At 45.8% G+C, this 449,479-nt stretch overlaps 6 protein-coding genes across 8 annotated transcripts; 4 read left to right on the top strand and 2 right to left on the bottom strand.

Annotated features, from left to right (window-relative positions):
• Window positions 1–17,568: 17,568 nt before the first annotated feature.
• IGDCC3 (immunoglobulin superfamily DCC subclass member 3) lies at window positions 17,569–276,458 on the top strand. Its single transcript, XM_078854705.1, has 14 exons — window positions 17,569–17,650; window positions 34,578–34,883; window positions 116,801–116,945; window positions 122,146–122,276; window positions 130,939–131,076; window positions 139,819–139,977; window positions 152,503–152,668; window positions 175,451–175,698; window positions 176,147–176,311; window positions 190,637–190,825; window positions 191,169–191,273; window positions 195,680–195,818; window positions 196,438–196,645; window positions 276,303–276,458. Exons 1-14 carry the CDS (start codon window positions 17,584–17,586, stop codon window positions 276,456–276,458), a joined length of 2,322 nt encoding a protein of 773 aa, XP_078710831.1. The 5' UTR covers window positions 17,569–17,583.
• Window positions 276,459–293,068: 16,610 nt separating this feature from the next.
• On the top strand, window positions 293,069–293,797 carry LOC140917968 (actin, cytoplasmic 2). The gene has a single exon (XM_073361499.1). The coding sequence runs from the start codon at window positions 293,069–293,071 to the stop codon at window positions 293,795–293,797; it is 729 nt and encodes a 242-aa protein (XP_073217600.1).
• Window positions 293,798–315,775: 21,978 nt separating this feature from the next.
• On the top strand, window positions 315,776–325,026 carry PARP16 (poly(ADP-ribose) polymerase family member 16). The gene is made up of 7 exons (XM_073304338.2): window positions 315,776–315,862; window positions 317,123–317,327; window positions 319,834–319,971; window positions 321,170–321,376; window positions 322,741–322,912; window positions 323,731–323,872; window positions 324,170–325,026. Exons 2-7 carry the CDS (start codon window positions 317,136–317,138, stop codon window positions 324,312–324,314), a joined length of 996 nt encoding a protein of 331 aa, XP_073160439.1. The 5' UTR covers window positions 315,776–315,862; window positions 317,123–317,135; the 3' UTR covers window positions 324,315–325,026.
• Window positions 325,027–345,005: 19,979 nt separating this feature from the next.
• LOC140917967 (gonadotropin-releasing hormone II receptor) lies at window positions 345,006–358,265 on the bottom strand. 2 transcript variants are annotated; one of them, XM_073361496.2, is made up of 4 exons: window positions 358,161–358,265; window positions 353,164–353,679; window positions 348,104–348,305; window positions 345,006–347,305 (listed from the first exon to the last, which is right to left on the bottom strand). In XM_073361496.2, exons 2-4 carry the CDS (start codon window positions 353,674–353,676, stop codon window positions 346,896–346,898), a joined length of 1,125 nt encoding a protein of 374 aa, XP_073217597.1. In that variant the 5' UTR covers window positions 353,677–353,679; window positions 358,161–358,265; the 3' UTR covers window positions 345,006–346,895. The 2 variants fall into 2 exon arrangements, with proteins under 2 accessions (XP_073217597.1, XP_073217598.1); XM_073361497.2 differs by lacking the exon at window positions 358,161–358,265 and adding an exon at window positions 358,043–358,136.
• Window positions 358,266–400,882: 42,617 nt separating this feature from the next.
• On the top strand, window positions 400,883–416,327 carry CILP (cartilage intermediate layer protein). Its single transcript, XM_073304337.2, has 8 exons — window positions 400,883–400,949; window positions 403,662–403,745; window positions 406,152–406,421; window positions 408,700–408,885; window positions 410,157–410,471; window positions 410,612–410,720; window positions 412,598–412,755; window positions 413,417–416,327. Exons 1-8 carry the CDS (start codon window positions 400,883–400,885, stop codon window positions 415,762–415,764), a joined length of 3,537 nt encoding a protein of 1,178 aa, XP_073160438.2. The 3' UTR covers window positions 415,765–416,327.
• An 11,862-nt stretch (window positions 416,328–428,189) lies between these two features.
• On the bottom strand, window positions 428,190–436,865 carry MTFMT (mitochondrial methionyl-tRNA formyltransferase). 2 transcript variants are annotated; one of them, XM_073304334.2, is made up of 9 exons: window positions 436,614–436,865; window positions 435,076–435,288; window positions 434,228–434,350; window positions 433,388–433,490; window positions 432,425–432,500; window positions 431,801–431,892; window positions 430,972–431,053; window positions 429,215–429,297; window positions 428,190–429,049 (listed from the first exon to the last, which is right to left on the bottom strand). In XM_073304334.2, exons 1-9 carry the CDS (start codon window positions 436,832–436,834, stop codon window positions 428,816–428,818), a joined length of 1,227 nt encoding a protein of 408 aa, XP_073160435.2. In that variant the 5' UTR covers window positions 436,835–436,865; the 3' UTR covers window positions 428,190–428,815. The 2 variants fall into 2 exon arrangements, with proteins under 2 accessions (XP_073160435.2, XP_073160436.2); XM_073304335.2 differs by lacking the exons at window positions 430,972–431,053; window positions 431,801–431,892.
• Window positions 436,866–449,479: the final 12,614 nt, after the last annotated feature.

Raw genomic sequence — 449,479 nt, 5'->3', positions numbered from 1 at the left:
TGGAGGGTTCAGACCCAAATAGGCCCCGACTCATGTTTATAGTTTCAATTTATACAATGCACCTGTATAGTACGATAAAGAATTAAACTCTCTGGCAATAATCACCTCATCCAGCAGTGTGTCAAAATTGAGAGAGAGCGAGCTTCCCATCCCACCATAAAGGATCCCTCCCAGTGCAACTCTCCCAATTCACAACAAGCTGGAGTGAAGTGAGAGGCAGTTGCAACAATGCCAGAAGGTCAAAAAACTCAGCGTATTAGACCAAGGGTGACAGTCAGGGGCCTGAGACAGACAGTGTCCTGCCCACCAGCCTTGCCAACACTCCCATCCTGGGACCAGCAGCTCATGCAGCCCAGCTCACCTCAACTCCTGGGTGAAAGGGTTTGTCTCTGAGATGCACGTGGCTGGGCACGTCAGCATTAACACCGGGCACCCAGAAACATGCTGGGAATCCAGGTACTTGCTCAACGCTCAGGCTATGTCCACACTTAGCATGTGAGAGTGGCCCAGCTCCAACTGCAGCCCGGTAGCACATCAGTGCAGCCACTTGCTGCAGCCGCAGAAAGGGGTTCTCCCGTTAGTATGGTAAACCCATCTCTCCAACGCGGGGTAGCTAGTTGACCTTCCGTCGACCAAGAGCTGTCTACACAGGGGCTTAGGTTGGCTTAACTATGTCGCACAGGGGCTGGATTTTTCTCACCCCTGAGCAACATAACTGGGTCGATCAAAGTTTCAAGTATAGACCAGCCGTAAGTCAAGCCTCTGAACTTGCCAGCTAGGCAAGTAGCAGAGCTAGAAACAGAATCCAAGAGACTGGTTTCTGAGTTCCCTGACCTAACCACTAGACACGTGGCTACAGAGCAATTCATACCATTTAACTGCCTTGTGTCCTCCTTTGTCGACTGTTATGCGCTGAGTGAAACCTTGTTCTGGATTGCAGCCTTTATTTGAAATAGCTTGGATAGTTCTGTGATAAACTATTGTGTCCCTAGGGAGAGAGCTCAGCTCCCATGGTACTACAGTTTTCAGATCAACAGGGTGAAAGTTACCCTGTACGATTCTCTTCGCTTGGGAGGCTCTAGGAACACACGGAGACCGAGGACAGTCACCACAAACACAGTGACAGGACAGAAGTCTTGTTTGTATTATAAATTTTACAAAGCAGATGATTAAGGTGACAACCACATGCACAAACCCCGAGAAAGCCCATGCCACAGCTACTGCTGTGTTCATACTCTCTTTGCCAGAGATGTTGTAGAGTCTGGTGGATCTCTCAACAGGTGGTCACTGATGGAGGGGGTAGTTCCTGCTGGAGTCTTCCCACCCTATCTATTTCAGGAACCTTTTTTTTATCTTGTTGTTATGACCACGCCTACCACCTTATGCATATGCATGAAGGTGCAAACTTCCTTTTCCTTATCTGTACTTGCACACCTCATCAATTTTGGGGAGCCCTGTTTTTATAGGTTGTCCTCTTAGTTCCCCTTATTCTTATAAACATTTATGTAAACATGTTCCCATGGTAACCCGCGGTAAGAGCAGACCTTTCTGTGACGTTACAATCAGGTGCCTTGTGTGGTCTAGACAAGTACACTGTGCAGTATATTTTCTTGGAACATCACCTGTTATCGTGTTCTTTACAATAATCTTGTAACTTGACTGACATAGCTATCCCTCCCCATGTAACCCTCAGTGGTTTGAGCATTGGCCTGCTAAATCGAGGATTGTGAGTTCAATCCTTGAGGAGGCCATTTAGGGATCTGGGGTGAAAACTGGGGATTGGTCCTGCTTTGAGCAGAGGGTTGGACTAGATACCTCCTGAGGTCCCTTCCAACCCTGATATTCTATGATTCTACTCCTGGGTCACCTATGTATGTCAAAAACCCTGAAGCCTACTATGACCAAGCTGAGATCTTACAGGCCTCAGCCTATAGGCATCACATTACTTACATACCTGATACACACTTATCACACCTAACTAGTTACTACTGTTATACTCCTGTCCTGCTTATTGCTATACGTATATCTACAACTGAAATCTATTCATCGCACATCGATTGCACATGAACTAACAGAGGAGTTTGCCATGACAACAGGTAACATAATTAAATGATAAAATGGCCTGTTTTAACAGGGTTGAGTTAAAACCATGTTCAAACTGATGTGGGAGCGAGTCTTCCATTTAAGATCATTGTAAGAAACAGTGAAGGGGCCCCACCTAAAACAAAGGCAAATAGAGTCCCCAGAAACTGGCAGCGGGTGCCACTGGCCATTGTGGCCAGGTGGATGTGGATGTGTGAGAGCACACACACACACTGAGGACAGGCAAGAACAGGGAGGGGGCAGAGGCAAGAAAGCTAAGCGGAGGGCTGTGTGAGCACAGTATAATGCTGGAAAAAGCTAGAGAGAGTGTTTTGGGGTCTGTTGGCTAAAGGGGCTTGGGGCTGCAAGCTAGGCAGCTGCTCCTTTAGTTTTTGGTTCCACCAGTGTTCAGAGACCCAGGACTTTGTACCTGGTTTGTAAATAAACAAAACAGCATCAGAGAAATAGCAATTTTTACTCCCAATTTGAACATCCCAAGGGCCCCAAAATTCGACTAGCCACTCTGGTTGGAAAGAAGCAACCCTGAAATGCAGTCTTTGCCAGAGAAGGGAGCTTCCCCTTTTCCCGTAGTCAGCCAGGACTCTGCTGGATCTCATTCTGTCTGCATTAATAGAAGGGAAAGGCTGGCCTGGGACTTCTTTTTTATTCTTGCACTCAGAGGGTTAGCAGCTCCCCTTACTTCCCCATCTGCACATCTGCACTAATTTGTCATAACGGAGCTGGGCCTTCAAAAAGGCCAGGATCTGAATGAGTCATTAGTTTGCATTTCATTCTCATCACTATCTTTTATTACCCCCAGATGCTCTTTGCTACAGTACAGCCAACAATAGTATTACAGGCATGGGGCTAACCTGCAATGAGGTATTATGTAATTCAGTAGCTGTACTATGCAATGAATTACTCAGCTCAGCTCTCTGGCAAGTGATATCATGGGATTCAATTGGCTGTAGGGCAATATGGTCCTGTCAGCAACGTTCCAAGCAAATTCTGAGGGAAAGTGGTATTGTTTGTAGCCCATGATGGCAGATTATGGGATTGGGGGGGAGGGGGTTTCGCTGAGTTTCTCCTGCTCCAGCAGAAAGTTACTGTTGGTTGCTGAGACAGCATTATACAAAGCTGACCCATGCCTGCCAATCGTGTGTGGGGGGGGCAGTGTGAGGGCAACCAGCTTTAGCAGTGTTACTGAGCATGCTCAGTACAAGCCAAGCAGCAAACTGGGGAGGTGTGACCCCCCGCATGCTCCCCCAATGCACGGTCTTGGCAACACAGATGCCCAGGGCGTTGTACAAAAGTGGGTGAAAATAGTCCCGTGCCAAGGGTCCGAACGATGAGAACAGCAGGAGGCCATTACATGGAGACGGGCTTCTGGAGAGAGATGAAGGGCGAAAACAAGGTGGTGGTGTGGTGGCCTCAGAGGTGAAGTCTCACCGCTTGAACGTTGCCCAGGTTCTTTGTTCTTTTTGCAGAGGAAGAATTGTTCCGTAGCTAGTAAATCGACAACTGAACGTAACAGCGTGGAGGAGCGTCCTTGGAGACGTGGTTTCTGTGAAGGGACTTAAATGAGGAGAGGGCAGAGCTGTGGTGGCCAGGGACTGGATTCCAAGGAAAAGGATATGTTGGCGCCATCCAGCTTAGCACCTGGGGCTGCGCGAAGGGCAACGAGGAACTTAAACAGTGACAAGACGCCGCTCATCAACAAAGGTGCAAATTAATGCCAGATATAGGACTGGTTTACTGAGGGTTTGTTTACAGGGGGAATTTTTTCAGCTGTATCATTAAACCACTATAGTTATGTCAGTGTAACACCCCTGTGGTCATTCTTATTCTAGAATAAGTGGCTTTTTTGGTTTAGCTTAAACTCTTCCAAAGCTACATAAACTGAATTGGAAAAAAGGCCTCCTTATACCAGATTATGAATGTCCACACGGTGATGATACCAGTGTAACTCTAGTGCTTAAAATTCACACCTGACTGTATACTGTTATAACTTTCCTATATAGATTTTGGTCCTTGTCCACTAAGCACTGTTCCAAAGTGAATACACCTGTAAAGAAGACCACTGAACTGCCAAAAGATGGCTTGAATTGGAACTCCCAACCTAGCGTAAGTGTTCGTCTACACAGGAAAGTTAGACTGGTACAAGGTAAGGGGTGAATTTAATCCCCTATATTTATACTGGTCTAACCCTCTGATGTGGACACCCTTATTCCAATTCCCCCTTTTTCCAATTCAGCTTATGTCGCTTGGCAAGCAGTGAGAAATGTCACTCTTATTCTGGAATAGGAGTGCCCACACAGAGAGTTATACTAGTATAACCATAGTTATTTATCTATACCAGTATAACTGAAAAAAAAAAAATCTCGTCACCAAACTCTCAGATACTCATCCCCTATTGCCAGTTCCCAGAACTGCCCCTTCCTCTGTGGGTGCTGACCCAAGCAGACACACTCTGGGCTTATTCAGACACCACACTAGCCACTCACGGGACATTGCATCCGCAGTGTTTCCATCCAGCAGAGTGTTTCCTGGGTCACCTGGTACAGGCAATTGATTCTGAAGGGGACTTCTGCCGGGGCAAGGAAACCAAGAGCGCCGAGGAAGTTTGACTTCTTCAGGAATGGCAGCTCTCAAATCGTGAGCCTCAGGAGCATAGAGTACATCTGATCTCCCATGCACATACTTTGTAATACTCCATTATAATAATACCTAATGTATTAATAGGAACACAAAAGCCAAATCTGCTACATTGTTCACGCAGTGACAGGTTGACATTTTCTGCATAAACTATGAGATCTGATTGTAATATTTTCTTGATGTGAAAATGACAAGCATAAATTGGCAAGAACTCAGTTTACTACCAATACAGTTAATGTATTGAAGGTTGATTGACTGATTTAGCAAACAATGAATACATCTGTGTTTATTTTAATTTTATTGCATTTGTAAGAATAATATCAATACGACAATATAAGACTTTCCTTTGGGTCAATTGGCATCTACCTTCCAGCAGCTCCCTCTGCACGCCAGATTGCGTACCACTGTGGCAGGATGGTTGAGTGCCCTTTGGACTGGATGAGCCAGATCTTCAGCTCGTTGTCGGTCCACTGAAGTCAATAGAGCTACATCGATTTACTCCCACTGGGGAGCTGACCCCAATATGTTCAATGATCTAGGGAAGCATTAATATTTATTATTAACAACGATTTTATAAAGTGCCTTCCCTGACATGGGTCTGGGCCCATTGCATGGCACACCCAATCGGCATTGAACCTGAACATATTTTGAACTTCCACAGCACCAACCCGCCAAGACGCTCCAACCACTTTACAAACATTGACTAAAATTTATCCCCATGAGCTATTATTCTCATTTTACAGAAGGCGGGGGGGGGGGTCGGGGAGGAGGGGGAGAGGAGAAACTGAGGCCCACCCAGGTTAAATGACTTGCACAGGGGCCAACAGTAAGTCTATGTCAGAGCCAGGACTAGAATCCAGACTCCCGAACATGCATCATCTCTCCATGTGAGCCCCAGTCCTGCATGGCTATGAGCAACTCCTACAGTATGCCGCCTATTACTCCAATCAAAGTTGAGGGCACGCAGCACCTCGCAGTATCAGACCCCTGGGGTGAATGGGGATTGGGCCTGAGCCAAAGCCCTCTGAAGACAATATGGAAAATTTTTCTAAAGCACTGAAGTGACTTAGAGGCCTAAGTCATGGGATTTAGTCTCCTAAATGCCCAAGTCACTTTTTGAAAATGGGGCTTGGACTCCTAAATCACTTAGGCCCAGATCCTCTAAGGGAAATACATGAGAATTACAAACCTAAATATCTTTGACAATCTGGGCATTAGGCACTTTTGAAACTTTTACCCTGATACTAGTTCCATTGACTTCAACAGACTTTGAAATCAGGCCCTGTACACAGAGCTGACCATGGGCTTTTGGGGACCATTCTGATATACCGTCACTGTTTACTTACAGCAATAAAAAATAGAAAAATCCCACCCAGCCAAGCTATTTTGATCTCAGTCAGATCAGGTTGGTCAGTCTCCATGCACTTGCATGGTGGGGTTGGTGTAACTGCCTTTGATGACCATCGGCATTAAAGCATCATCTCTTTTCACTGAGACGCTAATGCAAGGGGGCGGAGAGGGGACTACAATGTAGAGGCCAGAAGGATATTTCTTTGGATTGCCTGGTTCATCTCATTTGCATGGGATGTACAGTCATGCTCCTTTATTTTCTCTAAGGCGTCATTAGTGCTGACGCCGCACACTCATTTCCACTGATAGCAAAACTGCTGGATCATTGGCACAGTTGTTTTCAATTAATTGAGGATATATCGCTCCGCCTCAGCTCAGCAACCTAACTGCCATGTGGAATCACCCGGCTTATGCACAGCAAGGCACAATGGCACCAGCCACCATTCATTTATGTCGGTAATGAAATGGCATAGGCTGGTCCTTAACAGCCACTATTAGGGCCGTAAACAAAGGATTTCTATTAGAGAAAGCGATTTCCAGTGGAGAGCCCCACCGGGCCCTCCCTGTGCCTCAGAGACCTCAGGAGCAGTCATCTGACCGCATTGCCATGCAGGAGTGTCTTTGAGCTCCATTCCTGAATATGGGCTCCATAAAGTTTTAGGGCTAGTGTCTTCTAATCCTCTGGGGGCCTTTGTGCCTGTAATTCCTGTGGTAACGAGGGCAGTTGTCAAGACAAAGGGAAGCAAGGAATGGGAAGGGCTGTGGTTGTCGTTCCCCTCTGGAATCTGTTCCCTTTCCCCTGGCTGAGCTAGTGCAGGGCTTGGGAGACCCCTGGCCACCACTGATTTAAGGACATATTCCTCAGGCAGGGCAGAACGGCTGACAACCCACCTCCATCGTTGTGCTCGAAGTACCTCTTCCTGTCAGATGTGCGATTTGCTCATCGCACGCTGCACTGACTGAAAGGAAACCCTCTGCCGCACAAGGGAAAGCAAGTGAGTAGGCTAGATCCCCAGTGTCTATAGACTTGGCTCATTGACTGGGAGAGAGCAAGGCCCATTGGCACCAGCAGGGGAGCTGGCTCAGGTCCTGCTCTTCAGAAAGATTCTGGAGATGGAAGCTAATCCCTTTGGCAGAGATGCCATTAAATGGCCAGGTTAAATGTTCTAGCACTGAGTCCGGGGGAGGTGACAGAGAGCTGCAGCCTGAGGGAAGACCCAGACTCCCCCTCATAGCTCTGTCAAGGAGGGGTGGGGGGGTGTCCTCCTTAGAACAAGTCATGTTTCTGTTCCCAAACTTCCTTACCTCAGTCCCTGCTGGTCTCCTCTGTCCACAGCTGACCTGAGGATCCTCCCTGAGACAGGGGTCCTCTCTGCTGAGGGGGATCTGTGGGAAGAAGCAATGCAGCATCTGGCAGCATTACTCTTCTGCCTCACCCCCCATGCAGTCCTGGGGCAGGAGGATTTCCCCCAACCCAATAACACAGCTCCTTTGCCCACATACCTACTGCCATTCAGGGATCCCCAGACCTGTGGAGAGCACTTGGCAGGCGTGGGAGCATGCTGCCGTGGAGGTACAGCAGACAAATAAATATTACTCCCTTTTAAACAAAAATACCTAGCACTGTTCATCCACAGATCTCAAAGGGCTTTACAAAGTAGGTCCAGAATCATTATCCCAGAGGGGAAAACTGAGGCACAGGAAGAGAAGTGACTTATCCAAGGTCACCCAGAAAAAGCAGTAGCAGAGTCAGGACCAGACCTCAAGTTGCCTGTGTCCTGGCCTGCTGCTCTGTCCACTCCAGCAGCAATAGAAACCTTTTGCTGAAATCCTGCAACCAGCGAAGATTACCAGCTATTCTCTGGTATTCCAGCCCGTGCTGATTCCAGGCAGAACGAAGGGGATAGCAAATTGTGCTGCCTTTTTCCAGAAAGGGGAGGGTGTCAGGTCAATTCTCATCTCTCAGAACTGGGGCTCTTAAACTTAGTTAAAATCCTGACCAATAAAATGAGACTCTCTTTGAGACGTTCCATAAAATGGCAAACCCACTCCAGGGTGAAAGCCCAGAAAACTCCAGCTGATTTACACCGGTCTTGATGAGTGCAGAATATGGCTCCATGATCATAAAATGGCTGGTGCAAAAACAATGTACATGTATATACTTAACTGCTCAGGAGACGCTGATGTTTAGGTAGCCCTGTAACTTTGCATAGCACTTGACAAAGAGAAGAACAAGTCCTTGCCCTGAACTTCTTTTTTATTATGTCAACTGTGGCCCAGATCATCCCCCAGAACAGTAGAAACTGAGTTTCAGGGGCTGATTCTCAACTCACTAGTGTAAATCAGGAGTAACTACGTTCAATGGAGCTACTGTGGTATAAAACCAGTGTACATGAAGGAGACTCATGCCCTCAAAGTCTCTGTTCTCATAGTCCATTGTGACAAAGTTCCTCCTCTGCCTCGGTGGGTCCTGTACTTATTGGCGGATTTGCTCGCCTCAGAGATTCACAGCAGCCCTCAGTCTGGCTACTCTTGCTAGTGGCTCAAACCTGCTGTCCATTCAGCTAATCTCATCACTGGCCAGCATGGGGGAAACAGAGAATAATCCCCGCAGTCTCTGTGTCCCACCTAGTGGGTCAGGGACAGGGCAGATCCTTTTCCAATTTAGACCTTTCCTTCTGGTGTTTCTCACAGACCAGGTCAACTCCTCTTGTGTCCAGTCAGGAGTTGGGGGGGGAAGAACCTGGGCCCACCCTCTACACCAGCGTCCAGCCCCAGGCCCTGTGGATAGCAGCTGTCCACAATGTTCCCCATATCAGCTGCGTGATGGCTACAACTTCATGGGCTACTTTCTCAGGGCCTTTCCCCAGCACCCTCTTTATCCTCACTGCAGGATCTGCCTCCTGAAGCCTGATCATGCTTAACCACTTCAGTCCACCAGCAGTACACCTTCTCACTCCTGGCACGTCCCCCTGCTAACCCATGGGAGGGACTTTTTAAACCAGGTGTCTTGATTTGCCTGCCTGCCATAATTGAATCTAGAAAGTTCTTAATTGGCTCCAGGTGTCTTGATTACCTTGCTTGTCTTAATTGCTTCTGGCAGGTTCCTGATTGCTCTAGGGCAGCCCCTTCTCTGGTCACTCAGGGAACAGGAAGCTGTTCATCCAGTGGCCAATATATTTGTCTTCTACCAGACTCCTGTATCCTACTGGTCTGGGTCTGTCACACTGTGGAAGATCTGGTTAGTGGGAGACATGGGGGAATCTCTACCTCTAAAATACTCAGGGGCAATGGACTTGAGCAGGGCTGGCTCTAAGGGCTGGAGAACAAGGTGATTGCTCTAGGCACCAAATTCCACTCAGCAACACCACTCAGCTCTTTTGGTTTATTCTCTGCTCCCAAGTCCTGGGCCACTGGACTTATAAAACTTTAGAGCCTACAAGTCCAATCAGTCCTACTTCTTGTTCTGCCAATTGCTCAGACAAACAAGTTTGTTTACATTTGCAGAAGATAATGCTGCCTGCTTCTTATTTACAATGTCACCTGAAAGTGAGACGAGGCGTTTGCATGGCACTGTTGTAGCCAGTGTTGCAAGGTATTTACATGACTGATGTGCTAAGGATTCATATGTCCCTTGATGCTTCAACCACCATTCCATCAGACGTGCCCATGCTGATGATGGGTTCTGCTCGATAACAATCCAAAGCAGTGTGGACCGGCGCATGCTCATTTTCATCATCTGAGTCAGATGTTACCAGAAGAAGGTTGATTTTCTTTTTTGGTGGTTCGGGTTCTGTAGTTTCCACATCGGAGTGTTGCTCTTCTTTTAAGACTTCTGAAAGCATGCGCCACACCTCATCCCTCTCAGATTTTGGAAGGCACTTCAGGTCCTTAAACCTTCGGTCGAGTGCTGCAGCTATCTTTAGAAATTTCACACTGGCACCGTCTTTGCATTTTGTCAAATTTGCAGTGAAAGTGTTCTTAAAATGAACAACATGCTGGGTCATCATCTGAGACTGCTATAATATGAAATATATGGCAGAATGCGGGTAAAACAGAGCAGAGGACATACAATTCTCCCCCACGGAGGTCAGTCACAAATTTAATTATGCATTTTTTTTTTTTTTTTTTTTTAAGGAGTGCCATCAGCATGGAAACATGTCCTCCGGAATGGTGGCCGAAGCACGAAGAGGAATATGAATCTTTAGCGCATCTGGCACTTAAATGTCTTGTGACGCCAGCTACAACAGTGCCATACGAATGCCTGTTTTCACTTTCAGGTGACTTTGTAATTAAGAAGTGGGCAGCATTATCTCCCGTAAATGTAAACAAACTTGTTTCTCTTAGCAATTGGCTGAACAAGAAGTAGGACTGATTGGACTTGTAGGCGCTAAAGTTTTACACTGTTATGTAGCAAACCCCTACATTTGTAAGATTGCACTATAGTACTTGTATGAGGTGAACTGAAAAATACTATTTATCATTTTTACAGTGCAAATATTTATAATAAAAAATAATATAAAGTGAGCACTGTGCACTTTGTATTCTGTGTTGTAATTGAAATCGCTATATTTGAAAATGTAGGAAAACATCCAAAAATATTTAATAAATTTGGTATTCTAGTGTTTAACGGTGCGATTAATCGCAATTCATTTTTTATATTTGTTTACATTTACATACAAAATTAATCACGATTTAAAAAAATGAATCGTGATTAAATTTTTGAGTTAATCGCATGAATTAACTGCAATTAATTGACAGCCCTACTTAAAATCTCATGATTTGTAAGCCAATCGCATGATTTGGGCGGAAGGGGCTGACTCAGGATTTCTGAATGAGTGGAGTTCGCAAAACCAGAGAGGTGATTAGTGTCAGTTTATGAAATCCTAGCTGAAATCAGTGAGACAGACCTGTGACTCCAGATCTAGGGCTCCTAGCCTGGATCTGTCAAGGACCCACAATGTTTAGCTGAGTCTCATTCTCTGTCCTTTCCAATTCTGGGTCCTGGAAACCGGGCCCAGGACCACCACGCCAAGCCCAGTTGAGAAGGGATTTAGAATAGGTGAATATGCATGAGCAGTGATTTAAGAAAAGCTCTTCAGAAAGTTCCAAGTTTGATTTACTTTTTTTTTTTTAAACCCAGCCTGTAGTGTAATGTTTCTGAAGCCCAGTCTTCCGCCCTGGGAAATTCTGAGAGTCCAGAATAGCCGTTAGCATTACGGGAATGCTTGCTATGGGCCCTGGCCTCCATTAAGAAGAGCAAGCGAGAGGCCTAAGAATGAGCAGCTAAGAATTCGGGCTGAAAGGTCAGGGACCATTCAGAAATAACTGAGAGGTAGGCAGGGTCTGTTCAGTCAAGAGAAAATAACCACCTGCAATATCCACACGGGATCTCGGTATTTCTCTTACAACTCAATCCTCTGCTAAGTTCACCTGAAAACAAATCTTGAACACACAGCTGGTGGGCAAACTAGTAATGTCATCTTTGCTTCCTAGCAGACTGGAATGTATGTGTACAGTTATGTAACATCCAGGCAGTAATGGGTTGGGTGTTGTTAAAAAGTATTTTCACTGGAAAGCCCACTGAGCAGATCAGGTTACTAAATCCACCTCCTCCTTTCTATACTGGTCTGGTTTTACAAGATGACTGCCCATCACAGTGTCTTCTGCACCAGGGATCCAGCGGTTGATTTGCAAAAGGCCCAGAGGGTACGAGTGGGAATCAAAGCTGTGTGGGGGAGAAGACTGTCAGGATAACTGCTCCCTCCCCCACACCCCAAAATGGTGTTTCTAGTACCAGTGTAGTTCGGTGCACCCCAAAGGGGAAAAGTGTGCTCTTCAGGTCTCTCTCTCCCAATGGTAAGCCACCCCTAGAAGGGACAGGCTAGCAGGCTGCAGTGGTGGTGGGGAACATCATCTGGATGCAGGAAGTGAGATTTTTCTCCCACTCACTCTTCTTCCATCCATTCAAATTTCCTCCCCCCATTTTTCAGCTGCTGTGGAGATGGGGGCAGGAGCAGTGGCCAAGCAAAGTACTTCTGTATGTACCATCCATGGGTGGATCTCAAAGCACTTCACAACCATTAATACAACTAACTTGATATGTTTTAATGAGATTACAAGTTTAGTTGATATAGGTAATAGTGTTGATGTAATAGGCAGACTTTTGTAAGGTGTTTGACTTGATACCAGAGGACCCTTTGATTAAACAACAAGAATGATAGAAAAGTAACATAGCACACATGAACTGGATTAAAAGCTGACTAACTGATAAGTTCCACAGCGTCGCTGTAAATGGGGAATCATCACTGAATTAGGTGGGGGTCTGTTCTTGGCCCTACACTACTTACCATTTTTATTAGTAACCTGAAAGAAAACAAAATCATTGCTGATCAAATTTGCAGATGACCCAAAAATTGGGGGAGTGGTAAATAATGAGACCAGGCCACTAATACAGAGCCATCTTGATTGCTTGGTAAACAAGGCGCAAGCAAGCAATATGCTTTAATACAGCTAAATATAGAGGTATACGTCTAGGAATAACAAATGTCTGCCATATTTACGGGATGGGGGCTCTCTCCTGGGAAGCAGTGACTCTCAAAAAGATTAGGGGGTCATGGTGGATAATCAGCTAAACATGAACTCCCAGTGTGACACTCTGGCCCAAAGCGCTAATGTTATCCTGGGATGCATAAAGAGGGGAATCTCAAGGAGGAGTAGAGAGGTTATTTGACCTCTGTGTTGGGCAGTGGGGTGACTGCTGCTGGAATACTGTGTCCAGTTCTGGTGCCAACAATTCAAGAAGGAAGTTGAAAAAATTGGAGAGGAATTGGAGAAGAGAAGATTAAAGGGTAACTAAAACTCTGACAGTGACAGACTCAAAGAGCTCAATCTATTTAACTTAACAAAGAGAAGGGAAATGGGTGACTTGATTAGTTTGTAAATACCTAGGTGGGGAACAAGTATTTAATAATGGGCTCTTCAATCTAGCAGAGAAAGGTACAAAATGATCCAGTGGCTGGAAGTTGAAGCCAGACAAAATCAGACTGGAAATAATGTGCACATTTTTTAACAGTGAGAGTAATTAACCACTGGAACAATTTACTGAGGTCATGGTAGAGTCTCCATCACTGACATTTTTCAGATCAAGCTTAGATGTTTTTCTAAAAGCTCTGTGCTAGGAATTATTTTGGGAAGTTCTATGGCCTGTGTTATGTAGGAGGCCAGAAGAGATGATCAACAATGGTCCCTTCTGGCCTTGGATCCATGAATGAATTCGGACTTGCACCTGGAGAGTAGGGAAATATTCTCATCCCCACTTCACACACGGGGAAGTGAGGCTCTGGGCACATTAACACGACTTGTACAAGACCACAGAATGAGTCTGTGGTATAATTTGGGAATAGGACCCAGCATTCCTTCTTTAGGCACCTTGTTCTGCACTGAGTTTTAAACTGAATTAGGGAACTATGGTTAACCATGGGCCAGCTAGAATTATGCATAATATAGTTTGTCCTGCCAGTATGGCTGGATTAATCACCTGAGGACCATATTTCAGAGGATGTACACCCACACTGGTCAGCCAAACTGTGTTCGAAGTCAGTGGATTTGGATTCCTGTTTGAAGTGAGCTCACCACTGCCCCCTAACGCAGGTAAAGGCCGGGGTAAACAGGGCCTAGACAATGCAAACTTTTGCATTCATTTGACTGGGGTTTTTTTGGTTGACATTCACGTACCGTTATCTGTCTTTACCATCATCTGTTACAAAAGATGTACTGTGCTGTATTTAATGTGCAATCTGCATGCACCTCTGTCAAAAACGTGGGCTACTTACTGCCTGACCAAAGAATTCACTTTGGTCTCCAAACAAAGTCTGCAAACGGAGTCCCTAATAGTACTGCTTGGAAAAACAAAGTGAACATTTCATCAACTTTTTTTCTTTTTTTTTAATGTCAAAAAATCTCTGGTTCTTTGCAAGGTGAGAATGAGCTCATTGTACTGCAAGATCCAACTGATTGCCCTCCCAGTTACCCAGCAATCACTGTCAAACCCCCAAAACTGAGCTCAGAAACCAGAGCCCCAAGAAATGGCCTTATAGCATCACAGCCGTGGAAGACTGGAAGGGACCGCAATAGGTCTTCTAGTTCAGGGCCCTGCACTTACTTTTACTCCGGGCAGGATGAAGTAATAACTCGACCAGTCCTAGTTATGTTCAGCCTTGAGGGGTTAGACAATTATCTCAAGGCCAGGGGCCACAGTCAATACTTTAAAAGAAAAGGAGGACTTGTGGCACCTTAGAGACTAACCAATTTATTTGAGCATGAGCTTTCATGAGTGAGCTGTAGCTCACGAAAGCTCAAGCTCAAATAAATTGGTTAGTCTCTAAGGTGCCACAAGTACTCCTTTTCTTTTTGCAAATACAGACTAACACGGCTGCTACTCTGAAACCAGTCAATACTTTAACTGCTTCCCTTGCCCCAGGCACATAGGAGTTGGACATAGGGGTGCTGCTGCACCTCCTGGCTTGAAGTAGCAATCGCAACCCAAATACGTGGCTTCTGCCTCCAGCACCCCCACGGTAAAAATTGTTCCAGCACCAGTGCTCAGGCAGAGCCGGTCAAACACCTCTCCTGCTGTCCCCAGGGCTCCCAGCTCCTAGTAGGGAAGAAGGAACGGAGCAGCAGCTTCTCCTCCCTCCCCTGCGAAGCAGCAGGTGCCAGCTGGGGAGCAGTTGTGAAACTGCAGCAGGGGAGGGCCAGAAAAGCTACTCCTAGGAGGCTGTTTTTAGCTTACTAGTGCTAAGGGTGATGTGGGAAGAAGCCAGACTACCATACGGGGCCATTTTGTAAATTCATCCCTGGTATAATTCCTTGGAAATCAATGGACACTGGGCTAAACAATAATTGCTTTTGTCCTGTTATTACACATGCTTGGTCTCTGTCTTAATGGCAGCCTGGTTTCTAGTAGGCATTCTTCACTCCCGAGAGACCATGGATGCGCCCCTGAGAAGTAAAGAATTTACTCAGTTGGTTTTTATGGCAGCCGGGACTGTGGCTGAAGACACCCACTCGAGAGACCATCGCTGCAGCAATAGATGGGGTGTTGCGCTGGGAGTCAGGAGCCCTGGGTTTTATTCCTGCCCCTGTTGCTGACCTGCTGGGTGAGCTGGTACAAGGTGACGTCACTTCAGTGCCCTGGTTTCCCCAACTGTAAAATGAGGATAATGATGCTGACCTCCTTTGTTACGTGCTTTTTGAGACCCATGGATGAAGAGCACTGTGCAAGAGCTACGTGTTATAACTATTGGTTTCCCCTCTAACCCTTCAACTTTCTTGAAGTATAAGCTGTTTGGGGGCAGGGAGTGTCTCTCACTATGTTTGTAAAACACCTAGCACCATGATCTTAGTTGGGGCCTATAAGAGCTGTACTCTAATACAAATAGATAGAAATACAGTTTGTGTATAAGCCTCCCTCTCTCTCTGCTCCTGTGTGTGCATTGAGAAAAGTTAGTCGTGCATGCTCGCGCTCTCTCTCTCTCTCTTTTTTTTTGGTTAGAATTTCATTGCTGTGGATTTAAGCTACCTTAATACTTCCTAACTTCAGCTGGAAATGTTTCACTGATACTTTTGGAACTTCCCTTTGTACATCTTGTACAAAAGGGACCAACGTTACTCCTTTTCTAGTCCTGACCATGTTGTCTGTGCACGTTCCTGATTATTGGCACAGTGAATTAAATTCAGGTGAACAAGATTCAAGATGTTCCCATATTTAAAACATCCCCCTCCCAAGACAACAAGTCAGTTAAAAAAAAAAAGCCATTTCCTTCAGAACCTGATCACAAAGGATTATTAAGCAGAATAACTTTGCCCTGAAGAGTTATGTTTAACTCTGCAAGACAAATGGTCCCTTTCTTAAAGTGTAAAATAATTTGTTAGCTCTTAATTTGATCTTCTAGAATTAGCATGTAAAGCAATTTTCTCTTTTCTGTCAGTGCAATAAATCAATCCTTTATAGACAGAAATGTTGTTTATATCCTCTAAAGGGGGGGACAGCACATGGAAGCTAGAGTTCTTCTCTATGGCTTTGTTTTAGACAGTAGAAATCTATCTTCAGCATCTTGCATACTGTTGCTCTTTCTCTTACATGCAGTGGGTAAATGCATAACATACTTCCTCTGTAATTCCTCTCTCTTTGAATTGCCTGATTTAGGGAGCAGAGCTCTCTTTTAACACCCATTTGCTCACATGGTAGAAGTTTGCTTTAATTAATTTCCAGTGGACTAAACTCATCCCTGTTTGTATCAATGCACTGACTCCAGTCAAGATACACTAGGAATAGATTTAGCCCAATATATCTTGTTTTTATGGGGGGGAGGGTTTTTTGAATTTCTTTAACTTCTGCCTAACTGTCCAAATCCCCTTCATCTGACCCAACGGTAGATAAGTTTTACCATATTAAATGGGAGATCTTTTCTTGCTCTTTGCATCAGAGGGGGCCAAATTCCTCCTTCTCAGTCATACCAGCATCAATCCGGAGCAATTCAACTGTGCAAGGAAACCCAGTGCAACTCTACTTTGCAGAACCGCTGTTCTATCAAAGCTGCCTCCCTGGGATGCTTTTGCAGAGTGAAATAAATGAAGCACATGCTTTGCATTTGCACAAGCCCCAAACAATTGGTGGAGGGTGCCCTTTCATTGAGCTAATCCAGAGTAAAAATAAAAACCGGCAGTGGTATTTGTAGCTGGGCCAAAGGAAAAGGTTCCCATACAACTTTCTTTCTTTTTTTTTTTTTGGGTGCCCTTTAATTTTATTTTTTTGGTAACTACAGTGCGAACATGACCATCACTTTTTCTTGAGACTCCCCTCGCTGCCTTTTCCTTCATGCTTTGCAAAATGAGCCCGGCTCCCCTGAATCTCGGGAAAGAAAGCAGCTATTCGCCGGTTTATAAAAGAAAGTGCATGAGCCTTTTGATGTTCTCCTGGAATATCCAGGCTCCAGTTCAAAGCCTGGTGGGGCAAGGGGGGGATCCGTTTGCTTTGCCTTGAAATGTCCAGTCGCATAAAGCGCCAGTTGGATCTTTTGTTCCCCAGAAGGGGCCTCCAGGAGAGAGAGGAGTGAGTGTGCACGGGGGGAAGAGAGGGATCGCTGGCCCCGGTGCAGGGGAGGCAGTAATGTTCATGCCTGTGTGTTTGCAAAGAGCAAAGGGAGATGCTGACAGATCCCTGATAGATGTGCAAGATGGCGCAAGCCCATTCCAGCCTCTCCAGCCACCAATTGTCTTAGGCAGCGCTCGCACCATGAGGATCTAGATTGGCTTCCAACCACCCCCCCCCTTTTTTTTCCATTTCGGTGCTTTGGAGCTATTTTGGGGGGCCCTGAAACCCGCTTTTGAGGGGGCTGATTCCCCCCCCCCCACACCACTCCAGCTGGATTTCCCCCCCATCCCCCCGGATCGCAGAGGAGGAGAGACACCAGCCACACCAAAAGTGGATCCATGGCTTCCCCCGGCTCTCCTCTGCCGGCCGGCGTGTTCGGGTTCCTGTTACTCGCCTTCGCGGGAGGTAAGCGGGGATCCCTCTCCTGCCCGCCCGGGGGGTTGGGCGGGACCCACGCTGGGGGGTGACCCCCCGCACCCCATGCCATCTGCCCCGGCTCCGACCTGTCCCTCGCCGGCTCGGAGCGTGTTGCTGAGCCGCTTTCCAGAAGGGGCCGGAGCCCCTCTGTGGCGGGGGCATTTATTTGCACCCGGACACTGGGTGCCTGAATTTCTACCTGGCTCTAAACGGGGGGATGTCGGCGGGGGGCACCAGCGCTGATCCAGCCGCACACTCCCCGCCTGTGTTTTGATTTTCCTGGCTGCTTTGCTGGGAGCACATGGGTCTGTCAACAAGCTCCTTTCCCAGCAGGGAAATTTGCCAAGCAGCCGTGAATACTTCAGTATCGCTGCAAACGGGTCGCGCTCTCTCTGCACCCCCCCCACCCCCTCTCTGGGGCCAGGCAGCACTTGCTGGCTCGGTTGCTATTTTTTCCTCCACTTTGGCAGTTCGTTATGCGAGGCAGGCTCGCTCTTTTCGGGGCTCCAGCCAGCAGCTCGAGAGTCACGGCAGTTACACGGGGAGCTGAATTCCTGAAGCTCAGTGAGGCTCATCCTTGCACTGAAATGCCCTTCTGATTTCATTTGGGTCTGAGTCATTCTGAAACCGGGCCAGAGGTCTGTAAGCGATATTCTGAAGCACCGAGTAAACTTTTTTTTCAACACACGCACAGAGGCAATTTATATTCTGCATTAGCATCCCCATGTTTGCAAAGTTCGACAGGATTTCCCCTTCCAAGCGGGCTCTTATGCGGGGGCGGGGGGGGGTATGCTGGAAAACCGCAAGCTAAGCCATTTAAAATGTTCTCTGGCCAGGTTTTTGAAGTTTAAATCTTGATTGGTGTCAGTGGGGAAGATGGTGTGTAGCTGTGTAGATTGGAAAGAAGGGGGGGGGGGTATACAATTAAATAATGGGGGATTCCCCCTCCCCCACAGATGTTCCTATAGAATTTTCTGATGGCCTGTCAAATTATAAACCGGATTAATTGGAAATGTTCCAACTATTTCAGAAATGCTTTATGTTTAATTGGAAGAAAGAAAAGAATCCCCCTGCATATAGATTCAGAATAGACCCCATGGCATTCGTTATCACTGATAGGAATTAACGCTGGTGTTACTGAGTGATCTGTGATTGCAGTGGTGTTTGCACCATTGCTATTTAGAATTCACACCTGGAAGATATACACACACTGGGGTGTGTGTGTGTGGGATGAATCCTACCATAAAATGCACAATCCTTGTCAGTGGAAATGATAACTAACAGGGTAGAAGTTATAGTGAAAGTTACAAGGGAAACAGCAAACTATTTTAAACCTACAAGTGTTATGCTTTCATGTAATGCTTGGCTTCGGTTCACACAAATGCCAACACAACCAGTAACACCCCCATAGGTGTAAGGCTGAACTACAAAAACATCAAAGGGATTTTCCCCTGGACCTATCACAAACCCTGCTGATAAATTGTAACATTTTCTCCCTTAGTCTGGGTGCCCTTAAAATACAAAATCAATGTAAAAACAGAACCAAGAAAGGCAAGTGATCTTCTTTGGCAAAGGTGGAAAAATTCATGTGGGAAAAGGATTTTCTCTCTTTCCCCCTCCCCGGTTCGTGGAGGAACCTGAACGAAATACGGTACAAGTTGTTTGAGAAACAGCTTAGCCTTCTCAGAACAGGAGAATAGTGTTACACTTAATCTGGGTGTCTGAAAAATGATTAGGAAACCAGGGTGCTGGGTTATTACAGTAATAAACCTGCTGTACAGTTCTTACAGCCAGTGGTGGAAGGACTGTGTGTAGCTCTTGGAAAATATAAAAACAGTGATGAATTGAACAGTAATGAGACAGGTCTCCTTATTACAATCAGCCTGGTATGATTTCTGGATAGATAATAGTGCAATTAAGGTGATTGAAATAATGCTTGGGGTGTTTTTACCTCTTTTTTTTTTTTCCTTGCAAGGTATTGAAAGTTTAACCTTCAAAAATCAAGCTCATTATTAGTTTATTGTCTACTGATCTCTTAGATGGGCATCATGTTTTCGTTTGTATTGCAGTGTGTAGTTGTTTTGGTGACTTTGTGGTATGCTTTCGTGGTCCTTCTTAGGAACATTTGGCTGCGGTTTAAAAGGTGGTGGTTGTTTTTTCCTTCTTATTCTAGGATTTTTTTTCTCCCTCAATAGGCTTAACACTGTAGAAACAGTGAGTGTAAGTTTCTGTGGCCCGCTGAATTTAATAAAACGTTCTATGTGTATGTCAATCAGTAACTCAATGGAAACCTTTTCCACTGTGAGGGAGACTGTGACTCATAGGTTCTGCATAGAGGAGGTAGTGTGTCATGTTGGGCTTTCTTTTTCTCAGGATGCTCTCTCTTTTCACTACATAATGCTTGAGTTCCATCCTCTGTGTTTTTCAAACTTTCCAAAATTAGTGCAGGCTGCCTCTTAAATAAACCAAGTGAAAGCTGAACCGGCTGGGGGCTCAGTTCATGGGATCTGGGTTCAGCTTCAAGACAGTATTTCCTCTTTTTTTTAATTTCCTGGAGTTCTTTGTTCTGGGTGATGGACAGCTTTTGTCTGTCATTGCTGAGCCCTACATTCAAAGAAAGGCACAGGATATGAGATGCACCCAGGTTCTGCTTAGTAACAGCCTTGGAATTAAATGTTGTCATTTATATTTAAGTAGGCTTAACTTTTAAATTATTGAAGCTATAAGCTTTCGCTAATTCCTATTCTACATGGCTTTGTGTTTTTTTTAATGTGAAAAGGGATTGCTTTCTCCTAAATTGGCATAAGACCCTGTCTTTTCTCTTAAAATACATACAGGGTATCTGGTATCATTTCCCTCATAAAACTCAAAGACAATATATGAAATTCAAACCTGCATTCAGTCTTTGTTTCGTTCAGGGAGTTCAGCTTGAGAATGTGTTTAAGTACTAAGAGCTGATCAGTTTTCATTTACAATCAAAATCTCATGGTTAATAAAATGACAGCAAGGGTTGTCTAGCAATAACAAAGTTACATGTAAAATCCGAGAGTGCTGAAAAGAGAGTGTAGAGTATGCCTGCATCTCCGTATTGTGTAACTATACAATGATTGTTGTTGTAATAACATCATTGTTGAGATCCCATGGTATCAGGGTGCCTATTATTATTTAATATTTATATTTCAATGGCACCTAATGGCTAATGCAGATAGTGCCCCATTGTATTAGGTGCTGTACAAACATATAGTCAGTCCCCGACCCAAGTTGCTAGATGAGACTCTGCATAATGGTAATACAGATAGAAATTTTATACATCTTTCTAATCTTTTTTCCTGGTCTTTATTACGTATCAGCCTGCCGTCCTCCTACACCCAAAACTCCCTGTGAAGTCCATTGGGAGTTCAGAGCATGTAAAGAATACAGATTTGGGCCCAGGGTCTATATTACAATCCTGACTCCTCGCCCGACCCCCCTCCATTTCTACACCAGTGTGATTCCACTGGTGTCATTTACATGGCATATGTGAGAGCAGAATCAGGCTCCCAGCAGTAACTTCTGTCAAATGGCAGAGAAGGCGTTTTTATGGTATACGTACAAATGAGGAACTGTCTTTTTTCCTTCGCACTGACTTTACTTTTCTGATTTCCTTCTTTGTGCCTGGAATTTCTCTCTCTCTTCTCTTCCCCTTGGAGCATGCTGAGTGCAGAGCACGGACCCCATGCAGCACCAGCCCCTTCACAGCTATGCTCCGCAGATACTTTAGAAGCAGTTCCATCGAGTGTGTGCTCCTTTATCCCCCCCCCCGTGCGTTCGCTTCCTCACTGCCTAAAAGTAACTCCTTTGTCTGAAGTGTTGAGATCAAGAGAGCCTGGCTTTATCACCATGGCGCACCATTGACATTCAGAGGCTGGCTCCTACTCCCATTGAAGTCAATGGGAACTTTCTTATTGACTTCAACGGGAGCAGGATTGGGCCCGAGCCGTGCGGTTTCTGTGTGAGGAGCAGCATGTCAGTATAGCTCCATGCTGAGCTTCTGGCTTTTTCCTGTTGAAAGCAGAGAGCTAATTCTGCATTGATTAGAGAGCATGCCATGCATTTCATTTTGCAGATTGTAACAGCCTCAGAACATGAGCGGCTTTCTGGTTTTTTGACCCATAATATCACCCTTTTATTTGATCTAACCAGACAAGCCAGGCAAACCTTTTTCAGATTAAGAATTTTAATTTAAATTCGCCTATATCCAAATGCGGTGGGAGGGGAAATAGTCAATTCAGAATTACTTTGGAATCACCAACTTATTTGAACTTTACTGGAGCTTGTCGTTTTACAGAGTTTGGAAACTAATAAATTACAGAGCAGAGCTCATGAAAACCTACCCAGTCACTTTATCCAAAAGAATATGAACATTTTGGTTTTTCAAGGAAATAAAAATAATTGTTGACACATGTTCAGGAGTCACTGGCAAGCATATAAACCCAATGTTTAAGGGGCAGACATGTCAATAATTGCACTTTAAAAGAAGAGTGAGGCAAGCAGGCTGACATATTGGGAAAAGCACATAGCTACTAATCTGGTGTTGCTATTATATCAGATGTCACTGTCCCACCGCAGCCTGCACTTGAGTGGAGCCTAGACACTTAACAGTCCAGACCTGCTGCTGCTGCTTTAGTAATTTAAAACCGGAGTTTCATAGCCGAGGAAAGGATTTGTTTCATTTTTGCTCATTGTTTTGATGAAGCTAATCGTAAAACAAAAGTTGGGATTTTTTTTTTCTTTCTTGGGCAGAAGCTGGGATTGGACGATAAGGGATGGATCGCTGGATAATTGCCCTGTTCTGCTCTTTTCCTCTGAAGCATCTGGCACTGGCCACTGTCGGAAGACAGGATACTGGGTTAGATGGACCATTGGTCTGACCTAGTATGGCGGCTCTTTTGTAAACCGATGCTTTTGCCGAAAGAATCTTTGCAGCTCAGACCCATGCAATGAGTATGAAGGGGAAGAGGTGCTGATATTTCATTTGAAAACAGCTTTGATGTGTGGCCCACGCAACTGATACCCCCTGGAGGTGGAGCCAGTACTGATCAGCTAGCCCTTGGTACTTCGTTATATCTCCATCAGATTGATGGCCATGTTTGCCTCTGTTCATTTTCAGTAAGGTGTGGAATGAGAAGTGATAAGGCAAAGGGAATTGAAGGGGATGGAAAGAGCTAGTGCGGTATCTTTCTTCCTTAAATCCCTTGGGAATTAATAAAACACCCCAAAGATTAAATTAAGGATACGTTGGGGATATTTTTCCCCAAAGGAATCTGCTATGTCTGTCGTAGGGTCACCTTCCAGTCCAGGACTGTCAAGTCCGTGGCTTGGGGAGACTCTGAGTGCGGGCTGTAGACCTGTGATGCTAGAGAGAGAACTGCAGGGTCTCCAGGTGTCCTGCAGTCTCAATACAAAATCCCCTTCACTGCCCTCTTTCTTATCATCCACATGAGGTGCATGGCATTGCTGCCATCAGTTCAGAGCGAGAGCTCTCAAGGACGGTTTCCCTGCCGTCATTCTCCTTGTGAAGCACCAGGCACCCTGGGATGCCAGATAGGGATGGTGTGGCTAGTCCTCCCTTGGAAGTCTTGCAGGGTCCACGTTGTGAAGGATCCAGAAGGAAATGGGGAGCTCTTTGTATCCCAGTGCTATCTCCGGGCATTAGTTTTGATACCTTCAGGTGGCAGTTCTCCCCACAGACAACAGGGCTTGAACCAGCGCCCCTGGAAGTCAGTGAGGAAGGTTCCCATTCACTTTCTGAAAGGTCAGTGGGGCCCAGACACAGGGGTACAATGAGTGTCATATTTGGGGGCAGGAAAGAGTTCCTGACCTGTCACATGGAGCTATTGACATAGTCGTATTTGGAGGGTGAGGAGCAATTGCACTTTGCTCCCCGAGGGACAGAGGAGAAGACCAAGGTGGAGTTGCAGGAGAGAAAGAATGATAAAGAGGGAAAATGCCAGATGTTAAAAAAATGAGGGAGAAGGTCAAGTTAGAGAAGAAAACGGTCTTGAAGGAAGAGTGGGGACCAGGGGCAGAAGAAAAAAAAAAAAGGTAAAAAGAACAGAACTTATGCTCTATGAAATATTTTGGATTAATTGGTCCCGTGGTGGTGATTGTTTCTAGCTGTAGCGAAGAGAGATAGGGAAATATCCCTTTAAATAGTTTGCGGGCCCTCTAATGTCACTGTTTGCGGGCCCTCACTGTGCTCGGTGGTTTAGAAGCAGCCAGAGCATCAGTGTGCATGTAGGTAGGCCTGGTGTGTTTGGGGGTATTTAGAACAGGTGATTGTCTGGGACCCCGCTGTGCCTGGGTGGCTTCTTCATATAACTTGTTGTATGAAGAGCAGAAGACACAGCCATTGGTGACAAGGCTTGGGTCACAACAGCGTCTGTGCTTTCTGCTGGAGCTGTATGAAACAGAGCATGTTCCCACCTTTGGAAGAGGATGGGTGATAATCCCTACCCCTGCCCACTCTGCTTTGGATGCTACAAGTAACCCATGTTTTCCGAGAGGTTGATTGGCATGGGCATGTTGACAAGGACGTTGGGTGTTTTTGCCCTGCTTTGATACACATAATGTGAATCAGCCGTTGGGATGTGGTACGTGTATCCCATGGGGTTGACTTCCCATAACTGCAGTGGGATCTTGAGGATCTGTGTCTGAAATAGTTACAAAAAAGTTATATAGATCAAAGTTTTGTGGGCAAGATCCTTGCATGTGGCCAAATTGCACAGAGCACAAGTCAGGGTGTGTATATGCTCCCTTAATCCTGCTGCTGCTCTGTGCCTGGCTCTTCCTCCTGTACTGGTAGAGCAGAACAAAGGCTGCTCTAACTTGCTCCAAGCCGCAATAACGTGCAGAAGGGGGCCCACTAACTTACCATGTGACCTTGAGCAATCATTTCATCTCTCTGTGCCATCTTGTCTATTATAGTTCTTTGTGGCAGGGACTGTATCTTACTATGTGTGTGTACAGCACCCAGCGAAATGGAGCTGTGGTCTTATTTGAGGTCTCTAAGATCGACTGTAATCTAAATAATAATAATGCATCCTATACTCCCAGGTGACTGTCTACTCTATGAACACCTTATTGCTGACTAATTCCACTCAATAGCTCAATCTGGAAGAGGTCTTTCCCCTTTCCGGGTATTCCCGAATAGACTGGGAATTGAATTCGGGCCTCCTGAGTCTTAGACTGGTGCCCCACCCTGGACCATCCTTCCAGCCGAGAGCCCCACTGGCTACAGCTTTGTTTAAAGATGGTCACAACCAACATGTTTTGGGTCTCACTCTGGAGCAGGCCATAGAGTTTGGAATTTTTCTCACCCTTGTTGTCACTGTCTTCAGAGTTCTAACCCCTGGGAATTGTCTGCTCTAGTTTATAACATCGGGGGGCATTTTGCTGAATGGGAGACTGGTTCTTCACTTCATACTTGCTCCTTACTCAGGCAAAATGTTCATCAGCTGATGGGAGGAGAGGCAATTGTACTGGGGCCCCAAAGCATCTGCAACTGGGGTGAAGTGGGAGCCAGTCAGGGAACATGATGTAGTGGGCCCAAAAGTCCTCTCTATGCCTGCAATCCCTGGGTGAAGAGGGCTGGGCTGGGCCCTAGGTCAGATGTCCCAGAGGTGCTGCGTTATCCTTGGCTAAGTCCTTGTGCACTCCCACGAATGATGGACGTGTTTTATGTGCGCTGATGGAAAATAGCTTTATATAACCTCCCATCGAAATGGAAAGGGGATAAAAAATTCAGTGCTAGTAAACTTTACTAGGGACCATTATAGTCTGTTCTCTTCTTTAAATGTAAATTTTCTGAATGCCCTAAAGAGCCAGTTTGCACTATACTACAGAGTAGGGCTCTACTAGTCAGTGACTTGGTCATCTTCAGGAAGATTTAAAGGGACACTGTCCAGATTTTTAGGTACCCAATTTCATCAGCCTTGAAACAGTTGTCATCTGCTAGAGAACCTCCTTCAGATCCTAACTCTCTAATAAGAATATAAGAATGGCCATACTGGGTTAGACCAATAGTCCATGTAATGCAGTACCCCGTCTCCCGAAATTGGCCAATGCCAGGTGCTTGAGAGTAGTGAACAGAACAGGGCAATTTATTGAGTGATCCATCCCCTGTCGTCTGTCCCAGCATCTGGCAGGCAGAGGCTCAGGGATACCCAGAGCATGGGGTTGCATCTTTGCCCATTGTGGCTAATCGCCACTGATGGACCTATCCCCCATGAACTTATCTAATTCCTTTTTGAACCCAGTTATAGTTTTGGCCGTCACAACATCGCCTGGCAATGAGCACCATAGGTTGACATTGTATTTCCTTTTGTTAGTTTTAAACCTTCTGCCTATTAAATTCATTGGGTGACCCCTGGTTCTTGTGTTATGTGAAGGGATGAATAACACTTCCTTATTCACTTTCTCCACACCAGTCATGATTTTATAGACCTCGATCATATCCCCCCTTAGTCATCTTTTTTCCAAGATGAACAGTCCCAGTCTCTTTACTCTCTCCTCGTATGGAAGCTGTTCCGTACCTTTAATCATTTTTGTTGCCCTTCTCTGTACCTTGTGCAATATTAATATAGCTTTTTTGAGATGGGGTGACCAGAACTGCATGCCATATTCAAAGTTTGGGCCTACCATCGCTTTATGTAGTGGCATTATGATACTTTCTGTCTTATTAGCTAACCCTTCTTAATGGTTCCTAACATTCTGTTCGCTTTCTTGACTGTCGCTGCACAGTGAGTGGATGTTTTCAGAGATTTACTACAGTGACCCCAAGATCTCTTTCTTAGAATGGTAACCGCTAATTTTGACTCATCATTTTGTATGTCTAGTTGGGATTACGTTTTCCAGCGTTCATTACTTTGCATTTATCAACACTGAATTTCATCTGCCATTTTGTTTCCCAATCACCCAGTTTTGTGAGATTTCCCTTGTAACTCTTTGCAGTCTGCTTTGAACTTAACTATCTTGCGTAATTTTGTATCATCTGCAAACTTTGCAACGTCATTGTTTACCCCTTTTTCCAGATCATTTATGAATATGTTGAACCACACTGGGCCCAGTACAGACCCCTGGGGACCCTGCTATTTACCACTCTCCACTGTGAAAACTAACCATTTATTCCTGTCCTGTCTTTTAACCAGTTACTGATCCATGAGAGGACTTACCGTCTTATCCCATGACTTCTTAGTTTGCTTAAGAGCCTTTGGTGAGGGACCTTCTCAAAGGCTTTTTGAAAATCCAAGTACACTGTATCCACTGGGTCATCCTTGTCTACATGTTTCTTTGACACCCCCATTTTATTAAAACATAGCCCCGTGATACTGAGAAATTTAGAAAGCAAAACTTTTTTGTAGAACCTGACCAAAAAACAGTTGGTTTGTGCTCCTCTTTCTGCTGGCTCTGCAGTTAACTATCAGAAGCTCTGATCCTGCTCCCACACATCCATAGGCATTTACCTTTACTAACCATGATAGTTCTGTGGGTAAGGCACCTTGGGCTGAACTCTTCATTGCACTTCTCCAGGTTTATGCTCATGTGGCCCCATTGACAGTGGAATAATGCAGAGGACAGTCAGGCCCCTTATATTCAATAGGCTACACGAGGCTGGATTTGGTAGTCTGACAAGTTCACATTGTGTCACTGACATTGAATTTAAACCATCCAGAGAATTGGACAGGAAAATTCTCCCTGTGAAGGGGCATCTCCATTAGCCTAAAGCTGGCAAAGACTGCATAGCCATGTCATATACCAGCTGCCGCTCCTCCCCCAACATATGGAGACAAAGGGCTGGGTGAGGACAGCAGTGGGCATGGTGGAACTGAACTGGACTGGGACCCATTTTAATTCCTAGCTCTGCCACTGACTTCCTGTGTGACTTTAGTAAGTCATTTAATTTCTCAGTGCCTTGATTCCTTCACCTGTGGATTGGAAATAATCATAGTACTAGCTTTGTCTGCTTAAACTGTAGGTTCTTTGAGGCAGGGATGATCTCTCTTTCCGTGTGTTTGTACAGTGCCTAGCACAACGGGGCCCTGATCTGAGTTGGGGACTCTACAAGTTACACTATTACAGATCATAACAATAATTACTCTTGTAAAAGAAAAGGAGTACTTGTGGCAGCTTAGAGACTAACCAATTTATTTGAGCATGAGCTTTTGTGAGCTACAGCTCACTTCATCGGATGCATCCGATGCATTGCATCCGATGAAGTGAGCTGTAGCTCACGAAAGCTCATGCTCAAATAAATTGGTTAGTCTCTAAGGTGCCACAAGTACTCCTTTTCTTGTTGCGAATACAGACTAACACGGCTGTTACTCTGAATCTTGTAAAATAAGACTTTTTAATTTCATCTTTTTTGAAAGCACGGGGGGAAACGGTTCCGAAATGGAAAAGGACAAAATCAGGGGAAGAAACATTTCTTTTCAAGCTTCTAAAGGGAATCACAATGAATGCTGAGTTTTAAAAAAATTAAAATTATAAAAACAAACAAACTTGGAAGTGTCTTCTAAGCTTTTAATTCATTCAAAGTTCCTTCTCTTTCAGCACTAGGTAAATCTCATAGTTCCAAAGTGCTAATTGGCTTCTCTGTGTGATCAATATGAGGAGATATTTTGCGTTCAGTAACCCTATACATTGACACGTGTATTATTCGGAAAGATGTTAAATATTTCTCAAAGGGGGAGTTGTAGGATGAAGCCTCCAGTCATTTTCTCTTTTCTTTTATGTCAGTGTTAATAATACTCACCCTCCCTCCCTTTAAGAGAAGGTACAGCAATTTCCCCTCACAAATTCCAAAGCATAGGCAGCTGGAGTTAAGACAATCATTTGTTTAATTGGCTGAACAGTGCCCGGTTACTCTGTGTCATCAGTCAAGCTGGCTGCTGAGTAGAGTTTTAGAAACAGTTTGCATCTTTTCAGGCAGTGAATATAACACACACTGACTCAGAGTCTATTTTCATAAATCCCTCTTTCCAGGGACTTTGCATGGGATGATGTTAGGTTTGATATACAGCCAAGATGTGGACAGGCATATCAGGGAATTAGACTTTTCTAATGAATGCACATGGCCTGAGTAATTACCCCCCACCCCAATTAATTACAGAGTTGAATGGTTTACATTTGACTAGAAAATGGAGTTTATTTCCACTTTGCTTCAAACTGGTGGCTTTCTGATAAATTTACTCTGCTATTTATGAGACAAGAGTTTACATTTGTTTGGTCCTTATCCATCTAATCTATCTATCTAATCTATCCATCCTCTCCTACATCCAGGTTGACCTCTAAAGTAAACATTCCTTTGTCTAAAAGGAGGCTGCTTGTCCCACAGGGGGAATTCTTGTGCTAACGTCATCATTCCTTTTACTGTAATCTGGACTGTCATGGAGAAAGCCTGGGCTCAGAGTTTGGAATCTGCCTTTTAAGATCCGGAATCTGATAAGGAAAATCTTTGCTTCACTTGAATTTCCCAATATGTGTAAAGTCAAATGGACTTTGAAAATCTCCCCCAGGGTCCAAAGGCATGGTGCCCAACTCCTTTTGAAAATCAACTCCCATTGGAGCCTTTGAAAAATCTTACCCAAAGAGAGCATTTCTGGGCCAAAAGGACTTTAGCTCAGGCAGTTCCTGGATCTGATAGTGCCACCCTTTCCCATGTTGAGTAAGGATGGGACAGCTTGGAGAGTAAAGTAATACTGAGGGTGAGTATGGGAAGCACAACCTCCCCCCCTGTGAGCAGAGGAAGTGATATAGGATCTCAGGCCTTCGGCTTAATTCAGTCCTTAGCGAGGCAAAACTTCCAGGACGAATTCCCTGTCCTATACCCCTGTCTCACCTGATTGGCTCTTTTTCACATGGAGAATCCCATTGATTTCATGAACAAGGATGTGCAGAACTGGGCCTCATTCAGTGGGAGTTTTGTCTGGGTAAAACCTGTGGCCAGATTCTGCCACATTTGATTCATGCTCAGTAGTACCTTGCTCCATGGATACTCAGTGTCTTACTTTCTAAGTGGTGCTTTCGAACGGTGTACCGGGTGTCCCTTCAGGTGTTGCCTTCCTCCTGACATTCCTGAATATGGGCACACAGGAATCTGGCTGTATATCTTAGTTACTTATATGGACCCATTACTTAGTTTCTGAGCACCTCCTAAACATCTTAATGTATTTATCACCCCTGGGAGGCAGGGCAGGGCTGTTATCCCCATTTCACAGAGGGGAACTGGGGCCCAGATTTTTAAAGGTGTTTAGGTCCCTAAAAACACACACAGTGGGATTTTCTGAAGTGTCTAAGCACTTAAGAGCTTCTGAATATTCCACTGGTCACCCCTCTGCATCTTTAGGCACCTCACCTCAATGCCTGGCCCGAAGTGACTTGCCCAGGGTCACGCTGCTGGAAGTCTGTGGCAGAGCAAGGAATTGAACCTTATTTTCCTAAGTCCTTAGGCTAGGGCCCTAACCACAACACCAGCCTTCCTGTAAGCAGAGAGGTGTGTGGCCTGCTACTCCACATGCCCACAGAATAAGCTGGTGGGAAATGGGCATAGCCAGCCCCAAGGTGCCAGCAAGCATAGTAAGCCAGAAGAGGGCTGGGGAGGGGTGATTTGCTGCTGATCTAGGCTAGGAGGAAGCTAGCCCTCTGGAGGAAGAGGGAATCGGGGTAGGATTCCAGCCCCAGAGAGGGGTCTGTGAGTTGCAATGCAAGTCCCCCAAAAGGCACAATCCAGCTCCTCACTTCAAAAAAAAACCCACCCCCAGGTTCGGCGATCACTGAGTATCTTTCAAGCCTTCCATGAACCAGCACGTGCCTGAGAGCAACAGATTTTTTAAAATGATGAGCTACAGCCCTTTCCTCATTCAAGCCGCGCACACAGTCAGGATCAAGGCAGAATGTTTACCGAGGTAAACATGATTATCCCAAATCAGAGGCCCTAATGATGGTTATTATAATGACAGCAATTGTGGGGAAAGGGTGTGTAATTACGTTGATTCTTCTCTTTATTGTACATATAATAATAAGCAATTTCATGCAACAGACGAGGGGGAAGATGGGGCATTTATTTCATTAGGCTCTTCAGTGATTGGGTGTTGGGCCAAATCCTGAAGTCTTTACTCAGTCTTTACTCAGGCAAAATTCCCACTGGTGCGAGTTGAATGAGTAAGAATCTTGTTCCTATTACAGAAGGGTCCAGAGGCCTCAGCAGAGAATGGGGCCCTGTTGTGTTAGATGCTATTTAGACTCTGGCCCATGCTGCAGAAAAATGCCGAATGTTCGTCTAATTCCTTAATTTGGGGGGAAATGTAACTGATGGATTCTGCCGGCTGCACTTTGAGCCGCTGAGAGAGCCACAGGGCTGTCTCTTAAAAAGGAGCTGGAGGGTCCGGTTAATCATCGAGGTGTGTGAGGCTATCCTGACGAACAAAGGGTTCGTAACCTGGTGGGAGAGCATGTTTATTTTAGGGGGCCGCTGCTACATGGAGGCTGTCCATTTCGTATACACATGCCTACCTCTCCAGCAGCACCTTTGACATGCCATGCATTACCCTGCCTCCTTCGCTGGCTCTGTCCTTGTGTCTCCTCTCAGGTTACACTCAGTATCTACCCCCAGTAATCCAATTTAAGCGGCTGTATATAAGTAACTGATAGGAACTAAAGGAAAAAAAAATAGAGGAAAAGTACCCTAGCTCACAAAGCAGAAGAGAAGGTAATTTTGTTTAAAAATAACCTTGTATCACTTTCCCTTATTTATTTTTAGCTAGCACGAAAGGTATGCATAAAGAGCCCCTCAACACATTTGATGTCATCTGTGTTTACAGCACCTAGCAGAACAGGATCTGGTTCTTGGATGAGGTCCTGTAGGCCCTACTGTCAAATGATGATAAGTTGTGGCTTGGGGTCACCAGGTAAAACGTCTCAATAAAGGTGTCAATTCTGCAAACCTGTGCGCAGAATTCATCCCATTGGAGCCAGTGGGAGAGAGGCAGAACTACTTAGATAAGCGCTCCCAAGGCCAAACCCAAAAAGCCCCGTGGATCAGAATGGATTCTCTAGCACTAGTAGATTCCACCTGGTGGAACTTTGTCTGGACACATGCACATGCCAGGATTCCATTAACTTCACTAACCCATTCCAAGGCAAAATTTTAAGTTATGATACCAACAGCACTTTGGGACAAGGAACTTGTTGATCTCTCAACCGCATCGGCAATTTTAGAATCGTCTGATGCCACAGTGTCAAACTTCCTTCTGACCCAGGGAATGATCCCTATTGCAACAGTTTCCTCCGGTGTAGCTGACGTATTGCTTGCTGGAGTGTTCAAAGTTGGTTTGACTAATTGCCTGTTTAGTCCCCTGGGGTTTGTTTATGAAGTGTGGTAGGTTCTATAGTAATCGTTAGAGAAGGAGAAGACATAAGGTAACTGGAAAGTTATCTAAGGTAGTTGCCCAGATTGCCACTATGGTATCTATGAGTATGGCAGTAGGATCTTGTCTGCATCCAGGGAATTTGCAGCAGTGTAACTATATCAGCAGAGTCCCTGGAGACTAAACACCGCTCTCCATCCTACAAGTGGATTTTCCAGGGCAGGGTTGAAACATATTGGCAGGGGAACATGAAAGGAACTTTAACCGCTATTTCCTTAGCCCCTTTTTCTCCTCCTCCCTTCAAATCAGTGGGAGAGTTTTGCTGTTGATTTCAGTGGATGGAGGGTTGAGCCCATTGTGTGCTTGGCTGACTCTACCTGTTGAGGATGTTGCTGATTAAATGATGGCTACCCCATTAATTTAAATTGGAGCTTTCATGTGCTCCTAGGACGTAAAGAGGTGAAGAGATACGGATACGTACTATGGAGAATGGCATCATTACTGCGGTTTTACTTGGTTACACTAGTTCTTACAACATCATCTCTTCTTCTCTTTTGCTAGAGAACTGCAAGAAGAGCTGAAGGGAGTGACATACCAAAGAAACGTTAGCTAGATTTGGTCTAATTTTCAGTGTATTTTGTCATCTTTTATGTAGTGTGAGACTGAATGGAAATATCCTCCAGACAGGACCATTTAAAATCCATGACAAGCCCCCCGTCGACATCAGAGGGAGTAAGATGAGACTCAAGGTGCATAGAAAGTAAATTTGGTGCTGTTGTTTCTGGAATATGTAGCAGAGAACTTTTCCACTGAGTATCAGCATGATCTGGCACTCATACCCATTCTGCAAATTGGTGGATTCCAGGTACATTGCACATGCAGCCTGCAGCAAGCAGCATTTTTTTTCAGAGAACTGTAGAAATTGCAGATGGAAGAGGCATGTCTGATGATCTGATCCCTTCCTGGAACTGCAGGATTGTGTTCAACTGCATTTCTATTTGATTTAGTTGGGGTACGTCCTGCAGCAGGGGGTTGGTCTAGATGACCTCCTGCGGTCTCTTCCAACCCTAATCTTCTATTATTCTCTGATCTCCTCATGTTTGAAAGCAGCATCTGATGAATGCCCCACATGATGAGGCTTCCAACACAACCCGTGGGAGACTTGTAAAACACAATTGTTGGGAAGACTTTCCTGTTGTTCAACTTAATTTTCCTTTTCTCAGAGTCCTGACAGTACCTCTAGTGATCCTTCCTCTTAACCACCCTAGTAAAGTCTCCATCCATGGTGTTTACACCCTTCAAATATTTATATTAGGACAGCTGTCCTTTGGTCCCCTTTTACATTTCAGGTGTGCATGTAAACACTTACTCTGAACTATTCTTAAAAGTGCTGGCCTATATTCATCTTTCCTTCAAGTCTGTAATCACGACTGCATTGCAAATTATAGCCTAAAAAGGTGTGCTGGACTAAATGAAGCATAAAATACAAAGGACATAGTGTTTAGACATTCTGTTGGGAAAAGGAGAAAATTAGCATGTATCTTTGTGGTGTGAAGCGTGGATTTGCTTGGTGTTAGAAATTCTACGTTAACCCATGTTCTAAAGATGTCAGTTAGTGTAATGGGCTGCAGGAGATGTTTTGTGTTTCTGCTCCATAAGATTGTGAGTTAATATTACTGTGCCTACTTTACTGTTCATTAAGAATGTAATAATGACATCATGTGACTGCTACTGCATAAGATGTGCTAGGTGGTAAAAGGAAAGGCCCAACTCAGCCGATTAAAGGGGCTTCCCTCAGAAGGCGTCACTAGCTTCCTGGAAACAATAAGTTGCAAGGAACGTGCAACTTGAGGGTCGTGACTCCCGAGGGGGTGTCATAAGTCAGGGGGCCGCGGCCACCATCCCTTTCTGTTTGCTTAGAGGAGCGGCTGAAGCTTTTTTTCCTGTTGTCACCTAGGGTCATGAGGTGGAGAATGGCTGTTCTAAAGTAACAGATGCGCATTGTTTGAGCGAATCCTTCTTTTACAGACATTGCCCCACCAGTCAGGGCTAAGGTAATAGTCTCGAAGTGGGTATAATATGGCTGAGATTTCCTAAGCCACCTCAAGGGTTTGGATGCCCAGTTCCCATTCATTTCAGTCCCTTAAGGCATCTCTGAACAACACTGCCTGCAGCTGCTCCTTATTGTATTTCCCTAGCCAGCTCCAGGAGGGTTCAAAATGAAACACAGACTCTGAGCTGCTTGTTGGAATGTGCGTGCTCTTCCCAGGTGCTCCTCAGGGCACCAGGAGCAACTAACTATTCCTTGCTGGAGCGGTCCCTTTCTAGTCTTCTTGACCAAGCAGCTTCTGCCCGTTTCTTGGGAAAGGTCCTTACGGCCCAGACACAGCAACCTGTTGTTTCTGGACGGGTTTCATAAATCCCTGGTCTTAGTTAAAGCCTTAACTCTGGATGCTTCTTGTGGATTAAGTAACTGACTTGGTTTGTTCCCTTTTCCCCCCATCTTCTAGATTTTGGTCATTCCACCGAGCTGGCCTTCGCCGTGGAGCCCAGTGATGACATAGCCGTGCAGGAGCGGCCGCTGGTGCTGTACTGCCAGGTGGAGGGAATCCCGCCCATCACCATTACGTGGCGGAAGAACGGGGCGATGGTCATGGACAATGAGAACACCTTCGTGCTGGCCAATGGATCGCTGTACGTCTCCCGCTTCCAGAAAGTCAGGGGGGATGGGTCGTCTGATGAAGGCGAATACGACTGCATGGCTCAAAACCGCTTTGGGCTGGTGGTCAGCCGTAAGGCGAAGATTCAAGCCGCTAGTAAGTACTGCGCTCGCCCTATCCAGGCCTCCAAATTCCAGCCAAGGATGGTCTTGTTTTGGAAGTAGAAATGTTCATTCCCTGGTACCGTTGAAGGATGCATAGTAGTTGCATTGGCTGGCTGGAGGTAGAGCAGTAAGTCTACAAGGATCTAAATGATCTGAACGCCAAGGGGGCATCACAACTTGACTATAGATCTGAGATGCAGAGGTACATGTGCTCCCATTCTGTCCCAGAGCTAATGGGTTTTTGGGAGCCCAGCTGCCACTTTACGTTTTCTGCCTGCCTGCCCTCCCTGTATCTGGTGCACAGAGACGTGGCTTGGGCGTGCTTTCAGAACTGGTGCAGGAGCGTCCGTGCGCCTCTTTCTGTAGATCTTACGCGCAGGGCTGGAAGGGTGAAAGTTCATATAGGGACGGGATTGCTAAACAGTAAGAACCAAGCCATTGGCAGGCTTCTGTCTGGAAACCTGAATGCGGGGTGGAGGAGAGGATTAAAAGAATGAGAGAAAAAGACGAGTGGGGAGCAGATGTGGGCTATCGCTGTGATCTAATCTTTGGAATAATTGTACTCCTGTAAAAGGAGAGCTAATCAGCCCTTGCTTAAGGAGGAGAAAAATAAAGAGACCTCATGGTAGTAAATCCCCTGTCCCAAAGGAGTGTGTTGCAGTCAGTCACACAGCGAATACTCCATCACTCATGTCTCTTCTGTTCTGTGTTTTGAATTCTCTTTGCCTCTCGCCGCTGCTAGGTACCATTCATAAGGCATCACTTTTCCAACAGTAGGCAAAGACCTTTTGAAGGTCACTATTTCTTTGTTATTTAAGGCAGGCAGTATGGAGGCAGCAAGGCTTATTTACTCCGTGGCATTGCTTTGCCTTCGGGGGCGAGGCTAACAGCACAAGACAGATTGTCTGTTGTAGGAGCCTGTAGGGGGGAAAAAAATGAAAATGTCAAAGAGTGAATGAAATTTAAAAAAAGAAAGAAAGGGAACAAAATACTGAGTGGAACACGATTGTGATTCCGTGGCCTGCCTGTGCCTGCAGTCTGCTGCTCTCTTATTTATCCCATTGTATTTGGAAATGCTGTTCCTGAAGTTAATTCTTTCTTGAGTGGCATATGCTCTGCTGGTGTTTTCCTAAATGCAGCCTGCTTGGGTTTTTGATTGCTGGTTTGGTCATGAGTCTGAGGGTTGTCCAGATAGCAGCAGCAGCTAACAACCCCCTGAGTGGTGGTTTCTGTCTATGTGCCTTCCACAGAGGGTCTGTCCTTTTGCCAGTAGGCTATCTGCAGGCTGCCTGAGGTCCAATAGGGTGTCCTTTCTGCATTTAACCAGATCTGGTGGTTATATCTAGGCGTGTACTTTATGTACAGTTCGAGTAAGGAGATACCCCATTCCCACCTTGGCTATCACCAGGCTGAGGTCCTTCATGTAAAAATTCTGGGCCAACATTATGAAAAGACCCCAACTCCTTTAAGAGAACATGATTTGCTCGCTCTAGAAGTGGTCCCATAAAAACGCTTCCATTGCCTTTGTAATTTATTTTGAGACCATCTGATGGAAGGGGCAAAAAAGCCCAGGCAATATCCTCCGTCAGGGTGTGGAACTTCCCTGGTTATACTTATTGCCACCGAAACCACTTAAAATCCTTCCCTTCCTGCTGTGGGGCTTTGGATCGCTGACTGTCCTTAAAGGGAAAGTCCTGCCATCAACCGTTCCTGAGTGTACGGAGAGGCCATCAGCCAACCTCGCCATTTAGTGGTGTGAGTAATGACAGTATCGAGGAGGCAAAGGGTCTGGATCTGTGCCAGGCAAGTAGCCAGATCTGTAACATGTCAGTCTCCTGAGGACAAGCCTCAGAGCGTTTTTGGTGACCAGTTTTGTCATTTCTGAGCTGGGAGATGGCTGACACAGGAGTATAATTTCCGACTTCCTGGCCCTGTAAGTGGGAGATGTAAGAGCCAGAGGAGTTACCTTTGGGATAGCTGATTGTCAATAAACAGTGCTCTCTAGGCTGTGGTGTCAATATATATGTGAAGAGCTGTGTGTTCCTCAATAGCATTTCCTTTGGTAACTAGATTTTAGCTTAAATCACAATGAAAGAGAATCACGTTGAAAATATTCTGGACCATATTCTGGCTTCGGGCTTGGAGCTGTCATAATTTCTTCCCATGCTCCATTAACCCTGTACAGAATATACTGTCTTCTCCTCACCCCGTGCAGTGAGATCCCACCAGGAATGGGAGTCATCTGCAGGGCATCGTGGTGCATGGAGCTGAGCATGTGTACTTGGGCCAGTGTAACCCACTGTTCAGCGTGTGTTGCCGATCCATAGAAAATATGAATCCGCCGCAAGTGCCAGCTAGAAACTTAGTTCAGTGGCTTATTCGTTAGGTCCCAGATTCAGTCCCCTCTGACGCTCAAGATGACGCCTGTCCTCCCTGGACCCAAAGCTTCACCACCCATCTTGCTTCTTCGTTAGAATGTAGAATGGCACCTCAGTCGACTGGGTATCAAAAAAGAACAGTTTCTATTTTTTTCAGCATTTTTATTAGGGTTTTTTTTTTTTTTTGGACCGAAACAGGTGAAATTGGCATGAATTCATGAAAAAGTCCAGTGTCCCCGAATCTGCCTCTTTTGCTGAAAAAAGGTTTAGGTTGGAAATTTTGTTCCCCAGCAGTATTTAGAAGCAATGTTCCAAACAGGTGGAAATTGGTTTGTCGTCTCTTGCACTGGACTTCCACGCTGCCAGGGCCACCGGTTATTTATTCTTTGTCCCATGGTAGCACCTACGGGTCCCAGTCATGGATCAGGGCTCCATTGTGCTAGGTGCTGTACAAACACATACCAAAAAGATGGTCCTTGCCTTGAGGCGCCCACCTTGTGCATTAAGCACAGAAATTCCAGTTGCATTAACTGGTAACGAGCGCTTATAATCTTGGGTGCTGTTTTCCTTTAAGGAAGAAAATATGAAAGAGTTAAAAATGTCTATGGGCTAAATCCTGGTCCCCCTGCAGATACGCCCTTCGTTCTGTACTGACAGCTGGGCAGAAAAGTGAAGGAGAAATAAAAAAAAAAAATCATGAAAGTTTATCAAGGCTGCGCTACTGAGAAGTAAAAGGAATCTGACAAAGCAGAGCCCCCAGAGAGCTCTGCTATACATTTCACTCTGTTCAAAGGGATGACAGTCGTCTCATATCATCATGACAGACTCTGGCTTTGTATTGTCGCTTGGCTTGTAGTCTTCTTGGCTCGGTGGCGCGTCCATGTTTGCATTCAGGAAGTGTGTTGGATATCGCCTTTTTTTTATGTTTCAAGTTTACTTCAACACATTGATATTGGGTAAAATTTAATTGGAAAACCAGGCTGATCACAGATGTACATATAATACAGGGTCCTCATGGTATGAATGCTCAGATTCGAACTCCTCATATTGGCATTGAAATGAAAGGTTATGCCGTATATCTCAGGGAAGGTAAATTACCTGAGCTTTTCAGTAAAGTCTTGGATTTGGCAGTATTTAGACATCTCAGTGATGCAATGATTTGGGAAATTTTAATATAGAGAAACATGGTCTGAGCATAGAAATGGAGGCCAGACATTCCTGAGTCAACCAAGACTCCAAATCCTAGCTCTGGCACTGATTTTTCCTGCAGCCTTGGGCAAGTCATGTCATTTCTCTGCCTCAGTTTCCCCATCTGTAAAATGGGGCTAAACTGCACTTTTTTACCTCCTAGGGGCAGGGTTATCAAATTTAATTAGTTAAATGCTATATAATTGCTAGGTTTTATTCATGAGAATACATAGGCTTCATAAGGGTACCTCTGTTGCTATACAGTAGTATTGCAGGGATGGAAATTGGCTTGTTCTGTTATGTGGATTTTCAGAACATGTGCGAATAGTATTTTCATACAGTAATTAATCGTACAGTAGTAATTAAACCGAACAAAGACCTTTGATATTTGTACCTGCATCTAGCAGACTTCTTGGCCTGTCCTTGATCAGAACTTTCCAGTTGTTTGTTGTTTGTTTGTCCAACCCCAGTGTGTGGGTTTGAAAGGTCGCAGCATATGGCATGCTCTTTTATAATCTGATTATGTTATTGAATACAGCTATTTTTTTCTAAAGATAACAGAACAGTTTCATAATTTATCTTCTCATATCTCTTAGCTTTCTTACTTAAAATCAGTTTCATGTATCCACGTTCTCCTAAGGGAAGGATCAGGGAGGATGTGTGAATGTATCTGTGTAGGTCTGGCTCTGGCTTGCAGAGATTCATGGGCAGGGGGGAAAAAGAGGTATCCTTTTTTAGCAGGACAGCATTAAAGATCTTTAGTTTGCCCCTGGAAAAGCTGATTAGAGGCACTTTGATCAGGCATTTTATTGCTCATTTCACACTAGCTCTCTTTTTCTCTCCAGGCCTGCAGATGTTGTGTTTAACTATAATAGCATCATTCAGTGGGCAGGCCACAGGTCTGGGCATCAGGAGACTCAGGGGTCAGTTCCTGGTTCTGATGCTGAACTCCTGGGCAATTTTGAGCAAGTCACTTCCCTTCTCTGTGCCTCGGTTTCTCCATCTGTAAAATGGGGATGATAATTCTGACCTCCTTGGTAAAGCTCTTTGAGCTCTATGGATGGAAATGCTATATAATCTCTAGGTATTAATAATGAAAAGGTGTGATGCTTTGTTTTGTTTTTGTTTTACATTCTCCTTTTGCTGGATAAAACAGATGCAAAGGGCTTGATTGTGTCTGTAGGCATAGCCCTGAGCAAGACCATAAACTCTAGCATATCAACACTACTCTCTCAGAGGCACAAATTCCTCCCTGCTTCCTTCTCCTTCCAGCGGAATAGCACTTTCTGTTGGCTTCTACCACTGGCATGCAGGCATAGGGATTGGTGGAGCTCAGGCTCCGTCCACTCTCTGTCTACTCCTACCTACCTGCTCAGGTGAGGGAAGATAAATGGATCTAAGATCTGGAACGGATGAAGGAATGGGTTAGGAGCCCGTACGGTCTTGTAATTCAGGTCTCACAGCCTAGTCCCAAATAAACACAGGATGATTTTAACATGGAAGAACTGAGTGGTATTTCCATTCCATGGGGTCTATGCCATGCACGCTGGTGTTATACCACTCTCCAGGCCTCCTTCAAGAGAAGAGCACTACAGAATGTAAAGCAGCTAGGCTCCTTACCATCACCGCCTTTTGTTTATCTAGGGCTTATCTGGAAGCCATGTATCGTCTTGCAGAATTTGCAGCCTTTCCACCCGCACTATAATTTCATGGAGCTGCCTTGCATCATCATAAATCACAGCCTGGCCCGTGGAATAGGACCCATTGATTATATCACTCAATAACAAGCAATTATCGCTAATTGGAAACCACTGTCCTAGTGAATGCTGGGTCAGCTGCTGCACACATCTGGCCTGATGCTGGCAAGTTGCACGGTTTGATCTGATTGTATTAAAAAAGGCAGTCTCATTGCTTGATGCCAAATGGGTTTCCTGAAGCCAGGTGAGATGTTTTGGCCTGATGCTTTGATCTAGGTTGGCACCCCACAATGGCTCTGCAGAGGGCTGTACCTGCCAGACAAGAGTTCCCCCATCACCTCTTGTCCAGAGAGACCTCAGTTACCAGCACTGTAGGCGCTCAGCTCATTTACCTTATTTCAGCAGATCCCCAGCCACTTGCTTCCATCCCACTGTGCCTGTGTGTACTTGGCACTTCCCCTGTTGGCAGGAGGGGAGTGCTGATATTCCGTGCAAAGCAGATGTGACTTCTGTCCTCTGCATCGATCCTTTGGAGATGGACATTACAGACAACAGCACCAACTTCTCTAGTGAACCCCGAGGCCAACACCCCTTCCCTGCTAACCACTAGCCTCCGTGACCTAAAGGGTGAGGGTCTCAAGGTCACTTGCAAAAAACCCTACTGTTCCCACATGCCTTTGAGTCCTTTTGCCTTTTAAGCTATTTGCCCGGCAAAGAAAGTTGTGTGCTTTTTTTTTTTTTCTTTAAAAGCAGCAAAGATCTTCCCATCATTTCAACTCCTCTGTATAGAAGACATTCAGTATGTTTAAACTGCAGCCCCCTTTGAGCTGTGGGATGGTAGGAAGAGCAGGCTGAGCCTAAATAATGGGAGAATTGATAGGAGGGAAGAGGCAAGAAGGAAGTCTAAAAGGATTAAGCAGAGACAAAGAGGGCTGATTATTTTATGGGTCACAATACAAGGCATTAGAGTGAGATCACAAAGGGATGTAATTACAAAAGAAGGCCATATTGGAAGGATCAGACCAGGATTATAGTGGGAAATACATTTACACCGTTTTGTTCCACTCATTATGAAGTTAGCATTTTAAATTAAGGTTGAAACAAGATAGCCCCAGTGTTGTCACAAATGTATTTCCTGGGCAGTGCCACCATATGGATTTGGATGCAGATTGCAAACCACCCTTCAGAACTTCATAATTAAACCTTAGACCCACCTACCTGGTTTGTTTTTCTCTTGTCGAGAAGATGGAGAGCCCTTTGGATGGAAAGTTGAGATCGGGTCACCACATTTCCAAAATTAAAAACTTGGGGTTCTTTTGTGGTGACACGTTTTAGGGTCATGAAATATTTGCACAAGACAAAAATGCACTTAAATATATATACGCCGGTGTTGCTACAGCCAACATCTGGCTCAAGAGTGACATAAGCAGATTACTTCTGGTGGAGGACTTTTTCCGTAGTAGGTAGGCCTCCAGCTTCCAATGATTTCAGTGGGCGTTAGGTACCTAATGTCTTTGTGGGTCTGAATGAGCTTTGATCTGAGACGTTGAGTAGTATCACTCTGAGCAAAAGAACTGCTTTGGTAATTAATGTCTGTGTGCTCCTCCAACTATTCTCCTCAGTCCAAATATTGTGCAGCATGCTGAACCCTCATTCAGCTGGACTGGATTGTTCTTGGTAAACCCTGAGCCGATTCTACTTCCTGGAGCAATATGTCTTGGGGGGGTGTGTGTGGGGGAAACAACCAACAACATTTTAGTTATAAAATCAACCAAATGGTTTGATTGGCTGAAATGAAAAAACAAGGACATTTCAGGGGTCCTGTAAAGTTCTTGTGAACCAGCAAAACCACATGAAAGAAACAGAATTGTCCAAGAAAAACTGGGACAGGTGGCTTGGATTTTTAATAGATTTGCAGATTTAAGAGTTAGCCACCCATCTCCCATTGAATTTCAGAGTCTGCCTAAGTTGCCTTTGAAAGCTTGAAATTTGGTGCTTGTTTCACCTTTCTTGTAAAGGATGCTGGTTTGTAGCAGTGTGAGGTTCATTTAAATGTAATCTCACTCTTCTCTGTAATGGTTGTAATGTAGCTAGGACAAGCTGTAACTGCAGCAATGGTTTCTCGCTTATAGGAGCATTTGCTCTTCAGGCAGTAATGGCACTTAGTCGTTTGAAAGAATTCTCCAGGGAAATATATCAGAGGAGTTTCATTAATGGTAGGACTGTTGAGTTATTTGTCTCATTTAACCTTTGTAGCAAAGCTGAGGAAGTTTGGACATCTGTAAGGTCAGCAGGACCTAGATAACTGATTTTTAGACATAACCAGAGCAATTTGAAGGTGGCTTTAAAAAAAAAAAAAGTCTACATCCACAACTGGTGTAAACTGGGGTCTCCACGGAAGTCAGTGGAGCAATGCTGATTTACATCAGCTGCTGATCAAGCTCTTGGTGTTTCAGTTTTGTTTACTTGTGCTTTAAAAATCTCTGTTCTGTCCCTGCGTTATTTTGCGAGTTTGTTTGCCAAGATGTTAGCCGTTGTACTTGGCAAGAGTGGGACACTGAAGTTCTTTCAGATGACTGCAGGGATTCTATTGTCGGAGCCAGTAAATTTTCATTTTCATCTGCTGGGATGGTGGTTCTCAACCTTTCTAGGCTACTGTACCCCTTTCAGTTGTCTGATTTGTCTTGCGTACCCCAAGTTTCACCTCACTTGAAAATTGCTTGCTTACAAAATCAGACCTAAAAATACAAATGTGTCACAGCTCACTGTTGTTGAAAAATTGGTGATGGTCTCATTTTTACCATATAATTATAAAATAAATCGATTGGAATATAAATATTGTACTTACTTTTCAGTGTGATACTTGAACCTGTTTTTCACTTGAGCCTTGTCTGAAGCCTGGGCCCTAGGCAGCGGGGCTGAAGCATGTAACTTAGCTTCACAGGGCTCCCTGTGGCGTGGGTCCCTGGGCAATTGCCCTGCTTGCCAGCCCTGCACTTGCAATATCCCTAAACCCCTTCTGTGACCCCTGCCACCCCCGGGGGGCTGCAACCCTTCGGTTGAGAAACAGTGATCTAGATGAGTTGAGTACCCCCCAGTAGACCTCTACGCACCTTGTGGAGTACGCATACCACTGAACTGGGAGACTGGATGCCATTTTCTAAGACATCAAGTTGCCTGAAACTGTTTAATAGCAGATCAAGTCATCAGTAGTGACTATAGAAGAGTTCAAAACCAAAATGTCTGAACTGCAAGGATATTTAGACCCATGACAGACCCCCTCAGTCAGTCATGGTCCTGGATCTGAACTGGGTCTGGGAAAGCTCTGATTCCGCTCTGTGTCCATCTCTAGGCTTTATGCCTTGGGCCCATCTCTAGGAACAAGGGAGTATGCCTGAGTTCCACGTGCTTGGCCTGGTATAAATCCAGTAAGAAAAAGAAAACTTTAAATGGGGACAGAAGACCAGATCCCCTCATTACAAAGCTCTTTTAATAGGGGAAAGGCACCCAGGGAAGCTGTAGTGTAGACTTCTCCATCATCGTGGGGACTGGGATTTCTGGATGCAGCCCTGGAGCGCAGGTTGATTGCCTGAGTTGCAGACGTTTGTTATGTCTTATTTTGACAGCTTGAAATCTTCACTACTGAAGTGGCAGGAAACACAGTGAATGCAGGCTGCTTTATCTTGAGCCAACATGGGGAACACAAGTAGCTGTGACCTAGTGTCCGGGAATCCAAACAATGCCTCTATAACTTCTATCCTAATTTGGAACCTTAGAGCTTGGAATCAACATTTATTGCCAGGAATCTCCCAGATTGCAAACCTCAAGTGCTCTGAGAACCTGTACAGAAGGTGTTACAAAAGAGCAAAGAATTAGGTCACATGATTCACTGGGAATTTATTTTGGCTTGGATCTAGAGGTGCCCTTAAATCTTAGGCTTTGCAAGCCTATCAGCATGCAAATAGTATCCAAAGCCAAAGAAGAGAGGTGGCTACAATGACCAGGTGAGAGAGATGCTTCGTTTTTTTCTGCCACCGTTTATTGGAAAGACAGTGAGTAGGAATTGACTTTCTGGAGCCATTCGGCCCAGGAAATCCATACTGTTGGTCTGATGGGTACCTAGTGATTCTTTGTAACTTAAAAGATTCCTGTGCCTGGCTTGATATGTTGTATTTTGCTAATCCTGGGTTTGACCCTGTGGTTACTGATAATGGCCAGGAAAAGGAAACGAAATAAAAGATGTTTGAAAAGATGTTTAATCTCTGAAATCCAGCAGGGTGGTGGATTCTGCACTTTAACCTGCTGTCTGCAGTTACAGCTCCCTCCAGGGGCATGACAGCCCTGGGATAGGGTTTTAAACCCTTTTCTGTTATGTGCAAAATATGTCAACAGCTCCTAAGTGACTTAGGCACCCATGAGACTTTGGCTGCTAAGTCTCTTAGGTGCTTTGGAAAAATGGACCCTTAATGATAATACTTTGTACTCTGAAATCAGTGGCAGTCGTTCCACTGATTGCAGTGAGAATTGGCTAAAGGGTTTAGGGTCCCACAGTACTTTAATCTTCATGTGCCCTGTGAGAGGAGCAAGCCCTATGCTCCCTGTTTTTCAGGTGGGCAAACTCGGGCACAGAGAGGTTAAAACAGCTTTCCGAGGGATGGCAGGGGGCTGAGAATAGAACCCAGGACCACTGGCCCCTCTGTGCTCCAGGGCAAGAGAATGCAGAAAGGCTGCAGAGTGATACAGTGAGCGAGGAGGCAGAGAACTCACATGCTGGCTGAAGATAAGCAACGGGTTTCTTTAGGAGAGAATGTGCTGCCAGATTGGTGAGACGTGCGGTGAGCACAGGTGCTAGCCTGTGCTGGAATGGGGATGTGGCCTTAAAGGTCAACACGGGGAAGGGACTGTTGCATGATCCCTTTTCTTCCATTGTATACTGACATCTCCAGGTCGGTCCCCTTTCTGAGCATGGGATGTGCTCACGCTCCCTGCAGGTATGGCACATGGTTTTCCAGCAGGTTCCTGCTTTAAACCCAGTTTTACAGTCGGGTTGACTGAGGCAAAAGGAGGTCAAACGATTCGCCGGAGGTCACTCCATAAGTGGCTCGGATTAAATCTGAACCCAGGACCCTGCCGGTTCCCAGCCTTGGCTGTGACTGCCAGACCAGATGGCCTCCTGAATGCAATTTAAAGATCCTCAGCCTTTTCTCTCCCTCATTGTTCTCTATTGTGGGTTTTTGAATGCCGGACATTGAAAGTGAGAGTCGGTTGGGATTTGCTGAGTCTGAGTGACTGTTTAATGACGTGGGCTCTCAGGAGAGGGTTTAAAGCTGCCTTGCTGTGTGTTTCAGTCTGTAAAAAGGTTTGAAATCTCTTTGCTCTCCATCACTTTGAGCAGTTTTCTAAGCATAAAGCTGCCTTTCTCTCTCCAAACCAGCAGCAGGTGAAAATGGATCTCTCGTACATTTCATCTGTGCTGCTGTTGTTCCCTGCATCAGCCCACTGCCAAGCTGGGATGGGTGGAGAGGTAAAGACAGGGCTGAAGTCTACGTGAAGGAAACTTTTTGGCCTAAATCCTATGGATGGCCTGGCTGGGTGATGTTTGCCCCTGCCCTCTCCCATCTCTGGTGGTGCAGTGAATGGACATGCCATGCTCCTATGGCTTTCACACCCTGGTTGCTTGTGTGGGGTTTCAGTGCAGAAAGATGCTGAATGAACTCGTGACTTGCTCTGGAAGTGAAGCCCATTTCTCCTGGGAACACAATGCACAGAGTGGCTGGCTCCTTCCCCCAAGCCACCCTCCAATGCACATGGAAGGGATGCTGGTAGCTACTTGGTGTGGGACAGTCTCTTCAGTCCACATGACCCCATGGTGTCCCATTTCTGTGATGTTTTGTGTGTCTTCCTTGATCCCCTGTGTACCATGCAGTGGCTGGGGGTGTTGGTGGCGTAGGGGCCATGAAAACAGAAAGGGGAACTGATGGATACATTTAAACACACAAGGGAGAATGAGGAGTTTGATGACTGTGAACTCTTATGATATTGCCACCTCCCCATGTCCTGGCTTCACCTCCCCTGACACTCTTTTCACATCAGATCCACAGATGCAAAATCTCCATGGGCTGGAGCTCCGCAAGTTACTTGCTGGGTGAGCTTGGGGAAGTCACGTGACCGTTCTGTGCCTCAGTTTCCCCACCTATAAAATAGTCAGCGGGGAGGGGGGAAACTAACACGTTGACCATTTCTGTAAATCATTTTGAGATGCTTAGGGGAAAGGTACCGTAAACCAGCAAAGTCTGGAGGGGACAGTTACCTCAGCCACTTTGTGCTCCGGGAATAAGCAATATTTGGCTATAATTTCCATCTCCGTCACTTGGACAACATGGAAGAGGACATGTCTGTACACAGTTGCTCGTGTTCCTTGGAGAGCCAGGGAAATTCCTTTCCTAGGGCTGGACAGCTCCTCTCTGCAAGCCACCCTCCCCTCCTCCTCCTGTCGCTTTCTGCACCTTAGGAACAGCAGTGGCTCACATGCCTGAATAAGCTGGCACCTCTGGAGCATTCCTTGATTAATGGCGTTTCTTTGTCCATCCTAAGAGGCCCCCATTATGTCCCTTTGATGCTGCATTTTGCACTTACCACTGTCACCAAGCTCAATGACTAATTTTCACAGGTCACGGCAGAGGGACAATGGATTAGGCTAAATTGGGAAGAAACAAATGAAATTTTGCTGCAACTGAGAGCGCTAATTAAGAGCAGGGATCAATTTTGGCACACAAAGGAGATAGTTTTAGGCGGGTGGTGTGTAAAAGAGTAGCAGTGCTTGCAATAAAAAAGACTTGTGTTTGTGTGTGTGTGTATGGGCTTCACCTGCAGTCTTGTTCTCGGTTGCATTTGATCATGGCCCATGCTTCTGTGCTTATTCATTGTGGAAGAACAAAATGTTTTCCTACCTAGCGTGTCTTCGAAGGTCAGGCATTAATGCTGAGAAAAGACTTATTAGATCTACTCCATTACCAGGTCAGTGCAGCATTGTACCCTGTGAGATATATTGTCCTGTTTAGCATTAAAAATATCAAGCCACCAAGCTCATATTCCACATGATCATTGATTACGGTTGATGTAAAAACATTTCCACAGCACGGTAAACTTACACGGTGCTTTGCAAACACAGAATCAGGTACAGTCCCTGCCCCAAAGATCTTGCAACCTAAGAGGCCAGTCTCTGATGCCCTTCCTGAGTGTGAGTATTGCCTCTTTCCACCAGTAGTCTCATTGATTGCAGTGAGACCATTCGCAGAGCAGAGTAGTACTCCAAGTGAGTGAGGATGGCAAAATCTGGCCCTAAGGCAGACGAAAACAACAACAGACCATAACAGTGCTGGGAAGCACCAGTGAGCAGAGGTGAGTGAAGGGAGAGGGGAAAGGGAGGGTTTCTGGAGGGTTTGGTAGGAGGGAGATCTTGCCAGATGTTGCAGGCACAACAGGATAGAAGGCAAGAAGCCAGGAATATGTAAAAGTTAGGAAGGAAGCAGTAAGGAGAGAGGATTTGGGTTCACACGAGTCCTTCTCTGCAGGTGAAATAACCCATTCACAGAAAGAGCCTACTTCTATTCAGTGGGAGTTGGGTCAGGTCCTAAATATGGATCTGAGGCTTTGTTTAAACACCCAAGTCAGACTGGTCTAAATAAAATCTGTTTAAAAACCATACTGTGTAAGGTCTTGAGGACTGGGACTGTTTCACTGTGTTTGTCAGCTCCTAGCGCCATGGGATCCCAGTCTCTTTTGGGGCCCCTAGGCACCACCATCATACAAATAACTATCATTAATAACGAGATACTAGAATGTGAAGGTGAAAGCTTTTCTTCAAACGCAATCTGCACTCACAGCAACAGAAAACTATTGCCCCAGTAAGATATATTGGGCCAGATCCTAACCTGGCTTGGACTGCACCGAAAACAAGGCCAACATTTTCAAAAGCGGTCTCTGATTTTGGACTGCCTTGATTCTCTGGCGCCAACCGAAGACCACAGATCCTCTTGGCTTCAGGTGGAGTCCTGCGTGCTCAGCTCTCCTGAACACAGGTTGCACGGGGGCTCAGTGCAGGCACCCGCAAGGAGAGAGGCCCCCAAATTGGGGCCCACTTTTGAAAATGTTGACCTCCAGCTACAATTCCCTGACAGTAAAGGAGCTGCGTGGGAGGCCGGTCAGGGCCCAACTTGCCTGCTTAGGCATTCTTATGAAGGTTTCTCTTGAATGCCTGGCCATCGGCTGAAGTTTAGGTTTCAGGATCGATCCTAGCTCCACTCGTTTATTTCGTTTTCCACCACCTTCCCTTGCCCAGTTAGTGTCAATCGAGACGGCGGCTCTGGTGTTGAGCTCTCCTCAGTTTCACTGTCCCATGACGCTCAGCTCTGAAGGAAAGTCCTGTCCCTTTGTTCCCTCCCGTTTGGCGGTTCCCTCCTAAACAAGAATGCTTGCTGAGGTGTTTTGTTTGGCCAGAGCAGCGGAGTCCATCCAACTCACCATGGTTTCCCATGGAAATGTATGAAGGGGGTGGGAGGGAAAGACCTGATTGTGTCTTTCATTTACGATCCTAATGCACTGAGAGAGGGGGAGGGGAGAAGGGAAGGGCCCCCAAAGGGGTCAAATCTGTCTCTTGATCAAAAAAAAAAAAGAGAGAATTTCTTTTAAGTGAGCCTGGTTTGAAGCTAATGAGAGTTGGGGAAGTTTAATGAGTGTTGGGAAGAATCTCTCTAGCTTCTAGTGCTGGGTTAGACAGGTTCTCGCAGGTTTGGGGGATTCTGAGTGTTAATATGAGGAGGGAAGGCTTGGATTGGGGGTAGGGGTGGGGGGCTTTTTCTCTTCCTTTCTCCTGCTAGGGTTGTACAGTTCCACTTTGGCTGTACTTTTGACTTCCCCAGGGAATCTTCTGCAGCCAGTTTTCCCTTCACGTTTTGTAGTCCAGTGTGTTTGCACATTTTCCTTGTGGTGAGCTAAGCAAAGCAGCGGTCAGGGGCTTCTTACGCCATAGGCCCCAGTCGTGAGGTGAGCTCCCTGCGGGCCAAGCTCTGAACTTGTGAGTAGCTCCAGGCGGGTGCAGGGAGCTTGATGCAGGATTGGGGCCATCATCTGCAAAGGCGAAAATGTTTGAAAGCTGAAAATCAAATGGAGGCTGCAGCTCTCTCATGAAATAAAACCCAAAGGCTCATTCCTGCCTGTGAGGAGAGGGGGTGGATTGTGAGGTGATATCACACATAAAGGACACAGCAGGGAGCAAAGAAATTCATGGAACTCCTGAGGTTGTGCCCAGGATTGTGGGCCAAAGCAACACATCACAGCCTTTTCGATGCATGAACAAGGTCAAATTTGAACTAGAATTATCTCCTGGGGAGGAAACAATTGCCTTCTCCGTGCTAACAAACTATAGTCGGAAGTGGCACTGCTGGAATTCCCAAACAGCGGGATTTGCAGGTGCACAAGCACCTGGTAAAATCAGGCTACTCTTCGTTCGTGTCCTAAGTCCTCGGTGGACTTTGGAACCTGCTTTTAAGGATTCAGCGCTGAAAATTTTGGCTGGGCTTTTCCTTGAGGTGTCAGGTACTCAGGAGACCTGGCTTTAATTCCTGGCTGTGCCACAAATTGTCTGTGTTGTTTTGGGCCAATTGCTTAATCTCCTTGTGTTTCAGTGCCCTAGCTGTACAATGAGAATAACAGTGCTCTTTTCTCCCAGCCTTTGTTTGGTCTATTGGAATGCAATTTTTGCAGGGCAGGCCCTTTCTCTTCCTATGTGTCTGTACAGTGCCTAGCACCGTGGTCTTGGTGGGGACTTCTGGGCATTATTGTAGTATGTGTGTGTATATTTATAGATATGTTGAGTCACAACTGTAGAGAATATGCACAGGCCATTCATGTTGTAAAATATCTGGTTAGCGTAGGTGTGGAACAACTCAATGATTCATGGAGCTGTGGGCTGTAGGGGGAACGTAGTATCTTGCCTTTGTTTCATAGCTTCCATCCCCAGAGAAGCCTGCTTAAATTTTTTTCATTAACTGAATTCACCCAAGATTGAGAGTACCTTCTTCTTCCAAAGAGCCTTTCCTATGTGTGAGGATGTTTGGGTGACTTACCAGTTTTAATTAGCTCTCCTGACCAAAGCATGGGTCCCCTCTTCGTTTGCATGTTGACTTACATGTTGAATTACAATGAAGATTATCCAAACTGTATGTGTAACATCCAACTGGTGAGTGACAGACGTCCATCCATACTCATTTTTCCATTTCAGCAGGAGCCATTTGGGATGGACGCTGGCTGATTATTTGGGAATTTTTTGCTGACACACATTCAAACATGGGTTTGGAGTTTCACAGAGGCACTGAAATTCGGCCGTTCTATGAGGAGTGAGCACTGACTATTTTTTTTTTTTCTAATTTCAGTTCTGGATTTTCTCATGTTAAAATCTATAGTGATCTAGAATTTAGATTTCAGAGTAACAGCTGTGTTAGTCTGTATTCGCAAAAAGAAAAGGAGTACTTGTGGCACCTTAGAGACTAACCAATTTCTTTGAGCATAAGCTTTCGTGAGCTACAGCTCACTTCATCGGATGCATACTGTGGAAAGTGTAGAAGATTTTTTTATACACACAAAGCATGAAAAAATACCTCCCCCCACCCCACTGCAGGAGAGTGGGTGGGGGGAGGTATTTTTTCATGCTTTGTGTGTATAAAAAAATCTTCTACACTTTCCACAGTATGCATCCGATGAAGTGAGCTGTAGCTCACGAAAGCTTATGCTCAAAGAAATTGGTTAGTCTCTAAGGTGCCACAAGTACTCCTTTTCTTTCTAGAATTTAGACACATTCTAAACCTTTCGTGGGCAGAGAGGTGATTTAATTGGTGAATGGATGGAAGATGCCAGATGTCTTAGCTATCCTGTTCAGAGAAGGAAGGGAGCATCGGGAGTCATTAAATTGAGAGCGAGGGTAAAATTGTCCTGGGGTTTGCATTCCAAACACTATTCACAGCAGGATATTGGGTTTTTAATGTCCTAGGAGGTAAACTTTTTTTGCTGTGATTTTTCCTCTACTTTAAAATATGCTGGTCTGAAGTTTATGGAACTCTTGCCACAAAACATTTTCCATTCTTGTGGATTATTCAAGGTACAAAACTAAGTATATAATCTATGATCAATAAACTCTATGGCTGAATTTGGGAGAGGAAATAAAGAGAGGGCAAGATTCTGCGTTCCAGAGATGAAAAAGGTATAGAATCACTCCACAAAAAGGAGCAGAGGAGCCTTTAGGTTCTGAGTCTGTGTTTTCCTGCACAATGATTCCGATCGCCCTGCATCTGTTACAATTAGTTAGTCATTGCTTGAAAATTCAGAACGAATCAAATGAAAGGAACTCCCGTGGCTTGAAGAAAGCGTATTCTCTTCTGATGGCCCCGGTGAATGTTTGCGCCAATTCTACCTCTAGGTTTTGTTGTCCTGCTGCTGACACTGTTAGGGAAGGAAAATGATGCTGATTGCTCTTGCTCGTCCTTTGTGGCAGCTCCGCTCATTTGGCAAGAGATTTGGAGGGACGGGGGTTAAGTTTTGTTTTTTTCCCCCTTGGTTGCCTAAAAGTCAGATTTAAAATGGAGGAAGAGAAACTGTTTGTTCTAAGGTAAAAGTTTAGGACATGATCCAGCAAAGAGTTACTATCCCACACCTTATAGTGCCATGTAGGAGTAAAGAGACCCTTGTGTGTGCATGCCCATAATAAATGTGCATATGAACCAGCTCCTGTTCTACAGCCAAGGAGCACAGAGCTCCAGGGAAGAGGGAAGAGACTTGCATGGTTGTTGTAAAGCTCACCTTGGCTCCACCTAGATCCTGACGTCATGGCATGTAGGGCCAGTCCCCTGGCACTAGGTGAGAGCTGCTGTAATTTATGGTAGCTGTTAATGAGGCCCCATGGGGATGAATTGGTAACTGGGGATCAGTTCAGTAGAGCAGGTCTCCCTGCCATGACACCTTTCCTTCAGCCACATCCCCTGCCCCAGTGGTAGGGCAGATTGGGGGGTGGTTTAGGAACCTCCATGCTGGCTCTCTGCTATTGGAGGGCCCAGGGTCCACAGGTCGCGCAGTGCAAAGTGGCCCACAATATACGGCTATAGAAATTAGGATGCATTTATTAGCATTATTCTTCCTCTCCTCTTCCCTCTGGGCTAAAACAAGGCATTTGCATGGGTTTCACAGTGGCAGGGCTGTAACCACTCTTTTGTTCTTGAATAAAGGCTCAGCCAGCAGAAGGTCTTTTGTCACTGGAGTGAGGCTGTTTTGTTGTCCAGAACTATTTGAGTGAGACGTGGAGTTTCTAGCAGAGTGAGCACAGGAGCTGAGCTCTGTAGTGTGAGTGTCTTGGGTTATGGCCTGCTGCAATCGGCCTTTGCACGGTGTTTTTTGTAAATCATAAGTAATTGGCAACATTCTAACACATCCGATAGCTGAATGGGATACTGGATGTGCGTATGGAGCCAAATGATATAATTCGGTGTCTTGTGCTAGGTTGTGTAGAGGGTGAATCATTTATAGCAAAATTCATGAATTATTTCTGTGGGGTGCATCCCTAACTTCTTCCACGCTAAACACAAACCAAAACATTTCAACGTGTAACTGAATGATGGACCCATTGGTGCAACTTCATTTTGGTGAAAGAGAAATGGCCGAGGAGCTGCTCCGGACAAGCAGACAGAGCTCTGTGCTGTTGTTCACCCCAATTGAAGCTTCACGGTGCATACTTGAACTCCCACCATAGCAACAAGTTCATCTGTAGGCCAGTATAATGGTCGAGTACAACATGGGGCTATAGCATAACAATGTACCCAGGAGACCGTCCAGACTGTGACTTCCCAGGGAAGAAAGGTCACTTTCTCCAGGAAGGCATGAGGGAGGGGTTCTGAATGACTACGAGAGGCTTAGAAGAAAGAGTATGGCTCACGGGAGAAAGGGCCTGGCTATGTGATGTATGGAAATTCACCGTGGCATGAACGCGACAGGCTTCTGGAATTCTGTGGCACTTTAAGACCTGTCTCCATAATCAGCAGAGGGGAACTCTGCCGGAATAACAAAATGTACGGAGGGAGAGTGCGGGCTCTGCATTTCACACCCCCAGAATGCACCATTGGCTGCAGAATTCTAAGCGCTCTGGTTTCCCACACGCACAAGGCCAGGGACTCACTTGCTGGCTAGTAAATGTAACCCTTGCAGCGTCGGTGTGGTGAATATGGACGGCTACTGCTGTCTAGTAGAGATAGTAGCTAGAACAGGAGACTGGGAGCCAGGACCTCCTGGGTTTTTATTCCTAGCTTCATCCCTTGCTTATTAGGAGGCCTTTTGGGTGTGCCCCTCATCATGTCTCTTATCCATCTGTAAAATTCAGCTATTGTGAGGTGTAGGAAAGGTGCTATTTAAATGCTAGGTCATAATAGCTACTACTATTGTCACTTAAAAGCACCGTCAGAGAAGCCGTCACTGCACCAAAACAATTTTGTGGTGAAAAATACAGATTCAGTGACCCGGAAGCAGTTTGTGCATTTGTGTCAATTTTGCAGAATGGTTTCCATTGGAAATTATTTTTTTTTTAAAAAAAATCTAAACTTTGTTTTGATGTTTTTGAAATAAAATATTGAGTTTTTTTATTTGAAATAACTTTCACTTTGAAATTTCTTTTAGCTTTATTTTTTAATTTTTTTTTAAATGCTCAAGAATGAGACAATTTGTTGTACCTGAAATTAATTTTTCTTTACTTTTTTGATAAACTGAAAATTAGGAAAAATTTCCTTTTTTGGTTCAACCTGCAGTGAATTTAAAATTTTTTGTTGAATTGTTGAGAAACTGAAAAAATCTGTTATAGGCCCTCTACTGAGGATGTTGGGATTTTTTATACCAAAGGTCCGTTTATACTGCGTGCCAGCGTCAGGCATCAGTGCTCCAAGTGTGGCTAAACCAGCCACATGCCACTGGCAGAAGGATGCAATTGGTGCCGATCAAAGTGAGCAGATAATAAGCATTGGAAAACAGAAGAACGCGGATTGTAGTTCTCTTCACCTCTCTCCACTTTAAGATTTCAAATTTCTATGGTGAGAGACACTTGAGGTGGAATATTTCTAAAGAGCCACTTTCCATCCTCTAGAGGATGAGGAGCAGGGCAAATGGAAGTAGGAATAAATTGTATTGCCAATTTTGTGTTAAAAAATCCCACTAAATTCCTGAAATTGGTTTAAAATTCAATTTAAAAGATTAAAAAAATATGTGGTTCTGTTTGTTTCTGTGCCTTTAGGATATACTTAGTTCTTGCTTTCAGGCTTTTCTCCATGATCATGTGGGCTAGAAACTTGCTACTTTTAATATAATGAAAGCTGAGATTATGTGATCACAGGACTCCAGGAGCTGGGGCTTTTGGAAAAACACCACATAACATAATAAAATCACGAAAGCTGTCAAAACAGAATAAGATGATTAGCTTCTTGTGGTGCAAATAGACACCAATTTGGGTTTGTCAGTGTCGTATGGTAAAAACTGGTTTATGTTTTAGGATCCTTTAAATAAATACAAATCTACTTGGGAGATGCTTTGATCGTGGTGAGCTTCTCATTATCTCTCTGATACTATGCAAAAAAGGAAATTGCTGTGTCTTTTGTATTTTTCTATTTAATGCCATATAAATATAATTGCTTCAATGAACTGTCTTTACCCTCTTGAGGGAAGTTGTAGTCTAGGAAGAAGCCCTTAGACGTGAATGGATGACTTTGTAATTGCCATAGTTTCTGAAACACATAAGGGGGAACTACTGCTAATCACTTATGGCATGTTATGGAAGCAGCATAATAGAAGTCCCATTCAAGATTCAGAAGAGCTAATATTATTGTGTATCTTGCAGGGGGAAACTCTAGCAAAGCATCTCCAGGGCTGGAGGTTTCCTTACTAATTAGATCTTGGGTTTGTGGTGGGGTTTTTCCTCCCCCCCCCGTCCGCTGATGATACTTTAATTCTGTACAATTCTCTTCAAAATTATCATTTGGTTAAAGAGTTTAAGAAGTAGCATCCAATAGGAACACAGGAATTGGATAAGAAATAAAATCCCACTTGTCTGGTCTTTTGTCTCTGACAGCTCCAGATGCTTCAGAGGAAGGTACAGGACCACTGCAGTGGGCAGTTCTCAGATAGCCTGTCCCTTGGGAAAGTTTCCTCCTGACTCCCAATAATTAGAGGTTCACCGATGCCCTGAAGCATGGGAGTTTCTACCCCTTCCATAACTTTTAGTTTATTTCTGACTATTATAACTCTGGATATTCCTGTTAGCCCAGTATTGACAGCCCCAAGCATCCAAAATCATTAGATTGGCATAAATATAATGACAGGTTTCAGAGGAACAGCCGTGTTAGTCTGTATTCGCAAAAAGAAAAGGAGTACTTGTGGCACCTTAGAGACTAACCAATTTATTTGAGCATGAGCTTTCGTGAGCTACAGCTCACTTCATCAGATGAAGTGAGCTGTAGCTCACGAAAGCTCATGCTCAAATAAATTGGTTAGTCTCTAAGGTGCCACAAGTACTCCTTTTCTTTTTTCATAAATATAATGAAATTTTAAAATTAATGTGGGGTTCTTTTTAGTTATCTTCAGGATTTTGAGACTTTAGGGTCATGTTTTCAAATTGCCCTCCACAACCATGAGGGCTGGGAACTTAATTTTTTTTAGTGAAAGCTGAGATTTTCATTTAATCCCAGGAGCTGGGGCTTTAAGAAAAATACCAAATACTGCAAGTGTCACAATTAAATCATGAGATTAAGCAACACAGGAATATCCGTATAAATAGCCAATCCCTTTTGAACCCTCTTCAGCTCTTGGCCCCAGTGATACTTTGTGGTAATGAGCTCCATAGGCTCCAAATGCCACAACTTACTGTAAAATGGTTGCTGGGTTGTGGACTCTTACTGGAGAATACTGTTGTGGATTTTGCAGCATTGCAAGGTGATGTTACATTCACTGCCTTGTCAGAACCACAAGAGACAATGGCGGTCTGCTTGTAATCTAAATTCCAAGCCAAATTCCCTTTGTAATAGAGTGATCGTGATAGGGTTAACTGGGTATTCAGCTATGCTCCATCCCTCCCTTCTTGTTTAGTCAGTGAAAGTCCCGTTCTCCTAATTGTGATGCAGTTAAATAAAGCAGCAAGTTCCCAGCCTGCAGTCCTGTTAGTAGACTTACGTTGGTTGCACTGAGCAGTCCCTTTACAAATTCTTCCTACAGGAGCTCCTTCATTTTTTAAAGCGAGGGGTCCAAGGTGAATGCCTCTGCTGCTTGCCACTGCAGCTGTCTGACACAGGCAGAGAAACCTGTTGCATCCGATGAAGTTGGCTATAGCTCACGGAAGCTTATGCTCAAATAAATTGGTTAGTCTCTAAGGTGCCACAAGTCCTCCTTTTCTTTTTGCGAATACAGACTAACCCGGCTGCTACTCTGAAACCTGTTCACCCACTAGGTTTCAAGGCCAAATATGTTAAGGGCTGTTACAAAAAGGACGGTGATCAGTGGTTCACCATGTCCATAGAAGATAGGACTAGAAGCAATGGGCTTAATCTGCAGCAAGGGAGATTTAGGTTAGATATTGGGAAAAACTTTCAAACTCTAGGGGTAGTTAAACACTGGAACAGGCTTCCAAGGGAGGTTGTGGAATCCCCGTCACTGGATGTTTTAAAGAACAGGTTGGACAAACACCTGTCAGGGGTGATCTAGATGCTCTTGGTCCTGTCTCAGCACAGAGGGTTGGACATGATTTCTTGAGGCCACTTCCAGCCCCATCTGAGGATCTGGCCCTGAATGTTTCTACCTGCACTCCAACCAATAATGATCATTTCCCTGTATCTACGTGAGACTTTATTGTCTCCATCTGTCGTAATTCACCTTGTTTGCACAATCTACTGCGTGCATCACCTTGCTTCTGGAAAGTCTCTGCTTTTCATTAACAACTCGGAATACACAGAATTGTCCATGTTCTGAGCTGCCTGTCTCTATTTCTGGGCTTTGCTGTCGCTGATTTTTGTTTTGTAGTGGTGTCAGTTTACCTTCTTGTGGTTTGCAGGAGACTTTGTTGCTCGATGCTGCACTGCACTTGCAGGCTAATCGTAAATGCACACACAGCATCATAAAGGTAGAATCATAAACTGGATTAATGTTCATTGATCTTTTTGAGGGATTGAGGAGAAGGAGGGAGAGGTTTGAAGTCCAGCTAGAGTTAAGTCCCTGAATGTTTCCAGGTTGTCTCAGCAGCGGGTTAGCACTTACCTTACAACTCCTCCCCACAGCCTAATTGTTCTTTAAGCAAATTGTCCGCCTTCCATATCAGGGATGAAGGAAAAACATACAAGGAGAAAGAAAGTCAATTAGCCATTCATTGCCCATTCAACTCACCCACAGATTTCTCCCCAGGGTGCGCCTAGGCACTAATACTTTGGGCTGGATTCTTCATTGCGCCTCTGTGCTACTCCAGCAGCAGGAGATCTTTCCCGGAAGAACTTCCCAGACATAGAGGGGCTTCCCAGCCCGTGTTGCTGGTTGGAATGGTTCCATGCTGGCTCACCTTGCAGCCCGTGGCTTAGCAGGCGTGTCGGTGAGGGGTTGGGCTGGGCTGGAGTGCTGATGCACTCTGGCTGTCCTTGGAGTTTCAAGGCTCCAGGGGGAGCAGGGGTGTCCTCAGCACTATTTAGAGAAGCCCTGAGGCTGGGTTTGGAATAGGGGAGGCTTCCCACCACTCCGACATTACGTGCATTTCCTCCAGAACCGAGAGTTGTACCCTTTCTCCTTGTTCCATTCCATCTGCCCCCATGTACTAATTACATCAGATCGGATTGGTGGGCACCTCTGATGGTGGGCAGTTCGTTTCATGCCCTCAAGCTGAGTGCACTGAGCCGGATCCCCTTCACTTTCTTCCTTCCCAGCTGCCTCTGAGAGCTCCCCTGATAACATCCAGGTCCTTTCGTCCACAACGATGCCCAGAGTACTTGGCTCTCTTCCCGCTGAGTACTTAGGAACCTCTTGCAGCTCACCTGTGTCACGAACAACTGCCGTCCTCTTCCAACTGCTGGCACGCTTCTCTCGTCGCTGCACACACACTTCCGTTTTGTCTTCTTGACAGACAGTCACTCCTTTCATATGCTTGCTCCCTGCACGTTCTCCCCCCCTTGACCTTAGCATTAAATCTGGTCTTGGGATAGTGGCGGTGTCTCGTTCTATTGATAAAATATTACCAGCGCTCTCTTCAAATGACGTCTGCTTCTCATTTCATTGCTTTTGGGAGAACCCCTATAGGGTTGGCTCTGATGGTTTTAATCCCCATCTCTGATAAACCCAACAAAGATTAGCTGCCATTAAATCCCATGAAGGCTGCCAGTACCCATCCTTCTCAGAACCTCATTTCACATGGTAGCTGGGTTTCTGCAGAGTAGATGTTTTGGATATTGCCATATTTTGCACTGCTATTGTTAAGTGTCCTAGAGAATCAGATATTCTACTTTACTATCGTGGTATAAAGAGGCCTTACAAGGAGGGGATTAGACTGAGTTTAATGTTGGTGGGCTGGAAGAGTTGAAGTTACCCCTTACCTGTGTGTAGGTAAGTAACCTCTCCATTTTGCAGATGGAGAGGTTGAAGAACAGAGAGATTAAGGGCTGGGGTAAACCAGAGTGATTCCACTAGGTAAAAACATTTTAAGGGTCTATGTCCCACTGACTTTGAGTGGGATTTAGGGTTCTGAATCACTGGTCTGCTTTTCGAAACTTTACCCATTGATTTCAGTGGAGCTATGTCCATTTATGCCAGCACATGGTCTAGACCTAAGTGACTGCGGCCAAGATAGTACAGCAAGTCTGTGGCCAAGCCAGGAACAGAAGTCAAATTTCCTGCCATCCAGTCCTCTGCTTTTCCCATGAGCAGATTCTGCCTCAGTGTTAGTGTCGCCTGACCATTCTTCAAGGAAACCCTTGTCCGCCAGGTTTTCCTGATACCATTTTCCAGTTCTCTCTGATTGTCCTTGGGTGTTTGGTCGTGATCTGTGAGCATATCAGAGCAGCTCTTCTACTGAATGCCTGCTGGGTTTTCCTACTTAGCCTGGTGCTTCAACTTAATGCCACCGACAAATGGGTGTGCTACCTTTCTCGCTTCTGGCATGCTCTGCATGGATTGTTGACAGCATTGCAGACACTTACTGGTTTAAATGCTGGTGTAGACGAGGCTAGACCATTTTCACCTCTGCCAGGAAAGGCAGCTGTGAGGGCTAGGGCACTAGGCTGATACTTGGGACATTGGGGTCCATTCCTGGCTCCGCCAAAGGCTTCTTGTGTGAACTTGGGCAAGTCAACGATGCTGTGCCTTATAGCCCATCTGTACAATGGGATAATAGGTCCCTTTCCCCACCCATTTTTTGTCTGTTTAGAGTGTAAGCTTTTCAGAACATGGATTGTCTTTTACCATGTGTATGGACAGCACCTAGCCCGATGGAGCCTTGATCTCAGCTGGGGCATCTGTGTTCCACGAGAGCACAAATCACAATCATGTGCGGAACATTGGGTTCTTGCTGCTGTGGCTTCATCTGACATGGATAGGTGCAGGGGGTAAATCTTGGTCTTAGTTTGGAATTTATTTTCACTAATTAGCTTGCATTGTCTCCGGAAGTTTGATTATATTTTTTTTGTCCAAGAAGGTTTTGCATTATAAAAAAAAAAAGAAAGAAAAAAGAAAGCCAAGAGCGTCACACAAACCCTGACAAATGGCGTATTGTCCCCAACTAATAATGTGTAATTTTTCACAAGGGAATGTAATCTCTACCCATTGTAATTTCTTCTCCTAGCCTGGCTGACTGTTAATAGGATGAATAGTTACATGAAAACTCCACGTATGGCCAACTCTGGCTTTTGTAACAAATTGCTCCCAAAAAAACTGGGGAATGAAGAGTAGGGAGTGGATAAAAATCCTGACATAAAGTGACTTTTTCTGTACTGGGAATGGTTGGCTGGCAGCCAATGACAATAATGGCCCGGCGTGCCAGAATTAACAGACAAATAACACTTTCCCACTCCAGCGTAATTATGAGACGCTCTCTTAGCAGCACTCCTTCCTGTCACTCATTCTCCTGTGTCCAAAGGAGCTGTCAAGGGGGGAAATGTCTGAGTGTTGTGATGGGGCACTATGAAAACATGAGTGACAGACGGGCATTTTGACAGCTTGACTTCAGGTACTTACCGCAAATGTAAATACATTCATTTGAATCCAATTGAGACAAAAACAGGCCTTTTAATAGAAAATAAATGGAGGACAGCTTAATGGTGACATTTTTGGGGGGTTTTTTTTATGGGTTTTGCCCAGACTCGCAGAGTATTGTGGAGGGTGAAGTGGTTCCCAGTCCTCAACTGCTTGAAGCACATATTTTTCCATCAAATTGCTTCCTGCTCCCCCCAGTTCTAATGCTAATCCTTCTCTGAATGGCGAAACAAGGAGTTCATTCAATGCACATTAAAGCAGCTGATAAAACCCATCCCCAGTGATATCAAGCAGCCAAGAGTCTTTAAGCAGCCAAGAGTCTATCTTACCCAGTTCCTTTTGCCCTTTGGAGAGGTGCTACTCTGCAGGAGCAAAGGTGATAGAATCAGGCCCTTTCTAATTAATATATCTCACAAGGTCTTAATATGCGCGGGGTATTATCCCTGTTGTTATCATGTAGAAAGACTATACCCAGACTTAAACCAACCGGGTTATAAAATGCAAACATAGAGCGCAGTGCACGCTTTTCAGGGATATAAAACTATACCTCACATAAGGTGATTGTCAAAAGGGTGAGGCCATTCTCCACCCTCCACAGAGCAGACAGAGGCCATATCTACACTAGCACTTATGTTGGGAAAACTTTTGTCGCTCAGGGGGTGAAAAAAACATCCCTCTAAGTGACATAAGTTTTGCCAGCAGAAGCGCTCATATGCACGGGGGGGTGCTCTCCTGCTGATATAGCTACCACCGCTTGTGTCACGGAGTCACCGGGCGATGCTGTGGAACTAGTCCATATGAAGACAGCCAGGACTCTGGGGGAGCCTCCTCTCTCTGAGCAGACTGTCTCCAGGGTAAGAAGCTTACACAGCTTTGACCTTCCTGGGTCTGACCTTGGCGCATTCAGCATCCCCTTCTGACACCTTGCGCTTCCCACAGCTAGTCCGCACAGGACTTGGCTCCTGGGGAAGCCAGTGGGCCTGGCACCCCAATGCTGCAGTCAGACGTGACTCTCAGCCAGCCAGTAAAACAGAAGGTTTATTAGATGACAGGAACACGGTCTAAAACAGAGTTTTAAGGTACAGAGAACAGGACCCCTCAGTTAGGTCCATCTTGGGGGGCAGGGAGGCCAGAGCCCTATCTGGGCCTCCCTCCATTTCCCCAGCCAGCTCCAAACTGAAACTCTCCTGCCCCTCCTCTGGCCTTTGTCTCTTTCCCGGACCAGGAGGCCACCCGATCTCTTTGTTCTCCAACACCTTCAACTCGAACCTTGCAGAGGAGGGGCCCAGGCCATCAGTTGCCAGGAGACAGCCATTCTCTGTGCAGACACCATCACACTGGCCCTCTAGGGCTCTGTGACAATCACACATCCTTATCCCATCACCTAGATACTTAAGAAATGCCTTGGGGGAAACTGAGGCACCCACACAGTATTCAGAGAAAACGTTAAGAACATTCCCACTTCCTCACAGCGTGTTGAGCTGGTTTTATTATGTCAACGGCAGAGCTCTCGCCTGTCAGCATAGAGCGGCTGCACACACACTGTATCACTACAGCTGTGCTGCTGTAAGCTTGTAAGTGTAGACGTTCTGTGAGTCTGTGCCCTGAGCTCACACCCCACTGGGGTTTGGCCGTAGGGGTAACTTGAACAGCTTTTTCTGCTGATCGTTGTTCCTAGGGTGTCTCTCTGTGATCTCCTCTGTCTTAGTTCTCTGTAGCTCAAAGAGCTGCTTTTTTAATCCTGCTTTAAGGTAACTCGACCCACGTCTTGGTAGGACTCGGCAGTACCTAGCCTAGGGTGGCTTGACAAAAGACAACGCCTGGATTACTTTCCTCCAGGTACTGTTCTGTGCTGTGTAGGTTCTTGTACCATGCTCATCGTCGTAGTCTGAGCACCTTCCGGTTGTGTGTTAGGTTTTGTTCTCTCATGGGGGAGAAGTGTATGCAGCTGAACGCATGGGCAGCGGGTATCGCAGGCCAGGGGAGGCTGAGCCTCCCCAAACAGCTCAGGCATGGCCCTGCCCCCAGTCCACCCTGAAGCCCCCTCCTGCTTCCCTCTCTTCCCCTGTGGCCCGGGCTGGGTGGGGAGGTGTGCAGTCTGCGACTTGGGGCAGCTGGGTCTGGTACTTGGGCCGCCTGGCACTGGGGTCATGCTGCCTGGTGCTCTGGAGCTGGGGGCATCCACCCAGCACTGTGAGGTTGGGGGCGCCCACCCGGCGCTCCAGGGCTGGGAGCACTGTGGCTGGGCATGCTCACCCAGCACTCTGGCACTGGGGGTGCTTGGGCAGCCCGGGGTTAGGCAGCAGCTGCGATGGGGAGCTCCGGGCACCAGCAGGGGAGGGGAGGTGGCGAGAGGGGCAGGGATGAGGTGGGGCCGGGATCTAGCCTCCCCCAGTGGGCGGTTAATGCGCTGCCCATGGCTGAATGTCTTGTTTTGGTAGAGTTGTAAATGTTGCTCTGTATTTGTTAGGGAAGGCAGGTCACAGAAATGCGCCTTGTGTTGAAGCGGAAGATGGTGGAGAGGTTTGAGATGCTCCTTAATTCCTGGGGGAGACCATTCGCCAGTCTTGGACCAGCCCTCCCTGAGAACATTCTGTCTCCCACGCAGAATGGGCTTTACCCTTACTGCAGAGCGTTCCATGGTGCCGGAGGTGTGATGCTATCGACCCCGGTGAGCCTTTCCCTCTGCAATAGGTACGGTCTGGGCGATCTTCAAGCAGTACGTCACCCAACTGTAATTCAGCACAGGTAAGTAGGGTAGGCTGGGAATATTCATTTTCTTTAAGGGCTTGGCTCAGCACCCACTGAAGTAAAAATGGCATCCCTTCCATTGACTTCCGTGGGTGCTGAATCAGGCCGCAATGGTGTCAGAGTCCTGGGAACACCATTGAGTGCAAATGGATTGCAGCCATCTTGACTTGTGGCTTGTCATCTGCCACCTACCGTACTGACGCATGGCACAGAAAGTCATGGCCCTACCATCAAAATGCTGCACTGCCCCTTGATTGTAAGTCTGAGTCTCATTAACCTGAAATCCGCTTTACACTGGCCTCGTAGTGCAAGAGACCCTGAAGATGGATGTAAGGAGCTGAACGGCACCTCACAGTGAGCGTATAGGGGTGTTAGGGTATGGGGGATTTAGGCCAAAGATCTCGATAGACACGAAGGCTTGCTGTTCCACCTCTCCTCCTGCAAGGGGCTTCTTGCTCTGCAGGGTGACGTCCATTGCATAACGCTGAATTCCTGCAAGACGTGTGGGGTATTGAGGCTCCAAGACTGTAGCACCGATGACCTACGTGCAGTTTACGATGGCAACACTCAGATGAGATAAACCAGAGATGAGACATGGGGGGCTTATTTCACTTCTTCCTCAGACCTCACCGCCGAGCTGTGGGGAATCTGCTGTTTCAGCAACAGGTCTTGTATCTGCCATGCATAGGTGATCTCCATTATTATGTCTGGTGAAGAAATGGGTGGATTGGACAGATAGGGCTCATTAGGTTTCTGTTGCACTGGGCATTGTACAAATATGTAACAAAATGGTCCCTGACTCAGGGAGCTTGGTATCTGAATTTCTCAGCGTTCTGGAGTGTGTGACTCTGGGAGTTCGAATTGGACCTGTTTCTGCTGTACATAGAGGCTCCTAGATGAGCATAGGTTGAACACTGACTGTTCTGGCAGGAGAACAGACAGGTAAAGCTCACTCAAAGCCAGATCCTCCGTAAAACTGCATGGCAGAGCAGGACATGAGCTCCGGTAGTTCTTGGCGCAGGCACATGCAAATCAGTTAGCAGGACTGGTCCTTAATTTGCAAGCTCACTGGAGCAGGGAACTATTTTCTGCGAAGCACCCAAGCATGCTGGGGAGTGCTACAACGTATGACATAACGGCAATGTCCCAGAATGATGTAGGGCACGCCAAGGTCTGAACGAAGTTTAGCTGGAACACATTTTCTGTGCGGTCACTTCCACAGGCCTAATTAGATGGGACTCAGACCCATCGTGTAAATAGATGCTGTTTCACCCCACTTTTATTCTAGTTTAGCTGTTCTACTCAGTGTTAAAGTGGAAGGGGAAACAGGGAAGCTCAGTTTAATGGGGCAGCTCTTTCAAATACAGCCTAATGTAGTGATGCCGAATAATAACAGAAACTTTACTGTAACAGTGTAAAAATCTGTTCTGAATTGAGTTTGATGGGCTGCGTCAGATCCACCCGGAGGTTGCCACTCCCTGATAATCATGTTAAGCCCTGATTATTTTTTAAAATTTGTAAGCAGATTTGGATAAACCGTTTCCTCTGCCGCCCCCCCCCCCCCGCCAAACTTGAAGTATCTTTCCTGCTTTCATACAAGCCTCTTCAAAACCTTTCTCTACTCCTTGATTAGTATGGTATGCAATGCATGTCAGGAAAATCCCTGGCAATAACAAACAGAGCACCCTATTCAAATAAACCAGCTGGGATATCTCATTTACCCTCCAGCTTCATCTGAGATTCTCTAGCTAATGGGAGCGTATCCATATTTAACAGAGTAAGGAGTTCAACTAGACTTTACAGTATTCCATTGCCAGGGGGCTTTGCCCATAACTAGAGCAAATGGGAGACTCCTTGTTTGAAGTTAGTGAATCTCAAAGGATTTCAGTTGATTGAATACACAATAAGGCATATAGGGTCTGATTCTGCTTTCATGTGCACTGGTGCAAATTAGGAGTCACTCCGTAGACTTCAGTGGAGAGACCTACAATTTGTATTGGTGCAAGTGAATGGAGAATCAAGCCCATGATGCCTGTTGAGGAATTAGGTTGCTTCCTTATTACATTGGAGGTCCATGAACTACCTTTGGGTACATAGAGGAAGACAACAGTTAAGCAGCCATTTATCTGTTATTTTTACAGTGGGAGAAGTAGGAAAGATACTGTAGGAGTTGGACCTCCTCTGAGTGAGAGGGGATCGGAAGATAATTGGGATGGATAAGACGCATGTGAGGGCTTTTTCAACATATTTGATGCATGTCAGGGAGACAAGAGCACATTTAGGAGACACAAGCTTTTCAGATCACTGAAGTTTGGTTATATGAGGTTTAGCTACACGTTCTCTTAAAGTCACTATCATAGAGTCATAGAATTTAAGGCAAGAAGAGATCAGTAGATCATTTCCCTTGCCTGTCCCATGCGGGAGGTCATCCAGCATCCTCATGCTTGGGTAGTTGCTTGGGCAGTTGCGCTCTCGGCTCTTGGGGTGGCAAAAAACCTAGCGTTGGCCCTGATCAACCGTAGATTTTTAGACCAAACTCACAAGACTGTAGTGCCTGCAGATATGTCTGACTAGCCAAATGCTTATGGTAGGGCAAATGATTTTGATAATGAGGCATTTGGGTGGCATCATTGCAGGAGCAGGTGGCCAACCTTTTGCTGGCGGAGAGGAGAGGCACTGGGCAGTTGTGTCTTTGGCACGGCTCGGTGAGCTTTGTTGCACATCTGTTTTTGAGCCATCCAGCGGTGGTAAAACTGAGGGTCACTTTGGGACAACAGTCAAGACCTTGAGCCAAGTGTACTTATCAGATGCACTTTTAAAATATTGATTCTGTCTACACTCCGGGCTCTCACCTTGCACTTAATCAGTTCCCTGGTTTCTTCGACGTAATGCTGGGCTGTCTCCAGTGTAGTCTTCCTGGACATAGATCGTGCAACCCACCAGGTAGCCAATGCCATATCAACTTTAACAAAAGTAAAGCTGCCTCTATTTGCTCATCTGTGGTGTCATGCTATGTGCACAAGCCTGTTTTTCAACCCTTTCTCCTGACTATTGAATACAGAGAATAATACCAAACTGGCATAGCTCTAGCTGAGTCACTGGCAAAGCCCTGTGCAGTGATTAGCTAGGCAATCCTCACAACATCTCTGGGAGGCAGGTAGATATCACCCCCATTTTATAGATGGGGAAGCTGCGATGCAGAGTTTAAGTAACTTACCTACGGTGACATGGTTAAACAGGGACAGAGCCAAGATTAGCATCTCAGAGTTCTTGGCTTGTAGTACCTTGTTCCGGTTCCCTGTTTCTTGTCTCTGTGTAAGAATTCCTACCCTCTTTCTAGGTCTGATTCATTGTTGCCCTGCACCTTATGATTCACATCAGAAGCAAGTACAAAATACTCTGGTCTGGTTGCATTTTACACCCACTGTGTAGGGTGCAAATCAATGGAGAATTAGGCCACTGGTACGTAAGGGCCATAAGTAGCTGTGCTGAAGACGAAGAACTTAGTGTTCATGAGTGTCTTTGTCCGAAGGCGATGATTTTGCTGGCTGTATAGGTGCTGTGTTTGGCAAAGGAGGGGCCGGGTGCAGGGTTTTCACCTTGTTTAGATTGTATCGCACCATTACTGTGGGGGTGCTGTTTGGGAGCCAAGCGCTACAAACATGAGGGGCAAATCCATGCTTGGTGTCAATTCTAGGCATGAATCTGACCCCAAAGGTCTCCCACATGGCATCGGTGCTGTGTTGTTGCTAACCACCTGTAAGTACTGTGCACTTCTACTCACTCTGGTTAAGGAGGCAGAATCAGGCCTTTTGTAAGAGGCAAACGGTGCTGTAAATATTTCATGCTGTCAGAAGTTGAAGTATTATAGAGACAAATAGCCCATAGGGTCAGCTGTAAATAAACCTCTCTTTGCTTTTACTTGGGTTGCACTTGGTTAAGTTCATGCTGTCCTGTGGCTCTAAGTAATTCCCTCTTCCCTTGCCAGTGAGGTGACTGGCTGGTTTCCCCCCGAACAAGCAGAATACGGTGGGGTTAGAATAAAAATCTTCAACCAGGCTGTCCCAAACTCTTTCCTCTCCACCTGGATTTTGATACCGATTCTGGACTCTGGCTCAGCTAAATGAAAGGCTTGGAACTGTTGCCAAGTGAGGGGACAAATTAACTCCAGATGGGGCTTAGTGGGGGCAGCTCTTTGCTGAACTGCTCTTTCAGGAAATAGCGAATGGGGCAGCTAAGAACCAGGCAATTATTTTTCAGCCAGCCGGGCGTTGTCACTGTGCATGCAGAGAGATTTTTCCCCTTTTTTATTACAAAGCGTGAGACGTCATTGTTCCCACCACCCGAGGCATGCAAAATCCACTTTGCTCTTCTGGATGAAGGGTGCAATTGTCGCCAGGGCTGCTTGGTAAGACCTGAGCAAAAGACCAGGCGAAAACGCTTTTGGCCTGTCGGGCAGAGGGAGAAATCATCCTCTCTTTGGCTTAGATGCTCCCCTCTGCCTCTTGGCACAGAGAAATGGGGCCAAGGACTGCGTGGCCGACAACTGAGGAATATGTGACATCTGTGGTTCAGGCTCCTCCCCTTTCCTCTCCCGGCCGCAGACTGTGTATGAGAACCATGTACATTTGGGGCAGGGCCGTAAGGAGGTGTGGGGTAAAGCCAGAGGCATGGATACTTTGCCCCTGAGAAATGTACAGATTCCCACAAGGAGCGTCCTAGTGGATGATGCTAGGTTGTTTGGTGTTAACTCCTCCTCTCTGTGCATTAGCTCCCCCAGAAAGGGTAGGGTTAGGCAGGCATCCTTGCTGTGGGATCAGAGCGTGGAAGGGCATTGGACTTCAGATCCATGTCCTATCTTTGCCAGCCCATTATCTGTGTCTCATTGACATTCTGAGGGACTAATGCACGTTCACAGTAAGTTTCTTCCTCTTCGGTTGTGTCTGTGGAAGGGCACGATTTGGTCCTGTCTCCTGGGTCTCTGCCACCATTTCAAACATACCGCTCCTAGCACTTGCTGCAATCAAACTTCCTATTAGTGGGTTGACACAGGCCACCGTAAACATAACCCCCCTGAGATCTCTCACTCACGCTTCGGAGAGAAACACCCAACCGCTAGATCAAATTCACCTCCACGCTTGAGCCTTTGTGACATGTGATGAAAGCTTAGGCATCGAGTTTGAAGGAAGAGACTAGAGCCTGGGAGGATTCTGTAGGTGGAAACTCCGCGCATTGCTAATATTATCAGGCCATGTTCTCTCTGAGTCTACAGCTCTCACCCACCCTGCCCCTTTACAGTCTGTCTTTTTGACTTTCTCACACACAAACGCATCTCTCCATCCTCAAACAAGGTCTCCGGCCATGCATTTCTAGTGCCCCCAGGATTACAGATTTGCAAACCCCACAGCCATTGTTAGCTCTGTCTCCCCCCCTCCCCCTCCCTTTTCAATGCTCCGCTTTGCTGCAAAGGCATTTTTGAAGCAGATGTCCGACATGAGCCTTTCCCAAGTTCTCACCCCACTAGAGACATTCTCAAGAGGAACATGCTTCAGTTCTAGAATGTAGGTGAGCCTTTCCCAGTCGTCAGCCCCAAAGCCAAGCTGGGAATTCGAAGGCTTGAGCGAAGCAACTGCACGAAGCTGATTACATTCTCATCTCATTGTACAAGGCGGGCATTTGCAATTTTAAGCAGAGGGGGGAAGAGAATAATAATAACCCTCCCCCCCCCAAAAGAACCAAGCAAATGAATTCCGTTTCGGTCCGGATGTTTCCAGACCACCCTGCCCTGCACAAACAAATGAGTTAGATGGTCCGAAATTCCATCCCTGCCTTTCAGGGCTTGTCGGGGGAATTCCTGAGTAATGGAGGTTGTACTAGGTCACGGGGGCAGCGGGAGTGAATCCTCAAAGTTTTGCTCTGGCGTTAAGTCTCCTTTTTAGGCATGTAGGAGAGGGATTTTTTTACATCTCCCCCTCCCCAAAACCTGGGAACAATACCTTGGTGTCGGGGGCCCAGGCTGGTTCTGTGCAAAGCCCTACAGCGTTATCTGGGAGGGGAAAGAACTGATGGGAAAAAACCATGCTTCTTCTTGTGGACACTTAGTGGAATCAATGTGCATTCAATTAACCCTGTAAACCATGCAGGCTCTTTAGAAGGTCCAGGAAAAGAGGCTTTCAGGCATTGTGCGGAGAAAGTTTTTTTTTTTTTTTTTTAAAAGCCATCGTAATGATTCCTGTTTGAATAAAGCCCTCTGGGTGCTGAGCTGCACGATGGGGAATGGAGGGGAACTTTTCTGAAAGCTGAGTTCAGGTAAACTCTAACGGGCCTGATCCCGAACTCCTTACAGTCACTGCAACTGTATGGTGCAGCGGAAAATTAAAATCAAAGTCACACTGGGCCTGAGCCTGAAATCCTGACTGTGTTTGTACTCAGGCCAAGCTCCCCTAGGCATCTCTGAATAAAAACTCTGAATAAAATAAGGACCCAGGGGTGCTGAAACAATTTGTATAGCGAGGTGCTGAGAGCCATTGAACCAAACTGGAAACCCTCTATCTGATGGACACCACTTCAAGCCAGGGGGTGCGGCAGCATCCCCAGCACCTCTCGTTCCAGCACCCTTCTAAGGATCTTCTTGAAAGTGATGGGAATTTTGCCTGCTTAAGGAGTTCAGGTTTGGGCCCTACATTATAGTAGCGAAGATGGAGTGGGACTGCAACTGTACAGTGCAGCAGAAAATTAAAATCAAAGTCACTGCATCAGAAGGACCTGCAGAGAAGCTAACGAGGGGAGCTTGCAAACTGAGTTGCCGTCTCACCCTTAGTGATGGTGCCTCCAGGTCTGGTGAGTGAGACAATTTTGTGAAAGGTGTGAATGTTTGCAGTGCATAGGACATTGGGAGTCGAGAGGCTGTGTTCTCTTCCTCGTGTTGTTGTTGGGGTCTGTGCCTCAGTTTTCCCATCTGTAAAATGGAGTTAATGACACTTTTTGAGATCTGTGGATAAAAAGTGCTAAGTGCTGACTGTTCTGTGGACAAACAGAGGACCTAATTCCCCAGGTCTGTCTGGCAACATTCATGAACACTAAATTCATGCAAAAAGAAAAGGAGTACTTATGCTTATGCTCAAATAAATTTGTTAGCCTCTAAGGTGCCACAAGTACTCCTTTTCTTTTTGCGAATACAGACTAACACGGCTGCTACTCTGAAACCATAAATTCATGCAGCAGTTTTAAAAATAAAATTATTCCAAGCGCTTTGTGTGTGTTCCCGCCGATCCTTGCAGAACTGTTCAGGCGGATGTGAAAACAGGTGTGGAGGGGTTTGGTTAGGAAGCTAGAAAATATCGATTACTGGCAAAAATAAAAACCACCATCAATGCAACTCAGCCCTAAGTAGCCCCAGTAGAATCTCTGCAATACAGTTGAACAAAGACTTTAAAACAGCCAAATCCCTTTCATTGCATGCAGATGATGTTCACCTGGAGAAATCCAGCCATTTGTGGATATTAAACTAGACACTGTAATAAGTTCAATATGTATTTCAATTTACTTTGCTGCAAATAGATTTAATTTACCAACTGCAGGGTTTTAGATGGAATCGCCTGTATTTCTGTCATTTTATGCTATTTGCCGAATGCATTATACATAAAGTTGTAAATGAACAGACCAGTGTGCGATTTGTTGTACAGATGACATGGATGTGCAAGTAAATTAACGATGAAGTCTTAGCAGCACATAGTTTAATTATATTTGCAGATGAATTAAGCAGTGCCCTCTTCCTTTCTTACTGTGATATATGGTTAAAAGTATATTTTCATCCAGGGCGTTGGAAGTCATTTGCACCATCCTCTATGGAAGGTTCGTTACGCTTGGTGAATGGCTGCAATTTGAGTTCATGACACACGTGCTGCCTAGACACCCATACTTCTTTATTATTGTATTATTAATAATAATTGTAATTTATTATTTTATGTTATTGCCTATGTGTGCTGTGCTAGCAGCTGAGGGCCCCAACCAAAGATCAGGCTCCTCTTGTGCAAGATGCTGTGCAAACAAGTCGTGAAAACCAGCCCCTGTGTCAGAGAGCTTACAACCTAGGGCCCCGACCCTGCAATTGGCAGAGCCCAGGCAGGCTGTGGAATCCATGCAGAGCCGGAGGGGTACATGTAGTCTCTGGCGTATACCCACACGCTGCCTAGGTTGATGACAGGATGTGAGAGGTGACTGGCACGGAGAAATGGGCAGGAGGTGGGGAGAAGGAGAAGAGGTGGTTGGGAGGATGTGGGATGATTAACTCACAAGTTTAGCCGGCTGAGGCCAGTCCGTGGTTGCATGGGAGACCCACCCCCACCAAAGAGAAAATGAGGGCTGGCTGCTCCAGGAAGTGGTGCTGGTGATTCTATTCTGAGGCCCTGGAAGGCATCGCTACTCAGGACCGCACGCAAGCACGTGCTTAACTCCCACTGAGGACAAGCTAAGCATGTTGCAGAAGAGGACTAGAGTTAAGGAAGTGCTTAAGTGCTTTCCGAGTCAGGGTCCAAATCCATGCAGAAGCAATGCCCCAGTGCAGAGGGCAGTGCCATAGCAATCATTATTGCTGTCTTATTTCACTCTTTTTTGTGTCCTAAGTTCTCCACCATAACCATAAGAGCTTCTCTGCCAGTGTGCGTTAACTACAGCGTGTCTGATTAAACCCAGCAAAGCGTTAGCAAAGGAAACACTGATATTGCTGTGACTGCTAACAACGTTTTGCTACGCTGATACTGTGGGGGGCTCTGTCGTCTTCCCTGTGGTCTGGTAATAGCGCCTTTAAAGCTGCCGCTTCTCGCGAGGCGCTGGTGGGATTCACAAGCACGGCTTTGCCCCTGGTGGGCGTGTGCAGATGTAAAAGGATCGGGATGCTTCGGTGGGAAAAGGAAGTGCTGGTGTGAGACCGAGTTCCAACCCTGGAAATCGACGTGTCCGCCAATAAAATACCCCGTTGCCAGCTCAAAGAGCAGGCAGGTCTCACCAGCTGGGAGGCCACATTGCATGAGTCTGAGAGTGCATGAGATTAGACTTTGTGGGGCTTTTCTGGGGACTGGATCGGGTCCTAGGTTGAAAAATGTCAGTGTGCGAGTATCTCCACCTTTGTGCCCAGCGCTAGCCTCTGCCAGCGGGCCAGCCCCTGCCCTGCTCAGCGCCGAGGGGACAGCAGGTGTGCTTGCTCCGCGTTCTCCATAGCATTGTGGGGGGTGGCTCACCACAGAGCCTACTCCGCTGCTCCTTTGAGCAGGCTGCTGCACCGGCTCGGGAGCCAGGATGCACCAGCCAGCGAGAGGGTCTGTACTTAGACTAGTGATTAGCCTTGGATAGTATGTTGCAGGCTTTGTAGCTTCTAAGCTTTAAAAGTAGCTCCTAAGTCAATTTCAGTGTTGTTTGCTTTCTGGGAGTATGAACTTCATTCATGTGTAATATACCTGCTTGTCCATATAATTTAAAAGTTATCACATTTGAAGTAAATCGTGGACCAAATCCTCAGCTGGTATTAATTGGCATAGTCCCTTTCAATGGCACTGTGCTGATTTACACCAGCTGTGAAATTGTCAAAATATAAGTAAATTGGGTGAAATTCTGGCTCCATTCAAGTCCAATGGGAGTTTTGCCATTGGTTTCAATAGAGGTAGTATTTCACCCACTGTGATGTGGAAAATAGGAGTTAGAGCTAGAGAAAGGTGCAAGCTACACCAGATCCAAAGACTGCAGCTGTGGATCTGGATTTGAATCCAAATTTGTGCCCATTAGAGAAAAAGAAGTCGGGGTGAAATCTAGCTCTGATAAGTTTTTCTAAGGGGAAATGATCTATTTCCCCTGATAATACTTGCCTAAACACTGCTTGGTTGCTGGTAGCTTCCCATCAGTCTTTGGTTTTTCTTTTTGGATAAACGTTAGTTTCTGCAGGCCAGTGGCTTTTAATGGTTTCCTTTGAGTCCACACACACATTCGAACAACGCTGTTTCTCCTTGACATTTGGAAGTGGGAATGTGTATATCAGCATTGCTACTTCACAGTACCCTTCAGGCACGGAAACTGGGACCTTGGATAAACTGGAGATTAAAATGAAGCAGAATTACACAATAAAAATCCACATTTTTCAGGTGTGCCAGGAACAAATTGGAGAGGCGATTCCTGCTAATGGGAAATTCAGTGTGTTATCTGAAGAGCCATTTAATTAACAAACAAGAAACCTGTTTACTATGAAAACAAGTCGCAGCTTCACTAATGGGCCTTTCAGTTTCTTATGCTGAGTGTACGTCTCTTAAAGGATAAAAGCACCAGCAACTCGGAATCCAGTCTTAACCCACAAGCCAGATTGGGGAGGCAAAGAAGTCAAGAGCCATTTATCTTTTATTAAGAATATGAAACCAGCCTTTCTTTTATTTAAACACCCAGTTTATTTTCTCTCTTAGAGGTTAACAATGCTAAATGACTTTATTCACAAATTACAGTGTGAACAGAACAATTAGCTCGCCCTAGTCAATCCACCTACCATTACCGAAACTGCAAACAAACACACCACATATATGAGTAGAATCAATCTTAGTTGCAAGCATATGCAACTCCAAGGCACTTAACAACATATTTTTTAAAAGCCTCTTGCTTTCTCCTCACTTTCCTTCTTGCTCTCACTTCCAACGTACTGTGTATATCTCCATAGTGGGTTCCCCTATTGCTCATCCCAGTTGCTGATTAGTTATAATTCTAATAGACGGATTGTTTTAGCAGTTGTGGTTTTGATGGGTGTCTCCCCCCGCCCCGCCATAACAATCAGAACTTTTTTAGCCAGTTCAGTTTTTCATCGCAGCTGTTTTGTGTGTGTTTAAACGAGAAAAGTGTAATCCGTTATAAGCTGAAAATGGGCGACGCTGTTCCTTTAACTGTGCAGAGGGCATAGCTGTTTTTACTTAAAGCTCTTGGAGCAAATTGTCTCACCACATCAGGGCCTCATTTTCATCACGTCTATCTCCCCCTCCCCCCCTTGAGTCCTAAAAGTCAAAGGCCAGTGGGGGGAGGGGGGAGGAGAGACAGAAGGCAATGACCTCTGAGTAAGTAGCGGAGCAGATGGCCACGCCCCTTCCTCTGAGCTTTTCTCTCATTGCCCTGGGGCACAGATCCGTGACCTTCGCTTTAACTGAATGCCTGGACTGTGGGACTAGGACTTTGGCGTGCTCTTTAATAGGCATCCATTATCCCTCTTTTGCCAAAAGCAAGGAAAAGTAGGTTCGTTTAGATTTGAATTTTAAGTAAAACTGTTTGGATTGGTCACCCTCTCCCCTAGGTGCCCTAAGTTAAATTGTTGCTCTCAGTGGAAGATGCACTCATGGACAGGTTTGAAGGCTTTTAATTTTGTTTAAATGCCTGCTGCTATGCAAAAATCTGCACACATCACACACACACACACACGTGTGCGCACATGAGCACACACACAGACACACACAGAGAGCACGTGAAGCTCTGGTGCTCCAAGTCAGAAACTCCCAGGGCGCTGGGTGCACAAGCCACATTTCCTTTTGCTGATATCTGTTTTGTACAGAGTCGGGACGAAAACTCAGGAGTTCATTTGATGGCACTGCCTTTCCCATCACACAGCTAAAGGAGAATCTCTGTCCATTAACACTGGGAGCATTAGGGTTCAGAATCTCTTCAAAGGTTCCAGACAGTAGAGCAGGGGTTCGCAACCTTTTTCTTTCTGAGGCCCCCCCACCATGCTATAAAAATTCCATGGCCCACCTGTGCTACAGCTGGTTTCCTGCCTATCCAGTAGATTAAAAGCCAGGGCCGGTGCTAGGGGGTACCAAGCAGGGCAATTGCCCAGGGCCCCACGTCACAGGGGGCCCTGAGAAGCTAAGTTGCTCAGGCTTTGGCTTTCAACCCTGCTGGTTTATTTTGGCGGACCCCCTGAAACCTGCTCATGGCCCCCCAGGGGGCCCCGGACCCCTAGCTGAGAACCACTGCACTAGAGGGTGACATAATCACTAATATTTCAGCAATTCTGATTCCAGACAACAGGGGTCAGTGGTGACATCAGCTCATCGGCTAATCTAGGACATTGCAATGTAGTAGAACTAAATGATACCAAGCAGAGGGCCAGATCCCATTCTAATTGAATTAAATGGAAAATCTCCCAGGAGCAGGGGTGGGCCAAACATATATTTGTTGTAAGTGGGTCTTTTAATCAGTTGTTCTGATACCATTGTCAAATATTGTTACGGCTGCACTTCTCCACACTATGTCTCTTTTATTTCCTTTGCTACTTTAAGTTTGAGTTATTGGAGCAGAGGGACATTAAGTGGAGTTTATGGTTGAAGAGACTAGTTTCCTCACCAACGTTGTTGCAAGAAGGATGTAATAATAAATAACAATAATGGCTGAAGTGTCTTGTAAAATAAGAAAGATCCCTTCGTGGAGCAGATATATGCTTCTGCACGAATTAGAAGGAACTGCTTTTCTCATTAGTATTTCCAGGAAGTTCCTCTGATATTTCTGCGGATGTCATTGAAACCCCAGTTGTTGTTGTTGTTGTTAGGGGAGCCCAAGTTCATGTGAAAGCAATTTGCTTGATAGCTGCAGCCTTCCTCATGAATTTCCTTAAGGGAGGCTAGAAATATGCAGAAGAAGAATGCAGCAGAGAACATGGAATTTGATTTTTGCATGAATGATCAGTGACGAGCTTAACCCTTTGAACATGGATAGTTTACAGGGTCTGTCAGCCAAATGGATACTTAGATACATTAATGCTCGCAGTCTCTAAAGGGTTAAGCACCTGAAAGTTATTCCAATAACTTCCCTTTACTACAAACTAGGCTTATATAAGGACGTAGGTAGGTTAGCGGGCAAAGGGACAAATTCAGCCCTGATGTAAGTGAGTGCAACTTCACGGGACGTCAGTGAGAGTTGCATGCCCTTATGCTCGGGCTAAATTTAATCCAAAGACTTTAGAATGTTGATTTTTTTAAATTATGTTTTTTAGTCACAGAACCCTGTTTTGTGACATCTGCCATGGTTTACAATTGCACCTATGATAGCAGGCTAAAAAACCACTGAAGAGAGGGCAGTGGATGCTAGTGCGATGGTACCCTAGGTTTTGATTGCTCATAGCTCATGTTCCTGTTTTCAATTAAATTAGAAAGTATTTGTGGATGAAGTGACCCATTAGTTGGGTAATAACACTGCCTTATCATGCCTGCTTATCAGTATTAGTTATGCACTATAAAACCCATACCAAAGCCCTTGGGGGAATCAATCAAATTGAAACGGGCCGCTTTGTTTATGTGTGTGATAGAACCATTGTTACACGTGAATCACGCTTTGTACGCCACACTGTTCCTGATAACTACTGGAGTCTTCCTAGCTGTGGGCCAATCCTGCCTTTAAGCGTTCTGCATCACAGATTTCCCTTGCCTCTGCCATGTTCCACACAGAACAGAAAGAAGCAGGCCATAAATTTGCTGATTATGTGCATTTAGGCAGACTAACTCCCTTAATGGCCTTTATGACGGTTGTGGCAGCCAGTGATGGAGTTTTGCATCCACAGTGCCTAACAGGAAAAGCTTGCTTGTTCATGCTATACATTGCATTAAATAAATTGGAGCCTACTGTGACTGATTGCGGATATTAAGCTTCAGTGGGATAGAATAGGAAGGCCCTCTCTTGCCACTCTGACTTCATGGGAGGGTGAGTGTTGGATTTAAGGGGTTTATACTTTTTTAGGGAGGGGATGTATAAGAATGAAAAAAAGCTAGAAAAAGTCGCATCTAAGTTCCTGTCCAAAACTAGAACAGTGTAGTGTGTAAGTTGCTAGGGCTTGATTCTGTAAGGCCCTGAGGCCCATGGTCCTCAAAGGTGTAGGTGTCCTGAAGTCAGTGGGAGTTAGGTGCATAAATACCTTTGAGGATCTGGGCCTCAGTGCCTGATGCACTGGCTTCAGTTGGAAGAAGCAACTTTTAGCACAAGACCCTTATTTCTAGCCAGGTATTACTTGCTAACTGTATCCCCATTTCTGTTGTTCCTCTCCAGAGTGATCTGTGGTGTAAATAAACGGAGAGAACAAACAGCATTTTTATTTTTGACTTTCTAAAAGCCACCTTCTGCTCCCAATGAAGTCAAGGGCAGTTTTGTCATCGAGTTTAATGTCCGGTATAAAAAAGGAGACACAGAGATTGACCTACCAAATGTATCAAATAGAGAACTACACATTAAATGAGACAGATTGTTGAAATTCACTGTCCATTTGAACCAGTAATGAAACCTGATAACGTATTTAGACTCCACTTCTTCAGAGAGATCTAATGGCTGATCAGCTGGAAAGAACTGGATTTCTGGAGAACATCCTGCCACCCCCGTCAGTTTCAGTTAGTCTGTTAAGGTTGTATTTGGCATGAAGCAGGAGCATGAATATCTCTTTCCTTGATCTCCTAGGACCAGATTGAAAAAGAAAGTGGTGACTTGCAACAAAAAAACTATAATTAGCAAATCTCGGGCCACAAAGTGACAGATCACACTTCAGTGTTGCAGTGAGGAGAGGGTGAAAGAGAAAACACACCCCCAGTGAGATGAAGGGGTACTAAGAACAATGTAATTCAAACAAATCTGCTTTTTAGAAGGCCACAACTCTGCTATTTTTGAAGGGATGTGTAGAGTCGCATCACATTTCCAAGAGGTTGCATTTTCCTCTTGAAGAAAACCTCACAGCAATGGTTTGGATCTTAAATTCTGAGTGCTCTGCTTTGAATTTGAGAAGCTGCAACACCTTAAGGTCAGGCCAGGGGGCCCCTGCTAGTTGGCAAAGGGGGAATATGGGTGGAGGGAGCAGGATGTCATTTTGTCATTAGTTGGGCTTCAAAGCAATTCAGGCATTAGGATGGAAGCGGAGTCGGGGGTTGATTGAAGGCTGTGACCCAATTAGAACAGACTCTACATATACACACCACTGGATTTATTCACCTGGCACATAGCTGCTGTTTCAAGGAAAAAGCAAAATAAAAGCAGAGAGAGAGAGAGAGAGAGGCAGGCCATGGTGCAGAAAACTACATGGGCTGATTTATTTCTTCCAGCAGCCTGTTTAACTGTCCTGAATGGAATGCAACGCATAGACCAAAAATGATACCAACACTCACTGTTAGTACTTGAGAGTAGTACAACACAGTGAATGGGCGGGGGCGAGGGGCTAGAACACTGCCCATTAGGAAGGAGGTGCTGTTTAAAGTGCAGGTCCCCTCCCAGGAGTGACAACCTCTCAGTGACTTCACAGCAAATCCGCATTGCAGTGATAGACAGCTCTGCTGGCCCTGGGAGCTTAGCCGGGAGCTGAGCTGGGCGTGCTCTAGCTCATGCACTACAGAATGGCCAACCTCAAGCCTTCAAAAATCATGCGTCAGGCGCCCCCAAAGTCATGAGACTGGCTGAAAAACCTACGAGGTTTTCAAAAACACAGTGAGTTGTTTGGATTCTCTTGATTTTGCTGTCTGGTTTCTGAGCCTTAAGGGGACGCTGGGGCTGTGGTTCCAAGCTTGCCACTGCTGGGCTTGAAACGTAGGGAAGTTGAGATACTCGTTCAGTCTCTTGGGTCTAGCAGCTGGGGTGTTAAGAAAACACCCCATATAGAGAGATTATAGAGTTGGCAACAACCTTGCCTCCCGGTCCAGAGTTGGTCCCGGCCCAGCCAGGAGTAGGATTGCCAGTGTTGGTTGGACGTATTCTGGAGGTTCCAGCACGACATACTCTTTCATTAAAGATTACTCTTTAATTCCTGGATACTCCAGGACCATCCTGGAGAATTGGCAACCCTAGCCAGGAGGCTTCTGTGTTAGCTGCTCTCAGAGGTGCTCCTGCCTAAGATCCTGAAGCCCCTGGTTGGTACAGCTGAGGAGACCTTCTAGGCTGTTTTTCCATGGGGTTTCTATGGTGAGGTGATGGAGGATTCCAACTATAGACTTACAGCATAGGCCAGTCATAGTCTCCCAATCCATCCATGACCACAGACTTGGGGCCGTGGCTAGAACCACACTGGTCTACCCCATCAACACTGCTCTACCCTTCACCACCGGGGCCTGGGAGCAGCAGTAGAATCAGGGCCAGAGCCACCCAGCCAGGGAGCAAGGGAAAGGAGTAGTCGGAGCTAGGCACCCAGCTATGGGCTGCCAGAGCATCCTTCACCTGATTGCAAGAAGCAGCCAGATCTCCCAGGGCAATCAGGACAGAACTTCAAGGAGCCACCAGAGATATCTGGACACCAGCCCAGGTAAAATGTCAGAGCCAGCCAGGAGCATAGTGATTCTTATGTTTCTAAAGCTTATTCCATGCTACAGCCTCGTCAGGCTCTGGTAATTAGGATGTTCATTTATGTAGATAAGATAATACATATTAGTCAAATATGTAAATTAGGCTATTAAGTCATTTTCATGCAACCTCATGATTTCTGAACCTTCAGCCACAACTCATAGATTCTGCAGCAGACACTTAGTTAATCATTCTGTTGATGCATAAGGCAGACTAGAATCCAGATCGCTCTCCCACAGCTGGTTCGGCTCTGCTGCGTGAACGGCAGCAAAATGGAGCAGGAAGATGTTTTGGTTAGTACAGGTAAGGCGGTCTGACACTGAATACACCCATGGCAGATTGTGGGGATAAGACAATGCCATGATTACACAGACACTCTTCTGACCATAACCACATGTTAAGTCATGTGATAAACCGTGTATCTGCCTTTCCTCAGAATTGCATCCATTACATGCAGGGCAAGTACCACACATGTATCGGATGGCGAACAATAACTCAAATAAACGAGAGGCCCTGCCTCAGAGAGCTGACTCTGTAAGTGTCTGCTTGTGTACAATGCATTGCAGAGCAACAAGAGAATGGAAGCACAGAGTCGCAAGCCTAGCGATTCCGAGATGAGTAGGCCTTGGTCAGAGGGACTGCTTGTAGGAGTGAGCGTCTTATCTGGCCATAAGCACCAGGGTGTGACTTCATCTGAAGCTCCTATGGGGTCACTCGCTGATGGCTGACACACTGGAAGGCAGAACGACTCTAGGGTTGTCAACCCTCCAGGATGGTCCTGGAGTTTCCAGGAAGCAAAGCTGAATCTTTCATTAAAGATTATGTCACGTGATAAAAACCTCCAGGAATATGTCCAACCAAAACTGGCAACCCTGCCGTGGTGTGAAACCCTGCCTCTCTCAGCACAGCTGCACAGGAGTGACTGCAGTGCTGTGTGACAGTGTGGGGTGATCGGGAGGGTAAAGGGCACCACCAACAGTACTGGTGGGAAGACTCCCCGGGGCAGTGTGGTGCTGCAGCTCTCTGCATCGGTGTGGAGGGACGAGGCTGGGAGCAAGGTGAGGGCTGGACAGGGGAAAGGCAAAGGCATAGCCAGTGCATCTGTGAATATTAGAGCTGGGTGGACACTTCGTGCGTGGGCTTTGCTAGTGGCTATAGAGCATCAGCTGTGGGAAGAACGGGGAAGAAATCCCTGCTGCAGGGACTTCTTTGGCCAGCTGTGATGCCTGTGGCTTGGTACAGATGGCCAGGAATGATCCCAGTGACTTCAAAGGGAGGTTGTGCGTGATCCAAGACTACAGGGCTAGCTAGCTAGTACAGAGGCAATGCTGTATCCCCACAGGAGGTCTGCAGTAAAGGGGGCAGAACCATCCTCAGGAAAAGCCAGGGGAGTGCCTGCAGACATGCTAACGATGGTAGAGGACCCAGGTAACCGGCCAACGAGTGGTCTTTTTCCTTTGGATTCATTCAGGGTTGTGGGCGTCCAAGTGCTAGCCCCCGCCGTGGCTGCAGCTTCCGGGACATCAGTTACTACCAAAAGGAAAATGCATAAAGATCTGTAACCCTTTGCCTGCAAGTAGCTTAACAATACCTCTGAGCATTACCCTAAATGTATATAAGAAGTCTGGACTAATAAAGTAACGAATTTATGAGCTTTTTAAAGATTTTACTAGATAAATAGAGGCGCTAATAACATGATTCGATTTCTTAATATAAGCAATGTATTTACTGGGACCTCTTAAAAACTGTGTCCTAATGTTAAAGCTGAAATTGTAGCCTATGATTTGTATTTCTGCTGCTGGAAGCTCTGGCTTTCAGGATCTGTGTAAGCTGCAAATCCAATTATATAATAGATGCGAGAGAAGGGATGTAATGTTTCATATCTAATTGTTCTAACATGCAAATTCTTTCTAAAGCTGGCACATATTAAGATAAAAGGAAGCGGTGGATGCATTCGAGGTCCGTGCGCTGTGTAAGTGGAGCCGCGCACATTGCACAGCATTGGGTACATCAGCCTATCGTTTTGACGGGCTTTATTGCATGGCAAGATGCTTGGAAGAACCTCCAGGAACCCCGAATCCCAAACTGAGGCTCGGCTACGCTACAGCTTATGCTGGCATAATTTATGTCGCTCAGGGGATGTGAATAAGCCGCCCCCTGCGCGACGTAAGTTACACCCACCCAAGCGCTGGTGGGGACAGCGCTGTTGCTGGGCAAGCTTCTCCTGCCGACACAGCTCCTGCCACTCACTGGGGGTGGATTAATTAAGCTGACGGGAGAGCTCTCTCCCATCGGTTTAGAGCGTCTGCATTAGCAACACTCCAGTGGTGCAGCTACATGGATGCAGCTGCATGGCTGTAAGCTCTGCAGTGTAGCCAGAGCCTGAGAAATCTGGTTGCTGAATGAATTTAGTGCCGGTGAAAAGTGCCAGATCGACTGCTCTAGAGGGCCAAGCCTTTCTACTGACATAGCAGAATATGCCACAGATCCAAACTTCCCAGCTCACCCCTATCTCTATAATGCATTGAGCCCAAAGCCGGGATCTGAACATCCCAGAAGTTTGGATACAGACATGAATGGTTTCAGAGTAGCAGCCGTGTTAGTCTGTATTCGCAAAAAGAAAAGGAGGACTTGTGGCACCTTAGAGACTAACCAAGCTTGGGCCCATCTCTGGCAAAAAATATCTAAACGCAAACCAAGTGATCTCACAAAACTGGCTGATAGGGCAACAAAATGGCAGATGAAATTCAATGTTGATAAATGCAAAGTAATGCACATTGGAAAATGCATAATCCCAACTTTACATATAAAATGATGGGATCTAAATTAGCTGTTACCACTCAAGAAAGAGATTTTGGAGTCATTGTGGATAGTTCTCTGAAAACATCCACTCAGTGTGCAGCAGCAATCAAAAAAGCGAACAGAGGCTGAGAATCATTAAAAAAGGAATAGATAATAAGACAGAAAATATCATTTTGCCTCTATATAAATCCATGGTACGTCCACATCTTGAATACTACGTGCAGATGTGGTCGCCCCATCTCAAAAAAGATATATAGGAATTGGAAAAGGTTCAGAAAAGGGCAACAAAAATGATTAGTAGTGTGGAACAGCTTCCCTATGAAGAGAGATTAATAAGTTTGGGAATTTTCAGTTTGGAAAAGAGATGACTAAGAGGGGATATGATAGAGGTCTATAAAATCATGACTGATGTGGAGAAAGTAAATAAGGAAGCATTATTTGCTCCTCATAACAGAAGAGCTAGGGGTCACCAAATGAAATTAATAGGCAGCAGGCTTAAAGGCAGAAAAGGAAGCATTTCTTCAGACAGCGCACAGTCAACCTGTGGAACTCTTTGCCAGAGGATGTTGTGAAGGCCAAGATTATAACAGGGTTCAAAAAAGAACTAGATAAATTCGTGGCGGATAGGTCCATCAAATGGCTGTTAGCCATGATGGGCAAGGAGGTGTCCCTAGCCTCTGTTTGTCAGAAGTTTGGAATGAGCGACAGGGAATGGATCACTTGATGATTACCTGTTCTGTTCATTCCCTCTGGGGCACTTGGCATTGGCCACTGTTGGAAGGCAGGATACTGGGCTAAATGGGCCTTTGGTCTGACCCAGTGTGGCCGTTCTTATGTTCTTAAGTGAAATGAGTGTATGTGCTGAATTCTTAATATGCACAGTTTAAATGTCACATAGGTCAGACCTTCCAGAAATTATATCACGGTACAATTTTGTATCCTAGTTTCCCGTGTCCTACTGTTGATCAGACATATTGAGAAAACAGGCCATAATGTTATGAATTTCTTGCATCTATCACTTTAATATCTATGAATCTATGAATTGCCAAGTTGCAGCTCGACTGCTCTATTATATTATTTATCTCCATCCTTCTAAGCACTTAGAAAGAATATCGTGGCACAGTGGGGCAGGGCCTACACCTTCTTGTCCGTCTGGAAAGTGCCTACCACTGGTTAGCTGAGAGATTCCCCTGCTCTCCCCTCACCACAGCTGTGATCAGCTGAGGCCCTCAAGCAAACAGTTGCTGGGTTTAAACAGGAAGGGCTGGTAGCAGGACATTGCCAATCATCTCGGGAACTTGTCTCTCTCTTGATCTTATGTAACCCAAGTAAGCTGATCTTTGCTGTAAGGACTGTCTGTTTCCCCTGGCATTGGGAAGGGGGATATATGTGGATTTAGGTTTGTGGTTGTTGGTGGTCCTGTTATAGATAGTACCAGTAACATAGGGGAAGGAAGAGTTCATAATCATGTATTTGTTTATTTTGCCATGTATGTAACTAGTATACACTCCTAGAGGAGCTGATTAGGTACATTTAAAGTGATCAAGATAAACAGAGGGACAATCTAATCCTGGCTAAGCATGTCCAGCTCCATTGAAGTCCGTGTTCAGCCAGCATTGAATCTGGCCTATAATTGTGATTTGCAGGGGAACGCTGGACACATTTAAAAGATCAAAGAATTCCATAGCTTCTGCCTACCCCAACAGCCATTCACTCGCTGCTCCTCCTCTTGCTCTGTGTGTTGATCTCTGTCCCTTTATTTTACTGCTGTGGCATCAATGGCACCAGCCAGTGAATGGTTCTGATTTCAGCATTGGGTTCTTTTGATGAAGATTCCCACTAGTTATCTCGAAGCTAATGGGCTCTGTGATCTGGATGTGAATGGGTCCCATTCAGCTTTGTTTTATTCATCATCAGCAAAGCATGAAATTACAGTGGAAATGCTAATAGATTTCCTAACAACTTCATATCTACTTGTGTGAAATGGTTATCTGCTGACTAATTAGTAACTTAATTATTTAATATTTTATTGAGGTCAGGTTTTTTTTTTTTGCATTTCTAAACAAGACTCCATTTTAACGACTGAACTGCAGGACTTCTTTTTGTTGGGCTGATAGAAAGAGGAAGAGAAGCCAGGAAGAGCAGTGGCATCTCCAGAAGAAATGATCCCAACCAGGCTTGTGTGAGCCAAGTGCCACACCAAGATCTCAGGGGTATGAGTGGTCAAGGCCAGCTGAAAAATGTGTTTACAATCGCGTGCTTAATTTGCACTGGCATTTACAGTGCTGGTGTATGCAAATCAGGTCTTTAGGTCTGTCGACAAATCGAGCGCACACATCGAAGCATATAATTGGCTGTTTGCGTATGCAAATCGTAGCAACTGAGTGTGTAAATTAAGCATTCGACTATGCACTTCTGAGCATTGGACGATGAGGCCTGTAAGCCTGTTATGTGTATTAATCTAATGCCAAGGTGATACTGGATTTTTAAGAGGGAAGAGACCCAGTCTACCAATGATTGGTCAGTTGATCTCCCCAGTTAGACTTAAAAGAGGGCATCTGGGCTGGCTAAAGGTCCCTGCATGAAGATGGGAAGGCGCAAGTCAGAGCTGCCTGGGAACGGAAGTGAGACAGAAGGAGCAGCAGAGTTTCCCAAGGGAACGAGCTGCAAAAAACAGCAGCTCTGAGCGGCTGGTGATGAGGTCTGACCATTGAAAGGCTGGCTCAAGCTGGGGAGCCCTGGCCAACTGCAGGAAGACTTGTGCAGAGGCCTCTAGGAATGAGGGGAAAAGCCAGCATGGTCAGTGGCCCAGAAGCAAGCGATTGATTCTGAAGGGCGGAGGACATTAGCCAAGATGGTCAGGGACGCAGCCTGGTGCTCTGGGTGTCCCTAAACCTCTGACTGCCAGAAGCTGGGACTGGATGACGGGATGGATTACTCAATAATTGCCTTGTTCTGTTCACTCCCTCTCAAGCATCTGGCACTAGCCATTGTCAGAAGACAGGGTACTGGGCTAGATGGACCATTGGTCTGATGCAGTATGGCCGTTCTTATGTTCTCGAGGAGTAGGGGGAGGTTTCACAGCTGGGGAAGCTGCGGAGCATAACGCAGAAGACCTTCATGGGGGGCTGTGGGAGGAGCGCAGGAACAAGAGATTGGTCCTGGAGGGACGTTCCCCTGAGCGGGGGTGAGACTGACCAGCGAGGAGGCCTGGGAGAGTAAAATGCTTCAGGGAGGCTGGAGAGTGGGGCCCTGGAACAGGGGCTAAAGGAACCGGGACAGAGTGGTCAGTAACTCTCGCTTGCCTTGTTTTGCTTTGGGGATTTCAGAGGAGCTGTTTCTACTGCGAGGGATCCATGGACTGTGGCACTTTCCATTCATAAAAGCATTTGAATTTGCCGCTCAGAGAGAGACAATGTTCATTTGTACAGCTGGAAGAAAGGGGACACTGAGGCAGGCACGCCTGCCTTAGAAGGTGCTGTGGGTGGGGCTGCCCCCTGACACGTTTCATTAATATTAAGCAACATAGGCAATGATTGAAGATGGAGGGAACTGGGCTGGGCTGGCTAAAGGGCTACAGCTGGGGACTGTTCTACTTCGAGCCAGCTGGCAGAATCTCCAAGGGGCCATTACTGTAGCTGGGGATCTGGTGCACATGGACACCTCATGCACACTCCATTTCCCTACTCCTGTCCCTTACTCTGGCCTCAGGTAGGGGCTGGTTCTCCCAGGGCTGGCTACAGTGGAAGCCCGAGGGGGGATAATCTAACCCCTGTTGTCAGGTTCACTGGCTGGTTTGAAAGATGCAATCTGAACTGAAACGGGCCCAGGCAGTAATGTTCCAATCCAGATCTAGCGGTCCAGGAGTGTTTTGGAACTGGAGTTGCACTCCAGGCCTGGCCCTAGCTCTCAGGCCGAGCACTGGTGGTGTGTTGGGATTTATTTATTTATTTTTGTGACTGTTAAATGGCCAGTTTTCTCATCTCGACAGAACTGCTTACACACTGCAGCCGTGCTAATTAAAACCATTCCTGACATAAAAAGCATCCTGCCGAAAGAAAGGAAAGACCTCTCCTTCCTGGAATTTATGATTGAACATGCGCTTAACTCTGCCTTCCTTTGCTGTGGCATGAAACTCTTTTGCCCGGCATTTCCTGCCCTCCTTTTTGCTTGCTTGCTTCCTCCTAGTTTGGTTGGTTGGTTCAGCTTTTCCAGTGGTGCCCTGGCAATATTTGTTTGGCTCTTCATTCTCTCTTGCCTGTTTCCCCAAAGCATCTGTGTCTTTGTTCCCCTTAATGTTGCTTCCCTGGGAATCAGCTGTCTTAGATGTTGTCATACCCTGTTCTTTCTCTGTTAGTATCCCTTAAAAGCAACAGACATGTCATGGTGTCAGCATTGTAGTGACACTTTTATAAGCCACTGGTCTTGCTCGTTCATGGAACACGAGTGTAACTCCATTGAGTTACTCCCAGTTTGCACTGATGTATGTGAGAGGATAGCGAGGCCTAGAGAGTTTGGCTGTTGTGTAGAAGACTGCCGTGTGTTTTAGAAAGGAGGCAATGTTGAACACGACTGCAGACAGTTTTGTTCTTCCCTTGGCTTTCCAGAAATACAGTTTGGGACCAGATTTACATTGCTGTTGTCTGTCTGTCTGATCTGTTGCACTGAAAACCACTGTTTTGGGTTCATTACCTTTGATCTAACTAATCAGTATTTCTAAAGCAAACATCACCTTACTATTTAAGCACTGGCATATAAGTCTTTGTCTACACTTGCAAATTTTGCTGGTATGGCTACGCTAGCAAATCCTTCCTGGTGGAGACGCAGTGATACTGGCAGAAAAGTGCTTTTGCTGGCATAGCTTATTTTGGTTCAGCAAGAGAAATAACCTATACCAGGAGAAGCATTTTTATGCCACTGCGCTAGGGATTTTGCTGGCATAGATATATCATAAAAAATCACTCCCCTAACTGACACAGTAAAACTTTTAATTGCAAACCCAGCCTTACTCTCTGTGATACCTGTGTATAACATCTGGGCATGCAGTGTCTTTACAGAGGATGGTATAGCTAGACCGTTTACTACCCACAGGCTCAGTCTTTAGTACTTAGGCAGACAGCACTCCCATGGGTTGAAATTAATCACAGAGACTCCAGGATGGGGCACAGGACCGCATGCTGTCATGTATTACAGACTGTTTCAAAACGGAAGCTACAGAGCAAACCAGTGATCACATAAAAAACATTTTAGAAAAATAATGGACAAAATGCCTTTTGGATCTTGTCAATGATACTTTTGACTCACCCCATGTCAGATGAAACCTTTTAAAGTTTGCATTTGATTGGCGGTAACAATCTCTGTGCATCGGACTAAATGAGAGAGTAAAAAAGCAAGCGGTTGCAAAGTATGTTTTCAACCTGCAGCTGAGCATGACCCGGACATTTCAGGATAGTGCTGCCTGATTTACCCTGCCTGTGGATACACATGGATTCATTTTCTTCCTGTTTATCCCAGGATTCTTGTTAGGCTAAGTCCTGCAGCTCGGGGATCCTCTAGGAAGGGGCTGTAAAAGTTTTATTAGTGAAACGGAAAAATGTTTGTAGTCCTATTGTTCCTTGTGAAATAAAAGCAGAAAGGGTAGATAATGGCATGCCTCTTTACTGGACTGAGCAATCAGCCATAAAGCCGGTGTGCATTTGAAGCTGGACCACTGTGCCGCTCGCTAAAGTGGAGTCAGCAGTACCCCGCTGTTTGATTGGAGCCTATGGGTCTAACTAAGGATTAAAGGGAGACTCTCCAGAACCGTCAATGGACTCTTGTTTCAGCTGGTTAGAGGTGGGAAGGCACCAAGGGGACAAGCTACCACTCAGTGATCCCAGAGCTGGTTCCACATTGGCCCCAGACTCCAGGTATATTCCAGCAACCTGGGAGCTGTTCTAAACTGGTCTGGATGGCAGTGCCCCCCAAGGTGCTGTCTGAAAGCTGGGAGTTGCTGGAGCGCAGTGCACTTTGGCTATGCCCGTTTCCCAGCATGCCCCCTACACCAGGTGTTGCTATAGGTGTGGCCCAGAAGCTGGCTCTATGCCTGCTAGGGAATCTGTGGGTAAGGAGATTTGACCTGTCTGCAGCCTTGCCAGAGCAACGCGAAGGGGCCGGAGTGGGCCAGAGAATCTCTCCCTCTGTTTCTGTTATCTATCCTGTGCGCTCTCCAGTCACCTCCTCCTCTAGCCTTGCATCAAGGCTCGGTTTATAGAGAATTTAATTATTAAAACATAAACCTTTCTTAGTTGAACGAATATTAATGCACTGTGCGACCTGCCTGCCAGGTGTACGTGAAGCTGTCCATTTCTCGGAATTACTGGGTTGAAACCAATGACTGTGAATGACCTATAACAATCCCTTTTAAAAATATAGAGTCCACAGTGAAGATATTTCATTTTAAAGTGTTTGCTCACGTCAGACATTAGTGCTGCTTTACTTCCATCTGGCAGCTACAGCCGGCGGTGAAGTTTTATCAGACGTTAAAGACGTTTGAATTTTCTCCTGGGCTAGACTGTTAAATCAACCCATTTTCCACCATTTTTTTGTGTGTCTTGTGCTGTTTTTTTCCTGGCAGCTGTGGGTTTGATTCCATTTCTCTGTTAAGTTTTCTGTCAGCCCTATCTGTAACCATCTCGTGTTTTATTGCGCATGAATGAACGGTGATGGCTTTCAGATGACAGATATTGTCATCTGAAGAAGCTTGTTTAATACAAATTTCTGCTTAGCTTCTGTCCCTGCAGTGTTTTATAGGTAGCACGAGATTATTTCAACTAGCCTGAATCTGCAGCCAAACTTATCCTCTAGGAACAACCACCCTTTTCCCATTCAGGGGCAGTTTGTAGCGTCTGTGGGTATCCTTTCAAAGACTGCTCGTCATCTGTGAGAATTTTGGAAGCCGTATTCAGTGGAGTTACACCACTCTCACTGGGCCTGAGTGTAGCCTCTAGTTTACATATGACAGTACACTCCCAAGGATGTGCACCATGGGCATTTCACCCTCTTCCACCGCTGATAGCAACGCGATCTCGGATGTGTGAGGTAATAATGCCACCCGCTTGGTTTGTGGATCTCTGTGCACTAGGCGTCATGCACATGCATTTTGAAATGAAACATTTCATCTGTGGTATTAATTTTGTTATTGCCTCATGGTATTTGCTTCTGGTATTTCTCCACTCTGGAAAGTAGAGCATATGTCATACTTTTCAGGAATGCACTATGTGATATTATAATAACGTAACATTTAAATTCGGGGTCAAAATCTGGTCTCAGTGTCAATCTGGATTAATGACGCTGAAAGTCAGGGTAGATCGCTACGGCCCAGATTGGTGTTGGGTTCCCCCCAGTACATGCACAGAGGGATCTGGAAAAAAGAAAAGGAGAACTTGTGGCACCTTAGAGACTAACAAATTTATTTAAGCAAAAGCTTTTGTGAGCTACGTCTCACTTCATCGGATGCATTCAGTGGAATCAGAGGGATCTGGGGTAGTTCTGGGGTTCATGCAGAGGGAGAGGGTGGATCCGGGGGGGGGGCGGCGGGGCGGGGAAAGAAGTAGGCAGGCAACAGGTGGGGCTGGAGTGGGTGCATGTTGTTCCCTGATGACCCTGGATGGAATCCCTGGGAAAGATAACACAGCCTAGGACTGTATTTCCTTCTCATGCAGCCCAAATCTGGAGTTCTAGAGCAGCTTCATCCAGGGGCGGCCCTGGTAGCAGCATTGCCAGGAAGCCAGTGGCTACAGTGTGAAGGCACAGGGCTTTTGTGCAGATGGCCCTGGCTTCTCATGGACCTTTGCGGATCCACCAGGTTTGGGGACATGGCCCATGGCCGATTCCATGGGCCGGGGAAGGAGGGGGTGAAGCAAACTTCACCTCCCATGAAACAATATGGAAGCTGCTCCATGGGAGTGGGTAATCTGGCCCTGAAGGTGTAGATTTGGAGTAACCTCATTGAAGTTACTGGTCTGGAGTTGTCGTTGTGTCACTGAGATGAGAATTTCACCCATGGTCTCATCAACAGAGTGTGCAAGCACGAGCGTAGCAATCAAACACAGATCATTCCATGCCTTACGTAGCTGATTCTGTTAGTGAATGACTGGAGACCCGCCTCGTTCCAGACTGCGTCGCTGTGTGTGTCGCTGCTCAGTGTGAAGACAGAGAGCGCCAGCAGAGAGCTTGCTGAAATGCCGCCTAAGTGAAAAAAAAAGATGTTCGCAAGGCCCAAGGTTTGTCATCTCTGTTTGCCAGGATCCCCTGAATTTCTCTAACAAGGTGATTATGCTGGTTCATGGCTCTTACCAACAGTTATCCATGTGGTTATCCTTCTGCATTTGCGATAAATCCGTGCTCAGTTGCAACAGTGACAGGCAGGCATGAGAAACACAAGCTGGCTCGATAGGGGGCCTGCTGCTGTGGGAGTGGAGCAGGAGTAAAGGCAGCCAGAATGTACATAGCGGTGGCTGGAGGGAGACTTCTGAATGCAGGTAGTATGGGGCTAACTTTTCTCCATGCGTGGCATGTCCTTTAATTAACTGGCAGCAGGTGAGAGCCATATGGCCAGCACGCCCTGCTTTTTGTAGTTGTGAAGCTCCTTTGATCCTTCTCCTGTGCACCTCTTGGCCTGCCTCTCTGGATTAACCCCACTGCCTCTGATCCTTTTTGCTAGTGCGGCATGTACGTGGGCTTTTTACAGCTTTCTGAAGCTGACTAGGGCATAAAAATCCGACCCTAATGATGGCTCACATTGCGCCCTCCAGTGGAAGAGGCAAACTCTGAGACATCCCCCACGCAGAGCTGAATTCCTCCCTCGGGGTGAGGTCTGACCCCCGACTAGAAGAAACAGCCAACATCCCTTCAAAATACATAGATTGCCAAGATCTCTGGGGATTACTTTGAGACACGGGACCGTGGGCAAGGAGGCCACGGGTTTCTGCTTTGGCTCTGGAGCCCACTGATACGTCCCTGATAGCTCTGAGTTGTGCTGACTGGGCTTCTCCTGGCTGCAGCAGGGCCTGCTCCCCCTTCCTCCAAATGATAGGAGTTAATACAGCTGCGGGCTCTGCCTCTCTCTCACACCCGCCCATCTGGTATCAGGCAGCGGAGTGGAGATTGCACACCAGCAAGTTAACATGGTTCACACGCCTCCCCCCCGCCCCCCCAGCCTTTCTCCTTCCTCCTATGTCACAGGAGGATCTGGGGAGAGTTTTCCCCTTAGATAGAATAGTCATAAGCCATGAATGTCTCTCATGAATTGAAACCCAAACTGAAGCAGCCTTATTCTCTAACACCTGGCCAGAGAGACTGACTGATTAGAGCAGGTCCCAAGTGAATGTTGTCTTCAGCTGCAGGACTCCCTTCCCTGGCAGCGCCTTCTCTCTGACACCTGTTCCCCCCTGCGCTTCTGGGTGTGCCCCACCAGCCAGGCAGGATCCTCTCTTCTACGGAGGACCTAACCCTAAGCCACTAGTGCTCAGTTCCAAGGCCCTTAACCTGTTGGCTCCAGCACGGTCCTGAGCTGCCTCACTCCTGCTGGGCTTGATTCACTTCTCACATCGCTTATACCAGCTTAACGCCATTGGCTGGACTGCGGTTACTACCTTGGTGAGTTCAGAATTAGGCCCAATGTCTTCCATGAGAGCGGAGGGGTGCCCAGCACCTTCTGGGAGGTGCTGATACCAGGCAGGATCAAGTGTTACCCCAAGAACTCTTGTTATGACTTCGTTGTTTGCTAAGGGCCAGATGCTGTCACCTCTGTTCACAGTGAGTAGTACATTGCCCCATGAGGAAATTAGTGGGATTGCTCCCCTGAGTCCTTAGCATGGGTAAGGGGGCCACAGTGCAGCCCACTGAAATCAGTGGGACTGCTTGCCAAGTAAGGGCTACAGAATCTGGGCCTGAGGTACTAATATTGGAATCTGTGCCCCGTATATAGTCATTTCCTAGCAGATCCATTGTAATTCAGCATTCGAGAAGCATTATTTAATGGGTCTGGTTTCTAAGCACAGTGTATGAGCACAGCAGTATTAATCTGGTTTGTCCCTGCTGCGGCAGCAGAATTTGCATGTGGGCATCTTGAAGCAGACAGTATTGTATGTCTTTCAGTGTCACACTGACCATTTGTTGAAAGGCGGCGCATTTCCAGAGCCCCTGGAGACCATACATCATGCAAATGTGCAACGGAGACTTTCTCTTGCCTTTTAATAGATTGCCCAGCTATGACTCTGGGCTGAAATGCAGCTAGTGCTGTTCTGCAAATATCACACTCCTCTCCCGTCTTCTTCCTGTTGGTCAGACCCACTGGTCAAGCCATATGCCAGCAATTGTCTCCCAAGCAGCCACGCATCTGCATTAATTTATACGGTTCAATGTGGCCAGCTCGTCTTAGCTTGATTTCCCCAGCGGTTCTCTGAGTCAGCTGGATGGCTGGGGCCTCAGTTTAGCGGTCCAGCCCCATGCCAGATGGTGGGTTATGGTTTGTGAAGGCCACCAAACTGACAAGCCCATTGTGCTTTATTACAAAAGAGAGGCTGGCTGTTTTTCTTCTGCCTTCATTTTCATTCAGCGCTGTCACTATAATGGATAGTTCTTGGGGCTTTACCTATTTTTTTATTTTTTTAGTTAATTGTTAGCAGGGTATAAATTTTTGCCTTACATTTTTGACGTGGATGCCTGTGTCATTTTCTACCTAAATACCCTGTAGGCTCTGTTTTCCCTGTCTTTTCCACAAAGCATGAACACCCAGAAGAGCGCACACACACAAGCAGTCTTGCCCACAGACACGCATACACAAGAATTCTATTTGCAGTCAATTTAGTCACATAAAAAAGTTATTAAGGTATCCTAGTTGGTCTCCTAGGGAGCCATTATGTGCAACAAGGTTTCCTTAAGATAGACTTAATCAGCGTGCTGGATATTTTGGGTGTCCAGATGGTTTTGCAGGGTACTAATAGCCAGTGTTTTCATTACATGTCGATTGCTGACTTTGCATCGCTTTTGTTCGTACCATCGTTAGGCCCGTAGTGGGGGCTGAGTGTTTGTTTCCATAAAGATGTGACTCTCTGAAGAGAAGACCAACTCCGCAAGTATAACGTAACGAGGGCCGAGCTATTAGCTTCTGAGATTCCCTGAAGATCAGGCATGAAGGAAGCTGATGATGACAAGCTCCGATTGACAAATCTGGCAGCAGAAACGGTGACACAGATCAAATTCAGAGCTTTCAGTTATTTCAAAAAAAGCAACATTTTGCAATCGGCCAGTCTGGAGAAATGTGAATTCCTTTGGGGTGTTGGTCATACTTTAATGGTTGCTCTCTCTCTCTTTCCTAACCCCCGCCCTGAGCAGCGTTTCTGCTGGTGCAGAGGGCTCCTGGACAAGGCAGATAGGTGGGAGTGCACCACTTTGGGACTGTTTTGGCATTCCTGCTCTTAAGTGCTTGGAAAGTGCTGGTTACGGTTTGAACAAAACTATGGCTCATCTCAGCCTTACTGTGCCAAGTGAAGATCTTAATTTATTTGACGCATCTTCAGGTGGGATCCCTGGGCTACAGTGAGCTGCTGGTGGAGAGATGTGCTGTCCCCGGAGCAAGTCAGGGGAGGAATTGTCAATAAATCTCAATTATTTCCTTTCCTGATTCCCCCTTTGGTCCTATGGGGAGGAATCTGCAAGTATTCCCCCCCCCCTCTGTTCCCTCCTCCTCCCCCCCGCCAAGTTCAACCAAGCTGGCTGGTCCATTGTGGCTGCAGAGTTCCAGCTTCTCTCCCCTCTGCAGGGGTGGGGTGTGTATGCTGCATGGAGCCTTTGTTGTCAACCTCCTGCCTGTGCAGATATGTAGGGGGACCCCTCAGTGGTGTGGGGAGCATTTACTTTCCTTTATGGCCTCATGCAGCTGTGTCAGGTGGGGCTGCAGTGTGGCCCAAAGTCTTTAACTGATCATTCTGGTCATGATGTTGTTGTGACCTGAGGAAGAGCTCTGTGTAAGCTCGAAAGCTTGTCTCTCTCACCAACAGAAGTTGGGCCAATAAAAGATGTTACTTCGCCCACCTTGTCTCTCTGGTATTCTGGTAACAGTCAATTTCTAATGACAGTGAAGGTCATATTTAGTGCTCCTCTGGGACTTTTCACCTTGAGAGCGCTTGGCCAACGTCAATTAAAATGAATCCTCCCGACAATGTTGTGAGGCTAGTTAGGTAAATATTATTAATCCTGTTTCCTAGATGGGGAAAATTGGAGGTCACAGGGTGACTGAGTCAGGATTCAAGCTCAGGACTCCAGATTCCTAGGCCACTAGACTTCTCTCCTATGAGTTCTCACGGCAGAAAAACCTTGGGAGGCTTTCGGAGTCAGTAGACAACATGGACACGCATGTAGCTGCTTCATCTGAATCTTAGCTGGGTAATTGCAGGTTCTCTTTGGCTCCCTCATCACTAAAACCCACCTTTGAAGTCCCTGAGTGATTTTGAATTCAGTTTGTATGAGTGCTCTTGCAATGTCAAAAATGTGCTTGTGCTCTATTCCCCAGCTACCATTCTGTTGTTTTTTTAATATGTTTAATTCTCTAAGGGTTTGATCCTGAGAGCCTGCAATTCCCTTTACTTCAATAGGAGCTATAGGTGCTGAGTCCCTCTCAGAATTAAGCCCTAAGGGGCTTTGATCATTTTCCAAGATACACTCCTGTCTCTTGTTAACCATGATATCTGCATTTGATCCACTATGCAGGGTGTTTACAGGTGTGTGTAAGGCGTGGGAAAGAGAGCGTGTGGTAGGCACGTAAATGTTTTTAGTTAAATAGCAGCTGCTGTGATCAGGTCTGTGCTTCACTGCTGGCATGCAGAAGGGCTTCTTGCAGAAAAGATGCTACTGGCCTATGTGACTTTGCAACTATATGCCAGTTGAATGGTGCAAGTGATTGCGGATGGATGACAGCATTCTGGCTAGCTCTCTGTATTTTTGCTTGTTGAAATTTTGTGATAAAATGTTGGCAAATTACACAGCCGCAAAAATGCTGACACCCTCCCCTGTCACTGGGGAATCGAGAGAATGCCTTTTTTTTTTATCAGGGGCTGTGCCCTTACCATTGAATGCTTTGGAAGTTAGCCCTCCGCCTCTTAAGGCTCAGCTGCCCTTCCCTCATTACTGGGGCCTTCTATGATATCATGTGCCCAGTTCTTCAAACAGTGCCACAGGTCTTCAGGAAAAGAGAGAAGACACGGTCTTCGGTTACTGATGCTCCTCATCTTAAAAGAGAGAGAGAGAGAGAGCAAAAGAAGGCTTTAAAAATGTTGTGAGATGTCCTTTAAATATCCCGGAGGAGCCGCTGCTAAGGGTGCACGTGACGTATATTTGTTTTGGTTTTCAGTTCCCCTTTAAACATCCCCAGTAAATCCCTAATTCTGACAAGCAACAGACACATTTTCAAAGCACCTTGTTTGATTGTGACAGAGAGCGGAAACCAGTGAAAACACACTTGAGACCCATGTACATTCTAGATATAGATTAGGTGTCAGCTGATCACCAATACTGATAATGTTGTCTTTGTGTTGCATATGAGCCCTGTTGTTTAGGTTGTATGCTGCTGTTGTAAACCTTATTGCATATCTAAAACACATATGGAAACACTCTGTAGGTGGCAGTGATAAATTGCAGAAGCATGTGATAGAAAGGTGCCCGATAAATTCATTTAGCTAATCTTTCTGATCTCATCTCTCCCACTTTACATGATAGTCTTGTATATTTCGGTATCTATACAGACCTCTGAAGTAGCATTCTCTTTATGGCCGTATGTACAAACTGCCTGCCATGGCCGTTAAGCACATTCAAGTAAAAAGTGGAAGACTCAGATGTAGTGCACATAAGGAGTAGAAATACTGCCACCATGAGCTGCAGCCATTCCTCTTCCACCTCTTATTTTCAGACAAGCCTTTATTTTTTCTCCCTTCAAAGGAAGCAGGTGCAATTTGGTAGACTGATGGTTGGGCTTGGGGCTGCCTGTTTGGATCTGTCCCACTGGTGAGTGACACCATTGTGAGTTTGATAGGCAAAGCTTTCCCTGTTCCTAGTAACCAGAAGCCAGTTCTTCTCTGGGCAGTTCTGGCTTCTGGAAAGCATTCACCTTCCTTCTGTGATGTTAGTGATAAGGAGGCAGATAAGGGCCTATGTTATAAACCCTCTCAAAAAAACCCCTCCTCTTCCTCCATATTAGTAGCCTCCACATTTTCTCTATCTTTAACAGTTGTCCTGGGTCCTAACTTGTGTTTTTCTTATTTAGTTTGGAGGCTTCCAGGGTCGGGTCTAACTCTTGCTTTTAAAGTACTGTGTAGTTTATGGTGCGTTATTAATAATTTCTGCACTGCATGTATATTGTGAGGGGAGAAAGGTAGCAGAAGAGCTCCATTGAAGCATGAAAATTGTGGAACTTAGGACCAATTCCAGAAATAAGAACTCAGGTAAGACGCTTGTTATATGCAATGGCTACTTCATTCCCGCTGCTAGGCCTTTCATATGTTACTGTTGTTACAGTAGAATCTCAGAGTTACGAACCCCTCGGGAATGGAGGTTGTTCCTAACTCTGAAATGTTCGTAACTCTGAACAAAACATTATGGTGGTTCTTCCAAAAGTTTACAAGTGAGCATTGAGTTAATACAGCTTTGAAACGTTACTATGCAGAAGAAAAATGCTTTTAACCCTCTTAATTTAAATGAAACAAGCACAGTTTCCTTACTTTGTCAAATCTTTTTTTTTTTAAACTTTCCCCTTTTTTTTTTTTAGTAGTTTACGTTTAACACAGCACTGTATTGTATTTGGTTGGGTTTTTTTGGTCTCTGCTGCTGCCTGATTGCGAACTTCCAGTTCCAAATGAGGTATGTGATTGACCGGTCCATTTGTAACTCTGGTGTTTGTAACTCTGAGGTTCTACTGTATTTAGTATTTGTATTACTGCTAGTCATGGCGCAGGACCCCATTGTGCTAGGCGCTGTACAAACACAGGACAAAAAGACGGTCCCTGCCCCAAGGAACTTGCAATCTAAGTATGAGACAAGAGACCACAGATGGCTGCAGACAGATGGGGAAGTGCAAGTAAACAATAAGATGGCATCGGTCAGCATGACAGGTAGTGATCTCTGCACACGACCAGCCGAACCATTGTCAAGTTTTTTGCAGGCACCACAGCAGAGGAGAGTTTTGAGTGGGGATTTGAAAGCAGATAACGACGTTGCTTTGCAGCTGTTTCTGGGGGACGCCTCCCAGGCAAGTGGGAGAAAGCACCCAGGTATGCGTTCGAAAATGTAATGAGCGGGCAGTGGAGGCTGGCATCAGGGCTGAGCGGAGGCCAGCCTCAACAGCTCGATAGTGAATGAGAGGCGACAGGTGGGGTGGAGATTACCGTGAAGGGCCTTGAAAGCGAGTACAAGCAGCTTCTGTTAGGTGCAACAGAGACCTATGGTGAAATGGAAGTCACTGCCTCGGGGCTTTAACGAGCATCAGCCCTACGTTGTCGAATGGTTACTTACCAAGGAGTTTGGTGAGGGAGTGGATGGTGAGATGCCTGTGTTCACTGGCCAAACCCCTAATCCAGCAATGCTAGCAGAAGGGCAAGGAAGGGGTTAACACCAGAAGACACCGCCGCAGAAACCCATCCACCTCTCCTGGTGCTTTACAGGGAGAAATCCAGGAAAACATCAAACCACACAGACTGCACAGCAGAGATGATATGCTTGAGCGGTGAACTTTCTCTTTGAGGCGGCAAGAGCTTGGCTAGCAGCCAGCAGCAGCAGAATAAGCGGAAAGGGGAACTTCCACAGATAAGCTATTTTCAGCCAACAGGGCTTCTCTCTGCGAAGAAACAGAATAAAGTGTGAGGCCTACGTATGTGTCATGTGTCCCACTTCTGTGGAGTTTGGCCTGTGTTCTGAAGAATGGCCGTAACTCAACTTGAATTCCCCTGGATCTGTGCCAGCAAAATAGGAAGCCGTTTCTAGTGCCAGAGGAGTGAAGGAGAATGTGTGTGTGTGTAACGTAGCCTCGTGGAAGAAATGACAGCTAAGGGCTTCACTGTGTCTAGGGGAAAAATGAAACCTGGGGGGGTTGGGGGTGGGGAGTTGCTGCGCTTATTCAGTGTCGTAGTGGTTCATCCCAGCCTTCCCTTCCCTAACATGATATTTTCACCTCAGATCTGAGTTAATTAGCCTCAGCACATGGTGGTGCAGATCACTCCAGTGATCACTGTGAGCACCTAGGAGTTGAGAGTGCTTGGCATCTGGTAGAATCAGACCCAGAATGGACATGTGAGAGGTGTTCAAACAAGGAGTGTTAGACCAGTGAGTTCTTATCCCCATTCTGCCACTGACTTGCTCTGTGACCGTGGTCAAGTTCTTTAGTTTCTCTGCCTCACTTTCCCCTTGTGTGCAATGGACATAATACTTCCGTACCTCACGGGTTGTGTGAGGAGATCCAGATGGCTGGTGTGATGTGAGTATGGCACAGATTTATTAATATTTATTTATATTAATGTCTTTTGCTAAAGTATAAATGTCTTATGTCTTTATGCTAAAGTATAAATGATTGTCACCTTTCTTTCATTATTTAATAACAAAAGCTACAACTAAAATCACGGGGCAACTAAAGAGGTGCTGAGCATCTGATGAGCAACTGCAAATCCCAAGACAATCAAGACATCTGCAAGCTGTAGAAAGAGGGAGTGGCAGATCATGTAGCAATCCCAGCCAGACGTTACCAATGGAAACCTGGAGTTTCTCTCTAGCTGAGTTTGAAAGAGACAGGTACTTGGATACCATGTAACGGGCCTGGCATAAGAACCTGGTCTGAACAGAGTCAGTAGAAATTGCCTGATCTCTTCTGGCTCCCAGTGTAGAATTATCCTCACCAGGTCCCTTCCCAGTTCTTTTCATCATAGAAATGCTTCACTACTGGATCCCTATCCAATGGTTTGTTGGCCTTGCTCCTCTTTGTTCGAATCTATGAAACAGAGAAGTAAGCAAATGTCTCACCTGTTTCTAAAAGTCCAGCAGCCCAAGGATTTTGAAAGAGTGGGTCAGAAAAGCAAAACCGCATTAGCACAGCGAGAGAAAGATGGTGTGGCATTCAAAGTCTCCTTGGCCAGATATTTGGAACTGGTTGTGTTGCTGAAGGACAAAGTTTAGACTGACATGAAAGAGCAAACGGAGTAATGGACTGGCCTCTCTCACCAGTGACCCTACAGGAAAGGAAGGAGTGACAAGACATTCAATGTGTACACCATAGACTTATCTGTGGGCCAAAATGTATTCTTCTCAGGACAGGACAAGTAGGCCACCACTTAGATTATCCAGAGGCCCCTGGAATCAAGTCTTGTAGGTGAAGCTGTTTCCTTTGGAAAGATGGGAATTCTCCCTTCTTCTGACCTCTAACTGGATTACATGCATTAATGAGGTTTTCCCAAGCATGGCACAGCTGCCTCTTGTTCTTTCCCCTCTCTGTGATATCATTGCAAGGCCTGTAATTCTATAGCATAGCAGAAAATGCATGTCATGGAGACATTGAGTATTGCAGCTGGGAGTCTTTTATCTACCCTGCAACCTCTGTTCTCCAACCTGGACAATGCAAAGGGACGGTCTCGAGGTACGAGAGAGTAAATATTTCCCAGTGATGTTGTGTCTCACTGATACCCATGTAAGTAAGGCCTGAAAATGTATCCTTGTGCCTGGTTCTTGCCAGGGTCTCTTGAGAGCCTCACTCAGCTGTATGTGCTGCCATATCTTGGATTGACAGTTTAATGAAAAGATAAAGGTCCTGACCTTGGAAGCCCTTATTTGTGTGAACATTCCTTCACGACTGAGGATAGTGATGCACCAGTGACTTCAATGAAACTGCTTGCATGAGTCAGGGTTACTGGATTGGGCTCCAACTTTATTAGTTCTAAGCCAGATCTTGAATTCGTTAGTCCTTACTCAGGCGAAACTCCCACCGAGTAAAGACTTGGGCTGCGATTGTCAGGTATTGTAATAGAAAGGGAAATGAGAGAGTGAATTAACTGCATTGATGCGGTAGCCCTGATAAAAATGGCATGCTGCCCCAGTGTTCTATAAATCACAGGTTCCATTCGGAAAGGAGTTTTCTGAGGTAATTAATGAGCCAGTATAAAGATATTAAATGTAGAATGTGCTGTGATAGAATGGCTTGTCATTCACTGAGCCATCTTCCCTCATGTGAATAACCACAAGGGAACAAAGGCCAGCCTCCGTATAGACTAAAGTGCACTATCTCTGATAGCTGGGAATGAAGTAATTCTCTGAAAATAACAAAGGCACAGTGAAATACACTAGTAAGCTAATTACAAGAGAGCTGTTGAAAACAGAAAATTTCAAGCTATTATTGAAATGATTGCTAGCGGAGAAACGGGTATCGACAACAACAAAAATTAAAAAATGCATCTCATTTAAAATTCATTAGCCTTTGTAAATCAGGAGAGTTCCCTCCTCTCAAAGTGGGCCTGATGGCATTTCAGTGGGCATTGCTAATGAATGGCTTCCTTTTCCTTTGCCTTTCCTTTCATTTGCTTCCCTTCAGAATTCTGTAATTGCATGTCACCTTCCCAGAGGCCAAAACTAAACAGGCACATAGTCCAAATCTTCCAAACAAAAAGGCAAACAAATGCATCAAATTGTATTCAAAAGGAAAATCGTTACGCTTCCTGCAACATACGGTGAGCCAGCTCCCGCTGAAATCTCTGCGAGTGTTCCACCCCACCTGGAAATGGTCAACGTACAATCTTACTGGTCCTACAGCTTCGATATCAGGATAGATTGGACCCAACAGGTGGTGGCTAAGTGAAGAAAATGGATGTTAGAATACTTCCCATGATACCGTCAGTCAGCATTTGACGGTGGAGGTGATATCATCTTTATTGAACAACAAATCAAAACAGTAACTCAGTAATTTGTTTTAATTGCATGTGTCAGGGGTAGGGAAAAAATCTAAATAAGGAGAACGGTCTGCTGGCAACATGCTGGATTGTTTGGTTTGCACCTTACGATCCACCAATTTCTGGAGAAGGAAAAGGAGTACTTGTGGCACCTTAGAGACTAACCAATTTATTTGAGCATAATCTCACGAAAGCTTATGCTCAAATAAATTGGTTAGTCTCTAAGGTGCCACAAGTACTCCTTTTTTTTTTTTTGCGAATACAGACTAACACGGCTGTTACTCTGAAACCAATTTCTGGAGGTTTATCAGACTTCTTCTTCTTTGTTTTTTCATTATCACCGGGATCTGTCGGAATTACTTGAATGTGATGATTCACGATCTCTGTCTGCACCTGCAGCATGAGGTCAGGTGCTGCACATTGGAGCGATGTTCTCCCGTCAGGGTAGGTGTCTGGTTCAAACCAAATTGCAGTCTTTCAGAGCTTGGCGACACGCTCTGCTCCAGGGGGATGCAATGTCATCAGACGCATGATGGATTTAAATTGTGTGACTAGACCTGTAAATCATCACCATAGTAAAATAGAGCCTGTCTGTTCTAGATGTGGTAGCACATCACAGGAAGCAGCCCACCCGCCCATGCACTAAAGTATCAGGCAGGGAACAATATCTGGGCCTGATCCTGAGAAGCTGCTGAGTGCCTGAAATTCCCTTGGGGACACCTCCTGTGGTCCTTCATCCCTGCCGCTATTGAGGGCGACGATAGTTTGCCTGAGTAAGGGCCTCAGGATCTTGCCCACTGCCTTGTGGTGCTCAACACCTCTCAGGATTGGGTCCTGCGGGGGTGTGCCTTCAAATGAACTGACCGTGGGGATGGGGAAGGCTAGAAGGAGCCACTTGGCACAACAACGAGCTTCAGCGGCAGGGAGCAGAGGTTCTTTGCTGCCACGAGGCTGCGCTGCCGGTGTGACGAGTGTTGTGGTTCACTGTTCACGTCTCCGGAGTCCATGGGAGATAAAAGCCAGCTCTGGCTCTGTCGTCCACAAGTCCCAGGCTTAATCCTTCGGTATCGGGGGGAGTCCTTTTGCCAAGCACAACCGCCCGGCATGGGCGTTGCTTCCACTGTGATAGCCTCCTTCAAACTCGCGCCTCCGGAATGGCTCTCTGCAGGACTGCTGGAGTGTCCCCCCGCGAACCAGCGCCGCCTAGCCAGGGCCGTCGCTTTGTAATGATGACAAATAACCTCCGAGTGAACTCCGTAAGCCACATGTGCAGCCCTCCCAGGCAAATTAAGAGTTGTTTATGACATTTAATACTCCCTTTTCCCCCGCAGCGGCAGGGCAGGGGGAGCCCGGCTTTTGTTTCACAAATGGTTGCCTCAGGATACACTAAAAGCTGTCTCTGAGTCAGAGAATCATTTCTTCCTGAAAAATGACTGCAAGCCAGCGTGCTGATAAAGGCCTCTCCCCGCGATGCCGCCTTTCTGACAGAAACCTCTGCTCTCCCCTTAACCAGTAGGAGAGTGCTAAAAGGGCGGCTTGTGAGTAGATTTCACGGGAACATGTGTTGCATGGAAGAGTGCGCCGGAAAACTAAAGTTCCACTGTCCTCTGTTTTGCAGCTCTGCCTAGCAGGTGACTGGCCAGAAAGCTGCTGCATGCTACACGCTGGTGCTATAAAAAGGATGGGAGTGGCCAAAAGAGTTACCCGGTGCTCCATTAATTGGTACCATGTATCTTTAGAAGCTAGTTAAAACATGCAAAGCAGCATGACCTAGAGGATAGAGCCATGGACTGTGAGTCAGGGGATGCAAATTCTATTCCCAGCTTTGCCTTTAGCCTGGGTGACCTTGAGTGAGTCACTTCTCTCTCTCTGCCCAGTTTCCCTTATCTGTAAAATGGGGCTTATGATACTGACTTCGCTTTTAAAGTGCTTGGAGATCTCTGGCTGGAAAAACTCCGTGTCAGAGCTAAGGATTATTTCTGGCAGCCTTCTCACTTTTTTATTAATTCTCTGCCTAGAAGCTGGGTTGAATTTACAGGGAAAAAGCATCCGTAAGATCACAAGAAACGAGTATCTGAGGGGAATCATGGGATTATTGCTTTCTGGCCTTTAACAGTTGTAGGGTGTATTTCGGTGTGAACCAGCCCCTTTTGATGTTCAATCACTGTCCCTTTCCATGCATGGCTCACAGATCGTTTCTGTCCCAGCGAAGATCTCAGATTCACAGGAGAGTGTTCCTGCATCAAAAATTAATGGTGTGGTAGTTATTTTCCAATAAGTGAACTATAATCAATGCCATAAATCTACTTGATATTCTTTAAGACTGTCAGAATGGCTTGGATATGTGTGTTTGTGAGAGAGAGACAGAGCATGCACGTGTGTATTGAAAAGAAGCCCATCAACATCTGAATTGTTGAGCTGTAGGAGATGATGCATGTACCTGTAAGTCACTTTCATGACTCAATACACTGAGCTAAATTCCGCCCTAGACAGCTCCATGGTAGTGCCTTGAAGCTGGTTGGAAGGAGAGCAGTCCCTTTACAGGGCCACACAGTGCCTTTAAGCCCATGGAGGACCAAGCAGCGTAAGGCGGAACTGAGCCGCAGCAGGAGGACATGAAGGCCTTCTAGTTGCCTCAGCCCCAGTTCCTCCAGGGACTCCCATGGAATGCGTGCTGGTGAGGGGGTCCCACCAGTAGGTGCTTCCCCTCCCGGTGTCAGCTCTGCTCCACTGGCCCATGCAGGGGTTGGGGAAGCCAGGGTGTCATCTTCACTCCTAGTCACGACCTTCTGGGCTGGCTTGTGTTGGTGGGCGCAACACACCAGCACAGGACTGGCATTCCCCGCTGCCATTTTGGTTGCCCTCTTGCACCATCTGCCTTTCGCCTCATTCACCTGCTTGGGACCATCCACCATCTGGCTTGGATGGACCTTGCTGGGACTCTGCGGTTTTATTGCACATCCTTCCTTTGCAACATGTGTGTGGCAGAGTCATGTTAGTGAGTACCTACTGTGGTAAATTGCCGGCACTACTTTGATGGGTCTCGTGCTTTCTCTTCTTGGGGAGGGTTCAGGGCACCGTTTCTTGCCCCTGAGCTTGGGTATTAACTGCCCAACTAGTGTTCTAGAGGAGGGGAGTGGAGAGGGAGGGACCCGGGCCCGCCCTCTACTCTGGGTCGGGGCCCTAGGGATAGCGGTAAACCGCTTGAACCAGTGGTTCCTTCCCCTGGGCTACTTCCCTCTCCTGCCCTTCAGCTTAGGGGCTTCCTGCCCTCCCTCTGCACAAACCAGGTGTCCCTTTACCTAGGGTCTTGGTCTTCTTAGCCCACCGCAGCACTTCTCCAAACTCTCCTCTGCTTCCCTCCAAACTGCTCTCTGCTCCAACACCAATCCACTCTGCTTCAACTCCTCCAAACTGCTCTCTGCTCCAACACCAATCCACTCTGCTTCAACTCCTTCCCTTGTCTGATTGAAGCAGGGGGGTTTTATCAGGTGACTGGCTTCAGTTGCTCTAACTGGCTTCAGGTGCTTTAATTAATCTATAGCAAACTTTCTTCCCTCTCCAGGGAATAAGGCTCCCTTCTAACACTCTGCTGCTGCTGCCCTCTGGCCATGCTGTATCACACTACCTATTGGGGATATTTAGCACCTATGCACAGAAATTATCCCCCTTATGGTTCGGCATCTTTCCACCCTTTTGGTGAAGCAACAAAACGAACAGTAACTAATTTCTGTGCCTTAAGAAGATGTTACCAGGCTGTAGATCTTAGTCTGGCCTTAGGAGAGCAGCAGGATTGCCAGTTTTCCCAGGAAAACGAAAGCAGGAAAGGGGGAGAGAGGAATGTTTAGTCCCGTGGCCCAATCCTACCTGCCTTACTCAGGAAACGTTCCCATCAGAGTCTGGTCCAGAGGGGACTCGCTTTTCTTTGACCTGACAACGCAGCTTTACGTGGCTGAATTGTGCTTTGTCTGGTTTGGTGTTTTTGTCTATGTGAAGATCTGAGATTGGATCCCACATCACAGCTTTTAAAACCTGGATTTATAAAAGACCTACCTGCCATCTTAGATCTTTTAAATCCCACCTGTCCTCCGGGGGAATGCCACTGAATAATGCCAAGTGCCTGTAAGGAGGGAGCATCGGTCTGCAGGGCAGGGCATTATCAAAGTTTTCAGGACCATTTTTTAAAACAAAAGATGTTGTGTGCTTTACAGTCCAGACACTAGGCAATATTGTATCCCTTGGAAAGAGCAACCAAAGTTGTCTGATGCCATTGCGGGGATGCCAGTTCTATGGCAGATTCCTCTGCTGGAGACCTACAGGATCAGGCCTGTTACGCTCCTCAATACCCCCTGGATTTTCCATTGAGACACTGACTAATGTCTCTTCTCAGGATTGGAGAGCCCCGGGGCAGCATGGGAGCCAGGCCAGAGAACAGGAGCTCCACTGAAGCTGGATCTGTGGGTGTTCCACCATCTGGCTGTTCTGTGTTGGGAGGGGAACTCTGCACCCCCCAAGGAAGGACAAGTAGGAAACATCAAGTTGAGTGTCCTGTGCCCTGCATGGGAAAAACCCACCTAGCGCAGAACAGGGCCCCCCAAGGGTGCCCTGCGAGGACCTTTCAGGTGCTCTCACTCCCTGTGAGAGCACCATGTCCCGCTTTGGAGCCAGCTTAGCTTAGCTTTAACTATCAGTTGTGATGATCCCAGGCCAGGAGGCAGAAAAGTCTGGCATTGTTCCTGTCTCCTGATCTGCCTGATGCTGGGCTGTCTGCTAAACAACTCAGAGAGCACTGGGTCAGCTGAATGAAGATGGAAAACCTTTCTCCCCCCAGCTTGTGCAGGGACAAGCCACAACCCAGGTAGGCAATGTGCTAGCCAGAGGGTAAGACCATGACTATGGCTCCTCCCCTGTGTAACAGCCTCCGACACTGGGTCTGCGCAGGGCGAGTGTGGTGCACACCCCCTGGGAAAGTGGAAGAGCCTTGTGCTAATGTGTGTTTCCCTGGAGCCCTTAGAAGAATTCTAGCTGAAGTCCCTAAAATTTCCAAGGCCTCCCCCACTATATGTCCCTCCTCCCCCACCCCAATGCAGCCCCTACCTTCCAACCAGTCTGGACTGAAAGGGGGAAGCGTGCAGATTGCCTGTTTTTTGGCACATGGCCATGTAAATTGTAATGTAAAAAGCCAATAACGCTTGACACAAATGAAGTGATTTCATCTTGCTGTGAGTATGGAATGCTGGGGTTTTTTTTAGTATCTGCTGCTTATTTTCTCCCGTAGACAGCTGCTCCGTCACGAGATGGGTTATTAGAATGCGATGCAGCGCACCAGCGCTATTCAAACTCAATCAGCAGCTCCTATCTTCAGGCGGTTTAGAACTGAGCAGCAAGAATAAATAAATAAATTAATGGAATAAAAATCCCCAGCCTGCTCCAGGTGGAAACTTGGCATGTTGGCCTGAGAACTGCTTTTGATCTGACTTTTATTTGGAACCATATTTGGATGAAATCATCTCACCCAACTTTGGTCAGAAAGAATCAGTTCTGATGATTTTTAAAGTGGCGGGAGAGCGAAGAAATGAGAGGGAGAAATCTTGTGCTCTGGGAGACTTTGGCAACACAAAAAAACCCTCCAGAGAGCCTGATTCTGCCATTCCTCCTCCTACTGCCTTGCTCTGGGAGTAGTTCCATTTGTTCCACTGTGGAGCTGAAAAATGGTTTGGATGACAGCAGAAAACGTGTGGCTAATTGGAGTCTGTATTTGGTTCAAGGTGTGGGCAATAGACACAGAACTGTTGAAAATCCGCATAGCAAGTTACAAGCTTTGGGCCTGATCCTGTGTGTGTTTTACTCGATTAGTCCTGTTGAACTCAACGGGACTGCTCTGAGGAATGAAGATGGCTAATGTGAGTGTAGGATGGAGTCCCATGCCCTTTCAGAAACCCCCACTATGGTTGGGAAGTGCGGTACATAGCAAAAATGTTTTTTTCCCCTATCTTCTGGTGGCTGCTTGTTTGCATTGCGTTCATCCAAAATGTCTTCCTCCATTCTAACGCTGTTGAGTCTCACGGCCCATTTGGTTTTCAGATCTGAGACCCAACGTGCACAATGGAGATTTGGGATTTTAAACCCTCTTATTAGAGGGAAGAGCTGAAGGGGATTTTCTTCTGTGGCGAGTGAGGCACGGCTGCTCTCTAATAGGTCCCTCCCTCTTTAAAGCTGGGAGAGAGGTGATTTTTCATTTCCCTCAGCTGTGAGTGACGGCCCCCACTTCTGATACTCCTGGAGAATTAAATAGATAAATGGGCGGCGCTGTTGTTCACGCTTCACTATGCACAAAGCCGCATGCATTCAAAACAGGGCTCCGTAGCCGTTCAGCCACGGCCTCACACAATAGCATCATTAGACACGGAGAGTGAGCTTCCAGTCAGGGTGAGGTTGCTGTGCAGCTGTGAATAGCCACTGGGCTCTTGTGTGAGGTGTTTTTTTTTTTTTATGCATCTTTTTAAAAAGAATGTAAAAAGAAGATACAGTGTCTTTTCTTAAAGACTCGTAAAACCGTTCTGTTCTGAAAGCAGGCGTCATTGAGAGGAGAGGAGAAACCCAATGGAATTTGCTTATTCTCTCTCCACAACCCCTTTTAATATCCGGGCTCCTTTCAGACAGGCCGATTCTCAGTTCCCAGAGTGTGAAGGGTAGCAAATAAAATGACCTTGTCCAAGATAAGAATTTCTCTTTGCAGATAAGGCAGACTCCGTATTTATTAAGACTTAACCTGCTAGCTCCTTTGAAAATATTCAGCTAGTTTGCTAGGTTAATGGTGCCAGGTCTCTTAAAGCGTCAGAGAATGAAGAGGGACATAATTCTTGTGTTTGCTATGGGAACTTGGCTATTGGGTGGAGTTTGGAGATGGGTGAGGGGTGGTGCGGACTGCCAGCATTTAATGAGCCTAATGGACCCCAAAGATTGTTTCTCTTGTGCCTTTCAGCTTGAGGTTGTAACACTTCAGATACACACTTAATTGGCACACTGTTTAATTACTCCATGGAAAAGGTCTCTTTGACTTCTGTTGGCTGGATTCCGTCAAGGGCGGCCAGTGATCAGGCTCTGATCTTTCTGCTGCCTTAGTATTACGGAGGCTTCCCTATGCCCTTATATATGGGAAGCAGAATGGAAGGTGATTAAAATATGCTTCCACCCAGAAATGTGATTCTCACCATGTTCATTGTGTCTCAGGCATTTCCAAGATTTGCTCAGCGTGCAAATAAAAAGATGTTTGTTCCAACTGCTGTCCTCATGGGCTTACCCAAGACTTAGGGGTCTCTCCCTCTTACATGTCATCCCCAGTTATACAGGTTCTGCTGCCACAGCTATGCCTGGGCAATCCCATTAGCCTTTAGAGAGGGGTAATCAGAAGGCAGTGGGTTGTATTGGTGTCTGTGAGGGCCTGCTTTGGCCAGCAGAGCTTCTGTTACTGGTGATGATGTACAAGATGGAAATAACACAGCTTGGCTCTCAGGGCTCAGGCTGGGTTTGTGGAGACGAGCTGTTAGGGAAAAGGCCTTTTTAGTAGTAAACTAGCATCAGTGAGAAAATCAGAGACACATGATAAAGGCCATTCCCCTCACACAGTGACATTTTTACAACATTACCTTTCAGGGAAGAACCACTCTTTAAGGGAACCAGTTCTGCCACTGCTTTGCTTTGTGACTTGGGGCAAATCACTTTCCCCTGTGCCTTAGTCTTCTCATCTGTAAAATGGGGTTAGTGGTACACACACTCCTTTATAAAGGACTTTGAGGGCTTTGGATGAAAAGCTGCATATAAAAACTAAGTATCACGACTCTTCCTCCTTTTACACTCTCATTTTCACCTGTGATTTGCAATTTCTAGAGGGTCTGAGGTGTTAGTGGGCAGAAACATGAAGCACTACTATCCAAGTGACTGCCCTTTTCGCGTGTCATTTTGCACACGGTTGAACTTCCATGGCTTTTGAGGGTGCTTAGCACCTTATAGGACGTGCTCTTAAGGCTGCATTGGATCACTACATTGTATCGCAAGCAACTTGGGTGTGTTGTTTTCTGGAGTAATTTAAAAAATGGAAAAGCAACTTGATTACAAAAGTAGCAGGGCTTCCCGCTCTCCAAACACCATGCTTTGTATTGAACCTTCAGAGTTCTTTTCCCCCTGTGCCTGCAGTTGATAATAATGTTTGCGTTTTAATGATTCTAACAGGCATGGGATTTGCTTTGACATCCCGAGTTAATGTTTTCTTTTTCTACATCAGATCTAGGTCAATCTCTTGCTTAGCACTAATGCTCTACTGAACAAAAAAGGATTGGCCATTAATGGTTTCAATTTAGTTTTTCATGGAGTAAAGAAAATTTCATTCAATACCTATTTTCATTTTTATTACATCAGACTTTCCGTGGCATCTGTTAGTCTGGAGAGTGTATTTGCTCTTCGATTATGGAAGACCCAGCAAACTTGTTTGCCGTAATAAATCCTCCGTGAATATGGATGAGGTCAAGATCTGCTTCTTACCTGTGAGATGCTGCAGGTTTAGTGCAGTGTCTTGAGGACTTTTCCTCCGGGAATCCCAGAGCAATGGAATTCTGAATTTGGAAGCTCCTTAGTGTGCTGTATAGTGATACCTCGCCAACCGCTGGAGTGGAATGTGGCAGTCAATGCATTCGAGTAACACTCCACGAGAGTTTTAGGAAGAAGTGAAGGATAATTTCTCCCGTTGAAAGTACAGTTAGGTATAATGTAAATATCCACCCTGGGATGTGTCCAGGACCCAGGAACTAGAATACTTCTCCTGTTATGAAAAATCCCATAGGCTTTACAATAACAAAAAATGGCTAGAGTCTTGGATTTCTAGCTCATTCAAAAGATGGGTGTCTCCTGCAGCAGGTCCCCCACGCATTACCATTGGCTCAATACTGAATTAGAAGGAACAGTATCACCCGCCCTGAGTCTTGCAGCTTCTGGGGCACAGGTGCTGACTTTTGGTTTTGCTGGTGGTTGTGTTCCTCTCTGCCCGCTCCCTCCCTGTGCGAGTGGTGGGGCGGGCCTTGGGGGAAGAGGCTGGGTGGGATTGAGGCCTCGGGCGGAGCATGGGTGGGGCCACAGGGCGGGGTGGGGGTGGGGCCTTGGAGGGAAGAGGCTGAATGGGGTCTTGAGATGGAGCGGCAGGTGGGGAAGAGGCTGAGCAGGGGATGGGGCCCACAAAAGATTAATGTGGCCCTGCGGGTGCTGAGCACCCCCTATTCTTTTCGGTGGGTGCTTGAGCCCCGGAGCACCCATGGAGTTGGCACCTGTGGTCCGGGGCTTCTTCTGGAGTTCCCACATCCAACCAAACACTTTATAGCTTACGAGATCAGCCCAGCTACTGCCTGCAGTCTGTGAGTGCTGCTCATGCAGCCCCCAGCCCATGGGTGCAGCACTCCTCTGCTTGGCTGTCTGTGCTCTGCACGGACAATATGATGCGCTGCCAAAGGGCAGGAGTGCCAGTTCAAGATAGCACTGGGCCCAGTCGAAGGGGAGCAGCTCTGAGACTTTTCACGCCGTAGTCATGTTCTGGAGATAACAATACCACCAGCATTGTTCTTGGCTCTCTACGCCTGTGGTGGTCTTATGACAGGGGTGGGCAAACTTTTTGGCCCGAGGGCCACATTAGGGTTGAAAACTGCAGGGAGGGCTGGGTAGGGAAGGCTGTGCCTCCCCAAACAGCCTGGCCCCGCCCCCTATCCTCCCCCCTCCAACTTCCCACCCCCTGACTGCCCCCCTCTGAATTCCCTATCCATCCAGCCCCCTCTGCTCCTTGTCCCCCAACTGCCCCCCTCTTGGGATCCCCTGCCCCTATCCAACCCCCTCTGCTCCCTGTCCCCTGACTTCCCCGACCCATATCCACACCTCCACCCCCTGACAGGCCCCCCGGGACTCCCACGCCTTTCCAACCCCCCCGTTCCCCATCCTCTGATGGCCCCCCCACAACCTCCGCCCCATCCAACCACCCCCTGCTCCCTGTCCCATGACTGCCCCCCAGCACCCCTCGCCCTGGCCCCCTTACCATGCCGCTCAGAGTGGCATGTCTGGCAGCCGTGCCACCCAGCCAGAGCCAGCCACGCTGCCCTGTGGGGGCGCGCAGCCCCACTGCCCGGAGCGCTGCCCGCTCAGTGGTGTGGCTGCAGGGAGAGGGGACCGTGGGGGAGGGGCCAGGGGCTAGCCTGCCTGGCAGGGAGCTCAAGGGCCGGGCAGGATGGTCCCATGGGCCAGATGTGGCCCGCGGGCTGTAGTTTGCCCACCTCTGTGTTATGAAATACTTCCCTTGGAGGGGAGGATACCACATTTGCCTGTACACAGGCTCAGAATGATGTTCACTGTAGCCAAGGCCCCAGCAGCTGCGGGCATTTTTAACCATCACATCGTCCGTAATTGCATTTAGCAGAGTTAGGTGACACAATGGTCAACACGTTGGCGCCTTGCCTACTCCCATTGTTCCTACCACGGACGGAACTGAACCAGCAGAAAGTTTTAAGGGGGGAAAGATCAGTTCAGATCCCCTCTAACAGCAGGTCAACAGAACCAGCCAGCAATTTCCACTCACCCACTACTACTCAGCTGCTGCAGTGGTGGTTTCATTGGGGACAACTGGATGGAGTAAGTTAAATGACCAAGATAGAGGGATTAGATAGTGCCTCCCTATCCAGGAGACTGAGAGTGCAAATGAATATTATAGTGCCATGCAATTATTTTAAAAAATAATTATGTAAATGTGCATGCAAATTAGATGCAGCCGTCAGGCTCTTGGCAAGTGGCCGATGCCAACCGGGAAGGTGTGGTTAGCACTGTTCCCAAGGTATGTTTAGACAATTAAGTGTCCCTGATAACAGAAATCCTAGTGTTTCCTGGTGAAAGGCAGGAGAGTCAGAGAAGCAAGTGCTCAGCAGTGTGGATTTGTTGTGCAGTCAGGTGAGAAGTATGTAGTATGGTATGGTACAGATTTATCTCCCTTGAATGGTGCCCCATAAAGCCGTCAGTTTCCCACCCTTTTCTCCTTTACACACCGATGTGATTTATTTCGAGGTTGGGAACCACATTCAGGTGCTCACTTGCTGTTAACTTTGTGGCAGTTTATATGAGCTCCAGCAAAGCCTTTGTCTTTGTAACTGTAAAGAAAGTTTCAAACCTGCTTTAAAAAATAGTATTTTGTAGGTCAGTGCATTCATTTTTAATGCAGATTGTGAAAACCAGCTGCCTTGGCAGGGGTCGTGGTGTTTCCTAGGCATTTAACATAAACCTGTGCTTCAAAGCCACATTACAGGGTCACAGAAGAGTAATATTTTACTTACCGTCCTCATAACTGAATTATTTATAACCTCACATGTTTTATTCATGATAAATATTAATACCAGTGTCTTTAAGAGGAGAGGTTATCACTGCAATTTTACCTGTACGAAATACGATTGAAATAAAGGAATGGAAATGCGTTTTTTACCGAGGGCTATTTTCATTCACACTCCCCTCCTCAAATTAACCCCTTCAGCGGCTGTTAAATTTCAATATTGTTTATTGCTAGAGAACACCGTGATCGTTTTTCCAGCCTGTAGTTTCTGCATCCTTACAGTGAGTCATAATGCAGGGCATCTGCGTTTCTGGCGTTTTTGTTTTCTTGTTTAACTTTGTGCAGTTCAGTGAGTTCATGGACCCCTGGTGATTAGCCAGCTGATACCAATTATAGCGTGATCATCCAGTCAGTCACTGTGCTTGGTTATCAGTTATTGGGCACCTCTATACTATTGACAGGTGGTGACTTACCAAGACTGTACCCCCTTTTAGGAATGGGAACTCTCTTTTCACTATGTTTGTACAGCACATAGAACAATGGATGCCTAATCCTTGATTAGGGGCTATCATAATAGACTATTCTCAGTGGTAGAAGAGGACAGGACAAGGAGTAATGGTCTCAACTTGCAGTGGGGGAGGTTTAGGTTGGATATTAGGAAAAACTTTTTCACTAGGAGGGTGGTGAAGCACTGGAATGCGTTGCCTAGGGAGGTGGTGGAATCTCCTTCCTTAGAAGTCTTTAAGGTCAGGCTTGACAAAGCCCTGGCTGGGATGATTTAATTGGGGATTGGTCCTGCTTTGAGCAGGGGGTGGGACTAGATGACCTCATGAGGTCCCTTCCAAACCTGATATTCTATGATTCTGTGATTCTATGATAATACAAGTACTACTAACACATCATCATTAGTTTATTGGGCATGCCACATTCTTTCTCCTCGTGCAGGATTTCCTTCCATCTCATTATATTCGATGAGAGCTTTATTCATGGAAATAAGAATCAGTTTAACAGTATGAAAATAAATAAGGCATTAACTTTACAAGGCAAACATGGGGCATGCTCCAGCTCCCACTGACGTGGATCAAGCCCTTCATGAGGTGAATATGTTGGGACAAACCCAGAGAATCCATAGAGGATTGAATAGTAATTTGCACTGGATGGACACAATAACGTACCTCATCCTGGCCCTGAGCCCAAACCCATTGAAATGGAAAGTGTCCCAGTGATTTCAGTGGACGTTGGACCAGGTCTCCTTCTGGAACTCTTCCCTCTGTTGGTGAGCACTGACTGACATCAGTGGTCCCATTTGAAGTCAGTGGGATAGCTCATGCAGTGCTTGCCAGTGTAACTCAGGGGCCCACAATCAGGCATGTTGCCCTTTTGAGAAAAAGGGATAAGGGATCATTCTTCACCTTCAAAAGTTAAATCAGAAATAGGTTTGGTCAGTTTTATTGAAGGCGTCAGGACACTCCCTAGAAATGCTCCCTGTAGGGAGAACAGAAGATGTTTCTGTATGCCTGTGTGTGCAGTTTCCAGGTTAGTATGTTTCCCATTGGGTTTCCCATTGACTAGGCGGGCTTTGATCCGGTCGTGCAATATGTCTAGTGTGCTGAGGGCGCATGGCAGCTTGGGTGTTACTGCTATCTACACAAGACCATATGGCAAGGGGAATTCACAAGCACTTGAAACAAAATGGATATTAATGAAATACTTAGAACCAAAGAGCAGGGTCCAGGGGAAACCTTCCCAATCCTCCAACCGCCCTGTGCTGGGGCTTTCTACCAAGCGCTATTCAATCAGCTTAACAAATCTGTATTTAGCATGTTGAACTTGAGACTGATGATTTGGGGAGCAGAGGGGTTTAAAGCAGCACATATTTAATGTATTGCTAATAGCCTCTCCCATCTGCCCAAGCCCAACTGGAATCAGCAGGTGAGTGACCCTGACACATACGTAGCTTGTTCCTTAGCAGATGCACATTGATTACCCTTGACACATGTAAAAGGAGGTGGGCTTTTCTGTGCGGGAGAGGGGTATTTTTAGGGATGGGAAAACAGAGCTAGGGGATACGTGATTTTCTTGGAGTTTATATTATATGGTAACTTGAGGGATCCTCCTGTGTATATGGTACTAAAAATGAATCATGAGCTAAATAGAGGCTCTGAGGTGTTTATTAGCCCAGGTTATATTTATTACGCAGTCAAAAGTTAGCACCTTCCAATTAATTAATAGTAATAATTATTGTATTCTGGTGATGATGATTTATGTAATGCTAACGGCATGCCAGACACTTTACCCACAAATGATTATTACTCTTATTGTACTGCAAAAGCTGGTCTTTCTTCTTCTTCGCTGATGCTTTGAGAGTTATCCTTTGCTGACAGCTGGTTGACATGAGAAGCCCAGGTGACCCCAAGTGTCGTGGGCATGCAGGGCCCAATCCTACAAAGTCCTGAGCACTTTGTGGGACTCACTACAGGCCCACTGGTTGAGGAGGATGCTTGTTGCAGATGCTCATCACCTCCCAGGCTCAGGGCCTGTAGTAACTAAGTTTAACAGTAGAGGAATGTGCATGTTATGTGGTTGTGCAGAACTGAGGTAGATGTGTGAGTCAGTAGTTTATACCCATGCTTTTCTCCTTAATGTAACGGAGGGCAACCTATATCCTAATGAGAGTCGTGACCAGGAAATAACAAACCATGGGCTGTTGTCTTAAACTTGTCTTCTGTTGAAGGATATCCCCAATCCTATCATGATTGTGTGCGACTGCTTGATAAGCATGGCCATCTTTAAGCAGTTCCTGGCCTTTCCTATCTTCCTCCAGAGTGTGATGCCACATTAGCACAGGGGGACTCTGTTTTTTTCCCAAATTACTGCAAAACCCCACTGCATCATGCTAACAGTTTGGGAGAGCTAAAATAAGGATTGATCTGAACATTTGCCAAAAGGATCCCTCCGGACAATGTTCCCTTTCTGTTGTTTTTCTTTGACTGGAATGAATGACAGACAAAGCTCAGACTTGTGTCATGGTGGCTATCATGCCGGAGGCTGATCACCAGTGCAGCTCCATCAATGGTTTCAGTGGTGGGAACACTACTGTAGATCATAATAGAATGCCCTAGACCCTTCCTCTCCAGATTCCCAGCCAGGACTTCCCTCCTTGGTTTTATAGTGAGCCCAGTGCATGCTGGATCAGGGGTTTAGGGGGTGCTGTGTGAATTCTTGTGTGATTGATAGCACTCCTAGTTCTGTACTTAACTAGTGAGTTCCAGTGTCTTGCTCTGGGCAGCTTAGAATTTGACCTGTTGTCTCTTTGTATTCACTAAGTCACCAGTTATCCTTTCTGAATAGGTTGTTGCCTGTACAATACTGAACTGGTCCCTCTGCTGCTATTAGGGTGATGGAGAAAATATGCACTAAAATTGGCACCGGCATCATCTGTTGGTGTTTGCCAACCTCTGTTGCTATCAGTTCTGATCCTATCATTCTAACAGCTCTGACTTTATTGGGGTTGTTCCCTTTCCTTTTTTGATGCTGGAAGGCAGAAACTTGAAATGATAGGAGGCCACCTGCAGTATGTGCCAAGCAAAAAAATCGGCTGCCATAAAATGGTTGCCAGCCTGTTCCTTGCACTCTTTCAGTAGAGAAATGAAAATAAAGTTAATGGGGAAGTTAAGTCAAACATACAGACAGGACGTTTGTGGTGGACATGGTAGAAGGGCACTGACAGCACTGGAATGAAAAGCGCAGAGACCAGACCTTTTCTGCTCTGCAGCCGAATCCAACGCCTACTGAAGGTGATGACAAAGACAGCCAATGAGTGACACTGCAGTGTTGGAGCATCCTACTGGCCCCTGCTGTGATGGTGGTCACTTCTACACATGATTGCAGCGCACGTAAATTGTGTAATTGCAGGCCTCCCATCCCGCTTTCTTTGCCCAGGTGCAGGGTTAGCATGTGCAAATGCCTGGTGTGCAAACATCCTTTCTGCACACCAAGGCATGGGTCCAGATTCAGATATGACCCTACAAGCCACTTTTGTTTGCTGTTTCTTGGCAGGTGAAGTGGTGGATATTTCTGCCAGGCTGGGTCATTGTGACCTCTGCTGGCAGTGCGCTCTCTCAGCGCTGAGCTGTTGTGATCTCATTTCATGTCTTTGTTTCTTCTCTTCCCTCCTCCAGCTATGTCGGACTTCCATGTTCACCCTCAGAACGCAGTCGTGGAAGAAGGAGGTGTTGCAAGATTCCAGTGCCAGATCCATGGTTTACCAGAGCCCTTAATCTTGTGGCAAAAGAATCAAGTCCCCATCAACACGGACAATGATAGGTAAGAGACATAGAGGTAATTTATTACTGACCCACACCTACATGTTGGAAATAGCAGGCCAGAGGCTCTCTTGCTGGTAGAGGGAGATGCAAATGCACTATCTGGGCACACTGAACATCAGAGCGGGGTTCATCTGAGGGAAGGCTCTTTTGTGTTTCTGCCTTGGAAAGACATTTAAATCTATGCCATGAGTTCCATCCTCCCGGCCCGGGGTGCTGGAGTGCTGAGAGCCACTGAACTAAACTGTGCGCCCTGTGTATGATGGAAACCACTTCAAGCCAGGAGGTGCGGCACCTATGGTTCTGGCTAAGGGATGTGCCAAAATAATGCTTCCTAAGGCTATCCCGGGGGCTGGGAACATACTGTCCTGGCCACCCAGTATAGCCACAATCACTTTCTGTAGGGCCTCCTCCTGAGCCAGTGTGGCAGTCACTGTCCTTTTTTTTGTCTCAGACTGGAGAGGCTTTTTAATCAGATTGCCATGTACAATATCTATCTCTACACTTTGCTCCCACTGCAGGTTGATTCTCCTGAGCTAGGAGCCCTCCACAAGGGACAGCTCACAGAAGGTAGCACTCACCAGCATGACAAAGCGTTGTACAATAAGATCCTTTTATGTTTTGAAGGTTTAAAATACAATCTAATCACTGGCCTTACCTTCCGAAGCGAGCTACATTGTAATACCCCAGCCTTGGCAACGAGACCAAAAGAAGGGTGCCAACAGAAGATCTTTTTAGCTCTTTCCCATTCAATCCTCCTTAAAAAAAAACAAAATCACTTTCCACTTCTTGCCCCCCCCCCCCCGGAAAACTTGAATGGCATGTCCTTGCTTCCTTTGTTTGACAGCCTTCCCCCTTTGTTTAGGAAGCGCCGCTAAGCCTGGTTTGATCTTCTGAGTGTGGGCGTGGAATGAAGGGACAGGTGGCAGGCCACCCTAGTCTTTGGGAAGAGTTTCAGCACGTAACAGGAAATGCTTGATGTGCTGGCTCCAGTCTGTGATAGTCACAGCTGCAGCCAAAGCACCACAAAGCAAGTCTTCCCGGAGCCAATCCATCACGGCACACCTTGATCATGACTTGATGTCTGCACACTGGGGAGAGATGAAACCAGGAAGCTGTAAATATTTTTCTGAAAGTCCCCTGTTTTTAAACGTCAGCTCAGCATCAGAATGTGGCTTGGTTCCTTTGGAGCTAAAACAAAACACACGCGAACCAGAACAATACTTGACCTTTTCAGCTGTACTGTGAATTTATAGAAGCACCCAAGAGACCGACCACAGAGTTTAAAATTGCAACGGTCTGATTTTCCTGGTATTTTCCATCTACCCTTTTGTAGCCTACTAGCATTATATCTACACTGCAATAAAAGACCCTGGGCATAGCTGGGTCAGCTGACTTGGGCTCGCAGGGTTTGAGCTTCAGGGCTATAAATCTGCAGTGTAGACGTTTGGACACGGGATGGAGGGGGGGCCTGGGGCTTGAGCCGGTGTCTGAATGTCTATACTGCTATTTTTACCCCACAACCCAATCCTGAGTCAGCTGACCTGGGCTCTGAGACTTTGAGCCGCAGGGTTTTTGTGGCAGTATAGACATACCCTAGGCTTTATTCTTCTACCTAACGCACTTTGAATAGTCCTTACTCATGTGAGTAGCTCCATAAGAGTGCTTGCTAGCAGGACGCATGACACAGTGGGACTGTTTAAGGTAAGTACTACTCAATGTGAGTAAGGGTCACAGAATTGGGCCTTAACATTTTTTGTGCTCATCAAAATGAGACTGTTAGAATTGGCTAGAGTAGGCCATGCCATGGGCAGATTTGTGAGCAAGTTCCTCTTGTATCTGTTGCAGAGATGCACAGGGTTGGAACTGCAGTGTCAGAATAGACTGCCAGATACGTCCACATCCCCAGACCGCTAACACTGGCTGCGCATCTGGCAGGGATTTGAGTGAGATCATCACACCTCACTTTAGCTGAGGCTCGAAAGGAACAGCCACAGAATCCAGGGCTCTGATAACCAAACCCATTTGCCTGACCTGCCCTCTACTTTTCCTTGGGTGAAGGAGGAATATTCAGATGCTTACAAAGGAGCTAGTTTAGGCTCTTTCTACCTGTGCTGGGCATCCTGATTTTGAACGGATTCCGCTTCTTTTAGGATGAAGGTTGCTGTCATAAATATAAAGGGAAGGCTAACCACCTTTAAATCCCTCCTGGCCAGAGGAAAAAACCCTTTAACCTGTAAAGGGTTAAGAAGCTAAAGATAACCTCGCTGGCACCTGACCAAAATGACCAGTGAGGTGACAAGATACTTTCAAAGCTGGAGAGGGGAGGAAAACAAAGGGTTCTCTCTGTCTGTGTGTTGCTTTTGCTGGGACCAGAGCAGGAATGCAGGTCAGAACTCCTGTAAAGGGCTAATAAGCAATCTAGTTAGATATGCGTTAGATTCTGTTTTGTTTAAATGGCTGATAAAATGAGTTGTGCTGAATGGAATGTATATTCCTGTTTGTGTGTCTTTTTGTAACTTAAGGTTTTGTCTAGAGGGATTCTCTGTGTTTTGAATCTGATTACCCTGTAAGGTATTTACCATCCTGATTTTACAGAGGTGATTCTTTTACTTTTTCTTCAATTAAAATTCTTCTTTTAAGAACCTGATTGCTTTTTCATTGTTCTTAAGATCCAAGGGTTTGGGTCTGTGTTCACCTATGCAAACTGGTGAGGATTTTTATCAAGCCTTCCCCAGGAAAGGGGGTGTAGGGCTTGGGGGGATTTTGGGGGGAAAGACGTTTCCAAGCGGGCTCTTTCCCTGTTATATATTTGTTAGATGCTTGGTGGTGGCAGCAATAAAGTCCAAGGGCAAAAGGTAAAATAATTTGTACCTTGGGGAAGTTTAACCTAAGCTGGTAAAAATAAGCTTAGGGGTTTTTTCATGCAGGTCCCCACATCTGTAGCCTAGAGTTCAGAGTGGGAAAGGAACCTTGACAGTTGCCCAGAAGGTTTTTAACATTAGTTCAGTCCATAAATTGTGACATTTGTAATCTCTGACACCAATGGGATTTGGTGAAGAGAGTTGCTTCCTTTGTAGCTGAGTTGAAATTCTACATTAATCATGGTTGGTACAATTTTGTGTATAAATTGCATATAAATTTGTATGCTGAGTGTTACACTTTGAGGCTTTGAAGACAGTATAATAGCTTTGGAATTGAATCTTCTAATGTGGTAGGCAGATTGTTAACAAAAATGAAGGCTTCTGGTGGTATAATTCATCCAAAATAAAGGACATTTGAAAGTCCCAGAGAGATTGCAATCAACTGCAGTACGTCCAAAACTGATTGCTGTCATGCTGTCTCAGAGATTCAGCCGAGCTCTTGGAACCCACAGTGAGAGCCGGTTAGAAACACTTAACCATATGCTGATCTAGAAAAGATAGTCTCAATCTTCCAGACAGAAATAATCATTAACTCATCAAAATGTAATGACCTACTACCAGCTAATTTAATGACATAGTTGTTTAAAAAAATGCCAGACAACTTATAATAAATATATATTTTTGAAACCCACAAACACACTCATTTAAGGTAATACAGAACTGACTCGCAAAGGCCAGAAAATTCAGACTTCCTAAAATCTACAAACTCTGTGTGTACCTCAGCCCATTGCCATAATAGATAGCATTACGGTATGCAAGGAAGCATGTTATTTAGAGACTTCTGCAACATCAAGTTTCATCCTTTGGGTTAAGGAGAGAAAAGTATTTTAGCGTTAGCTTTGAATTCCCTGGCTTTTATTGGTTTGTCAGATCACTAATGCTTTTCAGTCTAGGTTGTTTTAGTTGTTTTTTTTTTAATTGTTCTATTGACATGTGGTATGAGAAGGTCCGAGGTTCATTCACACCCATATCATGAGGATCCACAAGACAGAGATTGTTTTATTGGCAGCTTCCATAGTAACAGACACATGGCAGAAGTTCTGGTGTTTTTGGCCAATGAATGTGGTCGACAGCCCAACACGTTCTAGATCATGAGACCAGGGGAGGGGGTGGACAAAAATCACCATTTGTGTAACCTGGTCCAGCTCCAGGAGGCCAAACTGAGCCATCTTGCACCACATGGAATGATGCTAGTGGGAAATTAGCGCTGAGGTCTGGTGGCGGTATTCTTTTGTCTTTCAACCAGTGAAATCTGAATAATCACGTTTTTGTCTGTGATGAGGCAGGGCTTCTCCCCAGCTTCCAAATGACTCTCTGCCATGCCCAAAGTCTCTTTGGAGCAGTTTTATTCCCAAACTGAAACCAACAAATAAAACTAGTTTCATAACTTACGTTTTGCATCTCAGGCTTTCGTTGCCTCCCCTCCCAGGGGGTGTCTGGCAGTCCTGTTTCCTGCAGCTTCCTGCCTCTCTCTCACCTGCTGACTCTCAGCCAGTTCCTTCTCACAGCCAGCCCTTCACTGGAACTTCCTTTAGAGCCCCAGGGGCAGCCCACCCCCTTAATTGGCCCAGCTGGGAGCACCTGTTCTGGCACAGGCAAGCTGGACTTACTTCAGTTACAGGGGCCAGCTGCCCTGGGACATGGTCCAATTTTGGTAACACGAAAACTACTGTTAACAAAGTCAAGAAAACGATGCAGTGCTCAGTGGGGACGATTTCTCAAAACCGTTCATATCTTGCTAGTTCCCTCTCTGCAAACATTCTGCTTTGCTGGTGACTCTTTATATCTCGTATAGCAAGATGATGGTACCTGTCCTGGGTACCAGGGATGCCACTTTTGACGTGGAGCGTTCCAGTGGAACATGAGAGGAAAGCTCCTGCTAACGGGACGGTGTCAAGATTAAAAAAATCAGACCAGCCCCAACCTATTCAGTGTTTTATACACCTTCCTTACGAGTGTTACTACTGTTAAACACGTAGGAAGGGAGAATGTCTCTTCAAAGCGGAGGATAAATTCCGTGCATTATGAGACCGGAGATTAACACTGAAAGGTTTTTTTAAAATATAGGCCCCGATCCTTAGGTCTGGTTGAGCTTGCTTGGTGTTGTACCGGATTGTGCAGCACCCTTACATACCCCTAAACACTGGGGCTAGTGGATGCCAGCATGGTGCAGACTGGCCTAGGTTAGTGCAGCCTCACCTGGGACGTGCAGTTCTGCTCCCCAATCATGTTGCATTCTGCGACTGTTTTTTCGTTTGTTCTTTTTGTGTCCTCTAGGTACACGCTGCTTCCCAAAGGAGTCTTGCAGATTACCGGACTCAGAGCCGAAGACAGTGGGATTTTTCACTGTGTGGCTACCAACATTGCTAATGTGAAATTCAGCCGGGAGGCCAGACTCACTGTGTCAGGTTAGTAACAGTAAACGTGGTCTTTCACTCTTTCGCCTTCTATCTGTTGTTCTGAACCAGCTGAGTGTAACAGAACTTTTGTGATAACAGTATTGAAAAGCTTTCTTCTGTCCACAAACAGTACATTCATCGTTCCTGCTTGTTGTTAGTTTCTGCCAGATTGGTCCATGTGATAGCAAATAAACCTGTCTCTTTGCCTTTTAATTAGTGCCAACCGTTGGGCAGGCGGAGGAGGGAGGAAGAGGAAAACATGAGTTGTAGAAGGAAGGAAGGGAGAATACATTCTTTCTGAAATGTGAAAGATTCCCCATTTCCTTACAAACTTGGTCTACTCTGGAAGTAACTGCAACACGCGGCGTGATCAATTATTTATCCAACAGGGAAATACATTCTAGTGTTACATTACATCCTGAGAAGTACTGACATTTCCAAAAAAGAGAAAAAAAAAAAAAAGAAAGCAAACAATTCTCAGAGCATTAAGGTGAGGTTTTATTTGGTTTTACTTGACAGAGGTGAAATCTGGCCCTACTGAAATCACTGGGAGCAGGTTCTTACTCCTGATAGTACCGAAAACTTTAAGGGGAAATATAATGGCATATGAACTGTTTTCCAGAAAGTGAGTGTTATGTGCCCAGACAGTTTCGGCACACTGCCACCTGTGCAAACAAACGATACCATAAGAAACACACAACTGCTTCCCTGCACAAATGGAGCATGCATGAGCTTTGCATGTGCAAATTCCTTCATTTTGTGATAGTGCACAAAAATGAAGCGTGTGGGTGATGTCCACGCATGCAGTGGAGGATGGATTGAATTACCTTTGAAAATGTGGCCCACAATGTTTCCATAACTTCATTAGAGTCCAGCTTGTCTTGTCTGTAGTGTTTTGTGGGCCATCCTTTATTAGACTACCCTTCTAGCACACAAGTAACAATCTAGAAGCCTCTATGAACAGTTGGCTCATTTTCTGCCAGGCCAACTGGCTCATCAGTTGGCTCAATTTCTGCCAGGCCAGTCAACCTAACATAAGTAGTGTAGCCTTCTCCTTAACATTTGATCCGATGTTGTTTGGCCACTCCTTTAATTTTAAGCAGTGTTAGTCTACAAAACCTACTTCAGTGTTTCAATCACCCTCCCTAGTGTGATGAAAAGAAAATATGAAGTCAAATCATGCACCCATAACCCAGCAAGCAGCCAACAGTAGATGACAACTTAGAACTTTGTGGAGGAGAAGGCACTTTCTGTCCTGAGCTTCCTTTTAGAAAACATAGGTGGTTTGCTTCTGGGTGGTTTCAAAGTGTCAGAGGTTCTTAGTTTCTGTTGGTTTCATTCTTCCTGAATGGCCACTTCTGGGCAAATAACCCAGCAATCTGGATTTCTTCTTGGAGATATAGAAACCTAATTTACATGTAAATTTCAGATAAGGAATTATACTGCAGAATGGGAGCTGATTTTCAAAAAATGCATATGTGAAATTGTGCATGGAAAATAGGTGTTCCAGAGAGAAAATCATGCATGCAGATGATCAGTCAGACACACGACTCCAGCTGGAATTTAATTAACCATTTTGTGAAGATACACAAGCAGGAATAGAATCCAGCTTCCTCTGCTGTACCTGTACAAGTCTGTAGAGCTGACAGGTGAAATAAGGCATACAACATATAATGGTCAGTTGAGCAAGCCAATCTGACCCCGATTATACCCAAGGAGCAGATCCATTTAGAAACTTTAGAAAGGCAGGACTTTAGCCTTTGTAGACAAGCACCACATCTCATTACCAGGAGTCATGATCCTGTTGTCTCATACAGCTATGCCCGCTGAGGCCCAGGACCTGCTGTCACCAAGCCTGCTGTAATCCTCGGACATGGCTCTGTGGCCAGTGACGTCATAGAGCTTGGGCTGTTCCTTTCCTGAATGCAAGATTAGTCTCTCGGCAGCATGTAAGAAAACAGCCTTTGGGAAATGGGGAGAGGCTGGGGCAGAGAGATGTTGCACATCAAATCTGATGGGAGAAGAAAACGGCTTAACTGCTTCTGAAAGACCTGGTAGCATTCGAGGCCTGTTACAGATCTGCATGCTTGATGTATGTGAACAGTAGCTGCACGGAGGGGAAAACGAACAATAAATTATCAGCGGGCTGAAGTTCTGTTTAACAGTTTACTGCTCTGAGTTATTATTTCACTCAGGGAGTAAAGTGCTAGCTGCTTTCATCTGCCCATCTCTCACTCTGAATGGATGGTCCCCTGGTTTCCTTTATGTGCAGCGTTTGTGGTGTTTGTTTTCCTTAAAGAAACAAGTCCCATGATGAATAAGTCAACACTATGCAGAGTACGCTGATAGTGCTCTTTCACTAGTGGAAGTTACACCATTATCATCAGCGTGAGCACTACATAGACAGCATTTCAACATGGTTTCACCGGTATAGGCCTTGCGTCAGCATAAGCGCATGGGAGTTGCACTGCCATAATAGAACTCAAAATCACCTCGCAAACCTTTGCATCTTCTTGCCCTTGGATGTGATGGTGGCAGGGGGTAAGAATTACACCGATTCGTGTTCTGCCCATCACCTCCATAGTTGGGGCTGTGAATCTGTCATTTGTCCACCTGCAAAGAAATGGACCCAAGCCAGTTTTTTACTGGAGCCTTGGAACTTGGTTTCAGAACCAAGACTTTGCTAATGGACCAGAGGAGATACAAGATGAAGATGGTTTCTGACTGCAGCACCAGAACAGGATGGACTGTCAGTGTTTCTCACGGAGATGTTGGTAAAAGAGAGGCACCTGATGAGCAGGTTGCTGGTTCAAGAAGATTCATCCTTTGCTGATGTTTCCCTGTTTCCTGGGAGCATGGTGGTACCTCTCTGATAGAACTGCTTGCAGGATGCTTTCTGATCAGTTTTGTTGTCCTTGCAAATGCTTCCACATGAGATGGTTGTACAATAGGATGGACAACCTGCTTGCACCCCAATTGACCAGTTGGCACTGCTCGCCTCACTCTTAGACAGGGTTGCGGTGATGGAACTGGAAGAACTGGAGGATAGAACCACTGGGGTTGTGGACCCTAAAGCACGCTGTCAGTCTCGCAGCTGTCTTCCCTCTCCTCTTCTGCAGCACTGGGGGTGGCCCCATGGCAGCACAATGCACAGATGTTTCTTCCATCCGATTGATTGGTTCTTTTCAAGTGCCTTCTTAGAGCAGATGTTCCCGTGTGGCTTCCCTGCCTCTCTGCTTTGACACCTTTCCTACGCAAGCGCACACCGATGGCATTTCTTTCTCTAACAGAGTGCTTGTCCTTATTGATGGTGCCTGGGACCTTTTACCAGCCTGATCATCCTTCTCTTCGATGCTGCTGCCACTGGGACTGAGTTCTGAGGTGGGGACTTTGTGCCTCAGCCAGTTTCGTTTAGGAATTGCAGCTTTTCCCTTTCACTCCCCTGCGGTGTTTTGAAATGCATTAGGCTCTCAACCAAGAATCGCTCCTTCATTCCTGCCCCCTGGATCAAACGAATTTCCTGTGTGGTGCGGAGAACCTCCTGACGGATCGTTTGCCGAGATCAGCCACTCTGCATGGAAGGCTGGTGTTTTACGTTTCCAGCCACAGTCAACATAGGCCCTGCTCTGCGGCCCCCTGCTCTTTGCTTGCCCCGGTGCCAGCACCACGGGAGGTACACTGCACTCCGGTTACTTCTGAATTGGAGGCGATGAAACCGTAAGTGGCTCCCATCAGGCTTTGGCAGCCCAAGGAGCACGGTGCGGAGCACACGGGCTGTGCTGTGACGTGATGTTAAGGGGCAGTCTGCCCACATACGGGCAGAGTGGAGTGGTGGCAGTAATATGTAGTAATATCCCTCTGTTGTTCCTGTTCACTAATGGATATGCAGGCCAGCCCCCAACCTGCCTGGCCAGGTCCCCGCTGGGGCTCTGACGTAGCGCGGGAGATGCTTGCACGTTGCCACTTGTGAACAGAGAGCAGCATGCTTCCTGGCCCCCGTGTCAGAGGCATGGGGAAGAAAAAAGGCTTATTTGCATTTTGTATTTCCTGAGGCATGACAAGGCAAATGAGGTGGACTTCATCCCGTGTTCCAGCAACACAGAGGAATGAGATTGCACTGCCCTTATTTTGTTATGGCACATATAGTGGTCCGTGTCCTGTGTGCGCCCCCCAGCTCTGCTTTATTTACTCCAAGTCTCTGCCAAGAAAACATCCCTGGATCTTACACCTTACTGGGCTGTTCATTCCTATTCTCGTGGTGAAGACAGACACCCCTGTCATTCGATGGACATTTACATCCAGACTGGATAAAGCAGGAGGGAAGACACCATCAGGAACAATCCTGTCTATGAAGAGGGAGGGATAAGATGATGTATGAGGAAAACCACTTTCCATTGGGATAGAGGGGCTGGTGCAGATAAGAACTGACACACACCAGGGCTCATCACTTAAGCTGAGCCCCAAATGGATCCTTCTGGGGTTCAAAAGAGTTTGGACAGCTTTTAAAACCGTTCTGTTTCATTTTGGCTGCTGACCCTGCCCTTCCATTTCTGGTTCTGGACAGTACTGTAGGAATCTTGGGAAAGTGCTTTATTTCAGCCTTGGCCAGAAGCGAGAAGTACCAGGAATCTTGGGAGGGAACCTGTTCTTGTGAGATGTCTGACCCAGTGTTGCAAATCCAGGAGGGTGCATGATTTGCATAAGGTACAGTGAAGTATTTGAGTTGGTCTTGGGGTTAAAACATGGCATGGGGGGCAAGGAGAACTGTGTTCCTAGCCCAAATTGGACCAAGATTTTAAAAAATGGGAACTGGAAGTTAGGTTCTCAAGGTAATATTTAGGCATTTTAATAAGTGGTGAGCATCCATGGACTTCAGTGAGAGATGCTGCATGTTTTTAGTGCTTTTGAAAACCAGGACTTTTTATTTAGGGAGCCTAAGTAAGAATTGAGGGGTGCAATTTTCAAAAGCATGTTCATCCTACCTAGCTCTTAGACAGAGCTTTGCATCAATAGATCTTAAAGTGCTTTACAAAGAAGATCAGTATCCTTATCCCTATTTGACAGGTTGGGAAACTGAGGCACGGGGAGGAAAATGACTTGCCCAAGGTCACCCAGCAAAGTGGCAGCAGAGCTGGGAATAGAACCATGGTCTCCTGAATCCCACTTCAGAGCACTAGGTCACACTGCCTCCTCTCTTCCTATGGAAGTTGACAATAAAGCTTCCATTGACTTCAGTGGGAGCTGAGTGAGGCCAGCGCTGAGTGCTTCGGAATAGGAGCCGAGCCTGGTGTTGTGATGCTGCGGAGATTGTTGGAAAGGTGTTGAGATCCCTCGATAGAAAGTCTCGTTTTTCAAATCTGCTAAAGTTCGCCAGTTGTTAAATGTAATTAAGTGCTCTGATTCTCTTCAGAGATCGGTATTGCACAGGGTAGGGTGAACTGGACTTAGCAAGAAGCCAACTTTTAAGCCACACATACACAAAGCGATTTGGATCTTACCTCTTTAAAAACAGCCCATCCTGTAGCTTTATCACCCCCTGTACAGCAACCATATACATGCTTAACAAATGAGCCATTCATTTGTGGTTGTTTAGTACCACTGTAATATCCCCTGACTTCAGCCCCCGCTGCAGTGTGAAGCTAAAAAGTGCAAGAGGAAATGAAATCTAGGAGGAAAGCTTTTGCAAAGAATTTCCAATGCAGCATTTCTGTTTGAATGATCTTTGCAGTCAGAAGAAGCTCTGTGTACAAGAGCCAGTAGTGGAGAGATCTGAAAGAAGAATACTCAATATTAGTCACAAATCAGACCCAAATGAGCCTGGGCTGACTTAATTATACCCTTCACCTCTTCCCCACTGCTGCCCTCCAACTCCTAAGGATCGAAATTGATGGACATATTTGTCCATGCAGGTGTACAGAATATTCTTGCCACCGGCAATGGATTGTTGAAATTCCTTAAACACTGCTTGACCTCAGTGTTTGTGGAGTATAACCTAAGCCCATGGAAGTGGGACTGCACCAGATATGGACTTTGGTCACTCTAAAAAGCACTCGTCGAGCGATAACACTAAGCCTGTGGGTTGTCGTGACTTTGGGCTGATTTTGCCTTTCTGGAATTGGGCCCAGTTTTTAGTAATGCTAGACTTTTATTGTGTGTAAGAAAGGGTTGTATCGTATTGATTCTCACCGGGGTGCAATTTGTCTGACAGGTTGTGGGTCTAGTGCACACCTTATTATTTTGATGTATCACATTGTGGGTCGTGCCCAGAGGCTTCAGCCAAGATCAGGGCCACATTGTACCGTATGCTGCATGGCCACATACCAAGCAACAGCGCTTGCCTTGAAGAGCTTGCAGTCCAACAAAGGAAGTATTGTTATTTCCATTTTACAGATGAGGAACTGAGACACAGAGAGGTTAAATGATTTACCCAACTACACACAGGGAGCAAAACCAGGAGTTGAGCGCAGCTCCTTACATCCACACACGGATTGGCTGATAACGTTACTTCAAACCCCCTTTGCAGAGCAGACAGTCTCCTGGGGCGAGACGGCTCTCGCAGATGTTCAGCTTGCACTGCGTGTGGCTCTGTGGAAAGCTGCAGTGTGGGGAGTGCTGAGAAGCAGAAGTTTTGGGTTGGAAGGCATCACTGTTTTTGTTGCCTCTTCATGCATTCTTAGCTTCAAAGAATGGTACTGGGCATTCAGCAGCGTTGCCACTCTCCAGCATTTCCAGGGTGACAGCAGAGACGCCTCGGTTTCTGATGCCTTAAGTGTACATCAGCTCTGCCTTATCTCCCGACCTCCTGGAAGATGATGAAAGGCGCAGAAATCAGTCAAATAACAGTGCAGAGGAACACACCTCCTCCAAATCATATTTCAAATCTGTAGGAAGCATGAAAGGAAGGGTTGGTCTTATGAATATGTCACTGGGCTCTCACAAGATTTGGTTTCAGGTCCCCGCTCCGCAATGTGCTTCTTATGCAAGTCACCCAATGTCTGTGGGCCCCAGTTGCCTACCTGTAAAATGGAAATAATACTTCCTCTGTTTGTCTTGTCAGCTTAGACGATGAGTTCTTCGTCCTAGGAGTACGTGCATCATCTAGCACGGGGGTCTCAAAGTCCTGGCCCGCAGGCCATCTGTGGCCCGAGAACCTCCCCACTGCGGCCCGCCGAAACTTTAAAAAAAGGTTATTTCATCCGGCCCTCATGGCTACCGGCTGAGGGAGGGGGGCGGGAGGGGAGCGGGCAGGAGAGATTCACATGCCCCTGTCCCCAGAGGAGAGACCCATGCAGCCACGCTGCTGGCTCTGTCTGCTGCAGGCACCGCCCCCCGCAGCTCCCATTGGTTGGGTCGCCGGGCAGAGTCAGCCAGGGTGGCACACGGCCAATGGAGCGAGGTGACATTATTGGCCCGCTGGGAGGATTTGAGGACTGGCAGTGGCCCTAAGGTAAATTGGGTTCGAGATCCCTGACCTAGCACAATCAAGTGCCGGTCTAGGTGCAAGTGTGATACAAGTGAATAATAATGGTACCGTAGCGCTGCCCACGAGATCTGTAACCTGTCATACGAAAAGCATCAGCGTGAATCAGTGTGGTCCACCCCTTTACTGCAAACCAGAAAGGTTTTCTGATAAATGTTAGCTATTTGGCCTGAAGTCAGAGGTGATGTCAATTGTTGTGGAAGGAGCACCGCGTGGAACCCCCTGTAGTATTTCCTTGGAGAAATGTCCCTTTAAAAAGATCCCCAGAAGGAGAGATTTAGAAGCAGCCTCTGTGAGCAACACCAGGGGTCAGAGACAGCAGCTTAGTTGAGTTTGAGGCCAAAGCACATGGCCATAGCAGCAATAAGAGATGGCTCCTTTACAGGCAGATGTCAGCTGTTCTGGATGCTGTGAGCCACGTCATGAAGCGGGGGAGGGCCTAGCATGTGTTGGGCTCTCACAGTCTAAAGTCCGTGGGTGTAACTTACACACCAAGGGGGCAGCGAGAGGTGAAGCAGGAAAAATAATTTATATGAGGGCATACGAAGGTGAATAGTAAATCAGCCCCTTCCCTATTGGGTCTCACATCTCCTTACACTTTCCTCAGAGCTGCTATCCTTCCTCTAAGCCGCTTCCCCTTTCCACCCACATCACATACATACATCAGTTTACACCCACCTATTGGCGTGTACTTTCACCAGCGTTTTTGTCACCTCTAAATCTGGTCTGTTCCTTTTAATGCTGCTTTTCAACAGAGATGGCATTCAGTCCATGCCATTACAGATGACTTGGGCACCGCGTGCATTTCAGTTAAAAACTTGGCCGATCCATTGCCAGTCAATGCTGTTTTCTTATACTTTGCATATGTGTACAGTATGTGAATTGGATTGACAGAATGTGCTTGTGGATTGGTCATTGCTGTCAAGAGTGTTATCACGGAAACGTCAATATGCATATTTGAGGCACACTTCAACATACACTTGTTATATAGGCAACGTCCTTGTTTGGTGTGACTAGTTAGTGAATGCATATAATGAAATCATTCATTCTGGGTTACATGGGTCACATTCTGTTCCATCATGTAGATGAACTGAGCCCTCGTGGGTTATCATTGTACTCTATAGTGTCATATCTTGCAGTTAAGCACTAAGGCCTAGTAGGTCTCAGTTAACAGCGAGTATTTCTTTGCAGGCTCCCATTCTACAGTTTACAAGGATCCCATGATTCTTGTCGGCCCAGAAAACCTCACCCTGACTGTGCACCAGACAGCTATCCTGGAATGCATTGCAACTGGAAATCCCAGGCCCATTGTGTCCTGGAGTCGACTAGGTAAGCAATTGAGTGGCAGGAATTTAGCTTGGCACTGTTGATTGTCCTCACACAGGAAATAATTATGTGCCATTGATTATTTATTGCACAGGACAATTCAGCCTTCTCTTTACTGTTCAGGTTAATTGTAGACTCAGAACCCCTTTTATCTTTCTGTCTATGGTTTGTACTGCCTTCCGAGTTCCTATTTCAACTTGTTATTGAGGTGGGTTGGTTAAAGCTGTAAACGTTTTATGAAAGGTGATAATTTTATCTTTCCAAAAAGTGACAGCATTTTCTTTAGTTGCATCAAAAGCATCAACGTTGGCTCCAGAGAAGTGACTTCATTCGCAAACATGTCTTCCATGTAAAACAGACTTGAGAGAAACTGTCTGTCTATTGAGTGATTTAAAATAAAACCAGGGAATGGGAGTGGTTAATAGCTGCACACATGAAGCTCTGAAGAATAGATACTCAGTGGTGAGGTCAAGAGTATTTGTTAATCAGCATGAAAAACTGAGCCACTGTCAAGTTCTATCGCACGAGTGGAGTAGTCCGGTGTTGTTTGCAATCGAAAAATGTTAAGATCTGCCTGCTTGACGTTAGCCCAGAGAAATGCATACAGTGGAAGGGTGCTTTCACATTTAACTGCCAAGCAGAAATCTTTCCTGAATAAATAGCTGATGGCCTTTGTGTTGCACTCTGGTACCTGAAAATATATGTGTATGTGAACCGAACCAAGTGAATGTTTCCAGACCTTTGAGCTGTTCCTCCTCGGAGAAGCACATTGCAACCATTTCATTCTCACAAGATTTTCCCACCAGGATATTACATGTTCCCCAAAGTGGCTATGCAGGGTAATGGGCTACGTTTTTGGGAGTGAAACACACTCTGGGTAGCTATGCTCACCCTAGACTTCAGCCGCGCTCCTTGCTTTTTATTCATGAATCTCTGGTTCTCAGAACTTGATTAATGGTTGTTAGCTTCCCAGTCTAGAGCCTTCAGGGAAACAGCAAGAATACATTTATGTAGTGGTAATCCAGAAAGATTTTTTTCACACTGCCTTTTCCATTCAGATTCTATTAATTCTATTCTGTTAATTCTAACAGATTCTATTCCTGTTAATACCACCTACCCAAGACTGTCACTAACTGACCTTTTCCCCCTGAGCAATAATCTTCATACTGATGCTGTTTTAAAAACCTGCTGGATACGCTATGCCACGGTGTTGCAATGTTCTTTTGGGCACAAGGCCGCTCTACCCTGACTCTCAACTATAATAAACTACTTTATAATTGCCCTAATTATATCAGCTCATTGGCTTGTTCAAAACACTTGTCTCCATAGAATGGGGTATTAATGAAGATATAATAGCATCGAGCCATATTACCCCATATAGATTCAGTCCAACACTACTGTCTATCAAAAAAGACCCCAACTTCTCTGTCGTGGCATTTGATGTAGAGCTACCGAGTCAAAAGAAAACCTCGCTATTTTTATTTCCACGTTAGTGTGAATGCTTTCCTCCCAAATAAACACATTCTTTTGTCTATTTCTACAATGATGTGAAAGGTTGCTTACGAGTTCAATGGATCTAGGGATCCCTTAGGCTCTTTTTTGAACTATTTCAATCATGTGAAAATATCAGACATAGTCTTTGGTGTTCTTGTGTCCTCACAATCAGAAGGAGGGGAAAGGAGACAACACAACTTTGAAAGGACTCCCAAGTAGGACAAAACCAGTTGAGGGAAGCCGTGGGGGTTGACATCAAAGAAGAGGTATTTTCATGCCTGATTGAGTTTATACATGTGTGGCTTCCTCATGTATGAAGTTTACCTGTCTGAGGCACCTCCTACAATGCTAGTTCATGAAGAGTAATTGCAGGAGGGCTCCTCTTAAATAACTGTTGGAGCAATACAGCTTGGAGAAAAAAACTTTCCACATGGAACCATAAACTATAAAATATATGGCAGTGGAGTCTTAAAGGTAGGCGGCCAACTTAGATTAGGCTCAGTTTCAGTTTTATTTAAATAAAAACGAATATAAATGAATAATTTGTGCACCATTTTTTTAAAAATCAGAAAAAGTCCCCATTGAAGTAGTTCATCTTTGCAGGATTTTGCCATTTCATGGGGGTCCTTTGTACTCCTCAGTTTTTATTTTGCTGCCATTTCAATGAAATGGCAATTGTTTTATTCAGAAATGAGCGCAAGTGTGAATTTTTGCATTGTTTTGTGTGTAAAAGCTGTCTTCTCTTAAACAAATGGACCCACTTTTTGCTCTGACTTTGCCAAAAACCTGGCTGATTTTCAGTGGGAAATGGACCCAGTTTTGTTTGGGGGGAAAAATCATACAAATCATGGGTCAATTTTTGAATGATATGCAATAAACTTTTACTTTTATTTCCTTGTGAGTATTTTGTATCCCTCTACCACAAAGTTCTTGTGTCTCCCACTGCATGAAATGCTTTGCAAAGTGAAATGTTCATTAGAGGATTTGTTCCGAGAGAAGTGTAAAATCGTTAAGGTTTTGGTTTGTTCAAGAAAGATAAGATTTGTCCTTTCACAACTACACACTCGAACCTGATCCCGTAGGCGTACAAAAATGAATCTCCAGGGAACTTATTGCAAAGCCAGCAGAATGAATAATGATTTTTAATGTATTACATATCAGCTTATCCTTTAACTGACAAGCTGCTGATCTGGCCTCCATCAAAGATACTGAGACAAAATAACACGCTATTTAGAGAGATCTACAAAAGTGAGACAAGGAAGAAAGGGCAGTGATTATCTGATAGCGTTATACAGAACTTGTCAGAAAGGGTTACACAATGGGAAGGAAATTACTAAAGGGGGAGCCATTCAACACATAAACCATACAACAGTTGTAGGAGCCAATTAATTGGTAACTTATTGGACACAGAAGCTTGCAGTAGATGGCTGACTGGTTGACAGGAGCACCATTCCCTGAAGTGTTTAGAAATAATAGAGTAAATTTCACCACTTCACACACTGAATAGTTAACTGTTGCAATGTATTCTAAATATGCTAATACATGGTGCCCAATGTCTGATGGAGTAGAAGACCTATGTGTCTAAAACGTAGAAGGCTGCTATGCCAGGATACAAAGAATTCACAAAAGACCTAAATGGTCAACATTAGAAAGTTGTTACTTTCTTTCTACTTGCTACTTATAAAAGAAAGGCATTCGCGTTGTTGCATATTCATATCGCCTGGCACGTTTTAACGAATTTCTGTAATTGGTGCTGATGTGCCAGTCATTTGCTTAGTAGACAGAACAATGGAATCCATTACAGTGAAAAAGCATCCCAGATACCTTTGAAAATTAAATAACTTCTACCCCAAATTGCAGGGATCTTTCCTCCAGATTTCACTCTAATGGGAAATTTTAAAACTTTATTTGTGCACTGCAAGGAGGTTCTTTGAGGGTGTCTCCTATTTGGAGTATAGCCAGCTTCAGTGTGAGCAGTGTTTATTAATTAGTAATCCAGCTGCTCTTCACTACCAGCCGAAACCCCCACCTTAAAAACCACATGCGTTTTAAGGCCCTATCAGTATTCCACCCTGCTGTTTGCTAGTTGGTTCATAGTGTTGTTTTGTCACAATCGCATCAGTATAAAGTGAAATGGAAATGACCTAATTCTGAAGTCTCCAAGTAGGCACACAGACTTAGGGCTCAGTTCCTCCTATATCCCCCGGGGAAGCCATGTGACACTGGGACTCATAATGGGGTTTCATCTCCTGTTCAATCAGACAGCCTACTGGGTCTCAAACGATGATCCATGAACCACCCGTTCTAGTGGTTCATTGGTAGTTCTTTGATTCACTAGTCATCATTTCTGAGAGACTGTAGTCTAGCAGACAGTGAATGTCACAGGGTAGGAAGATGTAGGAGGTCCACAAGATGGTTTTTGTCTCACAAAGTCTTCCAAAGAATTAAAACATTCAAAAGCCGCTGGCATGGCTGATTTCAGAGGATGCAAAATGTCCTGCTTATTGTTGGGGTCGACTTTCTGGAAGGGACTGCTGCATGTAAATTTACTGGGCTCTTTGGGCCCCCATGAAAAGGAATGCTATTTCCAAACGCTGATCCTGAAAGGGTAAGGGAGGTGCTCGGTACCTTGCAGAAGGCATACACTACCCTGTAGATTCGCATCCTGTCCCGGGCAGGCAGTCTGGGGATCTGAGATCCTGTCTCCATTTGAGTCTGGCTGATTGATTCCAAACTTCTGTAGTGTGTGTGGTGTGGTAAGTTACTGATATTTGAGCCATTCCACCATCCGAGAAGAAACTGCAGTCTAGTCACAGAGTTTGGGTGAGAGCAGGGGGCTGGCTGCATGAGGAATACCACCTCTCCTCCATGTGCTCTGGGAAAGGATGTCTCAACTCTTCTGAGCTGGCATTGCAATGGGAAGCTATTACAGCACAACCATCGGTCTGCATGGTTGGGGAGTTCTCACTCTCGTTTTGATGCATTGCGTCTTGTCCTGTGCCAAGAGTGTGAGCTCTTCAGGGCATCTTTTTATTACCTGTTTGTATAGTGCCAGTGGGGCCCTGGTCCATGGATAGGCTTCCTAGGTATTATCACAAGCCAAGTAATGGTACGTTCATGTTCTGTTTGTGTTCGGTTTTGCCAGACTGGTTAGACTTGCAAGGCTGACTTCTTTGGAGATTGTCTAGTTCCCATTGTTTTAAAGGGTGGATAGCTCTGCAGCAAACTTTGGCAAACAGGATACAGTGAACAAGCCTGTCCAGATTGCTCTCTGTTGCTCGCTGATTCAAAATAAGTTAAAGGTCACATCAAACATTTCACTCCTGTGAGCCCCTGTAGCTTAGAGAGCCGAGCAGCAGCGTTTAGAGCAAGTTAGCTGGGGCAGGATGTTTTTCCTCTTTGTGATATAGCCTAATGCAGGGGTTTTCAACTTTTTTTTCATTTGCAGACCCCTCAAAATTTCAGATGGAGGAGGGGACCCCTTTGGAAATCCTAGACATAGTCTGCAGACTCCCCGAGGTCCATGGACCCCTCCCAGTTGAAAACCACTGCTCTACTGAAAGATGGGGGCCGGGTGATTAAAGTTAGGAGCGCAGGTTTCCTGGGTTCTGTTCCTAGCCCTGTCACTAACTCGCTGAGACTGTAGGGTTTCCCTGTCTGCATAATGGGTTTGAGAATATGTGTCGACCACGCCAGGGGGTTGCGAGGCGCAGTTCATGTGTGTGGAGCTCCCTGTGCTCCTCAGAGGAAAGGAGCCGTGCTTGTGCCAAGGGTTATTTTTGTGCTCTCTCTGTGACTGTGAGATGGGGCTGCTTGATAACACTGAGGGCTAAAGATCCGCGTGCGCCTCACTCCAGGAGAGGGTTCATGGCTGTGAATCCTGAGTTGGGGGAAGCACCACACTCTGGCCCAGCTGGGGACCTAAGTCCCTTGGACGGGTGGGGCGTGGGCCACACCCACTCCTTGACATTTCTTACACTACATCACTCAGGGCTGTGAAAAATTTTATACCGTAATTAGGTCGACCTAACCCCAACTTTAGATGCAGCTAAGTCTCCTTCCATCGACTTAGCTACTGCCTCTTGAGGGGATGGGTTTACTACAGAGATCATAGAATCCTAGAATATCAGAATTGGAAGGGACCTCAGGAGGTCATCTAGTCCAACCCCCTGTTCAAAGCAGGACCAATCCCCAACTAAATCAGGAACCCTTCCATTTCTGTAGTGTCTACACTACAGAGTGTCGCCGTAGACAGACCCTGAGAGAGGGAGTGTAAATTGAGCCAGCAAATGCAACCTTTTATGATTATTAGAGATGGCAAAACTTGCCTGACTTGAATGGTGGATGCAGTGTAGTTGTAGCCATGTCGGTACCTGGATACTAGAGGGACAAGGTGGGTGAGGTAATATCTGTTATTGGATCAACTTCTGTTGGTGAGAGAGAGAGAGAGAAGCTTTTGAGCCACATAGAGCTCTTCAGTACCTTTCCCAGAGCTGAAGAAGAGCTCTTTGTGGCTCGAAAGCAGGTCTCTCTCACCAGCAGAAATTGGTCCCATAACAGATATACCTCACCCACCTTATCTCTTGAATGGTGAATATGAGCTGGGAGAACTTTATTTTATTTTTTTTGTTTAGAAAAGAGATAAATTTAGCTGGCAGGAGAAATTTCCTCAAACTCTGACACCTCTAATTAATCGATGGCCTCTGTAGAGACAAACGGAAACATATTGACACTGATATTTCGACTGCGCGGCATATCTGACGCAGCCTGGGTCTTTTATGTAGCACATGATAAATAGCGTAATAACCCAAGCTGGCATTCAAGTCATATTTCTGTGTTATTTCTTAACTCATGTATACAATCATACAGCCTACCTGCCAGGTACAGCCTGCTCACATATTTCACCTGTCCTACTTCCTCAGGAGAGAGATTTGATTTTTACACCTATTGTAAATATGGGCTTCAAAAAAGTCTAATTTAAAGAGGAAATCAAGTTCAATTTGAATTTAATTCAGACCTTCTTTACAGTTTGGTTTACATGATGTTATTCAAAAGGAACCAACCCTTCTTATTGCTCATTAAACACTGGACAGGTCATGCTTTACTATCCTTTTTTATGGCTGAGCAATTTCCTGCTGCAGCACATCGGCCATCTATACAATTATTTAATGACATTGTTTTTCTCTGTCTGAAAGACCTGAGCCCCTTTCACTGTAACGTAAATAATGAAGTGTCCAGGGTCTGCCTGCCTGACGGAACAGTGAAACCTCTGAGTTAAACATTTCCTGTAAAACATTGCAAAGATCATGGGCAGAAGATGCTTCTGCAACTTTCAGGGTACGTCCCCTGTTTTGTGTCTTTCAATCCATAGTACCTTTTCCCACCGCTCTCTGTCAAGGCGCTGTCTGAAATTAGACTATTTATTTCTGCTGTTCTGATGGGTGAACACATACTGCAGGATCTGCTGATTTATTTATTTTTTTTAAAATACCTGTTTTTTTGTCTAGTGTCATCTCTTAGTGCTCCTGTTCTTGAGGACTTAAGCTGTCTTAGTGGTTTGGCTCCTGTGATAAATGGTTTTGCTTTCGGTGTAAACGAAATAGTTCCTGGAGTGAGGAAGAAATTGCGTGCCTAAACTTAAGTAGAAACAAACAGAAGAAATTGGTAGATGCCCGATATATCACAGGTGGCTTGCAAAGTGGCTTTTGGGTGGGGTGATAGTTATGTGTCCCTTTCTGCTGGAAGAATGACTATACTATAATTGACGAGTGTAGCCATTTCGTTGGTTCTCTGTAAGGCTGTGACTGGCTCTGGATTCTTCACAGGCAGGATAAAACCCCCATAAAAGCTCTTCATTCTGCACTACTATTCTACAGAAGGAATTTTCTTCCTGACCCCAGCTGCTAATTGCCTGAAGCATGAAGCCCAATAGCAAAGATAAAAATTATAAGGTGTCTCAGCTGCTTGACTATGGTGACCCAGCCACATCTGGAATGTCAACAACTTCATTTCCACACCGATTGGCCCATAAATTTCCCATTGTTGGGTTACAGTAGATATTGACACTGGAATGACTGTCTGTTCCACAGAGCCGTGAATGTTGCAAGCAGTACCGTTCGCAGTCCCTTTGGTAGAGGGCTCCTTGTGATTAAGACAACTTGGTAGTTATGCGTCTGACTGGAGTAAAGCCAACCCTAGAATCAGAGGGCCAAATCAATGGCAATTGCAGGTGCACAGCATCTTGGGATTGAGCAATAGAAATGGAAAATTACTGTCTCATCTAGCTGATCCCCTGCCAGTGAATGACTGTTCTCTACGGAATGTTTAAAGTCTTTATTGGATTTCCACTACTTCCCTGGGGAGACTATGCCACAGTCTAATATAATCAGTGGCAGGAATTTTTAATAGTGAGCCTAAATTTTCCTTTTTTCTTAAAAAGAAAAGGAGGACTTGTGGCACCTTAGAGACGAACAAATTTATTAGAGCATAAGCTTTCGTGGGCTACAGCCTGCATAGAATGGAACATATAGTAAGAAGATGCATCTGATGAAGTGGGCTGTAGCTCACGAAAACTTATGCTCAAATAAATTGGTTAGTCTCTAAGGTGCCACAAGTACTCCAGTTCTCTTTGCGGATACAGACTAACACGGCTGCTACTCTGGAACCTTTTTTCTTAATATCTCAATACACCTTTAAAGCACAACGCGGAAAGTGTTTTGCTACCGAAAGGAACAAATATTTGAAGAGGGTGTGTTGTGTTCAGGTGCTAGGAACCCCAAGGCTGGGCCTTTATTTTTTGGTTCTGTAGGGCTTTTAACTTCCTTTCTAAACACAAATGCAAGAAGGAAACAGGATTTCAGTTTCACATCTGATGAAAGGGCAGCTCCTCCAGCAATAACCACCCGGCTCTCCACTCAAACTCCCTGGAACGAGCTAGTGCTGATTTAGAGCTGTGTTTGTCAGGCACGGAGTCTTAAAACACCAGCCAATGGAACAATAAAATGCAATGGCCTGATACTAATGAAACATGTTGTAATTGGGGGCAAAGGCTTAGTTGGGGCTCTTGGACTGGCTTTTTCCACATGTCACATGCATAGTTTGAGTTGCACTGTGGAGAGCTGGAGCTAAAACTCACTGAAGTCAATGGAAGGACTCCCCTTAATTGGGACTCAGGACTAACTCCCCTCACTGTGGGCTAGAGAGTTCAGCTTAAAGGTACACTAAGTAATTTTGTCTCGTTTCCTCTTCCAGATGGCCGTCCCATTGGCGTAGAAGGAATTCAGGTGCTGGGGACAGGAAACCTAATGATTTCTGACCTCACTGTGCAGCATTCTGGGATATACGTTTGTGCTGCTAACAAACCCGGCACTAGAGTGCGGAGAACTGCCCAGGGAAGGCTAGTCGTACAAGGTAAGATAACCAGGCTACTATTGGATAATTACACCCATTTAGCTATTTTCTCCACCTCTTCCTAGCCCTGTGTAAAGATCTGGCCCTTAACAGGTGCTGGTTCAGTTTTTCCTAGATGTTCTTTGCATTGCATGTTCATGAAGAGAGGAAAGTTTTTATTTTAATAGTACAATCCTCCCCAGACCCCTAGGTAGGTACTCGGATGGCTAGCCTGGGCCGCTGCCCCTGCTGCTGCGGCCAGTGCCATTTTTAGGTGCTACCTTGAGCAAAGCTAGTACATGTCTGTCTGCCTGAGCTGAGAATGATCATGGGACACAAAGCCTTTCCTTTCAAAATCCCTCGTTCGTTTGTATCCAGCCCAGGTCAGTAGAGAACAGAAGTCATTAACGCCCAGTGGTTCTTCTGTTGCCTCTGTGAAACAGGTTGAAATGCCCCCATCCAGTTCTTGTGTTCACAAAACTCACCTGTCATTAGTTAGCACCCTTCTTAAAGGACCAGCAGGGAGCCTAAAGGCTGAATGGGCCTGGAGATTGATTTACTTTCTCCCCTCTACCAGTGGTCCCCCCAGGGCAGGGTTGAGGCCCACTGATAGGGTGTCATGGAGGAAGCTTATAGTGATGCTGTGTCATACCTGTTCTCTGCAGATAACAGAGTTCACCAGGTTATCTTTCGCCAGCATGACTTTTATTTTGTACAGTTAAGACATTTAAAACTCTGGTTCCGGACAGTCAGTGGGCAGAGGACCCACCATGGTGGACTCCGGCAACAGATGATGAGTCTGAGCCACCCACGAAAGATTCAGAGTTGAACCCTCTTAAAAAGTCACCTGTGACATTCCCCATATTGTCAGTGCCAGGGAAATGCAGGTTCCACCATTGGCCCACAGCAGTAGTCCTGACAGGGCCACTTCTCATGGGCCTTCCAGCTAGCAGCCAGAACCAGGCGCTCCAAACCTCACCGAGCCACCAGTCTCCCTGGCGAAAGGAGCCAGGCCAGTGTTTAGAAAGGCAACACAGCTGGCAGTGTGGAGCTGAATGGTGATAATCCTCCCCTGATTACAGGCACTCACCTCCTCCTCAGGCTGGTCCACTTACAGCATCTCACCCTCTCATCAGTTCACTCATTAACTGTTGACTGATGATATCCTGAATCTCAAATTATGCGTCTCTTGCCTGTGGGCTAATTGAACCTTTCATGCTAGTGACAGGGAAAGTGCTCTCCTTCCCCGGTGATGCTCACCTGTCAGTTACCGAGAATCACATGCTGGGTTCACAGCTGTATGTCTTGCTACCACTGCAGACTGATATCAGCTCTAAAACTCCTTATCACTCAATACATGCATTCCTTCCCATGCTGATCTATGAAGAAGACTCAGGTCACATGGTATTGGCCTCCTTTTTGTTCCCAGCTGCTAAATCGCACTAAAAGAAGCTGAAAGTATGTGAAATCCTCTCCCTGTAAGCAATTGCTGTAATTGCCACTGGGACGTTATACCATTGCCAGCGGGGATGGAAGGGGGTCACACAGCGATCTCCCTATTCAGATGTGGCCCACACAGTGGAAAAGTTTGGGAACCCTGGCATTCAGCATTTACTTCTGTAGCACAACATAACTGAGAGCGGCTGTAAGGTCAGGTTTCTTTGTGTGACGCATTTCCTCCACTTGCACACTCCGAGATAGACACAAGGGATGCTCTCCATTCATCTTGAAAGTTAAAGGTGCTGAATAAAAGCACCGCTAATAAATCATAGCAGGAGTCAAGCAGATTCAGGTTTTGGAGCAGTAAATCAGCAACTGCCTGGAATGCAGCCAGGTGCAGCTACAGCGTCTAAAGCCCCAGGATTGGGATGGTGCGGGGGAGTGGAAGAAAAGCCATTGAAAAGTACTTTGCGTCTGGTAGGAGATCTTTCCCAAGAGTATGCATGTGGTAAAGGCTATTGAACCACACGTGGCTGGGGAGCAGACAAGGGAAGTTTAAAAAAAATGGAGCTAGTTTAAAAATCTTCATGAAAGTTGCAAAATTAAAAGCTTTCCGTTCTGCTGACGGCTTCCTCTTTAGCGACAACATGGTAAGGAAAAGGAATAAGGAAACTGTTACATGGCCAAACTGATTACAAAGAGGCCGCGTTTAAAATCACATCTGTGAAGACATGGGTTCAGATTCTGATTTCAGGTATGCTACTGTAAATCCAGAGTTATTCTACTGACTTCCATTGGGGTTATTCTGGAATTACACTGGTGAAACTGAGAGGAGGATCGGTTCCTAGGTGTCACAGCCATTCGGGACAGCCTCCTTGTCATGGAGCAAATGCTTTTCCATTAAGAACTAGAAGATCAAAAGGGTCTATGAATATGAGGAGCTGGCGACTGCTTCGCTGTGCAGACACAGCGGGGCTGTCCTGCTCTGACTGTTGCTAGCTGAGTTGTATCTGGAAACTGATTGGAATTCAGAGGTACAGCAAGGGTCATCCGATTGAGTGTGTAGTCTCTTTCCAAGGGCTGTATCCTTTCCCTGTGGAAGCCAGTGGCAAAACTTCCATTGGCAACAGAGTTGTGCCCTCGGTGAGGTCAACTACGCTCGCTGCCAGCAGCTTCTGCTTTATCTGAACTCTGTATTGTCTGAGTTTTGCCACTCAGAGCTTCAAGTGATTGTTTTCAGAGGGGTGGCCGTGTTAGTCTGTATCAGCAAAAACAACGAGGAGTCCTTGTGGCACCTTCGAGACTAACAAATTTATTTGAGCATAAGGAACTGCTGAGAGTGAACTATAGCGACTGCAGGGTTTAGCTTTATCAAGGTATCAAAGGTGTAAATTACACAGTTTAAGGGGGAAAACCAATAACAACGAAACAAGAGTCTGAATGATTTGGGAGGAGCTCTGCAGAAATGCTGGGCTTCCAAAATAATGCCCAAGTCCCCACAGCACGATCTTCCAAAGTGCTAATAAATAATACTTTCATTCCTGTTCCGTGAGGCTCTCACCATGCTTTCCAGGCATAAATCAGTTAACCTTTGCAATACCCTGTGAAAAAGGCATTCTTGTCCACATTTTATAGGTGGGGAAACTGAGACAAAAAGAGGTTAATGTGATTTGCCTAGTGTTGCACAATAAGTCAGTGGAAAAGTTTGGAAGAGAACCCAGGAGTCCTGACTCCCATTACTCAGCTTCAGTCGCTAAGTAATGCTGTGTCCCAAAGATCTTAATGAAAATCTTGGCTATAGGTTGGGATGAGATCTTTACATTTGATGTCTTCACTCTCTATTTGAACACTTATTCTATTTCAGTGATAATTATCTTTCTCATTACAATCTCCCTTTTAGATCAGCTAATACCATCTTATTATCCTCCTGGGACTTCTCCTGCCTTCAAAGGTTAGGGTCTCAATCTCTCTCACTCTCTCTCTCTCACTGCCCTCGCCTATCCATTTAGAGTTCTTTGATCTCCTTTGTTAAGTCCCTACACAGAAAAGTTTCCGTTTTCTTCTGGGATCCTAACACAGACCTTTGAATATCACGTTGTGCCATGTTACAAGTGAAAGTCTTGTGAGGGGCTGTTTTAAGAGCAGACTGTGTCTAAATACAAAATGGAAGGTGTTTGTGTGGGATGGATGGGGGAAGCAGAGGGGTCAGTGGCAGTAAAGAAACTAAATCAAAGCCCTCTCTTTCTCTATCTCCTGTACGATCTATTGTGCTTTATTATGTGTTTGGTGTCATAACAAACTGATGGGCTCTGAATGGCCAGATGGTCACCAGTGTTCTCCACTCCACGCTTCATTGCCTCCTGAAAGCTATGGAGAAAAATGAGATCCCATCTCACAAACGACTGTCCATCTTGAGAACACATTTTAGAAGGCTCTTTCGGACAATCACTGCCTCATATCTCTGTTCTCTGCTTTCAGAAATGGGTTTTGTTCTTTTGTACAGTGGATTCTGCAGCTCATACTCTCATGTGAGCTGTTCTGTTGATTTCGTTAGCATGGGATGCAGGATCAGGCTCCAGGTTAGAATTAATTCACAGATGTGCTGCAGTTACTGTGTTACATGTTGGAACTCTTGGCATTTGCATTGCTACAGTTGTTTGCCCTAGCTAAGGAGCTCTTAGCATTTACACCATTTACACTAAATTTATGCCATAAAAATGTGTTCAAGATCTCACTATGAAAAGATTCATATTGACTTCACCAGCTGTTGGATCAGCTCCATTGAGAAAGGGACATTTGCAAATTTCAGATCAGGGTTTGACTTTTGAAACTCCCCAAAGTTGGAGATGCTCTGCCCTCTTTTTCCTCTCCAGTGTTCCTCGGACACGTGCTGTGTCAGTATCCATACAGATTCTCAGCCTCGGTGCTCAGTGGAAGCAGAATTTTACTTTGGATTATTAGCCGATCTCTCGTATAAGTTGTGTGTCATGTTTTGACCAATGATGGTGCCGTTTCCCCACAGTTCTCCCTCAAGTGGACTTCAGAAGTTCAGCCTCTGTTCCGATATTAAAACTCTGGGCCCAATTTTCAAATTTTTGCCCCTTAGTGAAATGTCCACATCCTGCATTACGGATGCTCAGGTCAGTATGTAGGTACATAAAATGGGCACGCATGCTGCTACTGTAGATCCATAATTCAAAGCCTGTCTAGGAAAGTAGGCTATTATAGCTGTTAACCATCTTTTGGCTGTTTGGCAACCTGCATGAAATGAATTTGGGGGGGTCAGTCCAAGTTTCCAGTAGTATGGAACCATAGAAATGGAGGGCTGGAAGGGACCTCAAGAGATGATCTAGCCCAGAGGTTCTCAACCAGGGGTCCAGGGCCCCCTGGGGGCCCGAAAGCAGGTTTCAGAGGGGCCGCCAAGCAGGGCCAGCACTCGCTGGGGCCCACGGTAGAAAGCCAAAGCCCCACCGAAAGGGGCTTAAGCACAGGGCCCTGATCCCCGCCACCCAGGGCTGAAGCCGAAGCCTGAGCAATGTAGCTTCCCAGAAGCCGCTGTGGTATGGGGCCCTGGGCAACTGCCCTGCTTGCTAATCCCTAACACCGGCCCTGGCTTTTATATGGAGAAAACCAGTTGTTGTGGCACAGGTGGGTGGTGGAGTTTTTATAGCATGTTGGGGGGCCTCAGAAAGAAAAAGGTTAAGAACCCCTGAGCTAGTCCATCCCTCCACTATGAGGCAGGACCAAGTATACCTAGACCGTCTCTGACCAGTTTGACCACAGTTGTGATTAATTGACTTCCTGTTGGCCATCTCAGCCGAGAGATCAAGGCCTGAACGGGCCCTGGGGACTGAACTTCCCTGTCCCAGCTAGATGCAGTCCCTCCATTTAGGCATGTAGATAATGGCAGTGTAGGGAAACTTGCCCTGTCACTGCATATGATGCACGGCACCTCTTGTGTTGCTCAGGGGGTGGATTATCGGAGCGGCTGCACATCTCCAGCTCCCATTGGCTTCAGCTGGAGTTGAGGGTGCTCCGCACCTCAGAAAGTCAGGCCCAGACGACTTCACACTCCAGGACACCCAAAATACTTAGGAGCAAATAACAATAATGGCCGTTTCATGCTTAGCTTGGTGTGAGTAGCTGCTGATGAGATAGGATGTTCCCCCGGGGATCGATATGGCGTGCCATAGATCTTCATCACATCACGATGCAGCATAGCTAGGCCCAGCCAAACTGATTAGTGCATTTATTTAAACATTTCTGAAGATGATATTAAGCTTTATTGCTTTTTGATACACGCCTATGTCACACCTTTAAATAGTCATTAAAACCATATGATCTGTTCCCTGCCTCTCATTATATCCTGGATAATCAAGCTTTCTATCCGCTCACTGCACTTCAGACAAACAAGAGCCAAGATGTGCCCGGGCCTCCTCACCATAAGTTTGACGTTACCACCTTAAATATAGCTGTGGATCTGGGTGAAATGGGTTTCTGGTTTTCTCCCCGCTACGGCCTTTTGTTGTGTTAAGATGGAGGGAATGGAGGCATTTGGGCGAGTGAACCTCTTCTCAGGTGAAGTAAGCATCCACAAGACGATCCATCCATGATGAATGACAAAGGGGGATGGATAGCCTGGAACAGAAAGACGCTGGTGTGGGTAGGGTAAGGAGAGTGGGAATATGCAGGGTGTTTCAAACTGTCCACCTTCTTCTCCTAAACCCAGCAAAGAAAAAAAAATATTCAGCCGATGCTTATTGGCAACATGTTAACTATTGGGAAATGGAAGGGCCAAGTGACCTTCCAGAGAAACCAGGCCTCTTCCTAATCTGTGGATGGGACAAAACAATCATATCTGTTTTCTTAAGTGTTTGGAGCTCCCCCATTGGGAATTCCCAGTCTGTTAAGCACTGAATTCTGCTACGCCCTAAACCAAAAAAAGGCAACAGTTCCTTTCTTCCCCCTTCACTTGCACTTGCCCGACCCCTGACATAGGCTGGTCCAGCCCACGAAAGCGTATCAGCAGCCCTGCTGCTTGAAAAACACAGGGTTATGGTATTAACAATTTACTGCAGGAACATCTCAACTTTTTCCCCACCAGACCCTCCACCTGGGCCTTTGCCCCCCTCCTGTGCGAACGGTTTTGCCTGCTTTCTATAGCTCTAGTTTGGGCGAATACAGAGGTACTGCGTGTGTGTGTCTGATAGTGCTTGCCTCAAATCATTCCTCTGATCACATTAGTTAGCTATACAGGCTGTATCATTTTAGGCATAGTTTAGCAGAGCTACTATATCTGGTGTTGCACGCAGTGGCCTGAATTCTGGTCTGCCCTGTGTGGGAGAGGAGGCCCAGGGAGCTCTGATGCACCTGTCTGGGGCCTGGGCAGAATGCTGCTTTGCCCACTCCTCGCCACCATGCCCAGCATCTTTCTCAGGGCCCAAGGAGGCTTGGCCAGGCCAAATCTTCCTGTCCCATCCCTGATCCCACTGCTGCTAGTGACAGGCAGTAACTGGGGAGCACACGTATCGCCTTTTAAAGGCAGCAGTAGGTGCTGCTGCTAAAGGCATTCACCCAGCTCCCCCTGCGACATTCTGCCTGGTCTGGCCTATGCAGGTGAAAAGTTCCAGGCTAGCTCCACGTGGCGCCGCACCCCTTCCCTTCCCAGTGCAAGAGCCAGAATTTAGCCTTATGTTGTTCAACAGCAAGCAGGAGGTTGCAATAGGAGCTTTGCGATGCCAGCCAGTAAGGGCTGTTTCACAGGGAGCCGGGGGGGTGGAGAGGCAGGAGTCGGTTCCAGAGGTGCACTCAGGCAGAGGCAATGGGAAGAGAAGGGGGCAGGGGGCTGCCGATGTTGGGTCCATCCTGTTCCTTCTCTGGAGATTTTAAGCAAGTGAAACCTGGAGTCTGGCGCTAGATCTGGTTTCGTTTAGTGAAACAGCAGAGCAGAGCGGGGCCATGCTGAATCCAAGGGGATGGGTTTTTGAATGGTGAATAGCATCCCTGGCTCACTGCCAGTGGACACAGCTGTACGTTTGGTTACCCTGGAGTAAAATACGACAGTGTCCCAATTACTCCCTCTTGACACCAGCTAATGAGAGAGAATGAGAAGAGAGAGTGACTCCAGAAGTGTTCTGCTGGATGGCTTCTTCCCTGGTTAAAAGATGTTTCCCCTTGAACAACTAGCGGGTTCAGGTTTTCGGGGGGTAAAGGCAACCAGCCAAGTGGCAGGAGTTTAATGAAACAGTACGAATGGAGTTGGAAGATGTCTATGTCCTCATTCAGTGCCTTTGAGCTCACCTGCAGCATTGAGGGCAAAATGATCTGCAGGCTTCCGATGAAAGCGGGCGGGCATCAAACTGCTTGCAGAATAATTGTGCTTGCAAAATTCCACCAGCACAAAGGGGAGGGAAGGTTAAGTCACTGCTTGAAAATTAGGTCCCCACCGTGTCACGCTCTCACTGTACACCACTTAAGCAATACAAAGCAATCATTTGCTGCAGGGAACAGGGTTTTTCCCCCCTCTTTCTGTTTGTCATTCTCCTACCAAAATCATCTTCCATTTTAATTTAATTTAAAAATTAACTTTGTCTAGGAGGTGAAAAAGTTGGGTTGGGGGGAGAGAAAACCCATTGATTGGAATCCAGGGAAGTTTCAGGTTTTAGGAATACGTGTCCAGTAGGTTTCTAAGATTATTAGTCTCTGGCTCCTGAAAAACTAGCCTGACAATGAACTCCGTCAGTGGAACATCCCCCTACTGCTCGCGTAAGTCAAGTTGACAATGCTCCACTTCTCTTTGATTATTAAAAATGAAAGAGCGGGGCTCTTGTGAGGAATATTTAGTTGGATGATTTAGTTGGGGTTGGTCCTGCTTTGAGCAGGGGGTTGGACTAGATGACCTCCTGAGGTCCTTTCCAACCCTGATATTCTATGATTCTCTTCAGTGGGTTTTTTTGTATTGCCGCTCTCAGGGTTTGCCATCTTTATGACGTTGCTCTTCAGTGTCGATACCTTTAGCTTTGCTTTGACCTTGGAGCCGTAGTCAGGATGCCATTTTCTCGTACAGCTTTGATTGTGAAAGGAGTGGGGGTTGGCTTTTTAAAAAATCCCCTGCAGAGTCTATACCAGATGTCAAATACACACACAAGGGTGGTGGTGCGGCTCTCTCCTTGGTCATGCTAGTGTAACTCGGAAGTAGCTCCAGTGGAGAAAATGGAGCTGTCTGGGTGTATAGGATTTACTTGGTGGGAGAGGAGAGTTGGACCCAGCCTTTGGACTTTTCCTCCCGTGAGGGGACACTTATGCACCCTTCACGAGACTGATTGTTCTTGCAAGGGAACAAACCACCAATGTTTTCATCTCACGAACAGTCTCGTTATGTGTATTGTGGTCACTGCTGGCTCTCGGGAGGCACCATGTTAACATACCCACCTTGTTGGTGCCAGTCTCTGTTAGCAGAATTCTTTTCCTTCTCTCTTTCCCTCCTTTTGCATGGAGGCCTCAAGCCGATTTGTAAAATGAGGCGGAAGTCATTTCACTCCTACATTTGCATGGAAATATGGCATTTGAACAAATTATTTCCCAGACAGGAATGCAGCGTGCTCCTCCTGCCTCTGTCTAAATAACTAGCAAACGTCTATTTGAAACAAGACTTTTAACAGGCTGCTCCGGAATCAGATTTCCCAAGGTTGGGGAGTTCTTCGTCTCCTGCAGTGATGTCACCTGCACGGGGATGCTTCAGAGGTGTCATGGAGCCATTTCACCTCAGGCTGCACTCTAATTAGCGTACTGCTAGTTAAGCAGGGAAGGACCTGCTCTGTACAGGCCCAGGAGACTGTTTTCCATCTGAGTCAGTAAAGAACAAACGGCCCAGCATCTATGTAGCCAATCTGCTTTTTATAATAGCGACCATTCCCTTAGAATTTGAGCAACTCCCAAAGAATAACAGCCAAACGGTGTTACAGGGAGGGGTCCCTCTATCTGAATTTGATTTGAAGTGGGAATGGATGGGGAGAAAATCACAAAAGACCAGTGGCTTAACTTTCATCCCTGCATCCTGCCAGGCAGATGGGTGAAATGAACCCCGTGGGGTGTGATTTTTTCAGCCAGGCTGCAATCCAGTCTCTGATTTTGTGGTGACAAAGTTTTGTGCATACATATATGTGTACACACACAATTGGAGGCATGCGCTGAAAATCAGGCTCTGTATGTATATAATTTGCAACCCTGCAAGGTGCTTCGAGGCTTGCAGAGGGTGCTATAGAAGCCAGGTAATAGCAATGATCAGAATTAGTCATTATTATTATTATTTATTATTATTATTCACATTGCTCTTACCCGACCACTGCACTGGACCAACCACCACAGCCAATAGAAATCCAAGATTGTCCCATGATTACAGTCCTCTTCAGAGAGAGAGGCTTTTTGTTCAGGCAGGGTAAAGTTCGCTCCTCTGCAGAGGGTCAGCACTACAGCGGTGCAAGACATAAGGCTTCCGTGCAAGTAATGAGGGCTGGTCTGCACTTGAAAGTTAATTCAGATTAAGAAAGGGTGTGAATTTAAAGATCAGTAGCTATTCCAAAATAACCCCAAGACCATAGTGGATCGTGGACCTTGGGCTGTCTCTGAATTTCACCCTGGCTGCCACATCTTAGGGAAGCCTGTTTGTGTCCTAGATTTCTGGAAGTCCGGCGATGTAAGTGTGGCAGGGAAGGGATATGTGCATCTTTCATGGCCATGCCTGCTAATCTTCTGCTTGGAAAATGCCTGCTGTGCAGTGAGCCTCCCTCACTAAATAACCTTGCTTTTGTCAAAAATATTTAATGTCAGCAAGCCACTTTGTGCCTTTGGGCTATAAATTCATTAGACCTGTGGCTGTTGTTTGTTTGTCTTCCTAGGAACTGCTGGAGATTGCAATTGGATTCGGGTCTTAGAAGCAGCAATATGGAGTGTATTATAGCTTTGCCCTTTGAAGCGTAACTGCTTGTATAAACTCAGCTACTCAAGCATGCATTTCAAGCGCCGCTTTCTGGATCCCAGTATATTGCTCTATTCTGATAAATGATTTTAAGCCTCAGATGAGCTGCTCGGAGGGGGGAGAAATCATTTCCTGTTAAAATCCGGTGAAAAGTCAGAAACGTTTGTGACTATTGTGAACTGAGTAGCAATCAGAGATGTTCCGGCTTCTGCCTCCAGGAGTTCTGGGTCCCAGGCTGAAGACTTGGGCATACAGGGCCTGCTCTGATCTGTAACTGGTCTATGAACCTGCAGCAAATGGGAATCTGGTGAGGAGAGAATGGCCAGCCAAACTTTTGATATGTTACTATTGTAAAACCATGCTGTATGTAGCTGCCAAAACATTTGTAGCTCACTAAGAGAGCATCATCTAGTGGAGAGTGTCAGGTGTTTGGATTTCCAGTGCAGACGTGCCGCTGACTCTGGGCAAGTCATGTCACCTCTCTGTGCCTCAGTTTCCTCATCTGTGAAATGGGAAGAATGATACTCCCCCTCCTATATAAAGTGCTTTGGGCTCTCTGGGTGACGACCACTGTATATGAGCACATGTTCGTCTCTGGCTGGCTGTGTATAGGGTAAAGAAATGAACTCTCTTATTCATCTGTCTTGTTTCCTTGTGGTTCCCTTGTCTGTCTTGATTCACCTGTTGGCTCTTGTTTTATAAATAGATGGGAAGTTCTTTGAAGCTAGGAACAGCTTTTTGTTCTATGAATGTATAACCCCTAGCACAGTGGGGCTGTGGTCCATGACTGGTGCTCTTACGCGTTACTGCAGTACAAAATAATCATATTTGGAATGGTATTGCCAGAAACTCTCATAACTGTTTGTCTCTTTGAATGAAGCAATGCTGATCGCTAACAAACTCCATATTGCTCCACAGCCAGGCAGATGGAAATGAATGTGGCTCATTTGAACTCCATTTGCACGTATACTGGAAAACTCTGCAGCATACTCCAATTTCCAGAGTGATTTGTATAGCTGAAGAGCTTGAGCTCCCGTTTAGAGAGAGAATTGTTGTAATATGTTGCATTTGAGCATTGGAAAGCTCTTTGCTAACATTAAGTAGACCTTGTGCCGCCGCTCTGAGTTCGGTGGCATGGTATTTGTTGTGAAGGTGGGTAACCGGAGTCTCAGAGACGACTTGCCCGAAGACACATTTCAAGTCACTGCTGGGAATAGAACCCAGGACTCCTGACTCCATGCCCAGCACTCTAACCACGGGACTTCCCGTAGAGTGCAAAGCTATGGTATAATTTGCCATTCCTGGTTGTGTGTGGGCTGGGGCGTGGAAGGATGTGAAAGTGGCACTGGAATGATACACACTATGTTTGGGGGCTCACACTTTCAAACGGGCCTGCAGAGCTGCTGATCTGGCACCTTTCACCAGAGCTCATTTCATGCAACGTACACAATCAATCACAAGGAGAAAGAAGAAATGAATCCAACACTCCCCAGCACATGATATTAAAAAAACATATTAAGGGAGATGATTCTGGTTTTTATATTTCATGCCTGTGTTTGAATTCATTCAGATCAACAAAGTTCCAGCAGGTCCTTTCTAATGTGCAAGATTCATTTTTAAAGAGCCTTCATCACATGGGCCTTGTACCAGCATATCACTGGCCCAGAGCCATAGTACCGTTGCTGCAAAGCCATGGTAAGCAGCCAGGGCTTTGTGGTTCAGGGTAGCCTAATATAACAACACACCTCTGTGTAAACAAACAAGCATCCAGGTCCCTTAAAGAGCAGGAAGGGGACCTTGTGTTTTTAAATGACTAGCCCACCTGGCATCAGTAGCTCATCCAATTACTGAAAATTCCTCTCCCCAATTAACCAGCCCAGCTCTATTCTTTAGTTGGTTACAGATGGGCAAGCACAATCTATAGTTATCTGTAGACCACACACGCCTGTCAAACCTGCCGAGCTACCTCTGGATCTGATAAACTGCGGTGGTTTTCTGTTGTCAGCCTTCGCCACGCTCACAAAATTGACTCAGGTTATTTTACACCAAGTGATTAGAACGGGCTTGGTGCCAGGGCAACATTGGCTCCTGGCAGTGTTCCTCATGCTTCACTTTCCTTCCCTTCACAGCCCCTGCTGAGTTTGTGCAACACCCTCAGTCAATTTCCAGACCTGTAGGGACGACTGCGATCTTCACCTGCCTGGCCCAGGGAGAGCCTCCCCCTCAGATCACCTGGCTGAAGAACGGGCAGATCCTAGAACCGACTGGTCACATCAAACTGAAGAATAACAACAGGTAAATCAGCTGGCAACAGATTTCAGCTTCATTGAGTTGGGTGGAGGGATGACAAAAAGGTCAGTACTGACATGAAACGTACCGCCAGGGTCTGATATTGCACTGGTGTAAATCAGGAGTAACGCAACTGGATTTAATAAATTACACTGGTGTAAATCGGAGCAGAATTCTTATGTGTCGGGAATTTCCCCCATCCCTAAATAATCATTTTTGGAAGTGTGCTGTCCACGCAGACATTTATTTAGATACAGACCCAGGATCGATACGGGCAGCAGAGCAAATTAATTTCACCCATGCATTAACTTTTGAACAGAAGATAGTTGAGGCTAATTTGTTATGAAAGCCTAATCCCTTCATTTTTGACTGGGGTTGTTGAAGTCTCCTTAAGTAACAGTGACTGACAAGCCTTTGCAGTGACGCTACTTTTTGGGAGAGATGCTGACAAACTCTATCCTGTGCATTGTTGTATCTGTGTCTTAAACGCCCCATGTTCTGCTGGACAATAGTTAAAGGAGCGATCCCAAGACACTTCCATTCCTGTTCTTTGATTGCTTTTGGAGACTGAAAGCGCTAGCTTGGAGTGAGGATAGAGCAGAAGAGACTGGTCGCTTTCGTATGTGTTCCCCGAACAAGGGGACACTTGTAATGAAAGACTCTCTGACCTGCCTTACAAGAGGAAGCTGAACTGAGGGCCATTATTAGTAACAACCAAGGCTCCAATGGTCAGGGAACAGGAAGAAACACACACTTTTTCCTTTATTAAAACAGAGCAACTAATTATATAGCTAAAGGAGACCAGAAAGATGGTCTTGTAGTTAAACATTGACGTAGACCCAGGAGATCTAGGGTTCAGTTCCCGTCTCTGCTGCTGACTCCTTGTGGGAAGTCACTCAATCTCCCTAAGCCTTAGTTCCCCATCTGTAAAAAAGGTATAATGGTATTTTTCAGCTTCCACTCTTTGTCTGGCAAGCTCTTCAGAGTAGGGACTTTCTCAGTTTAACTGCACAGCTCATAGCATAATAGGGCCCCCTTTAAAAGTGGTGGTGTTTTTTTTATGGAACTTGCATCAGGGGGTTCCCAGGTTTGCTGCATCTCCGTGATTCCTACCCCATGTTTGCTCAGTTCACAAATAAAAAATGTTTTTACTAACCAGCCCTGTAAACTCAGTCAAGATCTGAGAGCCAAGTTGGGTTCTCAGCTCGCGTGTAATTACCATAATCACGAGGCTGTAGGCCAACTGCCCTCGGTGACCTCTGTGCAACTCCCTTTTTCTCAGATTCTGGCTTCAACTACACTGGTGTGGTTTTGTTGCCTTCAGGGAGGCGGCATGGGTGTAACTGAGGAAATAATTTAAAGGCAGTGAAGTTGCAAAGGTGGGCCTGCACTTTGAATGCAGGCTGTGATACAGCAAAACACGGGATCATGTGCTTTAGCATCCAACGCGTGGGCTTAAAGTCGAACATGTGCTTAAGTGCTTCTTTTGGATCAGGACCTTTGTTTAAAATCACACTGATGAGCCTGAAAAAACGCTACCCCCATCTCTCTGCTGGTTCTGCGGAGAAAAAGGCTGTCACTGAAGTAAGCAGAGGTTGCTCTGAAGACACATTGGGAGCAGCAGCAGCTCTGAAGAGCTCTGAGCAACTCAAAAGCTTGTCTCTTTCACCAGCAGAAGTTGGTGCAATAAAAGATATTTTCACACGGTCAGTTCCCAGAATAGTTTAGTCTGTACCTTTTGACCCCTGGTATGCTCAAATGCTCATGGAGGCACCCCTGTTGGAGATCATATTGGCTCGGTAGCAGATTTTCTCTAAATTTAGACCTTTTATCTCACTGGGGAACAGTGTTTTCCGCAAGGACTCAATAACTGCTTTTCCATGCTAAAATACAGTCATTTTTGTGTTGCAGAAATAATATGGTGGGATGCACTTGGTGTGAAAATTACAAGTTGACAGAACAGTTTCTATGGAAATAACTTGGAACAGCACACTATGAAATTACAGTAGCTGTGCCATCCACCTAAATTACCAGCAGAGCTTTATGGTCCCAGGTGGGATATAACTGTTACCTGTATTATCTGTATGCAGGAATCCAATGAACACAACATGGGTTGAGAAAAGTCTCTTCCTTCAGTCTTTGTCCATCAGCGAAATGTTATGGTGGCATTAGCTTCTACTTCCGGGGAGAACCATGTTTTTGGTTATTATAACTTTATCATAGGTGGCAGGAATAGCAGGCCAGGGGAGATGATTGATGAACCTGGGAAGCTGAGTAGCGGATCCCGCCTCCTCAGCCGCCCCAGAACCTGCGTGGCGCATATAAAAAACTCAGGTTCTTCTGGAAGAACTTTTGCTTTTCCCACTAGGCGGCTCGGGGTCTCAGGAGGGGAGGCACGGCACATTTCCTATTCAGTGGCTTGGGCCAGCTCGGGGAAGCTGGGGCTGGCCCAAGGCTCCTCCGGCTGCGGTGTGTGTGTGTGGAGTTCGGGGCTACAACTGTGGGGGGCGGGGGAGGGCTCCGGGGGAAGGGGGACTTGGAGCTCTGGTAGGCAGGGGAGCAGGGCCTCATGCGGAAAGGGCAGGGCCAGGGGGCTAGCCTCCCTGAAGCGGGGGTCCACCCACCGCCCATGAGCTTTATAATAACGAGGCTTTTTAGCGTTAGGTTTCTGATTGTTTTGAAGCTTTGTGAAATGATCGTGGGATGTGAGTTGGAATAAAGATAGTGAGATATTATCCACCCTAAGTGGAGTTTTCATCCCAGTCAGGTGTCTTTATAAAACTCCAGGCCCCACAGTGCCTTTGTGCACATATGCACATTCCATGAGTTGTATTACAGTGCTGGCTGAGATCAGGGCCCTGTCGTGCCTGGTGCTATTGAGGTACATAACAAGAGACAGTCCCTGCCCTGGAAAGCTTCCAATCTGAATAGACAAGGAGTGGGAGAAAGGAAAGCACTCTTAATCCCATTTTACAGATCACTGTACTGAGGCACAGAGATCCATAGATTCCAAGGCCAGAAGGGACCATTGTCTGACCTCTTGTAGAACACAGGCCATAGAATTTCCCCAAAATAAGTCCTAGAGCAGATCTTTTAGAAAAACATCCAGTCTCGATTTAAAAAATGTCGGTGATGGAGGAATTAAATTGTTCCAAGGATTAATTATTCTCATCATTAAAAATTTACACCTTATTTCCATTCGGAATTTTTCTAGTTTTAGCTTCCAGCCACTGGATCATGTTAGACCTTTCTCTGCTAGATGGAAGAGCCCATTATCAAATATTTGTTCCTCATGTAAATACTTACAGACTTTGATCAGGTCACCCCTTAACCTGCCTAGTAGGCAGCAGATTTAATATAAACAAAAGAAAGTATTTTTTCACACAACGCACAGTCAACCTGTGGAACTCCCTGCCAGAGGATGCTGTGAAGGCCAAGACTATAACAGGGTTCAAAAAAGAACTAGATATGTTCATGGAGGATAGATCCATGAATGGCTATTAGCCAGGATGGGCAGGAATGGAGTCCCTAGCCTCTGTTTGCCAAAAGCTGGGAATGGGCAACAGGGGATGGATCACTTGATGATTACCTGTTCTGTTCATTCCTTCTGGGGCACCCGGCATTGGCCACTGTTGGAAGACGGGATACTAGGCTAGATGGACCTTTGGTCTGACCCAGGGTGGCCGTTCTTATGTTCTTATGTTGTTTGTTCTCTTTGTTAAGCTAAATAGATTTAGCTTCTTGAGTCTGTCACTACGAGGCAGGGTTTCTAATCCTGAAGTCATTCTGGTGGCTCTTCTCTGAACTCTCTGCAATCTACCAACATCCTTCTTGAACGGTGGGCACCAGAACTGCACACAGCATTCCAGCAGCAGTTGCCCCAGTGCCAAATATGCAGGTAAAATAACCTCTCTGCTCCTCCTTGAGATTCCCCTGTTCATGCCTCCCGGGATCACAGTAGCTCTTTTAGCCACAGCACTGCACTGGCAGCTTATGGTCTGCGATTATCCACCGTGACGCCTCTTTTTTTTCCAGAGAAACCAAGGTTCTGTCTACTTTGCAGCTAGAGATGCACCTGCAGCATGTGTGGACATAACTAAGCTAGCTTTGATCTAGCGGGATTGAATAACCACAGCAGTGAAGCCTGATCAGCATGGGCTGTACAGGACGAGCCCACTCGGGACTCTGAGTAGGCTCTCAGGCAACTGCTGCAGCTTCTCTGCTATTGTTAATCAAGATATTTAGACCACGGGTTCTCAAACTTCATTGCAACGCGACCCCCTTCTGACAACAAAAATTACTACACGACCCCAGGATGGGGGACCGAAGACTGAGCCCGCCTTAGGCCCACCACCCCAGGGTGGGAGGGGCCAAAGCCCAAGCCTCTCCGCCCCAGGGCTTCAGCCCCAGGCAAAGGGCCTGTAACCTGAGCCCCGCCACCCAGGAAGCCCTCAGGCTTTGGTTTTTGGCCCAGGCAATGGGGCTCAGGCTTTGGCCCTGGGCCCCAGCAAGTTTAAGCCTGCCCTCGCGACCCCATTAAAATGGGGTTGTGACCCACTTTGGGGTTCCGACTCACAGTCTGAGAACCGCTGATCTAGACCACCTCTGATTGCCGTGTAGACATACCTTAAGGGTTTTGCGTAAGAGAATCTGTGACAGAATCTGGCACTGAATCCAGTTCTTTTAGGTGTCCTAGTCCAGTGCCATACCCACGAGACTATCCTTCCTCTCAACCTGAGGAAGGTGGTAAGTACCCAAAGCTTGGAGATACTCAAACCTTTGGAGATACCCACATCTTTTGGAGTCAGTTTGGCCTACCTGGGCTTGCAACCCTGGGAGATGGAAGGGACGGGACGCACCTGAGGGAGTTTCCAAAGCCACTGATCTGAGAAGTGCAGTTGTAAGTGGGTTTACAGGATGGCTGATTGTTGTGGGATAGGATGAACTGGAGAAAAGAAGTCAATGGTTTGTTTTTCTGCAAGGACCCTTTCCAATGTGCCCTTTCCTTTCATTCTTGGGTGCATGACTAAGTACTGTAACCTGCTTAATTCCAGGCAAAGTCCATTTGCGATTAGGCCTTTGGATTTATCAGTCACTTGCACTCAGAAAATATTTGTCCATGTAATAATGGATCTAGAATCTAATGGTAATGAAGCTACTAAACTCCACTCTAAGCTTTTTAATTAGATTACCCGGTTTCCTGGAAAATTCATTTGGATTAAAACTCTGCTTAATATGGCTATAAAGGTCTGAATGCCCCCAAAGGGGTTTTTAGAAAAAGAATAAATCATCCAAAGTCATATTGTGCACTAATTGATTTCCAAATGTACCATATGAACAACCCTGCTCCTGAAAACGACACAGCTAGGGTCACCCATTGACAGACTAGGATTTAGAAATAGCCAAAAACTGGGGTGTTTTGGTCCCCCTCCTTCAGGTCCTACCTCCAAAATGTCCTGTTAGATTTTGGTTTTACAAACCTAAAACCAAAATGAGTTGTTCAGCTCCTGGTCCCATTTATTTGAGCCCCCCTTTCACTCTCATCTCATGGGCTGAGGAAGGATCAGTTTGTCTAAATGGATCCTGTCTTGGCCCATCTCTGCTTGGGTAGGTATTTTAAAGAAATCTAGGTTCAGGGATTTTCCCTCTTTGAACTTATTGTTACAGATCTCTGACCACCTACGCGAGGACTTCATGGTTGTCACTAGCATGGCATGGAAGGTGGGGAATAATTTCTGTGACTATATCTTCCAGTTCGAAAGAACATTTCAATTTGTCTGTGTTTCTGGCCCTGCTGTCCTCTCCTTCTGCAAGCATTTGAGTGCCTGAAGCTAATCAGAGCTTGTATTCATTAGGAGCAACTGTTTCATTCCAGTGGCTTAATATTTGCCAAAAGCAAATGTCAATTGATAGATTTGGTCCTAAATTACTATTATTATTTATTATTATCTATTTCTTATACTGTCGTAGCGCATCAGGACACTAATCGTTGACCGAGACCTTGCTTTGCTAGGCGTTGATCACACAAGTAACAGAAAGCAGGTCCCTGCCCCCAAAGAGCTTACAATGTAAATATAAGGCAAGAGACAACAGGTGGATGCGACAGCCAGATGGGGGAACACAAGGAAACGATTGATACTGGTCAGCATGGAAGTAGATTTCACAGCACACCAGCTGCCTAGCCAGGGTAAAGATCTTGTAGACACAAAGGCAGAGGAATCTTAAGGAAGACAATGAGGTGGTTTTGCAGATGTTTCCTGGGAGCTCCTCTCGTGTGGAAGGGCCTTGCACTTCCGACTGTGTTGGCTAGTTACATAGGTCTGGTATTGTTGCTGCTCCCTGATTGGTTCACTTGCATAACTACCAACACAGCACACGTTGTCCATATTACAGTCAAAGAGAAAACTCATAAAACTGGTTCGGTGGGATTTGTCCATGAGAATTGGCTTTAGGATCCAGGCCATGCAGAGGAAAGATGCTGATCATGTTCGTGCATGTAAATAAATCCAGAGTAATTCACTGGCAGTCATTAATTGCACCAGTGATTCCCTGGTACTCATCGTACTGGATTTCTGAGATGCCATAATGATGATTGCAGGATAAATGCCCAGACAGATAGAAGTGGGACTTACACACGCTGCTTGGGTGACTGTTACACAGTCATTCTAAGAGCATGAGAGAGTAAACAGAGACTCTTCGAGAGGGTAGCTGTTGCATTGTTCTTTCCACACGGTTGGGTTTCGTTCACTTTGTGCAATAATTGATCTGTGCCCCCCGACAATACGGAGCCTAGAAAATAAAGAATTTTCCCAGTCCCCAGCATGCAACAGGAAGAACTGGAATGGGGCTGGGTGTGAGAGCCTCTGGTCTCTGCTCTGCCTGCTTCCCCATCCTAGACATTTCCTGACAGCCCTCTCAGAGGTGTAGTCCTTCCACGAGTGGTTCGGATCCAAGCCAACCCTGGTAAGGTAGAATGCCTTGTGTGAAGTCCCTGGCCACAGTATCAACCCCGCCTGTTAAATCATTCCTCCTGCTTCCTTGTGGCTACCAGCTGCCCTGTGTATTTTGCACATGTTCAGTAGATTGCCCCCACTCAGGCCCCTGAGGTACCTTTTAGAAGAGCCGTGTTCAGATCTGTCAGGAACGCAGCTGAACACAGCAGGGAAGGTTTAGGCTGCATGTGGAAATGAGGCATGTAATCCCAAAAGAGCAGAGCTGTGTGTGTCCAAGGTCACAAAGCACTTATAGCTTCTTTAAGACAGTGTCTCAGGGCAAAAAGAAGATGCAGGCATAGACTAGCCTAGGATCCTGTACCCACCCTGGGAGGGCAGTAAGAGAGACCACCCAGCTCCTGGAGTCATGTGATTACATGAACATCTTGCCTCTGGTTTTTAAGAAGTGTGTTTCTAGCCTTAGGGGCTTGTGAAGAAAAGCTGGAAAATATGGACCACAAAGACTTAAAAAACAATAGCAAATAAAATAACCCCAAATTTGTTGTTTTTAAAATCTCTTGATGGGGTCGGGGGGGAAGGGGATTCATGGTTCTTGAATGCTGGGGGGTAACCATGCTGGATTTTCCTTGTCTTGTGGGTGAAGTGCAGGACAAGGAGTCAAGAGATCAAAGTTCTAGGCCCAGCCATTCCACAGGATTACTGTGTGCACCCAGGTTGTGCACTAGAAATGTACAGATAATGTGGCAAGTCATTTGAATGCTGTGCCTTGGTTTCCCCTTCTCTAGAATAGGGGTGATAATATTTCTCCAGGGTGTTATGATTAATTAATGTATGTGAAATGCTCTGACATCCTCAGGCAGAAGGAGCTGCTGTATAAAGGTACGAAGTGGTATTGTCTGCGGTAGACATTTGTTGAAGGAAATATTCCCACCCTTATTTCCCTTCTCCTTTTTGGTTTCTTACAACCTCCTAGGGAGAGTCATTTAAAGACGTAATCTTGCTCCCATTGAGGTCAATTGCAAAACTTCTGTTCACTCCAGTGGGACAGAGGCAGTCCCCAGATCAGTGCCAGAAAGGGAGGCTGGCGTTCTTTAGTGACCCAGTCCGGTAGAAGCCATCTATAGGAAATTCTATTCTGAAGACTTTGCAAAGGGCATCATGCAGTTGAGAAGAGGCCCGTTAGCCTCTGGAAGTCTAGATCATCCTGAGTCATGCCCCGTATGGGCTGCTTCTGCACAAGGAAAGCAAACCACAGGCCAGAGAAACTTCTGAACCTCTTTTGTGAGTTAACCACAGGAGGCAGCAGCCAGACGGCTAGCACAGAGGATAATGCACTTCAGTTAAGAAGCATTGTATTTACATTGGCTTTGACTCGCTTTCCTGAGATCATGCTTTAAAAATATTGCCTGATATACTGGAATTACTGAACTTTCCTGATAATTATATCTGAATATGCAAATTATAGGCTGGGGAAAGAGGCGGGTGTTCAGACCCTATCTCCTCTTGAGGGTATTTCTCTGCCCATTTGATCCTTCAAGGGAAAAAGGGAATCAGTTTTAGGCTTATTGTATTCTCTGTTCTCCCTCCCATTTCTCTCCCTCCGTTCCCACCCACCCCATCCCACCCCGCTTCCCAACCAAACAAGGGAAAACTAGCCTGGAGCTCTTCCTGACATGTGCCAGTCCCAGCCCACATTGATCTCCTAAGACAGGAGTAACTAGGAGTTCAGGGCCACATTGTATTGTGGTCTGAATGTAAAACAAAGAAAGGCCGCTTCAAAGGTGTTTGGGGTTTTTTTTTCCTGGTACAGAAGGACACACCTTTGACTTTGGGGCCATTTCCTCTTACGGCTTCCCATGCCAAAATCCTATTGAAATCAATCAGAATTTTGAGTAAGAATTGATGGCAGGAGGTAGAGCTTGGTCATACAGAATTGTCCAGATGGAATATCTGGACTAAACTCTGTCTTATGGAGGATCCCAGGATGAGGCCTGAGTCCCTTTGGAGGGATGTATGCATGTGTCCTTAGGTACCAGGTGGTGGCTAAAATAATTGGAAGAGAAGGAAGGACTATTAGGGGACATGTGACTTTAAAATATGTAATTGGTGCCCAGAATAAGACCGTCAACAATTTTCCCAACAAGAGAATTTGACTCTTCTTGAAAATTGTTCGAGCCTCATTTTCAACCCGTGATATCAGAGTTCAGGATGTTGGAGAAACACCGAATTTATAGCTGGGTTTTGGACGGATGAAAAATTCTATCCCGTGGGGTAGGTGGAAATGACTGCTCTTTATGACTGAAACCTCAGCAGATTGTGACTTATTATATCCCTCGGACCTGTGCCTTACTGAGCCAATTATTTTAGTGATCTTCATGCATGGTATGGGGCTCTGGACACACTGATTCACTTGCCAAGCAATTTATAGTCTTTTTACATAGTCAAATGACCTTTGCAAGCTAAGTCCAAGAAATACCCTTTCCATTCCCCCATCTGTAAAATGTGAATTCTAATTATTTTATGCTCTGAAGAGCTCTTAGTCCATTTAAGATTGTCCAATGCGATGCCCTCTCGAAAGGAGGTGGTTCTGTTTTGAAAATGCCAGCTGTGTGGGAACAAAATATCTGATCAATGTTTAGCAAAAATCAGAGGCAATTCTGGATCACGGATAATTGTTAATGAAAAATGCATGAAGGCCCAGGCCTAGGGAATTGTGGGATTTTCCATCAAAAGCTGTGAATAAAAATCACTTTCCCTAAGAAGTAAGACTCTTGCTATGTGATCCCTTTCTCAGACCATGGAGCCCATGTTTGTTGGAATGATTGTATATTTGACCAGCTCACTGGAATTTGTTTCATCTGACAAACATAGGGCTGAATTCTGCTCTTGGAGCCGCACAGTAGATTGCAGCTCTGATTTGCTCACCTTGCATGTGCAGATTCCAGTACGGGATACAGAACAGGTAGAGCGGAATCTGCATACATAGTGCCAGATCCTCAGCTGGCATATATCGGTGCAGCTTCATTGGCTTCAATGGAGATGTGCCCCTTTGTACTAGGTGAGGATCTCTCCCACTCTGCCCTGATCTGAGAGTACACATTCACCTACAGAATTATTTCAAAAAAAAGAAAAGGAGGACTTGTGGCACCTTAGAGACCAACAAATTTATTTGAGCATAAGCTTTCGTGAGCTACAGCATCCGATGAAGTGAGCTGTAGCTCACGAAAGCTTATGCTCAAGTAAATTTGTTAGTCTCTAAGGTGCCACAAGTCCTCCTTTTCTTTTTGCGAATACAGACTAACACGGCTGCTACTCTGAAACCAGAATTATTTCAATTGATCGTGATCAACAGTACATAATTGTGTAGTTTGCAACAACAAAAGTGCGACTGCTCCTTAAATAGTTCCAAACCCACAGGCTGGAATGGTTTCCCCAAGGGTGGAAGGGGAAGTATAATGCGTTACTGGCAAATTCCGACACTTGTAGTCAGTGCAATCTGCAAGAAAACGTATCGCCGCCATGGCAAACGGGTGGTTCTTTTGGACGGTAGAGGTGAGCTTGCGCACTTTTCAAAATCATGCATTTGAGGTTGGTAGATTGAAATATACCAGGAGAGGGTGAGGCATGAAATAATAACAAAATTGCCACTATGAAAGGTTTATTGCGTTTCATCATTTGACCCAATAAGTGTTCAGTAGGTTCCAGGGGGTCATTTTCAGGCTAGAAATAAATCACATTCAGGGGTTTATGTAGCTAGGCTGCATTGCCATAACAGCAAGTAACAAAGGCCAACATCTGCAGAGAAGGCAGGCTCTAAACATTGATTTTTCAAGACGATTTTATTTACAAAATGGTAATTAAGGGATTTCAATTATTCCACTGAAAAGGGGCATCAGTACAACCCAGGGCTCAGGTGGCTTTTGCTTTCACAGTGACCTTAGCTTATGAACTGTCCCCCTTTAAACTCTGTTACCTTTATGTGTTGAGCTCCTGTTGTCAATATCCCTTGAATGACTTACTACATGAGTGGTGTGTGTTAAACCCTCATCGGAGAAAATAATACATTGTAAATACATGTAGAGAAAGTTTTGTTCCTTCTCTTGGTGCTGAATTCCAGTGCATCCACCGGATTTCATTCTAATAGATGTCAGTCCCCATCCACCTGCTATTGTATACGCTGCATTGTCAGCTTTTGGATATCAAATGCAAGCAAGCTACCTATTGCTATGGCTGAGTAGAATAACTGCCCCTTGCAGGGGAGTGAAATAGTTCAGTGGCTTGTTATGAAAACAAAGAGGGGTTCATGGTCCCAGCAAGATCCTGCTGACATGACTGAACTGTGTGCACCCATTTGGGGAACAATCAGGCCCCTGTGTTTCAAGTCTTGAGGGCAGTTGGAGAACTTCACTGATTACAGGTCGAGGGAGCTGCATGCTAAAGTCTGTTAGTTCCCAGAAGCATGAAAAATAAGGAAGAACAAGAAGGTGGAGGGAGGGTCTAGATGTTAAGCGGCTGCTCCTCACTTAAAGATCATTTATGGGTTTGATTTTGTTTTGAAGGAATATGTAAAACCTGCTCTGCAACCCAATTGCCTCTGCAGCATGGGGCGTAGAATCCCTCGAACAGAGCACAAAGCCAGCAGTGGGGCATCATCATAACTCAGTCTCCTCTGCCGTGAGCAGGGATCATGCATTAGGGTCAGGCGGTCATATCCCACAAGATGGATTTGCAGCAATTACAGGGCAGCTGACATTGATGGACCTTGGTCTTTCCCATCTCATGTGTCTCGATGATTATTTTGCTGCTGCTGTGATTTTTCTCAGTGGTCCGTTCCATCTAGCTGGCGTATTAATAACTTGCTGATTCAATGTTATAACTCACTCTTGTGTTGGTTATGTATGGAAAACAATACATTTGTAGAGGGGTCCCTTGTACAGCTCTGCGTGTTCTCCCGTTCCTCCTTTTATATCTTAACCCAGCCCCCAACACACACCCAAACAGACATAAGAACTGTTCTGGGTCGGACCATGGTCCATCTTGCCCAGTGTCCCGTCTCCAACAGTTTCCTGTACCAGAGGTTCGGGATAATGTACGGAACCCACCTTCTGGAAGTCACAGGTTTAGGGTTTCCCCGGTATGGAGTTGCGTCCCTGACTATCTTGGCCATTAATAGCCATTGATGGACTTATCCTCCATGAGCTTTTCTACTTCTTTTTTTATCCAGTTATACTTTTGGTCATCACAACATCCCATGGCAATGAGTTCCACAGGCTAGCTGTGCGGTGTGTGAAAAAGTGCTTCCTCTTGTTTGTATAAAACCTGCTGCCATCAAACTATGTAATCAAGAAAAACCTGTCATTGGCCATTGTCTGCTGTTTAGAGCAGGGAACCAGGAATCAGGAAGCCACTGTGTTGTCAGCTTCTCTGCTGGCATAAGAAGACACAAGGCCACAGAAGTGAATGGAATTGTACCTTCTGACATCAGCGGTGAACCTGGCTGCTGAGTTCTGTTCCCAGCTCTGACACTGACTTTGGACAAGTCATTTAAACTCTCTGTGACACACGTTCCCTATCTGTCAAATGAAGATAATCGTGCTACTCACCTCTGTAAATTGCTTTGAGATTAGTGCCAAGTATTGTTAGAGATGTATCTTAATTGCAACACTGGCTCTAAGTGAAACTCCTTCAGACATTGGGAAAGCTCCGATCCCTACCCAAACTTTGCAGCTCAGGCCCTTCTCTTTAAGAGGGACCAACTGAAACCAATGATCCAAGAGCCCTTGAACTCTGGGAAGTTTGGAGTTGGGTTGGGATTTAGATCTGAACCTGCAGGTTGGACACTTGTAATTATTATTATTTATATCTATATCCACAACAGTAAAATCCTAAAGAACCCAAAGGGCAGTTTGTGTACCATGAGTGTGTGCACATTACATACTTGTGTGTACTTTACGTGCACATGCAACTGTGTGTATGCTTGTGAGAGAAAATACATTCAAAGTGAAGGTTAGACTGTTGGTGTGCTGAGACCACTGCCAGTCCTGCTGACCTGGATTGTCTCATTGGTTCCTTGAAGTCCCATGCATTCATCTCTTGTTTCTCGTCTTATACTGCAGGCCCTTTGGGGCAGGGACTGTCTCTTTGTTCTGTTTGTATAGCGCCTAACACAACGGGTCCTGATCCATCATAATACAAATAATAAATCATAATAATAATGAAATGGGCATGGATTGAAACTATATCACTTTTTAAGGCCTTGACTGTGGCTTCTGGAGTATGTGGGATGCAGCTTGCTATCTCCTCCGTGGCCAACCAGTTCTGCTGCCTTGGGGCTAGGATGTGGTGGAGCTGAAGCCCTGTCCCCTCGGCGTGTTGTGCACCCCCTAAGGAGTAGGGAGCAGCAGTCCCTGTTTTCACTTGAAATAGACTGGAATTCTGCCTAACTTATGTGGGCAACCTGGGAACGGGGAATTTCCTTGCTCCCTCACCCCATATGATGGTCAGGCAGAATCTGGACCTATATCCGTAAGACATTCAGATACCCCGTTGATGAGCACAGGACAGCTAGATATGGAGCCTCTCTATCTAGATATAGAGCCTCTCTACTTGCCCATTTTTAATGCATTGGTCCCTGTGCTATCTGGGCACCACTTTTGTCCTCCATCTTACTCCATCTTACTTATTTCTCCAAAACGCCTGTTACAGGAGTTTGGAGAAATTGTGGTAGGTCTGAGCCAGGCTCCAATTGCAGGAATTAAACCAGATCCTAGCCAGCCAGAAAGAGGGTTACATCGTGTTCTACTAAATATAAATCCATAGAGCTTAAAGCCAGAAGAGACCATTCTGGTTATCTAGTTTGACTTCCTGCACAACACAGGCCAAAGTCTTTCACCTAGTGGTTCAAGCATGAAGTCCATCATGTCTGGTTGAGCTAGAGCACATTGTTTAGAAAGACATCCAACTCTGAGGTAACGATTTCAAGTGATGGAGAATTCGCCTCGTCTCTTAGGGCAGTTCTTTCATTAATTACCCTCACTCTTAAAAATGGGCACCTTATTTCCGGTCTGAATTTGTCTAGCTTCCAAATGTGGGACACCTTTGGAACAACGTCACCACACACCACTCCAGGCAAAAGCTTCTTTCTAACCATGCTGGCAAGTGGCTGAGAGACAGTTATTCATCTGTACAGTCATCTCCAAGACAGACCATCACAAATACAGTCATGCTGGCCATAGCATGTGGTCAGAAACTTTTTGAATGGGTGATTGCCATGCATCTGAATGCTGACTGGTACATTCCTGCCACCAACAAAACTGAAAAGGCTCCCACAACTAGTCACTCTAATCTCTGCGTTAGTTACATCGCATTTTCTCCTGATCAGGAGCGAACCTCTTTTTGTATGTGTGCACATGCTGATACCTTTCCAAGTAGGCCCCTCTTTTTCTTTGTGCCGCTGAAGCAGTGAAGAGGTTTCCTTCACTTTGGAAAGCTGAGCTCTGGTCACTGGCCTAGACCTCTGACCCGAGTGAGATCAGTCATCTTGATTGCCTGTGAACCAAGAGACAGCTTGTGAATATGCTGCTTTTGAATAGCTGAGGCCTCCTGTTCCTCTCCACCCCCACTTCAGATCGGCGTGGTGTGAATTGACAACAACGCAGCTCCCCACTTTTATGAATGCCTGTCAGTGCATTGTGCAAAAATTTGATTGAGCTCTCAGCTCACTGAGCATCTTTAGTGGCCAGCAGAAAGCGTTCTGGCATCTCATATCGTCTGATGCGTTAATGTTGCCATCAGTCTGGCAGGAGCGGAAAAGTTTTCAAAGAGCAGATGTCCCGACGTGACAGATTTTCTGTTCACAGGGAGAAATAAAGGGCACTTGCATATTTCAGGCATTTCGAGCCAGAACCACTCTGCTGCTGTGTGAAGGGGAGGGGTATGTCACATAGCAGCTAGACATTTTGCTTTTGTTTAAGCTTCTTAATAAAAAAACAACAACAAACCTTTGGGAAACAGGGCCAGATTCTGCCCCAAATGACACCTGCTGCAGCCTCACTGATTTTGATGGGGATTCACAATGGGCAAAAGCAGGCAGAATTGGTCCCATAAATATTTAAGAGGCAAACTGGAGCTTACCAGTGGCCTCTTCAAGGAGCAGAGCCTCATATTTGACGAATTATCATTGACTTGCTGCTAATAACCCCCTTAGAATTTAGGCATGATAGAGATTACCATGGTGTAGGCGCGGCTGCTGGAACAATTTGTATCGTCGGGGGGGCTGAGAGCCATTGAACCAAATTGTAAACCCTGTGTATGATGGAAACCACTTTAAGCCAGGGGGTGCTGCTGTACCCCCAGCACCCCTAGATCCAGCACCTATGGTAGGTGCTTCCACCGAGGATATACAGGGTCTTGACAGTCCATTTGTGATATCTGCAGGTCAGGTTGTGTTGTTTTTTTTTTCTATGTGAGTGTGTGTGCGTGAGAGAGAGAGCGAACCTTATTTTGAGGTTACTAGTTCCTTATATAATTGTACCTTATGGAAGTCCAGCATTTTTTTCCTAGGATAAGCACTCTGCCTGCTTCTCTGCCCTCAATTTCTACACCTCATTAAAGTTTTTAGGTGTTGCTGAAAATGTAATAATTGTATCGACCCACTGTCTGTGACCTAGTTCAAAGTAACACAACATCTGTGGCCTCTGTCGATCATATTTAATGGCTCTCTTTGACCCTAATCATCTACCACTCACAAACTCGCACTTATAAACCTCCAGGAAAGAAAAGTTTTAAAAAGTCTCTAAGACAGAGGTTTTAGCTGCATGCTGTTTTCAGTGTGCGCAGAATCTTATTTCTTCAGACATGACAGTCTGCTCTAGGAATGTGAGCTGCTGGTGTAAAATCTCACAAGCTACAACTCAGTTAGAAAATTTAGTTATTTCATATGGCAGAACACAGTGATATCAGGGTCCTATTGGTAAGGCATATGGTGCCTGTGAAATATCACAGGGTATGCCTACCCAGATCCTGATCACTTAGCATCCCCAGGGACCTCTTGGACTGGAAGTTCTAGCATCTGGATAACATGGTTTGGTTTAAAATGGCAGCTAATCACCTCACACTTTGCCCTCTGAAATGCTCTCTGAATACAGGAGAAAGGGTCAGGTATACAGCGGTTATCTCACAGCAATTGTGTTTCCTGCCCTATTACTCTGCTAGCATTCTGCTAAAATAATCTGCCAGCAGACGTGTTGAGACAAGCCTCTTTCTAATATTGAAACAGCCAGAGGCAGATCCAGTTTTAATGGAGATAATATAATTTCATCTTGACTGACAACATGACGCTGGCTGGAGAGTAGGCTGTTTTCCATTGGGGGAAGGGAGATCTGGGTCAAATTCAAGGCGCTGGTCCTATTCTTTAAGGTCCTTCATGGGCAAGTTCTTGGCTACCTCAGAGAGTTTCTTTCCATTCATGACTTACGGGACAGCTGCACTTATCAAGAATGTTGATGCTGTTCGTGCCTGGGATGAGACTTCTGGTAGGCGGTGGTAGGGGTGCAGGCAGAGAGTTCTGTGGGTCTCTCTGCTGGAGATGATCCCAAGTCCTGCTCTGTGGCTGTGCAAAGGCCACCTTCTTATGCAAAAGCCTTCCTGCAATGACAGGAGTCAAAGAACAAATAAATACGGAAAACACCTCCAGGGAAGAGTATCTAAATCTAGCCATGATGAACAGGATCCATGATGTGATTCAGATGTGTTGTGATTCTTATTCCTGTATGCTGCATCTAGGTACTAGACAGATGGGTACGTTGTAAAAAACGTAGAGAGAGACAGTTCATGAACACTGAGGTAAATCAAATAACCCCTCCAAGCCAGCATTGAGGAGTTTTGGCAGACCATTCTTGGCCAAGCCTGCCACAGCTCGAGCTGTACCTGTCTGTGGCTAGAGACAGACCTCAGCCCCGCACTTTTCACCAGCACTAACGATAAAAGAAACAAATGTTTTTAATTTCAAATTCAACCTGTGATTTGTATTGCTTTACTCTTCAGACTCCACTCTGAGAACTGCTATTGCTCAGCTTTTATTATATTGCTGTTCTTCTGTGACACATTCGAGACCACCAGCGTTTGACTTAGGCAGTAAAGTATTTCACCGGTAAAGAACAATAAGCTGCCTGCTCTAATCTACACAGCCTGTTTAGCATTACGACAGGCGGCCACAGGCGGGACTTGAATTGGATGCAGTGCTCTGATCCCTTAGGCAGAATAGGCCCTCGTATTAAGGGTTGTAACTATGATCTTGGCTTGAGGTTCATCTGACTTTTTGGGGGCACTGCATTCTTGGTAGAGTGTGCATCCGAGGCTGTGGAATCTCCCACCACCAGAGATCAGCAAGATCACCAAGCCCTACCATTTCTAGGTTATGATGCTCAACCCTCTTTCCCGCAATAATGCAGCTGCAAAAAGACCAAATCACATTCTTTTGGAAGACAACCCCCGAGTGTGGGTCCACTCAGGGCAGCAGAGGAGTCGAGGGAGAGGTGGGGAGTTTTGATCTCTTTTGCTGACAGTGTTGGTGTAACTCGTTTAGGTACCTGACACCTAGATACTGCTGGGATTGGTGAATTAGATACGAGTTGGAGGCTCTTTCACATGCCATCTGGTGCCAAGGCATAAATTAGAAACTGGCTGATTGCAGACCCTGGGATTAGATCAGCATCTTCCCCTCTGGTGTCATGCGATTTCCTCAGCTCGTTGCAACAGAGAGCTGGCTTTTTGTTTTCAGAAGGCTGTACACATGGCGGAGAGCAGGGCACGAGGTACAGGTCTGGTTAAATAGGGGCCAGTTCCTAATGTTTTCAAAGGCTCCCCACTACAGGAAACTCTCAGGGAAGACATCCAAACCACGGACCATCTAGAGTAGTGGTTCTCAAACTAGGGCCACCACTTGTTCAGGGAAAGTCCCTGGTGGGCCGGGCCAGTTTGTTTACCTGCTGCATTCACAGGTTCGGCCGATCGCTGCTCCGACTGGCCGCAGTTTGCCGTTCCAGGAAGTGGTGGCCCTCGTTTGAGAACCACTGATCTAGTGAACCACTGCCCTCTAAGAGCCTTCTCTGGTGGGGCAGCTTTGATTCATTCCATGTCACTGGAAGCCACAGAGTGGATGTCAGACTTGGACATTGACCTTGAGTGCTGTTTTGCAAGTGGCCATATGAAAAAAGAAGGCTATAAAGTCTGCTCCATCGATCTGAGCAGCCAGCCCAAGAACGAAACGAAAGGACAGTGAGGTGTGAACAGAGCCAGGGCACTGCTCCCTCCCCAACCCTGACTTCCCACTGCCCTCCACTGTCTCTCTTCCTACATTTAAACTGTATATTAAACCCAGCGGTAAGTCCGTGGAAGCTAAATGCTTCCCATTGTTTCTGTGTCACTTTGTCTGCAATCGGGAGGTTCCGCGCTCCCCTCTGCTTCAGAGCCAGCCTGGATAAGGCTGTTCCTAGGTACACAGATGCCCAGCGAATTCATAAGAATAATCCCAATATTGATGCTGCAGACGGAAGCAGCATTCGTGCTCCTTTCTCACATCTTCTGTTTTATGGAAAGCTGCAAATACAGCTTTTGAATTGCATAATCCCGCCTTTGCACCATCTGTCCTTGTGGAAATCCTCTCTTGTTGACACAGTTAAGCTACAAGTTGGGCCTTCTTTCCCCCCTTTCCTTTTTCATTTAATCAGCTATATTGAGCCTATGGCTATGAAGGGAGTTTACGGTTTGATTCACTGAAATCACCATATCAGCTGAAACCGTCCTATTTCGTATTCCATTTACAATGTTTCCAAGGAAACAAAGGCCTAGGACATAAATAGATGGCTGTTAAACATTTGCTCATGTGCGCCAGTCCTGATGATTTGCAAGGCAGAAATATGAATGTTAAATCAACAGCAATAATTGATTTTAATACAGGAAGACCAATATTTTGTTACAATTAAAAGAATCATTCATTATGATATACAATCAGACAATGTTGGGTTATTTGTAATTTACACTTTCTACTTACGGTTTTTCACTGACATAAACAATGTGCCTGATTCTGACCTTATACTTAAAGTCATGTAATTTCATTGACTTCAGCAGAGTTACTCCAGATTTTCGCCAGCGTAACTGAGACCAGACTCATCCACAATGTTTCTTTATCTCTAACGTTCACCCTCATGTAATAAAATGTTTTTTTTTAATGCCATGATCTGGTAGTAAATGTGGATTTGGTTAGATTGGGGGCATTTCTTACATACCAAAGGGTCTGTGTGTGTGTTTGTTTCTGCTTGAGGAATCATTTATTGCATGCTGACTTTGACATATACTGTACAAATGTCACTGAAACCCTGAGACATTATGATCCAATGAAAGTTTCTGCTAAGTTACAAGTGAGCCAACGCAAAACCATTCAAAACCTGTCAAATGTACTGAACAGAACTCAGGAAATCATCATGAGAACAACGAGGCAAATAAGCATAAATACAGTGCAACAGGTATGCGGCCACCACAATGTATAACTATATCATGTGATACATTGGTAAGCAGAGTTTACGTACAATAATGAATGAACAATGTCCTGTGTGAAAATATATACCCTGCAGGATTTTGTCAGGTGATGAGAAACATCCAATAGAACATGGTAAGTTAAAATGCCAGTTCAAAGGTTAGTAAAAATATTTCCAACATTGTCCAGTCCTGGCTGATGTAAATGTACAGGTAACTTCCCAACATCAGCTAGGGATGGGGCTCAGGCACTGGGTTTAGCACCATGTCTGAGCTTTCCCAGAGTGGGTGGCTGGATCTGTGCATTTGGTTAGGGCTCATCTTCATCAGAGACTTATGTAAGTTACATCAATGGTTTAGAATTTGCCCTTGATTGTGAGATAGAAATGGTGTGAAGATGCCATACACTCTACCTCTCCCACCATATTGAAATGATTTCATAAACATGTTCTTCTCCCTTTCATGCCTTCCCAGTCAAGGCCCCATGCTGTGGGAACCTTCCTCCCCCACAGAGAGGAGGCTGGGATGGGACACTTCCAGATCCCTTCTGTACTTTTTTAGCTGGCCAGAGGAGTTTGCTGGAGTCATTCACCCACCGGGGACCGAGCGCCTGACTCACTCCCCGGACCCCTAGTCAATTCCTTTTCCACTTGAACTCAGATCTTCATGTTAGTGCCTGACATCGGCCATGAAGATAACTTGTGGATGCTGTTCAGAGAGGTTTGGCTCTATTACGAGCCTCCGGTGGTCAGTATTTACAGCTAGTGTGACCGATTGATAAAGTGGGGGCCAGTCAGTGAGATTTCTAAGTGGATGGATATTCCCTTTAACTCTACTTACATTCCTCCACACACACAGGGCTGTGTTCTCTCATTGATGAGTTCAAGTAAGTCCATTTAAGGCTAATGGAAGGTAACCTTATATATAAGTATTTTAGCATTCTAGCTGTGGTCCAAAACACTTCAATTTACAGCAGAAATTACAGTTCAACCACAATTTACAGCAGTGATTTGTACTAGTACCATCTCTTATTTTTTAAAATAACTGTTCCAGTATTTGCTCCCAGGCAACATATTCTCAAGCTGAGCGTAGCAGGAATTTACATCTTCAGAGCAGGCTGAAAAAAGCATCAACTTCCCTCTTTTTTACACAATAGTAACTGGGCTAATGCAGTTATAAATATATTTTGTTTGGCACCTTCTTGAGCTACTGCATCAAGGTTGTTAGAAGCAACTCCAGTTTATTTGAGCTTCAGAGGCTGCCTGCCAGTTTCTATTAGGTAGCAGAGAGAACATTGTAAGAGTACAGTGACCCTGGGTCTTTGAAGGCTGATGTATTGGATATTTACTTTTAATCTCTTTTTTTTGTTCCAAACTTGATTTTTGAGGAAATATGTAAGAGCTTAAAAGACCAGACCATGCATTGTCTGCCTCCCTTTGAAAGCTGAAAGTTACTAAAATGCTGTTTTGAACAGTAAATAGCAAAATAGGCAGGTTGCTAGTAACAAGTGTGTCCTCTTTTCTTTTCTTTTTTTCTTTCTGAAATTGATAGTTGCTGGCTCTGTTTGTCTGAATCTGGGCAGCTGTTCCACTCCATTGGATATGAAATTGTCTCAGTTATAAATGGCCCTTGTCATAAAACCGTGCAGTTCTTGAAGCAGCAATTCACTTCAACTACCTGAGGTGTAAATGGAATCTAATTCTTCGTATTACCACCTATCTAACGAACAACCATCCTCTCACGCTGGCAGGATTGGGGCACTAGCGTCAATGAACAGAGCCACCAGCATTTTAGAGATTTGGAGCATGACCGGGCTTTTTCCCCCTGCTGAAATGGTTGTGACTGAAAGCCCCTAAACCAAGAAGCAGCCCCCCCCCACCCCATCCCTGCAGTATGTTTGAAGAGCAGTTCCAATGATTGCAGTATGAAATCGGTGCTTTCAAACACCAGCATCAGAAATGCACACGGAGGTTTTGTGAAAACCAGAGAACAGGCTCGCAGGCTTTGGATTTCGGTTTGAAATTATCAGGCTTTTCAGTACACAAAGGCAAAGGATGAAGCTACAGCCCCGCAGGATAAGTGGGCTAATCCTAATGTTACCCTAAGACTGCTATAATGTGCTATAATACAATTACAACATCACCAGAGGGCTTTCTGACTGGGGTTGATTAGACTTGGCTTAAATTTCACGGGCTTTGCCTTTGTCAGCTCATTGTTGGTAGCTATTTCGATAATCCTTCCTAGCCAAGTTAATATCATGTGAATAGACACAGGGACCAAGCAGGTGTAGGGCCCAACTCTGCAAGGCACCAAGCACCTTTAACAGCTGAAGTTGGCACCAGCTGAGCTCAGCACCTGTCTCGAGGCTCTTACCTTCTTGAAGAATCAGGTTCTTCAGTGAGACTAAAATCTTACTGAAAGTAGGGCTCAGAATTCAAACTTTCCCTGTGCTGTCTTGCATACTCACTCTGCTGAACTCAGATTGCTTCCCTCCCTCATGACCATTTGTGATCATGAAGCACCATTCTCATCTCTAGGCTGAAATAGCAAATGACTGGCAAATATCTCAGGTATAAAGAATTGTGCTGAAAGCAACTCAGCTGAGCTTGGGGGGCCAGGGCAGATTAAGATTCCACTGAGAAAAGGCAGGTTCTAAGCAAGAAGATGAACATGAATCAGATTTGAGAATGCCACCTCCCTACCCTTCCTTGATACTTGCCTGTTTATACAGCCGAGGATTGCATTCTCCCGCTCTGCCCCACAGCATTGCACTGGGAACCCATGTTCCATGACCCCTAAGTCATTCTCACAGACACTGCTCAGTGTAGGACACAGTTGCCCATCCTATAACTGCGACCTATATTGTTAGTGTCTCATTCTTTCTCCACAGCCCAGGGGCAGCAGCCCCTCGGGGTGTGCCTCTTCCCTTCTAACTTTAATTAGAGGTGTCCACAATCTCTTTAATTCAAGACACAGATATGCCGCCTGGTTACAAAATCAGGATAATGTCTTCTCCTTTTTCTCTTCCTCCTCCCTGGGCTTTTTCTTTTCATGGAATCATCAACTTGCAGATGCAGCGTTGGGAGCCTATTTATAGCTCCTGTTTGGCTCAGCAAGCAATGCCAAATGGGATTTATTTCAACGGTCCCACAGTCAGCCTCAGCTGTTTGTGACATCTTTTCAGACCTGGCCGGATGGACCTCGCTGTGGCGGGCAGGTGGGATTTTGAAGGGGCCAGATATTTCTAGGAAAGCGCTCGGCTCAGAACAGCTTGTTTTGTTTTGTCGGCCTGTATTTTTAGCACACTCACAATCTACGGGATCAGTCAGGAGGATGAAGCTATCTACCAGTGCATCGCTGAGAACAGCGCCGGCTCCACCCAAGCCAGCGCGCGCCTGACGGTGCTGTGGGCAGATGGGTTGCCTGGTCCCCCGCAGAATGTGAAAGCTGAGACCGTCTCCGCAACCACTGTCCAGGTATCCTGGAGCGAACCTCTGCAGAACACCAAGGAGATCATCGGTTACGTGCTGCACATAAGGAAAGCTGCAGGTATGGGAAAAAACCTGATGCTCCTTCTCCTAGGTACTTGAATATTATGGTGATGAGGGGCATGTAAATGACTAGATAGAGAGATGATCAAGTTATCTCATCCCTGTCATCTGAATCTCCCTGAGGATTAGTCTTTGTATGCAGGTCAGAGAATAGGAGATAAGAGTAAGCAGAATATGAGAAAAGTTATACCAAACCTTCCATATAGCCTAATAGTTAAATATAAGGAACCGAGTGCTGGTATTTCCTCTGAGAGGGAAGGGAAAGTGAAGCTATATGGGCCCAGTCCAACTCCCATGGTGAGTAGAATCAGGCCAGGCAAATGCAGTTCCTTGTTTTGATGCAAAACTACGACTTAGTAAACTGTTGCTGCAGCATTTGTCTGTCCGATCATTCCCTCTTAGGCAAAGCTAATGCCTCTCTGCTTTCCCTTTCTTGTGCATTTCAGACCCCGTGGAGATGGAATACCAGGAGGCTGTTAGCAAAAGCACCTTCCAGCAGCTAGTGACGGATTTAGAGCCCTCGACCAGTTATAGCTTCTATATAAAGGCTTATACCTCCCGGGGTGCCAGCAAAGCCTCTGAAGTCATGGTGGTGAGCACGCTGGGAGAAGGTAAGGAGACCTAAAGCTTGAGAGATCTGATGCTGGGAAACCTGCGGATAGCAGCTCCATTTATCGGGCTGATAAATGTACTTGAATATTTTAGATCATGTCTTCTTATTGTTCCCCCTTTTCCCTGCTCTGTATTGTGCTGTAGGATGTTATATAGAATTCAGCTGTCGTCTTATGACAAGGAGCTAATGGAGTTCCTCATCCTGGCAGTATTGGACTGGCAAGTCAAAAGCAGCTCACGCTCTGTCTGATCTCCGACGCTACACAGCCTAACATTGTGTAATTGGAAGTTGTTGAGGGTTCTTTTTTTTTAAAATGTAGCCGTTTCTGTGTTGGTTGTGTGCCCGGTTGCAGGTGAAAGGCTCTTTATTGTTTATAATGTACCAAAGGAGAGTCTTTTGCAGCAAGTGGGGTATGTTTGTGGATTTTCTCTCCCCATCTAAACACACTACAGAGACCTCTGCAATGTTTTGTGCTGTGCAATGCCAGTGGCTTCCTCACACAACCCTTTTGTTCCCATTTCTCCTTCCCCGAGGTCCCTTCTCTGGAAAATGAGTGAGTTCTTTTGATCACCTCAGTGGGGCCTGACTTCATGCTGCCTCATGCCTAGATTTCTGCCCCACCCCCACCCCAAATTCTGTGTGCAGCTCTTGCAGGATCAGGCCCTAGCGATGAAGGAAGTAAAGGGCATTCGCCAGGTGGTGCTCTAGGTCTCAGTTTGGAGTCATTGGGCCAGATTTTCAGCTGGTGTGAGCTGGGGTAGCTGCTTTGAGGGGGAAGATGAGGTAGAATAAAACCAGCACACCTGCATAGAGGGGATCCACAGGTGATATAGAGCGATTGGAGCTGCTCCTGTGCCACTCACTTCCTGGTTACTGGCTCAGGGGGAGAGGCCGGGGAAAAGGTTGTGGCAAGGGTAGCCCTACGCTGGCAGCCAGCTACATGAGAGTAGCACTCTCGGGCTCTGGATGCCCCATTGAAGCCAATGGGAGTTGAATGCCAGCCTGTCTCAGGATCAGGCCAACGCTGCGTTGTAACCTTAAACCACTTGTTTTAAACAAAGACTAAAGTCCAGGTCCCCCAAGGTATTCAGGTGCTGAACTCCCATTGAGGCTCTGGGCCTAAACCCCTACGCATGAAACAAAGGTCTCCGTGTTCCCCAGGAGCCAAAATACTGTAGTAATGTGAGCACAAGGTCTGGTGTCTGAGCAGCCATTCCTAAAGAACCCGGCATGTGTACTTTCTTTGGATGACTGTGGTTCTCCTGAGGGCAGCTGATTAACAGCCCAGCAGAGCGAATCCTTGCTTTACCCACCGAACAAGAAGCTTCCCTCCCAGCCACAAAGCCCTGACCTGGAGCGACCTCATCTTTCAGTTCGACCTCTGGGGCTTATTCGTACCTTGGCCTCTCTGTGGAGGTTGCCAGTTAGTGTCCCCAGTGTGCAAGTGCTCTTTGTGATGGGAGACACTTGTCCACAGGAAACTGGACAGAAATCACCCAACCCTGTTTAATAGGCCACAGTCGTGAGATGTGATAACTTTCAGTCACTGGCCGTGTGCAGGAGGGTGTAGTGTTTTCTGAAGGGGCAGATCTCTGAGCATTTCAGGCGGCGGATGCCCATGGTTTATCTCAACGGCCTCTTCTTTTGCTGTGAGACAAATGCATAGGAGGGGTGTGTTTTCCCTCAAGAAAGCACTCTGATAATGAATTTGAAATTGAAATATCAGTGATATGAGGAGAAAGGGCCTATTTCAGATATAGTTGAAATAGGGCCATTGACTTCAAGTTGGTGAATCAGATCTCAACTCGGCTTTCAGTGGATGTGAACATTTGCTATAGTATTTAAGTAAAAGGGCTAATAAATCCTTGCAATGGAACGGGCTGCGTAGTTACCCTTCAAGGTTATTCACTCAGCATTCTGAAGGAAACCAGTCATCCTTTTAGCTTGGCTTTCCTTTCAACGTAGAGAGAGGGGGTGTAAACTTTAAAATCCTTGACCCAAAGCTCTGAGTTCAGTAGCAGTAGCCAGCAGCCACGCATGCCTCATAAAACTTGGTGTTTTTTGGATAAGGTTGGGGCAGGCTGGGTAGGGCTTTTTGACATTATTCCCTTAAATCAGCACGTGCACGTTTACGTATTTTGTATCAGGGTAATAAATTTCCAGGCTCTTTGAAGCTTGAAGGCATCCTTGTACAGCTCTAATGTCTTTAAAAACAACATCACCCCATGTAACAAAGATTAACCACTAAGCTGCAATTTGTAATGGACAAATAAGCCTTGCTAAATACCCCATTCTCCCTCCACTGAGCTTAATTCACTTCTTTTTTTCCCTGATTGCTGCTGTTTGAAGGGGCTCTTATCATCTAGTTCATCTGTAAAATGTTGTTCTAAAAGACTCTCCTAAGACAGAAATGTTTTTGTGACTTATTTTAAGTTCAGTGACACCAGGTTTGGTTTGTGTTTTGGGAAGGCATGACGACAAGGAGAGACTTAGGGTATGTCTACACTGCGATAAAAAACGCGTGGCAACGAATCTCGGCGCCTGAGTCAGCTGACTCATGGCCATGCTGCGGTTTTTTTACTGAGGGTAGTGTAGACGTATCTTTCAAATGCCAGATTCTGAGTTGCTCTGTTCCTGCGCTTGGTGGAGAAACAGAGGGGTGGGGCAGAGGTGGCTTTAAGCCACCTTTGCAGTCTCCAAATTCTAGGACAGCTGAGGCCTGCTCTACTTTCCACTCTGCTTCCCATAGCCCTCTCAGGACAGCGAGTTACGTCTCCCTGACTGAGGATCGGACCTGGTTTTAACACCACCTAGAGCTGCTGCTGCTGCTTTAAGTTTCCGCACTGACATAGGGTCTTTACTGGACTTTACACCAGTGGAAAATTGGCATTGTGGAGCTCCCGTCTGCCACACCCAGCTGTTTTCTGTTCAAGGATAAAATATTCTATCTAGCAGGCTGAAAGGAGCTGCAAGAACAGAATCTGTGGCATCCCAGTTCCATAAAAACGTAGAGCACTAGACTTGGATGTTCACTGAAAATAAGACTGATGCCAAGTTTATGTACAGTGGAACATGTTCATATGAGTGCTTAGGTGGCTTTTTTGGTGAAATCTTATTGACGGGAAAGGACCTATGCTGTACAGGACTGTAAGTATCTGCAGAAGAAATTAGTGTGTTTGTCTATTAAAACTGACTAAAATTACTGTGACAGGAAAAATATGTTTTTTCCCCTCCATACAATATTCCATGTGCAATGTCTTATCTGATGCTGTCAAGTTTCCCCCAGGATGGCTCTGTCATCCTGACTCAGGGACAGAGGAACAGTGATACTTAGTGTCTCTGCCACTAGAAGACGTATTAGATGTGCTCAGAATCCTCTGTTGTGGCATGTCTGTTGCCTGTTCCTCACAAAGCCGCAGCTTGCCAAGCTTTATATCTTAAACAAAATAACAAGATGAATTTTGCCCTGGCTTACACTGCATACAACCCCATTGCAAACTGTAGGGTCCAGTGCATCAGGGCAAAACGTATCCCAATAACTTCTGTATAGATGTGGCCATTGCAGTTCCTAGCCACAAGGTGAATGTCAGCACAATACAGAATTATTATCTGGTAGAGATTTTTCCAGGGTGTAATATGGTGAAGAAATTCAGTTCCTTAAGAACAAGGCTACATAAGAGTATGGGGCTCTCTGCTTCTTGATGCAAAATGTGCTGAGACAATTTGCCTCAACACCAAACAGAGAGACACTACTTGCAGTGCAGAAGTGAGTTTTGCTTCACCGGTAGGTTATGGGTTAGGCCCCTGAAGAAGCCAGCCTGAGCTTTCTGGGAGTAAGATGAGTTGGATTTGGCCCTTAATTTGTAGACAAGAAAAGATCCCATAACAGGCGTTCTAGTGGCTGGCCCGAGACTGGGGATGTGGCTGCTGGGCACTGACTTGGACTTATTTCAGATTTCGATGCCCGTAAATGCACGTCTAACACACAAATGCTGGCAAATAGCAACAAGCCACATATAGTTGCCTCCTTCAAACCGTTCCTCCAAACTCCTCTCATATTTTCTATCACTACTCTCAACTCTGATGCTTTCCGCTTCTTTCTTTGCACCTGGTCATATTAAAAAATGAAAAAGAAGAAGAAGAAAATACCAAGGAGGGAAACCAAACAAATGATCTGCATCCTTGGTAAATATCTGGCATTAGAGAAATCTTCCTCTCTGTTTTCCATTGTTCATGCTTCCGCCCTGTCTACACCACACCTGGTTTTCATTTCTTGTCACGTCTCTCTTGTTTGAATTCTAAGCTCTTCAGGGCAGGGACCTGATGTAAAGCTCTTGGCATAGTAGTAACACCATATTCAATAATGTGTTGAGAAGTGGACAAACGATCATGCAATGGAGAGAGGGGTCTGATAACAAGACTCTTAGAGCTCTTCAGTCCAGTCCTGAGCTCCCATAAGCCAGTTTTACATCTGTGTGACTCCACTTATTTTGGTGGAGTTACTCCAAATATGCACTAGCATAAGTGAGATGAGGATTGGTTGGGCCCATTATCCCAGGCAGTCTACAGGCAGGTGCAGGAAGACAGCAATGCATTGGGCCATCTTCGGAAGGTTTTCTTCATAGTCTAGAATCCTGTTTTTTTTTTTAATGAAAATTTAAATTGCACTGGAACTGAAAGAGCCAGCACAGAAGCTGTTAGTTGTATTGTGAGGTACCATCTCAATCCAGTCACTGGAGGGAATGATTGACAGGCAGAGGGGGAAGAGATGGGTTAGATACTGTAGGTACTTCAGTATAATATGAATTGGAAAGATGACACAACACAAGCCTAGAAAGAGCAGAATAGGCTAGGCCCTACTCGGAGACAAACTGTGTAAATTCAGAACAACTCCATTGATTTCAGTGTATTCACTCTGAATTTATGCAAGTGTAGATAAGATCAGAATCTGTTCCAATAGTTGGGATTGCTGCTCAGCCTTCCGGTAGTGAGATAAAGATGTGACATATTACAGATGGGGAGAAACAGGTGCACGCCATAGACGCAAACAATGTGACTTTTAAAATCTCAAACTATATGTGCATCATAACAGCGTGTAAGCAGCACACACTCCTATTCTTGTCTTTTAATGCTTTTTAGGGTTTTCTCCAGGACTTTTTGACATTTCTCTAGGATGAAGACTGTTCCTTTAGTCATCTTCGGCTAAAGAGGATGCCAAGAAGAAAGTTGAAATGACCTGGGGAAAACTCCAAACAGCACTGAAGAGGAAAACAAGTATTCCATCCCTTAGTAAATTTGGGAGACTCCTTACATATATTAGATATATTTTACCTGTTATATATACTTCTGTGAAACACATATAATTGTGTGTGTACACATGTGTATATATATACACATACCTCTATACTGCCATGCTGTATACACTTATTTGTGTAATGAAATTATAAAGAGCACATGCATTCTACAAGTGCATACATAAAATGAATACTATATATTCCAAGTTTAAATGAATACTATATATTCCAAGTTATAATGAATACTATATATTTCAAGTTTTGAAGGAGAGAAGTTCTTGTGGTTTTTATTAAATGTAAGGCTCTTATACCGTAAAATAAAACAAACTCTTCACAAATTGGGGTGGCCAATGTTAATGTTTCTTTGTCCAATGGATAATAAAGGTATTTCTCCCCCCATTACCACATTTTCATTTATGATTCAGGTAATGAGGATCTAACAAAGTGCAGATTTTCAGCCAGCCTACCATTGAGCATATACCCACTTCTGCGTGCACAAACAATGCACACTCATTTTTGCACAGATCCTGCATGTTTGTGTGCAGATTGGATTGGTGGGCACCCACTAGAATCTAAACATGGCTGCTTGTATGCACAGATTTGGCAGATACCTACGTCTGTGGTGCAATCAGTTGCATGCTCAACGTTGGAGTCCAAAGGAGTAAATGTTGCCCCGAGTGTGCCCACTGCTCTTCTTTTGATACATGGCAGCTGATTTCATTGTGTCTCTGTCTCTTCAGCATACAGAGTCTCCGTAGAAAGACACATGCCTCAACGAACAGATCAGAAAAGGCAGTTTTTGTGCGCACCCCGGTGAGGCATGCACTGTAAATGCTGTGTAAGAACCTTGAGAGATGGCGAGAGAGAACCCGTGTACTGTAATATTACAATATTCAGAGGCTCACGGACTTTGCCCAGCTGAAGGCTGCTGTGGCAAAATTCCAGGAACTTGAGAATTACATCGAAATTGCATACACCTGAGCAAATGAAAAGACTCTGTGGATGCACCTCTGTGCACTTCGTGCCAGCGAAAATGATCAGGCCCTTTTTAGAAAAGGCGTGGGCAGCAGCATGACAAGCACTGTGGATAAAAACGTTTATCACAAAATGCCAAATCCTACATTCCCTAAACTTTAGAGAAATCGGGATCTAAATCCAGATCCAGACTTTGCAGCTGGCCCTTATGCCTATAATGGTCTAAATGACAGACCTCCCCGAACTTCCTCAGCTTTCAGAGTTCATATTCTCAGGCCAGATACCAGGCTGTGGCCGAGCTGAGCCTAACATAGCTTAGGGCTGTGCTATTTGTACACTTGTTGTCAGTGGTCCTCAGAGCCATTCCAGTAGCCAAGTATTTCCAGCGTGCAGGGTTGCACTGGACATGCCCCCTTGGTCCTGGGGGAGGGGAGAGACGTAGACGCAGCTGTGGCCACCCTGCATTACTAGTGGAGCCCTCTATGCAAGGTAGATCCTCCAGTGGCCAAACCACGGCTGAGTCCGTGCAAAGCAGCTGCAATAGGGTGACCAGACGTCCTGTTTTTAAAGGGACAGTCCCATTTTTGGGGATTTTTTCTTACATAGGTGCCTATTATCCCCCACCCCCTGTCCCGTTTTTTCATAGTTGCTATCTGGTAACCCTAAGCCGCAATGAGGCTGAAATTCTGTACCCTAGTGTCCTTAGCTGTTAAGCTCTTTCAATACATCCTGTGCCTGACCAAGGTTTCTTAGTCTCGAAGGTGATTTCTGCAACACATAGTCCTTGAGCGTTGTAGGGCAATTTAGAGACGTCCAGGCAGTTCCCCCCCTCTCCCCTCCCCGTCATTTCAGCTTTGTTCAGGTGGCACAAGGCTAAGCACCCTGTGCTGCCATGTGAGATCTGTTTATTTAAGGATATGCTCAAATTTTCAATTCCTGGGGCTACCAAATGCTGAGCTCATCACACAAAAGTGCTGCGTTCTTTCTCCCTAGCGGAGAGAACATTGCATGCGCCCATGTATAGCCCAGCCCTAGCTTAGGGATTGACTCCAGGATGGTTGCCTGAATGGAATAGTATTGTGCAGCACAGTCCTGGTGTAGCCGTAGATCCATTCACTGGATTTATGCTGTGCAAGCACCTCCTTCATGATTCTTAGGAAGGTCAGTTTTCATCTCCAGAATGATATTGTCATCTCATGGAATGGCACGTTTTATCCCCATTGTCACGTCAAATGGGTATGGGGAGAGAAGCATAACGTAGTACACCTTCTTATGTCCTCCTGTGAGCCGCACGGCTGCCTTCTGGGTCCTCCCCATGTTAGTTAAACCAGTGTAGACTCCTTTATGCGCCATTCAGTTCGGCGTTCCAAATTCAGAGGTGATGTGTAAGATACATTTTGGTAAGTGAGTGTGAGTCTAAATCTAACCAAGTAACTCCTGGTCTCTAACTCCTGGTCCCATATGTTATAACAGGGACAAAATACCATTGCTAGAATGTCACATGGTGAAATGAACCTCTTTGAGATGTCACCATGGGCAGATGCTGGCCGTGTGAGGACATGAGACCAATAAATAAGGGCCACGCTTCAACGGGTGGGATCCATCACCTCCACCTCCTCTAGGGATTCCGTTTACAAGGCTATTTTCCATTTTAGGGTAGGGCCTGGAGTTCCACCCCCTAGGCTGAGTCAAATGGCCGGCCTCAAAGAGGGGACCCCCAGACCACCCCACAGTTTTGTCCTGGAGGGATCAGGAGGGAAGGAGTATTATAGGAAAAATTACATTATTGGATTTAAAAAAAAGATTTATATCTACATCTTGGATGAAATGGCATGTTCCAGAACAAGTTTAGTTCTGATCCATAAACAGACTCCATTGATGCGTGTACACAGATGAAGCCATGGTGTAAACAGATTTCCATTTCAATAACTTACACATCTGGGTACTATCCTGGTAAGAAGCAAACTTTGATATAATTGGTTGTTTTCCGATAACAGATGTTAAACCAGAATATGTTCATACAAATGAATGTGGAAGCCTGCTTTCTTCGTTTTCTACTGAGTGTACATGGGGATGTTCTCCTAATGTAGGTCAATGGGAAAACTCCAACTCATTGTTCCCTTCTATTGACTTACATGTAAGTCATTAGGAAAATTCATTGACTTGCCCTGACATTGCATCCCAATGGGAATCAATGGAGATGGAATACCTTTTTGGAAGACGTATTACTGTGATTGCACAGAAGTGTCTCAAACAACAGATTAGTTTTTGTTTTTCCACAACAACTGTACTTCTTTGAGAAAAAAACGTTTAAAATGTCTGGGAAATTTCAGATCCTTCCCATGTGCTGTTTTGACCATAATCTCATAAAATAGTAAAAAAAACTGGGAAAGTAGCTTATTTGCTGTTGTCAAGCTTCAAACTGGCACAATTACATTTTATCAACATTTGGAAACAAACTTACCTTTTCTGTAATACCATGATAAGATACCACTCAGTTCAATTAAAAACTGACACATTTAAAATCAATTATTATTATTATTATTTATTCAAGTATACAATTACTTTGTGGCACTCTGTGCCAAAAAATATTGTCAAGACAAATATCTCAGAAAGCGTCGATGAAAGGTAGGCTTAAGATAGCTGAGGTAATGTCTTTATTGGAGCAACTTCTATTGGTGGAAAGTACAAGCTTTCGAGCTACACCCACATCGTTGTTATTGGGGCATTTGATGCACTGGATGAGGTACGCCACATGTTGTGACAAGCATAGGGAGGACCCATGAACCTTGAAAGGTGTATGTTGTGAGGGGTATTGATCTTTGTGGTAGTGGAGATGCATCTGCACGTTTTGCACCTGTTGTTCTAGCAGGGTCTAGTGCTGCTTTGAGTTGGTGTGTTCTGATCTGTGGGAATTTCGCTTCTGATGATGAACTTGGCAAGTTTAGCAGGTTATCTGAAGGCCAGAAGTGGGGGTTCAGGAAAGATTTATTTCAGGATATGGTCTCCCTCACATATGTGTTGTAGCTGTTTGATGATACCTCATATGGGTTCCAGTGGCTGGTGGTAGGTAACAACCAGGAGTGTGCTGAAAGCGGGGTTTTTTTTTCTGTATTGAAGCAGGTTCTCATGGGATATTTGAGTGGCCCTTGCCATGATGTAATCTACTTCTCTGGTGGTGTAATCTACTTCTTCTTCTTTGTTTAGTGAAGGCAGGTTTACTTGTGTTTAGGTGTATAGTCCGGACTTTCTCTTTGGAGCAAGTTATGTGGTATCTGAGTGTCTGGCTATAGATAACAGATTTTTGTGGTGTGTCTGAGGTGGTTGCTGGCTCTGTGGAGGTAAGGTGGGTTTCTTGTATATAGTCATTTGTGGGGTTCCATTGTTTAAGCTAATCGTGGAGTCCAGGAAGTTGATGCTGGTATGGAAGTGTTCTAGAGCAGTGGTTTTCAACCTGTAGTCCACAGACCCCTGGGGGTCTGCAGGCTATGTATTAAGATTTCCAAAGGGGTCCGACCTCCATTTGTAATTTTTTAGGGATCTGCAAATGAAAAAAGGTTGAAAACTACTGTTGTAGAGAAAGTTTGATGGATGGGTGATGGCTGTTGAAGTTGTGGTGGAAATCTATGAGGGAGTTTAGGTCTTCATAGATACTAAGGTTAGAAGGGACCATTATGATCATCTAGTCTGACCTCCTGCACAATGGAGGCCACAGAATTTCACCCACCCACTCCTGCGAAAAATCTCTCACCTATGTCTGAGCTATTGAAGTCCTCAAATCGTGGTTTAAAGACTTCAAGGAGCAGAGAATCCTCCAGCAAGTGACCCATGCCCCATGCTACAGAGGAAGGCGAAAAACCTCCAGGGCCTCTTCCAATCTGCCCTGGAGGAAAATTCCTTCCTGACCCCAAATATGGCGATCAGCTAAACCCTGAGCATATGGGCAAGATTCACCAGCCAGATACTACAGAAAATTCTTTCCTGGGTAACTCAGATCCTCTTCTGTCCGAGGAGGAAAATATCATGGCTTATCTCAGGTATATCGTCGGCCTTGTGGTGCATTTTGCCAGAAATTCTTCCTCAAGGTGTCCCATGAAGAGGTTGGCGTATTGGGGAACAATCCCAGTATTCGTGGCTGTCCTCATGGTTTGGACAACGTGTTTGCTGTTAAAAGTGAAGTTGTTATGGGTGAAGATGAGTTTGGATTTCTGAGGGTTGTGCATTATCTTGTATGTGTTTGAGGCAGGCAGCCACGCCATTGCGGTGAAGGATGTTGGTGTATAGGGAGGTGACATCCGTGGTGGTAAGGATGGTGTTTGATGGAGGTTGTTAAAGTTTTAGAGTTTCTTGGGGAAGACTGTAGTGTCTTGGAGGGAGCTGCCCTTTTGTGTGGTGAGTGGTTTAAGGATGTTTTCTATGAGTCCTGATTAGGGATGTAAATATCATTTAAAAAGTTAATAGTTTAAACAATTAAAAATATTTAGTTTAAATGGTTAAATGATTAAAGGGCTGGGGCTGCTGGGGCCACTCCAGCCGGGGCTGCTCCGGCTGGGCAGCGCGGGATGGCTGGGGCCAGTGGGTGGCTTGGGGTGGCTGGAGCCAGTGGGCCAGCCGGTACAGGGTGCCTGGGGCCAGGTGGCCAGGCGGCCCAGGGGTTAACAGTTAAGGTGGGTTAACTGGTATGACTAATGCTTACCGGTTAACATTTTACATTTCTAGTCCTGATATTCCTTCAGTAAAAGTGCCCTGGCTATATATGATGGGCCTGCTTAGGTTCCCTTGTTCGTGTATCTTGGGAAGCATCTAGAAAGTCCCTTGAATGGGTTCATGGGGGATGAGGTCGTAAGGTTTTGCTTCAAGTTGCTTTGGGAAGGATTTGACAGTATCTTTAAATTCCTGGGTGAATTGTGTTAGGAGGTCTTCTATGAGTTCTTTACAGTAGGTGGTGTCAGAGAGTTGTCTGCTGTCCTTGTTGACATAGTCATCACGATAAATGGCTATGGTGGTGTCCCCTTTGTCTTCAGGTTTGATCACTATTTGGTCGATGGATTTCAGAGACTATCTGCTTTCCTCTTGGTGGTGGATGTAATGTTTGTTGAGGATTTCACAGTGAATTATTTTCCTGAAGTAATCAATGAAATGATCCAGTGTGTGGTTTTGTCCTCTGGCAGCATGTGCAGTCCAACGATTCTTTTTTCTTATGATTGTCATTGAGATTGTGGTGCTTGTGGGTGGTGTCATCTTTGTTGTGAAAGATGACACCACATCGTGATTGAGGTGGAATAGGTGGAAGAAACCACCTCCAACATACCTTACCCTTCTGTTTTACAGTCTATCCCAACTTGTATTTAGCTCAGACACTCTACTTCCTTCCCCAAGTCTGTGTAGCTCAAAAGCCTGTACCTTCCACCAACAGAAATTGGTCCAATAAAAGATAGTACCTCCCCTGTCCTGTCTCTCTATATTCTGGGACCAACATGGCTACACCAGCACTGCAATAAATGGTTAGACATTTCTGAGAAAAAGAATAGTGACTGTAATTACAGCAGCGAGGATACAACCACAGGACCCCCAATCCTTCTTCTTTTGAGTGCAGACTGCTAACCAAGTGGACTCAGGTACTAATTTCACCCCTGTTCGGTACTTTATGGAAGATTAACTCCTTTTTCAGAGGTATCTGATATTGGCTACTATTGGACACAAGATACTGCTAGAGATGGACTATTGTCCTGTTGCAGTTTGGCAATTCCAGTGTTCCTGTTGACCAGGGTTAACTGAGATCAGATTTATTCCCAAATTGTTATAGGGCTAGATTCTCTCCTGCACCAAGGGCAGGGGCAATAAGGAGCTAGATCCAGCTCTTTGATTCTTGGAGCAAGCCCCGGCCAAGTGACTTCAAGCTACACAACTGGTTTAGAGTCCTTAAGGGACCCTAAAACCATCCAGGATTGCCATGGTGTGGCAGATCTCTGTCACTCCTCCTGCCTGACCTCAAAACACCTCCTCCCTCCCCTGCCATGCCCTCTACACCAGGTGTTAGGGGCCCAGAGCTGGCACATTGGTACCAGCAGGGATACACCTCTTTGACAAGGAAATTCTCTGTGGGACAGTTGTGGTCAGTTTGCACTTAGTGAATGGTGCAAAAGGGCCAGACACTGATTAGAGCATTTGCTCTATAGAGTTTTGTGGTAGTCAGCAAATGTGTTAATGACTGAACAACACCTGGGACGCCTAAAGAATGTTGTACACGAGGTGTGGGAAGAAAAGGAGCACAGAGAGGAAGGGGAAAAAATTCTGCCAAAAACCTCAGTCCAAACTGTCTCTCGTATTATGTGTTGGGCAGGCACCCATGTGAGCCTACGTTTTCTATCCCTAAAACGCAGCCTGAGGTTTCCATCGCCACCTTGTTTTTTTAACTGAATCAGCTGTGAAAAAACCCCATGTTTAAATTACAGGGCAACTTGAACTGGGTTTGCAGACCCACAAATCACTGGGGAGCTTCTCAGGCCGTCCAGCTAGGTGTGGTTGGCTCACTCTTGGTACATGGTTTCGCTCTGGTTATCTTTGTGTTAAAACACTACCTTGGATATGTGCAAGGAAGAAGCAAATATGGGAAAACTCTCTGTGCAATTCACCACTCCAGACGCCGGGAAGAACTTTGAGAATGGGACCTGGGGGGGCATATAGCTAGCACTAAGCCTGCTCAGTGTTCGGACTTTAAATCTTTCTTTACCTCTGTGACATAAATCTACACGTGGCCTGTGTAAAACAGGAAGAGATGCAATACCCCCAGGGGCGCTGGATGGACCATGCTCATCAGCAGCCCTTGCTACACCCTGTCAGGGCCAGCCATGCAGTGGTGCCCAGTGCATACATTGGAGGACAGCCCCACTCCAGCTAGCTACATCCCCATGTCTCCTGACACTAGCAGCTCCTCCCCTTATCTCAAGGGGTCTGAGCCCAAAATCTGTTGATGTCAATGGAAAGACTCCTATTGACTTCATTGGGCTTTGGATCAGGCCGTGGGGGGGGGGCGTAGGCATCAGCATTATGGGTAAGTGGGGATAACAAAGTAAGAAAGGGGAGTACTGCATCTCCCCCGCCCCCCAACCTTACGCATCCTTGAGATCTGGTAAGTACATCCCTTTACAAAAAATTATGATGAAACTGGTTGCAAGGTAGCAGCAACATAGAGAAACTTACTGCCTTGATTGAAACTGCTTTGTTTTCACTCTGATCCCTGATTCTTTCCCTTCTTTATTAACCTCTCTGTGTAATGGCCCCTGAAACCCAGAGCCGAGCCCAGACTAGCAATCACTGCTGGAACAGCAACTGCAAGTCAGTGCAGGAAGCCTGAGAGCTCAGCCGGTTGCAGCATATTTCACGTATTGCTTTAAGACTAAAAAGGAAAGGAGGACTTGTGGCACCTTGGAGACTAACAAATTTATTAGAGCATAAGCTTTCGTGAGCTACAGCTCACTTCATCGGATGCTTATGCTCTAATAAATTTGTTTGTCTCTAAGGTGCCACAAGTCCTCCTTTTCTTTTTACGGATACAGACTAACACGGCTGCTTCTCTGAAACCTGCTTTAAGACTGATGTCTCTAACTCCATCCTTCTGGTTTCTCCCTCCCTCAGGGATTAATCACTCTAAAAAGCTACCATTGCCCTCGGGGAAAGAGAAGGGAATCTGGAAATGCACTTCCGATGCTCCTGCATTCCTGACCTGACCCGATGGGGCCGAGAATCAAATTGCAGACAGACTCTACAAAGTAGCCTCCTAGCTTGTTGAACTGCCATGCTGAGAACAGGAAACGGTTTGAAACTCGCACAACTTCTTGAAGGAATTCAGGACTATAAAAGCAGGATCTAACCTAAGCTAATCTTCTCCATCAAATGAATCTTTCTATCACATCCCCTGACTCAACAGCTAACATGAAATACTAGCAGGGATTTCATTATTTTTCTGTGCACAGCCGATTATGTTTAGGCTACGACAGGCACAAGCATGACCCAAGTCATTAAAAACCTCTCTCCCTCTCTCTCTGTTTCAGTCCCAGCAATGCCGTCCCTCTTTATTAAAGTTCTTAACAGCACCACCATCCAAGCGGTGTGGGAACCCTCCGTCAAACTGGGCCAGCAGGAAGGGTTCAAACTGTACTACCGTAAAGTTCACCTAGCCCACTTTACTGGCCCTATGCTCCTGCCCAGCAACGTTACATCTTATAACATTACTCACTTGGGTAAGTACTGAGGAGGGCTTTATCCGCATTACGTGCCTTTGCTGAGCAAGAAAATTCCCCTTTATGTTGTTGTCATTATAGCGGAATGTCTAGAGTAATATACGACAGCTAGGGAACATATATCATGAGTGCCTAGCAAGGTTTGTTTTCCACTCCTCCCTTAGGCCCTCAGCCTGCCCCACTGATTTAAATGAGAGCAGGTTCGGGTCCCTATACTTACAGTGACTGGCTTTTGCAATGCATGTAAAATGTCTCTGTTTTATTGACAAGTGCAGGCTCAGCAAGATTAGTGTACTGAAGCTCTTTAACCTGAAATGCCCTCCTCGTGTCTTTTCTAAAATAGACCCATCAGTGGTATATGAAGTAAAACTCCTGGCATATAACCAGCACGGGGATGGAAATTCTACTGTCCGCTTTGTATCCCTTCGAGAAACAGTTGAAAAAACAGGTAAGAGGCCAAAGCAGGCCAACTTGTGTACGTGATGTGAACTGTCACAGGATAGGAGTGATCTAGCCAGAGACAGGGAAGGTCTTACTAACACGCAGGTAATTTAATAGTGCATCCAACACTGTGTGTTGCTACTTCTGAACCGTCACCTTTAAGAAGCACTTTATTTTCTGCCCAGCAAATAAATTTGAAGCTAGGTTGCATGGAGAAGCAGTGCCTTCTGGTGGCTAATATGGTTAATTCCAGTTGCTTAATCTTCATACATATTCATCACCCCTTCTTTCTCTCTAAAGGAAGCAACTGGAAATAATATGGGCATGAACTGCCAACTCTGTAGCACACTCCAAACCACCAATTACCGATCATTGGTGTTGCTAGGAAGGAAAACGTTCTGGATCTGGCGGCTCAATTCCATCTAATCTCTAGTTACAGAAAACAAAGCAAAATGTGCACACTTTCCGGTACTCCTGTAACTAAATAGCACTGTTTGTCTTCTAAATTCAGGTTGTACGGGCCCCAAATGGAGAATGTGGAATGCTGTTTGGTGGACAGGCTAGAGAGTACACACAGCTAGCTCTCTCTCTTTCACAAGCAACAGCTGTGCATGGACAGCATGTTGTTATTTATTTAAGTGGGGGGAGGGATAGCTCGGTGGTTTGAGCATTGGCCTGCTAAACCCAGTGTTGTGAGTTCAATCCTTGAGAGGGCCTTTTAGGGATCTGGGGCAAAAATTGGGGATTGGTCCTGTTTTGAGCAGGGGGTTGGACTTGATGACCTCCTGAGGCCCCTTCCAACCCTGATATTCTATTATTTGTATTATTGCAACACCTAAGAGCCCCTCTTATGGACCAGGATCCCGTTGTGATAGGTGCTGTACAAACACAGAATCAAAAGATGGTCCCTTCCCCAAAGGCCGTATGTTTTTATCACCAATATTGCATTAGAAGTCTTAGGGTTAAATCCTGGGAGTTCATTCTGTATATTTGCAGTTTCAGCTGACTTCAGTGGGAACCCAGAACATATATCCGAGGTCAGAATCTGGCTCTTAATAGACTCAGAGCCAAATTCTATCCTTAGTTACATTTAGGTAAGTTTGCAGTCTCTTCACTGTACTCAGGGGAGCAAGTCAGGTTTTAGTGCTCGGACTGAACCAGAACTGGGTGTAGTCACCAGTGTGTTGGCTATTAGACAGATTAGATGAGATTGTGTTGATTATAGTAGTTTAAGGAGTCCATTGTTGTCCTGCTTTTCTACATCTCCACAAACTTATTGCAGAGTGGGTGATAATAGCAGATAAAGAATCATTGTTTCTGGAGTGGTTGGTTAGTTGTTAACAATCTGGGACACTTTTGTCTGTGACAGTCTCTCTCTGTTAACAAACCAAACAAACAAACAAGGAAATTCCTGTAAACAAGAAAATGAAGAAGAGCCTGTCTGAAACTGACAGAAGAATGGAGGCTCCAATTTGTAAAGGTATTTAGACATTGTTCTACTTAGCGCTGCAAGACCTGAGTGACTTAGATGCTAAGTCCCATTTTCAAAAGTGATTTAGGAGCCTACGTCTCATCGGAAGTCAAAATCACTGTCTAAATTGCCTAGTCCTTCCAGTGCTGAGTGAAGAAATGCCTAAATCCCTTTACAAATCTGGTCCTGAACTGAAGTCCAGATTTGACCCGTCCTTTGCTCTTCTTGCTGGTGCACAGGAATGGACGTGAATAGAGTTTTGGTTATGCTCAGCTGTATTATCATTTTCACATTGGAGGCTGTCTTGGCTTTGGAAGCAGATTCCTCCCTGGTCTAACATGGTTTTGCCATCTCTCACTACTTACTAGGATTCTGTTCCCACTGCAGGGAATTGGTCTCAGAACAGCTGGTGGGTTTGCCTTTGCTTTGTGAGCTGCAGTGATGAGTTAAGGATGCGTTTGCTGCCATGATTCTAGTCTCCTGGCTCTTCCGCACCTAGACTAGACTCCTCTCTGGGCCCAGTGTCCAGAGGCACTATTTGCAGCTTCCATTGATTTCAGCTGGAGTGGTGGGCAAGAGCACCTCTGAAAATCAGGCTTCAAATAATTTTAACCTAGTTCTTTGGAGGGCATCCGTGTTAGGTAGGAAGAGAGAAAGAGACTGAGTGTATCAGTGCTGTAGTTACCTGGAGGCAAGAGGATTCACCTCTCAGGGGAATCTTTAATTGTTCACACCTTTTGTGTTCTTGTATGTGTTGAAAAATACCCTGGTGCTTTGGGAGTCATTTTAACCAGACTTCCAATGGGAATATCTTCAAAACAGAGATTGTTATTCATACTGTACCATTAACGTAGTAAACATGAATCTCTGCTGGAAGTACAGATAAGTCCATCAGCTCCATTCTAATACTTAGCCTTTGTTTTGAGGGATACCACTGAATAAGATATTATAAACTGCTCTGGCTGTATGCATCCGATGAAGTGAGCTGTAGCTCATGAAAGCTTATGCTCAAATAAATTGGTTAGTCTCTAAGGTGCCACAAGTCCTCCTTTTCTTTTTCCTCCAGTGTAATTCACATCATACCTCTGACACAGAGAAAATGCAAAGTTTACAGATCCCCAGGCAGGAAGGCAAAATAATTGTATGTTATCCTTTCGCTTTTCATCTGAACACAGCATTAGAGATCAGAGATGCAGGCTCGACTTTTAAAGGAAATTGCTTGTCTCAGGAGACTAGGCTGAAAGCTTTTGTTCCCGTGTAGCAGAACTGCCGGATTGCAGCAAAATCTTAGGAATTAGTTCAGTTGAAAGTCCCTGCTAGCCCCTCCAGCACAAAGGGAAAGGGGGAGACACGGGCCTGTAAATAGCTAGCTGCAATACAGCGGGTGTATTTGGGGAGAGCGCTTCGCTGTTATGGAAAGCTGTTGCAGAGCTGTTGTGTTTTCCTCAGCTAGCTTTAGCCTGTAGTTACATCAGCTCAGACAGTACCCTCAGATGTTATTCCAATGGCAGTTCTAGGTACAGATCACGGAGAGGGGATAACGTCCGTCTGTAAGAGTGTTCAGCTGGCAGCCTGCTGCAGCCATCGACCTGCAGTCTGAATAAAACAAATGTTACGCTTGGCATCCCATTTCGTTCATTAAATAACAGTGTCCAAAGTTTTGGCCAGTGCTAGCCCTGGGTGTTACCATGGATATCGGTTGATTGATCTGGGGACGTTACCATGAAAGACTGTCAGCAACAACTGGCACAGATGAGCCACACCCCTGCCTCCACGCCCCTCACCCGGCACTGGATAAATACCTTTTGGCTACGGGCCCAACAGAAGAGAGCCCCACGGTGAACGAGCACATCTTACGCCAAGTCCTAAAGAGCCACCAGACGGGCTGTGGTGAGCCGGGTCCAGGGCAAAGAACTTGCACCGGCAGGGTCCTGCTGGTCACAGCCTGGAATCCAGCTCTGAGGGCAGCCAGCAGGGCTCCCCCACTGTGGCCACTGCCATAACGGGACGTTAAGGAGAGCAAAGGAGTCGCTTTGCCAGCAAAGCTGTGGGGAGGTACCCCCTCATAGTACAGTGAGGCCCCTCCTGCCCCCCAAACATTCCCTCCCTCCCTGCCCCTTGCAAACCTCCCTCTCCCCCACGCATCCCTCCTCCACAACTCCCTCCCCTTTCCCAAACTCTCCTCCGCTCCTCCCACCTCCTAAAAAACACCCCCCACCCTTCCCCTGCCTCAAAGACCCCACCCACCAAACACCCCCCTCCTCCCCTCCAACACCCCCACCCAAGCCTTCCCTTCCCCCAACACTCCTCAGCCCTCCCCTCTCCCACCCAACCTTTGTCCTCCCCTCCAGGCCACTGCTTCTACAGCTTCTTCCCCTGAAGCACCTTCCACATCTGTTTTCCCCACCCAGGCTCCCCTCTCCCATATCTGAACCTCCTTCGGGGCAGGGGAGGGGGCAAGGAGGAGCTGCTGCTGGACTGGGATCAGTCTCTTCCCTGGAGCTGGCTCAGCCCCCCTCCGTCCCCAGCTGGGCTCCCCCTGCTCTGTCTTCTCAGCCTGGGGGGCCATGGGGAGGGAGCTGTGCCAGGTCCTGATAGCAGGGGGGACAGAGCCAGCCCCCTCGTCACAGGAGGCTGTGACGGCAGCTGCCTCCTCCCTGCCCTACCAGGCCCCTTCTCCGCTGACTGGCAGAGAGTGGGGTGGGAAAGCTGAGTGCTCTGCCCTCCCCTCCCCCAATGAGGGCTTAAACCTCCAGGCTGAAAGTTGGGGAGATGTCTCCTCCTTCCTTCTACAACTGTTAGTCTCTGAGCTACTCAAGAACATGGCCTGATGCTGGGCTTCCCACCCCAGCTCATGCTGCGGTGCTCATGTGTCTAGGATCGGAAGCACTAGGTGGCTAAAACCCCAGGGACTAACCCCTTTTCACTGCTTCTCCTCACAGTGTTGAATCCCCCATGTGACTGCATGAAAGATGAGCAAAGTAATAAGACCTCCACCACGGGGATCATCATTGGGATCCACATTGGAGTCACGTGCATTATATTCTGTGTCCTGTTCCTCATGTTTGGGTACAGAGGAAGGTACGGTTCTCTCCCCACACGGGCCGAGTGACGCTAATACACTATCTACTTGTATTGTGCTGTTTGCTTTGCCCTGGTGGTTCTCAAGCTGTTTGAAGTGTTCTCAGACTCAACCGATTAGATTAGACCTGAAGTGCACAGGAGTTGCGGGCGCTCACTTGATCGTAAGCAGAGCTGTGCGGCCACATCCAGCAAGAGGCCTTTGATGTCAAGCCAGCACCTCGCCCCTACAAAACGTATTAAAAGACAGTTGCACTAAATACCCTACCTGGGGCAACAGCTGAGGTGGCACACAGGGTGGACACATCCGCAGGGAGATCTGCTTTGAAAGCTGTGTCAGAGAAATGGGTTATAAGGAGGAGCGAGAGAACATGGCGCACCGATAAGTGTGGAGGGGGTTTTGGGTGTCCGGGGAAGGAGAGGTGGAGACAAAGACTAGAGCTGTGACTCTGTTGGCTGGCTTGTCTCTGAGTCTAGCTCCTGTTTTGGGAGGCTGTGTATGAGCAGAGAATTGGCTGTAAGATGTGAACGGCAAGGTGTGCCCAGGCCCACATAAAGGGGCTGCATGCAATGCTGGGAAGTGCTGCACTTTCAGTGTCCTCCCCCCTCGGTTTTCCAGACTGCTGATGTGTAAAAACGTCCAGGAACAGCTGTCAACCCCCCAGATCCCGAGGAGTCAGAGGAATGCCACAGGCCTGGTTCTGAACGGAGCTGCTTGGAGGGACAGGGACGACCTGGACATGAATGGGAAGCAACTGGAGATGAACGAGCTGGAAAGGTTGTTTCTAGCATTGCCTTCCCAGGATCAACAGGATAAGGGAATAATGGTAAGGGTCCTGCCTTGACATTAATCGTGGGATTTACAGACACTCTCTCCTTTCAAACACACTCCTCTTCCCTTGATGTTTGGGGAGAGATATACGCTTAATTCCCTTCCATCCATTGAAAATATAGATCCGCTAAGCACTAATGTTTAATCCATTCCACACTGGGAGTGTCTTTGTTCCCCAGTAGTGGCTAGTTCATATAAGAGGTTAAAAGTCTACTACAGCTGCTAGCTAGAGGAATTATTATTTTATCACAAGTGACAGAGGCTCCTGCGTTTAGTGCTGACAGTCTCAAGTTTGAACCCCATTGTCAGCCCAAAGGGGGTTGGTTACGAATATACAACTTTATAGTGGTCGCCACAAACAGTCCTTATTCCTGGCACATGGGGTAGAATTTAAACTGTAGATGGTAAGGGCATCTATGTAAGATGTGCATATTCGTTCCTGGATGAACCATGTCATTTCTAAGAAGCCCAGCATCTTGGTAGTGATAGCCAAATGCAACAATTATTGTCTTTGTAATGGCATGTTTTTTCTCCTCTCAGCCAGATCACGTTCCACCTGACTCACACGATGAGACTCAGATATCTACACTTCCATTGGATGAATTCAGCATTATAGAAGAACAGCTTGATCCCCAAGCCAAAAGTCTGGCTCCTGATGATCAGGGTGGACCGCTACACAACTTTAGCCAGGAAGTCCCAGCTTTGAAACATAGTCCCACCAATGAAGGATAATTGCCAAGTCTTTAAGCCTCTTGTAGGACTCACCAAGAACCATTTCCATGTCTGGTGATGTCTTTACAATGATTTGTCAATCTCAGGTCAATTTAAGATTTCTACAGTCTGATTTTTGTTTTTGTTTTTGCTTTATTATTTCTTTTATATTGATATACAGCTTTTTTGAAGCTCTATGAAGTTTATCTTCCTGACCTGTCTCAGGCCTCTCTGTGCATTTCTTCCTACAATTGCATTATCAAGACTGGTCATAATTGTTTTTCCCATGGCTGCTAGGTAACAGACTTTACCAATTCTCCAGTCTCCATCAATGATGGAATATGGCGGAGCCTTGTTCCCTTGGCATCACAGCCCATGTTCCCCATTAGTGGCTTTAGGACTACTTTGTGATCTACTTTTTATTTCACGATGACTGGATTAAGATGAATCCTTCTAACTTGACTCCAAAAATTCAGGCCGGGAAAGGCCACCTTTTCATGGATTTGATGGTTTTGTACACTTTCTCTATTTCTCAGGATGCTTTTTTAATGATTGAATATAAATAAGAAAAAAAAATGAGGCCTGCATGAGGGCTACTGAAAGACTTGGACAAACATCCCGAGTAGACTCAGAACCTACCTCAACCGGAATGAATGTCTTCGGGGAAGTAGCAAATATCTGTGTCTTCCTTTGTTTTCAAAACAAGTTGGTCTGCATAAGCTTGGTACTACCTCAGAAGTCATGCTCCATATCTGCCATGGTGTTGTCCTTTTTTTATGTCGTCGTCATTCTGATGTAAAGCACTTCCAAACCTTGAAAGCAATGTTCTACCTCAAGTTTTATATAGAAGTTCATTCGTTTGTGTCGTCAGACCTGCTCCTCTTTCATCTGACTGTTCTGCTCTGCTCCAATGAAACCTGTTCAAAGACAAACGAAAGGGCAGTGTGTTTGCGTTAAATCCCGATTGTGGTGACATTTCGTTAGTGTTAAAAGCTTTACATTTAGCCAAGTCGTAGTGCTTGTGTTCAGTTTTGTGTGTTGGAGTTTTATATGATTGATCTCCTTTAATGACTGTTGTAGCAGGTTTACCACCACCAGTAACCTAAAGAGAGTCTTCACCTGCCACATTAGGGCCAAACTGGACCCTGGAGTACAGGTGAGCTGTTCCCTATTGCTCCTTCAAACCAGCGAACCCCCCCATTTTCTAAGGATTGTGGGCTTGATCCTACAAGAAAGTAAGCAGTCTGGTTTTGATCCAACTACGTCAATGCTTAGTCAAGAACTAAGCATGCGTGTTTTGCTGAATCAGGATCAGAGTGCTCAGCTCCAGGCAGGATCAGTCCCCAGGGAATAACCAGTTTGTCTAATCAGAGTTCCAGTCTGACAGATTATGGGACATCAGCCAGATAGGTTAGAACTACAGCTCCTACCCTTATGCACGTTCCCATCTTTACTCAGAACCCTCAGGCTCTACCATTGGCTACGTGGAATAACACACTCCCAGCTGAGATAATGGCACTTGTTGGATACTGGAGGCACTTGGCCTTTCAACCTCATTCCTCATGCATCCAAGGAGGTGCCTGATTGTCACTGACACATCCTCTGTCATGTGTTAAATGCCTCAGGGAAGTGCTTTTTGAAAGAAAAGCATATTCTGGTCCCTTCCCCCCCCCCTTTTTGTCTAAATACATATTTCTAAAAGATGCATTTTCTTCATTAGCTTTATTTCTTTTCAGCCATAGTGTATTACATCTTACTTTTAAAAGAAAAACCCGCTAAAACTTGAGACTTCTGAATACTTAGTATTAAAAAGCACATCAGAATGTTCAAAGGTACAGCTGGATGAGCTGCCTAATATGCCACCTTTCTGAGTGGAAAGAGTGCCTGGTGTGGTGGAGGGCCACCAGACTATTTCATTAACACCTCACTGGGAAGAACATTGGTTGTTTTGAAAGGAAAGGGGGAAATTTTTTATTACTATAGGAAAAGAAAATGGAAAAAATACAGTAAGAGGCAACATGTGTATATATATTTAAAGCAGAGAGGACAAAACCTGAGATCCTTTACTCAGTCTTTAGTCAGTCAAACTCCCATTAGCTTCAGTGAGAGCTGTGTCTGAGAAAGGCCATATTCTGAAGGCCTAAACAAGTGACTAAGGCCTTGTTTACCCTACAGGGGAAATTTGATCTAAGCGACGCAATTTGAGTTACGTGAACAGCGTAACTCAAATCAACCTAGCTTATATCTATTGACTGTGGGGTCCACACTACGCGATGTCGACGGGAGACATTCTCCCGTCGACTCCCCCTACTCTTCTCGATCCGGTGGAGTACAGGAGTCGACGGGAAAGCGATGGGCGGTCGATTTAGCGGGTCTTCACTAGACCCGCTAAATCGACCGCCGATGCATCAATTGCCACTTGTCGATCCCCTGGTCAGTGTAGACAAGCCCTAAATGTCTGATTCTGCCCTGAACTATGCTAGTTCAATCCCAATGGGTCAAAGCCAGACTTGGTACCATTGACTTCAACTCAGTTGTCCTCACTTGCGCTGAGGCTGAATTGGCTCATTATCATTGGTGGGGACGCACTCAGCTAACGGAGAGTACAGTCTGGCGCATGCACCTCATTGCCTGCACCTCACCATTCCGCCTACACTCTTTCACTGTTAGATGGTCATCACATTCTCTGCTGTTCAGCTGATGAGATCCCAGGAGTAAGAGACCTGTGACTGGGTGCACATGTTAATATATACTTGAGTTGCTGCCCAACAGCAAGTGAGTGTGCACCGTAGTCTGGAAACACACTTTGCTTTATCACGAAAAACCTCTTTGTCCTTGTCTGATGCGCCACTCGTAAAGCAAGAAGCCTTTTAAAAACTGCTTCTTTTCACCAGGAAAGGGAAGGCCCGCACTGTTCAAAGGCAGTTGCTGGGTGCATCCACGCTGCATGTAGTATTAAAAAAGGCTTAAGGGAATGGTCATAAAGAGAGCCTCCAGCAGGGATGGATGTATCACTTGGATGTGCAGCGGCTTTTTAATAGGAGGTTAGGAAATTAATACTATTTCATCAAGGCATTAAAGAACCAAGAGAGCAATTGGGGACAATTATGGTTGTCTCTCAAGCAGCTCAAAAGACTGCACTGGGCTGTGTTTTGAGCAGCTTTCCAGCCACTGGAGCTCCATTAGAGTTTCATAAGATGGATATGAGGCCAGAATCTGGCCCAGAGATAGCAATGTAGGGACCCACTTATTTCACTCTTTTTTTTTTTTTTAGATTGCCTTAAAGTATCAAATTCTACATTAATTACCCTTTATTATGAAATAGAAGGGGTCAGCACTCCAGGCCATTAAAGATTCTGTTTGCTTAGCCACATGCTGTTTTGAATGGTAAAGACCGATTTCAATTTGGAAAGGTGGGAAAAAGAGACAGTTCTAAGGGCTTGTCTACATTACCAGCTGGATCGACGGGCAGCGATTGATCCAGCGGGGGTCGATTTATCGCATCTAGTCTAGACGCGATAAATCGACCTCCGAGCGCTCTCCCGTCAATTCCGGTACTCCACCAGGTAAGTAGATCTAAGTACGTCGACTTCAACTATGTTATTCACGTAGCTGAAGTTGTGTAACTTAGATCGACCCTCCCCTCCCCCACAGTGTAGAGCAAGCCTAAGTGTCCACAGCCACAGTTTGCACAGTGCCACAGAACTAGTTGTCAGTGTCCCCACCCACTCCAAAATTGGTCATACCAGTTTATACGGCACCAGCATGTATGGTGACAGGATCACCGTGCTCTTAACATGGCATTGTGACAACAGGCATGGAGAAATTCCTCCTGGCAGCTTATCTTTAGGCTATTGTTGGTGGTATCTGTTGTAGACCTCATGTCCGAAGCCCTTAGAATGTAGTGTGGTCAATCGGTGCATGTTGCTGGTGACCTACCTCAGTGCAAGTGGTCAAGCAACCTGGTGGCATTGAAACATCTCTATGGCGATGCTGAAGAAAACCCAATCCACAACTCTAAACATCCAGGCCAGCCATTTCACAGGCATGTGTTTTTAAGGAGTTTATTTGTAAAGTATTTTTATACACGGTGTTGAATCAAAGGTGACAATTTCACTTTTCTTTGAAAGTGGAAAGGAATCAGGAAAGGAAACTCATTTAAGTAAAGAATCAATTGTCTTGCCTTTTTTTAAAAAAAAAAAATGAAAAACAGTTCTGCAGCTTCAGTACCTGTGGAATAGATCAGTATGTATCAGAAACATGTTTATCAGCCCCTCTTAACTAACTGTACCCTTTGGCATTTGAGTACTAAAAGAATTGTCATAACGTATATAGCACAGTGAGCAAAAATATATAACTCCCATTTCCTTTGTGCTGAAATAGATTTACTCCTCATGAAGTTAGATCTGAGGGGGGCAGCTTCCCTGAGGGTCCGATTGACCAGTATGCTATAAGCAGATGCAATGCCGTTGACCTCAATTAGGTTGAGCAACATGCGCCAGTGGCGAATATGAGTCAGTGTTTATAAGTGTCCTGGCCCTTTAAAATTCCTCTTCTCCTACATGATGTCTTTTGGTTTTGTTATGTTTTGTTTTTTGCAGGATTGGAGGGGTTTTAAAGGGCCAGATCTGTATGTGAACAAACCTACAAACGCTCTCCCCCTATATGACCTCAGAGAGGTTGCTGCTCATGCTTTTACAGTATGCTGGGGGAGGTTTTTTTCCCCCTCTCCCTCCAAATTTCTTAAGCAGATTGCAAGTGAGAGTGTAACAGCTTTAAGCCAGAGCACCTATGCTCTCAGGCCCTGTGGTTTCTGAATTTAGGTTATTATTGATCAGCTGGGGATGTCTAGCTACAGAAGAAGAGTTTGCCTTGTAGGAGCCAGTTTATGCCAGTGTTTGGAAAGGCAAAGTGATGGGGAATGGAGGTGCAGGGTGACCCGAGAGTGGTGGGAATGTTGGAGCCTTATTAAAGGAGTACGGTAAGTGTGTATGGCGAAAACCCAAGGAAAGGGTTAATGTTAGTGATTTGAAGGGCTTGATAAATGTGTCTCTTTTATTTCAATCAAAACAGGAATCAGCGTCTAAGATTTGAAGTAGCTGTTAGAGAAAGCTCAAACTGCAAGGTCTGGATTTCAAACACTTCAAAGCTTGATCTCCAGATCTGGGCATTTTGGTGAGGGCCCGTCTCTAACACTTCCAGCACTCACCAGACATGTCACGAAGCAGAGCCCCCATGCCACATGCACAGCATCAGTATTACTTAGTTTACAATTTACTACCAGAAGGAAGGAAAAAAGAAAACGATGATGTATTTCCTCGTACATTGAGTTACAACCTGGTATCAAAGAGAACCCAGACCCCCTCATTTGAACTCTTGTTTTTATTGTCTGTGTGTGTAATGAAGTTCAGATTGAATAAAGTACTGTTGCCAAAGTGAACACATAATTTAGACTAGCTTTCGGCTCAAAATACCTGGGGCTGTGAACCTGTTATTAGTTTAATATCACATTATTGTGATAATGTAATAGTAACACATATTTGTCACTCCTTCCTTTTATGAAAGGGAAATGCTGTGCCATTTGATTAGTTGAAATACAGTAGTATGTCAAAAATAGGGGTTTTTTCCTAAGATGCAGAAATGTAATGGCTTGAACTGATGTTGATTATCTGTTGGTTTAAGACAGTAAAAGATATATGTGAACCTTTAAAGATTATTTTTAGATATTTAGATTTTCCTCTCTTTGAGGTTTCTTTTAAGCTCTTGTAAATCTATAGCATTGCAAAATATCCATAGACGTTTGTGATGGGCAAACCTCAAAAGGTTTGAAGGTCCATTCTGGAGAACCACCACGGAGATGTTATCCTACCTGAATTATCTAAGCCTCCTGAGTCTGCAAAACTGGACAGGAAACCTTGCAACAACAGGCATTGTCTTGTGTGTTTTTGAATACATGATCATCCAGCTTCTGGTCAGATGGGAAATAACACAAGTAGCTGCTATCTTTTTGGCTCTTGGATGCCTCCATTTTTGATCCCAGACTGAACAGAGTAGCACAGACCTGTGCAAAAAATAAATACAAATTTATACAAATACAAATACGGCTGGCTCATGTCAGCTGACTTGGGCTCATAGGACTTGTGCTAAGGGGCTATAATATTGCAGTGTAGATGTTTGAGCCCAGAGGGTCCCAGAGCCTGGGCTCCAGCCCTGAACCTGAATGTCTGCAGTGCAATTTGATAGCCCTACAGCCCAAGCCCCACGAGCCCAAGTCAGCTGACACAGGCCAGCCATGGGAGTTTTATTGCAGGGTGCACATACCCTTAGTAACACCAATATAAATCTGGAGTAGCTTCACTATGAAGCTACTCCTGCTTTACACTGCTGTAACTGACCGCAGAATCTCGTCCTGTATATTTATCTAAGGAAAGCGTTCCATTACTTCAAATAAACTGACTTTGTTTACCATCATTTTCCTGGCTGCAGTAAGATGAAGCTGTGGCAGGAAGTATCCAAGACCTGGTTTTGATAACCCCTAGTGAGCACGACCTATTCTTGGAGATCTGTTCCCAAGTTTACCAGAGATGGCTGCTACCTCAGGGAAAATATCTTTGTTTTATGTTTAATTCAACAGGGAAGAATTTTATGCTGTGACAGGGTATTTTCATACTTTTGGATTCAGGTATTTATTTGTGAAATGTATCTTTTTTTTCTTTGTCCTTGTTTCATAAAGATGCTGGAATTTAGTAAGTGTTAAAACCAGACTGGAATTTTTAAAACTTCCACCTAGGATTAAAGAGAACAAGGATGTTACATTGAAGTCAGCAATTAGAAAAGAAACAATACATGAAGTGCTATCACCTTAGGGCCCAATCCAAAGCCTATTTAAATCAACGGAAAAACTTCCTTGACTTCCATGGGTGGTGGGTCTGGCGTATGGTACAAAACACACAATGCATTGTGAATCTGCAACAACCTCACTATGTTTCCCGACACATTTCTCTATACTAACATAATTATACTGTGCAGTGAGTTGAGGACAAGAGTCTCTAAAGCGTTGCAGAGCCCCTACTTTGGGGAATGAATATGAATGGTTTTTTTGTGTTGGAAGCGTATGATGGTCTTTAAGAAAAAAGCAAAGCATACTATAAAATACATTTCCAAATTCTGAGCTTCATCCTTTATTCCAGACTTCTTAGCCTATATTCAAAGCTGGGTTCTTCTCTCCTCACAAGCTCTATGTCTGGTTCCTTCGTAATGCTCATGTTTTCAATGTGAATGTAAATAGTCATGAGTGCTTAGCGTACACCCTCCTTGAAATAATTTTTCACCCCACGATTTCCCATTGCCTCTTGAATATGACTCCATCATTCATTTGGTGATGACCTGTGTCCTTTCACCCTGTATGTCCATCCTGTCCCCTTCCATTCATCCCCCTCCATCCCACCCCACACACATTGTCAGTCAAAGCAAATAAAGTCTTTGCAAAGGAAGACCATTATAACCAGGAACGTCTTCTCCCATGATTTGCCTTCAAATATCTTGTCACACAGAGATCACAGCTAGGAAGATTTCAAATCCTGGAAAGACTCATAACCGCTGTCATTTTTTTAAATTGTGGTCTTTACATTTTCTGCCATGTATACTGTATGTAGGTGTCCCATTGCATAGTGTTATGTGAGTCTCATCATGAGCATTGCCCTTACTGTGTATATACTGTAGAAAGGAAGCGGGGGGGAGGAAGTAATCCACAGACGAGAAAATGCTGAAGGAGCTTTGACCCTGGATTGTCTCAGTTGTACAGAGCGAGTTGGCATCTCTGTTCTACATGGCCTGCTGCTCCTTTGCCATGGGTTACCTAAAACGTTGTCAGTGTTAATGTTTCATGGTTGGATGGAAAAATGTAACGACTGGGACAGAGCTTTGGTTTATTTTTTACAAATTCTGTAGAGACAAGAATATTTAAGCTCAGAGAAGCCCAAAGTTTGAGGTACTTACAGGAAGTGTGATATTTGTGCATAGACAGACGTCTCCAGAAACAGAGCTGGGAGACGCTACTGCAGAGTTTGCTTTATACAGAAACTCACCGAGCCAGATTCCAATCTCATCCTCGGGGAGGGGGGGGGTAAACCCGGAGGAAGTCTGGTGCTATCCATGGAGGTGAAAATGGGGCCTGGGTCTTTGAATGGCAGTCATGCTTGAGTGAGCTGTCGTCATCAGCAGGCGTCATTAGTTGGATAAAAGCAAGTGGGATTCTGAAAAGAACAGCAAAAAAGAAATAAAATTAAAAAACCCTATACAAACAAGTGGTAAAAGGCGCGGGGGCGGAGGGGAGAGACCCCTGTGGAGATCGTCTGTGCAAACAGTATTTGCAAATGTATCCCTCCCAATAAAGATACATTAAAGGCAGACTAAAGATCTTATCTAGCACCTTGATGCCTGTTAATTTATACCTGCCCCGCCCCCCAAATTTAAAAAGAGAAAACCTGGATTTGTGCCAACTAGAATGGTGATCTCACTGAATTCCAGACCATGCGTTTGAACTCTGGCAATGATTATGTGTGAAGTACGGTAGCATCTTCAAGGGAAAACTCTGCTATTTCAGGGCCACATTCGCCTCTCAGTTACAACAGTATCAATCCGCCATGACTCTGTAAATCAATGGAATTACTCTGGATTTATGCCAGTGTAAGTGAGAGCAGGATTTGGCCCTGGACATTTTATAAAGAGAAGAGACTTGGGGCCCAATCCAGAGCCCACTGAAGTCAGTGGAAAGACTCACATTGACTTCACTAGGTTTTGGATCCGGTTCTTTCTTACAAAGCGAAGAGGGAGTTTATTTTGATGGTATTTGCAGCATTGTTGTAAACTTGTAATATCTTTACATTTGTAATAAAGTAATAATAACTATAATAAAACTCTTTGTCCCAGTCCTCTTCAGGAATAAACTGTTAAGGAAAAATAGAAACCCAAAATGCAAAGCACTTTTCTACTGTTTATTTTTTACCTTTCTTACTTTTATCTGTCTTGATATTTGAAATCCCACTGATCCTATGATTGTTAGTCCTTGTATAAAAGAAAAAAAGAAAGAAAAAAATAGATTTTTTTTTTTTGTAGTTTGCTCTGTTTAGATTTTAGCCTGTGGCTACTTGTATAAGAAAAATAAAACTAGAATAAACTAGATCCAGTGATTCATGAGTGTTGCTTTGTTATTCTTAAATCGAATGCAGAATTAATGAATTGTGTGTGTGGATTTGGGTTTTCAGGTGTATAAACGCAACATTCTCTTGTGGACTAAAGCTGTGGAGGGTTATTATAGATTCATAGATTATAAAGTCAGAAGGGACTGTTGTGAAAATCTTTTCTGACCTGCTGTATAACACAGGCCAAAGGACTTTGCTGAATTCATTCTTGTTTGAACTAGAGCAGATCTTTTAAAAAAAAAATCCCATCTTGATTTTAAAAATTGCTAGTGATAGAGAATCCACCACAACCCTTGGCAAATTGTTCCAGTGGTTAATTACCCTCACTGTTAAAAACAGACATCTTATTTCTAGCCCCCAACCTGAAGCAAATACTCACCAGCAACTACACACCACACCACAGAAACACTAACGCAGGAACCAATCCCTGAAACAAACCTCGTTGCCTACTCTGTCCCCATAGCTACTCTAGCGACGCCATCAGAGGACCCAACCACATGAGCCACACCATCAGGGACTCATTCACCTGCACATCTACTAATGTGATATATGCCCTCATGTGCCAGCAGTGTCCCTCTGCCATGTACATTGGCCAAACCGGACAGTCTCTACGTAAAAGAATAAGTGGACACAAATGAGACATCAGGAATGGCAACATCCAAAAGGAATTAGGAGAACGCTTCAATCTCCTTGGACATTCCATAACAGATTTAAAAGTAGCCATACTTCAACAAAAAAACCTTCAAAAACAGACTTCAAAGACAAACTGCAGAACTAAAATTCATTTGCAAATTTAACACCATTAATTGGGGGCTTGAATAGGGACTGGGAGTGGCTGGCTCACTACAAAAGCAACTTTCCCTCCCTTGGATTTTGACACCCCCTCATCAATTATTGGGAGTGGACTACATCCCCCCTGATTGAATTGGCCCTGTCCACACTGGTTCTCCACTTGTAAGGTAACTCCCTTCTCTTCAAGTATAATAATGCCTGCATCTGTAATTTTCACTCCATGCATCTGAACAAGTGGGTTTTTTACCCACGAAAGCTTATGCCCAAATAAAACTGTTTGTCTTTAAGGTGCCACCGGAATCCTCATTGTTTTTATTTCTAGCTTGAATTTGTCTAGCTTCAACTTCCAGCTACTGGATCATGTATTAGCTTTGTCCATCAGATTGAAGAGCTCTTTGTTTGTTCCCCGTTTAGGTACTTACAGACTTTGATCAAGTTCACCGCTTAACCTTCCAGGGAGAAATTGGTTGAAAATCTGAAGGTTGAAGGCAGTTTGGGTGAAAGTGATAACGAAATGATAGATTTTGTGATTCTAAGCAAAGGAAAGAGTGAGAGGGGCTGAATAAGGACAACGGACTTCTAAAAAGCAGATTTTAACAAATGGGGAGACCTGCATAGGTAAGGTCCCATCGAAAGAAAAGCTAAGGGAGAAAGGAGTTTAGGAGAGCTGTCAATTTCTCAGAGACAATATTAAAAATGCAACAGCAACCTACCCCAATGCAAAGAGAAGATAGGAAGACTAGCAAGAGGCGTTCTTTAATGACCTGAAAATCAAAAAGGAATCCTACAAAAAGTGAAAGCATGAACAGATTGCTCGATTGGAATACAAATAATAGTCCAAGCATATAAGGACAAAACCAGAAAGGCTGAGGCACAAAATAAGTTACACCGAGCAAGGGAAATAAAAGACAATAAGAAGAGGTTCTAGAAATCCATGAGGAGCAAGAGAAAGACAAAGGAAAGTGCAGGTCCTCATTGGGGAAGGAGAGCTAAAGACATGACATCAAGAAGGTTGATGTGTTTAATGCCTATTTTGCTTCAGTCTTTACTAAAAGGGTAAATTGTGATGATACTTACTATTAACAACAAGGGGGAAGGAATGCATGCCAATTCTGGGTCTTCTCTGAACCCTCTCCAATTTTTTCAACATCCTTCTTGAATTGTGGACACCAGAACTGGACACAGGATTCCAGCAGCAGTCGCACCAATGCTAAATACAGAAGTAAAATAACCTTCCTACTCCTACTTGAATGATATTCCCGACTTATACATCCCAGGTTGTGTTAGCCTTTTGGTCACAGCACCTCACTGAGCGCTCATGTACAACTAATTAGCCACCGTGAGCCACAAATTCTTTTCAGAGTCACTGCTTCCCGGGAGAGGGTCACCCAGTAAGTATGGCCTTTATTCTTTATTCCTGTAACTTTACATTTGGCCATATTAAAACATATGTTGTTGGCTTGTGCCTAGATTATCAAGTGAACCACATTACACTGTAACAGTGACCTGTCCTCATCATTACTTACCACTACTCCAATCTCTGAGTCGTCTGCAGACTTTATCAGAGATGTTTTCTTCAGGTTATTGATACAAATGTTAAAAGAACTGATCTCTACAGGACCCCCACTCGACACACACCCACTTGATCATGATTTACATTTTGGGCTCTGTCAGCCAGTTTTTAAGCCATTTATTATGGACGGTGTTGATTTTGCATCATTCTAGTTTCTTAATCAAAATGTGACGTGTTAACAAGTTAAGTATAAATATCATCACTGTTACCTTTATCAACCATCTGTGTAATCAATCTCTTTAAAAAAAATCAAGTTAGTTTGACAGGATCTATTTTCCATAAGCCAGAGTTTCCCAAACTGGCGGGTGTTCCCCCTTAGGGAGGACACGCAGAAGCATTCGGGGGGGGGGGGGGGGTGTGGGTGTGTGGTGGGTCCAGGCCAGCCCCCTGTGGGGTGGGGCGGGGAGGGAGTGCCACTCAGCCCCCAGCTCTGCTCTGGCCCCAGCCCTGCGCCTGGCCCCGTCCCCAGCCTCAGCATGGCTCCGCTCCCGCTGCTGGCTGCCGGCCCTGGCTGCAGCTCTGTTCCCGGCCTGGAGCCAAGGCTGGGGGAAAGAGCCACACCTGGCTGCGGACCCGGTTACTAGCCCCCACCACTGCCTAGCTGCGAGTCTACTCCCCCCCCCTCCACCCCCCGCCTTGGCTCCTTTCCCCGCCACAGCCTCGGCCCACTTACCCCTGTCCATGTCCTCTGCCCCCCTGCCTCCCGGGAGCCATGGCCCCACTCTCAGCCCCAGCTCTGGGGGAGGGGGTAGCGGGGGGGGCACAACTCTCAAATTTTGGGGACCACTGCCATAAGCCCATGTTGTTTTGCATTAATTATATTCTCCTCCTTACATGCTTTATTAATGAAGTCTTCTATCGCCTCTTCCATTATTTTGCTCAGGAGCAAATAACCTGGGACCTCTGCCAGCTCTTCTAAAATTCTTGGATGCAAGTGATCCAGAGTTATTAAACTTGGTTCCTCCCAGCGTAGCAAGGCTTGGAAAAGGAAATTCTACACTGTAACTGTTCTGATTTTTTTTTTCACTTTTGTTTTACGCGTTGCTCACACATCTTGGGCCATCTGAAGCTGGTCTAAATTGGAGCCATATCAGCAAAGGATCTGGGCCCTTTGTCTCTTTAATCACTGTTAGTAAACATGTATCTTGTGAAAGTAACATCCTTTATTCTCCCTCTCACTTGCACCTGGCTCCTGGGGTAGCACCATTGACTTTAAGACTGATATGCCTGATTTACACCAATGTTAAGTGAGAGTAGGATCAAGCCCATAAGCTAAAACCCAGGATCTAGAATTTTAGCTCCCAAATCCCAGCTAGCTGCACACCATCCCCCAGACTTGACCCTATAAAAACACCTGCGCTCCCCTGTGGCACTAGGCCTTCGGGAAGTGTAGCCCATGGTTCTTTGTGTTGCAGTCAGCTGACCCGCTCTATGAGGCTTTCCCAGAGACTTGTGCAAGAACTTGCCTGTCCCACTGGGCACACAGGGGGAGTGGTGGGACGGCATCAGTGGACGAGGGGCACATCTGTCGTTAAGCCTGCAGAGTGGGTGGGTTACCAGCCCTTGTGAAAGCAGCCCCCCAAGCTAGAGCCTAGATCCAGCTAGATCCAGCAAGCCTGGGTGAAATGCATTAAACTTAAGGCCAGAGGGAACCCTTAGATCAACTAGTCTGACCCCGCCCTGGCTACCCCAGACCATTACATGTCAGCCGGTTACCCCAAGCTTGAAGTCAATGGCGCTTACGCACACGTGTAAGTGCTTTCCTGACTCGCGGCCAACGACAGGCCGAGGTAGCTGGAGTAGTTGGAGCACTGCGCTGATCGGGAATGACGGTTCCTATGGGCCCACCGCTGCAGCTGGCTCTGGGGTAGCCCTGGGACTACGGCTCCTTGTGCGGGGCAGCCTACAGGCCTCGGGAAAGCATCCACGTCTGCCCAGGCAGCTCCAAGACTCACACTTTAGGTTGGCCTTGCTAGACCAGGCCAAGACACTGGCCTTGTGCCCGGGTCATCTGCCGCTTTGCTTGAGCGGACGTACTTTAAAGATTCCCCTCGCTGCCCCGAGGAAGAAAGGTGTCACGGCTCCTCTGCGTGCAAATAAAAACTAGGGCCGTGCTGCTCCGAGGCGCCAGAAAGCACCAATTGTAAACACAAAGTTGTGAAGATAAATGTATCTGATAGTCAAAAATCACTGCAGTCATTGGCTTGTGGATAGTTTTACAGTCACCTGGTGGGGCCCATCATAAAGAATGAAGCTTTAGCAAAGGGCTGGGAGCAGAAATACGGCCAGCAAACGCATGAAAGGCTTAAAGGCAGCGCGGCACCAGACAGGGGGTTGGGGGTGTCTATAAATTGCTTTAGAAGGTTTTATAGCTGGGGTCATAATAAGACATGACAACTTACTCTGGCCGGGGTGGGGCCGAACGGCGGTCCTGCAGACTGAGCCGACAGCGGCTCATGGCTCTGTCATGCTTAGCCAGAGTCAGGCCAGGCGGGATTTTGGGTGCTGGGCCTCAGCCCGCTTCCTTCAAAGTGCCCATTGGCACCAGGCTCAGACGCATTGCTCAGGAGATTAAAGGGCGTGGGTGCAACCCGTGTGCCCAGGTCTCTGGACCCCCTAACGTTCAGGGCGGGTGTCGAACCAGGGCTCTGGCGTGGCCCATTATAAATACAAGCGCCATTTGGGACACATTGGTCCAGATTTCTAGCCATCGTAGGTGCTTATCTGGCCCACAGTGCTGCAGCACCAGCCCCCCCGCCCCGTTAATGCTTTTCTCCCCACTCCCTGGTGAACTAGGGCCGTGCTGTTATCCCCATTTGCTAGCTGGGGGAACTGAGGCACAGAGAGACCTGGGGACTTGCCCACACAGTCCAGATGGGAGGCTGCCCTGCCCTAGCTCCTGCGATGACTGGGCGGGGCGGGGGGGGGAGCCAACTGGTGATGCCGTTAACCTTATGGCTGCAAGGTGGGCTAGAGCCAGCAGCCAGCTGAGCATCTACGGCACAAGGAGACAGCGTCACTCTTCTCCTGGAGCACCTGGGCAGGGCTGGCCTTTGGCACCCCAGGCACCCTCATGGGCACTTTGCCTCTCGTTGCCCCTGAGCCCCAGGGACTCCCCCTCTTCATCCCCAACCCCTGCACTGTGCCCCCCCCCACACCCCAGCCCCTGCAGCTCCCTAATTCCTGTACTGTGCCCCCCATGCCCCTAACCCCTGTGTGCCCCCCCCTTGCCCCAACCTCTGCACTGTGCTCCCAATACCCCTAACTCCTGCAACCCCCCCCGTCCTGCGACCATGTGGGGAATTTGACCTGGCTGCCCACTCCCCCGCCCACACCTTGAGAGCTGCTCCTACATGCACGCCCTAGGGGGCTCTGAGAGTGGGGCGCGAGGGGCTCCCTGCGTCCAGGTCACTTTCCGATCTGTGTCTCACCGCACACCTGTGCCGCCACTGGGCGGGAGCAGGGAGAAAGCTGGGCGCGCCCCCCCATGAGGCGCTCCCCTGCCAGCTGGGCGCCGTTTCGGATTCTACACTGGCAGCTCACACCCCTGTGCCGCCCCATGGTGCCCCCTATTGACGGCGCCCAGGGCAGTCACCCGGGTGGCCCACCCCTAAGGCCGGCCATGCCCCCTGGGCTCGAGAGTAGCTGGTGGACAAAGGCGCTCAGGCGGGACGAAGCACAGAGGGGCTTTTCTGCCACGTCCTGCAGTTGCCCTGGCCCTTGGAGGTGCTCCAGAGCCTCTCCGGGGTGGGCGAAGGCATGGCCAGGCAGTCCCGCCATTGGCATGAGGCTATGGTGGATGTGAGCACCAGCTGCTGAAGTACCGGAACAAGGATGGCACGATCCGCCCGCCTAAATCCCTGCCTTGGCGCAGGAACGAATCCCCCCCACCCCCCACCCCCGCCCCAAAGACTGACTAGGTGACGAGCCCCAAGTCACACGGGCAGTTTGGGGACGAGGCAGGCACTGAACCCAGGTGTCCTGAGTCCCACTCGCAATGCCTCGATTGGCCCAATGACATGTCACTCTTCTCGCTTGCCAGTGGCCGCTTGGGCACTGACGCCGTCGGCTTTGTCAGCATCGTTTGGGCCCTGCTGCGTGGTCTGCAGGCGCAGCAGTCTCAGCAGGGGTTGAAGGCTGCAGGGGCTCCTCCCCCTGGCGCTGAGCGCAAGACCAGAGCAGAGACCCTGCCCTCATGACTGGGTTGAACCGACAGCCTGGCTCAACCCAGCCGGTTGCTTGACACACGCAGCGAAGTATGGTGACGCTGCCCGTTCTACATAGCACACACCTGGGGGTGGGACTCAAAAATCGACAGCAACAAAGCCTGTGCAAGCTGTTGCTGGCTCATGGAACAACCCTAGGAATTTGGGGGGGTCAAATCCTGCACCACCCCCTCTCCCCCCAGTCAGGCTCCGAGCCAAGACCATGGGCTTGGTCCCTGAGTGAGGCGGAAGGCTGCACAGCTGGCCTGCAGCCTTGCAGGAGTGTGGTGTGGACAGTAATTTTTAACCAGCAACCTGGGTGCAGCCGGTCAGAGGCACAGTGGGAGGAGTTGTGTTTTGTTGCCGGGGCCTGGAAATGCAGTGGAATTAAATGGTCTGAGTCTGCGCAGAATCACCCCCCCAAGAGACAGAGGTGCAGCTCAGCCCGAAGTGGCAACATTGGCTTTGTCTCATCTTTACACCTCTGCGTGCTGGGCTGCTCCGGGGAGTGAGCCCAGCCCAGAATCCCTGTCGTGCCATGACCACTCGGCTGCCCCATGCCAGGCCCCAGTGGCAGGGCTCTGGGTTGTGCAGGGAGAACGCTGGCCAGCTAGTTTCAGTGCATTAATGGCTCCTCGGCACCACTGAGGGGAGGGGGACAGAGCCTGTCTCCCAACGATCAGCGACAGGTGGGTCCCAGGGCTAGCCAGAGGCCATCAGGCCACAGAACGATGGAGGGGAAGAGAGGGCTGTTATAGAAACCAATTTATAGCCATCTGCTTATTGACTGGTGATTCAATGACGAGGAGTCAATTTGGGTACTGCAGTCAGATGCTCATTGCTCATCGACATGAACCGTCAGACCTTGCGCCTCAGGGGAGCTGAAGGAAATCAATTTCCATTGCCAACAAATGGACCCAGCGGTCACTAAACACCACCGGTTGGGCTGGGCGCCTCAGAGCCGGCATTCTCACCGCATGCTGGCTCACTTCCACCTGTCACAGTGTCCCCACCCCCCCCGGTGAGTGAGTGGATGAAGCTTGCTTGGTAGCATTTTACCCATGCGTCAATGACAACACAAGGTAATAGGCCGGGGAGGATCAAGCCTTGAAAGCTGACCTTGCTGAGAGAACGCAGCAGGGAACTGACGATGGAGCTGAAATGCCAGCCTCACTCTGCGGCTCATTCGTGATGTCAACTCATCCGGCTGGTTTCCAAAGAAAGGCTACCCCAGGTGACGAAGGGACCCAGCTACCACCAAGAGCCGTCCTTAGAAACACATGGCGCTGTCTAAAAGGCAGCACAAAGCCCAGTGTCCTGTTCATCCTGCCCCTTCTGCGCCTGGCTCACCCGGCTTGCTGCCCTTGTGACATCACCTCCCGCCTTCCTGAGCCCCGTTTTAAAGGGGTCTGCGAGGCCCTGGCCAGGTGCTTTAGCAACGTCTCCTGTAAGAACTCATGCGCTCCGAGCGGGGCACTTGCTCATTTGCCTGCCAAGCGGTACCCGGGGTGGAGGTGGTGTTCCGCCAAGTCAGCGCTCCGGCATGCTTTGGGAGCGCTGCGCTCCTGGCACGGTGGGCAGGAGCCGCCCTTGGCAGCCGGGTGCCAGAGTTCCAGTGGAAAGCTCGGGCCTATGGAGCCTACATTCGTCCACCCCAATGCTGAAACAAACCAAGCCCCCAACACCAACAGGCGGGATTTTTAAAAGGAGCAAGGTGCCAGCCTGGTGGAGTGCCACTCCGCTGAAGGGAGTGTGAATCTGGATGCCACACGGTGGAGAATTAGCACTACCTGGCAGGCTGAGGTAAGACCCATTCTGCTGGCTTGGAGGAAGAATTTAGCATTAAATAACCCTCCACATGTCACGTTGGTTACCTGTGGTGGCAAAGAGCAATGCATATTGGGCTCTTTCAATCCCCTGCAGGGAGGGGACAACCCTGCTTCTTCACTGCTCCTTTCAGCTCTCCTTGTTGTTTGAAAGTGAGCGAGAGAGAGAGAGAGAGCATGCTACACTGACAATAGAGAAGGGGCCAAACCAATATCCCAGCACCAAACAAGCCTGAAATTTGGGGTGTTTAAAATCCAGGTCCGAGTTTTGCAATCTGACCCCCCCCACCAGCTCCTTCCAAAGGCCCCCATGCGGTTGTCGGAGAGCACCGAAGCCACATAAAAAAATTGGGGAAACAACAGGAAAGAACAAGGCTACATCTTTGAACCATCAGCTCAAAGCTTTTTCGCGTCCATATGGTGGGGATAGTGTGGGAACCAGCTACAGGCCAGCGCCAGCTGGCTTTTGACTATTGCAAAGTACGCTGACTTGACACGTTCAAAGGGATTTGGCTAAGGGTTCAGAGTTCAAATAAGAGCACTTTCAAGTCATCCCTTCCTAGGACTTTTACTGCTTCCAGATTGAGCAGGACTCCATGTGGCTAATTCATCTGATTCTTAGAGCTAAGTTTCCAGTGTGGTGCACGGGGAATTAGCATGGCAGCCCTGTGATCGCTCATGGGAAAGCCCAAGCTAATACCCTGTGCACGTCACTTAAAATGTCGCCCACAAAGCCCGCTGGGGCTTCAGGGCACTTACTGTAAAAAATGGGGGTTGTAAATTATTGGAGAGCACCACAAACGGACACCGCTCCCTCCTGCTGAGCCAGCAGGAGGCGCTGCCTGCCGGAGACACCGACATGGTGGAGGCGTTTAGGGGAGTGGGGCATTTCATACCTTTTTGGGCCCCATTCTGCCTCTGGGAGCAGGGCACTTCAGTGAGCAAGGCTGGCAAAACCCAGCCCTCACTACTTACGTTACAGCTCGACTCTGAAAAACATCCATGTGCTGTACAGTCAACTGCTTTGGCGGCGGGAGGGGGTCTGTTCCCCCCATGCGGTCAGATTTACATCCCCTTGCTCTGCGGACAAAAATCAGCTCTTTTATCCCTGGCTGAGCACACCAGCTGCAGGCGCGGAAGCTGGGACACTGTCAGTGGGATGATTAACTTAGTGCCAATGGCAAGGTCGTATCCTGCCCTCAGTTACACCCATTTCATGGTGGCATCGAGGACTGCAGCCCTGACTCTGCTTTACACCAGTGGTTTCAGTTGAGTTACTCCTGATTTACACTGGTGGGAGAGGAGAGTCAGGCTCAGAACCCAGAAAAATGTAAGCCCGGGACTTCAGAAAGGATGCTGATAAATGAGAGAGGGGTCAGGAAAGAGCCACAAGAATGATTGTTTAGAAAACATGCCTTATAGGTATAGCCCCAAAGAGCTCAATCTATTTGGCTTAACAAAGAGGATGTTAAGGGATCACTCAGTTACAGTCTCTATATAACGACATGGGGAACAACTGTTTAATAATGTGTGTCACACTGTTGGAGTGGCTCACGAGCGAGAATACCAACCTAACGGTAGACGGTTAAGAAGCAGGGCAACGCCTGTCTGGTTGTGAGCTCTAGAACAGAGATGTCCAATAGAAATTCAATGCTAGCCACACTTGTGGTTTTGAATTTTTCTTATTAGCCACATTATAAAAAAAGCCACATTAAGCCACATTAATAAAAAAGCCACATGCATTAGCCACAATCGAATAGCCTATTAGCCACATGTGGCTAGTGATGAACGTATTGGACACTGCTGGTCTAGAATTAGATTTCACCAACCAAGTAACACGTGTAAACTCCTAAGGCACTATACAGCCTTAAAATGGAGACACAGACAAGCATCTTGGGCATTCCGATCTATGCAGCCCCCAAGCAAGCTTAACTCCGTGACAGATGGTCACTTTACACCAGCGATCACAAAATATTCAGGTTACTTCCAGTCCAAAGGACACATCACTTATCCGAAGTCAATTTGCACCATAGATTTCCCACCAAAGACAACACTTATAGCCAATCCTGTAATAAACTCACTAAAGATTTATTAACGTGAAAAAAGAAATGAGTTATTTACAAGGTAAAAACAGATAAAGACACACACACAACTGAGTTGCAGTCTTAAGTTTCAGATGGTGATAGCGCGACTGAAATATCCCAGCTCTGTACATCCATTAGGTTAGTCCTGTTGAGCTCTTGCTTTTGTTTAGGAATCTTTGCTCCTTAGAGTCCAAACAGCATAAAGAGATCCTAATCCCTTCTGCTCTGAGATTTTTATCCCCATTCTCCCTAGGGACCAAGCTTCCGCACATGACCTCTTCCTTGGTGGGTAGGGGAAGCCATCAAGAAAGTCTTTGTTCCCCTATGGCCCATTTGGATTCAGTCGTCCTTCCTGATGGGCAGGAGAGAACATCGTTTTTCAGGATCCAGCATTTTGCATTGGGTGAAGTTTTTCTGGTTTGGTGAGTTACAGAGTTTCAGAACAAACATTTTACAGTTCTAGAGCAAACACCTAAGTATGACCTTATAGTGGGGGACACAAATATTATATGCAGGATTAATACATGCAGCATCCGACAAGCATTCCATAGAGTCTAAACACATTCTTATAACATGAATATTTATATCAACCCACAGGCCAGCCAGTTTCCAGCCATGCATTTGCCAGTGTTTGGTAAGGCCCGGGGCCTTGGCATGAGCTGGCACCAGCATCCTGATAAGCTCTCCAATCTAGCAAAGAGATAACATGATCTAATGGCTGGAAGTTGAAGCTAGAGAAATTCAGCAAGAAAATAAGGTGTAAATATTTAACAGTGAGAGTAATTAACCATTGGAACAACTTAGCAAGGGTCATAATGGATTCTCTGTCACTGACCATTTGTAAATCTGGATCGGACGTTTTTCTAAACGATCTGCTCTAGGAATTATTTCAGGGAGGTTCTTTGGCCTGTGCTATACAGGAGGTCAGACTAGAAGATCACAATGGTTCCGTCTGGCCTTGGAATCTATGAACCTACGATAATGGATCCTATGTGTAAAGACCTTAGTTCTCCATCTCCCAGTGGACAAAAAATTAATACAATCCCCATTGGAAACAAAAGGCTGTTGAGTAAAAAAAAAAAAAAAAAAAAAAAGACTTAACTTTGTTACCAGCACAAAATTCTCTGTTACTCACACACTCTAGGGCACCCATCTGTTCTTAGGGCTCAGGTGTAACCCCGTTTAGGCACCCCTCACCCTCCTGCTTCTATCAGCTCAGGCGTAACCTTACCCTCTGCAGGTTTGCAGGGTCTTTTACCAGTGAAAGAGCCTTACACAGTAATATCCTACGGAACCTCTATTTAGTAGCAATCACCAAAACCAGACTGCACACACTACACAAACAATGTTCACCACGCCCGATAAGACAGATGAACTTTTCCCTGCTGGCCAGTCAGGATCAGGTCCATCTGGGGGAACTCCAGTTTCTCCATGGTGTCATTGGCAAAGTGTTGAGGTCTGGCAGCTCTGATCTTTGGTGGTGTCCTGGAGTTGGTGCCCAAAGAACTTCCTTTTGGATTCCAGTTTATATAGTGAAACTTGAGTCCTGCTTAGCTGTACCTTAACCAAGCATTATACTAGAACTTTACTAACCAATCCTGATATATCACAACAAAATTCTCTAACCAATCCTACCCCACCACCTTAATTAATTTACACCTAGCAAAATTAATTATGTAACAGACAGAAACAATCAAAGAACCAGACAGAGATCCGACAAACAATAAAGAAGTGGGGACCATAATGACAAAACAATAAAGAAATGAGGATTTCACAACCACAACTACTGAGAAGTGATTGCTTGCCAGATAGGATGCCATCAAACTAAGTTTTCTTTAACCATCTGAAGATCTGTTTCTTTATCTGGTGACAGTGGGGGCCATTAGGACCGGGACTCCTTATCAGCCTGCCATTACATTGTTTTAATGTAATTTACATGGAATGTGGTGATGTGACTTCCTGCTTTTCAGCTAATGGCTGCTGCTCGTCTGCTCTTTTAATCTGGCTACAGACGAAGGTCTTAGGCTTTAGGCCTCACAATATGGCTGCAGACAGAGGACTTATCCTTACAACTTGAAGGAAGCTCAGCAGCGTTATGAATACATTCCCTTTGCACCGCTCGGGTCATGGGTGCCATGCACTCTGGTGAGCTCATGCTGGGCCGATACGATGCACTGGAACATTTGGCCAAGGTTGAGTGTAGTGCCAAGAGCAATCAGGCAATGTCAAGTTTTGCAAATGATTTTAACGATGTTAAAAATGGCGAGCGAAGACTTACCAATTAAGCAAAGTGTTTTAGGGCCTGTCGATTAGTTCCAGATGCTGCACAGCAGAAGCTCTCAAGCAGCGTGAAGGAAACTTTTTTGCATCTCTTGCTGTGCAAAGAAGGGGAGGTGGTGTAGCCAAATCAGCGATGTCAGTACACACACAGGGCCAGATGCTCAGATGGCAGAAACTGGGTGAGAGTCTGGCCCACTCTATATAACAACAGCGAGTGGCTCAGGCATTGGGTCAGATCTTCCACAGGTATAACTCAGTGGAGCTCTATTAAAGTCAATGGAGCCATGTTGACTTATACTAGCTGAAGATCTGGTTCCTTGTCCTTCCCTCCTCCACTCCATCTGTGTCTCTGGCACTGGCCTCCTGTCTGTATCTCTGGACAATCAGACTGTTGCAAGGGCTGGTTTTGCTGCAACTCACACACCTGGAATACGTCTGAGGCTGAAATCCCCCATGATCCACAATGATTCTTATTCATGGCCCAGTCCAGCAACGCACATAAACACATGCTTAACTTTAAGCAAACACCTAGGTCCTGTTGGCATCAATGACACTAGTCCTGTGTTAAAGTAAAGCACGTGGCTAAGTGCTTTGCAGCGCGTTCAGCTTCAAGCCCTTTCTCACCAGCTTTTTTCTAGTGGTTCTGTTCTTCAAAGGCGGCCCCTTTTAACATGTTAATAAAATGGATGCTAAGGTTAAGGCAAAATTTGCCCACAGGTTTTGGACTGCCTGAGAGACCACACTGTTCCTCTGTCAGTGGAACAGGAACTAACTGTATTGCAAACTGCTCCCACATGTTGCCTTTTTAATATGGGCTCTGGGCATCAGTGGCCCTTAAAGGATGCTGCAGAAGAGAAAAAGGAGAGGAACGTGGCTCCATAGTCAGGAGATGGGGCCTCTAACACTTGCTCAGCACAGTCACGTAGAGCGAAGTTTTCAAAAGTGTCCACAAATATTAGTTGTCTCAATTTGTGGGCGCTTGGCTTGAGACCTGAGTTCCAGAGAGATGAGCAGGGTCCAGGGTGGGTGAGTGAATTGCACCATGCTACTGACTTGCTGACGGATCCTCAGATTAACTCTCTGGTGGCTTCTCATTTGTACCCACCCGGTTTCTCCCAGCTTTCTAAAAGGAAGCGAACGCTCACAAATGGGCTCTGCGGCATTAACTCACTGCCCTGTTTTTCTTACTGTTTTAGGATAAAAAAACCCACCTTCATGGCCAGCCTCTACCCAAACCCTATTCGGCTTGTGTAAACTTTGCTGTTACTAAAAGAGCATTCGGTAATGCTTGCCATCAGCAGGTTCAGCACTGTTGTCGTCCAACTGCTACAATCAATTCAGGAGGCCTCAAAAAATTCATGATCGCTTTGAATCTACATGAACTTTTGTTTTCCCTATCTAAGGAATGAGCTCTCCTTCGTTACTTAATTATGCCAGGGAGTTGTCATGGAAACAATAAATTCATATTTAGTCACATTCCAGTACCACTCTTTAAACGGTCAACTGGCATTTATTTAAAGGTCAGTGACGTTGTGGAGATGAACATGGTGCCTTGGTGTATGTGCAATTGAAAGGCTCCTGCAGCTCCCATGGGAATATCACGCTCAGGGTCTGCTCCGTTGTGCTGGGCACACCTAAAGGTTGTAATGTGTGTGCTTGGAAGCCCTGGCAAAGGGCGAGAATAAATATAATCTCTTCCCCACCCTGGACAGGGAGGGCTCCAGAGTATAGGCCTTGCTTTCTCCTAGCACTGCCATATGCATGCCTGACACACGACATGACAGACTGTAGGCAGGGCCAGCAGCCCCAGCGAAAGGAATGGGAGTGGGGGCCCCCTGCATCCTCTCCCAAGCCACCCTCTGCCCAGCAGCCCTCAGGGGAACGAGGGCAAAGGGATCCAGAATTCGGACCAGGGACTCTGGCTGCCACATGGTCCTTCCAGCGCCCCCTCCCACCCCCCCAGTACCCTGGGCACAATCTGGCCCAGGCTCTGATTCCAAGGCCAGAAGGGACCATTGAGATCATCTAGGCTGATGTTCCATAAAGCACAGGCCAGAGAACCTCCCCCGAAATAATTCCTCGAGCAGATTTTAGAAAAACACCTAATCTCGATTGAACATTGTCAACGATGGAGACACCATTACGATGAATGGCTTAGTGGTTAGTTACCTTTACCGTGAAGAATCTACGCCTCTCGCCAGGCTGAACTATTAACTTGCTTGGCCGTGCCAGGCTGATTAGCTTTTAAAACCTGTGCATTTTCCTGGGTGTATGCTACACGCCACCCAGCTTGCCGAGGGGAGAGGCCGGGCACACAGAACCTCAGCCGGTCACCCTTTCTCTGAGTCATTCTGCTGGATTCCATGGCATGACTTAAGGCTCTTCATGGGAGTTAAGGCCACTAGCCTGAATCAGGGTTACAGGCTCAAGCCTTCGCTACGGTGACTACAAGGAGCAGCAGCAAAATGATCACGACTAGCAACACGAGAGCGCATTTTGGCCACATGCAGCACCTGCCCTGTCTTTTGGCCTTTTGAGTCACGTGATGTGCTCGTCACTGGTTAGGAGTAATCACAATTAGAGCTTGTCACAGTTTAAGGACATTTTTCATTGACATTTTGAATTTTATTGGGGGGGGAAAAAAACAGACTGGACTTTCCACAAACCATTCACGAAAAATTCTGGCGAAAAATGACACAGAAATTCTGACTCTCAATGGAAAAAAAGGGATGGATTTTATGTGTGTGTGTGTGAGAAATGTTCCAGTTTTCTAAATGTACTGGGAGTAAATGGGGAGTAAATCTCTGGCCTGTGATATACAGGAGATCAGACGAGGTGATCTAATGGTCCCTTCTATCTAGGAATTGTTTGACTAGCTCTGAAAATACTTTGCACTTCTCCAGTACCTTCCATGTAAGGCTTCAGTGTAGACGCTCACTACAGTGATGGGAAGGGTTCTCCTCATTGTAGTTAGTCCACCTCCTTCAGAGGCAGTAGCTAGGTCAAGGGAAGAATTCTTCTGTGGACCCATCAGTGTCCATACCAGGGGTTACATCGGCTTAACTGCTTCACTCAGGGGGGTGGATTTTTCACACCACTGAGCAATGTAGCAGGGTTGACCTAACTTTTTAGTGTAGACCTGGCCTTTGTCTTCACTGCTTAACAAGCTGGGTCTTTACTGTGAGATAACAAATGTTTGATAGTTCTCTCTGTAAGTGCAGACGGGGCTTACCCCAAGGTAGTTAATCACGGTCAACACTATACCCCTGCCTGGGGTTGATATTGCCGTAAAGTGCCTTGTGGATACTGGTTTTACAGCAGCATAGCTAACAAGCATTAGTTGGTTATCCCACAGCAGATACATGCTTTTCCCCTCAGTGAAGACACCCCCTAGTCCCAGTAAGCCCCTTCTCTTGCTCCCCTCCCACCAGGGGACGTTTCATCCCCCACCAGCTCTCCAAACACCTCTCCATAAAAATGTTTGCACGGATAGAACCGCAGTTCTCAGTGCTGATACCTTGTTCCATGCTCAGCAGCTCTTATGGTATGCGGCAAAAGATTCCCTCATGGTACAAAGAGGCTGCTTTATCCAGACAAGTCAGAGGCAAACAAACCCGAGCCCATGATGGCGCTTGAAGTGTAATTCAATTATTTCCCACTGCCCTGCCCCACCCGCACTCCCAAATCTGTCCACTGTGTAATTTGTGCTACTCTTTCAACACAGAACACATTTCCTTGGAATCCATCCAGCTAAGTGTAGAGTAATAAGATTTCCCCTGCCCCTTTTTTCTTAATCCACTATCTGAATGGCTTTCTATGTTAGTAGCAATATGCTTTTAATGAGAGACAGAAGGTACTCGGCAATAAAAACCTAAACTGGGAATGCTTGAGTAAACCACGTATCCCAAGAGGTCACACTGGTATTACTGATTTACTTGAGCTGATGGAATCAAGGCTTTAAGCATCCTACCCATAATAGAAACATTTTCAGCCCAGTGGACCCCCTAAAAGCCTGTCTAAATGAGAGGAGGATTTTCTAGGCTGGTACTAGCTCATAACGTACGGAGTCTGCCAGTCCCATTAAACTCCATAAGACTATACGGGATGTGTTCTTCATGTCAAAGGTTACGATGCAGTCTCGCTTGGTGAGTGCTGCTTGCAAACCATGAGTTATGTTGCCCCTCCCCAGAGTGTGGCTCAAGCCTCATCCCCAGTGCTTGCTAGTGGGTGTGACTTCTCTCCTCTCCTAGCATGGGTTGGGTTTCTTTTTGTGTTGCCTGGTGCCTCCACGCAAGGTGACTCCTCACTGTGCGTGGCCTATAAGGGGTACTGTCCTCTGGGGAAATGAATAATGCTACCAATGCTGGGAAGGAGTATAAAAGCCAGTACACAAGAAACAATAAAATCCGTCAACACAAATCCAAACAAAGAAATGATTCACCCCTAAAATAACAACATAACAAAGGGGGAATAACAAATAAAATATGACACTATTGGAAGCAGGAAAATAGGATCTGGGGAAGGTAAGTACTAATACATCAACAAATCACCGATTTCCCCACCTCCTAGGGTGACCAGATGTCCCAATTTTATAAGGACAGTCCTGATATTTGAGGCTTTTTCTTATAGAGGCCCTTATTACCCCACACCCCCTGTCCCGATTTTTCACACTTGCTGTCTGGTCATCTTACCACCTCCTAATCCTTACAACTCTGCCCTCCCTGGCACTTTCCCAGACAGATGGGACACTGAGGATGAGTCCGGAGATTCAGACAGTTGCAGTGCTGTGAATGCTGGCCGGCTTAAACATAAAAATGAGCCCTCTTACAGTAGCTTTGTCCCTGGTCTGGAGTCCTGTGGAGGTCTTGGTACCAGTGCCAGGTTGGTCTTTGCAGGGCTTGAACTGCCTGACCTGTGCATTAGATCCCACAGCAGTTCAACAGGATGGGGAGTTAATTGGAGACTCCTTGAGGCGTTCTGCGTCTCACTCAAGCTCAAAACTGAAACTAAAAGGAGTCTCTGTGTCTCTGAGTCAGGCTGTCCCCACTCACAAAGGGCTAAGCAGCCTTGATTATCACTGGCCCTGCAAACTGTCCGTCTAAATCAATCTACCCAAAACCTCCCTCAGTAAGGAGTTTCTATTCCATTCTGTCCCCACCCCTGACTCCACGCATGCTGGGAAAGGGTGCCAGAGGGATCTAGTAGGCGTTGTTATTATAGTACCTAGGGTAGGACCACCCCAGAGGCTAGGTTTAGAGTTTCAGGGGCTGACTAATGCCAAGTGGGGGTGACAATTATAATGACACTGACACTCTTAGCATTCTTTCCCAGTGTGCTGGGTTCTGTTTCTAATAACAACGTGCATGATGGAGCACCTTTCACCTGACGAACCCAACTACTTTACAGAGATGGGTCTATAGTAATATGTCTATTTAACAGCTGAGGAAACTGAGGCATATAGAGATCAGATGACCTACGGAGAGGAGCAAGACACAGGTCTCCTGCCACCCAGTCCCCTGGTTTACTAGCTAGACAATAAGAAAAGGAGTACTTGTGGCACCTTAGAGACTAACCAATTTATTTGAGCATGAGCTTTCGTGAGCTACAGCTCACTTCATCGGATGCATACCGTGGAAACTGCAGCAGACTTTATATACACACAGAGAATATGAAACAATACCTCCTCCCACCCCACTGTCCTGCTGGTAATAGCTCAATGTTATTATTTGGAGTATACTAGCAGGTAGACACCTCATCTGAGATCTGGACCCCACTGGAGCTGGTGCTGTACATACCCATAGCAGAAGACAGTCCCTGCCCTCAAGTGTTCACAATCTAAATAGACAAGACAGACAAAAGAAGCCGTACCAATCTCCATTTTACAGATGGGGAAACTGAGGCACAAAGCGACCTGCCCAAGGTCACAGAGGACACCTATGGAAAAGCTGGGAATTGAGCCCTAATCTGTCAAGTCCCAGGCTCAGGCCTTCAAATGCAAGTCCACCCTTCTTCTTGACTGCTCATTTAGCATTAGTGCTATCAGGGAGGCCAAACCCCAAGGGTTTGTTACGGGGGGAGGGGTTAGCTTAATTTTTGACAAATGTAAATGGCTCCCAATAAATGCAAATGATTTTTCATGAGTTCTGCTCAGTTGGGTAGAAAATCAGCCCCGGCACAGCGTAGTCTGCTCTGAATGGCACAATTTTCCTAGCTCTAGGAATGCAGATGCAATTAGCTAATGTCAGAAGTAATTATCTGCTATAAGGGAAAGGCTTGCAGAATGGTTTAGCTCAAGAACCCTTGGCACTTGTACTTTAAATTGGCTTTATTTGAACGTTAACGGCCAACAAAAATCTGTCTGCTGCTTATTTCCGATGGCTCCTTCCAAGGAGATCGAGAGCAGGATGAGCTGCTGGCTTTCTATCACTGGTGTCAGATATTTAGGGCTTGAGCATGCGTCTATTCACGTTAACGGAAAACTCCACTTAGCTTTACTGGTGCAGTATCAAGCTCTTCAACACCACCGGTGTTACGTGTGATAGAAACACTTGGGCTGACCCCCCAGAGGGGGGCTTTGAGGAGGGGTATCGATGAAATCCCAGTGCAGTTCCTACGTGCAGTTTTGATTCATTCAGCCATGGTTGTAGCCTCACAATCCATTACCATGGCCACGTCTGTGACATCACAAGGTGAACTATGTCGCTCAGCAAGTCCTGCAGGGTGGACAACAGGGTGATCCCAAAGGAAGGGAGGTCACTTTAGACACACAGTGCCCAGATTTCAATGGAGGTTAGATGCCTAGCTGGGCCTCACCTCCTGGCAATCAGAAACAGTGGGAAATACAGTCATGTTCTGCCCTGCTAGCGTGCCTTCCACCCGAGGAGCTGAGCACCTTACAGACACTAATGGTGTGACCTTACCACTCCCCAGTGATATTGTGATCCATGCACAAATCCAAGAGATCTAAGTCCAATTCCTGTCTCTTTTGCTGTGGGATCTTGAGTAAATCAAGCCAAAATCTTCAAAAGTGGCCTCAGATTTTGGGCGTTCATCTTGAAGCACTCATGTATGGAGACATCCAAAAATCATAGGCCTCTTTTGAAGATGTTGGCCTTACCCCTTATGAGCTGCAATTTCTGCAGTTATAGCCTGGGGATATTGGGTAAAAATTTCCAAAGCACCTGAGTGACTTAAGAGCCTATGCCCCATTGACTTTCAAGGAGACTTAGGCCCCTGAGTCATCTTTTGAACAGGAACTGAGCCATCTAAGTCAATTCAGGCCAGATTTTTAAAGGTATTTAGGCACTTAAATATGTTCACTAAGCACCTAGTTAGATTTTCAAGAGCACCTACACACCTAAATCCTATTGCAATCCATGGGAGCTAGGCACCTAAATACCTTGGAGGATCAGACCCCCTAGGCCCTTTTGAAAACTGCACTAAGTACCAATCTTCCTTTTTAGGAACCTAAATACCTTTACAAATGCAGCCCTAAATCACTTTTGAAAATGGAACATAAGCACTTCTGAAATTTTTACCCGTAAGCTCCTAAATCACTTTGGAACATTCTGATCAATATCCCCGACCTACCTCACTAGCGTGTGTAAGGTTTGGTTCACTAACGTTTGTAAAGCACTTTGGGATTCTCTAGTAAGAGGCACTACAGAGATGTAATGTATTAATTTACAGGTAGGGACTCTGAGTCACAGATATGTTAGCTGGCTTGGCCAATGTCGCTCAACAAATCAGGAGAAGAGCCGGAAATGGAATTCAGGCCTATTGATCATCATCATCAGTAGTAGCTGAGTTTTATAGTGTAACTGCTAAAGAATTCTCTATTTCAAGAAAAGGAGGCTAGAGAAAGGATGCTCATTTTAATGTGGTTTTGGTGGAATGTTTTACTTTTTTTAAAAAAAGTTTGCTGGTTGCACCATCTTTTTGGAACCTAGATAATTAGCAAACGAAAATCCACCTGATAAGAAGGAAAAAACGTTATTATGCATGGAATGAGCATTATCACAAGTGGGGTCCCCCTTCATTTGCAGCATTAGATAGTCAGTGTAAAGGGACGCTCTTAATTCAATTGCCCCCAATTTTAATTAATTGGCCCCAATTTTAAATTTTGTAAAAACAAGCTTTAATAAAGTTAAGACCAGTGGAACTGATTCAACAATTTAAAAAAATTTCTCATGAAAACAGTTGTTTTAAAACATTTAAGCAGCTCGCAGTCCTGTTGGAAGCTCAGACGTGGCAGCACTGAATATTTTGAGGGAGGAGCCGAGAGAATCATCGATTTTTTAAAGTATTGGCCGAAACAAAACGGAGCTGCCAAATGACAAATTTCAAAATGAAATGGCCTGTTTCTAAACAAAAGATTGAAATTGTTCTTAAATAAAAACAAAACAAAACAGAATGAACCATTTGGAAGCTAACTATAAACACAAGTGAAAGGGATTTTGCTGATTTCCATTGCCCATGCTGAAAGAATATTACACTGTTATCAGCTCTCTGGATTTAATCGCAAGTCTTACGATATTTACTGTTTTTCTTAACACTGCAGCCCCTAGGTCACGTGATTACATAAGAATCTCAGCTTTCTTTTTTAAACAAAGTACATTTCAAGCTCTCGTGGTGGCAGAGCAAAGTTTGAAAACATGAACCCCCCCCCAAAAAATAAAAAATCCTAGAAGGCAAATAATCACCCCTGCAAATTTATTTTTAAAATCTCATGCTTTTTAAACTCAATCACATCATTTTGGGGGGGCCCAACTCATGATTCTGGAATGATGGCAATACTGGCATTAGAGACAAGTACATCTGAGATTTCTCTCACCTTTAACCATCTAAGGTGTTGTTAGTAACATAGGTAAAGAAATTTCATTCTTGATTTTGATCAGATGATTTTTCGGTCCCTTTCAAATGTCTGATGGAAACATTAATCTGAAGAGTTTATATTTAGTAAAGAAATAGTGAAGAAAATAGGGTAAGTTAACTGAGGCAACTGCCCACAGGATAGCGCAGATAGCTGAGAGTCAGTGTAAATAGAAGGTTGTCGACATGATTGCTTAGTTTGCCAACGCAGAATGAAAAACACCTTCAAATACTCAATCTGAGCAGGCTGAACAGGCAAATGATAGAGACTTGCAGGATTTGCTGCCTAAGGTATTGCTGGAAAAGATGTTACTCCTAATGTCCTACTTATAACACTGGCAACTCATCTTTTAGAATTTATAATATACCATAAAATCCCAACTATCTGAAAGGTCATTTTAGCTTTAATACAGTTAGGGCATAATGGTTTCATTTGCTGACACTTTTATGAATCTTCGCTTAATTTCAACAGGGATGTCGTAAAACCTTTATAGTGATGTTCTCTGCACTGAAAAATAATCTTTAAAAATCAAGAGCTGGAACATCTTCATCAGCTGTATGCAAATAAGCAGCCCTGAAACGGCCAGCCCTTCTGTAGGGAGAGACATCGATTGATAGCCCATCAGCCTGGTGGGAGCGGGATTACGCCCTCATCCCGAGGCAACAGATGTTTTAGTTATACGCTCCTTCTGCATCCGTTGTTGTCAGACAATTAGATATTTGTGGGTGGAGTTGGTCTGTGTGTCTCAGGTCAGATGCCAGAACTGGAGAAGGGGTTGGGAGAGCACAATGGAAGGTGCCAGTTTCCAACCCTTCAATATAAAACTTTTCGTCTCATCCTTGCTTTTCAGCTGCCCTTTCTCTTGTGGATGACTCTTTGGAAGGCTACCTTGATGCTTGGCTTGTCAGATTCCCCTTCCCCATTTCAGCTACAAACAGGAACCGTGTGGACTTCAATGATCCCTTGACTTCTTGCTTCAGATCATAGCTCTGCTGTAATGACACACCTCTGCACCTTTCTGCTGGGGCTTTCCCCCTCGAGGGCCTAGGAATGTTGCAAGCTTTTGCTGTTAACAAGCTGTTTTCCCCTAGCAGTCTGACGTGGTTTTGCCACCTGCCTTTGGGGATGAGGAAGCCCCACGATTCCTTTACAAGGACGTCGGGCCCATTCACAGCACCCACTTTGCACAGCACAGCAAGTTGCAGGGTTGCCCGACGAAAGCATCATGTTTGGCCAAGGATAAACTGCTAAATAAATGCCTGTTTTATTTTAAAAACAGTCATTTCTGTTTGGCATGCTGCCTGAAAAGCAAGATCAGCTAAGATACCACCTGCCCAAGAGCCACGTGTAATCACAAACCCTCCTGTTTTCATGGGGGTTTGAATCAAAACAAGAACATTAGCAAACCCATTTTGTTTTAACAGGCTGTATAATTAAAACAGGCAGTTTTGCAGGGGGTAGGTAACTTAGCAAACTTCCCATCTCTTCCTAACACCAGCGGGGTACCACATTTACCCAACATCACCCTGCACTTTTAGGGTATCATTTGCATTACCATAGTGCCCCAGTCGCATGTAGTGCTCAGTAATTGCTCTGGATGCAGGGTGCTTGAGATGCTCTTTACTGTGTTTTTCAAGCTGTTCATCTATTTGAGCCAGAGCGCTATGGTCACACAATGCCACCACAGCACCAAGAAGGCCTGAGTTCTAATCCCAGCTTTGACATTGACTCTCTGACACCTTGAGCAAATCTACTATAGCCAACGTTGACGCTACACCCCACATTCTTCATAGAAATATGGTTATAATACTGTTATGGCATAACGAAGATATGTTTTGTGCAAGATGCGTCATGTGAGGTATCATTGGAGAGGTTCTGATTTACTGAATATGATTATCCTGTTTATATGCGTGTATCATTTCTGTATCTGAGGTTAGGAATATTAACTCTGTGTCAATTGCAAAAGTGTTTGTAGCTGGGGAACGCCCACCAGACAGTAGGGAATCAGCCTGGATGGGCCATTAGGAAGGACAATACGACTTTGAAGATACTGATCTCCCACCTTCCTGAGAAGCTTCCTGAGATGCTGTTTTGACACTGCAGGTTCATGTGATCATGTCACCTGGTACTGGATACCACCTTGAACTGCTAGTAGGGGGTGGGGGTCAAACTAGGAAACAAAGAATTCCTGCCATATGTAAATCCTATTTAAGGCTGAGGAGTGAGTTAATCTTGGTTCTTCTCCACTGCCTCCTTGCCCAAGAAGGAAGACTGCTGAAAACACCTGAAGAAACAAAGGAACTAAGCTAGGGGAGAGGCAGGGGCTGAGCCCAGGCGAGAAAGATCTAGCCTGTGAAAGGAATACCTGGAGATTTAAGCTGCAAGCAGGGCAGTTTACCTTCGAGAAACATGCAACTTGCATAAAACAACAGTTTGGGTGAGAAAAAGCTACTATTAACCAGTTAATTTAGTGTAGTAAGCTCAGGTTGTGTGTTTTGTTTTATTTGCTCAGTAATCTGCTTTGATCTGTTTGCTATCCCTTATAATCACTTAAAATTTACCTTCTGTAGTTAATAAACTTATTTTTTGTTTATTCTATAATCAGTTTGTGTAATTCATAACGGGGTGGGGGCAGAAAGCTGTGCATATCTTCCTCCACATTGAGGGATGCAGTGGACTTCATGAGCTTGTGCTGTCTAGGCTTGAGGGTCTGGCACAACAGGACAGAGTGAGGGAGCCCAGGCTGGTGGAACGGGCGGGCTCAGTGGGACCCCAGTGTATCAGGTGGCACCCGGGGGGGGGCAGCAACCCATCCCACCAATGTATCTTCTCATTCTGGGGCCTCACTTAGGACACCTGAGAGCCCAGAGGTGCTCAGCAACCACAGCCTCCACGGACTTCAGCTAGATGTTTGGGTGCTCTGCAATTCTGAGCTCCAAGTCTGTGGTGTCTTGAGCTAGCTCTCTCCAATGGGCGGATACTGTTGAAATTTGGGGCCTTCAGTGCAGCCCAGTCCAGTCCAACCAATACAGAATTCCTTCTGTTTATGTACTTGAGTATTAAATGCAATGTCCTACTGCTCCCCCCACTTCAAATGTTCCTTGTGCTGGAGGATTCTGCACTGACAGTGCTAACAGCATTGGGAAGGGACAGTTACGTGGAATGGCACTTAGGAAAACATGAGAGGTGTGGTGAGGTAGTTGGTCTTGGGGATGCATCTCCTATTTCTTCCCACTTTGGAGCAAAAAAAAAAAAAAAAGCTTTAAACCTAGAGAAATGAGTGTGTGGGAGTGTTTGAATTTTTCATTCTGCACTCCAGCAACCCTGGACAAGAACAAGCTGCCCCACTTCTCCTTCCACCCCACCATTTGCCCCTGCCTCCAACAATGACAAATACGCATATCTGGATTTTTCTGCTGAAACTGGCAGCAGTGAAATATAGTTAACGAGGAAACTTAAATGGCCATCGTCAGGCTTCAGTATCAATGCAACTGTGAGACAAAGGAAAGCAGTTCACAGGTCTCAGAGCTATTGATTCAGGCTGTCTGCAGACTCTGGCATCAGTTAACCTTCACAAAGAAAATTGAAAGTATCTTCTCAACCATACAGAGTCTCTGTGGCAATTTAAAAGGTAGCAAATTATGTCATGGTACAATCCCAGCATACAGGGGGCCCTGACAATATGGAGCAACCTGGTACGATCATTATTTAACTCGTTTTGTAGCTGCATTAGGATTCCCAGAACATTACCGCCTTAGACTAACCAGTCTCCAGCCTGTCATTTTGATGAGCTGGAAATGGGGACATTTCACTCACAGCCCTAACCCTGTAGAAGACTCATGCTAGGGAGCCCTTGCACACCTACATCAAAAGAAAATTTCTCTCTAGGAAAAACTCTCACAAAAGGCCTCCCCCCCTCCTGGCCCCCAGCTAGAGTGTTGTCCTGTGGCTTCCTTTTGGCCAGTAGCATGCCTGGTGAGCAAGTTGTACTAAACCGCCGATCAGCTCCAATGAATTTAATCTGAAGCGACTCCTCTGCAGACTTCTTGCTGAGAGGATGCTTCAGGATATATCACAGGGCATGCAGAGGCCTCTGGAAAGAAGAGCAGCAGGGGGTAAGAAGAGAGAAAGCCACCTCGCCCTAGCTCCTTGAGCCCCTAAGGACAGCCATAAAATATCCCTGGCGCAGCCCATCTGCTAGACAGAAGAGCAATTTTTGTTCTGACTCTCATTATATTAGCACTTCCAGGGGGATTGCCAACTCCGAAGAGCTTTTCAGTTCAATTCATAGCACAACTTAGTGAGCTAGGTATGGGAGTATCATGATCCCCCAATTCACAGAGAGATAAGCTGAGGCACAGGGAGTTAAAGTGATACAGGAAGTCACAAGAGGAGACAGGAACTTGATTTCCGCTTTCCTATTCAAGCCGCTAGAACAAACTCCCTTCCTTAGGTTGCTTGGCCAGGAGGGTCTGGCTCCTTAGACAGCACCCAAAGGGAGCAGACTCTGTGTCCCAGCAGGAGCAGCGAGCTGACAGTCAGCCCGTGCACAGGAAAAGTGAAACTAAAGGGGGAAGGGTTTAATCAAAAGCAGCTCAAGCTGAGTAGCTCTGCTCAGCCCTATTCTGCAGCGATCATCTTCACTGGAGCTCGAACCCAGATCTTGGCTTCAGCATTAAGGATTTTCCCGCACTTTTCCCTTTCCAATTTGAACAACGATTATCATACAGGTAACTACACAACTCATATCCCCAAGTGGTATATGTGTCTCATGATTCAAACATGCCTCGCTCCAAGAGAGCCATCAAAAATCCTCCACTTTTACTGGGAAAAGATTAAAAACCAAATTCTCCTAATTTTATATGAAAACTACTCACTAACGAACCTTCCGCTTGTCCAGAAAGCTAATTTCCTTAGCACCGAAATGGCTAAATGAGTGTTGCTGGGAGTAGCAGAGGAGCCTGTCTTATTTATTGAGCGATAAATATAAAGATGCAGTAACTAAATTCATCAGTTCCTAAATTCAGCCATTGGGAAAAGCTATTTCCAGCATCCAATCTACAACTGCATGAATATTTTACAGTCCCGTTTCCCTCGGGCACTTGCCTTATCTCTGGAGCCTGGAGATTATTTTCTGCTGTTCAGCCTTTTGGCAATACTGGAAGAAATATCATTATTTGGACCTGTGTGGATTACAGTTGACTTTCCTAAGCCAATTTATATTGGCAGGCTGCTGTTTTAAAACCCCCCTATAAATCATTGTTATGAATTTTAATAATATGTCGTTTCAAACATGTTCCCTTAATATGTGACATACTATTACAGCCTGCAATAGATCCTAAGGCCGTGAACTCAGTCTTATCGTCACATTTTCAGAGCGCTAGATGAAGATGTACAATGCCTCAACCCTTTTGGAATTATGCAAATTGCTGCTTTTGTTCAAAATATGCTGTTACAGGGACAACAATTTAATGGCACCATAATAAAAGAAGTAGCGTCCCTGCACCCGCCGTGCTGGTGACTTGAATTTCATCTGACTGCTGGAAGAAGAAATTGCAGAATTAAATCTCAGTTGCACTAAGCTGTCAGGTAGGTGCTTAAATTGTATTTTGAGCATTTGTGGCTGTAGTAGAGATGATGGTATGCAGGTACAGGAGATTCAGGGCTTTCCTCTCCCTGGGGATTGATTTCTTTCCCACTCAAGACAGGAGGAGGCATGTGGACTCCTGTTGATTGACCACTGGTGGGCAGAACTGAAAACATTCTCATGTCGAAGTGACGGCTGCCATCTTGGCCAACGCATCAGGATTGAACTGGGACCCCCAGGCCTAAAAGCATGAGTTAAGAATGCTAGTCTACATAGCTGAGACTATAACAGACTCATGCCCTGTAGGGACTGGCACAGAAGAGGACCCGGAACACCCACTGACCAGTGGGTTACTCACACATCTGGCAGAACCAGCGCCATCGATCTGAACCCACCTCCCGTCAGAGTTCAGAGACCTGCATTTCAAGCAACTCAGGGCTGGGGCTGGGTTTTGAAAGACAAAAGCCGATTTAGTGACCCAGGAGACTCTCCAGCAAAAGTCACCATTTCACAGGCTTGCAAAACAGACCCAAGCTTCCCCTACAGAATCTGAACCTGGGAATTTATGCTGCAGCAAAGACAACACCCCCAGCACATGGGTGGGAAACAGTCATTTCAGCACACACTTAAGTCTGTTGACTTCAAGAGGACTTAAAAGATAAGCCCTTGCTTAAAAGCTTTGTGGAACTGGGGCCTAACCTGGTACCTCTGCAGTGCCGTATAGGGCTAGAATTTGCAGAAGGGCTCTGGATTCATAACTGGGTCCAGATTTTCAAGAGAGCCGAGCTCCCATTTAGGACCCTCCCTGACTGATTTTCAGAAGAGCTAGCCCTAATTTAGGGGCCTGAAGGGGAACAGCGCTCTCTTGAAAATCTGGACCCACCACATATCAGTCTTGTGTTCATCCGCTGTGAAAATAAATCAGATCCACTCTTTTTTTCACAGATGATTGTAACATTTCTGTTGGGAACTCCTATACCGTATCCGGCCTGATAAAACCACGTTATTGCACGGGCTGTGGCCAAAGGGAAATAGTGCCATTTTGCTTATGATCTCTGATACCTGTTAAAATTGTACAGTGCCTTGGCACCAAAGTGAGAGCTGCCTTAAAAATACTCTGATAGGTTAGTTTTCACACTAAAGGGCAGAAGTGAAACAGCCAGCCACTATTGCTGCTAGTGAAGCTACCTTGCCAACATCTGAAAAGCAAACATTTGGGTCAATTTGCAGTGAGTCTGCAATGAGTTTCAGAGTAGCAGCCATGTTAGTCTGTATCAGCAAAAAGAAAAGGAGGTCTTGTGGCACCTTAGAGACTAACCAATTTATCTGAGCACGAAATATACAGCTCACGAAAGCTTATGCTCAAATAAATTGTTTAGTCTCTAAGGTGCCACAAGTACGCCTTTTCTTTTTGCAATGAGTTTGATGGTTTAGGATTTAGCACGCACTAGATGAGATAAAGGAGTGAAGTCAAATGTCTCATTCTTTGTAAGTATCTGCACATGACTGTTAAAAACACAAATCATGCGGCAAATATTTGTAAGTTTGATCTTTAGCACTTCTTGCATCAAGGAAACAAAGCCTCTGAGGCATAGCTCACATTCTTCCTGTGATTTATCACCACTGGGTCAGGGTGCAGGACAGGTGTCAGGATCATGCCAAAAAAACCACACTCCTTTAGCAGGCAGTTCCTGGAAGACCGTAGAAATTATGGTTTGGGGTATGCAAAGTAAAATGAATGTTTTCTTCGGTTCTTAAAGTTCCAGTCTGGGAAATGCCCTAAGTGTGGCATTTCTCTGTTGCTTTGAATAGGTCAGAAAGCCATTTGCCTGTGGGTATAGGGCACTTCTCGTGTGAACTTGGCAGACCATTCATTATCCTAATTGCTATTGGTGGGCAAGTGAGTAGGATGAATCTCTTTGAAGGAATGCCATCTAATCTGGCATCCAAAGCTGCCAAGACAAAAAACCCCAGCTGGGAAAGTTTCCTCCATCTGGGAAGGACGCTGGGTACAAGAGCATCTCTTAATTCAAACACAAAATCCATGCAGTATAATTAGGCTCAGGGTCCGACTGAAGTTTAGAACAGCAGAAACATTTCAGCGATCAGGCTGACGCTCCATCTGTAACTTCCCTCCATGGTGCTAAGGAATGTATTTCCAGACACACTTGCAACTCCGAGGAAAGCAGAAGCTGTATTGATCCCAAGCGATAGGACAAAAGGGGTCTGGCAATACAGTGCAGGGTTTGAGAAAGCTGTAAGGATGCATGTTATTTACCTGGTCCAATGGCAGCTTCAGAACAGTGTTGTCGGCTCATCTAAAACGCTATTTGTCAGCTATTTAATGTGTTGTCTTGGGGGCAGGAGAGGTCCAAAGCACCACAGCCTATCTCACTTTAAACCACTCCCCCCACCGCAGTTCTTCTCCCAGAAGGATTTCAAGACCTGATGAGCCACATTCTTTGACCTTCATTCCACACATGCTTTGGGAAGGCTCCAGGGGTCTAGGCTCCATTTGCCTGTGACACCCCCTCTCTCCCCTGTAGAAAGGTTCCAGGGTTTTACAGCCCATATTTCCATCCCCCCACCCCCCATGGACTCCTGAGCTATATGTCTCATATTACCCATTGCACATACAGAGTCCCTTTAGAAAGCTGCACAGCACCACTGGCCCCATTCCCTCATCTTGCCCCAGGCCTTAGAGAGCATTTAACGAGAGCCCACCAACCAACCAAAAGCTGGCCTCCTCCTCCTTCCGCTGGCGGGGGGCATAGTTCACAGAAAGGTCACCACAAGGCACAAGGGTTCTTAGGCCATTTACTTTCCTTCTCCGAAAAGTGATGATCAGGGTTGGTTTCTCCCCAACCACATAGCTCCCCGAAAGCTGGGAGGTGCCTCGTCAAACCCTCCAAAGCCCCGAGATGGAAGTTCAGTTCCATGGTGGATTTTCAGTAAAATTTACAATGTATTTTTGGAGAAGGACCCAATTTCTGTTTGCAGTGGAGACAGGGTGACCAGTCCTGGCTAACAGAGAACAGGAAGCATTGTCCGATTTCCAAAGTAGTCCTCCTCCACCCATCCCCATCCTTTCTCCTCCACCCTCTGCATGTGCAACAGTGACAGCGTTCCAGCATAAAGTTTTTTGGTCCAGATGCAAATCTGAGGTCCTGTCCATTGTTACTCCCCTGTCCTGACCAAATTCCAACCCAAGGAGTTACTTTCTGCCTACCTCAATTGCCCCTGCTGTTTTCAATGACTACAAGCCCCTAGCCTTCCTGTGCTAAACTCTTGAAGAATATTGCTCTGTCCTGGTAAGCAATTGCTGCATTTCATTGCAGGAGGTGGCTGACTCATGCAACCCCTGTTGATTATTTTAATAACAGTTTTTAAGGTGCTATTATAAATATAAATGAAAGATCATCATCATCAGCTGTGATTCGGCTTGGAAACAGGTTGCTCATTCCTTAAGAGGCAGGCATCTGGCATGTTTAACTCATTCTAAAACTATGGCCATCTTACTACAGTCTCTCTCTGCTAGACTCCTCAGACAAGGATCATAAAGACTTGGCCACGCATCATCCATTGATACTGGTATTTTCCACTGAAGCAGACTCCAGTTGTGGTGTTTTTCCTTTGCCTCCATGCAGTTCAGATGATAGAAAGCATAACCATTTCCTGACATTTCTTTCAATAAAGACATAGGAAGTATGTCCAGTGTGTGATTTCCAGAATGGAGTCAAGCTGTTTGATTCACAAGTACTAACTGGTCGAATCTAGAAAATCCCCCGCGCTTTGAAAGGAGACTAGACCTTCTAATTGTCAAGCTCTTTTATTCTGACAAGTTCTGCCTCCTTGCATCCCCATGTACAGGATTAATTTTCTTCACACCTAAATTGCAATGATGCCATAATGCCTTATGGAAAACACAGTTCCCTACACTATTCAGTGCTGAATATGTTATTGCTGTTACTGGATCAGAAGGAAAAGGGACAATGTGCTCGGATGTAGGGTAAAAGTGTGGGCAATGCAGGAAAGAGACCGTAATAAAGGCACATTCCTTCTCAACAAATCTGCTTTTGATGGGTCTTTGAGTTCTATCTGCTCATTTTAACGGCAAATAACTTTGATTCTTGATAGGCCTCCAGGGACTACGACGAGAAACCCAGCTGGAGTCTATTTTGCTTTGTGCATCATCAACAGAATTGGCAGCTATGTTCCAACGGAAGCTTTGTCACTGTTGGTAATGGTGCAAGAAGCAGAAAGAACCCATGGAGCAGAGCTGGCACTTAAGGGGGAAAAAAACTTCCTATGACTTGGAAGCTGAGCAGAATTTGACCTAGAAATCAGACAGTGGATGTGGAAGCAACCCCTGCCACTTTTCTGGAGTCCCTTTTCTGGTTCTATCTGTGTCTTCCACAACCACCTTGGGATTTCATGGTATGTCCATAAGCCACCCCTGTCATCACTTGGTAACCTCTTGGTGGCAGTGGAAGTAGAGCTCAAGTCACCCCTCTCCCAACTGTTAATCTAAAGAGGAATCGTTAGGTTTTAGCAAACAGAGTTTACGACACCATTGAGCAGTCCAAAGGAATGATTTAAACAGCCACTGGCTAGCCCATGGCAGTATTTGAGAATTTAGAGACAAGTTCAAAAAAAGCCAACATCTGAATGCCCTGAGAACGTGAGACCAATTCAACTGAGCTTCCACGGAAACTGCGTGGGCAAGCTGGAAAGGAGAACAGCCGGGTTAAATCCACAGCACACTGGCCAAACCTCCAAGCAGGATTTCAGGCCACAAGCTCTCCAGGAAAACCTCTCTCAGGTGCAGGCTGGCACCTCTTTCTTAGGCATGGAAACACACAATCCCCTGTATTCTCCCCGGGGGCAACGACATGATCGTTAGTTGTCAAACAGCTTCCTTAAGCAACATAACTTACAAACCAATAAACCAGCCTAAGCATAATGCCTGCCTTCCCCTAACACTTACCATTGCCTGGATCTGGGAAGGCCCAATGCATTTACACACTCTCTCTCTGAAGAGTCTGTCTGTCTGTGTCAGCCTGTGCCTCTAGACAGCTGCTGAAAAGAGCCCCCTCAGAACAACTGTATAACTCTTTCATCATCTTCTTTTGAGCTCCAGCTCCCAGCCTGGTAAAACAACAGTGTTCCTGGATCCCAGGACAGGTACCACTGGGCTGTAATTGCCCACAACTGTTTGCTGGGATGTTCTGATGTTGCCTTCATGCAGAGTTCCCCTTGAATTCAAGCATTACAGGTATATAACAAATAAATATTCCACTAACTCCAACACTGGTTCGATCAATGTACAGGAAAGTGTTATAACCTAATACACCATAACGTCCCTGCACTGACCTGGTCACAGACAGCGTATGCCCTGATGACATGTCAGTATTCATATAGATTAATACCTAGCAATTTCTGTGGCATGCATATAGGCTCCATTTCGACCAGAGTACCCGTCTACAAATCTGCTCTTTCCTGGCCATCACATACACCATATTCATCTTTTCCCATAAAAATTAAACAATGGACAGGTACAGTGCTCACTCTTTAAAAAACAACCAACACTTACCAGCAATCACTACATGGTGGTAGGAAAGTCCAGGCCAACACAGTATTTCCAATACCACCCGGTGGTGACTTTTGGCTTTTTAATTGCAATCATTGTAGGTGTTTCATAAGATCTGCCCATACTGCCCAAGAGGTGCTTAGTGATCTCCAGAGGGATCCAACTGACATCCACCACCTCTGTTCAGTTTCATTTCATCACGTCAGTGAGTTCACAGTCACTGGTATTTTTCTTCTGCTGGGGTTAAATAGCCACTGTTAAACAGGCAAATGACACTGGATAACAGAGGGAGGCAGCAGAATGAACGGGGATGAGATATTATTGAACTCTTCACGCTGAAAAGTGTACTACTGGTTAATAACACCTCCAGGCCTTGCTGTGAGAGGCAGGATGGTTCCCAGTGGTTAGATCAAGAGCTGGATGGCATGTGCTTTTCAATAATGGGTACAGCATCAGGCTTCCAAAGTGCAGTTATGTTATAATCCAGTAACTTTACTTATTGGATCAGAAAAAGAAAATAGATACTAATGCTCTACTCTGCGTCTATTGACATCAAATGGGAGTGGAACTGGGCCAATAGAGAAAGACAAAAATTCGGATTGCTTTCTACAAATATACAGAGGAAAGGCAAACTGTGGGTGGAGCGCTAGCCAACAAGTGCAATGGGGCAAAGTCCCTGTCCAGAGGGGATCTCTGCTACAGGCAGATGCAGGGATGTGTTAGTTTTATTTAGTGCTCGGGGAAGATTTCAGATTGGGAGCCCTGGAAACCAAAGTCTTTGTGTAGCTACATAACAGGTACAGAAGCGGGACCAGCAATGCAAGCATCTCCTTGGTGTCCAACACCTCTATGTCTCCTTCTCTAGTGGGACTGCTGGAAAGGTAGAGAGGATCTAGTTCAGTCTCCATGGCTATTAAATCCTTGACATTCTCAGCAGAAAAGCCAACAAGGATGCCAAGGGCAGGAATGATTGTGGGTTTTTTTTTGTGAAATATGGAGACTTGACCATTAGGGCCAGCTCATGAAGCAGTGTGGTCCAGTGGTTCTTGTCATGGCTCTGCTAGTCACCTGCTGCGTGGTCCCAACCAAGTCACTTCAGCCCCCATCCAACCCCCACTTACGTCAATAAGAGTCTTTCCATTGACTCTATCGGCTGGTGGATCAGCCGCTGAACCTTTCCATACCTGGGAATAATCAGAGGTTAAGGCGTAAAAGGAGCAGAAAGCGAGCACAGAGCAGAATTCTCCCTCTTCTACCTAGCTTGCTGTGATGAGCATTCTCCCAGTCCTCTTCCGCTGCTTGCGTGGGGAGAGCTCCCCGTCCTTTTTAGTCTCCTTGAGCCCCTGGGGAGAACGGTATTTACCTGTCACTGCAAAGTGCTTTGAAATTTTTATGCTTTCCAAACAAGATTGGTTTCTCTGATTGGACTGGTCACATTTCAGATGGAGATGCATTTGAAAAGAAACAGAAATAACTAACAACTACAGAAACATAGGCAAGCCATAATTGCACCCGCCATTAGGCTGATTTGCTTTCCTCCTCCATACGAAAATTGCAGGGGAAAAGACGTCTCCTGAATTGGATACTTTGCAAATGGATCTTTAAAATGCGATAAGAAGCTCAAGGGAATACATGATATAAAAATACATTTCTTTCAAACACGGGTTATATTTTGCTAATACACAGCCAAAATAAGGAAATGTGGATCACCAGTAATATTATGCACATCTGCAAGAAACAGGATCATTAAAGAATGTACTAATTACAGAGGAATAAAAAAAGCACAATCATGTATTTGTCATCCTAAAAATGTGACTACTAAAGTGCCTGCATTCCAATTAGGTTTAGATGCATAGCAGCGAATTCTGCTCTCAGTTACGCTGGTGTAAATCTGAACTAGCTGAATTGACATCAGTGGAGTTACTACAGTTTAATACGGGGGCAACCCAGAGCAGAATCTGGCCCTAAGTAGTTTCATGGCACCCTGTTCAAAATTATGTATTTGAAATTAGCATTTGCATTTGGCATCCGCTTGGAGAACTGTTTGGTATACAGCTTGCAAATATAACCTGCATTAGCACACTGTTATGCCTCCTCTAATGACTGGTCCACAGAAGAGGATCAGAACCTACTACTCCTGCTACCAGCTAACGGAGTTCCTCCTCCTTTAGTTAAGTGGTCAAGACCCATGCTTTTAGAAGTGGTCAAGACCCATGCTTTTAGCACAGAAGGCTCCATGTTCAAACCCTGCTGGTTTATTACACAACCTTCACTCTGTCACACATTTGGGGTGTGGGAATAAATATGGGTCTGAACAATGGTCAAACTAAAAAAAAACCAAACAAACAACAAACCTCTGAGGGTAAAGAACATTTTTGGGTGCGTTTAGAAAGTGTGGCGAGATGGGCAGAGATAGATTTCAGAGGGAGCGAGCTTAGACCCTAAACTCCTATCAGCAAAGGCACAGCCCTCCGATGACCTAAAGCATGATGGTGGAGTCTCTAAGTGTACCTCGACATGGCCCACGGCAGCGAGTCTATAAGCCTGGCTTGATACCACACTAAAAATACCTGTGTAGATGTTGTGGCTCAGGCTCTGAAGCCTAGCCTAGAGCCTAGTGTGGGCTCAAGCCACAACTTAAAAATGCTGTCCGCACAGCTGTTTTTAGCTTATTAGCATGATCCCAAGTCTGTCAACCCGGACGAGGATGCTTGCTGCCACAGGCTGCCCCTGGCTGTGGAGATGTGCCCTAAGAGATGGGTGGTGTCCGAGTAGGGTCCATCAGGCTGAGGACCAAGGGGGTAGTCACGAAGAGTTTGATCTTGGGTTCACTGCAGAATTGCTCTGATGCAATTGGACTGGTCCCCCCTCAACTACCCATAGTACTGTGTGCAGTTCAGTTGGCTGAAACATGATCTTTCAAAAACAGAGGGCCAGACTCAGAGTTCTGGGGTAGGCCAGGAGTAACTCCTCTGAGGTCAATGAGGTGCATTGGTATAAAACCAACGAGACCTCAGAATCGACATCCTGATTCAAAGTCCATCGTCTGGTTTATGTTTTTCAAAACTTCTTTTTTTGTCATTAAAATGGATGAAACTGAATAGAAGACTAATTACAGGCAAAATGCAAAAAAGCCATAAGTTCTTCTGGTAAGGCAATGAAAGGAGGGTCAGAGGGAAGTACAAAAAGTGGCAAAATATTTTATACAGGAGGGAATAAGTAAGAGTGGTCCTCTAACCACTCCCAACATGGTTTCTTCTTCTGGAGCACCCAACGAGGAATTGCGTGGCCGTGCTACAACACAACAACAACTCTGGAAAGGCTCCGCTGTAATCCGGTATTCAGATCCAGTGTAAAGTTCCCCAGAAAGATTTACTGGAGCCTGTAAATAAGCTTAAAGCATAAATCGCAGGAAGATTTTGACGTCCAATTGAAACAGGCTCTATTATAGGAGGTGGAAAAAATGCTTTTGTTTGAGGCAGATTCATTTGAAAGAAGAAATGGATCCCAATCAATCCAGATCAAACTCTGGGTCAGTCTCACTTACAGTTCTCACTTACACCAGCTGTGCCTCCATTGAGATCCATGGGGTTACTCCAGATTTGGACTCTGATCCACCAAAGCATTCAACCATATGCTTAACTTTGGACGACAACCTGATTACTTGCCTGGTTAAAGTTAAGCACATGGGTAAGTGCTTTTCTGGATCAGGACTTTACACTATCCTGCCCTGAGAGCAGAATCAGGCCCTTTGTATCTCTTTAATGGGAGGAACTGAAATTCCAGCTCTAAAGATGTGATCCGGGTTTCAAAACAGTCAACTTCCAAAAGTTTGAGGGTTTGGATTTGACATTCAAATGTGGCCCATCACAGAGACAGGCGTGAACTGCAAACTGAAATCTAAGCCTGGATCCAACATTTTGACTCAGGCCCTTCTCAGTCTGGGAGACTGGCCTAGGTAACCTTCACAGCAGTAACCTATTCAGCTTCATACAGTCATTCATGTATATTTAACAAAGGACTTACTGGAGAGGAAGTGAACTGGGATGGAGCCATGTGTTTGGGGTCCAGTGCTGTACCAGGTTTTTCAATTGCAGTCCAAATGCCACAGACCCAGAGCAGTCGCTGTTTTCATGCTGATGACCACAGCTGTTTTGTGCAGAGAGCATACAAGCTTTTCAAAGGCTTTCACTGTGTGATTTACCCTGAAATGTTGCCATGTTCATCGTTTATCTAATTTTTTTCCTCTTTATAACTTAACCTGTGACAAGCAGATATTGTAAGTGCTTGATTTTCCAAGAATAAATTATAGTTGCATAATGGTATTTTCCTTCCCTGCTCAATTTGCAAGTGAAATTTTGCCAACTGCTTTTGTTCACAGATTTTTTTCCCTTCTGCTCTTAGAACAATAAAGTCCACCCCCCCCAGGTTTTTTAAACCATAAATTATACTAGTATGATAATACAAGATGAATAAATGAGTTGACTATACCACCATTTGTTTTGCATTGCATACGTACACACACGTGTGCTTATTTAAACCACAGACACACACGCCACGTGTACAGAGATCTACACATCTATAAGTCATACACACAAATACAGTTACTTCCCAAAACAGAAAATAGCCTGTTAGATTATAAATATTTACCCTGGCTGCACATTAGTTTACTGAATGCCCCAAGGGACTCTTAACATAAGTGATTTATGATTTCTGTTTGTTACTTGACCCTTTAAGAGCCTTAGGATATTCAGCATACAGTCAATGAAAGGTCATTCTCAAGGCTCTATATAAATACAGCGTACAGCGTGACACGAGCATTACATTGACAAGAATGGACAATGGGAATGCAGTCAGCCCCTTGGTTGTCCAGATGGTGCTCCACTAAAATGCAATAATTCCTCTCCGGAAACAGGGAAATAATCAATGCATTAGCCATTGATCCACAGCAGGCAGGGAATAGGGGAATTGGCCTTCCAAGATATAACCATCAATTCTCGATTCAAGTCACTTCTCCCATTACCCAGCTGAAAAATCACAAAGCATTGAGTTTGTCGCTTTTGAGGCAGTTGCATTAGTTGATTTTGTTAGTATATGAGATTTGTAGTGCAAGATAGGTGATACCATTTCACACAAATGCTGTACAACCTTAACGGGTAGCAAATAGACTCCTCCTGCCTCAAACCTGAACTTGATGTTGGCTCCCAACCCTACAATGAGCCCAGCCCAAACTCTGTGATCTGAGCACTCCATAGCAGAGCTCAGACAGACATTTTCCTGGGGTGAATTTAGCTGGTTCCTCACTCCCATAAAGGCTGCTCTTTACAATGTGTTCATTATTCACCACCGGTTCAAGAAAGAGTGAGAACAAATTGCAGCTTATGAGCTGCTCACAATTGTTTCATATTCATGGCAAATATTCACTCAGGTATTACGTATTTGCTAGTCGAGGTGTCTAATTTATCACTTGGGGTGCACGGGATTGACCACTTCCACACGCAACAATTTTTTATTTTAGCACAGAATGAATTTTGTTTCTTTATTATCTGCTTCTTGTCTACAGGCCCAAAAGTTGCATGCCACAAACATCTGTACCCGTGAAAACTTGCCGACAGATATATGTGAAATAGACATGGACACAGACAAATCAAACAGCAATCCAGAATGCACAAAAATTGTTTTACAAATACTGTTCCCCCCCGCTATAAAGATCTGTAGGCCCGGATTCTAGCCCTACAGGAACTGGGGTAGCGGATACCCACATCACCACTGGGAGGTCCTGCAGAGGCACCTCTAAGGAGTACTGTGGAGATTAGGCGCTGTAGGAAATACCGCCCAAAGGGGCCAGAGTGACAGCACCCTGCTGCCCTGTGATTGGCCCACATTTACTATTTAACGCTGGAGGGTAGGCCAGGAAGCTGTCTGAGCAGCCACAGCAGACTCTTGGCCTGCTGTGGTTACAGACCTTGCCTTGCTTTCTAGTCTCTGATCCCAGCCTGACTCTTGCCTCCTGACTTCAGCCTGGTGACTATTCCTGATTTCTTAACCCTACCCTGCTCCTTGCCTATTGAAGCTGGCTTGCCAACTACTGCCTCGGGGCCAGCCTGGACTCTGCAACACCAGCCCAGCAGTGTCCACTAGGCCAGACTGTCTATACCTGGGCCCCTTACCACTATTTATTCAGCCCTGTGCCTGAACTGGGGAGAGCTGAAATCTACCACCTAACTTTGTAGCTTTAGCCCCTTCTGAGCAAATACACCATTCCAGCTACCTTCATGTTACCTTATTTGCCTTAATAGAAGGATGACAGAGCACGCAGTCCAAGGTGGGCATACATACGGCCCTGCTAACGTGAGCTGCAGAATGCGAGGGGCGGAGGTGGGTCAGGACACCAGCTGGGCACTCAGGAGATCAAAGTTCAGTTTCCTACTACACTACAGACTTCCTGTGCGAGGCTGGGCAACCTAAATACTTTTGAGGATCTGGGCCTTAGTCTCTCTGGGTCTCAGTTCACCATCTGCAAACTAGGGATAACAGCACTTCCCTACCTCACCAGGCTGCTGTGAGGTTCAATCGATTAACGGTTGGGAGGTGCTCAGCTACTAGGGTAATAGGAGCCATCTGCAGTATCACTAGATTCTTTTCAATATGTTTAAAATAGTAAATGTATTAATTAGTGTTTGTATTATTAATTTGGATTGAAATGCTAATAAAAAAGTCATACAAAAGAGCCCGAGATGACCTAATAATTAAGACTTACAATCACAAAATGACGAACACCCGGCGGCAAAAACCTAATCATACACAAATAATGCATGAACTCGGCCAGCCAATAAATCAGAGCAGCGAAACAACCTCTTAAGCCCCCAAAGGAACATACCTTCAACCTTCCAAAATAAACCTGGTCAAAGAAATGCTTTTTTGCAGCATGCCTCAAAGGTTGTCAAGTTTGGCCTGAAATAATAGTTAGCTCGTCTATTGAGATTTTCATGCATAGATTTTTTTAAAGCACTTTACAAACAAAGGTAAGGATCAGTAATTTCTTTTAACAGATGGGGAAGTTGGGTGCAGTGGCCTTTGAAGGTGTATAAAAACTTAAATACCTTAATTCAGACACGTGCTGGTAATGCAGTATGTGTGTCAATAAATTAATATCCTGGGATGTTCTCTCCAAGAGCTTTATCTTGGAATGACTCTTCTCCTAAGCACAAGAGAAAGCAAGGGACAGACTGTGCTTGTATGATCAAGAACTGAAGAAGGTTGAGCATAAATTATGTCAGAAGCCAAACTACAATACTGAGATCGTTCTGAGGAGGCATTTTCCAATTCCTTCCCTTTGCATCTTTCTTTTTCCACACACTCGCTTACAGCTAAACTTCTTTGTAGAGCAGATGTTTTGTGTAAGGCCTCCATGACTTTCCTCCATTTAAAGACACCACTTTGATGAATGACATTTTCCTTCCCAGAAAGAGAGGAATCAGGTTTTATTCCCCTGCCCAACCACTAATAGTACAAAGAGCTGTAATATTATATTTAAGTGGGGAATTTCCTTCTCCAGGGTTATTGGATTACTTTCCCTTTTATTGCCCTGTCTCAGAGTTGCTTTATATAATGACACATAGAGCTCTTCATATATATTATCTTCCAATTCATCTCCAAGTAAGCCTGACATATTAGTTCTCACAAAAGTACCGTCTCAGCCCAGACTCTCTCTTATCTGAAAGCCTTTCTTTCTATTTACAGGCACTGAAAATTGTAGTCATATTGGAACAGGAAACAAGTGGAAGGGGACATGTTTCTGCTGGATTACATTAAAACACTACACACTCAGTCTCCTATGCCACCTCCATGACCCTCCATCCATCAGCCCACCAAACACAAAGCTGATCTAAAACAGCCTTTGTATGAACCCACTTCAGTACATATTAATTATCAGAGATAGCGCAGGTAGGCAAGGAACAGAAGAAAATGTGATCATACTGCAACAAGGCAGAGTGCTAGGAGAATAAGATATAGAAATGGGCAACGTTTTTCAAATGAAATTTTTTTTTAGTTGAGAAGTGACCTTTAAAAAAAAACAAACAAAAAAACAAAAAACTTGTTGCAAAATATCTATTGACTTTTTCCAAACCTGGGCATTTGTTGCAAAATTCTTCATGCCATTTTAAATTGAAAATATTCTAGAAAGGTCATCAAAACTGTTCCAGTAAATTCTGGTTTGCAGCAAATGAAAATCTCAGCAGCCATTTTCAATGAAAAATGTCATACAAAATTAGAAAAGAAAAAAAGAGAAATGGGTTCATTTCAAACCCTGCAAAGTGGAAACAACTGAAATTTCAGATTTACGTAACATGTAAAAAAAAAAAAAAAAGTGACCAGCTCTAGGGAGATGTTTAGTTTCTTCTTATGTTAGGAATAGCAGTTTTCACTAGCAGAGAACTGAGGCCTGGCCTACCCCTAAAACTCAGTTCAACCTAGCTATGTAGCTCAGGGGTGTGTGAAAAATTCACATCCCTGATAGTTAAGCTGACCTAAGCCCTGGTATAGACACTACTAGGTCAACAGAAGAATTCTTCCGTTGACCTAGCTACCGCCTCTCAAGGGGGTGGATTAACGACAGTGACAGAAAAACTCCTTCTGTCGCTGTAGCAAGTGTAGCAAGCAGCCTTGCACAGGTATGCCACTGTGGTGTTTATAGTGTAGACATTCCCTCGGTGTTCAGGTTAGTTCAAAGGCAAGCTTCCTTGTCTGCTCACCTCCTGCTTTAAAAGGCAAGCCTGAAATTAGAACGTCTAGAGGAGGATTTCCCACTGCTCTTGGCAGCAAGAATTTCCACCCCTATATCCCCTAGAGGTACAGTGGTAGCTGGTAGAGGTGACGGATGCACCGAGAAGTGGGGCCCGTGACTAGCAGTTCTCATAGACATCAGGAACTAACAAGTGAAAAGATAAGGAGTGCCGAACAGGACCTGATGTGACTAACTTTCGGCCTAAGCTGGTGTGAGCCATCCTGGCTCTCTGAATGGCTTTTCAAGTGGTGTTTGTTAATTTCTTTTTTCCTGTATCATCACAAATAATTCTAGCCTCTCGGAGACCCTTAGGCACTGTACATACATGCTGAGAGACTTAGTTGGACAGAGTAGGCAAAGGGTGGGAGGGGAAACAGGGGCCCAGAGAGATGAAGGGACATTCTCTAAGGTCACACAGCAGCCCAATGGCAGGGGCAGGAGTAGAATCTACTGCCACTCCTCTCTTCCAGTCTCATGCCCTAGCCACTAGACCACTCTGCCTCTGCAAGGCAATTGCACCCAATGGGAAAACAATGAGCCGGTTTTTCTCCCATTACCCTTCTCCCCTCCCCCAACACAGTTTCCAGCTTGGGAAAGGAGAAAGGCTGCTTCACTTATTAATTTCTTGGGTTTGGAGTTGGATATCCTGAGGCTGAGAACCCGAGTTAAAGGGGCTCCAGACCAGAGTCCTGCTCTGATGGTTGTTTGCTGACAAAGGATTAAAAGGACTGAATTTAGAGGGCAGCTCCCACAGAACAGTGCCACCTCTGGTGACACAGCTGGAAAAAATAAGGTGAAATGCTGGCTCTCACTGGCAACCAGATGCTGAGCACTGAGTGGAGGTTTTCCTGTGTAAATAAATATATAATAATTAGGATGCTGGGGTGAAGGGAGGATGGGGGAGGGAGACAACATTTCTGCTGGAATTAGAGCTCTCTATCACACCCCGCCTGGATTCTCCTTCAACCTCCTGTACTTTGAATGAGGTCCTGTGGAATATGTGATCATGTAATTGGAGACTGCATCATAATGCATGCTCAAAAGGGGGGCCGAATTAAGGTTGTACATTTCCTGCCTTTTGAGTGCAACCGAGACCCCAGGCCAATTGTGCTAGTTGCCATTGCAACATAGTAATTCATGGTCTGCTCCCTGGAGAGTTTACAGCTTTAAAACAGTTTATACGAGGTAGATATTTATTTTTCCCTTGTGTGAAAGTCCCTCTTAAAATAAGTTTTAGCCTGGAATGTGACTTTCAACCCTTATCTGAATGGCCACATTGGCCCTTGAATGGAAAGCTGTAGTTACCACTGTGGGACTGTTTATGGAACTAACTAATCTATAACATGACAAAGAAGCGCCTCGGTCATACGATGGATTCATTTGTTACATAACCAATACTACAAGGCAAGTGTGGGTTCTTACAGCGATTATTCAGGACTGGGCTGTTAATGGTTTTAAGTGGCTGATAATCAATGAGTGCAGTTAGTGTAATTATGAGCTCAGATACAGTGGTAGAATACCACGAGCACGTTAGCTGCAATATGAAGCATAATACAAGCTACATGCTCACTGCTCTTCAGGCATCAGAGGCTGAGTGGCTGAGCTTTCTGAGCAGAAACACTTTGTGAACTTCAGCCAATTGGGCATTAAAAAGATTTAGCGTGCGGCAAATTTGCTTCTTGTATTTCCCAGACTGTAGGAGCTACAGAGTGTAACAAAAATAGACGGGAAAACTGGCTGGCAGGTTTTGCTGAAATCTCTTTCAGATTTGCTAAATAGTGCCTACCAGGCTCATAACTTAAACTTACTATCCTAGGCTCTGCATTGAGCATTAGCAGGCTAGGATTTTAATGCTCAAATGTGAAAAACACTGCAACTGAAGAGCTTAGTCATGCTGACACCCATGTTCAATGAGAGGCACTCGGATGCTACAGTGATGAGCACGGAATTTGTTTGCTCTAGTGCAGTGCCCAGGTGCAGATATTACAAACATCACCCTCACAACTGGCAGTCTCAACTGAGCTGATAAGTGTCGAATGGGCCATGGAGGCAGAACTACCTCTTCCCCTGGAGAGAAAGTCCTTCCAGGATGGTGCTGACATCTGTTGGAAAGATAAAAAACAGTCCGCAGAGCATTGCAGAAGGCCCAACTGGAACAGCTGTCCTGACTAAATACAGATCCAGAGCCATACGTTCATCTAAGGTGCGCAACTGTTCTGCTGAAAATGTCTGCAGCGCTGAATGCAACCAGATAAACCAGAGCTTCTAGGGAGACAGCATGGCCGGATGGCTAAGATACTGGGCTAGCAGTCAAGGTGCCTGGATTCTAATCCTGCCTCTGCTAGTGATCACTGGCAAGTCACTTGACTTCTTTGTGCCTCAGTTTCCTCATCTGTAAAATGGAGATAATGATACCCTGGTTTGTGACCTATGGCTGCAGACTTCATTAAAAGAGCTCGCTCTCAAGTGTTTATAGCCATGTTATTACACTGACACGCTGAGCTCCTGCACAGCCCTGGCTTTGTGCTCCTCCTACTGAGATGCTATTTCAGTCCACAAACGACAGAATCAGAGGAGGCGTAGCACTTGGAGTCAGGCTGGGAAGACAGAACAGGACAGACATCACCATGAACATACTGATGCTTTGGGCCGCTCTCCTTTGTTTCAGATTGGATTTTTGAATGGAGGGCAGAGAACTCCCACCCACGGAGCAGCGGAGGGAGCCCTGCAAACAGAACGAACACACACAAGGCAAACGCATGGTATGTTTTAACATGCGTGCTGTTGAATAACAGCATGAGAAAGGATCACTTCACTAGCAAACTATGTGCAGACTGGCCAAGTTGCTCCCCACACGCCTATCCCCATGACAGAGCAAACCTCTGAACCATGTCTAGGCTACAGCTTCCATTCCTGGTAGCATGGATTGTGCTGCACCAGTGCAGTAAAACGCCACGTTTTCCCAGCACAAGTCACACCCAATGGTGCATATTTTGAGTGATGATTGTGGAGGTGGGTCTAGCCCCCTTTTCACACCCATATTGTCCAGGATGGCAGCTCCTGCATCAGATCCATCAACACCGAGGCAATGGCTCGCTAAGCTGTCTTCAGGGATGCGTTGTGCTGGAGGAACGGAGCAAAGCAGCCCCGAAGCATCATAGAATCAGGCCCAACACATTCATGCATGCAGTGCCAAAGGCACAGAAATCAAGCCACCAATAGGTTTCCAATACCCCGTAGCGCTAGTCCCACTAACTAGCTCTTGCACTTGTCATCAGATGACTGCAAAGAGCTTTAGCACAGATGACTGGGGAAAAGGGAACAAGTGGCAAGTATTTTGTTTCAAACCATTTGTCTTTTTTGGGAAACTTGGAAAATACAAAGAAGTTAAAAATTTCACAGTTTTGAAATTCCAGCAATTTCGAGGAGCTCTATGCTGGGTTGTAAAATTGAAGTGGGATATTTGTGCATGAGAGAGAGAGAGAGAGAGAGAGAGAGGAGATTCTGTAAAAATGCCATCAAGGTTTGTCCTAGCTTTATCAAAATATCATTGACATTCGAAACCATTCAACCCCCTCTACGCTTTGCAAGGGGGACAATCACATTAGCCGCATAGTACAGATGGAGAAAATGACGCAGACAGAAGTGACTTGTCCAAGGACTCATAGCAAGCCAGGGAAAGAACTCCATAAGATGCAGGCAGACCAGGTGCCAGCTCATGACAAGGCCACTGGCCCTCACTGAGCACTGATAATGCATAGCTGCAAACCACTTTGGCTCGCCCATGTGTTAGCATGGTTAAAAGAGACAATAGACTTACAAGAATGGCTTTTGTGTTTAGACTTTATGAAATGCTTGTAAGATGCTGCATTTATTAATCTTACTTACAATATCTATAACCCATGTGTTATAAGGTAATATTTAAGTGCTTGCTCTGTAACTATAAAAACATTGGCAGTATTTCTAAGCATAAGCAAGGGATCCCCAAGCTGCTTGGCTTGGGTTAGCCACATTAGCATATTATAGCAGCTGCTATCACCTTTTGGAACGTCAGACTGCATCTCATTTGTGTGTGTGTGTTACCTGCTTTAGTCTTGTAAAGAACTCTCTTGTTTCTTTTTCTTCGTTAATCAATCTTTAGTTAGTTTATTACAAGATTGCCTACCAGTGCTGTCTTTGGTTAGAGATCTGAGGTAAATGACTGGTCCTTTGGGACTGGCAGTAACTGAATGATTGTTGTTATTTTTGGTGTAAGGGACCCTCTATCACAAAGATAGGCTTGCCTGCATGGCAAGATAGTCCCCCGGGACACTCCAATCTGTCTGTGACTCCATGGTAAGGCAGTTATAGTACCTGAGGAGTTCACACTTGTTACTTGCTTGGTGAAGTCTAAGTACAGAACTCACAGGGGTTTGTGAGCCTCTCCAGACAGCATGACACTGAGAACAGAACATTTCCCTGATTCCCATTCCTCTTCTTTAACCACTAGCCTATGCTGCACCTCCTGGCTTTGAAATGACCTTATCTAAGAACTTCTCCCTTGAAGAGTCTAATGACATTTTCCCCTTTCAAATCAAGTTATTTCTTGTGTTTCTTCTGGCATCCCTAAAGAGGAAAGGACTTCTAGAGTTTTAAACCAGCTCTTTACAATAGGAGGTTTTCATCTGGGAATTTTACTAAACCATTATAGAAAACACTAATGGGAAGATAACATTAGTACCCAGAAATGTAGTTACTTTGCAGCACTTATCATTTTAACATTGCTGTGTATTTCTACCGCTGTGCCCACATCTGCATTAAATTCTCAAAGGGCCCAATAGTTTTCATTTGTGCATTACAATAAGCCATTCATGTTTGCGAAAAGCCCACCTGGGTTTTGCACAAGCAGGTGCATCAGCTTTGAAGGCTGAGCTTATTAGCTGCAAGGCTTGATAGTTAGACTCTCCAACCAGTCTTTTTTATGAGCATCCATTCTTGCTTTGATGTCCGGGTGACAGCACTTCCCAGGTAATGTTTCACAGAGCACATACCATGGTGATGGGATTCAAGTCTGGTGACCTGGAATGGACATAAAAAGCTGAAGTTGGAAAGGTGTCCTATTTACAGCCCTTCCTAGCCACATGGCCACAAAAACCACCATAAATTCTAAAGAGGAGCAGGCTTTTCTTCTGTCACTTACTGACATCAGCGGGGGGGGGGGGGGGGGGATTTTAGATCCCACTAATTTCCTGTCTGGAGATGAGCTGTGCCAGAACACAGGCAGCGTCTAAGAAAAGGGTCTGCATTGAGTTCGGCATATGCAGAACATACAGTCAAACAAGGGGAAGGTCCTTTGTGTCAGGGTGTTAATGCTGGAAAAATCCTTGCTGTTGGAAACGCTAAGCAGTCCGCTACTAAAGGCGAGGCTCCAGGTTAGGAAGGGAAGCCTACCTAGCATCCTCCAGCTAATAACCATCCACTTATCTGGCTTGATTCCTGGGAGTCGTGTAATTCTGCTACTGCTGCTGGGCCTATATCCCCCGGGAGAACGGGCAGGGCTGGGGGTGGCATTTCCGCTCCATCTCCAGCAGGAAGGGGCACTTCTGGCAATGCTGATTTGTTATGATATGGCGGCAAGCTGCCAGGAAGCAATGGGAGGCCGTTATCCCTGTGTGGTTGCCAGATTTGGATAAAGCAACGTACTCTGTGGCTGGCATGATGAAGGCTCTCCAGTTGTTTGGGGCGTCCCCAAAGAGTGCCTTGTAAATGCAGATCAGCCCCACAGCCTTCACCACAATGATTATAACAAGGAGCTCAGTGGGGTATTTATGTATGTATGTATGTGTGCCCCTCTGATCTTCTCGTTATAATCATTGTGGTGATACCTTTATCAATAAGTGGGGTAAAACAATTCAGGGTTTTACTGATTGTATCCGCTCAAGTACATCATTTGCAATATTTGCTACTTGGCTTTCAAAGGGTTGGGCCACACATTGTTGGTATTAGTTTCTCTCTGTGAATGTTTCCTCTCCCTATTACGGTCTGTATCGCAGGTTAGAAAGTCAGCTGTCCAGCCCCTAGTATGTCTTTAACAATATGGAGCCTGATCGTTCAGTTACAGCTGCTCAAGTTTTGGATACTCTACCCCAGTGAAGGCTATGGGGCTGATCTGCATTTACAAGGCACTCGTCAGGAACATCCCACACAACCAGAGAGCCTTTGTCATGCCAGAGAACATTTTATATATATATATATATATAAACTTGTAAGGCTGCGTAGAGCTTTGTATTATTGTTTACATCTAAATCACATAAGTGATTATGGATATATATATCCATTCCCATCCCTATGTTATTTTTTACATTTGGCAACAATGCACCTTATGCGATTTAGATGTAAACAATAATAAAAAGCTCTAAGCAATTACAATTAATTAGACTTATGGTAACATAATAATGAGCCTCGGCAGCATTAAATATACATATGTAGGTAACACATTAACTCACCCAGCTGGCACCATGAAACAATCAGACAGGTAAGAAAACAAAAAAACCCAGCCAGCCAGGAAATCAAAGCAGCAAAAGGGTTAATGCAAACCACTCCCAGGAAAATACCTTTGATCTGTGCCCAAAAGGTCATCAAGTGCAGGCTCGCTGGGACCAGGTTATGGTCTTGGTCATGGTCGCAGAGTCAGTCAGGTCCCTGCATATGAGATCTACATGGGCAGACAATTGTGTCCTCAGCCAGGAGTCCTCTGCTGCTCTTAGGAATAGGAGTGGGAAAGCCGTGGGTTTTAAACAAAGGAAATGTGGTTGCAAAGCCACAAAAATTGGCAGGGGGGCTCAGGGTGAGAACTTCTTACAACTCACTTTCTATGAAACTGATTAGTTTTCAAGTTGCTGGGGTCCCTTTAGCCCCACAACTGAGAGTTAACAGAGTCACCGACACGTGTCATTATCACACAGGTGCAAGGACTGTTCTAGAGTTCAGATCTGGAGGGAGATGTTGAATGTAAACTCAAAGCATCCTGGGTTTAGACTTTCAAGTCTCAATCTGGTTCACTTCTGCTGGAGCTGGTAAGGGTGGTGTGCTGCTGAAACCGTCAGTCCACTTTTATAGTCCTTGTTGATTGTGGCTGGATTCTCTCTGGTCTCCAAGTTAAGAACCTCCCCTTCCCTGTAACAGACTGCTGGGTCTGCAGTGTGGGGGACGCTGTCCTTACAGAGCAATGTCCTAGTCGGATGTGAAGGACTTACCATTATCAATAGGAGCCAAGACCAATGTGCAGAAAGTGGATGCCCATGCATTGGTTCTAGCTTTCACACATGAAGACCATTTGGTGGTAACTGTGCATGTGATCAGAGACTTAGATATTTGTGCCAAGGGCAACTACACACTTTGCTCTCACAAATGTAAAACCAGCACATGCAAGCTCTGGTGAGAGGGCTGTAGCGCCAATGGCTGTATATTTAGATCACAGTATTTTGGCTACCATTTGTCAGCTATGCTGAGTGCAAACACTCTCCCTCTGCTGGCTTATTCTCCTTTGTTCCTTACTGTCAAGGTCTGCAGATTTAAAGATGCAATTTAATTATTTCTGATTTAATCATGTATAATGCACCTCAATTTGATTCCATAATGTCATCTATTCACCAACGAGCACCGTCATGCTGGACTCACGCTCGGCATCTGTTCCCACAGGGCTAGCTGAAGGTAAGGTTCCCCAAAACCGATACATGTTCAATTCTAGAGCGCAATGCTGGACCATAACAAAACTCCCCGTCTCACTGGCAGGTCTATTTCACCAGCCAGTCTGTGCTCCTTGCACCTGCAGGAGATGTCTCTGGCAAACACCGTACCGCGTGGAGTTCTGCGCTCCAGGAGCTCGCCGCACAGCAGTGACTAGAAAGACCCACTCAGAAGCTGTTCCAGCCATTGGACTATTAGAGCATCCATAAAGCAGCACCGCAGCTGCTCTGTGGCCCCTCCCTCCATCGTCACAGCCCCACCCAGAATCCAGCCCAGCTGGATTGGCCCCCATGCAACTGTCTCCAATTATGGAGCGGTGGTTGGCCAATTCTGATGAGACTCCTGCGTCCGTCCACTTCTCTGCCCCCCATCACCATAGTGTCTGAGCACCTGCCAGTCGCGAATGTATTTATCCTCATCCCTGGGAGGTCAGGAACTCCCATTGAACAGAGGGGGAACCAAGGCACAGAGAGACAAGGTGACTTGCCCAGGGTCACACAGGAAGCCTGTGGGGGAAGCAGGGAAGTGAACTCAGGTCTCCTGAGGCCCAGGCCAGTACCTTTAGCACTGGACCATCCTGCCAGGCCTTTTCCACCCAACAATGGGTAGTGAGATGTGCCTGTGTGTATGGAGGGTCTTCCGGACATAAATGATCCCTGGGTAAAAAAGAAAGCAGAGACATAGTCCCCTCTCTTTAAACAGCAGTCAGCTACAGCTAGGTACCCAGCCTGGCCCAAACCTTGCCTTCAGTTAAACCATCTTAGCTGGAGCATCTGCTACCCCTCCCCACCCTCAACCCCCTCCAACCACATCCCCAAAAGACTAACACCTTTGGTTTCCATGGCAGCATGATTTTCAATGAGCATCCTTCGAGTCCTAACCAGAATGAAAGCGCTTCATTAATGCATACAGGACACAGTGACATCTCCCAAGGGCAACAACATCCTTCCCCCGAAAACTAGCACCTTCTGCCCATGTTATTTTATTTTAACAAATGCATTCGAGCCAGCAGCCCTCACTTCCTTCCAGCGCTGATGGGAGCAAGGCTCGTCGAGACACACGCAGCACTCGCTGATTGGCAGAGTTTGCTCGGAGCTAATCAAGAAGGGTTTTTGTTGTTGTTGTTTTTTAAAGAGAAAGGGAAGTTGATGAATAAAAATTGCTACTGAACCGGAGAAGGATGATAATGTTTCCCCAAACCACACTTCCAGAGGCAGCAATTTCCCAGAATGCAGCAGGCCGGGCCTCCCTCCTCCTTTCTACCTCACTAGCCATCCTCAGAATGACACCCTCCCCTTCTAATCCTTCCTTGAGCCTGTTTGAAAAGTCACAGCACTTTATTTCAAAGTGAAGCCTGCCCTCCTCTGATCTCTGAAAAAGCCCCTTTGACTCGTCGCAGGGGAGGAGCGTGACCACTCTACGAGACCGCCCGCCTTAAGGGCCAGGCCTTCCACATTCTCACACTCCCTCCGTTTGCCATTTGTTCTCCATTTCTGCTCCGTCTGGCTTTTGCTTCGACATATGTCTTATTGGGAGGGGAAAACAGAAAGTTCTAATGGGTTCTGATCTGCATCCAGCCCCCACACCCAGCTCTCCACAGCCGCCCTTCCCATCTGGCATTGTCTCCATGGACAACACAAATGGCATGCACCGTCACTTGTCGTTACGTGGAGCCCTAGCTGCATTACTCTGAAACTGGAACATCAGAATAGGCACTGGTGTGGCTCCCCCTCCCCCCTCCGGAATTCAGTTCTGATCTTGGAGGAGGGATCTGGGTTAGAGCACACAATGGGCTTGATCCTAAATCTGAGATGCGCGGCATCTTAACAAGCACACAGCACCTACCCTAAACAGGGAAAGGAATTTCATAGCTAAAACCCTGGCGTCAAATTCGCAGCCCCACCAGGATCTCTTTGCACAAGTGAAGTGGCACAAAGAGACCTTACACCAACCTTAAAGGGGCAGCTGAGAATTCACCCAGCAGGGAGGAATGGTAAGAGATTCATGGTAAGAGATTCTGTGACGAGGCGTGATTTCAGAGGGATTCTTTAGGAAGCAGAGCTACAGCCCACTGTGCTCTGATTATCCTCACCAGTGTAAGGGTCCCTAGGGAGGCATTACAATGTGGCACAGGTTAGAGTAGCCCCTAGGCTGCTCTAACTTGAGCCATAGGCTGGTTCAGCTCCAAGATTAGGAGAGGCAGTTGGTTCTGAGCCACCTCCACCTTTAGCCACATTAAGCACAAGCCTGGCACAGCTAAAGCCAATCCTCCAATAAATTTAATTTAGCTAGATTTTCACCAAATGTAGACATCCAATTGCATGCACAACTCAGGTGTATTGGAAACTGTTAAAATGACAAGCTGTCCTGGTCCTGTTTGGAGGCTAGGAGTTCTGTATCTTCAGCAGTCCGGCTCAACAAAGAACTAGCATAAAGCGAGGGGGGGAGAGGAGTTGTGCCTCTCTGCCCTAGGGAGCAGCCTGCTTTGTCTCTCTCTGTGTTTTTGGTTCTTATGTGTTAGGGCTGTGGATTGCAAGAAAAAAAGTCATGTTATATTGCAACCTTCCAATAAGAGATTTGATGTTTTTAATCTAGGTTCTCTCTGTGTGTATGCCATGAACATAACTGTGCGCACAAGTGAACAATCTGCATCATCTGAATGTGCAATCACAGCACCTGGGTGTGAAAGCTAGACATGCAACTGTGGGTCTAAAGTTGGCACAACATTTGGCTACAAAAGCCTGACAAACTAGTCTGCAGGACAAGATTGCAAAGCAAGGGCAATTTGTGGACCGATGTGCCGCAGCCATAGGCTTGTGGGGGCAAGACACCCATTTTAAAAGGTTAATAGGAGGTTTAAAGCTCAAAGCGCCCATGCCACAGCTTATAAACATCCAGCTATGGTAGCAAATCACCCCACGGTTTCACAAAACTGTATTATCAGCATATAAACGGACCTCTTTAGCCTTTTACCATCTGAACTATTATTACAAACACCATGGGACCAAAATCAGACCGAAAATGCAGCCTACAGGTACTACCACTGCAAACAGTTTCCGCAGAAGAGCGAGGCCTTTCATTCTAATGCTCCATGCAGGATTTACAACCAGAAGGCAGCAAACAGCAAATCCATCTGCAGATCACAAAGGTCATGACAGGATCTGTAACACCCATTGTCTTTTGGAGCAATCTCTGACCAGGGCTAGACATTTCGGATTTGTCACAAATGCATTTACCGCAACGCGCCAGTTCGCTCTGGTTTATTTTTTCCAGAGTGTGTAGCATGTGAAGGGCACTTGTAAACTGAGCAACAGCTCATGTATTAAGAGCTATCAGCGGCTATTTTTTTTTTAAAAAAAAAACTATGTCGTTAATCTCACTCTCTCTCTCTCTGCCGTCCATCATACATGCTGAAAAGTTTGAAAATACCGTTTATTTTGCGACCTGCTTTATCCTTCCCAGTTTGCAAATAATGGGCCAGCCACCCCTGTTCTATTCCGCAGCCAAGAGAGAAACACAGACGCTGGTAAAACAAACAAACAGCTCGCCAACGTGGGCTCAAACCACTACCAACCCTTCAGACCCATATTGTGTCATTGTTCCCTTGTGCTTCCCCCCTCCAGAGCCTCCTGTCTTACATTTAGTTTGAAACCTGTTTGGGGCAGGGGCTGTCTTTTTGTTGGGTTTGTACAGCGCCTAGCACAACAGGGTCCTGGCTCATGACTACAGCTCTTTGGCACTGCCACAATACAAAACAAATAACAACGGTCAAAGGAGACCAGCGAGCACAGAATGAGGAGACCAGAGAGCACAGAATGAGGAGACCAGTGGCTACGCTGCTTTTTCTTTCCATTCTCCAACCCATTCATGGTCTTTCCCCAGTTGCTCCCGTCACACGCAGCTTTCATGGCAGGGCTTGACTAAAAGGAGATGGTGGTGGCTGTTCCTGTGTGTACAGTAGTAACGCCCAAGGACTTCAGCTCCCGGTCTGGGACTGCATTATGTGCAGGGCCCGACCAAATCCACAGTCTGTTTTGGTCAATTTCATGGTCATAGGATTTTTAAAGTTGTAAATTTCATGATTTCCGCTATTTAAATCTGAAATTTCACGGTGTTGTAATTGTCGGGGTCCTGACCCAACAAGGAGTTGTGGGGGGGGGGGGGGGGGGGTTTGCACGGTTATTGCAGGGGGGGTTGCGGGACTGCTACCCTGACTTCTGCGCTGCTGCTGGCGGCGGCGATGCCTTCAGAGCTGGGCGGCTGGAGAGCGGCGGCTGCTGGCCCGGAGCCCAGCTCTGAAGGCAACGCAGAAGCAATGGTGATAATAACGTGACCCCCCAGGCAACTCCCTTTTGGGTCAGGACCCCCAATTTGAGAAGCGCTGGTCTCCCCCGTGACATCTATATAGTAGAGGGTAAAAGCACATAAAACACAAGATTTCACAGGGGGGAGACCAGATTTCACAGTCCGTGACACGTTTTTCATGGCCGTGAATATGGTAGGCTCCTAATAATGTGAGGTGCTGTGGAAACAGCTATTTAAAAAGAGAGTCCCTGCCCCAAATGGTGGACAATCTAGCTTACAACCAGGAGACAAAACAAACCGGAGGAGGTGGAGGTGTAGGAGTAAAGCAAGCGTACACAGCCCCCAGCATTAACCTGGGCTCTCCACTCTGCACACATATGTAAGAATACACACCAGAATAGAGAGAGCTGGGGATTTCTGTGGCATTATGCTGATTTACACCAGCGGGGGATCTGGCCCTTGGAGCCTAACCTAAAATTAAAGATAAGGAAAAGGGGCACAGAAAGATGCCGAGACAAAAAAAGATGTATAAAATAACTGGAGGTGACCCAAGGAAAGGTGTCTTGTCCAGTGAAAGAAAGTTACATGGGTGTGTAAATTCTTGCAGGATCAGGGCTTTATTTTGTCTGAAGGATGAGGTTAAAGTTCCCTCACACCATTTCTACCTTCCAGTTTCCCCAGAGTTCCACCACAAGATGGGACAATTGGGCTCACTCTCTCTTGGTACTGCAAACCCCCCCCCCCCCCCAATGTGGTGGCTTTTTGCTTACTTCTTGCCTTGCACCTGCTTTACTGGCCACGTCAACAGGAAGGGGCTCAGCCTTGGGAATAGCGTGTGTGTCTGTCAGGCTGCTATGGAGAAGCAGCATTTTACTAAAGCACCCATTGATTTTATCAGAGCAGTACCCTGGCCCTGGAGAATTTAGTAAGAGAGCACATATTTACAAAACCTAAAGACATTTCCCACCAGCCTATAACAACTGAGGGAATATTTTGAGCACAGGGAAGTGTTCCTTTAAATAAAGGGATACTCTCAATGTTAAAATAGACCAACAATTATATTAGACATTAAATAATGGTGTGAAATCTATTTTTACAAGATGACCCGCACATAAGATGGGCGTGGGACATTGCGATAGATGACGAAAAATGCTGCTTGCCTAGTATCCTTCAAAAAGATTAAAAGAATTTAAGTCACTGAGCAGCTTTAAACCTGGCTTTTGCATTGTATGAAAACAGTGACGTACAATTGATCTGACCTCATCAGTGACCTATCTGCCATCTAGGGTTTGATTGGTACAGATATATGGCTGTAAGTTGAGGGTCTGTTAAAAGCAGGCCATTCTGAAACAATAAAACTCTGTAGGAGGCAAAGACTGAAATAAGTTAGGGTAACTTCATAATTTACTATTGACAGATGGACAAGCAGGGTGCCCATCATCTCTGAGCTGGTGTCTCAGGAAGTTGGCCTCTAGTATCAGCAAGGAATGACCTTATTTTAAGGCATTATCGAGCCTATAAAGTCTACCTCATGGGGAGGAAACAATTTGTTTTTCTGCACTCTCTTTTCCACCTTCAACCAGTTTAGAACCCAAACTCTTTTAAATAAATTATTGGCTGCTGTAGAGCACTACAGATGGATGTGAGGTAGCCACATGCTATAGCACATGTGAAAATAAACCCACAGTCTCTGCCCTCAGATAGGTGCAGTCTCAGAGGAAGGGTGTTCCAGGAGCCTGGAAGAGCTGGATTCAATTCCCTGCTCTGTGCCTCAGGGCAAGTCACATATATGCTCTGTGCCTCAGTTTCCCTATCTGTACAATGGGGATAACAGCACTGCCCTGCCTCCCAGGGATGTTGTGAGGATAAATACATTAAAGATTAGGAGGCGCTTATGTACTACAGTAATAGGGGCCATTCTCTCGTCTCTCCCGGGGGTTGCACGTAAGAACACCTATGGTAGATACAGAGAGAGAAGACGCACCAGACAATGGTTTAGGCCAAAGAGGATTTTTTGAAAAATAATTCATGTAATGCAAATTAACAATTGCATACAACTCATTTTTCTTGCATACCCCGTCCCTTCCGTTTTATATATTCATTCCATATATAATTCTATGTTAACGTTACCTCTTTAGCATTCAAGAGTCAGGAAATACCAAATTGATTACTGCCTGCGTGACCTTAACTCACCCCCCTTATGCAGATAGATTTTTTAAAATAAATAAGAAAGGTGTATTTTCCCCAGCCCTCCTGGAAGGAAATTTCTGGAACAGTTTTACTCAAACTTTAAAAATGAAATAAAATTAATCAAGCCTCCAGAAACTCAGCCCCCAAGGTGAAAGTTTCAGAAAGTAACAAAACAGAGGGTTGGGGTGGAAAGTGGTGGGAAATCTGAACTTCAGCACTTTCTGTTGCTCCTGCCAGAATTCCACGGATAGGCCATGACGCACGAAAGCTCCCCGATGTATTCAGGATGGACACTTAAACACATGCTCAAATACTTTCCTGAATTGGGGCTTTCGGGCTCGATCCAGCCAGGTACTGAACACCCTGGCCTTGATTCAGCAAAATGCTTAAGTACATGCTTAGCTTTAAGAACGTAAGTCATCCCGTTGACTTCACTGGAACTATTCACATGAGTAAAGGGCAGCACAAGTTGTGCTGGATCAGGACCACAGTGTTCTGCACCTTGCAGGATTAAGCCCTTAGTTAGTGGGAAGACAGGTGAGAAATATAATATATTTATTCAGTTTGGACACAATCATGTTCCTAAAACTGGAGTTTTGTCTTTGACATCAATGGGAGTTGGATTCTATCCTTTATCATAAGTTTCTCCATTAACCATTGAAGGCAAAATGTACTGAAAAGGCAGACAAAAAGCATGACCCTGAGCCACATACTGATATACTATCCCAAAAGCTCTGGCTATGGACATAGAAGGCCTAATCTTCAAAATTAGGTGTGTGTACAACTGTGCACCTCTTTTGCATGTGTAAAGCTGGATGATTGCATGCACAGATGAACGGGTCTTCATTTGCGTGGTAACTTGCACACACAATCACAAGATGTGCATGTACAATCATGGACAATGAGCATGCAAGTTAGACATGGAATTGCAGGTGCATTTTTGGCACCCAAAAGGCATATACCCAAGATTTTGGGGGAGGAGAAAAAAAAAATCGAACTTCACAGCCAGGTTTTCACCTCAGCTATGCTCACACCACGCAGCTAAAGTTACCATGGTTGTACTGGTGTAAATGAGGGAAGAATGTGACCCCTGGGGTGTAAAATCTGGCAATATTTGAAAAGAAAACTGCCCTCCACTCCTATGGGAAGGGCTCCTTCCACCAGAATAGCAAAAGCTATTATAAGCCAGTAACATCACTAACTGAATCTTCATAAATTATTTTGCTATATAAAAAATATGGTAACCCAACACCTTCCATCTTCAAAAGCACATTACAAGCTTTGATTCATTAAGTCCCCAGCTTTCCAGAAAGACATGGCAGTATTTGGGTTATGCTTAAACCATGGCTGCTTTATTAAACATTAGCAGTGATATTGATTTTAAAACCATTAGCAATGACACTGATACAGAACGTCTGATTTTGGCCACCCTGCGACACTCCTCCAAGTCTAGAACTTCAAGACAATCTGAACAAACAAATCTAAGTTATGCGCGCAATATATCTTGAGTGAGTAAAATACTGCCACGTTTCCTGCTCCATTTACCCAATTTTAACTACACCTGACCTATTCTTATCCTAATGGGAAACGGCTGCTCCTCTCATCGCACCATTCACCGAACATGTATTTCTGGTAAAGGCCAAGCCTAAATCACTTCCCCTGCTCTTAAGTGCTGAGCACCAGCTGTCTTGTGACATTGAACTGGAACAGCCCTTTTCCTAGACCTCCAACTGGGCTTCCCCATATCTGTACTCTCCCCCACCCACTATCTCCTGTGTTTCTGCACTGGGTTCCAAGCTTTCATATACTGCTTCACTTTAAGAACTCTAAATCACCACTGGATAATACCTACCCCAAAGGTTGGGCAAATCTTCATTCCAAGCACCAAGTTAACAACTAAGGGCCTGATCTTGTCCGGTGCTCAGCAATCCACGATTTCTATTGACTTCAGTGGGAGTAAGGGTGCTGAGCACCTTGCAGGATCATTGCAAAAGTACTCCTTCAGCTCCAGTTCAAGAACTGATCCTGTAAGCCATGACTCAGGCAAGCTGTCCTTAATGCAACTTGCATTCAGCAAGGCTACTCAATTCATACTGAAATCAATGGAAAGACTCCCAATGACAACGGAATTTGAAGGCGACTCTGAGTAAGTAACTATTCACACGAGAAAGGATGTGCAGGACTGGGCCCCACAATGGAATGAACTGGACTTAGAGCAGACTCTTTTTTGGCGGTAACAAAATCCTGATTAGGAATAGGGGAGAGATGCATCTTCTAAGACTGGTCAATTCAATTAAGCCAACTCCATAAAGATCAAATAGAAACCAGATAAAAATACTTGCTGATCCCTGACCTTTCCAGGACACGTGCTTAAAACTGTCAGCTTCCTTAGAAAATGTGTTTGTTTTACAAACAATGACAGTATCTTTTGAAATAGCCCAGAGAAGCCAGTCAGAGATTATTAACTGATATTAAGTATTACTTGGGACTTGGTGGTGAAGAAACATATGCCATTGGCTGAGTTTATGCGAGATAATTTTACAAGTTTACTTTGGTATGCAGAAACTGATGTCTTGAAGCAAGTATATAGGCAAAAGAATTTTCTGCTGGAATTAGCATTTGGCATAAGATAATTGCAGCAATTGTCTCTCCCTTATTGGTGGTGAATTGCCGTAATTGTCCATCATTTAGTTGCGTAAATCTTGCACGAATAAAGCCACAATTTGCGTATATGCAGAAAAAAAACATTACAGAAACAAAAAGTAAACAAGCTATATTTTCCTGCTCAAGATGAGTTTTCATTCTTATGTCAAAATTAAACAATAAGATTCTGTGTGATTTGTTTGTTCCCAGCCTAGAAATCAAAACTTCAGCAACCTTTAATTTTAAAATAATCAAAAATACTGGAAGAATGAGAAATCTTCCATGGTTTGTTACAGAAGTTACATTGTGTGCTATAGCGGTGAGAACACTGGACTGGGGACTGAGCACTGGACTGGGCATTTATTCTTGGCTATTCCACTGATAATCTTTATGAACTTGGCCAAGTTAGCAAGTCTGATCCAGGTCCTGCTGGCCGTCAATGAAAAGACTCTCATTGACTTCCAGCTTCCATTGGAGTCAATGAAAGTCTATCTAGTGACTTTAACAGGAGCTGGATAGGACACTTAGGAACTGGTGTTTCAGTTTCCCCACTCACAAAATACCACATGGATGTCATGAGGCTACATAAATTAAAATGAATAAGAAGCTCTTTGAGGTGTCAGATGATTAAAAATAAATAAAAAAATCTACCCCTAAACTCCCCCCAAACAGTTAACATTTCTTATTACCGCTGAAAAGTGCTACTGAAGTAGAACGTGTCCATTGCAACCAACAATATCCTGGATGGAAGATTCTGGTTTGGCATTACTATTTATTGCTGTGTTGTAGCTTTACAATACCAACGGCAATAGAGCGAGGCAGATACTGTGAGAAATTCTCCATAAATACGCATTCCATTTTTCAACTAATTTGATTTGAGCATATCCTCATTCCCTGTGTGTTTGGTTACAGCAAATATTCCAGTGAATGGAGTTTTTTGGCAGAAATGATCACTGAAACAATGAAGTAAGGCCCTGATTCAGCAAGGTATGGAAACGTGGATAGAATTTTAAGCATGTGAGCCCTATCCACTAAACCAGGCTGCCAAATTTAGGAAGTTTGATATTAACATGATACCTACATTACAGGTAGGGCTGGTCAAAAATTCTCCAGTAAAACCTTTTTTGACAGAAAATTGGGCTTTTGACTGAACTAACATTTTCATGGGAGGTGACTGCTTACTTCGAAAGTTTTTGATTTTTTACTGAAAGACCATTTTTTTCCTTACAGCAGAAAAATCAAAAAGATTTTTAGTTTTGGACAAGTAGTCAAAATTTTCTGTGGTGGAAAAAAAACAAAACCCATCATATGACTAGCTCTAAATCTAGGCCCTGATCCTGCAATCTGATCCGCATGGGTGGACTCTTATCTCCGCATGAGTTCCCAGAGGAGCTCTGCCTGGATGCAGAGTTCTATTCTGGCAGGGTCAAGTCTTAGTGCGTATATGTGATCTTGTTTTCATTTGGAAATTTTCTCATAAAGTGACATGAACGACATTTCCTTCCAGCTGTACGGCGACATATTGGAGAGGCATACAACATAACTCAATTCCTCATATGGTGGTCAAACCCCTCAGGCATATAATTTTAATAAAGCATGGCCTCCTAGAACGCATCCACCTCCTGTGCAATTCAGATGGAACATAGCTTCTTGACAACCCTCGTTAGCTGTAACGTTAGGTTACTAATTAGTTAAACTAGCAACTGGACCACTGGCTGTTCAACCAAGCTGCAATCAGGCCCTGGCTCTAGGAACAGGAGTCTTATTGTAGATTTTGGCGTAGTTCTGAATTGATCCCAAACCAAATTGCTGAATAATTATGATCATCATTCAGGATCAGAATCCAGCCATTTCCCCTCCATGGCCTCTCCTACCTAAAACATCTCCTCTTGATCTACTTTCCAAGTTGCCATGGAGGTCTACAGCAACAAGCCGGTATCATAATAGCTGCCCTTTTCACTTCTAGCCCAAAGGTACTGCGGGATATTGTACTCGTTTATTCAGCACAGATTAAAAGGAGATATTTGTACACCAGCTACAGTCAGATTCATTACTGGGGAATTCCATACTTTCAATTAAGATTCTAGTATCGCAGAGCTATTAATCACTCTATAACCTCATCAAAACAAGTCCTAAGGGTAGATATTTCTGAGTAAAAAAAACTGTCAGCATTTCAAGAGTGGGAAGTGACTGGCAAAGGGTGCATCTCTCCGTTTCACCTCAGTGCATTATTCCTATGTGTACATTGCAATGAAGTGGTATAGTACATGCAATCCTGTCACTGGAAACGGTCATCAGCAGGATCACTAGAAAAGGGTGTATTTGTAAACCTCTTGTTTAACTGCTCAATACCTTGCAACAGGATCAGCCCAGAAGAACTTCTTTCACTCCAGTGGGCCTGCACCGATAAGCCCCTCCTGCGAGTGCCCTCAGCTTCCAAAGTAGTCCAGGTGAGCTGAGGTTGCTCAGCACTGCATAGGAGGAGCTCAGCCCTTCGCAGAACCGGACTACTACTGCCTTCAGTACTTCGGCTGCTAGGTTTAGTGTAAGAACTGAGGCACAATGTCTCAGCTGACTCCAGTGGAAGGCACAAGTGAACCAGTTACAACTCCATGAAGCATGAACTCTTGTCAGCAAGTTAAGGAAGTATGGGCTGGATGAATGCACTATAAGGTGGGTAGAAAGCTGGCTCAATTGTCGGGCTCAACGGGTAGTGATCAATGGCTCCATGTCTAGTTGGCAGCCGGTGTCAAGTGGAGTGCCCCAGGGGTCGGTCCTGGGGCCGGTTTTGTTCAATATCTTCATAAATGATCTGGAGGATGGTATAGATTGCACTCTCAGCAAATTTGCGGATGATACTAAACTAGGAGGAGTGGTAGATACGCTGGAGGGGAGGGATAGGATACAGAAGGACCTAGACAAATTGGAGGATTGGGCCAAAAGAAATCTGATGAAGTTCAATAAGGATAAGTGCAGGGTCCTGCACTTAGGATGGAAGAATCCAATGCACCGCTACAGACTAGGGACCGAATGGCTAGGCAGCAGTTCTGCGGAAAAGGACCTAGGGGTGACAGTGGATGAGAAGCTGGATATGAGTCAGCAGTGTGCCCTTGTTGCCAAGAAGGCCAATGGCATTTTGGGATGTATAAGTAGGGGTATAGCGAGCAGATCGAGGGACGTGATCATTCCCCTCTATTCGACATTGGTGAGGCCTCATCTGGAGTACTGTGTCCAGTTTTGGGCCCCACACTACAAGAAGGATGTGGATAAATTGGAGAGAGTCCAGCGAAGGGCAACAAAAATGATTAGGGGTCTAGAACACATGACTTATGAGGAGAGGCTGAGGGAGCTGGGATTGTTTAGTCTGCAGAAGAGAAGAATGAGGGGGGATTTGATAGCTGCTTTCAACTACCTGAAAGGGGGTTCCAAAGAGGATGGCTCTAGACTGTTCTCAATGGTAGCAGATGACAGAACGAGGAGTAATGGTCTCAAGTTGCAGGGGGGGAGGTTTAGATTGGATATTAGGAAAAACTTTTTCACTATGAGGGTGGTGAAACACTGAAATGCGTTACCTAGGGAGGTGGTAGAATCTCCTTCCTTAGAGGTTTTTAAGGTCAGGCTTGACAAAGCCCTAGCTGGGATGATTTAACTGGGAATTGGTCCTGCTTCGAGCAGGGGGTTGGACTAGATGACCTTCTGGGGTCCCTTCCAACCCTGATATTCTATGATTCTATGATTCTAAGCTGGGGCTGACTCTATGCCGCTCTAGATTACAGTAGCCCAGGGGCTACTCTAATTTCTCCTGTCTAACTGTGGCCCCTAAGGGGCTAGCTGCCAGCTAGAAATAGCCAGAGTGTCATCCACTCTCCAGCCCCTTGACATGCCTCATATGCCATGGGAGCCAACTGTGATAGCTGTACATCCACTGGGGATTTCTTCATGCTGGGGGGGAGTCCCAAGCTGGAAGATCCACCCAGTTTCCAGCCTCCTGCACCACGGGAGCAGGCTGGAGAATCTGACTCCTGGACTAGAGCCTCTGATCTCAAGAGAAAGAGAGCTTTCACTGTCCTGCTAAGTAACCTGCAGAGGAAAGAGGATGCATTGTCAGCATCAACGTAATCTCCAGTCACAATTCGCATACAGTTACACAAAGGGGTAGGCAGCAATGGGAACTACCTTTCCACCCAGACACAGAGCCGGGTCTGGGCCACAGGTGGCAGCATCGGCGTCCACTATGCAAGGGGAAAGACGAGGAGTGTAATTATTGCCTAGGCGGTTGCTTACTTCACTGCTGCTTTGACTTCCATGAGCAGGGTCATTACAATCCCATTACCGCTGACAACAAACACTGAATCCATCAACCCAACAGGCCATGTGTGCGTGTGAGAGAGAGAGAAGGGAAGATACAAATAGTATCACAGGCTGCAGTCATAAGCAAAAGTCTGCTTGCCGTGCTTCTCCTTGCTACTCAAATTAAACTCCTAGTACAGAAATATGTCAGCTACTGCTACAGTAAGGGCTCCTCTAGCTGTGACTTCCCACCCCGTCACTACTACACCCTTTCACCCCAATCCATGGTCTCATCCAGCTTCAGGTAAGCAGAGGGAGACTAAGGGCTGGTATCCTCAGGCTGGCTCCACGATCAGCTTATTGCTACAACAGACTCATCACAACTGTATTATTCTGTCTACGTCCATACTTCCACAGGAGATCATTAGAAAACACTAGCACCAAGAAATGAGAGTGGATCATTGCTTTATCAAAATGAAAGCTTTATACCACTTGCAGGAAAGCATCACTTTAATTTAAAAATGAGATTCTAAATTTCTGTATATTATATATTAAGAGAATGGGATTTAGTTTTAAAAGTATGAATACATAGCCCCTTAGTACGCTACCCAATACCTCATTAGATCCTCTCTCTCTGTCTCAGACTCTCTGTACATTCGTGGACAAGTAGCCACAATTGTCTAATGATCTGACTAGCCAGACCCTCATTTTTATCTATAGTTTCTTTAAATCAAGTAGATATATTGCACTGGTTAAAAATGTCCATGTGCAGCAACTACACCAGCACCCCTAAATACTAACCGATGTGAGCCATATACTCACTTGATAAATAAACATGAGTTTAAGATATGATGGAAACTTCTGGTTGATTTTTCCCCCCCAAAAGGATTTTGAAGTTCTTTCTGGAAAATTTTTTTGTTTTTCCATAAAATTTTTTTTTTTTAGAATTTTTTTTGAAATTTCAATATTTTCTCCATCTCATCTTTTTTTGCCCTTTTTCCAACCAAGTACAATCATCATGTGCATTTTCCCTACACTGACTTTGTTTGTTTCCATATTTCTTTTGGCTACCTTGTAACTTTTCAGAACTTCTCCAACTTTTGAAAAGTCACAGGGGGGCAAAGTTACAGTCTCATTTTTCCATCTGCTGCTCTCAAAGTTTCCTCGGCTTTAGTAAAGTTGCAAGAGGTGACAAATGTCAAACAAAACAAATAAAACCCAAACCATTCATTGCACTGCATTTAGTGCCAAAAGTAAATAAAAGGAGGCAAAGTGACAAAATAATTTTTAAAAAGACAAAAGTTTTCAATTTTGAGGGAAAAAAAAACAAAAAACCCCAAACAAACAGGAAAATGATGAAACACCAAAAATGCTCATGAAACTCTCCAGCTTAGAAAAGAGATAATTTGTTAGAATATGGTTTTGAATTCAAAATTTCCACTAGCTCTAAATGCCAAGTAACCTAGCAGGAAGGCGCTAACAGAAAAGAAGTCCATTCTAGTGTTTAGAAAAACTACAACTTATTTTGCACACAAAACAAGTGTTTTTCCTCCCTGCATGACTCCTTCCTTCCATTTTCTCTTCCTTTTATGCCTTGTCTCATTCCCTCCATTCTCTAGTAGGTTTTGTATGTATTTCTCCAATGCTGAAATCATTGTCGTTCTCTAACTGGCAGGTAAATGAATCCTGAATCCTTGAATCTCCCATGCATCTGGGAAAAGGAACTAGCCAATCTAAGGGAAAAAGTTGCCCACTCCAATCCCTTCATCTTAAAAAGCAGAGAAAGGAGTTGGGGGAAGCACAGACGGAAAAGGGAAGCACAACTGCCATTGTTTTATAGGGTCATAGTAATTAAATATCCTATAGGGTAGGAATATACTTAAGACAACCCCCATACAAGGCCTAGTTCTAGTCTTCCTGCCTGCCCCCCTTCCCTAAGAGAGGATATGTCCAATATTAAATTGATGTGATAGTTGATCTTACCAAAAGGCAAAGAAGTCCTTTTGAATCAGGTGTTCACCTAGTCTTGTGAGCAAAGCTGATCTGCTGACCTACCGCTGGATATCTGCAGTAAACAGCATTCTCGGGTTTTAACAGGTAAGTGATATCTTTTACGAAGAGAGCGAGAGAGAGGTTGAAAACGCTGGATCAGTCAAAAGCAAAGCTATTAGTCAAAATGTTAAATTGATACAATGGCACTAAGATTGTGTGCATAATAAGCATCCCAGCTGAATAAGTCTCATTAATCTATTTATTTTGGAAGGGACGCTGCTGGAGTCACATGCATCAGAACATTTAAACTGCAGTAATTAGAGTTTCATTGGATTTTCTCAAAAAGAAAAGGAGGACTTGTGGTACCTTAGAGACTAACAAATTTATTTGAGCATAAGCTTTCGTGAGCTAAGTGAGCAGTAGCTCACGAAAGCTTATGCTCAAATAAATTTGTTAGTCTCTAAGGTACCACAAGTACCCCTTTTCTTTTTGCGGATACAGACTAACACGGCTGCTACTCTGAAACCTGTCATTGGATTTTCTATCACACCCACAGAAGAATGTTACTGACCAAATGTCAAATTATGCTCTGTTGCGCCAGTGTAAATCCAGAGTAACACTACTTAAATCAGTGGAGTTACTCTGGATTTACACCAATGGACTGAAAGCAGAATTTAGCCTTGTCAAATATAAAGGGAAGGGTAAACACCTTTAAATCCCTCCTGGCCAGAGGAAAAACCCTTTCACCTGTAAAGGGTTAAGAAGCAATCTGGTTAGATATGCGTTAGATTCTGTTTTGTTTAAATGGCTGATAAAATAAGTTGTGCTGAATGGAATGTATATTCCTGTTTGTGTGTCTTTTGTAACTTAAGGTTTTGCCTAGAGGGATTCTCTATATTTTGAATCTGATTACCCTGTAAGGTATTTACCATCCTGATTTTACAGAGGTGATTCTTTTACTTTTTCTTTTTCTTTAATTAAAATTCTTCTTTTAAGAACCTGATTGTTTTTTCATGGTTCTTAAGATCCAAGGGTTTGGGTCTGTGTTCACCTATGCAAATTGGTGAGGATTTTTATCAAGCCTTCCCCAGGAAAGGGGGTATAGGGCTTGGGGGGATTTTGGGGGGAAAAACATTTCCAAGTGGGCTCTTTCCCTGTTATTTTTGTTAGATGCTTGGTGGTGGCAGCAATAAGGTCCAGGGACAAAAGGTAAAATAGTTTGTACCTTGGGGAAGTTTTAACCTAAGCTGGTAAAAATAAGCTTAGGGGGTTTTTCATGCAGGTCCCCACATCTGTACCCTAGAGTTCAGAGTGGGGAAGGAAACTTGACAAGCCTATATACCATCTAAGCAATATGTACACAGCTTTTTTTCTTGTTGGTGTACTTGTAGGAACTTTACGGCTTGAAAGCATTCGTTTTCCTTTAAAAATGTCCAGGCTGGTGATCTGGAAGCTAAATTCCAGGTTCCTGTAATTAAGCTGCTCTTTCATGCAAATTCCCAACTCCCTGCTCTGAATGTTTATGTTTCATACTGTTGATCATACAGCTAGTTTTAGGCACCTAAAAACCTAGGAAAGTACTAATTTTCCACGTTTTGGGGTCTGTGTTGTGCTTGGAAATGAGCCTGTCCGGACATTCACCCGTTTTTACTAGAAACTGACCTGGTGTTTTGCATGTTTTTGACTGGTTTTGAAAGCAAACTGAGGTTCAGGCTTATCCACAATCATACAGCCAGCCAGGGCCTCAGCTGCAAGTAGGGCCCAGAGGTCCTGATTTCCAGTTTCATACTTTAGGGCCCAATCCTGCAAACAATGGCACTGCTCATATGAAGTTACTCTTGAGCATAAGCATATGCAGCTTTGGGACCTAGGCTTTGTCCCCCCCAAAGAACTTGACTTCCAGCAGGACACTTTCTTTGAGGGGTCCCATGCCAAGCATGTTTGCACACAATTGACAAACTCTGAGGGACAGCTCAGTGGTTTGAGCATTGGCTTGCTAAACCCAGGGTTGTGAGTTCAATCCTTGAGGGAACCATTTAGGGATCTGGAGCAAAAATTGGGGATTGGTCCTGCTTTGAGTGGGGGTTGGACTAGATGACTTTTTGAGGTCCCTTCCAATCCTAATATTCTATGAAACGTAAACCTTCTGGTGTGTTGAATTCAATTGAGCTCTTCTGACAAAGGAAACATTTAGGGGAGAAAAATTTCATGCTCTTTCGGGGTGGGGCGTCAGTTTGAAAGAGAAGAAATATGCCTGAAGAGGTGGGGCCCAGAATCTGCAGGCCACGGTGGAACAAAGGTGACCCCAAACCAGCTTTTTGTCCTCCTAGTCCCGGGCCGCTCCAGTAGCTGGAGAGGCCCCTGCGTAAATCACACAGGCTCTGAGCTAAGGCAGCTTCGCAGGGCTTCCCTATGGACCCCTGCATAGCAGGAATCCTTGGGAGACAGCCTTACAGCTATCTTCTGCTATACTTGAGCCAGGGGAATCCTTCCCCAGCCAAATCTGGGGCGTCCAGGGCCTTTTTATACCACTCTAGCCCTTCCAGTGCAGGGGCAAGAATGTCACCCTTCATCTGACTGTTTATAGGGAGAAAACTTACAAAGTGTTTGAATTCTCTGGCCTGTGCTAGGCATCCGGTCAGACTAGATTGTCAGAACTGTCCCTTCTGACCTTAGAATCCAGGATCTCTTTTCCAGAAAAAAAAATTATAAACTCTTCTTTCATTCGATAGGCATTGAGCCTGCATACCTCACAGGAGCAGCCTGAGTACCGAGCTGTCAGTTTAAAATACACATTTCCACAATAGCATTCAGTGGGGATTCGCTATTTCAGGTAGAATAAATATTTTTTTAAAAATCTAATTTAGTTTCCATTGTTAAACAACTGTATTGCCAATTTTTTTTTTTTTTACCACTTTCATGCTGTCATTTTGGGGGTGAAAGGCCACTTAATTTCTCTAGTGCTTTCTTTTTGAAAAATGAGCCCATTTCTGTATCTGTGAAACTTATGCCCCCCCTTAATGTTAAGCAAAGAAACTGTGTTTTCAGAACACACATCTTAGGTTTTAACTCTTGATTCATTACTGATAAGGAATCAAGCTAAGGATGCTCCATTGTTCTCCTCATCAGGTTTCAATCATATTTCTCCAGAGAAGATGCAAAGGAAGGAACTCTTTTCTGTTCATACACATCAGCTTGATGAAATCAAGCCTATAAAAGAATTTCATTAATGGCAAATACACCACTGTTCTTTCGTCAAAATACATTTTAAAAAATATTTTAAAATTTCCCATTGTGCTAAATGCAGACCCTAACAAATTGTGTATTGGAATAATAATTATTCACAGCTTTAAAGTTATTGGCTTGGGAAATCTAATTGGATTTGCATGTAGATCTGGACTTCGACATATTTTATGCCCAAGGATTCCACTTGTCCACTATTCATTATGCTTAAAGATATCATCATAAAGGAACCAGAGTAACTTTTATACTATACAGAGGTTAATGCAGTGACAGTAGTATAGTGCATGAACACATTAAGACCGTTTCTTACAAAGAATTCTACAACTGGTTAAATGCCATCCACCAGAGGGAACAGATAAATTAAGTGGTAAGGTGATGAACACACTGGTGCAACACATCGTTTGCCGCATTGTGGTTGCAAAGTAACAACAGAAAGTCTGGCAAGCTGGGTGAGGTAATATCTTTTATTGGGCCAACTTCTGCTGGTGAGAGAGACAAGCTTTCAAGCTTACACAGAGCTTTTCTTCAGATGAAGAGCTCTGTGTAAACTCAAAAAGCTTGTCTCTCTCCCCAACAGATGTTGGTCCAATAAAAGATATTACCTCACCCAGCTTGTCTCTATAATATCCTGGGACCAATATGGCTACAACACCACTGCATATAATAGAAAGTCTATTACTCTACAGATATACTCCCTCGGGACCCATCAAATGATGGATGAGTAGGTCAGCTTCCTATACTTTGCTTTCTCTTACAAATCGACAGCAGTTACCAATGCTATAGATGTTGAGTGGTTGTCTTGTCTTTACTTTTTATATCCCATGTATTTATAGAATAACTACCTCCCTTCCTGACAGCACTATTTTTACCATTTAAGCAAAACTTAATTAAAATTTTAATCCAAAGATGAATTACACTCTTAACCTCCTGGAGAGAAGAACCCTATTCCTTCACTGCACACGGTATTGTTGATAATCACTTTTTTCACACTATGCTTTATTAATATACATATGGTACGTGCTCTGCCCCAAAAACTTACGATGTAAGACGGTTTTATAGGGCCAGATTCTGGCTCACATGATGTCAATGGGACTGTCCATGGATTAAAGTGAGGATGTCACACTCTGATGTACGTTAGGTCATCAGTTCATAAATCAGAACAAAAAAGCCAGTCTGCCCGAGAAGGGCACATCTCTTAAAGCCCACCAGATTTAAAGAGGCTGTGTTACCTTCCTGATCACTAGAAATAACTGTGAAGGTTATTACTCGTGGATGGTGTCCCTAGCCTCTGTTTGCCAGAAACCGGGAGAGGGCGACAGGGGATGGATCACTTGATGATTACCCGTTCTGTTCATTCCCTCTGGGGCACCTGGCATTGGCCACTGTCGGAAGACAGGATACTGGGCTAGATGGACCTTCGGTCTGACCCAGTATGGCCGTTCTTATGTTCTCATCAGCACATTTCTATAATTGAACTGAAAGGATCCATTAAGCTATTTATTTTACTATTTGTATTGCAGTAGTTCCTGGAGGCCTGTAGTGAGGTGGAGTGGCCTCCTACTGACCCAGATGGGGAGGAGCTGCTCGCAGAGCCCTGGTGGGTGCAGCCAGGCCACGCTCACCCCTCCCACCGGAAGTCAGGGGGCAGGGCAGGAAGTATAAAAGGTGGGTCTGGGGGGTTCAGTTGTGGGGCAGCTGCTGAAGGAGCCAGATATCCCCTCCCTGCTCCCAAGCTGGGAAACTGCTGCAGGCCTCCCGCGGCACTGAGGACTGGCCGACGCTGCCAGAGCCATCTGGTGACCGAGCCATGGAGGAGTCGCCGGGACTGCTGCTGGCCTTCTACCTGGACAACTCAGAGGACCCCCTGCGGACCCAGGTATGCCTATGCCGACAGTCCGCCGAGTGAGGACACTAGGAGGTTCTTCTCGTGCCTGAGCTCCCCCAGGCTGCATTTGGGGTGCTCTACCCCGGCCTGAGTTCAGAGGACTTGTTGCCCCACCCTGACTAAGGGCCTCAGCCCTGAGTGTAGGCCTGAGACCCAGACTCTGCAATGCCCCGCCAAGTGTTCGGCGTACTAACTCTTTGATTACCATTCTATCCGGAGTACCGGTCCGAGCCACAGACTCTTCGCTGCCCTGACTGTGGGCTAGAGACCCTGAGTCTGCCCGGACTGGTGACCAGAGATACAGGCAGAGTGTGACTCGGCTCATTCCCTAAGTGGGAACAATGCCCCGGGACATAGTGAGGCGGAGTGGTCTCCTACTGACCCAGAGGGGGAGGATCTACTGCTAACCCACTACAAGGCCCCACTTGAGATGGGGGTCCCATAGGTCCAGTTCCTGAGACTGTCCCTGCCCCAAAGAGTTTAGAATCTAAATAGACAAGACAAAGGATGGGAGGGGAAACTGAGGCACAGAGCTGGTCAGACAGCATGTCAGTGGCAGAACTGGGGAGAGAAATCCAAGTTTCCTGACTCCCAGTCCAGGGCTCTATTCACCTGATGCCACCACTTCTCTTTAACTTACTACTAACACGTTCCAAAAAAAAAAAAAAAAAGTTTCCTTTCTAGGCCCTCCTGCCAGTTGCCCACACCAAACTGGCGGGAAGATGGCAAAGAAATTTGGCTTTGCTGGCAGATGGGAGCATTGTTCCCTCTCTGTCATTCTCCTGTTCTCTTTTGAGTCTGATTCTCCTCTCACTTTCACTGGTGTAAGCCAGCAGTAGGAGATACAAAAAATGGTGCAAGACCAGAATTAGGCCCATGGAGTTCTAACTTGCCTCAAATGAAAGCCTCTCTCTCGATCCCTAATTTTTCTGGCCATATCCCCCCTCAAAGTTCTGTTGACACAATAGCTGCTAGTTCTTTAGCCTTGCCTCAGCTCTTGACTGACCCATTAAGCCCATGAAAAGACCCTTTCTGCGAACTCAACTTCACGCACCGCCACTCGGAGACATGGAGTGGCGCGTTGAGCTAGGACATCTGGGAAGCCCAACTCACCAAGTTCCTCAGTGTCTCTCCCCTTCAGTAGGCAGTGACCCAGTTTCTCCTCATCCCCCATTATTAAGGATGCGTGCTCACAAGGCCAACATTCAGCAGAAATGGAGAGTCGTTGGCACCGGGCAGGATTGGATCCCCAGTAGGCAAAAATTGTCACAATCTCCTTCCTTCAGAGATAGGGCACAGGTTTGCAAACTTCCAAGGTCAGTAAGAAGCCCCCAACTTACTCGCTATAGCCTCCTTCAACTCCTCGCTCTTCGTGAGGGCTAGGGGAAAAGCGCTTTTGGAACAGAGCGTTACACTTGGCAACTGGCAGAGCCACAGGTATATTGATTGGCCTTTGCATCTTTTTGTTTTATAAGGCACACTGGCACATAAACATGAATAGGATGGGATGAGGCAAGGGCTAGATCCCCTACTGCTTTTCTGTGGGTTTATGCCTGTGTGACCCTGCTGTGTTACATCAGCATAAAGCTGCCCTGATGCAGTGAAGGAGGCCCAGAATTTAACCGAATGTGTGTGTTTCTGTTCAATCAAGGCAGAAATGAGGCTTATTTTACTCACAATTCCTTGCAAGCACAAGCCCGAGGATGGCACCCTCTCTTGCTCTAAATAAAATGTAATCCTTTGCACTTCCATGGCACCTTCTGTCAGAGGATGCCCAGGCACTTTACAAAGGTTAATAAGTTAAGCCTGGCATTATGGCTGTGAGACAAGATGGTATCACTGACCCCTATTATACAGATGGAGAAACTGAGGCCCAGAGAGAGATGAAGTGACTTGTCCAGAGATCCTCAAGAAGCTTGGGTGCAGAACCCAGACATGGAGACAACCAGTCTTGGGCTTTAGCCATAAGACTGTTGTGCCACATTGCCAAAAATCAAACATTGAAAAAGTTTCTCGTGATTTGCTACCACGTTTCTAGGGAGAAGGAGGAGGGAGATCAGAGCTGTTAACCTTTTCAAGGTTAAAGCAAAACTTAGTTAAGACCATTCATCCCGGTTCTTGCTCACTCTTTCATTCTGAACAAAGACAACGCAGGAAAAGCACTCTCACCGCAGGCAATATCTAGCAGAGGAAATAAACAGCAATACATTATGAGACAGAGAGCTCTTGCATCTTGTACCCATTAACTAATTCCTACGGCAGGACATGGGCACCAATTCATCAAACGTAATCAATACCTTCCCATACGCAGCGGGTTGAGGAGAGTGTGTGTTGACATTCCGATGACCTTGGGAGAACAAGGCCAGCTCCCTCAGAGCTCAGGCCAAAGAATCTAGTGACAGAGGATGTGGAAAAAGCTAATGTACTCAATGCTTTTTTTGCCTCTGCCTTCACGAACAAGGTCAGCTCCCAGACTACTGCACTGGGCAGCACAGCATGGGGAGGAGGTGACCAGCCCTCTGTGGAGAAAGAAGTGGTTCGGAACTATTTAGAAAAGCTGGACGAGCACAAGTCCATGGGGCCGGATGCTCTGCATCCGAGAGTGCTAAAGGAGTTGGCAGATGTGATTGCCAAGCCATTGGCCATTATCTTTGAAAACTCATGGCGATCGGGGGAAGTCCCAGATGACTGGAAAAAGGCTAATGTAGTGCCCATCTTTAAAAAAGGGAAGGAGGAGGATCCTGGGAACTACAGGCCAGTCAGCCTCACCTCAGTCCCTGGAAAAATCTTGGAGCAGGTCCTCAAGGAATCAATTCTGAAGCACTTAGAGGAGAGGAAAGTGATCAGGAACAGTCAGCATGGATTCACCAAGGGCAAATCATGCCTGACTAATCTAATTGCCTTCCATGAAGAGATAACTGGCTCTGTGGATGAGGGGAAAGCAGTGGACGTGTTGTTCCTTGACGTTAGCAAAGCTTTTGACACTGTCTCCCACAGTATTCTTGCCAGCAAGTTAAAGAAGTATGGGCTGGATGAATGGACTATAAGGTGGATAGAAAGTTGGCTAGATTGTCAGGCTCAACAGGTAGTGATCAATGGCTCCATGTCTAGCTGGCAGCCAGTATCAAGTGGAGTGCCCCAAGGATCGGTCCTGGGGCCGGTTTTGTTCAATATCTTCATAAATGATCTGGAGGATGGTGTGGATTGCACCCTCAGCAAGTTTGCAGATTACACTAAACTGGGAGGAGAGGTAGATATGCTGGAGGGTAGGGATAGGATACAGAGGGACCTAGATAAATTAGAGGATTGGGCCAAAAGAAATCTGAGGTTCAGCAAGGACAAGTGCAGAGTCCTGCACTTAGGATGGAATAATCCCATGCACTGCTACAGACTAGGGACCGAATGGCTAGGCAGCAGTTCTGCAGAAAAGGACCTAGGGGTTACAGTGGACAAGAAGCTGGATATGAGTCAACAGTGTGCCCTTGTTGCCAAGAAGGCCAATGGCATTTTGGGATGTATAAGTAGGGGCATTGCCAGCAGATCGAGGGACTTGATCGTTCCCCTCTATTCAACATTGGTGAGGTCTTATCTGGAGTACTGTGTCCAGTTTTGGGCCCCACACTACAAGAAGGATGTGGAAAAATTGGATAGCATCCAGCAGAGGGCAACAAAAATGATTAGGGGACTGGAACACATGACTTATGAGGGGAGGCTGAGGGAACTGGGATTGTTTAGTCTGCGGAAGAGAAGAATGAGGGGGGATTTGATAGCTGCTTTCAACTACCTGAAAGGGGGTTCCAAAGAGGATGGATCGAGACTGTTCTCAGTAGTAGCAGGTGACAGAACAAGGAGTAATGGTCTCAAGTTGCAGTGGGGGAGGTTTAGGTTGGATATTAGGAAAAACCTTTTCACTAGGAGGATGGTGAAGCACTGGAATGCGTTACCTAGGGAGGTGGTGGAATCTCCTTCCTTAGAAGTTTTTAAGGTCAGGCTTGACAAAGCCCTGGCTGGGATGATTTAGCTGGGGATTGGTCCTACTTTGAGCAGGGGGTTGGACTAGATGACCTCCTGAGGTCCCTTCCAACCCTGATATTCTATGAATCTGGACCGAAACAGCTGTATAAGCTCACATGTTGCTCCACACCGCAATCAGGTTGCAGCTTGTCATGGCATACCCACGCTAGCTTTGATCTAGCTAGACCAAAACTACCTGGAGTAACAATAGCAGTGTAGCCGCAGCAGCCTGGGTAGCAAAGCTTGTGTATGTATCCTGGGTCCTGTAGCTGGGACCTAGCCCATGCCGCTACCCCTACGGCTGCAGCTACACCGGTATTGTTACTCAGGTATGTCTACACGAGCTGCAAGCCCATCTCCTGATTGCAGTGTAGACCTACCAATGTGGCTTGGCCCAGGCAGCATGTGGCAGAGGCAAGAGATTAGACCTGATGTCTCCCAAGCGCGAGGCTAGCCCCATAATCACTGACCATCCTTTAGCCACTGCCACAGTGCAAACAGTAAGTAATAGCGGCAGCCAATGCCCGTGCTACCCACGTTCTGTGGATCAAGTACCTCAGTCTTCTGAGCCAGCCACATCCCTGGCCCCTATCTATAAAAATGCCAGCATGTAAGTGAAATGCCCCCTATCTGTATGGCCGCAATTCAACAAGGCAAAGAAGCCATGGCAGTAAGCAGTATCAATGGATTATTATGCACACTGCGCACTTTTTTGCCAGAGGGGTATCCTTACGACCCCCCCCCAACCTTCCCAAACGAATAAATGCAAAGAGCAGCAAAAATGCAGGCTTACTCATTGGCATGATGGTGGACTTTGTCTTTCACAGCAGTTCGGCTACCCCAAAATTAGAATTAGTAAGAGATGTGGAGATACAGTAAAGCTGCTTTGATGTTTGTCTGCATGATTGAGGGTTAAAATCATCGCTGTTCAGCCTTATCAGCATGCCAAAGGTAATTAGATAACAGGCTGCCATAAACTGTCATTTCCTATGAACATATTTAAAGTGGTCTTTAGTTGACCTTTACTGTATGCAGTTGCTTCGTTTGCTCTATGCTCCTCCAATGGATTTATTTTGAAAATTAGACACGTCTGTGGTCTAGGATGCCAGATAGGAGAAATAGCCTAGATTCTGCACGGGAACAAAACATACATGGTGATGAGAAAACAGTCCTGACAAGCTGTTTTATAGACTCTTTAGAAAGCATATTTTTACCTGTATGGGCCAAATTCAGATTTTGTGTAAGCAGCTGCAAGTCCACTGACTTTACATGCAAGACTAAATCTGCTGTTTGAAGCAGTGGAAATTTACTTATCATAGAGTCATTAACAGGAGAGGTAGCCAAGGGAATAGAAAAAGATGGAAAATTTTAGGACTAATTACATTTTCAGCTGAACATGCCAAGGTATAAAGTCTGATGCATCAGGGCACCAGGCAATCACCCAAGGGTCAGGAAGGAAATCTTCCCCCACCCATCAGAGGCAGGATTACACAACTGGCCAGGTGCATTATGGTCTCAATCCAGAGATGGTACACAGCCAAGTGAGGGCCAAGTGTCCTGATCTGATACAGCAGGCCCTAAGGCCTTATATCTTCACCTTAGACAAAGGAGGTTTTTAATATAAATCAAAGCAGAAACACATTCTTTTCAAATACACTATTCCAACTGGCTTTGCAGAAGAGCAAGAGATTCCATGCCATCAGTAGCTGCTGGCTGGTGCAGCACTTCCTGCCTTACAAAGCTCCAGAGTGGAAGAAAGAGAAAAGATGGAGAAGGAAAAGGACTTGAATAAAGTGGTACAGGGCCAGATTTGCCTTTCCTACATTCAGAAGACACCTGTCATCCCAGAGCAGTGCCCAAAGGGCTTCTAAAATTGCCATGCTGCTCAGCAGTTTTTTCTTCACCTTTTGAGCCTCTGAGCATAATGGAATTGAAAAAAAACAAAACAACCCACACAGACATAATGACGACAGCCGCTATCAAAATAATTCTAAAGCTCTGGGAAGATTCCATGCAAGTTACATGTAGATCGATGGCTACATTCCATTGCTAGGACATATGAATATGGTGGTTATGCTTCTAAACACACCCAGTGAGTCATTTCCTACTGTATATAGCAGTAGTTTTCAACCTGGGAACTGTGACCCCTGCGGGTCCGCAGACTAGGTCTAAGGGGTCCACAACAGGTTGTTGTTACCATAGCACAGTGGTTTTCAACCTGTGGTCCATGGTGGACCACTGGGGGTCTGCAACCCCTGGGGGTCTGGAGGCTATGTCTAAGATTTCCAAAGGGGTCTGCACCTCTATTTGAAATTTGTTAGGGGTCCTCAAATGAAAAAAAGTTGAAAACCACTGATCTAAAGCTCTGGAGTTATCTTTCTTTGTCCATTCCTATATATGTTGAGTTAGGAAAGTGGTGTCAGTTGTTTACTGGAGTGTCTCATAAAAATAATGGAGCTAGCCTATTATTATTTTCCACAAAGATTTTAAATAAGAATTCCTCTGTTACGGTTGTCATTTCTGGAATTTAAGGAAGGGTCTGATGTCATTAAATAATGGTTTGAGGCTTCAGTAACTCAGGCAGAGATTAGAGGTCTATTACAGGAGTGGGTGGGTGAGGTTCTGTGGCCTGCAAGATGCAGGAAGTCAGACTAGATGATCATGATGGTCCCTTCTGGCCTTGAAGTCTATGGCCATCTCGGTTTGGACTGAAATATAAAACCAAGGTCCTGACTACTCGTATCAAGGAAACACCATCATGTCTGGGTTACATTTTGAAAAACATGATCAATTTAAGCAAAAATTCCCATTTCTGTTAGCACCCCCTTCAAATGGTATGTATGGAATTTTAAAGGGTCGCACAACTTTTCATTTCTTATTAATTTCCTCTGGTGATATTTTTAAGGGTCTTTTCAGCAAGGGAGAGTGGCCGCTTACAGCAGCACCCACACCAAAGGTGGTTGGGCCCATCCTCTTGCCCTGCTCTGTGTTTATTCCTGCCTCGAGGTCTGCTTGAGCCTAACTTGAAAGCTGGATCCAAGGCCAAAAGGGTGAGTTGTTCTCAGGTGCAACCGGAGCCAGACACCTGTAGCAGGGTGACTACCTTTTCAAAATGCAAAAACAGGACACATAGAGGAGCCCCGGCCCCCGCCCGCAGGGTCCCTCCTCGTGCTCCTCCTCTTCCCCCTGAGGCCCCGCCAGAAGCTGAAGCATGGCAGTGGTAAGAGCTGCCCAGGGAGCCCGGGCTGCTGAGCTGACCATACTTGAGTAGTGGACAAAACAATCCCCATACATACCACAGATTGTAAAGCACTTTGAGACCTTTCTGGAGGCAAGGTGCTATATAAATGCAAGATCATTTCCAGGAGACCCTATCTTTCTCATTTGTCATGAACTCCCAAAGTTCAATAGACTTATCTCCCCATAATCTTATTCTGCTATTAGAAGTAGATTTATGCGAATTTTAGAATTCAGGAGAAAGTCAGACCCTGCTGGTCAAGGCATCTTCCAATTGAGGGATTTATAAAGTAACTGAACTTCATTTTAAAATCTCATCAGATTCACTGGTTAATACTCCCATATCGAATCTAATTAAATTTTTTAAAAATACTTTCCAATTCCCCTCACACGTGATCTCACTTGGCAGCCAATAGAGGAGTTTTTCCTGTTATTTTCATCATTTCTTCAGTGACATGAAGACCCTACTTTTTAAGAACAAGCAAGATTCTTAAAGCATATTTTTTATATTTATTATACCAGAATCTGGGAGATCCCAGGGCCAGACAATATTTCTTTGTGTTTTTAAATCTTCACAAACTAAACAGCACAAATCCCTGATCTGGAAGACAACAACAAATGGGTGTTGTGACTATCACCCATTAACAGTGTCCAAGTCAACTTCCATATATATTGTTGGCTCATTCTATCTACCTGGCCCCCATCACCATACTCCCTGAGCACCTCGCAATCTTTATGCATGTTTCAGAGTAACAGCCGTGTTAGTCTGTATTCGCAAAAAGAAAAGGAGTACTTGTGGCACCTTAGAGACTAACCAATTTATTTGAGCATGAGCTTTCGTGAGCTACAGCTCACTTCATCGGATGCATGCCGTGGAAACTGCAGCAGACTTTATTTATACACAGAGAATATGAAAAAATACCTCCTCCCACCCCACTGTCCTGCTGGTAATAGCTTATCTAAAGTGATCATCAGGTGGGCCATTTCCAGCACAAATCCAAAACCTGGATTTTGCTGTTCCTGTTCAGGTTCCTGTTCATGGACATCTAGCAAAGCCAGCTGCCTCCCTACAGCCCAGACTTACATACCCATCTCCATGAGAGAGGCGGGGCTTCGCACACCTCCCTCTCATCTGCATCTCCCATTGGCTAGCCTAGGCAGCTTCCTGCCAGCCGGCTTTTGTGGATCACATCCTAAGGTGCCTATCTCTTCCCGTTTATTGTATAGCGAGCCTAGACACCTAATTCAGGCTTTGTGTGCCCCAATGTCATTCCAGGGCTTTTCTAGGCACTGCAATGTTCAGCATCGCAATACCTAAGTCCCTTTGTGGATCCAGGCTTAAGTGACTTGGCCATGGACAGCCAGGAAGCAGAGGAAGGAACTGAACCTGAGTTTCCCAGTTCTCAAGCTAGTGTCCTAACGGGACCATCCTTCCTGTATTTATAGAATGACTAAGCACCACCAAAAACTAAAATTGTAGCACTGGACTGAATGCAAAAGAGAAACAGTAAAGAAGGAGAGAAGAGACGGACACTGAGGATTTTTGCCATTTTTTAAAATTTTAACTTTACCACTATTTTATACTTACATGCTGGTAGCAGGACATGGCCAACCATTCCCATCTCCAGGAGTGAAGTCATTAGAATCTATTTTTCCCCTTGACGCTCGGTTTTGTACCTCCTGTTTTCATGCTCTTGCTAATAATAATGTGTTGTGCTAAAGCATCTTCCATCCAAGAGTCTCAATGCACTCAGCAATCAGCATCTCAGAACAGTCCCACCTAGTCTGTCTGGATTATCCCCATACTCCAGATGTAGCAAACTGAGGCACAAAGCAGTTAAAGGTCACACACAGTGAATCAGTGGCCAAGCCTGGAATAAAACCTGTACCATTCATAATCACGTGCCTCAGGAGGCTACTGCAAGGTCTAATTCATTAGACGTATGGGAAGCCATTTGAGTTCTGTGGGTGGAAGGTGCTATAGAAATGCAAAGCATTGTTATTAGTAATCAATCTATGTGAGCTGGAGTTTAACCAGGGGATGAAATGGAACTGCAAGGAAACGTGGATTTTAATAACATTGTCGGGTTCCTTGGAGTATCACCTCTTCTGTATTTTATTAAGCTTCCTCTCTGCAAGGCTCATCTTTAAGCCCAGGCATTTGAAGAGCAGGATATCTAAAAGGCTGGGGAGTTTTATCTAGGTTAGAGATGTTTATTATCAATCTTGTTTATTCATAGAGGGGCAGCAAGTTCACAGTACTATGTATCCATGAAAAAAAATAACATACAGCCTCAAAGAAATTAAGTGTGACACGTCACCCAGTGCCTGGGATAGGTGTTAGCGTTTGAATGATTCGCCTCTTTACAAACCAAATATAAAAGAAGGCAATGACATTTTCAGTATGATTTCAGGAGCCTTAATTTCTGGGGGCTAAACTTCAGCCTGATTTTTACAAGTCCCGAGAAACCGCCACTCCAATTATACAATATAGACGGGACCGCAAGAGGTCGTCTAGTCCATGCTTCTGCACTGAGTCAGGATTAAGTGTGGTCAATGGGAGCGGCTGGGGTTTAGCACTTTGTAAAAATCAGAGCTAACGTGTGTTGAGTGGGGATCCCAAAACCTTGTTAATTTTTGCCTTAACTGCTCTGTGCTAAAATAAATGCTCAAGGTTGTTGCAGGATGCTTTTAAATTCTCCTTGTGTGCCATACAAAACACCACCCTGCTAGCAAGCAGAGATGACAGAGGACATGCATAGGCCAGCCTAAATGAGAAAATCAAGGCAGCATGCTTTCTGCCTGAAGGCCAGTGATTGGTGACGGCACAATTCCTCAGCGAGGCCTAGAAATTGACAGTTTTTGACAGCATTCCCTATCATTAGGACTCACTTGCTGTCTTCCCAGCCTAGATCCAAGCAAACACTGCTGACCGATTCCACACCACAATATGCCACAGTTTGATATTCAGAATGAGATTCAGTTGTCACTGCACAAAGAAATTGGAGAGCAATTGCATGAGAAGTCACTGGTGTGTTAAGCTGTCCTGGGATACCTAGCCCCCTCGCCCTTGTGATGGACACCACTGGCTAGAAGCCGTAATGTATCAACATAACCATGAATGTGTTTATTGTCCCAGAGGTTCTATTACAGCTAGACATAACCAAACTGCCTCAACTTGTTGCATTACAATCCTCATTCCTGCAAGATTTATTGTTTAGGGTCAACTCCAAATGAGGGCTTGGATCCAGCCTGGAGCTCGTATTATAGTATTGCTGGACTATTTATTAACATTTCTGTCCACAAAGACATGCACTGTTTGAAATAAATACTGCAGGAACCTTAATTTCCCTCCGTACTAATGCTTACAACCCCCATCCAAAAAGAAGGCAGGAAGAGAAGCGGCAGAGAGCGAGGCAAAGACAAGAAGAAATAGTACTTAGCGTGTATACATAGGGCTTTGCATTCACAAGAGCATCCTGTGAGGTGGGGAAAATATCAATGTACCCATTTCATAGACAGGGAAACCGAGGCTCAGGGCAGGGAATAGGCCCCCCAGCAGGTCAGCAGCAAAGACAGAGTTAGAACTTAGAAGTCCCTGGCTCCCAGTCCTGGCCTATGCTGCAGAAGGACAGAGGATGCAGAAAAAGGAGGGTGGAGAACAGAGCAGAAATCAATATAAAGGGGATGGAAAGTGAGAAACAATTTTTTTAGATAAAAAGTATTTTTAAAGACCCTTAGCATAGCAGCCAATAGCCAAAATCCTGCACTGTGTATGTGGTGCAACCTTAGATAACCCATTGGTCAGCGTATGTTACATACCCTCTCTGTGCCCCATCCATACTGGATAGAAGTAGAGGTGACACATGGTGTCATGTGTCCCCCCAGATTTCTGCCAGGGTTTACATGCCCTGCCCTGACCCCCGCTGAATACCACCAGAGCCTTTAAATTGTGCCCCCGCCACTATCAACACAAGCCTGCCTCGTTAGCTCAAGCTGTAAAGACCCATGTTGTGAGCTCGAGAGCTCCCCAGGGTTAGGGTGACCAGACAGCAAGTGTGAAAAATCGGAATGGGCTGGGGGGGTAATAGGAGCCTATATAAGAAAAAGCCCCAAATATCAGGACTGTCCTTATAAAATCAGGGCACCTGGTCACCCTAGGCCAAGGTGGTGGCCTTCAGTCTTGCATAACCCTCAGGCCACAGTAAGCAGCCGATCTCCGACAAGATTCCTTCTCTGGCACCTTTGTCAGCTTGGAGCTCCCCATGCCGCAGCATGAAGTTCCTGATACACTGGTGCCCTCTGGCTCTGCAAACATAACAGGAGCTGTAAAACCACTGTGAATTCCTCCAAGGGGATTCCTTTAACGAACCCAACGTATAATCTTAGTCCAGTGAAAACAAACTGACCAATGCAGTCTGCAAGCAGTTCTGAGCTGATTACAGCCCAACCCAAGAACAGTAGCCTCAGACTGTGCTCAGACGAGTAATTCATGCACCACTCTCTGCACGGTCTGCATCTGTTTTAGCACGACTGTTCCTCCTTATAGGACTCACAGTGCTGTGATATACGGCAACTGTACAGTATTTTAGAGGAGCTGTTTGCCAAATGTAAAGGACGGCTTCTTGCCCGAGGACTTCCTTCTGTTGCTATTGATACACACGTCTGCAAAGGTTTGTTACATGCCACCAAAAGGATTAAAGCTTAACATAAGAAATATTACTGCAGAGATGCTGGAGACAGCAGCCACAGGGCAATAACGTAGCCACGCCAGCTACGCCAGCTACGTCCTACTGCAAGCAGCTTGGATTTTAATGCATGAGGCTTTTGCCTCTCCGAACAACGTAGTGCAAACAACAAAGGCACTTCCATGGGGAAATGTTCTGCGAGTCCGTGGCATTGCTGGCCTGCCAAGTACTGGCTGTAGACCTCAAAGTGGCCAGTACTTGGATGCACCTGAAAAATCTTTAGACAAGACGATCGCTGTGATATGTAATAAAAATACTGAGTCGTCCCTCCCTGCCCCTCTTCCTGCTGGCATTTCCCGAGAAAGAGAGGCTCCTTGGGCCAGGGTGTAACTGTATGGCCCCCTATACCCAGAGGCTACCCCTGATCACCCACCTTGCAAGAGCCCCTGGAGCAGACTGCCTGACAGTGGTGGGGGGAAGGAGAAGGGGCCACGGCCAAGATGCTCCACACCTGGTTATCCCCAGCTGCTGGAATGCCCATATGGGCAATTATTACCTGGACACAGACCTCGGAGTGAGGGAGCAAGCACATTGTCTCCCCCTCAGTCCCTGCACTGACACAGTGGTGAATTCTCCGCCCCACCCCAGAGAGGTTAAGCAGTCCCTGCACTGGAGCTCAGGATTTCCTCAGACCATTAGGCCAAGTGCTAGTTAGGTGCAGTGTCGGTCGCAGGCATGGTTGAAATGGCTTTGACCTGGCCTATGGTAGCACTTAGATGGCTTTCCCCATTGGCTCAGTTGGGAACACGTGCTGAAAGCCCGTCAGATTTCCTGGCATGCCTGCACGGCTGGGGAGTTTTTGCTGAGTTTGCCAATCTGACTCATTCCCATGGAGAGAGGACTGGTTGTAACAGGATTTAGCAGGACTAGATTATCTGTCAAGGATTAAACCCTACCAGGAGACAGCATTATGGAGAGATTATTTTGTGATTATATATATATATATATATATATATATATATATATATATATATATATATATATATATATATATATATAAAATTCGCTGAAGTAGATCACAAGATTATCCTGTAACAAGATTCATTTATGGTGAGACAATGATGGACAATCGGGGAAGGGGCCAATGCCATCTTAACATGTGCTCTCCAATGTGGAATCATCCAAGTATATATGATCGTCCACTGTGGGCTCTGAGAGGGAAAAGCATCCAAGATACCAATGATGCCTCCCTCAGTTTGAGAGAGAAACTTCTGGAGAAGATCAGGTCAAAGGTCATTAATTTATAGGTAGTTTCTTAACTGACCCTAATTTCTGAAGCATTATTAGCCTTCTAACACAGTCATCCAGTAGATGGAAGCCAGGGCTTGGGAGACGAGCAGCATCTAAATGGAGATTTGCAGTGAGTCCAGCTCTTTTCACTTTCCAGAAAGTTGGTGGCAGGACTGGTTGGGAATATTTTAGCTCTGCATAGAAAGGGTATTTCTGCCTTATGGCCTATGAGAGAAGAAGAAAAACAGAGAAGGGAAGAAAGAGAAAAATAAGAAGAAGAAAAAAAAGAGCTGATCCCCCAAAGCTAAGAATGGATTCTGGAAATTCATGGGTGGGAATGAGGTGAAGAAAACACGTTGATTTGAATCCCCCTGATACAAACCTGCCTCTAAAGCTTTGGTTCTGGGTCAGTCCAAAACCCAAAGTGGCCTTTGGCATTCTAGAGTGAGGGCATGCTATGGGCAAGATGGCAGAGATCCTCCTAAGAAACTGGATCTTAGTGGCATTAAATCTGAACAGGAACCCAAACTGAACCAAAGCCAGATTCAGACACTGTTTCTTCACCTTTGTCCTAGTTAAAAACAGGAGAGTTACTCTCTATTCACTTGCTGGAAGATTCTCTGCTCCTTGAAGTCTTTAAACTACGATTTGAGGACTTCAATAGCACAGATATAGGTGTGAGGTTTTTTGCAGAAGTGGTGGGTGAAATTCTGTGGCCTGCGTTGTGCAGGAGGTCAGACTAGATGATCATAATGGTCCCTTCTGACCTAAATATCTATTAATCTATTCCAAGTCTCTCTTTCTCAGTAACAGGCTCAGAGAAGTATTCAGGCAAAGGAGAAAGCAGTCCTAATGGCTAATTGAGAACCAAACCTACAAATCAAAGAGCTCTGTGCAATCACCATTATGTTCTGGAGTTGCACGTAGTTACCCACCTCTGGGACTCTCATCTGGGACTGCATCCGCCCTGCTAAGTGGGACAGGGGTCCTGATATGGCAAAAAGCAAACATGGTACAGAAGAGCTTAAGAACGAGTGTTACACAGCACCCATCCGACATAAAATTATGGTTGAAACCTTACCTCTTCTATACCATTGGTTTCAACGGGAGTTAGGCACTTATATATCTCTGAGGATCTGGGCCTATGAGTCTTCATGGTTAGTATAGCTCACGAAAGACCACTCTCAACATTCCACAAAAGTATTACCCTGCAGCCAGAGCCATTTTCAGGTCATATTTCCTTGCGATTTCTCAGTGTGCCTACTGTGCATTTCAAAGAATAAGGGGTGGGGGAAGATACAGGATTCTACAAATGGGATACAGGATGGGCAAAATGGGATCCCATGCAAATTAGCTGGGTTCAATTCAAGAGGCTATACAAATTGTGTGGGGAAGGGAAGAAGTGGATTTTAGGGGGTGTTTACGTTTTATCTGAAAAATATTTTGGTGCCTGAAACCTCTCTCTCTCCAGGGAATGCATCCGATGAAGTGAGCTGTAGCTCACGAAAGCTTATGCTCAGATAAATTTGTTAGTCTCTGAGGTGCCACAAGTCCTCCTTTGCTTTTTCCAGTCAGTCTGTGGCTCTTATTTTTTAGCCATGTTATAGAGGGCATAATAGCAAATCATGCCTATTTAGAAACAGATTTCCATTTTTAATAAAGCCCAGCTCTGTATCCCTTTTCACATGCTGAGCAACCTGGGAGCAAGAATGACTCAGCGTGAGTAAGGCTTACAGATTCTGTCCCAGGCTGATTTTAAGATGATACTTTCCACAGAAAGGCTGCTTCGCACCCTGTACTTTTCAAATTGCTGCCGTCCATCTTTTAACAAAGAATCAGTTACAGCAAATCCTTCCATTCTTGCGTATAAATGGATGATCTGCATTTCTTCAGCCTCATGCACGAACCCTGAAGTCACACTCGAACAGCACAGTGAGGTACTGGATCTCTGCCACCTTTCAGACTGTAGAACGCCACCTTCCAAGTAATGCAATCAAAACAATCCATCTAAAAGCATTTCATTTGGGATGGATTGATGTGAATTGTTTAGAAAAAAGCTAAAGCTCTGTGGGACAACTAATGGGTGCTTATTAGGACAGCCAATGAACTATTCAATCAACTATACAGGGAAACTAATGGGGACTGGTAGGCAAAAGACTTGGTGAGGACTTACCTCTTTAAATAAAGCACAGAGGGTCTGGTGATTGGATTAATCAGTTTTAATTTTCATTGCTACTCCAATCATGGCAGTGTGGCCTACCGGGCACAGCACAGGACTAGAACTCAGGACAGCTGGGTTCTAATCCTGCCCTGTTGGGTGATCTTGGACAAGTCACTTCATTGCTCTGTGCCTCAGTTTCCCCATCTGTAAAACAGGGATAATGATACCCAATTCCTTTATAAAGTGCTTTGAGACCTACTGATAAAAAGCGCTATCTAAAAGCTAGGTATTATTCACATACTGCAGTCTGGTTTGTTTCACTTGCAGGTTGGGAAATACTGCCCATCAACTTTCCAAATCTGACTCATTTGGAAGATCCCTCATTAATTATCAGGCAGACTCTAAAGTCTAGCACTGCCACCAGGAAGGGCTTGGCAAAGGGTGTCATCTGTAAAGTTCTTTTAGATGAAAGCCCTATGTAAAGACAAGAGATTAACATGAGACAGGGAAAACCTCCCTGAGGGCAGAGACCCCCCACTCTTTACCATACTAGGTTAAGACCAACCTTGAAACCATCCCCACAATCCCCTGAACAAAAGCAGGCAAATAATTACACCCACCCTCTAGAAACAAAAAGCACTTCTTAATCAGTTTTCCCCCCATACCTTTAGATAGTCACAGCAGAGGGGACTCTGGAGATATCTCAGAATAATTTACAACTGTGGCAGCGAAGTGAGCTGACAGGGAAGGGAAAGGCTAGTTTCTCTTAAGAAGTAAGGGCCTGAAATTTGCAATTTGGAAGTGGGAAATACCCACCTCTGAACCAGCTCTTTAACTTACTTTTAGCATTGTACCACTGGCAGCTGATGTGGGGCCCTTCCGAGATGCACCCTGCAGAGGGTGAGTGAACAGATGGAAGCAATAGCTGCTGATTCCAGGTCATAACCCTCCGCACCTCTCCCTAACGCAAGCCAGGTGCATCAGGCACTGAGTAGCTTCTTCCCTGGACAAATGTCAGCGAACCAGTAGGCTCACCAAGAGACACCAATGAATGACTGCATCCTGCCCCATTTAGGGGCGTGGCCATGTCTCCCTTAAATATGCCCCATACTGCAGAGGGAACCTCCTATCCAGCCAGCAGCAGTGCATCTCTGAGCTTTTGCTGTTGCAGTTATTCTCCCAGCTAACTCACTATAGCTGATGAAGAGCTTGCTGCTCTGGTAATTGATAATGGCTCTGGTATGTGCAAAGCTGGCTTTGATGGGGATGAAGCTCCCTGGGCTGTCTTCCCCGTCATGGTGGGGCACCCCAGGGTCATGGTGGGGATGGGCCAGAAGGGCAGCTATGTGGGAGATGAAGCCCAGAGCAAAAGGGACATCCTGACCTTGAAGTATCCCACTGAGCATGGCATGGTCACCAAGTGGGATGACATGGAGAAGATCTGGCACTACACCTTCTACAATGAACTCCTGGTGGCCCCCAAAGAGCACTCTGTCCTACTCATGGAAGCCCCCTTGAACCCTAAAGCTAATAGGGAGAAGATGACTCGGATCACATGTGATACCTCCAGTGCCCCAGCTCTGTATACAGCCACCTGGGCTGTGCTGTCCCTGCATATGTCTGGCCATCCCGCCAGCATTGTCATGGACTCTGCGGATGGTGTCCCCCACACCGTGCCCATCTATGAAGGCTATGCCTTGCCCCATACTATCCTGCACCTGGACTTGGCCGTCCGTGATCTGATCGACTTCCTCATGAAGATCCTTACCAAGAGAGGGTACAGCTTCACCACCACGGCTGAGAGGGAAATTGTGCGAGATGTCAAGGAAAAACTGTACTCTGTCACCCTGGACTTTGAGGTGGAGATGGCCATGGCCGCTTCATCTTCCTCCTTGGAGAAGAGCTATGAGCTACCTGATGGCCAGGTGATCGCTATTGGGAATGAGAGGTTCAGCCATTGTCCACTGTAAATGCTTCTAAATAAACTACCTGCAAGTGTATCCACACAACTGGAATAGTTCTGGTTCAAATAAAAACCCTTGCCAAGTTTCTGAGACTGATACTGAAGCTATCTGAAGGACACTACTTTGTTCATGTTAAATCTCCAAGGTTGGTCTAAGCTTCAGGAGAATCGCACCATGTAAAGCTGTCTGCTTGCATCATTGCTAACTGGGACAGTCCACTATGTGATCTAAAATTGAAATGAGACTTTTTTTGGTGTGTGTGGGGGGAGCTGGTTGTAGGAATGTTAGGATCCTGTGAGATTTCTGTTTGCTCTAAATGTTCTCCTCCTCCTTCCAATTATGAAATTCTCTAGGGCTTGAGCCCCAGTTTTGGGAGTGGGAGAAGTAATCAAGGCAGAATGCAATGACTGAACCACTAAGCATTGCAAACGTGCTGTCCCTCTCTTTCTCCCTCCTCCTTCCTCTGCGAGGTTAGCGCTCCAAGGAAATCAGGAGGAGACGCTTGCTATTCTGGAGCACCTAAGCATTACAAATAAGTTCTTTATGGCTTGCAAAAGCATGGTGCTAAGCACCATGCAACGTGGGCTGCAACTCTCACAATAGGAATGCTTAGAAGCTTCTGCAGAGCTCAAGTGGAAAATCAGGTTGCTTTGGAGTTTTGCAAAACCGAAGGCCTTATGCAGTGTCCTGAGTGCATTAAGAATACAGCTGACCCCTCTAACCGGGTTTGCCCATTCATAGATCTAATTCTAAAGTCTAAGAGGTATCTCTTTAATGTATTAGTAGCAATAAGAGCATAAACACATAGCTCATGCACAGCTGAGCCTTCCCTTTCCACCACCATATCCCCTTGCAGAGGACAGCATTATGCTGATTAACTTGTATTGCCTACAGCACAGGCGCTGGTCATGGTCACAGAACATGCACTGCAGCTGTAGGACCCAGATGCATCGCTGCCCTTGCTATGGCATGTGAATGCTACTTCCTCCTGACTAGTCCTATCCGGGGCTGTGGTTGGGTTCTTGTGGGTCTGGTGAAGTAGCTGCATTGTCCTTTAGACTAGGAGACTAACTTCCTCTTAATTGTTAGGCTTCTCCTGTATAACCATCTGACTAAAGTTTTTTAGCTGTCCTCAGTCTCGCAGCTCCCCCGTTTGCCCTCCATTCACCCTGGGCCCTATAGAGAGAGAGAGACAGACACACGCACCCTTGCAACTTGCATACGGCAGGAACCGAATCCATTTTTGTCGGCACTGAATGCAGTAGAAACTCTTCTGAAAAACTTCCCACAACTAACTGTCAGGCAAGCTTTTAAATAACTTGGAGCATTGCTATCATGAAGTTGTTAAGCTAATTAAGAACCATTACTAAATAGTTAAGGGTAAACAGATGGGTACATACAGCAACTCATTTTCAAATAAGGACACGATGAACTTGTAATTTTTTCCTTGAATAAAGAACATTCACTCCACTAGAGAAAGTAGTGCAGGAATTTATCAGCACTACTGCAAATAATTTAGAAAGAGCTAAACTGCATGATGGAAAGGGATCCCTTGTGTTCTATTTAGGACTCTCTTAACAGGATGTGATTTCAAGTGGAGGATTTTAGTGTATGAGGCTCCAGTTCCAAACTCAACTTGGGCTGAGAGCCTCTTTGAAAGATAGGAACCTGAAACAGGGCTCCTAACTCAGTGGCCTGGTCTCTGAGTCTGCTGAGCAGCCAGCAGCTCCCACTGACTGCCATGGGAGCTGCTGGGTGCTCAAGACCCTTAATAAGTTCGCTCACTTAGTTCCTTCTGGCCTTTGAGTCCATGAAAAATAACTCTCCTGCAGCCAATGGATTTACACCAGTATGAAAGAATCGCGTGTGTGTATATATGCACATTGAGGGGGAAAAATGAGATGTTTCCCAAACAAATACAACTGAACTGGCTGCTCAAGGCTTTGCCTTTGCCTTCACTGCTAAAAAAGGTGTGGAATTCCAGTGGAATAATGAAGGTGTAGTAGCTATTGCTCTGTAAACTCTTAGTGGAGAGAAGGCTCTGTAGTTTTACCATGAGGTTAAGTAGGTGAGGTCAACCATGGGTAGGGCCATAGTGCTGACCTCACGTAAAACGACAGGAGCTTTGCTTCCACAGGATTTTACAGTGAGAGAACTATCCTGTGTTTATCTCACTATAACAAAAAATCCTCCACCACTAGTCTTCCTGCCCCAACAAGCTTCACTCAGGGTGAGAGGTGTCCTGTGTCTGTGAGGTAAGCTGGGAGGAATCTTATTGTTTTGTGAAACGAGTCAGCGTGATGTGCAAAAGAGGTAGGGCTGAAGCTGCATTATTCATAGAGGATCTTAAATATTTCAGTGAAAACAAACCAACGCCGATTTTGATTTTGTCCTCTCTTCCCCTACCATGACTACTTGGGTTTGGGGAGGGCAAGATGGGAATATGCTCTCGCTCCACACACGGGCTCTTGCAAATGTTTTGCAAAACTCCCAAAGTAAAATCAAGTTAATGGTTTTGCTAACCAAGCAGACCCCACTGTCTGTATGTAATAGTCTCTGAGAGAAATACAGTTAAGCTGTCGCCTCCTTGTTCAAGGCAGTCTTTAATTCTCTGTTTAGTGTTCTGGGAGAATGGCTGGTGAATGATTCAGTGCCTCACTTTGTTTTGAGATTCAGCAGCCGGGCTCTAATTTAAAAACACAAGCAAGAGGAAGACACAGGTAGAAGATGCATAGAGCAGAAATGACTGGTTGTGCTCTCCATGCCCCAAGAGTTGCTACCCTGTTAGTGCTCGCTTCCGTATCTTTCTTTTTCCTTTGGGCAATTTACCCAATCTGCAGAAACAAATCAGACGAAATTGCCCATTCCCACATGGCAGCATAATATTGCACTATAATCACGTCTTGCAATATCTGAAGGAATCCAGTCAGAACACCAAAAGAAACTGACAGGTCAGCTAGTTAGAAAACCCTGCCTGCTGAGCTGCATGAAGCATAAGTCCTACCCTGTAGTGGCACAATTATCATGTTTAATTGTATTGGCTGCGAGGGAGATGGTGGCTCAGTTGCATAGATACACTGCTGCCATCACCTGGCAAAACACATACATTAGGGAACGCTCTCTCCACGACAATGAAAACAACAAGGAGTCCTTGTGGCACCTTAGAGGCTAACAAATTTACTTGGGCATAAGCTTTTGTGGGCTAAAACCCACTTCATCGGATGCATGCTAAATTTGTTAGTCTCTAAGGTGCCACAAGTGCTCCTCGTTGTTTTTGCTGATACAGACTAAGACGGCCACCCTTCTGAAACCTGTCTCCACGACAGTGGGAATTAGCATTGAGATGTGCTGCAAACATCCAACAGCTGAACAAACACCCAGCACCATTGTTTTGTAATTGTTACACTGCCGATCGCTCTCTAAATGCAGTCGGAACAGTATTACAAACAGGGTATTCCATGTAGCAGAGATCTAGACCCCCTGGGCATGAATCAGTGTTACACACCAGGTTTCAGAGTAACAGCCGTGTTAGTCTGTATTTGCAAAAAGAAAAGGAGTACTTGTGGCACCTTAGAGACTAACCAATTTATTTGAGCATAAGCTTTCGTGAGCTACAGCTCACTGCATCGGATGCCGATGAAGTGAGCTGTAGCTCACGAAAGCTTATGCTCAAATAAATTGGTTAGTCTCTAAGGTGCCACAAGTACTCCTTTTCTTGTTACACACCAGTTTTACATCACCATAACTCCACTGAAGTCAATTGAGTTGTGGCAGTGTGAAACTGGAGTAATGCAGTGAGGATCAGGGCCCTTGCAAACAGCATGAAGCAAAGGCCAAACAGCCTTTGTAACTGGTCTCATTGGAGGTGAAGTCACAAGACTAGTGCATTCATGTACTATGGACTTCTATTTACATAGCACCTGTACTGTCCGATGCATTTGCTATGCAGCCCTGAAAAGCAGAAAGTCTGTCAACTTACAAAGTGCATGGACTTTTCAAGCTATTTAGTTTTAGGTCACTCATTTTCTTAGGTCATTGCCCCTCACAGTTCACCTTATTTGCCACTTGCAGGGGAGACCACTATAATTATCCATGAAAGCGTTGGGCGCACAGCTGCCATCAGGACCTTGTGGACACTTATGCTAGGTAAAATATCATCCATTTTGCAACCCCCCTCCCCATTTTGAGAGTCTCTTGGGTGGTTTCATGAAGGAAAAAGTGAGATGTTTCACAATCCAATACCCACACTCATGCCCTCGCTCCCAAAGACAGAGGTCTCTTGTTCTTCCCAGCAGAAATTGCTTTTCAATTCTGGAAAGAAACATACAAAAATATGCAGAAGAACAATTTGGACAGAGGGGAAAACTGGTTAAGAGAAAACTTCAAATGGGCAAACCCAGTTCCCCAAACCAAATCTCCACCCTATCTGATCAGGTACCTCTACCTTTGCCCTACGAGTCCTATGCCTTCCTAAGTTAATGAGGGCACAAGCACTTCTGACTCTAACATGAGACTTTGAAATTTGTTCCACACAAAGATTTATGGCACTAAAACTTGACTGTGTAAACATCCATGTAAAGTGCTTTGCAGCTCCCACCAAGCTCTACTCTGGTTAGTGGGAGGACATGCATGGAAGAAGGAGGGAAACTTCAAAAGGTTCATGGCCAAGCTTTGGATTGCCTTTCAAACCCTTTGGGCCTTAGCAAACCCAGGTCTCTAGCCTTTTCTCACAGCACTCATCACCCAGTGCTCACAAAACAGCCTAAAAAGGCAAAACTTGACAGTAGCCTCTTGTGTGAGAGAAGGAACTAAACCAGCACCCTACAGCTGACTACTCCTGAACTTGAGGAAAATTCTACTCTGCTGGGAATCCTCATAGATCAATGACTAAAAGGACTATCTTAACAGTGATTTAAATTCTATCTCATGTCTCCTTTCTGTCGGGTTAAAAGTTTTTCACACCATCTCACTGTAAATGTTTACATTAATTCAGTGCAAACTTTTGCAATTACCTTAATTATACTTCAGTTTGTTAACTGACGAATGCACCGTGCCCTTTGTGGTGGAATATTTTCCATTCCTGAGTTGTGCATTCAACAATTTCCAAAACCAAGAAAAGGAGTACTTGTGGCACCTTAGAGACTAACAAATTTATTTGAGCATAGCTCACGAAAGCTTATGCTCAAATAAATTTGTTAGTCTCTAAGGTGCCACAAGTACTCCTTTTCTTTTTGCGAATACAGACTAACACGGCTGCTACTCTGAAACCTGTCTAATGGAAAAGAGACTTATGGCCTCTAATATTTAAGAAATCACCCACTGTGATTTGTAAATGTTCGAATCACAGAAAAAGCTATAGTTCAAAAGGTACCCTGAGGTTGTATATACAGAACAGAGAGTCCTCTAATTATGTCGACATCTCTGAGTCTTTAATCTGAAACCAAAGTCTCCATTAATCCATTCAGGTCATCTCCTTCTTCTCATGGAGGATAGGTCCATCAATGGCTATTAGCCAGGATGGGCAAGGCTGGTGTTCCTAGCTTGTATTTGCTAGAAGCTGAGAATGGGCTACAGGAGACAGATCATTTGATGATTACCTGTTCTGTTCATTCCCTATGAAGCACCTGGCCTTGGCCACTGTTGGAAGTCAGGATACTGAGCTAGATGGACCTTTGGTCTGACCCAGTATGACCATTCTTATGTTCTCAAAAGCTTTTTCTCTCTTGGGATGTCCTTTGATTGCAGTCATCAGCAACTCACCTTCTGCGTCTTCTGTGGAAACAGCAAAGGAATGGCACTCCCACTTCTCTGAAACTGGTGCTGTGGTTTTGTAGTAATAGTGTCTGTTAGGGGGCTTATTCCTTCACCCACTTACTTCCCTGGTCCTTCTTGCATGAACAGAGAGCAACAATACCCGAAGTCCAAAGGTGCAAACAATTCGATGTTTATTGGGGTGAACTTCCAGCAAGCATGATTCCAGTTTCCTTCCTTAGTATCCTCCTTCCCAGCTCTGACCACAGAGCCTTACACCTGTGTCCCTGTTCCCATTCCTACCCTTAGCCAAACATGATTCCAACTTCCTTACTCCCATTCCCTGTTCCCATTTCCCCCTTTAGCAAAACATGATTCCAATTTTCTTACCCCCATTCCCTGTTTCCATCTCCCCCACCCACCCCCTTCCTCATTGACTACCGATTATATAGTAAAACTTGAGTTCTGCTTAGCTATACCTTAACCAATCATTTTCCTGAAATTTAACTAACCAATCCTAACATATTGTAACATGATCATGTAACCAATTATATCCCACCACCTTAATTAGTTTACACCCAGCAAAATTAATTATACAGCAGACAGGAACAATCACAGAACCAGACAGAGATTATACAGACAAACAATAGCAAAGTGGGAACTATAATGACAAGACAATACAGAAGTGAGGATTTCACCTCCCAGCTATTGATAAGTGAGTTCTTGCCAGACAGGATGCTATCAAACTAAGTTTCCTTTTACATTTTCTAGGCACTTCCCTTTCTCTGGAGGTGATAGGAATACAATCCTGTCCTGATAGTGCCTAACAGCCCAATAGCACCTTATTTCAATGTGACTAGTTTGGAATGTGAGGATGTGACTGTTCGCTTCCCAGCTTATGGCTGCCTCTGCTGCTTAGCCAAAGGCCTTAGCCTAAGAACAGGGCCTCAGACTGTCACAGTAAGAGAAGGCCCTTACACCAGCAGACAGTGATTTTGATTCTTTCTTTTATACCTCTAGAACTAGCCAAGTGATACGAACACACCTAAATTCTTAAAGTACAGGCCTTTGCAGACAGGCCTGAATATCTTTATCCTAACAGTGTCAAGAGTAAGAAATAAGTCAAAGGCAAGGGTGAAAGGCCCTGATTTTGATCTTATTTACACTGGTGTAACTCTGTTGTCTCCCAGTTTACAACAGTGTGAGAGCAGAATCACACCCAAAGCGTTTAACGCTAATATGCAATTCATATGGCTATTATGGGAAGTTCAGTATTTGTGCCTGAACCTTTGAAACCACACCTTTGGCATATCATCAGCCTGACCCAGCTATCATATTACCGTATATTCTACTCAGACTGATTGATTTGAGAAAGGGAAAGTGGGGGGGGAGCAAAAGAGCCTTGAAGAGTTGATAGCATCAATTCTCTCCTTAGAATAACTCCAAACTTCTGCTTGGCAAATAGAGGCTCAAGATGGGGAAGCGAACCAATAGTTCACTGGCTTGCTCCTGATATCTTCCCTTTTTAAAGAGAACTGAACACTGTTGAAAGATGCCACACTGATAGTGCTGGAGACCAAAGTCCTCTGTTTACTCATGAAACAGGTTCAGCATAAGCACTCTGTCAAAGGAGGGTCACTTCTGAGCGGGGCTGGATTTGAACCAGTGACCTAGAGGTGAAATGCTCCATATCCAGTCTCCTATTGCATTTATTTTCTAATGTGTCAGACCAAAGACCGCTAAGGAGCAAATAAACCAGCAAAGGGCCAGCACTCCAGACAGATCTTACTCGCTTTTATTTTTTTACTTTTAGCACGTATGCCCCTTACGATGATATATCATTTTCAGATTTTTGTATTAAAAGAAAAAACAGCCCATCATAAATACGAAAACCTGCCATTATCTCTACGCTGCATGGACCACCTTGGGAAAGAAGCAATCTGCTAATCAAAGCTGTTTTAAAATACCCAAGTTTATATTCAGCAACGACTTTTTATTTTAGCAAGCCATTGCTTCCCCGCTCTGAGAATGTGTTCACTACACTCTGCCTTGGAATTTGCTTTGCAGAGGTGCCATGTGCTAGAACAATTCAATAAAGATCTCCATACTGTCACAAAAGCTGGGTAGGCTTTAACATTTCCTTTGCTGTTATTTGACCCAAACAATTCAAGATCATAACGGTATCTGCTACCATGATAGTTATCTGGCCAGAAAGTATTATTTTCTGCTAAACATACTAGGCCTGATTCTTCTCTTATTCACACCGGATTCAGTCGAGCTTAACTTGATTAGTTTCAGAGGAGCTATTCCTAAATTACTCTGGTGTCAGTGAAAAGAGAATCAGGCCCAATGTCTCTTTTGTGCTGCTGGGAATGAGTATGCTGTCTTGGGTATTCCTTTATTGTGATGGTAAAGAAAGGCATGGATAATTACCATATAAGAGGGATTTAGTTCACGGCATTTTTCAACCTCCTCAGATGTGTTTGGGTGAAATGGAAACTGCCTCTCTTTTCCATAGGTGGTGACAGCACAAATAAACCTGAATCACGTAACCTAGTCCTCAATAATCTGCTCTACAGATGATAATGGGAGTTTTGATCTCTTTCTACGTGAAATCCCCAAAGAGGAGCATAAAATTGGTGCAGAACAAAGAAAGGAAATTCAATAAAACAAAGAGAAGAGCAATACTGACCAGAAAAGGAAGGATGGTTTTGTGGTTAAAGCACTGGACTGGGACTCATGAGATTTGGGGTGAAATTCTGGCCCCATTAATGTTAATTGGGGCCAGGATTTCACCCTTGAGGACTATCCCAGCTCTGCCACAATCTTCTTGAGCTGCCTTGGGGAAGTCACTTAACCCTGTCCCTCATTTTCCACCTATGCTAACTGGGGATAATGCCTAACTCACAGAGGGTGTGGCGAGATTAATATTTGTAAAGCACTTTGAGCTATTTAATTTTAAAAAATTAAACAGCTCAGTTTTTAGAAGGGCAGACTAAACTGAGGGTACACACGAGAACTCACAGCAGACCAAATTTTCCTTACACTGGTAAACTTGGGGTGATTTGGGGTGGTACCTGTATGAGTGACAGGAAGATTTGACCCATCATTTTCACATTGCTTTATTTACAAAATAAAAGTTAATATGATTTCAGCAAGCCACTAAAAAGTAGGGAAAAGTCAGGGCATTTTCTGCCAATTGATTTCAAAAGATATTTGGTACAGAGTTCTAGTTTCAGAAAATATGCCAGGAAAAAGGGACCTTAACAGATTAGTCATGAAAAGGACAGAAAGATGTTAACTCTAGAAGAAGGAGGAAAATGAGATCAACAGTTTATTTCTATTATCTTTACCATATGTTCTATTCCAACTGGATTCACAAACTGCATGTCATCTTCAAGCACAGCTCTAGACCCTTTGAAGTGACCTGACCATATTATTGATTTAAACTAACCTCTCTCTTTGAACCCTAGGTCAAGGTTAGTGCTATAATAAAATATACCTTTTACAGCTGGCCTTTGCCAGTGTTGCCAACAAGTAACAAACCCCTTATTTAAGCATTCATTTTACTGAGTGTAGCATTGTATTTCTATTTTCCCTCCCCCATAGTCATTTCCTTCACAAACCCTAGTTAAGGAGAAAAAATTCTCATTTCCGGTCCAGGAGATCAATTTTAAACATACTTGAAGTAAATGCAGATATTTAAGCTACATTTCTATGCCAAAAGGCACTGACACCAGACATGCTCTATTTCGAATATCCACGTACGCTAACCTACCACATCTTTGACTTCATAAGAAACCATACAGATACTTCTTCCACCAGCAAGGTCAGTTTAGCAACCTTCTATAAACCTGTCTTTGTGCAGAATCACAGCTGTCCAACAAGGACAATATATCTAGAAAATATGTTTTAAGAGCACTTCTTGAGTAGGGAAGACATAACGGAGAGCTGCTTGTAAGCACACACAGGGCAACGCTCATCCTTGATGTAAGTTCATTGGCTTGCAGAGGAAGATAGGGATGGAAGTGAGGTGAAGTGAGGTCTTTGACTGCGTGTAGGCAGCTGGGGGTGGAAGCAGCACTGGGCTAAAAGTGTCTGTGGTTGTTTGGAGATGAGGAATGCAGGGATTAGGGCAGGGCATCAAGGCTGTACTCCACTCTGTTCAGGGCTTCTGAGTCTGCTGCTTCCTAGCCGAGAGTTTTGACTCCTAAATCCTCAGCCAGTGATCAGACAGCACTGTGCCTTTTACAGACAGCAGGAGAGTGACCATATTTCCTAAAGAGAAAATGGGACACCCTCAGCTTCTTGCCCAAGGTGCCTGTCCCCTCCTCCCCCTCCCCCTCCCCCTTCCCCCCCACATGAGGCTGTTGCCGGTCGCTGGAACCCTCTGGGTGACCCCCCCCCCTTGCATGTTGGAACACTACCTCCCCCAAGCCCTGCCTCCCCCCCCGTGGGGGAGGGGGCTAGCATTTCCGCTTGCCCCCCCATGTTCCTTCACACTGCACCCCACTTTTTTGACATCTGTCCCATTTGCTCTTACCAACTGATCAAGTCAGCAAGAGCAAACAGGACATATGCCTCCTGAAAAAAAAGTCGGGATGGCTGGGACAGGGCTTAAAAAAGGGACTGTCCCAGCCAAAATGGGATGTATGGTCACCCTAGATGGCAGTGGAAATGAACGTGGCTGGGCGACAGTAAAAAAAGAAATAAAACATTTAGAAATTTGTAATTCTTCGATACAACAGTGTTTTTAGAAAAGAAAGGAGTGAGGACAAGGGGCGAATGTTCGATTTTTGAAATCAGAGCAACACTTTCAACTCTTAATTAAATGCAGGAATTAGTTAGTTGGCTAGAATTCTAATATTCCTCCAGACCCCAAAGCTTTAGCACTCTGTGTCCGTCAGAGCTGCTATGAGCAGGATTAAATGACATGGGGCTTAAAATGCAAGCAGCAGTTGGAGGTGCTTCTATACCGGGGCTCCCAGTGTTGTCAATATTAGAGGAGCTTAACTGGTATTAGCAACAGTGGGATTTTTGCTAGGGAGGTGATGTTTTAAATAATGATCAAATTAATAAAATCCCCCAAGTAGAGTTGTGGCCCCGAAAGGGGAGAAGTGCCAGAGTTTCCATGAAGTCCATTAAGCAGTTTGCTATTCCTATTGCGTGGAAGGTATTCAGATACTGCAGTGATGGGCAGCAGAATAAAACCCCAAGATAAATAAAAGGAGTACTTGTGACACCTTAGAGACTAACCAATTTATTTGAGCATAAGCTTTCGTGAGCTACAGCTCACTGCATCCGATGAACTGAGCTGTAGCTCACGAAAGCTTATGCTCAAATAAATTGGTTAGTCGCTAAGGTGCCACAAGTCCTCCTTTTCTTTTTGCGAATACAGACCAACATGGCTGTTACTCTGAAACAAGATAAATAAGTACTAATGGGCAAAAGCTATTTGGCTTCAAGGGAGTTACTCCTGATTTACACTGTGTGAGGGCCCTGTCAAGTCAATGACTCCCGTTGAGGTCAGTCAGAGTTGGATCAGCCCCTGCGCAAGAGGAGAATCAGGCTTTGTTACTCCATACCCACCATGGGGTTTCTCCAGTGGTTTGATTGATACAACATCAGGAGGCAAAAGAAGATGATAGCGCCCAGTGTCCCTAGCTGGAGAAAAGGCTCATGCCAAAACTAAGAATCAGAAAGAGGAATGGATCTAAATACAATACTGTAACTTTAACACTTACAAGATGGCAGTGGCTCCTTATTAATACGGCTGATGTCACATCTTCATGGACTTTAGTGCCCTGAGTGGAAGTTCAGAAACATCAGTACAGGAAGGGGTTTCTCTTAAATTTGGCATCAAATGCTTTTAGTGCTCCACCCCCTACTTTAATGTCTAGTTTGTAGAATAGGGTTTTAGTGCATCCTTGGATGAATTTGACCAGACACCACTCTCAGTAAGTTTAAATATAGCAAACTTGTTATCCCATCAATATCTGCCACTGCCTAAATCAGCAGAACTTGCTGCAATAGAACTGTCATCCATTATAAATCCCAAGGATGACCCATCAATTCTGGGTCAATGTTTTCAGCAGTTTCATTAAATATCAGGCTGCTGGTGTTACTTTATATCTATTCTTGGGTTAATTTCTTGGTGCAGGAACAAGTCAACACACCACCATCTATTTACTTTAAGAGAGGTCCTCCTGCGATTAACTAAAAGGTGTATTGATGAGCTCTGGAGCAGCACAAATGTCTGGCCTCTCCAACACATACAGACATAATTTTCTCCTCCAGGACAAACTCTTCCTCTCTCTCTGGCTCTCCCATTGCAATTCACCAGGATGGACTTTTTCTCATAGCTTCCCCAGACAGACATTTGCCTTTCTCCCACATCTAAGTCCTTGACCTACTATCCATGTCCACCTAAATCCTTGATCGACCACCTATGTAATACATCCCAGACCACCATAGGAGATAGCCAGCTGGCAGCTATCAACTGAGCACAACACCACTGCATCACACTCTTCCTCAGACTCACAGCTCTGGTTGTTTGTAAGGTATCAGACCTTAAAAAAGACACTGGTCCTTCAGATCAGCAGTTCTATTTTGCCACTTGTCCAGGACTGTTACATGGCAAATCCCAGATATTGGACAAATGCAGCTTTTGGCCCTTGAAATGTCTTCATTATACTCAGGAATTTCAAAAAAAGTAACAGCTTTTCCTTAAAGGAAAGGTGAAGATAGAAGCCCAGGAAACAAAAAATTATTCACCATTGGTGAGCTATCAGTAAGCAGAGATTTGCATCTGGTATGTGATTAGCTCAGAAGTTAACAGTTATCACCAAACGCGGTTGCATCCGGTTAGGATGCAATCGTTGGTATACCCAATCTGATTGGTCGCCATTGCTCCAAATCTCAGTAACCATCCCCTAAATTGTAAACATCCAAAACATGCTGACATGAGAGTAGCTGAAAGTAGTCATGTGACAAGACAGCATTTTCTTTTCTCATGTAACAAGAGATATTTTACAATAAGACATGAAAATGATATTAATGCAGCAGTTCAAAATAGCAATGTAAAATTCCACTCAGAGGAAGAAACTGAAAGAGACATCTCCATGGTCATATTATATTGTTCTTTAACAAGTGCTGATAAGAAAACGATTATGTCTAATGAAATATTAGTGAATAAAATCAGCCAACTGAGACAGTCAATGACTGATTTTCAAAAGGAGCGCACAGAACAATTTAATATAATGCAAGCTAATAAACACGTCCCAAGCTGAATCACTGAATGATATAGTTAACAGCCTGTCAGAGACATCGGATATTTACAGACAGAATAATGCAGAGAATCAGATAAAGCAAAATGCCTCCTCACAAGGCCTTGCAAATGTGGAAATCAGTCTCAGCAGCCATATTCCGAGATCAGGATGCCTTACACAAGCCAAGAGAAAGAGGTGATAGCTACACCTTCTCCTTAAAAGTAGCTCATCCCATCCTTCCATCCAAAAGTATTTTATGGATAATATATAGGAATCACTGCACCAAATGGAATGCAACCAAGTCCAAGATTGAAGGTGGCTGTCAGACAGCTGATTGGCACATACTACACTGCTACACAATGGGGGGGTGAGGAAATTTGCTGGCCAGTGACATTGGGGCAAACTCCTACTGTTACAGGAAGTGCTGTGGGATTTTTAATGTCCATGCAGAGCAGTCAGAATCTTGATTTTAAGGTTTCATCCAAAAGACCCCGCACAATAACAATCAATTACCAGTGTGTTAGGAAAAGAAAGGCAATATAATCCTTACGAGCTGGATAATGTTTTGAAGAGAAAAAGTATATCTAGATGTCTAGTAAATTTGCTAATCTAAAACCCCAAGTATCTTTAAGATCTTTATCTCCAAGACTACAACAAGACCATACCGCAGCAAATAATTTTATGTTTTTATACTGAAGTCGTTTACATAACTGTTATTGAAAAATGCATTTTCTGTGAAATGATCAAGAAAAAAAAGATCGTAAGCATATTTATTCCAACACACCAGTCCCTGACCATAAAATCTCATCATCTAAAAGATGCATAGGTATTTTGCATAGGTATTTTACATAGCTAATTTAAGAACAGTTAAGACTCTTTCTAAGGCAGCTATAGATATTTAAGCAAAGAACATTTTCTTTTAATTCCATCTTTTATACAGGGAAAACTATCTTAAAATAATTCAATTATGACCTAATTTTGGGTACAGTAACTCCTCACTTAAAGTCGTCCCAGTTAACATTGTTCCATTGCGGATCAATTAGAGAACATGCTCGTTTAAAGTTGTGCAATGCTCCCTTATAATGTTGTTTGGCAGCCACCTGCTTTGTCCACTGCTTGCAGAAAGAGCAGCCCGTTGGAGCTAGCTGGTGGGGGCTTGGAACCAGGGTGGACCAGCAGCCCCCCATCAGCTCCCCGCTCCCCTAAATGTCCTGTGCAGCAGCCACCCAACAGGCTATCAATTGCCAGGCAGTTCAGTTGTCCCTCCCCCCACTGCCATGTGCTGCTCCTGCCCTCTGCCTTGGAGCTGCTCCTGGGAGCCTCCTGCTTGTTGTGCAAAGGGGGTAAAGAGGAGTGCTAATGTCAAGGGGTTCCCCCCGCTCCTGACCCCCATCTCCATAGAACAAGGGATACCCGACAGGGCTCAGGATGGAGGAAGAAGGGAGCTTGCTGGCAGCAGCTGCTTGGCTCAACTTGCTGATCTACTTAAAAAGGCAATGTACTTAGAGTGGGGTCAGCATTCTTAAAGGGGCAATGTGTGTGTCTCTCTCTCTCACACACACACAGTGTGTGTCTCTGTCTCTTTCTGCCATGCTGTCTCCCCTCGCTCCATTCGTGCTGCCTTGTAGGGTGTGAGGCTACATTAACAACAATGTGTTAACCCTTGAGGGCTCAGCCAAGTGCTAGTTCATCATTTAGCAGTAAGGCATTCCCTGGGAAATATCCCACCCTCTTCCACCCTCTCAACCAAGCTTCACAATCATCATTGCTGAGTACAGTATTAAATTGTTTGTTTAAAACTTACACTGTTTATATGTGTATGTATATACATATAAAATATAGTCTTGTCTGGCAAAAAATATTTCCCTGGAATTTAAACCTCCCATTTACATTAATTCTTACGGGGAAATTGGATTCGCTTAACATCGTTTCGCTTAAAGTAGCATTTTTCAGGAACAGAACTACAACAGTAAGCGAGGAGTTACTATAATTAGTAGTGTCTTATGTGTGATATTGTAATGGATTTGCTAGTTGCGGAGTCTCCTTCACTGGAGATTTTTAAGAACAGGCTAGACAAATACCTGTCATAATGGTGTAGTTATTACTTAGTCCTGTACTGAGTGCAGGGGACTGGAGTAGAAGACCAGTTGAGGTCCCTTCTAGTCCTACACTTCTATGATTCTATGGAATATAATTTGAACAGCACCTAAAGATTATCCTTCAGTTCAAGTGACAGCAGCCCATACTTTTGGAGCAGGGAGACCTGAGTTCTAGTCCCTCTGTCATTGTAATATTCCAAGCAGCGGCATGCAGCATGGTGACAACTCTGAAGATTCCAGATGGCCCAAGAGGTATTCAACTATTTTTGTTTGCACTCCCACTGTATACTGAAACCATGAACTGATTTTTGTCCATTGAGTTTGCCTGATTATGATGTATAGTGTAATCTACACTACCCAGATGAAAAACAAGCATGATCATACAACTGCTGAAAATTAGGAGAAAAAATTATCCCAGCAGAACAAGTGGAGAGAAAGGAGAGTGTGATGGGGCGGCTGCCCCTCATCAGCAGAAAAGGGGTTAAAAGCAGCCCTAGGGAGGCTGTGCTGGAGGCAGCCAATTAGAAAGGGGCGGAGAGGAGCAGCCAATCATGGCCCGGGAGGCTCATATAAGAAGGACTGCAAGGCAGAGAGTTCAGTAGCTGACTGCTGCCTAAATAAATACCATGCATGTATGCCTTTTAAAGCTCTCTGAGCATTTAAGACACTTCTGCATGACAGGAGCCTATATCAATTGATAAATTGCATATGGAATGCCCTTTCTGAGCTGATAAACCAAGCCACAGCTGACTTCTCATTGAGATCCCTCCTCCAGACTTACTTCTGCTCTAATGCCTACAAGCTAGGAATCAATGGGATTTATACTATTAAAAAAAAATCCGTCTCGCCTTGCTGTGCATCCGTTTTTGCCAAGTAACAGTGCATTCTCACTGCTGTAACATCCCTCACTGCCTTCACCCGCCTTAGTACCCCCTATACAAATGCTATCTTCTGACAGGGGAAAAGGGAACAACTCTACTATGCCTTGCATGTCTCCTTTGACTCCCAAAGATGTGGGGCTGTCTGTATTATGAGGTCCTGCACCCTCTTCCTATCCAATAGTTCGAACAGACTTGATGTTTCTTCTTCAGATCAGATCAGACCCCATCCCTGCCAAGTCTCCCTCACTTGGAGGTGACCTATTCAACTAGGATTGGGCATAAAGGCCAGTATGTATCATGAGAGAAACAAGGTGAGTGAGGTAATATTTTATTGGACCAACACCTCACGCACCTTGTCTAATATCCTGGGACCAACACGGCTACAAAAACACAGTAGATACCTCTGTTAGGACAAGGGCTGGTTTTGGCATGTTTGTGATGGTCACACTCAACAGCTGGAGCTAAAGAGCCTTGCTCGTTATCTGAGCACTGTCACAGTCTCTCATCTTCTGTGGAAGGGGGATACAAAGCACACCCCGGGTATTGGCTAGAGCTGGTCAAACTAGTTTGTGATGGAAAAACTGCAATTTTGACTAAATTAAAATTGCTGTTGAAAATACCTGGTTTCTGCTGAAGATTTCAGGGAAAACCATTTCCCCCCTTGTTTCTCTCAAGATTTTCTGCAAGGGGGAAAAAATTAACATTTCCAGGGCAGCTCTGCCACAGGCTACAAGTGTTAGGGAAAAAGGGTTCCCCTCCCGTCTAGGGTTAGGAGGGTAGCCTTCCCTGGACTTCTGTATTAGCCAAACAAAACACAGAGTCTTGGCTCTTTGATAAAGTGAGGCACTTTATTGCTAGCGAATACGACAGCTGAAGGGCTCACCAATTCCTTTTCAGAGGAAAATGGTGAAGCCCCGAACAAAGAACAGGGATGAGCTTTTATAGCTTGGTTCAACATACATTGTGATATCTCTTCCAGTTCGAACCGGTTAACCCAGTCTGTTTGAAGTTCTGGGGTAGGTAAGAGCATGGAGGCTTATCTGTATAAGGAATTCTCTCCCCAAAAGCAGGGAGTGCAGGTTACACACAGTTCGCATTCTTTCTATCCATAAACAAAGTAGAAAGGACAGATAAGCATAGAAAAAAGACAGCAGCGTAGCTTTACATGATTATAGGGTCGCTTTCTGGGTTTTTTTCCTATCACAAGGGTGTCAATGAAACCCTGCAAAGCTCCTCTCTTTTCATTTCTTCATTCAGATGATTCCATCTTGGGATAGTACAGATGTTGACCCGCCCCAGGTCTCTGCTGGGGCAAGAGTGGGAAAGGAACATGATGGGGGTTGGGCAGAAAGGAGGGAAAGAAAGACAGGGAGTGGACAGCAAAACAGTGCAATGAGTGACTGAATGGAGAAAAGAATGGAAACTACGAATAAAGGGAAGGGAAAAAGAATGGGAGGATGGAGAGGGAGGGGGAAGGACAGAGAGAGGGTGGAGGGAAAGTGAGGAATGAAGGACAAAGATGAAAGAAGGCGGGGGAGGGGGTAAAACCCAAGGGATTGAGGGAGAGAGGGAGGGAAGGATAAAGTGGGCAAGGAGGGAATGGGAAAGAGAAAAAGAGAGAGGGGAGAGAAAGAAGGCAAAGGAAAGAGGGACAGCTAGACAGTTGGGGGACAGAGTCAGTGGCACAGGTAGACAGTGGTGGGGACAGTGACAGGCCGTCGGGAGGACAGAAGGAAAGCTGGGGGAACAGAAAGACAATGGGGAGATAGGAGGAAAGTCGGGGGGGGGGAGACAATCGGGGGGGAACAGTTGGGGGGATCAGAAGGAAAGTCGGGGGGAGACAGACAATGGGGGGAGCAGTCGGGGGACAGAAGGACAGTGGGGAGACAATCGGGGGGGACAGTCGGGGGATCAGAAGGAAAGTCGGGGGGGAGACAGACAATGGGGGAGCAGTCGGGGGGGACAGAAGGACAGTGGGGAGACAGGAGGAAAGTCGGGGGGGAGACAATCGGGGGGAACAGTCGGGGGGGTCAGAAGGAAAGTCAGGGGGGAGACAGACAATGGGGGGAGCAGTCAGGGGACAGAAGGACAGTGGGGAGACAATCGGGGGGGACAGTCGGGGGATCAGAAGGAAAGTCGGGGGGAGACAGACAATGGGGGGAGCAGTTGGGGGACAGAAGGACAATGGGGAGACAATCGGGGGGGACAGTCGGGGGATCAGAAGGAAAGTCGGGGGGGAGACAGACAATGGGGGGAGCAGTCGGGGGACAGAAGGACAATGGGGAGACAATCAGGGGGGACAGTCGGGGGATCAGAAGGAAAGTCGGGGGGAGACAGACAATGGGGGGAGCAGTCGGGGGACAGAAGGACAATGGGGAGACAATCAGGGGGGACAGTCGGGGGATCAGAAGGAAAGTCGGGGGGGAGACAGATAATGGGGGGAGCAGTCGGGGGACAGAAGGACAATGGGGAGACAATCGGGGGGGACAGTCGGGGGATCAGAAGGAAAGTCGGGGGGGAGACAGACAATGGGGGGAGCAGTCGGGGGACAGAAGGACAATGGGGAGACAATCGAGGGGGACAGTCGGGGGATCAGAAGGAAAGTCGGGGGGAGACAGACAATGGGGGGAGCAGTCGGGGGACAGAAGGACAATGGAGAGACAATCGGGGGGGACAGTCGGGGGGGTCAGAAGGAAAGTCGGGGGGAGACAGACAATGGGGGAGCAGTCGGGGGACAGAAGGACAATGGGGAGACAATCGGGGGGGACAGTCGGGGGATCAGAAGGAAAGTCGGGGGGGAGACAGACAATGGGGGGAGCAGTCGGGGGACAGAAGGACAATGGGGAGACAATCGAGGGGGACAGTCGGGGGATCAGAAGGAAAGTCGGGGGGAGACAGACAATGGGGGAGCAGTCGGGGGACAGAAGGACAGTGGGGAGACAATCGGGGGGGGACAGTCGGGGGGGTCAGAAGGAAAGTCGAGGGGGAGACAGACAATGGGGGCAGCAGTCGGGGGACAGAAGGACAGTGGGGAGACAATCGGGGGGGACAGTCGGGGGGGTCAGAAGGAAAGTCGGGGGGAGACAGACAATGGGGGGAGCAGTTGGGGGACAGAAGGACAATGGGGAGACAATCAGGGGGGACAGTCGGGGGATCAGAAGGAAAGTCGGGGGGAGACAGACAATGGGGGGAGCAGTCGGGGGACAGAAGGACAATGGGGAGACAATCAGGGGGGACAGTCGGGGGATCAGAAGGAAAGTCGGGGGGGAGACAGACAATGGGGGGAGCAGTCGGGGGACAGAAGGACAATGGGGAGACAATCGGGGGGGACAGTCGGGGGATCAGAAGGAAAGTCGGGGGGGAGACAGACAATGGGGGGAGTAGTCGGGGGACAGAAGGACAATGGGGAGACAATCGAGGGGGACAGTCGGGGGATCAGAAGGAAAGTCGGGGGGAGACAGACAATGGGGGGAGCAGTCGGGGGACAGAAGGACAATGGGGAGACAATCGGGGGGGACAGTCGGGGGGGTCAGAAGGAAAGTCGGGGGGAGACAGACAATGGGGGGAGCAGTCGGGGGACAGAAGGACAATGGGGAGACAATCGGGGGGGACAGTCGGGGAATCAGAAGGAAAGTCGGGGGGGAGCCAGACAATGGGGGGAGCAGTCGGGGGACAGAAGGACAATGGGGAGACAATCGAGGGGGACAGTCGGGGGATCAGAAGGAAAGTCGGGGGGAGACAGACAATGGGGGAGCAGTCGGGGGACAGAAGGACAATGGGGAGACAATCGGGGGGGGGACAGTCGGGGGGGTCAGAAGGAAAGTCGAGGGGGAGACAGACAATGGGGGGAGCAGTCGGGGGGACAGAAGGACAATGGGGAGACAATCGAGGGGGACAGTCGGGGGATCAGAAGGAAAGTCGGGGGGGAGACAGACAATGGGGGAGCAGTCGGGGGACAGAAGGACAGTGGGGAGACAATCGGGGGGGGGACAGTCGGGGGGGTCAGAAGGAAAGTCGAGGGGGAGACAGACAATGGGGGGAGCAGTCGGGGGGACAGAAGGACAATGGGGAGACAATCGAGGGGGACAGTCGGGGGATCAGAAGGAAAGTCGGGGGGAGACAGACAATGGGGGGAGCAGTCGGGGGACAGAAGGACAATGGGGAGACAATCGGGGGGGGACAGTCGGGGGGGTCAGAAGGAAAGTCGGGGGGGAGCCAGACAATGGGGGGAGCAGTCGGGGGACAGAAGGACAATGGGGAGACAATCGGGGGGGGACAGTCGGGGGGGTCAGAAGGAAAGTCGAGGGGGAGACAGACAATGGGGGCAGCAGTCGGGGGACAGAAGGACAGTGGGGAGACAATCGGGGGGGACAGTCGGGGGGGTCAGAAGGAAAGTCGGGGGGAGACAGACAATGGGGGGAGCAGTTGGGGGACAGAAGGACAATGGGGAGACAATCGGGGGGGACAGTCGGGGGATCAGAAGGAAAGTCGGGGGGGAGACAGACAATGGGGGGAGCAGTCGGGGGACAGAAGGACAATGGGGAGACAATCAGGGGGGACAGTCGGGGGATCAGAAGGAAAGTCGGGGGGAGACAGACAATGGGGGGAGCAGTCGGGGGACAGAAGGACAATGGGGAGACAATCAGGGGGGACAGTCGGGGGATCAGAAGGAAAGTCGGGGGGGAGACAGACAATGGGGGGAGCAGTCGGGGGACAGAAGGACAATGGGGAGACAATCGGGGGGGACAGTCGGGGGATCAGAAGGAAAGTCGGGGGGGAGACAGACAATGGGGGGAGTAGTCGGGGGACAGAAGGACAATGGGGAGACAATCGAGGGGGACAGTCGGGGGATCAGAAGGAAAGTCGGGGGGAGACAGACAATGGGGGGAGCAGTCGGGGGACAGAAGGACAATGGGGAGACAATCGGGGGGGACAGTCGGGGGGGTCAGAAGGAAAGTCGGGGGGAGACAGACAATGGGGGGAGCAGTCGGGGGACAGAAGGACAATGGGGAGACAATCGGGGGGGACAGTCGGGGAATCAGAAGGAAAGTCGGGGGGGAGCCAGACAATGGGGGGAGCAGTCGGGGGACAGAAGGACAATGGGGAGACAATCGAGGGGGACAGTCGGGGGATCAGAAGGAAAGTCGGGGGGAGACAGACAATGGGGGAGCAGTCGGGGGACAGAAGGACAGTGGGGAGACAATCGGGGGGGGGACAGTCGGGGGGGTCAGAAGGAAAGTCGAGGGGGAGACAGACAATGGGGGGAGCAGTCGGGGGGACAGAAGGACAATGGGGAGACAATCGAGGGGGACAGTCGGGGGATCAGAAGGAAAGTCGGGGGGGAGACAGACAATGGGGGAGCAGTCGGGGGACAGAAGGACAGTGGGGAGACAATCGGGGGGGGGACAGTCGGGGGGGTCAGAAGGAAAGTCGAGGGGGAGACAGACAATGGGGGGAGCAGTCGGGGGGACAGAAGGACAATGGGGAGACAATCGAGGGGGACAGTCGGGGGATCAGAAGGAAAGTCGGGGGGAGACAGACAATGGGGGGAGCAGTCGGGGGACAGAAGGACAATGGGGAGACAATCGGGGGGGGACAGTCGGGGGGGTCAGAAGGAAAGTCGGGGGGGAGCCAGACAATGGGGGAGCAGTCGGGGGACAGAAGGACAATGGGGAGACAATCGGGGGGGACAGTCGGGGGGGTCAGAAGGAAAGTCGGGGGGAGACAGACAATGGGGGGGCGGGGTAATCGCGGGGGAGACAGACAGTCACGGGCCGTGGTGTCCCAGGGCAGGGGGTTGGCGCTGACGGGGTCCCCCGGCCCCGATCCGGGCCCAGCAGAGACACGGGGGGGGTCTCTCCCCTTTCCGGAGCCCCGCGGGGACCGGGCGGGCTGCCTCCCCCCCTCGCCCAGCCCGGGGCCGCCAGGGCCGTGTGCGGGAGGGAGGCGCCGTCAGCCGCCGGGGCTGGGCGGGGCCCCGGGAACCAGAGGCAGCCGCAGCTTCCGGCCGGCGAGGCAGGCCGCGGGGCGGGGGAGCCGAGCCCGGCCCGGGAGAGCGGGGGGCGCTGCCGGGTGGGTAGCGCGGGGGGCAGCGGGGGCTGGCAGCAATAAGGGGGAGAAGGGACTGGAGGGGGCAGTAGGGGGGAGAGGAGGAGGCCGGAGGGCAACATAGGGGGCAGGCTGGGGGCAGTAGGGGCAAGAGGAGGAGGCCAGAGGGCAGTATGGGGGGCCGGGGGGGCAGGCTGGGGGCAGTAGGGGTGAGAGGAGGAGGCCGGAGGGCAGTATGGGGGGCCGGGGGGGCAGTAGGGGCAAGAGGAGGAGGCCGGAGGGCAGTATAGGGGGCAGGGGGGCAGGCTGGGGGCGGTAGGGGCGAGAGGAGGGTGGCAGTATAGGGGCCGGGGGGGGCAGGCTGGGGGCAGTAGGGGAGAGAGGAGGAGGCCGGAGGGCAGCATAGGGGGCAGGCTGGGGGCAGTAGAGGCGAGAGGAGGAGGCTGGAGGGCAGTATAGGGGGCAGGCTGGGGGCAGTAGGGAAGAGAGGAGGAGGAGGCTGGAGGGCAGTGTCGGGGGCCAGGGAGGCAGGCTGGGGGCAGTAGGAGCGAGAGGAGGAGGCCGGAGGGCAGCATAGGGGGCCGGGGGGGGCAGGCTGGGGGCAGTAGGGGTGAGAGGAGGAGGCCGGAGGGCAGTATAGGGGCCGGGGGGGGCAGGCTGGGGGCAGTAGGGGAGAGAGGAGGAGGCCGGAGGGCAGCATAGGGGGCCGGGGGGGCAGGCTGGGGGCAGTAGAGGCGAGAGGAGGAGGCTGGAGGGCAGTATAGGGGGCAGGCTGGGGGCAGTAGGGAAGAGAGGAGGAGGAGGCTGGAGGGTAGTGTCGGGGGCCAGGGAGGCAGGCTGGGGGCAGTAGGAGCGAGAGGAGGAGGCCGGAGGGCAGCATAGGGGGCCGGGGGGGGCAGGCTGGGGGCAGTAGGGGTGAGAGGAGGAGGCCGGAGGGCAGTATAGGGGCCGGGGGGGCAGGCTGGGGGCAGTAGGGGTGAGAGGAGGAGGCCGGAGGGCAGTATAGGGGCTGGGGGAGCAGGCTGGGGGCAGTAGGGGGGAGAGGAGGAGGCCAGAGGGCAGTGTAGGGGGTGGGCTGGGGGCCCAAGGGCAGTCAGATGGAGGGGAACTGCAGGGCAGGGTACATGTTCTGTAAATCCCTGAGACACAGATGGCAGGGTGTGTGGGTGGGGTGAGGACAGCTGTGGGGTGGCAGATTGGTGTGCCCCCCCCCTCCTCTCCTGTGAGCATTAGGGAAGGGCTTTAACCTCTGCTGAGCTGCTGCCCTGTGTGTTTCCTGGCCAGACCCCTGGTGGGGATGCTGCCCCACAGGCCCAGCGATGCTGTCCTGAGGGAGAAGATCAAGGAGGCCACCCGCAGGGACATCTTGGCTGCGGATCTGAAGTGCAGCCTCTTTGTCTCTGCTTTACAGAGCTACAAGCGTGATTCCGTCCTGAGACCCTTTCCAGGCCTCTATGCCAATGAGGAGAGCAAAGATTTTGATGCATTGGTGAGTTATCATCCCCTCGAATGGGACAGCTTGGCACCGGGTGAGTGGGGAGGGGAGAGGAAGAGCAGCAGGTATTCCTTCAGAGCACACGTGTAATTAGTTCCACGTAAAAACAAAGCCCAGAACAGATCCTATAAACAAGTCACTCGTTTTCATTACTGATGCACTGAATGCTACTTCGCAGGAGTGTTGTTAGGAGCAATCAGTTAATATCTATAAAGTGCCTCCAAGATGAAATGTGCTAAGTATTATTAACATGATTATCCACTTGAATAGTCCTGACTCCATTTCTGGCACCTCCTGGTTTAAACACACCGGCTGTGCAGGCTTGCCTTACCTTCCCCTTGTTTTCTGGCTGACTGAGGGGTGCAGTGGAGGGTTACCACTTCCACCCAGTGCTTTCCTGCATTGTAAATTTGTCCCCTTGTCCTCTGATTGGGGGTAAGAGTCTGATTCACTCGGAATTCCCTGCTCAGTGCAGCTACTGCTTCAGGCCCTTAATTCTGGAGCCTGTTCAATGTATCTGGTTTTCTGTACACACCGAGGACATGGACAGATTCCCTGCGGCGGCAAGATATGGCGTGAGCATTAACGGCACATATATTATAAAAACTTGGATCCTCGTTAAGGACAAGTGGCTACCATAATTCTCCGAATCCCCTCACCCAATCTTGATTTTTCTAACTACACATGAGGCTGTTAGGTTGTGCTCTGTATGTATGTGCTTGAACACTGTCCACGAGTGAAAATTGCAAAACAGCTGCCATTATAACATTTTCAGCTACTCATAACTTTCTGAAAAACCCTCCTCTAGGATGGAAACTTTCCAGACGTGGTCCCTGTCCAAAGGTGAATTTCCGTTTTGGTTGGAGGAAAACACCTTTTCAGGCATGTGATGTTGAATAAACAGACAGATGCCATATTGAGCACATAGCCCTCTGCATAAGGGGAAGGAGGGAATCACTGGTTTAATGGTGTCCTTCCAAATAAATGCAGTGTAATTTGTACACAGCTCTGGAAGTTAAAAAAAATAAATTAAAAAAGTAGAAAAGCTGTCATAATACTGCATATATTGTGTTATAACTTGTATATGGGCAAAAGCCTACATAGCTCTTTACAGACAATCATAAAAGTGAGGCCCCGGCCCAACGGTTTATATCTAAGTTGAGTGGAAACTATAAAGCAGGTTTAAAATACATTGTTTTCTCTATAACTAAAGAGTCAAAGCAGCCATGCAAAACTATGTACATTTACTAGCTCAAACAAAATACCTACTCTTGCCCAGTTAATGATAAAAAAAAATGGATATGTTGTCTGCCCAATATAAGTGGGTAAGTAAAATTTTGCAAGTCTGAAATGCAGTAAAATAAATTAAGGAATTGAGATTTAGAAGGTAAATGACAAATGTAGACTTGGAAGCCTCTGAGTCTAAGTTTGAAAGTCTGAAAAGGTTTAACAGGTGAAATAATATCAAAAGCCTTTTATTTTTTTCCCCTGTCTGTTGCTCTCTGGAAAATCCAGTTTGAACCAGTATGTGCAAGCCTCCTTGGGGTGGCATCTCTCTGGAGATGTTTACAACTTAAATGAGTCATCGTGATCACCACCTCACTGTTTTGATTCATGGGGGAGTTGTGGTAACTCTCCCTCCTGGTGTTGCATATAATCCCTGGCCCACAGTCATAGGTATCAACTTCCCCTCTTTTCCGTGGGTCCTCGACCCCCCCCACCCGTCCCCACCCCTTCCATGAGGCCCCACCCCTGCCCCCATTCCAACCCCTTCCCCAAGTCCTGGCCCCGTCCCCGCCTCTTCCCCTCAGCACGCCAACGTTCCTGCTCCTCCCCCCCCCCCGTCCCCGAGCTTGCTAACGCTGCCAAACAGCTGTTTGGCGGTGGCCAGGTGGGAAGTGCTGGGAGGTAGGTGGAGGAGAGGGGATGCGGCGCGTTCAGGGGAGGAGGAGGAGGTGGGTTGGGGGGTGAGGAGAGCTTGGCTGCCGGTGGGTGCAGAGCACTCACTAATTTTTCCCCATGGGTGCTCCAGCCCTGGAGCACCCACGGAGTTGGCGCCTATGCCCACAGTGATACATAACTTAATACGGTATGGTTCCCAAAAATATTACATGGGATGGCAATATCTGTCACACTTATACCACTCCAGATATTGCCTCTGTGTTGATGTAGTGACCATATTCAGATGTTTTTGCTCACTGTTCTTATGCATACCCCATGGATGCTGCTGCTGAATATAGATCATAGAATTATAGAAGACCTGTAACTTGCTCAAACATAGTACTCAGTGTTGCATGTCAGAACAAATGACAAATTTCCCCACATAATCTCAGTGTAAGTTTTTCAGAAGTGATTCTTGTAATTAATTGGAAATTGTTTTTCAACTTGTACCCCACAGATCCCCATTAGAGTGAAATATTATTTTCTTACCACTAGAGGTCTCTATTTAATCGTGATGATGAAGAGATGCAAACCACACTAATCATCTTTCTTGTGTTAGCTTGCAGATACAAATGCTTTGCCAAGCTTAAAAGAACTTCCAGAGTCTATTTCAGACACAGATAAAAGGACATGGGATCTGTTTAGCTGGATTTTATCATCTAAATTCTTAACTATACAAAGTACTAAGAAAAAGGAGGTAAGATTTCAAATTCTTATGAAAGTTTCATGACGTGAGTTTTCTATTTAACACAACCATTTGCATGCAGGTGGTTACCTCAACCTGGGATTTAAGGGTTGTTTATTGTAAGGACTGAAAAGTATGTCAAGTGAACCCATTTTCCGGTAGGCATAGATGAATAAAGAGACAGTCTCTTTACCCCAAAGAGATCAAAATCTAAATAGAGAAGGAACAGAAGGAGGAATGTGTGCAGCAAAAGCAAGTGAATGACTGAGTGGTGATTAATCTATTATTTCCTATTAAAACCCCAAAGGTTTGTCTTAGCAAAACCCTTATATTGCTAATATATGGTTAATCACAGTTGACCACTCTATTGAATGTTGTACTCCTACCCTGTGTTCAGATTGTGAGGGCCTCAGGGCAGGGACCATGCCACTTTTTCTATTTAGAAAACACCTCGTGTTGAGAAGGAAGAATGAGCTAGTGGTTCAGATGCAAGCCCAGGAGGCAGGATACGGGGGTTTGTTTCCATGCTCCGCCACAGACTCCACGTATGATCTTGCGTAGGTAACGGTCTCTCTGTGCCTCAGGTTCCAATCTGTAAAATGTGCACTGCCTCACAGGGACGTTGTGAGGATAAATGTGTTAAACATTGTGAGGCACTCAGATACTACAATAATGGAGACTATGTAAGTACCTAAGAGAGTTGTGGATGCTGCTGGAAATGATAAAAATGTCTTAGTTCCACATTTTTTTCTTTCCCCAAGGAACATATCTCATGAATATATCTATATCATAGCCTTGTTTGTGTGTTGGGATGATGACACCATAAAGATGTCTCTCTTCTTTTCCTCCCTCTCATTGCATCATCCACTTAACTCTGATATCTGAGTCCCATTATTAGGAGAGGAGGTGGGGGGACATTTAACTTTGATATCATAACCTTACCACTCAGTAAAGCTCATGAATATTCATAGAGAAGCAGCAAAGGAGAAGAGGGCAGGAGCATGGAGGAAAAATAAACCCTTACAGTTCCCACAATCCACTTGATCTTCTATGGTACCATTACCAGCTAGCTGCGTATTAATACTGAATTATAAATGTGCATAGGTAAATATATATAGGAACTAGGAAAGGATCTGAGAGACTAAGCAGATTTCCAGTGAACAATCTAGACCTTTTAAAAATAACACTAGGATTCCTTTCTGTTTTTAAGTATGAGAAGATCCAAGAGTTGACAGGAATGTCAAGTGATGCCGTTCCTACTCCTGATTTCCTGTTTGAAATAGTGTATTGTGATCAGATGAATGCCAAATTTGATGAAACCAGGGGAGAAAGGAACCTTATTTATGCATTCCATGGGAGTCGCCTTGAGAACTTCCATTCCATACTGCACAATGGTTTACATTGCCATTTAAATAGGGTAAGGTTTCCAATATTTCTTGCATTAAACACACAGCTTTATCCTTCATTCACAAACTCTGAGGGGTGTTTTAAACACATGTACAAACTTGCGTAGGGATAAAAAAAAACGTGATCTGATATCTCATGTTGCTATTTGTTTTCCTTGATGGCAACACTGTTAACTTTGCATATGATTGTACTGGGTTTTATAATTCAGATTGAGCTTAAAAAATGCAGGTGATGTGAAACATAGGCATTAAATTATAGTCGTTTCTCCAATATGCCTGGTTGTAGCCATCCTTCACTTTAAAAATAAAAAGATGAATTTAGTGCCTCTGAAAAATGCTGGCTTATTTGACAGCCCTAGAGATGGAAGATCTCTAGCCTTATACCAAGAGGAACATAGTCAGTGTAGGCGCTCTCTGCCCAGGTCTCAACCTTGGACCACCTCTAAAGGTGAGAAACTATCTGCTAACTGAGAGTCCTTTGCATCTGCCAGGAGATTGCTAACAAGGATGTTATTTGGTCGGGGGGCGGGGGGGGAACGACTTTGTGGATGTCCATACCTATTTGATAGAAGCTAGCTGGGACTGTCACTTCTTTTCATGTAGGTTGTCACATAGCTGCCAGACAGTAAAAACACACAGTCACTACCAACCTGGGTCACGTGTGAAACAGTGATTTTTTTTTTAATTTCATCCCCACATTCTTACTACCTCACTTTCATAAGCACCAAAGTTCACATGAAAACAAAAAGTTAAAAGGCTCACACTTTTAGGGTCACAGAGGGCAAGAAAGAATCTTTACCTTGCCAGGAGGGCACAGGGCATTTTGATTTTTTCCCCCACCCTCATGAGTTATCACATTGACTACAGTGGGAGGCAGCGTGCTAGATTAGATGGGGTGGCAAATCCTATGTTTCTGAACTATTAAAGCAATTGCATTTGGGGAAGAAAAAAAATCACACTTGAAAAGAATTTTTCTCTCTTGCAAAGCAGGTTTCTAAATGTCACTAAGGCCTGGTCCATGCACAGAAGTTGCACTACTTTAAATATACCAGCATAGTTAAAGCTGTACAACCTCCTGAGTGTGGTTTAAAAAGTGTGTATATTGGTCTAGCTTAATCCGTTTAAAAAAAAAGTCACACCCCTAACTGAAATAGTTACACTGGTACAAAATCTGTCTGTAGTCCAGCGCTAAGGAGTTTAAGAACTGAGACTTCTGAATGTCACTGCTGTGTTTAAGCTCCATAATACTTTTGGAAACAGCGTGCTGGCATTTGGAAAGGAAAGCGCAGTGGTACGCTGTATTATTGTTCTATGTGGACATTCAGAGTGTTTGATCTGATGCAATCTCTCTTGATTTTCCTTTGTGCTATTTCAGACATCCTTGTTTGGTGAAGGTACCTACCTTACCAGTGATCTAAGCCTTGCTCTACTTTATAGCCCTCACGGTCTTGGGTGGCAACACAGTGTTTTGAGCCCTATCCTTAGTTGTGTAGCTGTTTGTGAGATTATCGATCATCCAGATGTAAAATGCCAGGTGAAGAAGAAAGGTGAGTGTATAAAAATAATTACAACTAGAGTGTTTGTTAGTCTATTAATACTCCTCAGGTCTTGGGTTGTGTATACGTGCAGTAATACAGCTAAGAATGTACTCCTGTGTACACTAGTTTCCCTTCTGCAGAAACTGACCGGGGGGCACCTTTTCTGGATGACCCATTAGCAAATCTACAAAAGCTTTCCACAAAAATGGAAACAATAAAACTTGATCATTCTGGTAGTGGGACCCTGCTAGATCAGTATCGAAACCAAAATAACATCCTATTTTGTTTTAATCTAGCGTCAATACGATAACAGAATGTGTTCTGTAATGCAGAGTTATTTCATTTGTTCCAGAAGTGAACCCAAGCCAAGGTATTCCTGTAACAGCAAGATTAATACGCTTTCTGTACTTTTGCATGTTTGACTCATAACAAGGCCCATATTCTAGTAGTCAAATTTCATTTTGCTGTTTTCTTCCCACAGTTCTAGATCCTGTTGTATTATTTCTTGATCCTTTCTGATGTTAGCAACCCCTCAAGCATTGTGCTCTCGGCCTGCCTTCTCCTATCTCTAATGTGCCCCTTCTCCACTCCCAACCCATAGTACCCCCATGCCAGGGATAACCAGCAGGGGCTGGTGTAGCCTTAACACAACTCTGATTCTCCTTTGGGATGCTAAGAGGGACCATTGAAATTTGAGGTAGAGCCAGGAATAACAGCCCTGTTTCCTAACTCCAACTCCTATGCCTTGACCTGTCTTCCTTTACTGTCATACATGTGCTTTTGCTTTCCTTCCCATTCCCAAGAAAACCTCTTTTTGTCCCATACAGATTCAGAAGGAATAGACAGGAAAAGAGCAAGAGTAAAAAACAGCGAAGGGGGTGATGTTCCACAGAAATACTTTGTTGTCACAAACAATCAGCTTTTACGAGTTAAATACTTATTAGTATATTCACAGAAACAACACAGGAGGTAAGAGTTCAACTCACCAGTATGATGAGCATGGTGCAAGTGCGAGATAGACTGATCTTATTTGTACAGCATTCTCTCTCTCAAAATCCAAAAATACAAAAGCAAGACATGGTTCCACTTACAGGAAGCAAAAAGGGATCCCAAAGCAAATAAAGGAGCAAATGCAGTAGCTAGGAAAATCTTTATCAAAGCTTGCAAGATCATTTAAAAATAATAAAACATAATAAATGTGTCTTAATGTGACAAGATTATATTTGATGTAATTCATGCTTTTTATGCATTTTTTTCCCTCCACAGGCCTTCTAGTCAGTCATCTTGGTTTTCCAATCATCGTTTTGCTATAATGATGATGATGTATCTACTACTGCTAATTGTTATAGGTGCCAGCAACTCACCGGCCTTCCTCTACTACTGGAATAGAATGTTTGACTCAGAAGGATGAGCAAGCTGGTTTATATGCTGTTATGTTCACCATGTGCCTTAATGATAGGAGATCTACAACCTACTGCATCTGTACCAGCTCTCTGGAAATGGGGTCTCGAGCATTTGGTTATATTCCAGTTGCATTACCTTCATGGCCCCCTTTCCATTTTTTTCTTGTTTTAAGTCGTTTTCTTTCTTTGAGTAATGAGGGAGCCTGATCGGCTGAAAAGGGAGCTGCCATTCTTGCCCTAGGGATGCTGAAGTAGAATGTGAACAGTTCTGTACACACATTTTAGTCAACGGTCCAAAAAAACCTTTATTTACAATTAATTAAAACTTTGGTGTGGAAACTATTGGGCCGTAGGTGCTGGAACTGGGGGTGCAGCTGCACCCCCTGGCTTGAAGGGGTTTCTGTCATACACAGGGTGCACAGTTTGGTTCAGTTTCTCTCAGCACCCCTGTATTGGGGGTGTTTATTCTCTGCCAGATTAAACCAGCAATATTTATTTATAACGCTATTGGAAAGGAGGAATTCTCTTTACCTCACACAAAGGTAAACCTGCAGTAGGTTTTATTGCTTTGACTTGAGAAACCCTGTGTCTTTACTGAAGAGGAAAAGTGCTTTCTCATATGATAAAGCAGGATCATCTTAATTACAATTTTGACGGGATTATATTTAGGCACAATGATTGTAACAAAACATTATAAATAAAACAGTAACCAAATCGGAAGGATCTGAACGTTCTTGTGTGTTTTTGAAAATAAAATCACTGGATAAAGAATTAATACTGAATTTTAGAGCACCGTAGGTGATGATGAGAGGAATACGTCTTAAGTACAGTACAATGGGCCAGATCCTCAGCTAGGTTTAGAGAGCATTCAGTGCACGTCTGGGGAAGAGGGGTGTAAGATCAAAGTTCACCTTGGCCCTCCCCCACTAAGGGGCACACTATATGCAGGGCTGGTCCCTATGTCTAACAGGCTCAAATGGGAGCTCAGGATCAGGGCTGGGCAGGGGCTTCCCATCAAGAAGGAAGGGGAAGGTCTATGCCGCTGGCAGATCTCCTGGTCTGGGAACACTGTTTTCACAGCCAATGGTGCAGTGCAAGGTGGTCACAGGATGCTCCAGCATGTGGCTCTGTGTTTGTACACATGTCCCGTCTCTTTTTCTGCATTTGTGACCTGATAACTGCAGTAGGAATATATCAAATATTTCCTAAAACAGTGTTTTAGAAATAAAATATTTTGAGAGCAGGATTTATTTTGTTTCCGAGGTCAGAGAGTGATGTCAGCTTAGTATATACTGCATTTAGGTTTTCACTTGATAACTGACCTTTTTACGTGTGTCTGTAAGATGTACTGTCTACATAAAGTTATCAGAAGGAGATTGGTTTTTCCTCTTTCAGAATTACATTATCTGTGTTAGGTAGGCTTCATGCCAATATGTAAGTAGCCGTGTTTTACTTTTTTTTTGTTTTGTAAATCAAATTACACTAAGAACCCCTCATTTATCATTTAGAATTGTTTGACAATGTATAGGTTTGTGAGAGTTCTGTGTAGAGCACACTTAGAGACTTGGAACTTTTAAAGAGATTTGAAAATCACTTCCCTGTCTGAATGTTTTATCTGTACTATAGTTATAAAACCACCTAACAGTATAAAAACTGAAAAAGCTAGCAAAAAGAATTTCTGTTGTTAGTTTGTTGTGCATATGGGGATAACTTTGCATAGGGTCAGATTCACTATTTCTCCTTTTATGGAACAGCAAGGCAGCAGAAGAACCCCACATAAAACTGCCTTAATACAAATATTTGTAAAAGCTTCAGGACACATTTTAAGATTGTGCTCTCAGAAACTGGCAGGTTTTTTAAATAAGTCAACTTTAAATAATTGAAATTGAGACAGTCCCTTTAAACTCTGGGGGCTTTTAGCACTCATTTTGAGCACAGTAAAACTTTAATTTTGTGAAGATGTGAGTATGGGTGACTTTGACCAGTCTTGATGTTAATCTCAGATTTAAGTACAGTGATGTGGTGCAAGCAGGAGAGTTCCACATTTATAAAGCGGTACATTTTGTGTTGTAAACATTAGTTATGTTTTGAGACAGCCAGGGTTCAACAAAGAAGATCTACACCCTATGAAAGTAGATTCAGCAGCAAACTAGCCAAGGTTGTGAACAAAGTGTCAGGAAGGAATGAACTATTTCAGACAGAACTATTTTAATTAAGCTTTGGGGTTGGCTGACTTATTTTTAAAGGCATTAAGAGACAAAATATTTTACGAAATGTGTATTTTCTCACCTTTGAGATTTTGAATTATATAAATTCAACTTTACATTTTTAATAGAAGCATCCATTCTAGGAGCTAAAAGTTCGTCATGACTTATGGTAAAGTAGCCTCATGGGTGTCAGATAGGGAAGTAGCATGTCCATTTCACAGACGGGAAACTGAAGCAGAGCCACTAAGTAAGGTGCAAGGGAAATGGTGATCAGGGCATTTTACAGTGAAAGTGGATGGTTTTAGAAGATTTAAAATGGCAAAGGAAGCCACCTTCAGGAGAGGTTAAATGACTTGCTTATTAGGGTGAGGAAAGAGCGGTTTTAAAAAGTTGTGCGTGTTTAAAGGTGATCACATTGGAAAAAAAAATCACAATTGCAAAATTTGATAACAGCTCCTGTGTGAAATCTGTTATTAGCCAAACTGTAAGGAAATGGTGTGTACTCCCTGAAGCCATAGTGGAGTGTCTTTTAAGATGCATGAAGACCATGATTATCCTCTAGGCTTCTGATTATCCTTCATCTGAGGATTTCAAAATGGTGGGCAAGTATTAAATCCCTTTTCCTGATGGTTAAATTTAGGGACAAAGTAGTGACTTGACTGAGAATATACAGCAAGTCTGTGATGTAGCTGGGAATAAAACCCACCAGACTTGACTAGAGGCCCCTGCTGTAACCACATTAGAAGTTTAACGTCTGTGGATGGCTGAATTGCTGGCAAAACAGATTAGATGAATGGCAGAGAGATCCAAGGCAAAAGCTAGAAGTTAGATGCATGCATCTGCTCGAGACTGCAATCTGACCCTTAATACTATGCTTGATCAATGCAGCTTTTCATTGAACAATGAACCCTACCGAAAGGTCTCGCTGCATATTTCTGGCAAACGAGATGAGGGTTACTACCTCACTGATTAAGTGTGTCAAAATATCTTTTCCCTAGATGTTATTCTGTCACCTAATTGCCAGAAATAATGACTTGGTAATCAGGTTTTCTAACTCAAGCCCTCAAAATTAGGCCTAAACCATGTCAACACTGGCTGTGCTATTGTGGTGACATCACTATCAATTCTCACTCACTGCACCTAGAAGCATTTATTCCGGTGAATTTCTCTGTCAGAACGCCTTTATTTATGCCCTGTGCAGCTTGCAAAACAAGAACATTATCATCTAATGCCACATTGCCTTTCACAGTCCATTAATACTGCCCAGCTTTACAGCATATCCTATGCCCAAGTAACATGGGCACTAATCATAGAGCTGATTTGACATTAAAATACTTCTCAATTAACACTTTATTGTTCCATGGAGCGGAGGACAGAAGCCTCTCGATCTCTCTCTTTAAGGCAGCTTACCCTTTGGTTCTCCATTACAGGAATTAGGCTTATACGGGGATCTCAGGCCATTTCTGAAAGCATTGGTGTGTGGTTTTGGTGCACGTCAATGTGTGCTTGCGTGTGTATATTAGTGCCATAGGTGTGCACAGTGACTGCAAGCTATTTAGAGTATAACTAGCAGGGTGGCTGTGGCCGTGCCAAGTACGTACCCACCGGGTTCAGGCAGGTTTGTACTCGGCCCGCCAAAGCAGTATCCGTACTGCCCGGGTCACTGTAGCGACATCGCCATTTCTGCTCACGCTAGCAGTCATCGAGCTGGCGTGAGTATACGCACCCGAGCTGGGAACTGCACCCCGAGCTCGCAGGGCAGAGGTCTAAGAGGCAGGAGTGGATACAGCGCTAGCCCCTCGGTGTTTGCAGTGGCTACAGCTAGAACGACTGGGGGACCAGCTGGGTCTTCAAGAGCCCTTGGAAGGAGGAGAGGGAGGTCGTGTGACACATACTAACGTGGGAGGTTGTTCCAGGAGAAGGAGCAGGCACAAAATTGGGGGGTCGGGGGGGAAGCAATTAATTAAGACAGAAGGAGCAGCTGGGAAGAAAGACAGGAATTTTTGAGACTTTGTCGCTTAGAACAACTGGTTCTCTAAGAGCCAGGCGCCTGTTGCCCAGAACTGCCACTACAAACAGCGGAAGTTTTGTGTGGGGAAAGGAGCAAATATCTCATTCTGTTATCAGTTGTTAAGCAGGTCTCCCAACAGACTACAGCCATGCTTTTTGGGTCCCGGAGGAAGGATGGTCCAGTGGTCAGGGCCATAGCCTGGTACTTAGGAGCTCAGGGTTCAGTTCCCTCCTCTGTTACAGCCTTCCTGTGTGACCTTGGACAAGTCACCTGGCCTTTCTACGCCTCAGTTCCCTATCTGTGACCTACATTGCGGGTCCGTGAGGGTAAATACCTTAAAGATTGTGAGTTGTTCAGATACGATGATAACAGGATTCAGATAATGCATTTATCAGCTGATAATGGATTCTGTACTCAGGGCCACATCCTGCCACTATTTGGAATCCGTGTGGAGGACTGGTTACTACGTGTATTTCCCAATGCTGGCAAGATGCATTCACTTGAATTACTCTGTGGTAGAAAACACAAAGTTGTGCCAAGCAATTCCCACAGGTATTTTTATTACTTAATGTGAACCAAAGATTAGCCTATTAAACAGTTTACATCTTCAAAGCACCAGGCAAAGTGCTCGAAAAGTACTGAGTGCTTTACTTCATGGGAAGCTAGTGTAATTTTGCCTGCACAAAAAGTCTGAATAAAACTGAGTAAGCAGCTCAGGATTAGGCCCCAAAGCTGCAAAATGTCTAGATCCCTCTGCTCATCAAAATAGTCAGCACAGCAATGTGACGAATAGTGAGAATGTGCTGCTCAGACACAGACATCTGTCAAACGCCTTTTAATGAATTGAAAAATATTTTATTTAAGTGAAACCAATCTTTTAAGTTACTTGTCTGATATTTTATTTTTGTTTGCTTTATCGTAACAAAGAAACTGGGTCTCTCTCTGCTCCGGTTTGGCCCAAGTCCAGTGGAATTTTAATAAAATGGCCCCCGGTGGCCTCCAGGTTTTGCAATAAGGGGCTAGTGCATGGGCATCTGAAAGTGAAACACACTAGAAATAAAACTGAAGCTGACTGGTCTCTGTTCCTTGCCCAAGCTGCGAGAAATGCAAACAGAGTCTACAAAAGTCACTTATTTTTAAAATTTCCATTTTAACAAATTAAGATATTGAGAGAGAATTTTCTCAACGCTTATCTACTTTTAACATCTCCTTGAAGCGAGATTTCCAGTAGCCTCCCTCAAAGGAGCTGGAAAGAACAAGCTTCAGAAATTCAAGGGAAAAAATGTACTGTTTAGTTTTGCAGAGTTAAGAAATTGTAGTGGGAAAGGCTGATGGCCGGTGATCATGCATTTCATGGTTAGAATTTTATTTTTATAGAAGCAAGAGTAATAACCTTTAGATGAGACATTAAGCATTGGAAATATCGGTTAGGCTGAAGATTGTAGCTGTAAGTCACCAAAAATAAAACAAAGAAATACAAATAGAAATCTCCATTTAACAACAGGCTCTATGTGTATGTTACTCTTTAAAGATCCCATTCTGAGTATTGCCAACCGCAAGCATTCAAAAATCATGACTCAGGCCTCTCCAAAATCATGAGATTGGCTTAACAACAATAAATGTTTTTCTGTTTGCTTTCTGAGCCTTTAGGCTGCTCTCACTTGATATTTCAAGCTGTTTGTCACAACCCGGAAGGCTAGAAACTTACTTTCATTTCAAACGAGAGCGGAGAGTCTCATGCAATCTCTGGATTCCAGCATCTGGGGAAACACCAGGTATAAACAAGACTGAATCCCTCAAACACTACTAAGTAAAGTGCTCACCCCTGGAGCAGCAGGCCTGGTGCTATAGGGAGACAGCAGAAGTGTTGTGTCAGCCATGTGAGTTGGTATTTGCTCGGTAACACCTCTGCTCTCTGGCGTCTAGTGATGCTACTCTACAAACTCAGCTGCTCCTTCCCCTAACCACCAGCTCTGCTCCTTAGTGCCCCAAATGCCTCCTCCTTGCTCTTCTGTGTCTGGGAATCAGAGTCTGCCCCCTAACCACCATCTCCACCTTCTGCAACCTCCAAGCACCTTGATCCCCAGATTCTCCCTAATGTCTGCAGACCTCGCCCTGCTGTTTAGCAGTTCCTCCTGTCCCAGCCAGGGGAGTTCACTCACTTCTGATTCCACTCAGCTGCCTTTGCCCCCCTCCCTGCTCGTCAGGAGTCTCCATCTCCATCCATTTGGCCTTTAAGACTTGGTCAGTTAGCACTGCAAAGAACACGCTTCAGTCCACTGGTGGTTTGCAAACTATCCTTAAATTAGTGAGGTGTGTGAGATGGGGCCTGGAGTGGCATTGTTCTGCTTGCTGATCTGGCCTTCGTTCAGCAAAATATCAAAGCGTGTGCTTATGTCCCATTGCAGACAACGGTAACGCAACCACCTCCAGTGCATCAGTTGCAAGGGGACTTAAGCACATGCTTAAAAATGTTTAGCAGCATAGGAATGGAATTATTCATGTGCTTAAAGTTAGGCAGGTGCTTTAGTGAGTTTCTTGTCTAAGGCCTGGATGGAAAGGTCAAAAATGAGAGTGATTCCAAGATGGCAGCACAAATGCTTACAGGGGCAACACACACATGAGTATTTGCAGGACTCATTTTCTACCAATGTTCATGTAAATGGCACATAAACCCTGGTGCGAAGGGTGGTGTCAAAGTGATTGGAAACAGTAATAAAGCAATTGGCTAAGGAGCAGTTCTGCAGAAAATGACCTGGGGATTATAGTGGATGAGAAGCTAGATATGAGTCAGCAGTGTGCCCTTGTTGCCAAGAAGGTTAATGGCCTATTGGGCTGTATTAGTAGGAGCATTGCCAGCAGATCAAGGGAAGTGATTATTCCCCTCTATTCGGCACTGGTGAGACCACACCTGGAGTATTGTGTCCAGTTTTGGTCCCCCCACTACAGAAAGGATGTGGACAAATTGGAGAGAGTCCAGCGGAGGGCAATGAAAATGATTAGGGGGCTGGAGCACATGTCTTACGAGGAGAGGCTGAGGGAACTGGGGTTATTTAGTCTGCAGAAGAGAAGAGTGGGGGGGGATTTGACAGCAGCCTTCAACTACCTGAAGGGGGGGTCCAAAGGGGATGGAGCTGGGCTGTTCTCAGTGGTGGCAGATGTCAGAACAAGGAGCAATGGCCACAAGTTGCAGTGGGGGAGGTCTAGGTTGGATATCAGGAAACACTATTTCACTAGGAGGGTGGTGAAGCACTGGAATGGGTTCCCTAGGGAGGTGGTGGAATCTCCATCCTTAGAGGTTTTTAAGACCCTGCTTGAAAAAGCCCTGGGATGATTTAGTTGGTGTTGGTCCTGCTTTGAGCAGGCGGTTGGACTAGATGACCTCCTGAGATCTCTTCCAACCCTAATAGTCTATGATTCTAATTGGTGGGCTTTATTTTAAAAAAAGTTCATATTACACGTGCTCGTTTGAAGGTCTATTTAAGACAAACATCCCCAAACAAAATCTTTAGCTTTAGCAAGCTAAGGCAAAGCTGACAAGTTTTAGGCTCTGATCTACCAGATTGTTTATGGAGAATTGAACGAGATGGTTCAAGAAACACCTTTAAAAAAAAAATCACAAAATAGAGATCTGGCATGGAGTATTTTTAAAAACATGTTGTCATTTTTAAATACCAGTCTTAAAATAATTGTGGTGACTCACAGAAAGATTGCCAGTGGAAAACAAAATAAACTAAAACCATTTCCTTTCGGCCTCTTTCCAGTTGACTGACGCAAATGCTAAGGTGAACTAAAAAAGAGTAATAGGATTTTTTAATGAGTGTCTGGCAATCTAAACAGTTAGATGTAATCATATTTGTTACATTAAAGTGAATTTAATTCTAAGGAGAGCACTAGACTTATATTAAAAGGAGTCAGTAGATATCCCCAGAAAATTGGATTTGGTTCTATGGCTTATCATCGATATTACATTGTTCCATGAGGCTGTATTTTATCAAATGAGTGAAAACGTTTCAGTAAACTTTGAATTTTCATCGTTTCAGTTAACTGTGTAGCTCTATCATCACTCACAAGGATTAGATGAAATACTGTCATCAGAAAAGTTATTTTGTCTCATTTTAATTGTTTGTACTTAATGAGCCAGGTTCACGCAGGATGTGGTGTATCCAACAGGGGCATTTGATCCCATGCTTGTTAAATATAATTGCCACTAGATTTTCTTACTACTTAGCAGATAATTAATGGGTAGGTAGGATCTAAAAGCAACAATTGAATGAGATGCTTAGCTTCCTAGGAAAATGGGAGTTTCCATGTCCTACTAAGATATCATGCCATGTAAGTGGCATGTAATACCGTGACTGCTTCCTCCTTGTTTGTCACATTTGGGGGACATGGCAAAGTTCTCTGTTCCTAAAGGGAATTATTATAGATCCCAGGCTTTGCTGCTTTTGTAAAGGGGTGAAAATAACTGAGAAGGAAATCTCAGCAGCCACCGGCATCTAAGACCATAGCTTGCAGCTTTCCTGTATAGCCTTTCATAAAGGACTCTGGAACAAACCGAGATCTCTCTCTGATCGCAGTAAAATAAAAGAATGCAATGACCACCACCCTGTAGCTGAAGTACCACATTTGTGTTAATGGGGCTTGTGCTGAGAAATATAGTCTTGTGTGAATCCATAGGACTAATCCAGCTAACATTTCAGATACCAGCTGGAATTGGGCAGCAGCCTATTACAGTGAATTGGCCCTCAGTTATAGTGCAATTGATGGAGTGAACTGTACGATCCAAGATGGTATCTTACTACAGCTACTAATTAGACTTTCCTTCAATAGAGGCACATTAGGATTGGGATTTCACTACTGGTAGCAGGAAGCAGAGGCGTTCTGGTCTGGATCTGGTTTTGCTTAGGGCCCAGGTTAGAAAATGAAGCAGGGTCAGGGCACGGGGGTCACACTGAATGGTGCTAAAAGCTCCTGAGCTGTTCTCAAACACAACATCCACATCAGTTCAGGCGACGGCCCCAGAACCAGAAATGCAGGGGCCGTTTCAGACCCAAGTACAAGAAGCCAAACACTAACCCAGAATTCACAGGGGGCTGGATTTGAGGTTCTGAGCTTCATCCCATCTCTGTTTTCCAGAGCACCTGGCAAGACCCATTATCTGTGCTAGACTCCTACCGTCAGCAACCCAGCTGACACCGACCCATTGCAAATCTATCCTCTTGCCAGTTCTGTCTCCGTTGCCTGGCTGGCTTGGCGCTAGGCAGGCAGGGTGATATATCTGGCAACGTGCTTTTTTGGTGACATTTTCATTTCATCGTGAAAGCTGTCTCCACAGGCTCCCTGCCCACACCCCGAGCTTCCTGAAACGCGCAAATGTCAGACTCGAGCACAGAGAAGAAAATGCAGAAAAAATAAAAATGCCTACAGACGACAGAGACCAGGAACCAAGTCATGGAAGGAAAGGACACCACCAGCAGGTCTTATGCTTACTGAAGCACAGAGCTACCGGAGAGCCTAGAGCTGAGCCTAAACCCCCTAGGTCCCAGTAGTTCTGGACACCAGAGAAGTTCAGAACTGGGCATGGTGGAGATGAGGAGAGCTCTTTCCGGAGACAGAGCTGAAGCAGTTTGGGGCAGCTGCTCCTTCAGGCCCCTTCCAGCAAAGCACGTAAGCACATGGTTTAACTGTAGGCATGTGGTTCAGTCCCCCTGAATTCCATTGGATTTAAGCACATGCTTAATTATGTTCCTGAATCAAGGCCAAGAGGCCGGCACCACAGACCTGGCTGACTGTAGCCCAGTCAGTCTCATGAACCCCCATTTTACAAACAGGGAAACCGAGGCACTGGGAGTGAAGTGACTTGCCCCAGGTCACCCAGCAGGCCAAGCTGGGAATAGAACCCAGGTCTGCTGCATCCCACTCTAATGCTGTAGCCACTAGGCAACACTGCCCTTCCTCCCCCCTTCCACACAATGCACGCCAACCTCACACAAGGGCCCCTCCCTCCCAACGCCGACTGCTGGGCAAGGCCTATTGCTTTGCTTTCATGCCGGACACAGCAGGGAGTGAGGAAGGCCGACGCCGTCTCTTGACAGGCCTGATGCTGAGCAGCCTCAGGTCCCTCCACGGCCCATAGGACGGAAGCAGCCAGTGTGCGGGGGGTCGGGCCAGAGGGAGCCAAACTCCTTCATGCTGCCCAACAGCGCTGCCTGTGAAGCCGGCAGATGGCTCTGCCCCAAATAGCCTTCTACAGCTGACCCAAGACACGGGAGGAGTGGCTGCATGGGCCAGCCAGGCAGCTTCACGCTGGTGAGCTGGGAAGGGCAATGCTCCGGATTCCTTGCCGGGGAGTGGTTTTAGGCTGTTGCAGTGCTGTGCTGGCCCAGACATCCCAGACAGGCTGCTGCCATCGCTCTGAGGTAACGAGCGGGTACATGCAGGAAGAGCAGCTCAGTAAAGCATCAGCAGAGTGGGTAAGGGGCCACGAGTGGTTTAGATGGGGACTCAGCCTTGCGGTCCCAAGGTCTGACAGGGGCTGGCTGTGGAGGGTCCCCCCTATTTCAGTCTGCCTATTGTTCAAGGAGAGAGGCACCAATGCAGGTCAGGAGATGAGGGGAGAGAGGGGAAGAGAACGACCGGAGATTCATCTGAACAGAATCTTCCTAAGAGAGCCCCAATCTCAGAGGGACCTGAGACAACTACAAGACTCTGAAACAGGCCCTGGAAATGCTCGGATATGTATGCAGGGCATCTCCTTAGACTAGCGTATATGGAGACAGGACTGGCATAGCCAGCGGGGCCTTTCCATTCCTTGGCAGCCCCCCAGAAAGGTGAGGCCACAGCTCTAGGCTTTGCAAGTCTGCAAAGTCAGCTCTGAGGTCTATCTTAGGTATTTATCTATTACCCCCTATTACCACAGCCTCTGAGCACCTCACAATCCGTAATGGATTTCTCCTCACAACACCCCTGTGAGGCAGGGCATTGCTGTTATCCCCAGTTTTACAGATGGGGAACTGAGGCACAGAGAGACTAAGTGACATGCCCAAGGACACACGAGAAGCCTGCATAGGAGCTGGGAATTTAACCAAGGTACCCCCAGGCTAGTGCCCCAATCCTCTGGCCATCCTTCCCCTCTGATGGGCTGCCAGAGGATTAGGCCGTCCTCTCATCACTGCAAAGAGGCAAACTCACTAATAGAAAACTTCAGCATTTTCCAAATCTCTGCAGCCCCTCACAGTTTTCCCATGGCTGGCCCTAGTGTAGAGACATGAAAGGACAGGACTGGAGATTAGTACAGAGGTTCCCTGAAGCTTGTATTTCATGGACATGTTTCTTACTTTTAACAGCTGGGCTCCCCTTTGCTGTTTTCCACCTCATCTCTCCGATATGGTCACCGAGCACCAGATCATGAAACCTGCACTCTGTTGATAATTTCAATCTAGTTCTCCTACATCCAAACACCGCCACTAGAAGACATGGCCTTTGTTTAACCCCAGTCCTGTCCGACTTCCTTTTGCGGTTGGAATGGGCATGTTCTGATTTCTCTTCATTTAGTTTCTCTCTCTATGGACTATCTCAGCAGACCGTAACTGCACGGCCATGTTTTCATAGGCATACTGCAGTCCTCCCCCACAAGCCCTTTAATAAAGTAGCAGCTGCGCCCAACCTCCGCTCTTTCCCGAAGATCACACTGCAAAAACTGTATCGGTTGTTTCCAAATACGAGCCATGTTCTCCTCCTTGTCTTTTTGTTGGGTTCCAAAGAACCATGAAATGTATCAAATAATCTGTTTACAATCAGCATTTTTCAGGGGGAACTGGATTTTAAAAATCAGTGAAACAGAAGGATTAAACCAGAGGATTAAATTGTGTTACTTTATTACTCTGTGTGTTGTGATAGCACCACGGAGCCCCTAATGTAATCATGCACCAGGACCCCATTGTGCCAGGCACTGTACAAAAAGACGCTCCACTGTCCAAAAAGCTTACAACCCATTGCACTTTCCAAGGTCACATGTGTTTAACAACAGCACCAGCTACTCCGCCAGGCACATCTTCCTGCATTATTAACTGTCCGTGAGGAAACTTTCCTTTCCTTCATTCCTTGCTATTCTGCCACTTGGAAGCCTTCAGAAAACCCTCCTCGGAGCTCCCCGACACCAATCATGGCCCACCAGTAGGCCAAACGGGCTGCCAGCTGGAAATGAACCGAACCCTGAACCTTGAACTTGATTACTCCAAACTTCAGGGGGATTCTATACATCTGGGCCTGGATCCTGATCTACTTTTGCACCTGGTCCCTAGCTCTGGGACAGGCTGCTCTGAAGCCCCAGTTCTAACCATCCCTGAGGTTTTGGGGAGTTTGAAATCCAGACCCATATGTTGTGGTTTAAGCCCATTTCTACTGCAGGACATATCGGAGTGGGTGGGAGAGGAGATCCATTCATCTTTCCCTTGCCCTCCGGGGTTCCAATCATGGGAGAGTATTTAGCCTTAGTCCTGCTTCCATTGAAGTGAATGGAAAAAGTTCCGTAACTTCTAGATGGGTGGAGAACTATTGCTATACTGACCAACTAAGAACTGTGTACTTCCCATTATATTTATTGATAGCTCCAGCCCATCCTGGCCTGCTTGTTTGTCTCAGCCTCTTCTCTCTCATAGAGTGTAAGCTCTTTGAAGCAGGGACTGTCATTTAATAGGTGTTTGTACAGTGCCTACCACAAGGGGCCCCCGCGCTTGTGGCCTTTAGGGGCTACCACAACAAACAAAAACAACAGAGAACATAGTGAAGTATGAAGAACTCTGCCATGCAGTGCAACAATTATGGAAAACCGGAACAAAGATGACCCCAGCAATAACTGGAGCACTTGAAGGGGTTCCTAAGGGTGTGAGTGAGCAGCTCAAACCTCTGTTAGGAGTGCAAGACATCATGACCAGTGACCTCCAGCAGACTGCAAGAATCCGAAGGAAAGTCAAAGGGGAACAGGTTCATCTGAGCACCTAAAATGCAGGAATTTTGCTAAGGGTTTAACCAGACTCCTGCTGACCCAAACCTACATGTTAGGGGGCTTTCCCTTCACCCCTCCCCAGGTTCTTGTCACACAGACAGAAAGCAGAAGATGAGAAGTCTGAAGTTCAGGCAATGCGATGTTTATTGGGGTTAGTTTCAAGCAAGAATATGCATAGCTCTGACGCCGCAGAGCCTTTACCCGTGTCCCCGTTCCCCCAATCCTCAGCAGCATAATTATACCTGCACTGCATGCTCCTGGTTCCATCCCTTACCATTTATGGTCATGCTCTGTTTTGGAGGGTCATGAGTCTGGGGGCTTGGTACCACCTCTTTTGTATCCTATAGAAGGGGTACGGAGTGAGGTTGTTTTGTTGCCAAGGCCAGGCTTTTCTTTGGCTTTTAGTGTTTCTTTTACCACCACCCTCCTTGCCCCCTTCCTAACTGGTTGCTTGACCTAGGCTTGAGAGAGGAGCCAGGCAGCCTTCCAGTGTATGTTCGTATATTATACTCCCAGTCGTGGGGATACTGTCAAAAATGTCTCTCTCCCCTTTTTAAAGATCTTTTGACAGTATCTCTTCCCTTTTTAAAGATCTTGTATGTTGTGAAGGCTAATGGTTTTTTTTAAAAAAAATCCCCTCATGTAATGCTGAAGGATAACAATAAAATACACTTGGATTAGCCAGGGCTCACACTGCAAAGGTATCCACAATGACCCATGGCTTTGAAACAGGCTTGCAGCCCTAAAACACATGTTCTCCCTGCCTGTGTGGGCAAAACAAAATAAAACAAGGTAGAAGCACGTGGAAGAGCAACCTTTTAACCCCGGTGGCTATCTAGACTAAAAAACAATTCCTTGATACGGTTAACCTCTAATATCGGGGTGGGGGTGTTTCTGTTCTTTTAAAAACCAACATTTTATTGTAATTATGGAAACATTTTCACCCAAACAAGGAAGTTCTGTAGCTATTAGTGATATTTCTCTTTCATTTTGACAGGCTTGGCACGGAGAATTATATTAACGAAGGACTTAATTCTGCAGCCCTTCATTGAACAGTGATCTTTTAACTGACATCCATGAACGTTCTGTCAGATCCAGCGCCCTCTGAAGTCAATGGGAAGACCCCCAATGTCAATGAATGCAACGTATTTGTCGTATTGTATAATAACTCACTCCTGCTACTGCTGGTCTTACTCACTAAACTTCTACATGAATGGAAGACGCAAGCGATTCACTGCCCATGCTATCTCCTGGGAATGACTTGTCAAGATAAAACAGGAAGCTTGTAATATTAGCTGTGCAATAAAACAAAAGTCGTGCTTCAAGTGAAAATATGAAACAAAACTCTCTCTCAATAAGAGAGGACTGATGCCAAGGACTCAGTGCAAGAACAAGAAGACAGGAGGTAGAGAAGACACATATTAAAGGTGTTGACAAGTTAATATATAATAAACAAGTCCAGGAGGCAAAATGCTGAGCAGAAGAATAAGCTTCCAAAATCTGATCTATGCCTTTCTTTGATTAAATGAAAATCAAAGCCTGAAAGAAAATAGAAGTTCCATCTTAGCTGGCTCTGTTAGAACACACATTCTCGGTCCCGCTATCTTGCTTCCTAATAAAAGGTTACAAACAAACATCTCTGTACATTCATCAGCCTGATCCACCATCTCAGTGAAATGCCACGTGCAGCTGTTTCTAAATACGTGCCAGGAATCTGTCTCACTTACACCACTTTATAGACTGGCTCAACCAGGGAAGGTCCCCGAGCTGCAAAGCCAGCCCAAATGTAGCCTGATTAATTGTGCTATGGGGACAGAAAATGGGAACGTAGAAGCGGTTTCCTAGAGACAACTGGTTTAATTGCTACCAAAAAGCCAGAGAGCAACAACTTTCCGTCACTAGCTTCCAGCCTGCCTTACATCTGAGCCAAGGACGTCCATGTGAAAGGCTCCACATTTCATTCCAAAGGCGCCAACCTCCTGAACTGTCTTTCCTTGTTTTCCTAGATCGCCTCCCACAGCAGCTTGCAAACTCGGCGTTAGTTATTCCATGACATGTTAAAATACGTTCTGTGTAAGAACCAGCCGAGACAGAGAGCTGGCAGGCTCTCAAGTCCCAACCTTTGTTGCTCCCACAATAAAGCTCATGTTTCTGGATCAAGCCATCCGTTCATAAGCTTTTCCCTTTCTTTATGATACCGCCGCATATTCATCCTGCAGCAGATTTCACATGTCCTGCACGCAAGTAGATGTCTGCCAATTTCATCAATGGGTGGTGAAGGAGAATGAGCTTCCCTACTGGGGTATGGTTTGCTTAAGAGTTTTACAGACCACCCACTCTAAACGTCAGCCTTTTAGAAAAGGAACAAGACAGAGGGCTCTGGGCGGGTGTGACACCTACGGAGCCCTTGGTGTCAACTGGCAGAGGGCACAGGGGGAGCCTACGATATTACAGAGATTCCTTGGGTTGGATAGCTGCATAACAGTTCACCATAGAGTGGCATATGAGGTCTCTACCAAGAGCCAGTTGCCCACCGGTCATCATGATCATTATAAAATGTACGTAAAGATCATATTTAAGGAGTTCTGTATCTATACTGAAAATGATGCTCTTAAGGTCTTTGGAGTTCAGGTTGATCCCCAGGAAGTGACATACCTTGGAGATGTTCCTTTCAGGCAGGAGGTAACTGATACTTCTCTCCCTGTCAGAAAACCAGACTTAACGGCCTTTATGTGCCCACAGTGATTTAAATGGCTGGACTACATGAGAGTCTCATGAATATCATCACCTCAGAGCAAAAATAGCTCCTGCCACTTTGAAGCTGTTCCTGTTTGCATAGGTCAAGTCAGGACAGCGTGAGAGTCGTTAGCTCCGCTCCCCGTTAGCAGTGCTTAATTAACCTTTAAAAGAACAAGTGAGGAAAATGAAACATTAATGATGTCTCATTGGCGTTTGGGAGCAGTGTAAAAGTCTCAGATTAATCCCTACAAACCAGGCAGCGCTCTCTGAGCTGTAATCAAAATTCCTATTAGGCCGCACATCTAGCGTGGAGGGACTTTAATGCTACTCTGGGCTCAATATGGGGAAACAAGTTACTTCATATGTCTCTTACCCCCAGCCTACAATCAGCCTGAAACACACATTTGCCCCATTGCCCAGAAATAATCAACCTGGAGGTGCCATCTCCCTCTTTCCTAACAGAGAAACACAGATGTAAAGGGGAATTCTGTGCTAAGCAGCCCCTAGGGAGAGCAATGGCCTTGCCAACGAAAGCACTAGCTAGTACTAGGGAGTTAGGCAAGCCCCTTACAACACATGCAGCTGTCCATTTGTGGAGGGGGGAACCAGAACAGATTGGGAGCCCCCCAGGCTAAGACACAGCATGTGCATCTGATTACTGTGGTGCTGGTCTGAAGGGAGGCTTCTAGCTTCCCCACAAACGCACAGAGCTAGTCAGGAATTTTTTGACAAAACATTTTTTCCCATCAGAGAATGCCGAGTCACCAAAAGCAAAACTTCTCCTGGGAAAAGGTTGATTTTTGACAAAATTTTTTGACGTGAAGAAATTTTGAAGGAAAAAAAAAGTTTTGAAGGTTTGTTTTTTTAAAAAAGAAAAATTCTGGTTCCAAACCATTTTTGTTTCAAAATTTTGTTTCAAAATTTAAGCCAGTGAATGTAATTAAGAAGAGGTTGAAATCACAACAAAACATTTTTGTTAGCCCAAAACCTATATTTGTATTTTAGCCAATGAAAAAGATCAAGATTTCAAGCTCTCATCCCAGTTTAGAGTAGGAAAATTCATCAAGATGTCAAAAACTCTCAGAGATGGAGATACAATTTCCTAGATAGGTCTACTCACAATTTCTGATCTGGTTTGTCTCCTTCTATCCAATCCAATCCTAGCTTTGATCCAGACTCTGCTCCAAACAGCATTCCGACTGCTATTAGAACACAGTCAGCTGAACTCATCTTCTCTAAAAGTTAGTTCCGATAATAGCCCTAGCACGTTTGTACAAAGGGGTCCATGCCCTAAAGGCCTTCCAGTAAGGGTGATTATGCTGGGCAACAAAACCACCTCTCCAGAACGTTGCCTAGATCAGACCAAATACAAATAACCCCCTTCCGAACATTTTTAATGCTGAACAAACCCACTTTCACCAAAACACAGCAACCACTTGACTACCCAGCCTATGCAAATTACCAAGCAGTTGATTCAGTTCCTTCTTTATGCCAACAGGTGACACCAGCATTGTTAGAACAATCACTAGGAGCCCTCCCTCTCTCAACACATTAAATAATCCTGGAAGGATTGTCTGTGATCTCATTGCTTCTCCTCCCATCTCTCCATTTTCTGTCCTCTCCTCCTGCCTCTCAACTCTTACCTTTTAACTGTTTTCTCTTCCTTTTGGAAAAAAATATTTTTCGCTCTCCCCTTTTCTCTTTTCCTCTGCTCCGCCCATCTGACCCTCTTCTCACTTTCTTAGATCCTCAAAACAGGTTTAAGCTGGGCTTTAAAAAGGTGTTTAGGCTTAGTTCTCACCCTCCGAATTACCACCAGCAATGATCTGTGCCTCAGTTTACCCATCTAGCAAATGTGGGTGTGAGGCAGGGGTGTGAGGCATGGGAATGTATGTAGGGGTTGCTGGATACACGTACCAGTGCAGAGTGTTATTGTTTAACTTGCTGGCACAGGGGGAAGTCAAACGCAGATGCTGTCTATCACCCTCTGTGTCTCCACAGACACGTGCGGTAAATCTTTCCCAACCTATGCCCCCTTGCCCCCCACAAAACGCCGACTGATGGGACTTTCCAGAAGCACTGCAGTAGAAGTGGATCAGAGGGAGTGAGAATCTTTCCCCTTTTGGAAGTCTCTGGCTATGAGACGTGCAGAGCTGGGGCTGATCTCACATGCAGAGAGAAAGGAATCCTGTTGAGGAATAGACTTGATGGGCCAGAGCCCAAGATCCTTCCCTCAGGCAAACTCCAGCTGAGGCTAAATCCAATGGGAACTCAAGTAAGGGATAAATAAAAGTGGAGTAAAGATGTCAGACCTACATGTGGATGACTGAGTGACATGGAGTCATCTGGTCATAGGGTGACCAGACAGCAAATATGAAAAATTGGGACGGGGGTGGGGGGGTAATAGGAGCCTATATAAGAAAAAGACCCAAAAATCGGGACTGTCCCTATAAAATCTGGACATAGCCATATAAAATCTGGTCACCCTATGCTCCCATGATGTCCAAACAGCAATGTTCAGTACCTTTCATTTGATTGGGATATTAAGGTCTCATCGGGCATCTTTTACACCAAAGTCAGGTCTAATTCCCACTGATTCCTTTGTCTGAATCAATGGGAATTTTGCCTGAATAAAGAGTGCAGGATCAGGCCCTTTCTTTTAAATTTGGAAATCTGCATTCTTAGCACAGACCAGAGGGCGCTTGACAGTAAAAGAGAAGTAAAAGCATGAGAGTTCATTGCAATTGCCCTGATGTAGGCTACACGGCTGTCCCAGCTCCTACCCTGTCATTATCAGCCAGTGACGTCTGATCTGGCCACACCTCCTGCTTCCCCTACACACTCACCCAGGGCCATAAGCGGGGTGGGGAGAGCGGGGCAGCTGCCCAAGGCACAAGGCCGTGGGGGCAGAAAAATGGGGCAGCATGTGGGGGCAGTCATGGCCCCCACCCCCAAATTTCTGTCTTCCATTTAGCACAGTGGTTTTCAAATTGTGGGGCGTGCCCAAACCTCTGTGCTAAATGGAAGGCAGAAATCTGGTCGCGGGGGCACAGGACTCTGCATCGCTTCTAGGGGGCGCAAATATGCCTGATTGTGGCTCTGCACCCACCCACCCTCACACACTACTGAATGAAAGCTTATTCTGCCTGAGCCCTGAACACGTCACAATTGAGATCAGCCAGCCTGTCTTCCTCCAGATCCCAATAGCAGCTGATCGACACACCCTGCATTAACTCCCTTCTGGTCTGAGGGTTCCTTCTCCTGGTGGTACCCAAACAACAGCCAAACCACTGATGCTGAGGTCCAGGATTTGCCCTGTAACTGTAACACTTATAAAGCATGTTGAGAGCCATGGACAGAAGGGGCTGCAGAAGTATCAGTGCATTAGAAATAGCAAGGGGTGGGACCTTGAATCTGTGGCAGATTTCTAGCAGAAGCACTCTTGCAATCTGCTGGGGGGATGTTTACTCTTCACTGTTGGTAATCGAAGGTGCTAGCAATGAGAAGATGGGAGCCACTAGGGATTCTATCAACATGAAAAGATACTCAGCCCGTGGAGTGTACAAAGTAACATCCATGTGTGTGGGCTACAGGTTAGGACACTGGACTAGAAGTCCTGGGCTTTATCCACAGCTCTGCTGTAGGACATTGTGCAAAGTGACTTTCAGTTTCCTCCCCTTTAAAATAGGGCTACTGAAATGTATCTGCCTTTGCAAAGCTCTTTGAGATCTATGAATGAAAAGCATGACAGAGGCGCTCAATACTATTAGCTGTGTCCATTTACTGTGTCTTTACCCTATAAGGTTCAAAGTATTATGATGAGAATGAAACAAAACCCTGCAAAACTCATTTATTTCTCATTCCAAACCTAATGGGGGGAGGGGGGGTTTATGCTGAACATTTGGTCTGTACAAACAAGCAATCTGTGGTCGGGTGTGCTCTCGATCAGCTGCCAGCATCCTTCCCTATTGAAAGCCCGGCCTGGCAGATGGCACCAAGGGGCTGCGAAAGTGCCCACAATGTGCTAGAGTTTTACTTGTAATTGACATAAGCACAGAAAATGTGAGACTGGAGAGAGGCCCAGGAGCGGAGTGAATCTAGGTTTGTTTCTGGTTTGGATGTGATTCCAGTTTGCATGGTAGACTGGACTGTAGAAGTGTTTCTTAGGCTGTCTCAAAGCCTGATCCGACCAAGACTTCAAACAACTGACAAACCACCGTCAAGGTTCAGCCTACACTACACATGGAAACAATGTTTGCAACTAGGTTAGAGAACAGGTGTGCTCGAACCACTTCCCAGACATGATTCCATTTGCAGGGGGTTGAACTAGATGACCTCCTGAGGTCTCTGCCAACCCTACTCTTCTATTATTCAATGAATGCCAGCTACAAAAGTGCAATGCAAATGCCTGTTCTCACTTTCTGATGACATTGTAAATAAGATGAAAGTAGCATTATCTCCTGTAAATGTAAACCAACTTGTTTGTCTTAGCGATTGGCTGAACAAGAAGTAGGACTGAGTGGAGTTGTAGCCTCTGAAGTTTTACATTGTTTTGTTTTTGAGTGCAGTTATGTAACAAAAAAAAAATCTACGTTTGTAAATTACGCTCACGACAGAGATTGCACTACAGTTCTTGTATGAGGTGAATTGAAAAATACTATTTCTTTTGTTTATCATTTTTCCAGTGCAAATATTTGTAATCAAAAATAATATACACTTTTTTACAGTCCAATTACAACACAGAATACAATAATATGAAAATGTACAAAAACATTCAAAATTTTAATAAGGTTCAGTCGGTGGTCTATTGTTTAACAGGGCAATTAAAACTGTGATTAATCGCAATTAATTTTTTTAATCATGATTAATTTTTTTGAGTTAATCGTGTGAGTTAACGGCGATTAATCGACAGCCCTAGTCTGAAGCCCATTAGCTTGCGAATCATCAACCTCCATTTCTAGGGTCACAGTTAAAAAATTTACACCAAGGCAGCAAAATATGGGGCTGTGGGAGGTGAAGCTATTCATTCCCCAGAATGGCTAAGGGCGCAGCTCTTCCTGTCTTGGTCTACTTTGAATCTCCTGGGGGGTGCTGCCTTCGACACAGCTAATCAACGGCCACAGCAGCCTTTGTCTTAAACTAGTTAAACTGCAAGTGTAGACGGCGGAGCTCTCTGTAAAGCCAAGGTGGCAATCCCCACTTTGTGACCGCCTAGGGCTGCAGAAGGAAGAGTTTGGACTGGGTTTTTGACACAGACTTTCAATGAGGGGGTTGTGTCTCTCTTTTCTTGATTACCGTATCCTTTAATGCGGACAACAACTAAACAACCAGGGGCTGATCCTTCAGTCTTTGCCCAGACCAAACTCCCACCTCAGGGAGTTTTGCTTCTGGAGGGAATGCCAGATTTGGCCAGAAGAGGAGTTTAAGCTCCAGGAACCTTCTGCGTCACTGGGCCCAAATGTGAGGGCATATTATGGCTTCCGCTGTATTAAGGTTAAACAGGGATGAACTACATTGGTACTCTGCACTGATCAGGCAGGAAACCATATGTCCACAAGCTATTAAAATACCCACATTGGCATATCTGATTTGTAATCATGTCAATTAAAAGGCAAACGTAACTCAGAGTTCCCGGTGCCAGTGCATGGCATGGACACAGCTAAGGGTTTCCCATGAACAATCCACTGACCGTTTATTTCCACCTTACATATATCAGAAAGTACCAAACAAGCACAAGCTCCCTTTCCAGGGATTCAAAACAGTCACAGGAATGACAGTGGAAGAATTAGGGCTGGTGCCTGGTACATACTGAGTCATGTGAGTAGCTTTTAATACGGGACAGCTGAGTAGAAGTTCACGGAGGAGGTGATGTCAGGAGCAGGCTGGCCGGGAAGACAAGACCAAGTCTTTGTATGACAAAACCTGAAACGTCTCATTTTTGTCATGGAAGTCACCGTGAGAACCGCCCGGCCCGTGAGCCTGTTCTGCAAACACCTCCGCAGCTGAGTACTGTTAGCCCCATGAATGATCCCACCAAGGCAAAAAGGAGAGGATGCTCTTTTGCCAATCTGGCCGTTCCTCTATATTTTTTAGAAGTCAACGTATATTTCCAGAAAACCAGTGGTTGGCAGCAGGGGGCTGGCAGATACTGAATTCTAGAATCCATCACAGTAGGTTGCACCTGGCTCAAGAGCAGCATGAAAAGGCTATAAAGGGGGTGGAACCAGCCCGTGGGGAACAGGATATGTGCAAAAGACTTCTACAGAGCTGGTGGAGTAGCAGGACACCAGCCCCTCTCTGAGTCTCTCCCATGGTCCCAAGGGGTCCTCGGAAGCAGAGCACAAGGGCCCAGGCCTGGAATAAGGGGGAATCAATGGGACCCCTTGGAGAGCACGGTGATACTCAGCATGAGTGCGGCAGAAGCCGCAGAAGTTACTAATTTCTGGTGACTGTTCCATTCAAACCTAATTCAGGAGGGGCGGGTGACTGAACGACATGCCAGCATTAGTACTGTACTTCCCAGGCAGTCACCGTAATAGGAGCTACTGGCCAACACAATGCCCCTGATCAGGCATTGTGATCAAGAACACAGAGTTCCTTTTCTCCTGCCGGATGCTTTTCTTTAGCAGACCGTGTGGATGATTGTGCCGTTGGAAGCGCCCGAAGCTGCTCCGCCATTTATAATGTAGTCCTTTATGTTCATCTCAGAACTGGACATCAGTTTGTTTCTCTCCTGCCCTGTAATTACTGTTTCTATTCCTCTAAGGCACGCCTTCATATCCTCTCGGAAGGAAGGAGTGTAGAGTCCGTAAATGATAGGATCGGTGCACGTGTGTAGCAAGCCAAAGAGAAAGAGACTGTGGTTGATGTACTCCGGCATGCTTTGAATCATGTCTGGCTGGAACCAGTACCACAGGCCCAGGAGGTAATATGGGGTCCAGCAGATAATGAAGGAGGCAACTATCACAATGGTCATCTTCAGGGTCTTCATTCGCGCCTTGGAGATGTGGTTGTTTTTGCTTCTTGCTAGACCTGCCGGGAAGAGTCAAAGGGATAATTGTATACAACACAATAGCATACAACCAGGAAGAGACCAACATTCACAGCCCAGCCTCCGTCAAAGTCAGTAAGAGTTTGACTTCAAGGCTTAGGCCTGATCCAAAGACCACTGGAGTCAGTGGGGGCATTTCCATTGACTTCCATGAGCATTGGATTAAGCCCAAACTGCAGCTGAATTGAGTTACCACAGGGCTGAAGTGGCTCTCTGTATTGGGGTGTGCTTCACTGGGACATATGGCCATGCACAAGGCGCAGGTTGGGTCTCTCCCAGGGGTGGATGAATAAGGATGTCCGTTTTCAAGCCTGCTGTCTTTCATCACTATAAAGTCACTTGACTAGATTGAGGCCTGGCCCTACCCAGCCATGCAGGAGTCAAAAGAGGAGGAAGCTGCCCTGGGCCTTGCACACCCTCCCCATCTCTTCTTGCCAGGCCTAAAGGAGACAGTAGCAGGTCTCCAGGATACTCCTGGAAGAAGTGGGCAGAGAGAGGTGGCAGACTCCATGCTCTGCACCCCTCTCCACCATTTGTGCAGTCTCTCTTATTATAATATACAAGGCTCCCCTGTTTAGCTGTCTGTTATTTTCCATCAGAGGGGACTTGCCATCCCCAGAAACACACCTGCTATTTCTCATTTTCTAAGCCTGGAGATGTCAGGCAATGATGCTGATAATGCAAGAGATGCCTATGATGGGGAAAATTACAATGTTTCGGCAATACCAATAAGATCACATGGAAGTATGCTGAATGCTCAATAGCTGTAACCTGCTCACCCTTGTTGATCTTCAGTTGCTTGCTGATTTCCCAGATGATGCGGATGTAGCAGACAATCATGACGCTCAGTGGGGTGACATAGAGGGTGGTGAAGGTGAACATGTTGTAGAGGATTTCTTCCCAGTGCTCTTGGAAACTTCCATGTGTCACACACTGGGTAAAATTGACACCCGGGGCAGTGTGCAGGTGAAAAAGAAAAAGCTGAAATTAAGAATGAAACACTTAGTCAGAGATCGTTCTTAAAGGGGCACTGTCACAATGACAATCTCCTTCCTGGGCTTACTGGGAACACCTTCCGGCAATAAAGCTCATGCTCAAATAAATTGGTTAGTCTCTAAGGTGCCACAAGTACTCCTTTTCTTTTTGCAAAGACAGACTAACACGGCTGTTACTCTGAAAAGAATTTAGAAAGTCTTATTACATAGGGTTTGTTGGATTGGGTCAGACCACAGGTCCATCTAGTTCAAAACGCTGTTTTGACAGTGGGCAGCACCAGATGCTTTCGAGGAAGGTGTTAGAACCCTGCAGTAGCAGATGTGGAATAATCTGTCCCCACATTAAGTCTTGTTCTATCTCTGATCAGCAGAGCATGAGGATGCATATTGACTTTCATCATACACGCTCTTTGCTGACTCAGCCCATCACTCATCTCAGGCAATCGTCTGGTCCGTTCATGGTCAATTCCACTGTCCAGTCCTCATGCACGAGTATGACACGGCAACATTCGGGCTGGAGCTGGTGAGAAATGGGTTCTGTTGGAATTAAAAGCTTGTTGTGGTTTTTTCCAGGCCTCGATCATAAACCTCAGCCATTATTGTAATTATTTCTTACTTTGTGCCAATAGACAACATGGAACCAACTACTAGCAAACACATCAATTAATTCTTTAAGCCAGGTTCTTACAAATAAATCAGAGATAAAGTCCTTGATTTGGGGTGGATCTGTCTCTCCTTTCTAAGTATTATGACGCTATTCTCCACGATAAAAATTATTCCACTATCAAAAACATACTTGGCCTAAGAGCAGAAAATAACCCCCACTGAGCTCGTAAGCCAATGAGTGGATATTTTAAAGGTTGTTGTTCCCAGCCAGGCAATATTTGATGGATTCAGTAACTGGGTGAAGAGCCATTTCTCTCTCTCGGGAACTCAGAATTCTTTTCTGCTGCTACAAGAGCACTGTAGAATTCATGCTCACAAGATTTATTTTCACTCGATGGCGGCTTCCTGTCCTGGGCTGACAGTACACCCCACTTATCTCCATTAGTGTCAGACGTTCCTGTCACTGTCTGAAGCTGGAGCATCTTTTGAATGAAAAGTCTCCATACTAGCCTTTTAAAATGCCAATCCCTGTATGTTTTCAGTCTCTGAACCTGACTGCCCTTGCAGCACTGAAATTTGTACACTGAATACGCACTGGAAGGAGGACAGGTGAAGTATTTTACAGCCGTCCTAGTCCAGACACACCATACTGTGGATATGCGAGACCAAGGCCCAACTCCTCAAAGCTAGTTCAGTGCCTAACTCCAATTGATTTCAATGGGAGTTTGGTGTCTGAATACCTTTGAGGACCTGGGCCCAAAGAGGTAATGTCTGGTTATCATCTAGCAGGTTTCCTCCACCATGCAGGTAGCTAGTGACAGCGTTACGCTACTGCACATTTCCCGCTGGGTGTTTTTGACTATTGCACTGATGAAACTACTGTATTTAGAACAGGAGCAGCAGGTATAATAGGCCTGGGGAGGTTAAGCCTCCCCTAACCGAGGCCCTGGCCCTGCCCACGCTCCACCCTCTCTTCCAAACCGGCGGGAGCTCAGCTCGGGCCGGATACCAGTAGGTGGCTGGGGCCAGCTGGCAGCCCAGTGCCGGGGCCGGCACTGGGGGCAGCCGGCGGCCCAGGGCAGTTCAGCTGGGGCTCCTCCGGCCATAGGGGTGGGGGATGCTCGGGGCTCTGGCAGAGGGAGGGGGCAATAGAGGCAGGGCCTCAGGCGGAAGGAAGGGGGGGACGCGTGGCTAGCTTCCCCAAAAGGGGGTGGGGGCTCGCAGGGTGAAAGCTGATTAGCTCTGGGCTTGTAGGCCCTGTTCACACTACAGCACCTGTAGTAATTGCATTTGAAGCCATTTTGCAAGGTGGTTGCAGCCCAGTGTAGTTATAACATGGTTCACATCTACCCCTTCCCACTGAAAGAATGCCGTTGGCTGTCTAGAAGAGTGCTCTGTGGCGCTGGTCACAGTGGGTATTTTTGCTGACATTCTCTCCCGTTACTGCCAGCATTTCAGCGCCGCTGGGGGTAGCAATGAGGGGGGGTTAGTGCAGGCAGCCGATGGCATTTTAAGCACCATGCCGTTTAACCTTGACATGAGCAGGTCTTGCCAACACGTTGGCTTAAGATGCTGGTGGTCACTGGCAATGTGGCCGTTCTAGAGTGTCGACCATTGTGAGCGCGAGTGGTAACAACTGGGGGAAATATTTGGCAAAATAGCCCATCACTGACAAAGCCAGAAGCACCATCTAAGCCAGCAGGGTTTTCAAATCTCCACACACACTGGACTGGGAAACTGTACGCGCTGCAGTTGGGGATGCTCCGTGGGCTTAGTCGAGTTCCTCAGGCTTGCTAGATGTGCTGAGGAACATGGCAAAGAGATGTTCTGATGGGACCAATATGGGACAGAAGCTCTCTACCTGCAGCAATCATTGGGGGTACGTGTACACGACAGAAAAAAACTCCATGGCAGGGAGTCTCAGAGCCCCGGTGAACTGACTTGGGCTTGTGTTACGGGGCTAAAAACAGCAGTATAGACATTCCCGTTTGGGCTGGAGCTTGTGCTCTGAGACCCACCCCATTGCTGGGCCTCAGAGTTTAAGCTCCAGCCCGAGCAGGAATGTCTACACTGCTATTTTAATCCCCGCACTGTGAGCCCCATAAGCCTGAGTCAGCTGACCCAGGCTCTGATGTGAGCAGACTCAGGGATTTTTTTTACACAGTAGATGTACGCTTAGTGTTAAAGTGACAACACCCCACCTGTTGTTCTGTGATTATCTTTTCACTCTGACTCAAAGGCTTGGTTTATTTGCACATTGCAAAATAGTCCATCCTCCACAGGGAGTTAAACAAGGGCACCCCAGTTGCTGTGTTGATCAACCCCATTGCACGTCATGAAATCCGAAAGCCACAGGACCAAATCCTGCTCTCATTCCCATCTGTGCAACCCAATGAATGAGGTCATTTGTGCATAACGGAGCAGAATCTGGCCTGTAGTTTGAGCTATGGATCTGATTATCTTTTGGATGCTTGGCCATTATATCAGTAGCTGACCTGTGTGTAGTTCTCGTATTGAACCTTCCTTGCGCAGATAAGGTGGAGGCGAGGTAGGTCACTAAGAAAGTTCTACCAATAACAAATTTATCCCTGTAGAAATCTGGGGCCAGGGCCTCAGCTGGTATGAATCAGCATAGCTTCAGTAACTTCAGATCAGCTCACACCACAGGAAGAATAGAATTCTATAGCAAATACATTCCCAGTTAAGTGAATGGGGGGGCATGGATCAGCGTTCACGTTGCACCCCCTATCAGTACCTGGCCTGGGCCAGGGAAGCTAATGATCCAACCAGCGGATCAAATTCAGTGCCACCTTAGTCAAGTTGCGCGTTTGCTAAGAAGTTGTTAAGTGAATGGAATACAATAGCTGACACATCTCCATGCAAAGAATGGGGTTCAAGAGTTAATGGATTCCCACTGAAGCTAAGGGACTCTAGGCGCTACTGCCTCCAAAGCTGAGCCCGGTCGAAATTTCAACTGACATTTTCTGGCAGCGCCATGGTACAGCATCACCACCTTTGACTCACTCTTCCTCACAAGCTGGAACAATGAGAAAGGGGCAGTGAGCAAAGAAGGGCTCAGTTCCAGGTTACTCTAATAGCTGGAGAATGCACTGACCATAGACTTTGGAGAACCTGGAGCGGTTCAAGAGACAGGCATGGTGTATGGGAGTGGAAGCCAGAAATTCCCAAGTTATAGTCCTGGCTCAGGCAGCAAGTTCTTCTGGACCCATTACCTCACCTTCCGGTGTCTCACTTTCCCAGTGTACAATAGAGATTGTAACAATTACCATTCTCCCTAGGGTCTGGAGACGATGAATGAGTTAACGTCCATAAAATTAGTTCTCTGAAAACATCTGCTCAGTGTGCAGCAGCAGTCAAAAAAGCGAACAGGAATACTGGTGTGCAGTTCTGGTCACCCCATCTCAAAAAAGTTATGTTAGAATTGCAAAGAGGACAGAGAAGGGCAACATAAATGTTGGGACTGGATGACAGGGAATGGATTTCTCAATAATTGCCCTGTTCTGTTCATTCCCGCTGCAGAATGTGGAACTGGCCACTGGCAGAAGACAGGATACTGCGCTAGATGGACCATTGGTCTGACCCTGTATGGCTGCTCCTCTGTTCATAAGTGTCCTAGAAGTCCCACTTTTTATCTACCTCAACATCTGCATACCTGAACCTTAACTGGATTTGAACACCTCCCTGTGTGTTGGGGATAGGGCACTAAACCAGGAGGCTCTTCCCAACTATAGCTGTGCTGAGATGGGATCTGTGCCAGCTGCAAGAATATCTCAGGTCTGAACTCCTCAACATTCAATAACAAGTTAGGACCTGGATTCCTCTTGGAAAATAATGGGCACATTGTCAGTCTGTTTTAGGTATTGCAGATGGCTCCCCATCACTGCAGTATCTGAGCACCTCACAATCTCGAATGGATTTATCCTCACAACCCTCCCCTGTAAGGCAGGGCAGTGCTATTATCCCCATTGTGGGGAACTGAGGCCCAGAGCCACTGAGCGGCATCCCCAAGGTCACACAGGAAGTCCATGGTAAAGGAGGGAATTGAACCCAAGTCACCAGCTAGTGCCCTAACCATTGGATCATCCTTTTCTCTTGATTACTGATTATCACCCAAACCATTCGCCCAGCCCAAGGTGGCTGTTCACTTTTGCCTATTCTGAAGTGTGACACTTCCTGTGCGAAGCGACCCCAGCTTGACAATGGCATTGTGCTCATACCTGGGGCGAGGCCAGCAGAAGGCTCATGACCCAAGCAACATATAACATGAGTCTGTTGCGTCGACTGGAATTAGCGAAGGCAAAGGGATGGAGGATGGCTGAGTGCCGGTCTATGCTGATAACCACAAGCACCAGCGCTGCAGAGTACATGGCAAAGAGCTTGAAGAAGTTCAGCAATTTACAGGGCAGGTCCCCGGCGTACCACTGGACTGTCACATTCCACACAGCATCCAGGGGCATGACCGTGAAGGTCACCAGTAAATCTGCCACTGTTAAGCTCAGTATCAGCAGCCGGACATGGGACTTCCTTCTCTTCCTCATGATGCTATATAACACAACTGAGTTGCTGCATGCTGCTATCAAGAAAAAGCAGATGGTGACAATCACACGGACCCTGGCTGCTAGGGTGAAAGTGGGTTCGATCCAGGGCTCGGGGCAGTCGGAAGCAGAGAGGTTTTCATCCACGACATCAGCTGACTGAGGAGGAGTCATAAGGTCCCGTTCTTCAGGCATTCCCTACAGGAGGACAAATGGCAAAATCAGAGAAGAAAGCTAGGCCTAAAATCCCTGTTGGGTGTCCATTTAGCATGGGACAGCTTTAAGTGTGATGAAGAGGGAGGCTCAATAGGCTTAGCCAAAGATTCTCAAGTGTTTTAATATGCTTATCAGGTAGTACCTTAACGGCCCCAACCAGGGCCAGGGCCCACTGAGCTGGGCGTGGGGTTTGACTAGATAATCTAAAGATCAAGGCTAGCCATAAACTCTACGAAACTTCAACTCTATTAAAACCAAAAGATTGCACCTGCCCCAAAGAGCTTACAGGCTGAACGACCAGACAGACAAACAAACAGGCAGAGACAATCAACAAACAACAGTACAATGCCTTCTCCGTTTCCTAGTTTCCATAGTGTGGACCACCTCCTACTAGACAGATTATCCCACTGAGCTGCATCCTCTTCCATTTGCTATTGCGGGGACCATCACCTCCTCCTCTTCATAATTACACATCATCCCCATGGTGACTATAGCAACTGCTCACATGGAAATGTATTTTAAGCACTTTTCAATGCTGCTTAGCAGGTGGAAACAAGGAGGTGGCAGTCCCATGTGACCAGCCAACTGTGCAGATGACCCAGTGCGGCGGAGCGGGACTCACTCCTGTGGCGCCTCCTGCTGGTCGTCCAGGAAATTAGCATTTCCAGCCTTCGGAGTGCCCTCTGCAGGCTGGTATCCCTCCTGGACGCTGGTGCCCCTGGCAGCACCCCCACAGACCTGCGTCTCCCCACCGCCCCAGGGAACCCCCACCTTCTATCCCCACCTCGCCTCAGTCTTTGGCTACTGCCAGTCACCATCTAGCCCCTGTTCCCTGGGGCAGACTGAGGCTCATGAACCAGCATGAGGAGCAACTGGCCACCCTCTGGAAGGGTTTGGGTGCCCACTGTAGCCTGCTTAGCTCTCAGGTGGGTTTCCCTTTCTGGTTGGGTCTCCACCGTGGCCTGTCTCACCTCCACGTGGATTCTCCTGTTGAGCTGGGGCCTCTCTGCCCCAGAACCCCTCTCTTCTGGGCCCCTGGTCTTCACCACCCCCTCCTTTGGGGTAGTCTCACACCAAGCCCGATCCTCTGGCCTCTCCCTCCTTCTCTGGGGGCAAGACCGTCTTACTTGACCACCCTTGTGGCACAGGAAGCACAGTGCATTCCTTGGGCCACCTGCGGGCTAGGCCTGGCCCTGTGAGTCCCGTGAGGGCACTCCCTCTTCTTGTGCCCTGGCTCCCCACAGACCCAACAAGTTTGGATCCCCCCTGTTGGCTTCACAGGGGGCACTCTAGTCTCTCCGCAATGCCCTGGGCAGAGCCTCTTTGCTCCATCCCGATAGGGGCACTCCCTCTTATAGTGCCCCGGTCGCCCACAGGCAAAACAGTCTTTAGGCCCCGGCACCGGCCTCCAGCCCAAGGTGCTGGCCCCCGATGACAGCTATGTGCCCTCCCCCGCAACAGCTGTAGCAGCCTTGCTTGCTGCTCGGCGAGACGGGCCACACAGGCTCTCCAGTAGTAGTCCCTCATTTCTCCACCTTCAGTTCCTTCACTCAGATTCCAGGCAACAGTCAACAGTCCTTGCCCTTGCCCTCTGTATCGGGGCGGACCGCCTATGCCCGCATTCTCCACCACGTTGTGGAGGGGTGGGGGGGACTCACCCCTGCGGCGCCTCCTGCTTGTTGTCCAGGGAATTAATGTTTCCAGCCTCTGGAACACCCTCCACCGGCCAGTGTCCTGCTTGCCGCTGAGCCCCGTGTCCCTCCCAGACCCCAGGCCCCTCCCTCTCAACATCTAGAGAGAGACTGTGTCCTCCTATCCCACTGCCCTCTTATAAAGGCCAGCTGGGCCCTGACTGGGGCATGGTGGCAGCTGTGGCTGTTTCCCCAATCAGCCGAGGCTGGCTGCTTTAGCTAGCAGCAGCCCTCTCCCAGGGCTGATTTCAAGCCCTTCAGGGCAGGAGCAGCTGACCACCCCGCTACACCCAGTAAGAGCTTCGTGGAACCCAGCTGGTCCATTGACCACAAATAGAGAACCTCTGGTCTAATGAGGAGTTAAAATGCACCTGAAATACTGAGAATCCCTGGAATTGTGATGCTCTGAAGTAGATACGTTGAGTTCCATGGAGATTATACTGGGTGTGTGGGAGAGAATCCATGTGATAAGACATTAAAAACAGAGGGTCTGACTCCTCATTGAAGACCCATTGGCACTTTTCTTTAGAGTAAGGGTGTCCAACTCAGTATCTTTGGTTACATTCTCCTCTGGTCTGCTGTTGTCCAGTGAGCTTGGGTCTGTGGCTCTGGAGATAGAACCACCGGCTGTTGTACGCTGTGCGCAGTGAAGAGGTGTCAAATCCCGTCCCTCCACACCACAATCTCAGGAAAGCTCCCTGAGGTGGAGACTTATGGAATCTTCCTTTCCTCATAAGTATTTCCATGGGAGGCAGCAATCTGAGCAAAAATACCTCTCCTATCCATGTTAGCACAGCCACCATGAACCTATGACACCCTAGGCCCCGGTATATTGCCCTGTTCAGGTCACCGGGATTATATTATTATTATTTATTATTTGCGTTACTGCCTGGGACCCCTAGTCATGGAGCAGGATCCCCTTGTGCTCGACGCTGCACAAACACAGAACAAAAAGACAGTCCCCGCCCCAAGGAATTTACAATCTATGTCTAAGACAAGGAAACAGATGGGTACAGTCAAACTGACGGAGGAGCACAAGGATACAACGAGACAACATTGGTCAGTAGGATAGGGAGTAGTCTCTGCACACTCGCAGCCAATAACACAGTGGCCCAAATTGTGAAGGCCTGCCCTGCACTCTGCCCAGAAAAAATGCCTAGCAATCACCATGTAGTATTTATTCACTTACAGCATGAACATGTTTCAGGGCTGCCAATGTTATCTGTTTATTCCCTGGAACAAGAGCACTGAGCTACGTTAGCACAACACAGACAACACTCAGAAGAATTAGACACAGCAGGCTATCTTTGGTGTGAGACCCCTGTAGTCGGTCTATATTACACCAGGAATGAATTTGGCCCACGGTCATTTTAAAAACTCTGATCGAAACTCATCGCTTGCTAAGTGGAGATGGGTCACTGGCCTGAATCTGCCAAACTTTGGAAGTCCAAAAACAAAACAAAACATAGGACCCACGACTGAATTGGGTTGTCAGGTTTGTTTTACAAAACCCTCGAATGACAAGGTTTAGAAAGACCACACCACGCTCGTTTTTGCCCATCTCTGTTTGAAATAGACAGAGACCTGTATTAGAACCATTTACATGAACTCCTAGGCACACACATGGCCCCTGAACATTGTGGGTCCAAACAGAAAAGGACCTGATCCTGAACCAATGCCAAATCACTGCAAAACCCAAACCCAACTGACAAGATTTTTCCAAACCAAACCAGCTCTGGGTGTCACCTATCTTTGGTGTCAAGATTCATGACGTTTTCTCAGCCCTTATTAATCCGATCTCCAGGGCTGCCTATCAATATCTGATTCCAACTTCCAGCGTATAACAAACCCACACATCTCACCTGCTTCTTAGCAGAACAGAGACATGCGGCCGAGTTCTGGGTTCAGTAAGCAAAGGATAATAAAAGATGTGAGGTTAATCAAAAAGAGAGAGAGGAGTCTCTCTCTTTTTCCCCCCCTCTCTGCTCAAAATAAAGATGCACACAAGCACTTCTCACAGATGTGAAAAGCGGTTCACCCCCCTCCTTTCATTCATCTAGAGGGTGACATGAAGTCAATCCCCAAACAGTCCCCCACAACTGTCTCTAAACATGTTTTTTGGGGGGAAGGGAGGTGCCCTGCAGAAAGATGCAACCTATACAGTTTCAAAGCCAGATTCTCGCCCAGGTAACTCAACTGTGCAGAGTCACCACTGTTCCACTTAAACTGCCCTCTGCTCCCGTACAGAATGATATCGTGAACAAGCCAAATTTCAAAGGCAAAGACTTTCAAGTTTAGGAGAACACAAACAATGAGCACCGGTCAACGCGAGCAGCTAACAAACCATTTCATGCAGCCGGGGCTGTTGCTCAGTTTCACTTACACAGAAATAATGTGCTTTCCCCTGGTGAAGTTACAGAAATAAAATGATCAGCAGAGACCGAATCTACATCCTGCTCCCGAACTAACCTATTGTTACTACACACTTACACTTGCTCTCTCTCTTCTCCTTACTCTCATTTAGTCCATGTTCCGTGTCTAGTTACAGCTGCTTGCTTTGCTGCAGCCCCCACACAGAAAGTAAGCGCAAATATTACCAGATTCTTAGATCAAACCGCAAAAGCAAGCAAAAAGCGATAGCAATGACAAAGTACCAAACTGGTCGTTTCTCCTGTTATTGCCAGTCCACAGGAGGGAGGAATGACACCGAAGGAAGCCCAGTATCTGTGCTGATTGGAGGTGCTGCATTCAATTCATCGGATGGGAACATACCTGGTATCCGCATGCCCTTAAGGGAAAGGAAAACCGTTTCCTCTCTATTTGCCAGTGCCAGAAATGTCAGCCTGCTCCTCTGCTGCATGTAGCCAGCAGTCCACATGATGCAGATCTGCCTCCCAGTAAAGAGGAGATGCAGAGAGCTGGCAGGGTGGCTGGGAGCTGTTACAGCGCTTGGTCTATGCACAAGAGGAGCGTCATTCCACTCCCTGCTGCTGGCTCTGGAATTCTCCGAGAGAGACCCCACTGCCCAGTGTAATTCAGGTGAACCTAGCATAATGCTTTAACAATGCACAAGGAGAGTTGCTTTGACAGGAGCCCATGGGGGGCACAGCTCCAGTGCATTCAGGGCTTAGCAGGTGTATTTTATGATGCTTGTTAGGTCTGTGTTTTAACATGTGCAGAATACCAAGGGCCTCTGTGGTGAGATGGGGTACAAACATAGCTTTATAATATAATATTATTATTGCATCCTTAAGATTATTGTATTGCTATGGAGATCAGGAAACAGGCTCATTAACCAGGCCGTGAATCAAATTGCTCCAAAGAAAAGCAGAAAAGATTCTTTGCCCTGGGTCAAACCATGAGGTCCTTATTCCATTTTTAACCTAGTCCATACACAGGCAAAACTGCATATGGGCTGGGTAAAAACAAATCTCAAGATTTGACACACACGTGAAAACAGGTATCAAGCAGTGAACAGCCAGGTACCAACACATATTTCAGTGGAGCACTTGGGCTGGATCCACGCAGGGACCAGTATGGGGGCGCTTTTGGTTTTTCAAATGTTAATGACTAAATGGGCCTCCTTTCCTTTTAGGATTTAACGAGCCACCCACTTGAGGATTTAATGAGCAGGCCTAGGAGACAATGACAAATCTGCTGCATTCAGGGAAATGGCCACCTTCAGATGCTGCACCTGGTTACAGCAAAGCTGAACGGTGCCTCTTCAGGGACAGCATCACCATTCCAGCACAGCAGTTGTCTGTAAATCAGTAATTATTACATGGACTGTTGTTGAATCTGCTGTTGCTTAGACAACCGTGACACACACACACACATGCATATAAAGCACACACACAGCAAAGTTCCAGGAGCGTACAGCTTTTTATTAACCCACTGATTGGGGTTAATAAGGAGGGGATGCGATCCTGAATGGAAAGCCATTAATTGGGAATTAAACACAGAGAGAAGAGGAGGCTAGGAATTGGATAAAATGTTCAGAATCCCTTGGTGACTTAGAAGTCTATGGCCCATTTTTGAAAGAGGCGTAGACACTCAGGGCTAGATCCACTAAAGGGTGAGGCTGACATCTTATTTTAGACACCCTGTGCCCAGTGTAATCCCCAGTCCTGAGTTAGATGCCCAGGCTCTCTATACAATGCATGGAGACTGCGGGGCACCTATGGATGGGATTCCCAGAAGCCAGCACACTGAGCGGGGAGCCATAGGAAATGCTGAGGAAGGGTGTGTGGCCTAAGCCCTGCCCCTCAAAGGGCCTCAGGCACCTCCCTTTGGCCTAGATGTAGGATCTGTCTACACTAGATCTGGAAGCATGAGAAGCCGTACCCACACGAGCGCTGATCACACTAGTGCACTAAAAACAGAAGTGTGACCACAGCAGTGTGAGTGATGGGAGGGGCTAGCCGGCCAAGGACAAACCTACGGTCTTGGACGGGATCATGAGTGGGTGGCTAGAGCCCCTTGTAATGCAGCTGCATTTCTGTTTGGGTACGTCTCCTCCAGCCAAATGGACACTTTCCAGCTCAATGCAGACATACCCTTAGGGACTGGGGACTCTCAGCTGTGGACCCTCTCCTGAGTTAGGCTCCTACGGTAGGTTGGTCTTTTCTCACAAAAAAATAGAGGAGGAACCCTTACACCTAATAGCCCAGGGAATGGAGGACATTGGGGACCACCAGGTGTGGTTTTCTACTGAAGTAACCCACGAGTGTTAATAATAATTCATTGCTAGTAACTTAACCGTCTTTATCAGGTAATTAGTTAACATATCTCCAGAGCACCTGAAAGCAGGTCAGTCTAACCTAGAACCAGCTGCCTCCACCCAGGGTCAGCCCCCGACACCCTGAAGAGTCTATTTATTCTCTTAAATCCACTGGCACGCCATAGCCGCCACCACCCTCTCCTCCACGGCATCAGGACTCAGGCGGCTTTGCACGTGTCCAGCGGCGATGTAGCCACTTACACTTGGTTTTGAGGATCTCTGTTTCGGACTTAGGCACCTAAAATGGCAGTTAGGTACCTACATCTCTTTGTGGATCGAGCCCTAAGAGACTAAATCTCATTGCAAGTCAATGGGACTAAGGCAATGCCTAAGCCACTTTTGAAAATGAACCCTAAGTGACTTAGAGAGCTGAGTGGCTCAATGCCTAAATACCGGTAAAAATCTGTTCAGAGGGTCCTCTCTGGCCAGATGATCTAAGGAGTGGTGTTGAGTGCTGCATGTCCTTCTCTCCGGCTCAGGGGAAGATGCTATGGAAGCAGGTGCTGTAAAGAACGAAGAGTTCCTTGGATGACAAAGACAGCGAGGAAGAGATGAACTATAATATCAGTCTGGGTAATTTAGAAGTCCAACACACACACTGGATTGTGTGCATCAGGAAGAAAACCACATGAAAGGGTCAATGCTAAAAATTAGTGAATAACTTTGAATGCTGTCTTTGACATTCACACAAGTCTCCAGAAGATGGCGCCTCCGAGTAATCAGCAGGGGGATGGCTCAGTCTTCCGCTCCCAAAACCGGGTTTGTCTTCTGTAACCAAACCTGCTCTCAGGTCTCATTGTGAAACCCACACTCAGGCCAAGTTTGCTGAGGTTCTCAAAGCTATCAGCAAACCTGTTAAAGTAATGGTTTCCGGTGGGCAGCATGCAAAAATGAGGTAACTTTGTGCAACATCAAGTGGTTTCGATCTGAATGTTAGGCTAAACTTTTGGCCATGTTCCATTTTGGAGGAGGGGATTATTCACACCTGCAACTCAAAGCAACTTCGGAGCTGGGGGAGCGAACCCCGAAACATTGGCTCTGTCTGTGATGCGAGTGCAGAATTCTAGGCTGAATTAGAGCACACAGGCAAAAGCAATGAGCCCAACGAGAGTAAATGGCCAAACTCTCATTGATTTCCCTGGTATCATGAACAATTAAGGACTCATGCCAAGCGCCGTGACCTTTAGAAGAACTGTTACAATCCCCTAGAGGAGAGGCAACAGCAGTACTTATTCACACACAAAACCACAGTGCTAATGACTCAGTATAGAACAAGGTAACCTTTTCCTTCCTCCAGTAGGGCCTCTACAAGAAACCAGATACAGATAATGACAAAATTACACAGATTAACAAAGGAAATAAGAGCAGGAAAGCCCTGGAGAGCATGATGTGTTAGGTGCATAACTAACTGTATGTGTAAAATGTTCCTAGGTTTGCACACCGAACGTGCGCATGGAAATACTGCAGCTGTGCACACAAAGTGGGGAATCAGGAGTGGAAATGAATTAGGGTAATTTGTAATTGCTTGATTTGTGGGGAAAAGTGGTTAATTGCCTGTGCAAATAGATGAAAAAAGGAGCAGAGGGAGAGAAACATTGGAGTGAAAACCATATGGTCCAAGGAATAGGTGTGGGGATAACCGATTGTTCAGTTTGCTGACAATTAAAATTAAAAAAAAAAAATAGTTTTGGGTAGAACCAAAACTGACATTTTTCAAAATTTTTAGCAAATTGAAGTTGAAAAAGATTTGTTTTGATTTTGAGCCTTTTAAAATGTTTTTCATTTTAAAAAAAATAAAATGATAGGAAATTTCTAAATGAAAAGTCATTTTGAATCAAAAATCAAAACATTCCCACTTGTGCACAGGGCTTTTTGTTTTGTTGGACTGAAGCAATTCAGTGAAATCGACACGAATTTCATTTTTTGCCCCAGAAAAGTTTTGATTGAAAAATTTCACCCTGCTCCATTCATATGCAATGATCCAACTTATGTCCGCCACAGGGTTTGAATCAAGGACCTTCTGCAGCGCAGAATACACCTCTATCACTTGAGCCGAAAGAGTACTTCCTTTAGCTGGTAGCAGTAGTAGGCTATTACCTTCTACATGGATTGACTACTGGAGAGGGACCAAACACACACTCCACAAGCATATTACATATACATGGGGCATGTACTTGTATCAGTCTACCTTCTGGGGTAGAATATTCTATGCATAGTGTAGGACTTCCTAAATAGTTTGTGTTTTAAAGATGGAATCATCATTGAAAAAATACATCTAATTACAGGGGGGAAAGGTCAGTGAACTCAAACTAGTTTTGGGAATCCCAAAGAATAGTAAGAGCCTACAGCCCCTTCAAACTCTGTGATGGTGGCTCATGCTACATTTAACTATTGGATCGCCCCCACCCACATACCCATGTGCCTGCCCGTTTCCTAAAGGGATTTACATTTAGCTCATGGCAATGATATTGAATGGACTGGAGGAGGCTGACCCTGTCCTGGAACAGCATGGAAAATATTAACTTTGAGTTTCCAACAGCACTGAGAAAAGCTAGGGAGAAGCCAGGCAGGCAAAATATCTGGAGAGCTGCAAACACACAGGGCAGCCTACAGATCACAGCCACCAAAGAGGAAAACCAAACAATCCAGGGAGATACCAATATTGACCTAAGTGAGAAGTGTCACGCCTAGAGGAAGGGGAGGAGTAACCCAGCAGGCTGGGGGAACTAAGCACTACCAGAGGGATCGTACCAGGGATGGAAATATCTCCCCGAAGTCACTTTCAATGTGACACCTGTCAGGCTGAGATACAAAGTAGCTGCTTTATCACCAGGAAAATTGCTCCTGCAACGTGCTTCTCTGCTGAAAATACCTGGGAGCAGTACCTGTGTATTTGAGGGAACGAGAGACCACAACATTATATAGTACTTGATGAGTCAAACTCGCCTCTTAGATACACCAATGTAAATCAAGCTAACCCAGTTCACAGTGGCGTAACTAAGGGCTTGTCTACACACAGTCTTTGTACCACTTTAACTATATTGGTTTGAAATGGACATAGTTAAATCAGTAAAACCCATAGTGTGGATGTAGTTATTTTGCTGTAAAGGCGCCTCATACTGGTATAGCTTGTTCCTGTAAACCTACATCCATGTTAGGAAATGTACCAGTTTTACTGTTTGGTTACACAGCGTACCAGTAATCCTTACACTTAACTTGGTATGAAAACTGTGTATAAACCAAGCCGAGGAGTTCTGTGGCCTGTGTTTTACATGAGGTCAGACTAGATAATCACAGTTGCCCCTTCTGGCCTCAGAATCTATGAAAGAGGAAGAGTTGGCCCCTACTACAGGCCAAACTACTTTGCGAACATTATTAGCTAATTAATTCTCACAGCATCCTGATTTTGCACATAGGGAAACTAAGGCACAGAAAAGATAAGTGGCCACACTCAGTGAGCCAGGATTAAAACCCAGGTGACCCTGGCTGCCCAGTCCAGTGTTTTAATCATTGGACAAGTGCTGACTCTGGGTGTGTAGGGAAAAACGGCACTTATGCTACAAGTCATTCATAAAGCCAAAGAAGAAGAGAGCGAGAAGATGGATTGTCAGAAAACAGAACATTTAACCTCAAGTGGAGAGAACAGGCTTGGATGACCTAGAGGCTGATAAATCTGCTTTGCAGACTACGCAGCAGGGATGGTGAATCGTTCTGTAAATATTGGGAACATCTACCAGTACGTGTTGTCCTTCTTAAAAACAAAAAGAACGAACAAAGCTAGTAAATCCCTTGTGATCTTTCCATCATCTGCTCTGATACTTATCGAGGAAACGCTCGCCAGACAGAGAATGTGCTGTTCAGGTCTACACGCCGTTGACATGCACTAAAGCAATGTGCAAGCTTACCTATTTTAAAAACCCCTGGCCAGCACCAAGAGGTTTTTTCTTAAGAACTCCTGTGTGTGGAGGGACAACCAAATGGGGGATGGGCATGTTATTTGCTTCTGTAGTTTCTTGTTTGATATCACGCACTACATCTGATATAATGGATGCTTTCAAACACAGTAAAGGGCTCTGGCAGGCAAAGGTGATAACAAGATCTATGGGAAGCTGAAGCTAAATAAATCCAGGCTAGAAATAAGGTGCAATGATTTAATAGTGTGGGTAACTGACAACTGGAACTGCTTTCTGAAGGATGTGGTTGGCTTGCCAGCGCTTGGCAATCTTTAAGTCACGATCGGATGTCTTTCTAAAAAATATGCTGTAGATCAGCCAGAAGTTCTAGGTTTAAGGCAGGAATCACTGGGTAAATTTTTATGGCCTACGTGATGCAGGAGGTCAGACGCAATTATCATAATTTAAATATATTTACATTTGTTCATAGACAAATATCAATTTACTGTCAAACGGCCTCCACTTTGGATACAGTTGCTTCTCACTGTCTGGAGAGGAGACTTTCCTTCTCGGTGATTGTTTGCTGCTAACCTGTTCTCCGGTAGCCTGACTGTGTTTTCACCTGTTTCAATAAGGTAACGCATGATCTCCTCTGAAAGCAAATCTGCGCCATCCAATGACCTCATGCCTGCAGAAGACCTCCTTGCCATACGTTCATGTTATGGAAACAAAGGGAGGTTTTTGCACCTTGTGACCAAAAAACAAGGACTCAAGCTCCAGTCTGACTTGCAGGGATTCTGTCAACTGTTTAACACAGTGTGCAATAGATTTACTTTAGAGTCCAAAAATACACCCCAAAGAAACCCCTGGTTTGCCCTCATTGCTTTCACTGTCTCTTCCCGAAAAATACGGGGCCCAAACCACTTCACACATCTGTGAAAATCAGGAGTAACTCCATTGAAATCAGTGGAGTCACATCTGGTGTAAAAAGTGTCAGGATCAGAATCATGCCCTTTATGAATACAGGCCCATGAATGAAATACAAAAATACTCTCCACCCTGGGTGCTCTGCCTGGGAGTCAGGACCACCCAGCTCTCTCACGTTGCTAAATGACAGAGGATCCCTTTGTCTTTGTGGTCTATTCCGATGGTAAGCTCATCAGGTGAGGTGCTGTCTTTCCCTATGTGTCTGCTCAGCAACCAGCATAATGGGGCCCCAATCTTGGCGGGAGTACGTAGGTGCTACTCAGCTGAGCGAAGTGAGGCCTAGCAGTCCACTCACTGGCATTTCTTTTTGTCTCTTTGTGCATCATGGGATAGCTTTCGAAGATCCTATCTGATCAGTTCTAAAATTTCAGGGACTGGTCGAGGCATCAGTGGGCAGAACCCTTGTGATTTTGGTGGCACCATAAATGCGGAACCGCCACATTGTGCCCATCTGGTGCTGCAGGGGGAGAAGCATTGTGACATCAGGGGCAACTCAGCCAGTCAGCCCTCCCGCCCACCAGTTCATTTGCATACTTCAATCCCGTTGGTTGAAATGAGTCGGCAAATGAAACTGCAGGTCAGGACTGATGTGCTTGGACAGAGATGATGGGGTGGCAGGGATTCAGGACTGGAAGAGCAGGGGCTGCATCAGATCAGATCGCAGGAGTGGGTGGGTGAGATTCTGTGGCCTGCGTTGTGCAGGAGGTCGGACTAGATGATCATAATGGTCCCTTCTGACCTTAGTATCTATGCATCTGTGAATCAGGTGCTGTACTGAGTGAGGCTGGAGATTTGCACTGTGGCTTCCTCCACACTATGCCTGGCTCAGGCACGTACATTTACCTTTGCCCAGTCAGAGCTGTTTTAGTTCAGTTAAACAGTGCCCCTCCAGTGTTCGACTCCTCGACTGGCAGCACTAGATGGGTACGGGCAAGGGGAGAGATGGCCACAGGTCCGGGTTTGGGGTACCGGAGGCAGCGAGCAATGACTGGCTGAGTTACCTTTGACGTCACCATGCCGCTGCTCAGGTTCCTCTGCCTGAAGCACCCCATGGACCTTGTCAGGTGGAAGCTGTTGACATAAAACAAGGCAGAGAAGAGGAGGAGTGGCTAAGACAACTTCACAATGACGTTTAGGTTTAATGGCAGTTACAGATTCAGGGAGAGAGACTGCGTTCCTCCCCCTCCCACTCCCTGCCAGCTCGGCCTGCATCAGCAACCAAGTGTGCCACCTTCTAGTTAATAACACTAACAAGGGCTGGGGGTGATCTGAGGGGATCCCAGCTGTGGCTCCGAACTAGCAGGGGCGGCTCTGACGGGGGAACAGTTACAATGGGAGAGCAAATGGCAATGATATGCGTCTCTTGCTTCTTTCCAACAAACATCTGAATGGAAATCTTGATGAGTGGTTTCCCCACTTGGTTCAGCCGCCCTGTTTTCTAGATTAGTTCTTGTTAAGAAGTCCCGTTTGTCCCACAGGAAGCACGGCTATCCATTATGGAAAAAACACTTCCCCAGCTGACATCGCTCAGCTTGGATCATTTTACGATAAACCCACAAGTGACGCAAAGTGGAGGCCGAAATGCTTTTGCAGCTTGTTTGTGGGCAAGCCTGGGGTCTGTTCCAATCCTAGAAATCCAGTTAGGAAAAGCAGCATGCCTGTTGTATCTCGGTCAGTGCAGCTAGCTACCCCAGTTTGCATTTGTAAGTTTGTTCCTAGGAGCTTTGAGTCCAGGAACTACAATTCCCAGGATGCACCAGGGAAGGAGGAGGAATGGGAGGAGCAGAAAAGGAAGAATGATGAGCTCTGTGAAACAGTGAGGGGAATAAACCTTACCTTGCTATTAGCAAGTTTCCCAAGTCTTCCTCCCAGGGTTTCAGGTACACAACAAACTGGCAACAAGCATAAAAGAACCACAGAGAAAGATGATGACACCAGAACACTTGCAACCCTATATACGCATATCACATGAGCTATCCCTTGTACATGAATTAATTTTGGGAATTGATCATCTTGTTGTCCCTGCACTTATGAAGAATGATTGATTCACCTGGCACACGACGGACATCTGGGGATGAGTCTAACCAAAAGATGACTGCGACAAGACTTCTGGTGGCCAGGGATGCACAAGCTGGTTGAGGAAATCATCAAGAATTACATGGCTTTGTCTTAATAGTGATAAATCACAGAAAACCTTCAGCATCCCTCTCACACCAGTTGACTATCCCATCTGTCCGTGGGAGAAACTGACTCTCAGCATAATGGGACCATTTGAAGATCAGCTTGTAATGCAAAGTTTTGCCGTAGTAAGTGGCTGGAAGTTACATTCAGTGGAAAGGTTATCACTGAAATCATCATTAAGTTCATGCCACCAGTCTTCTCCTGAGGTGAATTTTCTAAGAAATTGATAACTGACAATGGAACATAACTGACCTCTGCTGAAATGCAACATTACCCTAGTAGCAATGGTATCAAGCACAAAATGATTTCTTTATACCAGTGGTTCTCAAACTATTGTACTGGTGACCCCTTTCACATAGCAAGCCTCTGAGCGCGACCCCCCCATAAATTAAAAGCACGTGTTTATCTATTTAACACCATTATAAATGCTGGAGGCAAAGCGGGGTTTGGGGTGGAGGCTGACAGCTCGCGACCCCCCCCATAATAACCTCATAACCCCTCTGAGGGGTCCTGACCCCCAGTTTGAGAACCCCTGCTTCATACCATCTGAGAGCTAATGATGCAGTCAAGAGAGTGAACAAACTAGTGAAAGAAAGTTTGCAACTTACCTGTTTGCAAGTGAGACCATGGAAACAAGCTTTATATGAAACACAGTTTGCTTACAGGACCACTCCACACTCAACAACTTTGAACTATTAAGAGGATGCAAGGCCAATACACAACTTACTACCTGTCAAGGGCTTACATATTCTTCTTTTTCAACCAAATATCCCGAAAAAAACTACTTGTGACCGTGTTGAGAACAAATAGGAGAAATACAGACAGTATGTAGATTGTAAGAAAGGCGCTAAACCTTACAAGTGTCAATCTGGAGATTTTGTTCGTGTGAAGCTGCGTTATGGAGTCAAAAAAGGATGTTCAAAATATTGATGTCCTTTGCAGATAACAAAAATCGGAGGAGATCCTGCTGTGTTAATAGATGGAAAGAAATGGAACATTTTCAGGGTTGTCCACAGCGCATCAGCCAGCAGCTGGAGAAGAGAATGCTGATGTCCACCTTGGACCAGAGAACATCGATGACACCGATAGTGATGATGGACAATCCATAGTAGTAGGAATTGCTCCACTGCCTAGTCTCGTTACTGCCTCTCCAGGTAGTAGGAGAAGTGGGAGACAAAGGGGACTGCCTGAAAGATCGGAAGACTTTGTTACTGGACTCAAGTGACTGTTTAAAGTTTTACAATGACTATTCGAAAGGGGAAGTGTGTGTTATAGCTAGCAAGGTGCAAATACCTACCCCAGTTTGTGTTTGTAAGTTTGTTCCTAGGTGGTGCCTGTAGCTCTGAGTCCAGGAACAATAATTCCCAGGACGCACCAGGGGAGGAGGGGGAGAGAGAGGAGAAAGAGAAGGAAAGGAAGAAAGTGAGCTCTGTGAACAAGTGAGGGGAATAAATCTCTCCTTTGCTGTTATCAAGCTTCTTGAGACTTCCTCACAGTGGTTCAGGTACAAAACAGTAGTAGCCTTTGACCTGTTTTATCTGTGCAGCCACATAGGGTTTGTCTACACTGGAGATTTGTCTACTCTGCTGGCCCAGGTCAGCTGACTCAGGCTTGCGGGACTTGGGCTGCAGGGCTACAAAATTGCAGTGTAGACATTGGGGGTGGGCTGGAGCCTAGGCTCTGAGACCCCGCTATCAGCAGCCCCGGGCTCTGAGGCAAGGTGCCATGGATTTTTTATTACAGTGTAGACATACCCATCTTTGTTTATCCAAGGATCGCGCATGCAAACAACGCGGGAGCCACAATGGCAAAGGCCTACTCATAGGTGGAGTACTCTTAGGGTCTGAGCCAAAGCCTGCTGAGCTCAGTGGAGAGTCGATGTCAATGCACTTTGGATCAGCCCCTTGCTTTGCATGGGGCCCTGTAAAGCTGAGGCTTGCCCCTGTCAGTCAGCTGGTCAATATAATTCCATGGACGATCTACTCTCAGCAGTGAAGCTGTACATGATTCACAGGGATTTGGACTTGGGCTGGATGAATGGCACAGTTTATAATGTATCTGAGATGGCATTCATTGTATGGAATTTATGATCCCTGCTCCTGGCACGTTTAAATTCCCTCCCGCAGCTTGACAGGGGATTTGGTTTTGGATAAAGAGAGATTATGTGATAGGCTAAGTGTGTATAGTTATTTTGAGGGATTTTATGAGATTATAGGCGGATTGGCATTGCCTGCCCATGGCAGCGATAGGTGATATGTCTTAGTGGAGCACATGGACTTTCCCAAGACCTCTGCATTTGTTCTCTTGTTCAGTTCAAATTTTAAAAGGCAATTCTTCCTCTTATAGGTGGACCCCTATCTATCTCACCCGTGTCTCTGGATACTTGAGCACCTCCCAGCCTTTAATGCATTTATCTTCACTATGCTCCTGTGATGTAGGGCAGGGCTGTTATCCCCATTGCACAGATAGGGAACTGAGGCACAGAGAGGCTAAGTGACTTGCCCAAGGTCACACAGGAAGTCTCTGGCAGAGCAAGGAGCTGAACCTGAGCCCACCAACTTCCAGGCCAGTCCCCTAACCACTGGGCTATCCTTCCTCCCCCTTGTAGAGTTCTCAGGGAATCTCTGTCAACAAAACTCAGCAAAAATACTTGCTTCCATGAGGGCTGGATATAATCCATTGTGCCTTTCACAGGGCTGACCGATTGGGACTGGACGAACTCCACTTGGAGTTGCAGAGGAAAGTTCACGGGTCCACCGAAGTGATCACCACTAAAAGGAAAAGACCGACTCTGTCTCTTTCCTCCCCCACTGTCTCCCCTCCAAGCATTGTCAGTTTAGCTGAATACATATCCTGCTCTTCAGGTGCCAGGACCAATGACTAAATAGTCTAAACAACACTCAATAATCATCATCAAACCCACCACCTCCAAAGAACACCTAACTGATTGCAGCTGAACCCATTAGTAGAGGCAAAGGAGCTGATTTGCTTTTACACACAAACAGCATGCTTAGCCGAAGTTCAGTTATCATATCCCATGAGCAATTATGAGATAACCATTGTTATCTACTGGAGGGAGGAGGGCTATTTTCTGGGCTTACAGATTCAGCTCAAAATCTGAACAGAGAATGAAGGCCGGTTACATGTTTCCTCCATCGCCCCCCCACCAACTAAACAAAGATTTGCACAGATGTGACAGTGTTTTGCAAAGGCATCGCCAGGTCAGTTTACAGTCTTGGACAGCAGAACCAAAGAACCCTGCAGACCAACACTGCACAATTTCCATCAGTACTGCATCTTAAAGAAAAGGGGAGTGTGGCTAAGGTAACTAGTGAGGTTGGCAAGACAGAGATCTTAATACAATTGTCAAGGCTGATTCCCCACTCCGGCACTTTGAGTGCAGAAGGTGGGGGCCGGCAAGGATTTTAAAAATTAATACTGACCACTCCAGGCTTGTATTAAACTCCCAAGGTTGCAGCTTTTCTCTGACCTCGGATAGGTAGATGCTGCAACCACCCAAGTACAAAACCCCCCTCTTTGGAACCCAGGAAGGTGTGCTTGGGAATTCTTCCCTGTGGCGTAGCCTCAAGCCCTTTCACCCCTGCCCCTCCAGGGAAGAGCTGAGAAAGAAAACAAAGGAAATTAGCTGTTGAAATTGACCCCAACTAATTAAATGAAATCTGCACAAACCTCTTCGGACACCAAAAATACAATCCTGTTCTTAAAAAAGATAAATTTTATTAAAACAAAAAGAAAGAAAATACATCTGGAACTTAGGCTTTTGTTAGGTTTAAAAAACCCACTTACCAAAATTAAACATCAAGAGTAATCTTCTTGAGGTCCAGCTTAAAGGTTACCAGCAAAACAAAAGCATTTGGTGTTAGCACAGAGGAGTCCACAAGCCAATAAGAAATAAACAGAGATAAACTTAATTGCATCTTTCTAGACATTTTCTTACTTACATATCTGGGGTTTCAGATGAGGAGGTTTTAGGTATGATCTGATGATTTTCAGATCTGACAAAAAGCTTTTTACAGTGTAGTCCCAGCCCTGTCTCTGCTCTGTCCCCTCTCTCTAGAGAACAACAGACAGACAGACAGACAAAGGGAGGTTTTTTTCCAAATTTTAAAAATTCTAGCCTTCCCATTGGCTCTTTTGGTCAGGTGCTCACTCCCTTTCCTTTTACCTATGCAGGGAGACTTTTTAATCCTTTACTGGTAAAGCAAGTAGAGAACTATCACCGAGAGGGATTTTATAGCTAACAGGCCGGCTGGGTGTCCACAAAAGGGCGCTACCCCCCTCCCAGCCATTTATCACAACAATGTATGTAACTTCTCTTTGTTTTGATAATGAGAATCATCTACATTTATTGTCTATTTGTTCACATGGATATTTCTGTTTGGTCAGAGTAATTTATAGCCTCAAATAGAGTTTTTCGGAGACTGATCTTTTCCCCTTAAGTTTTTTTAAGGCTTGTGTTGTTTCAAAAGCAACTTGTCCAAGGAAACTTCTGCCTCATGTTGGATTTGAAACAGAAAGTCTAGTCAGAAGGGGACATCTAACTTAGTGTTTTTGTGAGTAAATACCAGCATCCATGCAGTCATTTCCTCGGATTAGGTTGGAAATGAGATCACCGCTGGAATGGTTTCTTGATATCGGACAAAAAGTTCACAAGTTAAAAATATGTTCATGAAGTTCCCATTTTTTCCCCCTCTTTATCCTTAATTACATTATCTGGGCTCGATTTCCAAAATCACTGTGCTGAGCTAGAATTAATTCCATAACATACCTTGTGCTACGGACATGCCTCTATCAGCTGTGTAAATATAGTAGCCATGTGCTTTCAGAGTAGTCTTCAGGCCAGGATCTCAAAGCCCTTTGGAACATTCACTGAGCCTCAGAATATTATCCCGAGAGGTAATTCATCCTCATGCTAGAACTAGGGAAACTGAGGCACAGAGCAATTAAAGCAGGCCAACTTGCACAGAGAGGTATCCTCCACTCAACTGCTCCATGACAGCTCTCCCAACTCTGAGACTGCAGTAGCACCCTACCACCTCCCACGTGCAGGCAGGCCGCACAGAAGGATTCTTTCCAGAAACACACCCTCTGGCCCTGCCTTCCACCACTTGCTTGTGTCAGCAATAAGGTTTGAACCTAGGACTTCCACCACTACATCCCAGACCTCTACTGCCTGAACTAGCAGGGCCACTCCATTAGTTAGTATATAGTAGGCTATTATCTTGTAGTGGCCCATCCCCTAGTGGGAGATGATATACATTTGGCCACCATTGCGGTGAGAAGCAGGGAGCCACCACAGAGTTAAGCTCCAGCCATGCAGAAACTAGTGCAAACATTGCCTGATTTTGTCCAGACAAGTTGCTTTTTTGGGACTCTTGCTGGAGCCCTGAAATGGAACTGTAAATAGACCCAACTTGTCTGAGTACACATTTATGACTCCTGCACTGTAGAAATTGGGTTATGTGGATAATAAGGAGGACATGATCTATTGGGTGTTTATGTCACAAGATGGTAGGGAGGAAAGAGTTTATTTTCCATAGTTGTAGAAACGTCTGTGATCAAAGGAAACATTTGAAAACCAAGGCATACTTACTCCACAAGGCTCTCTCTGTTATTGTACCTCAGTTCCCATCTGCAGTGAACCCTGTGGTAATTATTCTTTTACCTCGCCTTCGTTAAGACACACAACACACTTGGTTTCCAAGGCTGATATCGTAATAAGGAAAAATTGTAGCAGAGGGTCATATAAACATATAAAACGCCTGACATTCAGAAATGATTTGGGAGCTGAACAGGGTGTGTGGATTTCAGTCTGGATTGGGGTTAGACCAGGGCTCAGAGTCTGGGTAAGAGGCAGAACCAGGTCTAGATTCTGAGTTAGCCAGCAACAAAATCTCATGAGATTTCAACCCCCAAACCGTGAGAATTTCACATGATCAGTTGCTCTTGTGAGATCTCCACCACCTGGGCCATATTCAGAAACAGACTCCTTCTGCTCTGCAATCTAATCCAGAAAGGATGGGGATCCCCATATAAACATCCCATCCCTGGAATGTATTTGGGCTGAGGGGACGCAGAGATGGTATGTCTTCACTGGAGAGTTAACTCGGGTGATCAACACCGGGTTTGCTGAGTCTGGGTGTGAACCACCCCACTACAAAGCCAGACTCGAATGACCCTATCCTTCCTGCTGCCTCACTCCCCTGTGTGAGTCACTGGGACTTGGGGGCACATCCCAGAGTTCTGCAGTGAGCTTTCCCAGTACATTGTGAGAGAAATTGTCTGTCTTTCTGGGCACATGGGAGAATGGTGGGAAGGCCTTGGAGGACTATGAGCACGCCAGTGATTTAGCCTGAGTCCTCACAGCCTGTGTGAAACCAGCACTTCAGCTCTAGCCTATCCGCAGGACAGGACAGTTAGCTTGGGTTTAAAGCAGCAAACACAAGTGACTGGTTGTGTGTGTGGATGGGAGGAGGGGCTAGGGTCAACTCCCAAGTAAGACCCTGGGTTAACTCTGTAGTGAAGACAGACCTAGTGTCAGGGCCAGGCCATTGGCAGCCTGTGTGCCCTGGTAAGCTGCTAAATTGCAGTCGGGAGATAAGCAGCGGGGCTGGGGTCAAGCTGCGTCACAGTTCCAGGTTATAGACAGTAATCAAATAACAAAGTCGAGGACCAACCAGGGTCAGCAGCAAGCAGGGTCCGGAGCAGAAGCAGGCAGCCAGTCTTCATGGTTGCTCAGATAATAGTTGGGGTTGGTTCTGCTTTGAGCAGAGAGTTAGATTAGATGCCCTCCTGAGGTCTCTTCCAACCCTAATCATCTATGATACTATGATTAACTCTCCATGATGGCTTCCTGGTTTAAATACTAGTCTCAGCCAATCAATGGGCTATGAAGGGATGCCACTCAGGTCCTGCTGGGCGGTACTTCCTGCCAAGCCTAGGTCCACAGTGTCCTCTAGCGGAAAGCCAGCCTGAGCTTCCAGTGGTGATGTGGACGCATTAGCAGCCCAGAACCTCACTTGTCTAATCCTATGGGCTCTTGAGCCTAGAGAGGTTCTACCCTTGACCATCAGCATGCATCACACTGCACCACTTCATCATCAGCCGGCTCACACAGGGTTTGAACATAGATCTGAGCGACAGGCCAAAGCTTCTCCAATTCCAACAAGTTCTATAGATACAGAAGCAGTCTGAGAGGCTTGCAAACCTCTACACAGCTTACCATCCAGCTGCCATTTGTCTTACATCTCATATGGTTCATCAGAACACACCAGCACACATCAAAACTAGAGATGGGCCTACCCCTTAGACCTGAACATCCCTGAGGCTTTTGGATGCTGATCAGGCCCATCTACAACGGAAACAGTTCTCCATGCTGCTGTTATAGCAATCCCTGGGCATGAGCCCCTCATGGCAGCTCTGCCTACCTGCAGTGCAGACCATGTGCCTTTGTTACAGTCTATACCTAGCTGGGTTGGTTAGGCTAATGAGACCACCTATCTGAATAGCTGAGTCACCACTGAGGCTCATTTTGCTTTCCTTCAGCCCAGACAAGCCTGGCAGGGAAGAACTGCGGCCTACCTGCTCTTCAGGAGTTCTGCTTCCAGGGAACTGCCAGGCCTGGCTAGGATATGGATCAGGATTCAAGCTGACTTCCCAGGCAGACAGCTGTCACTGCTTGCGGATGCATCCCAGCATTGTTGCTTGGGAAGCTGGGATGTTGCACCATTATAGGCACGAGGGCAGGTCACTTCTAGCCCCTGTGGAATCCCCTGTCAAACTGTAAAAGGCTCATATAGCCAGTAAGAGGCCGTGAAAGGCTTAGTAATTGGAAGATGAGCTAAAAGGACAGTAACATGGTTACAGATGGTTCTGGAATGCTCTGTACATTTCAGACTTGCTTACGTCACTGAGAAGAAACAGAGAAGGGCCCTGTCTGAAACCAGAGAGCTAACTGTAAGCTCGGGGAGCTTGGGTCTTGACCTGAGCTTTGTGTCTAGGGCCAGTCTCTGGCAGGCAATGCAGCAAAGTGACTCTATCCCATTGCCGATACTCTGGGCCAGCCGTTACTTTGGCTTGAGTTTCTGTGCGTATTGCTAGAAGCAATGGGAGTTACACGGGGCAGATCTCTGTTAGGCTGGATGGACCCAATGCAATGGCTGCTAAGACCCCACTTCAGGAAATTGGGAATCCCATAGATGCTGCCAGTGATTAGGGGGCTACCCAGGCCCCTTCTTTCCCTCTGCAACAGTCAGCAGGAGTTTGCAGAGTTGGCACTAACTGCTTTGGTGTCCTAAGTAAGTTTGGGGTTTGGTTTCCTTCCCCCACCCAAATCACTTTGAAGCACAGGCCAAATCACAGAACCTCTGTGCCTCAGTTTCCCCAGCAGTCAAGCAAGGATTATAATATGTACCTGCCTCCCAGGGGCGTTGATGCATTTATGTCTGCAAAGAGCTTTGAGGTGCTTGGATACCTTTGGCTGTTACAGAAAAGCAGAGTGTTATTCGTGATCATCCTTTGGTTGCTGCTCCAGTTCTAGAATCCATTATACCAGCTGCAGCAATGCTTCAGAGGCAGTACCACAAAAGTACCACCATTACAAAGCCGGATGCTGGAGCTCACAGAGCACCTGTTGAGCAGAAACAAGGAAGCAGAAACCTTATGGCTGACAGGCCCAGCCTATGGGGGAGCGACCATGATAGACCCAATACACTTTCCATGCAGTGCCACCTAGTTAGCCTGGGTCTAAGGTTGCTCCAGATTCCCTTAAAGATCTCTCTGCAGGTTCCCAGGAAAAAGGACGGATACTGACACACCTCTCACCATACCTCTGGTGTCTACAATGAATGCTTTGTGAGGAGAATGGATAATAAAAGGGTCTTATATTGTTGGACCACTGTGGATTGCTCCTTGCAGCCAGTGATAGTTTTCTGGGGTCCAGCCTGATTCTTTCCTGACCTGTGGGTCCCCCTTTGCATAAATTCTTAAGTGGAAAGTGACACGCAATGCGCCAAATTCTGCTTCTGCTTACACTGGAGTAAGCTCCAGGTGACTTCAGTGCAGCTACTCTGGACGCACATTAGTGCAGCGGAGCTGCATGGGGTCCATTGGATCCAGTTATGGCGATAGTGTTCGACTGGAGCAATTGACTGTAATGGGAGCAGGAATGAGCTGTTAGGGCCTGATCCAAAGCCCATCTTCCCAATGACTCGAGTGGCTCTGGCTCAGGGCCCCAATGTGCAGGAAACCACCCAACTCATTCATTTCTCTCCATTCTTCGTAAATGCAGAAAACACAACTGGGGCCTCTGCTTTCTTTGCTGCGACTTCCAGAAATGTGATTGCAAACCTTTCAGGGAGAAGTGAGCATCTTTTAAAGCCAGTGTCATGTTTTTACATGTCCGGGGGCTGTTTGCCTCATGCTTTATTGGAAAATGATCCCTACCCAGAAGGCCACCAACCGTCCTTTCATCAAGTCTAAGGTTACCTGTGACGTATGGATTTGTCAGCTGTCTGTGCATTGCATAGCACAATTCATCCACCAGGATTTATGGGGAAATAAATGGGGGTGCTGAAAATGAGCTTTGTGGTGAGCAGATTTATGGCCATAACAGAAGCTTTAGAAGTGAGGAGACTCCTGCAGTATAAAAACACTTCCCACTAATCCATATCCTTCCTAATTTAACCACGGGCATCAGAACGAGTCCTTCTGTTCTTTTATGGAAGCTGGTAAATTAAAGAGCAGCAAGTCAACACAGTAATTCAATACCCTTCCACCAGCATGCTGTGAAAGATCAAATGAGGGAATATGTAGCTACTGTACTGCAGAGAAATCAAAAGTCCAAGAATACACCCAGGAAATTACCAAGGCCTGAAATACTCAGAGCAAACACCAACCATATGCTCATAAAATAAAATGCTTTATTAAGAATTGCAATAGCCTGAATGTTCATTCAAGCATTTCCCTGTGGAATGATGATACTCTGCTCTTATATAGCACCTTTGTGTGAAGATCACAGTGTGTTTTTCCAGATACTGATGAATTAAGCCTCATGGCTAGAGATGACTCCAGAATAGATTCCAGTTCCAACTGCTACAGAGTCTGGGGTGTTTACAATCTGGGGTTTGGAGTCCAGGTGTTATGGCTTGGGACCGTTTCTACTCACAGACACCCCTGGAAGCTGATACTTTAAATATTATCATCCCCATTTTACAGATGGAGAAACTGAGGCACAGAGGAGTCACCAAGCTAACAGTGAAGCAGTGGCAAAAACAGGAATAGAATTGAATAATTATAGCACATAGTCCTGTGATCTAACCCCTAAGCCACACCACTTTTCTGTTCCCTTTCATTCAAAAATCAGGTTCAGCCTGGGCAACAGCACTGCAAACTTCTCCACACAATCCCACCAGCATGTCGTCCTGACTCTAGGAGTGAGAGGGGAATTGATTTGCCCTGCTCATCCAATCTTGGCCTTTTGATGAGATTGCCAAGAAGGAAAATAATTATTGGCTTGAACTGGGTTCATTGGCAAACTAGGCGCTTTCTATTCCATTGCTGATACTCTGGGCCATCCAAAAAGGTTCTAATTTAACACTGAGGTTTAAATTTATGTCTGGTGTAAGTCCATTGAAGTCAGTTAAGTCATACTAGGGATAAATTTGGCCAAGCATGTTTAATTTGTTAGTAAACCCTCATCTTCTTTTGGACCATTTCTGCATGAAATAAAGTACGGTGTCAAGATTCAACGTCATATTGTGCTGTATTTTAGAACACTTCAAGACTTTATCAGCCACGGCCCTTTTCTTTGGCAGATTCTAGGTGAACTGCCTAATCTAGCAATTTGTTTCTAGCCCTAAAACACCTCCAATGCTCACAAGACCATCTGTTCTTGTGTGTTAGTAACCTGGTACAGGATTCCTAATTTCTCATGTACCAGAGACATCAGCAAGCCAGCCTCAGCTTCAAACAAGGATGCCTGAAAAGGTGAGAATGTAAATCCATATTCACTAGATACTTAAATCTGGATGGCGGTGTCTCACACTTTAGACATACAACTATTTCCCCAAGCTAATTTTTTGCCTACGGTTACTCACACCTTCTTAAAAAGAAAAGGAGTACTTGTGGCACCTTAGAGACTAACCAATTTATTTGAGCATAAGCTTTCGTGAGCTACAGCTCACTTCGGCTGCTACTCTGAAACCTGTCACACCTTCTTGTCAACTGTTTGAAATGGGCCATCCTGATTATTACTACAAAAGTTTTTTTTCTCCTGCTGATAATAGCCCGCCTTAATTGATTACTCTTGTTAGACTTGGCATGGCAACCCCCATTTTTTCATATTCTCTGTATCTATATATATCCCTACTGTATTTTGCACTGCATGCATCTGATGAAGTGGGTTTAGCCCACGAAAGCTTATGCCCAAATAAATTTGTTAGTTTCTAAGGTGCCACAAGTACCCCTTGTTCTTTTTGCTGATACAGACTAACATGGCTACCACTCTGAAGGTTATCTAATGTTTGCCTAAAGCTTTATTCCCACATCCTGCTCGTAACAAAATGCTCTGTGTATGAGAGTCAAAAGTTCCCTCCGTTCACTTAAAGCAGAGAAAGTTTTATCTGGGAGGATGGCAGCTGAAAGCATTATTTCCAGAGGTAAATGGCTAGATGTGTGGAGCAGCTGTGCGGACCAGGCCACCTGCTGCTTTAACTCCAGTACTTCTACAGAGGTGTGGAATTCCACACCCGGCTCTAAATGACCCCACAGGAAGAATTTAGTAGCCTGACTCCCATTCAAAAAGTGCAGTTTATATCAAATCACTGCTGGTGGCCATTCCCGGGTCACACCTGTTTCACTGTGTGTAGCATCAACGCGGTGGTATTTCTGGCTTTGACACTTTCCTTCCTAGAGCATTAAACTGAATGAACAATGATCTATATGGAATTGAAGGTGGTTCTAGATAAAACATTTAAAAGGCACCAAAATGGACATTCTCCCCACCACACATAACACACCTCACGCTGCCCATCTCTTAAAGTAAACAAGACAGACAAATGGATTTGTCACAATGTTGGGGATTGGTCCTGCTTTGAGCAGGGGGTTGGACTTCTGAGGTCCCTTCCAACCCTGATATTCTATGATTCTATGATTCAATGGGCCAAACCCTGAGGTCCTGCATCAGGCCAAACACCCCTGGGAGTCACTGGGAGTTGGGCTGAGTTGGGACAGAATCCAAACTAAAGGCCACATCCTCCCATGCAGGAGAATAGCCCCCAGCTTACAGAGTCTCCTATGAATTCTGTCATTGAGGATAGGAGGCTGCTCCCACTGGGCCTTGGAGAACATGATGGCTTCAAGCCTTGTGCTTCTAGGACTCCACAGACGTCTTTGCTCCACTGAGGGAGAAGGCACTTAAGTTAACACAGCCACAGGTTTGGGGGGGAGCAAGTACCCAGATAAATCCAGTTGGTTCCCATGCCCCATCCCCTCCAGCACCTGTTGTATTAACTTTCTCAGTGTGTGCACGCACACTGGGGGGAGGGGGTGATTCATGCCCCTCTCAGCTTTCCCCCCTCTTGCCTTACAGATCACTGACAAGGACAACCTACCAGGCCCAAGGCAGGAAGGGACGGTGCCTTGGGGTCAGATAAGGAGAAGGGAACACATAGAGTACGCGGCACCAATGATCAGGATGAGGGCTTGACCCTTACTTTTAACAAATACAGTTTCTGGGTTTGGGTTTTCATTCATCCTGAAATATCAAAGAACCCTTCCAGTTCCAGTGGAGCTGAACACGGCACCCGCACAGGAAACCTCCTGCCCCCTTGCATCCAGCTTTGTCATTTCAGTGCTTGGCTGCTGGAATCATCCTACGGAATAGATGTTCCAGACATAGGACTGTTTGCTTTGGAGGAACCAACACTGAAGTATCTTATACACATAAAGTTCCAGGAACAACTCAGAGCACCAGATGACACTGAGGCAATGAGGGCTGGACACAGGTAGCAGCTCTCCGCAAGGGGAAGGGACATTTCTGGAGCTAGACAAGCTGTGTGTGCAAATAAGGGATGCTTATGAGGCTTTCAACATTGTAGCATGAGACCTGGCACAACGTTTATTTTGCTGTATTTCTTAACTGCTGTCCCAACAGGATTTTTGAAGATAATTGAGCAATGGAATGTCCTGTTCTGCTAAGACTTCTTGGCTGTCAGAAGCGATGTCTAAACAGCTGAAGTGCAATTCTAGAGCACAGCCCCACAGGGCAAACAGAAGCTGTTTGTGTTCATCACCTGGCTTTGCAGACCTACTTATCTGCCTCAGCACATGGTGCCCTCTGTGAAACTACACTCAAAGAGTTCGCCCATCAGGTTCCATCCTCTGAAATTCACTGGCACTGACTTTGGTGACACAGCAAGGTCCAAAGGATAGGGCGAGGGTCAGGAAACCTGGTTTCAGTCCCGGTTCTTCCACTGATTAGTGTGTGATCTTGGGCAGTTCCCTTCACTGTGCCTCTATCCCCTCTCACCCTCCGTCTTGTCTATTTAGACTGTAAATTACTTAGGACAGAATGGTATCCTACGTGTACGTACAACACCTTGCACCATGGGGCCACGATCTTAGCTGGGGAGTCTGGGCATGACTGTAATTCACCTAATAATAGCAACGACAACAATGCAGAGGCTGGGTTCACCTTATAAGCCTAGGCTCAAAGGTTTACAACACTACGCAGCAAGGGGCTTAGCCAGCCCATGGGCCCTACTGGTTTAAATGGAGAAGATGGTGGTTGATGTCCCATCATAGCCTTCTTCCTGGTGGTCTCTGCACAATGCTTGGGATAGAGTTGTACAGTACAGTCAATGTGTTACAAGTCCTGTCAGCCACAAACATTCTGTAGATTTCTAGAGGTTTTTCTTTTTGGAGGATGGGTGGCAAAGGGAGGCAGAGTTTTGATGCCAGTGTGAGGCTCAAGATAAATTAAAACCAACAATCAATGCAGATCTCAGAACTTTACTGTGACTTGGTAAGAAGTCCACTGTGCACTCCTTCCTCACCCTGGTTAGATCGCTGCAAAGAATTATCAAGGCTCAGTGAAAGGAATGCTGCTTGTCTGTCCAGCATTCGTCTTCCTATCCAAACATGTTCCTGGCCAGACATTTGTTAGGTTTCTTAAACAGGACCAGATTTGCCAAAGTGCTGAGCACGTAAACACCCCCTGAAGTCAACAGAAGTGCAAGATGCTGCCCCTAATTTTCCACAGCTCTTATATTTCCCTTAATCTGCGACAAACTATGGAATCTAATATTTTCACTATGACTAACCTATGAAATTGGACAGTTTTGTCCTTGATTTACATGGGGCTCTAGTTGCCATATTCAGGTCTCTCCCATCTACTCTCTCTTTCCTCCTTACTCTTTTCTACCATCTCCTTACATTCTCCTTCGAATCTTCTTCTCTTGCTGGTTAGAACCATGGAGAAAACGTCCTAAAAATTCATACTGTAGCAGTGCACTCCTGTCTTTAATACTATAAGAATTGTAATTTCTCCGAGTATTTTCCAAAGGAAAAAAGGCTTCAGACCCCAGCAAAAGATCACATATTTTCAGCCCGGCTTCTCAGCTACCAGATGAGTAAATCTCCCACACCCACACCATGGCTCTCATTTAAGACGCTGGCCTTTCTGTGCAATTACCACATCAGTTTTACAAGTCAGTTTTGCTACAGCCAGTTGTTGAGTCTTATCAAACAATGCTGTTCTGGAGATTTCTAGAAAAATCCAGAGTGCAATTAGCCTAGGTCAGTTAATGAATATTACAGGCCAGCTCTTCAGCTTGATACAAACTGGCACAGCTCTGTTGTTGTCAATGGAGCTATACAGATTTACAGCACCTGGGGATGCAGCCCTAAATTGCTTTGCACTCAGCAGAAAGTGTGACACATGCACCGCATTTCCGTGAGGATAAATGGGCCTGATTCTCTTCTCACTCAGCCCAATGGATTTACTTCCGATTTAGTGAAAGAAGAATCAGTCCCTGATTCTATGCTTCTGCCTCAGAAAAGTTCTCAGAATCATTTGACTCCATCAGATTTCTCAATATCATTTTTACGATTATTCCCGTTGCCCCCCCCCCAATGATAAAGCTATTGCACCTACATGGTGTGTATATTGAGTAGATCCTGACCCATCTCTGAGCACCTTTCAGTGGTCCATTTAGCAATGTGACTTGCATTTGTCAGACTTGGTCACCAGGCATTGGCTCCCTCCCCATCTCAAATGCAAATTCAGACTTGCCCTGCTGTTTTTCAGTGGTCTCACTCTAAATCACGGCTCTGACCTTTTCTCCACAGGGCCAACCTAGGGCCGGTCCCAACACTGGGGAAGAAGATCCATCGATCCCCCTTTACTTGCAGTGTTCCTTCTCTTTAGAACTCTCCTCCTCCAATTGTCCATTCTCCCTCGGCCGCTATTTCTCTTGGAATCAAATCCTAGTCCTATGGCTGTTGGTGGAAATGACTGACATGTAAAGACAGCCACTTTGAAACATGTCACCCAATTTCTTTGTATGTTAAAGAAACTTTGTGCCAGAAGTCTTTGTCCTCCTAAAGAAACATAATGGAGAAATATTCTTGAGTGTACGTGTGCACTGGAATATTGTAGGCCTTAACTAAGGCGTACATTTTTAATGATGAGAGTAACTAACCAGCAGAACAATGTACCAAGCATCATGGTGGATTCTCCATCACTGACAATTTTTAAATCAAGATTCAATGTTTCTCTGAAGTATCTGCTCTAGGAATTATTTTGGGCAAGTTATCTAGGAGATCAGACCAGACGATCACAATGATTCCTTCTGGCCTTGGAGTCTATGAAATGAAGGAGATGCAGCTTACAAATAAACTATTAATTCCTCAGTGAAATAGTTAGACTTAACTGTATTTCTCTACTGCTAAAAACCACTTAAGTCCCTAATGAGATAATGAAATTGAAGCGGGCATAAAGATGAAGAAGATCTTGTTCAAGGACTGTGGTGGGAGGGATTTGATTTCCCTTTGCAAAGTGTATTTAAAAAGAGGCTCTTTAAAAAAAAATCTACATTGCAGATGGATCCAAACAAGAATCCTATATCCAAAGATCCACTGATATCAACTGGAGTCTTTCCATTCACTTCAGTTGGGCCAGGATTCCACCCCAAACTTGGGGAAACTCTAGATCCACATTCAAACTTTGCAGGCCAGGTCCAACTCTGGCTTTTATTAAATTAAGAGATGTAGCTACAATTTCTCTGATGCTTCAAACTAAAATCGGTCTCTCTTGTCAAACTGTATTTTACACCTCCATCACAAGAGCACACTGGTCTTCAGTCTAACAAGTGTTGTGCTGCCATCCTATTCCCTAGGTGGTGTGGAGGCTATAGCTGGAGAGAGGATTTCCCTCCCACTCCCACCATTACCCCCGCTGCTGCAGTAGTCCCTTGGCTTTTCAGGGTGTAGAAGCATCCTTCAGGCTGCTCTAACTTATGCCAGGAAACCAGGCTGGCACCCAGCTGGCCCAGGATCAAGGGAGCACAAAGGTATATTAAAGCCATTTTTGCCATGGAATGAACTCACTGTTTCTTGCAAGCAGCACCACAATTATATATTTAAATGGCCATGTGTTTTTTTATTTTCTCTTGTGTGTGATTTCCTATAGTGTCCATGTATTGGCCTGTTTCGTACTAGACAATGATACACAGATTGGCATGTTAAAAATTAGAAATAAAAAATTCATAAAAAATAGCAAACAGCTCTCTTCTTTACTTCTTCCTTCTGTCACTTCAAGAGAGAACACTGGGTTCTTCTTTATTCTGGGCAATGCTCACCATCTGCAAATCCATTTTAAAGAGGCACTATGAATTAACCAGATGTTGGCTTTGAAGCACAGTATACATTCATCATCTGCTTGCACACCCAGTCATTCCCGAGCCCAGCCATGGCCTGCTTTGAAACATCACTGCTGTTTCCTTCCGTGTTGGTTAGGAAGGTGTTGATGAGGGTAGAAGGTTAAAATTCTAACTGATCTGCACTGAAACATCATCACCAGCACTTCATAGGCAAGCCATCGGGAAAACATATGCAAGCTGGAAGGCCCAGACTTGAGGTCACTAGCAAGTTGTTCCTATCCTTGCATCTCTGCCACCCCTGCGAGGCTGGGTCTAGCTCTAGGATGCTAAGAATGGTGGATGTCCGGGTTTGGTTCATACATGGATTGACCTGTTCTCAATAAACAAACGTACAGTGCATGTAAATCATTCCCATCCTGTTGGACTCCTTTATGGGAAAGGGACATTTACACAAGTTGCTTTCGCCACCACTCTCCCAATTACTTGACCAGGTGACCAGTTTACACAGGAACTGTGTTATCGAAAGATGGAGCAGTCGTGCATCTGGCAAGCTCCCCATGATCTAATATACAGCACACACTTCAGACGTGAGAGCTAGTGTTGGGTAGACAGCTGATGTTGCCCAGTCTTGGACTCTTCCTTCCTTCCCTCTCCAACTGATTTAAAATAAACCTAAAATCTCCAAGGAACATAGGAATCGCCAGACTTGATGTGCCGCAGTCAGGCCTAGCGGTCAGAGCAGCAGTGGTCAGAGGCCAGGAACAGTGCCAAAGGTCTGAGCCAGAGTCAGGACCAGGAGTCAGACCTGGAGTTGAGCCAAGAGTCAGAGCAGGGGCGGGGACCAGGAACAAGGCAGGAGCCAGAACAGGTCAGGAAAGCAGGGCTCAGGAGTTGGCCAAGAAAGTAGGGTCCAATGTAGCAGCTAGCCAGGAATCTTATAGCACAGCCAGTCCAACTGGGGGCAGTGGGGGTGCTCCTTCAATCAGGACACCCAATGGGTAGTACCTCTGGTGGGGCCAGGGCTCCATTAGCCACTGGCAAGCCACCACCTGGTGGCCAGGCTGCAAAGATTGCCCGAGACCCAAGGTCAAGACCCATGGATCCTCACAGGATCAAACTCATGACTCATCTAGTCTTTTAATATATATATACAGCAGAATTAAAATGGACTGACACTGTCTGGACCTTAGGTTCTTGGGATTCACTATCAATATGATTTTGGCATTGCTGTTAGCTGCCCCTGTCCACTGCACTTTGTGATGGACGAAAGAGAGTGTGGAGTAGTTGAATGTGCTCACGTTGGTATAAACCCAAAGAATAATTCACAGTGTTTTATATGCAACAAGAATAGTCTGTATCCACTAATTATGAAATAAAGTAACAATATCATATCATATGATACAAGTACAGTCCTATCCCTTTAAGAATTCTCCTATCCTGCAAGGAATCTCCTGCCCTACAAGTGAGTTCCATTGAATAACACTGAGTTCCTGGAAAACACAGACCTTCTCTTCTGGCAGGGCAGGGGAAATTTTAACAGGAGACAATATTGGTTTACCAAATATAGTCTAGTCACCTAAGAAAGGGTCATGTGAGCTAAATCAGTTTTGCACTAGTCACATCTTAGCTGGACAAGTCCTTGGAGCCCAGAAATGGCCAGCTAGCCATGGAGGCCCTGTGTACTGCCTTCTTAATAATTTCAGAGGCTCCTGGACCCAGTGTAAATTGGGGGCCCCTGCCATATTACAGTAGGAAATAAATAGTAAATCTTGTCTCTAAATTTTATTGTGAGCCAAAACACAACATAGCTCTCCCCCAGATGAGGCAGTGGCGAGAACATCCTCTTTGCCTCTGGATGACTTTAGGCAATTCCAAGAACTACAAATCCTGCATCTGGGCATCTGATTAGATTAGATGACCCTTGTGGTTCATTTTAACCTATGGTTCTATGCTAGTGGTAATAGAAAAAGTTTTACACTTATTTTCCTGATTTTAAAACATTGTTTTCTGGATGTGTGGGCAGCAAAGTCAAGAATGACATCTGAAAATTCAATTTCCTGAAGCACATTGGACTCAATATTCACCGTAGATAGAGAATTCAATCTTGGCTGTAGCCTATGACAGATGTAGTCGTTTTTTATCAGCTTCAAATCTGAAAATGACCATTCACCACTGCAGTTTGTTACACTCACAGACAAGGAAATTCACAAAGCAATTTCAGTGTTAGTGAATTGAATGTGGAATCCAGCTTGTCAGTCTTTACTTCCAAATGAAGGCTTGACATGGACACTGATTCTTCTCCTTCTGCTGAGATATCATGCTTGAAATGCTGATATTCAGAAATAAGGTCTGCTTTGCCAAAGTCATTTTGTAGTAAAGAGAGGCAAGCTTCGCCCGCTACTTTGCGATTTCCTCAGTATTCATATGTTTGCTTTCATAAAGAAAACAAATTGCCCATTGATGTCTTTGTATAACTTGCCTCATCTTAATCCATGAGTTGCTGATTGGTTTCAATCTTTTTTCAATTATGAACTTTTGGCTTCCTTGAAGAACCGCGTTACTAGCAGCTCTTTCAAAGTGACTTAGGCAACAACTTCATTGTTTTACTGTTACTGTAATCAGCCTCTGGACCTTCTGCCTTTGCCTTGTATTCATATTCATCAAACTGGTCTCTCAGATCTTGTGTATATGACTTCAAAGATTGGACGATGATGACAACAACAGACAAATTCACATCTCCTTTTTATATAGTCTTGCCTGTTTCACTGAACCAGATGAGAATATCATGCCAAAGAATGGTTACAAATACTGTCTCCAGGGTGCCCATTTTTTATGGAGATTTTGAGCATCATGCATGGTTTCTCTTGGCTGATGGTAGGTTATCACTGGCCAAAGAATCAAGAGTTGCTTGAATCCCTTCACAGACATCACATGGATCCTTCACTGGGTCAGCATGAGCTGACCATTGAGTGTTAGACAAGTGCTTCACCACCTTGTAAAGACACCAATGCATTCCAACCATGAGTAGATGAAGCAAAATATGTGTACAATCTTTGCGTAAAGTCAAAGTATGAAACAACTTGCATGCTCCATTCAGCAACCTTAACACCTACTAGGAACAATGAATATCTTGCACAGGGAACGTACACAGGAAATTCATTCATTTCTTTTAGCCTTCCTGCAAATTTGAGTTGCTTGGGTGGAGCAAAATTTGGACCAGGGTTCTACTCATGTGAGTAAGGGCTAAAGGATGTCGTTCCTCATGTGGAAGGGGGCAAAGAAGGCTGCTGGGCAGGACATTGAGAGCATTATTATTCCTGTTAAATCCGTTGTTTTTTCCAAAGTCCTTCTAACCTGAATATAAACACCCTCTCCTGGCTGAAATGTGGCTGACAAGCTTCAGCCCCAAAATTAAATTAAAACCCTTTTTCTTTGCCTTTCTGGAGAATCAGTCAAAACAAAAGAGCCCTTTCCCAGCCTAAAATTGTTATTCCACTTAGGAAAAAAAGATGCTAACTTTTCAAATGTGATTGTTTGGAAGCCCTCGGTTCTACTCCCATGGGACTCAGCAGCAAAGCTCCATTGACACCAGTGAAGCAGAATCAGGTCCAGAGATCTTTCTTTGGTCTGATGCGAGCTGGCTTGTTGATGTTTGAAAATCAGGATCTGTGCATGAACATTATATTTCCCAGTATAGACTCAGGAATAACTCCATTCTGTGGGGAGACACCTTAACCCTCTGAAAGAGCCAACTGTTGAGATGCACTGGGCCATAACCTCAACCAGTGCAATACTTGGAATTGCTCCATTGAAGTCTATTTGTACCAGCCGAGTATCTGCTCCATTATGCCAAGGAGATACTTATTGGAGTCAATGCACCAAATTCAGCACTGGCATAACTCCACAGAAGACTGTGGAGATACACCAGGGATGAGTATGGCCTGATATTACTTAGCAGAGCTAGGAGAATCTTGGCCACTTTGCTTGCCAGAGATTTCCACAGACAGTTTCTTCTTCTTCTTCTGTGTGGCATTCACTTTCTACTCCCTCAAGTTTCACTGTTAATTTACATTTGAAGAAACCTAAACATCTCTAAGAGAAACAACTGCAAGTTGAAGCCACCAAATTTTCACATGGTTTTGCATCAAAACCTCAAATTTTCCCCAGTATCAATATGAAAACACAACATAACCTGCATTTCCTCAAAAACTGGCACCAGATGTGCTTCAAAGGGTCACAAACCTTTCAATAAACCCAGTCTGAGGTGAAAACAAGAACCCCAGCCAATAGACCACTGCCTATCATGCTCACCAGTATTGTCGCATTATTTCTTTGTGTTCCCCCATCTGTCTGTATGTATCCACCTGTTGTCTCATGTTTTATACTTAGACTGTAAGTTCCTGGAGTAGGAGATCATCTTTTCGTTCTGTGTTACAATGCCTAACACTGTGAAGGCTGTTGTGATAATTGGGCCTACAACTTTACCCTAATTATGAGCTAAACTTATAAGAAGTACATGAAAGTTCATAAGATATCACAGTGACCTATAACAACAAACGTTGATGGGAAAAGGCACGATAGGGAGACGCCAACATGGAAAGAGTCCAAACACAAAGCTCTACTGATATAATTCAAGGACTGTGTTAAAATCATGCTTGGTAAACAAGAAAAGTATGGAACCAGAAAACCGTGAACCCTAATTGGTGGGCAAAACCATGAGGGGATAAGCTATTCTGCCCACCATTCCCTTTGTGGGTCCTTAAAGAAAGACTTTGGCTTCACCATTATGGCTGCCTCTCCCACCATTTTCTGGAATGCCAGGCCTTCATCAACCTGATGCTGAGAGATGGCTGAGCAGACCAGGCCAGAGAGAGGGACCCAGATGACACTGCTATTTCTACTGGCTCCAGCTGAATCCCAAACACCACCTGGGATGAAATGGGATTGGATGTTAACAACAACAGGTCCAGCCCATCTCAACTAACTTCTTCTCTTACCATCAGTTATTACCATCATTGATACCATCTAAGAGACTGACAAACAAGGTTTTTTTTCCCTTCTAAGGACTCTTACCAGCTAAAGAAAAATGGAACAAGGGATGTTGTTAAAATGAAAGCCTTATTTAATAGTTTGCATTTCAAATACTTTAAGTGATTTTCCTTCTTTTCTTTATCTTTCATAAAAGGTTTAAAGGATTTTTAATGGGGTGTTTGCCATGTTACCAAGCAGGCTGAGGTCTCTGTATGCCCCTGGGTTATGTTAAAACCTTTAGCTCACATATTCCATCTAAATTAATACCACAGGTACTGGTCGATGACTAGGGCTCCTATGGGCGACAACAATCAATATATATCACAAAAAAACCCACAACAACGGTGACTGTACTTTTCTGTGGTTCCAGATGAATATTTCACACATAGTGGCTAAGAAAAAGTGTTGCCCTCATATTTTTGTTTTCAGGAACCTGCTTTTAATCCATGGCATGGTGCATTACAACACATTGAGAAGTCAGCAATGAGACAGAGACCATCCTCCCCTGCTTGTTTTGTTATAACTATCCTGCCGTATTTTGTTTTGGAAACATTGATATGGAACATGCTTCCTGAGATCCCCAGGGACCATGTTTTTTTTCTTAGAACTTTAATTCCTAATTTGCTTGACATTTTAGGCAAAGCTTCCCAGAATTATAGTTGTAGCTTAAAACTAATCTTTCACCAGCCACAGATTCTCAAACTCCCACAGTGGTTTTAACACTTCAGAGGTAGCTTTTACATCTGTTACATAAATGATGTATGTAAAACTGAATAGCATTTAACCATGGTCCACAGTTTAACTCATAACCAAATCCTTCCAGTGGGAAATGTCTGGTCATTCCTTGACTCCTAGTCACAGCCTGTAAATTCTCCTTTGGGCAATAAAAGCAAACTACTGTAGTACATTTTCTGGATCTTTTCCAAAAATTTTAGGCAGATGGGCCACGATTTTAAGCTTAAGGATTGTTTGTTTTAAGTCACAAAATAATTTTGTGCGTGAAAGGTTTGATGATGGTTCAAACCTCACAGTGAGCCCCTGGGACTCTATGACATCTCCAAGACTGAATATATAACATGGAAAACATTGCTAGGGGCTGGGGTATCAAACAAGATTTTAAAAAAATAGTTGGCATTAGTTATCCCTGTAGAATGGTTGGATAACTCCAAGGAGTCAGGTGATAAATGAAATCAGAACTCCCAGCTCATTGTTCTAGAATGGATTTAATTTTATTGTAAAACAGTGTTTGCTGTGGAACCAAGTAGGCAATTAGGCCCAGATCAAAGGTATTTAGGTGGCTAACTGTCAATGGGTGCTGAAACATGTGAGGATCTGGGCCTTTGTTACTTAAAATCCTGTATTCTCCTGCATAAAGATGCAGGAGGGAGGAATTTACAGAGAAATGCACACATCAGCAGAGGGAGATTAGCATCAAATCCCTATGGTAGGCTGGCAGTGTGAATGGGAATGGAGCCAGGAAAACAAGAGTAGGTGCTCAGATACCATGGTTATGAGTGCAGCATAAGAACCAGAATAGAAAAGAATAAGGTTTAGATTAGCAGACTCATTGCCTTGAGATGTTGTGATAGCCAAAAGTATAATTGGGTTAAAAAAAGAACTAGATAATAGATCCATCAATGGGTATTAGCTAAAATGGTCAGGGATGTAACCCTATGCTTGGGGTGATCCTAAACCTCTGATTGCCAGAAGCTGGGTGGGGAAAACAAGGGTGGGTCTCTCTAAAATTGCCCTGTTCTATACACTCCCCCTGAAGCTCTGGTACTGGTCACTGTTGGAGAATTTATCAAGCAAAATTTATCAAGCAAAATTCAGATAAATATGCTATTGTTTTACAATTAGTTACATTCCCTATATCAAATCATAGAAGTAACTGTGTAAGAAACCACACAGCCTCCTGAGAGTTAATCCACAGTAGCAAACGGGAAGGAGAGTGAAGAAGAGCAGACGACCTGGCATGGTAGCTGAGCAGACAAGCCGCTAAAGCCCTAGACAATCTCTAAGTACCACTGGATGAATCATCCCTTTAGCCTCAAGAGGGACTGAATGCTAATTCAGGAAGAGATGAAGTTTCAATTAATTCCAGCTTTAAATTTAACAGGTGAAAAGCATTAAGGGGAAAAAAAAAAGAGGATGAAAAAATGTCCTTTTCATTCTAACACATTCCTCTGTCTTAAATATTGAATAAATTTGTGCTGGTTGAAAATCCTAGAAACCAGAAACTCTGGAGGGATTCTGAACTGCGAGTTCAGATCCAGATTTAGAACCTAGAACCGAAATTGTTCAAAGTTTGGGTGTTGTCCTGATTAGGGGCTCTTATTTGGACCACTGAAGATATAGTCTGACACTTGGCTCTGGAATGAGATCTGGAGCCCAAAGTTCAGCAGTATTTGGCTGTTCAGATCCGTGTCCACTAAAAATGGGTTAGTCTGCACACTAAAACACAGAGAAGGTATTTGACTAAGAAAATTCCCAAGTATCCCTCACACAAAAAAAGGGAACAGTGGAAGCTAAAACCTATCTTATATCACAAATAGTCTCTCTCACACAGCCTCAAGAACTACAACATTAGAAATTAATGAATTGTAACCCACAAGAATCATGTATATGTAGTAATAATATATTTACAAATTTTATGTCCTCAGTAGACTTCAGCCACTGGAAGGCGACATGGCACACATTAGAGACAACTGTACCTTAATAGAAGTTAACCACTACATGGTGACACGATCCTACACACTCATACACTGCTCTGCCATTACTTATGGCAGAGAACACATAAAACCTGTTGGAAGACGGGCAGACATACAAATACAGTGCATTATTATATAGACATCGTAGCAGTCGTGGAAAATGTGAGGATAAACCAAATTGGACAGGCCCAGGGAGAGCCATATATCATGTTTGTTATCAGCTCATCACACATTAGAAATACTCAGCTCTTGTCTGGCTGTGTAGCTTACAACTCCGAGGATGCACGGTAGCAAAGCAACATCTCCCTGCCAAGCCGGAGAACTGATTATATCTTCCATATTTGGCTAGTGGAAAGAAGCTGAACTCCCTGCGGAGAAATACCTGTCAGGCTCAAGCTCAGCATGCTACAAAATATGGCATTCAACATTATTAGGTAAAAATCCAGCTTGAGAGAGTAAATAAAACAGTTCAGCTCAATTTGGGAAGCCACTGCCTCACTAAGGAATTTCACACAAGTACATTCTTCCAAAACCCTCTTAAACATGTGTACTTTTCCTCTAACTCCTTCCATTGCTGATTATTACCAGAATATCTGCATGTGAACAGAAGATTCATGTCATTTAACAACAAAGTTAATTAAACTCGGGCTGTCGATTAATTGCAGTTAACTCACGCGATTAACAAAAATATTAATCGCAATTAATCGCAGTTTAAACAATAGAACACCAATTGAAATTTATTAACTATTTTGGATGTTTTTCCTATATTTAAAATATATTGATTTAAATTACAACACAGAATACAAAGTGTACAGTACTCACTTTATATGATTATTTTTATTACAAATATTTGCTCTGTAAAAATGATAAACTGTTTCTTTGCTATTATAATAGCTTTTGGTGAGCTCATTGGTTTTGTTCTTTTACACTGTAAACATAAAATCTGAGTAAGTGTAATTAGAGATCAGTTGTTTATATGACAACGCCACAAACATTTTCAGTTTGTTTTGGTCCGTCTGCCAGCAGGAATGAGAAGGATTAGAAAGTGGGCAGAACTCAATTTAACAACCCTTCCAAACCTCATTTTCTCCTTCATACTCAAATTAAAACAAACATTTGAAAGAATTTGCCTGCACTTCGGCTATTGGCTCCTGAGGATCCAAGACCCACATAGTTTAAAGGGGATCATTTTAAACAAACTGGCAGGCACAGGTGATAAGGGGATGTGAGACAGTCACTTTTTTTTGCCTAACTTTGAAACGATTACTGTTGAACTTGGACATATGGGACAATAAATTTAAAGTGGAACCAACATTCGAGGGGCCCAATTCTTCACCACCCCACAGGATATCAGTAACTCCCTCTGACATCAGAACCAGGCCCCAGTTTGCTAGAATTAGCTGAGGACCAACAGTAGCGTGCTTGTGATGGAAGGAACAATCTGTTTAGACTAAATGACAATCCCTCGACTAGTTAGGAAACCTTTTTTAAAGTCCTCCATTTGCTCCCTCCATGGCTCTGTGTATCAAGTTGGAATGCCTTGTCCTTGCTTTCAAACCCTACTTCTCAGAGACTCATAGACTTTAACATCAGAAGGGACCATCATGATCCTCTAGTCTGACCTCCTGAATGTCACAGGCCAAAGACCACCCACTCCTGTAATAGATCCCTAACCTCTGGCTGAATTACTGAGGTCCTCATATCTTGATTTTAAGACTTCCAGTAACAAAGAATCCACCAGCCACACACCTGGGAAAGAATTCTCAGAGCCCTCCCCATCCAGTGTCCCATCTCCAGCTGTGGCCGATATTTGCTGCTAACAATCATGGATGGGCCACATGCCTTTGTAGGCAGTCCCATCATACCATACCCTCCATAAACTTATCAAGCTCAGTCTTGAAACAAGTCAGGTTTTTTGCCCGCACTGCTCCCCTTTGAAGGCTGTTCCAGAACTTCACTCTTCTGATGGTTAGAAACCTTTGTCTAATTTCAAGCCTAACCTTATTGATGGCCAGTTTATAGCCATTTGTGCCAGCACTGGCCCTTAATGTAAATAACTCTTCCTCTCCTTCCCCTGTGATTATTCCTGTGATGTATTTATAGAAAGCAATCATATCTCTCCTTAGCCTTCATGTGGTTAGGCTACACAAGCCAAGCTCCTTAAGTCTCCTCTGGTAAGGAATGTTCTCCATTTCTCTGATCATCCTTCTTGGCACCTGTTCAAGTTTGAATTCGTCTTTCTTAAACATAGGAGACCAGAATGGCACACCGTATTCCAAATGAGGTCTCACCACTGCCTTGTATAATGGTACTAACACTTCCCTGTCTCTACTGGAAATACCTCGCCTGATGCATCCTAGGACTGCATTTGTCTTTTCCACAGCTGCATCACATTGGCAGCTCATAGTTGTCTTGTGATCGACCAGCGCACCCAGGTCGTTCTCCTCCTCTGTCACTTCCAACTGATGCCTCCCCAGTTTATAGCAAAAATTCTTGGTAGTCCCTAAGTGAATGCACTTTGCACTATTAAATTTCATCTCATTTCTACTACTCTAGTTTTCAAGGTCTTGTATGATATTGTACGATAATCTCTATATTGGCATACTTCCCAACCTTGTGTCATCCACAAATTGTATTAGTATCACTTTTTGCGCCAAGGTCATGAATGAAAATGTTCAGTAACACTGGTCCAGTAGTAGGGTCCTCAGAGGGCTGGGTGGCCTAGTGGTTAGTGTCCACTCAACTGTGGGACAGTGGTTGGAGACCCTGGGTCCACGCGTTCCACTGAGCTACAACCCAGGGCCCTAGGAGGGTTAGGAGTGTCAACCCCAGGAAGAGGCATGGGTGCCCCCTCTGAGTTACCCTCCCTGGGTCGCTTCCTACCATTGCTTCTGCTTCTGGTGCCAGATAAGGAAAAATAAAAAGGAAGCCAAACCGTCAGCACCAACTGGGCTCAGCGCATACTACTCAGAGACATGTCTCTAGCCCAGTGGCTCTCAACCTTTCCAGGCTACTGTGCCCCTTTCAGGAGTCTGATTTGTCTTGTGTACCCCAAGTTTCATCTCATTTAAAAACTACTCGCTTACAAAATCAGACATCAAAATACAGAAGTGTCACAGCTCACTATTACTGGAAAAGTGCTGATGTTCTCATTTTTACCCTATAATTATCAAATAAATCAATTGGAATATGAATATTGTACTCACATTTCAGTGTGATACTTGAGCCTGGTTTTCACTTGTGAGCCTTGTCATTCTGGGAGGCAGTGAAGTGACAGCAACCATTAGGTTTTTCTCCATGCTGAGCCTATTCCTACTCTTAGGCCTGGCGTCAGGGAGTGGCAAGCAGGGCAATTGTCCAGGCCTCATGCCACAGGGGGCCCTCTGAAGCTAAGTTGCTCAGGCTTCGGCTTCAGCCCTGGGCACCAGTGAATCTAACGCTGACTCTGCTGAAGCTCAAGTCCCGCCGCGTGGGGTTGAAGCCTTCAAGTTTTGGCTTTCTGCCCTGGGCCCCAGAGAGTCTAACCAGCACTGGTGACCCCATTAAAAGGAACTCATGACTCACTTTGGGGTCTCAACCCACAGTTTGAGAACCGCTGATATAGTAGACGGAGCAGGAGCCTGCGGGCTAGGCCTGCACTCATCCCCAGTCTCCAGAGCTGAGTTGCTCCCTTGGAGGGGCAGGTCTAACTGGGCTCAATACTGTCCTTTAGCCCCTTCTGTCCCAGTGTGGGGTCTGTATACCCCATCACAGGTCCCAAGACCGATCCCTGAGGAACAACACTAGTAACCTCCCTCCAGCCTACCTGTTCACCTCTCAGGGTGGCCTGTTGTAGTCTCCCCTTTAACCAGTTCCTGACCCACTTTTTGATTCTCTGATTAATCCCTGTCTTCTCCAATTTAACTAATAATTTCCCATGTGGTACTGTAGGAAATGACTAACTGAAATCCAGGTAGATTAGATCCACTGTGATTCTTTTGTCTAAAAACTCAGTTTTCATCTCAAAATAAGAAATCAGCTTGGTCTGGCACGATCTACCTTTTGTAAAACCATGCTGTATTTTATTCCAGTGATCATTTACCTCTATGTCCTTAACTACTTTCTCTTTCAACGTTTGTTCCAAGACCTTGCATACAATTGAGGTCAAACTAATGGGCCCATGCTTTCCTGGATCACTTTTTTTTCCTTTCTTAAATATAGGTTCTACAGTTGCAATTTTCCAGTCATAGGGCACAACCCCTGAGTTTAGGGATTCATTAAAAATCCTTGCTATTGGGCTTGCAATTTCATGTGCCAATTCCTTTAATATTCTTGGATAGAGATTATTTGCTCCCCTCTTCCCTCCCCCCCCCCGATTTGGTCCCATTGAGGTATTCGACTTCCACCTCAGATATGGTAATTTCTACTTCCATGTCCTCTCTGCTACTGTCCCCAGGCTCCTCATTATTCTTATTAAAAATGAGACAAAGTATTCGTTTGGATAGTGGGCCATCCCCATATTATCTTTAGTCTCCACCCATCCTCAGTGCTTAGTAGTCTCACTTCTTCTTTCCCTACTTCATCACTCAGCTTCTGCCAACATCTTGGTCTCCTTTGGTGTGTTCCTCCTTCCAGCCTCAATTTCCCCTTCATCTCTTTCTCTAACAAACGTCTCTGCCCCTTCTGCCTTGCCACCCAGTATGCCTGCAACTCTCTCTCAAAATCTCTTTGCCAGCCCAGCACACTCACCTCGTTAAATCCCTCCTGAAACCCAGGGCCACTGCAGAGCCGCGGAAGAAAGAAAAGAACTGAGCGGAATTAAACAGAAAATAGTAAACAAACTTCTCCCCACCATTATCCCGCCCTACCCCAAAAATAACCCAAAAAGGTTGCTCTCCAAGAAGTGCATGTCAACTAATCAAGGTCTCAGTTCTGTGATGAGCTCTGAATGGGCATAGGGCTATTCCCATTAGCGCTCATTGCAGAGTTGGGGCTTATGTCACCACATAATGTTATGTAAATGGCCCTGTCTGATCCTATGCTCTTGTGTTATGACATCTAAATTTTAAAGTGTAAGCTCTTCAAGGCAGGGAGCTATCTATTTATCAGGGTTCTTATTTGGCCCCCACAAGCCTAGTATCTAAACCTCTTCCACAAGTAAAATCGAAAACAGTCATCTCTCTCCCCCTCTTATCTGTCATCCTGTTCAATGAGGCTCTGATTACACCTCCGGACATGGTGTAAGTAATGAAGAAACAATACTCCAGTACTAAACTACATACTTGCTCTCCAGTGCAGTTTCTCTGTCCTTTGTCAGCCCCTTTGCTCTCTCCGGTTACTTATCTCCATTTGGGCACTGCAACTCCCCAGTCTGCCGTTGGCTTGCATTATTTTGCAGAAAGTTGGAATATGCAATCACCTTGTTAAGGGATTACTCAGACTGTGGTTTCCTCACTCTTCTATTTGGTTTCCTCTGAGTTCTGTGGCTCAGTGCCACCTCCTAAGCTACACGCTGTGCTATATAAGAGACCCCAGTGGCTTCAAGCTGCTGAGATCGCTTGTACTGTACCGTAGCTCAACTCAGAAGTAGCATACAGGAGACTTTGGTAAGCTGCAACTCTTATTTCTTCTACTAAAGGGCTGTAAATTCCTTAGTTCAAGGATGCTGTGCGTGCAACTAACTCTTGCTTCACCTCTCATACTGTAGCTTGGCTAAAAACTTTGCAGCAAGTGAGATTGGATTTTCCCTTAATTGTTGTCTAGGTGATGTATGCAAGTGAATTAATCTAGGGTTTTATTCCCCCTCTGGTTACACGATTATAGATCATAAATATGTAATTAAGGCTGAGTAATTGTATTTGACTGTGTTTATGGTTGAAAGATCTATATACTGTAAGTGGTAATTCATTGATGGCGTGTTGAGGGAAATATTTCAGAGACTGAGTGCTCAACAGCTCTGAAAATCATGGAAGGGGGGAAATATACATTGAACTGTGGTCTGGCGCGAGTACAGGACAGATCATTAGCCTAGGCAGAAATGATCACTTTTAATTTCTATTCAACCCAAATCAGTGCATGGGAGAAAGTCTCCTGACTTCCTTCTATCAGATTTCTATATTACACAGATATTAGCAGCCCTCAAAGCACAATCTTCCTTCTGTAGGTTTCAGACCTAGGGGTTTAAGCACAAAATCTGTACATCCAAGCAAGGGAGCCTCTTAAGGAGCTGTTCCAACCTCATTGAATGTGAATATGTTTCTACATTGTGACTAGCTCCTGATTCATAATCCTCTTTCCAGATAAACGGGAATGTGCATAGCATACAGAGTGCTTAAACTCCTCTGGCTTAGTGGGAAGCTCAGCTGGAAAATGAACATTTTAAAAACCCTCTGTGTCTTGGGCTTCCAGGAATGTAGACGGTTTCTGGCTCCTACACCCTATGGGAAAGGGAAAAAAATGTCCTAATTCTTGGCTGAGATTTCCACGAAATCCAGTTTATAACAAGCTAGAACTGAGGTACAAAAGTAGCCTCCAAATGGGAATAGGCTTTTAACTAGGGGTGAATTTTCTTCTGCTATTGTTTGACTGTAATTTCAAATTCTCATTATAAAGCCACAAATTGTCCCGAATTTCCTGCTTATATCGTTTTTTGGCCACTCATAGCTTTTAAGTTATAATAAACATATTTCCCACCCCTATAGTGCCTTTTCTCAGAGACCCTCATAAATATGACTTTCTAACCGCTAGGCATCATCACGACTGTTATTAAACATCACCACCATCCTGCAAGGTATGTAAATCTTAGCCTCATTTTACAGATGGGCAAACTGAGGCGCAGAATGGTTAAGGCTATATTTTCAATATGTCCACTAACTTTAGGGACATCACCTCAGACACTGACAACCCCAAGTGACTTAAATGGGAGATGATGCTCAGAATTTTTGAAAATTAGGTCAGAAGGTGGGCACCCCAAAAATCTGGGACACTTGTAAATTTGGGCCTATGTGATTTACTCAAAGCAGCCTCATAATGGACAGAGCTGGGAATAGAACGTAGGAGCCCTAACTCCCAGTCCGTGGTCTGTAACCACTAATGTAATAATAATCCTTTTTTGCAGCATGTTGGTCCCAGGATCTGAGACACACAAGGTAGGTGAGGTAATATTTTTTATTGGACCAACTTCTGTTGCTGGAAGATACAAGCTTTCAAGCTGCGCAGAGCTCTTCTTCAGGTCTGAGGAAGGAAATCAGAGTGTCTGAGTTAAATACAAATTGGGACAGATGGGTCAGCAGAAGGGGTAACGCATGCTGTACATGATATTGTAACATGCATTACCCTTTCTGCTTAACAATCTGTCCCAACTTGTATTTAGCTCAGACACTCTGATTTCCTTCCACTGACTTGAAGAAGAGCTCAGTATAGTTCGAAAGCTTCTACCTTTCACCAGCAGAAGTTGGTCCAAGAAAAGATATTACCTCTCCTACCTTGTCTCAAAATACTTTGCATATATATAGAATTTTTACACTTTCAAAGCACTGTACAAACATCAGTCCTCACACCTCCCCTGTGAGGCAGCTAAATAAATAGGTAGCTTTACCCCCAACTTGCAAATGGGGAAACTAAGCCCCTGAGCAGTTACTATATAACTTACAGAAAGCCACACAGCAAGTCAGTGGCAGAACTGGGATTGGACATTAGATCACACTTGATGCTATTCCACTTTGCAAACAACAGAATGACATTGATGTCAGAGGCATGTGATCTAATCTACAGTGCTGACAGCTCTGGAACTTGTCTGGGTGTATGTTTCAGTTACATTTTATTTCCAAACCATATTTACTATTGGTTGCAACTCCCTTCCAGTATATGCCATTGTACTTGTGTCATTCTTGGAGCAAGGTTGCGGTTTCAGAAGGAATGTGGGACTGTCGGGCTTGGTTTCTGCAGCAGTCCTGAAACATCATCATTGCATAGAAATTTAATCCATGAGAAGGCGGTTTAATGATCTTCCATGAAATCATTGTCTGCAGAACACATCTAGGGCATGGCTTGAATGGGGTGGGAGGATACAAATACTAGAACTCTGTGCCAGATACACCTTTCACACAAATAGAAATAAGGAAGAATTCAACTGAAGTCAATAGAGTTCCACCAGTGTGAGAGAAGAATCAACCCAAATGTTTGCAATGGGGTACAGACAGAAGCCCAAACTCTAAGGCCTGTGCTGTACAGGAGGTCAGGCTAGATGATCATATTAGTCCCTCTACCAGCTTTAACATCTGTGAATCCAGAAGTGATGCCATTGGTGATACAAGTGCCACGTCAAGTGGAAGTTGGTCAGAAGACAGGGAGGGTGGGTGTAAGTGGCAAAGGAGTGTATTTCACATTGCTTGGTCAATACTCACACTAGACTGTTATACTGTGAGGGCCCAAAAATGATTGGATACTGTAAAAACTTAACCATTGTACCTCAGGACTGTTTACCCAAGACGATCTTTGGCCCACACTGGTAAATGTATATTTAATGAGAATGGTCATACGGAGTAGTTCCAAGGAACATAGTCTTCAGAGCAGAACTCCTGGCTATTCCTACCAGACAGGTCAAGTCTTGTGTTTAGGAATCAAGGCCATTCTCGGCTCTTTTAGCACCAGATTTTGCCATCTATAATTATGCTGAGTTGTACTTCAGTCTTGCAGGAGCCCCACTGACATCAGCCATAGCATGCTGAGGCCTGAAATCACCCAGCCTCTAACTGAAGGGAGGTGTTACCCAACACAAGGAAGGCTGGGAAAATCTGGCCCTTGATGAATTGCCTTTCAGGACCTCTTTGAGAGAACCATCACATAGGGCCTAGGCCAAATCCCATTGATATCAATGGGAAGATTGTCATGGACTTCAATGGGCTTTGGATCTGACCCATGATAATTGAAATTGTTTTCACAGGTGACCTAATTTAGGGAAACTACCCAGGGACTAAAATTATTTGAAGACTCTCCATTCTCTGTGGGGGCTCAGCCAGTGAAGAAAAGGATGATCGCAGCAAGAGGATGGATTCTCTCACTCTTTCTTCTGGATGCCACAGCTGTTCTAAGTGAAGGTTAAACAAACATTATGGTTGTGGCCCAAAGCTGTCACCTGCTGATAGCTGTTTGATGGCCTACATGAAATGAGCTGTTGTTTTCAGGTCTATTCCAAGGGGAATTGCCCATGTCAGAAAAATCACTGGTGCATTGGCACTATCTGCTAACATTTCCCATCTAGATTACTTATCTGGCCCCCATCACTGTAGGAGTCGATCCCCTCACACTCTTTAACACCCCCGTGAGGTAGGGCAATTATTCCAGTTTTGCAGATAGGGAACTGAGGCCCAGAGACACTAAGTGACTTGCTCAAGGTCACACAGGAAGTCTGTACCAGAGGTGTGAATTGAAACTAGGTTTCCCAAGATCCAGGCTAGTCCCCTAACCACTGGACCATCCTTCCTCCCTAATCAAAGTCCCATAATTTTCACTCCCACCTCTGCTCCAATATTTGAACCCAGGACCACGCACATTGTAAGTGAGAGCCATACCCCAGACGAAATGGTGTAGTTTGTGGGCACTCTACTACACTGTCGCCTCTTAGGCAATGTCTATTCTGGGAATTTTCCCCAATTTCAGCCGTCAGCAGGCAGCCATCAATGGCACTGCTGAATTGTTGGCCCCCCCATATAGACCAGCGAAGATGTGATTTGCACTGATACAGGTTACCCTGGATTCAAGCAGGAGTAAATTAGATTGGTGCAAATTATGGCTTATAGCAGTTCATTCTTTCTACACTAGGAGTTTGCACACCAATGATCGGCTGCCCGTTGCTGAAATCCACAGAGACAACATGGTCTTAGACATGGTATCCAGGGCAGGATCAATATGTGAATGGGGCAATGTGGATTAAAAAGCCTGCAGTTACACCGCTTGTGCAATAAAATAGAGCAGATAACCCCTTCTGCCTCGAGGCAGGATCTCAGTCTCTGTCAACAGAGATGGCTGGGAAATTTCTGCAAAAAATTAAAATTTGACAAAGTAGAAATGAAATTTTGAGAAAATCCATGGTGGTTTCCATTTTCTGGCCAGCAGCTCTAACTTTCCATCAGACACCTTTCAGCAGCACAAATTTAACTAAAGAAAAAGGCAACGGAAAACAAATCTAGATCATCCCATTGTTGTCCATGTCCACACCCACAAACTCCTTAGCTCTCAACGAAAGCAATTAAAAAATATCTAATCGCAACACTGGTCATAAACTAGTTCCTCATTTGTGTTACAAGCCATCCCTGCCTGCCTCCTGCTTCATGAGTTTCCAGTCTAAACAGTTCTAAATTTCATTCAAAACACGTTTGATCTCCAACAACAGGGCTAATGGCTCACTCAGAGTCAGCAATGACCCACTGCCCACGTGTGATTAAACTACTCAGCCTCAAACCTCATAGTTTATCCCTTTGGGAGGGAAACTAGATTATTGTTCCCCAAATTGCAAGGGGGGTGGGCTAGATGACCTCTGGAGGTCCCTTCCAGCCCTACATTTCTAAGGCAGCACATGGCTATTATTGTCCCTTCGTTACTGAATCTTAAGCATGTTCCAAGCATGCAGACATCAAAGAGTTGGGGCTGGGCTAAGTATGGGCAGAGATGGGGCCAGAGAAGCATGCTGCAGTCTTCGGGGAGGATTCCTTCCTCTTTTCCCCTATGCATTAGCCCAGTGCCCAATCCTAGGCAGGGCGCTGTGTTCAAGATTTAGCCTTTGGGGTTAACTGCAGCATTAAATAAAACAAAGCAGTTGGCAGCCGTTACATGGAATCTGTAACACACTTTGGAAGGGTTATTTTGGTGAGTCAGCAGTGCTAGAAACTGATTATTGGACTACATTTCCGGTCACATCGATGTCAATGGGACTTTTGCCATTGGCTTCACTGGGACCAGGTTTTGGCCCCATGGTCTGCAGAGCAGCTTGGTTCACTTAGAATTTCCACGGCTTTGCAGTCAGAAAGGAAACCTGGTGAGAAGAGTTTCTTTTGTGAGATTCCCAGACCAACTGCTTTTGGCAGGGATGGGAATATTGTGAGGTCTGTCTATCATTGTAAATAATTTTAAAATACAAAAGTTTTCAGCCCACTCTTAAATTCCACCGAAGACACAGGCCCTTTGTAGCTCAGGAGGGCCACACAGCAGTTCTCTATCCAGACCATTACTGGTGCAAAAGAGAAACTCTGAGATGGCTGTGCACAGAAACTCTGGACCCAAACACTGTCACTGAGAACTGGATCCACATCAGAGTCTCCTGGCAGGCCCCTAAGTCTAGAGTGGCTGAATCAAAACCCAATTCTGCACTAAGTTACATGGGTGGTGCTCCCTTTAAAGGCAGTGGGAGATGCACCCTATGTAACTCAGAGCAGGGTCGAGCAAGCCCTGGCTTCATGTACCTCCCAGCTTTGGGAAAGCCCAAATCCAAACTCTGCAGCTCAGACCCATTGCAGAGAAGCAAATTCTTGAGGATATCGACTATTAATAAAGCCAGGGCTGCTTCTAAAATAATTATTTCTAGCTTTTAAAGAACAGACTTCCTTTGACCATCAATGACTACTTTGAATCCCCAGCAATTTATCACGTGACTGAAGAGCTACTCAGCTATCTCATAGTATCGATCCATTCCCTCGCTCCCACAGCACTAACATTGGGGGTGCATTAAAAGAAATTTTGGAAAAAATCAATTGCTAGGAACAGCCGCTCCTCAGAAATGTTCTTCTTCCCTGTGTTGTAAACTTCTCCCCCAGGTGAGAGGGTCCTGAAGCAATCCGTCAGCAGGATCCAGCCCAGACAGAAACCCCTCACTCCCTTTGTAAAGGACAACCTAGCAAGTAAGTCATTTTCCATCTCCAGAAGCTTTGCTTGGTGGGGACAGAGGTCGTTTTGTGCACGTTTATTTTTTTCATGCTTAATATCCAACCTCTTTAACAAGATGAGGTGCTTATACAATGGACTCATCCCCACCTCTGGCAGGATTTGGTTGTCACTGCAATATGCTTCTGGCTTCTCTCCTGGAATAGTGAAGGTCAAATATACAACCACAGCCCATATTTCTAGCTGGAATCCAGCCTCACACACTTCCCTTAGGGACGTAAGGTTCCTCAGAGAGGAGGAATGCATACAGATATCTTGAATGTTTCACTACACCCTCCTCCCCCACCAGAAATCACACAGTGTCAGTCCTCAGAAGAAGTTTGATAGACAGCTCCCTGCCCTACACTTTTTCCTCGGCACACAATGCCTCTTCAGAAGAACTCTCCAAGGAGACTTTGTCCCACACTGTACACATGCAGAAGGAAGGTGCCCTGAGAAAGTTGGGCTGGGCAGAAAAACATCCAGCCCCAGGACCACTCAGAGAATTAAGAGCTCTCCCCACACGACCAGCAAAATGAAAAGACAAGCCACCATCGTCAGAATCAATGGCTGGAATTTCTCAGGGGTCCCCTACAAGTTCTGGGTCAATGTAAATATGCTCTTGTAACAGGTGCATGTGTGCTGCTAAAGCAGAGTAAATGTGCCCCCCGTGCTCTAGCTGAAAGCATCCCCTCCCTCTCTCCTGATTTAGACATTTCCCACCAGGACTGGGAATAATCTGCAGGCAGGGCTATGCGTGGGTGCCATGGGTTAACCAGGGGGCCTATGTGCAAAAATGTATACACCACCAGCCAGAACCCTACATCGGCGTCACTCCACTGAAGTGAGTGGAACTGTACCGATTTAGCCAACGGAGGATCTGGTCCCCAGCTCCCTGAAGCTCCACCCTGAAATGCACCTCTGTGGCATTTTTGCAACTGGGGAGTTAAAGAAGGCAGATAAATTCCATCTAATGCTCCCATCAGCTGTGGGTGGGTTCTCTGATAAGCTCCCTGCCACGAACTTGGCCCAAATACAATGCTGGTAGATAAGCCTAACAATGTAACTGGTTAGCCCACCAGGCACAGATCCTCTAGCAATGCTGAGCACATGCCAGCTGCCGCAGTGTCACCCTGCAAACAACCCCTATCTTTCTACAGTCGCGTAGGGTATTTCTCAGTGATAAACAACCAAGCAGATTTAATGACCCACAGCGTCATCTTTGCCCATCAGCTCATCCCAGCTGTTTCTTAATCCTCAGGAAATATCCTGATGCCTCAGGTGATGTTCCCTAATGTCAGGCACCACAGACTAGGATTTAAATTGCAGCAGATACTGAAAGCGATGAACAATAATGATGTTATGGCAGAGGGATTGCCAGACGTTCACAGCAGTTACCCAAACCTTCCCATCCCATTTTCCCTTCATTACCATTCTTAGCAGTGGTGGGGGTGGGAAGGAACCATCCATGTGTGATGAGCTAAAAGCACAGAACCAGGGACGCAACACCTGCATTTCAAATAAAGGATTTGCATTGGCTCAAAAACTGGAATGCCAATTTAAGCTGCTTGTTTCCCCCTTAAACTGGTGGTTAAACTCACTCTTGTTACCAAACCTGTGGTTAGAGCTAACATGGCAGTTGGGGATAGCCCATGTTTCATGACAAGGGGAAATATCTAATATTTGACAAATTTGTTTAGAACAGTGTTTCTCAAATTTCATTGCACCACACCCCCCTTCTGACAACAAAAATTACTACATGACCCCAGGATTGGGGACCGAAGCCTGAGCCCGCCCAAGCCCTGCCACCCTGGGAGGTGGGGGGGAGGGAGGCAAAGCCCAAGGGCTTCAGCCCCAGGCAGAGGACTATAATCTGAGCACCGCCACACAGAGCTGAAGCCCTCAGGCTTCAACTTTGGCCCTGGGTGGCAGGGCTTAAGCTTCGGCTTCTGTTGCAGGCCGCAGCAAGTCTAATGCCAGCCCTGGCGACCCCATTAAAAAGAGACCACAACGCACTTTGGGGTCTCAACCCAGTTTGAGAACCGCTGGTTTAGAACAGAAGCTTCTAGACTTGACCACACTTGGAAACAGGGATCTGAAAGCACCATGCACACATTAATTGATTAAGTCTCATACATCCCTCTTGGGGAAGTATTATACCCACCTTTTATGGCACAGAGGTTAAAGGACTTACCCATGGTAACACAGCACAGCTGGCATTAGCATCCAGGATTCCTGACGCTCCAGTCCCAGTTTGGGGACATACACAAGAAAAAGAAAACATTCAGGATGAAAATTAAATGGGAACAAGAGCCAAAAAGTGGCGTGGTGATCATGCCTCCAAAGCTGACTGTCAGTACTGAAGCATCCTTTCTGTTATCCAGATCATGGGGAGTGGACCACATGGTTCAATGTTGATCATCCAGGTGGCAACGGGGATCACGAACGTTTAGACGCCATCAGGTTTTACTTCAGGGATAAGATGTGCGAGAGACCCATGGGAATTGAAGCACGAACCACAGACTGGGTTCCTGCCCAGAAGACAGGCCAAGTGGTCCACGCTAGCCTACAGGAGGGATTCTGGTGTTTGAATAAGGAGCAGCCTGCAGGAAAAACCTGTTTGAATTATGCCATACGTTTCCTGTGTCCCACAGGTAAGTGCAGCAGCTCTCTGGGGGGTTGGAATTAATATTTACCATGTCACTCTTAAAGAAATGAGGTCCAACATGCCATCCAACGAGGACGTACAGGGTATCTCTACACAGCGAGGGCAGTGCATCACAGAGCCCGGATCAATGCTACAGTGCAGGGCTCACACTATGACGCTAGAAATAGGTGTGTAGACTTTACGGCTAGGGCTGGAGCTCAGGTTCTGGAGCCCATTGTCCTCCTTTAGCTTCAGAGCCCGAGCTGCAATGTCTACTATTTTTAGCACAATAGCACAAGCCTGAGTCTCTTGACCTGGGCTCCAGACGTAAAACAGGTCTTATAATTAGAGCCCTGTGAAATTGCTTTTATTTCTCAGAAATATATTATTTTATTTTATCCATTCCTCCACCAAGGAGCTGGGCCCTGCCCCTGGGGGAGGCTGGGAGGCCATGAGGGGATGGTTGCAGAGCAAGTCCACCTTGCATCGGACCTGCAGTGATGGCTACTGTCCTGCAGGTCTGGGCCTGGCTCCGGCTCCCTGCTCCAGGCATTGTGACCTGGCACACAGGGTCACAGTGCCACTCACTCAAATTTGGTCCGACCATTCCCCCATCCTCATGATGGAGTGGCAGTTGGGCCAAACCGGAGTGATGCTGCAACCCCATACACCAGACCCAGGCCGACAGGACAGGAGATACAGGAGCTTCCACTGAGGGTTGAGTTTTTCATTTTATGTTGTTTTAATGTTTGGTTTTTGTTTTATTTTGTGCTATTTCACTTCTGCATAAAACACAGGGCTCCATTTATCATTCACCCCATAGAAAGCATTTTAACTTGTACGGTCATCTTTTGAGACTATCATCTGTCAATCAACCAACCAGAACACAGGATTTGAGGCACCAACAGCTTTAAAATGTCCATTTAAGCCATGACACTTCTTGACGAACCAGCCATTACAGTTCTGCGGCTGCTGTACTTCGCTTTCCTTCTCCAGCCACCAAAGTCCACATAAAACTTCTGTTTTTATAAGACAGGGGTCAAGTATCCAGGGGTAGTCGTGTAGTCTGTATCCACAAAAACAACAAGGAATCCGGTGGCACCTTAAAGACTAACAGATTTATTTGAACATAAGCTTTCATGGGTAAAAACCCCACTTCATATGCATGTTCCAGGCATCTGAAGAAGTGGGGTTTTTACCCACAAAAACTTATGCTCAAATAAATCTGTTAGTCTTTAAGGTGCAATAAGACAAGGGGTTCATATTCCAACATTGTTATTCAGACACTTAGCTGGGCATCTGTCTGCATTTCTACCAGGTAACCTGACCTTCTAACTGGTTTATTACAATAGGTGGAAGAACGTATAACATGGTGCTTAGACATTTTTCTGTAAAAGCAGATTTGTATGTATTTAAAAGAATGTGCTAATAAATATTTTATGGGGCACGGTGACTTTCATTTTTAAACACTTGGAGCAGACCGTGTATTTTGCAAGCAAGCAACTTAAATTACATTAATTCCTTCTAGTAACTTTTTTAACTGAAGTGTCTTAAGATCCCAAACACACACAAGACCATATTATGCACTGCAAATAATCTGACCATAAAATGCTATGTAAGTGCTAAGTGGTATTCCAGGGTTCTGTTCTGCCCCCAGTAAAACAAGTGCAATTCTCACAATGGGAGATGTACTTATGTTATTGTAGACAACGTTTAATTATCAGAGTCATTGGACTAGCTTGTGCCAATTCTCTTATATCCTTCCATGTAAGTGACAAGGTCTGTTTGATTTCCTTTAAAACAAAGACATTCAAAACTAAGCATCTATTGCCCTTGAGCAGTGGTTCTCAAACTTTTGTACTGGTGACCCCTTTCACATAGCAAGCCTCTGAGTGCAACCCCCCTCTATAAATTAAAAACGTTTTTTAATATATTTATCACCATTATAAATGCTGGAGGCAAAACGGGGCTTGGAGTGGAGGCAGACAGCTCACGACACCCCCCCCCGAATAACCTTTCGACCTCCTGAGGGGTCCCGACTCCCAATTTGAGAACCACTGCCCTTGAGTTTTACTTTAGCAATTCTGAATGTAGTAGCCTGCACAGATTTAAGTCAGGCACATTTGAAAGTCTTCTCAAAGCTTATTACTCAGAATCATTAATATGTTTTGGGTTTTTTTAAATCTAAATTTTTTTTTAATAATCACTGCCTTTTTCCCAGGCAAGAGAGAATACGCAGTAAATGTAACATGCATCTTAGTAACACAGAAATGATGTTATTCAAGGGTCTTTGCCGCAAGATTCAAAAAGGTTTTGGTCTCCATGGTCGAAATGGAGTGCGTGCTCAGCAGAATGTGGCAAAACTGGTGTCCAGACTCGTATCAGAACCTGCCTGGCAGAGAGCCACTTGGACCTGCACTGTAATGAAGTGACTGAAGAAGGGCAACTCTGCATTGGACATTCTTGTTCAGGTGCTCATATAAACTTGATTACAATGTCCTTTACCTACATGAAATAATGTCACAGTCTCACTCCAACTACTAGAGTTCAGGAACCACCTGTACGGTTTTAGCATCTTTCTTGCCAGTCTCAGGCAGGAGTGAATAAGCCACAAAGCCTGATCTACCCTTTCACCCCGAGGGTGGTCTTGTCAGATCATGACTGAAGTACACCGATGGGGAAGCATGGGGAATTCATATGCTGTGGTCTATGCTGTGCTTACCCTGTGATTAAACAGAGGGCTCCAGAGATGAGCTAAAATTAAAATCCCCCAATTTTGATGCTTTGGTATCAAGATGTGGGAAACACTCAGGGCTCCATCAGGGATGCTGTGGATCTCTTGGATTAAGGAGCATCTACATGTAATGTCCTGATAGAGCAGCACTCAGACTGTGGCTTATGGACCACTGGTAGTCTGCAGCGTACTTGCTGGTGGTCTGCTGGCTGGTTACGTAGTGTTAGCTCTCCTCTTATTAGCACATGGTAAGTAACATTAAAAGTAGATAAACTACGTTATATACTTTCCTAATAGTGCTGTTGTTGCCACAAGGCAATTAAGCAATTGTGAATGAAAGAAGAAATGGTGTGAGCCATTGTGATGGGAAAGGGAGATGGTTCCCTGAAACACTCTCTATTAGGTGTAGTCCACCTTAGGAAAAAGTTGAGATTCACTGTTTTGCAGCTAATCTATTAGACCCCTAATTCTGTCCTCAGAGAATGCCCCTTCAGTACCTCCCATTGTGTACTAAAGTCAGGACAGAACTGGACCCACAGAGTTAACTACGTAATTAGTTTTATAGACGGACCTGAGTCATGCCATGTACACTTAGATCTGCACCCCAACTTTCCCAGTGTTCAGAGCGTTTGGATTTGTGGTTTTAATTTGGCCCGTTGTATATCTGTGGCTAAGCTGGAAAGTTCACATCTAAATCTAGATTCAAATTTCCCCAAGGTACAATGCTGGGAGGTAGAACGGAATGTTTGCAGTAGCTAGTTATTTCAAGGTAGTGACCAATAGTAATAAATTTTCATTAAGTGATTGACTACATAGCCATTAAATCTATCTGCTTCTAATACACAGTTGCAGATCATCAATAAAAATGTGTTTTGGATAAAAGTTATTTCACGTGCTATATCTGCCTTATTAAATTTGAATTAAAGTAAGACTCAAGATCCTTAACGGAAAGCATTATCAGACTGAATCCGAATGCTCCATTTTAACCTACACTCCTTCCTTCCCCAGAGTGCAACCTCACTTGCTCCATGGGCCGCGTGAATGCTGAATGTGATGCCTGCATGTGTGAGGACCACGTACTGCATGGGATGGTCTCCCTTGCAGACGGAGCACCGGCTGCTGAAGCTACTGTCTACGTGCAGTCTGAGAATCTGAAATTGTTAACGGAGTCTGATAGCAACGGAGGGTTTAGGATTCCTGGAGTGTGCCCTGACGGCAAAAACATTCTGAAAATAAAAAAGGCCAGATACGCCACTGTGACTGTCCCCATACCTGAAAGCACCAAGAAATCCTCAATAATCCACGTGCGTCTGAAAAGAGCAGGTAACTACAAAGACTCCTGGCAATAAAATTTACTGCTATGATCCACTGATTGCTTAGTAGTTTGCTCCTGCTTTTAACATTCATCAACTCTAACTGTGGTTTTAAACTGAAAAGAATACAGATTTTCTTCCCTCCCACAGACAAGCCATACAATATAAAGAATCCAGTGGATAAAGTGAGAAGAATAGGGCAAAGCGTGATACTCTGCTGTAAAGCTGTGGGGAATCCAGCCCCTGATCAATATCTCTGGTAAGCAATTAAAGATGGCCCACAAAAGTTATTTTTTGCCTTTGAGCATGCTACAGATATAAAAGATGCAACAATGCTCTTAAGAGTTCCTCTGCAGAACCACAATAAAACCTTACATTATTGTTAGTAGGAAGCATTTATATTACGGTAGTGCCCAAATGTCTCAACTGTGCTTGGTGCTGCAAAACCATAGAAGAGTCCATCCCTGCCTTGAGGGGCTTCCAGTCAATAGTGTGTCCGGTCATTTGCATTTGGAATCTCAAAAATCCCCTGTAGAATTCGCTATTGAGGAAGGGTTTAGTATAAAGATGCCCAAAATGCAGCCTAAATCAAAGCACACTACTGATTTAGGGCCAGGTTATAATACTCCTTACACACCGTAAATAGTACTTTACTCCCAAAGATTGACATTAGTTGGATTGCTGATGGTGAAAGGTGTTATTCACAGTCTGGTCCTTAACTTGTGTGATGAGTTGATACAGTAAAGCTGATGGATCAGAGAGTAATTTTCTCTGTAGTGTATATTTTATTTTTATCTCCTTATCCTCTTAGCAAATACATTTTTGAAATGTGACACAAATAATGTGTAGGACTTCATAGAATGGGAAATTATTGTTGTAAGTAATTGTTTCTCTAAGATTTATACTATATTACTTCTTGTACAAGTCTGCAGTTAAGAGTTCGTATGGAAAAAATATATAATGATTTAAAAACCCCCTATTCCAGCAGAACCTTCAAATGTGGCCGGGAGACACTCTCCAGTCTGCTGTGTTTTAGATACAACCTGTGGGGGCTGGCTATGCTAAAGCTAGATTTACTTTAAGAATTTTTACCAAGTTTAGCACCATTGTGGTTCTCCATGTGCCAGAAATGGTAGAAGCACCACCATAGGCCAAGTGAAGGCATTTTGACCACCATGTATCTTACCCTGGTGACATGGTGGCAAAAATCATGCACTAGCATTTCCACAGTTTCTAGCAACAGTGAAGCTGAACCAGTGGGCAAACGGCCATGGTAGGAAAATTGCTAGAAATTCTCAGCGCAGACTAGCCTAGCATACCAAAAACCCACAGCTAAATTCTGAGCTTATTTAACATCACTGAATTTACCCCCACGTAGCTCAGATCGGAATCCAGCCAAAGACTGATAATGCAATGGTCATATTAAATGTTTTTACCCTGTCTGAAAGTTTTTACCAGTTTGAGAGAGAGAGAGATCTCCAATACACAGACGGCCTGGGTCCAATGTCCACAGGAGTCACTGGAAAGACTCCCATTCCCTTCTATGGGGGTGGGATATGGTCTGCTGGTAAAAGCTTTCAAACCACAGAAAAATTCTGAGTGGTCTAATATATCCCTCCAATGTCTCTGTGAATGCTTGGGCATTTTGGTTTCAGTGCTGGTGAACTCAACCAACGAGCGAGTTCTAGCCACCCATCAATGATAATACAAGCACAGGCAGATATTAGGGCTGTTCGCATATATTTTAACAGTAAGTGTAAATTATAACTAGGACTATCTACAGACTCCTAGAGAATTGCCAATGTATCCCTCAGTGTCAAAGTTTGGACAGCCCCACCATAGTTTATTTACTGGATACTCATAAAAATACTTTGCTCTTCTGTGGGGCCTTCTACTTAAGGATTTCAAAGCACGTTATTAGAGCGAGTTAAAAGCTCACATCACCTCCATTAGGTAATATTATTCCAATTTTGCAGATGGGAAAACAGCAACCCAGCAATGTGTGGCAGAGTTAGGAGTAGAACCCATATCTCTAATTCTAGTCCAATGCATTAGTCATTAAAACCATCCTTTCCTTGCCCCATCAAGTTGCTTGACTTTTTAATCAGGCTACGGAATGATTTCTGTTTCTTACAGGTACCACAATGGAACTCTGCTGGATTCCTCAGTGTACAAATATAATAGCAAGCTGGTGTTAAGGAACCTGAACACAGACCAGGCAGGAGAGTATTTCTGCAAGGCTAGCAACGAGGCAGGGTCTGTGAAATCCCAAGCTGCTAAACTTTCTGTAATAGGTAAGAAAATGAGGCATGTTACAAGAAGTTTGGGAATTGCCAATGTGCAAAATCAGCGGGCACATATGTTGAGGCTATTTAGGACAAGTTTTGCAGAAATAATATTCGTTATTAGAACATTAATACAAGATACATTCAATATCAGATAGTCGCAAAAGAACGAGCCTTGTGCACTTTGGATCACCTACCAAATTTCAGTTTAATGACCTAACCAAAATAATTGTCCTTTACACTCACTGCCATATGAGTGGAGTATCTCAGTACTTTTAGACACTGGGGCTGAGGCCCCAATTCAACAAAGCACTTAAGCATGTGCCTTCCCTTAAGCATATGTTTAAGTTCATCCCTATTCAGCAAAACACTCAGGCACATGCTTAAGCTTAATAACTAAAGGATATTCTTCATTTGAATGGGATGTTAGCACATGCTTGAGTGCTTTTCTGAATAGACAGACCCTAATCACATATTTTAAGTATGTGCATTGCTGAATTAGAACCAGAGGCACTTGACTAAACAGAAGCTTGTAACGCATCCAATTATTCTGAATTTAAAAACCTTATTGCTATTGAAATAATGGTTATCAATATCGGAGGGGTTCAGATGTGGCAAGAAGCAGCGCAGAAATATCTACACATTCATTGATCAAAATCTATTTTAACAGCACGCGATGAAGCTTCCTGCAATCCAAGACCTGAAAGCTACTTCATCAGACTCCCGCATGACTGTTTCCAAAACGCAACTAACTCCTTCTACTATGACGTTGGTAAATGTCCAGCAAACACATGCGCTGGAAAGACAGATAAAGGACTCCAGTGCAAAGACAGAGTTGCTTACTGCTGCGGGGTCTCCAAAATGGAAGCGAGAGAGATATCGTGCAGTGGATATGCCCTTCCCACTAAAGTTGCTGTGGAATGTGGCTGTAGCATGTGCACGGAGATCAAGATGACAGTCCGGGGGACAGCCACAGCCGCAGATAACGGTGAACCAATGAGGTTTGGCCATATATACATAGGGAGCAACAGAATCGGCATGACTGGCTACAAGGGAACCTTCTCCGTCCACATCCCAGCAGACACAGAGAGGCTGGTTCTTACTTTTGTTGACCGCCTACAAAGGTTTGTGAATACGACTAAAGTTTTGCCTTTCAACAAAAAGGGAGGTGCCGTGTTTCACGAGATCAAGTTACTAAGAAAGAAAGCCCCCGTTACGTTAGTGTCCTCTGAAACCAACACGATTCCCTTAGGAGACGTGGAAGGGGATGATCCGATAGCTGAACTAGAAATTCCTCCCAATACGTTTTATAGGCAGAATGGTGAACTCTACACAGGCAAAGTGAAAGCCAGTGTTACGTTCCTGGACCCAAGAAATATGTCAACAGCTACGGCAGCACAAAGTGACCTGAACTACATAAATGAGGAAGGTGACATGCTCCCGCTGCACACATATGGCATGTTTTCCGTGGACTTCACTGATGAAACAGCCACCGAGTCTCTTAATGCAGGGAAGGTAAGGGTTCACCTCGACTCTACACAGATCAGGATACCAGAACACCTGCAGCAGATGAAGCTTTGGTCACTGAACCCAGAGACAGGATTATGGGAGGAAGAAGGGGACTTCAAACCTGACCAAAGCACACGTCACAAACGGGAGGAAAGAATTTTCTTGGTTGGGAACATGGAGATCAGAGAGAGGAGGCTCTTCAACCTGGATGTCCCAGAGAGCAGAAGGTGTTACGTCAAGGTACGAGCTTATAGAAGTGAGAGATTTCTGCCAAGCGAACAAGTTGAGGGGGCTGTGATTTCCCTTATAAACATGGAGCCCACATCAGGTTATTCATCCAACCCTAGAGCATGGGGACGCTTTGACAGCGCAGTCACTGGTCCCAACGGGGCTTGCTTACCAGCTTTCTGTGATGAGCAACGTCCAGATGCCTACTCAGCCTATATCCTGGCAAGCCTTGGAGGAGAAGAACTTGAAGCTGTGCCCTCTTCTCCCAGACTCAACCCTAACGCCATTGGAGTCCCTCAGCCATATCTCAACAAGCTCAACTACAGGAGGACAGATCACGTGGATCCTAGAATTAAGAAAACTGCCTTCAGTATCACGGTGGCCAAACCAAGTCTGAGCACTGCAGAAGAGAGCAATGGCCCCATTTATGCCAATGAAAACCTAAGAGAATGTGAGCAAGCACACTACAGTGCCGCTCATTTCAGATTTTATAGAGTAGAAGGAGACAGGTATGATTACAATACAGTTCCCTTCAATGAAAATGACCCAATGAGTTGGACTGAAGACTACCAGGGATGGTGGCCCAACCCAATGGAGTATAGGGCATGCTATATGAAAGTAAAAATTAATGGACCCCAAGAGGTGAACATAAGATCTCGCAACATGGGTGGTACGCATCCGTACACAGTCGGCAAGCTTTACGGCATCAGAGATGTGCGCACCATTCGAGACATGGAGCAATCAAACCTTTCGACAGTGTGCCTGGAATTTAAGTGCAGTGGCATGCTGTATGACCAAGACCGCGTGGACCGTACACTGGTAAGAATCATTCCCCAAGGAAACTGCTACAGAGAAAGTGTTAATAGCATGCTCCAGGAATATCTAGTGAACCACCTCCCCCTTGCTGTAAATAATAAGTCAGATGAGTACACAATGTTGGCACCTCTTGACCCTCTTGGACATAATTATGGAATCTACACAGTCACTGACCAGAACCCTAGCATAGCCAAGGAAATAGCTCTGGGTAGATGTTTCGATGGCACGTCTGATGGTACTTCCCGAGTTATGAAGAGCAACGTAGGCATAGCATTAACTTTTAACTGTGCTGAAAAGGAGGTGGCGCAGCAAAGCTTATTCCAGTCTCTGCGGAATTCACCTAGGCAGAGTGAAAGAATAGGGATCAGAAGGCAACAAAGAGAAATCTGCATTGGCCAGGCCAATATGAGGAGAGTTACCCAACGCAGGAGTTCACCAAGAGTTCAGTGTACACCTACAGATTAGAAACACCAAAGCGCCATTAAAGTACCCATATTTGACTAAATATATTCTAAAAAGAATAGCTACTTGCCAATAAGCTAATCTAAGTACATCTGTTCAGCTGCAGTTGGGGATCATTACTGAATTTCCTGAGACATCACTTCTATGCTCACTCAACTCTAGTAATTAAGGTTCATCAATTTCTGATTTTCTTTTTATTGCACCACAAAGGAGAGATATGAAGCAAACATACTTGGGGCCAATCATATTACCATGTTAACATTCTTAGTTAAATGAAATCACCATAAAAATCTTATTTTTGCCTGATGTTAAACAACTTCAAACTTTGGCCTAAAGGGCAAAAATTCAGAGATTAAATAATGTACCTAAAATATTGTTCTAATGTTCTGGATCCAAAGACGTTGCCAGCTAGGAGTACATGAACATTAGTTGGTAACAATTAAAAGGAATAAACTGATTTCTTCATAGTGAATTCAACTGCAAGATTTTGTACTTGAAATGTAAATATTTTATTTATTTCCTTGCTTATTTTAGAAGTGTGTATTCATTACTGAAGTATTGTATAGTGCATTTATTTTATTTTGTGTTTTTATAGCACACTGAGAAGAAATCATGTGGATTTTTAGGTTTCACTTGCCGAAGGCTACAGTTTTATTTTGCTTCTTGCTTGATTCAAGTAAAAAGTCCACACTGTAGAATAGTGTAGATTCATAAAAAGGTAATTTTTGTAACATTGATAGCGCTGTATTCCTTCTGTGTCTGATGGGTCTGTATTAATGTTCAAGTAACAAAATAGTTATTCCTGGCAAGGAATAATTTGCTAAATTAAAAGGTGAAACTTTCTTTTTGTGAACAATTCACAAAACAGATCACAAAATCCTCAATTTGAGTCCGATTCTGGCTGATGCTGTGGGCACAGTTCTGGTAGCACAAAGCAGCTGTAAAGCTGCTCTAAAAATGGGCAACTGGAGATTCTCCCAGGGTGTGAGGGGGCATAGTCAGAGCATGTTGCAGCAATTTCTTCTATTACGAGCCAATGCAATTTGGAGCATCCCTGGGGCTACTCTAATGAACACCAGCAACCAAACTGGCACCCAGCAGCCCCTGAGATGGGTAAAGTGCTTCCCCCAGCCCCAATCTCCTCGGCTGCATTGTGCAGAGCTCTCATGCAGGTGAGGATCTAGCCCTTACTTTGGTCTTTGAGTTCTAACTTTGTTCATTCTTGGAAAGTTATCATGAATTTCTTCAGTACTTAGAACCTGATCTGCTGATTGCTCATGAACCACGAACTGCAAACATTCACAATCTGCATTGCACTGGCTAGTTGCACAAGACATATGGTATTGTTTCTCTTCCTGGAATGGCTGACATATGCAACTAACCAACAAAGAGCAAACTGTATATTTTACAGTCAAACCAACCATTTTAAATGAATATTTAAGTTTAAGATTTGGGCTAGTAAATCTCAAGCACTAGAATGCTCATGGAAAGAGATCACAAAAAAGTAACCAATACACTTAGATTGGGGAGGACAAACTATGGCCTGCGAGCTGCTTCCGGCCCATTAGACGTTTTTATCTGGCCCTCGAGTTCCCACCTGGGAGCAGGGTCGGAGGCTTCCCAGCCCCAACTCACAATTCCCTTGATGAGCACCATCTTCCGACATGCAGAACCACACTGCGCAGGTGCGATTTCACGGTGCTGTTTCCGGGATTGGAACCCTGCCCCTACGTGGCAGCCCCCATCCCATGCGGCAGCACACCCAATCCCCTCCCGGTCTCCTACGGCCCCCCCTCAAGAGGCTCAAAACCGCCCAGGGGCCGCACCCGTCCCAGCTAGGGTGCCTCTGCCAGTGATGGTGCCTGGTACGGCCGCCTTGGTGACACTGCCAGCAGGACCCTTAGGAGTCCCCAGTACTGCCCCTATAGAACCCCCCCCCCACGCCCCATGAGTCCCCGCTCGCCCCACCTCAGTAACATCCCTTATATAGCCCCCCCCCCCATGCTACACCCCATACAGTCCCCCTCTCCCACCAGGCATTCATGGCCCACCATACAATTTCCATACCCAGATGCGGCCCTCAGGCCAAAAAGTTTGCCCATCCCGACTTAGATCAACAGTCACTTCAGAAGTGAAACAAATACTCAGGGCTAATTTTTTCCTACTATTCACTCAACCCTCATGTATAGTAAGTAATTTCTAAACCAGATAATATGCATGACCCTGATCCAAAGCTTACTAAAGTCAATGGAAGTCTTTCAGTATATTTTAGTGGCTCAGTCCTCAGTGTTGGGGGTGGGGAGGACGGCAAGAAAGTTCAGCTTCACTGATTTTAATGGTTATAAAAAAAACCCCAAAAACACCTTTGATCAATAGACAAGAAATGCCACAATAAGCCTTGTTTTTGTGGATCAAACTGTCAATTGATGAGACTAAGTGAAAAGAAAACTGGAGACTATTTGGGCATTTTTTCCTTTTCATAATAGTGAGTTTGGGTCATTCCTCTTTTATGTGTGTCTATTACTCTGCATTGGTTTGCCTGGAGCTGCTGCTGGCAGAGCCAAGATGGATCACTGACTTGATTCTTCCTCCAAAGTCGCTGGCTTGCCTAGTTCAGCAATGCATTTTTTAGACTAAGCACCCCGCCCCCTTTTTTTTTTCCTTCCCCAGACACAGAAAGTAAAATTCTGGTCTCAGCTACACCCATTTAAATCTGGAACACCACTATGGGTTTACACTGGTGACAGTGAGCTCAGAATCTGACCCAGCGTATGTGCATACTTAAAGCTAGAGTTTTCCCTTTTGGGAGAATTTTCTAAAATTCATTTAGTACTGATGAAAGGGTCCTGATTCACAGCCCAGGGGACTGAAATCCTCTTTATCCAGAGAATGGGTACAGCATGGGACGCAGCAACGCAAGCTTCCCTATGCTGCCCCACCAATAAGCCTGACCTAGAAAGACAAGACGGTTCAGGACTCCATACCTATTCAATCCTTGATCTCTCTGCTGACAAGGTTACCACCAAGAGCCAAGGGTGGTCATGGGTTTTCTGATGTGGAGACTTATTTGCTGTTAACTAGATGGAGATCATCAACTCATTCCATGCAGCCTCAAAAGCCACTAGTCAGATGCTAACACCCTTTCACTGCTAACATAGGCAAGAAGGGTTCCATATCCCATTACCCATCTCAGGAGCCATCTAGTCCAAACACAATTTTAAGACAACTCATTAAAGAGACACACAAAACTTAGCCAACCCCCATCTCTGATCCACAATCTTTATAATATTCTTCAGTCCTGTGTTCTTCGTTTGCATCTGTCCTTTGACTTCCATAATACTTAGCTCTCGTGTTTATTTGTTAATTTCTTGCATGAGATGCATTAGCTGCAACCTCTAGCTTCATGTGCAAAGTTATTACACACTAAAACACAGGTAGATCATGTCAACTACAGGGAGCTCAAGAACCAACCCCATGGGAAAACTCAAATTCAGCTCCTCCCCTGTGACGGCTTCAGGCCCCCAACCAAGGCATCATTCAAGTAGATGGGCCTCACGATGCACCGGAAGATCCACCAATTAGGGACTAACAGGAAAATATGTTCCACCGAGAACACACTTCCTCCCAACCCCAGATAAACATCTACCATCAAATTCTATTCCCGCTGAAGCCAATGACAAAAATCCCATTGACTTCAGCTGGAGCAAGACACCACCATTTGGAACCATCAAGCACTCATTGGTTGGTCTCAACTGTTGGGATAAGACACAGGAAGAGGTGGTTTCTTATATACTCACAACTTTAATTTCTCGGGGCTTATGCATCTTAGCCTCCAGGGCTTTGTGTGGGTCTACACTGGCTCACCTTTAGTCATCTGTAAAATACTCAGCAAGAAATAGGAGAAAGTTAGAGCTTTAAAAAAAATCCTTTATCTTTCGAGCAGGAGCAGCCCAATTGCTGCAGTTACAATCATACCGAGAGATATGCCACAAGGTTTCCTATTCCGCATAGTATTTATCTGAAATTCAAAATGACAGCATCCCTATGCAACACCAATGCCTCTCCAGAGTTCAAGAAGTTTTTAGGTCCCCTATTGACCTGGCTTATAAAGCTCTTAATAAATTAAAGCCTCAGTGGATGTAGGCTTAAAAATATAAAGTTGCTACAATTTTCTCTCTCCTCTGAAAAGGCAAGAGTTGTTCTGCTTAGCTAGCAACAATTTCTGAATACTAGGGTTGCTGTTCTTGACCTTAATAGCGATGCTGGGAATTGAATCACAACGGCTAACGCATTTTAGTAAATCTTGGCATGCTATGTCACACCTCATCAGCAAACACCCCACTTTTATTATGTGCCTTCTGCAAAAATAATCATTCTTCATTGCTTTCTGGGTTAAATCCCCATATCATGTAGATTCTGGAAACACTGCTTTCAGACACTTTGGCTGAGATTTTCAAAGATGCCTGGGGGACACAGACATCCAATTCCCAATAATCTCAGCCATTGTGCAAAAGATATTAGAGTCAACTGGGTCCCAAACTGGGAAATAGAAGAATCATCTTTTCCTCCATAAAATAACTACAAGAAAGAGACCTCTTCTCAGCTTGTGCATTAAAGAGTTACTAAACAACTGAGAATTTCCTAACATTTGAGCATATAAAGTTGCTTTTGTAAAAGAATAATTTAGTGGCCTCAAACAGAACTTTGTGTGGATTTAATTATGAGCAAAACTGGGCAGCTCTGGCCATAGCAAGGATTAAAAATGGTTTTCCAGGAGACAAAGAATTATGGGTATTCTGAACCCTATATTTACTTTGTGATTCTGGCACAAATGAGCCATATACTTAAAACAGATACTTCTATCAACATCAAGGGCAATACGCTACTCGCATGTGGCACAAAGATCAGGATCAGATACAGACAGCACCATCTGCTGATCTCTTGACTGTAAGTAACTGTGTATATCCAGAAAGTCACAAATAAGGAAACATCTGCACTATAGTGTGTAGTTAGGCTTAAAATTACAGCAATAAACCTCACACAAAGCGCAATCTGAAGACAACAGCAAGAAATGTAGAAGCTACTTTGCAGCTTCTCTCTGGTTCAAACATTTACTGCAGTATAAATGTTGCTCTCTCTTCCAAAGCACCATAAAGTAGATATTCCAACAAGCCGCTCTGTTGCCCTCTGATGGGGTGATACTCTTGCATTGCTACACAGGACTCCACAAAGCACTCTTAAGACTGATAAGGCACCCAACTGCACAGTGACTGGGGATTTCTGCTCTGTGAATATCATCTTGCAAGCAAACATTAGAATAGCACTTGTGCTCAATCCTTAGGGCTGTTTTGCAGGAGGATCTTCTTTCTGACCCACACAATGCTAAATGCCTCATCATTTTGGTTTAGACAGAGGCAACTTTATGGATCCAGCCAGGTCAAAAAGCACAGAAGTAAGGAGAAATTAAAGAAAAACCAAAGACATTACAAGGAATTGTTTTAAAGCATTAGCACGAACAAGACAGGTGAATTACATAGGCTGGTCACCAGAAAATCTTTAACCCAAGAACAGCATGGCTATAGTCAGCACCTCGTTCAATTTACAGACATTACAGCTTATTCCTTTTGGTCAGGGCCAAATGGGCAGACACACTGACCTACCTTCTCACGGACCCAGTACGTTGGTGAGGCGTGTAAAAAGCTAGCCTAGGCAGTGCCATGCCATCTGTTCTGCAACTGCAGCACTTTTCATAATCACTAGATTCCTTTCCACTGTGTGCTAGAAATGATCTGTGCATTAAATGTTAAGTGATTTATTTCCTCCATTCCTCTATATTAAGGAGATTCCTATGATTACTTATGAAGCCACAGTTGTGTGACATCACAACTAATCAATGTCACAAGTGGACTCTCTCCAATTTGTCCACATCTTTCCTAAAGTCTGGCACCCAGAATTGGAGACAATACTCCAGACGAGGCCTCCCCAGTGCCAAGTAGAGCAGGACAATTAACTCTTGTGTCTTAAATACAACACTCATGTTAACACACCCCAGAATTAAATTAGCCTTTCTCGTAACTGCATCATATTGTTGACATACTGCATATTCAACTTGTGATCCCCCAAGTCCTTTTCAGCAGTACTACTGCCTAGCCAGTTATTCCCCATCTTGTAGATGTGCATTTTATTTTTTTCCTTCCTAAGTGTAGTACGTTGCACTTGTGATTATGGAATTTCATCTGGTTGATTTCAGAACAATTCTCCAATTTCTCAAGGTTGTTCTGAATTCTAATCCTGTCCTCCAAAGTGCTTGCAACCACTACTAGCTTGGTGGCCTCTACAAATCTCATAAGCATACTCTCCACTCCATTTTCCTAGTCATTAATGAAAATATGGAATAAGTACAAGCCCCAGCACTGACCCCTACAGGGCCCCACTAGACTGCCACCCTCCATCCCCAGTTTGACAGCAAACTCTTGATAACTACTCTTTTAAGTATGTTTTTTTAACCAATTGTGCACCCACTTTATAGGAATTTCATCTAGACCACATTTTCCTAGTTTGCTCATGAGAATGGCATGTAGTATTGTCAAAAGCCTTACTAAAAACAAGATACATTGCCTGTATCACTTCCCCACTATTCACTAGGCCAGTAACATTGTCAAAGGAGGAAATTAGGTTAGGTTGGCATGATGCATCCTTGACAAATCCATGCTGGCTATTCCTTATAACCCTATTATCCTCCAAGTGCCTACAAACCGATTGTTTAATAATTTGCTCTGGTATGTACCCAGGTTTTGAAGTTAGGCTGGCTGGTCTATAATTCCCCAGGTCATCTTTATTCTCCATTTTTAAAGATAGATATTATGTTTGCCCTTCTCCAGGCCTCTGGGACCTCAGCTGTCCTCCATGAGTTCTTGAACATAATTGCTAAGGGTCCTAAGATTCCTTCAGCTAGCTCTTTAAGTGCCCTAGATGAATTTCATCAAGCACTCCTGACTTGAATACATCTAACTTATCTAAATATTCTTTAACCTGTTCTTTCCCTATTGTGTTCCTACCCCCTTGTTAATATTGCATTGAGTAGGGGCCACCATTAACCTTTTTAGTGAAGACTGAAGCAAAATAAGTGTTAAACACCTCAGCCTTCTTGATATCATTATTAGCTGTCCTTCCCCTCTACAGAGAGGGAATACACTTTCTTTCATCTTTCTCTTGGTCCGAATGTATTAAGACAATAAGATTCTTTAAAGTACCTTGCTAGATCTAACTCATTTTGTCCCTATATGCTTGTGCCATTCATTTGTACTCCTCCTTAGCAATCTATCTTGTTTCCACTTTTTGTAGGACTCCTTTTTGATTTTCAGGTCATTAAAGAGCTCCTGATGGGAGTCATAGTGGCTTCTTACTGTTACTTTCTCTCTTTTGTATCTGCAGTGCGCCTTTAATATGGTCTCATTGAGAAACGACCAGCTCTCCTGACCTCCTTTATCCCTTATATTTTGTTCCCATAGGACTCTACTTAGTAGCTAAGTTTGTTAAAGGCTGGGTTTTTTTGTCAAGCCAAATTTTGCCTCAGTTTGACAATGAACTCCATTGTCCTGAGCTACCACAGTATTTTATAGGAGTTGTCATTCAGCTGATATCCAGCCTCATTCTTCCCAATAGGCCAGCTCCCCAGCCAGACAACGTCTCCCATGCCAGTTCAGCCAAGGGGAGGCTGTGATGCATCATGGGAGAAAAGTCTGGCCAGGGACTTTGGCCCATAGGATTATAGGGCTTCCAGTAGGCACCACACTTGAAGGGGACATACATTAACGCCAAACTGACCCCAAAATGACAGGTTTCAGAGTAGCAGCCGTGTTAGTCTGTATTCGCAACAAGAAAAGGAGTACTTGTGGCACCTTAGAGACTAACCAATTTATTTGAGCATGAGCTTTCGTGAGCTACAGCTCACTTCATCGGATGCATAAAGTACAGTGAGGAGATTTTATATATACACACAGACCATGAAAAAAATATACATTGTAAGGAGAGTGATCACTTAAGATGAGCTATTACCAGCAGGAGAGTGGGGTGGGGGGAGAGAAAACCTTTTGAAGTGACAATCAAGGTGGGCCATTTCCAGCACATTTCCAGGAGTTAACAAGAAGGGGGGGGAGGGCAGGAGGGGAGGGGGGAGATAAACAAGAGGAAATAGTTTCACTTAGTATAAGGACTCAACCACTCCCAGTCTCTATTCAAGCCTAAGTTAATTGTATCCAATTTGCAAATTAATTCCAATTTAGTAGACTCTCGTTGGAGTCTGTTTTCAAAGTTTTTTTTATTGAAGGATACTCACTTTGAGATCAGAAATCGAGTGACCAGAGAGACTGAAGTGTTCTCCGACTGGTTTATGATGTTATAATTCTTGACATCTGATTTGTGTCCATTTACTCTTTTACGTAGAGACTGTCCAGTTTGCCCAATGTACATGGCAGGGGGGCATTGCTGGCACATGATGGCATATATCACATTGGTAGATGTGCAGGTGAACGAGCCTTTGAAAAACCAAAATGGTTTCATTTTGGGTCGAGACACAAGACAAAGTATGCTGATTTTCTCTAATAGAGAAATCGGAGTTTTCCCAGGAAAAAAAATTTTCATTTGGTGGAAAACACATTTCCCACAGAAAAAAACATTGATGGAAAATTTCCAACCGGCTCTCGCTGGGAAGAAGGCTTATGGAAAACAATGGAGGAAAAAACTGAAATAACAATTAAAGTTGTACATAAAACCTAGTCTGAGACCCATCTTGCTTTCAGAGATGCAAGAAAGATAAATGACATTAACAAGCTAATCTCCTTGTCCTTGGTGGAAAAGTTGAGCTAGAAAAAATTAGGTTTCAGAGGAACAGCCGTGTTAGTCTGTATTCGCAAAAAGAAAAGGAGTACTTGTGGCACCTTAGAGACTAACCAATTTATTTGAGCATGAGCTTTCGTGAGCTACAGCTCACTTCATCAGATGTTTACCGTGGAAACTGCAGCAGACTTTATATACATGATTTCTGTGTGTATATAAAGTCTGCTGCAGTTTCCACGGTAAACATCTGATGAAGTGAGCTGTAGCTCACGAAAGCTCATGCTCAAATAAATTGGTTAGTCTCTAAGGTGCCACAAGTACTCCTTTTCTTTTTAGAAAAAATTAGAAGAGTCAAATATCGGACCACTAGCTGAGAAGCGGGCAGAAGGCATTAGTTTGAGCATCTGTCTGTTTCTAAACACAGGCTCAGTTTAATATTTGTAACTCATAAAAGCGTAATAAGTTACAGCCCTATTTATGTGCAGTTATTTCAAAGTGACAAATTCTCAACACGATCCAGTCTTTTACCATGATACTGCGTCCAGGTTTACATTAGGAGTCAGAGGCCTAAACATCTCGGAAGAGTCTATGTTTTGGGAAACCTGTTACAGATTCATGGATAGACTGAGGGCAGTAAGAAAAATATTGTGACGTGTATTGCATTAAAACGTTTTCCTCCATGTTATATAATGTAAGGCATTTTTAATGGATTTTTCCTCTCTTGCCCAATGTATCTCAGCTATTTCTAGGATGCCTGCCACCTTGGTGTCTATACATTTAGAATAACTTTATGGTCTGTGTTTCTCTTCCAGCTTTAGTCACATCCTTCTTTACGATCTGAAAGGATGTACACACACTGCCATTGAAAGATTGAGGTGGCCAACAAGGCAACCCTAGATAGACCAGGAGGGAGAGGTTAAAGCAGGAAGTCTGGGCATATCCAGAACTTGAAGCATATCCACCAACATGAGAAACGTTACTTAGTGACTGTGAGAACTTGAGCCATTTACTTCTATAGAACTTACACAACTTTTTGTAAAGTATACAGCCCTTAGGATTTCATTGATAACTTTGCAAAATATGAAATGCCATCATGTGCCAGCAATGCCCCTCTGCCATGTACATTGGTCAAACTGGACAGTCTCTACATAAACCAGACGGAGAACACTTCAATCTCTCTGGTCACGCAATCACAGACATGAAGGTCGCTATCTTAAAACAAAAAAACTTCAAATCCAGACTCCAGCGAGAAACTGCTGAATTGGAATTCATTTGCAAATTGGATACTATTAATTTAGGCTTAAATAGAGACTGGGAGTGGCTAAGTCATTATGCAAGGTAGCCTATTTCCCCTTGTTTTTTCCTACCCCCCCCCCCAGATGTTCTGGTTTAACTTGGATTTAAACTTGGAGAGTGGTCAGTTTGGATGAGCTATTACCAGCAGGAGAGTGAGTTTGTGTGTGTATGGGGGTGGGGGGGATGTGAGAAAACCTGGATTTGTGCTGGAAATGGCCCACCTTAATTATGCACATTGTAGGGAGAATGGTCACTTTGGATGAGCTATTACCAGCAGGATAGTGAGTTTGTGTGTGTGGTTTTTGGGAGAGGGGTGAGAGAACCTGGATTTGTGCAGGAAATGGCCCAACTTTATTATCATGCACATTGTGTAAAGAGTTGTCACTTTGGATGGGCTATCACCAGCAGGAGAGTGAATTTGTGTGGGGGGGTGGAGGGTGAGAAAACCTGGATTTGTGCTGGAAATGGCCCACCTGATGATCACTTTAGATAAGCTATTACCAGCAGGACAGTGGGGTGGGAGGAAGTATTTTTTCATATTCTCTGTGTATAAATAAAGTCTGCTGCAGTTTCCACGGCATGCATCCGATGAAGTGAGCTGTAGCTCACGAAAGCTCATGCTCAAATAAATTGGTTAGTCTCTAAGGTGCCACAAGTCCTCCTTTTCTTTTTGCGAATACAGACTAACACGGCTGTTACTCTGAAACCTGAATGGAAACCGATGCAGTGTGTTTTCCTGAGTTTGCAAACAGCTCCAGTAGCTCTGTTGATTCTCCAGCTTCTCCCAAGCAGCCAAAAAGTGAAATTAGCAATACTCCAAAGTTTCACTGCTGCTATTCAGGACCTCATAGGCAATAGTAATGCAATCCAGAATCAAGTCAATGTCACGCTGCTTGAGAAAGCTACAGGTAGGAGCAGACATGAGTACTAGGGTTATTCCCAGAGAAGCTCTTTCTCTCCCCCACTCACTCCATCATCCCCCCACCAACCCAAATATTTTTCTTCCATCTTACCTCAGCAGGCAGGAGACTGGGAAGGGTAGAGTAGCAAAGACCAGCCCCCTTCACAGCAGCCCATACGTTCTGCAAGAGGGCAATACATAGCAGCTAGAAGGTTCCGAAGGGGAAAGGAGGAACAGAATGCATCTTCCCCCTTCCAGCAGCTAGAGGGTGGTGGAACTTCCAAGTTCTGTTGTATACCTACAAGCCAGAGGTTGCTACAATACATGGAAACCCCCAAGCAGCTTCAAGGATAGAAAGTTGCTAAAAATCCCAGCACTATATGCAATCCCCACAACTGAGGATGGCAGGCTTCTAAGAAGTTGCCCCTAGAATTCTCTGGTACCTCCTGTTTTTCATCTATACTTCCAACTGGTAGGCTCTAATAAATTGTTTGATACAATTTTCAAGTCCTGTTTATAAATGCCAGAGGTTCGTCCCATTGTTTTTCTAAACTTTAGTTATTTCCAGAGTTGGATGACTATAAACCGCTGAAGATAATTGTCCAAAATCTATGTAAATGACAACTTAAGCCTAGTGGCAAAGGTTAGTTTACAAGCATAACAAAAGCGTTACCATAATACAAATCATAGTTCTATTAAATAATCTTAAATGTAAATATAAAGTCATTTTATGGGGGGGAAATTTCTACTTAGATACTTTAAAAGCACAATTTAATAAGAGTCTTGCAATTTTAATCTTGACTATGTAAGCACAGTGCAACTCTGAAAGACGAAAGCACAAAGCATGCAAGGGCTGGTGTTTGCTGGTTACTGTTCTGTAGCCAATACTGGCCAGTCCTGTCTCCTCTTTGGGAAAACAGGGCTTCTTGACCCTTTTTTCTTTAAAAATTGACACTCATCTGGTAGAAAAAAGTTTTTCTTTAAAAGAAAGTACTAAACTTCTGGCTGTTTCCTCTAATGTCAAGCACTAAAGTGGGTTTTTGAAAGATCTGTGTGATAAGCCTGGACAGAAAAGCATTCCAGACTGCTGTCATTAATCAACAGATATCCCTGCATCCAGATGAAGCAATAAAGCCTTCTACATTTTCCCAAAACATTATCAGAACAAAATACTGTTTCCTGTATTCTACAAACATCAAAATGTTTGAATGACCATAAACAAACAGTTAATTCAATGTACGTGTTCAGTGCCAAAATTGTACTAGCTTTTCTTCCATTAGACACACAACTTCTCTGGATGGCCGTCATCCAGCCAAACACTAGTCAAATGGTGTGTACTCTAAGAGAACAATTCTAATTCCAGTGGGTATTGATTTAGAGGCTAAATTTCTGCTTTGTGTTCTCTAGTTTATTTTAGATAAAAGCATGCAAAATTACCAATATTATCCTCCTGGACAATTCCCACTTGTGGACTTCACTTGAAAATGTTCCACTAACGAAAAGTTACAAATCTGAGCCTGAAATACTACACAATTACCATATGCCTTTGTACAAATAAATATCTGGATCCAGTAGGATTTTGGCAGATATTACTTACCAAAATAGGTTTTGTTTCACACAAACAGGACCTTGCAGGTAAAAAAGTGTTTCTCATTAATTTCCTATGCCATTTAAGGACAAACTACTTTAAGTTTGTCAGATAAGCATAATTAAACAGAACTATATTGATCTACCCTCTGACAAAGCTACGTTGGAAAAAAAAAATCAAGCTTTTAAATTATTTTTTACACAAAATTTAAATTGTCTAACAATAGAAACAGGGTTATTCATTGTCTTAGTTAGGCATTCACTAACGTGTGCTCTTCTCTTAAGGAATAAAACATAGTGCTTCGTAAAAGAGTAATGAAGAAATCTTCTTGGCTGATGATACCAATATCACACACTTTGCAGCTGAAGCGCCCTTAAAGAAATTCCTGCTTCATTTATTGTAATGGACGATGAAATACTTAATGTTTCTATTCATTTACAGCCATCCTGTTTGACAAATTTCATGCACTTTGTTTTATATTGTGCACCACCATTTCCTTTTCTTTCAGTCTTCTTCACTGTGGTAAGTTTGAGAGTATGAAATCTGCAGTCCCTATAAAGAGTTTTTGAATTCTGCTGGAACCAGGGATGTAAGTACCCATTATAGAAGTCAGCAGCTGTAAGCTTCTTCTTTAAAATGACAGTTTTGACTCCGACCCAGCCTTCCTAGAAAGGAAGATAAAAGATGCACACACTAAGGACTCTATCTACTAGCTAAGTTTGTTAAAGTCTGATCATTCTTATGTTAGGGTGCAGATTATTAAAAACAGAGGTAGCAGTCTAAAAATCATCTTCAGAACCCTGAATAGAAAGCAAAGGCAGAAAACATACCTTGCAACGTACCACCAATGTCTGTGACGATTTATGGTATAATACTGATCCTGGAACAATTCCATGCTCATTTAATAGTTGATCTGCAAACAAATAGGAACTTCTTGCATTTTCACGCTACTGAATAAGAGTAAAAAACATGAAACTTATTTTTATGCCTGTCTCTGAAACTAGACAGTTATGTAAAAAAGTTATGACAGTTACCGGTTTGCACAAAAAACCTCATTGTTCTTTATGATATATAGCAGAGAGAAGCAAGTCAGAGTAAGGGGTGAAAGTGTCCCATAAGTAACAGAAAATATCTAACATGGTCCCCAACTTTTCCAAAAGTATGCATAAGCTCCCTTGTAGTAATAACGGCATGTTTGCTCTCTAGGGGACTTAGTGAAGCCACACTCTGCAGTACACTGCTTTCTAATAGGTCCCCAAACAAAACAGTCACTGCAGTAGAGTAGATACTAGAGGTACAATTAACTTCTTCTGGATGTTACCCATCTCCCCTGAGAGAGGATTTCAGGAAACACAAAAGAGAGGCTGGCCTTCCCTATGGATGACCCAGGCTCAACAGGTCTACGCCTATAACTATTAATTTTACCAGACACAGAAAATAATAGAATCATAGAAATGGAAGGCTGGAAGGGACCTCAAGAGGTCATCTAGTCTAGCCACCTATGCAGAGGCAGGGCTAGGTAAACCTAGACCATCACCGACAGGTGTTGGTCCAATCTGTTTTTAAAGACCTCCAACAATGGGGATTCCAAAGCCTCCTTTGGAACCCTATTCCAGAACTCAATTACACTTAGAGTTAGAAAGTTTTTCCTACTACCTAACCTAAGTCTCTCTTCCTGCAGATTAAGCCCATTACATCCTGTCCTACCTTCAGTAGAGATGAACAACTGATCATCATCCTCTTTATAACAGCCCTTAATGTATTTGAGACAGTTATCCAGTCCCCCCACTCAGCTTTTTTTTTTTTTTTTAAACAAGACTAAGCATATTCAGACTTAAACTTTCCTCATAGGTCAGGTTTTCTAAACATTTTATCATTTCTGTTGCTCTCCTCTGGACTCTCTCTCCAATTTATCTACATCTTTCCTAAAAAGTGTGGCACCCAGAATTGGGAACAGAACTCCAGCTGAGTCCTTATCATTGCCAAGTAGAGTGGGACAATTAACTCCTGTCTCTTAAATACGACAGTCCTGTTAATACACCTCAGAACGACAATAGCCTTTTTTTGTAACTGCATCATATTGACTCATATTCAGGTTGTGATCCACTATAACCCCCAAGTCCTTTGGCTAGGCAATAGTACTGCTAACAGTTATTCCCCATTTTGGATTTATGCATTTGGCTTCTCCTTCCTAAAGGTAGTACACTGCATTTGTCTTTACTGAATTTCATCTTGTTGATTTCAGACCAACTCTCCAATTTGTCAAGATCATTTTCCATTCTAATCCTGAAGTGTTTGCAACCCCTCTCCCCTGCCTCCCCTTGGTGTCATCTGCAAATCTTATAAGCACATTCTTCACAGCATTATCCAAGTCATTAATAAAAATACATTGAGAGCAATTTATAAGTTTCTATGCATTTAGATGAGAATATTTAGTCTTGTTTAATTCCACTAGACTCCTAGTTAAAAACTTGCATCATGTAACTGTCGCCTAGCATAGCTTCATGTTCACTTCCAATTAAATTAAATCACTTTCAGGGTCTGTAAAATCATGTAGCAGAAAATGTTAACAAATTATAATAAATACCAGCAAAGCTACGGATGTTATGCACTTCCACAAAATCCAGAAGTTTAACAGTATTTCCCATCCACAATGTCTGCAATGGAAGCTGGAAATACATAAGGAGATATGACAAACTGAGAACGTTTCTACAGGAGTCTCCGTCAATTACTGTGTTTTTTCATGTGAAAAGTGTGGTAAACAGCTCTAAGGCAAAGGTTTAGGAACTATTCCTGGTCGGGTGGACTGTCTACAGGTCATCATGCATATAAGCATCTGATCTTTTTTGTTCTTCTCCTATTCCTTCCTCTCAAACTTCTTTACAACCATATTAAGCTACATATTAAAAAAAAATTACTCTAGCACTAACAGTGCATGATAAATACCTAAATACACTTGGATGGAGAACTCAAGAACTCCTATACCTGTGAAATTTTAACGCTTCACAAACAAGAAATGTGTGTACACAAACCTGGTATGTTTGTAGTTAATATCTGAAGGATACATTTGCATCCTTTAAAACAGTTAACCATAACTTTACTCAGTACTTCACAAATATAGCATCATTCCTCTGAATGAATGCACTCTCTGAAGTACCACACATATCCCCATTTTACTGACAGGGAAATTGAAGCAGAGAAGTTAAATAACTTGGCACGGTCACAGTAAGTTAACAGAGCCAGCATTAGAACTCAGGAGATGTTCTTGGATCCATGTCCTATCCTCATGCAATGTGACTGCTTTGCCTCTCTAAAAAGAGCCAATCCACCATTTAAAAGGCTAAAGCATCAACACCCAATTAGGGTAAGATTTACCTTATAGGAAAGCTTCTAAAAAATTATTTGTTTTGTCTTACTATAGCTCCTATGGCACGTTGTAGTCGTAATATCTGCTCAGGAGTTTGTTCTTCCCATTTTATACAACTCATAGCAACAGTGACTTTAGGAGCTAGAAAAAAGCAAAGCAAAAAAAAGAGACTTTATATTTTTGCTTTGTGTTTATTTACAACTGAATAAGTGTAATTTGTAAAGCCATTAAAAGCATTTAAGTCTGTCTTCTTGTTGCACCACCAGCACTAGAAGATCACACAAGTTAACACCACCTATGCTCAAGCCGAAGAGTTAATTTTCTGGTAACGCAGACAGGAACAGCATGAAACCGATTAGAATCTTGAGATGTAGTCTTTACTTTAGTGGTTGCAGGGGCTGTCAGAAAATTGTTACTCCTGGAATCTAAGGAAAGATTCTGCAGTGTTCTACCCCCAGCCTCCCCCATGATGTTAATCCTTTAACACAGAAGTCATTGGAAGTTTTCTGTTGATTTCAAGAGATACAGACACAGCCCTAAATAAGAACCAACACATACAAGAGTGCCCAAAAAACACAATGTAGGATCACAGGAACTGAATTCTATACCCAGGTAATATTGAAAAAAAAAAAAAAGAAAAACATACAATTTGCATTAAATACTCAGTACCTACCAAATGTTACTCCTTCATTTGGTTGCTCCCTTTTGTTTTTTAAACTTTCAGGTAAGTTTTTCAAAACTGAAATGAGCTGCAAAACAAAAAAAAGGCTTTGTACAGAACAAATTTAAATAGCACATGAGCATTATATTAGATATATTGCCAGTAGCATTCCTCCAAGACTTTTAAAGCCTCAAACATTTTGATCAGTCCAACTTTCTAAAAGCTCAAAAGAAACTCATTTCACTGAACTAAGAACACACTTAACTGTGCTATAAACTAATTTTTTCCAATTAAAATTGAAAATTCCTCAACCTTATGCTGGCAGCTAGCCTGCTAGTGTCACTGGGTGTAAAATCAAATGAAAAATCTGCCACTGATTTCAATGGAAGCAGTGTCAGCCTGAGTATTCATACAGTGTGTTTAAAAAGTTGTTCTTTGGACATAGGCGCTGACTCCATGGGTGCTCCAGAGCTGGAGCACCCACAGAAAAAAAAATAGTGGGTTCTCAATACCCACCAGCCACCCCTGAACAGCTGTTTAGCAGTGGGTAGGCGGCACAGTGAGGATGGGGCCTTGGGGGACGGGTGGAGTGGGAGCAGGGCCTCTTGGTGGAATGGGTGTGGATCACCCAACCCCGAAAAATAAAAGACAGTGCCTGTGTTCTGGACAGTTAAACCAGAACTAGTGTCCACTGGAACCAGTTAACAGACTGGGACACCAATACTGCCAATGCATCTTTTCAGCAACGCAGGATGCTCAGAACTGCCAAATTTCAGACCACCTATATCTATTTTCCTGTCAAAGCTTGCAGTTAAATCATGGTAGCATTAAAAGCAGTTAGGTTTGTGTATTGAGGGAATGTACGCCTTTGTTTTCTAATGCATTTACAAATAGCTCATAACAAGGAATGCTTCTCAGAATGGAAACTGAGGACAATGCAATGAATAAAGTGGACAGTTACTTGCGTAGGTTTACCATGTTTGCACCCAACTTTGATAATATTGCTTCTAGTTCTTTTGCTGTGCACTGAGAAGGAACAGCAAACTTTTCCTGCTTAATAATTGGACCTACATCAAACCTAAAAACAAAAAACATATGCGTTAGCTTCTTCCTCTAGTGGACTATCACTTCATTCACACTAGCTCTGGTGTACAATTTTGGTCTGAATATTGGACTTACAATTCCAAGTGCTTCACCTCAAAAGAAAAATGGCCTGAAATATTCAAGGTGAATTTCATACATTGTTGAGATATGTTATCCAACAGAAGTAGGACAGGAAGAATATTCCTCTAGTATAGCTAAAAAACAGACAGGTCCACAGTAAAGGGGCACAGCATGAACCTTTTAATGTACTCAGTACACTATGCCATTTCATTTTATGTTCAGTTTCAGAAATGAACAAGTTTGTAGAACCTGTGAGTACACCATATAGCATCTAGAAAAGCAGATCAGAGGAGAGAGGTAATTTACCAGTTTCACTGCACAGTTGAGTTGAGATCGGTAGTCCTGCAGATCTCATGCTATTTTTGACTTGTACAGCACCAAGTGCTTAACAGACAGCTGTGATAAATCAATTTGTCCACTCACAAGCTATATACATGACGAGTCACAGCAGTTCAGGTAAAACTTCTGAACTGTTTGAAAGTACTTAATATGAAACCATCTGTATGGGTGCATAGATGCATTTTAATTAAATGAAATTAACGTCAATACTATTTAACTTAAAAAGAATGAATATTCAACACAGTATTAACTTAATATTTGTTAAAGGCAGACATTGCAGTGATTGAATCTTTTTTAAAATGTTTGCTGTACCTTTTAGGCTTAATTTGCATAATTGTCACCCCAGTTACTGTATCACCATGAAGCACTGCGTGGACTATCGGTGCAGGGCCACGCCACCTTGGGAGATAGCTAGGATGGACATTCAAGACGCCACTGAATCAGAATATTTTAAAATTAGAATAGGACCAGTAATTCTGTAACACATATGAATGGGTATTAACCATTTATTATACTGAACTTCCCTCTTATAAAAACATGTTTTAGCTCTTCAGATGTATTGAAAATTCAATCAGTTTCACGAAGTCATATTTAAAATGCCAATCCTAAGAGCAAAGCAGCCATTTTAGAGTCATATTTACACAATACAGCTTTAATGTCTGGCAACAAGTGAACACAGGAATGGGAACAGAAGTAGTAAGGGGAACATACCACATATTTACAAGGACCTCTAACTTTTTTTAAGTCATTTCCATATGTCAATGTTTTTGTTTTTGAATCTACTATTGTTACAAGCAGCACCCAAGCTAACTGGAACAGATTCAAGAAAATAAATTTCGCTATTTTGTTCAGTTTATTAACTTTGCACATTTGATAGCCTTTCTGCATAATTAGTTTTCACAGTTTGCAGAGCTTGTGATGTTCAAAGCCATAAAAATCTGCTGCAGAACTCAGCAACAAGCTTAGCATTGCAATGACTCAACTTTTTTTGAAAAATGACTGATTTTTTGAGTTGATGCTGTCCCTTTAAAGGGATTCTTCAGAATGCAAAAGACCCAAAGCTCAGATGGTCTTTTCACATGCTACTGTAACCAAAGGCTAGATGACAAGAAACATATCATACCCGAAAACATGCTGCTGCTCCATCATGTCTGACTTACTATGGAAACTGAAGAATGAGGTCCTCACTCAGAAGACGCCCAAACGATGCCACCACCCCGACATCAAACTGGCCATTGGGTCCTGTATCCGGCCATTCGTGGGTTGGGAGTTGAAACTGTTTGGTGCAGTTTTTCACAGGAAGACCCCTCGGCAAAGGGGATGGCAGAGTCACCACCTCCAGCCTGTCTATGAGCGGCTCCTCCCTGGGCTCCCTGTGGCAGAACGACAAGGCGGCATATGCCAGTGAGTGACCAGCACAGCTAGGAAGGGAAGGCAAAGCCTCTCTACGAACAACAGGTAGAGAAACAGCTGCTCCTTTCTTTCTGCTCCCCCAGGCACCCCAACCTACCCCACCTCACGGCCCCTCACCACCACCCCTGCTGCCCATCGTCCTCACCCCAGTCCCGTCTCACCCTCCTGCTTGTCTCCACTTCCCTCCCTCACAGTCTCCCACCCCTTCACAACCTCCCCTCTCAACCCCGTTACCGCCCCAGCCCGCTGCCCAACTCTTCCATGGTCCCCACTCACCACCCTCCCCATGATCCTCCCTCCTCAGTCCCTCCCTTCCCACCCTCCCATGCCAGCCCCCCCACCCATCCACCCCCCTTCTCCCCATCCTCCCCTCCCCCGGTCCCTGCTCACCCTCCCCCTGGTCCCCCACCTCCCTTCCTCCCACCCCCACGGTCTCCCCCCAACCTTTCCATGGTCCCCACTCACCACCCTCCCCATGATCCTCCCTCCTCAGTCCCTCCCTTCCCACCCTCCCATGCCAGCCCCCCCACCCATCCACCCCCCTTCTCCCCATCCTCCCCTCCCCCGGTCCCTGCTCACCCTCCCCCTGATCCCCTTCCTCCCACCCCCACAGTCTCCCCCCAACCTTTCCATGGTCCCCACTCACCCTCCTCCCCATGGTCCTCCCTCGCCAGCGCCCCCACCCATCCACCCCCCTTCTCCCCATCCTCCCCTCCCCCGGTCCCTGCTCACCCTCCCCCTGGTCCCCTTCCTCCCACCCCCACAGTCTCCCCCCAACCTTTCCATGGTCCCCACTCACCCTCCTCCCCATGGTCCTCCCTCGCCAGCGCCCCCACCCATCCACCCCCCTTCTCCCCATCCTCCCCTCCCCTGGTCCCCGCCTCCTTTCCTCCCACCCCCACGGTCTCCCCCAAACCCTTCCATGGTCCTCCCCCCTCGGTCCCTCCCATGCCAGCCCCCTCACCCATCCACCCCCCTTCTCCCCATCCTCCCCTCCCCCGGTCCCTGCTCACCCTCCCCCTGGTCCCCCACCTCCCTTCCTCCCACCCCCACGGTCTCCCCCCAACCTTTCCATGGACCCGCTCACCCCCCTCCCCATGGTCCTCCCTCCTCGGTCCCTCCCTCGCCAGCCCCCCCACCCATCCGCCCCCCCTTCTCCCCATCCTCCCCTCCCCTGGTCCCCGCCTCCTTTCCTCCCACCCCCACGGTCTCCCCCCAACCCTTCCATGGACCCGCTCACCCCCCTCCCCATGGTCCTCCCTTCTCTGCCCCCCCCCCCCCGCACCTGGCGGCCTCCAGCGCCCTCAGGGACTCGGCGGCGAAGTCGTCGGTGCCGAAGAACAGCACCCGCCACGGTGGCTTTCCCCGGGGGACCCCGAGCTCGGCCAGCCCGCGGGCGGCGGCTCCCTCCCGCCAAGCCCGCAGCAGCCGTCCCCTCATGCTGCCCGAGCGCGAGCCGCGGAGCCCCAAGGCCCAACCGCTCCCGCTTCCGGCGTCGGGTCTCATAGTGACGCAAACACGCCACGCACACCGCCCGAGCACGGCCTAGCGCGATGACGTCATGGCTCGCGGGGACTTGGCGATGGGAGGGGCCTGAGGAGGGGGCGTGGCCTGGGAGGCGAGGCGGGGCGGGGCTCCGAGGGCTGGACAGGGCCGCAGAAGCTTGAGACCCCCGGCTGGAGCCTCCTTTCTCCGGAGCCCCCTCCCGCGCCTGAACCCCTCATTACTGGCCTCACCCCGGAGCCTGCACCCCCAGCCAGAGCCCTCACCCCCTCCCGCACCCCCTGCCCGGAGCCCCCTCCCACACCCTGAACCCCTCATTACTGGCCTCACCCCGGAGCCCGCACCCCCAGCCAGAGCCCTCACCCCCTCCCGCACCCCCACCCCCTGCCCGGTGCCCCCTCCCCGGTGCCCCCTCCCACACCCTGAACCCCTCATTACTGGCCTCACCCCGGAGCCCGCACCCCCAGCCAGAGCCCTCACCCCCTCCCGCACCCCCTGCCCGGAGCCCCCTCCCCGGTGCCCCCTCCCACACCCTGAACCCCTCATTACTGGCCTCACCCCGGAGCCCGCACCCCCAGCCAGAGCCCTCCCCCCCTCCCCCACCCCCTGCCCGGAGCCCCCTCCCACACCCTGAACCCCTCATTACTGGCCTCACCCCGGAGCCCGCACCCCCAGCCAGAGCCCTCACCCCCTCCCGCACCCCCTGCCCGGAGCCCCCTCCCACACCCTGAACCCCTCATTACTGGCCTCACCCCGGAGCCTGCACCCCCAGCCAGAGCCCTCACCCCCTCCCGCACCCCCTGCCCGGAGCCCCCTCCCACACCCTGAACCCCTCATTACTGGCCTCACCCCGGAGCCCGCACCCCCAGCCAGAGCCCTCACCCCCTCCCGCACCCCCTGCCCGGAGCCCCCTCCCCGGTGCCCCCTCCCACACCCTGAACCCCTCATTACTGGCCTCACCCCGGAGCCCGCACCCCCAGCCAGAGCCCTCCCCCCCTCCCCCACCCCCTGCCCGGAGCCCCCTCCCACACCCTGAACCCCTCATTACTGGCCTCACCCCGGAGCCCGCACCCCCAGCCAGAGCCCTCCCCCCCTCCCTGCCCGGAGCCCCCTCCCACACCCTGAACCCCTCATTACTGGCCTCACCCCGGAGCCTGCACCCCCAGCCAGAGCCCTCACCCCCTCCCGCACCCCCTGCCCGGAGCCCCCTCCCACACCCTGAACCCCTCATTACTGGCCTCACCCCGGAGCCCGCACCCCCACCCCCTGCCCTGCCCGGTGCCCCCTCCCACACCCTGAACCCCTCATTACTGGCCTCACCCCGGAGCCTGCACCCCCAGCCAGAGCCCTCACCCCCTCCCGCACCCCCTGCCCGGAGCCCCCTCCCACACCCTGAACCCCTCATTACTGGCCTCACCCCGGAGCCCGCACCCCCACCCCCTGCCCTGCCCGGTGCCCCCTCCCACACCCTGAACCCCTCATTACTGGCCTCACCCCGGAGCCCGCACCCCCAGCCAGAGCCCTCCCCCCCTCCCCCACCCCCTGCCCGGAGCCCCCTCCCACACCCTGAACCCCTCATTACTGGCCTCACCCCGGAGCCCGCACCCCCAGCCAGAGCCCTCACCCCCTCCCGCACCCCCACCCCCTGCCCTGTGCCCCCTCCCACACCCTGAACCCCTCATTACTGGCCTCACCCCGGAGCCCGCACCCCCAGCCAGAGCCCTCACACCCTCCTGCACCCCCACCCCCTGCCCTGTGCCCCCTCCCACCCCCTGAACCCCTCATTACTGGCCTCACCCCGGAGCCTGCACCCCCAGCCAGAGCCCTCACCCCCTCCCGCACCCCCACCCCCTGCCCTGTGCCCCCTCCCACCCCATGAACCACTCATTACTGGCCTCACCCCGGAGCCCGCACCCCCAGCCAGAGCCCTCACCCCCTCCCGCACCCCCACCCCCTGCCCGGTGCCCCCTCCCACACCCTGAACCCCTCATTACTGGCCTCACCCCGGAGCCCGCACCCCCAGCCAGAGCCCTCCCCCCCTCCCCCACCCCCTGCCCGGAGCCCCCTCCCACACCCTGAACCCCTCATTACTGGCCTCACCCCGGAGCCCGCACCCCCAGCCAGAGCCCTCACCCCCTCCCACACCCCCACCCCCTGCCCTGCCCTGTGCCCCCTCCCGCGCCTGAACCCCTCATTACTGGCCTCACCCCGGAGCCCGCACCCCCAGCCAGAGCCCTCACCCCCTCCCCCACCCCTGCCCGGAGCCCCCTCCCACACCCTGAACCCCTCATTACTGGCCTCACCCCGGAGCCTGCACCCCCAGCCAGAGCCCTCACCCCCTCCCGCACCCCCACCCCCTGCCCTGCCTGGTGCCCCCTCCCACACCCTGAACCCCTCATTACTGGCCTCACCCCGGAGCCCGCACCCCCAGCCAGAGCCCTCCCCCCCTCCCTGCCCGGAGCCCCCTCCCACACCCTGAACCCCTCATTACTGGCCTCACCCCGGAGCCTGCACCCCCAGCCAGAGCCCTCACCCCCTCCCGCACCCCCTGCCCGGAGCCCCCTCCCACACCCTGAACCCCTCATTACTGGCCTCACCCCGGAGCCCGCACCCCCAGCCAGAGCCCTCCCCCCCTCCCTGCCCGGAGCCCCCTCCCACACCCTGAACCCCTCATTACTGGCCTCACCCCGGAGCCTGCACCCCCAGCCAGAGCCCTCACCCCCTCCCGCACCCCCTGCCCGGAGCCCCCTCCCACACCCTGAACCCCTCATTACTGGCCTCACCCCGGAGCCCGCACCCCCACCCCCTGCCCTGCCCGGTGCCCCCTCCCACACCCTGAACCCCTCATTACTGGCCTCACCCCGGAGCCTGCACCCCCAGCCAGAGCCCTCACCCCCTCCCGCACCCCCTGCCCGGAGCCCCCTCCCACACCCTGAACCCCTCATTACTGGCCTCACCCCGGAGCCCGCACCCCCACCCCCTGCCCTGCCCGGTGCCCCCTCCCACACCCTGAACCCCTCATTACTGGCCTCACCCCGGAGCCCGCACCCCCAGCCAGAGCCCTCCCCCCCTCCCCCACCCCCTGCCCGGAGCCCCCTCCCACACCCTGAACCCCTCATTACTGGCCTCACCCCGGAGCCCGCACCCCCAGCCAGAGCCCTCACCCCCTCCCGCACCCCCACCCCCTGCCCTGTGCCCCCTCCCACCCCCTGAACCCCTCATTACTGGCCTCACCCCAGAGCCTGCACCCCCAGCCAGAGCCCTCACCCCCTCCCGCACCCCCACCCCCTGCCCTGTGCCCCCTCCCACCCCCTGAACCCCTCATTACTGGCCTCACCCCGGAGCCCGCACCCCCAGCCAGAGCCCTCACCCCCTCCCGCACCCCCACCCCCTGCCCGGTGCCCCCTCCCACACCCTGAACCCCTCATTACTGGCCTCACCCCGGAGCCCGCACCCCCAGCCAGAGCCCTCCCCCCCTCCCCCACCCCCTGCCCGGAGCCCCCTCCCACACCCTGAACCCCTCATTACTGGCCTCACCCCGGAGCCCGCACCCCCAGCCAGAGCCCTCACCCCCTCCCGCACCCCCACCCCCTGCCCTGCCCTGTGCCCCCTCCCGCGCCTGAACCCCTCATTACTGGCCTCACCCCGGAGCCCGCACCCCCAGCCAGAGCCCTCACCCCCTCCCCCACCCCCTGCCCGGAGCCCCCTCCCACACCCTGAACCCCTCATTACTGGCCTCACCCCGGAGCCTGCACCCCCAGCCAGAGCCCTCACCCCCTCCCGCACCCCCACCCCCTGCCCTGCCTGGTGCCCCCTCCCACACCCTGAACCCCTCATTACTGGCCTCACCCCGGAGCCTGCACCCCCAGCCAGAGCCCTCACCCCCTCCCGCACCCCCACCCCCTGCCCTGCCCGGAGCCCCCTCCCGCGCCTGAACCCCTCATTACTGGCCTCACCCCGGAGCCTGCACCCCCAGCCAGAGCCCTCACCCCCTCCCGCACCCCCACCCCCTGCCCTGCCCGGTGCCCCCTCCCACACCCTGAACCCCTCATTACTGGCCTCACCCCGGAGCCTGCACCCCCAGCCAGAGCCCTCACCCCCTCCCGCACCCCCACCCCCTGCCCTGCCCGGAGCCCCCTCCCGCGCCTGAACCCCTCATTACTGGCCTCATCCCGGAGCCTGCACCCCCAGCCAGAGCCCTCACCCCCTCCCGCACCCCCTGCCCTGCCCGGAGCCCCCTCCCACACCCTGAACCCCTCATTACTGGCCTCATCCCGGAGCCTGCACCCCAGCCAGAGCCCTCACCCCCACCCCCACCCCCTGCCCTGCCCGGAGCCCCCTCCCACGCCTGAACCCCTCATTACTGGCCTCACCCTGGAGCCCGCACCCCCAGCCAGAGCCCTCACCCCCTCCCGCACCCCCACCCCCTGCCCTGCCCGGAGCCCCCTCCCACACCCTGAACCCCTCATTACTGGCCTCATCCCGGAGCCTGCACCCCCAGCCAGAGCCCTCACCCCCACCCCCACCCCCTGCCCTGCCCGGAGCCCCCTCCCACGCCTGAACCCCTCATTACTGGCCTCACCCTGGAGCCCGCACCCCCAGCCAGAGCCCTCACCCCCTCCCGCACCCCCACCCCCTGCCCTGTGCCCCCTCCCACACCCTGAACCCCTCATTACTGGCCTCACCCCGGAGCCTGCACCCCCAGCCAGAGCCCTCACCCCCTCCCACACCCCAACCCCCTGCCCTGCCCGGTGCCCCCTCCCACACCCTGAACCCCTCATTTCTGGCCTCACCCCAGAGCCCGCACCCCAACCCCCTGCCCTGCCCGGAGCCGCCTCCCGCATCCTGAACCCCTCATTTCTGGCCTCACCCCCTCCCGCACCCCCTGCCCTGCCCGGTGCCCCTTCCCACACCCTGAGCCCCTCATTTCTGGCCTCACCCCAGAGCCCGCACCCCAACCCCCTGCCCTGCCCGGAGCCGCCTCCCGCATCCTGAACCCCTCATTTCTGGCCTCACCCCGGAGCCTGCACCCCCAGCCAGAGCCCTCACCCCCTCCCGCACCCCAACCCCCTGCCCTGCCTGGTGCCCCCTCCCACACCCTGAACCCCTCATTACTGGCCTCACCCCGGAGCCCGCACCCCCAGCCAGAGCCCTCACCCCCTCCCGCACCCCCACCCCCTGCCCTGCCCGGAGCCCCCTCCCGCGCCTGAACCCCTCATTACTGGCCTCACCCCGGAGCCTGCACCCCCAGCCAGAGCCCTCACCCCCTCCCGCACCCCAACCCGCTGCCCTGCCCGGAGCCCCCTCCTGCACCCTGAACCCCACATTTGTGGCCCCAGCCTGGAGCCCACACCCCCCGTTAGAGCCCTCACGCCCTCCTGCACCCCTGCCCCAGCCTTGAGCCCCCTCCCGCACCCTGAACCCTTCATTACTGGCCCCACCTCAGAGCCTGCACTCCCAGTTAGAGCCCTCACCCCCTCCCACACCCTTCCCCAGCCCAGTGAAAGTGAGTGAGGGCGGGGAATGGAGTGAGTAAGGGGCAGGGCCTCAGGGAAGGGATGGGGCAGGGGGTGGGGTATCTGGGAAGGGGCGGGGCTAGGGCGTTTTGTGCGATTAGCAAGCTGGCAACCCTAGCAGGTGTGTGGTGCTTCTCACCCCGGTGTCCAGGGGAGCGCAGCCTTTGCGTTGGCAGGGCGAGGATAGCGACACGGATAACCTGAACATCTACCAACCTGAGTGTGCAGAGCTGCCCGGGCTGCGCTTAGCAGACTGTGTTAGGGTTTGATTTAAGACTATTTGTGTATTTTGACGTATGATGTGGACAATTTGTGTTTTAATGGTTATAAATATTTAACTTTTTGAATTGCAATGTCTACTGTTATGAAATAATTATGATCTGGCTTCCCCCACTGAATTTCCAATAACTGTGAAAATTTAAATCAATACAAAATTTTAAAAGTTTAAAAATAAACATCGCTATTATCCTTCAAAATTGTAAAAAAATAAAAATAAAATTCTACCATGCTTATATATATTATACTATGCATTATCTAGTTAGATATTACATTCTATTTAATAGAACATTATATTGTAAAATCAAAGGAACATTATGAAACCAATACAATAATTCAGGACTAATGCTTTCAGGAACAACAGTGTTCCTGGAAAAAGAACAGGAGGACTTGTGGCACCTTAGAAACTAACAAATATATTTGAGCATAAGCTTTCGTGAGTTACAGCTCACTTCATTGGATGCATGCAGTGTTCCTAGACTTACTGTATTTTCACTGTTGGATACTGAAAGACAACGAGGAGGCTCAAAATACCATGAGTAGCCAAGATCTTACATCACATCAGCCCTGTAAATGATACTCCAAGGTGTTAAACGCATCACACCCTAATCACAACGTTATGGCTCTCCAAATTTATTTAATCCCCTTTTTAGGAGCTACTTTAATCCTGTTTCCTGCTCCTGTTTTGTTCTTGCTGTGGCAAGCAGCAAAATGTCAGCTTCTGTTCCTTTTCAGAATGAAGCCTCATGGAAATTTCAGCTGCAACCAGGCAATTTTGTGAACCCAAGTGGTTTTTTGCCCATCTGTATGTGCTTTCTTTGATTATCTTCACAACCAGCAACACAGAATCTAACCCTCTTTCTTGAACATGATCTTGTAACCTTCAGCCATGTGTTTTAAACTGGCTACATTTAGACGGAGTACAGTGTGTAAACATTAAGTGGAAAAATGTCAGGCAAAAAAAGGGCGACTGACACCAAAGTCACTGACTTCCTTCTGGTTCTGAGCAAGATTGACAATTAGATGCTGCGTTGGAAAAGTTAGTTCTTTTGGTGAGGCATGTTCTGTCTTAGCGATGGTTATAATTTAAGGAACATTCTGTTCTTGTAAAGTACAAGGTCAGGATAATCACTTAATGAACAGTCTTCTCCCGTAACATAAGAATGAAAATATTTTATCATCTTCTAAGAACATTCTTTTCTCTATGTTTATATATGTAACTCTGACTAAGTTTAATCAGAATTATGTGGTCAAATTTCCTACACTTCTAGATGACAATGTACCCTAGTAACTTTGACATTAAGAAGTTCTTCAGCATAGTATCTAAGAATTTGGGAATATTGTAGGTGGTCTAGTGTTGATATGGATTATTTACTCGTTAGATTACAGAATTTGTATAAGAAGCATATGCAGGAAAAGTTATCTATAGATGGCACTGTCCATTGAAGGTCATGTAATCTTTAACTTTCCAGTTTCATATTAAGCTCGGGTATAGAGGTCCTACTCCCTTCCAGCTCTCCTTTGCCCAATTTTAGGTTTCTGGAGGTGGCACTGCTCAATGGGTATTTGGCCAGTGCCATATCAGTGACTCTAGCCCCATGTGTGGAGGCAGAGAGGGAGCAGCGACTGGTGGTGGTGTGTAGGGTCTGTGGAGCTGCACACCACAGTGAAAAGCAGGTTGTGATGTGCAGTTGTGCATGTCATTGAAAGGCTCTGGCAGGGGGAAGGTGGCAGGGGACACCTCAGACAGCAGGGAGACTTCCCCGACAGCAGGGCAAGGCTTCGTCTCCCTGTGACAGGGAAAGATTCCAAACAGAGGTGGCAGTGGGACACGACACTGCTAAAACTAGGAGTGTGAATGGGGAAGGCACAGCTTGGATATGTAGAGAGCCGGGTAGTATGGTACGTACCTTAAGGTTCAGATGTGTCTTTACTCACATAAGCAGTGCCTCACTGTCTACACGATTTATACTTGTGCTGGGGGTGCGTGCAGTGTATGTACTCTACACGCCCGGTAAGGAGTGTATGGTGTCAAATAGGGAGTGCCTATTTAACAGATATCTTGCCATCTATGCCGGGAAAACCACACACCCTAGGACACATGCCACACAGCCTGGGACAGGGAAAATCTATCGCCGGGAATCGAAATGTTTTGTTTCTAATCATCCATTCAGACTCAATTCTTACTTAATTTTGACTTACAGAATCAAAACTTTACTGTTCCTGGAAGTCTTTGTCCTGAATTGCTGTGTTGGCCCCATGAAGTCTAGTCTCCCTTTGATTTTGCACTATAATGTTCAATATATTATATTACACACACAAAAACTACTCTTGTAGACAAAATAATGCATGATCGTGTAATAAAGACTGTATAATCATAATACATATGCACAAAAAAATAGAATTTCCACCATGTGCTATCATATTGACACCCACATAGTTCATCAGCATGGTTGGAACCTTGAAATCCAACATGCAGATCTCTGCCACTTGAACTGGAGTTTCTGATAGCAGTAGTAGGTTGTCGTCCTCTGTGGAGACCAGCACTACAGGAGGATGGGACACTTTCAGTGGGTTTGACGGATATTTACTGAGAGCAGAGGAATGGTGGGACTCAGGACTCTTGGTTTCTGGTGGGGAGTGTGCTCTAGTGGTCACTTATTCTTTTGCCCATTCCCCCCAAACTTGACCCCTTCTGCCCCATCTCCTCCAACTTGCCCCTGTTTTGTCTCTTTCCCACCCTGACTCCTTGTCCCAGTCCCATCCACCTTGTCTAACCAATCCCAGCCTTCACTCCTACGGCCTCTCATCTCTGATCCAGCCTCCTTGTCCATCAAGTCCTAGTCTCCCAGCTCCAGATTCCCCATTCCAGTCTCCCCAACTTACATTCCCTGTCTCTTTGCCCAGCCATTCCTCTTTCTCCCCCACTGCAGGCTCCTTCTCCCTCGTTCCCCTCCCCCAGGTCAGGCTCCTGTCCCCTCTGCATTTGAGTCAGACAACTTCCTTCTCCATGCTGCTTGGGCCCAGAAAGGGTTCACCGAGAGCACAGGAGAGACAAGCTCCCTGCTCTCAGTTCCAGTGCCTGGCCATGACCCGACCCAACCCACCCCTGCATAGAGCTGCAATTGCAGGGGAAGGCCTGCTCAGCCCTGGGCTGGAGCATGTCCAGTATGTAGAGAATCTTTGGGGCTTTAAGCTGTGAAGCTCTAGCCGGCCTCTACTAAGCAAGTTCAAACTGCAATATCTCAAAGGCATATAACTCGGGGAAATGTGGGTGGATTTTCAAGTGGGCCGCAAATGGCACGTCCCTGAACAAATTCCCAGCATCCAAATTGCAAGTTCCCGCTCCAAACCTGGAGCATTTTGGCTGACATTTTTGGGGAAAAAAAAAATGAAAAGGTCAGCCCGAGGCAGACACCTGGCATAGAAAGTGTCCGCTTTGCACATCATATTTGGCAATGTTACAAGAAACAGAAAAAAGGGTGTTATAATTGGAAGTGTAACACAACAATAATAACAAGTGGTGCTGCCAGCCCTGCCTATAACATATGACTTGAACAGCTAGTATGTAATATACATTAGAGATGCAATACATCAGATCTTGAAAGATATCATTTTGCTTCTCACCCTCCTTTTATTTGCCCACTTCAATTCCAATGTGATTTTAGCAACCACAATCTCATAAGCATACAATCACAGGACTGGAAGGGACCTCGAGAAGTCATCTAGTTCAGTCCCCTGAATTCATGGCAAGGCTACGTATTATCAGTGAGATCTAGAATTGTGGGGCATGAATCTGTCCAAATCAGAATGGCACCGTGGATAGGTTCAAAGCAGTGGAAAAATCAGGTCCTACTAGTTTGCGTCATCGTAAACATAATATCAAGTATACCGCTTGATCTCTCAGCCAACAGGAACAGCCTTCAGAGACGGCCATAACTGGAGCTGAGGGTGCTTAGCGCCTGGCAGGACTGGCTCAGTGAGTATGTCTATTGCAATGGAAGCTCAGGGTTAGTAGAATTCAAGTGAGCAGAGCCTGGGTTTGTTAACCTAGGGCTTGGGTGTCTACACTCAATTGTAACCCTGGGTTAGGAATTGTTGACCACTGAATGCGAACCTGGGAGGGGTGGTTGAATCCTGCCACCCAAATCCAGACTTCCGAGTGCCCCCTTCCCCCCAAAATATGGCCACTCCAGCCCTTTGTTTATGGTGCAGCATGGGAAAACTTGACTGTCCACCAGCCTTGACTGTTCAGAGGACAAAGGAAGCCAGACTGTGGGATACTTCTGGCAGACTCCCAGAGCATGAGTCCAGTGGGCTGTGTGTACACTGCAAAATAATAGGGCTAGAACCCTGGGTCCTGGCTGGACTCAGGCTTGGAGCCTCCATCCCCGTGGGATCCTGAGGTGGCGCCTTGGGTTAGTGTGATTTGTGACACTAAGGTGCCACAAGTACTCCTTTTCTTTTTGTGATTTGTGAGTAGATGGAAGGAGGGGTTAGGCCTGAGCCTAAGTTTGAACCATGGGCTTACACTGAAAAGAAAAAAAAAATCCAGCAAGAGGGTGGGGCTCAGAATCTAGCCTCCAGCCCAAGCGGGAGTGTCTACACTGCTGTTTTTAGCCCCGAAGTGCAAGTCCTGTGAGTCCATGTCAGAAGACACGAGCTCTGAGACTCACTGCTGCAAGGTTTGGTTTGTTTGTTATATTTCAGTGTAGACATACCCTAAATGCCAACATTCTGAGCTCTTGGGGTGAAATCCTGGCCTTTTTGAAGTCAACAGCTAAACTCCCATTGACTTCAGTAGTATCAAGATTCCCTCTCAGGGGTCTACGAGGGCTAGAAATGCATATTGACACCATCGGAAAATGGAGAATAAAAGATTCCAGCTTTCTGGTGACCGTCATTAATTCTAGCTAATGGTTCACAATATATCAGACTGGTCGTTCATTGGTAGATTTTCATACTGATTTGTAATTTAATATAGCAAATGTAGGCCTCAGAATCCTGCCAGCAGGTATACTTAAGGATTCTGGAAATACTGAAACTTCATGCTGAATTCTTGCCAGACTCATTTACAAAATAATTAGTGTTTTGTTTCTGGTGCTTTCATGAAATGGTTTGAAAGTCACTCAGATATATTTTACTCCCAAGCGTTGATTCATGTCAGTACTGTAACCGCATAGTTCAGCTAGCTGTTTCATTATGACACACTGTACGGTGTACATGCACTGTAATTAAAGGCTTGTCTGGAAATAAATGTTTATTGCACAGGCAAAGGCACGATTTTTATTGTCATTCAAATAAAAAGCTCAGAGCCCTTGCTTTCCTAAGGGATTTGAGCTCTGATTTTGTATATGGCACCAAAAAAAAAGAAAAAGAAAAAGTGCTGAGTTATTCTGTAACCAGGTGTGTGGGGTCAAAGACACCAAAGGGATCAGAAACCTGTAATACAAACAGATAAGCAAAATCAAAATGCCAAGGACAGAGTCTGGTTTCTTCCTAGAAATACCAAAGACAAATCTGGGGAGGAGATGGAATACAAAGTCATGTGCTACCTTGTGGGTGGAGCCGAAGAGCTCAGATAAGGGATACAAAGGTGACAGTCAAAAGCTCTGGGGCATAAGGGCTCTTTGGAGCCTGCAGGAATCTTTTCCATTATTTCAGACGGTGGATCAGGCCTTCAGGGAGCCTCAGCCACGCACCATTCCCCCCAGACGCACAACTTACTCCTGTGACCAGGAAGGGGGCTTAGGTCCATAGACCACTGAGTTTCCCCTGTGCAGGAGGAGTCCTCTGACGACTGAATAGTGCAGCTGCCCTAACACAGGACATGAACCAAATAATCACTGTGGAGCTATTGGACCTGCTCCTGGCTTCAATGGGAGCTGCAGATGGTCAGTGCCTCTAATTATTAGGCCCCTAAATATGATTTTCCATGCCTCACTTACATAGGCCTTCAAGTTTGGAAACGTAAGCTATAGTACAAACCCAGCATGGCTGGGCTTTAAGACCCCAGTTAGGGCAATATCATTCTGAAATCATAGATGATGATCAGCTTTAGTTGGATAGACCTTGGTGCTGGCTGGTCCATGCTTTCACTTGGTGACTGGTCTGTGTGGGTCAAGATCTTCCCCTCAGCCCCTTGATCTTCTGTTGAAGCCAACAAGTGAGGGGGATGTGACACAGTTTGGCCCTGTGATGGTGGAGGGAACTATTTGCTCAGTCTGATGTACACATTACGTATGATCATTTAAAGGGGAAAGAAAAGCCATACAAACTCCCTGGGAATGGGTGATAATGCTGCGTCCGATGCGACAGAGCCCTTATAAATCATACAACTTGAAAGAAGAAGGAAAAAGACATTATAGAAAGCCTGGGAGAGAGAATGTATAAATTACAGCAAATCCCCTGCCTTTTAGCCTTAAGCCTCTCTCCTCAGGCTAAGTGAGCCTTTATGCCCCTAGGAATGGATTTTGAATGAAAAACTATAATCCTGTTTCCTGCCTGACTGAAGCTGAATAGTAAATCCTATCTGTCTGGGGAGTCTGAGCATTGGCAGGATAAGGTTTTATAGGGACGGGCAGAGAATGCTCTGAATTGCATATAGAGGGAGAACTCAAAGATAAATGATTGCAGGATGCAGCTTCAACACCAAAGAGGTTTCAGTTCAAATTGGAAAATGCTGAAGGCAGGGAGAGAACGTGGAGCCTGTGACAACCATTCCCTGACCATATGCTATTCATGATACTTGGCTGCTAGGAGCCTCACCACTGATATGGTATCTGGTTTTTCCTTTTTATTCACCGTTCAGTTGTGCACTCAGATGCTAAGATCAGACACGTGTAAAAACGCTAAT

Source organism: Lepidochelys kempii, chromosome 10 (genome assembly GCF_965140285.1).
Source record: "Lepidochelys kempii isolate rLepKem1 chromosome 10, rLepKem1.hap1, whole genome shotgun sequence".
Classification (NCBI taxonomy): Eukaryota; Metazoa; Chordata; order Testudines; family Cheloniidae; genus Lepidochelys; species Lepidochelys kempii.
Note: the sequence above shows the minus strand (reverse complement) of the source record. Positions and strands in the feature narration are given on the sequence as shown.

Excerpts from the sequence above, each read along its gene's own strand:
- IGDCC3 (XM_078854705.1), top strand. The coding sequence starts at position 17,584 with ATGGCTTCCCCCGGCTCTCCTCTGCCGGCCGGCGTGTTCGGGTTCCTG. Across the intron at positions 116,946-122,145 it reads ATCAACACGGACAATGATAG|GTACACGCTGCTTCCCAAAG; the intron begins GTAAGAGACATA and ends TGTGTCCTCTAG. Across the intron at positions 190,826-191,168 it reads TTATAACATTACTCACTTGG|ACCCATCAGTGGTATATGAA; the intron begins GTAAGTACTGAG and ends TTTCTAAAATAG.
- LOC140917968 (XM_073361499.1), top strand. The coding sequence starts at position 293,069 with ATGTGCAAAGCTGGCTTTGATGGGGATGAAGCTCCCTGGGCTGTCTTC.
- PARP16 (XM_073304338.2), top strand. The coding sequence starts at position 317,136 with ATGCTGCCCCACAGGCCCAGCGATGCTGTCCTGAGGGAGAAGATCAAG. Across the intron at positions 321,377-322,740 it reads TACATTGCCATTTAAATAGG|ACATCCTTGTTTGGTGAAGG; the intron begins GTAAGGTTTCCA and ends GTGCTATTTCAG. Across the intron at positions 323,873-324,169 it reads TCACAGAAACAACACAGGAG|GCCTTCTAGTCAGTCATCTT; the intron begins GTAAGAGTTCAA and ends TTCCCTCCACAG.
- LOC140917967 (XM_073361496.2), bottom strand. The coding sequence starts at position 353,676 with ATGCCTGAAGAACGGGACCTTATGACTCCTCCTCAGTCAGCTGATGTC. Across the intron at positions 348,306-353,163 it reads TTCTGCTGGCCTCGCCCCAG|CTTTTTCTTTTTCACCTGCA; the intron begins GTATGAGCACAA and ends TCTTAATTTCAG. Across the intron at positions 347,306-348,103 it reads GCAACTGAAGATCAACAAGG|GTCTAGCAAGAAGCAAAAAC; the intron begins GTGAGCAGGTTA and ends TCTTCCCGGCAG.
- CILP (XM_073304337.2), top strand. The coding sequence starts at position 400,883 with ATGATCGCAGCAAGAGGATGGATTCTCTCACTCTTTCTTCTGGATGCC. Across the intron at positions 400,950-403,661 it reads CACAGCTGTTCTAAGTGAAG|GTGAGAGGGTCCTGAAGCAA; the intron begins GTTAAACAAACA and ends CTTCTCCCCCAG. Across the intron at positions 412,756-413,416 it reads TGCTAAACTTTCTGTAATAG|CACGCGATGAAGCTTCCTGC; the intron begins GTAAGAAAATGA and ends CTATTTTAACAG.
- MTFMT (XM_073304334.2), bottom strand. The coding sequence starts at position 436,834 with ATGAGACCCGACGCCGGAAGCGGGAGCGGTTGGGCCTTGGGGCTCCGC. Across the intron at positions 433,491-434,227 it reads ATGCAAATTAAGCCTAAAAG|GTTTGATGTAGGTCCAATTA; the intron begins GTACAGCAAACA and ends TTTTGTTTTTAG. Across the intron at positions 432,501-433,387 it reads CAAAGTTGGGTGCAAACATG|CTCATTTCAGTTTTGAAAAA; the intron begins GTAAACCTACGC and ends TTTGTTTTGCAG.